At 54.6% G+C, this 551,196-nt stretch overlaps 33 protein-coding genes and 11 non-coding genes across 64 annotated transcripts in view; 13 read left to right on the top strand and 31 right to left on the bottom strand.

Annotated features, from left to right (window-relative positions):
• ATRIP (ATR interacting protein) overlaps positions 1–4,842 on the top strand; it is a 13,180-nt gene extending 8,338 nt beyond the window's left edge. For 3 of the 4 annotated variants that reach the window (XM_075052551.1, XM_075052550.1, XM_075052554.1), the window contains 6 exons: positions 1–267; positions 915–1,057; positions 1,671–1,762; positions 2,674–2,757; positions 3,026–3,275; positions 4,645–4,842. The exon at positions 1–267 is cut by the window's left edge and continues 465 nt beyond it. In XM_075052551.1, coding sequence (XP_074908652.1) covers positions 1–267; positions 915–1,057; positions 1,671–1,762; positions 2,674–2,757; positions 3,026–3,275; positions 4,645–4,712 — 904 coding nt within the window. In that variant the 3' untranslated portion in view covers positions 4,713–4,842. The remainder of the gene's footprint in view (positions 268–914; positions 1,058–1,670; positions 1,763–2,673; positions 2,758–3,025; positions 3,276–4,644) is intronic. The other variant, XM_075052553.1, reaches the window with a different exon arrangement.
• A 6,604-nt stretch (positions 4,843–11,446) lies between these two features.
• Positions 11,447–35,655, bottom strand: SHISA5 (shisa family member 5). The gene is made up of 6 exons (XM_075052586.1): positions 35,509–35,655; positions 32,166–32,334; positions 31,721–31,795; positions 17,907–18,022; positions 16,605–16,823; positions 11,447–14,674 (listed from the first exon to the last, which is right to left on the bottom strand). The coding sequence occupies exons 1-6, from the start codon at positions 35,570–35,572 to the stop codon at positions 14,595–14,597; spliced, it is 723 nt and encodes a 240-aa protein (XP_074908687.1). The 5' UTR covers positions 35,573–35,655; the 3' UTR covers positions 11,447–14,594.
• A 2,006-nt stretch (positions 35,656–37,661) lies between these two features.
• LOC142042992 (small nucleolar RNA SNORD45) lies at positions 37,662–37,746 on the bottom strand. The gene has a single exon (XR_012653909.1). It is a non-coding gene; the product is annotated as a small nucleolar RNA SNORD45 (small nucleolar RNA).
• An 8,239-nt stretch (positions 37,747–45,985) lies between these two features.
• LOC142042983 (small nucleolar RNA SNORD45) lies at positions 45,986–46,070 on the bottom strand. The gene has a single exon (XR_012653900.1). It is a non-coding gene; the product is annotated as a small nucleolar RNA SNORD45 (small nucleolar RNA).
• Positions 46,071–51,673: 5,603 nt separating this feature from the next.
• On the bottom strand, positions 51,674–51,758 carry LOC142042982 (small nucleolar RNA SNORD45). The gene has a single exon (XR_012653899.1). It is a non-coding gene; the product is annotated as a small nucleolar RNA SNORD45 (small nucleolar RNA).
• A 10,745-nt stretch (positions 51,759–62,503) lies between these two features.
• LOC142042981 (small nucleolar RNA SNORD45) lies at positions 62,504–62,588 on the bottom strand. Its single transcript, XR_012653898.1, has one exon. It is a non-coding gene; the product is annotated as a small nucleolar RNA SNORD45 (small nucleolar RNA).
• A 5,603-nt stretch (positions 62,589–68,191) lies between these two features.
• LOC142042980 (small nucleolar RNA SNORD45) lies at positions 68,192–68,276 on the bottom strand. The gene has a single exon (XR_012653897.1). It is a non-coding gene; the product is annotated as a small nucleolar RNA SNORD45 (small nucleolar RNA).
• A 4,169-nt stretch (positions 68,277–72,445) lies between these two features.
• Positions 72,446–76,553, top strand: LOC142042925 (uncharacterized). The gene is given in 7 exon segments (XM_075053501.1): positions 72,446–73,848; positions 74,322–74,446; positions 74,530–74,719; positions 74,722–74,888; positions 75,112–75,225; positions 75,378–75,496; positions 75,680–76,553. Coding segments are annotated over 7 exon segments (1,941 nt in total). The 5' UTR covers positions 72,446–73,380; the 3' UTR covers positions 76,438–76,553.
• A 76-nt stretch (positions 76,554–76,629) lies between these two features.
• On the top strand, positions 76,630–87,217 carry LOC142042924 (uncharacterized). The gene is given in 9 exon segments (XM_075053500.1): positions 76,630–76,711; positions 78,245–78,303; positions 80,084–80,257; positions 84,844–84,968; positions 85,052–85,241; positions 85,244–85,410; positions 85,634–85,747; positions 85,900–86,018; positions 86,202–87,217. Coding segments are annotated over 9 exon segments (2,046 nt in total).
• On the bottom strand, positions 78,714–78,798 carry LOC142042979 (small nucleolar RNA SNORD45). Its single transcript, XR_012653896.1, has one exon. It is a non-coding gene; the product is annotated as a small nucleolar RNA SNORD45 (small nucleolar RNA).
• Positions 87,218–89,493: 2,276 nt separating the features above from the next.
• On the bottom strand, positions 89,494–89,578 carry LOC142043001 (small nucleolar RNA SNORD45). The gene has a single exon (XR_012653918.1). It is a non-coding gene; the product is annotated as a small nucleolar RNA SNORD45 (small nucleolar RNA).
• A 4,635-nt stretch (positions 89,579–94,213) lies between these two features.
• Positions 94,214–98,180, top strand: LOC142042923 (uncharacterized). The gene is given in 9 exon segments (XM_075053498.1): positions 94,214–94,725; positions 95,059–95,150; positions 95,243–95,344; positions 95,624–95,748; positions 95,980–96,219; positions 96,221–96,352; positions 96,578–96,691; positions 96,844–96,962; positions 97,146–98,180. Coding segments are annotated over 9 exon segments (1,983 nt in total). The 5' UTR covers positions 94,214–94,682; the 3' UTR covers positions 98,162–98,180.
• Positions 98,181–103,657: 5,477 nt separating this feature from the next.
• On the bottom strand, positions 103,658–109,956 carry LOC142042745 (uncharacterized). Its single transcript, XM_075052970.1, has 12 exons — positions 109,426–109,956; positions 108,623–108,684; positions 108,016–108,169; positions 107,512–107,768; positions 107,034–107,119; positions 106,531–106,619; positions 106,319–106,445; positions 105,829–105,952; positions 105,254–105,382; positions 104,800–104,945; positions 104,387–104,512; positions 103,658–103,835 (listed from the first exon to the last, which is right to left on the bottom strand). The coding sequence occupies exons 1-12, from the start codon at positions 109,766–109,768 to the stop codon at positions 103,769–103,771; spliced, it is 1,710 nt and encodes a 569-aa protein (XP_074909071.1). The 5' UTR covers positions 109,769–109,956; the 3' UTR covers positions 103,658–103,768.
• Positions 109,957–112,464: 2,508 nt separating this feature from the next.
• LOC142042651 (ciliary microtubule associated protein 1A-like) lies at positions 112,465–116,380 on the bottom strand. 2 transcript variants are annotated; one of them, XM_075052790.1, is made up of 6 exons: positions 116,328–116,380; positions 115,220–115,420; positions 114,898–114,999; positions 114,418–114,539; positions 113,849–113,989; positions 112,465–113,032 (listed from the first exon to the last, which is right to left on the bottom strand). In XM_075052790.1, the coding sequence occupies exons 2-6, from the start codon at positions 115,263–115,265 to the stop codon at positions 112,946–112,948; spliced, it is 498 nt and encodes a 165-aa protein (XP_074908891.1). In that variant the 5' UTR covers positions 115,266–115,420; positions 116,328–116,380; the 3' UTR covers positions 112,465–112,945. The 2 variants fall into 2 exon arrangements, with proteins under 2 accessions (XP_074908891.1, XP_074908890.1); XM_075052789.1 differs by lacking the exon at positions 116,328–116,380 and having other exon boundaries at positions 115,220–115,503.
• Positions 116,381–123,665: 7,285 nt separating this feature from the next.
• Positions 123,666–126,658, top strand: LOC142042921 (E3 ubiquitin-protein ligase PHF7-like). Its single transcript, XM_075053496.1, is given in 9 exon segments — positions 123,666–123,708; positions 124,042–124,133; positions 124,226–124,327; positions 124,607–124,731; positions 124,815–125,007; positions 125,010–125,173; positions 125,396–125,509; positions 125,662–125,780; positions 125,964–126,658. Coding segments are annotated over 9 exon segments (1,647 nt in total).
• Positions 126,659–128,934: 2,276 nt separating this feature from the next.
• LOC142043000 (small nucleolar RNA SNORD45) lies at positions 128,935–129,019 on the bottom strand. Its single transcript, XR_012653917.1, has one exon. It is a non-coding gene; the product is annotated as a small nucleolar RNA SNORD45 (small nucleolar RNA).
• Positions 129,020–133,654: 4,635 nt separating this feature from the next.
• Positions 133,655–137,602, top strand: LOC142042920 (uncharacterized). Its single transcript, XM_075053495.1, is given in 7 exon segments — positions 133,655–134,591; positions 134,684–134,785; positions 135,065–135,189; positions 135,421–135,660; positions 135,662–135,793; positions 136,019–136,132; positions 136,285–137,602. Coding segments are annotated over 7 exon segments (2,499 nt in total). The 5' UTR covers positions 133,655–134,123.
• A 5,496-nt stretch (positions 137,603–143,098) lies between these two features.
• On the bottom strand, positions 143,099–149,397 carry LOC142042746 (uncharacterized). The gene is made up of 12 exons (XM_075052971.1): positions 148,867–149,397; positions 148,064–148,125; positions 147,457–147,610; positions 146,953–147,209; positions 146,475–146,560; positions 145,972–146,060; positions 145,760–145,886; positions 145,270–145,393; positions 144,695–144,823; positions 144,241–144,386; positions 143,828–143,953; positions 143,099–143,276 (listed from the first exon to the last, which is right to left on the bottom strand). Exons 1-12 carry the CDS (start codon positions 149,207–149,209, stop codon positions 143,210–143,212), a joined length of 1,710 nt encoding a protein of 569 aa, XP_074909072.1. The 5' UTR covers positions 149,210–149,397; the 3' UTR covers positions 143,099–143,209.
• A 2,508-nt stretch (positions 149,398–151,905) lies between these two features.
• Positions 151,906–155,821, bottom strand: LOC142042650 (ciliary microtubule associated protein 1A-like). Of its 2 annotated transcripts, XM_075052788.1 has the most exons (6): positions 155,769–155,821; positions 154,661–154,861; positions 154,339–154,440; positions 153,859–153,980; positions 153,290–153,430; positions 151,906–152,473 (listed from the first exon to the last, which is right to left on the bottom strand). In XM_075052788.1, exons 2-6 carry the CDS (start codon positions 154,704–154,706, stop codon positions 152,387–152,389), a joined length of 498 nt encoding a protein of 165 aa, XP_074908889.1. In that variant the 5' UTR covers positions 154,707–154,861; positions 155,769–155,821; the 3' UTR covers positions 151,906–152,386. The 2 variants fall into 2 exon arrangements, with proteins under 2 accessions (XP_074908889.1, XP_074908888.1); XM_075052787.1 differs by lacking the exon at positions 155,769–155,821 and having other exon boundaries at positions 154,661–154,944.
• Positions 155,822–163,160: 7,339 nt separating this feature from the next.
• On the top strand, positions 163,161–166,474 carry LOC142042919 (uncharacterized). The gene is given in 10 exon segments (XM_075053494.1): positions 163,161–163,203; positions 163,537–163,628; positions 163,721–163,822; positions 164,102–164,226; positions 164,310–164,477; positions 164,479–164,533; positions 164,535–164,668; positions 164,891–165,004; positions 165,157–165,275; positions 165,459–166,474. Coding segments are annotated over 10 exon segments (1,968 nt in total).
• Positions 166,475–168,750: 2,276 nt separating this feature from the next.
• Positions 168,751–168,835, bottom strand: LOC142042999 (small nucleolar RNA SNORD45). Its single transcript, XR_012653916.1, has one exon. It is a non-coding gene; the product is annotated as a small nucleolar RNA SNORD45 (small nucleolar RNA).
• A 4,169-nt stretch (positions 168,836–173,004) lies between these two features.
• Positions 173,005–176,932, top strand: LOC142042918 (E3 ubiquitin-protein ligase PHF7-like). The gene is given in 9 exon segments (XM_075053493.1): positions 173,005–173,982; positions 174,316–174,407; positions 174,500–174,601; positions 174,881–175,005; positions 175,089–175,281; positions 175,284–175,447; positions 175,670–175,783; positions 175,936–176,054; positions 176,238–176,932. Coding segments are annotated over 9 exon segments (1,647 nt in total). The 5' UTR covers positions 173,005–173,939.
• A 2,276-nt stretch (positions 176,933–179,208) lies between these two features.
• On the bottom strand, positions 179,209–179,293 carry LOC142042989 (small nucleolar RNA SNORD45). Its single transcript, XR_012653906.1, has one exon. It is a non-coding gene; the product is annotated as a small nucleolar RNA SNORD45 (small nucleolar RNA).
• A 5,603-nt stretch (positions 179,294–184,896) lies between these two features.
• On the bottom strand, positions 184,897–184,981 carry LOC142042978 (small nucleolar RNA SNORD45). Its single transcript, XR_012653895.1, has one exon. It is a non-coding gene; the product is annotated as a small nucleolar RNA SNORD45 (small nucleolar RNA).
• Positions 184,982–200,739: 15,758 nt separating this feature from the next.
• On the bottom strand, positions 200,740–207,570 carry LOC142042917 (uncharacterized). Its single transcript, XM_075053491.1, has 12 exons — positions 207,492–207,570; positions 206,689–206,750; positions 206,082–206,235; positions 205,578–205,834; positions 205,100–205,185; positions 204,597–204,685; positions 204,385–204,511; positions 203,895–204,018; positions 203,320–203,448; positions 202,866–203,011; positions 202,453–202,578; positions 200,740–201,901 (listed from the first exon to the last, which is right to left on the bottom strand). Exons 1-12 carry the CDS (start codon positions 207,568–207,570, stop codon positions 201,835–201,837), a joined length of 1,446 nt encoding a protein of 481 aa, XP_074909592.1. The 3' UTR covers positions 200,740–201,834.
• LOC142042916 (ciliary microtubule associated protein 1A-like) lies at positions 206,165–218,403 on the bottom strand. Its single transcript, XM_075053490.1, has 10 exons — positions 218,388–218,403; positions 217,989–218,105; positions 214,637–214,782; positions 213,286–213,514; positions 212,964–213,065; positions 212,484–212,605; positions 211,915–212,055; positions 210,994–211,098; positions 206,689–206,750; positions 206,165–206,235 (listed from the first exon to the last, which is right to left on the bottom strand). Exons 1-8 carry the CDS (start codon positions 218,401–218,403, stop codon positions 211,012–211,014), a joined length of 960 nt encoding a protein of 319 aa, XP_074909591.1. The 3' UTR covers positions 206,165–206,235; positions 206,689–206,750; positions 210,994–211,011.
• Positions 217,467–221,559, top strand: LOC142042915 (E3 ubiquitin-protein ligase PHF7-like). Its single transcript, XM_075053489.1, is given in 9 exon segments — positions 217,467–218,444; positions 218,778–218,869; positions 218,962–219,063; positions 219,343–219,467; positions 219,699–219,938; positions 219,940–220,071; positions 220,297–220,410; positions 220,563–220,681; positions 220,865–221,559. Coding segments are annotated over 9 exon segments (1,662 nt in total). The 5' UTR covers positions 217,467–218,401.
• A 199-nt stretch (positions 221,560–221,758) lies between these two features.
• Positions 221,759–274,295, top strand: RNF123 (ring finger protein 123). Its single transcript, XM_075052957.1, has 39 exons — positions 221,759–222,047; positions 224,462–224,655; positions 225,715–225,799; positions 228,335–228,414; positions 229,252–229,349; positions 230,552–230,606; positions 230,931–231,016; positions 231,785–231,871; positions 232,401–232,468; positions 233,372–233,497; positions 234,216–234,330; positions 235,159–235,263; positions 235,387–235,512; positions 236,750–236,842; positions 237,037–237,110; positions 237,582–237,699; positions 238,170–238,269; positions 238,738–238,799; positions 238,889–238,960; positions 239,654–239,774; positions 240,616–240,717; positions 241,925–242,031; positions 242,574–242,772; positions 243,393–243,538; positions 243,733–243,816; positions 244,460–244,567; positions 247,351–247,528; positions 248,580–248,654; positions 249,070–249,157; positions 249,416–249,503; positions 249,633–249,717; positions 257,302–257,441; positions 257,640–257,828; positions 259,487–259,562; positions 260,477–260,561; positions 272,851–272,993; positions 273,391–273,485; positions 273,601–273,686; positions 273,766–274,295. The coding sequence occupies exons 2-39, from the start codon at positions 224,574–224,576 to the stop codon at positions 273,863–273,865; spliced, it is 3,927 nt and encodes a 1,308-aa protein (XP_074909058.1). The 5' UTR covers positions 221,759–222,047; positions 224,462–224,573; the 3' UTR covers positions 273,866–274,295.
• On the bottom strand, positions 269,094–272,839 carry AMIGO3 (adhesion molecule with Ig like domain 3). Of its 2 annotated transcripts, XM_075052959.1 has the most exons (2): positions 271,130–272,839; positions 269,094–270,548 (listed from the first exon to the last, which is right to left on the bottom strand). In XM_075052959.1, the coding sequence occupies exons 1-2, from the start codon at positions 271,199–271,201 to the stop codon at positions 269,346–269,348; spliced, it is 1,275 nt and encodes a 424-aa protein (XP_074909060.1). In that variant the 5' UTR covers positions 271,202–272,839; the 3' UTR covers positions 269,094–269,345. The 2 variants fall into 2 exon arrangements, with proteins under 2 accessions (XP_074909060.1, XP_074909059.1); XM_075052958.1 differs by having other exon boundaries at positions 269,094–271,226.
• An 89-nt stretch (positions 274,296–274,384) lies between the features above and the next one.
• On the bottom strand, positions 274,385–276,681 carry GMPPB (GDP-mannose pyrophosphorylase B). The gene is made up of 8 exons (XM_075052967.1): positions 276,508–276,681; positions 276,345–276,425; positions 276,219–276,267; positions 275,480–275,781; positions 275,325–275,403; positions 275,099–275,226; positions 274,731–274,913; positions 274,385–274,578 (listed from the first exon to the last, which is right to left on the bottom strand). The coding sequence occupies exons 1-8, from the start codon at positions 276,634–276,636 to the stop codon at positions 274,447–274,449; spliced, it is 1,083 nt and encodes a 360-aa protein (XP_074909068.1). The 5' UTR covers positions 276,637–276,681; the 3' UTR covers positions 274,385–274,446.
• Positions 276,682–277,084: 403 nt separating this feature from the next.
• Positions 277,085–316,050, bottom strand: IP6K1 (inositol hexakisphosphate kinase 1). Of its 6 annotated transcripts, none has more exons than XM_075052962.1 (9): positions 315,941–316,041; positions 315,309–315,364; positions 311,946–314,686; positions 310,727–310,826; positions 286,470–286,816; positions 283,903–284,113; positions 283,098–283,282; positions 280,629–280,804; positions 277,085–279,757 (listed from the first exon to the last, which is right to left on the bottom strand). In XM_075052962.1, the coding sequence occupies exons 5-9, from the start codon at positions 286,690–286,692 to the stop codon at positions 279,248–279,250; spliced, it is 1,305 nt and encodes a 434-aa protein (XP_074909063.1). In that variant the 5' UTR covers positions 286,693–286,816; positions 310,727–310,826; positions 311,946–314,686; positions 315,309–315,364; positions 315,941–316,041; the 3' UTR covers positions 277,085–279,247. The 6 variants fall into 6 exon arrangements, with proteins under 6 accessions (XP_074909063.1, XP_074909064.1, XP_074909062.1 ...); XM_075052963.1 differs by lacking the exon at positions 311,946–314,686 and adding an exon at positions 308,664–308,701; XM_075052961.1 differs by lacking the exon at positions 311,946–314,686.
• Positions 316,051–317,467: 1,417 nt separating this feature from the next.
• CDHR4 (cadherin related family member 4) lies at positions 317,468–323,730 on the bottom strand. Its single transcript, XM_075052686.1, has 20 exons — positions 323,670–323,730; positions 323,305–323,325; positions 322,953–323,149; positions 322,719–322,881; positions 322,553–322,638; positions 322,323–322,418; positions 321,736–321,839; positions 321,527–321,663; positions 321,281–321,446; positions 321,030–321,180; positions 320,654–320,756; positions 320,205–320,420; positions 319,985–320,124; positions 319,759–319,903; positions 319,482–319,684; positions 319,255–319,394; positions 319,138–319,173; positions 318,002–318,068; positions 317,872–317,902; positions 317,468–317,726 (listed from the first exon to the last, which is right to left on the bottom strand). The coding sequence occupies exons 1-20, from the start codon at positions 323,728–323,730 to the stop codon at positions 317,671–317,673; spliced, it is 2,319 nt and encodes a 772-aa protein (XP_074908787.1). The 3' UTR covers positions 317,468–317,670.
• A 629-nt stretch (positions 323,731–324,359) lies between these two features.
• On the top strand, positions 324,360–326,952 carry INKA1 (inka box actin regulator 1). The gene is made up of 2 exons (XM_075052687.1): positions 324,360–324,664; positions 326,014–326,952. The coding sequence occupies exons 1-2, from the start codon at positions 324,614–324,616 to the stop codon at positions 326,890–326,892; spliced, it is 930 nt and encodes a 309-aa protein (XP_074908788.1). The 5' UTR covers positions 324,360–324,613; the 3' UTR covers positions 326,893–326,952.
• A 30-nt stretch (positions 326,953–326,982) lies between these two features.
• On the bottom strand, positions 326,983–335,393 carry UBA7 (ubiquitin like modifier activating enzyme 7). 2 transcript variants are annotated; one of them, XM_075052685.1, is made up of 24 exons: positions 335,316–335,393; positions 335,040–335,205; positions 334,246–334,380; positions 334,072–334,178; positions 333,806–333,896; positions 333,557–333,698; positions 333,360–333,457; positions 333,095–333,241; positions 332,862–333,020; positions 332,591–332,698; positions 332,429–332,509; positions 332,185–332,340; positions 331,903–332,068; positions 331,627–331,823; positions 331,308–331,372; positions 330,960–331,143; positions 330,745–330,819; positions 330,248–330,434; positions 329,946–330,055; positions 329,746–329,832; positions 329,479–329,670; positions 327,678–327,779; positions 327,498–327,598; positions 326,983–327,207 (listed from the first exon to the last, which is right to left on the bottom strand). In XM_075052685.1, exons 1-24 carry the CDS (start codon positions 335,354–335,356, stop codon positions 327,081–327,083), a joined length of 3,024 nt encoding a protein of 1,007 aa, XP_074908786.1. In that variant the 5' UTR covers positions 335,357–335,393; the 3' UTR covers positions 326,983–327,080. The 2 variants fall into 2 exon arrangements, with proteins under 2 accessions (XP_074908786.1, XP_074908785.1); XM_075052684.1 differs by lacking the exon at positions 331,308–331,372 and having other exon boundaries at positions 330,745–331,143.
• Positions 335,394–335,710: 317 nt separating this feature from the next.
• TCTA (T cell leukemia translocation altered) lies at positions 335,711–336,995 on the top strand. Its single transcript, XM_075052872.1, has 2 exons — positions 335,711–336,096; positions 336,901–336,995. Exons 1-2 carry the CDS (start codon positions 335,735–335,737, stop codon positions 336,941–336,943), a joined length of 405 nt encoding a protein of 134 aa, XP_074908973.1. The 5' UTR covers positions 335,711–335,734; the 3' UTR covers positions 336,944–336,995.
• A 60-nt stretch (positions 336,996–337,055) lies between these two features.
• AMT (aminomethyltransferase) lies at positions 337,056–339,314 on the bottom strand. The gene is given in 9 exon segments (XM_075053141.1): positions 337,056–337,260; positions 337,374–337,529; positions 337,640–337,820; positions 337,912–338,057; positions 338,183–338,261; positions 338,428–338,559; positions 338,680–338,760; positions 338,862–339,143; positions 339,146–339,314. Coding segments are annotated over 9 exon segments (1,275 nt in total). The 5' UTR covers positions 339,185–339,314; the 3' UTR covers positions 337,056–337,081.
• Positions 339,315–339,396: 82 nt separating this feature from the next.
• Positions 339,397–342,965, bottom strand: NICN1 (nicolin 1, tubulin polyglutamylase complex subunit). Its single transcript, XM_075053142.1, has 6 exons — positions 342,750–342,965; positions 341,973–342,146; positions 341,503–341,616; positions 341,341–341,412; positions 339,957–340,061; positions 339,397–339,794 (listed from the first exon to the last, which is right to left on the bottom strand). Exons 1-6 carry the CDS (start codon positions 342,918–342,920, stop codon positions 339,753–339,755), a joined length of 678 nt encoding a protein of 225 aa, XP_074909243.1. The 5' UTR covers positions 342,921–342,965; the 3' UTR covers positions 339,397–339,752.
• Positions 342,966–343,676: 711 nt separating this feature from the next.
• On the bottom strand, positions 343,677–398,636 carry DAG1 (dystroglycan 1). Of its 5 annotated transcripts, none has more exons than XM_075053129.1 (3): positions 398,530–398,636; positions 360,841–361,250; positions 343,677–347,351 (listed from the first exon to the last, which is right to left on the bottom strand). In XM_075053129.1, exons 2-3 carry the CDS (start codon positions 361,120–361,122, stop codon positions 344,943–344,945), a joined length of 2,691 nt encoding a protein of 896 aa, XP_074909230.1. In that variant the 5' UTR covers positions 361,123–361,250; positions 398,530–398,636; the 3' UTR covers positions 343,677–344,942. The 5 variants fall into 5 exon arrangements, with proteins under 5 accessions (XP_074909230.1, XP_074909234.1, XP_074909231.1 ...); XM_075053133.1 differs by lacking the exon at positions 398,530–398,636 and adding an exon at positions 396,326–396,340; XM_075053130.1 differs by lacking the exon at positions 398,530–398,636 and adding an exon at positions 389,744–390,087.
• A 272-nt stretch (positions 398,637–398,908) lies between these two features.
• MST1 (macrophage stimulating 1) lies at positions 398,909–403,440 on the top strand. 2 transcript variants are annotated; one of them, XM_075053138.1, is made up of 18 exons: positions 398,909–399,120; positions 399,408–399,549; positions 399,693–399,805; positions 399,938–400,052; positions 400,300–400,436; positions 400,509–400,629; positions 400,731–400,849; positions 400,942–401,107; positions 401,209–401,339; positions 401,416–401,518; positions 401,600–401,736; positions 401,860–401,895; positions 401,978–402,089; positions 402,166–402,243; positions 402,309–402,455; positions 402,537–402,643; positions 403,057–403,196; positions 403,279–403,440. In XM_075053138.1, exons 1-18 carry the CDS (start codon positions 399,069–399,071, stop codon positions 403,438–403,440), a joined length of 2,118 nt encoding a protein of 705 aa, XP_074909239.1. In that variant the 5' UTR covers positions 398,909–399,068. The 2 variants fall into 2 exon arrangements, with proteins under 2 accessions (XP_074909239.1, XP_074909240.1); XM_075053139.1 differs by having other exon boundaries at positions 398,910–399,120; positions 400,945–401,107.
• A 19-nt stretch (positions 403,441–403,459) lies between these two features.
• LOC142042800 (acylamino-acid-releasing enzyme-like) lies at positions 403,460–408,480 on the bottom strand. Of its 4 annotated transcripts, none has more exons than XM_075053135.1 (22): positions 408,375–408,480; positions 408,150–408,258; positions 407,943–408,069; positions 407,754–407,835; positions 407,567–407,642; positions 407,301–407,443; positions 406,934–407,062; positions 406,768–406,859; positions 406,622–406,662; positions 406,404–406,525; positions 406,171–406,312; positions 405,963–406,057; positions 405,827–405,878; positions 405,667–405,755; positions 405,088–405,229; positions 404,880–404,957; positions 404,727–404,807; positions 404,559–404,647; positions 404,253–404,443; positions 404,074–404,176; positions 403,894–404,000; positions 403,522–403,802 (listed from the first exon to the last, which is right to left on the bottom strand). In XM_075053135.1, exons 1-22 carry the CDS (start codon positions 408,402–408,404, stop codon positions 403,664–403,666), a joined length of 2,259 nt encoding a protein of 752 aa, XP_074909236.1. In that variant the 5' UTR covers positions 408,405–408,480; the 3' UTR covers positions 403,522–403,663. The 4 variants fall into 4 exon arrangements, with proteins under 4 accessions (XP_074909235.1, XP_074909237.1, XP_074909236.1 ...); XM_075053137.1 differs by having other exon boundaries at positions 406,171–406,231; XM_075053134.1 differs by having other exon boundaries at positions 403,460–403,802; positions 403,894–404,176.
• Positions 408,481–408,680: 200 nt separating this feature from the next.
• LOC142042563 (acylamino-acid-releasing enzyme-like) lies at positions 408,681–413,684 on the bottom strand. The gene is given in 24 exon segments (XM_075052626.1): positions 408,681–408,833; positions 408,902–409,008; positions 409,076–409,178; positions 409,248–409,438; positions 409,543–409,631; positions 409,732–409,812; positions 409,890–409,973; positions 410,051–410,189; positions 410,261–410,349; positions 410,436–410,487; positions 410,579–410,676; positions 410,746–410,806; positions 410,951–411,072; positions 411,149–411,189; positions 411,264–411,355; positions 411,445–411,582; positions 411,655–411,818; positions 411,906–411,981; positions 412,055–412,148; positions 412,231–412,357; positions 412,460–412,589; positions 413,355–413,574; positions 413,576–413,630; positions 413,633–413,684. Coding segments are annotated over 24 exon segments (2,496 nt in total). The 5' UTR covers positions 413,670–413,684; the 3' UTR covers positions 408,681–408,727.
• Positions 413,685–415,426: 1,742 nt separating this feature from the next.
• BSN (bassoon presynaptic cytomatrix protein) lies at positions 415,427–510,883 on the bottom strand. Its single transcript, XM_075052625.1, has 12 exons — positions 510,711–510,883; positions 486,942–487,341; positions 460,688–461,470; positions 429,835–430,269; positions 421,685–428,344; positions 418,825–420,943; positions 417,769–418,511; positions 417,323–417,416; positions 417,055–417,198; positions 416,816–416,870; positions 416,633–416,729; positions 415,427–416,145 (listed from the first exon to the last, which is right to left on the bottom strand). The coding sequence occupies exons 1-10, from the start codon at positions 510,881–510,883 to the stop codon at positions 416,830–416,832; spliced, it is 11,592 nt and encodes a 3,863-aa protein (XP_074908726.1). The 3' UTR covers positions 415,427–416,145; positions 416,633–416,729; positions 416,816–416,829.
• Positions 510,884–514,292: 3,409 nt separating this feature from the next.
• TRAIP (TRAF interacting protein) lies at positions 514,293–536,147 on the bottom strand. The gene is made up of 15 exons (XM_075052688.1): positions 536,050–536,147; positions 534,742–534,799; positions 533,386–533,469; positions 529,275–529,314; positions 526,482–526,609; positions 523,626–523,720; positions 522,914–523,027; positions 521,881–521,968; positions 520,247–520,336; positions 519,927–520,015; positions 519,031–519,186; positions 518,782–518,830; positions 518,117–518,242; positions 517,519–517,569; positions 514,293–515,559 (listed from the first exon to the last, which is right to left on the bottom strand). The coding sequence occupies exons 1-15, from the start codon at positions 536,145–536,147 to the stop codon at positions 515,428–515,430; spliced, it is 1,398 nt and encodes a 465-aa protein (XP_074908789.1). The 3' UTR covers positions 514,293–515,427.
• Positions 536,148–537,299: 1,152 nt separating this feature from the next.
• On the bottom strand, positions 537,300–540,929 carry CAMKV (CaM kinase like vesicle associated). The gene is made up of 11 exons (XM_075052701.1): positions 540,831–540,929; positions 540,621–540,729; positions 539,266–539,397; positions 539,106–539,180; positions 538,883–539,021; positions 538,683–538,803; positions 538,316–538,391; positions 538,097–538,233; positions 537,929–538,007; positions 537,765–537,852; positions 537,300–537,572 (listed from the first exon to the last, which is right to left on the bottom strand). Exons 2-11 carry the CDS (start codon positions 540,713–540,715, stop codon positions 537,300–537,302), a joined length of 1,215 nt encoding a protein of 404 aa, XP_074908802.1. The 5' UTR covers positions 540,716–540,729; positions 540,831–540,929.
• Positions 540,930–551,196: the final 10,267 nt, after the last annotated feature.

The following is a 551,196-nucleotide window of genomic DNA, read 5'->3' as shown; positions in this document are numbered from 1 at the left end:
AGATGAACAGGTTTCCAAGATGGACAAAAATGTGCTGTGTGATAATCAGTGTGATAATAAAGAAGATACCAGGACACAAGGAGGGCTGCCTGTAGCTCCACAGGATGCTCCCAATAACGATCGAGCTCAACATTCTTTGTTTAAAAAGCTGCTTCAGGTTTTAGGTTTTTCTGCTGCAAGAGGCTCCCAAACTGATAGTATACTGAACCAAAGCCTAAAAGTTTTGGTGAAATTAGCTGAAAATTCAACAATGGACTTACTAATAAAGTAAGTCAGTAATAGCTTTAAAATTATTTCAGACTGTTGTTTAGCAATTTTCATTCTCCGTTGAAACTAATTTGTGCAGATGACAGTAGAATTTTTGACATGTATGAGGGAATATCACATTTCTCAGATCACCTTTGAGAAGCAGTTGAGGGATCTTTCTACTGCCTCTGCTGCTAATGAATGTGATAATCGCCTCCAATCAGTAACAAGATTTGGTTATGATATTTATATGAAGCAGATGCTGTTGTCTCATTCCATAGCTGTCACTTGAAAGTGAGAAAACTTCTTAAGGCCATATGCAGTTGATCAGAATATCTATACCATTCATTTGGGTTTTTTTTTGTGACTGCTGGGAGATGCATAATGAAAGAAAGCACAAGGTCTCATTCTGGTAGGTAAAATGCCACTCTCACACATTTCATCTGCTAATGGTCTAATATACACAACCGTAGTATGAATTGCAGACTGACTGCCAAATGTAACTGAATATGTCTTTCAGTATACTTTGTGTTTATGACACGTAAGTTGAGATCAGATAGGTTTTGAATGGCTAAAAAGGCACAAATTACAATGCTGTGTACAAGAAAGAGTGTATTTTCAACTTGTCAGTGCATTTCCCATTTCTAACTCTGAGTTTTGTTTTGAAGTTTTCAGCACTTACTGAGTAGCCAGATACTGTTCCATTGTCTGTGTCCAGAGACTCCTTTGCCTGCTGTCCTTTTGACCGTGAGACTGTTGTGTATTCTTGCTCAGCACCACGCGTTAGTTGCTCAACTTTGTTCTCATTCAGGTAAAAGACTGCATAACACAGAGACTGTTATCAGTTGAATGTTGGCATGATGAAAAGTAATGAAACAGGCCTTGCTCCAAGATGTTAAAACCCCAAAAGGCAAAAAGCCTACATTATTACTTGAAAACTTGTTTTTTTTAGTGCAGTGTTTCAGTTATTGTTTGAAGAGTATTTTGTCTTGTGGTATCTGTCTACATACAGTGCTTTTGCTACCCATGTGGATATTTAAAACTACTTGCCAGATTAATATTTATTTTATTAAAGACTGATGAGGAAAAAAAGGCTTTTGAAGAGATTTGAAGTTTAATTTATCTATGCTCATGACACTGTTGAGTTTAGGGATTCCAGTACTCTGCATGACAAATAGCCTTTGTCCAGTTCCTTATGAATGAAGTAGGACAGTATTACCACAAATGCATATATACAGTTTAGGGATGCTAGTTTCTTCAGCACTGCGCAAGATGTCTGAAGTAAAGCAAGAAGTTGAGCCTGTATCATGTGTCCCAGGATAGCTCTCTATGTATTTTCTGAAATGCTTTCTTGTGTGACAAGACTAATTTTTGTCATAAACAATTGACTAGTTGGGAAAAGAACAAAGTCATCTCTGTTTCAGACACCTGCCTTCTTCTTGCACTGTACATGTATATTACATCAAGACCAGATAAATCAGCATCTGAAATGCTTTGGCTTCAGCTGGAACAAGAGGTAACTACAGTTGTTTGTTCATATGCTTTTTCCTGCTATTTCCAGCTGGGGGAGTGGGAGGAGCAGGTCAATGCACAAATTTTCCAAAAGCAAGCTCTTTCTCCAGCTGAAATAGAACACAAAGTATTGGCTTGCAGTAAGGGATTACGCTGATTTTAAGAGTAGCTGCTTGAAACTGAATCAGTAACTATTCTTAAAGAGAACATCAGTCATAATAGTCATAGTTAAGTCACTGAAAAAGCAAGAAAGATCCTAGGATGGCTGTAAATGTTCAACATCAAGCTTTATTTTGCTTTTAAATTGATAGAGGAGTAAAAGGAAGCAAGATCTATGATTCATTTTGATCATATTAATTACTTCTAAACTGTATCACATGAGTTATTACATATAAAAGTCAGTCTGTAGTGACTTAGAATTATATTCATTGTATTCAGTGGAACTGCTAGCTTGCTGTATAATAGTCATGATTATATATAGGAAGAACAGCTTTTGAACTTAATTTGTATTGTTTGTACTGACAGTGGTAACTTGTTTGAGGTTCTATTATTTGCTCCACCTCTGCTCTCATTTGAAAGAATTCTGAACCATTTTCATTATCCCCCCATCTACATTGTTATATTAAGTGTAAACATGTTTGTATGGAAAAAATTAAGGCCCACTGCATCTTGTTAGCCTTTCTTATCAGAAAGTTTGAAAAGGTTTCTGTGCGAGGCAAATTCGAGGTCTGCAAAGTTTTACAGGGAAAAAAACTTTTAACAATTTTTGGGGGTCAAAACCATCAACTGTTAAAGAAACCCAGTGTTTGAAACTAGTAATGAAATATTTCTGCCTCCCTTTATTTGGAGCTTAATTGTTTGATAATTCTGCAGAACCCTAGTACTTATTACGCAATCTGTGTGGTTTTGTAATAGACAGTTAGACTCCTGACAAGGTGTATGCGGTGTTCCAGTCCAGCGGTTTTATTACCTGGTACAGACTGCCAATGTAATCTTGAGGTACGTCACTATAAGAGCTGAATTTAATCTACTGAGAATTTAAAGGTATTCAATGCTGAAATAGCTTTTTGCCCCTTTTTTTAGCTACAATGAAACAGAAGTATACTGTACTTTAAGGGATGCCACCTTCTAGGAAGGTTGCTTTTGCTGTTTAGAAAATATTCTGAAATTTGGAAGTTTGAAGAGATTAATCAGTAAAAGTTCATAATGAAATAAGTCTTCTACTACTGTAACTTTGTTTATTGAGGCACTTTTTCTCCTCTTGCAGGTGGTTAAGGCACTAATTATAATGTTACATAGACAGTGGATGAAGATTAGAAGATCTGAGAACAGTTTGTCTGCATATAAGGAACAAATTATTCAGTTTTTACGGGATGCTGTTTTACTCTTACACAGCCTCTCTCAGAAAGATAAACTGTTTCATGAACACTGTTTGGAAGTTCTCCATCAATATGACCAAGCCATGCCAGGTGTAAGAGCCATTCTCAAAAAGACTCAAAAACTGAGTGCCTGTGAAGGTAAAACAAGTCAAATGATAATGTTGGCTTTTTTTCCACGCTGTAGAAATAGAAATTCCACTTCTGTCCCTTTCCTCATTTAACAAGTACCATGTACCAAACACCATGGATGTTTGTTGCTCAGACCTCTGAAGGCAGTCCATAGTCTAGTGCTTCTCAATCTTCCTTGTACTGAATCACTACTCTACTATTCTTCTTCAATAGTTGTATCTTTTTCTTCTCTCTGTAGAAATATGCCCCTCCTATCTGGTGAAACAAAATCCTATATTCCAGCTCTCTTTAGTAGAACAATCTGCACTACGTTACCTTATTTAAAAAAAAATAAATCATTATTCCATGTCTCCAACTAGCATTACACCTTTGCTCTGCAATTGTTACACACTGACACCCCCCCACCCTGCATCCTTAACATCTCTCTTCCTCTTCCCTCTTCTACCCCCAACCTTCCTCCATTAGCCCAAAAGCTCCTCTAGCCCATGTCCATCAGGACTTGCCCCTTGCTTTGCATAATTCTGGTGTCCCTTTCCTGGAGACTGCTAATCTCATGAAATTGCCTCTCCTCCTCGTACTTTGATGCCATTTCTTCATTTGCTCATGGCATTATTTACATGCATGTTGTAGAGCTGATGTGAAAATTGTGCTCTTATGTCAGTCTGTGGTTTGCTACAAGGTACCAGACAAGGCATCTGGTCTTATTCAGAGCTGGAGTGATAAATCCTTCATTGTTGGTGTACATATTGCATCAGTAGGGCAGGTCATGCAAGCATGGCACTATTAGTTACAGTGAGTTTTCTGGAGATGCTAAACAGCGTGCCATGTATTTGTTCTAGTCTGATTGCTTAGAGTGTCCCAAGGTTTTCTAGAACTTTGCCAACACCTTGCCTAGTTATGCTTGGGAATGGACCAAAACAGTGTAACAGCTTGTGATGGTGGGGATGGTGGTGCACATGTGTCCTTGGAAACCTATAGTTAGCTTTCAGGTTCTTCTTTTAAAACACAAAATACTATGCTTTTGTCCTAGTTACTTTTTAAAAGTAGTTAGCAAAAATGAGGTTTTAAATTTAGTAAGTAGTCAGAACTAGCTGCAAAATAACAAAGTGCCCTTTACTGTTTTTCCACTAATACATAAATTTAATTGACTGCTCAAGATAGTTCTCTCCTTTAATGCCTTTTTAGGCATTAAAAATAAGATGGGGAGAAGTTTGTATGACAAAACACTTATCTAAAGACCTGTTTCCATGGAACCTTGAAAAAGGATATTTGCTGTAGCCTTCTACAGTCACTATGCAAATGGATACCAGCTATAATTGTACTCTGTATCAAGTAGAAAAATAACTTTCTGAAACATGATTTTTTGTTGTTGTTGCAGAGCTGATTTTGGATGAATTGTATCCTCCTGAGCCAGAAGCAGAAGACCAAGGAATGGATTCCAGCTAGCTAACATCTAGAAGAGATCTCTGTCCTTCCTCATCTAAATCATAATAATCATTGCCAGTGTAAATCTGAAATTTAAATTGTCTATTTTAAGTGATTATATAAAGATTGCACTCAAATGCAGCACAACTAAGACACATTTCTTTGTTGTGATTTTATTTAAGTGCCACCTAAACGTAGCTGAAAACCAATTTTGATCTAAGAATTATACTGCATGTACTGTTTTGCTGTGCAAAACCACTCAATGACTTATGACTGGTTCTGTTTATGAATTTAATCCTTTATGAAATTGCTGTGAATGGAATGGAAATTTCACTGTGTTCTCCATTTTACTGTGACTGCAGCTGAATTTATGATGCTGAATGTGCTTAGATGTTTGGGATCACTGTGTTCATATGAAAGTGTTTTGAACACATTTGTTTCTTTTGCAGCTGTAACACTTTCTTGCTTGACTTCCAAAATTTTCATGTTGATATTAGTAAATAGTTTACTGTGATTTAAAAACCTTACTACAAATAACTTATAGTTGGCAGTTCAGTTCTGAGCAAGAAATTCAAAGCTCTGTAATCATCACCCGAGTTCACTCATTTTTCTCAATTTTGTGACTCTGCTGAAAGTTAACTATTGAGATGCCAAAACAAAAAATACTAGAACTTACTTTTTAAAAAAGTTACCTTAGAAGAGTAAGATGGTAATGTTGAGGAGAGGATTCTATCTCACTAGGCGAGAGAAGGATATTTAAATGTGTGCAGAATGACTGGGTCTTTTTGGCTGTAGTATCTGGATAGACACTGCAGTAAAGTTGAATGAGCATCTCATTCCTAGGATACAGCACTGAAGATTGGAGGAAGAACTGTTGCTATACCCTTTCAAGTGTGTATGATTATAAGCTGCCATACTCAGCTGCAGGTATCAGCTGAACCTTAGACCCTAAAAAGGGAAGTGTGAGTGCTACTAAAATGAGCCTCCAGGTTTGTAGTTTTAAATAATTTGGAAAGCTTTTTTCATTTTTTGACAGATACTCGATTCAGAACGAGCCTGGCTCTGGGGACTAGTAGGAGGAGGAGAGACAGTACTACAGTGGGAAAGAAGCCCTTGGAAAATTGGGAAACATCCACTTCTCTGGTCATAACCCAGGGCCTGTGTCCTGCCTTGGTGTGCCTGGGCAAAGAGCCCCACTCCAGTGTGCTGAACAAGCTCTTGACTTGGCTTTCACTTTTGAACTTTCCCAGAAACTGCTACGCAGGAATAACCAGTGTAACAATCCAGCATCTCCCTAGGGCCAAAGCTCTTGGGTACAAAGCTTCACTCCTTCCTCCTACAACACAGCCTAGGGCTAAGCCCCCTGCTCATTGAGCAACAGCTAGCAGAGCTCCACCAGTCATGGCCTGTTCATTTCTATAAAACACAAGTTGCCAACTGCCCCTCTCAGTAACAGGTTTCAAGTCCCTTGTAGCATCTGAAGAACTGCCATTTTCCTGTTTAAATGCAGCAACAAAGGATGCACAGGCACATAACACCAAAGCCTTCTGAGTCCATGTATGCTTGCATGGTAACTACCCAAGAACTGCCACCAGAGCACTGGGCAAGACATGCTACAGAAGTTTCAGCATGACACAAAACCATTTGACTTGTCTGCTTTAGAAAAAAACAAACAACCAAACCCAAAACATAGCACTTCAGGATTAGAGAGAAGGGCTTGAGAGTGTCAGATAAAAGCCCCTTCCTTACTCAAACCCAAAATAATCATTAAGGTAATTCTTTAAAAATAGCCCTATGAGCATAAGCAGTCGTAAAGCAGTATCTGGCAATTAGCCTGCTGTGAGTGGCAAACTTAGAGCTGTCCTAACAAAGATACAATAGTCACAGTATCCCAAAATGCAATGACCTGCCATCACTTTTCAACTGGTCTAAATTTCTCTAAACATAATTTGAGTTTATAGCAATAAGATGCATTTGAACCCCTTCTTTGGGTGAACAGACCAAATAAATTAAGAGGAGTCTGGATGAAAACCAGTTAAGGAATCCCAAATTGTTGAAGCAATCCAGTTTTATAAAAAATTTTTTATAAAATTCATGGCCTCATCTAAAGGATGTGTGTATGGCAACTTGGTAAAAGGGAGAAGTGTATTACTGCTAAACTTTATATAAACAGAAGTTATCTGTGGAAAAAAATGCTAGGAAAATACCCCTAACTGTTCCCTTCTGGCACTGCATCCCCTCCCATCCACCCACTCTAACAAACACCCTAATGTGTACATCAAAACTGATTGTTTTCTTCCCACTTTTGACTTTGAAGTGGCATAGCCCAGGCTATATACAAACAAACCAACCCAAAACCCTACACCTTCACTGGCAGAAATTACAGTAACATCATGGTATTATGAAATTAAACTGCAGCTTTTGAAAATAAAGGCATTTTCTGCAAGTTAAAAGTTCACACTCCTAAGGAAAAATGAGGCTGCATTCCTAAAGAGAAAAGGCAGGCATAGGTATAATTATGGCAGTTCTGCAAGTAAAGTAATTTACAGCGACCAATCTTTTGTCAGGGTTTTTGCAGATTGTACTGACCTTCAGTAATTCTTCCCTTTATACATTCTCTTGGGATTAAAGAGATCCAATCATGTATGCAACAGCTGATCATCCCCTGAAAAAACCTGAAGCATTTTTACAGATTATGGGGCTAGTTACTATCTCCATGACCTAAAAATAACAGAACTCAGACTGTTCTCATCAGACACTCCCTGAAGAATTCATAACATAGCAGCTCTTTTTTTCAAGGCCAGTTTGCATTTTCCCAACATGTTACAGATAAGCTGTGCCTCCATATTAACTGAGAAAAGGAATTTACTCTGGCATCAAGCACAGTCACAGGACTGAATAATGGATGTACTGAGCAACAACAAAAACCACTAGTCATGTTCTATACATGATTACCACATTTCTCAGTCAGCAGCAGCCACCCATCTGTTTTCTTGCCCATGGGGATGGCAGCTAGTTTTCCCTTTGCTGAAAGCTGAGCTAAGTATAGCTGGCTTTTTCCTCCTCAATGAACTGTACTGAGCAGACAGGACTAAAGCAAGGCAGGAGCTGGATGAAGAAAGCAATCGCCTCTACTAGCTTAGCCATTACTCAGGTAACCTGATGCAAAGAGGAGGATGATAGCCTTGCTGACTTGTATTTTAAGATCTACTGATGCTACCCCTTGAACAGTCACAGCACAGGAGGTGGCATCATCACATTGCTAAACATCTTCCTGTGGTGATTCAAGGACCTGAGGTACTGCATAGATTCAAACACACAGCAGTTTATTTCTGCTAAAGCTATGTACAGAGATAAATGATGCTTCATTGACTACAATATTTAGGGAATTTGCACAGGTAACACCTTATTTTCTACAACTTGTAGAATCATTGGCTAGTTGAGGTTGGAAGGGGCCTCTGTAGCTCTAGTCCTGCCTCCGATCAAAGCAAACTTCCACAGACAAGACAAACCACTGTTTTGTGTCATGTCAGGCCTCAAAACACATTTTTATAAACCAAGCTGTAAGAGGTGAAGATGGCAAATACAAAAGTACCTCATCATATAACATGCAACATCTGACCTGAGTTGTTTTTATTCATATTAATCCCACTAGTGTGAACTACTGCTTAAGAAAGGTTAGCCTGTCCTAGACTATTAGAACAGTAAGTTATTTTAACCATTGAATAATATTTTTATGCTACAGTCAGTAATATTAATTATTTATGGTTATATTAATTAAGGTCAAATGCAGTTCTGATCTGCCTGTGTAAAGACTGTGTATTATCTGCTGTGAATGTAATAGCAAATGCAAACTTACATTTACAGTGTAAATCGTTAAAAATAAAACCTATACATCATTGTTTATAATTTAGCAGACTGCTAAGAAAAGGTGGTCTGTGAGCTTTTTAAAGAGCTACAAAGCCACTGTGGCTGAAGTTTGTCAAAACGCTTCCAAGAGTGAGGGCCGACATGTTCAGTACGAAATTTAACTGCAAACAACTAGCAATGTGCTGAGCACCCTGTCCCTGCAGCAGGTACATATAGTTCACTTTGGACTAATCTTAAAAGTTTTAGTCCTACAGCTTGTAAGTGAAATAGTGCTCTGAATAGCTGCTCAAGTGGCGACCTGCTTTTGAAAATATCTAGAGGAAACAGCTAGTGTATTTTCGTATTGGTTATTCTACTCCAACCACATAATTGCAGAGTCTCCTAACAGATGACACAGAACAGTAATTTTTTTGTCTATGCATTAGTCACATTGTAGGTTGGTATTTTGAGAATGTAGCTGTACAATTTGTTTTGCTAAAGGCCTCCTTTGAAGCACAGCTCTGCTGTGACACCTGTCCAACAGTCTGTAAGGCAGATCCTACCTTATTCCAGGGCCACAGTAACATCGGAGAGTGAACCACAAAAACCAACTGCAGGAGCAAGAAATGTTACGAATGAAAAGTCTCCAGGTAACTGATTTAAAAGTTATTTTGGCTGCAGTAAGGGAAAATGGAATATCAGAGGTTAATTTGTACATATCTTGAACTGTTCTTCACTCTAGTGAAACAAAAAGCAAAACAGCCACCCAACTTCTCAGTGCTGTCCCTCCTCTCCTGCAAACTGACATGGAAATGGCATCACTTCCAAACCCGCACAGCACGCTGCAGCCCCAGGGAAGCCAGAGAGGCCCCATGCCTTACAGCACCAGGCAGAGCCTCCTCGCTATCCAGTATGGACAAAAGTAGTTAGTTGTGTCTCAAACCTAAAGAAATCACTTTACAACAGAAGGACATCCTTTATAACATGGCTAACTCGCCCTTAGTGGAGACTGCCATAAAGAGGTGAAGCAGAGGAGACTACTCCATCAATACAGATGCCTGAGCTCTTGAAAGGATAAAATAACTCTTCTTCAGCTTTCTCTCACCTCTAACAGGTCTAACTTGGGTACATTTTTTCCTTCCTATATGGCTTAAAAGCTGTCAATCTGACCAGGTTCCTGTGACACAGGCTATACTAAGAAGTAGATGAGGTCAAATAGTAACCAGCAGGAAAAAAAATAGGCCCCAAACCACTGGCTAAAGCAAACCTGTCAAGTTATTGTACATGCCTAGATATGATACTAAGTTTACATACTTGGGGGGAAAAAAAAAAAAAATAGGAGAGAATTGCTTGTTTGGCAATAATTGCTAAATTTTTTCCCTGCTTTGTGTCCAGCTCCTCCATGCAACCCTGCCATGGGTTTTAAGATGCGTGCCAAGTTTTGTTCTGGAAGTTTTGTTCCAAGTTTTGGAAAAATTCACACTACCATAAACAACTGCTGATTAAACATTACAAAAACATAACCAGCAGCATTCCTCACCTACCCCCAGTCTCTCAACTTTTTAGTTCAGTGGTTTGCTCTCATATACAACACTTTGCTGCAATTTTAGAGGGTGAAGGTACCTTTGAAACCCTATGTGTTCGTTAAAGGAAATCTGAAGGTTTTAAACAAAACACTAGCTTGTGTTCCTCAGACCTGTGCACAGAGACAATGAAAGGCACACAGCTTTTCTCTGAACAGAAGGAGGCTTCTCTGTATGTCACTTCTCAAATTCAGCCATATTGCACAGATGCACCTGCTAAAGAGTCATAGGAAAAGAAAAACAGATGAACTAAAAAGTAGTGGCAACAAAAACGTCAGAAATAACTCTGCAATTTCCTGGTATAATTCCTAGCCCAAACATTAATTACATTTGTTTACTAGATTTACATTTTTAGGAGCATACATTTTGTCTGCTGTCCCCAGTTAAACTAACCGAAATTCTGTTGAGAAAATGTGAAATAAAATTGGAAGTGAAATTATCTACATTTCACCTGCAACACATTATCAGCCTGCAGCTGAAACTCCAACAAATTCAAGAAGTAACATGAAAAACTACCTGATTATTCCATGATAAACAACTCTTTCAGGACAAGCTGGGGGGGCAGTAGATTGTTTGTGGTGTGTTGTACCCCCCTTTACTTTTAAATCCTACATTGGAAACTTAGCTGGCAATTCAAGGTAATAATGATTATATACTGAACACCCTCAAACAATTCAGTACTACTTGTGTCTAATGAAAAGCACTCACCTGTTCAAAGAAAATATTTTCAAGTGAAAGACTAATGAGTCAGGGGCATGAATACAACCTTTCAAGAGCATTTTTTTCACAACTATTGAAAACAGAAAAAAATCAGCAAAAATGTTTTCACACAGAATAGAAAACATCCCTTACCACACATTGAATTGGTCAAGCTGATAAATGAGGCATGATATTTAACACACAAGTCAAAATACATGTTAAGAAGATATTAAACTTTAATCAAATTATAGACTTCTTTGAAGTCTACCATCTTGTCTACACTACACTTTTCAAATGTCTTGGGATTTGTTAGCTAATGCATTCAAACTTCATGCATTTAATTTACTCCTTAGGCTAGACAAGGCCTTAGAAGCAATCCTTTTAGATTAGCTTTGAAGCATACTGTCAGAGTATCATTCAGGAGCTTATGTTGTCCTTGTTTTATGTTGTGACCTGTAATTTTAATTAGACTTCAGTCTCCACTGCCAAAAGGGATATTCATGATAGGAGGTGACTTAAAAGTACACTTGGTAACACTAGCTGTCAAACACAATGAAGTAAAATGTAGCTTTGCAGATACACTCCTAAATAATACTCAAATTGAGGCTAAGAAAACAAAATTGATAGAATATACTTCAAACACTGCATTTATTACAAAGGTGCATAGAGTTTATGCTATTTCTTTTGAATACTTACATTTAAACTAACTTAACAACCAACATACAAAGCTAGGTTACAGTATGTAGTAAAATCAACGATTATCTAGTAAATTCAGTACAACAGAATATTCTACTGTATTTAATTTCACAAAACATTTCTGAAACAAAGGCACTTACAGAATTAAAAAAAAAATTAACATATACTCTTTCAACATTTAAAATTTTAATTCCATTCCCCCTCCCCTACAGCACTGTGGATAACTGGTTTGACATGAAGGCAACAGCTACTTGGACTGACACATCAGCAGTGCTTAAACTAAAAGCTCATGGACCAACTTCTCCATCTTTTCTATAACTATCCCATTCTCTTTAACTATACAAAACCAAGTTTCAATGGGTTGCATGGCAACAAGTAAATAAAATTTGGTCCTACATCTTATTGTTAATGATGATTAATACAGCAACAATAAGAAAAGATCTGATTCAGTGCTCCTATTATGAAGTGGACCATTTTCTCTTCTTTCAATGAGTTTTGTAACTGAAGTAGTAATACTACTACTAAAGTAGTTCCTTGTAGACTAATGATTCATCTCTTCACTTGTATATAGTTATCATGAGCATACATTCACTGAAGGAAGGGTGTAAATTTTCAAGGTCCTTAACCCTATCCCTCATCTCCTTCCACTGCTCCACATACAGTGGTGTTCAGGGCAATTTATTTGGTCTGTACATCATTTACACCAAAACTTCAGATTTGGGGACCTCTGTTATTGATGCCATTTTACTTTCCCATCTTTTCCTTAGGGATGATGCCAGATAACTGAGCCAACTTCTCATGAAATTGCAGATTTTCCTTCCATAACCAAAACATAACCCTACTAACACTGCCACAAACTGTACGCTTTGTCACACCAGATGGAGGAAAGGAAGAGCAGTACAGAGTAACAACCTCATGAAGCCCAACACTAGAACACTGTACCTGTGCTCTGAGAGCCGTGCTCACTGACTGCATCTCCCTGGCCAGACTCCATCCAGGCAGCTGGCTAACAAAGGTGCTGGAATAGTCTCTGCCCTCCTTCTATAAGAACAAACACACAGGATTAGGATCTAGAGCAAAAGAATTATTTCTGCAGTTACTCTGTGCCCTCCCACACGTAAAAATTCTAGATTTCTAGGGAAACATTTAATCCTCTATGCAGGAGGCACTGTCCATTTTTGGACATAACTCCTAAGAGTGTAATGAAGCATTGCCCAATCTCTCAGGTTACAAGGCAGGAAAGAGGAGGAACACACAGATACAGGGCATGCATGCTCTGTAGTGCCTCATGGCACCATTTCATGCCATTAACTTAAACACTTTTAGAGAGGTGTAACAGAGGGGCCTAAGTTGTCATGAATCCCAGTGCTAAAAACTGTCTACAAGTTTCTTCTGAAATGCCCTGAAGACTGTATTGAAAAAAATAGGAATAACCCAGAAATAGACTAAAAAAATCAGGAAGAGAAATAAGGCTGTCTTTGACAGCAGCAGTTTCCATCCATCATATGAGGTAAAACAATGCCACCATCAATGTTTTTTCAAACAGTAATATACCCCAAATTAGAAACACAGGACAAATGGCTTAATGGCCTCTCTAAAAAAGTACAATCAGTGTATGAGATATGTCAAAATTATTTCCCTACTTATGTCACAGTGATACATACAACAGACTAGATAGCTCAGGAATAACAAATTGTATTTCAATGTTAGAAAAGAGAATTGTAGAGGACACTAAAAAAAATCATTATTCCTTTGATCAATACAAGGTGTATAGAGTGAAAAGCCTTGCAAACACGAGTAACAGTCACAAGGATGTCTCAAGACATTTCATGACTGCAAGCACTACCATCTTAAAAATACATTACCTCGCTGTGACCAAATCCTACCACTCTTACTTTCCCTGACTTCTCGTTCTTGGCTCAGCTTTATGGGAATGTTGAAGACAAAAGGGAGGCTGAATCTCTACTGTGTGTTGGGCTGGGATTTCTTAACCCCCCCTGCATATTATTTTCAAGTGTAGACTGAGTTTATAAAGATCTATTATTTCTAGGTTCCTGCCATCTACAGTTTCCACCAGAGACAAGACAGCAACAAACCCTAAGCATTTAAAAACCCCAATCTATTTCTGACATCCCATCTCTCCTGTAAAATAAATTCCTTCCCTACAATGAGGCAGGACTGAACACTGGCAGGTACTTCTGCTTAACATATAATTAAGGTGGTAATTTTTCTTCCAAACTCATCAGCAACATATGACTTAAGTAAGCTTGTCCAATAATACTTGGACAACAAATATTTGTCCAATAATTTTTATGAAGAATTCTCAGGTTTTCAGCTTTTGACCTATTTGTTCTACTAAGTGGCAGAGAATTTGGTTTTGTTGTTAATTTCTAGCTATAAATTAAAATGGCCTGAGAAAACACCCAATGAAGGCACAGTTTTTAAGCCTTAAAATTGGGAAAGAAAACAAGGAAATTATCAACTCATGCTATTTAGCACAGAAAAATGCAACTAGTTCAAAGACAATTAAACGTGGTTTGCTACCCTTACTGAAGGCAAATGTGTTTCAGAAAAGGAAAATTCCCTTTTGAATGGTAAATGAAATGTATCACATTGTAGCTTACCTAACAATAGTAGCTTCAAAACAGGCAGAACATACATAACATATATCAGGTAGTTTCTCAGAGATTAAGTTTTTATGTTTTCACTGTGCAAAAGATTGCTACAGCTTTGGGTGTTTGATAATGCTCATATTAGGCCATTCCTTTCAAAATTATTGCACAGCAAACGTTATTGTGGTTCTTATTTCTGAAGTACTCCTTCATGCTTTTCTCATTGTACATAGAACAAAATCTCAGTTTGTATTTGCTTGAGGTATAAATTAACAACTTCTGCAAGAAAAATACTCCTTCCTCGTACTCTAAGCATTTAAAAAAAAAGATAGTGAATTAACTTTCACTTTACTTAGACAAAAGATTGCTGTCTTCCAGAAAAAATATACTACAGTTATACGGTGTAAACGGCACAAATTATACTTTAAAAAGTTTTGTATGCAGAAGCATAGTAGAAGATCTTTTCAATAGGTGGGCTTCTGAGGATCCACATAAGCAGGGTTGTAAGGGGGCTGGCTGATTGGGTAAGGTGCTCCAGCACCAGCTGCAAAAGCAAAACACAAGAAAAAACAAATTTGTAAAATTTACATTCTGAATTCTGCATCTATAATGGCAACTTCTGTTTTGAGCACACAGTTAGAGGTTCGACTTATCTAGTATCTTAACTGGACTTGAGAACAGTTTGTGCTAAGTCATAAAGCATCCGCATTTCAAAATAAGATCACAAAAACCTTTGTTCTTGTACACTTAAGCATCAAAAAAACCAAACCCACATGTGTATTATGGCAGCCACAAGCACAAGGTTATCCTTCAGGGGAGAACATAGTCTAAAGAAAAGGAACAGATCAGGTCTAAAAAAACAGCCAGTGGAAGTCAGAGATGCACAAACAACAGGATATACCTGATAGCACGCCAAGAAGTGAAAATAAACTACTGGGCAAAAGAAAAAGGACTAGAGAAAGCATCTTAGGATTCCTTCAGGGAAAATGCTTTCCTGGTAAGTGTCACAGAATTAATTAAAATTAAAATAAAAGGGAAAAAAGTATCCCAACACTACCAAGCACACTAAAGATTTTGACTTATATACTAGATGTATATCATTTGGAAGGTATCCTTATTTTCTAGTATTCTGAGACAAGCTGCTCTCAAGTGGCACCTTCATTTTCATGTCTGTCAAATAGCACAAGTTAGTTCAAATAACGCAACACCTGATTAGATCCCTGGAACATATAAGTGTGGTTATCTTTTGCTGATCTTGTAAAGTGAGTGGGTTTGGCTCCTGTATGACAGAGCAGGTATTCTCTCCCTTGCATGTGACCTAATTAAGAGACTGCCCCTTGGTTAATAGACAAGAGAAATAAAGAAAAGAGCTCTCATTTTGAGGCATTCTCAGCTGGCAACATGGAAAGTGCCTTGAGATTTTTCCAGAAAAAAAAATATTTTAAGAACTAACAAACCAGCAGCAGTTTGAGAAACGAGAGAGCAGGAGAAGCAAAACGACTACTTTATTGGCTCCCTCACATGATAAAGATGAAGCCAAAGCACTTTGGGGTAATCCCATAAACCCCACAGCTTCTTCAGAGTTTACAACAGAAAAATAAAGTCAACAGGCCTGCCAAATCAGTGTTTTCTACATGCAGGGCTGGTTTGCATATTGTTATGTGCAACTTCTAACTGGTTTACAAATGCTTCAGACCATGAACAGACATTTTGTATTTGAGTTGTCATGAAAAAGTTACTTTCTGTGGGCATTATCTACTATTCAGGACTATACTTTGCTTGTTATTTAGAAGTATGAACAGTGTGGTTTGTAAGAGGGCTTGAAAATCCTTGGACAGGTAACAGCCTAGTTTTGGCCTCTCTGAACAGCCAGGAGCCAATTGTTCAGAGAACAGCTATTACCAGCAGAAGTGAGAATTAGTAATAGCAACAACAAAGCTGCATGAAAACAATGCTGTGAAAGAAGGAAAGCAGAAGAAAAAACATTCTGGTAATGCTAGTCATCAGCAAACTTGTTTGAAATCTATCAGACACTCGGTATTCTATAAACATAGCGATGAACTACTAGAAAATGCCATCTGTGTACACATTGAAACATCTAGCAAATACTAGATTAGAAAGGGTATGTGGAAACACCCAACTACTATACATATGTTAATTGGACTTTGATTTTAATACAAAATTTCAACTGAATTAGTAAAACATTCTACTGGATCCACTGACAGTCCCACATATCATCAAACTTTGCCAACCGAGCTCCAGCCACATCTCCTCTTGCAATGCAATAGAAATGGTGATAGGGAAATTTCAGCAAGGGTGAATTACAGCATCCACCATAACTTGACTTTTACATAATTTGTTTACATTTACATAGTCATAGAAAATAATAAATGTAAATAATACAAGATCAGCTCCAAAGCAACTGTCTCTTTAGCTATTTAAGAGATGAAAAAAAACACTCAGCGCTGCCTTACCTGCCACCGTTTCATGATAAGCTGGGGGTCCTGACGGCTGCATGGGGTAAGGGGGAGGATACTGTGCAGGGTATGGTGCTACTGGCATTCCTGGTTGTGGCTGGATAGCCACAGGCTGATATCCTTGATATGGGGCTACTGGGTAGTTGGGTGGCACTCCCTGTTGTTGGGGATAGGGAGCGTGAACCACTGTAGTGGAAGTAGTGGTGGCCACAACAGCTACGAGCAAGCAAAAGGAACATGGTTAGTGCTGGGGGCTCTAAAAGATCACCTGGGACAACCAACAACAGTAATGTAAAAAAACATTCTTCAAGATCAATTAATTTCTCACTTCAAAATCTGGGTAATTTCATTTTCAAAGTTCCATGAAAGATTTAGAATGTATGCCTCTAAATATCCTTCCATTGATCTTGGTGGTAATGAGAGCCTTCACATACTGGGATAGCAGCCAACTTATCTCCTTATTTCTCAACCACAAAGAACAAAGAATTTTTCTCCTGGACTCTTCAAAAACCAGGAACTCAACCCTGCAGCCAAGTTATTTATCATTTGGTATGAGACTGGAAAAACTGCTCATTTTTAAATGTTACCTGCTTTTAAGGATTAAGGTGATAAAGATCTCCTTTATTAGGTAAGGAGCTTCCCTACCATGATTGCCCAAATGAGTTTCCTTTTGTATGTCACCTACACACTAATACATCCATGTGTTAGTACGTTTTTCTCTAAGTAACAGTCAGAAAGACACATTAAGTCATCAATTTTTGTAGGAGCTGATGTTGGATCATTGGTTTATATCTCTTACTGGAATAAGGGAGTATTAACTCTTTCTAGTAAATTGCAATAATTTGTTTTTGAGATCTCCTTCCTCTTTATGGTACAATTGCAGACTTTGCTCAAGATTGTACTGTTGCAGTCCTGGGCCTTTGTGTATTTTTCAGGTACATTTTTAAGAGACTGGGAAAATTATTAAATTTCATCCTATCCCCTGCTTACCTAAACAACAAAAAAACCCACAACAAAACACACCCCACACCCCCCCGCCAAAATCCCCACACTGGGGGGGGGGGGGATGAGGGGAGAGAACGTCTACATGCTTAGAAAATATTCCAAAATATCTCTGCAACTTCACATTGTGAAGCAGCTGAAATGTTATTTTTAATGTTTAGGTATTGCAACTTCTGTAGCAGAAAGGTAAGGCAAGATTATTTTCACCTTTTATAGGAACATAATTTTCCGGGGTGGGGGTGGGGGGGGAGTCTTGTTCAAAGACATAAAAAAGAGAATAAATATACAGGTACTTACGCCGTGGTCTTCGACATGCTTTATACAAACAGCAACATGAACAGGTGAGGCACAGAATAATAGTAACTATAATCACCGCACAAACAGTAACTCCAATGGCAATAAGGGTTCCAAAACTGCAAAAAAGGTAGGGCCAGAAGCGGTAAGTGTCTTTCACACAAACTTGTTATACTTTAACCTAACCTTCTAACACATTGCTCTTCCTCCAATTTGTTACTCTTACTACTTCATGCATTCGAATAACAAACAACTGCCAAATGCAGCGCTACATGAGAAGGCGGCTGCTAAACCAGTGGAGGGTGACCAACTGCTATCAAGGAGCGCGGTCCCCTGTACATGGAAAGGGCCCAACATGAGTCTTTGGTCCCTACCATTTCAGTGTGACTGCGATTCTTGTTATTTTAGTGCAACTACGTGTCCCTTTATGTATTCCAAAAGGTTACAGCGCTAAGGTTTCAAAATCACTAGTTTGGTGATTTAATTTTCCAAACATGACATGACTGCTCTGAACACGCAGGGAGGCACGCCTGAAAGGAAGCGCGCCAGACTTTGGGGTGATGGCGAGTTCTTTGTACACTTGTAAGACCTCCCAGGCCCAGTCAGGACAACCTCGGTACTGAGCAGACCCCTCCATGCTGCAGATTCTTGGCAGGTTCCCTGGCATTTGTAAATAGTTGTTTTAGAAGCCACATTTCACATGGGTTGGAAGATTAGAAATTCTGCCACCTTAACTGCAACAGCAAGTATGTTATGCTACATTATGGGAGGCAGAAACACTGCCTAAACCACCAAAACCTAGTGTGGAAAGACCAAAGACTACACCATCTTTAACCTCTGTGATGAGCACCAAATGACAGAAGCAGGCATAAAGCTTCCGGAGATGACTGTTTATAAGTTCTGCTTACCACACAGGGAAGAAAAAGTAACACTGTAAAGCATTAAATGCCCAGTGACAGTTCCCTTTTAAGTGTTAATTCACATGATCTGTTTCCTACTGTCTACTGTAATCAATAAAGCCTTTCTTCCATAGAAGCCAAAGTTTCCATTATTTCTTAAAAAAAATGCACCATGCATCAGTTTTGGGAACAATTGCAGGAAATTAGTTTTCATGAACAAGCTCTAAAATAACGAGCGGAGAGCTGGTTTTACATCCATCCTGTTTTTGCTGCTTTGTAGAGATTTTGGCTACAGAACTCCATTTTTTTTTCCTGCTCAGTTTCCTGTTAAACAGCTTTAAACAAAATGACACATCTCCAGAACCTCCAGCGATTTTTGCTTGGCTATCAAACAGCCATCAAATGTAAAAACTGTTTTTGAGTATCACTGACACCACACGGTTAAATCACTGACACACACACAAAAAAAATAAAATGCAAAGCACTCCATCCCTAGTCCAAATTTGGAAGACCTCACCTTAGTCTTCTAGAGCAACTTAACCCTCAGTAAGCTGGACACTGAACAGAGACACTGACAAATAAAACGGGTTCAATTTAAAATACATTTTTTCCCCGTAAGAGAGGTTCCATCAATTTCACTCTGTTTCTGCAACAGCTAGAAGAAAAAGCTTGGGTCAAATCTCTTTCAGGAATCTGAGCAACGATTTTATCTAACTGTAACTGCATCCAACTTGTGCACTGATTTTGTTAAGTACTAAATATGACACTATGGATTTACTCCTCAAATACTAAACCTAACACTGTGGATTGGCCATGGTCACTGCACCCAAGATTTACATGTAGAACAGGAAGAAGGAACTGCTGCAGCCTCCTGAAGTCACAGAAGCCACGTCAGAAACACTGCCGGGAAAGCAAATAGATGATTGCAACACAGCTGCAAAATGTAAAGATGCATGCATGCTTTGTCACGTTTATTTGCAGCTTTACAGAATGTTTTTCATATGCTGACTTGCACATGCAAATACATTCCTAACCATGCCACTTTTAAGTGCTCTCCCCATCCTCACAAGCATTAGTTTCACTTCAGCACAGTAAGTTCACAGCCAGCTCATCTCCATCCAAAAATCCCATCTTTTTCAAGCCTGGTATAAAAAGGAAGATACAAATGCAATTTCAAAGGAGGCAGGGAGATAATCATGAACAAAGAGACCGCACATTCTGAAACACAGGCTGCCTCCTGTCCAACAGCAAACATACAGCAAGTTAGTTTGAAAACACAAACTGAATACTTGTTTATGAGGAAATTGATTAGATTTAAGAGTGACCTGGGAAATTTAGATTAATTATACAGGGTCCTTACTAGATACTCATTATATAAATTCATATACACAGTGGAGAAGAAAAAGAGGATTGTGCACAATGAATTCATATATTAAACTTAAGCATCTCGATTGCAACGTTCACAAGAAACAGCATGAAAGCCTGTGACAAACTATGGACACCTCTAGAAACTGCATGACAACATATGTTGACAACAACTACAATTACTGCTACTTGTGGAGTGCCAACAGCATTTACCTTGTTCTTGTTCCTACTTCTGTTAACAACCCTGAGAAAGCTCTCTCGCTAGGGAAAATAACATTTCTATTACACACAATTATTACCAAGCAACAATAGCAGAGACAACAAATGAAAAGAGTCTTCTAGGTTCTTCCTTGGGCTTCTTCCCAATACAGAAGTAAAAAACTTTTTGCTAGTGAACTATGCCAGGAAAAGGAATTTTTGTATCAAGGAAAGAGATTAGGCCTGACAAAGACAACTAGAATTCTTTACTTGTACAGACAATGAACCACTTTCAACTTTAGCAAAGGCTGGGCAAAATCAAACAAACCTAAGAAATGGAGAAAACAGACAAAGTGGAGAAATGTCTACTCATAAATAAACTAGCACAGCAGGAAACTGGCAGAGACCCCCTATCTTTCACAACCGTATTCAGTTCTGATATGACAAGAGAGAAAACAGCACAAGCCCATCTGCAGCCACCAAGAGATAAAAACAGTGGTCAGTCTGAAGCATAGGTTCCATTCACTTATTGTAATACAGTTTTCTGCTCACTGAAACACATATCTCATTGCCTATTTACTATCTCTAATAAGGAAAGGGACAAAAGCAAACCTCAGGGGAAAAACCCCACCATATCCTTATTTTCACCAAGTTGTTATAGAGACACCCTGTGCATTTTCATCATTTGTCTGTGTCTTTGCTAAAATTACACGACCGCTGCATGACAACATTTTGCATACATCTTTTAAAGAGCTAAATGGAAACACATATTTGAAGTACAGACATGTCACATGTATACACTTTAGAGTGCGGTTCTGTTTGTGTGTGTAAACACTGTGATTCAGTTCTACCCACTGAAATACTGTGAGATTACTACAGACCAAAATTACAAGCCTTCAGAAACAGCCCAGTGAGTGAAACAACAAACAGGAGTTAGTTCTTCCCATATTTTTCTAAGGAGTGTTCACAACTGGATTACTGTAGGCGTTTTTTTATCACCTACTTTATAGCAGAACCATAATTTTCCTGCCAGTGCTTGGGCTCATGCAGACTTATGTCTTGAAACAGCAGAAAGTAGCGTGACGCAGAAAACAAAACAGTATGTGCTATCACCTTGCAACTTGCTGTATCAACACTCTCAACAGCGGAGCTCTTCAAAAGTTGTTTTTTTTTTTCCTCTAACAATTTCTATTGATAATCAAAACTAGCAATACTCTTTTGGAATGTTTGAATTGTCAGGCACTACCTTACTGTAATAAAGTCTGTCCTTTTACTGCCCAAGGGGTATTACCCTGAGCACTTCTTCCTGAACATTCAGTAATATGCCACTAGTAGAACTACTGAAAAAAGCGCAGGAAGGCTACCAGTAATAGAAGATGTTACTCAAGTGAGGCCAGAATGGTGCTCAGCATACTTAGTGAACTGTCTAAGTTTGAGGAGACAAGATATTCCAGATACTGTGTAAAGACTCTCTTGCAGTATACTAACTTCAGAAAGCCTATACTCCTTTCTTAAACAAAACTATTGCTTCATTTAATTGCCTTTACTTGATGAATCTGCCTAAAAGGACTCTGAAAATATTTGGAAAAAAATATACTCACACCAAATGATAATTTAATTACCAGCATTATACATAAATGAAAAAGAATAGACATAAGGGATTGTAGCTTAAAAAGTTCTTCCACTGAATGGTTAACCAAGAAAAAAAAAAAATCAAACAAAAACCAAACCAAAAAACACACTTTACCCCCTGCATTCTGCAAACAAACATCAGAGTGCAGAAGTCAGGGTGGCCACAGCACCAGAAGAGAACACTCTGCTGGCATCACAGTTTGAACACAGGTTTCCAAACTCCCACATTATATATACCATAGTCTCTAAATAAAGCACACAGTTATAAACAGCTTGAGCTCATTCACTGCCATTTCCTGCTTCTTTCTCTTCACATAAAAGCTAACTTTTGCCAATAATTTAATAGAAAACAAAATTGAGAACAAAACCAAACCTAACAGCAGTTTTACTGCAGCAATGATAAATTGCAACTTCTCATAAAATCCATGGGAAAGTAAATATGAAGAGACAACTCCCTGTCCTTTCCTACCACCACGTCTCTCCTTCCTTGCCCTGCTCCACTTCTACTCCTATTCCCTCACCTTTGAAAAGCCCTAAATTGCATATGTAATGAGCATACCTCACAGACTCACCTTACTTTTAAAGTTTTCTATTTATTCAAAACAGGTACCAGTTCACATAAAGGAAGTTATGTGATTAGTGCCTGTTTTACCCCTTTTGGTACTGAATGAGAGGCAATGGACATATTAAAATGGGAGAATCAAACCCAGGATCTAAACAGTACTACTTGTAGAAGTTAATTCTCAAGACAGTTGTTGTTCATATCAGAGATCTTAATCTTAAACACTGTCAGGTGGAAAAAAATGTAAAACACTTTGAGTGTATTTAAGGCTTTTGAAAGTATCTAAGTTTCAACTCCAGTAACGTATTTGTAAACCCCCTTAATAGTTTGAATCACTTAAGTTGGTGACATTTTGCAAGCCCTGCTGTAAAGAAAGTTTTTGCACATCTATGCATTCATGACAATGGGACATACTGCAACTTTTGTCTTTAAAAAAGAAAAAAATACCCAAATGAACAATGAGACCACCTAGCTCTGAAAAATTAGTTTAAGCAGCCTATTTATTTTGGAAGTCTTAATCTATTGCAAGATTTGTTCCATGCTACAAGAAAGATGTTGGCAGAGTCCTTTTCAAAAGCATGGCTGCTTTTAAAAACAAACATTTACAAATACTGAGTTATGACTGTAACACAGGGTGGTCTGGAAAGACTTCAGAAGATAATTTAGGCCATTCCTAAAAGTCTAAAAAATTGAGTATACCCATATAATTCTTCACTGCTCCAGAAAAGGATACAGTTCCCAGAAATGTGTCAGAATGGTAAACGTCCAGACTTGTCCTGACTCAGGCATAGGGCATGACCAAACAAGTCCCCAGACTGAGATGCTTTCCTAAGTCCAACATTTTAGTCCCAGCCATACAATGCCACCACATACTGCCTCTAAAGCTCAGCAGGAAAATAAAGGATAAACTTTTTTGTTAAGAAAAAGTAGTATGACTTCCCAAGAGTCTTTCAGGGGGATTAAGTTTTTATAACTTTACAAACAACACACTTCCTCAGTTTAGTATTTTAGCATGAAGACTCAAAACGTAAGAACCACTTTGCTAGAGACTCAAAAAACCTATTTACTATTACGCAGAAAGCAAACTCTTGTGAGGTTAATACTTACAGGAAAACATTAGCATGACTTTAACACTTGATAGACCGACCAGCATATTTTAGCACAGATAGGTTTTGGGCCACAGGAGCTTCAGCCCATGTGGATAATCAAATATACACCATAGAGTTAAGCCTCATAGACCAGGTGCATTCACACTAATTGCTAGTGCCAGCCATGGCCTGCTCCAGCCATCTTACCAAGGGGCCACCTGCCCAAAATGAGATCTCTACATGATCAAGAAGTGCCTAAGAAACAAGGGCAACAGTGATTCCTGTGGTGGGCAAAAGGCAGCTTAAGACTCGGACTGAACAGCATGGTTTCAAAATTATGAAATCTTGATAGTTTCATAAGGCTGGCAAGTTTGAGTAACTGCTAAGTCATTTTATAAGCTACGCAATGGGAGTGAAGCGTGGACTGGAACTGTGATGTCTGCGTTGGTCTTTCAAATGTTAACTCAGGTTAACACTTGAGAGTGTCCCTCCTAGGGTCCTGCCCACGCACAGTTCCTTAATGCGAAGAAAAGGGTTTCATCTAATTTTGGCTAGCCCATCAGTGCGGTACCAGCTCAAGTCATCGCTAATTGTAAACTGCTAAACTGCTCTAGCATGCACACAGATTAACTGCCACTGAAACCCCCTAAAACTTACCACAATTTTCCATAGTTCTTTCTGGGTACCCCCAAAAAGAACACAAGTTTGCAGCAGGAGCCCCCCAAAACAGACCCCTGCCTGCTTAACCTGCAGTCTAAATAACTCTGAGCTACACCCCCCATAGTCAGCAGCTGAGCACAGCCCAGCGACTCTTAGCATCAGCCAAGCCAGCTCTGGCACGAGAGCCAATACTAAACCAACAACAATAATGCCATGGTAAGCCAAGAAGCCCCACAACTGCAAAAGCGTTACAGAAAAAGAGAATGCAAGAGTCCTTTGAGAAAAAGTTTGCTAAATAAGTATTGAATGGGTCCTTTTTATATTTGTTCAAATAGGAAGCTGATGTGGGTTAAAGCCCAAAATAATAAACTCTAATTTCATACGCAAAGACCTACTGGAAGTAAAGCTAATTACTGCTTTTTTTAAAGACACTGACCTCTCAATTTTTTCAAGTAACATGTAACAGGTTTAGCACAAGTTCTTAAACAGGCTATATGAGAAAGTGGCAGGGAGGCAACTTCCCGGAGTTTGTGGTTTTACTCAGACATCCGACACCCGGATGCAACAGGTTATTATGGAAAATGTATACAAGCATCTCTTCCTGGTCTGTAAACAGTTCACTTGTACTAAATATGTCTATTTACATAAATCCCTTTGTAATGCATACTAAAAATACCATTTTCCAGAGAAGTTTCCCAGGAAATCTACTATTGTACACTTTGTAGACAGTTTAGAATAATTGCTATAAGTAACTGATATATTGAAAATATGCAATCAGAGGGACTAAAGACTTTCATCAACAGTGCAAGAATTAACACTGCAGCTTCATGCAGGTCACAAGACCATTTCAGACAAGTCCAGTGGAACCTCAGCATAAAAACTGTCCTTAAACACGATATAAAGCATTTGCTTCTACAGATGATAAATAAATTTAAAATGCTCCTTTAGTTGCAAAAAGAGCAGACAGGCACAGATATTTAAGGCAAACAAAGTGAGTCAGTTCCCCTCCTACTGTTGGGATCCCAGTTCAACAATACAGGATGTTACCCCCCACCATAATTAAAATTTGGGACCAATGTGAAGGCAATAGGAGGGATTTTTCTGAAATGGTTAACTGAATAAATAGAACAAGTTTAACTGAAAAAAAATTAAGTACTGCAGAAAGTTTTCCCCATGTAAACAACAACTGCAATAGTATGAATTTGCTACTGCCAATACCATACTAACTCTAGAAAGCAGATTTAAGCAACTAGTTAGAAACTAACTTGGCTAAAGGCCTAAAGTTTTAAATAAAATTAAAAAAAAATAAAATTAAAGTTTTTTTTTTCTGGCAAATTGCAACAGAGTGTATGACTTGCCAAACACACTGAAACTGCAATCAAAGGAAGTTCAGACTAGGTTACACCAACCTGCTTTGCTTTGCCTATAACCCAGCTCTTAGATGAAACACACCTTTTTCTTTACCCACCATTACTCATGTCATCATAAATATAAAAGTTAGAAACACTGTGTTCAGGCAGGAGCAAAACTTAAATTAGGTAAATTAATTATCCTATACTACTATGAACTGACATGCTGCCTCACCCTCTCTTCAGAAGTATTACTCATCCAGCACGATGAGGATCCTCAATGAAAATCTAACACTGCACAAATAAGAACAGACTTCTGCAGCAAAGGTCATATCTGGCCGACCACTGCTTCTCCTTTTAAATTGTATTTATCATTAACAGGACGTTCATAAAAAAAAGTCACAAAAGTGACTTTGATGACTGGTTCCTTCCTCAACCTAAAAAAATAGAGGTTTTTAAGTTTACCTCTCAGTGAAATTGAAAACCAGAAATCATGCTAGTAAACAGCAAGGAATATCACATTAAAAATGAATGATATAAAATGTTTTTAATGAAAATAGACTTTATCAAAAGACCAATCTTTGCACAATTGCTAATTTCCTGAAATTAAACTAATTTGTTCATTTTACAGAAGACCCTACAACTGCAGTTTTAAAAGGCTAGGCAATTTAAGGACATTCTCCTCCTCCCACAACACATCTACAACACAATCTATCACAAATACATCTCGCTATACCTCAGGCCATGGCTATTTTACAAAAGTATATGAAATGGCAGAGTTGGAGCTAGCTTTGGAACCCACATGCTCAAACTTCCACAAATTCTTCTAAATAACAATCATTATCTTTTATTTCAGCCATATTTTCAAGGAAAGATTCTCTATTTCTTGGGCTACAGGACCCTTCTCTGAGGGTTACCCTGCCTGCAGCTGCTTTGACAAGCTCTCTCCAGAGGCAATCTGTATGTTAAAAATTTACAGGTTTCAGAGTTACACTGTGGGGAGCTACAGCAAAGCCCACAGAGTTAGAAGAGGGAACACTCTATCCTAGTAAGTATATACAGTCAATGATGTACACATCCACAGAAAAATTAACTCCTGAACATAATTCAAGTGATTAATCTTACTGTGTCTTTGCATGTTTAGGCCAGGTTGTCTTGGTTTTTGCCACGAAACAGCCTTCTGTAGTTAGAAGAGCACACTAACCCAACCATTCACATCTGCCTCTTGAGCCAGGACATCCTTCCATCTTGGTTTCAGAGTAAATGAACCTGCACGAGCATTAAGCCCACTGCCTCAATCAGGCAGCTGAGAAATCATTAATGGCAACTCACAACTGCTTTGTCAGCTTTAAGTAACTCCTTTACTGAGACTACAGTGAACACAAAACCAAATGCTCTATAATGCAAGTTACAATTACAAATTGTGCAAGCTTGTATTTACTTTTCAGGCTAGTAAAAAGCATAGAACAATTTTTTAAAAAGCTTCAGATCCAAATCTCAGTTGTTTCTAGACAAGAAGCTTACATTCCTTGGTAAGATTAGCAGGTGTCTGAATGCAACCCTCACAGAACAGGCTCTGTATGCAGTTTAACTCATTTATTACAGAAAATGTTAAGGACTGGTATGGAAAAGAAATCCTCTGCTCATTAAATAGAGACTGCTTACATTTCTAGAAGTTCTTTTCCAATTAATAATTTTCATAATTTATTTCCCTATCATTGGCAACCTATTACAGATGATGGAGCATCCAAATACACAGTCAAGTGCAAACTGAAGTCCCTGATAGTGATAGGGGAGGAGGAGGAAAAATGGGGTATAGTTCAATATCACACCATTTTTTACCTTGTCTGTGGAGAAAACATATGCTTTAAAACACTTAAATTGAGAGACAGCAAATTAAGATATTCACATCTTCCACAGCTAGAAATCTACTGGTTTTGCCAACTTATGCACATAGCAGGCTATAGCAGATGCTGCATTTCAAAGGCAGGCAGAATGACAAGGATTTTCTCCATTTCACACAAGGAGAACGAAGTCACAAGACAACACATTGATCAGCCCATGACAAAACCCAAATGAGCGCATCTCCAGTCTAAAAAGGCTGTTGTGTCTCTGGCAGCTGAGGCTTCCCAGAAGACTGCCATTCTGCATCCCTTTTCTCATCACGTAAGGATGAACCTTTTCTCAAGCATTACTGTATCTGTTACACAATCTGCTGTAACTTCAAGGCAAAAATTAATTCAGAAACAGAGTCCAATTAACTGTGTACAATACAATTTGAAGTCTTGTTTCTGTTTAGAAAGACTGGTATCAGCTGCCCCAACTACATTATTTTGTTCTGTAACTCTGATACAGATGTTCTGAACTGCTCCACCTCCTTAAACACTCAAATACTTCACAATTAGTTGAACTGTGGATGTGAGTCATCTAATTTCCTTTTCCAGTAAGGGTCACTATTGGAAAATTGGCATACCGAGGCTAAATAACCATGTTACCAATGCAAATTATGACAACTGCTGTTAAGTGAATCAGTGCTCTGCTTTTTGCAGTTTCTTAGAGCAATACTACTACATACTGCAGAATGAAAGGGGAAGAACAACTAAATTAACCTTACTACTCATAATCCATCTTTGAAACCAGAGCAAAGCAGAGGAAATTTCAGTAATCTGATTAAAAGGGGGGAAAAAAGTGAAACACCTTTCAGTAGTAAATCCTTGTCCACAATGCATTCACTAGCAGCAAAAATTATAGAAATTGCATATGGTCATCTTGCATGCAAGGAAAAATGGTGGCAAATTTAACAAGTTCAGTGGTAAGAAACCTATGCCTACACTCTGACCTAAAAGTTCTGAATGATCTTTAAGTATTGATCAAAAATTGAAAAACCCTTAACCTGAGTTAATGGTGACTTTTATACTTTTCCTAAAATGTTTACATTTGCTTCCAAATGCAGTGTTCTGGGAAGCAAAATGCTGTCAAGTACTTGAAAGTACATTATTAAGACACTCCAAAGGAATGTAATTTATTGTCTTTAAAATGTCCAAAAGAAGATTATAGGATATGAACTGCTTGTACAGTGAACTACACTTAATAGGGTTGGTCAAAGTGCCTTGAACCCCTGCCTCAATAGCACCTGATACTCAGTATTAAATACTGAAAGATATTAACATTAAAGGATACTAATAAAAAGCAGCCTACTAAAAACTGGTGATTTGCTTGCACTTCTGCAGAAGACCTCAAAATAAACACAGCAAAAAAAGCAAAAGCACAAGCAAATTAAAAACTCCTCAGCTAGACAAGACAAGGAGGAACATACATACCACCTGACCGAATCCTTTCCTAATGTCCTACAGAATTTGAGCGTAATTGTGGCAGATTTTACAAGCAGGGAGAAGAGACACCCCAGCTCACTCAGCCTAGTGGCAAGTCCACATGCAGTTTGTGACAAGTCCTCAGAGAGGTGAAATTCTCTTAAAAAAGCCAGGATTTATGAGCAATGTGCCCGAGTGGTAACTTGATCTAGGAATATGCCCAATGCAAGAATGAGGAACTAAATGCTTTCTGACCCTTTCAATGCCAGGAAACCATCACCTCCTCCTTTTGAAAGGCAGTGTTAAAGGCAGTATTTGCAACTCATGAGAAAGAACAGAGCACTAAAGGAAGTTGCCCTTTGTTGCCTTTCCTCACCTTATAGACTGTTCAAAGACTATGCTCATCTTGCTGGGAGATACAAAGAAATATCTCAACTGACATCAGCCCTCCTCTCCACACAGTAAAGTATTAAATAAACATAGTCATCAAGAAACAATGTAAAACTTGTACTTTAAAAGAAATTGGCATGGAGCGAGAGGGTGGAGTGCACCTTGCAGGCAGAAAGTAGGGTCAGCTCTTCCAGAAGAGATACAGCTTACTGCTTGGTTTAAAAAAAAAAAACCAAAACAAACACAAAAACCAAACCACAAAAAAACCCCACACACACCACACAAAAACCTGGGCAAAGTCTGTAATGAAACAGAAGCCTACTTGGTGTCCCACTGACTGCAATCGCAGAAAGTCCTACTCACTTTCATTCCCGATGTTGAAACACCCTAAATCAGACATCCAAAGTCATTAGTCACTTTGGAAAGTTCTGGGATGTGGTTTTCCTCTGGAGTCACATCCGGGCGGCTTTTCAAGGGTGGTATTTCTGTGAATAATTACCATCTTTCTATTAAAATTGCCTAACCAGAAAATAAGTTTGATGTTAAGTCTAGGCCTTTGCACAACACATTAATTTTTCAAAGCTGTAATGTAACTGGAAGGAAAAAGAGCGAAGAAGCTTGACACAGAGTCACTAATGACCCATTTTCACAAGGTGAGACATCAGTGAGTCTCTTTTTAGACATTCCATAGCTAAAACCAAAGATAATTAAAGCCACTTAGCTGCTACTTCCTAAATGTTTTCTGTCGTTTACAAACGCACCTTTGTGGACTGTGGGCCTTGGTTACAATTCCTTTAGCAATTGTGCAGGTTTTTTGGTTTGTTTTGTTTGTTTTTTAAAATACTGCATTCTTTCGTTTTCTGTGCTTTTTAGTAACTGTGCTTGTTGGCATAGAAAACACACATCTATTACATTCTGTAACCTTCATTACTCCAGCAGATTCAACACCTCCGCAGCCCCAAAGACGTGGAAGTTTTTTTTTTCTACCTTTCCCCTAAAAACGCATCAAGAGCGAACACTGATTGCAACCTGAGGCTCACGCCTGCTGTACCTGAACCATTTGCAGGTACGTTAAGACAGGTCCACCAGCCTAGCAGACACGAAGGGGCACCCCTCCTCCAAAACAGCTGTCACATCAGCCCCTTCCTCGGGGAAGACTACCGGGTCCAGGGAGACCAAGGATCCAAGACATCCACCCACCCTCCCCGCCCCGACGCCCTGCCGTATGCCAGGGGCAGCGCTACCACTAGGTGCCTCCAGCGAGGCTTCCTTCCTACAGGATGCGGAAAGGTATCTCCCCCGCCGATACGACGTGGGGTGCTGCACTCGGCTGTGTCAGAGAACCAGCACGGCCCCCGAGCACCCCCCCGCACCACGCCGTTCCCAGGAGGCGGGGGCGATGCCGCTGACGCGGCCCCGCTCGCTAAAGGCTACCGACTCTCCGGCGGGGAAGGCGCCGGCCGGGAGGCACGCTCCTGCCCTGGCTGGCCGGCCTCGCCGCAGCGGCACGGCGAGCCCTCCCCGCAGGCGTCCGACCCCCCCGTCCCGGTCCCGGTCCCGGTCCCGGTCCCGGTCCCGGTCCCTTACCCCATGCTCGCCGCCGCTCGCCCCGCGCCCGCCGCCCGGCTCCGCCGCCCGGCTCCGCCCACCCGCTGGCGTCACGCCGCTCGCCCCGCCCTTAAAGGCCGCCGCAGCCACGGCCGCCGGCTGCCGCGCGCCTTCCGCTGGGCGCCCGCCCCCGCCCAGAGTCCGCGTTCCCCCTTTTCTGTGACACCACCCCCCCCCGGAGGAATTAATTATTCAAACTTCTGCAGGTATATGGAATATTCATAGCTCAGAATTAACCCCTGTCCTCTCTTTGTCGTCTTCCACGCTGTGAAAAACAGAAGCGTTGTACAGCAGGACTCTTGTAATCACCAATTTAATGCATGGCCTTAATTTATTTCCCCTGAGACTGAAATAGTTTTTATCAGTATTTCTTGTTCTGAGCGAAAAAGATGCTAAAAAGCAAGGAAATACCTCAAACAAAAGCAGCTTCTCTTATGGACTTCATCTGCCAGTATCAAAGGGTATAGAGCAAGTGCACTGATGCTTTAGAGGACAACCTCCCTTAGTGAGTTCCTTAGTGAGAACACAGACTATTACGTACAGCGATCGTTACGGTCTAAACAGCACGATCTAACCTCCCCTGCGTGTCTCTGCTTCTTCAGATATTCCAACGTGTACATGGAGTTTGAGTGCTCCGCGTTCTTAACACACAAATAAGTATTTCTATTTTCATATTCTACTGGCATGTATTGATTACACAATGAAGAACTTCTAAATAAATACCATTTTAAAAGCTGAGACTTTGCATGGCTTACCTGGAGCCAGAAGAAATGTAATCATCAGGGTCCGAAAAAACATGCATGTAATTTATGTTGCTTGAGTCAGAGGTCCTGTAGTAAGAGAATTCATCTCAAAAATGGAATTTACGACTTATTCAAGTACCTGGCTAACTTCCAAATGCTTATGAAAGGTACTGTAAGCTACAAAGAGAAAGAGATTAATTTTGTCATCCTCAAAGAACAACTGAATAGGGTAAAAGTATCTGAAAATGCGCAAGAAAACACACACCAGTTCACGCATCAATTTGTCACCTCATCGCTCCCATTTTACAGGTATGTTACATACATTAACATAGATACCCGATAGAGCCAGATACAGAGCTGGAAGGTCCCTTTGTAAGTTTCTAACCATTAAACTGTGTATTTTTGTCATTTGATGATAGAATGATAACCTGCTGTACGCATTCAGTTTGCCTCATACCTTTCATCAAGCAGATTACACTGAAATTGTTGTTCTTCATCAAATTTTAAGAACGTGTTAGAGCAACAGTATCGATGCATGCAATCTCCACAGCAGAAGTTGGGACAGGATTCTGCAGGTTGTGCCTTGCCATGATGATCAATATATGCCTGACAATCCTCACCCAAAACTGAAAAAAGTTAAAATCCAATGGTTAGTAACTAAAGAAATAATCATATAAAGTCTCTTTCTCATACTGACCAGCTCACCTAGGTCAATGTTTAAATATGTTCCAAGCATTTTGGTTAGGTCTTACAAATCAATTATTTCCAAATACTTACTCCTCACACACAAAGTATCCTGTCTTTGTCAGGTAGCTCTTCTCAACTGTTCACACATATGTGAAGGACGAAACTGCATGCAAATATACTTACGAGACACTCTGTCTGGCGATACTCTCTTCACTACATCTGCTAGTAGCTACTAAATTAAAGACTCAAAGAGCAATGTGACTAGCCAGATATGTTAAAAATCCCACACAAGCCCCAAGATCAGCTAGAAGAAAATGTTAAATCTTCCTAGATATTTGACTTGATGCAAAAGATGTAACACTACCACATTCACTGTAGATTTCGATTTCCATGTGACTTGGTTCTTTCTACCTGTTGCTTTGCTTACTTCATGGAAAATCCTAATCCTGCTAATCCCTGGCATAAAACAGAGGTTCCTAGGACTAAAAATCAGTCAAGTGGCATCTTCCCACTGCAAGCATCAACCGGTGTGGCTACAATGGAAAGGAAATGGAGATGTTAATGTACTGGGATGGATCTCTTAGGGGACATCCCATGCTTTTTCAGCATTGCATTGGGCTGATACATTCCTTAACATACCGGCTGTTTTCTCTCTCTTTGCCATCTCAGGCCTGAAAAACTGCAACGTAAGAACGACACATTAAAAGCTTCCAACTGTCACATAAAAATACTTCTCAAAGCTTAAGCAAAAAGCATTTCCATAGAAGAATCTTTAGCAAGAGTATCATTACAGTTTTCAGCGATAAATGCTGCAGTCAGCTGGTTTCTATTCCTCATTTTCCTTCCTATCACATATCCCATGAACAAGACACACCCTGACATGTTGCTCCTAACCACGCTCCATCCGAGAAGCTCAAATTACTTCAGGTGTAGGTGTTCAGAAAAAGCAAACAAAAAGAGGCAAAGACAACAAATCATGGTCCTTCAGAAAAAAAGTAAGGGGTATTTCCCGGACTATTTAAACTGATTTTGCCATTTGAAAAATCAGTCTTGACTCTCTGGCACTAAGACATACCTGAATATTTCAGCTACATTTAAAAAAAAAAAAAAAAAGTTCTAAGGGGTTAAATGTGGAGGTTCATTAAACACAAGCAAAGAGGAACTTCTCCTGTACCAACACCACAGTACTTCTACTAATGTGTTTATGCATGCTTATGCCTGGTTCACCAAATTTTCCCTCTGCAGACATGTAATGTCACCTGACAACCCTCTCCTTCCTGTATCACCAATAAGGAACTGATAGATAGCTAAACCGAATCCAAAATACCTTGTGAAATTACAAACAAAACAAGGCAACCAACAAAATTACTCCATCTCACAATTGTGCTACTGCAGCACAATAAAGTAACAATGGAAACCAAAGGTCTAGGCCAGTTCTCAGGTGGCTGAGCTAAGCCAATAAGCACCAAGCACACCAGAAGAGAAGAATCTGGCTCCTCTACTTTGTTCCTCTCTTCTTCCATCTGCTATGGCACCCACGAGACTCTTCCTCAACTGATTCAATTCCCCAGCTGATCAGCAGATCAACTAGGGGCTTGTGGGACCTTTTCCCCGGTTGGTTTTCTGCTGAGTTAATAATTTGAATCACCTCAGAAGAGGTCCAGTGTACACCCAACCCAGCACAAGACAAGAGCTAAGCCTGAGGGAGGCAGAAATGACCTCCTGGTTCAGTATGCCTGCTGCTGAGGGGTTCACCCTATCCTGCAAAACAGCAGCCTGATGATTTCACACAATCAGTACTGTAAAAACCGTTTTAACAAACTGATCAAGTTCCACCTCAAGAGCAGAGCTGCTAAACTATTCCCACTGAAAGTCCCCAACCATTTCAGTAAGAAAACTTCCAACCCCATACATTCAAGGCCACAGCTTGCATACAGTTACTGCTGTAGCACCATCGTTGTGAGCCAGCTAAAAGAACCCTTTTTCTGGTGCTTGCTCTTCAACGTACTTACAGATAAAACTCTGATCATTTCAGCCATGCTTTAGCTCAGCCCTCAAAGTGTGATCCTTTACTACTCTGACCAAGTTAAATGTCCTCTTGCATATCCACTTAAGATCACGTTCACCTTTCCTGCATATCTGTGCATAATTTGATCCATCAGATGCCACTGATCCATACAATATCAAGAGTGCGTCTCCTTTTCTGAGACTTCACCTGATAAGTCCTATGATCACATCTGCTTTTTCCCATTACCTGACAAAGTTGGGGAAGACCACACGCTCCATCGTTTAACTGCAATAACAGGATAGTTACAGACAGGGCTGATAAAAAAACCCCGTTATCAGCATTAGCATCCGATAGCTGTGTATGAACTCCAGTATCAAATGAGTTTCTATAAGCAGTGCTGTTATGCAGCATCATCACTTAACATCTAAGTATTTATATTATCTTGCCCTAAAAGTCTAAAATTTACTGTGTTAGGGGTGAAAAGGTGAAAGTTTTCAATGGGATGCGTCAAGAGTGACCGGCAGCCACTTCGTGGCACGTCACTTCTCCCCCAATAGTCTTACCTTAGCTTTACCAGTAGACAGTCCACCCAGTCACTACTGGGGCACTAACTGCTGCTGACAACGCACACCAGTATCAACCCCACCCCACCTCACTTTCAGCACCACTTTTCTCTCAGTGAGCCTCCCGCCGGGGCTCGGGCCGACGCTGGGGCCGGGACGCGTCGTTTTGGGGGAGGCCGCGCCGACGCTGGGGCCGGGGCGCGTCTTTTTGGGGGAGGCCGCTGGGGCCCCAGCGGCCTCCCCCAAAACGACGCGTCCCGGCCCCAGCGTCGGCCCGGGCGCGGGATGATCCACCGCCGCTTGGGCAGCCGAGCTGAGGGGGTCTCTGCTCGAAGCCGGGGGCTCCCCCACGCCGGGAGCTTCGGCAGGGCCTCCCCGGGGGGGGAGGCGGCCCCGGCCGCGGAGGAAGCCGGCAAGAGCCCGCGAAGCCGCCTCAGAAAGAGACGAAGGAACCCGCCCGCCGTCCTGGAGGGCCGGGTCTCCCCCGCCCGCAGCGCCCGGCACCCCCCCTACCCCCCCTCAGCCGCCGACCCCGCGCTCACCGGCCGCCGGCAGCAGGCAGAGGAGGCCGAAGCCGAGGCCGAGGGCGCCCCGCCACGTCGCCATGAGCACCGCCGCTTCTCCCCGGGGCGGGCCGGGGCAGGCCGATCCGCCGGGACTCCGGCACCCCCGGGGCGCCGCCACGCGTCCGCGGGAGGAGCGGCCGGAGGGGAGGGTCGGGGCGGCGCCGCCTCAGGCGCGGGCAACGGCTGTGGCGGCCGGTGGCTCTTCCCGGTGAGGCGGCGCTGCTGCGGGGTGTCGCCCTGGGTACAGTGGGGCTGAGCAGTGGGCTGCTGAGTTAGGGCCCACCATGAGGCCCGAGGCCTGGCCTCCCGTGTACCTGTGCCATGTCCTCGCCTGGCTCTCTGTTAGCAGGTTGGCTCCTCGGCTGGAACACCCGCACGCTGTTTAAACATTACCAAAGGCCATTCCCGTTCCCCAGCTCCGGGTCCTGTTCTCCAACGTGATTGCTGCTGCACCAACTGAAGGCTTCCTTCTTGCAGAACAAGCCAAGAAATCCTTTTTAAGAGAGACTGCAAACACCTGGTCAGGAACGCGCTCCTCAGAGCTCAGGAGAGCCAGAGCAGTACCTGTTACTCAGGGCTTGAGTCCCGTCAGACGCCCTTTAGAGCAAAAAACCCACACGTGCTCTACGGCAAGGTAACAGGGGGCCTGGGAAATGTCAGTCATCCAAAAGGACTTCCCTCCCGTTGGAGACCAGCAAGTACCTTTCTAGTGCAGGAAGGAGAAGAGATGTGGTTGCAGAGTGACGGCTGATCAGCTCCGCGGAAGTTGGCGCAGAGCTGGAAGGCTGAATCAAAGAATAACGGTGACCAAAGCGCAAAGAGAATCCCCTGGGCTGGCTGTACAGATGTGAACCACCCTCTGCTCTTCAGGCAAACTAGAGGTGGTCTTACGGTGTGTGCATTGAGCGCCTTCCTGACAGGCCTTGATGCAGCATGCGAGTTGCTTCATTACAGTAGGGAGCAGCTGTCCTCTCTGAGGAAGGCAGGGGAAGCTGGGAGACCCGATGGGCTTTCCTGCCAACAAAGAGGAAGGAAAGGAGGTACAGAGGGTCCAAAAGAGAACTCGGTGGCAGCGCTTTGTCCTTCTGCTCTTGCCTGCTGTGACTGGGAAGACGTGAGCTCCGGTCGCCTGTCGTATGGGCTGTTGCATCATACGGCTGACGGGGAGCTGGGGACGTCCAGCTGGCAGGGCCAGACCTTGACGAGGTCTGCACGGCAGAAACATGCAACGAGGGAAAAACTGATGTGATTCCTGGGTTTAATCTGGCAGCCTTGTGTTCTTATACTGTTGGGCTGACCTAATAATATGAAGGTAGCTTTGAACACCTGGAACTTCTTTTTCGTGTCCTATTTTCCAGGCATCCCTTAATCTACGGTCTTCCTCCTAGGGAGGGTGAGTCGGGCCCGGTGTTAGTCAGCAGAATTTGCTGCTGGGGGCTCGCAGTTAGCGAGGTTTAGGAATACCTCTGTGGTGCCGCTTTGGGGAGTTTCTCCCTGGAAATCGAGGCAAGAGAGCCCTTTCCCAAGGTGCAGAAGAAACCGCGTAGACTTGTGTGTACCTTCTAGATCATGCAAGTAAAGCGAGATGCCAGCCAGAGATCGGGAGTGTGTTCACATTTCTCCCCGATAAGTCAAATGCCCTATTTTTCATGGGTTTCTCACAGGAATAAGAATCGTGAGCGGGCACAGAAGGGTTTCTGTACTGGGCCTGGCTGGGATACAGGTAATTGTTTTGTCATCGCACCCTGCACGGTGCTGTTTTCAACGCTGACAGCACACCGATGTTTAGCTACTGCTGAGCAGTGCTTATGCAGAACCAAGGTCTTCTCTGTTTCTCTGCTGCCCCAGCGAGCTGGCTGGGAGGGGACACAGCAGAGACAGCTGCCCCCAGCTGACCGAAGGGGTACCACGGTCCGTACCACGTAGCGTCATGCTCAGCAAGAAAACCGCGACTGGGGGAGTCTTTCCAAGGCAGCCACTGCACCAAGATGGCTGGGCATCTGCCTGCTGGTGAGAGGTGGTCGGTGGTTGCTGTCACATCAGTTGGTTTCCTTTTTTATTCCCGGCACTTGTTAAACTGTCTTTATCTCGACTCCCTTAGGTCACAGCCTAAGGAAACCGGAGCTTCCTGGGTCTCAGAGTAATTCTAGAGCTAAAGTGGCGACAGACATCAACTCTAGATCACATAGTTCATGCCAAGGCTCATCACTGACCCAAGAAGACATGCTCCTCCTGTCCTACCCAAGGCTTTCAAGTCCAACACACTTTCTTCCTAAAGCAGGCCGCTACCTTATTTACTTGTAACACCATTCCTACGTTCCGTGGGATGGGGCTAGAGGTAGGTTACGCAAGCCATCAAGCCACTGTCTGGAAGCACCAGAGCCTTTTGGGTACTGTTTGTCACCATGGTTTGCGTGAGAAGGAAACTAAAACACAGAATAGACGGCGAGAAATTTAACCTGCCATGGAGATAGCTATGGTGAACAAGTACGATTTTGTGCTTTACAAAGCATCCTTTTTAAAATTCAACCCTGAGTTTTTCAAGTGTAAACCCTTACTTTGGTCATGCAAGCCTCAATGTTAGGGCAAAAAGCATAAATTTAAAAGACCAAAGCCTACCTCTGGGGGTGCAAACAGTCATTTTTAAGGTCCAGACCCACATATATGGAGTACAAAAACTCATTTATTAGTTCCAAGCTCCATGTTTAAGGTTCAGAGACTCATTTTAAGGGCCCAGAGCATCATTTTTAAGCCCCAAAGTCTGATCTGGAAGGACCACAGCCTCATTTGTAGAGTCTAAATCCGAATTTATACACTCCAAAGCCTTATTTTTACTTTCCAAACTCTTAGTTTTGCCTTCCAAAGCCTCATTTTAGTTTCCAACACCTTCACTTTTAGGGTGCAGAGGCTCAGTGTTAGTTTGCATTGTCTCATTTTCAGGGTCCAAAGCCTCTTTTTTAGCATCCAGACAGGGATTTTCAGGGTGCAAGCTGCATCTGGATTGTCCAAACCCTCATTCGGAGGGTCCAAAGCCCACTTTTAGGGCTCAAAGCCTCAGGCTTAGGTCCCAAAGCCTCAGGCTTAGGGTCCAAAGCTTTGATTCGAGGATTGAAAGACTTCAATTGTAGGGTGCCAACCCTCATTTTAAGGTACAAACTCCTCACTTAGGGCTCAAAGCCTCATTTCCTTAATGTCCGAGGCATATAATGAGCATCCAAAGACCCAGCTGTAGGGTCCAAAGCCCCGTTTTAGGGCCAAAATCCTGGGTTTCAGGCTTTAAAAACGGCCCTTTGGAAATGCTGACTCATATGGGCCCTAGCAATATGAAAGAGGGGGTCTCAGCATGCCCGGGCCCCCACTGCCTGCGGCTGTCTGAACCTCTCCCAGCTCTGGCTGGGAGACAGGAATCGCCAGCGGGAAGGGGGTACTGGGAGGAGGTACTGGTCCGGCCAACTTGGGAGGGTCCGTACCAGTCCCTGCGCCCTTGTGCTCTCTCTAGTTAGTGCACGACAAGAAGAGGGTGGAAGAAGACCTCTGGCAGAGCCTGACGTACCTGCGGGACACTCAAGCCATCTTGCCAGAGGTGGCCATCAGGTTCATCGGTGGGCCACAGTCCCCAGGGCCCCTCTTCTGCCAGCCTGGCCCCAGTCCCCACCACCGCATTGGCAGCAAGGTCTTGCCGCATGGCACCCGAGGAACCTGAGCAGGCAGAAGCTGCGGGATATCTGCGACGGCGAGGAGGGGCTGGTGGGGCAGGGGACGGGGCCTGGGCAGGGTGCCATGGTCTGGAGGGGACTCCTGGGGGTCTCTGCAGGCAGTGGGGGGTCATGTCTGCTCTGCTTCCTTCTCTTGCAGCCCTTCTGCCCTTGGCGAAAGACCCTGAACTCTCGGTCAGGACTCTCGCAGCGGAGGCCATCTTCATCCTGAGAAGAGAGATGCCAAGATCAGAATGGAGCCTGCCGTCACTCTGCTGCTGGCCCCTGGTGAGCCCTGAAGAAGTGAAATCCTCCTCTGGGAAACAGCTGTATTTTAATAAATTTTTTTTTTTTAATAAAGCTGGAACAACAAGCCCAGTCCCATGCTGTCCTTCCCGTGGAGAACACCCAGAGTGTGCTGAGCAGACAGTGTCATTCCTGGCTTGCGCTGCTGCCTGCAGGACAGCAGACCAGGACCCAGGGTGTCCTTGCGGCAAAGCCCCAGCTGCTCCGCTAGACCACAGAACCCGGAGAGGAGGAGGAGGAGAGAAGCTTTAGCCCAGCCTGCCTCTCCTGAGACATCTCAGGGCAGCCGTGCTCTGCCAAGTCGGCAAATTGTCGTTTGCCCTGGCATCAAACCCCTCTCTTTTACAGGGGAGGTGTGCTGGTTTGGGCCGGGATAGAGTTAATTTTCTTCACGGTAGCTGGCATGGGGCTATGTTTTGAGTGGGAACAAGGGCTTATACCAGATGTCCCGAGTGGGGACAGCCCAAAACTACATAAGCCAAGTGGGGCAGGAGCAAAACTGCCTCCAGTCACCTCGAGTGGGAATCTGGCAAAGCTGTGGCTGATAGAAAGCTGACAAACCCTGGAGGCAGGAGAAAATGTGGGTCACATGTGGTGTTCCCCAGGGCTCAGTATTGCGGCCGGTTCTGTTTAATAACTTTATCAACCATCTGCATGAGGGGATGGAGCGCACCCTCAGCATGTTTGACGACAACACCAAGTTGGGAGGGAGGGTTGGTCTGCCTGAGGGTAGGAAGGCTCTACAGAGAGATCTGGACAGGCTGGATCGATGGGCCGAGGCCAATTGTATGAGGTTCAACGAGGCCAAGTGCCGGGTCCTGCGCTTCGGTCACAACAACCCCACGCAGCGCTACAGGCTTGGGGAAGAGTGGCTGGAAAGCTGCCCGGCAGAAGAAGACCTGGGGATGCTGGTTGACGGCCGGCTGAATATGAGCCAGCAGTGTGCCCAGGTGGCCAAGAAGGCCAATGGCATCCCGGCCTGTATCAGAAATAGTGTGGCCAGCAGGAGCAGGGAGGTGATCGTTCCCCGGTACTCGGCACTGGTGAGGCCGCACCTCGAGTCCTGTGTTCGGTTTTGGGCCCCTCACTACAGGAAAGACATGGAGATGCTGGAGCGTGTCCAGAGAAGGGCAACCAAGCTGGTGAGGGGCCTGGAGCACAAGTCTTACGAGGAGCGGCTGAGGGAGCTGGGGCTGTTTAGTCTGGAGAAAAGGAGGCTGACGGGAGACCTTGTCGCTCTCTACAGCTACCTGAAAGGAGGTTGTAGTGAGGTGGGTGCTGGTCTCTTCCATCAAGTCACTTGCGATAGGACAAGAGGAAACTTGTCCACCGGACAAGCCCACCAGGACTGGACCCCTCGGCTGACCGGACACCTCGGCTGACTGAACCAATGCTGGACCCAGGACCGGTGAAATCTTTCTCTCTTCCTTTTTCTCTCTCTGTCTTCTTCTCTCTTTCCTTTGCCACAATCCCTACACCTCATCCGTTTCAAAAGAGAAACCGTTGACCAAGTCTGAGACTGAGAGTGGGTCCAGCCGCCCCTGGGCCCTTCTCTGAGGAGGAGTCTGGAAAGCGAGGGGGTCTGCTCTGAACCTCCTGACTCAACGGGAGGGATCTCCTTATTCCCTCAGTTGATGTATATGGTTACACGGTTTACAGAAGTAGTCTTATGCCAGTTCCTGTTGTGAGAAACCCTGCCACCTACTACCACGCCTCCCCAGTTCAGTTGGCTTCTGTCATGAATAAAATCTTCAACCGATCGTTTGGTGTCGTTTCACCTTCATTTAGCCCGAGGGAATTTCGAATTCAACACGACTCCCTGGTCTGTCCAGTCTGGGTCGTTACATTTTTTGGCGTAGTCAGCAGGATTCCCTCGCTGTTGCTAAAGCGATCTTTGGGACCAGGTCCTTACTGTGACCCCTCTCTGAGAGGAGTCATACACAAGGGGAAATAGTCCTCAGAGGACTTAATAATCTGATTTTGTCGTGGTCTCCCTGGGAGATCCCACCATAGAGATAGTCCTCAGAGGACTACTAAAGTATCTGATCCCTGTACTTGTGTGTTCATTATGGCTTCCCTGGGAAGTCAGACTGTAGGCTGTACCCCTCTCCTGAAGGGATTAGAGGGCTACAATGCTCGACCCTCTCCCCTTGGTATGACTTGGGCCCGTAACAATTGGCATGCTCCGCAAGCTGTAGCCGATAGAATTCTCGTTTTGGCTGAAGAATGAAGGTTGAGGCAAGGGAAAGGGAAGGCGTTGGTTTGCGGAGTTTTAGGAGCCGCTTTGGTGGCAGCACAACAGGACAAATGCGTAACCCGACAAGCAGAAGGGAAGATGATTAAATCCCCTCAAGACTTTGTGAAAGCTTTGCAGGAGCAACCAGAAAATGAGATAAGGAGCCTTTCTGACCGACTGACCACTGAGCGAATGACTAACCAGAGACTACATACTGCTTTGACTGAGGCTCTGGAGCGGGAAACAGTATTAAGAGAGCAATTAGATGAAACCCGCTCCCAGATCACTGTAGAAAATGTGGGTGCAGACTCTGATGGGGAATAGGAATCAAAATGATACTGGTGGACCTCCCAACAGTGGGAGAGGTGCCTTTAACCCTTAAAACTCCACTGAACACCTATTCATGGGCAGCTGCTGATACACATGGAAAAGACCACCAAATCCACACGCGATGGATAATACTCTCGTTTTAATCTGTGTATGTTTTATATTTGCATTTTGTAGAACCAAAGAGAAATGGAGAAAGACGGCAAGGGACCTGCTTTGGTCCTAACTATATTAATTGTTATTTGTGTTATCAGTTTATTGTTATTTGTAATTTTTGCCTGTTATTATAGGGAAAGATGCTTTGGGGAGCCTTCTCCCTCATCCTGATCCTTTCTGCTGGAGGACAGGGGAAAGATTCTCCAGATTTAGCTTGGAAGTTGATTCAAGGTTTCCTGCACCTCTGAAATGACACCAGTTGAGGTGTTTGTACAAAAGAATTCAATTCGACCTCATTAATCTAAATATCACCAATCTTGTGAAACCCAAATTGCTCCTGAAACAACGCTTCCAGGGCACCTCTCGTGGCTACTATTCAAAGATTTATCTTCTTCTCTGAGGAGGGAACCTTGAATCTTGTGATGTTGTTAAAAAGAACACGGGGTACATGGGATGTTAAATTTCACCGACGGAGAATGCTGTCTCACCATACACAACGCAACAACCTCCTCAGAAGAAGCATGAACGAAGATGAGAGAAGTTACAAGACAAGACTGGAAAACTTTTCCAAGCAATGCAACCAAGAGACTGGCTTAACAGAGGATCATTGCTGACCTCTCTCCTAACGTCCTTGGGACTCACAGCGTGGGGAAAATAGCTTGTTAGGATTGGACTCATGTTGTTATGTGGATTTTTTTGTTCTTAATGGTTGGCTTTACAGTTGTTACACTGTTCAAAGTTTATACTGTTTTGTACTGTTTGAAGGTTTGTACACGTTCTCTCTCTCTCTCCCTCTCTCTCTCTCATTTTCTTGCCTTCTCCTTTCTTTATATCTAAATCACCAGCATGGGAGAAGACTGTGGAGAATCCATGAAGATAATATAGACAATGTTTGAGCCACGGAGTGGTGCGAGAGACTGAAAGAGTTAATGTCTCAAACATTGTGGTGGGGCAAGTTCTGCTTAAAGACAAACCCTGCACAGCAAGGAACCAAGGTGAAAAGCCCATCAGCTCAGACATCAACAACAGGAGGGGGAGGGCGTGCTGGAGGGTGCGCAGCTCCCTCTTCCGATGAGCTCTTCTGATACAAAGGTCAAACAATGGCCGTGTCTGCAGGGAAAGAGAAGTTACTCCACAAACAACCCCCAAGCCCAAAGGCTCACAGCCTGCTCACTAACCTGACGAGTTCGGGTGACCACCCGAAGGAGGGGCAAGGCTGATAAAAGGACACAAACTGAAGCCCTGGGTGCGCAAGCCCACCGGGACTGGACCCCTCGGCTGACCGGACACCTCGGCTGACTGAACCAACGCTGGACCCAGGACCGGTGAAATCTTTCTCTCTTCCTTTTTCTCTCTCTGTCTTCTTCTCTCTTTCCTTTGCCACAATCCCTACACCTCATCCGTTTCAAAAGAGAAACCGTTGACCAAGTCTGAGACTGAGAGTGGGTCCAGCCGCCCCTGGGCCCTTCTCTGAGGAGGAGTCTGGAAAGCGAGGGGGTCTGCTCTGAACCTCCTGACTCAACGGGAGGGATCTCCTTATTCCCTCAGTTGATGTATATGGTTACACGGTTTACAGAAGTAGTCTTATGCCAGTTCCTGTTGTGAGAAACCCTGCCACCTACTACCACGCCTCCCCAGTTCAGTTGGCTTCTGTCATGAATAAAATCTTCAACCGATCGTTTGGTGTCGTTTCACCTTCATTTAGCCCGAGGGAATTTCGAATTCAACACGACTCCCTGGTCTGTCCAGTCTGGGTCATGACAGGCCCTCACGGCTCACCCCCCAAAATCACGCGCCCCGGCCCCAGCGACTTTTGACACGCTTCAACTCTGCCTCCTTCTCGACAAGCCTATAACCCATTTCCCATCCTCATTGCCCAGGTGAGTGAGAATTGGGGCAAAGTGGCAAAGCTCCTTTCCCTGGAAAGTTGAGGTCGGTGTCACGACTGTCTTTGTGACATGAAGAATTCTGCAGCTTGTGTTTCTACAGTAGCCAAAGGCCATTCCCGTTCCCCAGCTCCGGGTCCTGTTCTCCGACGTGACTGCTGCTGCACCAGCTGAAGGCTTCCTTCTTGCAGAACAAGCCAAGAAATCCTTTTTAAGAGAGACTGCAAACACCTGGTCAGGAACGCGCTCCTCAGAGCTCAGGAGAGCCAGAGCAGTACCTGTTACTCAGGGCTTGAGTCCCGTCAGACGCCCTTTAGAGCAAAAAACCCACACGTGCTCTACGGCAAGGTAACAGGGGGCCTGGGAAATGTCAGTCATCCAAAAGGACTTCCCTCCCGTTGGAGACCAGCAAGTACCTTTCTAGTGCAGGAAGGAGAAGAGATGTGGTTGCAGAGTGACGGCTGATCAGCTCCGCGGAAGTTGGCGCAGAGCTGGAAGGCTGAATCAAAGAATAACGGTGACCAAAGCGCAAAGAGAATCCCCTGGGCTGGCTGTACAGATGTGAACCACCCTCTGCTCTTCAGGCAAACTAGAGGTGGTCTTACGGTGTGTGCATTGAGCGCCTTCCTGACAGGCCTTGATGCAGCATGCGAGTTGCTTCATTACAGTAGGGAGCAGCTGTCCTCTCTGAGGAAGGCAGGGGAAGCTGGGAGACCCGATGGGCTTTCCTGCCAACAAAGAGGAAGGAAAGGAGGTACAGAGGGTCCAAAAGAGAACTCGGTGGCAGCGCTTTGTCCTTCTGCTCTTGCCTGCTGTGACTGGGAAGACGTGAGCTCCGGGCGCCTGTCGTATGGGCTGTTGCATCATACGGCTGACGGGGAGCTGGGGACGTCCAGCTGGCAGGGCCAGACCTTGACGAGGTCTGCACGGCAGAAACATGCAACGAGGGAAAAACTGATGTGATTCCTGGGTTTAATCTGGCAGCCTTGTGTTCTTATACTGTTGGGCTGACCTAATAATATGAAGGTAGCTTTGAACACCTGGAACTTCTTTTTCGTGTCCTATTTTCCAGGCATCCCTTAATCTACGGTCTTCCTCCTAGGGAGGGTGAGTCGGGCCCGGTGTTAGTCAGCAGAATTTGCTGCTGGGGGCTCGCAGTTAGCGAGGTTTAGGAATACCTCTGTGGTGCCGCTTTGGGGAGTTTCTCCCTGGAAATCGAGGCAAGAGAGCCCTTTCCCAAGGTGCAGAAGAAACCGCGTAGACTTGTGTGTACCTTCTAGATCATGCAAGTAAAGCGAGATGCCAGCCAGAGATCGGGAGTGTGTTCACATTTCTCCCCGATAAGTCAAATGCCCTATTTTTCATGGGTTTCTCACAGGAATAAGAATCGTGAGCGGGCACAGAAGGGTTTCTGTACTGGGCCTGGCTGGGATACAGGTAATTGTTTTGTCATCGCACCCTGCACGGTGCTGTTTTCAACGCTGACAGCACACCGATGTTTAGCTACTGCTGAGCAGTGCTTATGCAGAACCAAGGTCTTCTCTGTTTCTCACTCTGCTGCCCCAGCGAGCTGGCTGGGAGGGGACACAGCAGAGACAGCTGCCCCCAGCTGACCGAAGGGGTACCACGGTCCATACCACGTAGCGTCATGCTCGGCAAGAAAACCGCGACTGGGGGAGTCTTTCCAAGGCAGCCACTGCACCAAGATGGCTGGGCATCTGCCTGCTGGTGAGAGGTGGTCGGTGGTTGCTGTCACATCAGTTGGTTTCCTTTTTTATTCCCGGCACTTGTTAAACTGTCTTTATCTCGACTCCCTTAGGTCACAGCCTAAGGAAACCGGAGCTTCCTGGGTCTCAGAGTAATTCTAGAGCTAAAGTGGCGACAGACATCAACTCTAGATCACATAGTACATGCCAAGGCTCATCACTGACCCAAGAAGACATGCTCCTCCTGTCCTACCCAAGGCTTTCAAGTCCAACACACTTTCTTCCTAAAGCAGGCCGCTACCTTATTTACTTGTAACACCATTCCTACGTTCCGTGGGATGGGGCTAGAGGTAGGTTACGCAAGCCATCAAGCCACTGTCTGGAAGCACCAGAGCCTTTTGGGTACTGTTTGTCACCATGGTTTGCGTGAGAAGGAAACTAAAACACAGAATAGACGGCGAGAAATTTAACCTGCCATGGAGATAGCTATGGTGAACAAGTACGATTTTGTGCTTTACAAAGCATCCTTTTTAAAATTCAACCCTGAGTTTTTCAAGTGTAAACCCTTACTTTGGTCATGCAAGCCTCAATGTTAGGGCAAAAAGCATAAATTTAAAAGACCAAAGCCTACCTCTGGGGGTGCAAACAGTCATTTTTAAGGTCCAGACCCACATATATGGAGTACAAAAACTCATTTATTAGTTCCAAGCTCCATGTTTAAGGTTCAGAGACTCATTTTAAGGGCCCAGAGCATCATTTTTAAGCCCCAAAGTCTGATCTGGAAGGACCACAGCCTCATTTGTAGAGTCTAAATCCGAATTTATACACTCCAAAGCCTTATTTTTACTTTCCAAACTCTTAGTTTTGCCTTCCAAAGCCTCATTTTAGTTTCCAACACCTTCACTTTTAGGGTGCAGAGGCTCAGTGTTAGTTTGCATTGTCTCATTTTCAGGGTCCAAAGCCTCTTTTTTAGCATCCAGACAGGGATTTTCAGGGTGCAAGCTGCATCTGGATTGTCCAAACCCTCATTCGGAGGGTCCAAAGCCCACTTTTAGGGCTCAAAGCCTCAGGCTTAGGTCCCAAAGCCTCAGGCTTAGGGTCCAAAGCTTTGATTCGAGGATTGAAAGACTTCAATTGTAGGGTGCCAACCCTCATTTTAAGGTACAAACTCCTCACTTAGGGCTCAAAGCCTCATTTCCTTAATGTCCGAGGCATATAATGAGCATCCAAAGACCCAGCTGTAGGGTCCAAAGCCCCGTTTTAGGGCCAAAATCCTGGGTTTCAGGCTTTAAAAACGGCCCTTTGGAAATGCTGACTCATATGGGCCCTAGCAATATGAAAGAGGGGGTCTCAGCATGCCCGGGCCCCCACTGCCTGCGGCTGTCTGAACCTCTCCCAGCTCTGGCTGGGAGACAGGAATCGCCAGCGGGAAGGGGGTACTGGGAGGAGGTACTGGTCCGGCCAACTTGGGAGGGTCCGTACCAGTCCCTGCGCCCTTGTGCTCTCTCTAGTTAGTGCACGACAAGAAGAGGGTGGAAGAAGACCTCTGGCAGAGCCTGACGTACCTGCGGGACACTCAAGCCATCTTGCCAGAGGTGGCCATCAGGTTCATCGGTGGGCCACAGTCCCCAGGGCCCCTCTGCTGCCAGCCTGGCCCCAGTCCCCACCACCGCATTGGCAGCAAGGTCTTGCCGCATGGCACCCGAGGAACCTGAGCAGGCAGAAGCTGCGGGATATCTGCGACGGCGAGGAGGGGCTGGTGGGGCAGGGGACGGGGCCTGGGCAGGGTGCCATGGTCTGGAGGGGACTCCTGGGGGTCTCTGCAGGCAGTGGGGGGTCATGTCTGCTCTGCTTCCTTCTCTTGCAGCCCTTCTGCCCTTGGCGAAAGACCCTGAACTCTCGGTCAGGACTCTCGCAGCGGAGGCCATCTTCATCCTGAGAAGAGAGATGCCAAGATCAGAATGGAGCCTGCCGTCACTCTGCTGCTGGCCCCTGGTGAGCCCTGAAGAAGTGAAATCCTCCTCTGGGAAACAGCTGTATTTTAATAAATTATTTTTTTTTAATAAAGCTGGAACAACAAGCCCAGTCCCATGCTGTCCTTCCCGTGGAGAACACCCAGAGTGTGCTGAGCAGACAGTGTCATTCCTGGCTTGCGCTGCTGCCTGCAGGACAGCAGACCGGGACCCAGGGTGTCCTTGCGGCAAAGCCCCAGCTGCTCCGCTAGACCACAGAACCCGGAGAGGAGGAGGAGGAGAGAAGCTTTAGCCCAGCCTGCCTCTCCTGAGACATCTCAGGGCAGCCGTGCTCTGCCAAGTCGGCAAATTGTCGTTTGCCCTGGCATCAAACCCCTCTCTTTTACAGGGGAGGTGTGCTGGTTTGGGCCGGGATAGAGTTAATTTTCTTCACGGTAGCTGGCATGGGGCTATGTTTTGAGTGGGAACAAGGGCTTATACCAGATGTCCCGAGTGGGGACAGCCCAAAACTACATAAGCCAAGTGGGGCAGGAGCAAAACTGCCTCCAGTCACCTCGAGTGGGAATCTGGCAAAGCTGTGGCTGATAGAAAGCTGACAAACCCTGGAGGCAGGAGAAAATGTGGGTCACATGTGGTGTTCCCCAGGGCTCAGTATTGCGGCCGGTTCTGTTTAATAACTTTATCAACCATCTGCATGAGGGGATGGAGCGCACCCTCAGCATGTTTGACGACAACACCAAGTTGGGAGGGAGGGTTGGTCTGCCTGAGGGTAGGAAGGCTCTACAGAGAGATCTGGACAGGCTGGATCGATGGGCCGAGGCCAATTGTATGAGGTTCAACGAGGCCAAGTGCCGGGTCCTGCGCTTCGGTCACAACAACCCCACGCAGCGCTACAGGCTTGGGGAAGAGTGGCTGGAAAGCTGCCCGGCAGAAGAAGACCTGGGGATGCTGGTTGACGGCCGGCTGAATATGAGCCAGCAGTGTGCCCAGGTGGCCAAGAAGGCCAATGGCATCCCGGCCTGTATCAGAAATAGTGTGGCCAGCAGGAGCAGGGAGGTGATCGTTCCCCGGTACTCGGCACTGGTGAGGCCGCACCTCGAGTCCTGCGTTCGGTTTTGGGCCCCTCACTACAGGAAAGACATGGAGATGCTGGAGCGTGTCCAGAGAAGGGCAACCAAGCTGGTGAGGGGCCTGGAGCACAAGTCTTACGAGGAGCGGCTGAGGGAGCTGGGGCTGTTTAGTCTGGAGAAAAGGAGGCTGACGGGAGACCTTGTCGCTCTCTACAGCTACCTGAAAGGAGGTTGTAGTGAGGTGGGTGCTGGTCTCTTCCATCAAGTCACTTGCGATAGGACAAGAGGAAACTTGTCCACCGGACAAGCCCACCAGGACTGGACCCCTCGGCTGACCGGACACCTCGGCTGACTGAACCAATGCTGGACCCAGGACCGGTGAAATCTTTCTCTCTTCCTTTTTCTCTCTCTGTCTTCTTCTCTCTTTCCTTTGCCACAATCCCTACACCTCATCCGTTTCAAAAGAGAAACCGTTGACCAAGTCTGAGACTGAGAGTGGGTCCAGCCGCCCCTGGGCCCTTCTCTGAGGAGGAGTCTGGAAAGCGAGGGGGTCTGCTCTGAACCTCCTGACTCAACGGGAGGGATCTCCTTATTCCCTCAGTTGATGTATATGGTTACACGGTTTACAGAAGTAGTCTTATGCCAGTTCCTGTTGTGAGAAACCCTGCCACCTACTACCACGCCTCCCCAGTTCAGTTGGCTTCTGTCATGAATAAAATCTTCAACCGATCGTTTGGTGTCGTTTCACCTTCATTTAGCCCGAGGGAATTTCGAATTCAACATGACTCCCTGGTCTGTCCAGTCTGGGTCATGACAGGCCCTCACGGCTCACCCCCCAAAATCACGCGCCCCGGCCCCAGCGACTTTTGACACGCTTCAACTCTGCCTCCTTCTCGACAAGCCTATAACCCATTTCCCATCCTCATTGCCCAGGTGAGTGAGAATTGGGGCAAAGTGGCAAAGCTCCTTTCCCTGGAAAGTTGAGGTCGGTGTCACGACTGTCTTTGTGACATGAAGAATTCTGCAGCTTGTGTTTCTACAGTAGCCAAAGGCCATTCCCGTTCCCCAGCTCCGGGTCCTGTTCTCCGACGTGACTGCTGCTGCACCAGCTGAAGGCTTCCTTCTTGCAGAACAAGCCAAGAAATCCTTTTTAAGAGAGACTGCAAACACCTGGTCAGGAACGCGCTCCTCAGAGCTCAGGAGAGCCAGGGCAGTACCTGTTACTCAGGGCTTGAGTCCCGTCAGACGCCCTTTAGAGCAAAAAACCCACACGTGCTCTACGGCAAGGTAACAGGGGGCCTGGGAAATGTCAGTCATCCAAAAGGACTTCCCTCCCGTTGGAGACCAGCAAGTACCTTTCTAGTGCAGGAAGGAGAAGAGATGTGGTTGCAGAGTGACGGCTGATCAGCTCCGCGGAAGTTGGCGCAGAGCTGGAAGGCTGAATCAAAGAATAACGGTGACCAAAGCGCAAAGAGAATCCCCTGGGCTGGCTGTACAGATGTGAACCACCCTCTGCTCTTCAGGCAAACTAGAGGTGGTCTTACGGTGTGTGCATTGAGCGCCTTCCTGACAGGCCTTGATGCAGCATGCGAGTTGCTTCATTACAGTAGGGAGCAGCTGTCCTCTCTGAGGAAGGCAGGGGAAGCTGGGAGACCCGATGGGCTTTCCTGCCAACAAAGAGGAAGGAAAGGAGGTACAGAGGGTCCAAAAGAGAACTCGGTGGCAGCGCTTTGTCCTTCTGCTCTTGCCTGCTGTGACTGGGAAGACGTGAGCTCCGGGCGCCTGTCGTATGGGCTGTTGCATCATACGGCTGACGGGGAGCTGGGGACGTCCAGCTGGCAGGGCCAGACCTTGACGAGGTCTGCACGGCAGAAACATGCAACGAGGGAAAAACTGATGTGATTCCTGGGTTTAATCTGGCAGCCTTGTGTTCTTATACTGTTGGGCTGACCTAATAATATGAAGGTAGCTTTGAACACCTGGAACTTCTTTTTCGTGTCCTATTTTCCAGGCATCCCTTAATCTACGGTCTTCCTCCTAGGGAGGGTGAGTCGGGCCCGGTGTTAGTCAGCAGAATTTGCTGCTGGGGGCTCTCAGTTAGCGAGGTTTAGGAATACCTCTGTGGTGCCGCTTTGGGGAGTTTCTCCCTGGAAATCGAGGCAAGAGAGCCCTTTCCCAAGGTGCAGAAGAAACCGCGTAGACTTGTGTGTACCTTCTAGATCATGCAAGTAAAGCGAGATGCCAGCCAGAGATCGGGAGTGTGTTCACATTTCTCCCCGATAAGTCAAATGCCCTATTTTTCATGGGTTTCTCACAGGAATAAGAATCGTGAGCGGGCACAGAAGGGTTTCTGTACTGGGCCTGGCTGGGATACAGGTAATTGTTTTGTCATCGCACCCTGCACGGTGCTGTTTTCAACGCTGACAGCACACCGATGTTTAGCTACTGCTGAGCAGTGCTTATGCAGAACCAAGGTCTTCTCTGTTTCTCACTCTGCTGCCCCAGCGAGCTGGCTGGGAGGGGACACAGCAGAGACAGCTGCCCCCAGCTGACCGAAGGGGTACCACGGTCCATACCACGTAGCGTCATGCTCGGCAAGAAAACCGCGACTGGGGGAGTCTTTCCAAGGCAGCCACTGCACCAAGATGGCTGGGCATCTGCCTGCTGGTGAGAGGTGGTCGGTGGTTGCTGTCACATCAGTTGGTTTCCTTTTTTATTCCCGGCACTTGTTAAACTGTCTTTATCTCGACTCCCTTAGGTCACAGCCTAAGGAAACCGGAGCTTCCTGGGTCTCAGAGTAATTCTAGAGCTAAAGTGGCGACAGACATCAACTCTAGATCACATAGTACATGCCAAGGCTCATCACTGACCCAAGAAGACATGCTCCTCCTGTCCTACCCAAGGCTTTCAAGTCCAACACACTTTCTTCCTAAAGCAGGCCGCTACCTTATTTACTTGTAACACCATTCCTACGTTCCGTGGGATGGGGCTAGAGGTAGGTTACGCAAGCCATCAAGCCACTGTCTGGAAGCACCAGAGCCTTTTGGGCACTGTTTGTCACCATGGTTTGCGTGAGAAGGAAACTAAAACACAGAATAGACGGCGAGAAATTTAACCTGCCATGGAGATAGCTATGGTGAACAAGTACGATTTTGTGCTTTACAAAGCATCCTTTTTAAAATTCAACCCTGAGTTTTTCAAGTGTAAACCCTTACTTTGGTCATGCAAGCCTCAATGTTAGGGCAAAAAGCATAAATTTAAAAGACCAAAGCCTACCTCTGGGGGTGCAAACAGTCATTTTTAAGGTCCAGACCCACATATATGGAGTACAAAAACTCATTTATTAGTTCCAAGCTCCATGTTTAAGGTTCAGAGACTCATTTTAAGGGCCCAGAGCATCATTTTTAAGCCCCAAAGTCTGATCTGGAAGGACCACAGCCTCATTTGTAGAGTCTAAATCCGAATTTATACACTCCAAAGCCTTATTTTTACTTTCCAAACTCTTAGTTTTGCCTTCCAAAGCCTCATTTTAGTTTCCAACACCTTCACTTTTAGGGTGCAGAGGCTCAGTGTTAGTTTGCATTGTCTCATTTTCAGGGTCCAAAGCCTCTTTTTTAGCATCCAGACAGGGATTTTCAGGGTGCAAGCTGCATCTGGATTGTCCAAACCCTCATTCGGAGGGTCCAAAGCCCACTTTTAGGGCTCAAAGCCTCAGGCTTAGGTCCCAAAGCCTCAGGCTTAGGGTCCAAAGCTTTGATTCGAGGATTGAAAGACTTCAATTGTAGGGTGCCAACCCTCATTTTAAGGTACAAACTCCTCACTTAGGGCTCAAAGCCTCATTTCCTTAATGTCCGAGGCATATAATGAGCATCCAAAGACCCAGCTGTAGGGTCCAAAGCCCCGTTTTAGGGCCAAAATCCTGGGTTTCAGGCTTTAAAAACGGCCCTTTGGAAATGCTGACTCATATGGGCCCTAGCAATATGAAAGAGGGGGTCTCAGCATGCCCGGGCCCCCACTGCCTGCGGCTGTCTGAACCTCTCCCAGCTCTGGCTGGGAGACAGGAATCGCCAGCGGGAAGGGGGTACTGGGAGGAGGTACTGGTCCGGCCAACTTGGGAGGGTCCGTACCAGTCCCTGCGCCCTTGTGCTCTCTCTAGTTAGTGCACGACAAGAAGAGGGTGGAAGAAGACCTCTGGCAGAGCCTGACGTACCTGCGGGACACTCAAGCCATCTTGCCAGAGGTGGCCATCAGGTTCATCGGTGGGCCACAGTCCCCAGGGCCCCTCTGCTGCCAGCCTGGCCCCAGTCCCCACCACCGCATTGGCAGCAAGGTCTTGCCGCATGGCACCCGAGGAACCTGAGCAGGCAGAAGCTGCGGGATATCTGCGACGGCGAGGAGGGGCTGGTGGGGCAGGGGACAGGGCCTGGGCAGGGTGCCATGGTCTGGAGGGGACTCCTGGGGGTCTCTGCAGGCAGTGGGGGGTCATGTCTGCTCTGCTTCCTTCTCTTGCAGCCCTTCTGCCCTTGGCGAAAGACCCTGAACTCTCGGTCAGGACTCTCGCAGCGGAGGCCATCTTCATCCTGAGAAGAGAGATGCCAAGATCAGAATGGAGCCTGCCGTCACTCTGCTGCTGGCCCCTGGTGAGCCCTGAAGAAGTGAAATCCTCCTCTGGGAAACAGCTGTATTTTAATAAATTATTTTTTTTTAATAAAGCTGGAACAACAAGCCCAGTCCCATGCTGTCCTTCCCGTGGAGAACACCCAGAGTGTGCTGAGCAGACAGTGTCATTCCTGGCTTGCGCTGCTGCCTGCAGGACAGCAGACCGGGACCCAGGGTGTCCTTGCGGCAAAGCCCCAGCTGCTCCGCTAGACCACAGAACCCGGAGAGGAGGAGGAGGAGAGAAGCTTTAGCCCAGCCTGCCTCTCCTGAGACATCTCAGGGCAGCCGTGCTCTGCCAAGTCGGCAAATTGTCGTTTGCCCTGGCATCAAACCCCTCTCTTTTACAGGGGAGGTGTGCTGGTTTGGGCCGGGATAGAGTTAATTTTCTTCACGGTAGCTGGCATGGGGCTATGTTTTGAGTGGGAACAAGGGCTTATACCAGATGTCCCGAGTGGGGACAGCCCAAAACCACATAAGCCAAGTGGGGCAGGAGCAAAACTGCCTCCAGTCACCTCGAGTGGGAATCTGGCAAAGCTGTGGCTGATAGAAAGCTGACAAACCCTGGAGGCAGGAGAAAATGTGGGTCACATGTGGTGTTCCCCAGGGCTCAGTATTGCGGCCGGTTCTGTTTAATAACTTTATCAACCATCTGCATGAGGGGATGGAGCGCACCCTCAGCATGTTTGACGACAACACCAAGTTGGGAGGGAGGGTTGGTCTGCCTGAGGGTAGGAAGGCTCTACAGAGAGATCTGGACAGGCTGGATCGATGGGCCGAGGCCAATTGTATGAGGTTCAACGAGGCCAAGTGCCGGGTCCTGCGCTTCGGTCACAACAACCCCACGCAGCGCTACAGGCTTGGGGAAGAGTGGCTGGAAAGCTGCCCGGCAGAAGAAGACCTGGGGATGCTGGTTGACGGCCGGCTGAATATGAGCCAGCAGTGTGCCCAGGTGGCCAAGAAGGCCAATGGCATCCCGGCCTGTATCAGAAATAGTGTGGCCAGCAGGAGCAGGGAGGTGATCGTTCCCCGGTACTCGGCACTGGTGAGGCCGCACCTCGAGTCCTGCGTTCGGTTTTGGGCCCCTCACTACAGGAAAGACATGGAGATGCTGGAGCGTGTCCAGAGAAGGGCAACCAAGCTGGTGAGGGGCCTGGAGCACAAGTCTTACGAGGAGCGGCTGAGGGAGCTGGGGCTGTTTAGTCTGGAGAAAAGGAGGCTGACGGGAGACCTTGTCGCTCTCTACAGCTACCTGAAAGGAGGTTGTAGTGAGGTGGGTGCTGGTCTCTTCCATCAAGTCACTTGCGATAGGACAAGAGGAAACTTGTCCACCGGACAAGCCCACCAGGACTGGACCCCTCGGCTGACCGGACACCTCGGCTGACTGAACCAATGCTGGACCCAGGACCGGTGAAATCTTTCTCTCTTCCTTTTTCTCTCTCTGTCTTCTTCTCTCTTTCCTTTGCCACAATCCCTACACCTCATCCGTTTCAAAAGAGAAACCGTTGACCAAGTCTGAGACTGAGAGTGGGTCCAGCCGCCCCTGGGCCCTTCTCTGAGGAGGAGTCTGGAAAGCGAGGGGGTCTGCTCTGAACCTCCTGACTCAACGGGAGGGATCTCCTTATTCCCTCAGTTGATGTATATGGTTACACGGTTTACAGAAGTAGTCTTATGCCAGTTCCTGTTGTGAGAAACCCTGCCACCTACTACCACGCCTCCCCAGTTCAGTTGGCTTCTGTCATGAATAAAATCTTCAACCGATCGTTTGGTGTCGTTTCACCTTCATTTAGCCCGAGGGAATTTCGAATTCAACACGACTCCCTGGTCTGTCCAGTCTGGGTCATGACAGGCCCTCACGGCTCACCCCCCAAAATCACGCGCCCCGGCCCCAGCGACTTTTGACACGCTTCAACTCTGCCTCCTTCTCGACAAGCCTATAACCCATTTCCCATCCTCATTGCCCAGGTGAGTGAGAATTGGGGCAAAGTGGCAAAGCTCCTTTCCCTGGAAAGTTGAGGTCGGTGTCACGACTGTCTTTGTGACATGAAGAATTCTGCAGCTTGTGTTTCTACAGTAGCCAAAGGCCATTCCCGTTCCCCAGCTCCGGGTCCTGTTCTCCGACGTGACTGCTGCTGCACCAGCTGAAGGCTTCCTTCTTGCAGAACAAGCCAAGAAATCCTTTTTAAGAGAGACTGCAAACACCTGGTCAGGAACGCGCTCCTCAGAGCTCAGGAGAGCCAGGGCAGTACCTGTTACTCAGGGCTTGAGTCCCGTCAGACGCCCTTTAGAGCAAAAAACCCACACGTGCTCTACGGCAAGGTAACAGGGGGCCTGGGAAATGTCAGTCATCCAAAAGGACTTCCCTCCCGTTGGAGACCAGCAAGTACCTTTCTAGTGCAGGAAGGAGAAGAGATGTGGTTGCAGAGTGACGGCTGATCAGCTCCGCGGAAGTTGGCGCAGAGCTGGAAGGCTGAATCAAAGAATCATAGAATCCTTTGGGTTGGAAAAGAGCTTCAAGATCCTCAAGTCCAACCATCAACCATGCCCATGAAACCATGTCCTGAAGCACCCCCATCTACTCGCTTTTTGAATACCTCCAGGGATGGTGACTCAACCACTTCCCTGGGCAGCCTGTTCCAATGTCCGACAACCCTCTCAGTAAAGAAATGTTTCCTCACATCTGACCGCAATCTCCCTTGCCGCAACTTGAGGCCATTGCCTCTCGTCCTATCTCCAGCCACCTGACAGAAGAGACCAGCACCCACCTCACCACAACCCCCCTTCAGGTAGTTGTAGAGAGCGACAAGGTCTCCCCTCAGCCTCCTCTTCTCTAGACGAAACAGCCCCAGCTCCCTCAGCCGCCCCGGTGAGGTGGGTGCCGAGGGCTCGGGCCCCCGCCTCGGCACTTCGCAGCCACCCCGGTGAGGCGGTGGCCGCCTCAGAGCGGGCGGCAGGTGGCCGAGGGCGTCCCTGCCCGTCGTCGGGGCGCACGCGGGCCAGCGGTGCTGATGTCACAGTGGCCACTGTGACCCGCGGGGGCAAGCCCACAAAAAGGAGCGCTGGGCACAGGCCGCCCGTCAGTGCGACCTGGTGAGGTGAGGAGAGGGCAGGGGAGGGACGGGGCTGGTGCGGGGCTGCCGAGGGAGGAGGGGGGCCCCAGGCCTCGGGGCGCTGGGCCTGTGCTGCAAGCTCACCCGCCTCTGGCTTCTCCCTCGCCCGCGCCCCGCTTCTCCCTCAGAGTCAGCAGAGGAGCATTTGGAGGAGACGCCCGGCGCTGCTGGGACAGGGACTCTCCGAACGCTCACCGTTGACGTGCGCCATGTCCGCAAGGAAGCAGAAGGCCCCCGACTCGATGGAGCAGGGTGAGAGCAAAGTAGCCCTCCCGCGGCGTAGCAGAGGGCTCGTCGGGGCGGTCGGCGTGGGGCCGAGAGCGGTGGCAGGGGGAGGCAGGAGCTCCCCGACCACCCCGGGGCAGGGCCCCTCCTGTCCTCAGCCAGCGGGGCCCAGGCTGGGCAGTGGGCACCTGCTGGGACCCCCGTGCCTGCAATGCCCCCTTCCTCTCCAAGGCCTCCAGCCCTGCCCATCAGCCAGCTCGGCAGGGGCAGAGCAGGCCCTTGGGGGCAATCCCTCAGGGACGCTTCCCCCGGCCCCGCAGAGGTGCTCATTCCCGGTGGCGTTTGCTCTCTCCCCTCCAGCATGCCTGCTGTGTCGCCGGGCAGAGGCTGACCCGGCTCTCTGCGGGGACAAACTGGAGAAGCGAGGGCTCTGTGCCCACGTGTTTTGCCTGGTGAGTTACGCCGGGGCTCCCTCCAGCTTGCCGACAGGCAGTCCCTGCCACGCTCTCCTCAGCAGCAGCTCCTCCTCTTTTCTCTGCTGCAGTTTTTTGCCAGCGGGCTTTTTCAGCAACGGCGTAGGGATGGGGTTCGCATTGAGGATATTCGACGTACAATCGCGTGGGCAGCGCAGAAGGTGAGCACCTGACAGGACCGGGGAGATCTGTGCCGGGAGAGGTTTGCGGGAGCCTGGCCCGGACCCGAGTAAGAAATCCCAGCCCTTCCGGCCGGCTCTGGGGCAGGAGTCTTGCTCCCAGCAGCTCCACAGAGGCTCCAGCACAGGAGCCTCGTCCGACAGGCGCATCTGCGGGGTGTGACCCAGCAGCGGCCACATCCTGCGCCCTGCCCGGAGGCGTGGGGCTGGCCGTGGCGGCCCTGGGGCTGCCGCTGATGGGGGCTGCTCTGCTCTTTCCAGCACTGCTTCGTCTGTGGCGAGAGCGGGGCCGCCATCCTCTGCCGGGAAACAGGCTGCGACCGCAGCTTCCATCTCCCCTGTGCCGTGGAGGGTGGATGCGTCACCCAATTCTTTGGGCTCTTCAGGTAAGGGCAGCTGGCCCCCACAGGGGAGGCTGCTTGCTTTCAATCCTCTTCCTGCCAGCATCAGCCAAACAGGGAAGGAACCCGCAGTGACATTTCAGAACAGCCAGTCTCAGGCATAGCCACAGCCAGACAAGGTCTGGGGCTCCTTCACACCTCGTCTCCCCTCCTTGCCGCCACTGGGGAAGGAGCCAGCCCTTCTCTCCTCGCCCATCCCTTTCCTCTTGCCCCCAGGGCCTTCTGCTGGGAGCACCGCCCAGAGCAGGCAGTGGAGGCAGCTCCGGAGGAGAACACCACCTGCCTCATCTGCCTGGACCTTGTGGAGGAGAGAAAGTCCTACGGCACCATGGTGTGCCCAGCGTGCAAACACGCCTGGTTCCACAGGGGCTGCATCCAGAATCAGGCTATGCACGCTGGCTTCTCCTGCTTCCAGTGCCCACATTGTCAAAATGAATATCGGTTTCTGATGGAAATGCTCACCATGGGGATCCGAATCCCCAGGAGGTTGGTATTTTTTCTTCACAGCTCAACAGTGAGGAGGATGCAAGCGCTGTGCCCTGCCAGGGGCTGCCCCAGCAGTCCTTCCTGGCCCTCCGCTGTCCCGCAAGTCTGGGCTTCAGCTTCACGGAGGAGCTGGAAATGGGGCAGGGGGAGATGCACAGGGACACCCTGCATCTCCCTTATGCTGGGGCAGCAGGGTCTCATCAATTTTCCCTTCCTTCACCAATAGAGGACCATCATGGGAGGATGATGGTGCCTACGAAGAATTATATGAGAGGCATAGCCGCTGCGATGCCAGGGAGTGCCTTTGTCCCAGAGGCAGGGAGCAGGCAGAGCAAGAGGGGTAAGTTGCCAAAGCTGCACCCCGGGGCTCTGTACGGGAACCCCGTCTCACCAACGGCTCAAGGTGCAAGGACCGAGACCGAGAGCTCGGCCGGACAATCCCGTGCTGCGGTCACTTTGTCCTCCCAGCCATGAACCCCTTTGCTTCCCCAGGCCCTGGCAACTGCTCCTGTGCTGCTCCTGCGCTGCCGAGGGCACCCACAGACGCTGCTCCTTCATTAAGCATAGCAAAACTAGCTGGGAGTGCGACGCGTGTGCTGGCCTGGGCACCGGTAAGAGGCAAAGCGCCCGGCTGCCCCTGGGCTGGGGCCAGGGGCCAGGCAAGGCCTGGCAGCGGGAGCCCAGGGTGGGCCTGGCAGAGCCTCTCTGCTCTAGGAGGGCTGGGGGCACCGCTCTGGCCTATCCTGCCCCGGGCCTGGGGGCCGTGCCCTTGACCTTCCTGCTTCCCCTTACAGCCTCCAGTGCCAGCTCGGAGCTCGCCGGGCCCAGCACTGCCAGCCAGGCAGGATCGGGGCAATCGCTCAGGTCTCCGGCACCGGAGACCAGCAGCCCCAGCACCGCCAGCCAGCTGCCAGCAGGGTCCTCCTGCGGCTCCCCACCGTCGGAGACCAGCAGCCCCAGCACCGCCAGCCAGGCAGCATCGCGGTCCTGCGGCTCCCCGCCACTTCAGGGCAGCAGCCGCTCCAGCCCCCCTGGGCCCGTGCGGATGCGAGACCACTCCCGCTTGCAACGCCGGGCCCAACACCCCTACAGCCGGCCTGGAAGGTGCCATGACAGGAGCCGTGCGCCAGCACCAAGTGCTGAGAGCAGCACCCCCAGCCAGGCGGCGCCGGGGCCGTCCCACAGCTCCCCGGCACCCGAGACCAGCAGCCCCAGCACCGCCAGCCAGCTGCCAGCGGGGTCCTCCTCTGGCTCCCCACCGCTGGAAACCAGCAGCCCCAGCACTGGGAGGCAGGCGGCATTCAGGCCACCCCACGGCTCCCCGGCACCGCGGACCAGCAGCCCCGGCAATGGGGCATCAGGGCCGTCCCAAGGCTCCCCAGCGCTTGAGGGCAGCAGCCGCTCCAGCCCCCCTGGGCCCGACCGCGTGCGAAACAGCTCCCGCTTGCAACGCCGGGCCCAACACCCCTACAGCCGGCCCAGAAGACGCCGTGACAGGAGCCGTGCGCCAGCACCAAGTGCTGAGACCAGCACCCCCAGCCAGGCGGCGCCGGGGCCGTCCCACAGCTCCCCGGCACCCGAGACCAGCAGCACCAGCACTGCCAGCCAGCTGCCAGCGGGGTCCTCCTCTGGCTCCCCAGCGCTCGAGAGCAGCGGAAGCTCCAGCCCCCCTGGGCCCGTGCGGATGCGAGACCGCTCCCGCTTGCAACGCCGGGCCCAACATCCCTACAGCCGGCCCGGACGCCGCCACGGGACCAGCCGTGCGCCATCCCCGAGCGCTGGTCCTGATCCCCCTCCACCCGCACAATAAAGTTGGCCGTTAATCTCTGCGCTGGGACATTGCACGCTCATTCGTCGGCTTCCTCCTCCTCCTCCACCTCTCCCTTTCTTGGGGGGCAGCCGTAGGGGCTAGGCCCAGAGCGTTGTCCTCTCCCTGGCGGTTGGCAGCACCTTCCCCAGACCTCCCTCCTCGCGGGCTGGCCTTGGCCGGCTGCCCCGCGCCATGGCCGTGGGCTTCGGCTCTCTGCCCCCGCCGCCGGGAGGGTGGCCCGGCACGGCCCAGTCGGCACCACCGCCCATCTCCGGCAATGTGGGCTGTGCCCCCCGCAGACGGCACGGCCCTCACGGCTCGCCCCCCAAAATCACGCGCCCCGGCCCCAGCGACTTTTGACACGCTTCAACTCTGTCTCCTTCTCGATAAGGCTATAACCCATTTCCCACCCTTGTTGCCCCGGTTGGTGAGAATTGGGGCAAAGTGGCAAAGCTACTTTTCTTGGAATGTTGAGGTCAGTGTCACGTCTGTCTTTGTGACATGGAGAATTCTGCAGCTTGTGTTTCTACAGTAGCCAAAGGCCATTCCCGTTCCCCAGCTCCGGGTCCTGTTCTCCAACGTGACTGCTGCTGCACCAGCTGAAGGCTTCCTTCTTGCAGAACAAGCCAAGAAATCCTTTTTAAGAGAGACTGCAAACACCTGGTCAGGAACGTGCTCCTCAGAGCTCAGGAGAGCCAGGGCAGTACCTGTTACTCAGGGCTTGAGTCCCGTCAGACGCCCTTTAGAGCAAAAAACCCACACGTGCTCTACGGCAAGGTAACAGGGGGCCTGGGAAATGTCAGTCATCCAAAAGGACTTCCCTCCCGTTGGAGACCAGCAAGTACCTTTCTAGTGCAGGAAGGAGAAGAGATGTGGTTGCAGAGTGACGGCTGATCAGCTCCGCGGAAGTTGGCGCAGAGCTGGAAGGCTGAATCAAAGAATAACGGTGACCAAAGCGCAAAGAGAATCCCCTGGGCTGGCTGTACAGATGTGAACCACCCTCTGCTCTTCAGGCAAACTAGAGGTGGTCTTACGGTGTGTGCATTGAGCGCCTTCCTGACAGGCCTTGATGCAGCATGCGAGTTGCTTCATTACAGTAGGGAGCAGCTGTCCTCTCTGAGGAAGGCAGGGGAAGCTGGGAGACCCGATGGGCTTTCCTGCCAACAAAGAGGAAGGAAAGGAGGTACAGAGGGTCCAAAAGAGAACTCGGTGGCAGCGCTTTGTCCTTCTGCTCTTGCCTGCTGTGACTGGGAAGACGTGAGCTCCGGGCGCCTGTCGTATGGGCTGTTGCATCATACGGCTGACGGGGAGCTGGGGACGTCCAGCTGGCAGGGCCAGACCTTGACGAGGTCTGCACGGCAGAAACATGCAACGAGGGAAAAACTGATGTGATTCCTGGGTTTAATCTGGCAGCCTTGTGTTCTTATACTGTTGGGCTGACCTAATAATATGAAGGTAGCTTTGAACACCTGGAACTTCTTTTTCGTGTCCTATTTTCCAGGCATCCCTTAATCTACGGTCTTCCTCCTAGGGAGGGTGAGTCGGGCCCGGTGTTAGTCAGCAGAATTTGCTGCTGGGGGCTCTCAGTTAGCGAGGTTTAGGAATACCTCTGTGGTGCCGCTTTGGGGAGTTTCTCCCTGGAAATCGAGGCAAGAGAGCCCTTTCCCAAGGTGCAGAAGAAACCGCGTAGACTTGTGTGTACCTTCTAGATCATGCAAGTAAAGCGAGATGCCAGCCAGAGATCGGGAGTGTGTTCACATTTCTCCCCGATAAGTCAAATGCCCTATTTTTCATGGGTTTCTCACAGGAATAAGAATCGTGAGCGGGCACAGAAGGGTTTCTGTACTGGGCCTGGCTGGGATACAGGTAATTGTTTTGTCATCGCACCCTGCACGGTGCTGTTTTCAACGCTGACAGCACACCGATGTTTAGCTACTGCTGAGCAGTGCTTATGCAGAACCAAGGTCTTCTCTGTTTCTCACTCTGCTGCCCCAGCGAGCTGGCTGGGAGGGGACACAGCAGAGACAGCTGCCCCCAGCTGACCGAAGGGGTACCACGGTCCGTACCACGTAGCGTCATGCTCGGCAAGAAAACCGCGACTGGGGGAGTCTTTCCAAGGCAGCCACTGCACCAAGATGGCTGGGCATCTGCCTGCTGGTGAGAGGTGGTCGGTGGTTGCTGTCACATCAGTTGGTTTCCTTTTTTATTCCCGGCACTTGTTAAACTGTCTTTATCTCGACTCCCTTAGGTCACAGCCTAAGGAAACCGGAGCTTCCTGGGTCTCAGAGTAATTCTAGAGCTAAAGTGGCGACAGACATCAACTCTAGATCACATAGTACATGCCAAGGCTCATCACTGACCCAAGAAGACATGCTCCTCCTGTCCTACCCAAGGCTTTCAAGTCCAACACACTTTCTTCCTAAAGCAGGCCGCTACCTTATTTACTTGTAACACCATTCCTACGTTCCGTGGGATGGGGCTAGAGGTAGGTTACGCAAGCCATCAAGCCACTGTCTGGAAGCACCAGAGCCTTTTGGGTACTGTTTGTCACCATGGTTTGCGTGAGAAGGAAACTAAAACACAGAATAGACGGCGAGAAATTTAACCTGCCATGGAGATAGCTACGGTGAACAAGTACGATTTTGTGCTTTACAAAGCATCCTTTTTAAAATTCAACCCTGAGTTTTTCAAGTGTAAACCCTTACTTTGGTCATGCAAGCCTCAATGTTAGGGCAAAAAGCATAAATTTAAAAGACCAAAGCCTACCTCTGGGGGTGCAAACAGTCATTTTTAAGGTCCAGACCCACATATATGGAGTACAAAAACTCATTTATTAGTTCCAAGCTCCATGTTTAAGGTTCAGAGACTCATTTTAAGGGCCCAGAGCATCATTTTTAAGCCCCAAAGTCTGATCTGGAAGGACCACAGCCTCATTTGTAGAGTCTAAATCCGAATTTATACACTCCAAAGCCTTATTTTTACTTTCCAAACTCTTAGTTTTGCCTTCCAAAGCCTCATTTTAGTTTCCAACACCTTCACTTTTAGGGTGCAGAGGCTCAGTGTTAGTTTGCATAGTCTCATTTTCAGGGTCCAAAGCCTCTTTTTTAGCATCCAGACAGGGATTTTCAGGGTGCAAGCTGCATCTGGAGTGTCCAAACCCTCATTCGGAGGGTCCAAAGCCCACTTTTAGGGCTCAAAGCCTCAGGCTTAGGTCCCAAAGCCTCAGGCTTAGGGTCCAAAGCTTTGATTCGAGGATTGAAAGACTTCAATTGTAGGGTGCCAACCCTCATTTTAAGGTACAAACTCCTCACTTAGGGCTCAAAGCCTCATTTCCTTAATGTCCGAGGCATATAATGAGCATCCAAAGACCCAGCTGTAGGGTCCAAAGCCCCGTTTTAGGGCCAAAATCCTGGGTTTCAGGCTTTAAAAACGGCCCTTTGGAAATGCTGACTCATATGGGCCCTAGCAATATGAAAGAGGGGGTCTCAGCATGCCCGGGCCCCCACTGCCTGCGGCTGTCTGAACCTCTCCCAGCTCTGGCTGGGAGACAGGAATCGCCAGCGGGAAGGGGGTACTGGGAGGAGGTACTGGTCCGGCCAACTTGGGAGGGTCCGTACCAGTCCCTGCGCCCTTGTGCTCTCTCTAGTTAGTGCACGACAAGAAGAGGGTGGAAGAAGACCTCTGGCAGAGCCTGACGTACCTGCGGGACACTCAAGCCATCTTGCCAGAGGTGGCCATCAGGTTCATCGGTGGGCCACAGTCCCCAGGGCCCCTCTTCTGCCAGCCTGGCCCCAGTCCCCACCACCGCATTGGCAGCAAGGTCTTGCCGCATGGCACCCGAGGAACCTGAGCAGGCAGAAGCTGCGGGATATCTGCGACGGCGAGGAGGGGCTGGTGGGGCAGGGGACGGGGCCTGGGCAGGGTGCCATGGTCTGGAGGGGACTCCTGGGGGTCTCTGCAGGCAGTGGGGGGTCATGTCTGCTCTGCTTCCTTCTCTTGCAGCCCTTCTGCCCTTGGCGAAAGACCCTGAACTCTCGGTCAGGACTCTCGCAGCGGAGGCCATCTTCATCCTGAGAAGAGAGATGCCAAGATCAGAATGGAGCCTGCCGTCACTCTGCTGCTGGCCCCTGGTGAGCCCTGAAGAAGTGAAATCCTCCTCTGGGAAACAGCTGTATTTTAATAAATTATTTTTTTTTAATAAAGCTGGAACAACAAGCCCAGTCCCATGCTGTCCTTCCCGTGGAGAACACCCAGAGTGTGCTGAGCAGACAGTGTCATTCCTGGCTTGCGCTGCTGCCTGCAGGACAGCAGACCGGGACCCAGGGTGTCCTTGCGGCAAAGCCCCAGCTGCTCCGCTAGACCACAGAACCCGGAGAGGAGGAGGAGGAGAGAAGCTTTAGCCCAGCCTGCCTCTCCTGAGACATCTCAGGGCAGCCGTGCTCTGCCAAGTCAGCAAATTGTCGTTTGCCCTGGCATCAAACCCCTCTCTTTTACAGGGGAGGTGTGCTGGTTTGGGCCGGGATAGAGTTAATTTTCTTCACGGTAGCTGGCATGGGGCTATGTTTTGAGTGGGAACAAGGGCTTATACCAGATGTCCCGAGTGGGGACAGCCCAAAACTACATAAGCCAAGTGGGGCAGGAGCAAAACTGCCTCCAGTCACCTCGAGTGGGAATCTGGCAAAGCTGTGGCTGATAGAAAGCTGACAAACCCTGGAGGCAGGAGAAAATGTGGGTCACATGTGGTGTTCCCCAGGGCTCAGTATTGCGGCCGGTTCTGTTTAATAACTTTATCAACCATCTGCATGAGGGGATGGAGCGCACCCTCAGCATGTTTGACGACAACACCAAGTTGGGAGGGAGGGTTGGTCTGCCTGAGGGTAGGAAGGCTCTACAGAGAGATCTGGACAGGCTGGATCGATGGGCCGAGGCCAATTGTATGAGGTTCAACGAGGCCAAGTGCCGGGTCCTGCGCTTCGGTCACAACAACCCCACGCAGCGCTACAGGCTTGGGGAAGAGTGGCTGGAAAGCTGCCCGGCAGAAGAAGACCTGGGGATGCTGGTTGACGGCCGGCTGAATATGAGCCAGCAGTGTGCCCAGGTGGCCAAGAAGGCCAATGGCATCCCGGCCTGTATCAGAAATAGTGTGGCCAGCAGGAGCAGGGAGGTGATCGTTCCCCGGTACTCGGCACTGGTGAGGCCGCACCTCGAGTCCTGCGTTCGGTTTTGGGCCCCTCACTACAGGAAAGACATGGAGATGCTGGAGCGTGTCCAGAGAAGGGCAACCAAGCTGGTGAGGGGCCTGGAGCACAAGTCTTACGAGGAGCGGCTGAGGGAGCTGGGGCTGTTTAGTCTGGAGAAAAGGAGGCTGACGGGAGACCTTGTCGCTCTCTACAGCTACCTGAAAGGAGGTTGTAGTGAGGTGGGTGCTGGTCTCTTCCATCAAGTCACTTGCGATAGGACAAGAGGAAACTTGTCCACCGGACAAGCCCACCAGGACTGGACCCCTCGGCTGACCGGACACCTCGGCTGACTGAACCAATGCTGGACCCAGGACCGGTGAAATCTTTCTCTCTTCCTTTTTCTCTCTCTGTCTTCTTCTCTCTTTCCTTTGCCACAATCCCTACACCTCATCCGTTTCAAAAGAGAAACCGTTGACCAAGTCTGAGACTGAGAGTGGGTCCAGCCGCCCCTGGGCCCTTCTCTGAGGAGGAGTCTGGAAAGCGAGGGGGTCTGCTCTGAACCTCCTGACTCAACGGGAGGGATCTCCTTATTCCCTCAGTTGATGTATATGGTTACACGGTTTACAGAAGTAGTCTTATGCCAGTTCCTGTTGTGAGAAACCCTGCCACCTACTACCACGCCTCCCCAGTTCAGTTGGCTTCTGTCATGAATAAAATCTTCAACCGATCGTTTGGTGTCGTTTCACCTTCATTTAGCCCGAGGGAATTTCGAATTCAACACGACTCCCTGGTCTGTCCAGTCTGGGTCATGACAGGCCCTCACGGCTCGCCCCCCAAAATCACGCGCCCCGGCCCCAGCGACTTTTGACACGCTTCAACTCTGCCTCCTTCTCGACAAGCCTATAACCCATTTCCCATCCTCATTGCCCAGGTGAGTGAGAATTGGGGCAAAGTGGCAAAGCTCCTTTCCCTGGAAAGTTGAGGTCGGTGTCACGACTGTCTTTGTGACATGAAGAATTCTGCAGCTTGTGTTTCTACAGTAGCCAAAGGCCATTCCCGTTCCCCAGCTCCGGGTCCTGTTCTCCAACGTGACTGCTGCTGCACCAGCTGAAGGCTTCCTTCTTGCAGAACAAGCCAAGAAATCCTTTTTAAGAGAGACTGCAAACACCTGGTCAGGAACGCGCTCCTCAGAGCTCAGGAGAGCCAGGGCAGTACCTGTTACTCAGGGCTTGAGTCCCGTCAGACGCCCTTTAGAGCAAAAAACCCACACGTGCTCTACGGCAAGGTAACAGGGGGCCTGGGAAATGTCAGTCATCCAAAAGGACTTCCCTCCCGTTGGAGACCAGCAAGTACCTTTCTAGTGCAGGAAGGAGAAGAGATGTGGTTGCAGAGTGACGGCTGATCAGCTCCGCGGAAGTTGGCGCAGAGCTGGAAGGCTGAATCAAAGAATAACGGTGACCAAAGCGCAAAGAGAATCCCCTGGGCTGGCTGTACAGATGTGAACCACCCTCTGCTCTTCAGGCAAACTAGAGGTGGTCTTACGGTGTGTGCATTGAGCGCCTTCCTGACAGGCCTTGATGCAGCATGCGAGTTGCTTCATTACAGTAGGGAGCAGCTGTCCTCTCTGAGGAAGGCAGGGGAAGCTGGGAGACCCGATGGGCTTTCCTGCCAACAAAGAGGAAGGAAAGGAGGTACAGAGGGTCCAAAAGAGAACTCGGTGGCAGCGCTTTGTCCTTCTGCTCTTGCCTGCTGTGACTGGGAAGACGTGAGCTCCGGGCGCCTGTCGTATGGGCTGTTGCATCATACGGCTGACGGGGAGCTGGGGACGTCCAGCTGGCAGGGCCAGACCTTGACGAGGTCTGCACGGCAGAAACATGCAACGAGGGAAAAACTGATGTGATTCCTGGGTTTAATCTGGCAGCCTTGTGTTCTTATACTGTTGGGCTGACCTAATAATATGAAGGTAGCTTTGAACACCTGGAACTTCTTTTTCGTGTCCTATTTTCCAGGCATCCCTTAATCTACGGTCTTCCTCCTAGGGAGGGTGAGTCGGGCCCGGTGTTAGTCAGCAGAATTTGCTGCTGGGGGCTCGCAGTTAGCGAGGTTTAGGAATACCTCTGTGGTGCCGCTTTGGGGAGTTTCTCCCTGGAAATCGAGGCAAGAGAGCCCTTTCCCAAGGTGCAGAAGAAACCGCGTAGACTTGTGTGTACCTTCTAGATCATGCAAGTAAAGCGAGATGCCAGCCAGAGATCGGGAGTGTGTTCACATTTCTCCCCGATAAGTCAAATGCCCTATTTTTCATGGGTTTCTCACAGGAATAAGAATCGTGAGCGGGCACAGAAGGGTTTCTGTACTGGGCCTGGCTGGGATACAGGTAATTGTTTTGTCATCGCACCCTGCACGGTGCTGTTTTCAACGCTGACAGCACACCGATGTTTAGCTACTGCTGAGCAGTGCTTATGCAGAACCAAGGTCTTCTCTGTTTCTCACTCTGCTGCCCCAGCGAGCTGGCTGGGAGGGGACACAGCAGAGACAGCTGCCCCCAGCTGACCGAAGGGGTACCACGGTCCGTACCACGTAGCGTCATGCTCAGCAAGAAAACCGCGACTGGGGGAGTCTTTCCAAGGCAGCCACTGCACCAAGATGGCTGGGCATCTGCCTGCTGGTGAGAGGTGGTCGGTGGTTGCTGTCACATCAGTTGGTTTCCTTTTTTATTCCCGGCACTTGTTAAACTGTCTTTATCTCGACTCCCTTAGGTCACAGCCTAAGGAAACCGGAGCTTCCTGGGTCTCAGAGTAATTCTAGAGCTAAAGTGGCGACAGACATCAACTCTAGATCACATAGTACATGCCAAGGCTCATCACTGACCCAAGAAGACATGCTCCTCCTGTCCTACCCAAGGCTTTCAAGTCCAACACACTTTCTTCCTAAAGCAGGCCGCTACCTTATTTACTTGTAACACCATTCCTACGTTCCGTGGGATGGGGCTAGAGGTAGGTTACGCAAGCCATCAAGCCACTGTCTGGAAGCACCAGAGCCTTTTGGGTACTGTTTGTCACCATGGTTTGCGTGAGAAGGAAACTAAAACACAGAATAGACGGCGAGAAATTTAACCTGCCATGGAGATAGCTACAGTGAACAAGTACGATTTTGTGCTTTACAAAGCATCCTTTTTAAAATTCAACCCTGAGTTTTTCAAGTGTAAACCCTTATTTTGGTCATGCAAGCCTCAATGTTAGGGCAAAAAGCATAAATTTAAAAGACCAAAGCCTACCTCTGGGGGTGCAAACAGTCATTTTTAAGGTCCAGACCCACATATATGGAGTACAAAAACTCATTTATTAGTTCCAAGCTCCATGTTTAAGGTTCAGAGACTCATTTTAAGGGCCCAGAGCATCATTTTTAAGCCCCAAAGTCTGATCTGGAAGGACCACAGCCTCATTTGTAGAGTCTAAATCCGAATTTATACACTCCAAAGCCTTATTTTTACTTTCCAAACTCTTAGTTTTGCCTTCCAAAGCCTCATTTTAGTTTCCAACACCTTCACTTTTAGGGTGCAGAGGCTCAGTGTTAGTTTGCATAGTCTCATTTTCAGGGTCCAAAGCCTCTTTTTTAGCATCCAGACAGGGATTTTCAGGGTGCAAGCTGCATCTGGAGTGTCCAAACCCTCATTCGGAGGGTCCAAAGCCCACTTTTAGGGCTCAAAGCCTCAGGCTTAGGTCCCAAAGCCTCAGGCTTAGGGTCCAAAGCTTTGATTCGAGGATTGAAAGACTTCAATTGTAGGGTGCCAACCCTCATTTTAAGGTACAAACTCCTCACTTAGGGCTCAAAGCCTCATTTCCTTAATGTCCGAGGCATATAATGAGCATCCAAAGACCCAGCTGTAGGGTCCAAAGCCCCGTTTTAGGGCCAAAATCCTGGGTTTCAGGCTTTAAAAACGGCCCTTTGGAAATGCTGACTCATATGGGCCCTAGCAATATGAAAGAGGGGGTCTCAGCATGCCCGGGCCCCCACTGCCTGCGGCTGTCTGAACCTCTCCCAGCTCTGGCTGGGAGACAGGAATCGCCAGCGGGAAGGGGGTACTGGGAGGAGGTACTGGTCCGGCCAACTTGGGAGGGTCCGTACCAGTCCCTGCGCCCTTGTGCTCTCTCTAGTTAGTGCACGACAAGAAGAGGGTGGAAGAAGACCTCTGGCAGAGCCTGACGTACCTGCGGGACACTCAAGCCATCTTGCCAGAGGTGGCCATCAGGTTCATCGGTGGGCCACAGTCCCCAGGGCCCCTCTTCTGCCAGCCTGGCCCCAGTCCCCACCACCGCATTGGCAGCAAGGTCTTGCCGCATGGCACCCGAGGAACCTGAGCAGGCAGAAGCTGCGGGATATCTGCGACGGCGAGGAGGGGCTGGTGGGGCAGGGGACGGGGCCTGGGCAGGGTGCCATGGTCTGGAGGGGACTCCTGGGGGTCTCTGCAGGCAGTGGGGGGTCATGTCTGCTCTGCTTCCTTCTCTTGCAGCCCTTCTGCCCTTGGCGAAAGACCCTGAACTCTCGGTCAGGACTCTCGCAGCGGAGGCCATCTTCATCCTGAGAAGAGAGATGCCAAGATCAGAATGGAGCCTGCCGTCACTCTGCTGCTGGCCCCTGGTGAGCCCTGAAGAAGTGAAATCCTCCTCTGGGAAACAGCTGTATTTTAATAAATTATTTTTTTTTAATAAAGCTGGAACAACAAGCCCAGTCCCATGCTGTCCTTCCCGTGGAGAACACCCAGAGTGTGCTGAGCAGACAGTGTCATTCCTGGCTTGCGCTGCTGCCTGCAGGACAGCAGACCGGGACCCAGGGTGTCCTTGCGGCAAAGCCCCAGCTGCTCCGCTAGACCACAGAACCCGGAGAGGAGGAGGAGGAGAGAAGCTTTAGCCCAGCCTGCCTCTCCTGAGACATCTCAGGGCAGCCGTGCTCTGCCAAGTCGGCAAATTGTCGTTTGCCCTGGCATCAAACCCCTCTCTTTTACAGGGGAGGTGTGCTGGTTTGGGCCGGGATAGAGTTAATTTTCTTCACGGTAGCTGGCATGGGGCTATGTTTTGAGTGGGAACAAGGGCTTATACCAGATGTCCCGAGTGGGGACAGCCCAAAACTACATAAGCCAAGTGGGGCAGGAGCAAAACTGCCTCCAGTCACCTCGAGTGGGAATCTGGCAAAGCTGTGGCTGATAGAAAGCTGGCAAACCCTGGAGGCAGGAGAAAATGTGGGTCACATGTGGTGTTCCCCAGGGCTCAGTATTGCGGCCGGTTCTGTTTAATAACTTTATCAACCATCTGCATGAGGGGATGGAGCGCACCCTCAGCATGTTTGACGACAACACCAAGTTGGGAGGGAGGGTTGGTCTGCCTGAGGGTAGGAAGGCTCTACAGAGAGATCTGGACAGGCTGGATCGATGGGCCGAGGCCAATTGTATGAGGTTCAACGAGGCCAAGTGCCGGGTCCTGCGCTTCGGTCACAACAACCCCACGCAGCGCTACAGGCTTGGGGAAGAGTGGCTGGAAAGCTGCCCGGCAGAAGAAGACCTGGGGATGCTGGTTGACGGCCGGCTGAATATGAGCCAGCAGTGTGCCCAGGTGGCCAAGAAGGCCAATGGCATCCCGGCCTGTATCAGAAATAGTGTGGCCAGCAGGAGCAGGGAGGTGATCGTTCCCCTGTACTCGGCACTGGTGAGGCCGCACCTCGAGTCCTGCGTTCGGTTTTGGGCCCCTCACTACAGGAAAGACATGGAGATGCTGGAGCGTGTCCAGAGAAGGGCAACCAAGCTGGTGAGGGGCCTGGAGCACAAGTCTTACGAGGAGCGGCTGAGGGAGCTGGGGCTGTTTAGTCTGGAGAAAAGGAGGCTGACGGGAGACCTTGTCGCTCTCTACAGCTACCTGAAAGGAGGTTGTAGTGAGGTGGGTGCTGGTCTCTTCCATCAAGTCACTTGCGATAGGACAAGAGGAAACTTGTCCACCGGACAAGCCCACCAGGACTGGACCCCTCGGCTGACCGGACACCTCGGCTGACTGAACCAATGCTGGACCCAGGACCGGTGAAATCTTTCTCTCTTCCTTTTTCTCTCTCTGTCTTCTTCTCTCTTTCCTTTGCCACAATCCCTACACCTCATCCGTTTCAAAAGAGAAACCGTTGACCAAGTCTGAGACTGAGAGTGGGTCCAGCCGCCCCTGGGCCCTTCTCTGAGGAGGAGTCTGGAAAGCGAGGGGGTCTGCTCTGAACCTCCTGACTCAACGGGAGGGATCTCCTTATTCCCTCAGTTGATGTATATGGTTACACGGTTTACAGAAGTAGTCTTATGCCAGTTCCTGTTGTGAGAAACCCTGCCACCTACTACCACGCCTCCCCAGTTCAGTTGGCTTCTGTCATGAATAAAATCTTCAACCGATCGTTTGGTGTCGTTTCACCTTCATTTAGCCCGAGGGAATTTCGAATTCAACACGACTCCCTGGTCTGTCCAGTCTGGGTCATGACAGGCCCTCACGGCTCGCCCCCCAAAATCACGCGCCCCGGCCCCAGCGACTTTTGACACGCTTCAACTCTGCCTCCTTCTCGACAAGCCTATAACCCATTTCCCATCCTCATTGCCCAGGTGAGTGAGAATTGGGGCAAAGTGGCAAAGCTCCTTTCCCTGGAAAGTTGAGGTCGGTGTCACGACTGTCTTTGTGACATGAAGAATTCTGCAGCTTGTGTTTCTACAGTAGCCAAAGGCCATTCCCGTTCCCCAGCTCCGGGTCCTGTTCTCCGACGTGACTGCTGCTGCACCAGCTGAAGGCTTCCTTCTTGCAGAACAAGCCAAGAAATCCTTTTTAAGAGAGACTGCAAACACCTGGTCAGGAACGCGCTCCTCAGAGCTCAGGAGAGCCAGGGCAGTACCTGTTACTCAGGGCTTGAGTCCCGTCAGACGCCCTTTAGAGCAAAAAACCCACACGTGCTCTACGGCAAGGTAACAGGGGGCCTGGGAAATGTCAGTCATCCAAAAGGACTTCCCTCCCGTTGGAGACCAGCAAGTACCTTTCTAGTGCAGGAAGGAGAAGAGATGTGGTTGCAGAGTGACGGCTGATCAGCTCCGCGGAAGTTGGCGCAGAGCTGGAAGGCTGAATCAAAGAATCATAGAATCCTTTGGGTTGGAAAAGAGCTTCAAGATCCTCAAGTCCAACCATCAACCATGCCCATGAAACCATGTCCTGAAGCACCCCCATCTACTCGCTTTTTGAATACCTCCAGGGATGGTGACTCAACCACTTCCCTGGGCAGCCTGTTCCAATGTCCGACAACCCTCTCAGTAAAGAAATGTTTCCTCATATCTGACCGCAATCTCCCTTGCCGCAACTTGAGGCCATTGCCTCTCGTCCTATCTCCAGCCACCTGACAGAAGAGACCAGCACCCACCTCACCACAACCCCCCTTCAGGTAGTTGTAGAGAGCGACAAGGTCTCCCCTCAGCCTCCTCTTCTCTAGACGAAACAGCCCCAGCTCCCTCAGCCGCCCCGGTGAGGTGGGTGCCGAGGGCTCGGGCCCCCGCCTCGGCACTTCGCAGCCACCCCGGTGAGGCGGTGGCCGCCTCAGAGCGGGCGGCAGGTGGCCGAGGGCGTCCCTGCCCGTCGTCGGGGCGCACGCGGGCCAGCGGTGCTGATGTCACAGTGGCCACTGTGACCCGCGGGGGCAAGCCCACAAAAAGGAGCGCTGGGCACAGGCCGCCCGTCAGTGCGACCTGGTGAGGTGAGGAGAGGGCAGGGGAGGGACGGGGCTGGTGCGGGGCTGCCGAGGGAGGAGGGGGGCCCCAGGCCTCGGGGCGCTGGGCCTGTGCTGCAAGCTCACCCGCCTCTGGCTTCTCCCTCGCCCGCGCCCCGCTTCTCCCTCAGAGTCAGCAGAGGAGCATTTGGAGGAGACGCCCGGCGCTGCTGGGACAGGGACTCTCCGAACGCTCACCGTTGACGTGCGCCATGTCCGCAAGGAAGCAGAAGGCCCCCGACTCGATGGAGCAGGGTGAGAGCAAAGTAGCCCTCCCGCGGCGTAGCAGAGGGCTCGTCGGGGCGGTCGGCGTGGGGCCGAGAGCGGTGGCAGGGGGAGGCAGGAGCTCCCCGACCACCCCGGGGCAGGGCCCCTCCTGTCCTCAGCCAGCGGGGCCCAGGCTGGGCAGTGGGCACCTGCTGGGACCCCCGTGCCTGCAATGCCCCCTTCCTCTCCAAGGCCTCCAGCCCTGCCCATCAGCCAGCTCGGCAGGGGCAGAGCAGGCCCTTGGGGGCAATCCCTCAGGGACGCTTCCCCCGGCCCCGCAGAGGTGCTCATTCCCGGTGGCGTTTGCTCTCTCCCCTCCAGCATGCCTGCTGTGTCGCCGGGCAGAGGCTGACCCGGCTCTCTGCGGGGACAAACTGGAGAAGCGAGGGCTCTGTGCCCACGTGTTTTGCCTGGTGAGTTACGCCGGGGCTCCCTCCAGCTTGCCGACAGGCAGTCCCTGCCACGCTCTCCTCAGCAGCAGCTCCTCCTCTTTTCTCTGCTGCAGTTTTTTGCCAGCGGGCTTTTTCAGGAAGGGGCCAGGGAAGCAGGACTCATGGGATTTCTCCCCGAGGATATTCAATGTACAATCGCGCGGGCAGCGCAGAAGGTGAGCACCTGACAGGACCGGGGAGATCTGTGCCGGGAGAGGTTTGCGGGAGCCTGGCCCGGACCCGAGAAAGAAATCCCAGCCCTTCCGGCCGGCTCTGGGGCAGGAGTCTTGCTCCCAGCAGCTCCACAGAGGCTCCAGCACAGGAGCCTCGTCCGACAGGCGCATCTGCGGGGTGTGACCCAGCAGCGGCCACATCCTGCGCCCTGCCCGGAGGCGTGGGGCTGGCCGTGGCGGCCCTGGGGCTGCCGCTGATGGGGGCTGCTCTGCTCTTTCCAGCACTGCTTCGTCTGTGGCGAGAGCGGGGCCGCCATCCTCTGCCGGGAAACAGGCTGCGACCGCAGCTTCCATCTCCCCTGTGCCGTGGAGGGTGGATGCGTCACCCAGTTCGCTCTTCAGTACAGGTACCTCCTCTCCCCTCCTCGCTGCCACCCGGGGAAGGAGCCAGCGCTTCTCACCTCGCCCATCCCTTTCCTCTCGCCCCCAGGGCCTTCTGCTGGGAGCACCGCCCAGAGCAGGCAGTGGAGGCAGCTCCGGAGGAGAACACCACCTGCCTCATCTGCCTGGACCTTGTGGAGGAGAGAAAGTCCTACAGCACCATGGTGTGCCCAGCGTGCAAACACGCCTGGTTCCACAGGGGCTGCATCCAGGTAGGAGCCGTTCACTTGTCCCCGGGGCACAGCAGGCGCTCGGCAGCACCAGGGCCTCACTCGTGCCTCTTACGTTTCTCCTCCTGCAGGGACAGGCTCTGTGCGCCGGCATTTCTTGCTTCCAGTGCCCACTCTGTAGAGATAAGGAGCACTTTCTCTCGGACATGCTCACCATGGGGATCCGAATCCCCTTCAGGTTGGTGTCCTTCTGGCCGGCTCACAAGACAGGAGGCTGCAAGCGCTGTGCCGCGCCAGGGGCTGCCCCAGCAGTCCTTCCTGGCCCTCCGCTGTCCCGTGAGTCTGGGCTTCAGCTTCACGGAGGAGCTGGAAACAGGCGGGGGGGGGCGGCGAGCAGGGACGCCCTGCATCTCCCTTATGCCGGGGCAGCAGGGGCTCATCCATTCTCCTTTCTCCATCAGACTGCCGTCATGGGAGAACAGGCATCAATACGCAGAGCTAGGCGAGAGGCACAGCCGCTGCGATGCCAGGGAGTGCCTTTGTCCCAGAGGCAGGGAGCAGGCAGAGCAAGAGGGGTAAGTTGCCAAAGCTGCACCCCGGGGCTCTGTACGGGAACCCTGTCTCGCCAAGGGCTCGAGGCGCAAGGACCGAGACCGAGAGCTCGGCCGGACAATCCCGTGCTGCGGTCACTTTGTCCTCCCAGCCATGAACCCCTTTGCTTCCCCAGGCCCTGGCAACTGCTCCTGTGCTGCTCCTGCGCTGCCGAGGGCACCCACAGACGCTGCTCCGACTTGAGGAGCAGCACGGACAGCTGGGAGTGCGACGCGTGTGCTGGCCTGGGCACCGGTAAGAGGCAAAGCGCCCGGCTGCCCCTGGGCTGGGGCCAGGGGCCAGGCAAGGCCTGGCAGCGGGAGCCCAGGGTGGGCCTGGCAGAGCCTCTCTGCTCTAGGAGGGCTGGGGGCACCGCTCTGGCCTATCCTGCCCCGGGCCTGGGGGCCGTGCCCTTGACCTTCCTGCTTCCCCTTACAGCCTCCAGTGCCAGCTCGGAGCTCGCCGGGCCCAGCACTGCCAGCCAGGCAGGATCGGGGCAATCGCTCAGGTCTCCGGCACCGGAGACCAGCAGCCCCAGCACCGCCAGCCAGCTGCCAGCAGGGTCCTCCTGCGGCTCCCCACCGTCGGAGACCAGCAGCCCCAGCACCGCCAGCCAGGCAGCATCGCGGTCCTGCGGCTCCCCGCCACTTCAGGGCAGCAGCCGCTCCAGCCCCCCTGGGCCCGTGCGGATGCGAGACCACTCCCGCTTGCAACGCCGGGCCCAACACCCCTACAGCCGGCCTGGAAGGTGCCATGACAGGAGCCGTGCGCCAGCACCAAGTGCTGAGAGCAGCACCCCCAGCCAGGCGGCGCCGGGGCCGTCCCACAGCTCCCCGGCACCCGAGACCAGCAGCCCCAGCACCGCCAGCCAGCTGCCAGCGGGGTCCTCCTCTGGCTCCCCACCGCTGGAAACCAGCAGCCCCAGCACTGGGAGGCAGGCGGCATTCAGGCCACCCCACGGCTCCCCGGCACCGCGGACCAGCAGCCCCGGCAATGGGGCATCAGGGCCGTCCCAAGGCTCCCCAGCGCTTGAGGGCAGCAGCCGCTCCAGCCCCCCTGGGCCCGACCGCGTGCGAAACAGCTCCCGCTTGCAACGCCGGGCCCAACATCCCTACAGCCGGCCCGGACGCCGCCACGGGACCAGCCGTGCGCCATCCCCGAGCGCTGGTCCTGATCCCCCTCCACCCGCACAATAAAGTTGGCCGTTAATCTCTGCGCTGGGACATTGCACGCTCATTCGTCGGCTTCCTCCTCCTCCTCCACCTCTCCCTTTCTTGGGGGGCAGCCGTAGGGGCTGGGCCCAGAGCGTTGTCCTCTCCCTGGCGGTTGGCAGCACCTTCCCCAGACCTCCCTCCTCGCGGGCTGGCCTTGGCCGGCTGCCCCGCGCCATGGCCGTGGGCTTCGGCTCTCTGCCCCCGCCGCCGGGAGGGTGGCCCGGCACGGCCCAGTCGGCACCACCGCCCATCTCCGGTAATGTGGGCTGTGCCCCCCGCAGCCGGCACGGCCCTCACGGCTCGCCCCCCAAAATCACGCGCCCCGGCCCCAGCGACTTTTGACACGCTTCAACTCTGTCTCCTTCTCGATAAGGCTATAACCCATTTCCCACCCTTGTTGCCCCGGTTGGTGAGAATTGGGGCAAAGTGGCAAAGCTACTTTTCTTGGAATGTTGAGGTCGGTGTCACGTCTGTCTTTGTGACATGGAGAATTCTGCAGCTTGTGTTTCTACAGTAGCCAAAGGCCATTCCCGTTCCCCAGCTCCGGGTCCTGTTCTCCAACGTGATTGCTGCTGCACCAGCTGAAGGCTTCCTTCTTGCAGAACAAGCCAAGAAATCCTTTTTAAGAGAGACTGCAAACACCTGGTCAGGAACGCGCTCCTCAGAGCTCAGGAGAGCCAGAGCAGTACCTGTTACTCAGGGCTTGAGTCCCGTCAGACGCCCTTTAGAGCAAAAAACCCACACGTGCTCTACGGCAAGGTAACAGGGGGCCTGGGAAATGTCAGTCATCCAAAAGGACTTCCCTCCCGTTGGAGACCAGCAAGTACCTTTCTAGTGCAGGAAGGAGAAGAGATGTGGTTGCAGAGTGACGGCTGATCAGCTCCGCGGAAGTTGGCGCAGAGCTGGAAGGCTGAATCAAAGAATAACGGTGACCAAAGCGCAAAGAGAATCCCCTGGGCTGGCTGTACAGATGTGAACCACCCTCTGCTCTTCAGGCAAACTAGAGGTGGTCTTACGGTGTGTGCATTGAGCGCCTTCCTGACAGGCCTTGATGCAGCATGCGAGTTGCTTCATTACAGTAGGGAGCAGCTGTCCTCTCTGAGGAAGGCAGGGGAAGCTGGGAGACCCGATGGGCTTTCCTGCCAACAAAGAGGAAGGAAAGGAGGTACAGAGGGTCCAAAAGAGAACTCGGTGGCAGCGCTTTGTCCTTCTGCTCTTGCCTGCTGTGACTGGGAAGACGTGAGCTCCGGGCGCCTGTCGTATGGGCTGTTGCATCATACGGCTGACGGGGAGCTGGGGACGTCCAGCTGGCAGGGCCAGACCTTGACGAGGTCTGCACGGCAGAAACATGCAACGAGGGAAAAACTGATGTGATTCCTGGGTTTAATCTGGCAGCCTTGTGTTCTTATACTGTTGGGCTGACCTAATAATATGAAGGTAGCTTTGAACACCTGGAACTTCTTTTTCGTGTCCTATTTTCCAGGCATCCCTTAATCTACGGTCTTCCTCCTAGGGAGGGTGAGTCGGGCCCGGTGTTAGTCAGCAGAATTTGCTGCTGGGGGCTCGCAGTTAGCGAGGTTTAGGAATACCTCTGTGGTGCCGCTTTGGGGAGTTTCTCCCTGGAAATCGAGGCAAGAGAGCCCTTTCCCAAGGTGCAGAAGAAACCGCGTAGACTTGTGTGTACCTTCTAGATCATGCAAGTAAAGCGAGATGCCAGCCAGAGATCGGGAGTGTGTTCACATTTCTCCCCGATAAGTCAAATACCCTATTTTTCATGGGTTTCTCACAGGAATAAGAATCGTGAGCGGGCACAGAAGGGTTTCTGTACTGGGCCTGGCTGGGATACAGGTAATTGTTTTGTCATCGCACCCTGCACGGTGCTGTTTTCAACGCTGACAGCACACCGATGTTTAGCTACTGCTGAGCAGTGCTTATGCAGAACCAAGGTCTTCTCTGTTTCTCACTCTGCTGCCCCAGCGAGCTGGCTGGGAGGGGACACAGCAGAGACAGCTGCCCCCAGCTGACCGAAGGGGTACCACGGTCCATACCACGTAGCGTCATGCTCAGCAAGAAAACCGCGACTGGGGGAGTCTTTCCAAGGCAGCCACTGCACCAAGATGGCTGGGCATCTGCCTGCTGGTGAGAGGTGGTCGGTGGTTGCTGTCACATCAGTTGGTTTCCTTTTTTATTCCCGGCACTTGTTAAACTGTCTTTATCTCGACTCCCTTAGGTCACAGCCTAAGGAAACCGGAGCTTCCTGGGTCTCAGAGTAATTCTAGAGCTAAAGTGGCGACAGACATCAACTCTAGATCACATAGTACATGCCAAGGCTCATCACTGACCCAAGAAGACATGCTCCTCCTGTCCTACCCAAGGCTTTCAAGTCCAACACACTTTCTTCCTAAAGCAGGCCGCTACCTTATTTACTTGTAACACCATTCCTACGTTCCGTGGGATGGGGCTAGAGGTAGGTTACGCAAGCCATCAAGCCACTGTCTGGAAGCACCAGAGCCTTTTGGGTACTGTTTGTCACCATGGTTTGCGTGAGAAGGAAACTAAAACACAGAATAGACGGCGAGAAATTTAACCTGCCATGGAGATAGCTACAGTGAACAAGTACGATTTTGTGCTTTACAAAGCATCCTTTTTAAAATTCAACCCTGAGTTTTTCAAGTGTAAACCCTTATTTTGGTCATGCAAGCCTCAATGTTAGGGCAAAAAGCATAAATTTAAAAGACCAAAGCCTACCTCTGAGGGTGCAAACAGTCATTTTTAAGGTCCAGACCCACATATATGGAGTACAAAAACTCATTTATTAGTTCCAAGCTCCATGTTTAAGGTTCAGAGACTCATTTTAAGGGCCCAGAGCATCATTTTTAAGCCCCAAAGTCTGATCTGGAAGGACCACAGCCTCATTTGTAGAGTCTAAATCCGAATTTATACACTCCAAAGCCTTATTTTTACTTTCCAAACTCTTAGTTTTGCCCTCCAAAGCCTCATTTTAGTTTCCAACACCTTCACTTTTAGGGTGCAGAGGCTCAGTGTTAGTTTGCATAGTCTCATTTTCAGGGTCCAAAGCCTCTTTTTTAGCATCCAGACAGGGATTTTCAGGGTGCAAGCTGCATCTGGAGTGTCCAAACCCTCATTCGGAGGGTCCAAAGCCCACTTTTAGGGCTCAAAGCCTCAGGCTTAGGTCCCAAAGCCTCAGGCTTAGGGTCCAAAGCTTTGATTCGAGGATTGAAAGACTTCAATTGTAGGGTGCCAACCCTCATTTTAAGGTACAAACTCCTCACTTAGGGCTCAAAGCCTCATTTCCTTAATGTCCGAGGCATATAATGAGCATCCAAAGACCCAGCTGTAGGGTCCAAAGCCCCGTTTTAGGGCCAAAATCCTGGGTTTCAGGCTTTAAAAACGGCCCTTTGGAAATGCTGACTCATATGGGCCCTAGCAATATGAAAGAGGGGGTCTCAGCATGCCCGGGCCCCCACTGCCTGCGGCTGTCTGAACCTCTCCCAGCTCTGGCTGGGAGACAGGAATCGCCAGCGGGAAGGGGGTACTGGGAGGAGGTACTGGTCCGGCCAACTTGGGAGGGTCCGTACCAGTCCCTGCGCCCTTGTGCTCTCTCTAGTTAGTGCACGACAAGAAGAGGGTGGAAGAAGACCTCTGGCAGAGCCTGACGTACCTGCGGGACACTCAAGCCATCTTGCCAGAGGTGGCCATCAGGTTCATCGGTGGGCCACAGTCCCCAGGGCCCCTCTTCTGCCAGCCTGGCCCCAGTCCCCACCACCGCATTGGCAGCAAGGTCTTGCCGCATGGCACCCGAGGAACCTGAGCAGGCAGAAGCTGCGGGATATCTGCGACGGCGAGGAGGGGCTGGTGGGGCAGGGGACGGGGCCTGGGCAGGGTGCCATGGTCTGGAGGGGACTCCTGGGGGTCTCTGCAGGCAGTGGGGGGTCATGTCTGCTCTGCTTCCTTCTCTTGCAGCCCTTCTGCCCTTGGCGAAAGACCCCGAACTCTCGGTCAGGACTCTCGCAGCGGAGGCCATCTTCATCCTGAGAAGAGAGATGCCAAGATCAGAATGGAGCCTGCCGTCACTCTGCTGCTGGCCCCTGGTGAGCCCTGAAGAAGTGAAATCCTCCTCTGGGAAACAGCTGTATTTTAATAAATTATTTTTTTTTAATAAAGCTGGAACAACAAGCCCAGTCCCATGCTGTCCTTCCCGTGGAGAACACCCAGAGTGTGCTGAGCAGACAGTGTCATTCCTGGCTTGCGCTGCTGCCTGCAGGACAGCAGACCGGGACCCAGGGTGTCCTTGCGGCAAAGCCCCAGCTGCTCCGCTAGACCACAGAACCCGGAGAGGAGGAGGAGGAGAGAAGCTTTAGCCCAGCCTGCCTCTCCTGAGACATCTCAGGGCAGCCGTGCTCTGCCAAGTCGGCAAATTGTCGTTTGCCCTGGCATCAAACCCCTCTCTTTTACAGGGGAGGTGTGCTGGTTTGGGCCGGGATAGAGTTAATTTTCTTCACGGTAGCTGGCATGGGGCTATGTTTTGAGTGGGAACAAGGGCTTATACCAGATGTCCCGAGTGGGGACAGCCCAAAACTACATAAGCCAAGTGGGGCAGGAGCAAAACTGCCTCCAGTCACCTCGAGTGGGAATCTGGCAAAGCTGTGGCTGATAGAAAGCTGACAAACCCTGGAGGCAGGAGAAAATGTGGGTCACATGTGGTGTTCCCCAGGGCTCAGTATTGCGGCCGGTTCTGTTTAATAACTTTATCAACCATCTGCATGAGGGGATGGAGCGCACCCTCAGCATGTTTGACGACAACACCAAGTTGGGAGGGAGGGTTGGTCTGCCTGAGGGTAGGAAGGCTCTACAGAGAGATCTGGACAGGCTGGATCGATGGGCCGAGGCCAATTGTATGAGGTTCAACGAGGCCAAGTGCCGGGTCCTGCGCTTCGGTCACAACAACCCCACGCAGCGCTACAGGCTTGGGGAAGAGTGGCTGGAAAGCTGCCCGGCAGAAGAAGACCTGGGGATGCTGGTTGACGGCCGGCTGAATATGAGCCAGCAGTGTGCCCAGGTGGCCAAGAAGGCCAATGGCATCCCGGCCTGTATCAGAAATAGTGTGGCCAGCAGGAGCAGGGAGGTGATCGTTCCCCGGTACTCGGCACTGGTGAGGCCGCACCTCGAGTCCTGCGTTCGGTTTTGGGCCCCTCACTACAGGAAAGACATGGAGATGCTGGAGCGTGTCCAGAGAAGGGCAACCAAGCTGGTGAGGGGCCTGGAGCACAAGTCTTACGAGGAGCGGCTGAGGGAGCTGGGGCTGTTTAGTCTGGAGAAAAGGAGGCTGACGGGAGACCTTGTCGCTCTCTACAGCTACCTGAAAGGAGGTTGTAGTGAGGTGGGTGCTGGTCTCTTCCATCAAGTCACTTGCGATAGGACAAGAGGAAACTTGTCCACCGGACAAGCCCACCAGGACTGGACCCCTCGGCTGACCGGACACCTCGGCTGACTGAACCAATGCTGGACCCAGGACCGGTGAAATCTTTCTCTCTTCCTTTTTCTCTCTCTGTCTTCTTCTCTCTTTCCTTTGCCACAATCCCTACACCTCATCCGTTTCAAAAGAGAAACCGTTGACCAAGTCTGAGACTGAGAGTGGGTCCAGCCGCCCCTGGGCCCTTCTCTGAGGAGGAGTCTGGAAAGCGAGGGGGTCTGCTCTGAACCTCCTGACTCAACGGGAGGGATCTCCTTATTCCCTCAGTTGATGTATATGGTTACACGGTTTACAGAAGTAGTCTTATGCCAGTTCCTGTTGTGAGAAACCCTGCCACCTACTACCACGCCTCCCCAGTTCAGTTGGCTTCTGTCATGAATAAAATCTTCAACCGATCGTTTGGTGTCGTTTCACCTTCATTTAGCCCGAGGGAATTTCGAATTCAACACGACTCCCTGGTCTGTCCAGTCTGGGTCATGACAGGCCCTCACGGCTCGCCCCCCAAAATCACGCGCCCCGGCCCCAGCGACTTTTGACACGCTTCAACTCTGCCTCCTTCTCGACAAGCCTATAACCCATTTCCCATCCTCATTGCCCAGGTGAGTGAGAATTGGGGCAAAGTGGCAAAGCTCCTTTCCCTGGAAAGTTGAGGTCGGTGTCACGACTGTCTTTGTGACATGAAGAATTCTGCAGCTTGTGTTTCTACAGTAGCCAAAGGCCATTCCCGTTCCCCAGCTCCGGGTCCTGTTCTCCAACGTGACTGCTGCTGCACCAGCTGAAGGCTTCCTTCTTGCAGAACAAGCCAAGAAATCCTTTTTAAGAGAGACTGCAAACACCTGGTCAGGAACGCGCTCCTCAGAGCTCAGGAGAGCCAGGGCAGTACCTGTTACTCAGGGCTTGAGTCCCGTCAGACGCCCTTTAGAGCAAAAAACCCACACGTGCTCTACGGCAAGGTAACAGGGGGCCTGGGAAATGTCAGTCATCCAAAAGGACTTCCCTCCCGTTGGAGACCAGCAAGTACCTTTCTAGTGCAGGAAGGAGAAGAGATGTGGTTGCAGAGTGACGGCTGATCAGCTCCGCGGAAGTTGGCGCAGAGCTGGAAGGCTGAATCAAAGAATCATAGAATCCTTTGGGTTGGAAAAGAGCTTCAAGATCCTCAAGTCCAACCATCAACCATGCCCATGAAACCATGTCCTGAAGCACCCCCATCTACTCGCTTTTTGAATACCTCCAGGGATGGTGACTCAACCACTTCCCTGGGCAGCCTGTTCCAATGTCCGACAACCCTCTCAGTAAAGAAATGTTTCCTCATATCTGACCGCAATCTCCCTTGCCGCAACTTGAGGCCATTGCCTCTCGTCCTATCTCCAGCCACCTGACAGAAGAGACCAGCACCCACCTCACCACAACCCCCCTTCAGGTAGTTGTAGAGAGCGACAAGGTCTCCCCTCAGCCTCCTCTTCTCTAGACGAAACAGCCCCAGCTCCCTCAGCCGCCCCGGTGAGGTGGGTGCCGAGGGCTCGGGCCCCCGCCTCGGCACTTCGCAGCCACCCCGGTGAGGCGGTGGCCGCCTCAGAGCGGGCGGCAGGTGGCCGAGGGCGTCCCTGCCCGTCGTCGGGGCGCACGCGGGCCAGCGGTGCTGATGTCACAGTGGCCACTGTGACCCGCGGGGGCAAGCCCACAAAAAGGAGCGCTGGGCACAGGCCGCCCGTCAGTGCGACCTGGTGAGGTGAGGAGAGGGCAGGGGAGGGACGGGGCTGGTGCGGGGCTGCCGAGGGAGGAGGGGGGCCCCAGGCCTCGGGGCGCTGGGCCTGTGCTGCAAGCTCACCCGCCTCTGGCTTCTCCCTCGCCCGCGCCCCGCTTCTCCCTCAGAGTCAGCAGAGGAGCATTTGGAGGAGACGCCCGGCGCTGCTGGGACAGGGACTCTCCGAACGCTCACCGTTGACGTGCGCCATGTCCGCAAGGAAGCAGAAGGCCCCCGACTCGATGGAGCAGGGTGAGAGCAAAGTAGCCCTCCCGCGGCGTAGCAGAGGGCTCGTCGGGGCGGTCGGCGTGGGGCCGAGAGCGGTGGCAGGGGGAGGCAGGAGCTCCCCGACCACCCCGGGGCAGGGCCCCTCCTGTCCTCAGCCAGCGGGGCCCAGGCTGGGCAGTGGGCACCTGCTGGGATCCCCGTGCCTGCAATGCCCCCTTCCTCTCCAAGGCCTCCAGCCCTGCCCATCAGCCAGCTCGGCAGGGGCAGAGCAGGCCCTTGGGGGCAATCCCTCAGGGACGCTTCCCCCGGCCCCGCAGAGGTGCTCATTCCCGGTGGCGTTTGCTCTCTCCCCTCCAGCATGCCTGCTGTGTCGCCGGGCAGAGGCTGACCCGGCTCTCTGCGGGGACAAACTGGAGAAGCGAGGGCTCTGTGCCCACGTGTTTTGCCTGGTGAGTTACGCCGGGGCTCCCTCCAGCTTGCCGACAGGCAGTCCCTGCCACGCTCTCCTCAGCAGCAGCTCCTCCTCTTTTCTCTGCTGCAGTTTTTTGCCAGCGGGCTTTTTCAGGAAGGGGCCAGGGAAGCAGGACTCATGGGATTTCTCCCCGAGGATATTCAATGTACAATCGCGCGGGCAGCGCAGAAGGTGAGCACCTGACAGGACCGGGGAGATCTGTGCCGGGAGAGGTTTGCGGGAGCCTGGCCCGGACCCGAGAAAGAAATCCCAGCCCTTCCGGCCGGCTCTGGGGCAGGAGTCTTGCTCCCAGCAGCTCCACAGAGGCTCCAGCACAGGAGCCTCGTCCGACAGGCGCATCTGCGGGGTGTGACCCAGCAGCGGCCACATCCTGCGCCCTGCCCGGAGGCGTGGGGCTGGCCGTGGCGGCCCTGGGGCTGCCGCTGATGGGGGCTGCTCTGCTCTTTCCAGCACTGCTTCGTCTGTGGCGAGAGCGGGGCCGCCATCCTCTGCCGGGAAACAGGCTGCGACCGCAGCTTCCATCTCCCCTGTGCCGTGGAGGGTGGATGCGTCACCCAGTTCGCTCTTCAGTACAGGTACCTCCTCTCCCCTCCTCGCTGCCACCCGGGGAAGGAGCCAGCGCTTCTCACCTCGCCCATCCCTTTCCTCTCGCCCCCAGGGCCTTCTGCTGGGAGCACCGCCCAGAGCAGGCAGTGGAGGCAGCTCCGGAGGAGAACACCACCTGCCTCATCTGCCTGGACCTTGTGGAGGAGAGAAAGTCCTACAGCACCATGGTGTGCCCAGCGTGCAAACACGCCTGGTTCCACAGGGGCTGCATCCAGGTAGGAGCCGTTCACTTGTCCCCGGGGCACAGCAGGCGCTCGGCAGCACCAGGGCCTCACTCGTGCCTCTTACGTTTCTCCTCCTGCAGGGACAGGCTCTGTGCGCCGGCATTTCTTGCTTCCAGTGCCCACTCTGTAGAGATAAGGAGCACTTTCTCTCGGACATGATCACCATGGGGATCCGAATCCCCTTCAGGTTGGTGTCCTTCTGGCCGGCTCACAAGACAGGAGGCTGCAAGCGCTGTGCCGCGCCAGGGGCTGCCCCAGCAGTCCTTCCTGGCCCTCCGCTGTCCCGCGAGTCTGGGCTTCAGCTTCACGGAGGAGCTGGAAACAGGCGGGGGGGGGCGGCGAGCAGGGACGCCCTGCATCTCCCTTATGCCGGGGCAGCAGGGGCTCATCCATTCTCCTTTCTCCATCAGACTGCCGTCATGGGAGAACAGGCATCAATACGCAGAGCTAGGCGAGAGGCACAGCCGCTGCGATGCCAGGGAGTGCCTTTGTCCCAGAGGCAGGGAGCAGGCAGAGCAAGAGGGGTAAGTTGCCAAAGCTGCACCCCGGGGCTCTGTACGGGAACCCTGTCTCGCCAAGGGCTCGAGGCGCAAGGACCGAGACCGAGAGCTCGGCCGGACAATCCCGTGCTGCGGTCACTTTGTCCTCCCAGCCATGAACCCCTTTGCTTCCCCAGGCCCTGGCAACTGCTCCTGTGCTGCTCCTGCGCTGCCGAGGGCACCCACAGACGCTGCTCCGACTTGAGGAGCAGCACGGACAGCTGGGAGTGCGACGCGTGTGCTGGCCTGGGCACCGGTAAGAGGCAAAGCGCCCGGCTGCCCCTGGGCTGGGGCCAGGGGCCAGGCAAGGCCTGGCAGCGGGAGCCCAGGGTGGGCCTGGCAGAGCCTCTCTGCTCTAGGAGGGCTGGGGGCACCGCTCTGGCCTATCCTGCCCCGGGCCTGGGGGCCGTGCCCTTGACCTTCCTGCTTCCCCTTACAGCCTCCAGTGCCAGCTCGGAGCTCGCCGGGCCCAGCACTGCCAGCCAGGCAGGATCGGGGCAATCGCTCAGGTCTCCGGCACCGGAGACCAGCAGCCCCAGCACCGCCAGCCAGCTGCCAGCAGGGTCCTCCTGCGGCTCCCCACCGTCGGAGACCAGCAGCCCCAGCACCGCCAGCCAGGCAGCATCGCGGTCCTGCGGCTCCCCGCCACTTCAGGGCAGCAGCCGCTCCAGCCCCCCTGGGCCCGTGCGGATGCGAGACCACTCCCGCTTGCAACGCCGGGCCCAACACCCCTACAGCCGGCCTGGAAGGTGCCATGACAGGAGCCGTGCGCCAGCACCAAGTGCTGAGAGCAGCACCCCCAGCCAGGCGGCGCCGGGGCCGTCCCACAGCTCCCCGGCACCCGAGACCAGCAGCCCCAGCACCGCCAGCCAGCTGCCAGCGGGGTCCTCCTCTGGCTCCCCACCGCTGGAAACCAGCAGCCCCAGCACTGGGAGGCAGGCGGCATTCAGGCCACCCCACGGCTCCCCGGCACCGCGGACCAGCAGCCCCGGCAATGGGGCATCAGGGCCGTCCCAAGGCTCCCCAGCGCTTGAGGGCAGCAGCCGCTCCAGCCCCCCTGGGCCCGACCGCGTGCGAAACAGCTCCCGCTTGCAACGCCGGGCCCAACACCCCTACAGCCGGCCCAGAAGACGCCGTGACAGGAGCCGTGCGCCAGCACCAAGTGCTGAGACCAGCACCCCCAGCCAGGCGGCGCCGGGGCCGTCCCACAGCTCCCCGGCACCCGAGACCAGCAGCCCCAGCACTGCCAGCCAGCTGCCAGCGGGGTCCTCCTCTGGCTCCCCAGCGCTCGAGAGCAGCGGAAGCTCCAGCCCCCCTGGGCCCGTGCGGATGCGAGACCGCTCCCGCTTGCAATGCCGGGCCCAACATCCCTACAGCCGGCCCGGACGCCGCCACGGGACCAGCCGTGCGCCATCCCCGAGCGCTGGTCCTGATCCCCCTCCACCCGCACAATAAAGTTGGCCGTTAATCTCTGCGCTGGGACATTGCACGCTCATTCGTCGGCTTCCTCCTCCTCCTCCACCTCTCCCTTTCTTGGGGGGCAGCCGTAGGGGCTGGGCCCAGAGCGTTGTCCTCTCCCTGGCGGTTGGCAGCACCTTCCCCAGACCTCCCTCCTCGCGGGCTGGCCTTGGCCGGCTGCCCCGCGCCATGGCCGTGGGCTTCGGCTCTCTGCCCCCGCCGCCGGGAGGGTGGCCCGGCACGGCCCAGTCGGCACCACCGCCCATCTCCGGCAATGTGGGCTGTGCCCCCCGCAGCCGGCACGGCCCTCACGGCTCGCCCCCCAAAATCACGCGCCCCGGCCCCAGCGACTTTTGACACGCTTCAACTCTGTCTCCTTCTCGATAAGGCTATAACCCATTTCCCACCCTTGTTGCCCCGGTTGGTGAGAATTGGGGCAAAGTGGCAAAGCTACTTTTCTTGGAATGTTGAGGTCGGTGTCACGTCTGTCTTTGTGACATGGAGAATTCTGCAGCTTGTGTTTCTACAGTAGCCAAAGGCCATTCCCGTTCCCCAGCTCCGGGTCCTGTTCTCCAACGTGATTGCTGCTGCACCAGCTGAAGGCTTCCTTCTTGCAGAACAAGCCAAGAAATCCTTTTTAAGAGAGACTGCAAACACCTGGTCAGGAACGCGCTCCTCAGAGCTCAGGAGAGCCAGGGCAGTACCTGTTACTCAGGGCTTGAGTCCCGTCAGACACCCTTTAGAGCAAAAAACCCACACGTGCTCTACGGCAAGGTAACAGGGGGCCTGGGAAATGTCAGTCATCCAAAAGGACTTCCCTCCCGTTGGAGACCAGCAAGTACCTTTCTAGTGCAGGAAGGAGAAGAGATGTGGTTGCAGAGTGACGGCTGATCAGCTCCGCGGAAGTTGGCGCAGAGCTGGAAGGCTGAATCAAAGAATAACGGTGACCAAAGCGCAAAGAGAATCCCCTGGGCTGGCTGTACAGATGTGAACCACCCTCTGCTCTTCAGGCAAACTAGAGGTGGTCTTACGGTGTGTGCATTGAGCGCCTTCCTGACAGGCCTTGATGCAGCATGCGAGTTGCTTCATTACAGTAGGGAGCAGCTGTCCTCTCTGAGGAAGGCAGGGGAAGCTGGGAGACCCGATGGGCTTTCCTGCCAACAAAGAGGAAGGAAAGGAGGTACAGAGGGTCCAAAAGAGAACTCGGTGGCAGCGCTTTGTCCTTCTGCTCTTGCCTGCTGTGACTGGGAAGACGTGAGCTCCGGGCGCCTGTCGTATGGGCTGTTGCATCATACGGCTGACGGGGAGCTGGGGACGTCCAGCTGGCAGGGCCAGACCTTGACGAGGTCTGCACGGCAGAAACATGCAACGAGGGAAAAACTGATGTGATTCCTGGGTTTAATCTGGCAGCCTTGTGTTCTTATACTGTTGGGCTGACCTAATAATATGAAGGTAGCTTTGAACACCTGGAACTTCTTTTTCGTGTCCTATTTTCCAGGCATCCCTTAATCTACGGTCTTCCTCCTAGGGAGGGTGAGTCGGGCCCGGTGTTAGTCAGCAGAATTTGCTGCTGGGGGCTCGCAGTTAGCGAGGTTTAGGAATACCTCTGTGGTGCCGCTTTGGGGAGTTTCTCCCTGGAAATCGAGGCAAGAGAGCCCTTTCCCAAGGTGCAGAAGAAACCGCGTAGACTTGTGTGTACCTTCTAGATCATGCAAGTAAAGCGAGATGCCAGCCAGAGATCGGGAGTGTGTTCACATTTCTCCCCGATAAGTCAAATGCCCTATTTTTCATGGGTTTCTCACAGGAATAAGAATCGTGAGCGGGCACAGAAGGGTTTCTGTACTGGGCCTGGCTGGGATACAGGTAATTGTTTTGTCATCGCACCCTGCACGGTGCTGTTTTCAACGCTGACAGCACACCGATGTTTAGCTACTGCTGAGCAGTGCTTATGCAGAACCAAGGTCTTCTCTGTTTCTCACTCTGCTGCCCCAGCGAGCTGGCTGGGAGGGGACACAGCAGAGACAGCTGCCCCCAGCTGACCGAAGGGGTACCACGGTCCATACCACGTAGCGTCATGCTCAGCAAGAAAACCGCGACTGGGGGAGTCTTTCCAAGGCAGCCACTGCACCAAGATGGCTGGGCATCTGCCTGCTGGTGAGAGGTGGTCGGTGGTTGCTGTCACATCAGTTGGTTTCCTTTTTTATTCCCGGCACTTGTTAAACTGTCTTTATCTCGACTCCCTTAGGTCACAGCCTAAGGAAACCGGAGCTTCCTGGGTCTCAGAGTAATTCTAGAGCTAAAGTGGCGACAGACATCAACTCTAGATCACATAGTACATGCCAAGGCTCATCACTGACCCAAGAAGACATGCTCCTCCTGTCCTACCCAAGGCTTTCAAGTCCAACACACTTTCTTCCTAAAGCAGGCCGCTACCTTATTTACTTGTAACACCATTCCTACGTTCCGTGGGATGGGGCTAGAGGTAGGTTACGCAAGCCATCAAGCCACTGTCTGGAAGCACCAGAGCCTTTTGGGTACTGTTTGTCACCATGGTTTGCGTGAGAAGGAAACTAAAACACAGAATAGACGGCGAGAAATTTAACCTGCCATGGAGATAGCTACAGTGAACAAGTACGATTTTGTGCTTTACAAAGCATCCTTTTTAAAATTCAACCCTGAGTTTTTCAAGTGTAAACCCTTATTTTGGTCATGCAAGCCTCAATGTTAGGGCAAAAAGCATAAATTTAAAAGACCAAAGCCTACCTCTGAGGGTGCAAACAGTCATTTTTAAGGTCCAGACCCACATATATGGAGTACAAAAACTCATTTATTAGTTCCAAGCTCCATGTTTAAGGTTCAGAGACTCATTTTAAGGGCCCAGAGCATCATTTTTAAGCCCCAAAGTCTGATCTGGAAGGACCACAGCCTCATTTGTAGAGTCTAAATCCGAATTTATACACTCCAAAGCCTTATTTTTACTTTCCAAACTCTTAGTTTTGCCTTCCAAAGCCTCATTTTAGTTTCCAACACCTTCACTTTTAGGGTGCAGAGGCTCAGTGTTAGTTTGCATAGTCTCATTTTCAGGGTCCAAAGCCTCTTTTTTAGCATCCAGACAGGGATTTTCAGGGTGCAAGCTGCATCTGGAGTGTCCAAACCCTCATTCGGAGGGTCCAAAGCCCACTTTTAGGGCTCAAAGCCTCAGGCTTAGGTCCCAAAGCCTCAGGCTTAGGGTCCAAAGCTTTGATTCGAGGATTGAAAGACTTCAATTGTAGGGTGCCAACCCTCATTTTAAGGTGCAAACTCCTCACTTAGGGCTCAAAGCCTCATTTCCTTAATGTCCGAGGCATATAATGAGCATCCAAAGACCCAGCTGTAGGGTCCAAAGCCCCGTTTTAGGGCCAAAATCCTGGGTTTCAGGCTTTAAAAACGGCCCTTTGGAAATGCTGACTCATATGGGCCCTAGCAATATGAAAGAGGGGGTCTCAGCATGCCCGGGCCCCCACTGCCTGCGGCTGTCTGAACCTCTCCCAGCTCTGGCTGGGAGACAGGAATCGCCAGCGGGAAGGGGGTACTGGGAGGAGGTACTGGTCCGGCCAACTTGGGAGGGTCCGTACCAGTCCCTGCGCCCTTGTGCTCTCTCTAGTTAGTGCACGACAAGAAGAGGGTGGAAGAAGACCTCTGGCAGAGCCTGACGTACCTGCGGGACACTCAAGCCATCTTGCCAGAGGTGGCCATCAGGTTCATCGGTGGGCCACAGTCCCCAGGGCCCCTCTTCTGCCAGCCTGGCCCCAGTCCCCACCACCGCATTGGCAGCAAGGTCTTGCCGCATGGCACCCGAGGAACCTGAGCAGGCAGAAGCTGCGGGATATCTGCGACGGCGAGGAGGGGCTGGTGGGGCAGGGGACGGGGCCTGGGCAGGGTGCCATGGTCTGGAGGGGACTCCTGGGGGTCTCTGCAGGCAGTGGGGGGTCATGTCTGCTCTGCTTCCTTCTCTTGCAGCCCTTCTGCCCTTGGCGAAAGACCCTGAACTCTCGGTCAGGACTCTCGCAGCGGAGGCCATCTTCATCCTGAGAAGAGAGATGCCAAGATCAGAATGGAGCCTGCCGTCACTCTGCTGCTGGCCCCTGGTGAGCCCTGAAGAAGTGAAATCCTCCTCTGGGAAACAGCTGTATTTTAATAAATTTTTTTTTTTTAATAAAGCTGGAACAACAAGCCCAGTCCCATGCTGTCCTTCCCGTGGAGAACACCCAGAGTGTGCTGAGCAGACAGTGTCATTCCTGGCTTGCGCTGCTGCCTGCAGGACAGCAGACCGGGACCCAGGGTGTCCTTGCGGCAAAGCCCCAGCTGCTCCGCTAGACCACAGAACCCGGAGAGGAGGAGGAGGAGAGAAGCTTTAGCCCAGCCTGCCTCTCCTGAGACATCTCAGGGCAGCCGTGCTCTGCCAAGTCGGCAAATTGTCGTTTGCCCTGGCATCAAACCCCTCTCTTTTACAGGGGAGGTGTGCTGGTTTGGGCCGGGATAGAGTTAATTTTCTTCACGGTAGCTGGCATGGGGCTATGTTTTGAGTGGGAACAAGGGCTTATACCAGATGTCCCGAGTGGGGACAGCCCAAAACCACATAAGCCAAGTGGGGCAGGAGCAAAACTGCCTCCAGTCACCTCGAGTGGGAATCTGGCAAAGCTGTGGCTGATAGAAAGCTGACAAACCCTGGAGGCAGGAGAAAATGTGGGTCACATGTGGTGTTCCCCAGGGCTCAGTATTGCGGCCGGTTCTGTTTAATAACTTTATCAACCATCTGCATGAGGGGATGGAGCGCACCCTCAGCATGTTTGACGACAACACCAAGTTGGGAGGGAGGGTTGGTCTGCCTGAGGGTAGGAAGGCTCTACAGAGAGATCTGGACAGGCTGGATCGATGGGCCGAGGCCAATTGTATGAGGTTCAACGAGGCCAAGTGCCGGGTCCTGCGCTTCGGTCACAACAACCCCACGCAGCGCTACAGGCTTGGGGAAGAGTGGCTGGAAAGCTGCCCGGCAGAAGAAGACCTGGGGATGCTGGTTGACGGCCGGCTGAATATGAGCCAGCAGTGTGCCCAGGTGGCCAAGAAGGCCAATGGCATCCCGGCCTGTATCAGAAATAGTGTGGCCAGCAGGAGCAGGGAGGTGATCGTTCCCCGGTACTCGGCACTGGTGAGGCCGCACCTCGAGTCCTGCGTTCGGTTTTGGGCCCCTCACTACAGGAAAGACATGGAGATGCTGGAGCGTGTCCAGAGAAGGGCAACCAAGCTGGTGAGGGGCCTGGAGCACAAGTCTTACGAGGAGCGGCTGAGGGAGCTGGGGCTGTTTAGTCTGGAGAAAAGGAGGCTGACGGGAGACCTTGTCGCTCTCTACAGCTACCTGAAAGGAGGTTGTAGTGAGGTGGGTGCTGGTCTCTTCCATCAAGTCACTTGCGATAGGACAAGAGGAAACTTGTCCACCGGACAAGCCCACCAGGACTGGACCCCTCGGCTGACCGGACACCTCGGCTGACTGAACCAATGCTGGACCCAGGACCGGTGAAATCTTTCTCTCTTCCTTTTTCTCTCTCTGTCTTCTTCTCTCTTTCCTTTGCCACAATCCCTACACCTCATCCGTTTCAAAAGAGAAACCGTTGACCAAGTCTGAGACTGAGAGTGGGTCCAGCCGCCCCTGGGCCCTTCTCTGAGGAGGAGTCTGGAAAGCGAGGGGGTCTGCTCTGAACCTCCTGACTCAACGGGAGGGATCTCCTTATTCCCTCAGTTGATGTATATGGTTACACGGTTTACAGAAGTAGTCTTATGCCAGTTCCTGTTGTGAGAAACCCTGCCACCTACTACCACGCCTCCCCAGTTCAGTTGGCTTCTGTCATGAATAAAATCTTCAACCGATCGTTTGGTGTCGTTTCACCTTCATTTAGCCCGAGGGAATTTCGAATTCAACACGACTCCCTGGTCTGTCCAGTCTGGGTCATGACAGGCCCTCACGGCTCGCCCCCCAAAATCACGCGCCCCGGCCCCAGCGACTTTTGACACGCTTCAACTCTGCCTCCTTCTCGACAAGCCTATAACCCATTTCCCATCCTCATTGCCCAGGTGAGTGAGAATTGGGGCAAAGTGGCAAAGCTCCTTTCCCTGGAAAGTTGAGGTCGGTGTCACGACTGTCTTTGTGACATGAAGAATTCTGCAGCTTGTGTTTCTACAGTAGCCAAAGGCCATTCCCGTTCCCCAGCTCCGGGTCCTGTTCTCCGACGTGACTGCTGCTGCACCAGCTGAAGGCTTCCTTCTTGCAGAACAAGCCAAGAAATCCTTTTTAAGAGAGACTGCAAACACCTGGTCAGGAACGCGCTCCTCAGAGCTCAGGAGAGCCAGGGCAGTACCTGTTACTCAGGGCTTGAGTCCCGTCAGACGCCCTTTAGAGCAAAAAACCCACACGTGCTCTACGGCAAGGTAACAGGGGGCCTGGGAAATGTCAGTCATCCAAAAGGACTTCCCTCCCGTTGGAGACCAGCAAGTACCTTTCTAGTGCAGGAAGGAGAAGAGATGTGGTTGCAGAGTGACGGCTGATCAGCTCCGCGGAAGTTGGCGCAGAGCTGGAAGGCTGAATCAAAGAATCATAGAATCCTTTGGGTTGGAAAAGAGCTTCAAGATCCTCAAGTCCAACCATCAACCATGCCCATGAAACCATGTCCTGAAGCACCCCCATCTACTCGCTTTTTGAATACCTCCAGGGATGGTGACTCAACCACTTCCCTGGGCAGCCTGTTCCAATGTCCGACAACCCTCTCAGTAAAGAAATGTTTCCTCATATCTGACCGCAATCTCCCTTGCCGCAACTTGAGGCCATTGCCTCTCGTCCTATCTCCAGCCACCTGACAGAAGAGACCAGCACCCACCTCACCACAACCCCCCTTCAGGCAGTTGTAGAGAGCGACAAGGTCTCCCCTCAGCCTCCTCTTCTCTAGACGAAACAGCCCCAGCTCCCTCAGCCGCCCCGGTGAGGTGGGTGCCGAGGGCTCGGGCCCCCGCCTCGGCACTTCGCAGCCACCCCGGTGAGGCGGTGGCCGCCTCAGAGCGGGCGGCAGGTGGCCGAGGGCGTCCCTGCCCGTCGTCGGGGCGCACGCGGGCCAGCGGTGCTGATGTCACAGTGGCCACTGTGACCCGCGGGGGCAAGCCCACAAAAAGGAGCGCTGGGCACAGGCCGCCCGTCAGTGCGACCTGGTGAGGTGAGGAGAGGGCAGGGGAGGGACGGGGCTGGTGCGGGGCTGCCGAGGGAGGAGGGGGGCCCCAGGCCTCGGGGCGCTGGGCCTGTGCTGCAAGCTCACCCGCCTCTGGCTTCTCCCTCGCCCGCGCCCCGCTTCTCCCTCAGAGTCAGCAGAGGAGCATTTGGAGGAGACGCCCGGCGCTGCTGGGACAGGGACTCTCCGAACGCTCACCGTTGACGTGCGCCATGTCCGCAAGGAAGCAGAAGGCCCCCGACTCGATGGAGCAGGGTGAGAGCAAAGTAGCCCTCCCGCGGCGTAGCAGAGGGCTCGTCGGGGCGGTCGGCGTGGGGCCGAGAGCGGTGGCAGGGGGAGGCAGGAGCTCCCCGACCACCCCGGGGCAGGGCCCCTCCTGTCCTCAGCCAGCGGGGCCCAGGCTGGGCAGTGGGCACCTGCTGGGACCCCCGTGCCTGCAATGCCCCCTTCCTCTCCAAGGCCTCCAGCCCTGCCCATCAGCCAGCTCGGCAGGGGCAGAGCAGGCCCTTGGGGGCAATCCCTCAGGGACGCTTCCCCCGGCCCCGCAGAGGTGCTCATTCCCGGTGGCGTTTGCTCTCTCCCCTCCAGCATGCCTGCTGTGTCGCCGGGCAGAGGCTGACCCGGCTCTCTGCGGGGACAAACTGGAGAAGCGAGGGCTCTGTGCCCACGTGTTTTGCCTGGTGAGTTACGCCGGGGCTCCCTCCAGCTTGCCGACAGGCAGTCCCTGCCACGCTCTCCTCAGCAGCAGCTCCTCCTCTTTTCTCTGCTGCAGTTTTTTGCCAGCGGGCTTTTTCGGCGAGGGGCCAGGGAAGCAGGACTCATGGGATTTCTCCCCGAGGATATTGAATGTACAATCGCGTGGGCAGCGCAGAAGGTGAGCACCTGACAGGACCGGGGAGATCTGTGCCGGGAGAGGTTTGCGGGAGCCTGGCCCGGACCCGAGAAAGAAATCCCAGCCCTTCCGGCCGGCTCTGGGGCAGGAGTCTTGCTCCCAGCAGCTCCACAGAGGCTCCAGCACAGGAGCCTCGTCCGACAGGCGCATCTGCGGGGTGTGACCCAGCAGCGGCCACATCCTGCGCCCTGCCCGGAGGCGTGGGGCTGGCCGTGGCGGCCCTGGGGCTGCCGCTGATGGGGGCTGCTCTGCTCTTTCCAGCACTGCTTCGTCTGTGGCGAGAGCGGGGCCGCCATCCTCTGCCAGGAAACAGGCTGCGACCGCAGCTTCCATCTCCCCTGTGCCGTGGAGGGTGGATGCGTCACCCAATTCTTTAGGCTCTACAGGTAAGGGCAGCTGGCCCCCACAGGGGAGGCTGCTTGCTTTCAATCCTCTTCCTGCCAGCATCAGCCAAACAGGGAAGGAACCCGCAGTGACATTTCAGAACAGCCAGTCTCAGGCATAGCCACAGCCAGACAAGGTCTGGGGCTCCTTCACACCTCGTCTCCCCTCCTTGCCGCCACTGGGGAAGGAGCCAGCCCTTCTCTCCTCGCCCATCCCTTTCCTCTTGCCCCCAGGGCCTTCTGCTGGGAGCACCGCCCAGAGCAGGCAGTGGAGGCGGCTCCGGAGGAGAACACCACCTGCCTCATCTGCCTGGACCTTGTGGAGGAGAGAAAGTCCTACGGCACCATGGTGTGCCCAGCGTGCAGACACGCCTGGTTCCACAGGGGCTGCATCCAGGTAGGAGCCGTTCCCTCGCCCCCGGGATTTGCTCGCCCCCGGAGCACGGCAGGCGCTCGGCAGCACCAGGGCCTCACTCGTGCCCCTTACGTTTCTCCTCCTGCAGGCACAGGCTCTGTGCGCCGGCATTTTGTTCCAGTGCCCACTTTGTAGAGATACGGAGCACTTTCTCTCAGACATGATCACCATGGGGATCCGAGTCCCCATCAGGTTGGTGTCCTTCTGGCCGGCTCACAAGACAGGAGGCTGCAAGCGCTGTGCCGCGCCAGGGGCTGCCCCAGCAGTCCTTCCTGGCCCTCCGCTGTCCCGCGAGTCTGGGCTTCAGCTTCACGGAGGAGCTGGAAACAGGGCGGGGGGGGAGGGGCGAGCAGGGACGCCCTGCATCTCCCTTATGCCGGGGCAGCAGGGGCTCATCCATTCTCCTTTCTCCATCAGACTGCCGTCATGGGAGAACAGGCATCAATACGCAGAGCTAGGCGAGAGGCACAGCCGCTGCGATGCCAGGGAGTGCCTTTGTCCCGGAGGCAGGGAGCAGGCAGAGCAAGAGGGGTAAGTTGCCAAAGCTGCACCCCGGGGCTCTGTACGGGAACCCTGTCTCGCCAAGGGCTCGAGGCGCAAGGACCGAGACCGAGAGCTCGGCCGGACAATCCCGTGCTGCGGTCACTTTGTCCTCCCAGCCATGAACCCGTTTGCTTCCCCAGGCCCTGGCAACTGCTCCTGTGCTGCTCCTGCGCTGCCGAGGGCACCCACAGACGCTGCTCCGACTTGAGGAGCAGCACGGACAGCTGGGAGTGCGACGCGTGTGCTGGCCTGGGCACCGGTAAGAGGCAAAGCGCCCGGCTGCCCCTGGGCTGGGGCCAGGGGCCAGGCAAGGCCTGGCAGCGGGAGCCCAGGGTGGGCCTGGCAGAGCCTCTCTGCTCTAGGAGGGCTGGGGGCACCGCTCTGGCCTATCCTGCCCCGGGCCTGGGGGCCGTGCCCTTGACCTTCCTGCTTCCCCTTACAGCCTCCAGTGCCAGCTCGGAGCTCGCCGGGCCCAGCACTGCCAGCCAGGCAGGATCGGGGCAATCGCTCAGGTCTCCGGCACCGGAGACCAGCAGCCCCAGCACCGCCAGCCAGCTGCCAGCAGGGTCCTCCTGCGGCTCCCCACCGTCGGAGACCAGCAGCCCCAGCACCGCCAGCCAGGCAGCATCGCGGTCCTGCGGCTCCCCGCCACTTCAGGGCAGCAGCCGCTCCAGCCCCCCTGGGCCCGTGCGGATGCGAGACCACTCCCGCTTGCAACGCCGGGCCCAACACCCCTACAGCCGGCCTGGAAGGTGCCATGACAGGAGCCGTGCGCCAGCACCAAGTGCTGAGAGCAGCACCCCCAGCCAGGCGGCGCCGGGGCCGTCCCACAGCTCCCCGGCACCCGAGACCAGCAGCCCCAGCACCGCCAGCCAGCTGCCAGCGGGGTCCTCCTCTGGCTCCCCACCGCTGGAAACCAGCAGCCCCAGCACTGGGAGGCAGGCGGCATTCAGGCCACCCCACGGCTCCCCGGCACCGCGGACCAGCAGCCCCGGCAATGGGGCATCAGGGCCGTCCCAAGGCTCCCCAGCGCTTGAGGGCAGCAGCCGCTCCAGCCCCCCTGGGCCCGACCGCGTGCGAAACAGCTCCCGCTTGCAACGCCGGGCCCAACACCCCTACAGCCGGCCCAGAAGACGCCGTGACAGGAGCCGTGCGCCAGCACCAAGTGCTGAGACCAGCACCCCCAGCCAGGCGGCGCCGGGGCCGTCCCACAGCTCCCCGGCACCCGAGACCAGCAGCACCAGCACTGCCAGCCAGCTGCCAGCGGGGTCCTCCTCTGGCTCCCCAGCGCTCGAGAGCAGCGGAAGCTCCAGCCCCCCTGGGCCCGTGCGGATGCGAGACCGCTCCCGCTTGCAACGCCGGGCCCAACATCCCTACAGCCGGCCCGGACGCCGCCACGGGACCAGCCGTGCGCCATCCCCGAGCGCTGGTCCTGATCCCCCTCCACCCGCACAATAAAGTTGGCCGTTAATCTCTGCGCTGGGACATTGCACGCTCATTCGTCGGCTTCCTCCTCCTCCTCCACCTCTCCCTTTCTTGGGGGGCAGCCGTAGGGGCTGGGCCCAGAGCGTTGTCCTCTCCCTGGCGGTTGGCAGCACCTTCCCCAGACCTCCCTCCTCGCGGGCTGGCCTTGGCCGGCTGCCCCGCGCCATGGCCGTGGGCTTCGGCTCTCTGCCCCCGCCGCCGGGAGGGTGGCCCGGCACGGCCCAGTCGGCACCACCGCCCATCTCCGGCAATGTGGGCTGTGCCCCCCGCAGACGGCACGGCCCTCACGGCTCGCCCCCCAAAATCACGCGCCCCGGCCCCAGCGACTTTTGACACGCTTCAACTCTGTCTCCTTCTCGATAAGGCTATAACCCATTTCCCACCCTTGTTGCCCCGGTTGGTGAGAATTGGGGCAAAGTGGCAAAGCTACTTTTCTTGGAATGTTGAGGTCGGTGTCACGTCTGTCTTTGTGACATGGAGAATTCTGCAGCTTGTGTTTCTACAGTAGCCAAAGGCCATTCCCGTTCCCCAGCTCCGGGTCCTGTTCTCCAACGTGACTGCTGCTGCACCAGCTGAAGGCTTCCTTCTTGCAGAACAAGCCAAGAAATCCTTTTTAAGAGAGACTGCAAACACCTGGTCAGGAACGTGCTCCTCAGAGCTCAGGAGAGCCAGGGCAGTACCTGTTACTCAGGGCTTGAGTCCCGTCAGACGCCCTTTAGAGCAAAAAACCCACACGTGCTCTACGGCAAGGTAACAGGGGGCCTGGGAAATGTCAGTCATCCAAAAGGACTTCCCTCCCGTTGGAGACCAGCAAGTACCTTTCTAGTGCAGGAAGGAGAAGAGATGTGGTTGCAGAGTGACGGCTGATCAGCTCCGCGGAAGTTGGCGCAGAGCTGGAAGGCTGAATCAAAGAATAACGGTGACCAAAGCGCAAAGAGAATCCCCTGGGCTGGCTGTACAGATGTGAACCACCCTCTGCTCTTCAGGCAAACTAGAGGTGGTCTTACGGTGTGTGCATTGAGCGCCTTCCTGACAGGCCTTGATGCAGCATGCGAGTTGCTTCATTACAGTAGGGAGCAGCTGTCCTCTCTGAGGAAGGCAGGGGAAGCTGGGAGACCCGATGGGCTTTCCTGCCAACAAAGAGGAAGGAAAGGAGGTACAGAGGGTCCAAAAGAGAACTTGGTGGCAGCGCTTTGTCCTTCTGCTCTTGCCTGCTGTGACTGGGAAGACGTGAGCTCCGGGCGCCTGTCGTATGGGCTGTTGCATCATACGGCTGACGGGGAGCTGGGGACGTCCAGCTGGCAGGGCCAGACCTTGACGAGGTCTGCACGGCAGAAACATGCAACGAGGGAAAAACTGATGTGATTCCTGGGTTTAATCTGGCAGCCTTGTGTTCTTATACTGTTGGGCTGACCTAATAATATGAAGGTAGCTTTGAACACCTGGAACTTCTTTTTCGTGTCCTATTTTCCAGGCATCCCTTAATCTACGGTCTTCCTCCTAGGGAGGGTGAGTCGGGCCCGGTGTTAGTCAGCAGAATTTGCTGCTGGGGGCTCGCAGTTAGCGAGGTTTAGGAATACCTCTGTGGTGCCGCTTTGGGGAGTTTCTCCCTGCATCTGTCCTCTCTCCAGCGCTGAGGCAGGCATTGGGAAAGCTCGGTGCTTGCCCCTGCATCAGCACCTTCATCTCACTCAGAGGTGGGGATACAGCACTGACCTTCCGGCACCAGGAACTGTCAGGTAGGCGGAATGATCCTCCCGTCCATCCCGCGCTGCAATAAAGAACGCCTGCTTTCTAACACTCCAAAATTGAGCCTTAGAGAATTTCTGAAGGGCCGACTTAACGGTAACAGTCTCAGTTAATCCCAGGCGCCACAGGCCCTGTACCTGCTGCCATCGCCTCCTCTCCATCAGCTGTTTTCCAGTCTCTTCCACCTCACCCCAGCTCAGGTGCTCAGGGCTGACTGGGGGCTGGCGACCCTCGGGGCAGCCGCAGGAACCGCTCCGACCTTGGTTGTGGGGTTGTCCCTGGGGCTGAGCGCTCGGGCCCAGGGCTGGCGACCACGGAAGGGCCCGTGGGCCGTGAGGAATCCAGGTCCCCCCAGCCCCGTCCACGCTGGGAGATACCTGCCCCTGCCCCTGGTCTTATCCCCATCCCTATCCCCATCCCCATCCCTATCCCCCTCCTCGCCCCGGCTGCCCCCACCCCATCTCTCCTCCATTTCTCCTCAGGCCGCTCAGCCTCCCGCCCCCTCTAGCTGTGACTGACAGCCCGCCTCCGGCTCCGCTGATTGGCTCAGCCGTGGCCAATGGCGCAGCTGTTGCCAGGCCGGCAGGGGCAGCCGAGGCCTCTCCTCACAGAGCTGCCCCCCGCCGCTGGCGAAGGTGGACGGATGGATCCCCGGAGGGATGTCCCTGACTTTTTCTGGGAATGCTGTCCCGGAGCCCAGCCAGAACTAGGGCCGTGCCTTCCCCAGCCCGCTCTTCCCCCGCCTTGTTAGGTCTCCTTGTTGCCACCAGCTGGTTCCCAAGGCTGGGCCCGGTCCGCTCTCCTGGAAGCCAGGGCTGTGGCCTTGGCTTTTCGCCCTGCTCCCTCCCCTCGGCATCCTCAGCTCCACCACCTCAGGGTCACTGCAGCCAAGGCTGCTGCCGACTTTCAAATCCCCAACCAGTTCCTCCTTGTTCACCAGCGCCAGGTCCAGCACAGCACCTCTCCTGGGTTCCTCCATCTCCGATTGGGTTCCTCCCTCTCCTCTGGCTTCTTCCATCTCCGACTGGGTTCCTGCCTCTCCTTCTGGGTTCCTCCCTCTCCTTCTGGGTTCCTCCATCACCAGCACCACGTCCAGCAGAGCACCTTTCCTTCTAGATTCCTGCCTCTCCTTTGGGTTCCTCCATCTCCTATTGGGTTCCTCCCTCTCTTTCTGGGTTCCTCCATCACCAGCACCAGGTTAAACAGAGCACCTCTCCTTCTGGGTTCCTCCATCTCCTCTGGGTTCCTCCCTCTCCTCTGGGTTCCTCCATCAGCAGCACCAGGTCCAGCAGAGCACCTCTCCTTCTGGGTTCCTCCATCTCCTATTGGGTTCCTCCCTCTCTTTCTGGGTTCCTCCATCACCAGCACCAGGTTAAACAGAGCACCTCTCCTTCTGGGTTCCTCCCTCTCCTTCTGGGTTCCTCCATCAGCAGCACCAGGTCCAGCAAAGCACCTCTCCTTCTGGGTTCCTCCATCACCAGCACCACGTCCAGCAGAGCACCTTTCCTTCTAGATTCCTGCCTCTCCTTTGGGTTCCTCCCTCTCCTTCTGGGTTCCTCCCTATCCTTCTGGGTTCCTGCATCACCAGCACCACGTCCAGCAGAGCACCTCTCCTTCTGGGTTCCTCCCTCTCCTCTAGGTTCCTCCCTCTCCTTCTGGGTTCCTCCATCACCAGCACCAGGTCCAGCAGAGCACCTCTCCTTCTGGGTTCCTGCCTCTCCTTCTGGGTTCCTCCATCACCAGCACCAGGTTAAACAGAGCACCTCTCCTTCTGGGTTCCTCCATCACCAGCACCACGTCCAGCAGAGTACCTTTCCTTCTAGATTCCTGCCTGTCCTTTGGGTTCCTCCATCTCCTTCTGGGTTCCTCCATCACCAGCACCAGGTCCAGCAGAGCACCTCTCCTTCTGGGTTCCTCCCTCTCCTCTAGGTTCCTCCATCTCCTTCTGGGTTCCTCCATCACCAGCACCACGTCCAGCAGAGCACCTCTCCTTCTGGATTCCTGCCTCTCCTTCTGGGTTCCTCCCTCTCCTTCTGGGTTCCTCCATCACCAGCACCACGTCCAGCAGAGCACCTCTCCTTCTGGGTTCCTCCATCTCCTATTGGGTTCCTCCCTCTCTTTCTGGGTTCCTCCATCACCAGCACCAGGTTAAACAGAGCACCTCTCCTTCTGGGTTCCTCCCTCTCCTCTGGGTTCCTCCATCAGCAGCACCAGGTCCAGCAAAGCACCTCTCCTTCTGGGTTCCTCCATCTCTTTCTGGGTTCCTCCATCACATGCCAGGAACTGCACTCTAGAAGCCTCTTAGATTGCCTGAGCCCTGCTGGACCATCCTTCCAGCAGGTACCAGGGTGGTTCAGGTTCAGGACCAGGGCCTGTGAACGTGAGGCTTCCTGCTTTACTTGTTTGAAGAAGACCTCGCCTACCTCTTCCTCCTGAACAGGAGGTCTCTAGCAGATCCCTGCTAACACTCCAGCCACCTTGGTCTGTCTGCTGACCTGGACCCACAGGCTGGCTCCTGTCCCACCCCAAGCAGGAGGCAAGTCCACCTCCTTGCCTTCCCGGCCGGTCCTTCCCCATGAGCCCGTGTCCCTCCACCGCAGCCCTCCCACGGTGCCGTTGTTACCGAAATCTCGGAATAAAAACTTATCAACGCCAATTTAGTGTAGATAAGCAGACACTTCTTTATTGACGGCCGGGTGCGCGGGCGAGTCCTCTCACAAACCACGCACACCTGTAACCAAAACAATACACCTTATATTGAACTCACTTATGCATATTCATAAGATTACAAAGACGTCATTTGCATATTCATCAGATTTCCAGGAAATCATTTGCATATGTTAACGTCCATCACGCAGGCGCACTAAAGGTCTCTGGTGGTCTTCTAGAGTCCTCTGGTGGTCTTTCGTAGTCTTCCTCACTCGTCCGCTTCTTGACCTCTCAGGTGTTTCCAAGCAGCAAGCTGGCGTCCATAACGGTTTCCTTAGCCTTTAAAACAAACACTACAAGACTACCAATCTTTGTCAAAACTTCTGTGGTTAAATGATTTGGAACAATACTTAAATTCTTATGGTTACACATTATACAGTTCCTAAGCTCCTAAGTTTCTAAGGCTACACTTCAAACTCAACACTCCCATACTTATGCTTCACAATCTTCTACTTTTTAGTCAAACCAAACTCTTTTATAATCAGATTTTAATTTTCTTTTATCTTGTTATCTAAGTCCTAAATGTTCCTACTAGATGATCTTAGCCAATTTCTCCGGCCTTGGTACAGGGCTATACAGGGGATTTCACAGCAGGTACTGGTTGGGGTTAAATGTATAAAATACAACATACATATGATTTTGCTAAAATATTAAAATTAAATATGATTAATTCTAACTAAGAACAAATCAGTGACCAATTGGTAACACCGTCTACCCACCACACCTCCGTGGTCACAGCGTGGTCACAGCCCTGTAATCCCACGCAGATTCTGGCCCTGCGAGTGGTTCTCCACGCTGCGTGCGGGAGCGTGCGGGCACTTCAGGGAAGCACCAGCTGTACTGGTTTCCCCGGGAAGGGGGCGAGAGCCTCCTCCGTCGTGCTACCTCCGTGTTGGGATGTGCGGCAGAGGGGCTGCACGTGTTTGCGCTGTGGGGTATGCGTGGACTTTACTCCCTCCTGCCCCTACGAGCCGTTCTGGGATCACGCACGGGGGGGGTGTAACCCCTTTAGACCATCACCAGGCACAGACCAGTCAGTCCAGCTGGGAACAGCCCCAGAGCCCTTTATTTTGTATTTTTAGGTGGATCTGAGAAGCTGAGAAGCCTCCCAGCCCCTTTTTGCTAACAGCCACTGCTACAGCTGCCGCCTCCGGCACCTTCTCCTCCGCTGCGGTACCAGCATCGCGTGCTAGGGAGGAAGAAAGAAAGCCTGTGAGCGTATGGACAGGGAGAAGGCAGAGAAATCCTGCAGGCGTCGCTCAGGCCACCGGTGATGGGATCTGCTTGCGACGAAGCCTCCAGTTGCCTATGAAGAGGGGGAGGCCCCTGATGCCCAAGGCCCTGAGAAGGTCCCAGGTGCAGCTGATGAGCCTGGGGCTGAGTCGAGTGGGGCAGAGACCTTGGGGGTCCCGTACAGGCGTCCCCCTCGGGGCAAGGTGTCTTGGGGCAGGACTCTGCGAGGGAAGGACGTGCTCTCTGGTTTGGAACGGGGAGAGGCGGCCATCGGAGGGATCCCTCTGTCTTCAGCCAGGACTTTCACGTCCCACATGGAAAGCCAATTCTAGGTGCCCAGGCAGCCCCCTTGGCTGCCAGGGAGGTCCAGCCCAAAGCCAGCCTCCAGAACCTGCTTCCGTCTCACCAGGGGTGTCAGAGAAATGCCCTCTTTCCCCCAGGGCTGCCCTCGGTGGAGGGACGGGCCTCGCAGCCGGGGAAGCACCATCCCTCTTTGGAGATAGTTACCAGGGGAGCTGCCTCTGCTGCTCCAGCTTCCGCCGCTTGTTCTCAGTGACGTGCCTGAAGATGGTCCTCCGTTCCTGATGCGGCTCCAGCCTCCTGAGGACCTGGGCCGCTCGTGGCGAAAGGTGGCTGCAACAACAGGGGAACGTCATCCCTCAGCCTCTGCCGGAGACCCCGCCTGCCTCTGCCCTCGCACAGCCCCTGCACCCACCCGGTGCCGCGTGTACTCAGCCTTCCACCCTGCGGTGAGCTTTGGGTCTTAGCTGCGGGGGTAACCCAGGTCATCCCCGCGTTAGGAGGCATCGGAAGGTGTCCTACGCAACCCCAGGACGCAGGCACGGGGGACGCGGACATCCCTGCGGGGTCACGGCCGCTCGAGTGCCCCCAGGCTGCGGCCGGAGCCGGCGCACACTTACTCAGGCTGGAGTCTCTGCAGCTGGGCGGCTGCTGCCATCTCCTCTGCTGGGAGAGGGTTTTCAGCCTTCCGCCACCTCCCGCCGACCTCCTTTCTCCTGGGCTGGGCTGGAGGGTGGGGAGCCCGAATGCCTTCAGTGCCGAGCACCTGCCGAGGAGGAGACGCTCTCAGCAAACCAGACGGCAAACAGAGGCGCCGTTTCCCAGAGGACCTCTCGAAAGGAGCCTGCAGCGGGACCTGGGGGCCGGGAGGCTCAGCACCAGCGTGCCCGTCATCACGGCTGACGGCTGCTTTTGCCCCTCGGGTCCTGCTGCCAATCTCTCCCTCACCCAGATGAGCGGGCAAACCCCTGCCCTGCGGCTGGGTGTCAGTCCCGCTCCCACCCCCCTGGAGACCTGCCGCCCCGACGGAGAGGGCCGCTGCTGCTCTCAGCGGTGTCAATCGCTGCCCCGTACCTGGGGCGGTTGTCGCTCCTCCCCTGCAGACCAGGCCTCCCACGCCGCCCATTCTGCCTTTGCTTGCTGTCGCCGCTCTTCCCACCGGGTCTTCACTCGCTCCCACTCTGCAGACAGCTTCCAGACCTCCTGGAGGGGACAGAAGCGCAGCAGCAGGCAGGATTAGTCTCAGCTCCCGGCGGGGCTTCCTTCGGGTCTGACCCGTGTTGGTGCCCCTTGCCTCAGCCGGTCGGTCGGCAGCGCTTTGCCCCTAACAGATCGGGGGCCGTGGAGTCACGCCAGGCTCCTCAACTCACGGCAAACACAGCGGAGTGACCAAAGACCTCCACTGTCAACGACCTAGAAAGGACTTGTACGTTCTCCATAGCCCCTGGCCCGAAGAAAAAGTGTTTCATGACAACGCGGGGGCAACAGCAGGCGGGAAGGGCGTGCAGCACCTCCCTTTTCCTGAAGAAGATCTGAAGGAGGTGACGATGAACGCACGCCAAGGGAGCCTTTCAGGACGGCTCTCTGCCCAAAGAGGCTTTTGCCGAGTCTCGAACAGCACGGTAGTTACAGCAAGGCAGAGCACGTACCTGCAGCGCTCTCCTGCAGCCTTCAGAAGACGGGAGCGCAGCGGTGGGCCTGGCTGGAGGAGCTGGCTCCTGCCTGCTTGCCTCCTTCGTCCTGGGGGAGCTGCCTGGACATGGTGGGAGCAGACTGCAAAGAGACACCAGGAGGAGGCGGCGTGAGCGTGGGGCAGGTGGGTGCCCCATGCTCTCCGTCTGCTATCAAAGCTCCCCAGGCTGGCAGAAGAAGCGGTGGAGGTGGGACCGTTTCCCATCAGATGGATGGGAGAGGACTGCACCTCAGGTCTGCTGTAGGAGCAAGCAAAGTAACGTGGGGTGCGCTCAACCTCCGCTGCCTTCCCCACTAAGGGGCCTGTGATGGGGCAAACAAGCTCGTAAAAACCGTGGGGCACGTGCCAGGGACCTTCCCGAGTCCCTACAGCCGGAGTTTCCAAAGGGGACGTCTCTCCTACGTGGGCGCAAGGGTCCCTTTCATCCCTTCCCACAAGGGTCTCACCTGGCAGAAGGCTTCTTCTTCTCCGTGTCTTGCTGCCTGGTGCCCGGCCCCTGGTTTGGCAGCGCGGGGAGGGAATACTTCACCCGCCTCTGCAGCAGCTTGTCAGGCGCCTGGCTTCCCTCTGTACCTGGGAAAGGAGGAAGCTCTTCAGAGCAGCCCCGTGGGGAGTGCGTTTGAACCGGGCTCTGGACAGCAGGGACCCCTTCCCGTACCTCTTCTGACCCTGTGCTTTTCTGCAACCTTCTTGTGCCAGGCGGAGAAAGCCTCGGACGCCGGTCTGCCGATCACCAGGAACTGAAACCTGGAACGCGAATGATGACACAGGCTTGAAGACCGGTGACCTCCTACCCTCTGCAGCTTGCCGGCACTAATCCTCCCGACTGCCGTGGAGGCGTCGCATCCCTTTTCCTTTGTGGCCCTGCACAGGTTTTAGCGGCAATCTCCCCCAACCCAACGCTGCCTCACCATGTGCAGTTGGTTCTCGCTGATGGCAATGGCAACAGGCTGGGCGTGAGAAACACGATCACGATGCCAGGTCACTCCAGGAGAATACACGCATAGTGCCAGCTCAGCATTAGTTAACCAGAAACCAGTCGCTTCACGATTGATCCGTGACTCGATGCCGAATGTCGAGCCCTGACAACGCGTGCTCCTGAGCAGGAGCTGGGAAGCCGCCCGCTCGGCCGGTCAAGGGCTGCAGAGGAAAAGCACTCACCTCGGGAACGCGTGGGCAGGAGCAGCCTGCACCTCCTGAGCGGCGGTCGCTCCACCGGAGACAGCTGCCCCTGGCATCCACAGCCTCTGCAAAGCGACACAGAGCTGTTAGAAGGTTTCCAAGGCAGTTTCCTCTTGGCTCCCAAAGGAAGCAGACCTGTCTCCCGCTCCAAAAGCAAGCCGCTTCTCCAAACCTCTCTGCCAAATCCTCCTCCATCAGCGTTAGCCCTTGCTCTGCTCTGGAGAAGCTGCACAGCCAACACTGAGACCGCCCGCGCAATAACACCGCTGGGCTTTTTGTAGGGCAAGGACCCAGGAGAAACTTTCTTTGCTAATGGAGAAGTCAGCGGGGGCAAGCACGGGGAAAGGTGTTTGACTGTCCTGCCACGTCCAGGCTGGCCAACGGCGACCGGGTTGCTCACCCTTCCTTAGGCTTCCCAAAGACACGGAAGCAGCCCTCAAAACCTCGAGCGACTTACAGTGTGAAGCAGCGCAATCCGGCTGGCCTTCCTCTCCAGCCCTGTGACGCAGTCAGAATAGAACCGCATGCACAGGAGGTCGTCTTTGCAGGACAGAACACCAATGCCCTTGAAGGCGAAGGAGAGGCGCTGCCCGTTCTTCAGTTGGGAAGAGTACAAGAGGATGGTCTCTTGCACGCAGTCCTTCACCACGTGCTGTGGGAAGGAGGTGGCTCGCGACAGCCGCTTGTAGTTCAGCGGCTCGATCTTGACATTGCCTGCGAGGAGGAGGAACGTGGTCACTGTCACAGCAGGCCAAATTTCCACATAAGATTCATAACAAAATGCCAGAGGGAAGGGCGCTCTTAGAAACAGGGGAGCAGTTAGTTTGCGGGGAGCTCAAGCCACCCCCTGACCTTTAGAGGCAGTTCTCTACTTCTCCCAGCCCTTCCCAAAGAGCCGAGAGCACACGGTCCCCCCCCAGACATGGAGGGGGAAAGCGGAGGGTGGCCGCTGCTTTCTCACCAGGGATAACCACTGTGGGGAACGCGAGCTCCTGCACACACAACACATCAAGCTCCAGTCGGAAGACGGGTCTTCGAACCACGTACACCTCTTCTTTGCCCTGGAATTGCTCTTGGAGCATAGCGAAGGTCCCGAGTCCTGCGACCAGGACACCCTGCCCAGGAAAAAGACAAAAAGGCTGATGAGCGAGTACTTCAGAGATGGGAAAAGTGAAAGCTTAGGAAAAGGCCCGTGTTCTCCATTTGTTTTCTTGCCTGCCTCAAAATATTCGCTGACATCCCTTGGCTAGAGAAGATCCCAGGCAATTCCAGCCCAGGGAGGGAATACCCCTGGGACTGATTCCCAGGGATTATCCTTGGCATGGCACCAGCATAATCGCCTGCCTCTCTGCTCGGCCTCTCCGCTCTGACCACAGCGAAGGGTGAAGCCCTATCGTGTGCTGAATGCTTTCTCAGACTAGATCTGGACTTGGTTTCTCTCCCGGTTGACCAAGAAGCAGCTCTGGGCACACGGGCTTGTCTCGGTGTGCCGCCACGATGCTGAGGGAGGGCTCGCTTCCCGGGGCCCAGGCCCTCCGGGGCAAAGGGGGAGCAAGACGCCAGCCCACCTTGTCCTGCTTCAGCTGTCCCAGGATGTACGCAGACACAGCATCCCAAATAGCCACAACCTCTGGAAAGCAAAGGAAAGAGGTGTTGGGCTCCAGGCCAGCCAGCTCACAGCCTCTCGGCAAGCTCCTCGCCCAGGGGTTGACAGATGCCGGCGTCCGCAAACAGCCCAGACAAACGCGGCCACGGCTGCGGAGCTGGGCTGTGCCCCGATTTCCAACTGCCAGCCTTACTCTGCTCCCGGGGCAGGGCTGGGGTACAAATGGGGATGTGGGAAGGGCTCAGGACCGGGGCTGTGGCCATCTAACCCCCAGAAAGCCTTGGCACCCCAGAGCCCAGGACGTGATCTGCCAGCCTGGTGGCACAAGGGGGTCCCACGGGGAGGACGAGAGGTTCTCCCAAAGGAGACTTTCTTCAAGGGAAAGGGCTGACTTACAGCACAGGCATTTCCAGCCGGCTCGCGAGAGCCTTGTGGGAGGTGTAGCTGTCCCCCCCAGCCCCCGGGACACAGAAGCCCTTTTCATCCCAGAGCCGGAACCCCACGAGGGGCCAGCTTCCAGGGAAAGCTGGCCCTGGATGGCCCCCCTCGCAAGGGGACGGAGCCATTCCCATGGGAGCCTCGGGGCTCCGGGCAGCACCAAGACCTGGTTGCCACATCGTCCCCCGAGTCCAGTGGGACCCCCAGGCAGGGCTCTCGCAGCAGCCCCCAGCCCTGTCCAGTCACCCCCACAGCCCGGCAGCTGCAGCTTTTTCCAGAGGCCAGCCCCGCTGCGACCCCTCGGGAAGGAATTCCCAAACCCCTTACCCTTGGTGGAGAGCTGCAGGAGCGTGGGGAACAAGCTGCTGAGCTCCAAGCTGACGGCCACGGTGCAGCAGCCCTCCATCGCGCCTGCCGCTTGCCCTCCGCTCAGGGAAAGGGATGCTCTTCGCAGCTCCTCGCCCAAAACTCCTCTCCGACGTGCCCCTGCTCCTCTGCGGGTCACAACGGGTGCCCCCAGCGCAGCCCCGCTGCCTCCCGATCCCGCTCCTGGCTGTGGAGCAGCTCCGAAGCGCAGCAGTGGGGAGCCCCTGAGCAGTGCCCAGCAGCGCCCAAGCCTCGCCGGGAAGTGACGGCAGCGCTGGGGAGACCTCCCTGGGATGCGGGGCATCCCCCTGTGACATCAGCCCGCATCGTTTGAAGGTGCATTATGACGCCAGCAGGGAGCCGGCGCAGCTGGGGAGAGAGGAGATGGATTTCCCTTCTCGTCCTGGGAAGCAGTCATCCCCGTTCTCTCCGAGTTGCTCCGGCAGAGCTTGCCGTTACCTGTGCTGGGAATTGTTAGGATGAATAGCCTGGCTTAGCACTAGAAGCTAAAGGAGTTGAAGCCTCAGGCCGCAAGAGCTGAGCCAGAGTCAACTTTTTGATAAAGCTAATGCTGCTAACCCAGAACTAGCTGAAAGTGGCAGATGCGAGCAGAATGAAGACGACCAAGGAAACCATTCCGAGAGAACGAGGTAACTTCAGAAGAATGCCGGCCCAGTGTGGAAGAATTGCTGGAGGTGACTTACTGACATGTCCCCCCGCCTCTCTTACGGGAAGGCGAACCGCCAGGGTGGAATACAGTGGATATGCAAGGAATCTGTTCCATAATAATTCCCTAAGCAACATAATCTGCAACCTTTGACGTCAGCAACACGAGGGGAGCTTGGTGTGCTGACTCTGAGAAACAACACGGAGGGCGGAGCAGAGCGGAGACACCGCGGCCAGGCTCTGCGAAATCACCGCAGGGATGGGGAACTGGAACCACAGGAACAAGAATGGAAGGTTCCTGCATTGAATCCACTAGAGCAAGGAGGTGAAGCAATGGGGTTCTGTCAACGCTGTTGTCTTACTTCTGACTTATAAGTGCCCAGCTCTGGAGCACTGACATGGAACTTTGCTCATTATAATCTCATTATAATAGCAAAACACACCTCTGTCCCAAAAGCTACCTGCCTCTAAGGTGCAACCACCCCTCACTGAGCATGCGCTCTGAATTTTCTCTAGCATAGACCTTTAGAAGTAAAGCGAGGAGATTTTACACCCATCATGATAAAGGTATGTATGACTAGAGTCACTCAAGCTCCACCTAAAAATAAGAAAATAGTATAAAAGGGCTTAAGAGAGGAGGAATGCTGGGGAAGATACCATCATAGACAAGTCGGGAGGACATCGCTGACTTCTGGGATCAGTCGAGGGGTTGAACCTCTCTTCCCCTCCCCGCCCCGCCCCCCCCAATGAGATGCCTACTGGGTGAGATTCGGACCCTCAGTTATACCGAGTGCTTCCCCGGGAAACCCAGAAATCTCTGTAGAGTTTTTCCATAATTTAGTGTGCTTGTAGTCGACTGCATTATTATTTGCACGTGCTTTGCAGACAGTGTACGTATCACCGGCAATCCAAAAGAACCTGTACTCCTCTTGCTTTAATAAACTGTACTATTCATTAAAATCTAGCCGTGATAGCTCGTTGAACGTGACTAAATTGAAAGGACAGTGCACTATTAGTGCATCTGTAATCGTGATAGTTCAATATATCGAACGTGACCGGAGTTAGAGTGCTGAATTGGGCATCACTCAGAATCTAAGCCTGGCCGCCCCCAGCCCCTCTGATATCTGAGGACAAGCTGGAATGCACGGGGGTTTATTTTCTGCCAAACTTTGTTACGCTTTAACGCAGCAGTCCCCTTGTCACCATCACTGTGTCACAGTCACCATGTCTCCGTGTCACCATCACCAGCACTGTGTCACCACCTCTGGCACCATCGCTGTGTCACCGTCACCATGTCACCATCGCAATATCACCGACCCCACCATGTGGTACTGGGCCCTCTGGGAATGGGGACACCATCAGTGTCAGTGTGTCACCATCACCACCTCACAGTACCCATCCTGCTGATGGATGGCGGCACTGTCACCGTGCCACCGTCACCATGTCACTGTCACCATCATCACCCCACGGTACTCGCCCTGCTGCCATATGGTGCCACCCAGTGCCCTCCCAGTGCCCCCAGTGCCCCTCCGGTACTCCCCCAGTGCTCCCAGTGACCCCCATCCCCCCTCAATCTCAACACCCACGACCCCCTGTGACCCCTGTTGACCCCCCCTGTCCACTGCCACGCAGGCGCTGGAGCGGCAGTTTGCAGAGCAGTGGCGGGGGGGTTGCGGCGCTGCCAGTTTGAGTAAGGCTGGGGGCTGGTGCAGAGCTCCTACGGGCAGGACGTGGCCTGGCGGGTGTCCCTGCTGCAAGGTGGGGGGGTGGGGGGGGCATGGGGACAGGGATGGGACGGGGAGACCTGGGGGGGCCCTACGGCAAGGCAGGATTTGACCGTCCTCTCTCCAGCGCTGAGGCAGGCACTGGGAAAGCTCGGTGCTTGCCCCTGCATCAGCACCTTCATCTCACTCAGAGGTGGGGATACAGCACTGACCTTCCGGCACCAGGAATTGTCGTCTTTGTATCAGCCCTTCGGAAGCCCTGCCAAAGCATCTCCCAAATTCCCTGCTGGCAGGAGGCTCTCCTGTAAACCCCTGCAGTCCGAGCCTCCTCCAGACTTCTGCACCCCTGGGATGGATGCTCCTCCTGGCACCGGAGGACCGGGCCACTCTCCTACGCAGAGGCAGAGCTCCCTGGCACACTTCTACACACAACCATCGCCGCCTCGTGCCCTGCCTCTCTCGGCAAAGAAGCACCTCTAAGACGGGGGGACATGCTTCAGGCCCGTTCGTTGCCGTCACTCTCACTCCTCTCGGTATCTACAGACTCCCGAGGGGTGCTTGGGCTCCTCTTTCATTAGGCCATAAGCAGAGGCTTTGCCTATGTCTCAGGACGACGGGTGACGCCATCCAGGCCCCAAAGCCGCCTGCTGCGGGTCCTATACTGCGCGGCGGCGACTGGTGGAACGACCGACTGTCACTCCCTGCTGTACCACTCAGGGCTGGGCTCACACCACCAGATCCCACAGCTCCAGCTTCCCACCTGGCTCCCGCTTCCCAGATTGCCTTCATTGCAAGGCTGCCGTGCAGTCTGATGGAGCGAGCGAGTATTGCGCGTGCTTTTGAACCCCCCCCGGCAGGCAGGATGCCTTGGCATGGGCTGCGTCAAACAGCCGTGCTCCTGGGATGCAGCCGTCGCCTTGGGCTGCAGGTTCCTCTCTTGCTGCTCTCCCTGATGATCCGCACCCCGGCTACGAACCTCTCCGCTCGTGTGCCGGTGGTAGTTGACCAGCACCTTCACCTTCCTCGCCCTCGCGCACCCCCCCTCGCCACAGCTGAAGGTGAACAGACCAGACCTTTGGGGGTATGTTGTTTTACTGCAGAGACAGTAGAGGAGTTGTGTAGAGGGAATGGCGGAGTCCAAAAGTGGGAGCAGGGGCCTGGGGCTTGATCAGCGTCACCTGGAAGGGGAAAAGCGAGAAGAAAAAAAGGTGACCGTGGTGCCTTGTTCGCAAGAAGACTTTTGTCTTCGGCGAAGGCCGTCTGGCATAACAAGTTGATGGCCGTGCATTTGCCGTTTGCCGTGCATTGCTGTGTGCGTGCCCGGGCACTTTCAGCTAACTCCCCCTGTGCCAGTGGCACACTTGCTGGAAACCTCCTGTGTGATCAGGACATCTCTAATGGTCTGCTGCTGTTACTGATTGGCATTTCTCCCTTTTTGGAGAGGCATATAAAGGCAAGAGAAAAAAAAAGGGGCTAGGGGCAGGTAAAATCCATCCCTCGAGTGTTTTCAGAAGGCTGCTCAAAGCAAAGAGCTTCGGTTTGACACAAAATGGAGCGACGTGCCCACTCCGTCTGGCAGGGCAAGCTCATGGCTGGAGCTGAGCTGGCACTGGCACTTGCTCCAAGTCCAGAGCCCTTCTAGCTCCAGCCAGACTTTGCTAGATGCCCCTGCCCTCCCAGGTGATCCCCCCTGCATGAGAAGGGTCTGCCCTTGGCTCTGCTTGTGCCTTCTGCAGCAGTGTGTCCTCCTGAAGAGCTTGTAATGTGCAAGCACGTGTCAGCATTGAGCGCCTGAGCTAGTGCAGAGGCAAAGATGTGTTCTTTGGCCTCACTCTGCTCGGCTTTGGGCCAAGGCAAGGGAGCAGGCCTGCTGTCCTGCGGTTTGTCACTCCAGTAAGGTGGTCTGGAGTTCTGAGAAGCCCCGTTGGAAGGGGGAGATGCTTAAGGGCTGGTTGTTGCAAAGCAGGGGAGGAGATTTGGGCAGGCTGCCTTACCTTTCCCGGGCAGTAGTCTGCCGGTCCTGGCTTCACTGTTTTGTCACCTCCAATTCCACTTTTGCTTCCCATCGTGTACATGGGAGCCCTTTTTTTGTAGGTGTCCACTTCCACCTTGGGGAATGCAGCAGGACCTGGCGTCTGTAAGAGAGGCAGGGAGGTTGTTGGGTACAAAAGGCAGCAAACAAGAACAACAAAAGTTGATTCTTGCCGGGTGCCCACGCGGGCTGCGCTAGTTGAGCTGGCTGGCCAGAGAAGTGGCGTGAGAGGCACGGAGCGATTGGAACAAGGGCCCCTCCTGTTCCCCTGCAGAGAGGCAGATTTCGCAGAGGAGAGGGAGATTCCCATTAGTGCCGATGAGTTTTGCCCCACCAAAACTGTTAGTGTTGGAAAGCGAGGGACTGCGGGTGTCGGCGTTGCTGTTGGCAGCAGGAGAGCCACGGGACCCACGGCTTCTTGGGGTTTGCTGCTGGTGCAGGGAAGTGGGCGTGAAGAGAGGCTGCAGCCGGCGTCGGAGCCCTCCGGCCCTGAGGAGAGCAGCTGCGAGACAGCAGAGAAGCGTAGCTCACCTTGGCGAGGTCTTCAGCAAAGCCGTTGTGCTTCCTCTTCCCTTTCATGGAGTAGCAGGGGCTGGCGTGGGTGTAGGCTGTGTTGGGTCCCACCAGCCTGGGCAGGGTGTAGGTGCCAGGACCTGGAAGGGGAACGGGAAGAGAGCGTGTGTGAGTCCGGCAGGGAGAGGAGCAGCGCCTGGGTGGGAGAGAAGCAGCCTGCCAAGCCTGCTGCGAGGAGCTTGAAGGATGTCTCGCCCCTCTCCCAACGCCTCCGTCTTTTGTCGCACGTGGCGTGTGTCGGCAGCTCTAAGCCCGAGTTGCCGGTTCTTTTGTGGGATGGGAGAAGCTGGTGCTCCGGGACATCAAGCAAGCTCGTCAAGAGACCCTTGCGCCCTGCTGTGTAGGCTTTTTGCTAGGCCTGTCAAAAAAGCTGCCCGGCAGGTTTTCCCTGGAGGACAGGCGGGCTGCAAGCGTGTGTATTTCCCCGAGTTCCCTTACCTGGAGTTTCATCGGTTTTGACGGCCTTGTGCCGGAAGGCCATGGACGGCGCCGGCGCGCATTTGTAGAGGTGTTGGTTGGCCTTGTCGGTGGAGTAGTCACCTAGGGAGAAGCAGAGAAAAGCAGGGAAGCCGGGCTCTCTTCCTCAAGCCAAAGAGGAAAGGTCAGGAGGAGGTGCTCAGCCACGTTTGCCTTCTGCCTGGAAACCTCTGAAGCTCCTTCGGGACGCGAGCTGATGGTTTTGTGCCCCGGTAGCACAGGGCAAAAAGGCAGGCGTGCTGCTTGTGTCGCCTGGAAGAAGTGCTGGCGAAACGGTACTCACTTGGTCCAGGGGTGACCTCGGTCGTTATCTTGGGAAGTCCGCCCATGTGCTGTGCCGGAGCCACGTACTTCCCGTTCCTGGTGATGGAGGGCTGGACGTAGTACCGAGGGCCCGGAGAGCAACTGTCTGCGCCGGGAGGTTTGGCCCTTTGGAAAGTGTACGCTGGGGCTTTGGTTTTGGTGGGATTGTGAACCAGGTAACCTAGGAAGAAAAGCCTGTGAAAGGACGCCTGCCTGCAACTCCATATTTAAAGCTACTTTCTAAGTGGAGTAGCTGGAGTTGCTGGCCACAAGAATTTCCCTTCCTGTGTGGTTTTTGTCCTCCAAGAATGATACCGGCAGGCCAATACAATGGTACAATGACTTCCGGCAAGAACAGTGTAGGCACTGTGCAAGTAATCAGAATACCACCAAAATGCAATTGTTATGAAGTATTAAATCCCCAAACCGTTGCTATGCTAACTAAAAGCAAATGTAAAGATCGCCTCTGTCACGTTTTGCTTTCCCGCAGCCCCAGTGGGAAAGAAATTGAAACCTTACTGTTATTATGGAGGAGGAGAAGAAGAAGGAAGGACCACAGCCTCATTTGTAGAGTCTAAATCCGAATTTATACACTCCAAAGCCTTATTTTTACTTTCCAAACTCTTAGTTTTGCCTTCCAAAGCCTCATTTTAGTTTCCAACACCTTCACTTTTAGGGTGCAGAGGCTCAGTGTTAGTTTGCATAGTCTCATTTTCAGGGTCCAAAGCCTCTTTTTTAGCATCCAGACAGGGATTTTCAGGGTGCAAGCTGCATCTGGAGTGTCCAAACCCTCATTCGGAGGGTCCAAAGCCCACTTTTAGGGCTCAAAGCCTCAGGCTTAGGTCCCAAAGCCTCAGGCTTAGGGTCCAAAGCTTTGATTCGAGGATTGAAAGACTTCAATTGTAGGGTGCCAACCCTCATTTTAAGGTACAAACTCCTCACTTAGGGCTCAAAGCCTCATTTCCTTAATGTCCGAGGCATATAATGAGCATCCAAAGACCCAGCTGTAGGGTCCAAAGCCCCGTTTTGGGGCCCCAAGTCTGGAGAAAAGGAGGCTGACGGGAGACCTTGTCGCTCTCTACAGCTACCTGAAAGGAGGTTGTAGTGAGGTGGGTGCTGGTCTCTTCCATCAAGTCACTTGCGATAGGACAAGAGGAAACTTGTCCACCGGACAAGCCCACCAGGACTGGACCCCTCGGCTGACCGGACACCTCGGCTGACTGAACCAACGCTGGACCCAGGACCGGTGAAATCTTTCTCTCTTCCTTTTTCTCTCTCTGTCTTCTTCTCTCTTTCCTTTGCCACAATCCCTACACCTCATCCGTTTCAAAAGAGAAACCGTTGACCAAGTCTGAGACTGAGAGTGGGTCCAGCCGCCCCTGGGCCCTTCTCTGAGGAGGAGTCTGGAAAGCGAGGGGGTCTGCTCTGAACCTCCTGACTCAACGGGAGGGATCTCCTTATTCCCTCAGTTGATGTATATGGTTACACGGTTTACAGAAGTAGTCTTATGCCAGTTCCTGTTGTGAGAAACCCTGCCACCTACTACCACGCCTCCCCAGTTCAGTTGGCTTCTGTCATGAATAAAATCTTCAACCGATCGTTTGGTGTCGTTTCACCTTCATTTAGCCCGAGGGAATTTCGAATTCAACACGACTCCCTGGTCTGTCCAGTCTGGGTCGTTACATTTTTTGGCGTAGTCAGCAGGATTCCCTCGCTGTTGCTAAAGCGATCTTTGGGACCAGGTCCTTACTGTGACCCCTCTCTGAGAGGAGTCATACACAAGGGGAAATAGTCCTCAGAGGACTTAATAATCTGATTTTGTCGTGGTCTCCCTGGGAGATCCCACCATAGAGATAGTCCTCAGAGGACTGCTAAAGTATCTGATCCCTGTACTTGTGTGTTCATTATGGCTTCCCTGGGAAGTCAGACTGTAGGCTGTACCCCTCTCCTGAAGGGATTAGAGGGCTACAATGCTCGACCCTCTCCCCTTGGTATGACTTGGGCCCGTAACAATTGGCATGCTCCGCAAGCTGTAGCCGATAGAATTCTCGTTTTGGCTGAAGAATGAAGGTTGAGGCAAGGGAAAGGGAAGGCGTTGGTTTGCGGAGTTTTAGGAGCCGCTTTGGTGGCAGCACAACAGGACAAATGCGTAACCCGACAAGCAGAAGGGAAGATGATTAAATCCCCTCAAGACTTTGTGAAAGCTTTGCAGGAGCAACCAGAAAATGAGATAAGGAGCCTTTCTGACCGACTGACCACTGAGCGAATGACTAACCAGAGACTACATACTGCTTTGACTGAGGCTCTGGAGCGGGAAACAGTATTAAGAGAGCAATTAGATGAAACCCGCTCCCAGATCACTGTAGAAAATGTGGGTGCAGACTCTGATGGGGAATAGGAATCAAAATCATACTGGTGGACCTCCCAACAGTGGGAGAGGTGCCTTTAACCCTTAAAACTCCACTGAACACCTATTCATGGGCAGCTGCTGATACACATGGAAAAGACCACCAAATCCACACGCGATGGATAATACTCTCGTTTTAATCTGTGTATGTTTTATATTTGCATTTTGTAGAACCAAAGAGAAATGGAGAAAGACGGCAAGGGACCTGCTTTGGTCCTAACTATATTAATTGTTATTTGTGTTATCAGTTTATTGTTATTTGTAATTTTTGCCTGTTATTATAGGGAAAGATGCTTTGGGGAGCCTTCTCCCTCATCCTGATCCTTTCTGCTGGAGGACAGGGGAAAGATTCTCCAGATTTAGCTTGGAAGTTGATTCAAGGTTTCCTGCACCTCTGAAATGACACCAGTTGAGGTGTTTGTACAAAAGAATTCAATTCGACCTCATTAATCTAAATATCACCAATCTTGTGAAACCCAAATTGCTCCTGAAACAACGCTTCCAGGGCACCTCTCGTGGCTACTATTCAAAGATTTATCTTCTTCTCTGAGGAGGGAACCTTGAATCTTGTGATGTTGTTAAAAAGAACACGGGGTACATGGGATGTTAAATTTCACCGACGGAGAATGCTGTCTCACCATACACAACGCAACAACCTCCTCAGAAGAAGCATGAACGAAGATGAGAGAAGTTACAAGACAAGACTGGAAAACTTTTCCAAGCAATGCAACCAAGAGACTGGCTTAACAGAGGATCATTGCTGACCTCTCTCCTAACGTCCTTGGGACTCACAGCGTGGGGAAAATAGCTTGTTAGGATTGGACTCATGTTGTTATGTGGATTTTTTTGTTCTTAATGGTTGGCTTTACAGTTGTTACACTGTTCAAAGTTTATACTGTTTTGTACTGTTTGAAGGTTTGTACACGTTCTCTCTCTCTCTCCCTCTCTCTCTCTCCTTTTCTTGCCTTCTCCTTTCTTTATATCTAAATCACCAGCATGGGAGAAGACTGTGGAGAATCCAGGAAGATAATATAGACAATGTTTGAGCCACGGAGTGGTGCGAGAGACTGAAAGAGTTAATGTCTCAAACATTGTGGTGGGGCAAGTTCTGCTTAAAGACAAACCCTGCACAGCAAGGAACCAAGGTGAAAAGCCCATCAGCTCAGACATCAGCAACAGGAGGCGGAGGGCGTGCTGGAGGGTGCGCAGCTCCCTCTTCCGATGAGCTCTTCTGATACAAAGGTCAAACAATGGCCGTGTCTGCAGGGAAAGAGAAGTTACTCCACAAACGACCCCCAAGCCCAAAGGCTCACAGCCTGCTCACTAACCTGACGAGTTCGGGTGACCACCCGAAGGAGGGGCAAGGCTGATAAAAGGACACAAACTGAAGCCCCGGGTGCGCAAGCCCACCGGGACTGGACCCCTCGGCTGACTGGACACCTCGGCTGACTGAACCAATGCTGGACCCAGGACCGGTGAAATCTTTCTCTCTTCCTTTTTCTCTCTCTGTCTTCTTCTCTCTTTCCTTTGCCACAATCCCTACACCTCATCCGTTTCAAAAGAGAAACCGTTGACCAAGTCTGAGACTGAGAGTGGGTCCAGCCGCCCCTGGGCCCTTCTCTGAGGAGGAGTCTGGAAAGCGAGGGGGTCTGCTCTGAACCTCCTGACTCAACGGGAGGGATCTCCTTATTCCCTCAGTTGATGTATATGGTTACACGGTTTACAGAAGTAGTCTTATGCCAGTTCCTGTTGTGAGAAACCCTGCCACCTACTACCACGCCTCCCCAGTTCAGTTGGCTTCTGTCATGAATAAAATCTTCAACCGATCGTTTGGTGTCGTTTCACCTTCATTTAGCCCGAGGGAATTTCGAATTCAACACGACTCCCTGGTCTGTCCAGTCTGGGTCGTTACATTTTTTGGCGTAGTCAGCAGGATTCCCTCGCTGTTGCTAAAGCGATCTTTGGGACCAGGTCCTTACTGTGACCCCTCTCTGAGAGGAGTCATACACAAGGGGAAATAGTCCTCAGAGGACTTAATAATCTGATTTTGTCGTGGTCTCCCTGGGAGATCCCACCATAGAGATAGTCCTCAGAGGACTGCTAAAGTATCTGATCCCTGTACTTGTGTGTTCATTATGGCTTCCCTGGGAAGTCAGACTGTAGGCTGTACCCCTCTCCTGAAGGGATTAGAGGGCTACAATGCTCGACCCTCTCCCCTTGGTATGACTTGGGCCCGTAACAATTGGCATGCTCCGCAAGCTGTAGCCGATAGAATTCTCGTTTTGGCTGAAGAATGAAGGTTGAGGCAAGGGAAAGGGAAGGCGTTGGTTTGCGGAGTTTTAGGAGCCGCTTTGGTGGCAGCACAACAGGACAAATGCGTAACCCGACAAGCAGAAGGGAAGATGATTAAATCCCCTCAAGACTTTGTGAAAGCTTTGCAGGAGCAACCAGAAAATGAGATAAGGAGCCTTTCTGACCGACTGACCACTGAGCGAATGACTAACCAGAGACTACATACTGCTTTGACTGAGGCTCTGGAGCGGGAAACAGTATTAAGAGAGCAATTAGATGAAACCCGCTCCCAGATCACTGTAGAAAATGTGGGTGCAGACTCTGATGGGGAATAGGAATCAAAATCATACTGGTGGACCTCCCAACAGTGGGAGAGGTGCCTTTAACCCTTAAAACTCCACTGAACACCTATTCATGGGCAGCTGCTGATACACATGGAAAAGACCACCAAATCCACACGCGATGGATAATACTCTCGTTTTAATCTGTGTATGTTTTATATTTGCATTTTGTAGAACCAAAGAGAAATGGAGAAAGACGGCAAGGGACCTGCTTTGGTCCTAACTATATTAATTGTTATTTGTGTTATCAGTTTATTGTTATTTGTAATTTTTGCCTGTTATTATAGGGAAAGATGCTTTGGGGAGCCTTCTCCCTCATCCTGATCCTTTCTGCTGGAGGACAGGGGAAAGATTCTCCAGATTTAGCTTGGAAGTTGATTCAAGGTTTCCTGCACCTCTGAAATGACACCAGTTGAGGTGTTTGTACAAAAGAATTCAATTCGACCTCATTAATCTAAATATCACCAATCTTGTGAAACCCAAATTGCTCCTGAAACAACGCTTCCAGGGCACCTCTCGTGGCTACTATTCAAAGATTTATCTTCTTCTCTGAGGAGGGAACCTTGAATCTTGTGATGTTGTTAAAAAGAACACGGGGTACATGGGATGTTAAATTTCACCGACGGAGAATGCTGTCTCACCATACACAACGCAACAACCTCCTCAGAAGAAGCATGAACGAAGATGAGAGAAGTTACAAGACAAGACTGGAAAACTTTTCCAAGCAATGCAACCAAGAGACTGGCTTAACAGAGGATCATTGCTGACCTCTCTCCTAACGTCCTTGGGACTCACAGCGTGGGGAAAATAGCTTGTTAGGATTGGACTCATGTTGTTATGTGGATTTTTTTGTTCTTAATGGTTGGCTTTACAGTTGTTACACTGTTCAAAGTTTATACTGTTTTGTACTGTTTGAAGGTTTGTACACGTTCTCTCTCTCTCTCCCTCTCTCTCTCTCCTTTTCTTGCCTTCTCCTTTCTTTATATCTAAATCACCAGCATGGGAGAAGACTGTGGAGAATCCAGGAAGATAATATAGACGATGTTTGAGCCACGGAGTGGTGCGAGAGACTGAAAGAGTTAATGTCTCAAACATTGTGGTGGGGCAAGTTCTGCTTAAAGACAAACCCTGCACAGCAAGGAACCAAGGTGAAAAGCCCATCAGCTCAGACATCAGCAACAGGAGGCGGAGGGCGTGCTGGAGGGTGCGCAGCTCCCTCTTCCGATGAGCTCTTCTGATACAAAGGTCAAACAATGGCCGTGTCTGCAGGGAAAGAGAAGTTACTCCACAAACGACCCCCAAGCCCAAAGGCTCACAGCCTGCTCACTAACCTGACGAGTTCGGGTGACCACCCGAAGGAGGGGCAAGGCTGATAAAAGGACACAAACTGAAGCCCTGGGTGCGCAAGCCCACCGGGACTGGACCCCTCGGCTGACCGGACACCTCGGCTGACTGAACCAATGCTGGACCCAGGACCGGTGAAATCTTTCTCTCTTCCTTTTTCTCTCTCTGTCTTCTTCTCTCTTTCCTTTGCCACAATCCCTACACCTCATCCGTTTCAAAAGAGAAACCGTTGACCAAGTCTGAGACTGAGAGTGGGTCCAGCCGCCCCTGGGCCCTTCTCTGAGGAGGAGTCTGGAAAGCGAGGGGGTCTGCTCTGAACCTCCTGACTCAACGGGAGGGATCTCCTTATTCCCTCAGTTGATGTATATGGTTACACGGTTTACAGAAGTAGTCTTATGCCAGTTCCTGTTGTGAGAAACCCTGCCACCTACTACCACGCCTCCCCAGTTCAGTTGGCTTCTGTCATGAATAAAATCTTCAACCGATCGTTTGGTGTCGTTTCACCTTCATTTAGCCCGAGGGAATTTCGAATTCAACACGACTCCCTGGTCTGTCCAGTCTGGGTCATGACAGGCCCTCACGGCTCGCCCCCCAAAATCACGCGCCCCGGCCCCAGCGACTTTTGACACGCTTCAACTCTGCCTCCTTCTCGACAAGCCTATAACCCATTTCCCATCCTCATTGCCCAGGTGAGTGAGAATTGGGGCAAAGTGGCAAAGCTCCTTTCCCTGGAAAGTTGAGGTCGGTGTCACGACTGTCTTTGTGACATGAAGAATTCTGCAGCTTGTGTTTCTACAGTAGCCAAAGGCCATTCCCGTTCCCCAGCTCCGGGTCCTGTTCTCCAACGTGACTGCTGCTGCACCAGCTGAAGGCTTCCTTCTTGCAGAACAAGCCAAGAAATCCTTTTTAAGAGAGACTGCAAACACCTGGTCAGGAACGCGCTCCTCAGAGCTCAGGAGAGCCAGGGCAGTACCTGTTACTCAGGGCTTGAGTCCCGTCAGACGCCCTTTAGAGCAAAAAACCCACACGTGCTCTACGGCAAGGTAACAGGGGGCTGGGAAATGTCAGTCATCCAAAAGGACTTCCCTCCCGTTGGAGACCAGCAAGTACCTTTCTAGTGCAGGAAGGAGAAGAGATGTGGTTGCAGAGTGACGGCTGATCAGCTCCGCGGAAGTTGGCGCAGAGCTGGAAGGCTGAATCAAAGAATCATAGAATCCTTTGGGTTGGAAAAGAGCTTCAAGATCCTCAAGTCCAACCATCAACCATGCCCATGAAACCATGTCCTGAAGCACCCCCATCTACTCGCTTTTTGAATACCTCCAGGGATGGTGACTCAACCACTTCCCTGGGCAGCCTGTTCCAATGTCCGACAACCCTCTCAGTAAAGAAATGTTTCCTCATATCTGACCGCAATCTCCCTTGCCGCAACTTGAGGCCATTGCCTCTCGTCCTATCTCCAGCCACCTGACAGAAGAGACCAGCACCCACCTCACCACAACCCCCCTTCAGGTAGTTGTAGAGAGCGACAAGGTCTCCCCTCAGCCTCCTCTTCTCTAGACGAAACAGCCCCAGCTCCCTCAGCCGCCCCGGTGAGGTGGGTGCCGAGGGCTCGGGCCCCCGCCTCGGCACTTCGCAGCCACCCCGGTGAGGCGGTGGCCGCCTCAGAGCGGGCGGCAGGTGGCCGAGGGCGTCCCTGCCCGTCGTCGGGGCGCACGCGGGCCAGCGGTGCTGATGTCACAGTGGCCACTGTGACCCGCGGGGGCAAGCCCACAAAAAGGAGCGCTGGGCACAGGCCGCCCGTCAGTGCGACCTGGTGAGGTGAGGAGAGGGCAGGGGAGGGACGGGGCTGGTGCGGGGCTGCCGAGGGAGGAGGGGGGCCCCAGGCCTCGGGGCGCTGGGCCTGTGCTGCAAGCTCACCCGCCTCTGGCTTCTCCCTCGCCCGCGCCCCGCTTCTCCCTCAGAGTCAGCAGAGGAGCATTTGGAGGAGACGCCCGGCGCTGCTGGGACAGGGACTCTCCGAACGCTCACCGTTGACGTGCGCCATGTCCGCAAGGAAGCAGAAGGCCCCCGACTCGATGGAGCAGGGTGAGAGCAAAGTAGCCCTCCCGCGGCGTAGCAGAGGGCTCGTCGGGGCGGTCGGCGTGGGGCCGAGAGCGGTGGCAGGGGGAGGCAGGAGCTCCCCGACCACCCCGGGGCAGGGCCCCTCCTGTCCTCAGCCAGCGGGGCCCAGGCTGGGCAGTGGGCACCTGCTGGGACCCCCGTGCCTGCAATGCCCCCTTCCTCTCCAAGGCCTCCAGCCCTGCCCATCAGCCAGCTCGGCAGGGGCAGAGCAGGCCCTTGGGGGCAATCCCTCAGGGACGCTTCCCCCGGCCCCGCAGAGGTGCTCATTCCCGGTGGCGTTTGCTCTCTCCCCTCCAGCATGCCTGCTGTGTCGCCGGGCAGAGGCTGACCCGGCTCTCTGCGGGGACAAACTGGAGAAGCGAGGGCTCTGTGCCCACGTGTTTTGCCTGGTGAGTTACGCCGGGGCTCCCTCCAGCTTGCCGACAGGCAGTCCCTGCCACGCTCTCCTCAGCAGCAGCTCCTCCTCTTTTCTCTGCTGCAGTTTTTTGCCAGCGGGCTTTTTCAGGAAGGGGCCAGGGAAGCAGGACTCATGGGATTTCTCCCCGAGGATATTCAATGTACAATCGCGCGGGCAGCGCAGAAGGTGAGCACCTGACAGGACCGGGGAGATCTGTGCCGGGAGAGGTTTGCGGGAGCCTGGCCCGGACCCGAGAAAGAAATCCCAGCCCTTCCGGCCGGCTCTGGGGCAGGAGTCTTGCTCCCAGCAGCTCCACAGAGGCTCCAGCACAGGAGCCTCGTCCGACAGGCGCATCTGCGGGGTGTGACCCAGCAGCGGCCACATCCTGCGCCCTGCCCGGAGGCGTGGGGCTGGCCGTGGCGGCCCTGGGGCTGCCGCTGATGGGGGCTGCTCTGCTCTTTCCAGCACTGCTTCGTCTGTGGCGAGAGCGGGGCCGCCATCCTCTGCCAGGAAACAGGCTGCGACCGCAGCTTCCATCTCCCCTGTGCCGTGGAGGGTGGATGCGTCACCCAGTTCGCTCTTCAGTACAGGTACCTCCTCTCCCCTCCTCGCTGCCACCCGGGGAAGGAGCCAGCGCTTCTCTCCTCGCCCATCCCTTTCCTCTCGCCCCCAGGGCCTTCTGCTGGGAGCACCGCCCAGAGCAGGCAGTGGAGGCAGCTCTGGAGGAGAACACCACCTGCCTCATCTGCCTGGACCTTGTGGAGGAGAGAAAGTCCTACAGCACCATGGTGTGCCCAGCGTGCAAACACGCCTGGTTCCACAGGGGCTGCATCCAGGTAGGAGCCGTTCACTTGTCCCCGGGGCACGGCAGGCGCTCGGCAGCACCAGGGCCTCACTCGTGCCTCTTACGTTTCTCCTCCTGCAGGGACAGGCTCTGTGCGCCGGCATTTCTTGCTTCCAGTGCCCACTCTGTAGAGATAAGGAGCACTTTCTCTCGGACATGCTCACCATGGGGATCCGAATCCCCTTCAGGTTGGTGTCCTTCTGGCCGGCTCACAAGACAGGAGGCTGCAAGCGCTGTGCCGCGCCAGGGGCTGCCCCAGCAGTCCTTCCTGGCCCTCCGCTGTCCCGCGAGTCTGGGCTTCAGCTTCACGGAGGAGCTGGAAACAGGCGGGGGGGGCGGCGAGCAGGGACGCCCTGCATCTCCCTTATGCCGGGGCAGCAGGGGCTCATCCATTCTCCTTTCTCCATCAGACTGCCGTCATGGGAGAACAGGCATCAATACGCAGAGCTAGGCGAGAGGCACAGCCGCTGCGATGCCAGGGAGTGCCTTTGTCCCGGAGGCAGGGAGCAGGCAGAGCAAGAGGGGTAAGTTGCCAAAGCTGCACCCCGGGGCTCTGTACGGGAACCCTGTCTCGCCAAGGGCTCGAGGCGCAAGGACCGAGACCGAGAGCTCGGCCGGACAATCCCGTGCTGCGGTCACTTTGTCCTCCCAGCCATGAACCCGTTTGCTTCCCCAGGCCCTGGCAACTGCTCCTGTGCTGCTCCTGCGCTGCCGAGGGCACCCACAGACGCTGCTCCGACTTGAGGAGCAGCACGGACAGCTGGGAGTGCGACGCGTGTGCTGGCCTGGGCACCGGTAAGAGGCAAAGCGCCCGGCTGCCCCTGGGCTGGGGCCAGGGGCCAGGCAAGGCCTGGCAGCGGGAGCCCAGGGTGGGCCTGGCAGAGCCTCTCTGCTCTAGGAGGGCTGGGGGCACCGCTCTGGCCTATCCTGCCCCGGGCCTGGGGGCCGTGCCCTTGACCTTCCTGCTTCCCCTTACAGCCTCCAGTGCCAGCTCGGAGCTCGCCGGGCCCAGCACTGCCAGCCAGGCAGGATCGGGGCAATCGCTCAGGTCTCCGGCACCGGAGACCAGCAGCCCCAGCACCGCCAGCCAGCTGCCAGCAGGGTCCTCCTCTGGCTCCCCACCGCTGGAAACCAGCAGCCCCAGCACTGGGAGGCAGGCGGCATTCAGGCCACCCCACGGCTCCCCGGCACCGCGGACCAGCAGCCCCGGCAATGGGGCATCAGGGCCGTCCCAAGGCTCCCCAGCGCTTGAGGGCAGCAGCCGCTCCAGCCCCCCTGGGCCCGACCGCGTGCGAAACAGCTCCCGCTTGCAACGCCGGGCCCAACACCCCTACAGCCGGCCCAGAAGACGCCGTGACAGGAGCCGTGCGCCAGCACCAAGTGCTGAGACCAGCACCCCCAGCCAGGCGGCGCCGGGGCCGTCCCACAGCTCCCCGGCACCCGAGACCAGCAGCCCCAGCACTGCCAGCCAGCTGCCAGCGGGGTCCTCCTCTGGCTCCCCAGCGCTCGAGAGCAGCGGAAGCTCCAGCCCCCCTGGGCCCGTGCGGATGCGAGACCGCTCCCGCTTGCAACGCCGGGCCCAACATCCCTACAGCCGGCCCGGACGCCGCCACGGGACCAGCCGTGCGCCATCCCCGAGCGCTGGTCCTGATCCCCCTCCACCCGCACAATAAAGTTGGCCGTTAATCTCTGCGCTGGGACATTGCACGCTCATTCGTCGGCTTCCTCCTCCTCCTCCACCTCTCCCTTTCTTGGGGGGCAGCCGTAGGGGCTGGGCCCAGAGCGTTGTCCTCTCCCTGGCGGTTGGCAGCACCTTCCCCAGACCTCCCTCCTCGCGGGCTGGCCTTGGCCGGCTGCCCCGCGCCATGGCCGTGGGCTTCGGCTCTCTGCCCCCGCCGCCGGGAGGGTGGCCCGGCACGGCCCAGTCGGCACCACCGCCCATCTCCGGCAATGTGGGCTGTGCCCCCCGCAGACGGCACGGCCCTCACGGCTCGCCCCCCAAAATCACGCGCCCCGGCCCCAGCGACTTTTGACACGCTTCAACTCTGTCTCCTTCTCGATAAGGCTATAACCCATTTCCCACCCTTGTTGCCCCGGTTGGTGAGAATTGGGGCAAAGTGGCAAAGCTACTTTTCTTGGAATGTTGAGGTCGGTGTCACGTCTGTCTTTGTGACATGGAGAATTCTGCAGCTTGTGTTTCTACAGTAGCCAAAGGCCATTCCCGTTCCCCAGCTCCGGGTCCTGTTCTCCGACGTGACTGCTGCTGCACCAGCTGAAGGCTTCCTTCTTGCAGAACAAGCCAAGAAATCCTTTTTAAGAGAGACTGCAAACACCTGGTCAGGAACGTGCTCCTCAGAGCTCAGGAGAGCCAGGGCAGTACCTGTTACTCAGGGCTTGAGTCCCGTCAGACGCCCTTTAGAGCAAAAAACCCACACGTGCTCTACGGCAAGGTAACAGGGGGCCTGGGAAATGTCAGTCATCCAAAAGGACTTCCCTCCCGTTGGAGACCAGCAAGTACCTTTCTAGTGCAGGAAGGAGAAGAGATGTGGTTGCAGAGTGACGGCTGATCAGCTCCGCGGAAGTTGGCGCAGAGCTGGAAGGCTGAATCAAAGAATAACGGTGACCAAAGCGCAAAGAGAATCCCCTGGGCTGGCTGTACAGATGTGAACCACCCTCTGCTCTTCAGGCAAACTAGAGGTGGTCTTACGGTGTGTGCATTGAGCGCCTTCCTGACAGGCCTTGATGCAGCATGCGAGTTGCTTCATTACAGTAGGGAGCAGCTGTCCTCTCTGAGGAAGGCAGGGGAAGCTGGGAGACCCGATGGGCTTTCCTGCCAACAAAGAGGAAGGAAAGGAGGTACAGAGGGTCCAAAAGAGAACTCGGTGGCAGCGCTTTGTCCTTCTGCTCTTGCCTGCTGTGACTGGGAAGACGTGAGCTCCGGGCGCCTGTCGTATGGGCTGTTGCATCATACGGCTGACGGGGAGCTGGGGACGTCCAGCTGGCAGGGCCAGACCTTGACGAGGTCTGCACGGCAGAAACATGCAACGAGGGAAAAACTGATGTGATTCCTGGGTTTAATCTGGCAGCCTTGTGTTCTTATACTGTTGGGCTGACCTAATAATATGAAGGTAGCTTTGAACACCTGGAACTTCTTTTTCGTGTCCTATTTTCCAGGCATCCCTTAATCTACGGTCTTCCTCCTAGGGAGGGTGAGTCGGGCCCGGTGTTAGTCAGCAGAATTTGCTGCTGGGGGCTCGCAGTTAGCGAGGTTTAGGAATACCTCTGTGGTGCCGCTTTGGGGAGTTTCTCCCTGGAAATCGAGGCAAGAGAGCCCTTTCCCAAGGTGCAGAAGAAACCGCGTAGACTTGTGTGTACCTTCTAGATCATGCAAGTAAAGCGAGATGCCAGCCAGAGATCGGGAGTGTGTTCACATTTCTCCCCGATAAGTCAAATGCCCTATTTTTCATGGGTTTCTCACAGGAATAAGAATCGTGAGCGGGCACAGAAGGGTTTCTGTACTGGGCCTGGCTGGGATACAGGTAATTGTTTTGTCATCGCACCCTGCACGGTGCTGTTTTCAACGCTGACAGCACACCGATGTTTAGCTACTGCTGAGCAGTGCTTATGCAGAACCAAGGTCTTCTCTGTTTCTCACTCTGCTGCCCCAGCGAGCTGGCTGGGAGGGGACACAGCAGAGACAGCTGCCCCCAGCTGACCGAAGGGGTACCACGGTCCATACCACGTAGCGTCATGCTTGGCAAGAAAACCGCGACTGGGGGAGTCTTTCCAAGGCAGCCACTGCACCAAGATGGCTGGGCATCTGCCTGCTGGTGAGAGGTGGTCGGTGGTTGCTGTCACATCAGTTGGTTTCCTTTTTTATTCCCGGCACTTGTTAAACTGTCTTTATCTCGACTCCCTTAGGTCACAGCCTAAGGAAACCGGAGCTTCCTGGGTCTCAGAGTAATTCTAGAGCTAAAGTGGCGACAGACATCAACTCTAGATCACATAGTACATGCCAAGGCTCATCACTGACCCAAGAAGACATGCTCCTCCTGTCCTACCCAAGGCTTTCAAGTCCAACACACTTTCTTCCTAAAGCAGGCCGCTACCTTATTTACTTGTAACACCATTCCTACGTTCCGTGGGATGGGGCTAGAGGTAGGTTACGCAAGCCATCAAGCCACTGTCTGGAAGCACCAGAGCCTTTTGGGTACTGTTTGTCACCATGGTTTGCGTGAGAAGGAAACTAAAACACAGAATAGACGGCGAGAAATTTAACCTGCCATGGAGATAGCTACAGTGAACAAGTACGATTTTGTGCTTTACAAAGCATCCTTTTTAAAATTCAACCCTGAGTTTTTCAAGTGTAAACCCTTATTTTGGTCATGCAAGCCTCAATGTTAGGGCAAAAAGCATAAATTTAAAAGACCAAAGCCTACCTCTGGGGGTGCAAACAGTCATTTTTAAGGTCCAGACCCACATATATGGAGTACAAAAACTCATTTATTAGTTCCAAGCTCCATGTTTAAGGTTCAGAGACTCATTTTAAGGGCCCAGAGCATCATTTTTAAGCCCCAAAGTCTGATCTGGAAGGACCACAGCCTCATTTGTAGAGTCTAAATCCGAATTTATACACTCCAAAGCCTTATTTTTACTTTCCAAACTCTTAGTTTTGCCTTCCAAAGCCTCATTTTAGTTTCCAACACCTTCACTTTTAGGGTGCAGAGGCTCAGTGTTAGTTTGCATAGTCTCATTTTCAGGGTCCAAAGCCTCTTTTTTAGCATCCAGACAGGGATTTTCAGGGTGCAAGCTGCATCTGGAGTGTCCAAACCCTCATTCGGAGGGTCCAAAGCCCACTTTTAGGGCTCAAAGCCTCAGGCTTAGGTCCCAAAGCCTCAGGCTTAGGGTCCAAAGCTTTGATTCGAGGATTGAAAGACTTCAATTGTAGGGTGCCAACCCTCATTTTAAGGTACAAACTCCTCACTTAGGGCTCAAAGCCTCATTTCCTTAATGTCCGAGGCATATAATGAGCATCCAAAGACCCAGCTGTAGGGTCCAAAGCCCCGTTTTAGGGCCAAAATCCTGGGTTTCAGGCTTTAAAAACGGCCCTTTGGAAATGCTGACTCATATGGGCCCTAGCAATATGAAAGAGGGGGTCTCAGCATGCCCGGGCCCCCACTGCCTGCGGCTGTCTGAACCTCTCCCAGCTCTGGCTGGGAGACAGGAATCGCCAGCGGGAAGGGGGTACTGGGAGGAGGTACTGGTCCGGCCAACTTGGGAGGGTCCGTACCAGTCCCTGCGCCCTTGTGCTCTCTCTAGTTAGTGCACGACAAGAAGAGGGTGGAAGAAGACCTCTGGCAGAGCCTGACGTACCTGCGGGACACTCAAGCCATCTTGCCAGAGGTGGCCATCAGGTTCATCGGTGGGCCACAGTCCCCAGGGCCCCTCTGCTGCCAGCCTGGCCCCAGTCCCCACCACCGCATTGGCAGCAAGGTCTTGCCGCATGGCACCCGAGGAACCTGAGCAGGCAGAAGCTGCGGGATATCTGCGACGGCGAGGAGGGGCTGGTGGGGCAGGGGACGGGGCCTGGGCAGGGTGCCATGGTCTGGAGGGGACTCCTGGGGGTCTCTGCAGGCAGTGGGGGGTCATGTCTGCTCTGCTTCCTTCTCTTGCAGCCCTTCTGCCCTTGGCGAAAGACCCTGAACTCTCGGTCAGGACTCTCGCAGCGGAGGCCATCTTCATCCTGAGAAGAGAGATGCCAAGATCAGAATGGAGCCTGCCGTCACTCTGCTGCTGGCCCCTGGTGAGCCCTGAAGAAGTGAAATCCTCCTCTGGGAAACAGCTGTATTTTAATAAATTATTTTTTTTTAATAAAGCTGGAACAACAAGCCCAGTCCCATGCTGTCCTTCCCGTGGAGAACACCCAGAGTGTGCTGAGCAGACAGTGTCATTCCTGGCTTGCGCTGCTGCCTGCAGGACAGCAGACCGGGACCCAGGGTGTCCTTGCGGCAAAGCCCCAGCTGCTCCGCTAGACCACAGAACCCGGAGAGGAGGAGGAGGAGAGAAGCTTTAGCCCAGCCTGCCTCTCCTGAGACATCTCAGGGCAGCCGTGCTCTGCCAAGTCGGCAAATTGTCGTTTGCCCTGGCATCAAACCCCTCTCTTTTACAGGGGAGGTGTGCTGGTTTGGGCCGGGATAGAGTTAATTTTCTTCACGGTAGCTGGCATGGGGCTATGTTTTGAGTGGGAACAAGGGCTTATACCAGATGTCCCGAGTGGGGACAGCCCAAAACCACATAAGCCAAGTGGGGCAGGAGCAAAACTGCCTCCAGTCACCTCGAGTGGGAATCTGGCAAAGCTGTGGCTGATAGAAAGCTGACAAACCCTGGAGGCAGGAGAAAATGTGGGTCACATGTGGTGTTCCCCAGGGCTCAGTATTGCGGCCGGTTCTGTTTAATAACTTTATCAACCATCTGCATGAGGGGATGGAGCGCACCCTCAGCATGTTTGACGACAACACCAAGTTGGGAGGGAGGGTTGGTCTGCCTGAGGGTAGGAAGGCTCTACAGAGAGATCTGGACAGGCTGGATCGATGGGCCGAGGCCAATTGTATGAGGTTCAACGAGGCCAAGTGCCGGGTCCTGCGCTTCGGTCACAACAACCCCACGCAGCGCTACAGGCTTGGGGAAGAGTGGCTGGAAAGCTGCCCGGCAGAAGAAGACCTGGGGATGCTGGTTGACGGCCGGCTGAATATGAGCCAGCAGTGTGCCCAGGTGGCCAAGAAGGCCAATGGCATCCCGGCCTGTATCAGAAATAGTGTGGCCAGCAGGAGCAGGGAGGTGATCGTTCCCCGGTACTCGGCACTGGTGAGGCCGCACCTCGAGTCCTGCGTTCGGTTTTGGGCCCCTCACTACAGGAAAGACATGGAGATGCTGGAGCGTGTCCAGAGAAGGGCAACCAAGCTGGTGAGGGGCCTGGAGCACAAGTCTTACGAGGAGCGGCTGAGGGAGCTGGGGCTGTTTAGTCTGGAGAAAAGGAGGCTGACGGGAGACCTTGTCGCTCTCTACAGCTACCTGAAAGGAGGTTGTAGTGAGGTGGGTGCTGGTCTCTTCCATCAAGTCACTTGCGATAGGACAAGAGGAAACTTGTCCACCGGACAAGCCCACCAGGACTGGACCCCTCGGCTGACCGGACACCTCGGCTGACTGAACCAATGCTGGACCCAGGACCGGTGAAATCTTTCTCTCTTCCTTTTTCTCTCTCTGTCTTCTTCTCTCTTTCCTTTGCCACAATCCCTACACCTCATCCGTTTCAAAAGAGAAACCGTTGACCAAGTCTGAGACTGAGAGTGGGTCCAGCCGCCCCTGGGCCCTTCTCTGAGGAGGAGTCTGGAAAGCGAGGGGGTCTGCTCTGAACCTCCTGACTCAACGGGAGGGATCTCCTTATTCCCTCAGTTGATGTATATGGTTACACGGTTTACAGAAGTAGTCTTATGCCAGTTCCTGTTGTGAGAAACCCTGCCACCTACTACCACGCCTCCCCAGTTCAGTTGGCTTCTGTCATGAATAAAATCTTCAACCGATCGTTTGGTGTCGTTTCACCTTCATTTAGCCCGAGGGAATTTCGAATTCAACACGACTCCCTGGTCTGTCCAGTCTGGGTCATGACAGGCCCTCACGGCTCGCCCCCCAAAATCACGCGCCCCGGCCCCAGCGACTTTTGACACGCTTCAACTCTGCCTCCTTCTCGACAAGCCTATAACCCATTTCCCATCCTCATTGCCCAGGTGAGTGAGAATTGGGGCAAAGTGGCAAAGCTCCTTTCCCTGGAAAGTTGAGGTCGGTGTCACGACTGTCTTTGTGACATGAAGAATTCTGCAGCTTGTGTTTCTACAGTAGCCAAAGGCCATTCCCGTTCCCCAGCTCCGGGTCCTGTTCTCCGACGTGACTGCTGCTGCACCAGCTGAAGGCTTCCTTCTTGCAGAACAAGCCAAGAAATCCTTTTTAAGAGAGACTGCAAACACCTGGTCAGGAACGCGCTCCTCAGAGCTCAGGAGAGCCAGGGCAGTACCTGTTACTCAGGGCTTGAGTCCCGTCAGACGCCCTTTAGAGCAAAAAACCCACACGTGCTCTACGGCAAGGTAACAGGGGGCCTGGGAAATGTCAGTCATCCAAAAGGACTTCCCTCCCGTTGGAGACCAGCAAGTACCTTTCTAGTGCAGGAAGGAGAAGAGATGTGGTTGCAGAGTGACGGCTGATCAGCTCCGCGGAAGTTGGCGCAGAGCTGGAAGGCTGAATCAAAGAATCATAGAATCCTTTGGGTTGGAAAAGAGCTTCAAGATCCTCAAGTCCAACCATCAACCATGCCCATGAAACCATGTCCTGAAGCACCCCCATCTACTCGCTTTTTGAATACCTCCAGGGATGGTGACTCAACCACTTCCCTGGGCAGCCTGTTCCAATGTCCGACAACCCTCTCAGTAAAGAAATGTTTCCTCATATCTGACCGCAATCTCCCTTGCCGCAACTTGAGGCCATTGCCTCTCGTCCTATCTCCAGCCACCTGACAGAAGAGACCAGCACCCACCTCACCACAACCCCCCTTCAGGCAGTTGTAGAGAGCGACAAGGTCTCCCCTCAGCCTCCTCTTCTCTAGACGAAACAGCCCCAGCTCCCTCAGCCGCCCCGGTGAGGTGGGTGCCGAGGGCTCGGGCCCCCGCCTCGGCACTTCGCAGCCACCCCGGTGAGGCGGTGGCCGCCTCAGAGCGGGCGGCAGGTGGCCGAGGGCGTCCCTGCCCGTCGTCGGGGCGCACGCGGGCCAGCGGTGCTGATGTCACAGTGGCCACTGTGACCCGCGGGGGCAAGCCCACAAAAAGGAGCGCTGGGCACAGGCCGCCCGTCAGTGCGACCTGGTGAGGTGAGGAGAGGGCAGGGGAGGGACGGGGCTGGTGCGGGGCTGCCGAGGGAGGAGGGGGGCCCCAGGCCTCGGGGCGCTGGGCCTGTGCTGCAAGCTCACCCGCCTCTGGCTTCTCCCTCGCCCGCGCCCCGCTTCTCCCTCAGAGTCAGCAGAGGAGCATTTGGAGGAGACGCCCGGCGCTGCTGGGACAGGGACTCTCCGAACGCTCACCGTTGACGTGCGCCATGTCCGCAAGGAAGCAGAAGGCCCCCGACTCGATGGAGCAGGGTGAGAGCAAAGTAGCCCTCCCGCGGCGTAGCAGAGGGCTCGTCGGGGCGGTCGGCGTGGGGCCGAGAGCGGTGGCAGGGGGAGGCAGGAGCTCCCCGACCACCCCGGGGCAGGGCCCCTCCTGTCCTCAGCCAGCGGGGCCCAGGCTGGGCAGTGGGCACCTGCTGGGACCCCCGTGCCTGCAATGCCCCCTTCCTCTCCAAGGCCTCCAGCCCTGCCCATCAGCCAGCTCGGCAGGGGCAGAGCAGGCCCTTGGGGGCAATCCCTCAGGGACGCTTCCCCCGGCCCCGCAGAGGTGCTCATTCCCGGTGGCGTTTGCTCTCTCCCCTCCAGCATGCCTGCTGTGTCGCCGGGCAGAGGCTGACCCGGCTCTCTGCGGGGACAAACTGGAGAAGCGAGGGCTCTGTGCCCACGTGTTTTGCCTGGTGAGTTACGCCGGGGCTCCCTCCAGCTTGCCGACAGGCAGTCCCTGCCACGCTCTCCTCAGCAGCAGCTCCTCCTCTTTTCTCTGCTGCAGTTTTTTGCCAGCGGGCTTTTTCGGCGAGGGGCCAGGGAAGCAGGACTCATGGGATTTCTCCCCGAGGATATTGAATGTACAATCGCGTGGGCAGCGCAGAAGGTGAGCACCTGACAGGACCGGGGAGATCTGTGCCGGGAGAGGTTTGCGGGAGCCTGGCCCGGACCCGAGAAAGAAATCCCAGCCCTTCCGGCCGGCTCTGGGGCAGGAGTCTTGCTCCCAGCAGCTCCACAGAGGCTCCAGCACAGGAGCCTCGTCCGACAGGCGCATCTGCGGGGTGTGACCCAGCAGCGGCCACATCCTGCGCCCTGCCCGGAGGCGTGGGGCTGGCCGTGGCGGCCCTGGGGCTGCCGCTGATGGGGGCTGCTCTGCTCTTTCCAGCACTGCTTCGTCTGTGGCGAGAGCGGGGCCGCCATCCTCTGCCAGGAAACAGGCTGCGACCGCAGCTTCCATCTCCCCTGTGCCGTGGAGGGTGGATGCGTCACCCAATTCTTTAGGCTCTACAGGTAAGGGCAGCTGGCCCCCACAGGGGAGGCTGCTTGCTTTCAATCCTCTTCCTGCCAGCATCAGCCAAACAGGGAAGGAACCCGCAGTGACATTTCAGAACAGCCAGTCTCAGGCATAGCCACAGCCAGACAAGGTCTGGGGCTCCTTCACACCTCGTCTCCCCTCCTTGCCGCCACTGGGGAAGGAGCCAGCCCTTCTCTCCTCGCCCATCCCTTTCCTCTTGCCCCCAGGGCCTTCTGCTGGGAGCACCGCCCAGAGCAGGCAGTGGAGGCGGCTCCGGAGGAGAACACCACCTGCCTCATCTGCCTGGACCTTGTGGAGGAGAGAAAGTCCTACGGCACCATGGTGTGCCCAGCGTGCAGACACGCCTGGTTCCACAGGGGCTGCATCCAGGTAGGAGCCGTTCCCTCGCCCCCGGGATTTGCTCGCCCCCGGAGCACGGCAGGCGCTCGGCAGCACCAGGGCCTCACTCGTGCCCCTTACGTTTCTCCTCCTGCAGGCACAGGCTCTGTGCGCCGGCATTTTGTTCCAGTGCCCACTTTGTAGAGATACGGAGCACTTTCTCTCAGACATGATCACCATGGGGATCCGAGTCCCCATCAGGTTGGTGTCCTTCTGGCCGGCTCACAAGACAGGAGGCTGCAAGCGCTGTGCCGCGCCAGGGGCTGCCCCAGCAGTCCTTCCTGGCCCTCCGCTGTCCCGCGAGTCTGGGCTTCAGCTTCACGGAGGAGCTGGAAACAGGGCGGGGGGGGAGGGGCGAGCAGGGACGCCCTGCATCTCCCTTATGCCGGGGCAGCAGGGGCTCATCCATTCTCCTTTCTCCATCAGACTGCCGTCATGGGAGAACAGGCATCAATACGCAGAGCTAGGCGAGAGGCACAGCCGCTGCGATGCCAGGGAGTGCCTTTGTCCCGGAGGCAGGGAGCAGGCAGAGCAAGAGGGGTAAGTTGCCAAAGCTGCACCCCGGGGCTCTGTACGGGAACCCTGTCTCGCCAAGGGCTCGAGGCGCAAGGACCGAGACCGAGAGCTCGGCCGGACAATCCCGTGCTGCGGTCACTTTGTCCTCCCAGCCATGAACCCGTTTGCTTCCCCAGGCCCTGGCAACTGCTCCTGTGCTGCTCCTGCGCTGCCGAGGGCACCCACAGACGCTGCTCCGACTTGAGGAGCAGCACGGACAGCTGGGAGTGCGACGCGTGTGCTGGCCTGGGCACCGGTAAGAGGCAAAGCGCCCGGCTGCCCCTGGGCTGGGGCCAGGGGCCAGGCAAGGCCTGGCAGCGGGAGCCCAGGGTGGGCCTGGCAGAGCCTCTCTGCTCTAGGAGGGCTGGGGGCACCGCTCTGGCCTATCCTGCCCCGGGCCTGGGGGCCGTGCCCTTGACCTTCCTGCTTCCCCTTACAGCCTCCAGTGCCAGCTCGGAGCTCGCCGGGCCCAGCACTGCCAGCCAGGCAGGATCGGGGCAATCGCTCAGGTCTCCGGCACCGGAGACCAGCAGCCCCAGCACCGCCAGCCAGCTGCCAGCAGGGTCCTCCTGCGGCTCCCCACCGTCGGAGACCAGCAGCCCCAGCACCGCCAGCCAGGCAGCATCGCGGTCCTGCGGCTCCCCGCCACTTCAGGGCAGCAGCCGCTCCAGCCCCCCTGGGCCCGTGCGGATGCGAGACCACTCCCGCTTGCAACGCCGGGCCCAACACCCCTACAGCCGGCCTGGAAGGTGCCATGACAGGAGCCGTGCGCCAGCACCAAGTGCTGAGAGCAGCACCCCCAGCCAGGCGGCGCCGGGGCCGTCCCACAGCTCCCCGGCACCCGAGACCAGCAGCCCCAGCACCGCCAGCCAGCTGCCAGCGGGGTCCTCCTCTGGCTCCCCACCGCTGGAAACCAGCAGCCCCAGCACTGGGAGGCAGGCGGCATTCAGGCCACCCCACGGCTCCCCGGCACCGCGGACCAGCAGCCCCGGCAATGGGGCATCAGGGCCGTCCCAAGGCTCCCCAGCGCTTGAGGGCAGCAGCCGCTCCAGCCCCCCTGGGCCCGACCGCGTGCGAAACAGCTCCCGCTTGCAACGCCGGGCCCAACACCCCTACAGCCGGCCCAGAAGACGCCGTGACAGGAGCCGTGCGCCAGCACCAAGTGCTGAGACCAGCACCCCCAGCCAGGCGGCGCCGGGGCCGTCCCACAGCTCCCCGGCACCCGAGACCAGCAGCCCCAGCACTGCCAGCCAGCTGCCAGCGGGGTCCTCCTCTGGCTCCCCAGCGCTCGAGAGCAGCGGAAGCTCCAGCCCCCCTGGGCCCGTGCGGATGCGAGACCGCTCCCGCTTGCAACGCCGGGCCCAACATCCCTACAGCCGGCCCGGACGCCGCCACGGGACCAGCCGTGCGCCATCCCCGAGCGCTGGTCCTGATCCCCCTCCACCCGCACAATAAAGTTGGCCGTTAATCTCTGCGCTGGGACATTGCACGCTCATTCGTCGGCTTCCTCCTCCTCCTCCACCTCTCCCTTTCTTGGGGGGCAGCCGTAGGGGCTGGGCCCAGAGCGTTGTCCTCTCCCTGGCGGTTGGCAGCACCTTCCCCAGACCTCCCTCCTCGCGGGCTGGCCTTGGCCGGCTGCCCCGCGCCATGGCCGTGGGCTTCGGCTCTCTGCCCCCGCCGCCGGGAGGGTGGCCCGGCACGGCCCAGTCGGCACCACCGCCCATCTCCGGCAATGTGGGCTGTGCCCCCCGCAGACGGCACGGCCCTCACGGCTCGCCCCCCAAAATCACGCGCCCCGGCCCCAGCGACTTTTGACACGCTTCAACTCTGTCTCCTTCTCGATAAGGCTATAACCCATTTCCCACCCTTGTTGCCCCGGTTGGTGAGAATTGGGGCAAAGTGGCAAAGCTACTTTTCTTGGAATGTTGAGGTCGGTGTCACGTCTGTCTTTGTGACATGGAGAATTCTGCAGCTTGTGTTTCTACAGTAGCCAAAGGCCATTCCCGTTCCCCAGCTCCGGGTCCTGTTCTCCAACGTGACTGCTGCTGCACCAGCTGAAGGCTTCCTTCTTGCAGAACAAGCCAAGAAATCCTTTTTAAGAGAGACTGCAAACACCTGGTCAGGAACGTGCTCCTCAGAGCTCAGGAGAGCCAGGGCAGTACCTGTTACTCAGGGCTTGAGTCCCGTCAGACGCCCTTTAGAGCAAAAAACCCACACGTGCTCTACGGCAAGGTAACAGGGGGCCTGGGAAATGTCAGTCATCCAAAAGGACTTCCCTCCCGTTGGAGACCAGCAAGTACCTTTCTAGTGCAGGAAGGAGAAGAGATGTGGTTGCAGAGTGACGGCTGATCAGCTCCGCGGAAGTTGGCGCAGAGCTGGAAGGCTGAATCAAAGAATAACGGTGACCAAAGCGCAAAGAGAATCCCCTGGGCTGGCTGTACAGATGTGAACCACCCTCTGCTCTTCAGGCAAACTAGAGGTGGTCTTACGGTGTGTGCATTGAGCGCCTTCCTGACAGGCCTTGATGCAGCATGCGAGTTGCTTCATTACAGTAGGGAGCAGCTGTCCTCTCTGAGGAAGGCAGGGGAAGCTGGGAGACCCGATGGGCTTTCCTGCCAACAAAGAGGAAGGAAAGGAGGTACAGAGGGTCCAAAAGAGAACTTGGTGGCAGCGCTTTGTCCTTCTGCTCTTGCCTGCTGTGACTGGGAAGACGTGAGCTCCGGGCGCCTGTCGTATGGGCTGTTGCATCATACGGCTGACGGGGAGCTGGGGACGTCCAGCTGGCAGGGCCAGACCTTGACGAGGTCTGCACGGCAGAAACATGCAACGAGGGAAAAACTGATGTGATTCCTGGGTTTAATCTGGCAGCCTTGTGTTCTTATACTGTTGGGCTGACCTAATAATATGAAGGTAGCTTTGAACACCTGGAACTTCTTTTTCGTGTCCTATTTTCCAGGCATCCCTTAATCTACGGTCTTCCTCCTAGGGAGGGTGAGTCGGGCCCGGTGTTAGTCAGCAGAATTTGCTGCTGGGGGCTCGCAGTTAGCGAGGTTTAGGAATACCTCTGTGGTGCCGCTTTGGGGAGTTTCTCCCTGCATCTGTCCTCTCTCCAGCGCTGAGGCAGGCATTGGGAAAGCTCGGTGCTTGCCCCTGCATCAGCACCTTCATCTCACTCAGAGGTGGGGATACAGCACTGACCTTCCGGCACCAGGAACTGTCAGGTAGGCGGAATGATCCTCCCGTCCATCCCGCGCTGCAATAAAGAACGCCTGCTTTCTAACACTCCAAAATTGAGCCTTAGAGAATTTCTGAAGGGCCGACTTAACGGTAACAGTCTCAGTTAATCCCAGGCGCCACAGGCCCTGTACCTGCTGCCATCGCCTCCTCTCCATCAGCTGTTTTCCAGTCTCTTCCACCTCACCCCAGCTCAGGTGCTCAGGGCTGACTGGGGGCTGGCGACCCTCGGGGCAGCCGCAGGAACCGCTCCGACCTTGGTTGTGGGGTTGTCCCTGGGGCTGAGCGCTCGGGCCCAGGGCTGGCGACCACGGAAGGGCCCGTGGGCCGTGAGGAATCCAGGTCCCCCCAGCCCCGTCCACGCTGGGAGATACCTGCCCCTGCCCCTGGTCTTATCCCCATCCCTATCCCCATCCCCATCCCTATCCCCCTCCTCGCCCCGGCTGCCCCCACCCCATCTCTCCTCCATTTCTCCTCAGGCCGCTCAGCCTCCCGCCCCCTCTAGCTGTGACTGACAGCCCGCCTCCGGCTCCGCTGATTGGCTCAGCCGTGGCCAATGGCGCAGCTGTTGCCAGGCCGGCAGGGGCAGCCGAGGCCTCTCCTCACAGAGCTGCCCCCCGCCGCTGGCGAAGGTGGACGGATGGATCCCCGGAGGGATGTCCCTGACTTTTTCTGGGAATGCTGTCCCGGAGCCCAGCCAGAACTAGGGCCGTGCCTTCCCCAGCCCGCTCTTCCCCCGCCTTGTTAGGTCTCCTTGTTGCCACCAGCTGGTTCCCAAGGCTGGGCCCGGTCCACTCTCCTGGAAGCCAGGGCTGTGGCCTTGGCTTTTCGCCCTGCTCCCTCCCCTCGGCATCCTCAGCTCCACCACCTCAGGGTCACTGCAGCCAAGGCTGCTGCCGACTTTCAAATCCCCAACCAGTTCCTCCTTGTTCACCAGCGCCAGGTCCAGCACAGCACCTCTCCTGGGTTCCTCCATCTCCGATTGGGTTCCTCCCTCTCCTCTGGCTTCTTCCATCTCCGACTGGGTTCCTGCCTCTCCTTCTGGGTTCCTCCCTCTCCTTCTGGGTTCCTCCATCACCAGCACCACGTCCAGCAGAGCACCTTTCCTTCTAGATTCCTGCCTCTCCTTTGGGTTCCTCCATCTCCTATTGGGTTCCTCCCTCTCTTTCTGGGTTCCTCCATCACCAGCACCAGGTTAAACAGAGCACCTCTCCTTCTGGGTTCCTCCATCTCCTCTGGGTTCCTCCCTCTCCTCTGGGTTCCTCCATCAGCAGCACCAGGTCCAGCAGAGCACCTCTCCTTCTGGGTTCCTCCATCTCCTATTGGGTTCCTCCCTCTCTTTCTGGGTTCCTCCATCACCAGCACCAGGTTAAACAGAGCACCTCTCCTTCTGGGTTCCTCCCTCTCCTTCTGGGTTCCTCCATCAGCAGCACCAGGTCCAGCAAAGCACCTCTCCTTCTGGGTTCCTCCATCACCAGCACCACGTCCAGCAGAGCACCTTTCCTTCTAGATTCCTGCCTCTCCTTTGGGTTCCTCCCTCTCCTTCTGGGTTCCTCCCTATCCTTCTGGGTTCCTGCATCACCAGCACGACGTCCAGCAGAGCACCTCTCCTTCTGGGTTCCTCCCTCTCCTCTAGGTTCCTCCCTCTCCTTCTGGGTTCCTCCATCACCAGCACCAGGTCCAGCAGAGCACCTCTCCTTCTGGGTTCCTGCCTCTCCTTCTGGGTTCCTCCATCACCAGCACCAGGTTAAACAGAGCACCTCTCCTTCTGGGTTCCTCCATCACCAGCACCACGTCCAGCAGAGTACCTTTCCTTCTAGATTCCTGCCTGTCCTTTGGGTTCCTCCATCTCCTTCTGGGTTCCTCCATCACCAGCACCAGGTCCAGCAGAGCACCTCTCCTTCTGGGTTCCTCCCTCTCCTCTAGGTTCCTCCATCTCCTTCTGGGTTCCTCCATCACCAGCACCACGTCCAGCAGAGCACCTCTCCTTCTGGATTCCTGCCTCTCCTTCTGGGTTCCTCCCTCTCCTTCTGGGTTCCTCCATCACCAGCACCACGTCCAGCAGAGCACCTCTCCTTCTGGGTTCCTCCATCTCCTATTGGGTTCCTCCCTCTCTTTCTGGGTTCCTCCATCACCAGCACCAGGTTAAACAGAGCACCTCTCCTTCTGGGTTCCTCCCTCTCCTCTGGGTTCCTCCATCAGCAGCACCAGGTCCAGCAAAGCACCTCTCCTTCTGGGTTCCTCCATCTCTTTCTGGGTTCCTCCATCACATGCCAGGAACTGCACTCTAGAAGCCTCTTAGATTGCCTGAGCCCTGCTGGACCATCCTTCCAGCAGGTACCAGGGTGGTTCAGGTTCAGGACCAGGGCCTGTGAACGTGAGGCGTGCTCTGCTGGACGTGGTGCTGGTGATGGAGGAACCCAGAAGGAGAGGGAGGAACCCAGAAGGAGAGGCAGGAACCCAGTCGGAGATGGAAGAAGCCAGAGGAGAGGGAGGAACCCAATCGGAGATGGAGGAACCCAGGAGAGGTGCTGTGCTGGACCTGGCGCTGGTGAACAAGGAGGAACTGGTTGGGGATTTGAAAGTCGGCAGCAGCCTTGGCTGCAGTGACCCTGAGGTGGTGGAGCTGAGGATGCCGAGGGGAGGGAGCAGGGCGAAAAGCCAAGGCCACAGCCCTGGCTTCCAGGAGAGTGGACCGGGCCCAGCCTTGGGAACCAGCTGGTCACACCTGTAACCAAAACAATACACCTTATATTGAACTCACTTATGCATATTCATAAGATTACAAAGACGTCATTTGCATATTCATCAGATTTCCAGGAAATCATTTGCATATGTTAACGTCCATCACGCAGGCGCACTAAAGGTCTCTGGTGGTCTTCTAGAGTCCTCTGGTGGTCTTTCGTAGTCTTCCTCACTCGTCCGCTTCTTGACCTCTCAGGTGTTTCCAAGCAGCAAGCTGGCGTCCATAACGGTTTCCTTAGCCTTTAAAACAAACACTACAAGACTACCAATCTTTGTCAAAACTTCTGTGGTTAAATGATTTGGAACAATACTTAAATTCTTATGGTTACACATTATACAGTTCCTAAGCTCCTAAGTTTCTAAGGCTACACTTCAAACTCAACACTCCCATACTTATGCTTCACAATCTTCTACTTTTTAGTCAAACCAAACTCTTTTATAATCAGATTTTAATTTTCTTTTATCTTGTTATCTAAGTCCTAAATGTTCCTACTAGATGATCTTAGCCAATTTCTCCGGCCTTGGTACAGGGCTATACAGGGGATTTCACAGCAGGTACTGGTTGGGGTTAAATGTATAAAATACAACATACATATGATTTTGCTAAAATATTAAAATTAAATATGATTAATTCTAACTAAGAACAAATCAGTGACCAATTGGTAACACCGTCTACCCACCACACCTCCGTGGTCACAGCGTGGTCACAGCCCTGTAATCCCACGCAGATTCTGGCCCTGCGAGTGGTTCTCCACGCTGCGTGCGGGAGCGTGCGGGCACTTCAGGGAAGCACCAGCTGTACTGGTTTCCCCGGGAAGGGGGCGAGAGCCTCCTCCGTCGTGCTACCTCCGTGTTGGGATGTGCGGGAGAGGGGCTGCACGTGTTTGCGCTGTGGGGTATGCGTGGACTTTACTCCCTCCTGCCCCTACGAGCCGTTCTGGGATCACGCGCGGGGGGGGTGTAACCCCTTTAGACCATCACCAGGCACAGACCAGTCAGTCCAGCTGGGAACAGCCCCAGAGCCCTTTATTTTGTATTTTTAGGTGGATCTGAGAAGCTGAGAAGCCTCCCAGCCCCTTTTTGCTAACAGCCACTGCTACAGCTGCCGCCTCCGGCACCTTCTCCTCCGCTGCGGTACCAGCATCGCGTGCTAGGGAGGAAGAAAGAAAGCCTGTGAGCGTATGGACAGGGAGAAGGCAGAGAAATCCTGCAGGCGTCGCTCAGGCCACCGGTGATGGGATCTGCTTGCGACGAAGCCTCCAGTTGCCTATGAAGAGGGGGAGGCCCCTGATGCCCAAGGCCCTGAGAAGGTCCCAGGTGCAGCTGATGAGCCTGGGGCTGAGTCGAGTGGGGCAGAGACCTTGGGGGTCCCGTACAGGCGTCCCCCTCGGGGCAAGGTGTCTTGGGGCAGGACTCTGCGAGGGAAGGACGTGCTCTCTGGTTTGGAACGGGGAGAGGCGGCCATCGGAGGGATCCCTCTGTCTTCAGCCAGGACTTTCACGTCCCACATGGAAAGCCAATTCTAGGTGCCCAGGCAGCCCCCTTGGCTGCCAGGGAGGTCCAGCCCAAAGCCAGCCTCCAGAACCTGCTTCCGTCTCACCAGGGGTGTCAGAGAAATGCCCTCTTTCCCCCAGGGCTGCCCTCGGTGGAGGGACGGGCCTCGCAGCCGGGGAAGCACCATCCCTCTTTGGAGATAGTTACCAGGGGAGCTGCCTCTGCTGCTCCAGCTTCCGCCGCTTGTTCTCAGTGACGTGCCTGAAGATGGTCCTCCGTTCCTGATGCGGCTCCAGCCTCCTGAGGACCTGGGCCGCTCGTGGCGAAAGGTGGCTGCAACAACAGGGGAACGTCATCCCTCAGCCTCTGCCGGAGACCCCGCCTGCCTCTGCCCTCGCACAGCCCCTGCACCCACCCGGTGCCGCGTGTACTCAGCCTTCCACCCTGCGGTGAGCTTTGGGTCTTAGCTGCGGGGGTAACCCAGGTCATCCCCGCGTTAGGAGGCATCGGAAGGTGTCCTACGCAACCCCAGGACGCAGGCACGGGGGACGCGGACATCCCTGCGGGGTCACGGCCGCTCGAGTGCCCCCAGGCTGCGGCCGGAGCCGGCGCACACTTACTCAGGCTGGAGTCTCTGCAGCTGGGCGGCTGCTGCCATCTCCTCTGCTGGGAGAGGGTTTTCAGCCTTCCGCCACCTCCCGCCGACCTCCTTTCTCCTGGGCTGGGCTGGAGGGTGGGGAGCCCGAATGCCTTCAGTGCCGAGCACCTGCCGAGGAGGAGACGCTCTCAGCAAACCAGACGGCAAACAGAGGCGCCGTTTCCCAGAGGACCTCTCGAAAGGAGCCTGCAGCGGGACCTGGGGGCCGGGAGGCTCAGCACCAGCGTGCCCGTCATCACGGCTGACGGCTGCTTTTGCCCCTCGGGTCCTGCTGCCAATCTCTCCCTCACCCAGATGAGCGGGCAAACCCCTGCCCTGCGGCTGGGTGTCAGTCCCGCTCCCACCCCCCTGGAGACCTGCCGCCCCGACGGAGAGGGCCGCTGCTGCTCTCAGCGGTGTCAATCGCTGCCCCGTACCTGGGGCGGTTGTCGCTCCTCCCCTGCAGACCAGGCCTCCCACGCCGCCCATTCTGCCTTTGCTTGCTGTCGCCGCTCTTCCCACCGGGTCTTCACTCGCTCCCACTCTGCAGACAGCTTCCAGACCTCCTGGAGGGGACAGAAGCGCAGCAGCAGGCAGGATTAGTCTCAGCTCCCGGCGGGGCTTCCTTCGGGTCTGACCCGTGTTGGTGCCCCTTGCCTCAGCCGGTCGGTCGGCAGCGCTTTGCCCCTAACAGATCGGGGGCCGTGGAGTCACGCCAGGCTCCTCAACTCACGGCAAACACAGCGGAGTGACCAAAGACCTCCACTGTCAACGACCTAGAAAGGACTTGTACGTTCTCCATAGCCCCTGGCCCGAAGAAAAAGTGTTTCATGACAACGCGGGGGCAACAGCAGGCGGGAAGGGCGTGCAGCACCTCCCTTTTCCTGAAGAAGATCTGAAGGAGGTGACGATGAACGCACGCCAAGGGAGCCTTTCAGGACGGCTCTCTGCCCAAAGAGGCTTTTGCCGAGTCTCGAACAGCACGGTAGTTACAGCAAGGCAGAGCACGTACCTGCAGCGCTCTCCTGCAGCCTTCAGAAGACGGGAGCGCAGCGGTGGGCCTGGCTGGAGGAGCTGGCTCCTGCCTGCTTGCCTCCTTCGTCCTGGGGGAGCTGCCTGGACATGGTGGGAGCAGACTGCAAAGAGACACCAGGAGGAGGCGGCGTGAGCGTGGGGCAGGTGGGTGCCCCATGCTCTCCGTCTGCTATCAAAGCTCCCCAGGCTGGCAGAAGAAGCGGTGGAGGTGGGACCGTTTCCCATCAGATGGATGGGAGAGGACTGCACCTCAGGTCTGCTGTAGGAGCAAGCAAAGTAACGTGGGGTGCGCTCAACCTCCGCTGCCTTCCCCACTAAGGGGCCTGTGATGGGGCAAACAAGCTCGTAAAAACCGTGGGGCACGTGCCAGGGACCTTCCCGAGTCCCTACAGCCGGAGTTTCCAAAGGGGACGTCTCTCCTACGTGGGCGCAAGGGTCCCTTTCATCCCTTCCCACAAGGGTCTCACCTGGCAGAAGGCTTCTTCTTCTCCGTGTCTTGCTGCCTGGTGCCCGGCCCCTGGTTTGGCAGCGCGGGGAGGGAATACTTCACCCGCCTCTGCAGCAGCTTGTCAGGCGCCTGGCTTCCCTCTGTACCTGGGAAAGGAGGAAGCTCTTCAGAGCAGCCCCGTGGGGAGTGCGTTTGAACCGGGCTCTGGACAGCAGGGACCCCTTCCCGTACCTCTTCTGACCCTGTGCTTTTCTGCAACCTTCTTGTGCCAGGCGGAGAAAGCCTCGGACGCCGGTCTGCCGATCACCAGGAACTGAAACCTGGAACGCGAATGATGACACAGGCTTGAAGACCGGTGACCTCCTACCCTCTGCAGCTTGCCGGCACTAATCCTCCCGACTGCCGTGGAGGCGTCGCATCCCTTTTCCTTTGTGGCCCTGCACAGGTTTTAGCGGCAATCTCCCCCAACCCAACGCTGCCTCACCATGTGCAGTTGGTTCTCGCTGATGGCAATGGCAACAGGCTGGGCGTGAGAAACACGATCACGATGCCGGGTCACTCCAGGAGAATACACGCATAGTGCCAGCTCAGCATTAGTTAACCAGAAACCAGTCGCTTCACGATTGATCCCTGGCTCGATGCCGAATGTCGAGCCCTGACAACGCGTGCTCCTGAGCAGGAGCTGGGAAGCCGCCCGCTCGGCCGGTCAAGGGCTGCAGAGGAAAAGCACTCACCTCGGGAACGCGTGGGCAGGAGCAGCCTGCACCTCCTGAGCGGCGGTCGCTCCACCGGAGACAGCTGCCCCTGGCATCCACAGCCTCTGCAAAGCGACACAGAGCTGTTAGAAGGTTTCCAAGGCAGTTTCCTCTTGGCTCCCAAAGGAAGCAGACCTGTCTCCCGCTCCAAAAGCAAGCCGCTTCTCCAAACCTCTCTGCCAAATCCTCCTCCATCAGCGTTAGCCCTTGCTCTGCTCTGGAGAAGCTGCACAGCCAACACTGAGACCGCCCGCGCAATAACACCGCTGGGCTTTTTGTAGGGCAAGGACCCAGGAGAAACTTTCTTTGCTAATGGAGAAGTCAGCGGGGGCAAGCACGGGGAAAGGTGTTTGACTGTCCTGCCACGTCCAGGCTGGCCAACGGCGACCGGGTTGCTCACCCTTCCTTAGGCTTCCCAAAGACACGGAAGCAGCCCTCAAAACCTCGAGCGACTTACAGTGTGAAGCAGCGCAATCCGGCTGGCCTTCCTCTCCAGCCCTGTGACGCAGTCAGAATAGAACCGCATGCACAGGAGGTCGTCTTTGCAGGACAGAACACCAATGCCCTTGAAGGCGAAGGAGAGGCGCTGCCCGTTCTTCAGTTGGGAAGAGTACAAGAGGATGGTCTCTTGCACGCAGTCCTTCACCACGTGCTGTGGGAAGGAGGTGGCTCGCGACAGCCGCTTGTAGTTCAGCGGCTCGATCTTGACATTGCCTGCGAGGAGGAGGAACGTGGTCACTGTCACAGCAGGCCAAATTTCCACATAAGATTCATAACAAAATGCCAGAGGGAAGGGCGCTCTTAGAAACAGGGGAGCAGTTAGTTTGCGGGGAGCTCAAGCCACCCCCTGACCTTTAGAGGCAGTTCTCTACTTCTCCCAGCCCTTCCCAAAGAGCCGAGAGCACACGGTCCCCCCCCAGACATGGAGGGGGAAAGCGGAGGGTGGCCGCTGCTTTCTCACCAGGGATAACCACTGTGGGGAACGCGAGCTCCTGCACACACAACACATCAAGCTCCAGTCGGAAGACGGGTCTTCGAACCACGTACACCTCTTCTTTGCCCTGGAATTGCTCTTGGAGCATAGCGAAGGTCCCGAGTCCTGCGACCAGGACACCCTGCCCAGGAAAAAGACAAAAAGGCTGATGAGCGAGTACTTCAGAGATGGGAAAAGTGAAAGCTTAGGAAAAGGCCCGTGTTCTCCATTTGTTTTCTTGCCTGCCTCAAAATATTCGCTGACATCCCTTGGCTAGAGAAGATCCCAGGCAATTCCAGCCCAGGGAGGGAATACCCCTGGGACTGATTCCCAGGGATTATCCTTGGCATGGCACCAGCATAATCGCCTGCCTCTCTGCTCGGCCTCTCCGCTCTGACCACAGCGAAGGGTGAAGCCCTATCGTGTGCTGAATGCTTTCTCAGACTAGATCTGGACTTGGTTTCTCTCCCGGTTGACCAAGAAGCAGCTCTGGGCACACGGGCTTGTCTCGGTGTGCCGCCACGATGCTCAGGGAGGGCTCGCTTCCCGGGGCCCAGGCCCTCCGGGGCAAAGGGGGAGCAAGACGCCAGCCCACCTTGTCCTGCTTCAGCTGTCCCAGGATGTACGCAGACACAGCATCCCAAATAGCCACAACCTCTGGAAAGCAAAGGAAAGAGGTGTTGGGCTCCAGGCCAGCCAGCTCACAGCCTCTCGGCAAGCTCCTCGCCCAGGGGTTGACAGATGCCGGCGTCCGCAAACAGCCCAGACAAACGCGGCCACGGCTGCGGAGCTGGGCTGTGCCCCGATTTCCAACTGCCAGCCTTACTCTGCTCCCGGGGCAGGGCTGGGGTACAAATGGGGATGTGGGAAGGGCTCAGGACCGGGGCTGTGGCCATCTAACCCCCAGAAAGCCTTGGCACCCCAGAGCCCAGGACGTGATCTGCCAGCCTGGTGGCACAAGGGGGTCCCACGGGGAGGACGAGAGGTTCTCCCAAAGGAGACTTTCTTCAAGGGAAAGGGCTGACTTACAGCACAGGCATTTCCAGCCGGCTCGCGAGAGCCTTGTGGGAGGTGTAGCTGTCCCCCCCAGCCCCCGGGACACAGAAGCCCTTTTCATCCCAGAGCCGGAACCCCACGAGGGGCCAGCTTCCAGGGAAAGCTGGCCCTGGATGGCCCCCCTCGCAAGGGGACGGAGCCATTCCCATGGGAGCCTCGGGGCTCCGGGCAGCACCAAGACCTGGTTGCCACATCGTCCCCCGAGTCCAGTGGGACCCCCAGGCAGGGCTCTCGCAGCAGCCCCCAGCCCTGTCCAGTCACCCCCACAGCCCGGCAGCTGCAGCTTTTTCCAGAGGCCAGCCCCGCTGCGACCCCTCGGGAAGGAATTCCCAAACCCCTTACCCTTGGTGGAGAGCTGCAGGAGCGTGGGGAACAAGCTGCTGAGCTCCAAGCTGACGGCCACGGTGCAGCAGCCCTCCATCGCGCCTGCCGCTTGCCCTCCGCTCAGGGAAAGGGATGCTCTTCGCAGCTCCTCGCCCAAAACTCCTCTCCGACGTGCCCCTGCTCCTCTGCGGGTCACAACGGGTGCCCCCAGCGCAGCCCCGCTGCCTCCCGATCCCGCTCCTGGCTGTGGAGCAGCTCCGAAGCGCAGCAGTGGGGAGCCCCTGAGCAGTGCCCAGCAGCGCCCAAGCCTCGCCGGGAAGTGACGGCAGCGCTGGGGAGACCTCCCTGGGATGCGGGGCATCCCCCTGTGACATCAGCCCGCATCGTTTGAAGGTGCATTATGACGCCAGCAGGGAGCCGGCGCAGCTGGGGAGAGAGGAGATGGATTTCCCTTCTCGTCCTGGGAAGCAGTCATCCCCGTTCTCTCCGAGTTGCTCCGGCAGAGCTTGCCGTTACCTGTGCTGGGAATTGTTAGGATGAATAGCCTGGCTTAGCACTAGAAGCTAAAGGAGTTGAAGCCTCAGGCCGCAAGAGCTGAGCCAGAGTCAACTTTTTGATAAAGCTAATGCTGCTAACCCAGAACTAGCTGAAAGTGGCAGATGCGAGCAGAATGAAGACGACCAAGGAAACCATTCCGAGAGAACGAGGTAACTTCAGAAGAATGCCGGCCCAGTGTGGAAGAATTGCTGGAGGTGACTTACTGACATGTCCCCCCGCCTCTCTTACGGGAAGGCGAACCGCCAGGGTGGAATACAGTGGATATGCAAGGAATCTGTTCCATAATAATTCCCTAAGCAACATAATCTGCAACCTTTGACGTCAGCAACACGAGGGGAGCTTGGTGTGCTGACTCTGAGAAACAACACGGAGGGCGGAGCAGAGCGGAGACACCGCGGCCAGGCTCTGCGAAATCACCGCAGGGATGGGGAACTGGAACCACAGGAACAAGAATGGAAGGTTCCTGCATTGAATCCACTAGAGCAAGGAGGTGAAGCAATGGGGTTCTGTCAACGCTGTTGTCTTACTTCTGACTTATAAGTGCCCAGCTCTGGAGCACTGACATGGAACTTTGCTCATTATAATCTCATTATAATAGCAAAACACACCTCTGTCCCAAAAGCTACCTGCCTCTAAGGTGCAACCACCCCTCACTGAGCATGCGCTCTGAATTTTCTCTAGCATAGACCTTTAGAAGTAAAGCGAGGAGATTTTACACCCATCATGATAAAGGTATGTATGACTAGAGTCACTCAAGCTCCACCTAAAAATAAGAAAATAGTATAAAAGGGCTTAAGAGAGGAGGAATGCTGGGGAAGATACCATCATAGACAAGTCGGGAGGACATCGCTGACTTCTGGGATCAGTCGAGGGGTTGAACCTCTCTTCCCCTCCCCGCCCCGCCCCCCCCAATGAGATGCCTACTGGGTGAGATTCGGACCCTCAGTTATACCGAGTGCTTCCCCGGGAAACCCAGAAATCTCTGTAGAGTTTTTCCATAATTTAGTGTGCTTGTAGTCGACTGCATTATTATTTGCACGTGCTTTGCAGACAGTGTACGTATCACCGGCAATCCAAAAGAACCTGTACTCCTCTTGCTTTAATAAACTGTACTATTCATTAAAATCTAGCCGTGATAGCTCGTTGAACGTGACTAAATTGAAAGGACAGTGCACTATTAGTGCATCTGTAATCGTGATAGTTCAATATATCGAACGTGACCGGAGTTAGAGTGCTGAATTGGGCATCACTCAGAATCTAAGCCTGGCCGCCCCCAGCCCCTCTGATATCTGAGGACAAGCTGGAATGCACGGGGGTTTATTTTCTGCCAAACTTTGTTACGCTTTAACGCAGCAGTCCCCTTGTCACCATCACTGTGTCACAGTCACCATGTCTCCGTGTCACCATCACCAGCACTGTGTCACCACCTCTGGCACCATCGCTGTGTCACCGTCACCATGTCACCATCGCAATATCACCGACCCCACCATGTGGTACTGGGCCCTCTGGGAATGGGGACACCATCAGTGTCAGTGTGTCACCATCACCACCTCACAGTACCCATCCTGCTGATGGATGGCGGCACTGTCACCGTGCCACCGTCACCATGTCACTGTCACCATCATCACCCCACGGTACTCGCCCTGCTGCCATATGGTGCCACCCAGTGCCCTCCCAGTGCCCCCAGTGCCCCTCCGGTACTCCCCCAGTGCTCCCAGTGACCCCCATCCCCCCTCAATCTCAACACCCACGACCCCCTGTGACCCCTGTTGACCCCCCCTGTCCACTGCCACGCAGGCGCTGGAGCGGCAGTTTGCAGAGCAGTGGCGGGGGGGTTGCGGCGCTGCCAGTTTGAGTAAGGCTGGGGGCTGGTGCAGAGCTCCTACGGGCAGGACGTGGCCTGGCGGGTGTCCCTGCTGCAAGGTGGGGGGGTGGGGGGGGCATGGGGACAGGGATGGGACGGGGAGACCTGGGGGGGCCCTACGGCAAGGCAGGATTTGACCGTCCTCTCTCCAGCGCTGAGGCAGGCACTGGGAAAGCTCGGTGCTTGCCCCTGCATCAGCACCTTCATCTCACTCAGAGGTGGGGATACAGCACTGACCTTCCGGCACCAGGAATTGTCGTCTTTGTATCAGCCCTTCGGAAGCCCTGCCAAAGCATCTCCCAAATTCCCTGCTGGCAGGAGGCTCTCCTGTAAACCCCTGCAGTCCGAGCCTCCTCCAGACTTCTGCACCCCTGGGATGGATGCTCCTCCTGGCACCGGAGGACCGGGCCACTCTCCTACGCAGAGGCAGAGCTCCCTGGCACACTTCTACACACAACCATCGCCGCCTCGTGCCCTGCCTCTCTCGGCAAAGAAGCACCTCTAAGACGGGGGGACATGCTTCAGGCCCGTTCGTTGCCGTCACTCTCACTCCTCTCGGTATCTACAGACTCCCGAGGGGTGCTTGGGCTCCTCTTTCATTAGGCCATAAGCAGAGGCTTTGCCTATGTCTCAGGACGACGGGTGACGCCATCCAGGCCCCAAAGCCGCCTGCTGCGGGTCCTATACTGCGCGGCGGCGACTGGTGGAACGACCGACTGTCACTCCCTGCTGTACCACTCAGGGCTGGGCTCACACCACCAGATCCCACAGCTCCAGCTTCCCACCTGGCTCCCGCTTCCCAGATTGCCTTCATTGCAAGGCTGCCGTGCAGTCTGATGGAGCGAGCGAGTATTGCGCGTGCTTTTGAACCCCCCCCGGCAGGCAGGATGCCTTGGCATGGGCTGCGTCAAACAGCCGTGCTCCTGGGATGCAGCCGTCGCCTTGGGCTGCAGGTTCCTCTCTTGCTGCTCTCCCTGATGATCCGCACCCCGGCTACGAACCTCTCCGCTCGTGTGCCGGTGGTAGTTGACCAGCACCTTCACCTTCCTCGCCCTCGCGCACCCCCCCTCGCCACAGCTGAAGGTGAACAGACCAGACCTTTGGGGGTATGTTGTTTTACTGCAGAGACAGTAGAGGAGTTGTGTAGAGGGAATGGCGGAGTCCAAAAGTGGGAGCAGGGGCCTGGGGCTTGATCAGCGTCACCTGGAAGGGGAAAAGCGAGAAGAAAAAAAGGTGACCGTGGTGCCTTGTTCGCAAGAAGACTTTTGTCTTCGGCGAAGGCCGTCTGGCATAACAAGTTGATGGCCGTGCATTTGCCGTTTGCCGTGCATTGCTGTGTGCGTGCCCGGGCACTTTCAGCTAACTCCCCCTGTGCCAGTGGCACACTTGCTGGAAACCTCCTGTGTGATCAGGACATCTCTAATGGTCTGCTGCTGTTACTGATTGGCATTTCTCCCTTTTTGGAGAGGCATATAAAGGCAAGAGAAAAAAAAAGGGGCTAGGGGCAGGTAAAATCCATCCCTCGAGTGTTTTCAGAAGGCTGCTCAAAGCAAAGAGCTTCGGTTTGACACAAAATGGAGCGACGTGCCCACTCCGTCTGGCAGGGCAAGCTCATGGCTGGAGCTGAGCTGGCACTGGCACTTGCTCCAAGTCCAGAGCCCTTCTAGCTCCAGCCAGACTTTGCTAGATGCCCCTGCCCTCCCAGGTGATCCCCCCTGCATGAGAAGGGTCTGCCCTTGGCTCTGCTTGTGCCTTCTGCAGCAGTGTGTCCTCCTGAAGAGCTTGTAATGTGTGAGCACGTGTCAGCATTGAGCGCCTGAGCTAGTGCAGAGGCAAAGATGTGTTCTTTGGCCTCACTCTGCTCGGCTTTGGGCCAAGGCAAGGGAGCAGGCCTGCTGTCCTGCGGTTTGTCACTCCAGTAAGGTGGTCTGGAGTTCTGAGAAGCCCCGTTGGAAGGGGGAGATGCTTAAGGGCTGGTTGTTGCAAAGCAGGGGAGGAGATTTGGGCAGGCTGCCTTACCTTTCCCGGGCAGTAGTCTGCCGGTCCTGGCTTCACTGTTTTGTCACCTCCAATTCCACTTTTGCTTCCCATCGTGTACATGGGAGCCCTTTTTTTGTAGGTGTCCACTTCCACCTTGGGGAATGCAGCAGGACCTGGCGTCTGTAAGAGAGGCAGGGAGGTTGTTGGGTACAAAAGGCAGCAAACAAGAACAACAAAAGTTGATTCTTGCCGGGTGCCCACGCGGGCTGCGCTAGTTGAGCTGGCTGGCCAGAGAAGTGGCGTGAGAGGCACGGAGCGATTGGAACAAGGGCCCCTCCTGTTCCCCTGCAGAGAGGCAGATTTCGCAGAGGAGAGGGAGATTCCCATTAGTGCCGATGAGTTTTGCCCCACCAAAACTGTTAGTGTTGGAAAGCGAGGGACTGCGGGTGTCGGCGTTGCTGTTGGCAGCAGGAGAGCCACGGGACCCACGGCTTCTTGGGGTTTGCTGCTGGTGCAGGGAAGTGGGCGTGAAGAGAGGCTGCAGCCGGCGTCGGAGCCCTCCGGCCCTGAGGAGAGCAGCTGCGAGACAGCAGAGAAGCGTAGCTCACCTTGGCGAGGTCTTCAGCAAAGCCGTTGTGCTTCCTCTTCCCTTTCATGGAGTAGCAGGGGCTGGCGTGGGTGTAGGCTGTGTTGGGTCCCACCAGCCTGGGCAGGGTGTAGGTGCCAGGACCTGGAAGGGGAACGGGAAGAGAGCGTGTGTGAGTCCGGCAGGGAGAGGAGCAGCGCCTGGGTGGGAGAGAAGCAGCCTGCCAAGCCTGCTGCGAGGAGCTTGAAGGATGTCTCGCCCCTCTCCCAACGCCTCCGTCTTTTGTCGCACGTGGCGTGTGTCGGCAGCTCCAAGCCCAAGTTGCCGGTTCTTTTGTGGGATGGGAGAAGCTGGTGCTCCGGGACATCAAGCAAGCTCGTCAAGAGACCCTTGCACCCTGCTGTGTAGGCTTTTCGCTAGGCCTGTCAAAAAAGCTGCCCGGCAGGTTTTCCCTGGAGGACAGGCGGGCTGCAAGCGTGTGTATTTCCCCGAGTTCCCTTACCTGGAGTTTCATCGGTTTTGACGGCCTTGTGCCGGAAGGCCATGGACGGCGCCGGCGCGCATTTGTAGAGGTGTTGGTTGGCCTTGTCGGTGGAGTAGTCACCTAGGGAGAAGCAGAGAAAAGCAGGGAAGCCGGGCTCTCTTCCTCAAGCCAAAGAGGAAAGGTCAGGAGGAGGTGCTCAGCCACGTTTGCCTTCTGCCTGGAAACCTCTGAAGCTCCTTCGGGACGCGAGCTGATGGTTTTGTGCCCCGGTAGCACAGGGCAAAAAGGCAGGCGTGCTGCTTGTGTCGCCTGGAAGAAGTGCTGGCGAAACGGTACTCACTTGGTCCAGGGGTGACCTCGGTCGTTATCTTGGGAAGTCCGCCCATGTGCTGTGCCGGAGCCACGTACTTCCCGTTCCTGGTGATGGAGGGCTGGACGTAGTACCGAGGGCCCGGAGAGCAACTGTCTGCGCCGGGAGGTTTGGCCCTTTGGAAAGTGTACGCTGGGGCTTTGGTTTTGGTGGGATTGTGAACCAGGTAACCTAGGAAGAAAAGCCTGTGAAAGGACGCCTGCCTGCAACTCCATATTTAAAGCTACTTTCTAAGTGGAGTAGCTGGAGTTGCTGGCCACAAGAATTTCCCTTCCTGTGTGGTTTTTGTCCTCCAAGAATGATACCGGCAGGCCAATACAATGGTACAATGACTTCCGGCAAGAACAGTGTAGGCACTGTGCAAGTAATCAGAATACCACCAAAATGCAATTGTTATGAAGTATTAAATCCCCAAACCGTTGCTATGCTAACTAAAAGCAAATGTAAAGATCGCCTCTGTCACGTTTTGCTTTCCCGCAGCCCCAGTGGGAAAGAAATTGAAACCTTACTGTTATTATGGAGGAGGAGAAGAAGAAGGAAGGACCACAGCCTCATTTGTAGAGTCTAAATCCGAATTTATACACTCCAAAGCCTTATTTTTACTTTCCAAACTCTTAGTTTTGCCTTCCAAAGCCTCATTTTAGTTTCCAACACCTTCACTTTTAGGGTGCAGAGGCTCAGTGTTAGTTTGCATAGTCTCATTTTCAGGGTCCAAAGCCTCTTTTTTAGCATCCAGACAGGGATTTTCAGGGTGCAAGCTGCATCTGGAGTGTCCAAACCCTCATTCGGAGGGTCCAAAGCCCACTTTTAGGGCTCAAAGCCTCAGGCTTAGGTCCCAAAGCCTCAGGCTTAGGGTCCAAAGCTTTGATTCGAGGATTGAAAGACTTCAATTGTAGGGTGCCAACCCTCATTTTAAGGTACAAACTCCTCACTTAGGGCTCAAAGCCTCATTTCCTTAATGTCCGAGGCATATAATGAGCATCCAAAGACCCAGCTGTAGGGTCCAAAGCCCCGTTTTGGGGCCCCAAGTCTGGAGAAAAGGAGGCTGACGGGAGACCTTGTCGCTCTCTACAGCTACCTGAAAGGAGGTTGTAGTGAGGTGGGTGCTGGTCTCTTCCATCAAGTCACTTGCGATAGGACAAGAGGAAACTTGTCCACCGGACAAGCCCACCAGGACTGGACCCCTCGGCTGACCGGACACCTCGGCTGACTGAACCAACGCTGGACCCAGGACCGGTGAAATCTTTCTCTCTTCCTTTTTCTCTCTCTGTCTTCTTCTCTCTTTCCTTTGCCACAATCCCTACACCTCATCCGTTTCAAAAGAGAAACCGTTGACCAAGTCTGAGACTAAGAGTGGGTCCAGCCGCCCCTGGGCCCTTCTCTGAGGAGGAGTCTGGAAAGCGAGGGGGTCTGCTCTGAACCTCCTGACTCAACGGGAGGGATCTCCTTATTCCCTCAGTTGATGTATATGGTTACACGGTTTACAGAAGTAGTCTTATGCCAGTTCCTGTTGTGAGAAACCCTGCCACCTACTACCACGCCTCCCCAGTTCAGTTGGCTTCTGTCATGAATAAAATCTTCAACCGATCGTTTGGTGTCGTTTCACCTTCATTTAGCCCGAGGGAATTTCGAATTCAACACGACTCCCTGGTCTGTCCAGTCTGGGTCGTTACATTTTTTGGCGTAGTCAGCAGGATTCCCTCGCTGTTGCTAAAGCGATCTTTGGGACCAGGTCCTTACTGTGACCCCTCTCTGAGAGGAGTCATACACAAGGGGAAATAGTCCTCAGAGGACTTAATAATCTGATTTTGTCGTGGTCTCCCTGGGAGATCCCACCATAGAGATAGTCCTCAGAGGACTGCTAAAGTATCTGATCCCTGTACTTGTGTGTTCATTATGGCTTCCCTGGGAAGTCAGACTGTAGGCTGTACCCCTCTCCTGAAGGGATTAGAGGGCTACAATGCTCGACCCTCTCCCCTTGGTATGACTTGGGCCCGTAACAATTGGCATGCTCCGCAAGCTGTAGCCGATAGAATTCTCGTTTTGGCTGAAGAATGAAGGTTGAGGCAAGGGAAAGGGAAGGCGTTGGTTTGCGGAGTTTTAGGAGCCGCTTTGGTGGCAGCACAACAGGACAAATGCGTAACCCGACAAGCAGAAGGGAAGATGATTAAATCCCCTCAAGACTTTGTGAAAGCTTTGCAGGAGCAACCAGAAAATGAGATAAGGAGCCTTTCTGACCGACTGACCACTGAGCGAATGACTAACCAGAGACTACATACTGCTTTGACTGAGGCTCTGGAGCGGGAAACAGTATTAAGAGAGCAATTAGATGAAACCCGCTCCCAGATCACTGTAGAAAATGTGGGTGCAGACTCTGATGGGGAATAGGAATCAAAATCATACTGGTGGACCTCCCAACAGTGGGAGAGGTGCCTTTAACCCTTAAAACTCCACTGAACACCTATTCATGGGCAGCTGCTGATACACATGGAAAAGACCACCAAATCCACACGCGATGGATAATACTCTCGTTTTAATCTGTGTATGTTTTATATTTGCATTTTGTAGAACCAAAGAGAAATGGAGAAAGACGGCAAGGGACCTGCTTTGGTCCTAACTATATTAATTGTTATTTGTGTTATCAGTTTATTGTTATTTGTAATTTTTGCCTGTTATTATAGGGAAAGATGCTTTGGGGAGCCTTCTCCCTCATCCTGATCCTTTCTGCTGGAGGACAGGGGAAAGATTCTCCAGATTTAGCTTGGAAGTTGATTCAAGGTTTCCTGCACCTCTGAAATGACACCAGTTGAGGTGTTTGTACAAAAGAATTCAATTCGACCTCATTAATCTAAATATCACCAATCTTGTGAAACCCAAATTGCTCCTGAAACAACGCTTCCAGGGCACCTCTCGTGGCTACTATTCAAAGATTTATCTTCTTCTCTGAGGAGGGAACCTTGAATCTTGTGATGTTGTTAAAAAGAACACGGGGTACATGGGATGTTAAATTTCACCGACGGAGAATGCTGTCTCACCATACACAACGCAACAACCTCCTCAGAAGAAGCATGAACGAAGATGAGAGAAGTTACAAGACAAGACTGGAAAACTTTTCCAAGCAATGCAACCAAGAGACTGGCTTAACAGAGGATCATTGCTGACCTCTCTCCTAACGTCCTTGGGACTCACAGCGTGGGGAAAATAGCTTGTTAGGATTGGACTCATGTTGTTATGTGGATTTTTTTGTTCTTAATGGTTGGCTTTACAGTTGTTACACTGTTCAAAGTTTATACTGTTTTGTACTGTTTGAAGGTTTGTACACGTTCTCTCTCTCTCTCCCTCTCTCTCTCTCCTTTTCTTGCCTTCTCCTTTCTTTATATCTAAATCACCAGCATGGGAGAAGACTGTGGAGAATCCAGGAAGATAATATAGACAATGTTTGAGCCACGGAGTGGTGCGAGAGACTGAAAGAGTTAATGTCTCAAACATTGTGGTGGGGCAAGTTCTGCTTAAAGACAAACCCTGCACAGCAAGGAACCAAGGTGAAAAGCCCATCAGCTCAGACATCAGCAACAGGAGGCGGAGGGCGTGCTGGAGGGTGCGCAGCTCCCTCTTCCGATGAGCTCTTCTGATACAAAGGTCAAACAATGGCCGTGTCTGCAGGGAAAGAGAAGTTACTCCACAAACGACCCCCAAGCCCAAAGGCTCACAGCCTGCTCACTAACCTGACGAGTTCGGGTGACCACCCGAAGGAGGGGCAAGGCTGATAAAAGGACACAAACTGAAGCCCCGGGTGCGCAAGCCCACCGGGACTGGACCCCTCGGCTGACTGGACACCTCGGCTGACTGAACCAACGCTGGACCCAGGACCGGTGAAATCTTTCTCTCTTCCTTTTTCTCTCTCTGTCTTCTTCTCTCTTTCCTTTGCCACAATCCCTACACCTCATCCGTTTCAAAAGAGAAACCGTTGACCAAGTCTGAGACTGAGAGTGGGTCCAGCCGCCCCTGGGCCCTTCTCTGAGGAGGAGTCTGGAAAGCGAGGGGGTCTGCTCTGAACCTCCTGACTCAACGGGAGGGATCTCCTTATTCCCTCAGTTGATGTATGTAGGGGTCGGCGTTCGGAAGATCTCGCGTTGTCACGGAAAGTTAGAGGGTTAGTCGCAGCCTTGTGATGTACCTGTAACCCCACCTCCCCTTGTTAGTATAAAAGGAATTAACTGCGCAATAAAAGCCGGAAGTTGGCGCTCACACTGTGTGTGTTATCTGTCTCTTTCCCTGGTCCGGGCCGACCAGTGATCTAAGCGTGGCACCTTGATATGTAGCGAATGCTACATAGTGGTGACCCCGACGTGATCGGTTGCCTAGGCGACGATGGAACTTGCGCAAGTGATTAAGGTGTTGAAAGGGTTGGCTAATGAGGTGGGTGCCCGAGGAACGATTAGGAGGGGCCCCACGGGCGAATGCATCCAATGGGTGCTGCGCCGGGGAGGGATGAGTTCTCCCACAGAAGTTTTTAGTCCCCCAAATTGGGGAGTGGTTCGGGAGATGTTGCTTCAGTCGGCGCTCGAGGGTGAGCACGGCGCTGCGGACCGATTACGAGCTTGGGACATGGTGGAGGGGGTAGTTAAGGTGGGACAAAAGGCTAGGGAGTGCAGGTCGGCGGCGCGAGCTATCCTGTTTGCGGATGAAGCGCCGGTTCGAAAACAACGGGGGACAGTGCCCCCAGGGACGGTGGGACAAGATCAGACGGAGTGGGTGGTTGTGGAGCGGGGCTCGCGGAGCGGTTCCTCTCTGACTGATAGCGTGGACTCAGAGGGTGCGGCAGAGATAGGGGTTTTTCCGGTGGAGACGGTACCTCCGAGACTGGATGGGCCCTCTCTGCGGCGGGCATGGGAGGTGTTACGGCAGGATCTTCTGAAGGAGTTGCGGGACTGCCTCCTGGACTGGGTTCCCGGCGGGGATGTTAAGGGGGATTTGTACCGTCAGGTGAAGGAATGGGAGGAAAGAACGCCCCCGGAGGGGGAGCTCAGGAAGCTGAGAGAGTTAAAAACTGTAGTAGCGGGGGAACCACCCCCCGGCGAGGGAAACCAGGCGCCCTTGCCGGGAGAGCAGGCGGAGTTTCTGCCTGCCGAGCCTATGCAGGTTGACTCTGTGCCTGCCGAGCCTCTGCCTGCGCAGGCTGCGCCAGTGCCTGCGGCGGCCGAGCCTTTGCCTGTGCAGGCTGAGTTTTTGCCTGTGGCGGCCGAGCCTCTGCCTGCGCAGGCTGCGCCAGTGCCTGCGGCGGGTGAGCCTTTGCCTGTGGCGGCCGAGCCTCTGCCTGCGCAGGCTGCGCCAGTGCCTGCGGCGGGTGAGCCTTTGCCTGTGGCGGCCGAGCCTCTGCCTGCGCAGGCTGCGCCAGTGCCTGCGGCGGCCGCGCCTTTGCCTGTGGCGGCCGAGCCGCTGCCTGCGCAGGCTGCGCCAGTGCCTGTGCGGGCCGGGCCTTTGCCTGCGGCGGCCGGGCCCGTGCCTGTGGTGGCTGAACCTTTGCCTGCGCGGGCCGGGCCTCTGCCTGTGGTGGCCGAGCCGCTGCCTGCGCGGGCCGGGCCTACTGGGCCTGTGCTGGCTGCGCCTTTGCCTGCGGGGCCTGGCCCCGGTGGGCCTATTCTTGCTGCGCCATCAACTGCGCCATCTGCCGCTCCTGGGCCGGAACGGGTTAATCCTTCGGCTGGGCCCTTCCGAAACTGGCGCTCGGTACCAGCAGCTATAGACTCCGATTATTCCGATGAGGAGAGGATGGATGGCGTGATACGGCAGCCATCGAGAAGTGCGCTACAGAGACAGGCAAGGGAGGGACAGGACACCTTACAGAGGCATTGGAGGGGAGTAAAAAAAAAAAAAAAAAAAAAAAAAAAAAAAAGGAGAGAGGCGTTTCACTGGAAAGTCCTTGAGAACTTAAAGAATGCTGTGAGTCAGTGCGGAATCCACTTACTGATAAAGCCAGTAAGTGTATGTAGAACTTGCTTTAGGTAAAAAGTGTGTTAAGCATACTTTGATTAAACATAGCATGAGCGAGGGTATGCCTGTGTACAAACACGTGAAGGGCTCCTGAAATGGGTTCCTAGTCGTATGATTCGTCCTGCCTTAACCTCGTAGTGTTTGAGTTTTCTTACAGATTGCTGTTATCCTGTCCTGGCTTATGACACCTTGGGTATCCGGATGACATCCCTCTCAGAGTCCATCAATACGTGCCTTTATGGGATCCGACTGTCGGAACTCGCGGCCAGGAATCTAGGTGCCTCGGACATTAAGCCTTAACATCAACACACCAACGATAAGCCTTATAGAGTAATAGAAGTAACTCTTTCCAAGTCTTAACTTTCAATCTACCTCTTGTGTGAATTTCTATAAAGGAGCTTTTTGCTCTGCAGGGTAAATGGGACATTTACGGGTGTTTAAGATAGAGTGTTTTTAAGTAGTTGTAGAGATATGTTTCTACTCATGGCACTTTATATAGTTATTTCTTTGTGTGGAATTGTTCATAACAATAGAAGCCAACTCGTCATGGGGAGGGGAGAGATGTAGGGGTCGGCGTTCGGAAGATCTCGCGTTGTCACGGAAAGTTAGAGGGTTAGTCGCAGCCTTGTGATGTACCTGTAACCCCACCTCCCCTTGTTAGTATAAAAGGAATTAACTGCGCAATAAAAGCCGGAAGTTGGCGCTCACACTGTGTGTGTTATCTGTCTCTTTCCCTGGTCCGGGCCGACCAGTGATCTAAGCGTGGCACCTTGATATGTAGCGAATGCTACAGATGTATATGGTTACACGGTTTACAGAAGTAGTCTTATGCCAGTTCCTGTTGTGAGAAACCCTGCCACCTACTACCACGCCTCCCCAGTTCAGTTGGCTTCTGTCATGAATAAAATCTTCAACCGATCGTTTGGTGTCGTTTCACCTTCATTTAGCCCGAGGGAATTTCGAATTCAACACGACTCCCTGGTCTGTCCAGTCTGGGTCATGACAGGCCCTCACGGCTCGCCCCCCAAAATCACGCGCCCCGGCCCCAGCGACTTTTGACACGCTTCAACTCTGCCTCCTTCTCGACAAGCCTATAACCCATTTCCCATCCTCATTGCCCAGGTGAGTGAGAATTGGGGCAAAGTGGCAAAGCTCCTTTCCCTGGAAAGTTGAGGTCGGTGTCACGACTGTCTTTGTGACATGAAGAATTCTGCAGCTTGTGTTTCTACAGTAGCCAAAGGCCATTCCCGTTCCCCAGCTCCGGGTCCTGTTCTCCGACGTGACTGCTGCTGCACCAGCTGAAGGCTTCCTTCTTGCAGAACAAGCCAAGAAATCCTTTTTAAGAGAGACTGCAAACACCTGGTCAGGAACGCGCTCCTCAGAGCTCAGGAGAGCCAGGGCAGTACCTGTTACTCAGGGCTTGAGTCCCGTCAGACGCCCTTTAGAGCAAAAAACCCACACGTGCTCTACGGCAAGGTAACAGGGGGCCTGGGAAATGTCAGTCATCCAAAAGGACTTCCCTCCCGTTGGAGACCAGCAAGTACCTTTCTAGTGCAGGAAGGAGAAGAGATGTGGTTGCAGAGTGACGGCTGATCAGCTCCGCGGAAGTTGGCGCAGAGCTGGAAGGCTGAATCAAAGAATCATAGAATCCTTTGGGTTGGAAAAGAGCTTCAAGATCCTCAAGTCCAACCATCAACCATGCCCATGAAACCATGTCCTGAAGCACCCCCATCTACTCGCTTTTTGAATACCTCCAGGGATGGTGACTCAACCACTTCCCTGGGCAGCCTGTTCCAATGTCCGACAACCCTCTCAGTAAAGAAATGTTTCCTCACATCTGACCGCAATCTCCCTTGCCGCAACTTGAGGCCATTGCCTCTCGTCCTATCTCCAGCCACCTGACAGAAGAGACCAGCACCCACCTCACCACAACCCCCCTTCAGGCAGTTGTAGAGAGCGACAAGGTCTCCCCTCAGCCTCCTCTTCTCTAGACGAAACAGCCCCAGCTCCCTCAGCCGCCCCGGTGAGGTGGGTGCCGAGGGCTCGGGCCCCCGCCTCGGCACTTCGCAGCCACCCCGGTGAGGCGGTGGCCGCCTCAGAGCGGGCGGCAGGTGGCCGAGGGCGTCCCTGCCCGTCGTCGGGGCGCACGCGGGCCAGCGGTGCTGATGTCACAGTGGCCACTGTGACCCGCGGGGGCAAGCCCACAAAAAGGAGCGCTGGGCACAGGCCGCCCGTCAGTGCGACCTGGTGAGGTGAGGAGAGGGCAGGGGAGGGACGGGGCTGGTGCGGGGCTGCCGAGGGAGGAGGGGGGCCCCAGGCCTCGGGGCGCTGGGCCTGTGCTGCAAGCTCACCCGCCTCTGGCTTCTCCCTCGCCCGCGCCCCGCTTCTCCCTCAGAGTCAGCAGAGGAGCATTTGGAGGAGACGCCCGGCGCTGCTGGGACAGGGACTCTCCGAACGCTCACCGTTGACGTGCGCCATGTCCGCAAGGAAGCAGAAGGCCCCCGACTCGATGGAGCAGGGTGAGAGCAAAGTAGCCCTCCCGCGGCGTAGCAGAGGGCTCGTCGGGGCGGTCGGCGTGGGGCCGAGAGCGGTGGCAGGGGGAGGCAGGAGCTCCCCGACCACCCCGGGGCAGGGCCCCTCCTGTCCTCAGCCAGCGGGGCCCAGGCTGGGCAGTGGGCACCTGCTGGGACCCCCGTGCCTGCAATGCCCCCTTCCTCTCCAAGGCCTCCAGCCCTGCCCATCAGCCAGCTCGGCAGGGGCAGAGCAGGCCCTTGGGGGCAATCCCTCAGGGACGCTTCCCCCGGCCCCGCAGAGGTGCTCATTCCCGGTGGCGTTTGCTCTCTCCCCTCCAGCATGCCTGCTGTGTCGCCGGGCAGAGGCTGACCCGGCTCTCTGCGGGGACAAACTGGAGAAGCGAGGGCTCTGTGCCCACGTGTTTTGCCTGGTGAGTTACGCCGGGGCTCCCTCCAGCTTGCCGACAGGCAGTCCCTGCCACGCTCTCCTCAGCAGCAGCTCCTCCTCTTTTCTCTGCTGCAGTTTTTTGCCAGCGGGCTTTTTCAGGAAGGGGCCAGGGAAGCAGGACTCATGGGATTTCTCCCCGAGGATATTCAATGTACAATCGCGCGGGCAGCGCAGAAGGTGAGCACCTGACAGGACCGGGGAGATCTGTGCCGGGAGAGGTTTGCGGGAGCCTGGCCCGGACCCGAGAAAGAAATCCCAGCCCTTCCGGCCGGCTCTGGGGCAGGAGTCTTGCTCCCAGCAGCTCCACAGAGGCTCCAGCACAGGAGCCTCGTCCGACAGGCGCATCTGCGGGGTGTGACCCAGCAGCGGCCACATCCTGCGCCCTGCCCGGAGGCGTGGGGCTGGCCGTGGCGGCCCTGGGGCTGCCGCTGATGGGGGCTGCTCTGCTCTTTCCAGCACTGCTTCGTCTGTGGCGAGAGCGGGGCCGCCATCCTCTGCCAGGAAACAGGCTGCGACCGCAGCTTCCATCTCCCCTGTGCCGTGGAGGGTGGATGCGTCACCCAGTTCGCTCTTCAGTACAGGTACCTCCTCTCCCCTCCTCGCTGCCACCCGGGGAAGGAGCCAGCGCTTCTCACCTCGCCCATCCCTTTCCTCTCGCCCCCAGGGCCTTCTGCTGGGAGCACCGCCCAGAGCAGGCAGTGGAGGCAGCTCTGGAGGAGAACACCACCTGCCTCATCTGCCTGGACCTTGTGGAGGAGAGAAAGTCCTACAGCACCATGGTGTGCCCAGCGTGCAAACACGCCTGGTTCCACAGGGGCTGCATCCAGGTAGGAGCCGTTCACTTGTCCCCGGGGCACGGCAGGCGCTCGGCAGCACCAGGGCCTCACTCGTGCCTCTTACGTTTCTCCTCCTGCAGGGACAGGCTCTGTGCGCCGGCATTTCTTGCTTCCAGTGCCCACTCTGTAGAGATAAGGAGCACTTTCTCTCGGACATGCTCACCATGGGGATCCGAATCCCCTTCAGGTTGGTGTCCTTCTGGCCGGCTCACAAGACAGGAGGCTGCAAGCGCTGTGCCGCGCCAGGGGCTGCCCCAGCAGTCCTTCCTGGCCCTCCGCTGTCCCGCGAGTCTGGGCTTCAGCTTCACGGAGGAGCTGGAAACAGGCGGGGGGGGCGGCGAGCAGGGACGCCCTGCATCTCCCTTACGCCGGGGCAGCAGGGGCTCATCCATTCTCCTTTCTCCATCAGACTGCCGTCATGGGAGAACAGGCATCAATACGCAGAGCTAGGCGAGAGGCACAGCCGCTGCGATGCCAGGGAGTGCCTTTGTCCCGGAGGCAGGGAGCAGGCAGAGCAAGAGGGGTAAGTTGCCAAAGCTGCACCCCGGGGCTCTGTACGGGAACCCTGTCTCGCCAAGGGCTCGAGGCGCAAGGACCGAGACCGAGAGCTCGGCCGGACAATCCCGTGCTGCGGTCACTTTGTCCTCCCAGCCATGAACCCCTTTGCTTCCCCAGGCCCTGGCAACTGCTCCTGTGCTGCTCCTGCGCTGCCGAGGGCACCCACAGACGCTGCTCCGACTTGAGGAGCAGCACGGACAGCTGGGAGTGCGACGCGTGTGCTGGCCTGGGCACCGGTAAGAGGCAAAGCGCCCGGCTGCCCCTGGGCTGGGGCCAGGGGCCAGGCAAGGCCTGGCAGCGGGAGCCCAGGGTGGGCCTGGCAGAGCCTCTCTGCTCTAGGAGGGCTGGGGGCACCGCTCTGGCCTATCCTGCCCCGGGCCTGGGGGCCGTGCCCTTGACCTTCCTGCTTCCCCTTACAGCCTCCAGTGCCAGCTCGGAGCTCGCCGGGCCCAGCACTGCCAGCCAGGCAGGATCGGGGCAATCGCTCAGGTCTCCGGCACCGGAGACCAGCAGCCCCAGCACCGCCAGCCAGCTGCCAGCAGGGTCCTCCTGCGGCTCCCCACCGTCGGAGACCAGCAGCCCCAGCACCGCCAGCCAGGCAGCATCGCGGTCCTGCGGCTCCCCGCCACTTCAGGGCAGCAGCCGCTCCAGCCCCCCTGGGCCCGTGCGGATGCGAGACCACTCCCGCTTGCAACGCCGGGCCCAACACCCCTACAGCCGGCCTGGAAGGTGCCATGACAGGAGCCGTGCGCCAGCACCAAGTGCTGAGAGCAGCACCCCCAGCCAGGCGGCGCCGGGGCCGTCCCACAGCTCCCCGGCACCCGAGACCAGCAGCCCCAGCACCGCCAGCCAGCTGCCAGCGGGGTCCTCCTCTGGCTCCCCACCGCTGGAAACCAGCAGCCCCAGCACTGGGAGGCAGGCGGCATTCAGGCCACCCCACGGCTCCCCGGCACCGCGGACCAGCAGCCCCGGCAATGGGGCATCAGGGCCGTCCCAAGGCTCCCCAGCGCTTGAGGGCAGCAGCCGCTCCAGCCCCCCTGGGCCCGACCGCGTGCGAAACAGCTCCCGCTTGCAACGCCGGGCCCAACACCCCTACAGCCGGCCCAGAAGACGCCGTGACAGGAGCCGTGCGCCAGCACCAAGTGCTGAGACCAGCACCCCCAGCCAGGCGGCGCCGGGGCCGTCCCACAGCTCCCCGGCACCCGAGACCAGCAGCCCCAGCACTGCCAGCCAGCTGCCAGCGGGGTCCTCCTCTGGCTCCCCAGCGCTCGAGAGCAGCGGAAGCTCCAGCCCCCCTGGGCCCGTGCGGATGCGAGACCGCTCCCGCTTGCAACGCCGGGCCCAACATCCCTACAGCCGGCCCGGACGCCGCCACGGGACCAGCCGTGCGCCATCCCCGAGCGCTGGTCCTGATCCCCCTCCACCCGCACAATAAAGTTGGCCGTTAATCTCTGCGCTGGGACATTGCACGCTCATTCGTCGGCTTCCTCCTCCTCCTCCACCTCTCCCTTTCTTGGGGGGCAGCCGTAGGGGCTGGGCCCAGAGCGTTGTCCTCTCCCTGGCGGTTGGCAGCACCTTCCCCAGACCTCCCTCCTCGCGGGCTGGCCTTGGCCGGCTGCCCCGCGCCATGGCCGTGGGCTTCGGCTCTCTGCCCCCGCTGCCGGGAGGGTGGCCCGGCACGGCCCAGTCGGCACCACCGCCCATCTCCGGCAATGTGGGCTGTGCCCCCCGCAGACGGCACGGCCCTCACGGCTCGCCCCCCAAAATCACGCGCCCCGGCCCCAGCGACTTTTGACACGCTTCAACTCTGTCTCCTTCTCGATAAGGCTATAACCCATTTCCCACCCTTGTTGCCCCGGTTGGTGAGAATTGGGGCAAAGTGGCAAAGCTACTTTTCTTGGAATGTTGAGGTCGGTGTCACGTCTGTCTTTGTGACATGGAGAATTCTGCAGCTTGTGTTTCTACAGTAGCCAAAGGCCATTCCCGTTCCCCAGCTCCGGGTCCTGTTCTCCAACGTGATTGCTGCTGCACCAGCTGAAGGCTTCCTTCTTGCAGAACAAGCCAAGAAATCCTTTTTAAGAGAGACTGCAAACACCTGGTCAGGAACGCGCTCCTCAGAGCTCAGGAGAGCCAGGGCAGTACCTGTTACTCAGGGCTTGAGTCCCGTCAGACGCCCTTTAGAGCAAAAAACCCACACGTGCTCTACGGCAAGGTAACAGGGGGCCTGGGAAATGTCAGTCATCCAAAAGGACTTCCCTCCCGTTGGAGACCAGCAAGTACCTTTCTAGTGCAGGAAGGAGAAGAGATGTGGTTGCAGAGTGACGGCTGATCAGCTCCGCGGAAGTTGGCGCAGAGCTGGAAGGCTGAATCAAAGAATAACGGTGACCAAAGCGCAAAGAGAATCCCCTGGGCTGGCTGTACAGATGTGAACCACCCTCTGCTCTTCAGGCAAACTAGAGGTGGTCTTACGGTGTGTGCATTGAGCGCCTTCCTGACAGGCCTTGATGCAGCATGCGAGTTGCTTCATTACAGTAGGGAGCAGCTGTCCTCTCTGAGGAAGGCAGGGGAAGCTGGGAGACCCGATGGGCTTTCCTGCCAACAAAGAGGAAGGAAAGGAGGTACAGAGGGTCCAAAAGAGAACTCGGTGGCAGCGCTTTGTCCTTCTGCTCTTGCCTGCTGTGACTGGGAAGACGTGAGCTCCGGGCGCCTGTCGTATGGGCTGTTGCATCATACGGCTGACGGGGAGCTGGGGACGTCCAGCTGGCAGGGCCAGACCTTGACGAGGTCTGCACGGCAGAAACATGCAACGAGGGAAAAACTGATGTGATTCCTGGGTTTAATCTGGCAGCCTTGTGTTCTTATACTGTTGGGCTGACCTAATAATATGAAGGTAGCTTTGAACACCTGGAACTTCTTTTTCGTGTCCTATTTTCCAGGCATCCCTTAATCTACGGTCTTCCTCCTAGGGAGGGTGAGTCGGGCCCGGTGTTAGTCAGCAGAATTTGCTGCTGGGGGCTCGCAGTTAGCGAGGTTTAGGAATACCTCTGTGGTGCCGCTTTGGGGAGTTTCTCCCTGGAAATCGAGGCAAGAGAGCCCTTTCCCAAGGTGCAGAAGAAACCGCGTAGACTTGTGTGTACCTTCTAGATCATGCAAGTAAAGCGAGATGCCAGCCAGAGATCGGGAGTGTGTTCACATTTCTCCCCGATAAGTCAAATGCCCTATTTTTCATGGGTTTCTCACAGGAATAAGAATCGTGAGCGGGCACAGAAGGGTTTCTGTACTGGGCCTGGCTGGGATACAGGTAATTGTTTTGTCATCGCACCCTGCACGGTGCTGTTTTCAACGCTGACAGCACACCGATGTTTAGCTACTGCTGAGCAGTGCTTATGCAGAACCAAGGTCTTCTCTGTTTCTCACTCTGCTGCCCCAGCGAGCTGGCTGGGAGGGGACACAGCAGAGACAGCTGCCCCCAGCTGACCGAAGGGGTACCACGGTCCATACCACGTAGCGTCATGCTTGGCAAGAAAACCGCGACTGGGGGAGTCTTTCCAAGGCAGCCACTGCACCAAGATGGCTGGGCATCTGCCTGCTGGTGAGAGGTGGTCGGTGGTTGCTGTCACATCAGTTGGTTTCCTTTTTTATTCCCGGCACTTGTTAAACTGTCTTTATCTCGACTCCCTTAGGTCACAGCCTAAGGAAACCGGAGCTTCCTGGGTCTCAGAGTAATTCTAGAGCTAAAGTGGCGACAGACATCAACTCTAGATCACATAGTACATGCCAAGGCTCATCACTGACCCAAGAAGACATGCTCCTCCTGTCCTACCCAAGGCTTTCAAGTCCAACACACTTTCTTCCTAAAGCAGGCCGCTACCTTATTTACTTGTAACACCATTCCTACGTTCCGTGGGATGGGGCTAGAGGTAGGTTACGCAAGCCATCAAGCCACTGTCTGGAAGCACCAGAGCCTTTTGGGTACTGTTTGTCACCATGGTTTGCGTGAGAAGGAAACTAAAACACAGAATAGACGGCGAGAAATTTAACCTGCCATGGAGATAGCTACAGTGAACAAGTACGATTTTGTGCTTTACAAAGCATCCTTTTTAAAATTCAACCCTGAGTTTTTCAAGTGTAAACCCTTATTTTGGTCATGCAAGCCTCAATGTTAGGGCAAAAAGCATAAATTTAAAAGACCAAAGCCTACCTCTGGGGGTGCAAACAGTCATTTTTAAGGTCCAGACCCACATATATGGAGTACAAAAACTCATTTATTAGTTCCAAGCTCCATGTTTAAGGTTCAGAGACTCATTTTAAGGGCCCAGAGCATCATTTTTAAGCCCCAAAGTCTGATCTGGAAGGACCACAGCCTCATTTGTAGAGTCTAAATCCGAATTTATACACTCCAAAGCCTTATTTTTACTTTCCAAACTCTTAGTTTTGCCTTCCAAAGCCTCATTTTAGTTTCCAACACCTTCACTTTTAGGGTGCAGAGGCTCAGTGTTAGTTTGCATAGTCTCATTTTCAGGGTCCAAAGCCTCTTTTTTAGCATCCAGACAGGGATTTTCAGGGTGCAAGCTGCATCTGGAGTGTCCAAACCCTCATTCGGAGGGTCCAAAGCCCACTTTTAGGGCTCAAAGCCTCAGGCATAGGTCCCAAAGCCTCAGGCTTAGGGTCCAAAGCTTTGATTCGAGGATTGAAAGACTTCAATTGTAGGGTGCCAACCCTCATTTTAAGGTACAAACTCCTCACTTAGGGCTCAAAGCCTCATTTCCTTAATGTCCGAGGCATATAATGAGCATCCAAAGACCCAGCTGTAGGGTCCAAAGCCCCGTTTTAGGGCCAAAATCCTGGGTTTCAGGCTTTAAAAACGGCCCTTTGGAAATGCTGACTCATATGGGCCCTAGCAATATGAAAGAGGGGGTCTCAGCATGCCCGGGCCCCCACTGCCTGCGGCTGTCTGAACCTCTCCCAGCTCTGGCTGGGAGACAGGAATCGCCAGCGGGAAGGGGGTACTGGGAGGAGGTACTGGTCCGGCCAACTTGGGAGGGTCCGTACCAGTCCCTGCGCCCTTGTGCTCTCTCTAGTTAGTGCACGACAAGAAGAGGGTGGAAGAAGACCTCTGGCAGAGCCTGACGTACCTGCGGGACACTCAAGCCATCTTGCCAGAGGTGGCCATCAGGTTCATCGGTGGGCCACAGTCCCCAGGGCCCCTCTTCTGCCAGCCTGGCCCCAGTCCCCACCACCGCATTGGCAGCAAGGTCTTGCCGCATGGCACCCGAGGAACCTGAGCAGGCAGAAGCTGCGGGATATCTGCGACGGCAAGGAGGGGCTGGTGGGGCAGGGGACGGGGCCTGGGCAGGGTGCCATGGTCTGGAGGGGACTCCTGGGGGTCTCTGCAGGCAGTGGGGGGTCATGTCTGCTCTGCTTCCTTCTCTTGCAGCCCTTCTGCCCTTGGCGAAAGACCCTGAACTCTCGGTCAGGACTCTCGCAGCGGAGGCCATCTTCATCCTGAGAAGAGAGATGCCAAGATCAGAATGGAGCCTGCCGTCACTCTGCTGCTGGCCCCTGGTGAGCCCTGAAGAAGTGAAATCCTCCTCTGGGAAACAGCTGTATTTTAATAAATTATTTTTTTTTAATAAAGCTGGAACAACAAGCCCAGTCCCATGCTGTCCTTCCCGTGGAGAACACCCAGAGTGTGCTGAGCAGACAGTGTCATTCCTGGCTTGCGCTGCTGCCTGCAGGACAGCAGACCGGGACCCAGGGTGTCCTTGCGGCAAAGCCCCAGCTGCTCCGCTAGACCACAGAACCCGGAGAGGAGGAGGAGGAGAGAAGCTTTAGCCCAGCCTGCCTCTCCTGAGACATCTCAGGGCAGCCGTGCTCTGCCAAGTCGGCAAATTGTCGTTTGCCCTGGCATCAAACCCCTCTCTTTTACAGGGGAGGTGTGCTGGTTTGGGCCGGGATAGAGTTAATTTTCTTCACGGTAGCTGGCATGGGGCTATGTTTTGAGTGGGAACAAGGGCTTATACCAGATGTCCCGAGTGGGGACAGCCCAAAACCACATAAGCCAAGTGGGGCAGGAGCAAAACTGCCTCCAGTCACCTCGAGTGGGAATCTGGCAAAGCTGTGGCTGATAGAAAGCTGACAAACCCTGGAGGCAGGAGAAAATGTGGGTCACATGTGGTGTTCCCCAGGGCTCAGTATTGCGGCCGGTTCTGTTTAATAACTTTATCAACCATCTGCATGAGGGGATGGAGCGCACCCTCAGCATGTTTGACGACAACACCAAGTTGGGAGGGAGGGTTGGTCTGCCTGAGGGTAGGAAGGCTCTACAGAGAGATCTGGACAGGCTGGATCGATGGGCCGAGGCCAATTGTATGAGGTTCAACGAGGCCAAGTGCCGGGTCCTGCGCTTCGGTCACAACAACCCCACGCAGCGCTACAGGCTTGGGGAAGAGTGGCTGGAAAGCTGCCCGGCAGAAGAAGACCTGGGGATGCTGGTTGACGGCCGGCTGAATATGAGCCAGCAGTGTGCCCAGGTGGCCAAGAAGGCCAATGGCATCCCGGCCTGTATCAGAAATAGTGTGGCCAGCAGGAGCAGGGAGGTGATCGTTCCCCGGTACTCGGCACTGGTGAGGCCGCACCTCGAGTCCTGCGTTCGGTTTTGGGCCCCTCACTACAGGAAAGACATGGAGATGCTGGAGCGTGTCCAGAGAAGGGCAACCAAGCTGGTGAGGGGCCTGGAGCACAAGTCTTACGAGGAGCGGCTGAGGGAGCTGGGGCTGTTTAGTCTGGAGAAAAGGAGGCTGACGGGAGACCTTGTCGCTCTCTACAGCTACCTGAAAGGAGGTTGTAGTGAGGTGGGTGCTGGTCTCTTCCATCAAGTCACTTGCGATAGGACAAGAGGAAACTTGTCCACCGGACAAGCCCACCAGGACTGGACCCCTCGGCTGACCGGACACCTCGGCTGACTGAACCAATGCTGGACCCAGGACCGGTGAAATCTTTCTCTCTTCCTTTTTCTCTCTCTGTCTTCTTCTCTCTTTCCTTTGCCACAATCCCTACACCTCATCCGTTTCAAAAGAGAAACCGTTGACCAAGTCTGAGACTGAGAGTGGGTCCAGCCGCCCCTGGGCCCTTCTCTGAGGAGGAGTCTGGAAAGCGAGGGGGTCTGCTCTGAACCTCCTGACTCAACGGGAGGGATCTCCTTATTCCCTCAGTTGATGTATATGGTTACACGGTTTACAGAAGTAGTCTTATGCCAGTTCCTGTTGTGAGAAACCCTGCCACCTACTACCACGCCTCCCCAGTTCAGTTGGCTTCTGTCATGAATAAAATCTTCAACCGATCGTTTGGTGTCGTTTCACCTTCATTTAGCCCGAGGGAATTTCGAATTCAACACGACTCCCTGGTCTGTCCAGTCTGGGTCATGACAGGCCCTCACGGCTCGCCCCCCAAAATCACGCGCCCCGGCCCCAGCGACTTTTGACACGCTTCAACTCTGCCTCCTTCTCGACAAGCCTATAACCCATTTCCCATCCTCATTGCCCAGGTGAGTGAGAATTGGGGCAAAGTGGCAAAGCTCCTTTCCCTGGAAAGTTGAGGTCGGTGTCACGACTGTCTTTGTGACATGAAGAATTCTGCAGCTTGTGTTTCTACAGTAGCCAAAGGCCATTCCCGTTCCCCAGCTCCGGGTCCTGTTCTCCGACGTGACTGCTGCTGCACCAGCTGAAGGCTTCCTTCTTGCAGAACAAGCCAAGAAATCCTTTTTAAGAGAGACTGCAAACACCTGGTCAGGAACGCGCTCCTCAGAGCTCAGGAGAGCCAGGGCAGTACCTGTTACTCAGGGCTTGAGTCCCGTCAGACGCCCTTTAGAGCAAAAAACCCACACGTGCTCTACGGCAAGGTAACAGGGGGCCTGGGAAATGTCAGTCATCCAAAAGGACTTCCCTCCCGTTGGAGACCAGCAAGTACCTTTCTAGTGCAGGAAGGAGAAGAGATGTGGTTGCAGAGTGACGGCTGATCAGCTCCGCGGAAGTTGGCGCAGAGCTGGAAGGCTGAATCAAAGAATCATAGAATCCTTTGGGTTGGAAAAGAGCTTCAAGATCCTCAAGTCCAACCATCAACCATGCCCATGAAACCATGTCCTGAAGCACCCCCATCTACTCGCTTTTTGAATACCTCCAGGGATGGTGACTCAACCACTTCCCTGGGCAGCCTGTTCCAATGTCCGACAACCCTCTCAGTAAAGAAATGTTTCCTCATATCTGACCGCAATCTCCCTTGCCGCAACTTGAGGCCATTGCCTCTCGTCCTATCTCCAGCCACCTGACAGAAGAGACCAGCACCCACCTCACCACAACCCCCCTTCAGGTAGTTGTAGAGAGCGACAAGGTCTCCCCTCAGCCTCCTCTTCTCTAGACGAAACAGCCCCAGCTCCCTCAGCCGCCCCGGTGAGGTGGGTGCCGAGGGCTCGGGCCCCCGCCTCGGCACTTCGCAGCCACCCCGGTGAGGCGGTGGCCGCCTCAGAGCGGGCGGCAGGTGGCCGAGGGCGTCCCTGCCCGTCGTCGGGGCGCACGCGGGCCAGCGGTGCTGATGTCACAGTGGCCACTGTGACCCGCGGGGGCAAGCCCACAAAAAGGAGCGCTGGGCACAGGCCGCCCGTCAGTGCGACCTGGTGAGGTGAGGAGAGGGCAGGGGAGGGACGGGGCTGGTGCGGGGCTGCCGAGGGAGGAGGGGGGCCCCAGGCCTCGGGGCGCTGGGCCTGTGCTGCAAGCTCACCCGCCTCTGGCTTCTCCCTCGCCCGCGCCCCGCTTCTCCCTCAGAGTCAGCAGAGGAGCATTTGGAGGAGACGCCCGGCGCTGCTGGGACAGGGACTCTCCGAACGCTCACCGTTGACGTGCGCCATGTCCGCAAGGAAGCAGAAGGCCCCCGACTCGATGGAGCAGGGTGAGAGCAAAGTAGCCCTCCCGCGGCGTAGCAGAGGGCTCGTCGGGGCGGTCGGCGTGGGGCCGAGAGCGGTGGCAGGGGGAGGCAGGAGCTCCCCGACCACCCCGGGGCAGGGCCCCTCCTGTCCTCAGCCAGCGGGGCCCAGGCTGGGCAGTGGGCACCTGCTGGGACCCCCGTGCCTGCAATGCCCCCTTCCTCTCCAAGGCCTCCAGCCCTGCCCATCAGCCAGCTCGGCAGGGGCAGAGCAGGCCCTTGGGGGCAATCCCTCAGGGACGCTTCCCCCGGCCCCGCAGAGGTGCTCATTCCCGGTGGCGTTTGCTCTCTCCCCTCCAGCATGCCTGCTGTGTCGCCGGGCAGAGGCTGACCCGGCTCTCTGCGGGGACAAACTGGAGAAGCGAGGGCTCTGTGCCCACGTGTTTTGCCTGGTGAGTTACGCCGGGGCTCCCTCCAGCTTGCCGACAGGCAGTCCCTGCCACGCTCTCCTCAGCAGCAGCTCCTCCTCTTTTCTCTGCTGCAGTTTTTTGCCAGCGGGCTTTTTCGGCGAGGGGCCAGGGAAGCAGGACTCATGGGATTTCTCCCCGAGGATATTGAATGTACAATCGCGTGGGCAGCGCAGAAGGTGAGCACCTGACAGGACCGGGGAGATCTGTGCCGGGAGAGGTTTGCGGGAGCCTGGCCCGGACCCGAGAAAGAAACCCCAGCCCTTCCGGCCGGCTCTGGGGCAGGAGTCTTGCTCCCAGCAGCTCCACAGAGGCTCCAGCACAGGAGCCTCGTCCGACAGGCGCATCTGCGGGGTGTGACCCAGCAGCGGCCACATCCTGCGCCCTGCCCGGAGGCGTGGGGCTGGCCGTGGCGGCCCTGGGGCTGCCGCTGATGGGGGCTGCTCTGCTCTTTCCAGCACTGCTTCGTCTGTGGCGAGAGCGGGGCCGCCATCCTCTGCCAGGAAACAGGCTGCGACCGCAGCTTCCATCTCCCCTGTGCCGTGGAGGGTGGATGCGTCACCCAGTTCGCTCTTCAGTACAGGTACCTCCTCTCCCCTCCTCGCTGCCACCCGGGGAAGGAGCCAGCGCTTCTCTCCTCGCCCATCCCTTTCCTCTCGCCCCCAGGGCCTTCTGCTGGGAGCACCGCCCAGAGCAGGCAGTGGAGGCAGCTCTGGAGGAGAACACCACCTGCCTCATCTGCCTGGACCTTGTGGAGGAGAGAAAGTCCTACAGCACCATGGTGTGCCCAGCGTGCAAACACGCCTGGTTCCACAGGGGCTGCATCCAGGTAGGAGCCGTTCACTTGTCCCCGGGGCACGGCAGGCGCTCGGCAGCACCAGGGCCTCACTCGTGCCTCTTACGTTTCTCCTCCTGCAGGGACAGGCTCTGTGCGCCGGCATTTCTTGCTTCCAGTGCCCACTCTGTAGAGATAAGGAGCACTTTCTCTCGGACATGCTCACCATGGGGATCCGAATCCCCTTCAGGTTGGTGTCCTTCTGGCCGGCTCACAAGACAGGAGGCTGCAAGCGCTGTGCCGCGCCAGGGGCTGCCCCAGCAGTCCTTCCTGGCCCTCCGCTGTCCCGCGAGTCTGGGCTTCAGCTTCACGGAGGAGCTGGAAACAGGCGGGGGGGGCGGCGAGCAGGGACGCCCTGCATCTCCCTTATGCCGGGGCAGCAGGGGCTCATCCATTCTCCTTTCTCCATCAGACTGCCGTCGTGGGAGAACAGGCATCAATACGCAGAGCTAGGCGAGAGGCACAGCCACTGCGATGCCAGGGAGTGCCTTTGTCCCGGAGGCAGGGAGCAGGCAGAGCAAGAGGGGTAAGTTGCCAAAGCTGCACCCCGGGGCTCTGTACGGGAACCCTGTCTCGCCAAGGGCTCGAGGCGCAAGGACCGAGACCGAGAGCTCGGCCGGACAATCCCGTGCTGCGGTCACTTTGTCCTCCCAGCCATGAACCCCTTTGCTTCCCCAGGCCCTGGCAACTGCTCCTGTGCTGCTCCTGCGCTGCCGAGGGCACCCACAGACGCTGCTCCGACTTGAGGAGCAGCACGGACAGCTGGGAGTGCGACGCGTGTGCTGGCCTGGGCACCGGTAAGAGGCAAAGCGCCCGGCTGCCCCTGGGCTGGGGCCAGGGGCCAGGCAAGGCCTGGCAGCGGGAGCCCAGGGTGGGCCTGGCAGAGCCTCTCTGCTCTAGGAGGGCTGGGGGCACCGCTCTGGCCTATCCTGCCCCGGGCCTGGGGGCCGTGCCCTTGACCTTCCTGCTTCCCCTTACAGCCTCCAGTGCCAGCTCGGAGCTCGCCGGGCCCAGCACCCCCAGCCAGGCGGCGCCGGGGCCGTCCCACAGCTCCCCGGCACCCGAGACCAGCAGCCCCAGCACCGCCAGCCAGCTGCCAGCGGGGTCCTCCTCTGGCTCCCCACCGCTGGAAACCAGCAGCCCCAGCACTGGGAGGCAGGCGGCATTCAGGCCACCCCACGGCTCCCCGGCACCGCGGACCAGCAGCCCCGGCAATGGGGCATCAGGGCCGTCCCAAGGCTCCCCAGCGCTTGAGGGCAGCAGCCGCTCCAGCCCCCCTGGGCCCGACCGCGTGCGAAACAGCTCCCGCTTGCAACGCCGGGCCCAACACCCCTACAGCCGGCCCAGAAGACGCCGTGACAGGAGCCGTGCGCCAGCACCAAGTGCTGAGACCAGCACCCCCAGCCAGGCGGCGCCGGGGCCGTCCCACAGCTCCCCGGCACCCGAGACCAGCAGCCCCAGCACTGCCAGCCAGCTGCCAGCGGGGTCCTCCTCTGGCTCCCCAGCGCTCGAGAGCAGCGGAAGCTCCAGCCCCCCTGGGCCCGTGCGGATGCGAGACCGCTCCCGCTTGCAACGCCGGGCCCAACATCCCTACAGCCGGCCCGGACGCCGCCACGGGACCAGCCGTGCGCCATCCCCGAGCGCTGGTCCTGATCCCCCTCCACCCGCACAATAAAGTTGGCCGTTAATCTCTGCGCTGGGACATTGCACGCTCATTCGTCGGCTTCCTCCTCCTCCTCCACCTCTCCCTTTCTTGGGGGGCAGCCGTAGGGGCTGGGCCCAGAGCGTTGTCCTCTCCCTGGCGGTTGGCAGCACCTTCCCCAGACCTCCCTCCTCGCGGGCTGGCCTTGGCCGGCTGCCCCGCGCCATGGCCGTGGGCTTCGGCTCTCTGCCCCCGCCGCCGGGAGGGTGGCCCGGCACGGCCCAGTCGGCACCACCGCCCATCTCCGGCAATGTGGGCTGTGCCCCCCGCAGACGGCACGGCCCTCACGGCTCGCCCCCCAAAATCACGCGCCCCGGCCCCAGCGACTTTTGACACGCTTCAACTCTGTCTCCTTCTCGATAAGGCTATAACCCATTTCCCACCCTTGTTGCCCCGGTTGGTGAGAATTGGGGCAAAGTGGCAAAGCTACTTTTCTTGGAATGTTGAGGTCGGTGTCACGTCTGTCTTTGTGACATGGAGAATTCTGCAGCTTGTGTTTCTACAGTAGCCAAAGGCCATTCCCGTTCCCCAGCTCCGGGTCCTGTTCTCCGACGTGACTGCTGCTGCACCAGCTGAAGGCTTCCTTCTTGCAGAACAAGCCAAGAAATCCTTTTTAAGAGAGACTGCAAACACCTGGTCAGGAACGTGCTCCTCAGAGCTCAGGAGAGCCAGGGCAGTACCTGTTACTCAGGGCTTGAGTCCCGTCAGACGCCCTTTAGAGCAAAAAACCCACACGTGCTCTACGGCAAGGTAACAGGGGGCCTGGGAAATGTCAGTCATCCAAAAGGACTTCCCTCCCGTTGGAGACCAGCAAGTACCTTTCTAGTGCAGGAAGGAGAAGAGATGTGGTTGCAGAGTGACGGCTGATCAGCTCCGCGGAAGTTGGCGCAGAGCTGGAAGGCTGAATCAAAGAATAACGGTGACCAAAGCGCAAAGAGAATCCCCTGGGCTGGCTGTACAGATGTGAACCACCCTCTGCTCTTCAGGCAAACTAGAGGTGGTCTTACGGTGTGTGCATTGAGCGCCTTCCTGACAGGCCTTGATGCAGCATGCGAGTTGCTTCATTACAGTAGGGAGCAGCTGTCCTCTCTGAGGAAGGCAGGGGAAGCTGGGAGACCCGATGGGCTTTCCTGCCAACAAAGAGGAAGGAAAGGAGGTACAGAGGGTCCAAAAGAGAACTCGGTGGCAGCGCTTTGTCCTTCTGCTCTTGCCTGCTGTGACTGGGAAGACGTGAGCTCCGGGCGCCTGTCGTATGGGCTGTTGCATCATACGGCTGACGGGGAGCTGGGGACGTCCAGCTGGCAGGGCCAGACCTTGACGAGGTCTGCACGGCAGAAACATGCAACGAGGGAAAAACTGATGTGATTCCTGGGTTTAATCTGGCAGCCTTGTGTTCTTATACTGTTGGGCTGACCTAATAATATGAAGGTAGCTTTGAACACCTGGAACTTCTTTTTCGTGTCCTATTTTCCAGGCATCCCTTAATCTACGGTCTTCCTCCTAGGGAGGGTGAGTCGGGCCCGGTGTTAGTCAGCAGAATTTGCTGCTGGGGGCTCGCAGTTAGCGAGGTTTAGGAATACCTCTGTGGTGCCGCTTTGGGGAGTTTCTCCCTGGAAATCGAGGCAAGAGAGCCCTTTCCCAAGGTGCAGAAGAAACCGCGTAGACTTGTGTGTACCTTCTAGATCATGCAAGTAAAGCGAGATGCCAGCCAGAGATCGGGAGTGTGTTCACATTTCTCCCCGATAAGTCAAATGCCCTATTTTTCATGGGTTTCTCACAGGAATAAGAATCGTGAGCGGGCACAGAAGGGTTTCTGTACTGGGCCTGGCTGGGATACAGGTAATTGTTTTGTCATCGCACCCTGCACGGTGCTGTTTTCAACGCTGACAGCACACCGATGTTTAGCTACTGCTGAGCAGTGCTTATGCAGAACCAAGGTCTTCTCTGTTTCTCACTCTGCTGCCCCAGCGAGCTGGCTGGGAGGGGACACAGCAGAGACAGCTGCCCCCAGCTGACCGAAGGGGTACCACGGTCCATACCACGTAGCGTCATGCTTGGCAAGAAAACCGCGACTGGGGGAGTCTTTCCAAGGCAGCCACTGCACCAAGATGGCTGGGCATCTGCCTGCTGGTGAGAGGTGGTCGGTGGTTGCTGTCACATCAGTTGGTTTCCTTTTTTATTCCCGGCACTTGTTAAACTGTCTTTATCTCGACTCCCTTAGGTCACAGCCTAAGGAAACCGGAGCTTCCTGGGTCTCAGAGTAATTCTAGAGCTAAAGTGGCGACAGACATCAACTCTAGATCACATAGTACATGCCAAGGCTCATCACTGACCCAAGAAGACATGCTCCTCCTGTCCTACCCAAGGCTTTCAAGTCCAACACACTTTCTTCCTAAAGCAGGCCGCTACCTTATTTACTTGTAACACCATTCCTACGTTCCGTGGGATGGGGCTAGAGGTAGGTTACGCAAGCCATCAAGCCACTGTCTGGAAGCACCAGAGCCTTTTGGGTACTGTTTGTCACCATGGTTTGCGTGAGAAGGAAACTAAAACACAGAATAGACGGCGAGAAATTTAACCTGCCATGGAGATAGCTACAGTGAACAAGTACGATTTTGTGCTTTACAAAGCATCCTTTTTAAAATTCAACCCTGAGTTTTTCAAGTGTAAACCCTTACTTTGGTCATGCAAGCCTCAATGTTAGGGCAAAAAGCATAAATTTAAAAGACCAAAGCCTACCTCTGGGGGTGCAAACAGTCATTTTTAAGGTCCAGACCCACATATATGGAGTACAAAAACTCATTTATTAGTTCCAAGCTCCATGTTTAAGGTTCAGAGACTCATTTTAAGGGCCCAGAGCATCATTTTTAAGCCCCAAAGTCTGATCTGGAAGGACCACAGCCTCATTTGTAGAGTCTAAATCCGAATTTATACACTCCAAAGCCTTATTTTTACTTTCCAAACTCTTAGTTTTGCCTTCCAAAGCCTCATTTTAGTTTCCAACACCTTCACTTTTAGGGTGCAGAGGCTCAGTGTTAGTTTGCATAGTCTCATTTTCAGGGTCCAAAGCCTCTTTTTTAGCATCCAGACAGGGATTCTCAGGGTGCAAGCTGCATCTGGAGTGTCCAAACCCTCATTCGGAGGGTCCAAAGCCCACTTTTAGGGCTCAAAGCCTCAGGCATAGGTCCCAAAGCCTCAGGCTTAGGGTCCAAAGCTTTGATTCGAGGATTGAAAGACTTCAATTGTAGGGTGCCAACCCTCATTTTAAGGTACAAACTCCTCACTTAGGGCTCAAAGCCTCATTTCCTTAATGTCCGAGGCATATAATGAGCATCCAAAGACCCAGCTGTAGGGTCCAAAGCCCCGTTTTAGGGCCAAAATCCTGGGTTTCAGGCTTTAAAAACGGCCCTTTGGAAATGCTGACTCATATGGGCCCTAGCAATATGAAAGAGGGGGTCTCAGCATGCCCGGGCCCCCACTGCCTGCGGCTGTCTGAACCTCTCCCAGCTCTGGCTGGGAGACAGGAATCGCCAGCGGGAAGGGGGTACTGGGAGGAGGTACTGGTCCGGCCAACTTGGGAGGGTCCGTACCAGTCCCTGCGCCCTTGTGCTCTCTCTAGTTAGTGCACGACAAGAAGAGGGTGGAAGAAGACCTCTGGCAGAGCCTGACGTACCTGCGGGACACTCAAGCCATCTTGCCAGAGGTGGCCATCAGGTTCATCGGTGGGCCACAGTCCCCAGGGCCCCTCTTCTGCCAGCCTGGCCCCAGTCCCCACCACCGCATTGGCAGCAAGGTCTTGCCGCATGGCACCCGAGGAACCTGAGCAGGCAGAAGCTGCGGGATATCTGCGACGGCGAGGAGGGGCTGGTGGGGCAGGGGACGGGGCCTGGGCAGGGTGCCATGGTCTGGAGGGGACTCCTGGGGGTCTCTGCAGGCAGTGGGGGGTCATGTCTGCTCTGCTTCCTTCTCTTGCAGCCCTTCTGCCCTTGGCGAAAGACCCTGAACTCTCGGTCAGGACTCTCGCAGCGGAGGCCATCTTCATCCTGAGAAGAGAGATGCCAAGATCAGAATGGAGCCTGCCGTCACTCTGCTGCTGGCCCCTGGTGAGCCCTGAAGAAGTGAAATCCTCCTCTGGGAAACAGCTGTATTTTAATAAATTATTTTTTTTTAATAAAGCTGGAACAACAAGCCCAGTCCCATGCTGTCCTTCCCGTGGAGAACACCCAGAGTGTGCTGAGCAGACAGTGTCATTCCTGGCTTGCGCTGCTGCCTGCAGGACAGCAGACCGGGACCCAGGGTGTCCTTGCGGCAAAGCCCCAGCTGCTCCGCTAGACCACAGAACCCGGAGAGGAGGAGGAGGAGAGAAGCTTTAGCCCAGCCTGCCTCTCCTGAGACATCTCAGGGCAGCCGTGCTCTGCCAAGTCGGCAAATTGTCGTTTGCCCTGGCATCAAACCCCTCTCTTTTACAGGGGAGGTGTGCTGGTTTGGGCCGGGATAGAGTTAATTTTCTTCACGGTAGCTGGCATGGGGCTATGTTTTGAGTGGGAACAAGGGCTTATACCAGATGTCCCGAGTGGGGACAGCCCAAAACCACATAAGCCAAGTGGGGCAGGAGCAAAACTGCCTCCAGTCACCTCGAGTGGGAATCTGGCAAAGCTGTGGCTGATAGAAAGCTGACAAACCCTGGAGGCAGGAGAAAATGTGGGTCACATGTGGTGTTCCCCAGGGCTCAGTATTGCGGCCGGTTCTGTTTAATAACTTTATCAACCATCTGCATGAGGGGATGGAGCGCACCCTCAGCATGTTTGACGACAACACCAAGTTGGGAGGGAGGGTTGGTCTGCCTGAGGGTAGGAAGGCTCTACAGAGAGATCTGGACAGGCTGGATCGATGGGCCGAGGCCAATTGTATGAGGTTCAACGAGGCCAAGTGCCGGGTCCTGCGCTTCGGTCACAACAACCCCACGCAGCGCTACAGGCTTGGGGAAGAGTGGCTGGAAAGCTGCCCGGCAGAAGAAGACCTGGGGATGCTGGTTGACGGCCGGCTGAATATGAGCCAGCAGTGTGCCCAGGTGGCCAAGAAGGCCAATGGCATCCCGGCCTGTATCAGAAATAGTGTGGCCAGCAGGAGCAGGGAGGTGATCGTTCCCCGGTACTCGGCACTGGTGAGGCCGCACCTCGAGTCCTGCGTTCGGTTTTGGGCCCCTCACTACAGGAAAGACATGGAGATGCTGGAGCGTGTCCAGAGAAGGGCAACCAAGCTGGTGAGGGGCCTGGAGCACAAGTCTTACGAGGAGCGGCTGAGGGAGCTGGGGCTGTTTAGTCTGGAGAAAAGGAGGCTGACGGGAGACCTTGTCGCTCTCTACAGCTACCTGAAAGGAGGTTGTAGTGAGGTGGGTGCTGGTCTCTTCCATCAAGTCACTTGCGATAGGACAAGAGGAAACTTGTCCACCGGACAAGCCCACCAGGACTGGACCCCTCGGCTGACCGGACACCTCGGCTGACTGAACCAATGCTGGACCCAGGACCGGTGAAATCTTTCTCTCTTCCTTTTTCTCTCTCTGTCTTCTTCTCTCTTTCCTTTGCCACAATCCCTACACCTCATCCGTTTCAAAAGAGAAACCGTTGACCAAGTCTGAGACTGAGAGTGGGTCCAGCCGCCCCTGGGCCCTTCTCTGAGGAGGAGTCTGGAAAGCGAGGGGGTCTGCTCTGAACCTCCTGACTCAACGGGAGGGATCTCCTTATTCCCTCAGTTGATGTATATGGTTACACGGTTTACAGAAGTAGTCTTATGCCAGTTCCTGTTGTGAGAAACCCTGCCACCTACTACCACGCCTCCCCAGTTCAGTTGGCTTCTGTCATGAATAAAATCTTCAACCGATCGTTTGGTGTCGTTTCACCTTCATTTAGCCCGAGGGAATTTCGAATTCAACACGACTCCCTGGTCTGTCCAGTCTGGGTCATGACAGGCCCTCACGGCTCGCCCCCCAAAATCACGCGCCCCGGCCCCAGCGACTTTTGACACGCTTCAACTCTGCCTCCTTCTCGACAAGCCTATAACCCATTTCCCATCCTCATTGCCCAGGTGAGTGAGAATTGGGGCAAAGTGGCAAAGCTCCTTTCCCTGGAAAGTTGAGGTCGGTGTCACGACTGTCTTTGTGACATGAAGAATTCTGCAGCTTGTGTTTCTACAGTAGCCAAAGGCCATTCCCGTTCCCCAGCTCCGGGTCCTGTTCTCCGACGTGACTGCTGCTGCACCAGCTGAAGGCTTCCTTCTTGCAGAACAAGCCAAGAAATCCTTTTTAAGAGAGACTGCAAACACCTGGTCAGGAACGCGCTCCTCAGAGCTCAGGAGAGCCAGGGCAGTACCTGTTACTCAGGGCTTGAGTCCCGTCAGACGCCCTTTAGAGCAAAAAACCCACACGTGCTCTACGGCAAGGTAACAGGGGGCCTGGGAAATGTCAGTCATCCAAAAGGACTTCCCTCCCGTTGGAGACCAGCAAGTACCTTTCTAGTGCAGGAAGGAGAAGAGATGTGGTTGCAGAGTGACGGCTGATCAGCTCCGCGGAAGTTGGCGCAGAGCTGGAAGGCTGAATCAAAGAATAACGGTGACCAAAGCGCAAAGAGAATCCCCTGGGCTGGCTGTACAGATGTGAACCACCCTCTGCTCTTCAGGCAAACTAGAGGTGGTCTTACGGTGTGTGCATTGAGCGCCTTCCTGACAGGCCTTGATGCAGCATGCGAGTTGCTTCATTACAGTAGGGAGCAGCTGTCCTCTCTGAGGAAGGCAGGGGAAGCTGGGAGACCCGATGGGCTTTCCTGCCAACAAAGAGGAAGGAAAGGAGGTACAGAGGGTCCAAAAGAGAACTCGGTGGCAGCGCTTTGTCCTTCTGCTCTTGCCTGCTGTGACTGGGAAGACGTGAGCTCCGGGCGCCTGTCGTATGGGCTGTTGCATCATACGGCTGACGGGGAGCTGGGGACGTCCAGCTGGCAGGGCCAGACCTTGACGAGGTCTGCACGGCAGAAACATGCAACGAGGGAAAAACTGATGTGATTCCTGGGTTTAATCTGGCAGCCTTGTGTTCTTATACTGTTGGGCTGACCTAATAATATGAAGGTAGCTTTGAACACCTGGAACTTCTTTTTCGTGTCCTATTTTCCAGGCATCCCTTAATCTACGGTCTTCCTCCTAGGGAGGGTGAGTCGGGCCCGGTGTTAGTCAGCAGAATTTGCTGCTGGGGGCTCGCAGTTAGCGAGGTTTAGGAATACCTCTGTGGTGCCGCTTTGGGGAGTTTCTCCCTGGAAATCGAGGCAAGAGAGCCCTTTCCCAAGGTGCAGAAGAAACCGCGTAGACTTGTGTGTACCTTCTAGATCATGCAAGTAAAGCGAGATGCCAGCCAGAGATCGGGAGTGTGTTCACATTTCTCCCCGATAAGTCAAATGCCCTATTTTTCATGGGTTTCTCACAGGAATAAGAATCGTGAGCGGGCACAGAAGGGTTTCTGTACTGGGCCTGGCTGGGATACAGGTAATTGTTTTGTCATCGCACCCTGCACGGTGCTGTTTTCAACGCTGACAGCACACCGATGTTTAGCTACTGCTGAGCAGTGCTTATGCAGAACCAAGGTCTTCTCTGTTTCTCACTCTGCTGCCCCAGCGAGCTGGCTGGGAGGGGACACAGCAGAGACAGCTGCCCCCAGCTGACCGAAGGGGTACCACGGTCCATACCACGTAGCGTCATGCTCGGCAAGAAAACCGCGACTGGGGGAGTCTTTCCAAGGCAGCCACTGCACCAAGATGGCTAGGCATCTGCCTGCTGGTGAGAGGTGGTCGGTGGTTGCTGTCACATCAGTTGGTTTCCTTTTTTATTCCCGGCACTTGTTAAACTGTCTTTATCTCGACTCCCTTAGGTCACAGCCTAAGGAAACCGGAGCTTCCTGGGTCTCAGAGTAATTCTAGAGCTAAAGTGGCGACAGACATCAACTCTAGATCACATAGTACATGCCAAGGCTCATCACTGACCCAAGAAGACATGCTCCTCCTGTCCTACCCAAGGCTTTCAAGTCCAACACACTTTCTTCCTAAAGCAGGCCGCTACCTTATTTACTTGTAACACCATTCCTACGTTCCGTGGGATGGGGCTAGAGGTAGGTTACGCAAGCCATCAAGCCACTGTCTGGAAGCACCAGAGCCTTTTGGGTACTGTTTGTCACCATGGTTTGCGTGAGAAGGAAACTAAAACACAGAATAGACGGCGAGAAATTTAACCTGCCATGGAGATAGCTACAGTGAACAAGTACGATTTTGTGCTTTACAAAGCATCCTTTTTAAAATTCAACCCTGAGTTTTTCAAGTGTAAACCCTTACTTTGGTCATGCAAGCCTCAATGTTAGGGCAAAAAGCATAAATTTAAAAGACCAAAGCCTACCTCTGGGGGTGCAAACAGTCATTTTTAAGGTCCAGACCCACATATATGGAGTACAAAAACTCATTTATTAGTTCCAAGCTCCATGTTTAAGGTTCAGAGACTCATTTTAAGGGCCCAGAGCATCATTTTTAAGCCCCAAAGTCTGATCTGGAAGGACCACAGCCTCATTTGTAGAGTCTAAATCCGAATTTATACACTCCAAAGCCTTATTTTTACTTTCCAAACTCTTAGTTTTGCCTTCCAAAGCCTCATTTTAGTTTCCAACACCTTCACTTTTAGGGTGCAGAGGCTCAGTGTTAGTTTGCATAGTCTCATTTTCAGGGTCCAAAGCCTCTTTTTTAGCATCCAGACAGGGATTCTCAGGGTGCAAGCTGCATCTGGAGTGTCCAAACCCTCATTCGGAGGGTCCAAAGCCCACTTTTAGGGCTCAAAGCCTCAGGCATAGGTCCCAAAGCCTCAGGCTTAGGGTCCAAAGCTTTGATTCGAGGATTGAAAGACTTCAATTGTAGGGTGCCAACCCTCATTTTAAGGTACAAACTCCTCACTTAGGGCTCAAAGCCTCATTTCCTTAATGTCCGAGGCATATAATGAGCATCCAAAGACCCAGCTGTAGGGTCCAAAGCCCCGTTTTAGGGCCAAAATCCTGGGTTTCAGGCTTTAAAAACGGCCCTTTGGAAATGCTGACTCATATGGGCCCTAGCAATATGAAAGAGGGGGTCTCAGCATGCCCGGGCCCCCACTGCCTGCGGCTGTCTGAACCTCTCCCAGCTCTGGCTGGGAGACAGGAATCGCCAGCGGGAAGGGGGTACTGGGAGGAGGTACTGGTCCGGCCAACTTGGGAGGGTCCGTACCAGTCCCTGCGCCCTTGTGCTCTCTCTAGTTAGTGCACGACAAGAAGAGGGTGGAAGAAGACCTCTGGCAGAGCCTGACGTACCTGCGGGACACTCAAGCCATCTTGCCAGAGGTGGCCATCAGGTTCATCGGTGGGCCACAGTCCCCAGGGCCCCTCTTCTGCCAGCCTGGCCCCAGTCCCCACCACCGCATTGGCAGCAAGGTCTTGCCGCATGGCACCCGAGGAACCTGAGCAGGCAGAAGCTGCGGGATATCTGCGACGGCGAGGAGGGGCTGGTGGGGCAGGGGACGGGGCCTGGGCAGGGTGCCATGGTCTGGAGGGGACTCCTGGGGGTCTCTGCAGGCAGTGGGGGGTCATGTCTGCTCTGCTTCCTTCTCTTGCAGCCCTTCTGCCCTTGGCGAAAGACCCTGAACTCTCGGTCAGGACTCTCGCAGCGGAGGCCATCTTCATCCTGAGAAGAGAGATGCCAAGATCAGAATGGAGCCTGCCGTCACTCTGCTGCTGGCCCCTGGTGAGCCCTGAAGAAGTGAAATCCTCCTCTGGGAAACAGCTGTATTTTAATAAATTATTTTTTTTTAATAAAGCTGGAACAACAAGCCCAGTCCCATGCTGTCCTTCCCGTGGAGAACACCCAGAGTGTGCTGAGCAGACAGTGTCATTCCTGGCTTGCGCTGCTGCCTGCAGGACAGCAGACCGGGACCCAGGGTGTCCTTGCGGCAAAGCCCCAGCTGCTCCGCTAGACCACAGAACCCGGAGAGGAGGAGGAGGAGAGAAGCTTTAGCCCAGCCTGCCTCTCCTGAGACATCTCAGGGCAGCCGTGCTCTGCCAAGTCGGCAAATTGTCGTTTGCCCTGGCATCAAACCCCTCTCTTTTACAGGGGAGGTGTGCTGGTTTGGGCCGGGATAGAGTTAATTTTCTTCACGGTAGCTGGCATGGGGCTATGTTTTGAGTGGGAACAAGGGCTTATACCAGATGTCCCGAGTGGGGACAGCCCAAAACCACATAAGCCAAGTGGGGCAGGAGCAAAACTGCCTCCAGTCACCTCGAGTGGGAATCTGGCAAAGCTGTGGCTGATAGAAAGCTGACAAACCCTGGAGGCAGGAGAAAATGTGGGTCACATGTGGTGTTCCCCAGGGCTCAGTATTGCGGCCGGTTCTGTTTAATAACTTTATCAACCATCTGCATGAGGGGATGGAGCGCACCCTCAGCATGTTTGACGACAACACCAAGTTGGGAGGGAGGGTTGGTCTGCCTGAGGGTAGGAAGGCTCTACAGAGAGATCTGGACAGGCTGGATCGATGGGCCGAGGCCAATTGTATGAGGTTCAACGAGGCCAAGTGCCGGGTCCTGCGCTTCGGTCACAACAACCCCACGCAGCGCTACAGGCTTGGGGAAGAGTGGCTGGAAAGCTGCCCGGCAGAAGAAGACCTGGGGATGCTGGTTGACGGCCGGCTGAATATGAGCCAGCAGTGTGCCCAGGTGGCCAAGAAGGCCAATGGCATCCCGGCCTGTATCAGAAATAGTGTGGCCAGCAGGAGCAGGGAGGTGATCGTTCCCCGGTACTCGGCACTGGTGAGGCCGCACCTCGAGTCCTGCGTTCGGTTTTGGGCCCCTCACTACAGGAAAGACATGGAGATGCTGGAGCGTGTCCAGAGAAGGGCAACCAAGCTGGTGAGGGGCCTGGAGCACAAGTCTTACGAGGAGCGGCTGAGGGAGCTGGGGCTGTTTAGTCTGGAGAAAAGGAGGCTGACGGGAGACCTTGTCGCTCTCTACAGCTACCTGAAAGGAGGTTGTAGTGAGGTGGGTGCTGGTCTCTTCCATCAAGTCACTTGCGATAGGACAAGAGGAAACTTGTCCACCGGACAAGCCCACCAGGACTGGACCCCTCGGCTGACCGGACACCTCGGCTGACTGAACCAATGCTGGACCCAGGACCGGTGAAATCTTTCTCTCTTCCTTTTTCTCTCTCTGTCTTCTTCTCTCTTTCCTTTGCCACAATCCCTACACCTCATCCGTTTCAAAAGAGAAACCGTTGACCAAGTCTGAGACTGAGAGTGGGTCCAGCCGCCCCTGGGCCCTTCTCTGAGGAGGAGTCTGGAAAGCGAGGGGGTCTGCTCTGAACCTCCTGACTCAACGGGAGGGATCTCCTTATTCCCTCAGTTGATGTATATGGTTACACGGTTTACAGAAGTAGTCTTATGCCAGTTCCTGTTGTGAGAAACCCTGCCACCTACTACCACGCCTCCCCAGTTCAGTTGGCTTCTGTCATGAATAAAATCTTCAACCGATCGTTTGGTGTCGTTTCACCTTCATTTAGCCCGAGGGAATTTCGAATTCAACACGACTCCCTGGTCTGTCCAGTCTGGGTCATGACAGGCCCTCACGGCTCGCCCCCCAAAATCACGCGCCCCGGCCCCAGCGACTTTTGACACGCTTCAACTCTGCCTCCTTCTCGACAAGCCTATAACCCATTTCCCATCCTCATTGCCCAGGTGAGTGAGAATTGGGGCAAAGTGGCAAAGCTCCTTTCCCTGGAAAGTTGAGGTCGGTGTCACGACTGTCTTTGTGACATGAAGAATTCTGCAGCTTGTGTTTCTACAGTAGCCAAAGGCCATTCCCGTTCCCCAGCTCCGGGTCCTGTTCTCCGACGTGACTGCTGCTGCACCAGCTGAAGGCTTCCTTCTTGCAGAACAAGCCAAGAAATCCTTTTTAAGAGAGACTGCAAACACCTGGTCAGGAACGCGCTCCTCAGAGCTCAGGAGAGCCAGGGCAGTACCTGTTACTCAGGGCTTGAGTCCCGTCAGACGCCCTTTAGAGCAAAAAACCCACACGTGCTCTACGGCAAGGTAACAGGGGGCCTGGGAAATGTCAGTCATCCAAAAGGACTTCCCTCCCGTTGGAGACCAGCAAGTACCTTTCTAGTGCAGGAAGGAGAAGAGATGTGGTTGCAGAGTGACGGCTGATCAGCTCCGCGGAAGTTGGCGCAGAGCTGGAAGGCTGAATCAAAGAATAACGGTGACCAAAGCGCAAAGAGAATCCCCTGGGCTGGCTGTACAGATGTGAACCACCCTCTGCTCTTCAGGCAAACTAGAGGTGGTCTTACGGTGTGTGCATTGAGCGCCTTCCTGACAGGCCTTGATGCAGCATGCGAGTTGCTTCATTACAGTAGGGAGCAGCTGTCCTCTCTGAGGAAGGCAGGGGAAGCTGGGAGACCCGATGGGCTTTCCTGCCAACAAAGAGGAAGGAAAGGAGGTACAGAGGGTCCAAAAGAGAACTCGGTGGCAGCGCTTTGTCCTTCTGCTCTTGCCTGCTGTGACTGGGAAGACGTGAGCTCCGGGCGCCTGTCGTATGGGCTGTTGCATCATACGGCTGACGGGGAGCTGGGGACGTCCAGCTGGCAGGGCCAGACCTTGACGAGGTCTGCACGGCAGAAACATGCAACGAGGGAAAAACTGATGTGATTCCTGGGTTTAATCTGGCAGCCTTGTGTTCTTATACTGTTGGGCTGACCTAATAATATGAAGGTAGCTTTGAACACCTGGAACTTCTTTTTCGTGTCCTATTTTCCAGGCATCCCTTAATCTACGGTCTTCCTCCTAGGGAGGGTGAGTCGGGCCCGGTGTTAGTCAGCAGAATTTGCTGCTGGGGGCTCGCAGTTAGCGAGGTTTAGGAATACCTCTGTGGTGCCGCTTTGGGGAGTTTCTCCCTGCATCCGTCCTCTCTCCAGCACTGAGGCAGGCATTGGGAAAGCTCGGTGCTTGCCCCTGCATCAGCACCTTCATCTCACTCAGAGGTGGGGATACAGCACTGACCTTCCGGCACCAGGAACTGTCAGGTAGGCGGAATGATCCTCCCGTCCATCCAGCGCTGCAATAAAGAACGCCTGCTTTCTAACACTCCAAAATTGAGCCTTAGAGAATTTCTGAAGGGCCGACTTAACGGTAACAGTCTCAGTTAATCCCAGGCGCCACAGGCCCTGTACCTGCTGCCATCGCCTCCTCTCCATCAGCTGTTTTCCAGTCTCTTCCACCTCACCCCAGCTCAGGTGCTCAGGGCTGACTGGGGGCTGGCGACCCTCGGGGCAGCCGCAGGAACCGCTCCGACCTTGGTTGTGGGGTTGTCCCTGGGGCTGAGCGCTCGGGCCCAGGGCTGGCGACCACGGAAGGGCCCGTGGGCCGTGAGGAATCCAGGTCCCCCCAGCCCCGTCCACGCTGGGAGATACCTGCCCCTGCCCCTGGTCTTATCCCCATCCCTATCCCCATCCCCATCCCTATCCCCCTCCTCGCCCCGGCTGCCCCCACCCCATCTCTCCTCCATTTCTCCTCAGGCCGCTCAGCCTCCCGCCCCCTCTAGCTGTGACTGACAGCCCGCCTCCGGCTCCGCTGATTGGCTCAGCCGTGGCCAATGGCGCAGCTGTTGCCAGGCCGGCAGGGGCAGCCGAGGCCTCTCCTCACAGAGCTGCCCCCCGCCGCTGGCGAAGGTGGACGGATGGATCCCCGGAGGGATGTCCCTGACTTTTTCTGGGAATGCTGTCCCGGAGCCCAGCCAGAACTAGGGCCGTGCCTTCCCCAGCCCGCTCTTCCCCCGCCTTGTTAGGTCTCCTTGTTGCCACCAGCTGGTTCCCAAGGCTGGGCCCGGTCCGCTCTCCTGGAAGCCAGGGCTGTGGCCTTGGCTTTTCGCCCTGCTCCCTCCCCTCGGCATCCTCAGCTCCACCACCTCAGGGTCACTGCAGCCAAGGCTGCTGCCGACTTTCAAATCCCCAACCAGTTCCTCCTTGTTCACCAGCGCCAGGTCCAGCACAGCACCTCTCCTGGGTTCCTCCATCTCCGATTGGGTTCCTCCCTCTCCTCTGGCTTCTTCCATCTCCGACTGGGTTCCTGCCTCTCCTTCTGGGTTCCTCCCTCTCCTTCTGGGTTCCTCCCTCTGCTTCTGGGTTCCTCCATCACCAGCACCAGGTTAAACAGAGCACCTCTCCTTCTGGGTTCCTCCATCTCCTTCTGGGTTCCTCCCTCTGCTTCTGGGTTCCTCCATCACCAGCACCAGGTTAAACAGAGCACCTCTCCTTCTGGGTTCCTCCATCACCAGCACCACGTCCAGCAGAGTACCTTTCCTTCTAGATTCCTGCCTCTCCTTTGGGTTCCTCCCTCTCCTTCTGGGTTCCTCCCTGTCCTTCTGGGTTCCTCCATCACCAGCACCAGGTCCAGCAGAGCACCTCTCCTTCTGGGTTCCTCCCTCTCCTCTAGGTTCCTCCATCTCCTTCTGGGTTCCTCCATCACCAGCACCACGTCCAGCAGAGCACCTTTCCTTCTGGATTCCTGCCTCTCCTTCTGGGCTCCTCCATCTCCTTCTGGGTTCCTCCCTCTGCTTCTGGGTTCCTCCATCACCAGCACCACGTCCAGCAGAGCACCTCTCCTTCTGGGTTCCTCCCTCTCCTCTAGGTTCCTCCATCTCCTTCTGGGTTCCTCCCTGTCCTTCTGGGTTCCTCCATCACCAGCACCAGGTCCAGCAGAGCACCTCTCCTTCTGGGTTCCTCCCTCTCCTTCTGGGTTCCTCCATCACCAGCACCAGGTTAAACAGAGCACCTCTCCTTCTGGGTTCCTCCATCACCAGCACCACGTCCAGCAGAGTACCTTTCCTTCTAGATTCCTGCCTCTCCTTTGGGTTCCTCCATCTCCTTCTGGGTTCCTCCCTGTCCTTCTGGGTTCCTGCATCACCAGCACGACGTCCAGCAGAGCACCTCTCCTTCTGGGTTCCTCCCTCTCCTCTAGGTTCCTCCATCTCCTTCTGGGTTCCTCCATCACCAGCACCAGGTCCAGCAGAGCACCTCTCCTTCTGGGCTCCTCCATCTCCTTCTGGGTTCCTCCCTCTCCTTCTGGGTTCCTCCATCACCAGCACCAGGTTAAACAGAGCACCTCTCCTTCTGGGCTCCTCCATCTCCTTCTGGGTTCCTCCCTCTCCTTCTGGGTTCCTCCATCACCAGCACCAGGTTAAACAGAGCACCTCTCCTTCTGGGTTCCTCCATCACCAGCACCACGTCCAGCAGAGTACCTTTCCTTCTAGATTCCTGCCTCTCCTTTGGGTTCCTCCATCTCCTTCTGGGTTCCTCCCTGTCCTTCTGGGTTCCTGCATCACCAGCACGACGTCCAGCAGAGCACCTCTCCTTCTGGGTTCCTCCCTCTCCTCTAGGTTCCTCCATCTCCTTCTGGGTTCCTCCATCACCAGCACCAGGTCCAGCAGAGCACCTCTCCTTCTGGGCTCCTCCATCTCCTTCTGGGTTCCTCCCTCTCCTTCTGGGTTCCTCCATCACCAGCACCAGGTTAAACAGAGCACCTCTCCTTCTGGGCTCCTCCATCTCCTTCTGGGTTCCTCCCTCTCCTTCTGGGTTCCTCCATCACCAGCACCACGTCCAGCAGAGCACCTCTCCTTCTGGATTCCTGCCTCTCCTTCTGGGTTCCTCCCTCTCCTTCTGGGTTCCTCCATCACCAGCACCACGTCCAGCAGAGCACCTCTCCTTCTGGGTTCCTCCATCTCCTATTGGGTTCCTCCCTCTCTTTCTGGGTTCCTCCATCACCAGCACCAGGTTAAACAGAGCACCTCTCCTTCTGGGTTCCTCACTCTCCTCTGGGTTCCTCCATCAGCAGCACCAGGTCCAGCAAAGCACCTCTCCTTCTGGGTTCCTCCATCTCTTTCTGGGTTCCTCCATCACATGCCAGGAACTGCACTCTAGAAGCCTCTTAGATTGCCTGAGCCCTGCTGGACCATCCTTCCAGCAGGTACCAGGGTGGTTCAGGTCCCCCATGAGGACCAGGGCCTGTGAACGTGAGGCTTCCTGCTTTACTTGTTTGAAGAAGACCTCGCCTACCTCTTCCTCCTGAACAGGAGGTCTCTAGCAGATCCCTGCTAACACTCCAGCCACCTTGGTCTGTCTGCTGACCCGGACCCACAGGCTGGCTCCTGTCCCACCCCAAGCAGGAGGCAAGTCCACCTCCTTGCCTTCCCGGCCGGTCCTTCCCCATGAGCCCGTGTCCCTCCACCGCAGCCCTCCCACGGTGCCGTTGTTACCGAAATCTCGGAATAAAAACTTATCAACGCCAATTTAGTGTAGATAAGCAGACACTTCTTTATTGACGGCCGGGTGCGCGGGCGAGTCCTCTCACAAACCACGCACACCTGTAACCAAAACAATACACCTTATATTGAACTCACTTATGCATATTCATAAGATTACAAAGACGTCATTTGCATATTCATCGGATTTCCAGGAAATCATTTGCATATGTTAACGTCCATCACGCAGGCGCACTAAAGGTCTCTGGTGGTCTTCTAGAGTCCTCTGGTGGTCTTTCGTAGTCTTCCTCACTCGTCCGCTTCTTGACCTCTCAGGTGTTTCCAAGCAGCAAGCTGGTGTCCATAACGGTTTCCTTAGCCTTTAAAACAAACACTACAAGACTACCAATCTTTGTCAAAACTTCTGTGGTTAAATGATTTGGAACAATACTTAAATTCTTATGGTTACACATTATACAGTTCCTAAGCTCCTAAGTTTCTAAGGCTACACTTCAAACTCAACACTCCCATACTTATGCTTCACAATCTTCTACTTTTTAGTCAAACCAAACTCTTTTATAATCAGATTTTAATTTTCCTTTATCTTGTTATCTAAGTCCTAAATGTTCCTACTAGATGATCTTAGCCAATTTCTCCGGCCTTGGTACAGGGCTATACAGGGGATTTCACAGCAGGTACTGGTTGGGGTTAAATGTATAAAATACAACATACATATGATTTTGCTAAAATATTAAAATTAAATATGATTAATTCTAACTAAGAACAAATCAGTGACCAATTGGTAACATTTCCCCCCTTTGAAAGTGTTGAAGATTACTTCAATACTTTCACATCATCTTCATGACATTTACCCGCTATTAATTTGAGTAATGTTTTGCAAGCTGGCAAATCCCCCAATCAATCCTAACATCAAGTTTTCTTCAGACATTTTTTCAGGAATGCCAATCAGTTGTTCTGTTTCTATTTGCTTTTTGTTCTTAATCATCAAATCAGTCCGGATTTTCACCATCGTTATCTGCCGACCTAATATAAGGAGAACAATCACAAACACGTATGAAAAATTAGACATGTTTCAGGGTCAGTTTCAAAGTCTTTGGATCACGGTTAATAATCTTCCATGGAGTAGGTGCCTTCTTCACTCGGGTGTAGTGTATCCAAGCATCCGATTCTGCAATTTTAATAGCCGTAAAGGTGGTTGACAGTATCTGGAAGGGTCCTTTCCAACGTTCCTGCAGGGGTTCGAAAGTCCACGTTTTCACATAGACATAGTCTCCTGGTTGAAAGTCATGCACCGGAACTTCCAGGGATAATGGTCTATTCCACACCACTGCTCTTCTAATTGCAGTCAGAGTTTTTCCTAAGGAAAGCAAATAGTTATACACATCTTGTTTTCCTTTTACATGCATGTTCGGATTTGGTTCTGGAGATTCATAAGGTTTCCCATACAATAATTCATAAGGACTGACTGAGGTTCCACTCTTTGGCTGTACTCTGATTCGCAATAATGCCAATGGAAGTGCTTGAGGCCATTTTAAATTAGTCTCTTGACAAATTTTACTTATTTGCCTTTTTAAGGTTTGATTCATTCTTTCTACTTTCCCACTGGATTGCGGCTTCCATGGGGTATGCAAATCCCATGTGATACCCAGAATTTTGCTAACATTTTGGACTACTTCTGCAACAAAGTGTGGACCTCTGTCAGAAGAAATTCCAATAGGAACTCCAAACCTTGGAATAATTTCTCGTAGTAACCACTTTACTACTTCCTTTGCTTGTGTGGAACGACAGGGAAAAGCTTCTGGCCATCCTGAAAAAGTATCAACCCCCACCAGGATGTACCGATACCCATTTTGCCTAGGTAGTTCTGAAAAATCTACTTGCCAAAAATCTCCAGGCTCTATACCAGATTTTATTCAACCCATTTGAACCTTTTTCCTGATCACTGGATTATTTTTCAAACATACTTCACATTTTGCAGTTATGATTTTAGCTATTCCTAACATTCTGAGCGATACCACTTGTTTTTGTAAGGAAGTTACTAAGGCCTCTGCTCCCCAGTGACACTCCTGATGCTTTGTTTGAATTATTTCTCTCATCAGAAAGGCTGGAACTACTACCTGTCCTTTAGGTGTTACCCACCATCCGGCTAGGTTTTTCTTAGCATTTAATACTTGACCTAGCCTATCATCCTCCTCTGAGTATTTTGGTTCTTCCCTAGGGAGAGTTACTGTTGTAGAGGGAATTAGTGCCATTTGCAATGCTCGTCCCTTTGCCACCTTTCTTGCCGTTCGATCGGCTAAATTATTTCCAGCAATTTCTTTTGTGTTTTCAACTTGGTGTGCTTTACAGTGCATGATTGCTACCTGATCTGGTTTCTGAACTGCTTGTAATAATTGTAAAATTTCATCTTGGTGTTTAATATTTGATCCCTGGGAGGACAATAATCCTCTTTCTTTCCACAATGCTGCATGGACATGTACCACTCCAAAAGCATATTTTGAATCTGTCTAGATATTTACTTTCTTCTTCTCGCTTAGTTCTAAAGCTCGAATCAGAGCAATAAGTTCCGCTTTCTGAGCTGAGGTGGTACTTGGCAATGCTTCTGCTTCTATAACTGTGGTGTCTGTTGTTACCGCATATCCAGCGTATCGGACTCCTTGCTCCACAAAGCTGCTGCCATCCGTATACAGTTCCCAATCCGGTCGCTCCAGTGGTACATCCTTCAAATCTTCACGACTGGAGTAAACATACTCAATAGCAGCCAGGCAATCATGTTCCAATTGTCCTTCTTCCTGTACGGAACTTAAAAACACAGCTGGATTTGCCAGGTTAGTTGTTTTTAAAATTACATCATCTTGTTGTGTTAATATTACCTGGTACTTCATCATTCTGCTCGGAGAGAGCCAGTGCCCCCCGTTTTGTTCTAGAACAGTTTTCACCATGTGTGGGACATAGACTGTTACTGTTTTTCCCAAGGTCAATTTCCGAGCTTCTTGTATGATCATTACTGTTGCAGCCACTGCCCTAAGACAATTTGGCCACCCTTTACTCACTGTGTCCAGTTGTTTGGAGAAGTAACCGACTGGTCGTTTCCAGCTTCCCATCTTCTGGGTTAACACACCAAGTGCCAGGCTTTGCCTTTCATGGACGAACAACTGAAAATCTTTAGTTAAATCAGGGAGGCCTAAAGCAGGTGCAGACATTAAAGCGCGTTTTAATTCTGTAAAGGCCCTTTGCTGTTCTGGACCCCACACAAAGGAAGAGTTCTTTTGGGCCTCATAGAACGGTTTAGCTATTAGACCGTAGTTCAAAATCCAAAGGCGACACCACCCCGCCATTCCCAAAAATGCTCTGAGTTCATGGATATTTTTCGGTTCAGGTATACTGCAAATAGTTTCTTTGCGATCCTTTCCCAGTTGTCGCTGTCCTTTTGAACTCTCAAAGCCCAGATATATCACAGTCTGACATGCTATTTGGGCTTTCTTCCTGGATACCTTATACCCAGTTAGTCCTAGAAAGTTCAAAAGGTCAATGGTTACCTGTATGCAGGTGAATCTTTCTTCTGTAGCAATCAATATGTCATCCACATATTGTAGAAGTAAATGTTCAGGCCTTGGTTTTTCCTGTTTCCAGATTTCAAGCTCCTTTGCCAGCTGGTTTCCGAAAATTGTCGGGCTGTTCTTAAATCCTTGGGGTAGTCTTGTCCATGTCAGCTACATTTTTCGTCCAGTTTGTGGATTTTCCCACTCAAAAGCAAACAGCTTTCTGCTTTCCTTTTCCAAGGGTATACAAAAGAAAGCATCTTTCAAATCAAGCACTGTAAACCACTGATGAGTCTCCTTTAATGCTGTTAACAATGTGTAAGGATTTGGAACCACAGGATATATGTTTTTGGTTATTTGATTCACTGTTCTTAAATCTTGCACTAACCTATATTCACCCGAGGGTTTTCTAACTGGTAGAATAGGAGTATTGTATTCAGATTCACATTCTTCTAAAATTTTGTACTCTAAAAATTTATCAATCAATTTTTTCAATTCCTGCCTAACTTCTGGTTTGATTGGATATTGTTTAATTTTTACTGTTCCTGCACCTTCTTTTAAATCTATTTTCACAGGTGCTGCTAATTTTGATTTACCAGGAATATTTGTTTCCCATACTGTAGGGATCACTGCAGCATCCACCTCTGGTGGAATTTCCTGCTCTTCCACCTTTTCTTGTATCATCAGGATTTCTCCTGGTTTTGACTCAGGTATTTTTAAAAAAAATTCCCCATCCTCAAAAACAATTTGTGCATTTAGTTTGGATAACAAATCCCTTCCTAACAAGGGTATCGGGCATTCTGGTACATACAAAAATTCATGTGTAATTATTTTGTTTCCAAATTTCAAATCCAGGGGTTGCAGGAATGGTCTGTTTTCCTCCCTCCCTGTGGCTCCTACTATGTTTGCTGTTTTTGTTCTAATTTTTCCTTTACAGGTATTTAATACCGAGAATGTCGCTCCTGTATCTACTAGAAATTTAACTTCTTTTTCTCCCAGCTTAATTACAACCAGAGGCTCAGCTGGGTTCCCCTCCGGTCCCCTTCATTCATCCAAAACCATCATTCTGGCTACCTCTTTCTGAATGTTTCCTTTTGAACACTGTTCGTTCTTAGGACAATCTCTTTTCCAATGTCCTTCCTCTCTACACAAAGCACACTGATTCACTCCTAAGGGGGTGTTAAAGTTCCGATTGCCAGAGTTCATAAATCCTCCCCGTCCATAAGCACCTCGTCCTCTGCCTCTACCTCGTCCTCTGCCTGCTGTTTCTGTCATCACAGCCAATAATCTATTTTCTCTGTTTCTCCTTTCCTCTTTTTCTCTGTTATTATATACTTTCCAAGCTGCTTCCAACATTTTATTTAGGCTCCTTGAATCCCCTCCTTCCAGCTTCTGAAGTTTCTTTCTAATATCTGGTGCCGACTGCCCCATAAAAATCAAAGCCAGCTGTATCTGAGCCGCCTCTGTTTCTACTCTTAAATCAGTATATTTTCTAGCAGCTTCCTTCAATCTTTCCAGAAACGCTGAGGGAGATTCATTCTTATCTTGTCTCACCTCGTATAATTTAGACCAATTCAAAGATTTAGGCATAGCATGTTTAACTCCATATAAAATCCATTTCTGATATCGACTCAGCCTTTCTCTATGTTCCACGTTATTTGGATCCCACTGCGGATCCCCAGACGGAAAATTCTGCTCTAATGTTCCACCTGTTGTCCCACTCAATACAGCCACTTCTGCCTGTGCTTTGCCGGTCTTTAATACCATCTGCTTCTCTGTGTCATCCAGCAAATTATCCAGAATCACCTGTAAATCACTCCAGTCTGGATTCTGTGTTTTAATTATAGTATCCACCACTCTGCCTACCCTCTCCGGATCTTCTCTATACACTCCAGCTGCCTGTTTCCAAGCCATCAAGTCCGTAACTGAAAAGGGCACTTTGACATACACCGGCCCATCATTACCCACTCCCTGTCGCAGGGGAGCTACCGTTTGTGCTCGCTGCTGCCGCAGGGGAGCTACCATTTGTACTTGCTGTCGGGTCCTTCGCGAAACGGGGGTATGAATTACAACCTCAGACGGCTCTTCCTCCACATCCTCTAGTCCACTGCTATCCGGCTCTTCCATCCGTTCCCCATACCCTGCACCCCAATTCCTTCCTCTCCTAGGAGGAGATATATCCAGTTCTGGCCCCTCATCCTCTTTGGGAGCAGTGGGAACAGTTATTTTCTTTAAACACTCCTTTCCAGTATCACATGCCAGACAGCATTTCTTCCCTTTCTTATTATCAGAAGTCACAGCCATCACCAAATTGTCTCTACTAGTTAGCTTACATTCATCCTGTCAATCCCGTCTCTGTCTTAAGTAAAAGAATAAATCCACATATGGTACTTCACTCCATTTCCCTTCTCTTCTACAAAACAACATTAACTGCAGAATGGTGTTATAATTCAGTGTCCCATTCACGGGCCACCTTTCCTGATCCTCCAATGTATACAGAGGCCACTAATGATTACAGTATTCAATCATTTGATTTTTTACGTAAATCATCATGCAATTCACCCCAATGTGCCAACAAACATCCCAACGGAGATGTTTTCGGTATCTTTCCATCAGTAGACAAATTTCCCATACTCTTACTCTTAAATAATTTGGCAAATGCCATTATGTTTATACCCAATACCAAATATCTATTAAATATATATATATTTCAAATATCAAAAATCAATAATCAGTTATCAAATGTTAAATACCAAACCAAATATCAAATGCCAAGTATCAAATACAAAGTTTCAAATACCAAATGCATGTATCAAACACCGGATATCAAATACCTGATCTTATACAAATAACAATTGTTGCCAGGTAATGGAGTCCACCTACTTGTCTAGGGCACGGACAAAGCCGACTTCCCTAAGCAAGAGTCATAACCAATATCCCCTGGCAAGATTAGTAACCAACTAATATATTCACACTTTATAACTTTCAACCTTAATAAAAGACACTACAATCGTTGTCAAGTCTCGCTTCGTGCTCGATTGCACGTCCCACACTTACAACAGTCACACTCACAATACTTCCAAATACTCAATGTATGTCACCAAAATACACATACACTCTAACCCACTCCAAAATGCTTTTGAAGCTGGGACTCTAACCCAGAATCTTCAAAAGTTGTGGGACTCTAACCCGCTCCAAAATGCTTTTGAAGCTGGGACTCTAACCCAGAATCTTCAAAAGTTGTGGGACTCTAACCCACTCCAAAATGCTTTTGAAGCTGGGACTCTAACCCAGAATCTTCAAAAGTTGTGGGACTCTAACCCACTCCAAATTGTCCAACCCAGCAATAGCTTTCGCTTATGTCTTACGGGCAGACGCCTAGGCTTCCACTTCCTTCAGGATCCTTTAGTGCAACCCTGCGCAGCTTTCGCCGCGTCTGACAGGCAGACGATACCGGTGGGACTCTAACCCACTCGGGGGGACTCTAACCCCAAACGATACCGGTGGGACTCTAAGCCACTCGGGGGGACTCTAACCCCACTTAGTGGGACTCCAACCCACTTACTTAGTGGGACTCTAACCCACTCGGATAGCTATCCTTATTATTTCAAAGAAAGAAGTGTCTTACCAAATCCAGGGGACGTCGCAAAGAGCCTTACGGATCGGGGATCGATGGGTATCCCCGAGAAATCCTCGGTGCCGGCAGGAACCGATCAAGTCCCCGACTCCTCCGGTCTCTCTCAGCGAGGTCCCATCTGGGTCGCCAAAAACTGTTACCGAAATCTCGGAATAAAAACTTATCAACACCAATTTAGTGTAGACAAGCAGACACTTCTTTATTGACGGCCGGGTGCGCGGGCGAGTCCTCTCACAAACCACGCACACCTGTAACCAAAACAATACACCTTATATTGAACTCACTTATGCATATTCATAAGATTACAAAGACGTCATTTGCATATTCATCGGATTTCCAGGAAATCATTTGCATATGTTAACGTCCATCACGCAGGCGCACTAAAGGTCTCTGGTGGTCTTCTAGAGTCCTCTGGTGGTCTTTCGTAGTCTTCCTCACTCGTCCGCTTCTTGACCTCTCAGGTGTTTCCAAGCAGCAAGCTGGTGTCCATAACGGTTTCCTTAGCCTTTAAAACAAACACTACAAGACTACCAATCTTTGTCAAAACTTCTGTGGTTAAATGATTTGGAACAATACTTAAATTCTTATGGTTACACATTATACAGTTCCTAAGCTCCTAAGTTTCTAAGGCTACACTTCAAACTCAACACTCCCATACTTATGCTTCACAATCTTCTACTTTTTAGTCAAACCAAACTCTTTTATAATCAGATTTTAATTTTCTTTTATCTTGTTATCTAAGTCCTAAATGTTCCTACTAGATGATCTTAGCCAATTTCTCCGGCCTTGGTACAGGGCTATACAGGGGATTTCACAGCAGGTACTGGTTGGGGTTAAATGTATAAAATACAACATACATATGATTTTGCTAAAATATTAAAATTAAATATGATTAATTCTAACTAAGAACAAATCAGTGACCAATTGGTAACACCGTCTACCCACCACACCTCCGTGGTCACAGCGTGGTCACAGCCCTGTAATCCCACGCAGATTCTGGCCCTGCGAGTGGTTCTCCACGCTGCGTGCGGGAGCGTGCGGGCACTTCAGGGAAGCACCAGCTGTGCTGGTTTCCCCGGGAAGGGGGCGAGAGCCTCCTCCGTCGTGCTACCTCCGTGTTGGGATGTGCGGCAGAGGGGCTGCACGTGTTTGCGCTGTGGGGTATGCGTGGACTTTACTCCCTCCTGCCCCTACGAGCCGTTCTGGGATCACGCACGGGGGGGGTGTAACCCCTTTAGACCATCACCAGGCACAGACCAGTCAGTCCAGCTGGGAACAGCCCCAGAGCCCTTTATTTTGTATTTTTAGGTGGATCTGAGAAGCTGAGAAGCCTCCCAGCCCCTTTTTGCTAACAGCCACTGCTACAGCTGCCGCCTCCGGCACCTTCTCCTCCGCTGCGGTACCAGCATCGCGTGCTAGGGAGGAAGAAAGAAAGCCTGTGAGCGTATGGACAGGGAGAAGGCAGAGAAATCCTGCAGGCGTCGCTCAGGCCACCGGTGATGGGATCTGCTTGCGACGAAGCCTCCAGTTGCCTATGAAGAGGGGGAGGCCCCTGATGCCCAAGGCCCTGAGAAGGTCCCAGGTGCAGCTGATGAGCCTGGGGCTGAGTCGAGTGGGGCAGAGACCTTGGGGGTCCCGTACAGGCGTCCCCCTCGGGGCAAGGTGTCTTGGGGCAGGACTCTGCGAGGGAAGGACGTGCTCTCTGGTTTGGAACGGGGAGAGGCGGCCATCGGAGGGATCCCTCTGTCTTCAGCCAGGACTTTCACGTCCCACATGGAAAGCCAATTCTAGGTGCCCAGGCAGCCCCCTTGGCTGCCAGGGAGGTCCAGCCCAAAGCCAGCCTCCAGAACCTGCTTCCGTCTCACCAGGGGTGTCAGAGAAATGCCCTCTTTCCCCCAGGGCTGCCCTCGGTGGAGGGACAGGCCTCGCAGCCGGGGAAGCACCATCCCTCTTTGGAGATAGTTACCAGGGGAGCTGCCTCTGCTGCTCCAGCTTCCGCCGCTTGTTCTCAGTGACGTGCCTGAAGATGGTCCTCCGTTCCTGATGCGGCTCCAGCCTCCTGAGGACCTGGGCCGCTCGTGGCGAAAGGTGGCTGCAACAACAGGGGAACGTCATCCCTCAGCCTCTGCCGGAGACCCCGCCTGCCTCTGCCCTCGCACAGCCCCTGCACCCACCCGGTGCCGCGTGTACTCAGCCTTCCACCCTGCGGTGAGCTTTGGGTCTTAGCTGCGGGGGTAACCCAGGTCATCCCCGCGTTAGGAGGCATCGGAAGGTGTCCTACGCAACCCCAGGACGCAGGCACGGGGGACGCGGACATCCCTGCGGGGTCACGGCCGCTCGAGTGCCCCCAGGCTGCGGCCGGAGCCGGCGCACACTTACTCAGGCTGGAGTCTCTGCAGCTGGGCGGCTGCTGCCATCTCCTCTGCTGGGAGAGGGTTTTCAGCCTTCCGCCACCTCCCGCCGACCTCCTTTCTCCTGGGCTGGGCTGGAGGGTGGGGAGCCCGAATGCCTTCAGTGCCGAGCACCTGCCGAGGAGGAGACGCTCTCAGCAAACCAGACGGCAAACAGAGGCGCCGTTTCCCAGAGGACCTCTCGAAAGGAGCCTGCAGCGGGACCTGGGGGCCGGGAGGCTCAGCACCAGCGTGCCCGTCATCACGGCTGACGGCTGCTTTTGCCCCTCGGGTCCTGCTGCCAATCTCTCCCTCACCCAGATGAGCGGGCAAACCCCTGCCCTGCGGCTGGGTGTCAGTCCCGCTCCCACCCCCCTGGAGACCTGCCGCCCCGACGGAGAGGGCCGCTGCTGCTCTCAGCGGTGTCAATCGCTGCCCCGTACCTGGGGCGGTTGTCGCTCCTCCCCTGCAGACCAGGCCTCCCACGCCGCCCATTCTGCCTTTGCTTGCTGTCGCCGCTCTTCCCACCGGGTCTTCACTCGCTCCCACTCTGCAGACAGCTTCCAGACCTCCTGGAGGGGACAGAAGCGCAGCAGCAGGCAGGATTAGTCTCAGCTCCCGGCGGGGCTTCCTTCGGGTCTGACCCGTGTTGGTGCCCCTTGCCTCAGCCGGTCGGTCGGCAGCGCTTTGCCCCTAACAGATCGGGGGCCGTGGAGTCACGCCAGGCTCCTCAACTCACGGCAAACACAGCGGAGTGACCAAAGACCTCCACTGTCAACGACCTAGAAAGGACTTGTACGTTCTCCATAGCCCCTGGCCCGAAGAAAAAGTGTTTCATGACAACGCGGGGGCAACAGCAGGCGGGAAGGGCGTGCAGCACCTCCCTTTTCCTGAAGAAGATCTGAAGGAGGTGACGATGAACGCACGCCAAGGGAGCCTTTCAGGACGGCTCTCTGCCCAAAGAGGCTTTTGCCGAGTCTCGAACAGCACGGTAGTTACAGCAAGGCAGAGCACGTACCTGCAGCGCTCTCCTGCAGCCTTCAGAAGACGGGAGCGCAGCGGTGGGCCTGGCTGGAGGAGCTGGCTCCTGCCTGCTTGCCTCCTTCGTCCTGGGGGAGCTGCCTGGACATGGTGGGAGCAGACTGCAAAGAGACACCAGGAGGAGGCGGCGTGAGCGTGGGGCAGGTGGGTGCCCCATGCTCTCCGTCTGCTATCAAAGCTCCCCAGGCTGGCAGAAGAAGCGGTGGAGGTGGGACCGTTTCCCATCAGATGGATGGGAGAGGACTGCACCTCAGGTCTGCTGTAGGAGCAAGCAAAGTAACGTGGGGTGCGCTCAACCTCCGCTGCCTTCCCCACTAAGGGGCCTGTGATGGGGCAAACAAGCTCGTAAAAACCGTGGGGCACGTGCCAGGGACCTTCCCGAGTCCCTACAGCCGGAGTTTCCAAAGGGGACGTCTCTCCTACGTGGGCGCAAGGGTCCCTTTCATCCCTTCCCACAAGGGTCTCACCTGGCAGAAGGCTTCTTCTTCTCCGTGTCTTGCTGCCTGGTGCCCGGCCCCTGGTTTGGCAGCGCGGGGAGGGAATACTTCACCCGCCTCTGCAGCAGCTTGTCAGGCGCCTGGCTTCCCTCTGTACCTGGGAAAGGAGGAAGCTCTTCAGAGCAGCCCCGTGGGGAGTGCGTTTGAACCGGGCTCTGGACAGCAGGGACCCCTTCCCGTACCTCTTCTGACCCTGTGCTTTTCTGCAACCTTCTTGTGCCAGGCGGAGAAAGCCTCGGACGCCGGTCTGCCGATCACCAGGAACTGAAACCTGGAACGCGAATGATGACACAGGCTTGAAGACCGGTGACCTCCTACCCTCTGCAGCTTGCCGGCACTAATCCTCCCGACTGTCGTGGAGGCGTCGCATCCCTTTTCCTTTGTGGCCCTGCACAGGTTTTAGCGGCAATCTCCCCCAACCCAACGCTGCCTCACCATGTGCAGTTGGTTCTCGCTGATGGCAATGGCAACAGGCTGGGCGTGAGAAACACGATCACGATGCCGGGTCACTCCAGGAGAATACACGCATAGTGCCAGCTCAGCATTAGTTAACCAGAAACCAGTCGCTTCACGATTGATCCCTGGCTCGATGCCGAATGTCGAGCCCTGACAACGCGTGCTCCTGAGCAGGAGCTGGGAAGCCGCCCGCTCGGCCGGTCAAGGGCTGCAGAGGAAAAGCACTCACCTCGGGAACGCGTGGGCAGGAGCAGCCTGCACCTCCTGAGCGGCGGTCGCTCCACCGGAGACAGCTGCCCCTGGCATCCACAGCCTCTGCAAAGCGACACAGAGCTGTTAGAAGGTTTCCAAGGCAGTTTCCTCTTGGCTCCCAAAGGAAGCAGACCTGTCTCCCGCTCCAAAAGCAAGCCGCTTCTCCAAACCTCTCTGCCAAATCCTCCTCCATCAGCGTTAGCCCTTGCTCTGCTCTGGAGAAGCTGCACAGCCAACACTGAGACCGCCCGCGCAATAACACCGCTGGGCTTTTTGTAGGGCAAGGACCCAGGAGAAACTTTCTTTGCTAATGGAGAAGTCAGCGGGGGCAAGCACGGGGAAAGGTGTTTGACTGTCCTGCCACGTCCAGGCTGGCCAACGGCGACCGGGTTGCTCACCCTTCCTTAGGCTTCCCAAAGACACGGAAGCAGCCCTCAAAACCTCGAGCGACTTACAGTGTGAAGCAGCGCAATCCGGCTGGCCTTCCTCTCCAGCCCTGTGACGCAGTCAGAATAGAACCGCATGCACAGGAGGTCGTCTTTGCAGGACAGAACACCAATGCCCTTGAAGGCGAAGGAGAGGCGCTGCCCGTTCTTCAGTTGGGAAGAGTACAAGAGGATGGTCTCTTGCACGCAGTCCTTCACCACGTGCTGTGGGAAGGAGGTGGCTCGCGACAGCCGCTTGTAGTTCAGCGGCTTGATCTTGACATTGCCTGCGAGGAGGAGGAACGTGGTCACTGTCACAGCAGGCCAAATTTCCACATAAGATTCATAACAAAATGCCAGAGGGAAGGGCGCTCATAGAAACAGGGGAGCAGTTAGTTTGGGGGGAGCTCAAGCCACCCCCTGACCTTTAGAGGCAGTTCTCTACTTCTCCCAGCCCTTCCCAAAGAGCCGAGAGCACACGGTCCCCCCCCAGACATGGAGGGGGAAAGCGGAGGGTGGCCGCTGCTTTCTCACCAGGGATAACCACTGTGGGGAACGCGAGCTCCTGCACACACAACACATCAAGCTCCAGTCGGAAGACGGGTCTTCGAACCACGTACACCTCTTCTTTGCCCTGGAATTGCTCTTGGAGCATAGCGAAGGTCCCGAGTCCTGCGACCAGGACACCCTGCCCAGGAAAAAGACAAAAAGGCTGATGAGCGAGTACTTCAGAGATGGGAAAAGTGAAAGCTTAGGAAAAGGCCCGTGTTCTCCATTTGTTTTCTTGCCTGCCTCAAAATATTCGCTGACATCCCTTGGCTAGAGAAGATCCCAGGCAATTCCAGCCCAGGGAGGGAATACCCCTGGGACTGATTCCCAGGGATTATCCTTGGCATGGCACCAGCATAATCGCCTGCCTCTCTGCTCGGCCTCTCCGCTCTGACCACAGCGAAGGGTGAAGCCCTATCGTGTGCTGAATGCTTTCTCAGACTAGATCTGGACTTGGTTTCTCTCCCGGTTGACCAAGAAGCAGCTCTGGGCACACGGGCTTGTCTCGGTGTGCCGCCACGATGCTCAGGGAGGGCTCGCTTCCCGGGGCCCAGGCCCTCCGGGGCAAAGGGGGAGCAAGACGCCAGCCCACCTTGTCCTGCTTCAGCTGTCCCAGGATGTACGCAGACACAGCATCCCAAATAGCCACAACCTCTGGAAAGCAAAGGAAAGAGGTGTTGGGCTCCAGGCCAGCCAGCTCACAGCCTCTCGGCAAGCTCCTCGCCCAGGGGTTGACAGATGCCGGCGTCCGCAAACAGCCCAGACAAACGCGGCCACGGCTGCGGAGCTGGGCTGTGCCCCGATTTCCAACTGCCAGCCTTACTCTGCTCCCGGGGCAGGGCTGGGGTACAAATGGGGATGTGGGAAGGGCTCAGGACCGGGGCTGTGGCCATCTAACCCCCAGAAAGCCTTGGCACCCCAGAGCCCAGGACGTGATCTGCCAGCCTGGTGGCACAAGGGGGTCCCACGGGGAGGATGAGAGGTTCTCCCAAAGGAGACTTTCTTCAAGGGAAAGGGCTGACTTACAGCACAGGCATTTCCAGCCGGCTCGCGAGAGCCTTGTGGGAGGTGTAGCTGTCCCCCCCAGCCCCCGGGACACAGAAGCCCTTTTCATCCCAGAGCCGGAACCCCACGAGGGGCCAGCTTCCAGGGAAAGCTGGCCCTGGATGGCCCCCCTCGCAAGGGGACGGAGCCATTCCCATGGGAGCCTCGGGGCTCCGGGCAGCACCAAGACCTGGTTGCCACATCGTCCCCCGAGTCCAGTGGGACCCCCAGGCAGGGCTCTCGCAGCAGCCCCCAGCCCTGTCCAGTCACCCCCACAGCCCGGCAGCTGCAGCTTTTTCCAGAGGCCAGCCCCGCTGCGACCCCTCGGGAAGGAATTCCCAAACCCCTTACCCTTGGTGGAGAGCTGCAGGAGCGTGGGGAACAAGCTGCTGAGCTCCAAGCTGACGGCCACGGTGCAGCAGCCCTCCATCGCGCCTGCCGCTTGCCCTCCGCTCAGGGAAAGGGATGCTCTTCGCAGCTCCTCGCCCAAAACTCCTCTCCGACGTGCCCCTGCTCCTCTGCGGGTCACAACGGGTGCCCCCAGCGCAGCCCCGCTGCCTCCCGATCCCGCTCCTGGCTGTGGAGCAGCTCCGAAGCGCAGCAGTGGGGAGCCCCTGAGCAGTGCCCAGCAGCGCCCAAGCCTCGCCGGGAAGTGACGGCAGCGCTGGGGAGACCTCCCTGGGATGCGGGGCATCCCCCTGTGACATCAGCCCGCATCGTTTGAAGGTGCATTATGACGCCAGCAGGGAGCCGGCGCAGCTGGGGAGAGAGGAGATGGATTTCCCTTCTCGTCCTGGGAAGCAGTCATCCCCGTTCTCTCCGAGTTGCTCCGGCAGAGCTTGCCGTTACCTGTGCTGGGAATTGTTAGGATGAATAGCCTGGCTTAGCACTAGAAGCTAAAGGAGTTGAAGCCTCAGGCCGCAAGAGCTGAGCCAGAGTCAACTTTTTGATAAAGCTAATGCTGCTAACCCAGAACTAGCTGAAAGTGGCAGATGCGAGCAGAATGAAGACGACCAAGGAAACCATTCCGAGAGAACGAGGTAACTTCAGAAGAATGCCGGCCCAGTGTGGAAGAATTGCTGGAGGTGACTTACTGACATGTCCCCCCGCCTCTCTTACGGGAAGGCGAACCGCCAGGGTGGAATACAGTGGATATGCAAGGAATCTGTTCCATAATAATTCCCTAAGCAACATAATCTGCAACCTTCGACGTCAGCAACACGAGGGGAGCTTGGTGTGCTGACTCTGAGAAACAACACGGAGGGCGGAGCAGAGCGGAGACACCGCGGCCAGGCTCTGCGAAATCACCGCAGGGATGGGGAACTGGAACCACAGGAACAAGAATGGAAGGTTCCTGCATTGAATCCACTAGAGCAAGGAGGTGAAGCAATGGGGTTCTGTCAACGCTGTTGTCTTACTTCTGACTTATAAGTGCCCAGCTCTGGAGCACTGACATGGAACTTTGCTCATTATAATCTCATTATAATAGCAAAACACACCTCTGTCCCAAAAGCTACCTGCCTCTAAGGTGCAACCACCCCTCACTGAGCATGCGCTCTGAATTTTCTCTAGCATAGACCTTTAGAAGTAAAGCGAGGAGATTTTACACCCATCATGATAAAGGTATGTATGACTAGAGTCACTCAAGCTCCACCTAAAAATAAGAAAATAGTATAAAAGGGCTTAAGAGAGGAGGAATGCTGGGGAAGATACCATCATAGACAAGTCGGGAGGACATCGCTGACTTCTGGGATCAGTCGAGGGGTTGAACCTCTCTTCCCCTCCCCGCCCCGCCCCCCCCAATGAGATGCCTACTGGGTGAGATTCGGACCCTCAGTTATACCGAGTGCTTCCCCGGGAAACCCAGAAAACTCTGTAGAGTTTTTCCATAATTTAGTGTGCTTGTAGTCGACTGCATTATTATTTGCACGTGCTTTGCAGACAGTGTACGTATCACCGGCAATCCAAAAGAACCTGTACTCCTCTTGCTTTAATAAACTGTACTATTCATTAAAATCTAGCCATGATAGCTCGTTGAACGTGACTAAATTGAAAGGACAGTGCACTATTAGTGCATCTGTAATCGTGATAGTTCAATATATCGAACGTGACCGGAGTTAGAGTGCTGAATTGGGCATCACTCAGAATCTAAGCCTGGCCGCCCCCAGCCCCTCTGATATCTGAGGACAAGCTGGAATGCACGGGGGTTTATTTTCTGCCAAACTTTGTTACGCTTTAACGCAGCAGTCCCCTTGTCACCATCACTGTGTCACAGTCACCATGTCTCCGTGTCACCATCACCAGCACTGTGTCACCACCTCTGGCACCATCGCTGTGTCACCGTCACCATGTCACCATCGCAATATCACCGACCCCACCATGTGGTACTGGGCCCTCTGGGAATGGGGACACCATCAGTGTCAGTGTGTCACCATCACCACCTCACAGTACCCATCCTGCTGATGGATGGCGGCACTGTCACCGTGCCACCGTCACCATGTCACTGTCACCATCATCACCCCACGGTACTCGCCCTGCTGCCATATGGTGCCACCCAGTGCCCTCCCAGTGCCCCCAGTGCCCCTCCGGTACTCCCCCAGTGCTCCCAGTGACCCCCATCCCCCCTCAATCTCAACACCCACGACCCCCTGTGACCCCTGTTGACCCCCCCTGTCCACTGCCACGCAGGCGCTGGAGCGGCAGTTTGCAGAGCAGTGGCGGGGGGGTTGCGGCGCTGCCAGTTTGAGTAAGGCTGGGGGCTGGTGCAGAGCTCCTACGGGCAGGACGTGGCCTGGCGGGTGTCCCTGCTGCAAGGTGGGGGGGTGGGGGGGGCATGGGGACAGGGATGGGACGGGGAGACCTGGGGGGGCCCTACGGCAAGGCAGGATTTGACCGTCCTCTCTCCAGCGCTGAGGCAGGCACTGGGAAAGCTCGGTGCTTGCCCCTGCATCAGCACCTTCATCTCACTCAGAGGTGGGGATACAGCACTGACCTTCCGGCACCAGGAATTGTCGTCTTTGTATCAGCCCTTCGGAAGCCCTGCCAAAGCATCTCCCAAATTCCCTGCTGGCAGGAGGCTCTCCTGTAAACCCCTGCAGTCCGAGCCTCCTCCAGACTTCTGCACCCCTGGGATGGATGCTCCTCCTGGCACCGGAGGACCGGGCCACTCTCCTACGCAGAGGCAGAGCTCCCTGGCACACTTCTACACACAACCATCGCCGCCTCGTGCCCTGCCTCTCTCGGCAAAGAAGCACCTCTAAGACGGGGGGACATGCTTCAGGCCCGTTCGTTGCCGTCACTCTCACTCCTCTCGGTATCTACAGACTCCCGAGGGGTGCTTGGGCTCCTCTTTCATTAGGCCATAAGCAGAGGCTTTGCCTATGTCTCAGGACGACGGGTGACGCCATCCAGGCCCCAAAGCCGCCTGCTGCGGGTCCTATACTGCGCGGCGGCGACTGGTGGAACGACCGACTGTCACTCCCTGCTGTACCACTCAGGGCTGGGCTCACACCACCAGATCCCACAGCTCCAGCTTCCCACCTGGCTCCCGCTTCCCAGATTGCCTTCATTGCAAGGCTGCCATGCAGTCTGATGGAGCGAGCGAGTATTGCGCGTGCTTTTGAACCCCCCCCGGCAGGCAGGATGCCTTGGCATGGGCTGCGTCAAACAGCCGTGCTCCTGGGATGCAGCCGTCGCCTTGGGCTGCAGGTTCCTCTCTTGCTGCTCTTCCTGATGATCCGCACCCCGGCTACGAACCTCTCCGCTCGTGTGCCGGTGGTAGTTGACCAGCACCTTCACCTTCCTCGCCCTCGCGCACCCCCCCTCGCCACAGCTGAAGGTGAACAGACCAGACCTTTGGGGGTATGTTGTTTTACTGCAGAGACAGTAGAGGAGTTGTGTAGAGGGAATGGCGGAGTCCAAAAGTGGGAGCAGGGGCCTGGGGCTTGATCAGCGTCACCTGGAAGGGGAAAAGCGAGAAGAAAAAAAGGTGACCGTGGTGCCTTGTTCGCAAGAAGACTTTTGTCTTCGGCGAAGGCCGTCTGGCATAACAAGTTGATGGCCGTGCATTTGCCGTTTGCCGTGCATTGCTGTGTGCGTGCCCGGGCACTTTCAGCTAACTCCCCCTGTGCCAGTGGCACACTTGCTGGAAACCTCCTGTGTGATCAGGACATCTCTAATGGTCTGCTGCTGTTACTGATTGGCATTTCTCCCTTTTTGGAGAGGCATATAAAGGCAAGAGAAAAAAAAAGGGGCTAGGGGCAGGTAAAATCCATCCCTCGAGTGTTTTCAGAAGGCTGCTCAAAGCAAAGAGCTTCGGTTTGACACAAAATGGAGCGACGTGCCCACTCCGTCTGGCAGGGCAAGCTCATGGCTGGAGCTGAGCTGGCACTGGCACTTGCTCCAAGTCCAGAGCCCTTCTAGCTCCAGCCAGACTTTGCTAGATGCCCCTGCCCTCCCAGGTGATCCCCCCTGCATGAGAAGGGTCTGCCCTTGGCTCTGCTTGTGCCTTCTGCAGCAGTGTGTCCTCCTGAAGAGCTTGTAATGTGAGAGCACGTGTCAGCATTGAGCGCCTGAGCTAGTGCAGAGGCAAAGATGTGTTCTTTGGCCTCACTCTGCTTGGCTTTGGGCCAAGGCAAGGGAGCAGGCCTGCTGTCCTGCGGTTTGTCACTCCAGTAAGGTGGTCTGGAGTTCTGAGAAGCCCCGTTGGAAGGGGGAGATGCTTAAGGGCTGGTTGTTGCAAAGCAGGGGAGGAGATTTGGGCAGGCTGCCTTACCTTTCCCGGGCAGTAGTCTGCCGGTCCTGGCTTCACTGTTTTGTCACCTCCAATTCCACTTTTGCTTCCCATCGTGTACATGGGAGCCCTTTTTTTGTAGGTGTCCACTTCCACCTTGGGGAATGCAGCAGGACCTGGCGTCTGTAAGAGAGGCAGGGAGGTTGTTGGGTACAAAAGGCAGCAAACAAGAACAACAAAAGTTGATTCTTGCCGGGTGCCCACGCGGGCTGCGCTAGTTGAGCTGGCTGGCCAGAGAAGTGGCGTGAGAGGCACGGAGCGATTGGAACAAGGGCCCCTCCTGTTCCCCTGCAGAGAGGCAGATTTCGCAGAGGAGAGGGAGATTCCCATTAGTGCCGATGAGTTTTGCCCCACCAAAACTGTTAGTGTTGGAAAGCGAGGGACTGCGGGTGTCGGCGTTGCTGTTGGCAGCAGGAGAGCCACGGGACCCACGGCTTCTTGGGGTTTGCTGCTGGTGCAGGGAAGTGGGCGTGAAGAGAGGCTGCAGCCGGCGTCGGAGCCCTCCGGCCCTGAGGAGAGCAGCTGCGAGACAGCAGAGAAGCGTAGCTCACCTTGGCGAGGTCTTCAGCAAAGCCGTTGTGCTTCCTCTTCCCTTTCATGGAGTAGCAGGGGCTGGCGTGGGTGTAGGCTGTGTTGGGTCCCACCAGCCTGGGCAGGGTGTAGGTGCCAGGACCTGGAAGGGGAACGGGAAGAGAGCGTGTGTGAGTCCGGCAGGGAGAGGAGCAGCGCCTGGGTGGGAGAGAAGCAGCCTGCCAAGCCTGCTGCGAGGAGCTTGAAGGATGTCTCGCCCCTCTCCCAACGCCTCCGTCTTTTGTCGCACGTGGCGTGTGTCGGCAGCTCCAAGCCCAAGTTGCCGGTTCTTTTGTGGGATGGGAGAAGCTGGTGCTCCGGGACATCAAGCAAGCTCGTCAAGAGACCCTTGCACCCTGCTGTGTAGGCTTTTCGCTAGGCCTGTCAAAAAAGCTGCCCGGCAGGTTTTCCCTGGAGGACAGGCGGGCTGCAAGCGTGTGTATTTCCCCGAGTTCCCTTACCTGGAGTTTCATCGGTTTTGACGGCCTTGTGCCGGAAGGCCATGGACGGCGCCGGCGCGCATTTGTAGAGGTGTTGGTTGGCCTTGTCGGTGGAGTAGTCACCTAGGGAGAAGCAGAGAAAAGCAGGGAAGCCGGGCTCTCTTCCTCAAGCCAAAGAGGAAAGGTCAGGAGGAGGTGCTCAGCCACGTTTGCCTTCTGCCTGGAAACCTCTGAAGCTCCTTCGGGACGCGAGCTGATGGTTTTGTGCCCCGGTAGCACAGGGCAAAAAGGCAGGCGTGCTGCTTGTGTCGCCTGGAAGAAGTGCTGGCGAAACGGTACTCACTTGGTCCAGGGGTGACCTCGGTCGTTATCTTGGGAAGTCCGCCCATGTGCTGTGCCGGAGCCACGTACTTCCCGTTCCTGGTGATGGAGGGCTGGACGTAGTACCGAGGGCCCGGAGAGCAACTGTCTGCGCCGGGAGGTTTGGCCCTTTGGAAAGTGTACGCTGGGGCTTTGGTTTTGGTGGGATTGTGAACCAGGTAACCTAGGAAGAAAAGCCTGTGAAAGGACGCCTGCCTGCAACTCCATATTTAAAGCTACTTTCTAAGTGGAGTAGCTGGAGTTGCTGGCCACAAGAATTTCCCTTCCTGTGTGGTTTTTGTCCTCCAAGAATGATACCGGCAGGCCAATACAATGGTACAATGACTTCCGGCAAGAACAGTGTAGGCACTGTGCAAGTAATCAGAATACCACCAAAATGCAATTGTTATGAAGTATTAAATCCCCAAACCGTTGCTATGCTAACTAAAAGCAAATGTAAAGATCGCCTCTGTCACGTTTTGCTTTCCCGCAGCCCCAGTGGGAAAGAAATTGAAACCTTACTGTTATTATGGAGGAGGAGAAGAAGAAGGAAGGACCACAGCCTCATTTGTAGAGTCTAAATCCGAATTTATACACTCCAAAGCCTTATTTTTACTTTCCAAACTCTTAGTTTTGCCTTCCAAAGCCTCATTTTAGTTTCCAACACCTTCACTTTTAGGGTGCAGAGGCTCAGTGTTAGTTTGCATAGTCTCATTTTCAGGGTCCAAAGCCTCTTTTTTAGCATCCAGACAGGGATTTTCAGGGTGCAAGCTGCATCTGGAGTGTCCAAACCCTCATTCGGAGGGTCCAAAGCCCACTTTTAGGGCTCAAAGCCTCAGGCATAGGTCCCAAAGCCTCAGGCTTAGGGTCCAAAGCTTTGATTCGAGGATTGAAAGACTTCAATTGTAGGGTGCCAACCCTCATTTTAAGGTACAAACTCCTCACTTAGGGCTCAAAGCCTCATTTCCTTAATGTCCGAGGCATATAATGAGCATCCAAAGACCCAGCTGTAGGGTCCAAAGCCCCGTTTTAGGGCCAAAATCCTGGGTTTCAGGCTTTAAAAACGGCCCTTTGGAAATGCTGACTCATATGGGCCCTAGCAATATGAAAGAGGGGGTCTCAGCATGCCCGGGCCCCCACTGCCTGCGGCTGTCTGAACCTCTCCCAGCTCTGGCTGGGAGACAGGAATCGCCAGCGGGAAGGGGGTACTGGGAGGAGGTACTGGTCCGGCCAACTTGGGAGGGTCCGTACCAGTCCCTGCGCCCTTGTGCTCTCTCTAGTTAGTGCACGACAAGAAGAGGGTGGAAGAAGACCTCTGGCAGAGCCTGACGTACCTGCGGGACACTCAAGCCATCTTGCCAGAGGTGGCCATCAGGTTCATCGGTGGGCCACAGTCCCCAGGGCCCCTCTTCTGCCAGCCTGGCCCCAGTCCCCACCACCGCATTGGCAGCAAGGTCTTGCCGCATGGCACCCGAGGAACCTGAGCAGGCAGAAGCTGCGGGATATCTGCGACGGCGAGGAGGGGCTGGTGGGGCAGGGGACGGGGCCTGGGCAGGGTGCCATGGTCTGGAGGGGACTCCTGGGGGTCTCTGCAGGCAGTGGGGGGTCATGTCTGCTCTGCTTCCTTCTCTTGCAGCCCTTCTGCCCTTGGCGAAAGACCCTGAACTCTCGGTCAGGACTCTCGCAGCGGAGGCCATCTTCATCCTGAGAAGAGAGATGCCAAGATCAGAATGGAGCCTGCCGTCACTCTGCTGCTGGCCCCTGGTGAGCCCTGAAGAAGTGAAATCCTCCTCTGGGAAACAGCTGTATTTTAATAAATTATTTTTTTTTAATAAAGCTGGAACAACAAGCCCAGTCCCATGCTGTCCTTCCCGTGGAGAACACCCAGAGTGTGCTGAGCAGACAGTGTCATTCCTGGCTTGCGCTGCTGCCTGCAGGACAGCAGACCGGGACCCAGGGTGTCCTTGCGGCAAAGCCCCAGCTGCTCCGCTAGACCACAGAACCCGGAGAGGAGGAGGAGGAGAGAAGCTTTAGCCCAGCCTGCCTCTCCTGAGACATCTCAGGGCAGCCGTGCTCTGCCAAGTCGGCAAATTGTCGTTTGCCCTGGCATCAAACCCCTCTCTTTTACAGGGGAGGTGTGCTGGTTTGGGCCGGGATAGAGTTAATTTTCTTCACGGTAGCTGGCATGGGGCTATGTTTTGAGTGGGAACAAGGGCTTATACCAGATGTCCCGAGTGGGGACAGCCCAAAACCACATAAGCCAAGTGGGGCAGGAGCAAAACTGCCTCCAGTCACCTCGAGTGGGAATCTGGCAAAGCTGTGGCTGATAGAAAGCTGACAAACCCTGGAGGCAGGAGAAAATGTGGGTCACATGTGGTGTTCCCCAGGGCTCAGTATTGCGGCCGGTTCTGTTTAATAACTTTATCAACCATCTGCATGAGGGGATGGAGCGCACCCTCAGCATGTTTGACGACAACACCAAGTTGGGAGGGAGGGTTGGTCTGCCTGAGGGTAGGAAGGCTCTACAGAGAGATCTGGACAGGCTGGATCGATGGGCCGAGGCCAATTGTATGAGGTTCAACGAGGCCAAGTGCCGGGTCCTGCGCTTCGGTCACAACAACCCCACGCAGCGCTACAGGCTTGGGGAAGAGTGGCTGGAAAGCTGCCCGGCAGAAGAAGACCTGGGGATGCTGGTTGACGGCCGGCTGAATATGAGCCAGCAGTGTGCCCAGGTGGCCAAGAAGGCCAATGGCATCCCGGCCTGTATCAGAAATAGTGTGGCCAGCAGGAGCAGGGAGGTGATCGTTCCCCGGTACTCGGCACTGGTGAGGCCGCACCTCGAGTCCTGCGTTCGGTTTTGGGCCCCTCACTACAGGAAAGACATGGAGATGCTGGAGCGTGTCCAGAGAAGGGCAACCAAGCTGGTGAGGGGCCTGGAGCACAAGTCTTACGAGGAGCGGCTGAGGGAGCTGGGGCTGTTTAGTCTGGAGAAAAGGAGGCTGACGGGAGACCTTGTCGCTCTCTACAGCTACCTGAAAGGAGGTTGTAGTGAGGTGGGTGCTGGTCTCTTCCATCAAGTCACTTGCGATAGGACAAGAGGAAACTTGTCCACCGGACAAGCCCACCAGGACTGGACCCCTCGGCTGACCGGACACCTCGGCTGACTGAACCAATGCTGGACCCAGGACCGGTGAAATCTTTCTCTCTTCCTTTTTCTCTCTCTGTCTTCTTCTCTCTTTCCTTTGCCACAATCCCTACACCTCATCCGTTTCAAAAGAGAAACCGTTGACCAAGTCTGAGACTGAGAGTGGGTCCAGCCGCCCCTGGGCCCTTCTCTGAGGAGGAGTCTGGAAAGCGAGGGGGTCTGCTCTGAACCTCCTGACTCAACGGGAGGGATCTCCTTATTCCCTCAGTTGATGTATATGGTTACACGGTTTACAGAAGTAGTCTTATGCCAGTTCCTGTTGTGAGAAACCCTGCCACCTACTACCACGCCTCCCCAGTTCAGTTGGCTTCTGTCATGAATAAAATCTTCAACCGATCGTTTGGTGTCGTTTCACCTTCATTTAGCCCGAGGGAATTTCGAATTCAACACGACTCCCTGGTCTGTCCAGTCTGGGTCATGACAGGCCCTCACGGCTCGCCCCCCAAAATCACGCGCCCCGGCCCCAGCGACTTTTGACACGCTTCAACTCTGCCTCCTTCTCGACAAGCCTATAACCCATTTCCCATCCTCATTGCCCAGGTGAGTGAGAATTGGGGCAAAGTGGCAAAGCTCCTTTCCCTGGAAAGTTGAGGTCGGTGTCACGACTGTCTTTGTGACATGAAGAATTCTGCAGCTTGTGTTTCTACAGTAGCCAAAGGCCATTCCCGTTCCCCAGCTCCGGGTCCTGTTCTCCGACGTGACTGCTGCTGCACCAGCTGAAGGCTTCCTTCTTGCAGAACAAGCCAAGAAATCCTTTTTAAGAGAGACTGCAAACACCTGGTCAGGAACGCGCTCCTCAGAGCTCAGGAGAGCCAGGGCAGTACCTGTTACTCAGGGCTTGAGTCCCGTCAGACGCCCTTTAGAGCAAAAAACCCACACGTGCTCTACGGCAAGGTAACAGGGGGCCTGGGAAATGCCAGTCATCCAAAAGGACTTCCCTCCCGTTGGAGACCAGCAAGTACCTTTCTAGTGCAGGAAGGAGAAGAGATGTGGTTGCAGAGTGACGGCTGATCAGCTCCGCGGAAGTTGGCGCAGAGCTGGAAGGCTGAATCAAAGAATCATAGAATCCTTTGGGTTGGAAAAGAGCTTCAAGATCCTCAAGTCCAACCATCAACCATGCCCATGAAACCATGTCCTGAAGCACCCCCATCTACTCGCTTTTTGAATACCTCCAGGGATGGTGACTCAACCACTTCCCTGGGCAGCCTGTTCCAATGTCCGACAACCCTCTCAGTAAAGAAATGTTTCCTCATATCTGACCGCAATCTCCCTTGCCGCAACTTGAGGCCATTGCCTCTCGTCCTATCTCCAGCCACCTGACAGAAGAGACCAGCACCCACCTCACCACAACCCCCCTTCAGGTAGTTGTAGAGAGCGACAAGGTCTCCCCTCAGCCTCCTCTTCTCTAGACGAAACAGCCCCAGCTCCCTCAGCCGCCCCGGTGAGGTGGGTGCCGAGGGCTCGGGCCCCCGCCTCGGCACTTCGCAGCCACCCCGGTGAGGCGGTGGCCGCCTCAGAGCGGGCGGCAGGTGGCCGAGGGCGTCCCTGCCCGTCGTCGGGGCGCACGCGGGCCAGCGGTGCTGATGTCACAGTGGCCACTGTGACCCGCGGGGGCAAGCCCACAAAAAGGAGCGCTGGGCACAGGCCGCCCGTCAGTGCGACCTGGTGAGGTGAGGAGAGGGCAGGGGAGGGACGGGGCTGGTGCGGGGCTGCCGAGGGAGGAGGGGGGCCCCAGGCCTCGGGGCGCTGGGCCTGTGCTGCAAGCTCACCCGCCTCTGGCTTCTCCCTCGCCCGCGCCCCGCTTCTCCCTCAGAGTCAGCAGAGGAGCATTTGGAGGAGACGCCCGGCGCTGCTGGGACAGGGACTCTCCGAACGCTCACCGTTGACGTGCGCCATGTCCGCAAGGAAGCAGAAGGCCCCCGACTCGATGGAGCAGGGTGAGAGCAAAGTAGCCCTCCCGCGGCGTAGCAGAGGGCTCGTCGGGGCGGTCGGCGTGGGGCCGAGAGCGGTGGCAGGGGGAGGCAGGAGCTCCCCGACCACCCCGGGGCAGGGCCCCTCCTGTCCTCAGCCAGCGGGGCCCAGGCTGGGCAGTGGGCACCTGCTGGGACCCCCGTGCCTGCAATGCCCCCTTCCTCTCCAAGGCCTCCAGCCCTGCCCATCAGCCAGCTCGGCAGGGGCAGAGCAGGCCCTTGGGGGCAATCCCTCAGGGACGCTTCCCCCGGCCCCGCAGAGGTGCTCATTCCCGGTGGCGTTTGCTCTCTCCCCTCCAGCATGCCTGCTGTGTCGCCGGGCAGAGGCTGACCCGGCTCTCTGCGGGGACAAACTGGAGAAGCGAGGGCTCTGTGCCCACGTGTTTTGCCTGGTGAGTTACGCCGGGGCTCCCTCCAGCTTGCCGACAGGCAGTCCCTGCCACGCTCTCCTCAGCAGCAGCTCCTCCTCTTTTCTCTGCTGCAGTTTTTTGCCAGCGGGCTTTTTCGGCGAGGGGCCAGGGAAGCAGGACTCATGGGATTTCTCCCCGAGGATATTGAATGTACAATCGCGTGGGCAGCGCAGAAGGTGAGCACCTGACAGGACCGGGGAGATCTGTGCCGGGAGAGGTTTGCGGGAGCCTGGCCCGGACCCGAGAAAGAAACCCCAGCCCTTCCGGCCGGCTCTGGGGCAGGAGTCTTGCTCCCAGCAGCTCCACAGAGGCTCCAGCACAGGAGCCTCGTCCGACAGGCGCATCTGCGGGGTGTGACCCAGCAGCGGCCACATCCTGCGCCCTGCCCGGAGGCGTGGGGCTGGCCGTGGCGGCCCTGGGGCTGCCGCTGATGGGGGCTGCTCTGCTCTTTCCAGCACTGCTTCGTCTGTGGCGAGAGCGGGGCCGCCATCCTCTGCCAGGAAACAGGCTGCGACCGCAGCTTCCATCTCCCCTGTGCCGTGGAGGGTGGATGCGTCACCCAATTCTTTAGGCTCTACAGGTAAGGGCAGCTGGCCCCCACAGGGGAGGCTGCTTGCTTTCAATCCTCTTCCTGCCAGCATCAGCCAAACAGGGAAGGAACCCGCAGTGACATTTCAGAACAGCCAGTCTCAGGCATAGCCACAGCCAGACAAGGTCTGGGGCTCCTTCACACCTCGTCTCCCCTCCTTGCCGCCACTGGGGAAGGAGCCAGCCCTTCTCTCCTCGCCCATCCCTTTCCTCTTGCCCCCAGGGCCTTCTGCTGGGAGCACCGCCCAGAGCAGGCAGTGGAGGCGGCTCCGGAGGAGAACACCACCTGCCTCATCTGCCTGGACCTTGTGGAGGAGAGAAAGTCCTACGGCACCATGGTGTGCCCAGCGTGCAAACACGCCTGGTTCCACAGGGGCTGCATCCAGGTAGGAGCCGTTCCCTCGCCCCCGGGATTTGCTCGCCCCCGGAGCACGGCAGGCGCTCGGCAGCACCAGGGCCTCACTCGTGCCCCTTACGTTTCTCCTCCTGCAGGCACAGGCTCTGTGCGCCGGCATTTTGTTCCAGTGCCCACTTTGTAGAGATACGGAGCACTTTCTCTCAGACATGATCACCATGGGGATCCGAGTCCCCATCAGGTTGGTGTCCTTCTGGCCGGCTCACAAGACAGGAGGCTGCAAGCGCTGTGCCGCGCCAGGGGCTGCCCCAGCAGTCCTTCCTGGCCCTCCGCTGTCCCGCGAGTCTGGGCTTCAGCTTCACGGAGGAGCTGGAAACAGGGCGGGGGGGGAGGGGCGAGCAGGGACGCCCTGCATCTCCCTTATGCCGGGGCAGCAGGGGCTCATCCATTCTCCTTTCTCCATCAGACTGCCGTCATGGGAGAACAGGCATCAATACGCAGAGCTAGGCGAGAGGCACAGCCGCTGCGATGCCAGGGAGTGCCTTTGTCCCGGAGGCAGGGAGCAGGCAGAGCAAGAGGGGTAAGTTGCCAAAGCTGCACCCCGGGGCTCTGTACGGGAACCCTGTCTCGCCAAGGGCTCGAGGCGCAAGGACCGAGACCGAGAGCTCGGCCGGACAATCCCGTGCTGCGGTCACTTTGTCCTCCCAGCCATGAACCCGTTTGCTTCCCCAGGCCCTGGCAACTGCTCCTGTGCTGCTCCTGCGCTGCCGAGGGCACCCACAGACGCTGCTCCGACTTGAGGAGCAGCACGGACAGCTGGGAGTGCGACGCGTGTGCTGGCCTGGGCACCGGTAAGAGGCAAAGCGCCCGGCTGCCCCTGGGCTGGGGCCAGGGGCCAGGCAAGGCCTGGCAGCGGGAGCCCAGGGTGGGCCTGGCAGAGCCTCTCTGCTCTAGGAGGGCTGGGGGCACCGCTCTGGCCTATCCTGCCCCGGGCCTGGGGGCCGTGCCCTTGACCTTCCTGCTTCCCCTTACAGCCTCCAGTGCCAGCTCGGAGCTCGCCGGGCCCAGCACCCCCAGCCAGGCGGCGCCGGGGCCGTCCCACAGCTCCCCGGCACCCGAGACCAGCAGCCCCAGCACCGCCAGCCAGCTGCCAGCGGGGTCCTCCTCTGGCTCCCCACCGCTGGAAACCAGCAGCCCCAGCACTGGGAGGCAGGCGGCATTCAGGCCACCCCACGGCTCCCCGGCACCGCGGACCAGCAGCCCCGGCAATGGGGCATCAGGGCCGTCCCAAGGCTCCCCAGCGCTTGAGGGCAGCAGCCGCTCCAGCCCCCCTGGGCCCGACCGCGTGCGAAACAGCTCCCGCTTGCAACGCCGGGCCCAACACCCCTACAGCCGGCCCAGAAGACGCCGTGACAGGAGCCGTGCGCCAGCACCAAGTGCTGAGACCAGCACCCCCAGCCAGGCGGCGCCGGGGCCGTCCCACAGCTCCCCGGCACCCGAGACCAGCAGCCCCAGCACTGCCAGCCAGCTGCCAGCGGGGTCCTCCTCTGGCTCCCCAGCGCTCGAGAGCAGCGGAAGCTCCAGCCCCCCTGGGCCCGTGCGGATGCGAGACCGCTCCCGCTTGCAACGCCGGGCCCAACATCCCTACAGCCGGCCCGGACGCCGCCACGGGACCAGCCGTGCGCCATCCCCGAGCGCTGGTCCTGATCCCCCTCCACCCGCACAATAAAGTTGGCCGTTAATCTCTGCGCTGGGACATTGCACGCTCATTCGTCGGCTTCCTCCTCCTCCTCCACCTCTCCCTTTCTTGGGGGGCAGCCGTAGGGGCTGGGCCCAGAGCGTTGTCCTCTCCCTGGCGGTTGGCAGCACCTTCCCCAGACCTCCCTCCTCGCGGGCTGGCCTTGGCCGGCTGCCCCGCGCCATGGCCGTGGGCTTCGGCTCTCTGCCCCCGCCGCCTGTTCGGTTGCCCCGGGGGAAGTTCACGCCCACCCCCGGGACCGGGGGTCTCTGCCCCTGACCCCGGGAGGGCGGCCCGGCCCGGGACGGCCCGAGCGCGGAGCGCGTCCCCCGGCGCGGCGCGGCACGGCCCGCCCGGCGCTGCCGCCCGTCTCCCGGCAACGCGGGCCGCGCCCGCCCGCCCGGCATGGCCCTCGCGGCTCGCCGTAGCTCGGCGGCGGTGGCGGCGGCGGTGACGGCGGCGGCGCGGCCGGGCCGGCGGTGAGTGCGGCGGCCGTCGGGCCTGGGCCGCCCCTGGCTCCCCCGTGCCCGGCCCCGGCCCCGGCCCAGGCCCCGGCAGCGCGGGGCCCCCACTGGGCCCGAGCCGGGCGCTGTCCCTTCGTCCGCGGGGCTGGGCGCCGGGCAGGGGGGTCTCGGGGAGTGTCGTCCTGTTTGGGGGGGGGGAGGCGCCTGATTGGGGGTTCTTCCGCGCCGGGCAGGGCTGTCTGGGCTTTGGGGTTTGTGGGCAGGCGTAGGGGCGACCCGGGGTTTGGGGGTGTGTGTGGTGCATGGAGGGAGCCGCCAGGTTGGGGGGGGTGTCAGTGGCTGCAGGGACTGCCGCCCAGTTTTGGGGGTGTTTCTGGGTTTGGGGGTGTCTCTGGGCTTGGGGCACGCCAGCAGCTTAGGGGGTGCTGGCGGCTGTGGGATGTGCCTGGTTTTAGGGTCGGTTCCTAGATTTGGGCTATGCTGCCCAGTATTTCTGGTTTGGGGGTGCTGCCAGGTTGGGGGTGCCACAGAGACCTGCGCTTGTGATCAACGCAGAGGAGTTTCCCGAGCGGCGCGGGGGCCTCTGCCGCCTGGCTGGCTGGGCTGTCTCCCCGCCGGCTTCATCCCCGCTGCCCTGGCGAGAGCGGGAGGGCTCGGTCAGCAGCTGCCGGACGAAGCTGTGTTTGCTGGCCCAGCTCTCGGCCTCCTCGCCTGCCTCCGGTCGGCTCAGTTTAAGATCTGGCTTCGCCCGTGTTGTTTATTCGGCCCTTCTGCTGGAAGCTGCTTATCTATCATTGCCCAGAGACGGGAGTTTAACCCGTGGCCCGGCGCAGAGCTGGGTGTCTTTGCCGGAGCTGCTGGGGCCAGTTTTGTGAATCGCACATGGGAGCAATGAAGGGGCAGATGTGTGTCCCCCTGCTCTGCCCTTTCTCTGACCTGTTGAAAGCAGCATCTGCTCCAAGGGAAAAAAACCCTGGCACTTCAGCAGTGCCAGCAGTGCATCTCGTATAGTGCCCGTGTGGCCGTGCTGCACTCTCTGCCTGGGCATTCAGGCTGTTTCAGCAGTGTGGGTACCAGGCCGGCCACCCTTGGGAAGAGCTAGGGGCACTCCCCGCCATCCTCGGGCGTTTTTAACTTGTGCTGACAGAGGTGAAATCATGTCTCTCATATTTAGAGTACTTTTAGGGTAGTACACGTTGTGCTGTCTGCTCTGCTTTGGTAGTAAATGATGTGTTTCTGTTTATAGTTTAATTGTTTATTCCTTGTTTTGAGTCTCTGATGCAGATCGTTCAGGGCCATTGATCCAGGCTGTTTTTTGTTTTGTTCCTGTGGTTTCACTTGGCAGTGCTGCAGGAGGGACGCCGAGCAGTGCTGCTTCACTGCTGGATGCTGGGGTGGCCCCGAGGAAAGGGGCATTAGGAAATCCTTTCCCGAGTCTAGCTGAAGCTCAAGTGATCTTCTGCCAGTGGAGTTGCCATGGCACTTGTGTCACTTAGCAAGTTCACTAACTTTTCTTGGGTTCACCTTAGTTTCTGCTCTGTATGGGACTGCCAGCAAGCATTTAATTCCTGCAGTCTTTACTCATGTTGCATCTTCCTGTTGCAAAGCAGTTTGTCAGATGGCTGTCTAGTGAATGAGAGAGACTTCCAGTGATGGTCAGCTATTGGGGCAATCAGAAGTAGAAGAGGGCTGTAACCTAACATTCTGAAGCTGGATGGAACTAGCAACTTGAATTTATTCTTTTTGTCCTGGCACATGTCAGATCAGCTCTGATAGCTTTCTTTGCATTCTGGTGATACCAGGAAGGGTCATGAATCTTTAGTCTTATGATAGGTTTTTACCTGTAAACACTTCTGCGTACTTCTACCTGCATCTGCTTTTATCCTTGTAAAACCGACAGCTGGCTCTTTTGCTTTGTAGTCAGTTATATTCTTTTGTAGTCCAGTTCATCTGCATTTGTCTCATTCCTTCTCCCTCTCTCTCTGTTTTGGATAGCGGAATAATCTAATAAACTTGTTAAACCGAAGATTAACCAGGTGCATATTCCTGTCTTAATGAATACAGCGTGGGAGAGAAAGGCAGAAATGTCTCATCAGGACATGAGTAGAAGTGCAGTGTGGTTGCCAGTTTTGGTGGTGTTTGGCAGTGGTGGTAGCCGTGACCTTGTACTGGCTCAGTGTTTCTGGCTCAAACTTGGTGTAAAGGTTGCCTGTGTTTCTGGCTTGGTTCTGCCTGTGCCTTTGGTTGGAGTGGGGTCTATGTGGTTGTCTGGAGCGTGGCTTAATGCCTTGTCTACTTTGGGAAGATTTTGAGCTGTTGGACAGGTGGGACTGAGAGCAGGGTTGGCAGGAAGTTGGCTTTGGGCTCTTGTATGATGTTGCTAACGTGAGGACTCTGGCTATTTTTTGGCTTCTCCTTGTTCAATCCAGGTACATCAACCTCCAAGAAAGGGAGAAGTCTGAAGGCAGCATCCTCCCCAGCAAGTTTTGTTTTAGGCGTTTGTCCATCTTATGTCCGCTCTGGAAGTGGTGCCTGTGAAGAATGACGTCAAGAGGTGCTGGGACTACTTTCTCGAGGAAGAACTACAGGCTGAGCACCGAGCCAGAGAAGTCCAAGGTCACAGGTATGGGCCTGTATGTGCCGTGTAAAAGCAGGACCACTGTGGATCGGGTGAGCGCCCCTTGCCTCACTTGAGATCGGCTGCCTTCCAGTTGCAGTTACCTTGCTGATGGGAGGTGTGGTGGGGCTGAAACTGAGTAAATCCCTGAACTGAGATGAGATTTTGGAAGGGATGTTCCTGTAGTACTAAGGACTCCAGAAGCTCATGTCACAGTGTTCTTTCTTTGGCACACAGCCCTGTCTTGTGAGGCTTGAGAATGTCGTGTTGCCTGCCTTTGTCCCATCTGATTCAGGGAGTTCCCCTTCCAGGATTAACAGTTTGTCAAGTTCTCAGATTAATCCTTTTCTGGGAAGTTTTGGTACCTGCTAGGCAGTCTGTTTCATTTTGGGCTTGCTAATCCAGCAGAAGTGTGCTTATGAGACCATAAATCTGGCATTTGAGGGCACTGTTGCACCCAGAAATAAAGCATGCTGCATCAATGTGACACAGGATTGTTTTGCACGATGAAAGCTAAAGTGAGGCATACATCATTAAAGAGGACTGTGGGTTAGATGACATGAGCTGCATCTGCAAACCTTTCTATTTCAGCATCTTATAGTGCAGTTAAGAGATGGAGGTACTTAAAATGTCCCAGGTATGAATAGGACATCAGGAATTGCAATAGTGATAAGATACTTTTATTTTATTTTATTTTTTTTAATGAAATTGGATTCCCACCTCCGGCTTTTGAAGCTGCTTTATCTGGAATTAGTACAGCAGGATTCCTGAGGATGTAGTTCCACCTGTGGATACCAATTTATAGGCTCCCATTTTCTATTGTAGAGCAGCTCAAATTGAAAGAGCCCTTGTTGCAAAGATGCACCCCATAATGCTGGACTCTCGGGCTGCTAGTGAAGACAGTAAGATGATGAATGACTTCTTGAAGCTGTGTTTTCCACTGTACTGATCTGCAGACTTGAACGTCATCTTCCCATAGTTAACAGTTTCTTGCTGGTACATGAAATTAATGTTTGAGTTTACCTCCTGACTCCCTAAGCTTATTTCCTTTCTGTTTTTCACAAGGGATTGTGAACAGCAGGCTGCTGAATGATTATCTGCATCGCGTCTTTACCAATGCTGATGGGAACCAGCCTGCAGCTGCTTACAGGTATCGGACTTCTCATTCACTAGATGGCAAGCGATGCTGTATCAGTCACCAGATATACAGCACTGCGGTGAAAGGAAAGATCTTTTAGTGCCACACAGTGATCTTTGTTAAAAGCACAGCAGCCCCGTGTTACAGAAATGACTCTTAGGTCTTGTGCTTTAATGGCTTTTCCAAATTGCAGGGCTTGCTAGGAAGGATTCTTCAGAATTTTTTGCATGAAAAACCCCATACACAAAATCACTAGGCAATATTTCTGAAATAAATAGGCAAGCAGGCGTTCACCTTATTATTCCTGTTCCCTCTTTACTTGTAAGGAAGTGCAACATGCACAGGTTTTAGGTACAGGAATGAAAAATAGGTTATCAGTGCCCTGTAAGCTTAAAGCAAGGCTATTACTGATATATGGAATGTCATACATTTCTCAGGCTGTGGAACTGTTAGTACTTTTATTATTACGAGTCACCAAAGGAAAAGAAACAGAAAGTTCCTGGTTAGTGTCTGTTTGCTTCTATTTGTTTTCAGTTCTCCTTCATCTTGTAGCCCAGAAACTTGTAGCTGTGGATGAGAAAACTTTCCCTTGCATTTAGCTCTTTTGCCAGAGGCAAGTCAGACAGGTTCAGGGCAGGTACGAGTGTGGTAGAGCAAAGCAGGCGCGTAGCTCCTGCTGGTTGGAAGTGCTGCAGAGTGGCTGGGGTCACATTCCACGGGCTATACTTAGTACTGCCAGCTCAAATGTGAGCTCAGAGCTGCTAAAAATAGCTCTTGGCCCTCTCTGCTCTTGGTGAGCTAGGGTTATGGCAGGGGAGTGCAAAGTGGGTCGTGTTACTTTGCCACGAGCTCTCCTGCCAGCATGCCTTGGAATATTCCATCTACCTGAGCATTTTGGTTTTCAGTATTTCTAATTTCTTTGCCTGGTGATATTGATAGTTTGTTGGACTGGTCTCTATTTTTTCCCTGCCTTCCACCCTTTTCCCTGGACTTGGCTATTTGGTAGAAAGCCCAGCAGCAGTCAAATAGGTCTTGAAAATAACACTGGCCATATGAGAGCAACTTTTATGGTATGACATCTTGTCTTCGGAGGCCTAAATTCCTCACAGAAGAGCTCGCTGCAGACATCTCTCTGGCTGCCTCATGCTCTTCTAACCTCCTTCTAGAACTCCTCCTCCATGCTAGCTGCTGATTAAGCTGTTTTGCTGAACCCATCCTCTCTCCTGCCAACCAAAACTGATTCTTTGATTCCAATTCTGTGCATCTTCACATCCATCAGGCTTTCAAAAGGTCTTTCACCACAGTCTTGGGGAAAACCCTAGTCCTGGAGAAGTGGGAAGTTGTTCCACAGATGGCTTTGGAAATGGGAAGCAGGGATAGGTACAACTAGCAACTCTCACAGTAAAAGGAGGTCCTGCTGGGGTCCCTCAAAGACCTGCAACACGACCTGTGTTGTTCTGTGTACCCTTGGGAGGCTTGGAAAGGGAGAGAGCATGAGGGGGAAAGTTTGCTGCTGTTACAAAGCTATTTAGAGCAGTGTAAAGGTAAGGTGGCTGTAACAGTGACTGGGTAGTGAAATGGTCTATGAAACTCAGTGTAGGGAAATGCAAAGTAATGTACCGAAAGGGGAACAGCCTCAACATTGTGCATAAAATGATGGGCCCTGGGCTGATTTTTACAGCATAGGAATGAGATTGGGGTGGGAATACTAAGTCAGAAAAAGAAAGTAGGAAGTTAGGAATTGTTGGGAAAGGCATGTACGATAAGGAAAATCATTATGCCACTGAATAAATTTGTACTTTACCTTCGTCTCAAGTATCATGTGGTTCTGGTCTCGCCGACTCCAAAGGGTATTTTAGAGCTGCAGAGGTTTTGAAGAAGAGTAAGAGCAAGTCAGATGTATGGAATGGCTCTTGTACAAGAAACAGCTAAGTAAACTAGCTTTGGAAAGAGAGAACTAGTGGAGGGCAGTATGAAGAAGTTCTCTAAATAGTGGCCCAGAGGGTGTGCATGAGAGACTTCTCAGTGTGAAAACAAAGTGGTTTTGGTTGTTGTCAGAGAGAAGATGCTGGGCTAGCCTGATCTTTGTCTGAACTGCTACAGCTGCTGGTATGGTCTTCTCTCTTCTTTTATATTATGAAATACTTGGGGGAAAAAAAGGATCCTGACTTATGCTGTGTTTGTATGATGCTGACTGCAGCGAAGTTGTGGTCCACAGTTGTTGGTAGTACAGATGGTTTCTTACTGCCACTGTACCTCAGTACAGTTTTCTTACTGCCACAAAATACTCCTGAGCTGACTGAAGACTTTAAGATCCTTTGTTAACTACTTTGCTTATTGACACTATATTGGTCTTTGGTTCATTCATTGCCCCAACATGCTGGGCAGCAAATTCCTCGGGTTCATGACAAGAAACACAGATCGACAGAACTTCACGGTTCATGTCTCACAGCACAGGGCTGTGTGGGCACATATGTCTGGGTTGAAACTCTTTAAAACTTGGATATGGAGTTTTCTGAAGAGTTCCTGTGCATGTTTATTCACTAGAAAGCACCTGACGTTCCAGAACCTGCAGGAGCACCTTGATCGATTGCTAGCAGAGGAGAATGGCTCCGAAGACAGTCGAGGTAGGAGGCACTGAGTGTCTGTCCAATTTTTGCTGCTGCTTTTGCTGCCTAATTGGGAGGACAAGTTGTATCATGAAAGGCAGTTCCCTGAGTGAGCGTTGTTCTGCCCTCCTGTGCTCTAATTTGTCATACCTTTAAACCCTGCCTGTGAGGACCTCATCAGTCAGCCCTGGAGCAGGTCTGCTTGCAGATGGAGGAGGCATATTTCCAGGCAAAAATGCCTGGAAAAGCAGATTTGGGCCAAATGTTGGAGATATTTCACTAATAATGATAGGCAGAGCCATTGCTGTGACCAGCAGTGTGAAGTGCTATCCTCAGTGGGAAATGCAGAGGCTTGTTGTCAATTTTTGCATACTGGTCCCCACTGTAGGTATTCACTTTAGGCCTCAGGCTGTTGCCTGTACTCTTGCTAGCATCTGTTTCCCTGAATGAGTCAGGATGTGGCAGGATACAACCTAGATCCTCTCCTAAAAAGAATAATTTTTCTTGCTGGCTGCAATCAAAGTGTGATATGTCGGCCAAACGTTTGGCTCAGAGTTCGGTCTGGTCTTTGAATTTTGCGAAAGCAAAATTTTTGGGCAATGTGGAAAACTTAACGTGTGACCTGAATGCTGCCTAGCTAAGACCTTGTGTGTTGCTGTGAAAACTTCCTTTTAAATCTTGCTAGTGTCTCCTTTGCTGCGGTTCTTATGGTGTAACACGGGTAACATTATTTTAGTCTTCCTCCACTGTAGCAGAATCCAGGTGCTGTTGTAGTCTAGCTGGAGGCGCTCATCAGGTGTACTGTTAAATCCTGCATAACTTTCCCTAACAGGTTTTCTGCAACTCTTGTTTCAGATCAGGTAGTAGAGGGGCGGCTTGGTCCTGCTACTGTGGTGTTGGACCACACGAGTGGTTTTGAGGGACTCCTGCTGGTCGATGATGACTTACTTGGGGTGAGTGTGATGCTGGGTGCAGCAGAAAGTGGTCTTTTGGGACTAAAAGCACTTTGGGCTTCTTGGTTTGTTCCTCATAACAGATCCCTGTCACTGGCTTTGTAGCATGTTGTAAAGGGAGTCTACCCAGAAAGCTGCAGGATCCTGGAGGAAATGAGCTCTCCTGGGAAAAGGTCTAGCAGTACCCCTCAGTCTCAGCAAGCTCTGAGTGGAGCTGCGACGAAGTGAAAGGATTACCCTGGCCCAGGGGCTCACTGAAGAGCTTCGCTAAGCAGAGGAAAGGCCAGCAGCCAGCTTTCCTGTCCCTCCCTCCAGCAGACTGCCGCTTCCTTCCTTCCTTCTGGTCTTCTCTAATGGTGGCGAGAGACTGAAGCTGAGGCTTTCCTTTCTCCTTTGTTTCCCCTAGCTCCCTGCTTGCTCCTTAGCTGATGTTCCTCATGCAGAAAACCAGCTGAAAGAGTCCACTGGAATTTAATGCTTTCCTACTTCAGTATTTTAATTTCTACACTCCTTTCACCCCTTCACTGAGTGTGCACATCGCGTGCTCCTGTGCTCATTCCCTCCTTAATCTATGTATCCTTTTTTACCTCTACCAGAGGAGGCTGCCCTGGTCTCCCCTTTCCCGTTAACCACCCACTATAGCTTACCTTGGCTGTACCTAGAACTTACCTTCATATCAGATCAGACTGGCTGGCCTGTGAATTCCTTGTTGCTACATTCATCTCTTCATGGTCTGTCCTGAGATTGAGAGAGTCAGGATTTAATAGGGTTCAGTTTCTGGACAGCATGTTACCTGCTAGTCCTGGGCTTTAGTCTGGGCACCCTGAATCTATAGTTTTGTTCTAACTTGTCCAGGATTCAGACGTCTTTCCTATATGATAGTCACTTTTGTATACCTGTTACAATTCACTGGGAACCTGTCTGTCACCACATTGCTTTTGTACTACTGTCGTGCTGCGTGCTTCACTGGGGTTTATCAAGTACAGATGAGCTGTGAGGAGGACCTGGATGGTTCCCCAGGGCCTGCTGGCTCTGAGTAAAGCTGCTGGGATGGGGAAGATGTCCTGTCTCTTCCCTACGCTGTGCTTGTGAATAGCTCTCCATCTCGCTTTGGTTTTGAGGGCTAGGATGGAGGGAATGGGTATGGCTGAGCAAAACTGTCTTTTGTCTGACTTTAAAATATCTTTTGTTTGTTGGTCCAGGTGATTGGCCACAGTAACTTTGGCTCCATCAGGGCCACAACATGTGTGTATAAAGGTAAGGAGAAAAGCAGGCGATGCTTTGAGAAAAGACCCCAGGAAGAGTGTGTGAAGAGTTACACAACTAGAAAGTTCTTGAATGTGCTGTAGTTCCAGACCTTGAGCCCCCTCTTCCCCAGTTCATCCACTGGCTTTTTCAGGAAGTCAGAAGGATGAAGAATTGTGTGATGCCGGAGTGAAGAGGTGGGAGGGGAATGCTGGGCCTGTCCCAGAGCGCCTTTGTGTGCCACATTCTTTTCTGCGGGAGCAGTGTCAGGTTCTGCTTCTCTAACAGTGAGCCAGGTGGCAAGGATTTACTGTGTGGCATCTCTTTTTCTTTCAGGAAAGTGGATTTACGAGGTGCTCATCTCCTCCCAAGGACTCATGCAGATTGGCTGGTGTACTCTCAACTGTAGATTTAATCAGGAGGTAGTGTAACTGCTGCCTGTGGCACAGGGCTGCTCTGTGTTCCTCCACTGCTTTTTAGGTCAGTGTGGAGCATCACACTGGTGCTGTGCTCCTGCCCTGCTGGCGTTTTGTGCCCAGCACACACACTGGAAATACCAGGTCTGCTGTTTTAAAAATCTTTACTAGACTCTCTGGTCTGTGTTCACAGAATGGCGCACAGCGTGAAAGCCTTACACACTGGGTGCGTTGCTGCGCTCTTGCTGCACGTAGCCACTGCTATGTGTTGACTTTCAGCTGGCGTCTTCTCTGAAGAGTGTGTGGGTCTGCAGTGCTGGCAGCCTGTCTCTTGGGATGGCCTTCAGCAGCTGGTGCTACGGGGCTTTTTTGCCCAGGAGAGGCAGACCCAGGCCAGCTCTTCTCAGGCACCGGGTGGGATGTTTGATGCTGGGAAGGGATGTCAGCTGCAGAGTTTCACTAACTTGCCATTCTGCAACCTGTGAGAGGGGAGGTGATGGACATCCTGGGGGGCTGCTTTGACGGAATTTGGAAGTGTAGGATGCCAGTACTCTTCTTCTGACCAAAAATTAGTAGAGAGTGGTGTAATTCTCTGAATCAAAGATCACAGGCCACTAGATTCACTACTAGAGTGAGGGCTTTTCCCAGGCAGAGCATGCATACTGTCAGCTGCTCTCCCTGTCTGCTGGTCTCCCCCTTAAAGCTGCTCTCGCAATGAGAGGGATGCTGTATGGTTGTTCTGGTCTGAGTCACTTCTTTCATACTTCGGTGCAGGAAGGAGTTGGAGATACGCCAGATTCATATGCGTATGATGGAAACAGAGTGCGCAAGTGGAACGTGACTACTACCAACTATGGCAAAGTGAGTAGCTGTCCTCCCAGGAGTGGGATGTAGAGTAAGGAGAAGAAAGCGGGTGGCTCCTTCTGCTCACTGGATTCTGCTGGGCCTTGTGAAATGCCCTCAAGCTGTCCTCCCTGCTTCAGTATGTTCTTGGGGAGGCTGTGTGCCAGCAATTGTTTGTACTTTAGGGGTGCTGGACATGCTATGTGGGTGCTTTGTTTAGCAGCCCCAGCAGACTGATTCCCAGCATAGTGCTGCTGTTGGTCTCTGGAAGGCTCTGGTTCTCTGTAGCATGTCAGAGGATGGTGCAGTGTTGGGACAAATACACGTTTGATCCTGTGCATGTTCCTAGTGCTAGAGGGGAAAAAAAATTTCTATCAGTGGCTTATGTGCAGCTTCCAGAAGTGTCTGAAAATGCTATGTGAGCTGCTGTGAGAATGAACTCTCTTCTTCAACCCTGAATCACAAGGGGTTGTTTGGGTTGCAGTGTTTCTTCTGATGTGGGAACACCCTGGATATATTTTTAACCTTTTCTCTCCCTTTACTGCAGTCTTGGGCAGCAGGAGACATCGTCAGCTGTCTGATAGACCTTGATGAGGGCACCATTGCTTTCTGCTTGTAAGCATCTTTGCCCAGTTCCCTGCTTTGTTGATGTCTGTGTGTAACATAAAGGTTTCCTCGTTGTTCAGCAGGTTGCTGAGCCCTATTTCTGCCCTCTCCCCTTTAAGTTCCTTGGTAGTTCCAGCCTTTGCCTTTCTGCTTTGTGTTCAGAAACCATCTAAATGGGCTGTTGAGTCTCCTAAGTTCAGGTGAGAGCAATTGGCAGAAAGACATTCAAGCTGCAAAGCCTGTGTAAACTTTGCTAGGATTTTGAAGGGGAGGGCATCTCGTGATGCTTAATACTACAGTTGCCTGAGCCACACATTGCTTTTGTGGTCAGTGTAGACCTTGCCTGTCCTAGATTGACAAGGAGCTGTGGAAAGGCCGATAAATCTCCAACCTCCAACTGCTGTGCACAATGAGCAGAGGCCAGCCTGAATAGGAATTGTTCCCTGGCCCTAAACTACAGCCTGTGACAATTCAGCCAGAATGAAAAATTGTTAGATGCTCCATGTCATCTTTTAGAGATGAGTAGATTGAGAGCATTAACCTTCTATTTCCACCAACATCAAGTGGATGAGGCAAAAAATGTCCCCTGCCTTTAAAATGTCCTGCTGATTAGTTACCCCGTAAGGATTTGGGTTGCCCTTGAAGCTGAGTAGGCTCTGCATGTTGTGCAGACTCCAGTGCCTTCCTGTGCTGTCATATGAAAATGGGAGTGCTGCTGTGCTTCCCATGGCTGCTACTCAGCAAAGCTGTGACATTTGCATGTGTGCCAGGTTAAGAGGGACAAAAGGCATGACTGACTGATGTGTCTGTGTTGGCAAGTTGCTGGGAGGGGAACGCAGGTGCCTGGATTGCCCAATTGACCTCAAAACCCTCCTACTGTGACTAAAGTCTTGTGGGTTTTCCTTCTTTCAGGAACGGCATATCTCTGGGAACTGCTTTTGATAACATCACAAGGGGCGCTGGAATGGCTTACTTCCCTGCCATCAGCCTCTCATTCAAGGAGTCTGTTGCTTTTAACTTCGGAAGCCGCCCACTCCGATATCCTTTAGGTGTGAAGGGAGAAGAGCCTGTCCTGAGACCATCTTTGGAGGCTGTAGAATATACATACCTGACTGCAGTTCACTTTCTTCTCTTGGCACTTGTGTGCAGAGCAGGGTCAAGGAGAGAAGAACCAGATACCCTCTCAGCTGGTGTAGAACTGCAAGGCACACAAACATCAGTGCTGGTCCCTGATAGTTTCTGAAATGAAATTTGCTTTCAGCTCTGAATCAGCAGCTATTGCTGCAGCTGGGGGCTTCCTGTTGCCTGGCACTCAGATCCTGCAAAGATCTCACTCTCCAGTTTTGGAAACCCCAATGCTGCCATGTTGCTGAGCCTCTTGGCCACTGGTCTCTTCTACCTCCAGCCGTATGGGACCTCTGACATGGTATTAGCGTTGCCTGCTGCATTCCTGTGCGAATGTGAAACCTGCAGCTCCTTGTCAGAGCAGTGCTGGGTGTGCCTGTTGATAGCTGTAGTGGAAGCTCCTGTCAGTCTTTCTGATGAGAGCAGAAGTATGGTGTGAAATACTTGCTGCTTGCAATATTGAGGAAGTGGAGACAAGAGCTTGTGGCTTATCATCCATTTAGAAGGCACTGTGGCTTGAACTGTGAGGCACGTATGGGTGTAAAGTAAAATAGAGACACAGTCTTTTCCTTGCAGAAACAAAAGAAGTCCTGAAAGGATCAGATTACATTTTACCTTAACACTTGCCTACTTATCCAGTGGAAGGTTACCGCCCCTTGCAAGATCCTCCAGTTGCAGACCTAGTGAAGGCTCGAAAGCTGTTAGGCTACTTGAAGAATGTAATCCATATCGGAATAGATGTGACGGTAGGCTAATGTCACTGGGTGGATCTGTGGGGCACCATGGTGGGAAATGTGGTTCTGCACTTCTCAGCACATGCTGGCAGCTCAGATGTTTCGATACACCCAAGACGCTAAATGCTTGCATGGTTTTGCATGGGGTGTGCATGTCCCTGGAGCTATTCGGCTTGCAAAATGGGATTCCTGATAATTCCAGGACTTAATTTAAGTCATACTGGGATTTGTTGTTCTCAGTGCTATGAAGTTTCATTCCCAGTATGCAAGAGGTGATGTTTGTCAGGGTCAGAACTGCTGGATTTAATTTTCCAGTCTTGAAAAGACCTTGTTCATATCCTAAGCTTTTTACTGATGTCATGATGCAGTGATGTGATGAAATTCTGGCAGGTCTGCCTTGAGAACTGTCTTGGCTGTGGCACTGTTTGCTAGAAACCATTTTTTTCCACTAGGGTAAGGGATAATCTGTTTATGCCCAAAGCATAGGGAACGCCATCTGCTATGGTCTTGACTTGAATGGAGGCCTGCTTTACTAGTTGACGTCCTCTGTAGGGATTCCCATTTACAAATTACTGTGTACACTTGAACCCTTTTGGAAAAACATTGTCAAGGTGCGTGCAGATGGCTGATAGTAACTGACATCTGGACTGCACTACAGCTCTCCAGAGGCGTGGGCCTGGCTGCTTTGCCATCATAAATTCCCATATTCAAGGTTTTTACTGAAATCAGGCATGGGACAGCAAACAGTGGCTGCTCCAGGCCTCTGGTTCATTCAGTCGTTGGTGTATGGCTGGATTGGGCTGGATCCAAGCTGTGTGTTTTCTGGGTTTGTCATTGCAGGAGGGGAAGCTGGTGGAGAAGGACACGTCCATGTGGCAGCTGCAGGGAGAACCCACAGTGTTGATTACATTAGCCCACATTTTCAACTATTTCTCCCCTCTTATGGTGAGTTTTGCCTTTGCAAGCTTCTGTAGGTGCCTGTTATGCTTGCAAAGGGAGGTAAACCTCAGCTTTCACTGGGAATTGAGAGTGTCTTGGAGGACTGTTGATGTGGCTCTCTGTCTGCAGTGCAAGGTGTACCTGGTGGAAGATGTGCTCATGACCTTCCTGTTGAGCATCCTTGAGCGAGGAGGAGCAGTGGAGGCCCATCCCCTTATTCAGCAGCTGCTGGATCTGATGTGGCTTCTTATGGAGGTGAGCTGCTAGGGTGCTGGTTCCTCCCCAGTGATCACAGGGAGACCCTGGGAGGTGCTGAGGACAGGAGCCTTCCCTAGAAAATACAGGTAGTGATCAGCTTCTTTCCCTTTCTGGTGACAAGATCCCTTTTTTTGTGGTAGACTTCCCTCTCACCTAGCTCATCTGGCTGCTGCTTCACAGCTGGGGAATGAGGGTTGAATGCAGAGTAATTGGTAATGGTGACACTGGCAATGAGCTAACAAGGCATTTCTAAGCTTCTCCTACTGCTGAAGGAACTCATGATGTTGAATAACTTCCTGCGTCTGGGAACATCAAATTTATCAATAAGAAATGAGTTGGTATCTGGGATGTTGTTAATACTTATGTGACTGTGGAGGTCTTAAGTGCTGCCATGTGCCCCAAGAGATCGATCAGAGTGTGCAGGACTGGGGTGGAAATGAGCACTGCACTCTCACCACCTCCAGCACTGCTGGGGAAAAACCTCCTCCAACTTCCCATGCCCCTTCCTGTCCAAGCTGGATGAGGTCATTCCTTCCTGGGCCACTTATTTGAGGCAGCTTTTGATAGCCACTGGGAAGCTGCTGCTGCTGGAGTGCTGGGGTGGTTACACAGAGCCAATCACTGCCAGGGATCTGCTTGGAGACAGCATGTCTCTCCTTTGTGGTAACAATTAACAGATATGGGCACTGGCCCAGCCAGCTGTCACAAAAAGTTTAACTGAAAAATGTTGTGACCCCCTCAGGCCCTTCATCTTAGAAGTGAAGCTGAACACCTTGGTAGGACTGCTGTGTTTGTGGAAGAGTTGGCTCTCATCCTGCTGGTTGGCTGTGAGTTGGACTCAAAAAGACAGACAGCTCTTCCATCATCACATTTACACAGGAGTAATTTCTTTCCTTTCTGAGTTGGTTCTGCCAACACCGTGTGTTGCATAGGTTCAGGGGAGGCGAGGATGAGTGACTCAGCCCAACTAAATAGGACCTGGGACTTTGACTTTTTGTAGGTGACTTTTGGCTTGGTTTTACTCATCCAGAGACTTGTTTCCCTGTAGCAAAGTGATGGCACCAAATTCTGCTTGGACTCTTTCCTGTGAAGTCAGATGGACAAACACTGTCGGTTCAGAGCACCTGCTTTTTCAGTTCAGAAGTAAATGCTTCCTTCCAAAGTCACACTCTGGGAACTATAGCTGTTCCTGACTCCATGCTATTCCTGTTCAATGTGTTTCTTATTTTCTCAGGAGTATGAAGTGCATGAGTGCCTCAAGCAGCTATTGATGTCCCTGCTACGGGCTTACAGGTTTTCCCCCATCATCCCAGACCTAGGATTACAAGTAAGTTGCACTTCTGAATCCCCAGGAATCTGTGACTAGCCAGCTTCTGTTATGTCCCCTTGTCCAAAGGTGCACGACGTTTTGGATTTTGCAGTTGCTTGATCCAGAGGTGGCAGTTCTGTCACATTGTACCTATGGGAGAGCCGTATCCTATTCTGTAGATGGAGTCACTTTTACTTCTCCTGTTTCCCTAGATTCACTACCTCCGGCTCACCATTGCAGTCTTGAAGCATGAGAAATCCAGGAAATACTTACTCAGCAATGTTCTGTATCCTTTGTGCCTACTCTAGTCTCAGTTCTCCCTGCCCTCAATAATGCAGCCAAGGAGACTTCAAGGATCTGCAGATCCTGGGAGGCAGAAGCCACCCTATCTTTGAGAGGTCATTTCTAATTTCTCAGGTCTCCTCTGTCTGCCTGACACCATTCTCTATAAAGTCCTGCTTTGAGGAGGGGGAGCAGTGTCGTGTAGTTCACATCCTACTAACACAAAGGACTTCATTTCTACCTGACCTCTCTAATGTCCGTAGACCAAAAACACTTTCAGAGCAGTCTAGCTGCGATGCTAGCATTTAGGCAGCTGCTGTGATAACTGCGTGGGGCTTCTCCCAGGAGAAGGGGGCTCTGGATCTTGCAGAATTTTGAGTGGTTGTTTGGAAAGGGATCTCTCACTACAGCTCTGGAAACGTGCCCTGTCCTTTCTCCTGACATAGCTTCTGTGCTTGCTTTAACTTGGCCGCAGCTTCGATGTGCTCCGTTCGGTTGTGTTCTTCTACATTAAAAGCCCGCTGCGTGTAGAGGAGGCTGGTTTGCAGGAGCTCATTCCCACCACGTGGTGGCCAAACCGCTTCACCAAGGAGGTGAGTAAGGGCACATCCACTAAGAAGACTGAAGACATTTTGTGGCCTGCTGTCCCCATCGTTTTCTGGCTGAGGAAATTGGATGGTCCATGTTTCCAGCTGTGTTAGCACTGGTGGACCCTGCAGAGCTGTGTGAGAGTTGTAGCCTCTCCATTGCCGTGTCATCTTTATTGTCCCCTTAGAGGGGAAGTTTGGGGTGTGTTGTTCAGGACAGGGGAGGGGGACAGTTTTCTATGGCAACAAATTTGAAAGGGAACCTTACAGCATCTAAGGAATTATAGACTGACTTGGGTGTCCTCAGAAGATCTCCTGCCCTTACTCATTACAAGGCCAGGGAAGGCCTGTTCAGGTGTGCTGCAAGCTGTGGTCACACGCTGGTCCATTGTTTCAGGGAGTTTCTGCTCTCCATTTGGCAAGACATTTTCCCTGTGCAGTGATCTCCTACTAATCAGTGTCTGTCCCCCAACCAGGGCAAGGAGAGTAAGGAGGCGAAGGAGGAGAGTGCTGAGGAGAGACTGAGGCGGCGGGCATATGAAAGAGGCTGCCAGCGGCTCAAGAAACGCATTGAAGGTCTGTGAGGAAGGAGGGAAATTGCCAAGATCCCGTACCTTTTTTGCAGCCAGGGGGACCAACCCTTGAGCTGTTCCCAAATCCCCTTTATGACCTGAAGTCCAGCTGTGTTTCTGCCAGGACGCGCTGTGCTGCAGAGGCGGGGGCCACCCATGTCATTATCTGGTGGAGGGTTACAAGTGCTGGGACCCCACTGCACAGACCTGCAGCATCCCACCATGGGACATGAGCAAACCGAAACTCCTGTAGGGGCATTGTTTATTAGCTGTGGATGAATTTATTGCTAGGTGGCAGAGGAGAAAATTCTCAGTGATGGGATTAGCTTTTTACTGGCACCGGTTCTTTCTGGGCCGTCTCTGCTGAGGAGGTAGCTTTTCTCCTGGGGATGGGATACTGCAGTCAGGGTTAATGTGGGTAGTTGCTCTCCAGTGCTTGTTTTCTGATGGCAGATATGTGTCCCCATTTTAGTGGTGGAAGGTCTTCAGGTTCAGATTCTGAAGCTGCTGCTGAACAACAAGGACAGAGGAGGGGTAAGTGCTCTGTGGATCTTTTGGTACAGTATCTCCACGTTACAGGACTTGTAAGGCATATATTTACAACCTGCTTTTCCTCCTGCCAGGGGGAAGCCTCCAGATACATATTCCTAAACAAATTCCGCAAGTTTCTTCAGGAAAATGCTAGCAACAGAGGGGTAAGTCAGAGGGCCAGCCTTCCTGCAAGCCTCACCCTGAGAGCTCTTTGGCACCTTCAGTCTGGGAGCTCTGCCCTTTTGGCTGGGCTGCTTCCAGCAGTTGATCAGTTGAGGTCTAGATATGGCAGGGAGTGGGGAGGAGAGAGAAGATCTGAGGCTAGAAACCAGGCAGCTTATCCAAGTAGTCCTATGCAGTGATTTATAGGAAAGCGGTCCTTGGGAACAGCCTTAGGTGGGAGCTGAATGTCCTCCTAAAACCTCTTGGGGAGCATGGCTGTGGAGTGCTCTGCCACAGCTGGCCTGCTGGCTTTGGCATCCTCTTCACTGCCTGGGTGAGGACTGTTGTTCTGGCCCTGGATCAGGCTGTTGGCCTGCAGCTTTGGCAGACAGGCATCCACGTTGCAGGATACCCTTTCTTCAACTGCATCTCTCTGTTTATGATCAGCCCCGTCTTTTGTGGTAGAGCTCGTGGTATCCATCCACTTCTGTCAGACCAGCTTGTCATTTCAGTGCCCAGGACTTTCTAGAGGTGGAAACTGCTGGCTGCCATCAGGGCTGGGCTCTCTACCAGTGCTGGAAGCTAGAAATGCTGGCAAGGCTAAGAACACAGTTTCTGCCTGCCCCATGTGGCCACTGGGACTAAGATGGACTTTCACACCTGCCGTGGTGACTGAACTCTCATTCTTGCCCTAGAACTTGACTGTGTTGTGCCCGCCAGAGTACATGGTGTGCTTCCTGCACCGGCTTATCGCTGCCCTGCGTTTCTTCTGGGATGGCCACAAGGCAAAGACCCCTGCTGCACTGAGCAGTGAAGGTAAGGTGTGGAGGAAAAGCTTTGAAGGCATTTCTGTGGTTAGGACAAGGTTTGCCTTTTGGCAGTGCTCTCCAGGATGCTCGAAATTTTGTGTTTCTTGTGTTTCTACGGGTGCTTGAGCCTTCTGTCACCCTGTGTCTGTAGTTCCCAGTCACTCTGGGAAATTCCTGTGTGCAGATCTGTTCCAGTTAACACCCAGACCTGAGACTTGCAAATGGGCATCTGTACTGTTTGTTATTTCCCCCATTATGCTCTGGAGCAGAGTCCGGTGTTGATTATGGGTCTGTAGAAGGGCAGCTCAGTGATCCCACAGTCAAAGTTTAAGGGAAGATATTTGTCTGGTTTTGTGGTTCCCAGGCTGGGATTAAGGGGAAACCAAGTCAGTGCCAGTTGCTTTCCAACCCTCAGACCCTGCCTTGCCTGTCCTGCCATGATCTGCTTGGCACTCCCTTTTCTTACTTTAGGCTGACCCTTGCTGTAGACTCAATAAGTGCCTTATGATCCCTGTGGGACTAAGTGATAGAGCTGGAGTAGCCAGGTGGAGAGCTGCTGAGTTTTCTGATGATCCAGTTTCCCCCAGTGACTGCGGCTGGGAGGGAGGAAGTGCTGGGAGGCGTGTTGTCGATGGCCATTGGTTGCTCCTGTTTCTGCATGGATCTAATGCTTGCTTCATTGTGGAAATCACTTCTGCCTTAATGGCTTGTGCTTTTATGACAAGAAAAGTTGTCACTAAATGTTAGTCCAGGCTGGGCCTTGGGGTCTGTCTTAGGAGGGCTTACATGTCTGCGTGGATCCTGTGCATGGGACTTGTGGAAAAAACAAATCTCTTTCTCTGCTTTAGAGGCATATGTCCCTCCTCAACTCTTCTATAATGGGAAGGTGGATTATTTTGACCTTCAGCGACTTGGAGGTCTCCTGTCTCATCTAAAGAAGACTCTGAAAGGCAAGTGCTCTCATTTCCAATACCTGCACCCAGGTCCCGGCTGGAGTTCACCCAAGAGACATCCCAGGGAGGGACCTGTGGGTAATGAACTGTGATTAAATTTAAGGAGAGGAGACTTTAATTTTAATGAGGTGCAAGTTATGTTGAAGAAGAGACCATACCTCTTGAGTGGAGCATCCTTTAAGTTAACAGTTTACTGTTTATATCCCTGAATGGGGCCTGTAGCTGGTGAAGGGAAGGGGGTAGTCTGGAAATACCCTCTGGTGTGGTGCTCTTGCTGCATCACAGCCAAGGGCTGGGGGCTGTCAAAGCGATGACTGTCAGCCTGGCTTTGCTGGGTGAGAAGGATGTCCAGGATTTACTTGCTGTATACCACTTCAGGCAAGCAGTAGCAGCCCTGTGTATGTACTGCAGTTGTGCATTTGTGTGCAGCACGCTACTCTGGCGATAGACTTTCAAAGCCTCTGTTTTGGAAGGGTTAGAAACCCCTTGCTGTTCCATCAGACTTGGTTTGTCTCTCATTTCTGGCTAATGTGGCACTTGCCTTTGGCTCAGATCTCTTCTCCTTCCCCAGTGTGTTTGCAAGATTAGGACCATTTTCCCTGTCTCAAGTTGGTCCCTGGCTGTTCAAAATTAGATTACTTAACTTGAGAACCATGTAATCTCCTCTGGTCTCTTACCAAGGTCTTCCTGCCCAGCTTTAAAGACAGGGCTATGGACTAGAGGACAAGTTCAGGCTTTGTACAGCATAGCCATCAGCGCAGCCTTCCTCTGGGCTGAGAATGGTTTCTGGTCTGAGTCTCAGTCCTAGTGACTTGGGGACATATCACGGGACAGCGTTGAAGAGCTGGATGCTTAAAAAATGGTCTCAGGCCCTGAGTTTCCTTCCCTACGCTAGTCCAGTTTGGCCCTGGTGGTTGTCTTCTGGTTCTTCAGTTATTCTATTTGTTGCTGGTAGGAGCTGGAACAGAAATAGGTCCTGGGTGAGCAGCACCTGTTGCTGCTTGGTCTCTGCTGTGTTAGCAAGGGCAGACCTATTCCACGTAAGGAAGCTGGGGGGAAGGTGAGCTTGTTCTGATGCAGCATTCAACTTCAGTGGCTGCTTCTCTACTGCTGGGAAGCGGTGAAGAGGATGAGCCTAGGGCTGCCTCATGGGAAGCAAAGGGTGAGTCCTGCATTCACAGCTGCTTTGCTGTGCTCTGTGCAGATGACCTGGCTGCAAAAGCCAATGTCCTGATTGACCCTGCGGAGCTGCAGGCAGTGACTATGGATGATCTGGATGAAGATGAGGAATCGGCAACATCGGCAGCACAGGTGAGCCATGTACTGTTATTTGTCTGCAGAGGCCCTGGTGCCAGGGCAGCAAGCTCAGCCTCTGGCTAGAAAAGCTTTGCTTTAGAGGAAGGCAGTGTCAGGGCCAGGACTGTATCCAGTCCATGGGCGACCAGGTGAACAGCTGCACTTGCATGAGGGTTGCTGGAGATCAGCAAGGCCCTGGATACACCAAGTTTGAGCAGCCAAATTTTCTCTGCTCTGCTCTCTCACTATTGCTGCTCTGATTATGCCCTCTCCCCTCCATGGCAGCTCTTGGTGCTTGCATTTGAAAGGGTGCAAGGCAACGGCAGACAGAGCAGCTTCTTGCTGTGCAGATCTGCTGCTTGTACCTGGCATGTGCCCTTAGCAGAAGGAATATCCATTTGCTAACCTGGCACTGCTGGCCCAGCCATGATAGGAAGGGTACCTGCTCACCTTCCAGTGGACACTGTGCATCTATACCAACATCCCTGCAGGTACAAGGGAAGAATAGTAGGCAGCCAAACAGCTAGAACTGTTTCTCCCTTAATTTTTCTTTTCAGTCTCAGCGTCCCTCTGCTGCCCTGGCCATTGGTGGAGCTCTTGCCAGACCTGGCTGGCTCAGCTCCCCCACCCTGGGCCGTGCCAACCGCTTCCTCAGCACGGCGGCTGTCAGCCTGATGAACCCGCGGCGGCCTCTTGGCACCCTGGAGAAGATCAAAGTGCGCACGCTAAGTGTGGAGCAGCGGACAGAGGAGGACAGTGAGTACTTCTGCTGAGTGCTAGCATGGCCCAGGTGGTCCCTGGGAGAATGGCGTCTTCCAGCTCCCAGTAGTCTCAAGAGGAATGCAATCTATTTACTGCCAGCATTGCTCCTTCCCATTCCCAGGGCATGCTGACACCCACAAGTCCACAGTTAACCACTTTGCCATTCTGAACATGACACCAGTGATGCTGTCACTCTCTGCGTTTAAGGAGATGCTGCCTTGATTCCTGCAAGTGCAGTGAGACTTTGCAGGGCGGTAATTCAGAAGCAGCTGTAGCCAGGCTTGCTCTGAACATAGACCAGCCAGAGGATGATGTGTGCAGTAGCAGCACCGTTGCTGTTGGGTTGGGCCAGGCAGGCCTCTGAAGCATGTACAGGGCTTGAGGAGGTGCGACTTGCATGGCCTGGGTCTGTTGGAACAGATCTAGCAGGTCAACCTGATCCAGGCAGTGAGATGGGAACAGTGTGTTAGTGTATCCAGTGAATCACAGGCTGGGAAAGAGCACTGTGTTACAGAGGCACAGCAGGGCTTTGGCTTCAGAGAGGTACAGGCAGAAGCTGAGGTGCCAACATGCCTTGCTGAGAACTTCTCTCCTGTCTTGGGGATGCATTGCAGTTGAAGGCAGCCATGGAAATGAGGGTCTCTTACTGGGCAGACCCCCAGAGGAGCCGGAACAGCCTATCACAGAGAACTCCCTCCTGGAAGTCTTGGATGGGATAGTGATGATGTACAACCTCAGTGTCCACCAGCAGCTTGGGAAGGTAAGTGGCATGTGCTGTGCAGAAATCCATTCCCCCAGCAGCCATGCTTCTACACTGAATCTCTGTTTTCTGCTTATTTAGTGACTGTGTGTGCCCCTTCCTTCTCCCAACCCCTGGGGGGGATCTGATTGCGTGCTTGTATGTCTAGGGAAAAAAAGTATCCTCATTTATTGTTGGAATCTGCTGTTTTTCAGATGGTTGGTGTGTCGGATGATGTGAATGAATATGCCATGGCACTGAAAGACACAGAGGAAAAAATCAGCCGCTGCCCAAAGAGGGTAAGTGTCTCTGGACTCCCAGTGTCCTCCTCTGGTAGAGCCTCAGTATCTGGCAAAAAGGATGAAGCACAGTGGGTGATTTCTAGCCTTGGAGCAGCCAATATCTCAGATGGGGTAGTAACCCATGCCTGGAGCTGGCAGCCACATTTCATACTGTGCCAACCCATTGTACAAGTGCCTCAAGGATCAGAGGTACTGAAGCAACCCCTTCAGCTTCTCCCAGACAAGCTGTGGCAGCTTGCAAACCTCCATGTGCTGCAGACACCTCGGAGCTGGTCTCCTGGGGTGGAGACTCTCCAGTGCTGGACCGGGGACACATCTGTCCTATTGCAGCTGCCGGAGACTGAGTGTATCTGATGATGCATTAAAAAAAAAACCTGACAGTAATTGACCCTAAAGCTGCTGCCCACATTGGACCAGTGTCTGCATCAGGCCTTGTGGGCTGCAGCTGAGACTGATAAGTGCTCTTTATAGCACTGATTCGCACTCCCTCTGCCGAAAGGCTGCTGACCCCTTTCCATCCTGCCAGTACTCCCTAGCTAGCCCCAAGGTGGTATTTGCTTTTGCGTCGTTTGTCCAGCTCTGAAAAAGGATGCTATAAATGCCAGTGACATCTGCCCTCACACCTCTGCACTCTTTTCAGAGGAGAGACATCCACGAGGAACTGCTGAAGAGCCAAAAGGTCTTCTCTGAGAAGCTCAATCACCTAAGCCGACGCCTCGCTTGGATAAACGTCACCATTTATTCAAAGGTGGGCAGGAGCATAATGTAGGCAGCTCAGAGGAGATGGAGCAAGTGTGCTTCTGTATCTGTGCCGCTTGGCTCACATGTCCCAGGTGTCATTTTCCCTGGTGTTGGAGCAATGCCAATGATCTCTGGGACTTGTTTTTCCTTTCTTGTGCATTAGAGACTCCTTCCTAGGCCTGGACCCCTCCTGTCCCAGGCTTGGTCCCATAGCGTTTGTTAGGACACAGCCCAGTCTGTTCTGAGCTGTGCATGGTGCTGTAGGCTTTCCCTTGGGGCATCAGGCCTCTGCGCCGTGGACAGAGGGGTGCAGGTCAAAAGGAGGTTCAGTTCTCAGGGCATGTCTAGAGGATAGAGGCTACTGTGAACCATTTCCCTGTGCTGTGCATCACAGGGGGCTCTCGCTAGTGCTGCTCTTCCTGAAATCTGCAGGATCCAAGCCTAGGGGTTTTTGTTCAGATGTTCCCCCCTTCTTCACTTGGTTCCCACGTAGAGAGAGTGCATTCTGCATTTAGTAACGCAGTGACTGTTTGCACAGGTTGTCCCTTTTTCCCTGCATTCACCGTTTTCCAGGACAAAGTCTCTGGTCTGTTTTCTCATGAGCAGTTTTGCTGTTATGCTCCGCTTATCTCCGCTTCCTGTCTTCCCTTACACATTGCCTTGCCCTATCTCTGCTTGTAGCTTTTTTTGTGCTGGGGAAAAAGACACATTTCCCTGAACATGCAGTGACAGCAGGGTCTCTGCATGTGTCCCAGGATGTAAACAGGAAGGGGAAGAGTGGTAGTTCCTGTGAACACGTCTGGCAGAGCTGCAGTGGCTGATCCTCACTCATGAGCTCTTTGCTCGTCCCCTCCTTCACTCCCAGAGCAGGACTGCAAGGCATAGTCCTGCGCTGCAGAAGCTCTCCAGCTGCTTTAGCATAGCCTGTGCTTGCCAGAAAATAAACCTTTCTTCCTGGACTGCTCTTGAAAGGCTGAGGGGCATTACCAGTGTGGCATTGCAGAAACACTATTCGTGTCTATAGATGATCTATTGTCATATTAAACGCAGGTGCCCGCCTTCCATCAGGAGTGCGGTGTCACCTTTCTGGATGAATCAGCAGCATCTGGGAATGAAGGTTACAGCCTTCCCCGCTTGTGCTCCTTCCTTGGTCTGTTTGGCCGGCAGGGAGAGCAGGTCACTAGCTGGCTCGGGCTGTGAAATGTGTCCCAGGAGCAGAGTGAGCTTGCTCTGGAGAGGAATGTGGCTGCACAGAGGAGCTTGTCCATACTGCCTGTACCTTCAGGGCTCTATCTCACAGCCATCACAGATCGCTGCTGTTTCCCAGTGGAGACATCCAGCCAGGGGACTCCTGCGTCCCTGAGACTTGTGTGCAATGGAGGGACACATCTGTATGAGTTGCAGGCACTGCTGATGCTGATGGAGAGAAAGAGACTGGCCCTGTCTAGAGGTGAAGTCCTGCTCTGTGCTGAGGTGTCAGAGCATGGGAGAGGCTGCTCCTTCCTCGGGGGAATTAGTCACTAGTTTGTTCTGAGCTGAGGGATCCAAGGTTAGACGAAAGGGAGCGCTACAGCTTAAAAACACTCTTAGTTTTAAAGTAGATAATCCTACATTCAAAACATCCCTGTGGGAACACCATTTCAGCTTATTTTATTACGATGCTGTGTTTATCCATCACACTGTGGGTAATCACATCTTTGTATCCTCTTGGTGTAGGCTTTCTTCTAGCTTGGCAATACCTGAAATGACATTTTGAGGTTATCAAGTCTTAATAAAACCAATGCAGCTTTCTTTACCTTAAAGTTGTCTGCACAATTGCTTTTTATCCTGAAAGCAACAGCTGAGCTGAGATGTGTGTCGGTGTTGAGATAAAGATGTCTTTTAGTCAGTTTAGTTGATTTGCACTAGTTCAGTCTAATTCACAGGACAAACCCATGTGAATCTCCCAAAGATGGAAGTGACATACTTTAGAAAAGCCATAAGCAAATGAAATCACTTATCTGCACCTCTGGCTTTAAATTTTTTTTTTATTAGAAGTGTAACTCTCCTCCACTTATTTTTAAGCAAATTGCTATTGCTTATGATATTTCTTGGTATTGCAGGATATGAAATAATATTTTCTCTTTTTATGGCTTTGTTGGTGCTGATTTTTATAGCTTAAAGTTATGTACATGCCCTTAAATTTCCTGGTTTTAATTTAGGACCCCCTGAGTTTTGCTTAGAGAAGCAAGAGGCTGATGTTTCTCAGGACAGTAAATCTGGTTGAATGGCTGGCACAGAGTCCGAAAGGCTGTGGCTGCCTATTGCAAAGATCTGAGCTGGTATCAGCTTTCAGCCTGTTCCCATTTAATCCCTACAAAGGACCAGCTTTCTTTCCAGCAGATTTATGCTGGGTTTGCTAGTACCTGCTTTCCTTCAGCCAGTGTACTTGGAATAAAAACTAGCATGTTAGATTTTGTGATCAGGCCTATGTGGTCAGATATGCCCTACCAAGGAGTAGTTCTTGGAGGGTTTCAAGGCTCAGTGAGACAAAGCCACAGCTGATCTGATGTCATGTTGGTGCTTGAGGGTGGTGTAGAGATCTCTGATTGTTTCTTCCACCTGACACTTCCGTGGCTCTGTGAAAAGACCAAATGGCACAGATCTCATTAATGAACTTAGAGCAGTGGTCTGAGGCACAACTCAGACATGGAGATGTTTCTGAGGTCTAAGACTGGTGCTGATTGTTGTGTTTCTCCAAAGAGAAGCTGGACAAAACTGAATGGGGATTGTTGTGTTCTCTCTGGCCAGGAGAAGATGCAGGATGTGTATTGGCTGTTGCGAGTGTGCATCCGCACCATCGAGCATGGCGACAGGACGGGCTCACTTTTCGCATTCATGCCAGAGTTCTACCTCAGCGTGGCTATGAACAGCTACAGCGCACTCAAGAACTACTTCAGCCCTGTAAACAGCATGGAGGAACTTCCAGGTAACGGGATGGGGATGCCTTGCTAATTCTGGCCTGATAAAGTCTAAAATAAGCCACATCCTTATGGTGGAGTAGTGGTAGTTGGGCGTCATCCCTTCTGTGTCCTTTCCTGGTTGTGATGTGCTGCACTATATTGTCTGTGTGCTGTGGGGCAGGCGCCAAGTGCTGTTCCTTGAGTAGGTACCCACTGGTGAGCTGTAGCCATTGCTGTGCTTGGGCAGGGAGCCCATACCTTGCCCGAAGCTATCACAGTGTTGGCTGTAGTGAAAATCACTGGCAGCTATGGATTTTGTTTCCAAGGAGGTACCAGGAATGGGATGGGATGCTGGAAGATGTGATTGCCCCAGCAGTGTGTGCCACTGCCTGCTGGTTTCTGGGTGGGAGGAGATGTGCCATGAGTGCAGGAGTTGGGACTGCTTTCAAATCCCCCTGGGATTTGGATACATTCCTATGGAGATGACCACCCACTTGATGCCAAGAGTCTGTGTTTAGGTGGATTCCCTCTGAGCATGTTCTGTGCTTTTCCTCGCTAAGTGATCCCACTGAGCTCTTAGCAAATAGTTCTGTGCTTTCCAGAGCCCGTGGGGGTAAGAAGAGCTTCTGTTCCCACCAACAAGACATAGCTAAAGTGTTCACATCCATTAAGTGGGGGCTGTGCCTGCTGTTCTGAGAGCAGCAGAATTGAGCGGTAGCAGATTTCTTCAGGTCCTGCACGCTGGACATGGCTTTTCTGCACAGATCTAGGGTGTTATTTGTGTTGCTTAGCCTCTTCTGCACTAGGCATCTCTCCCTTTCTGTCTGACTCAATTGCATGGTTTTATCTTTCTCTTGAGTAACTGTTTCAGACTCTGCAGGCTGAGGTGGGAGGTTCTGTTGGAGAGGAGTGTGTTTTTCCAGCTGTCTGTTTTGATAACAAGACACAAAACAAAGCTGCAGTTAGGTGTAGCAGGAATGAATTCCATGGCCTGTGCTGTGTCCACAGGAATGCTGGGACCACAGGGCTGCCCATCAGGCCATTGGCATGACCCTTGCTCCCTCCTTCTCTTTGCAGGCTACGAAGAGACCCTGATGCGCCTCGCTGCCATCCTGGCCAAGCATTTTGCTGACTCAAGGATTGTGGGCACGGGTAAAGCTGCACTTCTCTCCTTTGGGGTGATAATGGTGCAGGTCTGGCTGGTCCCACTGCCAGTGGCTCACCAGACTTCTGTTGAGATCGATCTGCTGAATCTGTTGAGTGCTTTACGCCTCCATGTACAAAGAGAGGCTGGACACTGCCCTTGTCCGGTGTGTCCTGCTTATTCCAGGGTTAGATACATGACCTAGGATACACTTTTGAGAGCAGGACTCATGTCCCAGCTACTTGCATGTCCAGGTTGGGGTTACTCCTTAGCTGCCTGAGCATAAGCATGCTTTCCACATCAGCTGAGAGAGTGTGCCTCTCTAAGGGAGGGTCAGTCCCTCCAGCCTCTGCTGTTCAGGTGCTCCCTGGTATACTGCATGTCCTTGGGTGCCTGGCCTAGTCCCTTCTCATTCCTCCTCAGACATCCGTGACTCCCTGATGCAGGCGTTGGCCAGCTACGTCTGCTACCCCCACTCGCTGCGTGCTGTAGAGAGGATCCCAGAAGACCAGTAAGTGCTGCCCTGCCTGTTCCCAGGGAGCTGGGGCAGGGCTGGGGTGGTGGCAAGGCTGGGTGGGGGAGCAGGTGGGCTGCCAAGCACTGCTGAGGGTCCAGAAGCTGCAGCAGGGTGCTGGAGTTGATTTGGGAGCTTTCTGTCACCCTTATACCAGTGGCTTTGCTCTGCCCCAGCTCCGTGGGTCCTACTGTGTGTCCTGTTTAATCCCCTGTCCCCAGATCCTTTGGGCTGACCTATGTTCTTGTCTGGCAGGCGGATCTCCATGATGAAAAACCTCCTGGCTCCCTATGAGCAGCGACCCTGGGCACAGACCAACTGGATCCTTGTCAGGCTGTGGCGGGTGAGCATGCTGCGTCCCTGCCCCTGTCGACGTCTGGGGCTGGTTGGACACTGAGCATTTCACTTTCCAGTAGCAGCAAACCCCAACTGTTTTCCAGCCTCTAAGATCTTTCCTTATCACTTTTACCAGGGCTGTGGCTTTGGGTACAGATACACACGGCTTCCACACCTGCTGAAAACCAAGCCTGAGGATGCCAGCCTCCCCAGCCTGCAGAGTGAGTGGGGCAGGGCATGGGCACTCGGGATTATGATGGGTGGTGCGGGAGGACCAGCTTCTTCCTTAGCAGCTGTCCTTACTTTGGGCCAGGCCAGCTGGTGAAATGGCTGCTGAAGTAGGGGGATCCTGGCCAAATATCCAGGCCTGATCTTTGCAGCCAGAATTTCCTTTCCTGGACATCTGCAGCCTCTCTGCACTGGCTGATGACTCTTTTGTGTGTTGGGTGGTGGGTTAGATCCATCACAAGGAGGGCTTCTGCCCTTCAAAGTAGAACAGAGAGGCCCAGGGCTGCATCCTTACCAGAGCTTTACCCCAAAATATAAGCCTGGGAGGAGGCTCTCTGATGTCCGCAGCGAGCAGGTGCTGTGGGGAAGAGTTGGCGAGTGTGCCAAGCAGTAGGTACCCTGTGAGAGGGAGAGGGTGCCCAAAGAGCAGGGTACTGGACAAATTTGCAAGCAGGGAGTGTTTTAACCAGGCATCTCTGTCAGATCCTGTCAGAGCCTGTCCTGCCTTTGGCACTGCAGTTTGGTTCTCAGCACTGTCACCAAACTGAGGGGTTCCTCAGCTCTATTGTGGCTGAGAAAGACGTGGGGAGGAGAACGTACCTTTCTTGAGCTGAAAAACACATCCCCAGCTTCACCCTTGAACAGTCTGGGCCTGTCCGGATACATTCCTGACCCCCCTCTGCTGTGGAAAGGCTTTGTGCCAGACCTTGCTCCTGGAGAGCTGCACAGGGATGGGGGACAGAAGGTGCTGCAGACTGACGGCAGGCGGCATGTGGAGGTGTGCACTAAGCCCCATCCATTGGGGAGAGCTGCCTGTCTCTGTCTTAACAGCACTCTTGTTCTCTTTCTCTCTCCTGCCTGTGGGTGCCCAGGAGATCTCTCTGTTGCTAGTTTCCAGAGTAAGTTTGTTGTGTGACCTTCTCTTGTCTGGTGAAGTAGCTTTAGAAAGCTCCCTCCTTCCCCTTTTCTGTCTAGAGAGACCCTTCTTTGGGGGCAGAGGGCTTCACACAGTGATAGTTTTTCCCAGTTCCATCCTGGGGAGATGCCAGGCAGGCTGGTGCCCATGGTAGTCTCTGAGGCTGCGTCATGGACCCACTCTTGCACCTGTTTTGTCAGGGTTACCTCTGGGGTCACAGCCCTGCTGCAGGCTGTGCCAGCCTTGGGTTCCTCTCATCCTTGGAGGATGATGGGGAAGCCCTGGTACACATGCAGGAGGGATCTCATGACTGTCCCCTCTCCCTCCTACTGCACAAGCCCCCGAGTGGCTGCCACCAGTCCCATGGGGTGGTGACCGAGCTCCCCCCATCCTGGGGAGCTCTGGGGCAGGAGCAGAGTTCCTCAGCTTTCGAGGCCTCTCTCCATCCTCTCCATCCATATCCAGTGGCTCCACACAGTCTGAGCCCGGAGTGGGCTGGGCTGGCTACTGGGGACTTGCTCCTGGGATTGCTATTTTAAGGTGGAACCGAATCAATAATGAATGCTGATTTAATTGAAGAGGGACAGGGGACTCAGAGGTGTCCTTGAGATGCTGCCCAGGGAAGGAGATGACCCCCCCGTCCATCCCACCCATCAGTCTTCACCTTGTTGCAATTGGCAGGGACAATGGGACAAACTGCTGAGCTGAAGGAAATCCCTGTTTGTCTGGATCTGCTTCTGCAGGCCAGTCTGAAGGGAGCTTGGGCAAATGCCTTTTCTCTGGTGCTCTAGCCTTCTCCTGCTTTGGGGATGCTTCCCTGGAGGACTCTGCACAGGTGGGGAAGGCGTGCTGGCACTGCCTCTCAATATCCGTGAAACACAGAAAGCACAGACCGCCTGGTCTCCTATGCTGCCTTTTGCCTGTGCTCACCGATGGTGAGCAATGAGATGGCTGCCTGGGTTAGCCCAGGGAGGGGAAGAAGCTCAGAAAGGCCACGTGTGTTCTTGCCTGCTCCCCGAGTTGTTCCTTAGCCCCACTGGCACCAAACAGCTCTCGTGCAGGCAGGGCTCTGCCTCCAGTTTGGCTCCTGAGAGCAGGCGGGGGCTCTGTTCAGAGGTGGGGGCAGTTCTGGTTGACGGCTGCTGTAGGAACTTGTTTTGCTTTCGTGGTAGCTTGCAGGCAAGGCCGGGTGCTGTTACGGCACGCACACGGTGAGCAGAAGCGGTGGCCCTGTGCCAGGCCCAGCCTGTCTTGCTTTTACCAAGCTGCAGGGTGGCTTCAGGTTGCGGCACAGGGCTCCTCTGCTCCAGGCCTTCTGCCCACGCATCCATCAAGTGGTGGAGGGTAGGTGGATGGGACCATGAGATCATCTAGCTGAGCTGTTGTGCAACGTGAGCCAGAGAATTCACCCACGTCCCCTTCCTGAGTCCAGCAAATTGCCTGAGCTAAAGATGTCTTTCAGGAAGAAACCCCGTCTTGATCTGACAACACTGAAAGCATTAGCTGGTGGCAGTTGAACTGTCCAAGCCCTTCTGATGGTGGTTCCTCACCCTCAGAAATAAATCCATTGCTCTTTCCTGATGGGAATGTACCTAACCTCATCTTCTGTCTTCCACTGCTGCTGCTCTGCCTTCCTCTGCTGGGTTAAACTCTGTGCGTTAAAACATTTTATTCTTCAAAAGTGCTTGTGTACCAGGGTAAACTCACTTCTTGGTCCTTTTTAATGGCGAAAAGAAACTGCAGCTTCTGTCTCTTATTCAGGAAGAGGTTTTGCTTTTCTGTGAGCCCCGGTGTTCACCCTTCCCATGTTTTTAGCAGCCCCGGAGGTGCCAGTGTCATGCTGCCTGGAACACCTCCCTGATCTGCCAGTCACGGAGCCAAAACTTGCATTAGCCTGTTTGCCAGCACTTTGCTTTGGAGGCATACACGAGTCCCAAGTGCGCACTGGGGCATCCTGATGCCTTGCACTCAGCCTTACTGATATCTCATCCCCTGAATGCTGCTTGCTTTCCTTCTGCCTCACCCTGCAGCGTTCTTTTTAGTCCTCTCTAAATACATCTTTGAACGAGTGCAGTTTACCAGTGATGTGGATTGCTGCATCCCCAGCTTGCCTCTTTCACGCTGCTTCATCAGTCCAACAGCCACAGCTACTGAGCAGCAGTTGTTTCACATCTACATCCGGATCCTTTCAAAAAGTTCAAATTAGTGTTTGGTGGAACTGCTTTACTTCTGAATCTGGTCCATTTGGGGCTTTCTTCCTCTGCGCTCTTAACTCTACTGTAAGTGCTGCACCATTCAGAGCCCGCCTTGGGCTGCTGACCAAGAATTCTCACAAATAGCCCTGTTATAAATCTTCCTGGGTCATTAGCGAACTATAAAGTACATAATTATCTTCCTGTGATGACAGTACATGACCCTGCTTCTTTACAATTATCTAGTAGGAGCAGTTATTGAAGGCTTCCACTTTGTCTGCTTTATTAATTTTTAACTCTGTCTATTAATGGGCCTCTGCTACTGTTGGACTTTCTCCCATTACTACTTTTTTTAATTTGCTAGAATTTTTTCCTATAGTTGAAGAAACTTTGCATGTAGCATGGTTACTCTTGGATGTTTCTTTTATGTCTTCTCCTTCTATTACCCCTTTTCTCCTTGTCTTCATCAACCACTGGCTATGTTTGATGATGTTCACTTTACCTTTTACATTTTAACTTATGTCTTTGCTTCATTCTGGTGTCAGTGAACCTTTTAACCCAAGTGCTTGCTGTAGCACTGGGGCTTTCTGGCTCCCTAATAATATTCTTAAAGAACTCTGTGCTTTTATTCACTATTATTTCCCCCCCACCTAGATTTTTTTTTTTTTCCTCTGACTGTTTTACTTATATTTTTGTGGGGAAGTTTCTGTTGTGGAAACATCGGATATATCTATAACCGCTTGGGGCCATGCTCTGTTGCCCACATTAAATGTATTGAGGTCATAATTTCTGGCCTTGGAAAACCACCAATTTCTGTTCCAGTGACTGATCTTTATCTGTCATAATGAAGGCTAAGCCAAGACTGAGTGGCTTTTGTATTAGGGAGTTACAAGTTTTAGAAACCCTAATGACACGCTATTGCCAGGGTCAAGAAAGTAACCACATCAGTGAGTATCCACAGACTCCCTATGAAATGACGTCCCTGTCTGAAATGGCACACGTAAGGGCTGTGTCATTACCCAGGAGGGCAGTGGTAACTGGGATGTAAAGGAGGTGGGTGGAAATGCCTCAGCAAGGGTGAACATCTTGCAAATGAAGATGAACACAGGACCAGGGCTAGGTTTCTGGATACCACTAATGATTGCCCCATGGAGAACCTCATCTGGGAACTCATGCGAGGGACAAAGCTGCTCTTGCTGCATTCCAGGGCTGGTTCCTTATGTTGCTTTCAAAGAAAGAGTAGCAATGATCTTTAGATTCAGAATCCTCTTGGGAGCAACAAAAGCCAAGGAAGACCACTGTTTCCTGGTATTAGCTTAAAACCTTAAAAAAACCCTACATAACTGTGGAGAAGTTTGACAAGAGGCACCACTTTTTAATGCTTTTATAGACTGGCACAGCCTTTGCCAGTAGCAGGGAAGGCATTTAAGAACCTAGAATTGGAGGTTTGGAGCAAATTCACACCACTTATTGGAAAAAGACCATGAGGAAATAGTCATTGGCTAAAAATCAGGATAAAGCAAGTTATTACAAGCATAAGAGCATCCTTCAGAAAGCCAAAGCTGCCTTCAAATGAGGTGGACTTTGGCTGGGCGATTCATTTTGAGATCTGTCTTGACTTGAAACGTTGGTAAAAGAGGCTTTGGCAACAGACCAAGAGGGCAACCGGCAGAGCTCATCCATGAGGAGTGGTGAGTCTTGCTTAGAGCTGCTTTGGTACTTGAAAGCTGGAAGGAGACTAATATGTCAGCAATTTTAATAGTAAGCACTTTTTACACATTGAGGAGAGGCTGGGGAAAAGAAGACACAAAAAAATTAACCCTACAAAAGGACCTTTCAGTTCTGAATGACTGGAAGAGAAAACGTAGATGGAATTCAGCATCGCCAGGTGTAGAGTGGTGAATGTGAAGTGAAAACGTGATTAAAAATCAGTGGGCTGCAAGCTGAGCATAACCCTTAGAGACAAGATTGCAAGGGTGGGGTTGCTGGGACCTGTCTATGCACCCTTCTGAGAAAAGAGCCACAGTATTTCAGGTGTGACCTCCCCAGGGCCAAGTAGAGGTGTAACACCTCCCCTTGATCTGCTGAGCACATCCTCCTACCATCACCCACCTCGTAGTTGTAGTGAGAGCCCTCACTTGTCCCCTGTTCAAGCTGGTATCCTCCATAACCCCTTTAATGGTGCCCAGACCATTGTTTCCCAGCCAGGACTGACATTTGGAGTCATTCTACCCCAGACGCAGAATTTTCTCCTTGCTGAATATGATCAGGTTTTTTGTCCCAGTCCTCAAGTTTTTCAGGGTGCCTCTAGCACATCAGACAAAGGCCCTCGTTTAGTGTTATCTTCAGATTTGGTAAGGGTACGCTGTGCCCCATCATCCCTCACTGACGGAGAAGACAACAAGGTGGGCTCCGATGTTTTCTCCTGGGCTTCTCCACTTGCGCCTTGCGACCAGCAAGTTCCTGAGGATCTTCAACTGTAATTCTTACAAAAGGGTTATCCTTGAACTGTCATCCTATTGTATTCTTTTGGAAAATACCAGCTTGATGCCTAGTCAAAGGAACAAATTACACAACAGCAATTATGAGGAAAGGAAAACAGAACAAAACCAAAACCACATTATGCCTTTGTGCAAATCTGCCACGTGCTTGTGGTTTGGATGCTGCGTACGCTTCTGATTCCACCTCTCCAAAGAAAATCTGGGAGAACCGGCAAGGCTCAGGGAGGGATGGCAAAGGGGACAAAGATGTGACAGTTCCTGTATGAGAAACTGCATGGGCTGGGGCCATTCCCATTTGAAAGACTATCATAAAGGTCTCAAATCATGGCTAGCTGGAAGAAGTGACTGGAGAGCAGCATCTTGCTGTCTCACCCAGCAGAAAGAGGGGGTTGTAGAGAATAAATATCAAATAAAGCGAGTAGGATCCAAGCTCAAATCCGAATTCCTCCCGCCGCACACAACTGAGCTGTGAAATGTTGCTCCAGTACATGTTCAATGCTAAAGGCTTACACAGTTTCAGGGGACACTGAGCAAGAAATCCACTGAGGACCACTAAATACATAAAAAGGACATCTGGCTTGTGCAGTCCCTGAGCCACGTGTAGCCAAGGGCTGGGAAAGTACTTGCGGGTGGGAGTAGGACATCAGAGACATTTGTTGTGATGAAATCCCTCCCAAAGATGTGCTTTTAGGCAGGATCAAAGCCAGGGCACTGGCCTGCCCAGAGGCATTATGCACTGAGACATCAGCATGTGTCCTCCATAACAACAGAAGCTGATTGCACTTGCTAGTGGGTATTTACAGACTAATTTATCCCGTTCCCGTTTGAGCTGATGGTCTCCTGCCATCCCTCTCTGGCTTTGGTAATCCCAGCTAGCAATCTGCTTGTAGTTGTGCCTTACTTCTCCATCTCTAGGGCTGCGATGGAGGTCACCCTGTGTTTCCTTTGCCCATGGTGGCCTTTTGAGCAGGCTGCCACCCCAAAGACCTGCAGTCACAGCACGGCTTGTTCCTCTGGGCTCTGCAGTGCTGGTGCTGCCAGAGTTTGCATCTGCTTTTACTTACTAATAGCTTCTAGTAGAGGAAAAAGTAGGTAGATTGGGGGTTTTCCCTATATTTGGTAAATCTGCTCAAGTTTCTTTCTCCAAGCACTGAATTTTAGCCTGTGGTTTGAACTCTGATACCCTTCCCTCATAGTGTTGAATGCTTTTGTGAGCCTCTCACTGACAGTGGGTCCTTCTGCTAGTGAGAACCGTCCATCCCGTTTGTGCCCCCTTGCTTTCCCTGCCTGTCCGTGGGGACCAGTGCCCCACACAGCCCTGACTGTGTTTCCTGGCTGCTGCTGGGTTTGCTCCCACCTGGGCTCTTCATAGTGAAAAAGCCCACAGGCAAGATGGCACGTACAGCGAGGACGTGTGTGTGCTTGGGCTGAACCTGGCTGGGGAACACGGGCGGCTCTGCCTGAGCCTGCCGAGGGCAGAGCCAGCCCCAGCTCCATGCAGAAGCCTCTCAGGAGTGGGATTTACTAGGTACCTTGTTCCTCCGGTGCAGGCAGACAGGCACGGCCACGTGAGGCGGGGGATGACCATGCTGGCTCCGGGCAGCTGCTGCCACAGTGGTATCAGGAGCAATTAGTGCTGAGCTGACTGTGGGCCTCTGCAGATCTGAGCGGGAGGGATGCTGAGCTGCAGGGCAGCACTCCTGTGCACATGGACAGCAGCGAGCACGCAGGGCTCTTCCCTGGTTAATTCAGGCTGGCGTTGCAAAAAAGTGCTTGGAGGCCCGACAGGCGAGATCGCTGCTCAGAATAGTCCTTGCACCCTGGCTCCCAGTGCCCTGCCATCTCTGCTTACTGTAAGACTCAAGCCAACACTTACCAAGCCCAGGACCTGTCTCCCAGCCTGCCCTCGCCCCGCACCCACGGCCGCTCCGGGACCAGGCCACTGACGCTGTCGCTGTCTGGTTTCAGAGCCATGTCCCTCCACCTTGCTGCAGCGGCACATGGCAGACCTGCTCCGCAGCGACCGCGACCTGGCCCCCAGCTTCCTCAACAGTGTCCTTAACCAGCTGAACTGGGCTTTCTCCGAGTTCATCGGCATGATTCAGGAGGTGAGTGTGCCACCCGGCGCTGCGGCGTCTGGCACTTGATGAGTGCCCATGTCCTACATGCAGCGAGGTTCAAGACACGACTCTCGGGGCTGGGCGTCTAGTGGTTCCCTGGCATGCATGGGAGCTGAGCTGGGCTGGGGGTCACAGCCCTCCTTTTGGGAAGGGGCACCTTGTTAAGCTGTCTCCATTGCTTGGCAGATCCAACAGGCAGCAGAGCGCTTGGAGAGGAACTTCGTGGACAGCCGCCAGCTGAAAGTGTGCGCGACCTGCTTTGACCTATCAGTAAGCTTGCTCAGGGTGCTGGAAATGACCGTTACGCTGGCGCCGGAGATCTTTCTCGACTGGAATCGCCCGTCATCAGAGCTGCTCCTTCGGAGGCTTGCCCAGGTATCGTCCTTTAGTGGGGTGTGAAGAAGCATCCTCTGAAGGGGCGTGGGGGCCCCTCTGCCCTCTTTCCAGATGTGCTGTGAAGTGGGGGCTCCTGCTGCAAATGCTGTAGTACTTAAAGCTGCTACAGCAAACCCAGCTGCTGCAGAACAAGTGGTGCTCCCTAAAATCTCTACCTGTCAACTGCTCCCCTCCTTTGCAAATAGTCTGGCCACAGCTGCTTTCTACCTCTACTGGGAGGGAGGATGATGGCTACTTAAATCTTCCTTCAGAGGGACTATAGCCAGTTTCTTCCAGTCAGTAAATGCTGAATTCTCCTGTGACAAGCAGTGCCATGAAATCTGGAGAGGAGGTGTAGTACACCTGAGCAAAGAGCTGTGGAGAGTATAACTGGCTTCACAGGGAACATGCCCCAATGTTTGGGCAGGTGTCTTGGTCCTTTATCCCTCAGTCCTAGAATATGGTACCAAATGTCTCCACTTCCCTGATGAGGTGACTGGAACAGCCCTGTTCCAACCCACAACACCCCTTAGGCTCCAGTAAATTAGTTTCTGTTCTAAAACATGAGCAACTCTGGAAAGCCCTGAGGACAGGCTGCTCTTGTACGAGCCAGCCTGGTGGGGAGCAGTCATATATACCTTACCTATACCACAAGGGTTGGGTTGATCCAAGGGTTGAGGCTTGGGGCTATGAGCAGATGAGTCAAAGCAAGACATAGTGGGGTCTAGTACAGCAATCGTGAGGGAAGTTCTCAGCCTGGGATCCTGGCATTTCTGTCAGGATCACTGTGCAAGGAGGAAAGTGAGGGACCCTTAGCAGGTGCTTTAGGCAAGCTGGGGAACAGGCAGCAGAGAGCAGGGTGCTACAGCAATCCCCTCGCATCCTGGTGCTGCTATGAAGCCATGCCCCACTGCTGAACGTGCCCACAGAGGGGTGCAGTGTTCTGCTCTTCACGCATGAGGGTGACGGGAAGAGGAATGCTGCATCTGAGAGACAGTGCTCAGCTTGCAGTGGTTGTGTCAAACCTGCTCATCCCGCTGGGAGTTTGGGTGAGAGCTAAATGCGGCTAATTAAGTGTCTTTACAGTTGATTCCTTTTGTGCTGGTCATAGGCAGAAATCCTTGCCTGTGGTGATGCTCTGTCAAGCAGAGCAGCAGACTGTTCTCTGTGCTCATCCCGTGCTCCAGGGCTGGTAGGTCTGTCCTGCTGCCAGCTCCAGGCAGGGCAGGACCTGGACTGTGCTTCACCCCACTGACACTGCTGTTGCCCACAGCTGCCAGCCTGCTCTTCCTAGGCTGTGGCTGTCCCAGGGACGGTAGCTGCTGCTTGCCAAGAGCTTTTATCCACAGAAGTAGCTTGGCTTCTGTAGGTGGGATTCAGATTTAGGTGGAAGATGCTGAGATTCAGGTGTCTTGGCCTCAGACTGACTCTTCCCTGGGAGGTTTGGGTCTGGTACAACCACTGTGGTGTGGTGCCACCTCTTTCTGTGCCACAGCCAAGCTAGGTCTGTGCTGTGAGCCTCCCTCTGTGCATCCACCAGCTCCCAGGGACCGAGCCCAAACTATAAGGACATGCTGCCCCAAAGTATGCTCTTCGGATGCTGCTCACAGGAAGGCCCATCCAGAAAATACAAACCCACTCTGCTTTTCCCTACACAGCTCTTGAACCAGGTGCTGAACCGTGTGACAGCTGAAAGGAACTTGTTTGACAGAGTGGTCAACCTCCGTCTGCCGGGTGAGTCCATGTATTAATTCTTTGTCCCTCTCCGTTGAAAACATGCTGGAGGCATGCCCTTGGGAAGCGATGGGTGGCTTGTACTGAAGGTTGATGCAGGGGCACATGGGATCAGACTTCTAGCCTGACACATCCCTGGCTGGGAAGCCAGTCTGGTCTCGGAGACTGGCACAGAAATGCTGTCTTCAGAAGACATGTAAATCCTCCAGGTGGATTTGAGCATTGGTGCTCTTCCTAGGCCCTTAGCCTCTGTCTGCCCAACAGCTCTGGTTCCCTCCAGGATCCCTGTCCTCATGAGGCAGCTGATGCATAAGGTCTGGCTGTCTGCTGTGGAAGTGGCAGCCGTGTTGTGCTTGGGTGGGGAGGTGTCTTGCTAGACACTGAGCTGACACAGGTTAGGTGGGAGCTGTTTGAAAGGCTCAAAGCCCTGGACAGATTGCAGTTTAGGTAGCAGGCTTGTTTGCTGTGCTCTGCATCGAGTAAAGTGTGCACTGAATTGCTGGGGGAAGCCGTTCTCAGCAACATCAACTGTCTTCCTTGTGGAGGTGACTGTGGGCAACTGAGTTGGGCCTGTTAGCAGAGACTGGCTCCAGGTGCTGTGTTATGGACATCTGATATTTCCCGTACAGCAGCTGGATTTCCATGCCTGCTTAGGAGGGGACAGACCACCTTCTCCTCTTGAGGTTTGGAAGAGGCAGGGGAGCTCCATCATGAGAGCAGTGCCTAAGTCTGGGGTTTGCATTAGTGGGGAAGACTCCTCTGTCCTTCATGAAACCCATGGCCCCACCGGAGAACCCAAGTCATTGTGCCTACCTTCTGGACTGCTCTGCCACCAAGTCTGGAAGTAGCAGTGCAGCCCTGCTCTGCCCGTCATGAGGTGGCAGTGGCTCTATCTTTCTCTTTTGCTTCCATAGGGCTGGAGAGCGTGGACCATTATCCAATCCTTGTGGCCGTGACGGGGATACTGGTCCGGCTGCTTGTGGACACTGATGTTCAGGGGTGAGTGGCTTTTGACTTCCAAAGCATGGAGTCACTGCATGTGACATTGCTTTGGGTGCTGCAGTAGTCAGTGCCATGGGTGGTGTTGCAGGAGTGATGCGGGTGCGTGGGGACCAAAGCGAAGTGAGGTAGATGTGCATGGAGCAGGCAGAAGCTGAAGAGCCACATGTCCCTGCAGCAGCTGCATCCCAGTGCTACTGCTGGGTGCAAAACTCCTTCCTGTGGTGCTGGAAAGCCCTCGTTAGAGGTGGCTATGAGGTGCTGTACCGACAGCATATGTGCACCTTCCTCCTTGGAATGGGGTCTGGCATTCCAGGACAGCTGCTTTCAGAGGTTGTGAGTGCCACATGTAAAAGAGCTGTGCTGATGTGGTGATGCAGGCGAAGCGCTGCAGCACACAGCGATGGGTGGAAAGGAGTTCATTAAAGCTCCTTCACTCTGAACCCATCTCAGGAAGGCATCAAAATGTGTGCACAGCTCTCTGGCTTCCCAGACATGTGTCACAAGGGTGAGACAAATCCTGTCCAGGCACTTAGGTGATGCTGATTTTCAGAGAAGCAAATCTTGTCTTTATGGTAACCAGAGAGACAGCACTGGTGGTGGCTGAGCAAAGCCACAGCTGACCTGGTCATTTATGTGTGTCTGTGCCTGATTGTACTGAGTCCTGCAAATAGGCTTATTCTGATACCCTCTGCAGCCCTGCCTTTGCTCTCTCCCAGTGTCATTCATGGGTGTCTTGCCTGGCCACTGTACCCTGTAGGGTGCTGTTGGAGATGGGGCTCTTCTGTCCGCACTGCACATCCTGCTTGTTTTCACGTTTGGAGAACATGATAGTCTCTGGCTTTGCAGAGAGCAGAGCCCCATCTGGCCAAGCGGCTCAGCCCTGCAGCCAGTCTTTCAGCTTCTTTTCTCAAGGACTCAAAGATGTACACAAATATATCTAATTATATCCTGCCTCCCATGGCTGTTGCACCAGTCGCACAGCCCCGAGTGTGACAGTGCCAAGAGCTTAGCACAAGGTCATTGATCAGTGGCCTTTTGGGACTGTGAACAGGGGTGGATTTTGCTCACGCCCAGAATCCTGCTCTGTGGAAAGGGCAAACATCATGAATTTGATGCCACAACTAGACATTTCTTCCTGGAGGGAAGCAGGGAGGTGACAAAGCAGTTCCCTGCATGCCAGGCAGGCTGAGAAGTCCTTCCCTGGCTCCCTGTCCCTTGAACATCTGTCTCGGGCCAGGTCACTTGTAGACTCAAAGAGGGGAAGGGATAAAGCTCTTTCTCTGGCCCTCAGTTTAGCAAACGCCAAAGAGCACTGGCAAGATGGTAGTGTGATGACAATCACATCCTTCCTAGCCTGCAGGGAGTCCTGGGGAGTAAAAAAGCTTCCAAACTGTGTCTCCTTTACCTGAAAAGCCAGCTGTGCTTGAGGTTAGTGAAACCCGGGCAGCCAGTGTCAAAGGGGCTGTACATAACCAAGCGGCACTGTCCCCTGATGCCAACAGCATCCTCCATGCCTTGGCCAGCAGCGGGCTGCGCGGTCACAAACCAGAGGTGCCGTACCCTGTGGTGTGTGGTGGGGAAGCTGCCAATCTCTGACTGATCTTCAGGGGCTTTGTAGTCACGTCCTTGGGCACTGGAAAGCAGAAAAAAATGCAAAACGGGGGAATGATGCGAGAAAAGCATCATGTCCTTATGGTGGACCTAGCTGAGCAGGAAAAGCGCAAGGTGGTAACAGGAGGAAGCCCAGGAAAAAATGTCTATAAAACAGAATGCTTCTATGTGACTTTGCAAAACCCTGCACTAAATCTGAGATTTGATACGTCACTGATTTATAAAAGGCAAGCAAACGTTTCAGGGGAGACATTGAGGTCAATCAAGACAAAAGAACCGAGGCTGGTGGCTTGGAGACCTTCTACCACTACCCAAGCAGAGGGGATGGGCAGCCTGATGGTAGAGATCAGCATGGCCGCAGGCAGAGTACCTCACATGGAAGGGAAAACTGAGCCACCCACTCTCTTTGCAGCACTCTGAACTGAGGACAGGGGTGGGAGTGTTGTACCCCACTTACAGAGTGGTTCTGTTCTGTGCAAGCACATTGAAAAACAGCAAGCAGGGACGGGATGGAGAAAAACAGCAGGTATGAGAGGAAATGCAGAGGCTTTTCTTCTGCCTTTGCGTTCCTCGAGGGTTCAGTCCTGGTTTGATCCTGTGTGCAAGTCTCTTGGCACCATCGCTACAGGGTGCTGAAGACTGGGAGGTGCAGCTGGGGTGAGCAGAGCCCCATGAGGGTCTCCTCCCACAGTCACCCAAAAAACAGGGAGGTGGTGCAGGTCAACAACAGCTGGCCTGGAGCAGGGTGATGAGAAGCATCTGTCTCCAGGCACATGAGTAAGAGGATGGTCCGTGGAATGGAAAAGGAGAATTTAAACCTTCTTTGGGTCTGTACACTCCCATGGGAGATGATTGCCATGGGTTGTGTTACTGCAAGGAGTAACTGAAGAGATTTAAAGGATCCCATATGTAACTAGGCTTTCCAGAGCAGACCTGTTTATATGAACTCAAGAGGTGACAGCTTTCCTTTTTCCTTTTTCCCTTCCTCTCAGTGCAGTGAGCAGGACAGCTTTTTTCCTTCCTCGGAAGCACTCTGCTGGAAGCAGGTAGAAATCTCTTCCAGGTGCCATCTGGTAACTCCCAGACTGCCAGAAACCATTAACAGAGAGAGATTATCCAACCCACATTTGCACGTAGGAAGTTCTTTGTGGGAATTACCGGGGACACTAGCTGTTACCCTGACTGGTTCCCTGCAAGGAGGCTCTGTCCCAGAGGATGAGGACAGGGGATAGGACCTCGGGTGACTTCCTTGGCTTTGCTGTGTTTTTCCTGGTTGCCTCTAACCCAGCGAGCCAACGCTGTGCTAGGCACTTGGTTGGAAGGTACTGCAAGCTTTGCCCTGGGACAGAGAGGACAGGTTCATCCGGGAGTGGAGGAGTGAAGTCCTGTTTATGGGGCCAAAACATTCCAGTGGGGAAGGGTGGGAGTAAGGAGAGCCAGGGCCCTGCCGACTCATCCAGCCACGTTATCAGGATGCAGTTGGATGCCTCAGCTGCTCCTCACCCAGCACAGGACGCTCAGCCAGGCATCAAGTCCTCTTGCTACGGACTCCTGGCATCAAACAGAGCCATTAAGCACAAGAAAAGGGAACATTGCCCAGGCTGGGATGTGATGAGACAGTTGATACATCGTACATCTTAGTCCCTGGATGGAGCGGGCTGTGCTTTTGAGAGAGAAGAAATGCATTTCCTTGTCAGGTCTGGCAGGACGGCTGGTGCTGCTCGTGGTGAACCAAAGCTTCGGTGCCCACCTCGTCCGGGCTTACTGATCTTTGTAGCAGGGCCTGGGAATTTCATGGCTTGGCTCCCTCGCTGGATGTAATGAACTTTGCAAACGGGCAGAGGAGAATTAGTGCAGGGCAGAGGTGGGGAGCTGCTAGCTCAAGCTGGGGTCCCTCAGCAGAGGGTCTTTTAGTTCCCAGCAGAGCAGCTGCCTGTCCCTCGAGGGCTTGCCAGGAGGGAGCTAAACCTTGTCCGCAGGTGAGAGCGGGGCAGCCTGGCACTGGAGCAGGCAACAGCTCCTTGGTTTAAAACTATTTTGGCCTCTGCAGTGTTGTTGTGGGACTGCTCGGGCCTCTAGACGTGCTGCCCCTTCCCAGCCGTCGGGTCTGACAGCGGTTGGGCAGCACCTTCATTGCAGGGAGGCTCAGTGCCTGGCAGGGCTGAGGAGACAGGGATGCCCGTGTGCTGCCTGTTTGCCAGGCCCTAATGTCTCAGCCTTGGTTTTGTGGGGAGGAGAGGGAAAGCAGGATCTGGCAGGCTGAGCCAGGAGTTGGGCTGCATCTTTGGGTCCGTGCCAGAGACCCTGGCTGCCTTCAGCTGGTATCATCCCCCCGTCTGTCTGCTAAATAATTGAGCAGATTTTCTATTAAGCCTCCTTTGGAGTGAGCTAATGGAGCAGTGTTGGCCAGAGCTTGTGTAAGGATCCTGGCAAGAGAGGGCGGCAGGGGAAGGGGTGAGGCCCAAAGGTGAGGCTGTTGGTCCCCTGCGTGCGAGGGCATGTTGTAATTAGGACTGGGCAGATAGGTTGGAACAGGCTTTGTGGAAAGTGAGCGGCCATCCCAGAGCAGAGGTGACCTGTGTTGTGCCAGGGTTTGGCCACCAGTCTGCTCCACAGGCTTGCCCCATGCACACCATCCCCTCAGAGGCAGGGGGAGTGAGGCTGGGCAGTGTGTTCCCCAGCCCTGCCCGTGGCTGATGCTCTCAGTGTGAGTCTGGAGGGTTAGGGCACGCGCAAGGAGCCAGCGAACTTGCCTGCAGTGCAACTGTACAAGAAAAGACCTAAGCAGCCTTCAAGGTGCATCTCCCAGGGACTTCTGCCTGAAAGATGGAGAAGACAGAGGGAAGAGCACTGTAGTCACCAGGAACACGGTGGTACCAGCCAGCAGAGCACAGGACGGGGATCCTGGGCCAGAAACAACCATGCTGTGCCAGTGGGATGCTGAGCATGTGCCAGTGGGATGCTGAGCATGAGCCAGTGGGACCTGCCAGGAGGAGCAGCACTGGGCTGACGTGATGCTGGGGTAATTCTGGGGGATCTCCACACTCCTCTCCTTCGCACAGTACAGATGGGTGCAGAGGGACTGACTGGCAGGAGGGAGGAGACGGAGAGATTCCCTGGGCAGAAGTAACATGTTGGTGAGCCGGAAAGTGAGGAGGCACGAGACCAGGTGGGGAAGGCAGACTAAGCAAACTCTGTTCAATTGCTAGATGGTGTTGGGGTCACCTCCACTGGAAAAGTCACAGAAGATCCCAGTCTGCAGCTTCCTAAACTCAGCCTGGCCACCCACCTGCATGCTCGAGCACTGCTGGGACCCTGGGGATTTGGCTGGTCCCCGCTGGACATGGTAGTTCTCTGCAGTCTAATTACTGATCGCTTAAACTCTAATGCTCCTTCAGCACATATTGATGAGAGCGCTGTGGTGGAAGGAGGTGCAGGAATAGACATTTCATGGACCACTTAGTCTAAAGGAGTCCTTGTTACCTTGCTCTAAAAACTCAGAAAATGGGTGGTACTCAAGTCTTGCAGTGCGTAACATATCAGGCTGAGTGTGAGCCAGAGCACAGAGGAGTAACTAGGTCAGACCTAGGTTTCATGGTTTAAAAAGGAGTCTGACCTTACCGATCTTCGAGTTTTTACAAGCTGCTAGCTCCAAACACTGTGTCCTGAGCAGTAGGACTGCCAAGGCTGGATCTCCTGACCCCCTGGGGCTGTTGGGCACTTGCTGGGAGGCAGGAGCAGGTGTTGTGCTGGCCAGCAACCAGGCTTCGCTGCTTCGAGCTCTTTGGAAAACTGTGAGCATCATAAGGAAAGGATCCAGGTCCAACCATGTACATCGTGTGTCCAGCCCCAGCAGCAGAAGGACAGGAAGGGACTGGCATTCAGCGTGCCCACGTTGTCCTGGCCGAGATGTGAAGTGCCAGGGGAGACAGGAGTCAGCGTTGGAGGCTGGTCCCCAAAGCTAGTCCTTATCCCCACGTGCGCAGGCACAGGTCTTTGCGTGCCGGGGACGCTGTGCTTTGTGCTGACCCATTACTTTACCCTGTGGAGTCAAGGAGCAGGAGGCGGGTTTGGCAGCAAGCCGGGGCTGTAATGGTGCAGCGAGGCTGCTGAGTATTCCTCGGGGACCATCCATTATGTTTCCCAACTCCTGGCTGTCAGGGAGGCTGTGCTCCCGGCTATGTTTTTCCTTGCTGAGATGATTTGCCTTTCAGGCTGCTTAATGAACTGCTCCGACAGTTCAAACTGCCTTGCCTTGCTTGTTGGAGCAGCAATGTGGTGTGGGGTCCTTTCGGAGCATCAGAAAGGTGTGAAACGCAGCAGCAGGATTTTCCTGGGTAAAGGCAGCGGGGAGCCCTTGGGGGCAGCATTGATACAAACCTCAGATATGCTGTCCCCGGTGTAGTGGGTCTTAGCCTTTCTGCAGGGATAGGAGAATTGCAGCCAGCCTAGAAGAGCTCTCCTGGGCTTCTCCAGGCTGGTGTGCTCCCAGAGAGGCCCTCAGGAGCTTCTCTTACACTCCAGTTGGCCTGAGCTTTCCCCGAGCTTCAGTCATTAGCCTCTGCTGAGGATGCAGGTTTGCAGGAGCGCTAATGCCTGGGAGGCTGATGTTGGCACCGGACAGAGGGAAGGTTTGCAAGGAGACCTACAAGGATGGCAACAGAAGAGCAGCGGGTGGGTAAACACCCACTCCAAGTGCTGGAGCCCGGAGCAGCACTTCACTTTTCCTTTTGGAGGAAGACGCAACGCTTAGATGCGGCGTGTCCTCCAGCACGGGCTCAGCACCGTCTTGGCAGGCATGGGCCACGCTCGGGGCAGTGCCCTCGTTGGGTTTGGACCTGGGCCCTCTCAGCTGGGTCTCTTCTCTTTCCCAGATGTTCCCAGGGCAAATTCAAACCATCCTTCCCATGGGATCCCTGCCTGGGTGCAAAGCCAGGGGATGGCATCACCTCAGCTCCACCCTCAAGGAGCAGGGTGCCACTCACCTATCCGTCCAACACCGAAGCACCTCATCAGCCCCCTGACAGCACCCCAGCATGACCAGCTCAGCATCCCGGGCTCATCAGGAGCGCTGCACTAACGCGAGGCGACAGGGCCGGCAGCGGCAGGCGCGTGAGGAGCGAGGGCGCAGGCCGGCGGGGCCTGTCGCTCCGCATCCCGTCGCCTTCACCAGCCACCGAGCAGCAGCCGCAGGGTGCGCGGCAGCGGGGCACGTATCGCATGAAGCTGTGCGCAAGGTCGGTGTCAGGAGGGGTGCTGCGAGGCTGTGGTTGTCTCAGGATAGCTGCTCTCCCAAATGCTCTCCCCTCTTTGGATGGGTGGGGGGGTTCTGAAAAGTGCTTTGGGCATGGTTGACTTTTTGCTGGGAAAAAAGCTGCTTGTTTCCCAGCTGAAAAAGTTGAAAGGATGGGTGCTAGTGCTGTCCCAATGCCGCAGGGACCTTCCCCTTCCACCAGTCGCAGGGCTGCCAGCAGCTCTTGGGGCCATGCACGGCCATGGGGGGCTGCGGGTTGGGGGGCAGGTCTGCGAAGGGTCCTGGTCCCCGTTTGTGGTGCCCAGGTCGTGTCTGAGCTGTGCTCCTGCCGGCAGGGTGGCCTCAGCATCCCCTGTACTGCAGGTGACAGCCACGTGCGCCTGCTGCGAGCGGGGTGATGGTGGCTGGCAGGTGAGGGGACACCCTTATCCCTCTGTGGGATCAGGCAGGCGTTATGAGGGGGCAGAGCCCCTCTCTGTGCCGGGGTGATGCAAGGGCTGGGTGCTGGAGAAAGCAGCGCAGCTATCCAGTGAGGTAGGGGCTGTGTCTGCAGAGGGGACCGGGACTCAGCCAAAGACAGGACCAACCCGATCCCAAGGGGGTCTCCCCAACGTGCCTCTACCCTGCATCTAAATCCTGCTCGTCCCTTTTGGGGACTGGATGTGCCCTTGTGTCAGTTGGTGCTGCTCCCTCCCCAGCTCCCAGGCATCACTTTGGAGACCTGCCCTCCCAGGAACAAGCCACTGGATGCTCCTCTCATACAAGCCCCAGGCCACCAGCTCTGTCTCGGCACATTTAAGCCCCTCGCCAAGGCCACCATAACACTGTTTGATGGGAACAGAGGCTGCGAGGCCAGTGCAAATCGCCTGGCTCTGTGTGCCAGGCTAGTGGGAATTTGGGGCTCCCCCAGACTCCCAGTGCTGCACCCATGGGCTGCAGGGTGGTTGCACGTTGCTGCCCTGCAAGGGCAAGAAGACACTCAGCCCAGCATGAGCTTAAAAAAATAGGCATTTTTTTTATTCCAATGTAACTAGAGAATTACGACCCAAGAGAGGAGAGGATTACTCACATTTATCGATAGGCTTATTAGATTACTGCCTACATAGCTGTGCTTTAGCAGCGCATTTGTCCGCCTCAAGGAGAAGCAGCGAAGGAGGGTGGTGCATCTGAGACCTCATCGTCCTTGGTGGCACGGGGAGCTCTGAGCAATGCGGGCCGGGGCGCTGTATCACATCACCTAATCCTGCCTTGACTATTTACAGCTTCTCAGGAAGCAAAAGCTTGTAATGTTTGCTGGGCTGCATGGCTGGTCAGGCACCAAGCTCCATCCCTCCTGCGTAGCCGTGTTTGGGGAGGGAGCACGTACACCCCCCCCCCACCCGCCCTTGCAACAAGATCACACTCTGCCTGCTCCCAACCATGGCATGCTGATGGGGACTGGCATGGACTGGGAGAGGATGGTGGCATCGCCATCCCCGGGGGCCCTGGCAAGAGCGAGGAGAGTGCCCCACTTGGCACGGCTATTCCTTGGCGTGGGGGTCTGCGGCGGTGGTGCTAGATTGGGTCTCGCATGCCCTGGGACATGGCAGATCACCATCCCCAGTGTCACTGTTAGGGAATTTGGCTGCCCAAATGAAGTGGGGGTTTCTCAGGCGTGCCGGGTTCATCAGCGGTACCCTTCTGCTAACGAGGCTGTTGCCAGTGGTTTACGCAAGGACCTCTTGCCAGGCACCAACGTGCCCCAGCCCAACACCCACCAGGAGCTCATGGCTGACGCAGTTGTGGGTGATGCCGATCCCCCTCATGGGTCACGGTCAAGCCGAGAATTCAGGGTGCCCCATAATCCTGCTGCTTCTAGCAGTGATGGAGGAGAACAGCTCTCGGGAGGCCCTGGCTCTGCTCCCAGCTCTGCCTCGCTACGACACAATGGGGGTGTCCGAAAAGACGGAGCTGATGGACTCCGAGTCTGACTTGAGCTGCAGGACCTTGGGATGCTTGGGGTCGGGGAAGTCCTCGCCGAGGGCCAGGCGGATCTTGCCGTTCTGCGTCTCCCTGACGGGCTCGAGGAAGACCACGTGCTTGTTGGCGCTGACCTTGCGATTTGGCCCGTCGGTGGCGGGGGGAGTGGTACTGAGGATGGAGGACTGGGCGCTGCACTCCTGCGGAGGGCTGAGAGGAGCCGGCTTCTTGCAGCAGCTCAGGCAACGGCAGGGCGTGAGGTACAAGTACATGAGCACGAGCAGCAGGCTCACAATGCACCCCAGCAGGGTCGTGAGGCCAGTGCTGAAGGTCTCCCCGTCCGGCTTGGGGTAGTGGACCGTCACGTTGACTTCGCACAGCCTGCTGAAATTGTGGGGGCTGTTGATGGCCAAGCCCACGTAGACCCCTGAGTGCCAGGGCTTGGCGGCCGCGATCTTCAGGCTGCCGTTGCGGTAGACCTCCAAGGAGCGGTTGCTGTTCCCCGGGTGTTTGATGGGCTCGTGGTGAGGGGAGATCCACATGTAGGTGGTGGCCGCGGCTGGCAGGCTGGCGTTGCAGGCGAGCAGGAGGGTCTGGCCCACCATCACGGGGAAGGGCACGGGGTGCGTGTCTTCGGGGCCTGCCGAGCAGTTCTTGAACATGTGGCTGTATTTGAGGAACTTGATCAGGGACCGGGGCACGTTGTCAGACACCTTGCAGGTGTGTTCCTCAAAGAAATCCTTCACGGAGCTGAAACCTCGCTGCTTCCAGCGCTGGAGCATCAGGTAGAGCGGGCAGCTGCACCGGATAGGGTTGTTGTGCAGGTACAAGCCGTTCCTGATGTGTTCGGGCAGAGCTGCCAGCTCTTCCACGGGGATGCTGCTCAGGCTGTTGGAGGAGAGGTCCAGCGTGCGGAGGCTGTAGTTTCCCAGCCCCTGCACCGAGTGGAAGGGGAAGGTGGTCAGGTTGTTCCAGCTCAGGTAGACTTTCCGCAGGCCGCTTAGTTTGGTGAAAGCGTTTTCATCCACTCGCGTGATGCGGTTGTTGTAGAGCAGCAGCTCCTCCAAGCTCACCAGCGCGTCGAAGTAGTGCGTCTCGACAGCGTGCAGGTGGTTGGAGGACATGTCGAGGTGCCGCAGGTAGGAGGCATTGTGGAAAGCCTGCGGAGAAAGGTCCTTAATCTGGTTGTGGCTGATGTGGAGGGCCTCGAGGTGCGGGAGGGCGGCCAGCCAGCGGTCGTGGAGCTGGGTGAGGGCGTTGTGGCTGAGGTCCAGCGTGGTGGCGGTGGGCGGCAGTGCCCGGGGCACGCGCTGCAGCGTCTGCCGGCTGCAGCTTAGCAGGTCGGAGGTGCAGATGCAGGCGGCGGGGCAGCTGCGGGGCAGCGAGGCGGCGTGGGGAGCGCGGCCGTGGGCGCACAGCTGGAGCAGCAGCAGCACCTTCGCCACCCGTGGCCAGAGCGGGTCTGCAGGCACCCGCTGGGACATGGTGCCGGGCAGGAGCCTCGGGGCAGCCCGGCAGCACAGCCGGGCTCGACAAAACACAAGAGAAAAAGTGTCGCGGTCCTCCCCGGTCTCCCCCTGTGCTGTCTTTTGGGGCGGGGGGGGCTCTACAAAGCATCTGCAGACACCCCTTCGCACCCTACAAAGGAGAATCCCGATTCCAGCCGTGGGGCTTGAGGAGAGTTAAAGGACAGCATCACCCTGCCCAGCTCTGCCGCATCTCACGCGAGGCTGCCGCGTACCTGTGCTCTGGCCGGCCGTGGGCTGTCCGGCACCCGGTCGCAGGGAGGCGGATGGGAGCCGGTGTCCGGCATCAGGGGGCTGAGACGCTCCAGCGTTTCGGGGCTGTGTTTCGGGCTCGGCGAACGCCTCGCTGCCTCCCGGAGCCGTGCATTCCTGGAGCGTGAAGTGTCTCACGGCTCGGCGCTGCCGCGACACATCCCCACGCTCCACTCCCTGGTGAGCCCCGTCCGGCGTCCGGCTCCCTCCTGGCGAGCATCTCCTGGAGAGCCGGGCTCGCTGCGGGAATGCGGTCCCACTTCTGCCTCTATTTACGCGCTGGCGGTGTGCGGCGTGTGGGCCGGACGGGATCCCATTGGTCCCGGCGTGGGGAGTGGTGGCCACGGTGGTGGCCGTGGCCGTGGCCCTCCCTAGCCGTCCTGCGAGTGGGCAGGGCGATGCGCGGCTGGCACCGGCCCTGCGTGGTCGTTTGTCCCCAGGGGTGCTCAGGGCCACTTCGCCGACCCTCCGGCCTTACCGGTGCGCAACCGCCATCCCTCCCGCTGGAGAACGGCAACCTTGACCGGCTGTAATCCGTAAGGCAGCCACGCCGGCTGCTCCGCGACTGCCCAGCCGCTGGGAGGATGCTGGAATAAACCCGCCCCGCTGTCACCTCTGCGAGCCCCTCGTGTCCAATCCTGCACCCGGGCTGGGAGCGGGGATGGCGGTCGTCACCCCCCCCCTCGCTGCTTAGCACCCAGACCTAGTCCTTCCTGCTGCGCTCATCCTCACCACCCCCTGCATGAGCTGGCAGGGACCCCCCAGCACCTCCAGCCGTGGGGGGAGCAGGGCTGGCTGAGCCGGCGGGGTCCCCACGGCAGAGGGGGGGTGCTGCCGGCGGGGAGGGGGTGGCCACAGGGTGAAGGACGCGCAGGAATGTCATTACCCAGAGCCCGGGCGCCTTAGTGAGAAGCGGAAAGCTGGGCTGGGGAATTGGTTTCCATTAGGGCAGCAAAAAGCTAATTTGGCGGCTGCGGCTGCTGCCGCGCATCAAGGGCCCGTTAACCCCCTGTGCCCCGGCCCAGGCTCAGCCTGCGCCGCTGGGCTTCTCCTCCCTCGGCCCCGCTTGCCTCCTGCCGCTGGGGTGATGGTGGTTGCCCCAGGGCCGGCCACGGAGCCAGCTCTGCTCCTTGCCAAGGGCCGTGAACAGGCCACAGCCCCGATGCCTGATGGAGATGCTCGCTAAGGTGCCCTTTATCTGTCCTGGCTGTTAGCGCTGATGCTTGAAGCCAAGGAGAGAGTGCTCCCTCCTGCCTTGTGGGTGCACCCGCTTGCCCTGGGGGCACCTTGAACCGTCCCCTTGGTGCAGGGGGGGGGCCGTACCCCTGGGCATGAGGCCGCTGCGTGGTATCTCTCCTTTTACCCTTGCAGAGCTGTGAAATGAGGGTAGCGCTGGCTGCTTCAGCCGCCCTGCAGCTCCCCGGGCTCAGCTGGGCACCGGTGCACGAGGGCTGCAGCCTCAGCAAGTGCTAATGCACCGTATCGATCCCCGGAGCCTCTGAGCGGGGTGGGGGTGGCGGAAGAGGAGGCGGGTTGCTACCCTTTGGCTGCATTTCAGCATGTTTGCCCCCCAGCTCCACGCTGCCAGGAGCGGAGGGACCACCGGCTGGGGACGCAGCCAGGTGGCCCTGTGACCGCGGGGTGGGTTGTACGAGGTCAGAGGCTTGACCGTGTCCCTTTGCAGGGCCGAGCGTGCGACGGCGGTGCTGCTGGCGGACCCCTGCTTCCAGCTGCGCTCCATCCAGTACCTGCTGGGCCACGCCGAGCCCTCAGCCCTGGCAGCTGCCGCCCCGGCCACAGACAAGCGCCATTTCTCTCTGCACACCTGTAAGTGTCGGCACTGCGCTGGGAGCTGGGCTGTGCTCGCCACCTGGCCACGGCTGGGATGGGGGGGGACAGGGCTGCTGGCGTCTGTGTCCCCTGCAACATGTCCCAGCCCCCTTAGCCTTGGGGACAAGGGGCCATGGGTCCCCCCCGCTGTCCCCCAGTGGTGGCACTTGGGATGGAGCTGTGTCCAGTGCCTGCTTTTGGCAGCGGTTTTTTTCCCTTTGCGGTGCCCAACGTCCAGCTCGCTGCCCCCAGCATGGGGATCCCTGTCCCCAGCACCAGGCTCCCTGTCCTAGCTGGTCCCCAAGGGCAGCTGCGGCCCCCAGTGCATTACCCAGCAGCCTCAGGGCAGCCCGAGGGTCATTCATCCCACGCACACCTGGTTTTCCCCCCACAGACACCGAGTACATCAGTGCGGAGGAGCTGGCAAAGGTGGACAAGATGCTGAACCACCTGAGCGAGGAGTCCAAACAGGCAGCTGCCACCACTCTGGTGAGTCCCCCCAGCCCGGTCCCCATGCTCGGCAGCAGCCCCAGCTCCCCGGCACAGCTGTCCTGGGACATGGGGTTTTTGCTGCCACCACTAACGGCCTGGTACCCCCACACAGCCCACCAGCGAGGAAGACCTGTGCCCCATCTGCTACGCACATCCCATCTCGGCCATCTTCAGACCCTGCTCCCACAAATCGTGCAAGTGAGTAGCTCGTATGCATGACCCCCAACAGGGCTACTGGTGCTGGGGGGAGCTCATGCTCTTTCCTCCTCTGTCCCAGAGCCTGCATCAACCAGCACCTGATGAACAACAAGGACTGCTTCTTCTGCAAGGCCACCATCACGGGGGTGGACGACTTCACCAAGCCAGCCAGCTCGTAGCACCCAGCCCCGCACCACGGGCTCCCCCAGCTGAGCAGGATGGGCCCCCCCGCCACACACTGGCTTCTCCCCAGCTGTTTGCCCCGCCCAGGGCTGCGGGACCCTCGCCCATAGAGCCAGGACCCAGCACAGGGCTGCAGCGTGGGGCAGGGGGCTGCAGGGAGGGAGAGGCTGGTGGCGAGGGGGGAGGCCCAATGCCAGGCTCTGGGGCCAGCGTCCCCCTCACCCAGCGCCTGGGCCGCAGCAGCCTCTCTGCCCCACAGGCCATTCTCAGGGAGGGAAGCCCGAGGCCTCAGCTCTGCGGCAGCACTGGGAACATGTGGCAGCACTGGGGCCGCGGCAGGGGGGCCGGGCTGGGCATTCGGGCTGTTAACTTGCCCCTGGCTGGGGGCTGACTTCATGAAATGCAGCATTAAATTATTCTTCCTTATGTGGTGCCATGAGACACGGGGAGGGGAGGCCAGGCCAGCCCTGGCGAGCGACCCAGCACTTGGGCCATGCTCAGATGACGCTCAGCAGTAGATGGAAATATAAATATTTAATCCAAGCAGAGCCAGGAGTGCAGGGCCCACCAGGGGCTGCTACATGATGATGCGCGGCTCTGGCACGGACTCGGCAATGGACTTGTGCGGCAGCACGTTGGCCCCGTTGAGGTAGAGCTCGTCGTTGACGATGACATCCTCGCCCAGCACTGTCACGTTCTCCATGCGCACCTGCCCCAGAGAGGCCCTATCATGCCTGCCCTGGCTCAGGGCTCAGTGCCACGCTCCTGCTCCTATCCCTCCATCCCTTCGGCCGCAGCCTGAGGAGGTGGGAGGGCAAGAGCTGAGCCCCAATTCCCCTGCGAGGGCACCCACGTGCTCACCCACTGCCCCACGGAGCAGCTCCACCCCACGATGCAGGACTCCAGCCAGGAGTGGGAGCGGATGCGGGCCCCCTTCAGCACAGTGCAGCGTTTGATGCGCACCCCGTCCTCCACCACCACGCCGGCCCCGATCGTCACGTTGGGGCCGATGACGCAGTTTGCCCCGATCTTGGCGCTGGGGTCCTGGAAGGAAGAGGGGCTGCGCCGGGGCCGGGAGGGCAGCCAGAGCTCTCGGCACGGCCCGCGCCGCTCGGCCAGCGCGGGGACAAGAGGGCACAGCTTGAGGACGGCAGCGAGGACAGCGCTGGGAGGATGCAGAGAGCCCGTGACGCGTGCCCGGGGCCGGCGTGCTGGGGGCTGGCACTTACCACCAGCACATTCCCCACGACGCCAGGCCCCGAATGCAGCTTCTCGGGGTGCTGAGCCCGCAGCGCCTGCAGGTACATGCACATGCCCGTAAGGAAGTCCTTTGGCTGCCCGATGTCCATCCAGAAGCCTGCAGGGACAGAGCTGCAGTGACAGCCCCCACCGCGGGGGTGGCAGTGCAGGCAAGACCCCCCCCCCATGCTGCCTGCACCGTGTGCGGGGCCTTACCCTGCAACTCCATCGCGTAGAGCTGCCCGTCCTGCGCCATGGCTGGGAAGATCTCCTTCTCGATGGAGGTGGGGCGCAGCTGCGGGGACGGGGCACGGGGCTGAGCCAGGGGCCCGGACCCCCAGCCCGGCCCAGCCCAGCCCCCCGGCCCGTACCTGGATGCGTTGCAGGATGCCGGGGCTGAAGATGTAGAGCCCGGCGTTGATCTTGTTGGACACGAAGACGCGCGGTTTCTCCACGAAGCGGCAGATGCGGCCGGTGTCGGCCTCGCTCACCACCACGCCGTACTTGGCTGGCTCCTCCACGCGGGTCACCACCAGCGAGCCCTCGCCGCCGTGCTGCCGGTGGAAACGGGCCAGCGCCGCGAAGGGGAACTCGCAGATCACGTCGCTGTTGAGGACAAAGAAGGGCTCCCCGCCCTCGGCCAGCAGGTCCCGCGCCAGCGCCAGCGGCCCCGCTGCCCGGCCGTGAGTGACGCCGCAGGGATGGGGTGAGCCCAGGGCACGGGTCCTCCTGGACCCACCCGTGTCCGTCCCAGCGTCCCTGCCCCCCCCAAGCCCCCAGTCTTCCTGGATCCTCACCCGGCCCCACCGTCCCCGGTCCTTCCTTTGCCTGTCCTGATGTCCCCTGTCCCCCTCACCCTGCCCATGCCCATCCTGGCATACCTCTCCTCCCGGTGTCCCTGGTCCCCCCCCCCACTCCTGCCCATCCACACCCACCCACCCTGCTGCCCACGCTGTCCCCCTCCCAGCGTCCCCCAGCCCTACCCATCCCCACCCACCCTCCTACCCACGCTGTCCCCCTCCCAGCGTCCCCATCCCGGTGTGTGACCCCCCCCCGCCGCCATCCCCGGCCCTCCTCCGTGTCCCGCCTGCCCCCCCCCCCGCCCCCTACCTGTGCCCAGCGGCTCCTTCTCGTGGGACAGGGAGATGCGGATGCCGAGCTGCGGGCACAGGGTGAGCGGCAGGCGGGGGGGAAGCGGGGGTGCAGGGGTATGGGGGGGGGGGGGGGGGTCCTTACCCGCTGCTCCTGCTCCCTCATGGCAGCCTCCAGCGCCTCCGACATGTAGCTCACCGCCAGCACCACATGGCTGACCCCCGCCTGCGGGAGCGCGGGTCAGCCGGCGGCGGGGGGCGACACACACCCCCCCCACCCCCCTCCCCGCCCCCCGCTCCCTCCCCACCTGCCGCAGCGCCTCCAGCTGGTGCAGCAGCAGCGCCTTGTTGCAGAACTCCACCAGCGGCTTCGGCCGGCTCAGGGTCAGCGGCCGCAGCCGCGTCCCGAAGCCGCCCACCAGGATCAGCGCCCGCATCCCCCCCCCCGCGCCGCCCCGCGCCCGCACCGACACGTCAGCGCCGCGCGCGCCTTCCGCGTCACCGACGGCCGCCACGCCCCCCCTTCTCCACACCCCGCCCCGGGTCCTAGCGTCCGCCGCCGCGCTGCACCGGGACGCTGGGGAAAAAGCAAAGCGCCGAGCGGGGGCAGCCGCCGCGCTGCGAGGGGGGGGGGGGGGACGGGACACGGGGGGGTCCCCGCTCGCCTCCCGCCCCGCCGCGGGAGCTGCAAGGCGGGGTCGTTGCTGCGGACCACCGCAGCCTGCCCGGGACCCTGCCCCGGGGCCGGCAGGGCTGAACCCCACGGCGGGTAGTGAAGTTCACGCCGCCTCCACGCCGGTCCCCACCCCCCCAGCCCGGTTCTGCCTCCCCCCCGCCCCAGTCCCCGGGCTCGGACGGCGGGGAAGGCAGGCACGGCACACCACGGACAAAAACAGATCCTTTAATGGTTTTTGGTTCTCTGTGAAGCACAAACAGGGCGGTTATTCATGTAAAAACAAACGGGGGGGGGGGGGGGGGGGGCAAGGCTATGTACAAGCTGGGGAGTCCCACCGCGGCGGCTCCCAGGCAGCGCGCCCCGTCCGTCCCCTGCCCGCGCCCGGCCTAGCGAGGAAGAGGAAGGGGGGACACCGAGCCGCTCCCCAGGACGAAGGGCCCCGCTCCCGCCCCAGCGCAGCCCGCCGGGGACTAGGGCAGGGAGGGCAAGGCGGCCGCTCCCGGGACCCGGGGCATCTGCTCCCACGGCTGCTCGGCCAGACCCGCTCCCTCCTGCGACCCTGCGAGCCCTGCCTGGTGGGGCAGCCACCCGCAGAAGCGATGGAGAAGTAACCCAGGGCAGGGTTACTCCTCAGAGGTCCTCGTCCAGAGAGCGGGAGGGTAAGGGCAAGCTTCGGAGTAGCTGGGAGACGGGCAGAGAGGGGCGGTCGAGGACAAAGCTGGCACGACCCCTGCCCCCTTCCGCACCCAGTGCCGCAGACCTGCGCCCACCGTGGGAGCTACGGCTGGCTGCCAGCCGAGCACCGACGCTTTCCAAGCAGACCGTGCACACACAGAGTCGGCACACATGCTACATGCGAGTATTCCCCAAACAAGCTTTCCTGAAGTACAAAAAGAAAAAACAAAACCAAAAAGAAAAATATACCCAACCCTGGCTTTGCAGGTACCCAGGCAGTTTCTCAGGCAGCCAGGGTAATGGTAACGCCATGGAACAAGTCAGTGACACGGGGGAGGGAGCAACCAGGGGGTCCCAGTACAGAAAGGGGGGTGTGGGGGGTGTGATGCAGAGCTGGGTACAGTTCGGTACCACCAGGCCACAGTATCAAACGTTAATGCCCTCATCAATGGAAGCCGTGGGTAAAGCACCGACGCCAGGAGGGAGCCCCAGCAGCAGAGCACAGCCCAGCTGGCTGTTTTATCCACAAACTGGTCATTTATTTTGGGCAACACTGACTCCATGAAGCAAAAGCTAAACAGTCAGGCGATGGCACTCACCGCTCAGCCAGGTCCCCCCTCACCTGCCCCCCTGGAGACCCTCAGAGACAAGAAGGGGGGGGGGGGGGGGGTTGTCACAGCCCTAACCCTTGGCCTCCCCTTCCACCATCCCCGTGCACGGACCTGCCGGAGGAGCAGGGGCTGTGGGGCAGAGGCCCGCCGGGGGAAGAGGGCAGCCTTACGCTGCAGGGACATACTCGCGTGCAACCTGTGGGACCAACATTACACGACAGGAAGGGTTGAAATGGTCCAAAACGCCCCGCTGCACAGCTGGGGTCGCGTTAACTGCTACAGATACTATTGCTAGCCCATGAGCTGAGTTCTTGCTTGGTCAGTGGTCCAGGGCAGTTTCTCTCGCGGAGCCCAGTGCCTGCCCATACGCAGGTCTGCCCACGCCACCCCGTCGGGGAGGGAGCAGGCCCCGGGCTCAAGCACAACTCCAGGCGTGCGGCTTTCCCTCCTGGCCGCAGCTCTGCCAGGGGTTGCATTTGGTCATTTTATTTCCATGTTTGGGTTGGTTATTCACAGTACCCAAACAGCAGAAAAAGGCAGCATCAAAAGCAAAGCCCCATCAGCAAAACCCAGGGCAGAGCTAGCGCCACCAAATACACAGACCAGCACCTGTGCTGCTCACCATCAGCCCCACAGATGCTGCCGACTGTTAGCTGAGCGCCCTTTCCAAATAACTCAGGAGAATTTCAAAGGGAAGGCTCTCCTGGGGGCTCCTGAGGCAGGAGGCTCCTCACGCCACAGCTCCAGCCCCCTAAAGACCCCCAGGCTCTCCTGCTTTCTCTTCCCTACGTCCAGGTCCTCCCTCCAGAACGCACATGTGATGAGCAAAGAACCGCGACACCCAAAACCCAGCAGGCATCTACAGAGCCTCCTCCAGCAGGCAGAGCTAGTGCGGTCAGAACCGTCTGGTTGGCATGAGGAGCTCTTCCATCCTGCCTCCCCTCAGCTCTTCTATCCAAGTACATTTAAAAACAATGGAGCAATACAATTGTTTAAAACCAGAGTTGTCTGCTTTTTTTCCTGTGGTAGTAGGTGGTCGTGTCTGCTCCTGCCACCAGGACAAGAATAAGAGGCCGTAGCCCAGGGCTACTGGTTTTCCTCACGCATCTGTTCCATGATGTTGATGAGGCTTTCCAGCCCAAATACATAACCCATGTCGGGTCCGTCATGCACAGTGGGGTCATCACGAAAGCCTTTGAACGTGCTATGCGCAAAGTCAATCATACGCACGTCCACCTTGGGCTGGGCCGAGGAGCCGGGCTCCGTGCTGCCACCATCCTGAAGGCTCTCCGGGAGAGAGCTGTCCACCCGCTTCAGGCGCGTCTCCGGCCGGCGCTCCACAAACATCCCTGCCCTGCTGTCCTTCCCATCGTAAATGATGAGAAGGGAGCTGGAGTAGAAGCGGTAGGAGGCCTGTCTCTCCAAAACCGCCTTCAGGCTTCGCAGTTTGGCGAGGACAGGCTCAAAGAGGTCCTTGCGCAGCTCAATGCCGTTGTGGAGATACTGGTAAAGGGCATTGCGGAAGCCCTCGATGGAAAGACCGCGTCCATAGTATTTATTCCTGCATAAGTAATGTCCTGTGTCCAGCTGGTAGACCTAGAACACCAAAGGAAACACACATCAAGTGGGAGCACCAGGTTAAGTGCCCTGACCTGTCCTGCACTGACAAGGCAGAGGGGACTTTTTCTGTCCCCACCGTGCCCAAGAGCGAGCAGGAAACAGCTCTGCTTGTTCCCTGAATCCCAAAGTAGCTCATGGGTGCATCCCACAGGCACAGCCAGGGTGCCCAAGCAGTGGTTCTCTCCCAGGACACCCAAAAGGCAGCTCATCAGTCCAAGTGTCCCCAAGAGGCATGGCATAACAGACCGCGAGGCTTAAAAAGCAAAGCTGACAGCAACTGGGACAATCCTCTGGCAGCAGAAGCTGCCAGCATGTATTGCCATTATTATGTGGCATGTGCTAATGAGGGGCCCTCATTTGCTTCAGAGTCTGTGGGCAGAGATCTGGATTACAAGATCCTTCTGTGGGTGGGGAAAGGAGTGACTATTGCACAACAGCACCGGCAGCAAATCCTTGTGTGCAGAGCTGAGCCGCAAGAGGAAAGCAACTTCTTAACTCTCAATACAGTACAGAAGCAAGTGTCAGCTGATGCTGGGATGGAAGGACACCCCCCTCCCCAGGCACCATGATTCTAGCTGAACACTAAGCCACAAAAATCATTTTATCAGAAAATCCCCTAATTGTCTGTGAACAAAAAAGCTTCAGATAAAGCAGGCCGTCTCAGAAGAAGCAGGTTCCTTTGTTCTAGGCTTAGAAATGAAGACAAAAATCATGTAGCATGAACACTGGTGTACCTACCTGAACTGGAAGACACTGTAACTCAGTGCTCAGCAGAAAACACTAACTGGGAGGTCTAATGGGGCTGCAAAAAAGGAATGTGCAGCACCTGCAGCCTTGGGATCCCTACCTGCATCCCACAAACACGCACGCCCAAGGTGGCCGAAGTGCTCTGTTCACACTTCTTCATCTGCCGAGCAGCCTTCTCCTCGGACGCATCGTCTCCGTGCTGTCTGGTCCCCATCTTCAGATCAAGTACGCAGGGAAGCTTGAAGTGATGCACCACATTCTCCAGCAAAAGGAACTCTGGGAGACACGTCAAGGAGAGCTCACCTGTCAGAGACCGCTCCCCCGGGCCACCACAGACAGGGACTTGGGCCAGCGTGAGATAGGGCCAGGCAACAAACAGATAGGAACCAAAGAACAGATGGAATGAACCGTCTGGGGAGGTGAGGAAAAGGACAAAATGCAAACAGCGGTGCCCAGGCTTTGACTGTTGGTAGAAGAAGTGAGCCTGGCAAGCAGAATGGCCAACAGTAACCAAGCAGGTCACACACAGGCATACTGGAAACTCAGCAGGGGGAACCAACAAGCAAAATGCTGGTGTCAGGAAAGACACGGTATGCCAGTAAGAATTGCTGATACGTTAAGGGAGAGCTTAAAGTCTAATCAAATTAGCGATTTAACCATATGGATCAACAATACAATCCCCACGGACCAAAAACTCAAGGCTCAAGCAATAGCACAGTACTGTTGCTATTGGCCTGCCTAGAACAGCAAGACTGTGGGGAAACCGGGGAGGCTACAAAGGCAGGAAACAGAACAGTAATGGGAGCCTTCAATTACCAGCACGCACAATGGGCAAACCCTCCATTAGGGCACAGTGCTGAGAACAAACCCCAGACAATCAGTGCAGCAGCTTGTCCCAAAGGGGAAAAAAACACAACCCTGAAGTTTGCCCTGCAGGGCACAGTTCAACATGTTATACTGAAATGGCAACCAGAGCACAGCTAGGTTAAACCTGCAAGGAAGTTTAACATTTAAAAAAGAAAAAAGAATCTATCAACAATGTTTGATTTTGAAAGAGGAACTTCAAAAAAATTAAGGAAGTGTGATTAAAAAGAACTGGACAGCCAAAGAGAATTACTTCTCTGCAAGTGATACAGACTATTTAAAAATAAAAGCTGGAGGCTCAAAGCACATGTTTGAGAATAGGAAAAGGAAGCCTACACAGTTAAAATGATGAAGAATACAGCTATTAAAAGTAAGTTTGTTTCTATGTGAGGAAAGCAGTATCAAGCTCCAGTATGTGAAACAAAAAAACCCCACAAGCTGGCAAGTTCAGGACAAAAAGCACTAGGAGTCATTTGTGAAGGCACAGAAAATAACAAATCCATCTTCAACCATATGAAGAAGCCAGTCAGACTGCCCAAAGAGTTTAAAGACAAAGTACAAAAGGAGCTACAGAGGAGGGGGTTGGGATGGGGGGGGGGGATGTGAAGAGACCACCCCTAAAAAGAGAAATAAGTTTAATATTTTGCTTCTTTGTTTACCAGGGAATAGCTTACAGATTCCCAAGCAAGAACTCTCTGAGTTCAGAGAATTCTCAAACTGAAATGCCAAGAGAAGAGATCGCACACCAAACAGAAAATAAAGAGGTGTGCAAGTCATTTAACACTGCTTTAATACCAGAAGACTGAACAGTGGCTACCGCAACACTGATTTGCAGAGATCTGGGGAACTACAAACTAGCCTGACTGGTCTTACAGCCAAAGTTGCCAGCAGGGTCTTTCTGTGGAGATCCATGCTGTTCAACAAGTGATCCATAAAAGTGAGTGAACAGTGAGATGACAAATTTGCTCAAAGTACCAAGCTACTCAAGGTTGCAAAAATGAGGAACAGTTGTGAAAAACTCCACAAGGATCTTACAAGACTGACTTGGCCATTAAATGGGCAGGCAAAATTCACTAAAGTTTACAGGCAAGATGATAAACATAAGGAGAAAAAGATTCTTAATGCATAAAGCAATGTAGAGACAACTATTACCAGTCAGGCATGGCATCTTGGGGTAACGAAACAGCATTCAGAACAAGAGAGTTTGTTAGGAATTATGAGGGAGGGGAGAGGCAACAGCATTAAATCTCTGGTTCACCTGCATCTTCCGTATTGTCTGCAGTTCTGGTCAGAGTCTCCAGACGGATACAGCATAACTGGAAGAGACTCAAGAAAGGTGACAAGGACAAACACAGCTCCCTCCCAAGGGATTACCAAACAGGGTAGACTTGCATCAGCTGCCAGGCAAAGCCTGACATGAAGAACTACAGTTCAAAACACAAACCAACAAAGAGAAGGCCCAGACAAGAAAGAAAACATGAGATCTAGTCAGAAACCTGGCTTCTCTGAGCATCAGTGTCAGACATTAGTGTCACTGTATGGGAAGCGGGAAGGAATAGTGAAAAGAAACACATAATACAACTTTGGTTGTGTGAAGGATAGGAAAGCCAAAGGAAACGCAGGCCTAGCTGCCTCAGGCACAAATGTGTAAGGCTGGGGCAGCAGCAGCAACCTGATACACTCAGTTCTGCTTCCCAAAGGATACTGTAGAGTTTTCGGTCCTTGGATTCTGACCGCATGCGGCTCAGCTGCTGCTTATGACAGCGCAGGCTCCAGGGGTTATAGCTGATCTTTTCAGAGCTCAGACCGCTGTTCCCATCCAACATCTGAAATGGAACATCTGAATGGATGTGCAAGTCCACCCGTGGACTCTTCGTTTCCTGGATGCTGCTGGTATAAAGACAGAACAAACTTGCCTGTTAGAATGCATGCATTCTCCAGATACTTATGACTGTCACATCCCCCCCTTGCACACAACTATCTCCTGTTCCTTCTCCTGCTGCACACTTCACACAACACAAACCTTCTTAACAGCAAATCCTCACTAATACCCTGGGCTGTGGACCCATACTCAAGGATGTGGTCTATCTAACATCTCTGCTAGGTTGTACTGTAATTGACAGAGTAAGCAGGAACACTCGTTTCTCAGGGAGCTCTGGCTGCTGTGAGGAGGCAGAGAGCCATATTGAAAGTACCCTTGGAAGAAACCTCTGGATTAATAACCAGGTGGACTGAAGAGTGTTTCAATCTCCTCCACATACTTTGGTTCCACATCCAATAAACTGCCAAGGGTTATCCTGTGTCAGAAGCATTTCGCATGGATGAGTTTTTCCTGAAGCCAGCAAAACGCCTGAGACAGTTTGCAGCGCCATAGTGTGCCAGGCTAGCAAGTAAAAGACAGCCTGGTCACTGTATGGAAGCACAAAATGTCCTCAACAAAAGGAGCACCAGAGCTGAAAGGGGAAGAGACTTCTGCTCATCATATTGTCACTGGGCCCTGAAAGTTTTACCTTTCAGTGCTGTCACTGGCCAGGCCAGGCTTTTCCTCCTTGTGCTCAGTGCCACTGCTTGATCTGTGAAGGCTCCGACGTGAGTGCTTACGCCGTGGCTGGTCCCTCTCTGGCATATCATCTTGCTCCAGGGCCTCGTTCTCCACATAGGGATAGGCCACCAGGTTAATGTAGCCATCGCTGTCTCCCTCAAAACAGACAGATACCACACCTGCCAGAGAGAAGTGACATGTCAGTTCTGTTTTCCAGGGGAGGGAATACACAACCACTAGCACCCAGATGTTCAACAGGAGAGAGGAAAATGTAGCTCACAGAGCAGCAAAGCAAATCCAGAGCAATGAAAGGAGGTTCAAGACTACAAGAACCCAGGTGTTGTTAGCACAGCAGAGAGGAGAAAACCCCAAATAGTGCTCTGTGTCACTACCTGAGTGGACAGGCAGCAGCAGCAGGGTAAGCTCTGCCACCCACAGGAAATTAAGGACAAAAGCGCAGCTGGTAGGCTGAGGGGTGTGATTATTTCCTTCCATTCAGTCTTGCAGCAAATGTCGTCAAACTGGAGAAAGTCAAGCACAGTCAACCAAGATGCTGAGGGGGGCAAAGCATACAAAATATATATCTAGTTAATTTGGATAAGTATCAGTGTCCTGCAGAAGCATTCCTGTTGTTGACAAGGACATTGCTAGCCAAGGAGGAGCGTGCTTTCTCTGCTAATGGAGCTCTCCAGCATCTGAGCTATGATATGCAGAGCTCTGAAGCTGAGGTGACACCTGCCACTCTTCTCACAAGTCAGCCAGTCTTGCAGAAAAGGGATCTGCAAAGGTCCCAGGGCTTCCTAGCAATAAAAACAGGGGGCCCTGGAAGTAAAACTACCTCAGCCAGGTGCAGGCAAAGTAGGACCATTTGTGTCCTGTCCCATTTGACCTTCTGAAGGCTCCTAGAAAGCACCAGAGTCCAAGGGAAGGTATAGATCTTTCACAGCACAGAAGACTAAATGTATCTAGCTGGCCAGCCACAGAGCAGGACGGCTGACACTTCTAGTTAGGGCTGACATCTTCATCTTTGGGACTCCCTCAGCCCTGAAAATGAGGCTATCAGCCCATCTCCTAACTTGCAATGACAAAAATCTTTCATTAGCTTGTCACCAGTATTGAGGAGCTGCCAGGAGTATCAGATGCTAGATGCACCGAATCAAATGATTCACCACAAATGTGAAGAAACCTTGCACTGCTTAGCTGATGCAGGCCATCACATTACTGTCCCTCCTTTTTCCTTATTGCACATGACAATGCTAACAAGGTTCAGGCGGCTTAAGACAACTTCAGAGCAGTTGAGGACTCCAGCACGTCACTACATAAATGCCACTCCAAGTACTTTGGCTGCCTGGACAAGGTCCTCAAGATATCTCTGTGAAAGGCCAATCTTACAGTAACGTCCAAATGCTCATATAGGAAATATCATCCCCAATAGTCCTCTCCCCCAGATCAGTAGGAACAATTTCTGGGACTATCAGGAAACTGCACGGGATTCTCAGACGAAATCCCACGCTGGGGTGGAGGTGCACACCCTACGCCTTTAGGCTACCAGGAAGTATCTGACTTCAAGATGACAAGTCTCCATCTGGACTATCAGTTTCATCACTTTTAAACACATCTCCCGAGGAAAGCCTGACACCATATCAATTCTAGTAACTACAGAGGCTTTAGCTGGGATTTCTGATGGGTCACTAAAGCACCATATGGCCCCAGAGTGGCTCGAGAGTACAAGAGGACCTGTCTGTTGGAGACTGTATCTTTCATTCATGACCTGCATACAGACACAGGTAGGTAAGCTGACACTGCTTTGAGACCTTCAGGCTGCAGCCAGATCAAATGACAAGACCCTGAACAGATGGTGGTCCCAGCTGTCTGTGAAGCACCATCTTGCCAATGCCACACAGTGACAAAGAAGCAGAGGCAATAGGAACACTGAGTCCCCCAGAAGGCTACTCGAATACAAACACAGGGCAAAAAGCATATCAAGCTTCTGAAAGATACAGATGAGCTGCCATCCTCCTACAATGATACAGACACTGGAAAATTCCATTCCTTCAAAGCAGCTGGGGATAAGGCTTCACCTCCGTGCTGGGTAAGAAACACTTCCTGCTTCAGCAGCTTTCTGATACGGGTCCATAAAAGAGATGGGATAAGGAACCAATAAATTACCGGACTGGAATATGCAAATGCTCAGTATACGATCCAACTTCATTTGCTCAAGGTCAAGGCTGTAATTGACAATAACGTGGTAGTAAAATTACTTCAGTTACAGATCCATAACCTTAAGCTTCAGACTATAACTGTCACACTGCATATTCTCTATCTAGAAGGAGAAGCACACCGAACTCTGCATGCGTACAAAAAAAGACTTCCTTCTTTCAAAGTGCTCCTATCAAATTGCTAGCCTGCAAAAGAGAATTGAAAACAACAAATAAAATGACACCAAAAGACAGCAAGGCATCAATAGCTGCAGGAACATGAAAGGTCAGGTTTTTGAAGCACGTAACTGCATTCTGGAATGACAATAGGCCTCACCTTTGTACTCGGGTGTGAATTCCTTCATTTCTGGGGGCAGAGATTCATAGAAGCGCTGTTCTCTGGTAATGAGGGGCTTGCAGACAGTATGGTCATCGTAGCGCATCATGCTGCTGTGGCCACCCACCTGGTGAATGAAAGGCTCCAGCAGGACCCCCCGGTCTCCAGATCGAGTGGCATTCTTGCCATACTTGCCCACTTCCATGGTTTGACAAACACACATTGCGTTGGGCACCAGTTGCACTCTTGGAGCATGGGGAGAGCCACATGGGCTAGAAGGGGTAGCTCAGCAGCAGTCAGGCAGCCACAGGGGGGGAAGTCCTGGCAATCTGCTTCCTTACAATGACCTGAAAAAGCAAAGGAGATTCCTGTGAACAGAGGACCACTTGCATTCACTCCCCGTTGGTTCAGAAAAGTTTTTGGTATTTATTTATATCCATAACCATTCCTCTTCTGTTCTCTGTTTACATCCCCACTTGTTCCAGCATGCTCCTCACCACCTCTTTAATCCTGCAGGTAAACACACACTAATTCAGAGGCAGTCTCATCTAGAGCTTGTCCAATAGGGTTGACAGAGACAGGGAAAGGAGGAGGTATGAGTATTTTGAGCCTCCCATCTTTAGAAAATACTATTTCCTTCCTTTAGTTAATTTTATCAGTAAAGCAACATGATAATGGAGCACCAACCCCAAGTTACAGCAAAATTAAAACCAAGCCCACACCAGCCTAGCAGTAACGGTGACTGACACAGGCAGAACAAACATTTCAAGAATCTGAATTCCACTACCTTGTGCCTCTGCATTTTTAATATCTAAACGACTAAATAATTCCTGCTTACCTCCTACTCTAACATTGTTTCCTCCTTTACTGACTTGCTTCTCTTCAAGCTATGAAAGACCCTCGAAACAAGACAGTCATTCTGTCGCTGTGCATATGCTCTAAATGAATGGATACCACTCAGATTCTCTCCTTTATTACTCTAAGCCCTTCAGGACAACAACTATTTCCTGATGCTTTCACAGCACCTACATGCACAACAGGTCCCTGATTTCTAGAGGTAGGCAAGAGAGATCACCAAATCCAAATGAGATTAAAGTGCTTTGGAGAAGACGGATGCTCTTTTAACATTTGCAGAGTGCCCAGCACAGCCACAGGATGATGGAAAAGTAAAGCCATCCAAATTCTCTCCAGATGATTTGCCCTTTCCAGCTTAGAACATAGCTGCTCCTGAGGCTGCTGGGGAAAACACCACAGGATTTCCTCACAACAATGAGTTATCCAAAGTTTTTGGTTCAAGAACCATATGGTGACTACAGTTTCTGAATTTGTCAAATTTCTAGTTTCTTAGCACTGCCACAGCCAAGGGCAATAATTTAAGAACTGAGGGATCTTGGAGGCCTGAACAAGGGACACAGTTCAGGCTATTCCTCATCTAGCCACTGGATGTCTCCACAGCTACACAACACTGCCAGGCTGGGGGAAGTTCAGGATGAAGATGGGCTCTTCTCCCTCCCCTCCAATTCAATCATGCAAGAGATGCAGCTCAAGAGATTCAAAAGGAGGGGCAATACTTCATAACATGTTTAACCCAACCTTAACCCAAAACCTCCCTGCAACAGGACAACACTTCCTCTCCCTGTGCGCATGTTCCTGCTTGCTCCCTCGCACTGGATTTTGGGATAGTATGAGTGTACGTACATTTGAGTTGAATCATCTCACTGATCCAATGGAAAACATTTCCTTTGTGGTTACATGACCACACAACTACATTCAGTGTCAGGGGAACAATGTGAATATTTAGCTGGCTTTGAAGGGGGGGGGGGGGGGGGGGGGGGGGCAGGGAATAGGAAGGAAAAAAAAGCCCAACAACACAGATGGTTCCTCTCTGTAGCAATTCTATCAAAGTCTCTTCAAAGTATCCTTCAAAGTCTCCGTCTCCTAAACTCACTCAGAGCCTAAGAGGTATCACAAAGACAAAAACATGCTGTGGATTTCTCTCCTCCCTCTTATTTGCTTTATCATCAAGAAGAAATTTCAGCAGCAGAGGCTTGCTTACATCACATATATTTTAGTTTGGTTTAATGATAGTTAATATACGAGAACAAGCAAGGTGCCAGCATCTGCAACAGATCAGCACTTCATAGAATCAGACAAATGCTTTACAAACTTAAATCTCCCCTTACTGACATAGCTTTGTCTTGGATTCAGTTTCTTTTGCTTTGCCAATGCCTAAAGCCGAGTTCTCAGTTATTCCGAACAATATAGGGGACAAGTTTAACTTCACACCTTCCTGCAGTTTAAACTTCACAGGACAAGAGAAATAAGAGATTCATCTGTGCGATAACAGTAGTTGCCATACTCAGGAGACATGCATATGATGCTCAGGTCTGGTACTAGTCCCAGTTTCCACTGAAAGCCAATCACAAAATGTCTCAGGGTCTCAGTTTTGGCAGTGACAGAAGGAAGTACTATTGTCCATACTCTAGAGAAAGGGGATTATCTAAGCTGACTCATTAGCCTCATACACCTTCACTAACTTCAGATGGAGATCACAAACACCCAGGCAGACACACCCCCTGCAAAGCCCACGCAGGCTGTTCTCACCATCAGGAGTGCCTCATCTGGGGGCTACAGGCAGATTTCAGCCATCAGAGCAAGAGATCTGAACCCTTTGCCTACTTTCAGCAGCCTTCTTTCCTAAAGGTGAGCAACAACAAAGCATATGCCACCTGAATTATTCTTAGGACAGCAGCCACCCACTCTGCAGAGTCCCTCAAGCCTTCTCCACTGCATGGCCTAGAGGTATCCATGAGATGACTGCAGTCATCCAAGGGCTCCTGGGAAAGTGGCAATGAAAAACAGGCTGCAGCCACCAAGAAGTACCCCAGGCTCACTGCTAAGTACCCCACCGTCCCCAAGAAAACCCAATATGACAAGTTTCGGATGTGCAGGCACACTGGGAGGGAGTGACAGCCACAAAAAAAAAAAAACCACAAACAAAAAACAAACACATTCTGTGGCTGTGACAGAAGAAGAGCCAGGCACCAGTTGGGGAGAGAGCCCAAACCCAGTTAGAACTGTTCCACATATTCATCCATGTGCTCTAAAGAAAACAGCAATATAGCCAATATATTCCCACGTACAAATGAATGTGAGAAAAAATATTTTGTGGCAATTAGCATTTCAGAGAACATTTTTAAAGATGAAGCTGTCTACAGAGCTTGAAAAACAGACACTTTATAGCTTAGATACAGCTTAGTGTTTTACATCAGACTAAATCAAAGTAAATGGTTATTACTAAACATGCACTCTATTCACAAAAAGACAGAAGAATCCCAGCAGTTTCAAACAAATATAAAGCAGAAAACTATCTGAAGGCCTAAATATTACTTATCCTTCCTCTATTACACAAAGGCACAGGTTCAACTATTTTACCTGGCTTATAAAATTCAGAGTCCTTCCAATTATACTGTAAAATACAGTGCACAATCCACACAACAGCTTGAGGGTTCATCCAGGCAGATCCTTTGGTATCTTCCAATACCACCATTATAGCTCAAACAGCAGTAAAACATTCAGGCTAGTTTAGCATTCCCCCTTCCAACAGACTGAGCTATAGTCAGCAAGACAGATCACCCATCAAGCCAGACTCACAAGTGGGGGGTGAGGTTCAGGAGCAGAGTTATTGGTGACTGCAGAAGGACATACCACATCCTATATTCCATTATCCTCCCCAGTACAAAATTCTTGTACTGGAAGAGAATTTGCTCTGCAATATTTAAGTCTAGATGCCTATTAGTGTATCTGCTCTCAATTTGTACTGCATACCTCACTGTTCAAATGCTTTTTAGCAGGATGGGCATAAAGAAGAGCAATAAGCTGTATTTTCTGGTAGTAACACAAAATATTTCCAAACAAAAGTCAGGAATACACACAAGGTGACTCTGCTCTTCCTAACCATTAAGTGGGGTAAACCCTGCCCTCAATACCAACATTACCCTCCAGCCGGGAATACACACCTCCACAGAAACACTGCTGTGCTCTTGAAGACCCAGCCAGAGTACTCCAAAACGTTACTGAGCCCTGGCTGAAGACTACCGATGTCTTACCAGACCACCACCAGAATCAAGGAGATGCCTGCTCCTGCCAGTTCACAGCGCCAGAGCGCTGCCACCTGAGGATGCCAGCACAGGAACAAGCGAGTGGGAAAAGCAGGGATGTCTTCTTTGATGGTGTAACTTAAGGTGACAGGGAAACTAGCCTCAGAGGTCACTACACACTTGAGAGGTGGGGGCAGAGAGCTGCACTGCAGTGGGTGTGAGAATTACTGCAAACTGCACCCACGATGCTGACATTCCCACTCTTTATAAGCTGTCTTGTATGGGAACACTGGCAATGCTTCATGACTCACTAGTAAAGCTATTTTCCAAAATAAAAAGGAGAACAAACATTTAAAATCGTGATGTATTACATGGCGAGAAAGCTGACTGCATTAAGCCCTGTTGACTCATGCCTTCACTGTAAGCAGGCTGCACGTCTGTCTTTCCAGCATCGCCTTGGTGCGGCTCCTAGGACCGTGGCCAGCCCTCAGGACCTGCGGTGATGAAGACTAAGGCAGATGGCCACTGACGATTCTGGAGCCAGGCCACAGGCAAGGGATAAATACTGACCTCAAGGTCACACTGACAAAAGTTTGACTTTCCCTTAACAACCCCAAAGCAGTCAGGAGCAAAGCACAGGAATACAAAATACCAGTACACCAGGCATCTGCACAATGGGTGCCTGGTGACTACTTCTTGTGAGCTAGTCTTGTCAGCAAAGAGAAGCAGCAGCTAGCACCCATGCTGAAAAGCACAGTGTCTTCTAGTCACTGGATTGGGTGACCCAACTTCTACAGAAGAAAATCCAGTCTAAGAAAAAAAAATCTCCCACTGTGCTATGAGATCAGCTTCCCAGCACAGCAGCTGACCCAGAGGCCTGAGATACGTCTGTCTAGTCAGCAGAAAACGGAGATGACCCCTGGGACCTGGGCAGAAAACACAACTCTGCAAGAACCTGTGGCAACGTTTAGGACAACTAGAAACATTTGGCCAGCCTCGTATCCAGGAAGCTACAAACCCTCCTAGCCTGCTTGAGCACATAGCTTTGAATCCTGAGCCTTCCCCTGCATCTTGTCCAATGCTTGAACTATTACCAAATACAGCCCTTTTTGGACACGCTGCCCTCACCAAGGCAAGTGTAGCTCTTCAGATCGAGGCCAGATAGTAGAATACAATCTGTATGCATGCATCAAAAGCAAAACAGAAGTCTTAGGAAAAGCTGCTGCAGAATGCCAGTTGAAGAAGAGAATGCCAACAGCGAGGCTGCTGGAGGAACTGCAGTAAACAAAGGCCACTGGAGAGGACAATAACCACTAAAAAGGTGTGCTCCACCCTATGCCATGAGCTGAACAAAAGCATGCTTCCTTCACCAATACTTTTCCTGCCCCAACAACAGGTCACAAATGCACCAACTGCCAAGTGTGCACAAGTTAAGAGCCAAGCTCTACTTTAAGATAGAGCTTAACTGAACTTAGAGAAAGGACCACATGGAAAATAAGATCAAGCTTGTATTACAAGTCCTTCAGCACACCCTATGCTTCTGTCTCCTAGAGATCTGAAGGAAGACTATTTGTGCCATACTTGAACACACCAGTCAAAAAGCTTTAGCACCTCTGCCAGTAGCCTGCAAGAATTTTCTCCTCTTCTCTTCCTAAGAAAGGAGCGGAAGCCAAGCCTTTTTAGCTCTTTCTGAAGAGAGAGAGGCTGTGCTGTGCACTTTTAACTATGGCTGGAATGCCTAAACCACTCGTTAAAACCAGTGCCTAGATCCGAGGTTAAAGGCAGCTTTTTTCTTGGAGGCCAGATTAGCAGGAATTGCAAAGGCTCTTCTGCTGTCACCTACACATAAAGCATGGCATGCTTTCAAGGAGGGATGAGGTACTTGAAGTCCCCTAGGCATCTAGACCCAGGGTACAGACAATACCTGTTTTCTCACACTGGCATGCTACAGTGGTAGCTTCCCTTTTTTTTTTTTAAGCCAAGCCTTAGCACACAACAGTGCATAGGGAACGTCTGCCACGTTTATCAACATACAGAGCAGGTGCTCTGCAACGCTTTGTGAACATCTGTCATGCAGCTGTCTGCAAGTGAGGGTAACCAAAGCCGGGGCTCAAACGGCCTCTTCCAGCTTGTATTCTTGTTCGGCCTGACGCTGCAAAACCTGGCACTACTGTGATAACATCAGGCTGGGGAGCAGGAGAGAACTGCACATAACAAGGATGATATAAGCTGATTTAATTCCCTTGCTGCTCTTTTCTCCAGGCTTCCCTTTCTTCACTGGAGAAATGCAGCACATTGGCAGGAGGACACAGGCTGCCTGGGGACCTGCCAGTCCTTGTCACCGCTATCAGTGTCACTGCAAAGGGGAGGCTGGAGGAAGGTCCAGCCCTGGTCTGGTCATCACCACTTTCCTCTCCAGTAGGCAGGGAGGATGAGAGAGAGGGAGCCAAGCTGCTGAATCCTGCTGCACCTCGCCACAAATATACCCTGTCTCAGTAGTAAAGGGCACCTTCCTCCTCTGTTCAAAAGCACTGGCTTCAGTCCAAGCCTGAGTTTCCATAGCAGCAAGACCTGATCGAATACGTACACGCATTAACAAAGGTTGCTTTATCAGTACCAGCCCAGAAGATTTTCTTCCAAGCTTGTGCCTAGGAGAGCAGGGTCATCCAATATCAGCTTTGCATTTTATAGGAGAGATGAGAATGACACATGCTTTCTAGAGAAGAGCTTAGGGAAGATCAATGCTTGTGAGGCCTCATTGCTCAGCTTTCTGTGAGCTAATTTCTGGCTTCTCTTCATCTCATTTACAAAGAGGAAAAAAGTCTCTGCTGGATACAGGTTATTTTTAAACTATTCCAATGCAAATGCTGCTGTTCGGCACAGCTCTCAAATCCAACAGAGACAGTTAGAAAGCAACTTACTTTCAACAGTCACAAACCATAAGGAATCAACCTAACCCACCAAGACATTTCTTGAATTCACACTAGTGAAGGGGCTCAGAAAATGCAACATGCTCGTCAGCAGAAAACTAGTCCTTGCATTCATAGCAGGGAAGGGGGCAAGGAAAAAAAATTAAAAAAAAAATCACATCAATCCCATTGAAGAGGTTTGGCTTAAAAACTAACTTGGAAAGAACTTGTAACTCAACTAACAAACTGAATAAGCAGAGGGAACAACTTCACCTCCCGCCTCATGCTGGTAATAAAGCATACCTGCTCTTCAGTCACAGACCTTCCCTTCTTGCCAACAGTGAGGCTTAAATAAGCCAGCCACATCCCTAAGGAAGTCCTGAAGGACTGCACAATCATCCAGGTAACTCCACCCAAATGCCTCCCCGGTAGGAAGATGATGGAATAACTATGCTGAGTTCAGCACGATGAGCAGTATGTTCAGAAACACTGCACTTTCATGTCAGCTGTGGGTACCAAATTCTACAACCTCAACAGCATCAGAAGGTGGGACAGATGAGCAGGTAAATGCACCACCCTAATCTGCTGACACTAAGAGAATGAGTCAGAGCTGGTGATGCTTATGCTGAACCAGAGGACAAACACACCACACAGCAAGCCACTGGCAGAGAAAAGGAAGGTACAATTTTTGTGGTAATATGCACAGAGCTTAGCCAGATGAATGGCGCTGGGGAAGACTGCTCAGTGGCAGGGGCAGCCCCACCAAACAGATGAAAATCCACTGCAATCAAGTAAGTGGCAGTCTCAGGTTTGTGCCACAACAGGGGTGAAGAGAACAACTGGCACCTCCTAAGTAAGTTCTTATCTCATCTTCTCCTAGTTCAAAATGCCCCAGAAGTCCTCGGTGGTGTCAAGGCCAGAGCCAAGGAAGACAGTTCAGCCTAATCACCTACAGAGTGACTGCTGGCCCCTGAGCCAGAAAGATGCTTTCGTCATACACGTGTGCAAGCACTTCTGGAGCTTGAGCTCCCACTCACAGCTTCACACAGACTCGACAAGTAAAAAAATGGTTGTGCACCTTAAGCTTGTGTCCCTCAGGGCTCCTAGCCAGTACAGACACCTGGAAGGCTGGTGGGAAGATGGGACAAGATCCTCCCAGCTTGTGTTAAGAACAAGAGGAAACCTCCAGCAAAAACACCAAAATCCTAGAAAAGGGAAGTACTTGTGCAGCAATAAAATCAGTTTTCAGGCTTGAGGGGGTGGTTGACAGGAACTGAAAGGAACAGTCAATGTGCTGCATCTTACACCTGCCACACACAGAAAGCAAAGCACAGAGAGGTCAAAGTGAGGGTTCTGCAACAAGAAAAACAGTCAACTCCCCCAACTCAAGAGCAAGGGTACACACATACTCTGCTTTCAGACCATATGTGGGCTGCCAAAGAAGAGAAAGAAGGGGTGTTTTCTGGCTCTTTGCCCTCCACCATTTCATAATGAATCTTCAGAAGATAAGGGAAAAACAAGAGAGAAAAAACAAGACCTAACCAGAAAAACAAAATATATAATCTATTTGAAATTAAAAGTCAAGCAAAAAAGTTTCATCTGCCTACACTTCATAATTTTTTTCTGCTTTCAGAATCTGTAAAAACATTGAATTAAGGAAGAAAACCTAGGTGGACAGCTAGGCCTCCAGTTCTCTCATAGGGGAATGACAGTCAAAAAACACTCATCAAAAGCTTGGTCTGCACAAGGAAAAAGTGCATGTTGATACTTTACTCATCCACCACATTCTCTCTAGTTTGGTAAAACAGGGCAGATTTTAGGGTGGAGACAACTGCTTGTCTTGGTTGCTCTTTAAAGTGACCCTCCACAATGAAGCAAACTCCATCCAAATGCCCGGCTTTAAAAAAAAATCCAATATTATGTTCAGATTTCTTTTGGCACTGATGGAGCCAAATCAGTTTCTAATTCCTTCTTCAGTTATTTCTTCAGACCATGGATACACAAGGCAATCCTTCGATAGCTGCACCAGCATAAGCAGCACCCTCCCACTCAACTCTGCTGTGCTGGTACAACTGTTTGCAGTCTCACCATGAATCAAATTAGGAAACTGATCGCAGTTAAAAATAAACCAGCACTTTGTTTTGTTTTTTCTAAGGATTACTTTTCAACCCAGGTCAGATCCCCAATCTATTGTACAGCTGTACAAACAGTTGTATCAGCACAAGGTGCCTGAATTGCTGATGGTTATCCTTGTGCCTAGAGCCAACGTTTGCATTCCCAGCTCACCTCTTATTTCATGGCTGCTGTAGAACAGGATTACTTACTAAACTGAACACGTAGGGTACTTTATTGCCACAGCTTGCAACCACGTGGAGGGTCTCTTTAATGAGACAAAATGAGGTCACACTGATGCATATCCTACAAGTAAGGCATGGCTACTGAGCTCCCTTGAGCTGTTGCTTGTCCTACATTATATGTCATTTTTGCAGTCTGCATGCTGAAATAAATATAAAAACATGACTAACAAAGTCACTGATGCGAATGAACAGCTTTGGGCCAAGTTCTGAAACAAAACTCTCCTAGAAATTGCATAACCATTAACTATGTTGGTGATCTTCCATTCAAAAAACTCAAGCCTATGTGATGCACAGATTCCCACCGATTTGAAGACTGTGACATTGAAGGAGTGGGGATTCTATCTGGCAACTCTTCAATTGCAGCTGAATTTTGATTTTAACATGGCAATGCAAAAAGTAGAAAATCAAAATAAGCACTGAGCGATGATGACATGCTAGCATGCTTTAGAAATGACCATGACAGAAACAGACTGAAGGTTCTTTTCCCAAGTTACTGGCTCAAATACTGTCTGAAACACAACCAACTGAAAATTCTTCCTATTTGATGGCTGCCTGGCAACCTACTGGAAAGGACTTGGTTCTCAGTTCTTTGCTTTCAGCTGGTGACAGGTACCCACATCAGACACACACCATTATATAAAGCCTTCTCATTGAAAACAAGGCACAAAAGATTGAATAACCATTAAGATTTGACTTCTAGAACAGGGTAGGAGGCATGTTAATGAAACAGGTTCAGGAAAAAAGATTTCTACAGTTTCTGTTGTGTCTGCTCTAGAAGGCAAGAATCACAGTCTCTAAGCTGTTCAGCAGCCTTGTTTTGTAGATGTTGTCAAATCAATCCACGAGGACACACAATATTAACAAAATCGGTATTTGGTAAATGTTACCCTTCTTTCCTTAACAGGCATCTCAGGGTATAGTTCCATGACAGCTTAAATCAATCTAAGTCAGCATTCTTCAAACCCATCCTCTCTCCTGAGTCAGCACTGGCACTCAGCTGACCCTGCTCAGAAACAAGCTTGGCAAAAAAGTTAACCCAGAAAAAAAAAAGTAGTTGTTTTTGCCAATGTGGCTTCCTGAACTGGTTTAGTGCCAGTGCCCAACAAAAGTAAAAGGGAAGAATCATCCAACAGGGCAAGAGCAGGCAGAAAAGTAGCAGGGCCAATTTCATTCAGCTTCAACTCTCCTGCAACCATACACGGAGAGAACAGTCTCACCCTGACTTTAAAGAGACATGAGTTGCTGCTCCCAGCAGAAAGATCATTCAACTTTTTCCCCCTCTCTCCTGATGTCTTCTTTACACCAGCATCAGCACTCTTGCAGACAGCTAGATTAAGCACCCAATCTGGTAGGAAAGTAAAACAGCAATATAAAAAAACCAAAACAAAAAGCCTTTAGTTTTCAGCTGGATCAGGTCCCTAACAGATTGGACCATGAGGTTCAACAATCCCCGTAGCATCAAAAGAAGGAAGACAGTGGGAACCTGTGACTAAAGGCAAAGAAAGAAAAGGCTAAAGTTCAACTTCAAGCAACTGCAAAGCTGCACTCTCACTCAACATAGACAACAATAGGACTATGTCATATTTATAACAAAACCACTTCTGTACAGAAGATTTAAATTGTACATAAAAAAATCAGCAATCTAATTCTTCATGTTTTAATTTTCCACAACACACCATTAATACTTAAAATGCCGTATTTCCTCAAAAATAAATCTTTGTTACCAGCATTATTTTCAGAGCAAAGGAGCTACTAAAAATATATAGGGGAGAGTGAGAAACAGCCTGTTGTGATTAACTAGGGCATGACAAACAGCAGCAGCATGTGCAAGCAGTACCGGGGAGCAAAGCCAGAAGGAACAGTGACAACAACATTATACAAACAACACTGATTCATGAACAACAAAGAATTCTTAGAAACTGCTCCCTGGGTTATGTCCAAGGCTCTCCTTACCTTGGTTAAACTATTAAGAAAGTCACTTCAGAAAGCTGACTACTTCTGCACAACCAAGCTTTTTCGGAAGCAAGAGCTGATCCATCTAAAGGGCTTTATGTAGCAAACCACTGCAACAGTTACTGTGAAGTAATCCATAATCAAACAGGTTTCAGCAATAATGCATGCAACTGAAGTGCAGGTACTAGCCAGGGTAGTTGTCAATCAATATACCAGAGCTCCCTATGTGCTGTCATACTCAGAAAGGTGAAAGCCTCACCAGATGTATTGCAGTGACACTAAAGGTGACATGAAGCTGGAACTAGTAATTTGTCCCCTGCCTCACCATGAAAAGGGTCTTGTGCCATCACAGCTCCGAAAGCTGCATGTATGTACCCCTCATCTGCTGGAGACCGAACACTTCACCATTCACTGTGCACTGTGATACCTTAATGCTAGTGACATTACAGGGTCTTCTCAGGACTTCTTTAGGACTGCAGTCAGACACCTGAATTTCTCACAACTTTCCAATACAAGTAAAATATACATGCAACAAAATAAGGCAAAGGTGAAACTGCGGTGAAGCTGCAGAGTGCTAAGCAGAAGCACGTGGTCCCATTTAGATCAAAGAATGCTCTAAGTGTCTCATGAGTAATAGACTAGTATCTGTATAGAGTAAGACTTCATAACGCTGTCACATAAGATTATTAACCCATATACACACAGCTGTCTTCTGGCAGGTAGTCTCTGCTTGTGCAAACCTGAGGCAGTAGGAGCTTCACAGAGATCAAGACTCTTGCAGGATTCATCTAGATTTATTTTCCGCTACTGTGAAGTGAAATATGAAAAAGGGAAATAAATTGATCAAAGAGGCAGAGCGTCACACAGGGATTGTTTCTCACCCTGCAAAAGGTGACCTCCCAAAGCCTCTTTGGCTCTCCTCTCCTTTAAGAGGATTATGAACCCTACCCTGGGGAGACCTCTGCTCAGCTACTGGCCCACTGATATTACACATTAATACTATGTCTTGTCTCTTTATTCTTATCAGCAGAGAGATATGAGAAGAATTTAAGGTCACTGCTCAAAGATCAGGACTTTAAATGGAACCTCTAATGCAAGCAGGGAAAGCCACAGCCAGTGGCATTCGGTGGGGACTCTGCTTTGTGGCTACCATATGTCCAGCTGCAGGTCTGCTTAGTGCAGACCAATTCAGCTTATTTGCACATGCATGCTACTGACTACCCTTGGAAGCAGACATTTCATCAAGGAACAACTAAGAACCAGAGATCATCATATGCTAAAAAATTAGGGCAAGTCTAGTGAATGCGGTTCACATTCCACAGCTCATGCACGGACTATACCAAACCAAAGAGAAAGTCTCAGAGAGCACTAAGCCCAGGTGTATTTTCAAGAAGCGAGGAGCAGCAATGCACTACAAGTACACATTGGCATTTCAAATGGAAAGCTAAGGAGTAGACTGCAGCAAATTCAGTTATATAAATCTTTTTTTCACAGACACCAGGAACTGAGAATTTGAGGACAATTTTCCCCCCGTTCTTTTGGTTTTTGCACCTTCCAACAAGACACCATTTGGACACTTCTGAATGGAGTCTATGAAGCAAGTCCTGAATGATTGATCCCTAGACAGCAGTAATCAAGAATCATTTCATTTGCCACTTAATAGCGCACAGACGCAAAGCAATCTATACTGCCATGCAGGTGAACATATGCGGTTTTTCCTTCACAAAGTAAATCAAAGTTAAAATGCATTACGAATTCCATAGTTACAAAAACTGTAAAGACTAGACATGGAGAAACCTTAACAGGTAGGAACACATCACCAGCAAAGATGCAGAATCTCTGTGGAAGGAGATTTAGGATGAGATTAGACACATATACAAGCTAATCCCAACAGATACAGTCAGTTTCAATTTGGGACAAATGGTAAAATGTTCAAGAAGCGGAAAAAAAAAGTATGTGGCTAACACAACAGAAGATCTTCTCAGATGCCTCTGTAAGAACACTCCATGTTTTTGGCCGTTTCAGACTACACAGTGCAACAGCTAAGTGAAGCCAAGAGTTCAGAGTTTTAACCAATAACTGTACAGAGAAGCGGCTATAGGGTTAACCACAGAAGCACAAAAGCCACAAGGAGCTAAACCCATGAAGAATTATTACAAAAGCTGTAAATGCAGAGGAGCTCAAATTACATTCCTTAAGTAGTTTTGATAAAATAAGAATGATCTACAGCTTTCCAAGAGACCGCTAACTGAAAGACAAACATAAGCAGCTTGTGGTGAACTTGGATTTTTAGTATCTGTTCTTAACTTTTGAATTATGATGCTTTTAAAAACAGAAAAAAACAGCTTTGATTAAAAAAATGTCAGTTGCTGCAGATAATTGATTTCCACAGAAAAATCCACAACTAGGACAGAACAGAACTTCTAATTGCTATTTTTAATTCTGCAGTGACAAAAAACCTCAAGACAAACGTTATGTAAGACCATTAACCTCTTTGCTCAAAACTGGCACCTTAATTTAGCACGCTACCACACTAGATAGCTTAAACTGAATTCTTAATGCCAAAGTGTACCACTGGCTGCAGCAAGGCAGCAAGTGCAATAATGGAAAGGAAAAAATTCCAAAGCAAGCATCATATACTGAATTTTGCAATTACAGTTCCTTGGGCACAAGTAGATATACCAGAGCCTGCCCAGCTCAAAAGAAACAGTATGCTTTCAAGATTGATATTCCCAAAAGATTATCAGATGCTCCCTAGTATTTTAGGAACACTTAAAAGAAATCAAAGTACACAGTACATCTGGACTGATGGAAAACCTCCAGCTCACCTTCTATACTAGAATGTGGGTCAAACCCAAAGAGGCTGTAACCTGCTGAAAAGGAAATTACATTCTGAGTGACTGTTTTTCTTCTTTACAAACTAACCTCTCACCATTCTACACACATCCTCCAGGGCAGTTTAACTCGGGTATGACTAAAATCTCCAAAATTGCCACGTATTGTACTTAACTGTAGTTCAGTGGCTATCACATATACACATACAACTGAGGGAAAAGCAAAACAAGGTAATCTTCAAGAACATTCATGTCAACCCCCACACCCTTCCCCCAAGACAGATTAATCTTCTGCACTGATAATAAGAAAGACTGATGAATTTCAACCAGACAGCCTCTTAAATACTGTCTTCCATCCACTCTTATCATTGTGGTAAAGAATGACGTTCAGGAGGAAAACTAAGACTGATTAAGAGCCTACTTTCAGAAGCTATCATCCTGCTGTGTAGAAAGAGCTCTCTCTATGAATCACCAGTTCATCCTCCTCTGATTCCATTTACTCTTCAGTATTCCCTGATGTGCTTGAATTCATGCTCTACTCATCCAGACTGTAATGTCCCAACTTGCATGCAAGAATATTGTGGGAGACACCATCAAAAAACTCAGTAAACTTAAGCTAAATGGCCTCTAGTGCTTTTCCTCATCCACAAATCCAATTATTTTATCACAGAAGACAATGAAGTGGATCAGACACAACTTACCTTTGGTAAATCCATGCTGACTGTTCCCAGTCACATTGCTTCACATGCCCAGAAAGGTGTACCAAAAGGACCTGACCCACAACTGTCCCCAGGACTGAAGTGAGGCTGCCCAGCCTGTAGATCCCTGGATTACCCTTTGGGCTTATGTTGAAGACAAGTGCAACATTTGCCTTTGTCAACTTATCAGAGATATCCCAGCATCTCTGTGACTTTTCAAAGATGACCAAGACTGGCATCACTATGACACAGCCAGCTCACCACCTTTGGGTACAGCCCATCAGGTCCCATAGACTCACATGGCTCAAGTTCTCTCAAGTAATCTCTCTCTCTGTTTTCATTTGCTTCTGATTGCTGTTTCCTCTTTGAACCCTGCCTCTAAACACAGGGGCCCAGAAGACCTTACCACTGAAGATTTGGGCATAAAAAGCACTGAATACCTCAAGCGAGTCTGTGCCAACTCATTCAGCCACCTCATTCAGCAGATTCTTTGTTCAGCCTTTTACTGCTGATGTAGAGGTAGAAGCTACATACATCACCATTATCAGGGATGTTGTAATAAGCACTGTCCTGAGAGAAAGTAGCTGTTTCCACAATTCAAAGACAGAAATGCAGACTACCAGAGCTGAGTTTGTTCTGTCTGTATTCCAGGTTGTCAAAGAAACCACAGGTCTCTTTGCAGGATGTAAAAAACAACTTGCTGGAGGGTTGCATGACCCCATTTCTAGAACATTTGGCAAAAAAGCCTCCCTCTCACTGTGAGCCAGGCTGAGTGAATTTAACAAAGGGAAGTCAGGTCTGTAAAGAGCAAACCTAGGCCCTCCTGAAAAGCCCTAAGAAAGTTTCATGGAGAAGCTTCTTTTTGGCTTTAATTAAGAGAAAAATCTAGTCAATGGAATAAGCAACTAAGATTTTTACCCAGTTAGATGCCAACTAGCCAGACTGCTCTAGGTATAGAAAAGGAGATGCTTTATGATGACTCTATATTCTCATGGTTTTTACATGCATAATATCTCAGTGTATCAGACAAGGGGGAACAGCAAGAGAAAACTCAAAGCTGTTCTAATGCTCCCCAAGTGAAAGGAGAACCAAAGGACACAAAATGCTTGCAGTCTAGGTCATTGCTGCAGGCTTCTGGCATTGAGCAGGCATCTCATTGTGCCACGCTCACACTGCCAAAGTGACGGCAGTGCCTGCTGTGTCTGAAAGCTAGCACGGAAGTGTAACACAAGCAAACAAAAGTACGTTTTATGAGACTCCAGAACTCGCAAGTCTCCCCTGCCCCCTTCTGGGAACAAGGTGGATTTGAAAACTTCAATATCCATTTCCAATGATAAAATTGTTTACTTGGGCAAACAACCAAAAGAAAACCAGGAAGAGGCTTTGCCTCAAGCAGGAGTCCCTTCAGCAAATACATGGATATTATTAAGTACTTCTCCTTCAGCAGCAGAGACAGACTCAAACTGGATTTTCTTTACCCGTACACTGAAGCCACTGACAGAAACTCAAGCCTCCCAGAAAATGGCCTGACAATTCACTACAGCTCAACTGTTGTGACTAAGCCGATTCATTTCTCAGGGCACAATGGAAATGTACAATGCAGACTCCCTGTCCTTTACTCCAGTATCTCCACTACTTACTCTCCCCCCTCAAAAAAAGAAAGAAAAAGATAGCAACTACAGCAAAACTTGCATGATATGCATTAACTGCTCATAACCTTCTCCACAAGTTACAGAAACCACATTCTATTAAGCTGCTGACTGAGACCTGACTTAAGCAAAAGTCTCTTTGCAGTGACTTGCCACCCCACATATTTATGTTGAGATCTTAAATGCAAAAGACAAACAGACCTCATTAGGGCCAGGGGAGAAACATTCTCCCACCTGCCTCTTCCTCCCACTGCTAACGAGGAAAACATTGTGCTACTGTTTGTCCATGCATTTTTGCATTTCACAGCAGGGAAAAAAAAGTTGCACTTTCCTGTTCACCTCCAAAGTGCAGTCCTGCAATACTCTGCTACTCAGAAAACTCAAGCAGATAGTCAAACACTTTTCCTTTGTCTCTACTTTGTATGTGGGCTACTAAGGAGGAAAGCTAAGCAAAGAACCCACATCCCACTCCCAGCTGTGACAAGGAGAAGGGAATATCCAAAGGAATGGAGCACAGCTACTGTTAAGCAGCCATTTAGAATCTGCAAAGAGAAGTGGTTCTCATTTTGAAGGGACTGACCCTGCAGTAGAGATCCAGGAACTCTATCCAAAGAGCACATTGTGAGCAACGACACATTCCGTGCTCTCCCCTCCCTTTGCAAAGTCAGCTGGTAAGGAGTAGAAGCTGGCTCCAGTACTCAGGAAGCAGCACAAATGTTTTGTTTCCTAGGAATTAGGACAACATTTAGATTTAAACCTATCAACTCAGAGTTATGCATCAAAGCCAAACACAAACTTGCCACGAAGAACCATCACAAGCAAGCTAATCTCACCCTTAAGGCCTTTCAAAACCAGCATTTAATTTGGTTCGCTTCAAGCTCACTGTAAAGGAGCTTTACAATTCCTGCGATATGCTGTGGGCTGTGACACCACTCTGATCCATCTCCTCCTCAGATCTATACATTGTCCTTTTTCTGAGCTGTCTGAGAATTAATTATATGGAAATGAACAGTGTTAGATAAAGGGATTCCAAGCAATTGGCTCTCAAAGGAACTGAGGACTACAGGATCTCTGCCTTCAAGAAATCTGTACCAATGCCCATTCAGTACAACTCATGCTGTTAGAAAGAGACCGAGCTTAAAATCCAAACAAGCAAACATCAGTACTACACCCATCTTCTCACTTGTGGCCAGAAACAAACATATACTTAGCCACGGCAAAGGTCCTACCTCTGCCTTGTCACCACTAGACCACATCAGAGTAGCATCCTGACCTGAGGAAGTTCTGCCAAATCTGCAGGTTGATATACAAACAGCAGCTTTGAACAAAAAGATTAATACTCTGACTTCAATACATTGTCTGCATAAGTTCCACCTACCCCTCCACGGAAAGAAAGGCAGTAACAGTAAGCTTCACAGCCTTATGCGATCTGGAATTTCACTACCCAAGAGGACTTTATCTCACATATGCAGGCAGAGATATACTGGGGCATTTCAGCAGTCAGAACTGAGTTTGAGAGTGAATGGAGGGGCACACGCATTAGAATTTTCTCTGTCTTACTGTGAAGATAAAGCTGAACAAACATTTTCCTTCAGCTACCCTTTTCTTTTTCTACACAGGGAAGCTGACAACACTTTCACTTGGCAAGGCCCAAATGGCATCATGCGGTTTTACCGGACAGCCCAGCTTTTGTCTGAACACTGTTAAAACATTTGAAGCCAGGCAAAATATAGCAATTCTTACATCTCTCCACTGAAGTTAACAGGTCAAAGTGCTCAGTTGATTTGGTTAAGAGATTATTTAGATAACCATAATCTGAGGTCATCCAAAGAAAGAGAAATCCACGGAAAGAAAAGAACTAGGGATAGGCTACTGGTTTTGGTGCTTCCGCTGAATGCTTCAGTGACCTTGGTCAAACCATTCAGTCCTGGCGTACTTTAGCCATCAGCAAAACAGCATTTCAGAAAGGAACAGCAGGATAGTCAAGTAACTTACCTGTATACTGTTTTGAAAAGACTACAGTTTGGTGATCATTTTATTTTCCATGATCCCCTTGCACTCCATTTCAACTTGGTCTTACCTGATAATTAAATTCTCAAGATTTTAAGAATTTGTGTCCTAGTCCATCAACTGAATTGAGTTTGTTAATACAGACTCAAATTAGGGCACCTCTTAGGTGAATATGGTGCTTGTTTGGCTGAAGAACCAAACCCTTTAGCAACTTTTCTGCTCAAATGGCAGAAACAGAAATGGACAATCAATCTAGGAGCACATCAGTTCCACAGAAAGACTTAAGAGCATAAAAGCAAGATTATCCAAACAAATTCACTTCACTCTAGTAAACAAATACTTGAGCCAAAAGCACAAGGAGCAGCTGTTATCTAATGGTTTCTTCTGCTAACACATTTCCGAGACACTGACATTAAACAAAATTTGGGGCTTTCTTAAGCATCTGAAAAAGGTCAGAGAGGCAGAGAAATCCAAGACAGTCAGATGTACAGTATTCCAATTTATATCAATGCTCAGAACACAGCTTAAGTTATTGTATGAGAAAAGGGAACTGCAGGTTGCCCTGCGATGCCAAATAGACACCCATTCTAGAATAAGTAGAGCAAGGTTTGTAGGGATAGGTAAAATCTTTTATTAGACCAACTGACAGAGGATGCCCTCCTCTCCTGCTGCAACCCCTTCTATTTTTACACTGCTGATGAAAAAATTAATTCAGCTAGAAAAGACATATTTTGGGGCCCTACTTTTCTACCTAATCCTTCTTTCCTTGGAAAAAGCGCTAGTCACAATGACAAAAAAAGCACTCACATCACTGTGTACCTTCTCAATACCCCAGAAAAACAAGCTTTATTTTAAAAGTGCGGTTTTATCACTGTAACTGTATCTACATTAAGGGATTCCACTGGCAGAGCTGCACTAGGCAAGGATGAACATGCTGATTAATGCAGCTGTCCCAACCATTTGTAGCAGAAATGACCTTATAAGCACGTCCACAGGGAGTTAAAGCCACATAATCACGTTGCAAATCCATGCCCTCTACTTGATATCAGTTTAATTTTCCTAAGCAGATGACCCTTAAGGGTCACAGGCAAGAAAACATGAGCTACAACTTCCCAACTTGACACTTCCTTGTGATTTTTTCCATGAGAAAGTACCAAATGAAGGTACATTCTCATCTACTGTACATTCTCTTGTATGGTCCACCCACTAAAAAAAAAAAAAAAAACACACAAAACAAACAAACCCAAACCACAAAAAAACAAACACAGAGGAGAACAAAAGAAAAATCTGAGCTCCATATTAGGAAAAAAAAAAATCTCAAGGTAGGTGCTGCAAGAAAGTAAATAATGTCATGGAAAAAGAGGGATAAAGTGCAACATTTTGGTTTTGAGGTTTTGAATAGGAAATAACAGAGTTTCTGTCATAATAAACATATTTTAGACAAAAACAGCACAGTAAAGCTAGTACTTAATTTAAGTAAAATATATGATATAGTCTCTGACGGCCCTTAAAGCTAAGGTAGCAGACTTCATTTGAAACTAGCTACAACTCTTTCATAAAGAGATTTCATACAAGGATACTCTCACATCCTTTGTGACATTAAAAAAAACAATATGGCAACACATACATGACACACAACTCAGGGTCATGGAAGGGATTTTGATCTGGGCCTTTTGTTATCCTGTTAACTCTTCTGGGGATCAGCATAATCTGCAAGACTCTCAATCACTCATACTGAAAATCTTAAAGCTGTTAAAATACCTTGGGGTTGTTTTGTGGCTTGAAGTATGCTCTGGAAGGTAAAGGGCAAAGAATTAACAGAGATGCCCCCAGCCACTTGAGTGAAAATGAAAGGCAATCTGAACCTGAGGCTATCTTCTCAGAAGATACATGAATTGGACAGCTAGTCACAGCTTCAAGCTTGGCAAGATGCTATGTGTTTTGAAGGGCAAAAACCAAAATTTGGCCTTTAAAAATGTCTGCAAGATCATTTTACCCACCAGGAGCCAGCACTGCCATCCTTTGGTGCCTTCTCCTCTCAAACCTCACACCTCCAAGAGATCCAATGTAACTTTGGCTTTGCAAAAAGAAATATCCAAGCAGAAGGGAGCTCCTAGATGCCAAAGCAGCAGTCCCTGAACACAATTCACCCTACTGTATTTCTTAAGCTCCTTCCAAAGGAAAGGGACCTTTAATACTCAAAATCTTTATTATTACTCTCCTTATATACTGACACTGGGCAGCAGGCCTGTTGGAATACTCTACCACACAAGCCAGTTCTGTTCTGAAGGTCTGAAACAAGAAACTCCTCCTTTTCAAATTAAGTGAAGAATCAGACAAACAAAGCCTATATTTAACTTCCCATTCACTGCAGCTGTTGCAAACAAGTTCTTGTAAACATTCTACAGGCCACAAATTTCCAATATCTTATCTGAATGTTAAGATGCTGAAGTAGAGCTCACAGCTCTTTCCAACAGGCTTTCTAGAGTGTCACTTACTTAGCCAGTGGCCACAGTTGTTGTAACAGAGCTGTAAAGCCAAAGCAAAAAGAAAATAATTTGTTAAACCTGATCTATTGTCAAATTGGCTTTTGTCTAATTATTAAGTGCACCACCTGCATGCATATATATATAAAAATAAATTACTTTTTCCTCATATGCTAAAAAAGCATATCACACAGTCATTTGGAAGACATACAGACTGTGGCAAGTTTGCTTTTAATAGCAGGTCCATCTCAAGTGCATAAAAGCTACCTTGATTTTTCATACCTTCAATTCCTCTAAAGATACTGGAAGACTGTGTTGAAGCTTCTACAAAACATCAGTCTGCTAAATCAGATGTATTCTCACAGACATCTGGATTATAATACATCATGGGCCATACAGAGCTAGGGAAAGCAAATTTCCTGTTCCATTTTCTTCTCCAGTTCAAGACAGTATGATAACAGGTACCAGAAGCATGCCCTCTCAGACTGAAAGACACAAACTAACAAGCATTATGGGTAGAAAATAACATGCAGTTATCTTCTTTGAGGATCGTAAGAAAACTGCAAATGATAGCAAACCTGAAACAATAGAAACTGCTTTGCACTCAAAGAGTCAACCTGCCAAGCTCACTACCGCAAGACACCAACTGACCTTATTGAAATTTTTAAAAGGTTTTGAATTTTCTTCTGGTTGTCATGTCACAATAGGATGAAGTACAAAAACCACAACGTCTGGAAACACTTCACAATCTAACTTGTAACCTTTAATTGCCAGGTTTTAGGAAGCTATATTCACTGCAGTGAATAAAGAGCTTGGTTTACTTTTGGCTGGTGAACGATAAAATACCCTTAACTATTTTAAGTAAGAATATTTGAGTCAAGCTGCATTTACAAAGCAGAATTAATTTTTAAGATGACTGGGTTTTGTTATTAGGTGAACCAGGGTGTCGATAGGTTCACTGTATTCTCAACTGCTGAAATACATATGGAAGTGTCAGTCCTAACAATGCTACGTGACTAATGAACAGACCACAGGAACAGAAATACCTGTGATCTTACTTAACTAAAGCTAAGAATAATTAAGGGGAAAAACAGAAACCCCAAGTGCTGCTATTACAGGGAAAAAAATACCAGCATGCATAGCACTTGAAGAGTGAAAACTATTCAGATTCCACATGGTGCACAACAATGGTACTTACTCAGTCTGACTAATGAAGTTAGAGGTTTTCTCTCAGTTCTGTAAAAAGAAAAGATGCATAAAGCATGCCTGATACTGCTTATTGGTTCAGATTTAGCTTACCTTCAAATTTTAGCAAGTGTATTCAGGTCAACACTTGCGATAAGAACTGCGAAATATTAAGACCTCAATTACATAAAGAAGATTTGTACCGAATCAAAGAAAATGCCACTTGCACAGCATAAGAAAAAACACAATATTTGGTCCAAATGGGAAATAAAGCAAACCATTCTAATATTTGCAAAAGTAAGGGTATCCATAATCATTTTGTACACGGTCACTTTTAATCTAAGCAAAATCCACATATTCCAGATTAACCTGCTGTGGGTTTTATTGTGGGAGGTGTGGGGGTGTTTAAGAAACTATCAAAAAAACCTGCACATACAGTGTTTCAACAAAAACTGAGCTTCAGACTGCTTTAACAATTATTTTGGGACAGACTCAAAAGACTGAAGTTAAAAGGTCTTTCCCCGCTCCCCTACATTTGTGGGATGAGTGAGTCAACCCCCATGTATCTGGCAGACACACTCTCCTCAGACCTGCCATGTAGCTTTACACACAGACCGCAGTTTGGAAAAGTGAAATATACCTTCCACCAGGCAGCAAGTGTTGTGAGGGCCTTCCAAAGCTACAGGACTTTACCAGTTTTACTTACAGTCCACAACAGTACTCAAATCAACACAAGAGCACAGTTATACCTCATCTTCTGCAATAACTCCAACATTTTCATTGAAGTTACTCTTTGGTTCGATTCAGCCACTGACTAAGACACAGGACTATGTAGCCCCCTAGGCTTCTCTCCCAAATCCTTTCTGCTTTAAATAACTCACTGACATCTGCATTCACTGGTGCACTGATTTTGGTGCTCGAAGCTGCTTATCGCCTATAGTTAGCTGTAATGAGATCATGACTGCCTCCCCACACATGCTTAAGCTGCTTAGACAGTACTGTCAAAGGACACAGAACAAACAGCCAGCCCTATCTTCTTGCGCCTTTCTAAGATTTCTAAACTCACTTTTTGAAACGCTTGACAATACTTTGATACCAACAGTGGACAACACAAATCGGAATTAAAGATCACATGATATTTTGCATAAACCCACTCTGGCAGTTTAAAAAAATAGGGAAAATGCAACAACGGGGGGGGCGGGGGGGGAAGAGAAATGTCACAGCAGTATATGAGCTATACAATAGTTCACCTTTAGATTACCACTTAAGTCAGCTGTGACAAAGACATAGGAGCATCCCCTGCCAAGAAGGCACCATATGTCTCCTCTCCCTACCCCAGGAAGGTAGTTGTGGAGCTCTGCATCTTTGGTCATTACCTGTTGCAATTCAAACTAGAAAAGACCATTAGTCACACAGGTCAGGGGCCTCCCCACCAGAAAAGTGTGACACAACCACTGTTTAAACAAGCAGTGTCTCAAGAAAATTAGGTCATTCAAGTCTGCTGGCAAACAAACACTTATACCATAGGTAATACTACTGAGTCATATACTTGTTGATAAAGAACAGGAGGAAAACAGGTATGCTAGAATCTCTTCCAAATTTAGAACAGCACAAAGTAACCCTTTTCAGCGTGGAAGGCTATCAAGCCAGCCTATCATCTTTCAGCAAACTAACCTCATAGTAGAAAGGAAAAAATAAAAACCAGACTATGACAGAGTTCTGAAATCAGCACAAGATAATTCAGCTACCTAAGTGGCCAGAATTGCTAGAGCATAAGAGTTAGCCTCCAAATCTTGGAAGCTTAGTTCTTATTACAAAGAACTGACACCAATTTGACTAAAAGTTAACAAATATAAAACAGGACTGAGCTTTTCACTCTGTTCTAGAGCACTTACCTGGCAGTTCCTGTAGTATCCTCCGAAGATAAAAGCATACCTCCCACAAGCCATATCTACGTATACTTACTTGAAGGGTAAAATTACAAAGTGAGAGGCAAAAAGCAAGCAACTTATTTCCCTTTGCATTATATTTAAGGTGGCTGCATATGTATTCTGGGCAAAACAGAAAAAAAGTTACCTTACAGATGTCACCCAAGCTCTCTCTGTTGAGCAGTCACTGGAATATGGAGCCAACCTCTCACAATCAAGAGGGAGCAGGACGCCAGAAGCAAGTCAGCCTGCAAGATGTTGTATGGATACGAGTTAACAAGTGCTAAATTAGCTTTTGTTTACATCTTTACTTGCTCATCAATTCAGAACTGCTTTCCCTCAAGCCTGGGACCAGAATTCACAGCGAGCTCCTTCCAGGATGCAAATGCTCTCACTCATTCCTCCAGGCTCTGACAGATGCTCTTTACTAAATGTACCACTGGGGCTGAGCGGACCACTGCCCCAACTACCTCCTCCAAACCTCAGCTGAAGATTACCAACCAGCGGGTGGAGCAAAACAGGATGCATGCCTGTTCTTCATCTGGCCTGGTTCACAAAACAATGATGCGTGTTAATGAAGAAAGGTTGAAGCATAGTATATAAAACTGTGGCAGCTGAACAGGCACTGCTGTAGGCCCTAATACAAGGGAGGTAGCGTTTGGCAAAGAAACAGGACAGCTGGTGGAGGAGATAACCTTTCTAACTATAAAAGCTAAATCAGAGACAGCTTATCTATCAGAGCTCTCAACCACGTGTAGTAACATCCTACCAGGACAGGCACATTACATCTCATAACCTTTTTTACTGCTTTTATCAGATTTGGTTGACACAGATCTTCTACTAATATAATTACAGCAGCTACGCCCATGTTATTTTTGAACAGAAACAATTGCACCAGTGTTAACTACCATAGATAGCATTATACAGATAGAGAGGCACCTCAGAGAAGGGGATAAAATCATTTGTTGTGAATGAAACTGACCACATACTGACAGGGGTTATGCAAAATAAAAGAAAGCTTAAAGAAGCTTGTCTTTTATACACAGTTAATGCCACTCAAAATGCATATAGACAAGCCTACAGGAATAAATGAAGGCAAATGACTTGCACCTTTGTACTATTTGCAGAGTAGTTCACACCAATGAGGACTATATAGGAAGCACACGCACACCAATTAAGAGAACCACATCTATTAGAAAGTACATCTACACGAACAGCACACTGGGAAAGCCGAAAATAACAGCTGCTGCCACATCAGAACGGCACAGGCACTGCGTACAGGCAATGCCTGCAAAACAGAAACTAAGCAGCCATGCACAAACGCTTCCTCTTCCTCCCCCACCACCCCTACAACAGTAGCAACAAACCTGAGATTAAACACTCGCCAGCATCCTGCTCTGCATTCCTGTCACATCAGGAATATAAAAGAGGAAGACTGCTAGCTGCTCCTCCGTGTATCTGAAGGGTTCCTTCAGCTTACAGCTTACTTGACATGATTCTTGCAGAGGTTTCTGTCGCATTTTCTTCTTTTCTTTCTCTCCTTTTCTCTAGCTCACCCATTTCAGACCTCACTAGGGACCCCTTGTATTTACTAGGCTTGGTTTTGATACATTCCTTCTCAAAGACTGAGAAGTCAGAAATAAAAGCAGTTGTTCCTAGGCAAGTCACATTATATAAACAAGCAAGCACAGAGCCGCAGCTCTACTGAGCTGCCACACACAAACTCTGCAAGTCAAGTTCAAATCTAAACCCTGCCCAGCACCAAGGCTGACAGTGTGACACTGTCAAATGCAAGAGTAAACAAATCAGGCTGCAGTTTTCTGTCAATACTAACTTCTGAGACTGTAATTCCCAGCATCAATATTCAACTGTGATGCACATCTCAAACAGGTTACAAGCCAATTCCCACCAGGCAGATTGGGCAAATCCGATGGCAGCAAGTGCCTGGATCACAATGCAATGCCCAAGTAATTGCCCAAACAAGGCCTCTGTCAGATTTTCTATGGCTTCAAGATCTGCATTTCAACCACAGATGGAAGAAACATACCTCCTCTAAAGCACAGGCTGTGAATATTGAACTTCGAACTTACCACCTACATTTCTTATTCCAATGGAAACCACAAGACAGTGCCACCCCACACCCCAGTGTGCCAGTCAGAACTCACCATATCCACGACAACCTTCAGACAGAGAAATCAACTAAAAACTGAAATCTAAAAAGACAAGCAATCAAACCTTTTTACAAACATTTGGTGATAAGTTGAACCAAAGAGACTGCGTCCTGTAAGCAGATGCTCAACAAACAGCTCCGAGCTTATACAGGGCTCATCATCTCGCACTAGTCAAGCTCAACAAGGTCACATTTTCAGAGTTCGATAATTTTACCTGAAATGAATAACCTCCATACATAGGGCAGGGAAATAGAACAAACTAGAGAGCTCAGATGGGATGAGAATAGCGTGCAACTGCATGATTAAGAAGAAGCCATAATGCTTGTTCAGAAGGCTAATTAGCTGATTAAGGGTGCAAGTACTACTTCAGCCTGGGCATTTTTCGACCTCTGGCATGCTTGCTATTCTAACTTTGACTTCTCACTATGTGCAATGCAATACAGAATAACTTGCAAGTCAGTTGACTTACACAGTCTGCCATGAGAGGGGATCCCAAAGCACATCTAATTTTGCTTTCTAGAACATTTTTATAAGAAGGACATGCCCCATACTGTCATCCTGATGATGAAGCACTCAAATATACTATTCATAAAAGTAGTGGGAAAGAAGCATGGACACTACTGTTCCATTTAATTTTTAAATATATGTAAATATGTATTTTAAAATTATATTTTTATATAACTAAATATATAAAAACATGTTGTTGCTCTGTTTCACAGTCACAGTGCAGGTGACCCTGAACGAGAATAAGACTCCATTCCACCACCACTCCCATGTTCCCACTATTGCCCCTACACCAGCAAAAACATTTGAGCACCCACAAAGCTGGGGAGAAAAAAAAGTCAGTTTGTCTTCAAGTTTGATCAGTTCATAAGTCAGGGAACTCTGATTCCCACCTGCACAAACACCCCAGCTGGCACCAGTGACAGGGCAAGAACCTCCGGCTGGTTGCGATCTATACTTCCATGAGCTTAAAGCGACTGTGAAGCTACACATGGAAGGTTGCAGAACCAAAACTCCTGGTGACTGGAAGTGCATCCTAGAAACTGTCCCCTTTCTCATCTCAACAGTGAACTGTGCTCACTGGCTCTTTTTCTATGTAAGAAACATGCAAAGCTGCCACAAGGTGCCTACTGGATAACCAAAGTAGAAACTAAGCTAGGAAAGACACACGGACTGTTCAGAAGAGGGTCCTACCAGCACATCCTACTCTTTCTACCCCTGTGGTCATCAGAGATTCCTATGGTAATGACCTCGTATACATCAACTTCCCCCTCAAGGAGCCAAGGATCACTTTCCCTGCTCTCCCAAAAGTCCTTATTAGACAGGAAACAAAGACAATGCCATGAAAAGGACACTTCAGATCCACCTAACAGGCTCTAACCAGGATGGCATAAGGCTGTTCATGCATGCACCTGGAAACAGTTGTGCTGAAAAAGCCAGGGAGGGGATGAAACACTCTCTAATGCTATCAGAAGAAAAATTAGATTAGGACAATTCAAAACATTGACAAAACAAGAATTTTACACAGTTGAAACAGCAACCCAATGTTATCTTGCTATATACAGAGTTCACACTTAATCTTTTCACAACGTACCCCATTCTTTCCAGCTCCAAAACAAAGCACTTACCTTAGGTCAGTGCTAAACTAACCCAGCCACAGAAAAATATTTCTCAATCTCAATAACAAGGAACTCTTACACAGCACAGGATTAGCATGCCCCTAATAGACCTACTTAGAGTTACAGTGACAACACCTAATAACTGATATATCTAATTCTAAAACACTTCCAAGCTCCCGACAGAATCTCTGTAATAAGGAAATCAAAGTCTTAGTTCAGTGATAGGTAACAAGAATACAGTATTTTTCTCCATCAAAAATCTGACCATACGCACAGTCAGTATATCAGCTGCAGATGACAGTTCAATATAGAGACCTGCACAAGACATTATAGCATATTATTTTGTAAGACAAGCTACCAACTAAGTTTACACAAATAGGCCTACGATCTATAGAAATATTACATCAGGAATGAACAGAGACCCAAGCTCGCACTGTTCTGGCACCATACAGTGCTTCATTAGCAGAGGCCAATTTTGGAATTCAGCTTCAGAAGCTCTGAATACCAAGTTAAGCCAGGTGAACCTGAGGGGAGGAAAAGCAGATGGAGCAGAAACACAGCAAGACAGGCTGAAATGAGAAAGGCACCACATACTAAAGCATACTGCTGGCAAGAAAAATGGGGGCCATGCTGATTCAGAGATGCAAGATGGAGGGACATGAAGCCTGGCACCAGTTTAAATTCAGAGTAGCTGAAAACTGAACAGGAGTCAGTACCACCTCTCCTAATCCAAGTACTACTTGGAAACCCCAGGGAAGGTTGGTTACGGTCCAGGTCTGCAGACCCATGAGCACATCTGCCTCCGGGGACTGCCAGGCACCTTCCGGTAACCACTGGGGCTGCCAGCATTACCGGAGCCTGCCCACACCCCCTCCTCTGCAGGGGTGGCAGTACGTCGGGACGCAGGAAGGGCCCCCGACCCCACCAGCTTCCTCACCATGTTGGTTTCATGTTACCACCGCGGTTTGCCGAGTTCCTTCCTGTGCGCAGCTTCTGTAGAAAGGAAGGGCACAAAGGGAAGGGACGCTAGATCTGCTTGCCGGGCAGGGGCAGCACGGCCCTGCCCAGGCACCGTGCTGCCCACGGGGCTGCCCTTGCCGAGCCCAGCTCCCGGAGCTCTCCCCACGCTGGGGTTCGGCCCCCCCCCCCCGCCCCAGCTGTGCCCCATACGAGCCTCGCACAGTGAAGCACCTGGGTCTCACCCCCACACACATCCCGCAAACACCAGGACGCGCCGGGCTCCCCCCTTCCCCTCCTCACAGGACCGCGCCTGGACACCCCCCCTCCCGGCACGGCGCTCGGTCCCTCACCTCACCCCGACTCTTCTCGGGGCCGCGCCTCTGTTCCCCCTCCCCGCGGAGCCGCGCCGGGCTGCCCCCCCTCCTCAATCGGACCGCACCGGGCTCTCCCCTCTCACATCTCCACACACACCCCCCCCTCACAGGGCCGCGCCCGGTTCTCCCCTCACGGCAGCGCGCCCGGTTCTCGCTCCCTCCCCTCACGGCAGCGTGCCCGGCTCAGCCCTCCGCCCCGCAGCCTGCCCCGGGCTCTCGCCCGCTAGTGGCTCACCGGGGCCGGCCCTGCCTGCCCAGCCGGGGGCTGGCGACACCGAGCCCCCAGCGCCGCCGCTCCCTGCCGCCCGCTCCCTGCCGTTCGAATCAACAACAAGATGGCGGCGGCCGGAGGGGCGGAGCCTCGATGCTGGCCGTCATAGCAACCGCGCCGTCCAAAGCCCGCCCCGCCGCCTCTTGCGGCAACCCAAAGCCGAGCCCCGCCCACCGGGCGCGCTCCGGAAACGCTGATAGCTCAAAACCGCCGTCACTCAAGCGCAGAGCCGCTCCTCCCCTTTCCGTGCGCGGACTGCCTCCCGGATGGCCGCGCACGTTAGGCACACGTGACGCCCTCCAGTACCCCGCCTCCCCGCGGGCTGCGCCTCCTCATTGGCTACCCGCGGGGGGGGCGCTCGCCCAATGGGCACGGGCCGCGGGCCCTGCTGGGCTGGGGCGGCCGAGCGAGGCGCGGCCTGGCGGGGATGCGGCTCCGCTCTCCCCGGGCCGGGGACCGGGGCTCGGAGACGGGTCTCACGCCTCGGCCCGGCGTATCCGCCTTCCCCCGGGGCCTTGGGCGAGTGTGGCGGCCCCGGCGGGGCGACACTGCCCGGCACGGCCCGCTTGGTGCGGTGCATCTTGCAGGGTCGGTCAGCCGGGCTAAACCCAGCTTCCCCCCCCCCCGCGCTGCGGCCTGGCCTCAAACAGCTCCTCACGCTGGGCTGGCTCCCCGCAGCTGCGAGCGGAACGTGTTCACGCACCGATCCGGTGCAATACAAGGTTTAAATCCTGAATGGGCACGGTTCCTGTGGGCTCAGGACAAGGGGGCCCCCAGGCAGAGTCACACAGGTGACCCCTCTTCACCGTGAAATTCCATGGCTGGCTCCTGCCACCCTCTTCCTCCTATCCCCCAAATTAGTCTCCTCTTATCCCGCCAGTGTTTCATTTCCTTGGGAGGCATCCAGTGGCGCGCTCCTTTGAAATTCAAATAACCGGTTTCCCACCTCGCTGGGCTGACTGACTCCTTCAAAGCGCTCCCGCCTGTTCGCCAGGCCCTGCTAACTCTTCTGCAGCATGTCACGCTTACCTGCGCGCGCGCTAATTCACTTTTCCACCCAATTAACAAACCCAGCCCCTCCGCCGATCAGCTGCTCGTCCCACCCGCTTGCAGCTGGGAGTGCTCTGGCAAGGGAGAGCTTGAGGCGAACATGGGACGCAGGGCAAAAGTTTCTCAGAATTACCCGCGATTGAATTTTCTTGCCCCAGATCACCTCTCTGCGGAGGACTGCCCCAGCTGGGTTACATCCAGAGGCTACAGAGATGCTGCCGTGACCGGAGCAGACCCCGCCAAAGCCCTCGGCACATTTTTTGCAGTGCCAACCCCAGCCCAGGGCTGGTGCTGCCTTAACTGCCATCCTGGTCCTGCATCGTGCCACCCACATCCCTGACTGAAGACGGCGCTAATGACCGCCACAGCAGGACAGCCACCGGCGAGACTGCTCGGCCATAGCACTCCCTATAGCAATCACGGCAGCGGGTGCAATCTCTGCCACCATTTATTGGGTCTGTGCTGGCTGGGGCAGCTCAGGGGCTGGCTGCACCCCATGGGTGGCGAGTTCAGCCACAGAGGAGGGTTCCCCTCCTCCTCCCAGGTCCGAGGGCTGCACCAGTGCTGCTGGCACCCGGTGCTTTGCCCGACACGGCCCACAGGGAGCTGTGGGTTGCGGGGAGCCCCTCACCGACTCAAACTGCTCAGATCCAGCGCCGTGCCCCAGTCACGCTGTTGAAGAGATAGTCTCTGCCGGTGCCTGAGATGGGAGACAGCGCTCAGCCGTTGCCCTGCGGGTGCTGCCCAGGCATCGCTGCCCAGCGCCTGTCTCTCCCATCCCCCGGACCCCTCTGCCTCGAGGGACGCAGTCCGAGGCTGCCGGGGCTTTGGCACAGGGCACTCACGTGGGTCCTGGGCACGGCCGTCGAACTGCTCCTGTGTGGAGGAGAGATAGGAGAGGGTGCTGAGGGCCCCAGGGCTCCCTCCCACGCCCCCGGTAGAGCACCCACCCTCACCGTCGTGGTACACACTTACCAGGCTGCCAGCGTGGGGGTGGCCCCGCTCCTCCTCACCCCCGCTCTGCTCTGCCATGTCCCAGGAGCTGCAGAGGGAAGAGGGGGCAAAGGGGGGACGCGCTGTTAGTGATGGGCCCCCAGCCTCGACCCTGAGGGATGCTGCCAGGAGCGGGTTGCCAGACAGGCTTTGCGCAGTCAGCTGCGCCCCGTCGAGCCCATCACCCGCCTACCTGATCGTCCCTTGCCCAACCTGTGTGTCCCCTGGGCACTGAAGGGGATTGTGGCAGGGGCCGTGCTCCCCCAAGCACCACCACCTTTCTGTGATGCCCAAAAGCAGCAAGCTGGTCTGCCACCACATCCACTTGTTTCCCCACGTGCCGGCACGTATCATTCTTGTGCTCGGAGGATGCTGCGCTGGGGGAGCTGCAGCCCCGAAGTCCCTCCTGCTGCGAGGGCCACCTGCAGGGGCTGAGCCCGAGTCTCCTCCCTTGCACGGCCACTACAGCCCCAGTGCCACCAAGCACTGTGTCCCCAACCTCACCAATGAACTTGGATCCAGCCGTGCATCACCCCGGGGCAGTTATGCCACTGGAGGTGGCTGTCATCCTGCCTGCAGGCTTGCCTGCCTCCTCCTCCTCGCCGTGCAGACGCCCGGCACAGGCTGGGCCGGCTCCAGTGCCTCCTCAGGCTCTCCTCTCCGCCGCTCATCACCCCTCATTCATCCTCCCAGGGGTGTGCAGCCTGCTCACCTCCTCCCAGGGAGCTTTCCCTGTCAAATCGGGGCTCCCCTGGTGAGGCGCAGCGGCCCCAGCCCCAGTGCCGGGACCCAGCCCTGCGGCGGGCAGCGGCGTCAGCGCTGTGCCATCCCACGCTGCCCGCTGCAGAGTTTGTGCGCCAGCTCGGCCACCGACATGGCTGTCCCCCGGCCAAATCGCCATCTCTGCACCCATGGCTCTCATCAGGGCTGCACCCTTGCCCTGGGGCAGAGTCAGCTCGCCGCCACAGCAACCCACAGACCACAGCCAGACGCGGGGTACATTAAACACCTCCCACATGCTGCGTCTCCCCCGCTGCCTGTGAGGACACTATGGGAGCCTGTGCCAACACGCACGGCTGCCCCTCGCTGCTGATACAACCCAGCCGTGCAGCACCCACCTCTTGCTCAGGAGCAGCTTGCCAGAGTCTCGGTTGCTGTGGGAGGAGAAGGCAGCCGTGAGCCCCTAGTCTTGCTCGCCGTGCCGCGCCGCGCCGTGCCGCGGGGCCAGGGCTCACCTGCACAGCAGGGTCCGGGCCATGCAGCCCAGGGCTGCCAGCAGCAGGGCGCCGGAGACAGTCAGCACGGCCACGAACCAGGCCGGCGGGTGCCACACCGCCTCTGTCCGCACAACGACCAGCGGCTCCTTCCGCAGCGTCTGCGGAGGCGGTGGGGTGAGGGGGCACGCGACAGCCGGGGACCTGATGGACTTGGGAGCCTTATCTGGCCAACAGGCTCTGCTTACCGTGCGCAGGGTGGTGGTGCTGGGTGGCACTGGGGTGCTCCGGGGGGTGACATGCACCACCAGTGCCACCACGGTGCTGCGGCAGGGGGCACCGGGGCCTCCCCGTACCTCCACCAGCAGCACAAAAGTGCGGGGCTCGGCCAGGTCATCGGGGAGGTAGAAGAGGGTGTTTCCCTCCAGCTGAAAGCGCCCATCCTCGTTGCCTGGACAAGAGGGTCTGCTCAGTGCCACGCCGCGGTGAGGGGCTGGGTTGTACTGTGGCTTGGCCGCTCCTCACCTCCAGTGATGGTGTATGACAGCATGGCACCGTCGGGGCTGCTCTGGCACGCCAGGCGGGTGACAGACTGGCGGCCGCCCGACCTGGCCGTGATCCGCAGCTCCTGCACCTCAGGGGTGCACACCGGCGCCTGGTCCGGCACGGCCTGCCGGGAGCGGGGGGAGGAAGTATGGCACCCGCAGTGCTTGCACCCACCACGGCTCACCCGATGGGCTTGCACTCACACCTGCAGGTGCACGGTCACATCGCACAGGCGGCTCCGCCGCTTTGCTGGGTCCAGGTCGTTGTGGATGTCCGTCAGCCGCACGGTCAGCCTGTAGCTCTTGTGCTGCTCAGAGTCGAGGGGTCCTACCACACGGATCTCGCCTGCGGGGCGGTGCGAGCTGCTGGGCACCCGCGGGTGCCACGGGAGGTGGCGGGGGCTGGGGAAGGGGCTTGGCGCTCACCGGTGCGCGTGTCGATGGAGAAAGGCTGCGCGGGGCTGGGGCCCCCCTCCAGGCTGTACTCGAGGCTGTCTGGTGGGTAGTCGCGGTCGGTGCCGGCCACACGCCCCACAGCGCTGCCAAAAGCCGCCGTCTCCGGCACGGTGAAGGTGGCACCGTTGGGGCACACCGGTGTGAATTCATTGACAGGCGTCACCATCACGAGCACGGGCACGCGGGCTGTGGGGCACACAGAGGCTCAGCCACGCTGGCACCAGCCTGCACCGGGCTGGGCATGCTCTCTGCTGGGCAGGCTGGGGGACACGGGGGCGGTGGCACCACGCCTTGGGTGGGCATCTCTGGGACAGCAGGGGAGGAACATTTCCTCTGTGATCTGCTGGTTTTGGGGTCAGGAAGGGGCTTTTCCCACCTGCCCCGTGACCTCTCCCATTGCACCCCCCCCGGGCACTCACTGCTCCGTGGGGGCTCCCCTCCTGCCGTCACAACGATGGTGGCCGTGAACTGGAAGCCCACAGCGGCCACGGCCTCCGAGTCATAGTCCAGGGTGGTATTGACCTGCCGAGCCAGGGCAGGGGGGTCAGGCAGAGCCAAGATGTCCTGCAAAGCTGGGGTATCCCGCAAAGCTGGGGTATCCCGCAAAGCTGGGATGCCAGGGGAGCAGGAAGGAGCAAGGGGGGGCACAGGCAGGCCTTGGGGAGCAGAGGCCCCTGGGGAGCCCTGGCCCAGGACCCAGCATGATGACACATGTCAGAGGGTCCCCACTGTCCCGCTGGCTCCCCCAGGTCCAGGCTTGCCGGTCGCCTGGGCGCTGCCCACAGCCCCACTCACCTGCAGCCGCGGCCCCTCCATGCGGAAGCGGGAGTGGGAGGCGGGGGGCCCCTCAAGGGCATAGTGCAGCCACCCCTCGGTGCTGGCGGAGTCGGTGCACCTCAGTGTCACCAGGGTGCTGCCAGGGGACACCGTCTCAGGCACCTGGGACCTGTGGTGGGGCAGCCAGCAGCTCAGCTCCTGTCCCCCACGTCCTGGGCACGGCAGAGCATCGTCCACACCCCACTCCCCCCCCCCCCCCCAAACCGTACACGGAGATGGCTGGGACGCAGCTCGGTGCCCACCGGTCTGTCCCCTGCACGGTGATGTTGAGTGTGGCGGTGGCGTGGTCGGCGGGGTGCAGCGCATTGTAAGCCCGGACGAGGAGGAGTGCATGGCCCACCTCCAGCCGGCGGGTGCTGCGGATCTCACCCGTCACTGCGGGAGAAGGCACGGCCTCACGCCAGGCACGGGGACGGGGACAGGGTGGCCGTGGGGACCCCCGCCATCCCGCTTACCCTCATCGATGGTGAAGAGTCTGGGTGCCACAGGAGCAAGAATGGCGTAGTGGACGTTGTCACCGCTGGCATGAACCCGCGTGACCACCTCCAAGGGGCCGGTGCCCTCCGGCACCGTCATGGCCCACTGCGGCTCGCTGCAGGCAAGGCAGGCAGCATGGCATGGCCTGCTGCCACCAGCACCCCCTGCCCGGCCCGGCCCCACTCACGGGAAGGTGACACGGGGACGGTGCGATGGCAGCACCTCCACCCTCACGGCCCCGCTGCAGTTGTGCCCGTGGCGGTCCATCACCTCGATCTCCAGCCTGAAAATCTGCAGGGCAGCGCCAGGGTGGCCGTGGGACAGCCCCGAGTGGCACCGGGGACAGGGATGGGGACAGGGGTGGGGACAGAGACAGGGATAGGGATGAGGATAGTAATAGAGACAGGGACAGGAATAGGGACGGGATGGGGACAGGAACAGGGACAGAGACAGGAAAGGGAAGGGGGACAGGGATGAGAATGGGGGTTGGAGCAGGAACAGGGATGGGAAGAGGGGTGGAGATGGAGATGAGGATGAGCTGGAGACCAGAATGGGGACGGGAATAGGGACAGGGATGAGGACTGGGACAGGCCTCAAGGTGCAGAAAGGGATGGAGCTTTGGACAAAGACAGGGCTGGAGCACTCCTGGGGCCGGGGGAGACGGGAGCCCAATGGGAAGAGCAGGACGTGGAGAGCTGCAGGCAGTACCAGTGAGGGGCTAAGCCCAGGCACGCCGAGACGTGGCTGTGACAGCCTGAGGACGCTGGTGCCCACCTGAGTGTCATTGCTGGGGTCGAAGCCACCGGCAGGCGCCAGCACCAGGCCCCGGCGGGTGAGCGTGAGTGGTGTGTCATGGTTTCGGAGCCTGAACTGCAGAGAGATGGGTGGTGGGAGGAGGGTGGGAATCCCTGTCCCCCGGCTCCACGCCCACGCTCCACGTTCCACTGTCCCCAAGGCTGCTCCTGCTTGAGGGGCTGTGGGTCCCCAGGGCAGCCGCCACTCACCGTCAGCCCACCAAGTGGCTGCGGCAGCACCGCATACAGGGGCGTCCGGGGTGCCACGTCCGCCAGCACCTGCACCACGTCTCCACCTGCGGCACAGCACGGCCGTGGGAGCCCGGTGCCGGCTGGCACCCGCAGCCCCCGCCGCCCTGCACCCCCTGGCTCCTACCCGCGGTGGCGAAGGGGGTGTCACAGCGCAGCGCCTGCTCTGCTGTCACTTGGACGAAGAGCCGCTCTTCTACCTCGTCCTCGCCGGGACAAGCGGCCCGCAGGGTCAGGGTGTACTGGTTCACCTGACGGGCATCGAGCTCCGCACCGGCACGCAGCGTCACCTGCCGCAGGGACGCGGCGCTCAGCAGGGCGCCCACGGGCTCCTGCCCTGCTCCCTGTCCCCCAGCCGCACCTCTGCCTGAAACGTGGCCGGGGCCACGGGGTCAGCGCTGATGGCGATGGGGTTGAAGGGGTGGCCGGGCTCGATGCCGTGCAGGGTGACATTGGGGCTGCCGCTCACGTTGCTGCAGGACACGGTCAGCTTGGCCACGCAGGTGCCCGGCACCGCATCCTCGCTCAGGACCACCACGCGTGGCAGGTCAGGCAGAGCTGGCAGGAGACCCCGGGGACCAGCCTCGCACCCAGTCAGTGCCACCGACGCTTGCCCAGCCGTGCTTAGGGAGCTCTGCTCCTGCACCCAGGCACCCACACGGGCACGGTTCTCCCTGCTGGGTGCAGCGGGGCCCAGGGCACCCTGCTCTTACCTGCTGCTCTGACGAAAGTCCCTGCAAAGAAGCGACTGTCACCCCAGCCTGCTGGGTGTGTCCTGCCAATGCCCTGGGGAAGCCCCAGAGATGCCCCCGTGATGCCCCGGTGATGCCTCAGTGGTGCCTGGGTATGCCCCGGCGGTGCCCCGAGGACACCCTGGCAATGCCCTGAGGATGCCCCAGCGATGCCCGCTCCCTGCCCCAACCCAGCCAGGCAGCCGCCGGCCCCTCTGCCCATCCTGGGGTCAGCCCCGGGCACCTGGGGGCAACCGAGGGGACCCTGTCCCCTGTCCCCCTCCTCTCGGTCCCCACCCAGGCTCTGGCAAAGCGTGCCCTCGACGCTGCAAGCCTGAAGTGCCTACCTGGGGCACTGAGGCTGAGGAGGAGGAGGAGGAGGAAGGTGAGGCGTCCGTGCATGCCCATGGCTCCTCGGCTGTTTGGGACAAGCTGGAGCGCGTTGCCAGGGGTGCTGGGCACCACCCCGGCCCAGCGTCACGCCGGCCACCCGCGGCTGCCCGCCCGGCCCCGGGGCAGGGCCGGGGCACGGGCCCGATGCCCCCCCGGTTCCCGCACGTCCCCGCTCCCCGCCGCTCGCCATCCCCCGGCCGGCGCGGGGCGGGCGGGCGGGCAGCGCTGCTCCGTGGGGTTTCGCTGCCGCGGCACGCTCGGGAACGGGGAAAATTAGCTGGGAGGCGATTTTTGGCCGTGTTCTCCTTCATTTGCAAGCCAGAGCCGCTTCTCCCGGAATTCCTATTAAGCGCTATTAGCTCCCAATTAATAGGCGGGGGCGGAGCGCGGCCCCTGCGGCCGGGGTCACCTTTCCCACCTCCGAGACTCCAACCTATTTTGGCAGCCCGGTGGCCGCGGGTGCCCCCCTCTAACGGGGCCGCCCTCCTTCCTGCCGGGGCTTCCCGGCCCCGGGACCCCCTCTTGCCCGCGGGGCCGGGGCGCTGCCGACCGGGGGCGGCGGGTCCTTCTCCTCCCCGCCCGGTGCCTCGGGGGGTCCTGCCTCGCCCGGCGGGCGCCCGGTCCCGCGGTGCCCGGGCTGGTGCCCGGCGCGGGGCCCCGGGGCGGCGGGGCGGAGGCGGGGCGGGGCCCCGGGGCGGCGGCGCCGGTGCCGGTGCGGGCCGGGCTCACGTTACGGCGGCCCCATTGGCTGCGGCGGGGCGGGGCGGTGCCGCCCAGGCAGCGCCGGGAGGCGGCGGGGACGGCCGGGCGCCGCGCCGCGCTCCGCTGCTGCTCCGCCGCCACCGGCACCGGCGGGACCGGGACCGGGACCGGGACCGGGACCGGGGCCGGGCCGGGCATGCACAGCGCCCGCCCGGACGCCTGCCCGGGCCAGCTCGGCGCCGACCGGGTGAGTGTCGCCGCGGGCACCGGGAGGGGACGGGGCCACCCTGCCCGCGCCCCGCCGCCCCGCCCGGGCATTGCCGTGATGTCAGGGTGCTGCCAGTGACATCGGCGCCGTGACATCACGAGCGAGGCCAAGGCGGCGCGGGGGACGGCGGGCGTCCGGTGGGACGCGGGCGGCGGAGGGGGGGGGCGCCGGTGGCCGTGGGACGCGGGTGGCCGGGGACCACGGCGTCCGGCCGTCGGGGTGCCAGCGGCACCGCCACCCCGCAGCTGCCACCCTCCCGCCCACCCGGGCTGCCCCGAGGGGACCGGCGGTGACGGGGTGGCCCAGCCGGCTCCCCCGGGCTTGCCACACGTCCACCCTGCTCCCCGCAACCGGCTGCGCCGGCGTCCCCGGCCAGCACCGGGATGGGCAGCTCGGAGCGGTGGCACGTCGCCAGCAGGGCTGGCTGAGAGGGTCCCAGCCAGCGCGGAGGGGGACGGGGACCGGGACGGGGACCAGAACGGGGACAGGGACGGCTTGGCCAGCAGCTCCGTCGGGGCAGGCCGGAGGGGGCTGGTTTACCAGGATGGGGGAGCGATCCCTCCTGCTCGCTCGGCTTCCCGCGGCTCCGGCGCGGAAAGGAAAGCAGACGTAACACCCTGCTTTTGGGTTCAGACAATAGGAATTCAAGAGCGAGGAGCGGCCCGGCTGCGGGAGCCAGCCGCCCCTTCCAGCGCCCGCCCGGCCATTGCTCCGTTCAGCCCCGGCCGCCCCGGCCCCCCACGCTCCACGGCACTTTGGGGGGGCCCTGGCCCCGGGCACAGGCCTGGCTGCACCCTGACGTCACCCGGGGTGTCCCCGGCTGGAGGGCACGGGGTGGGTGGGGTGGCCCTGCCAACGCACGGGGGGAGCGCCCCACCCTAGCACCCGTGGGGGCCTTGGGGCTCCAGCTGGCCCTGCGCCACCGAGCGGGGTCCTGCCGGTGGGGCGTCCCGGCTGGCCGTCCCGCCGGGGCGGGGGGAATTGACGGGCCGGCGGGGGGACGGCAGGGCGCCCGGCTCCTACGTGCCGTGGCCCTGTGTCATTTCCCGCAGGCACGGCCGGGGCTGGGTGCCTGCTTGCTCACCCGACATGCCGCTGCACGCCGGCCGGCTCCGCGCAGGAGCCGCAGGAAAGCGGGGCCCGGGGCTGCAGGCAAGCCGGGACCTGCGCCCCGCTCCCCGCACCCCGCCGCACGCCCGGCTCTGCGAGCGAACCCCCCCCCGAGCCGGGGCTGGGGGGCACGGGGTGCCAGGGGGGGTGGGACGGGGGTTCGCGGCGCCGGCCGGGGCGAACGGGGACGACCGCGCTGACCTGCCCTTTCCCCCCAGCGGTGCCGGCGGGAGGCAGGGGCGGCGCCGCGGACGCACATGCCCGGCACGCGGCAGGCGCCGCACCACCCCGGAGGGGCGCCGGGGCCGGCCCCCCGCCCCGCGTGCCCCCCGCGCCCCGGCTCGGCAGCGGACTCGGCCTGCAGCCTGGAGCCGGGGGCCGAGGAGGAGGAGGGCGGGGGCCCGGCCGCCCGCTCTCCCCCGGCCAGCGAGCGCAGCCTGGAGTTCGACTCGGGGTACTCGGAGGCGTCGGGGGGCACGTGGCGGGAGGAGGAGGCGCCCGTGCGGCGCCGGCACCCGCCGCCCTGCCAGCGGGCGCACCGGCTCTCCGCCGGCCCCGCCGCCCCGCCGCCCGCCCCCGCCCGCCGCGCCCGCCCCAAATCCACCTCGGACGCCTGCCTGGAGCAGTGGCGGGCGCTGGAGCCGGCCGACACGCGGGACTGGACCGTGGCACTGCTGTCACAGAGCCGGAACCGGCAGCCCCTGGTGCTGGGCGACAACTGCTTCGCCGATCTGGTGGAGAACTGGATGGACCTGCCCGAGGTGGGAGCCGAAGCCCGGCACCGAACCCCTGCCGAGCCCTCCCGCCGGCTGGCCAAGCCCCCCGCCTTCCTGCTCAGCCTTTCGGGCAACGTCCGCCGTAAGCTGGCCAACATGGCCCGGCCCCGGGGGGCTGAGGGTGCCCGGCCGGGGGGCCGTGAAGCCACCAAGCGTTTCTCCTGCCCGCTGGGGCTGGGGGGGCAGCCCAAGGGCGCCTGCTTCCACCAGTCCCACAGCAACATCGCCCAGCTGGCCACGGACTTCCACCGCTTCACCGCCCTCATGAACAGCCGCAGCCGCCAGCCCATCATCTGCAACGACGTTATCGGCTACATTTAGCCCTGCCCGCCGCTGCCCGCACCCTCCTCCGCTGTAAATAAACCCTGGTTTTGTACGGTACGGGTGCAGCAATGTTTATCAAGGGGGGGCTGCCTGCACCCTGACTCCGGGCCGGGAGGTTTTTGCAACAAGGGCCAATGCATTCTGCAGCTTTTATTGCATGGGGTGGGGGGGTGCCAGCCCCTCACTCAGGGTAGGGAGCAGAGAAGAGGGGGACGATTATCTTCGGCCTCAGCATCCTCTCCCTCACACACGTACAGCAGCTCCAGCTCCCGCTGCCGTGGCTCCCCGGCAGCCTCCAGGTTCTCCGATAACCTGTAGCAGGGAAAGGGGGTTGTGGGGAAGCCGGCTTGTCCCCGGAGGCTGGCCGGGTGCCTCGGGGGGAGCCTTAGGCCCCTCTGGGGCACCCGGCCAGGCTGGGGAGACACAGGGGCCGGCAGTGAGGGGCCGGGCAGGGGTCCCGCCACGGGAAGCGCTGCCGGCAGGATGTTTATCCAGCAGCTGGCTGGGAGCTGTGCTGCAGCTGGAGTGGCTCAGGATGGAGGGAGAGGGGTCTGGTAGCCCCCCCCAGGGCAGGATTGGGCCCTGGGGAGCTAGAGACCTACCTCTGTACCCGCTGCCGGGCCCGTGTCTCTTCATCCTCCTCCCTGTCATAAAGCAGAGTGTGGCCACGCAGGAGCATGGTCACGGTCCAGCCGTGCGTCCTCTGCGAGAGTTGAGCGTCAGGATCCAGCCCTGCACCCCCCCAGGGGGACCCGACTGGGCACTGCCCGCGCCGGGCTCACCTGCAGCCAGTCCAGCACATCCTGTACCGTCATCTCCTGCCCGTCTGCGCCGACTGCCCGCATCTCCAGCCGGTCCCAGCAGCTCCATTCCCGCCCACCGTACTGCAAGCGGGAAGCGTGGGGTAGCAACTGGTCCTGGCACCCCAAATCCCGGCTGCCCAGCCCCACGGGGCAGGGACTGGCAGGGCACGAGGGCTGGGGTACAGCAGGGCGGGAAAAGGGACCGGTCTGGGGGCAGGGGGATGAGGGCACCCCGGGGGTCCGGGGCACCGGGGAACACAGCCGTCTCCCCGGCACCGCAGCGGCCAGAGTTGGCGTGGGGCCGGCGCTGCCCCCAGCCCCGGGCCAGGAAGGGCGCACAAAGGGCCATTGAAGGGCTTGTCCGGCCCCGCACAATCGCCTCTTCTCACGCCCGTGGCCCCCCCGACCCCGGCTCTGGCCGGAGAGGGCCAGCGAGACTCCGACCTCGGGGCCGAGCGCCGGATGCGGCCCCTCGCCGTCTGGCACGGCCGGCCTGCCATCTGCCCTCGCCGCAGGCAGTGCCAGCCCCTGCCTCGTGCTGGCCCCGGCCCCGCTCGGGAAGGGGCGTTCGCACCTGGCCGCTCTCCCCTCCTGCCTTCTGCTGCCTTCTCCCCTCCTGCCTTCTGCTGCCTGCACTGATCCCACCGGGGTGGAAAGCGCTTAACCCCATCCTCCCCGGGGCGGTGACCGCCCAGCGCGGAGGGCACGCCGCTGCTCGTCCCACCGCCCCCGAAAGCCCAGCCTCGCCCCCCCCAAGGTGGGCTCCCCGGGCCCCTGTGGGAGCGCAGGTCACGCCAAGCGGGCCTGGGGGGACGCACGGTCCCACCACGGCCAAGCGGCCGGGCGCGAAACGTCGCACCCGGGGCGTCCTCGCCGTGGGACGCCGAGGTGCCGGGAGCCGCTTCGAGGACGTGGCCGGCCCCAGCAGCATCCGCCACCCCGGGGACGGTGCCAACGCGGGGGGCACGGCGGCCGGGACGGCGCAGGGCCGGCCGGCCCGTGGGGCGCGACGGGGGGCCGTGGGGCGGCCGGGGAACCCAAAGCGGTGCCGGAGCCGGTGCGAGGCGGTGGAGCAGCCTCCCTCCCTCTCTTCCTGCCCCCGGCCCTGGGCCCCCCGGGCCAATCTGGTTCCAATCGGCGCTTCCTGCCGCGCCGGAAGGGCTGCCTCGCACGCCATAAACCCCCAGACAAAGGGGCCTCTATCGCCCAGACGGTCCCAATCTGGGCCTGCCCCCCCGCCCCCGCTTCTCCCTCCCCAGCAAAGCGGCTGCGGCCTGGCCCCCCGCTGCCGGGACCCCCAGCCCCGCTCCCCCCCCCGGGCGGCCCTTCCCGGCCCGGTGCCAGCTTCTCTCCGGCTGCTCCAGCTGGTTTCCATAAGCCAGATGTGCGCGGCCGCCACGGCCTCCTGCCCCCCTCCCCAGCCCTGGCCGTGGGGCTCGCCGTGGGGCCCGCTGTGGGGCGGTGGGGCTGCCTCAGCCCCCACGGGCACCCCAGAACATCTCGGTTGGGCCGAGCGGGATGGCGGCGGCGGCCCTGTGCCAGGGGGGCGGCCGCAGGAAGGAGCCGGTTCCTCGCTGCCCGACGACGCGCCTGCTCCGCCGCGGCACCCGGCTCCGTTTCCGGACCCCCACGGCCAGGGCTGCCCCTCCTGCGCGGCCACCTCCTTGCTCGTGGGTCCCCCTGGCATCGCCCCACGGCGGCTGCCGCCGGGAGCTGGGTGGGACACCCTGAGACCCCTGGGGGTCCCCCACCTGCCCTGCCCCAGGGGAGTGGGTCCTACCCGGTAGGTGGGGGGTGGCAGGGGCTGGACGCGGAGCAGCAGGCAGTCGGACAGGCAGAGGTTGCTGTTGCGGTAGCAGCTGAGGTCCTGGCACCCCCACACCAGCTTGTAGACCTCCAGGCACGCCAGCCCGGCCACGGCCGCCGTGGTGGTGATGATGGCAGGCACGATCCGCCCGGCGATCCGCTTGCTCTGAGGACAGGAGGGGTGTCACCAGCTGCCCCGCGCGGGACGGGGACCTGCGACCCCGCGGGCTGCCCCCCTCACCGTCAGCCAGTCGGCGGGGGGGATGCCGTAGTTCTCCGCGCGCAGGTTGGACGCTGCCGTGATGAAGTCCACGTGGATGTTGTTGTCCTGCAGGGAAGAGCGCGGGGACATCAGCCTCTTGTGGGGACATAGACGTCCTGTGGGGACTAGTGGCCACCAACCCCCAGGCTGAGCAGGGCCGCCTGCCCGGCCCCAGGTACCTTCTCGAAGTGGATGGGCTCCATCAGGGGCACTTGCGCCTCCTCACCCCCTACCAGCTCCTCTCTCCGCTGCACCAGGTCCTGGGTGAGCTCTGCCAGCCGCCTGCAGTCTGGGGGCACAGAGACCCCTGGGGTGGGACCCCTGCACCGTGGCACTACGGGGGGGCATGGCACGGTGCCCACCCTCTCCGTCCGGGTCCTCCCGGGTGCTGGGGCAGGGACGAGCAGCGCTGCAGCCCCACCGCCACCAGGCTGGACCTGGGGACATGCCCTGAGGGACCCAGGGGCACAGGGAGCCTCACCCGCAGGCGCCTGTGCCTCCTCCTGCCCCTCCGCGAGGGAGATCTGGAGCCCCTCCTGGGGCACGAAGGGCGGCAGGACCACGCTGCGGAGGATGGTCCGGGCGGCCGCCCGGTCGCTGCACGGCGGCACCTTGTGCGCTTGGGCAAAGAGGTGGGCAGCGGCCAGGATATACTCCAGGTGGGCGTCCTGTGGGAGCAGAGGGTCCGGGCAGCCGGGGTGGTCCACGAGCCCACATGGCCAAAGGCTGCCCACTTTGCCCCGATGTGGAGATGGAGGTGACTCCTGCAGCAGAGCATGCGTGGGCTGTCCCCAGCAGTGCCCCGGCCAACTAGGGGATGGGGACAGACCAAGCCCAAGACCTGGCAGCCCTGGACAGGTGGTAGCAGATGGAGCACGACTACGGTCCGGCATCTACGGTACCCCTGGCACAGACTCGGCTCTCCCCCCACCCACACTGTCCCCGGTGGGGGGCCCTGCAGCTCTCCGCTGCACTCACGTTGTCGGGGTTGAACGTCAGCGGATGGGGACAGCTCCTGTCCCCTGCCCAGAAGGCGACACCCGGGCTGGTTTCCTGGCACAGAGGGAGAGCAGAGTCAGGCCTGGGTGACACCGTCCCCGTGACTGCGGTGGGGCAGCCAGCAGAGGGGAAAGGGGTGGCTGGCAGAGGGGAGAGGGCGCGGGGGGTGCCAGCCCCGTGGGTGCCGGGCTCACGTGCTCCGGGGGGAAGGCGTGCAGCAGCTGGGCGATGGCATCGTGGTAGCGGCTCTGCCAGTGCCGGCGGGCCCAGCGCACGCAGTCCTGCCAGTCCCGGGGCCGCTCCCACAGGCTGCCCCGCACTTGCTCCAGGACCTCCAGGGCCTTCCCCGCTGGTAGCTGCTCCGGGAAAGCCGGGTCTCTGCAAAACCAGTCGCCGCTGCTGCTGGCCCAGGAGCAATCCCGTGGGACACCCTGGGCGGGATGAGCGGTCTGTCCCCCTCTCCCCAACCCCGGCAGCAACAGGCAGTGCCCCGGCAGGGCCAGCAGCCCCTCTCCCAGTGCCACTCCCCTAAGCCCACTCACTCCATGAACCGGTTGACGTGCTCCGCGGGCAGCTGGAAGAGCCCCTCAAACTCATCACGGGCCCACTGTGGAGGGGGAGCAGGGGTTGAGCACTGGGACCCCCACCCTGTGGCCCCCAGGACCCCCAGCCCAAGCCCAGGAGAGGACGAGGCTGTGCTGGAGCTGGCAGCAGAGCTCAGGTTCCCAGCAGGAAGCAGCTGGGGCCGCATCCTGCCCGTGGCCCGCTGCCAGGCCACGGCCGGACGGGGGAAATGGGAAAGGAAGACAAAGGTCCCAGTACCTCCTTGCCGGGTGCTGGGGCTGGCGCGGCACAGCCTACCTGCAGCGTGTGCTGGATGGTGCGGGGGAAGTACCGCAGGGTGCAGAGAGGGAAGGTGCCATCCCCAGGGGCACCGGCCGGCCCCAGCGGCTTGGTCAGGGGGGGCACCATGGCCAGCATGTTCCCCCGCGGCCCCTCCGTGCCCGAGTCCAGCAACGGCGTGAGGCAGCGCCGGCAGCGGCTCTCCAAGTAGGCACCTGTGGTGAGTCAGGGGTGCTGGGGAGCCGGGGGGGGCACGTCCTGGCGCTCAGCCCCTTTCCCCTCCCTGGCACTCACGGGCCTCCAGCGTGTCCAGGGCGCTGACGACACCGTCCAGGTGCTGGAAGAAGTCGTCCCCGTAGAGTGGCTCGGTGGCAGGTCCCACCTGGTTCTGGTGAGCCGTCACCCTGACGCTGGGGTTCATGCGCCGCACGGCCGCCGCGGCCACCACCGACTTCGGCTTCTGCCAGGACAGAGAGGGGTGGGCGGCTCTCCCCCACCCCGCGGCCCCGGGGAGCCCCCCGGGACAGCCAAGGTGCCCTTTAGGGGGAGCTCGGCCCCTGCCTCGCAGCACCTCACCGATATATCCGCCGAGCGGTAGAGGAGCTGCCTGTGGAGGTTGGAGAGGGCGACGGTGTCCATGTCAGTGACGATGAGGTCCCCGCCTGGCCCCGCTGCCAGCCCCATCACGGCAAAGTTTTTCAGCAGCTCGCAGCCGATGGCACCGGCTCCCACCTGCCGGGGCAGAGCCGCTGCAGTTCCCCGCGTGCTGGCCGGCTGCTCCGCAGCCTCTCCTGGCACCGCGGCGCCCGCCCCAGCTCACCACCAAGTACTTCTGGCGGCCCAGCTGCTCCTGGAAGGTGGCCCCGAAGACAGCAATCTGCCCATCGTAGCGAGAGCCCGTCTGCCGGGACGGAGGAGCCGCGTGAGCGCGGGTGGTTGCGGCACCCCCAGCGCCCAGGACGGGCTCGGCGCGTGCTCTCACCGGGGCGCAGTCCTCCTCCGTCAGCCGCGTGGCCCCCTCCAGCGCCAAGCACTCCAGGGCGTCGAAGTACAACCACTGGTCCAGGGGCAGGAACTTCCTGGTGATGGCCTGGGGTGAACGGAGCCCCGTCAGCTCCGTGCCCAGCGAGGTCCCCCCGTATCCCACCCCAGCCCTGCTGCCCGGCCCTGCACCTGGTCGCCAAGTGCTACCGGACAGTCGTGAGGAGCATGACCAGCGGGACCCCAGGGCCCGGGACCCTCGCCCCACTCACCTTCAGCACCTCCTGGGCCGCCAGGGCCCCGACGATGGCGGCCACGGGGCACAGGTCCCCCGCGCTCACGCTGGCGAAGGCTCGCACGATGTCCTCGTCCAGGGGACCCTGCTGTGCCCCCAGGCTCCGCGCCAGCTCCAGCACTCGCTCGGCATCCGCCTGCGAGCAGAGGGGGCGAGGGCAGCCCTGGGCAGGGTGATGGTGGGGCAGGCAGGGGCAGGACGGGGACTCACCAGCGCCCTGGGCCGGGGCAGGCGACCCTGCTCCCCACGGAAAGCGTGCAGGGCCTGGAAGGCGGCGTGCAGGCTGTGGCTTCGCGGCAGCTCCTCGTGACTCGCCACCCGGATCTTGGGCTCTGCCAGCGCTCGGCGCAGGGGCTCCTGCCGGCACAGTGCCAGGGCTCGGGCGAGCATTTCCCCAGGGCCGGGGAACAGCACGGCATGGCACGGCGCTGCCCCAGCCCGGGCGGCAGCACCGCGGGGCCGAGGGCGGACTTACGTAGGAGTGCACCTGGGGCAGCCGCAGCTGCGAAACCAGGCCGCCACGGCGGTAGGGCGAGAAGGAGCTGGTGTCGCCGATCTCCAGCCTGAAAGCATCTGGGGACGAGAGGGGGACAGATGTCACGGTCACCACTAAGGACCCGGTGAGTTCTCCAAACCTGGGTTGGGGCAGCTGGGAACCCCCGGGTGGCTCACCCAATACGCGCACGGGGACAGGCTCCCGGCTGTTCAGCTCGGTCATCCCCTCCACGCCAGAAAATGTCACCAGGTCACCGTCGCAGAAGAGGTGGCCATGGCTGTCCTCTGCCCCCACGCACGTCACCACGCCTGGGTTGCCCTGAGGAGGGGAAGGAACGTGAGCGTGGGAGACCAGAACCGGGTGGCATAAAGCCACTGGAGGAGGCAGCAGTGTTTGGGGGGAGCCGTCTGAGGCTACCCTGCTACCTGGGAGATGTGCTGCACGGCAGCACACACCAGGTCCCCTTCTGCCGGGTCGTCAACGACGAAGCGCTCCCCAAAGTCACAGAACAGCTGCCTGGAGAGAACCGATGGGGTCCGCCTCACCAAGCTGCCCAAGCACCGGCAGGTCCTGCCCGGGCCAAGCGGCCCCACCAGCAGGATGGAGATGCGGCCTGCAGAGCAGGGCTGGGGGCTCTGGGGACAAGGTGACCCAGAGCCAGTGGCAGGACCCTGCGGCAGAGACCCCTTACCCCGCCAGTCCCTTGGCGTCAGCCACGATGAAGCAGATGCCCCGGGCATGGCAGAAGTCCCCGACGCGGAGCTGCTCCTCCAGCGAGGACTCGGTCAGCACCACCACCTGTACCGGGGCTGTCAGCGGGCACTGCCGTCCCGGGTGGGCCCAGGGCACAGGGGCACGGGCTCACCTGGAAGGAGGCAAGGAAGTCCTCCGACAGCTCCCCGATGTGAGCTGCCACCGTCACGCGGGGGTTCAGCTCGGTCAGGGCCCGCTGGGACGCCTCGGCACGGTTCCGGCCTACATCACTTTCCTCCAGGAGGAACTGCAGGGTGGGCACATGGCGGGGCACCCCATGGGTTTGGGGTGCTGCTCGCCACAGCGGGGTGCTCCACGGTGCCCTGTCTACACTGGTGGGGGACCCTCTGCTGAGGACCATACCCGTGACATGGGACACCCCGTGGGCCCTACCTGTGATGATGAAGGGCACCCTGGGCCATACCCATCACAGGAACCTCCCATTCCACACTCCTTAGCAGGACCCCCAACCTGTGCCTGTTACTGGGAGCCCCCCACCCTGCACCCATACCTGCAACAGGGATCTCCCAGCTGCACCCAAACCACTGCTGTGACCTCCACCCACACCCGTACCTGGTACCGGGACCCCCACCTGCACCCGTACCCGTTATCGGGACCCCTGTCTGTACCCATACCTATTACAGGGACCCCCACCCATACCTGTACCCGCTACTGGGAACCCCATCTGTTCCCGTACCCATTCCCGGGACCCCTGCCCATACCTCTGCCCATTACTGGGACACCCACCCACGCCCGTACCCATTACCGGGACCCCTGTCTGTACCTATTACCAGGATCCCCACCCATATCTGCACCCGCTACCGGCATCCCCGCTCGTACCCGTTACCGACACCCTCCCCGGTACCCGTACCCGTTCCGGGGCCCCCCGCCCGGCCCCTCCGGTACCTGGTGGGCGCGGTCGGCGGTGCAGGCGGCGTCTCGGTCGTGCAGGACGACGCGCCCGGTCCCCGCCAGCACCAGCGCCGCCGCCACCTGCGCTCCCGTCCCGCGCAGCCCCGACACCAGCACCGCCGCCCCGGCCAGCCGCCGCGAACCGCCGCCCAGCACGTACCTGCGGGGGCAGGGGCCGTCAGCGGGGCCCGGGGGTCCGCCCCGCCCCGGGTCCCCGGTCCCGGGTCTAGGGTCCCCGGTCCCGGTCCCGGTCCCGGTCCCCGCACGCACAGCTGCCGCGAGTACAGCCCCTCCTCGCCGCTGCCCGCCATGGCGGCCCCGCCCACCGCTCAGACCCCGCCCCCATCCCCGCCTCCGGGAAGGGCCCATCCCCGAAGGCCCCGCCCACCGCGAAGCCCCCGCCCCCCCATCCCCGCCTTCGGGAACGGCCCATCCCCCAAAAGGCCCCGCCCGCCAGGGAGGCCCCGCCCCATCCTCGCCTCCGGGAAGGGCCTATCCCCGAAGCCCCCGCCCCCCCGCGGAGGCCACGCCCCCACCCTCGCCTCCGGGAAGGGCCTATCCCCGAAGCCCCCGCCCCCCCGCGGAGGCCACGCCCCCACCCTCGCCTCCGGGAAGGGCTCATCCCCGAAGCCCCGCCCCCCCGCGGAGGCCCCGCCCACCCGGAAGCCCCCGCCCCGGCCGGCGCAGCCATGGCGGCGGCGGCGGCGGCGGCGGGCTGGCAGGCACCGTGGCGGGCCCTGGGCGCGCTGGGCCGGGAGCTGGCGGCCGAGTGGGCGGCGCAGGACGTGCGGGCCGTGCTGTGCCAGCTGCTGCTGCTCTGGCTGGGCCTCAGCCTGCTGGGCGTCCGCCTGGCCTGGCGCGCCTACGGCGGGGCCGTGGCCGCGCTCTGCTACCGGACGGGGCCCGCCGCCCGCCGGCCCCCCGGCACCGGCACCGGCCTGGGCCCCGGCACCGCCTCCGGCCCCGCGCCCGGCCGGCCCCGCGCACACTCCCTCTCCCCCGCCGGCCCGGCCGGACGCAACGGCGCCGCCGAGCGGCACTGCCCGCCCCGGTGAGTCCCGACCGCCACCGGGCCCGCGACCGCCAACCCCCCCGGCCCGCTCGCCGCGGCCTCCCCGCGGCCCTGCCCGGCCCCGGCCCGCGCCCTCCCGGCTGCACCCCCGGCCCAGGGCACCCCAGCGAGCGCCCCGCCCCGCCCCTCCCCGCCGGCCCGGTACGTCCCAGCGAGCCCCCTCCTGCCTGCACCCCTGGACCAGTACAGCCCAGCGAGTGCCGCCCCCCCCCCAGCCCAGTATGTCCCGGAGAGCGTCCTCCGGGTTGTGCCACCGGTCCAGTGCACCCCTGGGAGCGCCCTCCTGGCCGCACCCCCAGACCAGTGCACCCCAGCAAGTGTCCCCCTGGCCGCATCTCTGGACCAGTGTCCCCCAGCAAACACCCTTCCATCCATGGCCCCAGATCAGTGTACCCCAGTGAGCACCCCCCCAGCTGCACCCCTGGACCAGTGTCCCCCAGCGAACACCCTCCCATCCACACCCTAAACCACTGCACCCCCAAACCAGTGCACCCCAGTGAACACCCTCCCATCCATGCCCCCAAACCAGTGCACCCCAGTGAGTGCCCCCCCCAGCTGCACCCCCAAACCAGTGCACCCCAGTGAGTGCCCCCCCCAGCTGCACCCCCAAACCAGTGCACCCCAGTGAGCGCCCTCCCAGCTCTGCCCTCAGACTAGTACACCCCAATATGTGCCGCCCCAGCCCTGCCTGCCCCGCACAGGTGGGTGGGTGCGCTCGCCCCATGCTGGGGTGCCGTGCCGGGGTGCCACCCCAGCCCTGCTCACGCTGCCCCTCTCTTACAGGGAGGGCCTGGCGGCAGAGCCAGCGAAGACGCACAGGGAGTGAGGAGCGCCACGACCGCCGGGCACTGCCCACACCATTAAAGCACTGTGCCCCACCTGCAGCCCCTTGCTTTGGCACCCACCGCCGTCACCAGAGAGGAGGCCAGGAGAGCGGGGCAGGGGTGTTTATTGGGGGCTGGCCTCACTTGGCCATGTAGTACTGGGTGGGCACGAAGGGCATCTTGGTGACGAGGGCCGGGTGCTGCTTCTTCCGCACTTCGACAGTGAGCGCGGTGCCGGCCCGGCTGTGCGCCGCCTCCACGTAGCCCATGGCGATGTTCTTGCCCAGGGAGGGCGAGGGGCAGCCGCTGGTCACCGTGCCTGGAGACGTGGGGACACAGGGAGGTGAGCGGGGGCTGGCAGCCTCAACACCCTCCCCTGCTATGGGTGCAGCTCGGGGCCGTGCCCGCGCCAGCCCCGCTGCCCCCACCTACCCACGGGCGTGCCCTCGGGGCCCAGGATGGCCGTGTGGGGACGGATGGGGGGTCCCACCGACGTCAGCCCCACGCGCTTGCGCTTCGGCTTCTCTTTCACTTGCGCCATGATGATGGCCGCGCCGGGGAAGTCCATGGCCACGCGCCGGCGCTTCCCTGCGGGGCAGAGATGGGCGAGGGTCAGCGATGCCCACCTGGTCCCCGTGGGGACGTGGGGCTGCCTTGCACCTCCGCCCGTCCCCCGGGCAGACGTGGCCCCGACCCACCCAAGGTCCACAGCAGCCCGGCCTCGACAGGCGTGGTGGTCTCGTCGATGTCGTTGCCGTAAAGGCAGAGCCCGGCCTCCAGGCGCAGGCTGTCCCTGGCCGCCAGCCCCGCCGGCCACACCTCGGGGACACCCAGCAGCCGCTCAGCCAGCTCCACCGCCCGCCCTGCGGGCACCGAGATCTGCGGGGGGACACGGGGAGGGTCAGCGGAGCACGGCCTTTCCCTCCCTCGGTACCGTGGTGGGGAGGTGCTGGCGCAGCTCCCAGGGTACCTCTACGCCATCCTCGCCGGTGTAGCCGCAGCGTGTGACCCGGCAGTCCAGCACGCCGAAGACCGTCGTGGTGATGCTGTTCATGAAGGACAGCTTGGCCAGGTCATCCGACAGCCCCGCCTGCAGCACCCGTGCCATGGAGGGACCTGGGGAGGCAGGTGGCTCTGGGGGATGGCAGTGTCTGGGGAAGGGGGGGGGGACACGGGGACGGCACTGCCATCCATCGGGCAAGGACCCGGAGAAGGACAGGCCCACGTGGGGCTCCCACTACCTTGCAGGGCCAGCAGCGCGTTGTCTGACACCTCCAGGTGGACGTCACCGCCAGCGGCCCGCAGCTCTGCCGCTCTGCCCTGCCGGGGTGACAGCGGGCTGCTAGCGTGGGGGGCCGGGCTGGTGCCGGCCCCGCGTGGGGCCACGGCCACCTCGCCCCGCGCAGCCACGGACGTCACCGAAAGGCGGGAGGACTCGTTCCCACCGCGCGTCCCCACCTCCCGCGGGGCTCGGGCGGCCCCGTACCCTCAAGATGGCCAAGTCCTTGTCGGCGCAGCCGGCGTTGGACACCACGTAGAGGTAATCTTCCAACGCGTTGGTGACGATGAGGTCGTCCACGATGCCGCCCCTCTCGTTGGTGAGCAGCGTCAAGGTGCCCTGCGGGACGCGGCCCTTGGGAGCGTGGGCAGGCTGCCCACCCCCCCGGGGCGTCCCTGGAGACCTTTGACCTGGCTGGATGCCGGGGTTCCCCCCCCCCCCCGCCCCGGTGCCCCGTACCTGTCCCGGCTTCAGCTCGGCGATGTCCCCCACCACCAGGCTCTCCACGAACCTGACGCGATCCCGGCCGTACACCCGGGTCTGGAAGAGGCCGGGGGTGGCGGAGAGGGGTGTGAGGCGGTGCGAATGTGCGTGTGCGCGTCCCCCCCCCCCCCCCCGCCCCCCCATCCCTCCCCGGCTACCTGCGGCATGTGGGAGACGTCGAAGAGGGAGCAGCAGCGGCGGGTGTGCAGGTGGGACTGGAGGTGGCCCTGCCCGTAGTGCAGCGGCAGGCTCCAGCCGGCGAACGGCACCATCCGCCCGCCCCGGGATCGGTGCAGGGCGTCCAGCGGCGTCCGTTTCAACCCCCCCTCCCCGGCCTCGGCTCCCCGCTCCCCCCCGACCCCGCTCAGCGCCGCGGAGCCCGGGGGGCGGCGGGGCAGCGCGGCTCGGCAGCCCGCCCGCAGCATCCTTCCTCCCTCCCTCCCTGGCACGGCCCGGTCCGGCCCCGGGGCGCCTGGGACATGGAGTCCGGCCGGCCCCCGCCCCGCTCCGCCCCCCGGCACCGCCTCCCCCGGGGAAGGGGAGGCGGAGGGGGGGGGAATGCTGGGTGCGGGTCCTGCCCGGGGACGGCTATCCCCCCCTCCCCTTCAAAAGAGGCAGGCGGGCACAGGCGGGACCAACGTAGCAGCTTTTAGTCGTGACCGAGGCTCCCCCCCCCCGCCCCCCCCGGCACCGAGCGCGGTGGGCACCGGCCCCAGCACCCCCCTGTCTCCTTGCAGCGCAGGCAGGGCCGGGGTCCGCTCCCCGGGGCAGAGGTAGGGTGGGGGAACCGGGCTCTGCCAGCAGCAGCGACGTGGGAGCCACGGCGGCTGGGGGGGCACCAGGGTGGGAGAGGCTCACTGGGGGGGGTCCGGGGCAGCGGCGCTGCCCACCGCTGCCAGCGGGTGCAGGAGGATTTGGGAAGGGGCACGGGGAGGGCCTGGAAACCTCCCCGGGGCTGCAGGGACGCAGGCCGATGCGGGAGCGCAGGAGTCCGCTTGGGCCCCGGGAGCGCGGAGGAGCCAGGTCCCTCCGGCCGGCACCGGAGGGGCTCACGTGTAGGAAAGCAGGTTGATATCGTAGCAGCCGTCCACCTGCAAAAGAGCAACCGTCGGTCCCTGCACAGCACCATCGCTCTGCCGGGACAGCCCACCCCAAAGCCCCACCCCATCCCACCGGGAGCAGCCCCCTCCGGGAGGGCTCCTCCAGCAATGGGGCGAGGCCGGAGCACCCACAAGCAGGATGGCGGGACTCACGTCGAAGCGCCCGATGCGGGCAGCTGCCTGGCGAGCCCGGATCACCTCTGTCAGCACCCACATTTGCTGGACCTCCGTCGACACCTTCTCCGGGTCAGGGAGCTCCTGGAAAGAAGCGGGCACAATGCTGCGGAGCGGGGATGGCCCAGATGGGCTGGGACACCCTGGGCTCGGGCAGCAGTGTGGCCAGATGGCTGTGCCCCCCCGGGGAGCCGGGCACTATCGCGAAGGTGCCCACGCTCCCGACCTGCCGGTGGTTTCCCAACATGGGGCGAGCAGGGCCCTGCTCTAGGAAAACAGGCAGCTGGGGAAACGGGTGACCCTGAGGCCTGGGTGCTGTGGTGCCGACACAGCCCGTCTCTGCTGGCAGGCGTCCAGGGCAAGGACAGAAAGCAGATCACTGGCTAATGATTAAAAACCTAATCGCACAGTCCAGAGTTTCCCAACAGCCTCTCTTCACCACGCTCCCTTGGCCAGGCAGCAGAAACCCCACTGCAGGCGCCGGTTCCCCGCAGGGACCTTTAGCCAGGCGGGACTTGCAGGCTCCGCAGCAGCTCTCCAGGCTGGGGCGAAGCTCCGCACCGCTTCTCCTGTGCCCCAGTATCCCCCCGGACCACCCCTTGCCAAGGCCGATGTGATCCAAGTGATCATCAAGGGACGAGGGTGTCCTCCCCAGCCTGCCAGACAGCTGGGCAGGGACCAGAGCTCCCAGGCCTGTCGCGGCTGGCAGAAGCCTTGCCGCCAACACAGCGTAAGCTCCGTAGCACCAAAGTCTGGCGGCAGAACTGCCCCCAAGGTGCTGTGCGGCGTGGCCCCGCTCCTGGCCCGGCGCCCGTGGCTGATTCAGCAGGTTTCCGTGGGTGAGCCAGCTGCCTGCCCCTGCCCTACTCTGCCCGGACTTTGCTCACCAAAGGCTGCCAGAGAGGCAGATGTGGCTCGCAAGTTGTAAACATGTGCCACGGCTGTGACCAACCTCCACCCGCACGCCGCCCCCGCTGGGTGATGCACTCCCTGGGGTGCACCCTCTGCAAAACACCGGGGACCAGCCAAGCCACCCCGTCCCCGCGTGTCCCACCCGCTGGCTGAGCGATGCTGCGCACCCACCGCTCCCATGGGGACATTCCTGTCCCCAGACTAGAGGGCAGGTAGACTTAAGTGTCACCTCAAATCGCACATCCCCATGGAGATATTTTTCTTCTGAACACTGCAAACCACTTCCAGCACAAGGCAGGTTATTCTCGGGCTCCGCAGCTATTCCTGGTGCGGGTGTGGAGCCAACGGGGCAGGGATGGGGCCGGCAGCCTCACAGGGGACGCTTGTGCCTGCGGCCGGCACCCCATGCAGGTCCCTCCTTCCCCCTAATACCTCAGCGAGGATCACTCACCCCATGTAGGCTGGCTGGCTGCTCCGGAGGAGTCAACTGGGAGAGCCAGGAGGGGAAATCCTTCTGGGGGCTCTGAAATAGATCCAGAGGGTCACACAAGGGTGTCCCCAATCCCACCTCTATCCCCGCCTGGCAGGGAAGGCACCACCGGCCCCTGCTCACCTTCTGTCCGGGAGGGAAAATCTGCAGCTCCTCAATGGTGAAGTGGAGCCAGACTGGGGAGGGCTGCCGCAGGATGAACCGCACCGCTGTTACCTGGTCCACATCGCACAGCATCTGCCGGGACGAGGACGAAGGGAGCTGTCACCGCAGGGGCTGGCCAGGCTGGCGCCGCTCCGGGGCAGCTTGTGGGATTTCCTCCAAAAAAGCCCCAACCCACCCCAGATGGAAGGAGCCCAAGGGACGTGTCAGCTCACGGTGGCTGGCTGGGCAGAGCCAGGCACAGGCCGGACCAGCATGGCGACCCTCGCTGCTGAGAAGGGCTGGCAGGACCAGGAGAGCCGCTGCCGTGGGGGCACGGCGGGGCATCGGCACAGGGCCCCAGGGCCCGGGAGCCGTCCCGGGGTGTGGGCAAAGAGGGGCGAGCCCCAGAGGCGCGGGTGACGCCACAGTCACCGTCCGGCCATGCCGACCTGGTGGCGGCGGAGGGAGAAGTAGTCCTGGGAGCCCTCCTCGGTGTGCGGGCAGGGCATCAGGCAGTAGTCCCGCAGGCAGGTCACCCACCGGCGGGAGCCGCTGGGGCCGGGGCGCTGCACCCGCACGCTCAGGAAGGCCGTGTAGAAGTTCCTGAAGACGATCTCCTGCACCTGCGGGACCGGCGGCCTCAGCCCCCGCACCAGCAGCCCCCCTCCCCGTACCGGGACCGCCACCCACACGGGCATCCCCCTCCCGTACTGCTGCTGGCACCGGCATCCCTCCCGTCCCGTCCCGGTACCGGCACTGGCACCCACATCCCTTCCCCCCTTCCCCTACTGGGACCGGCACCGGCATCCCTCCCCCCCCGTACCGGTACTGGCGCTGGATCACCCCCCACGCCGGTACCAGCACCAGCACCCTCCCGCCATACCGGTACCAGCACCAGCATCCTCCCCCCTACTGGGACCGGCACCGGCATCGCTCCCCCCATCCCGGGTCCCGGACCGCCCCCAGCATCCCGCCCAACACCGGTACGGGTGCTGCCCCGGGTAACACCCGGGCACCGGCACCCACCCCGGTACCGGCACCGGCACCCGCCCGGTACCGGCACGGCCCTCGGCATCACCCCCCACCCCGGTACCGCCCCCGGCATCCCCTCCCCATGCTGGGACCGTTGCCGCCCCCGGCGTCCCCCCTCCCGCACCGGGACCTTCCCCGCTATCCCCCCTCTCCACGCCGGTACCGCCCCCGGCCCGGCCCGGGGCCGCACTCACGTCGGCGGCGGCGCCGCGGGGGAAGCGGAGGTCGATGACGGCGACGCCGGGCCTCGCCGGCTCGGCCCCCCCGGCCAGCTGGAGCGCGGCGGCGGGGCGGGGGGCGCAGGGCAGCGGGGAGCGGCCCTGCCCGGCGGGCGGCCCCGGCCCCGGCCCCGCCGCTCCCGACATGGCGGCGCAGCGCGGCCGCCCCTCCTGGGCGGAGCCGGGCCGTGCGCGGTGGCGTCACACGCCGCGGCCCGCCGGAAGCGGGAACACCCACCCCGCCCCGCCCCGCTTCCGCCACCAGGGGGCGCCGCGCTCCCGCCCCGAGCCCGGCCGGTCCCGTCGCCGCGGCGGTGGCAGAGGCAGGGCCGTAGTAAAGCACACGGTTTATTGACTCGGTAACGTTTTCTTTACACAACGCGGAAACCGACCCCGCGACGCCGAAATCGCAGCGCCGGGCCGGGGAGGGGGGGGGGGGAATGGCGAGCGCCTCACCGGCACTCCCCCGGCCTTCCCTCACGGCCGGCACCGGGAGAGCCCCCCCCCCACCCCCACCGCCCCCGGTAAGCAGACGCAGGGCCCCGGCCCACCCAGCCGCTCACCCGGCCGCGACAGCACACCATCCCCCGAGGGAGGGGGTGGGTATGGCTTCGGTGTGCGCTGGGACCCCCCCCCCCGTCCCCCCCGCCGCACGGGGGTTCCTTCTCCTCCCTCCCCAACGCACCCCAAAGCAGGCTGAGGGAAAACACAAAGTCAATCCATGCTGAAAATGATTTAGCGCGAAGGAGAGAAAAATAACAGCTCTAAAGTGACGGAAGAGGCGGCCGAGGGGCAGGAGGCGGCCGGGGGCGGCCCCCGAGAAGCGGGGCCTGAGCTGGGCGGCGGGGCCCAGGGAGCCGGCACTAGGAAGCTAAGCTCGTACAAACTGCTGGCAGCCGTACACCGGTTTTTAAGTCTTTTTTTAATAAAACAATTTGAGGCTGTATCAAAAATTTAGTAAAAAATTAGATTTTGAGTGTTCACTGATTTTTTTTTTGACTATCAACTATTCCTGGCACTTTTTTTTTCTTGTTTTTTTTTCTTTTTCCTTTTTTTTCTTTTTTTTTTTTTTTTTAACTTTTTATCTTTTCCAACAGCATCCGGGCACACCGTGAAGAGGCGTGCGGCCCAGAGCCGGGGGCTGGCCAGGCAATTCCGGCACCACTCTTAAGGAGGATTTGAGGCAAAGAGACAGCACCGCGCTACGGAGAAAACACCCCACCGTCGCCAAAACACCTCATGGGGAGGGGGTTTTGCTTAAAAGAGACCACCCCAACCCCGGCACTCGCTGGGAAGCAGAGAAGCCGTCGCGGCATGGGGCCCGGCTCACCCTCCCACGAGCTCCCCCCCCAGCACAGCGCTGCACCCCGAGGTGCGGGCAGCTGCCCCCACGCTTAGCCATAGGTACCCCAAGCCAGTCTGACTCAACTGATGACTATTTTATGATGTGTGAGAAAAATAGGATTTCTTTGATTAAAAAAAAAGTAATAAAAAAATAAAAGAATCAAACCCCAAACCAAGAAGCCAATCCCCCCAAGGAGGAGGAGGAGGAGGAGGAGGCTGGCTGTCCTTGAGGGCCTCCCCCTAAGCAGCCCCAAATCCCCCCTGGAGCTCACCTGCAGCACAGCACTGTCCTCCCCCTCCCCAAAACTACACATCCCAGTTTAGGTAAACAGCAGATTAAATGTAAAAACTTAAAACATCGACTTCAGAAAGTCCCTTGAATTTAATTATTTTTAGGCTACCTTTCATGTTACGTCCTGTAGCTAGACACACGTGAATAGAAAAAACAGTACAGTTAGTGTTAAAGGCAAACAGCGGAGACCCAGAGTGCTACCCCAGTGCTGCCTGCTCCTCCCGCCCCGTCCCGTCCCGTCCCCCCTCCCTGCCCGCCACCCCGGCCCCGGCCAGAAGCCCAGCCGCCGGGAAGGCGTGTTTGAGCCGAGAATTTTTTCTATGAATAAAATAAAACCAAAGCTTGTTAGGCAAAAATAAAACGAGTGTCCCCCCAAGTCCCACGAGCGCTCCAGTGCGGCGGGCGCAGCCGGGGAGGGCCTGCTGGGGAGCGGGCTGGGGTTTCGGGTTCCCGGCTGGCGAGGGGGCTGCCGGCCCACAGACAGCACTGGCGTGGAGCTGGAGGCCCCTTCTCCCCCGAGAGCCTCCCGTTCGTTAAGGGGGGACGTAGGGCGGCGGGGACCTGTACGGGGTCATGTTCTTCGGGCGGGAGCCCTTCCCCTCCATGGGTGCGGTGAAGGGGGGGGGAGGCTGGTAGGGCGGCGCGTTGGGGTCCTCGTCCCGCAGCGGCGTGTACTCCCCGATGGTGTCCTGGTTGAGCGGCGTGGTCTCCGGCATGCTCTGGTTGGGGTACTCCGGGGGGGGCAGCGGGGCTTTCTCCTCCTGGAGGATGAGGGGCATGCTGGAGGACGGCGGAGGCTTGGAGTCGTCCAGCTCGTCGGCGAAGATGATGGGCACGCCTTTCTTTATGAAGGTGGCCTGGTCTTCGATGGTCAGCTTCCCTTTCCTCTTCTTGCGGTAGCAGATCATAGCGATGATGCCGGCCACAAGGAGGATGGCGGCCACCACCACGGCAGGGATGACGGTGTGCAGGTACACGTCGTCCTCGCTGCTCTTCTCGGGGTCTTTGCCCGCCGCCACCGTCGGCGTCACCTCCGAGATCACCCTTCCGTCCTTTGTCACGGGGATGAACTGGATGTGCCTGCAGCTGCCGGAGCCGACCACCGACACGTTCAGAGGCTTGAACTCAGGCTGCAAGACGTTGGAGAAAGCCAGGCTCGGCCCACCGGAGTCATCCGCAATTTTTTTGCTCAAAGTCCGGATCTGCTCCCGGGGGCAGGGCTCCAGGGGCAGCGTGTTGTTTGTCCACTCCACTACGATGGAGCCTTTGGCGATGTCCTGCACTGTGATGGTGCTGCTGTTCCTGTCGCCGAATGCCAGAGCCAGCTTCTTCACCAGCATGATCTTCTTATTGATGTCGTTCACCACCGCGTTGTGGTCCCCTTCCAGCCTGGCCTTGAACTTCACCGGAGACTTGTCTCCATGTGGGCGTTTGTGGACGTGGATTTCAAAGGCATCCACAGCAAAAAGCCCACCTTTGTCGGTTGCGTACATGAAGTACTCGTGCTTCCCGATGTGGTTGTGGTCCGGCATGCCGTACATGAGCTGGCTAGTGCTGTTGAACTGCACCCACGAGTTCTCCTCTATCATCTGCTGCTCCTTCAGCTTCAAGGTCAGCTGCAGTTTGTCAGTGGTGGTATCTTCCTTGTCGTAGAAAGTATCTGAGGGTATTTTAACCTCGAAGTAAGTGCCCTCCCACGCATCGACCCTGTCGATGTGGTTCGTCAGCTTGGGTGGCTCGTTTGGCTCCCAGGGCCGGGGGATCCCACTAGCTGTGGTGCGTACACGGGTTGGCGGGGAGGCCGTTGTCAGCTTGGAGATGGGGGATCTGGTCGTGCTGGGAGGCTTCGTCGGACGGGGCGTTTTGGGTCTTCGAGTAGGCCTTCGCGTCGTCGCCGTGGAGGAATCCGTTGTGGATGGCGTGGCTGGCTTCAGAGTGGAGACTCTGGGTTTCTTGGTGGTAGTTGTGGGTGGCGTGATCACTGCCGTGGGCTCTACGTACCCAGGCATCGTGGGGCGAATTGGCACGGAGGCCGTGCCGGTGCCTTCTGCTACCCTGGTTGGCTGGATCGGTCCCAGAGTGGGCGTCTGGACGATGGGGCCCCTCGTTCTGATGGTGACCGTAGGCTTCCTTGGCAGCGGTATGGGCTCCCGGACAGGGGGTGCCGTCGTCTCCGTGGGAGGCGCGATGGCGGGCGACGTCGGGGTGGGGACGATCCTGGTTGGCGGTTCTTGCGCGGCAGTGGTGGGCGGCCCGATGGCAGTCAAAGGCGTAGGGGTGGCATTGATCTGCCGCCGCATCCTCTTTGGGAGGTGAGGTTTCTTGTTAGCGATGTGCCAGCCAACAACAGGGTAGCCAAGGCGGGCAGACATGGTTCCTTCCTTAGCTGGAGCCTCGACCTTGCTGATGTTGGGGACACTGTTTTGGCTCAGAGAACATCCCAGTTTCCATGAGAGTAAGGCCCCATTTTCCACCACCTTCTTTGCATTTCCTGGTCCAGCCATGAAGGCTGACATGTCAAAGAGTCTGTTATTTACAACAGGAACCAACTTCATGTTATGAAGTTCCACCTCCGAGAAGCTTCTCATTCTGTTTAAGAGTTCAATCCTCTGCTTTGGTGTCATTTTTGTTAAGTCAGCATCCAAAATGACAGTCAGGATAGTGACCGGCTCTTCCGAGCCGCACACAAATGGTGCTGCATCACCCGTGTCCTGGACGGCTGCTCGCACCGACTGAGGCTCATTGTGGTCTTCTTGGTGGACCTCCACAGAGAAGACATTTGCAGTCTGCGGCACGTAGCTCCCGTTTGGGAAGGGCTGCAGCGTGGTCACCGAGATGTAGTGGACGCCCTTGTCCGTGTCAAGGGGCAGCCCTTCCAGGGAGCTGCTCTCCACGTTCCAGTGTAACCAAGAAGGCAAGGAGTCCTTCCCAGCTTCGGAGATCTACCAAACAAAAAAAAAGAACAAGGTGCTTTTAAAAGTACAGCATTAGGACAGGTTTTAGCAGCAATAACGCTTAACTTAATTAAAGAAAAAAAGTCTGCAGCATAACAACTGGGGAAGGAACATCCTGGCCAGAGAGGGGCAGCCTGTCTCCTCCTCCGCATGGTGGCAAGGACGAGCTCTGCAGGGTGCAATGGTCCCAAAGGGCTTAAGAAGCCATAGGAGGTCATGAAGCCCTGGAAAGGTCCCTCACCTGAAGGCACTGGCTCTCTAGCACTTGCTGTGCAACTACTAAGCACAAGTGGTTCATTTTCTCCAAGGGCAGAAGGGGAGTTTAAGTCATGGGGACGGCTACAAAGCTGAGGTGAAGTTATGCCGTACAGCAGAGACGATCTAACAACTGCCCTCCTCCCACTCCTTCCTCTCCCATCCCTGTTGTCTAACTCCTTTCCTCACCTGATCACACCCTGCAAGCCCTTTGCTCCAGCAGCTCAGCAGAACATACATTTTCTCTCTTAAATTTCAGCTTCGTCCCGCTGCCCGCAGCAGCCAGGCTGAGCCAGCGTGGCCAGAAGCTGGCAAACTACGGCTCGGAATCCCCTGCATGGTTGGAGCACTCCAGCTCTCACCAAGCAGCAGCGAATCCCGAGAGCTATGCAGCCACTTAAAACACGGCGTCCTCCTGCATTGCCAGAGAAACAGCAAGCCAGGGATGAAGGAGGGGAGCAAACCTGACATCTGGTCACCCCAGCATAGCACTGTGATGGCCAGTGCAGGCAGGCAGGGACATGGTGCGTGGGCTGGGGCACTGCTAGACATCACACAAGATGGCACACCAGCCTGGCTTCATATGCAGAGTTAGCTTAAAATGAAGAATTTCACTTACATATAACTACTTGCTTTTGCAGACTAGAAACAATGGGTGGCTTTGGCCCAGACCGCAGTCTCTTCAGAATTCCAACACACTATTTACTACCTCTTTTAGGTCAACAGCAACACTTTTTTTTTTTTTTTAATGTGACTTGTGGTACAGATTAGTGAAGTGCAGTCCAAGAGCACAAGCCTCCCCTTCAAACTGTGTGGCTCAACAGCAGGGGCAGTACACTCCACGGGGATTTCCATATGCTCCAGACGAGAGGCGAGCCTGCAAGTAACCTCACCAGCTGCCTCCTCTTCCCAGTTTATCCATTTGTGCCTTTCCGTGCCCATCTTCCTCTTCCAACTTCACGTCTCCTTCCCAGCCAGCCTAGATCCAGACCCTGTGGGTCTCCTGGCCATTTTGCTCATGCAGAGAAGACTCTGGTTCTCTCCAAAATGTCACCAGCGTGGCTGACACCCCACCAAGGTGCTCCCCACCCCGTGCAGGGGAAAGTCAGACATATCAGAGCCCCGGGGACTCCTGCCTCCTGCCCTGGACTGTAGCCGAGGGTCGATGCAAGCCCCCAAACCCCTCATCCCCAGCAGCTGATGTCTGCCCGTCTGCACTACAGCCGCTTGCTGATAACCAGGCACCGCAGAGCCGCTCAGGCTGCACGGTGGAAGGGGTGACACTGCCAGCTTTGCGGGCTGTGACATTTCCCAGAGCCGTAGGCACTCCAGGACGAGTAACTGGAGCTTTGCCACCTCCCAGACTCGGAGGCATTTGGAAAGTGCCCTGGCTAGGCTTTCCAGAGCTCGCCACAAGGTATCTCCCTCCACCCACTCAGAGGAAACAGGACGTTTTGGGGGCCATGGAGACACATTTAGCAGCCCAGTCGAGGCTTTGGGCTTGCTGCAGTCGGACGCAGAGCCACGCTCCAGCTCTTCTCCTGAAAGGGTGCTTTGGTTACTCTGCAATTCTGTAAATCTCAGACATATTTCATCATTTATCAAACGCAAAGCTGGGCAAGGAGCTTCACAAGGAAACCTGCCTGGCAGGAGTGCCCTCACATCCAGCAGCGGGTGCAGAGACGGGGCTGGACTCACCAGACCTGCCCAACCGCAGGTCCTGCTGGGGAAAGCCCCTGGGCTGGACAGATGAAGAGCAATGCCCAGTGCTGCAGGGCTGGGCAGACCGCGAGTCCTGGGGTACCTCTCCCACCCCCCCGCCAGCTGCAGGCAGGATTCAGGCAGCACACTGAAGGGCAGGGCAGCCAGGCTCACAGACTACCCACCCGCTGTGGGTTTCAGCACACTGAAGGGTCTGGATGCACAGCTCTGCCAGGATAACATATGACCCGAAAGCTTTTGTGCAAGAGCTGCAAAGGGCTTTGGCCGCAACCGTAGGGGCAACACCCTCATTCCTCTCTTCTGCAAAGGATCAGCCCCGCTTGCGGCCAGCCTGGACAAGCTGGAGCGCACATCATGAGACACACGCTGGGTACAGTTTATAGAGCAGAGTTTAAAGCCGTTAGCACAGCTTTTAGTTAACTCCTCAGCAGCAATATCCAAGAGCAGGAAATTAAGATTCCTGCTTACACCAGCTGGAGAAAGCCTTCCCACAGGCCCTACACCCTGATGTATCCCACCTGAACCAAGGCACTGAGACATGAACATCCTTCCACTCGGCCTTGCTGTTTACCCATGCGTCTGGCAGAAAACAGTGGGTTTTGGCAGGGCTGCTGTGTGCACTCGCCCCCCCACCGCAGCAAGAACAGGAGCTGCTTTTACCCCAGCTGGCCTCAAAGAAAAGCAGCCCTTCACCTGAGACAGGCACAGGGAGCAGAGCCTCCCTCCTGTGGGGACAAAGGACCAAATTGTCCTTCCTTGGCATCTCTGCTGCCAAGAGAGAACAAAGGCAGGGTCTGCTCCTGCCCAGCCAGTAGAAGGGCTGACCTGCACTTGTGTTCCTTTAAAAAAAGTGCAATTTCATCACACCCTCTAAAAACTGAGATGCCAATAGAGCGCCCAGTGCAATCCAGCATTTACTTTAGCAGGAGCTGGATGGTGCCACTCTTTATCCCTTTGTGCCAAAATTAGCTGCTAACCTGCCCACTGGAGACGAGGAAGGGCCGGGCTGGGCACACATTAGGAACAGAAACATAAGGAGGCAGGACAAAGCCACAGCGTTATTGAGGCTTACACAATCAAGAAGAATACAAACTTTAATAGTGAGTGGTTAAATGCACGCTGAATGTGTAATTTCAGGCTACATTTGGAACAAATCTTCCCCTTCCATCCACTCTGCGAAAGCCCTTAATTACAGGATCACACACTCCGTACAGAGCTTTCCTGAGCCGGGGTTTGCTGCTGCTCCCTCCTCCCCGGGCACGGCCCATGACTTGAGGAGGAGACATAAAACAAGCGTTGCCTTTAATCTCACGTCACAAGGTAATTTTCTCTTCGATCATGTGTGCTCCTATGTTTGATAGCCAAACTCACTTAGGAAAAGTGGCCAACCCCACATGCAAAAAGGACAGTGAGGGAGGCACAGGCCAGTCTGAGTATTTCTGCTTGGAAAACCATTTTTAACCTACAGTTTACATGGGCCCTTATGAACGTGAGCTTACATGCAAGAAAATAAAACCACAGCTAGGCAGATTCACACCGAAAACTAGGCTCTCCTGAAAAACAAAAACAGGCCAGGCAATCACCTACTGGGACAACTTGTTCTAGCAGGGATGTGACAGCTGCAAAACATTTATAAACCCACTTAAACTTGATTTAAAAAGAGCTGAGCTAGTTCAGCTGTATTCAACCTAGGAGGAGATGTGGACTGTTTCTACAGGTTCTGCAAGAGGTGATTAAGAAAATCAGATTTATGTGTATTACACCTATGAAACCCGTGAAGCTGCCTGTGCCTCCCCTGGGAAATCTTTGGGAAGGCAACAAGTCACAAGCATTCAATACCGCAGCTCTGCTTTAAACACAGCTACTGCCCTGGCCGCAGAATTCATCCATGTTTGCATGACAAAGGAAGAGCCCAGCAAGATTAGAGTAGATAATCAAAGCAGTTATCGGGCTGAATAAAAATACTTGTTCCTAAAAGAACGCTAACCAGCCAAGCCCTCAGCGTGGGTCTGTCCTGCTCACGGCCGTTGCTGTGTTCGTGGTGGCGTGAAGCAATATTTGAAGGAAGCATCGCTAGAACAGAGTTCTAGCGATGCTTCCTTCAAATATTGCTTCAAAGGGTATTTGTTAAAGCTATGCATAGTTAATGATTTGGGATCTCTAGTTTTCATGTTAAAAGTTTCCCAGTTTTCTATGGATGCATTAAATATCAGCCTTAAGCCCTGCCATTTCCCTCCAGGGGTCTGGATTCAAAATAACTCTTCCGTTGCTCAAGAAAAAAAAGGCTGTCTTTGTTTTCCCATTATTTGAGACGATTGTAAATGAATGCTTATCGCCTAAAGATTACACAAGCCTGGCAGTGTATTGAAGACCATTAAAAAATTAGCCATGTTTGCTATTTTAAATACATACAGTGTACATACAGTGGCTGGTTTTGAAGACCTTGTTCACAAAGTCCTTTCAGATATACATGGCCTGTTATTTTTAGGCCAGCCAAGAGCAGTCAACTCATGAAAGAAGATAGCTCGGTTTGATTTGTTTTTTTTAAACTTAGATCTCAAAGCCCTGTAGCCAACAAGACAAAGATAAGCAAAGGAACAGAGAGCAAAACTACTGCCTCTGAGGCAATTCAGGCAAAAAGCACATTCTTGCCTACAAGAGTGCCCTCTAATCCTCCAAGTATTTCATCCTCCTCCTCCTGATGAATCCTCCAAAAAGGAGGCAGCGAGTCCTTCAGCAGGAGACAGGTACCGTAGGATCCCGCCACAGGTCTCCCTTTGGTGCACCACTATGAAATCCTCCCGGCCCTGGAGGTATCCAGTGGGATCTCCCCCGTCTATCCCGCCAGACCTTCCTGTGGGCAGCAGCAGCCACCAAGGACTCAGCTCCTTCCTGCGCCCTTTCAAATAACTCCTAAAAAATCCCTGACTGCTTTTGGGCAGGGGTGAGCATGGAAACTCCTGCAGCTCTGCCAGATTTCCCACCACCCCCTTCTCCTCCCCATGTCCAGCTGTTCCTGAGAGACAGATGCCATGCCAGAGATTTCATCTGGAGTATAATTACTGCTGACAATTTACTGTACTACAGACTCCCCTTCTGGGTTGCTCCTTCAGCATTACCCTAACACACACGGCCAATAACGAAAATACCCTGGCTGAGCCCTCTCTGCATCTGAACAGAAGGCAAGCTGAACTGTGCTCAAGCTGACTGACCTAACCGATGTTAAACCAAGTCTGCAGTGCTCAGGCTTCTGCAAGCAATTAACCAGCGGGCAGGGGAAAGAAAATGGAAATTCAAATGCAATTCAAATGCAAATATAACTGCAGAGAAAGAGTAAAACCTAAGCTGTTTGCCTAAGCCTAAGCTTCATCTTAACCCCCTGCTAATGCAGCAGCACCGGGCAGTTTTGGCAGCAGAAGCAACAGGCAGTCTCAGCCCCAAATCAGATACACGGACAGGCATATTTTGGGCTGCCTTGTCCTGCACAGGCCAGACGAGGCGGTGGTAGAGACATCGGTTTCAGATCCACTGCAGCACTGCTGGAACTGTGGGCACTGCAGTCATTCATGGTGGTGGTACAGCCGACCAGGAGCCAAGAGAAGCAATGAGAACATGGGGCCTGCAGGCTCCGAGTCAGAGGATGGAGTCCTTGTTTTGGGAGGCAGGCTCTGGCCGTGTGTCCATCGGATGCGTTCCTCTTCTTCACTGACACAAAGAGGGAGCCAGCGACTGCAGGTGTGGGGTGTGCGGGCAGCCGAGCTGTCCGGGTACCAGTGCCCAGGGCAGGTCCTGCAGCAGCAGAGGCTGCTGCACTGGGTCAGGGAACACGATGGCTCAAGGCAGGAGCTGGACAATCCTCGGACAACAACGGCCATGAGTCTTTGACCCCAAGGAACAGCCCTGACAGGGAGGCTTGCCTGTAGGCAACTAGATGACGATACAAGATGGAGCCCTCCTTACATCCCCCCTCCTTTCCCCGAATACATCAGAACTGCAAACTAGGACATCAGATGGGTCTTGCCTAGAAACATAAGGCCCAGAAAACAGTGGTGAAAGGAGGATGGGCTCTCAAGAGCCTTCTGTTTGCCGGGCACAGCAACAGTGCCACTGCACAGTGCTGCGCTATGGGAAAGCTCAGTCTGAAGAAAAGGAAAGTTGCATTTACTTGGCACAGCGAGCAGGGAGGAATCACAGCACATGCGTTTCCCTGCCGAGGGGACTGTGATACCTGCCAGAGCCTTTTAGGTATCCTCGGCAGACTGCTCATCTGAGCTGCTGCATGCCTTGGACAAAAGGCACAGGAACTCACAGACAAAACCAAGCTGCTCCAGGACATTTCAAGCAGATGCATCTGCCCCTGAAAGTCTAAAAACAGCCCCGAGACTTCACTGCCTCTCAGAAGTACGTCAGCCTTGGTGACCCGAGTCTTCATCACCAGCAGGAGCTCACCACCTCTGTTCAGAAACCGAAAGCTATATGGGAACAGCCAGTAATTGGTGCTTCCTTTGTGCACAGGGTAGGTCAGGACAGTTAAACTAACTCTGCATTTCAGCTGGTCCCAGCTAAAGCCCTGCAAAGCTCTTCCTGCATGTCTCCATACGCTGAAGCTGTTGCCTTAGAAAAATGAAACTGTTCAGCTCAGAAAGCTGAGCTAAGGGACAGCAAGGCTGCAGAGGCTGTACACAAGTCCTGGCTCTCAATTTCAGACTTCAGTCCCTGAAGGACTAGGCAGCAAAGCTACTTGAAGTAGCAGCTCTACTTTCACATGCTCATGAAAACCCAAATGAGAAGTTTGCATGTCTGCTGCTAATCTGCATTTTCCAGCCATCGAATGGGCAAGCAAAGCCTCATGCACAGCAAACAATCCTCCTCCTTTGCGGATGCAAACGTAGGGCTGTGTTGCATGGACGCAGCCTGCCTGCCCAAAGAGCGGTGCTTTGTCTCACCAATTTCTTTACGATCAGTAGAATGGCTTCACAACGGCGCAGGCTGGGCGGCTACGCCCAGCTCATGCCATCCTCGCATACTCCTACCATGACGGCTTCTTTTCCAGATGCGCCTCTGTGTTTGCTATAAGGGCACTATTCAGCGTCCCACTCGGCCTGGGCAAGGGAACACAACAGCTGTTTCACTGGGAGGTCACTACAAAACATTGAGTGTCCCAAGAAATCCTCCTTTCATCGGTCCATGCAAGCAGCTTGGAAGGATTTGTTTAGCCTTATTGTTGGAGCGGGAAGGCGCAGCCCGCCCGCGCCAGGGCTGGGGTCAGCACGGGCTGCCCACACCCCGCTTTCTCCGTTGTTTGGGGGGTGAGCACGGGGCAGGAAAAGCCTCAAACAGCTTAAAAAAAAAAGTTCAGTCGGGCTCTTCTTTCAGCGCGACTTTTTATAAGTGAAAGGCCAAAGGGAAGCAAAAATACCACACAGCAGGGATGCCAAGTGCTGGGGGTTTAGTGCTGCCGCTGCGCAGCTAACCAGCCCCGGCAATTTATTCCTGCCATCAGCAGATTGCTGGAAAGCTGGCATTCAAGATTGCGGCAAGAAAAGGCGAGCCAGATCCCGCAATCTCAGGTCAGCTCCTTCAGAGGATTCTCCTTACCATCGCACTCCTCAGTCTCCCCGGATGCTCAGAGCAACAATCCATAAGAGCAGGACAAAACAAGGAACTTCCCAGCCTGTCTGAAAAGCTAGTTTATAATTAGATTGAGTCACATTTTCCACTCTTCCAAATTCAGAGCTTGTTACTAAGCACACACTGAAAATGCCAAATTCCCCGACTCGGTCTTGCTGCAGGAAAAAGATAAGCAGCCCCCTTGGCCCCCCAGCAGAAATCTTATCACCCCATCTTATCGCTAAGATTGCAGCATGGCAGCTAAGCAAAGCCTTGCTCAAGTCATCCTTTGCCTGGACCTGTTCCAGGTGCTGCCATTTATCCCTGCACACTCCCCCGTAAATAGCAGCTGTTGCTACACCTTCTGGTTAGTACAAGTCCAAGAAAACTGGGGACCCCAGGGACGAGGTGAAGCTCAAAGCTTCAACACAGAGGGCCTTTTAAGATACCCAACTTAATGACAGAGCCCCTCAGGACCGCTCTTTGCTTGTCTTCCTCCTTTGAGAAATGCCACTTTAATAAAATTCACATTCAGTTAAAACTCTTTGAAAAAAAAAAATCAGTATTTTGTGTTTTTCTTCCCTGAAACTGAAAGCGTCCTGGCACTGCAGGCTGGTTGCCAACATCCAGCCCTTTGCTTCAGGGTCAGAGCAGGGCTGAGGCGTGCAGCACAGCCCGGACAGTAGGTACGCGATGTCACAACTCCTGCAACCCAATCTCTGCAGATCCTGTTTACAGAACAAGGTCCCTGAAGTCTGATGAGAGCCACCAAAAAGTGGCCAATAAAAACCACTTCAGCAGATGGCAAATAGAACAACCATTGGAAAATCGGGCTCCTGCAGGGAAAGAAAGACTCCTTTTTGCCCAGATTAATATCCAACGCTCCGATAACCCCACAAACCTGCTGCATAGCTGCACTGCGTAAATCAGCTATGTGAGTTAATTCAGTTGTTCTAAACACTTTGCCACCAGCTATGTTTGCATAGTGACAGCTTCTTGGGGTCCCCGCTATGTTTTATCTGTCTTCCAAACAAAGCCCTGGTGAGACCGTGCACTTTAAAACCAAAAATAATCAAGAGCCAAGACACAGCCAAGAACGGTAAGAGTTAGCTGTGCTCACTTGAGAACTTTTCCTTAGCATCAGCTAACAAACCTACAGCAGATCTCCTCCGTGGGATCCATCCCATACCTAACACTACCAGGATGAAGGCAGATCAGCAGCTTTACATTATCTTCAAGGAAGACGCAGCAAATCACCTGCTTCTGCAGGGATGTGCCTTGGGAAGCAGCACACAACCAGGAGTTTCTCTCCTTTCAGCATGCTTTATAGACCCACCTTTAAACAAAAGCCATTAAAAAGCATGTCTTTATGTACTGCGGGTATACACATTTAGGATATTGGACTGTGCAAGGGCTCAAATACCTTGTGGGCACACTTGTATTAATTAGAGGAAACTGGATTTATCCCTGCATCCCAAGGGAAAGAAGCAGGTATTGCTTCAGCAATGCCACTTTGTGACTGTTATTTAATACTCAGACCCAAGTGCAGTGCCTGGTGTTTCTGGAGAGGCATTTGCAGCCCAGACGTCTCCTGTTCACTGCACCCAGCCTAGAGAAACACCACTGCAGCCTCCAGCGCCCAGCTCAGGGTCACAAAGGCCTTCTCACAGACTTGGAGATGCTTTCTACTGCAGTTTCTGCGCCAAGTCAGATCAAAGTCCTGCAGACGGGACGGAGGTAGTCACCACATAAATGCCCTCTTTGTGTGGTTTTTCTTTCATGGGCTAAGGCCCATGTCAGCTTTCCCAATTTGAGGCAGGGTATCATCGCTGGTGGGATGAGCTGAGAGCCATACTTACAGCAACAGCCACTGTCCCAAATGCTGACAGAGGTGCTATCGGTGTTAGTGCCACTGTCCTCACCCGATTATTAGCGTCATCACCTGGACAGCGATGGGAGGCTTAGGTTTTTCATACAAGAAAAATGGGACAACCTTAGAGACGGGAGTAGCACACCTCATGGAGACCAAGATCAGCACTGCAAAATCACTGATCGTGCACCTCGGCCTAATGTCCTCTTTTGGGACCTCAACAACTGGAAGCAGAAATAAACTACAGACCTGGGTATTTCAGCTGATGGCAAGACATCTGAGCCAAAGTGAGGCAGACATGAAAAAGCAAACAATTGTAGGATATATCAAACAAGGTTATTTATAGAAGAGAAAAGGAAGTCTTGATGCCTTTATACAAGGCTCTGGTAAAATTTCATCTAGAGTATTTTCTATAGCTGTGGTCATGCAAACATAAGAAAAATAAACTCAAGCTAGAAGAGGTGCAGAAGACAGCTGCAAAGATGAGAAGAGGAAAAGAAAGCTTATTTTATGAAAAAGACTAAAGAGGCTGGCTTACTTAACCTAATAAAATCAAGACAGGGGAATATGCCTGTCACTTATAAATACATAAAGGAAGTAAATATTATGAAGGTAGAACTGATTTAAGCTAAAGGGCAGCACATATAAATATTTCTAGCCATCTCTGAATTTAGGCTAGAAGCTGCATTTTTAATCAGAGCAGCCAAATTCTGAAGCAGCTTCAAATGGAAGTGGCAGGAACAGGAAATCCACCTGGTCTTTGGCCCAGGTATGATCTGTTCAACAACAGGACACAGCTGAGAGGTAATGGGTCAGATTCCACACAGTCTTTGGTGGAAATCAAGGGTAAGGAGATCATCAGGCCAATGGCAACTGATCATGGCGAGGGTACCAGCACCAACACCCACAGTTATCCTGCTCCCAGCCAGTGTCTGCCAGGAGACAGCGGGAACCTGTGCACCCTTGCACTACCTGTCTGCATAGCAAGGGGGATGTATCATATGTGGAGATTGGATGTTTTAACCCAACTCCTGTAAAAATGCCAAGGTTTTGGTGTCAAATGTGGCAGGAAGGGCTGCAAGGTGCCAAGCTGCTCTTAACCCTTTGGGGAAGGCACAGCAAAGAGTTTTCATCTCCAAGACACCTTCAGACACCGGGAGAGCAATCTTGCAGTGAGAAGCCTTGCTGTAGTGAGGAAGCTAGGTGACAGCATCTGGACTGAACTGCCACCAAATTCAACAGCTGAAATACATGCAAGCTGCAGCTGCCCTTCAGAGGACACATTTGTTCCTGACCAAGGCACCTGCTCAGGAAGACAAGGCACAGAGGAAGGGGGTTTTTAATTGCCAGCGGTGAGTTACAATGGCCACAAAGCCCTGCTGGCAGCTGGCTCTGAGCGACATAGAAACAAGGCTCTGAAACTAAGACACAAGGTAGGTTTTTTACTTCTTTTCTATGTGTCCACCTTTGCAGCTTGAGCGCATTAGAATAAACTTGCTTTTGTACTTAACCATAAAATCTCACCTGCTCTTAAGCAGCTTGGGGTTGGCAGGAAAATACTGGCGACTGCTCCCAGGAGCACATACCTGATTACACACAGAGCCCACATATCTGTGCGGGAGTATGTGCCTGCAAGGCACTCCTCCACCACTCTGCAGATGCCTGGCGTTGTTTCCATCCCACAACCGAGTTTGCAGAGAAAAGTATTTTGTCTACAGCCGGCTGGAATCTGCTAACAAGCAGGGAAAGGATCTGAGAAGCAGCTTCAAGGCGATCGCCACCACAATATAAACTGAGCCTAGAAATAATCAGTGGGAATTATCTAGAAATGAAGCAATCACACCTTCTTCAGGCTCCAGATGGGAAGCTTCTGGGAGTTTGGGGACATCAACTGTCAGCTTTTTAAGAAAAAAAAAACAAACCCAAAACAACAAAAAAAAGAAATTATAGCCAATTTCTTTGAAATATAAGGGGACTAAGTATAGGCAACCACATCTCATTGTAAACTCTGACCCACTGTTACATCTCAAAGGGCACAGCCCTTATTCTTTCTTATTAGGGTTTAAGTACACCAGTTAGCAAGATCCAGAAATACTACGTTTTTACTGCTCCAGCTAAGAAATGCGAGGCAGCCTGAGAAAAAGACCAGAGCAACTTGCCCTGAAACTTTCCAGTAAAACAAAAATGCACCCCAGCACCCAAAACTGCCTACGCAGTTCTCACTAGCCAGGAATCAAATCCCCATAGCAAAGGTTGGCTGTGCTCAGCAGCCAACACGCATTCTCTGCAAGGGAGCAGCCTTCCAGATACACTGGCTAAGCAAGGATGCTAACAGTGCCCCAGAGCCTGCTGCACTTTTAAAATCAATTTCAAGGTGAACAGATGCAACGCGCACTTCGGCAAGCCCACGGACAAGCATGAAAATCGCTCCCAGCGTTTGCTGAACTACACATAACCAGCAACTGCGAAGTCCTGCTCCAGCTCAGGCCATTTGAGGCTCTTCAGGCAAGTGGCAGAGGTATTGTTCAAAGCTATCAGGTGGGTGGAAACAATCTATCAGGATTTTCCTGCAGCTACTAGAGCTATCACAGATGACTTTCGCGCCAGGAAAAGAACACATAGGAAGCTGCAGTGTTATACACACACTGAAAATTATTCTTGCCATCAGAGTAGCTATTAGACAACACCAGAGCAAGCCACTCTGATGCAAAGTCCCAAACCAAAGTTATTTCCATAACAGAAGATTCTGGGCTCACCGCACCCGTCTGGACTCTTGCAGCGCAGTGCTATACAGATGCCCCACGCTCAGAAAACAGGCTGTGGTTAAAGCAGGGCAGGCACTACCGCCTCCCATCCGAGCCAGTCTCCTCAGCCGCAGTCAATTAAATGTCACAGCCTTTGCTTTGAAACCAGCCTGTCCCCTTCTTTGACTCCTCTAGCCAGGGGCTCACCCACCACCTTCCTCCTCCCCATCTGACCGTCTGTCAATAACAGATGCATTCTTCAGATTTTCTGCCTACCACTGGCACATCGCGGTCCCAGCACCCTCGCTGAAGCCAGCGAGATCACATATCTGGATTGAGATAATTGTGTGACAGTACGCAGAGCTAAAACAAACCTGCCTTCAAGGAGAAACTAAGATGTCAGACTTTCTCCCAACTTGTTCTCCATCTCCCTCTGATCTTCTGACACACACCAGAAGGTTGTCTTTTTATCATGTTTTCTAAAAATGGATTTTTACAACTATTTTTCAGTCTTACTCTCTGGAAAAAAATCCAAGATTGGAAGGTAACTCTGTTTTCCTTTAAAAACAGAAATTTCTGAACTTTCCATGATCCAAGCAAGCAGATGCTAAGACGACAACTTCTCAGCACCTTCCCAGGAAGGGACTAAAGATAAGCAAGCATGTGCTTGGCAGTGTGCCTACCTCCTCTACTCCTCTAGGCTATTCTGACACTTTCTTGCCCTCAGAACCAATACCACAATGCAGTTTTCAGGTGTCTGCAGTGCCAGTGGCATGAGGGTAAGTCAGATAAAGAGAAAAGCTCCCATCTTTCTCAAGAGGGCTTCAGGACGAGGTCAGGAGAGACTATGTCAAAAGCAGCCCAGAGCCCTGCTGGCAGAACAAGGTCTCTGTCTAGCAATGTTTTGTTATCACAGTGAAGCAAAATCCCTGAGCCTCAGAGCACCAGTCTATGAGAATCTGTGGCTCCCCAGATCCCGAGGCAACGTCTCCTTAGGAATGTGCCCATCATTCCAGGGGCGGAGTATCTCACAGTTTAAATACAACCAACAAATCCAATCAGTCATCCCTGAGGAGAGAAGTCTCTTCTCCATTACAGAAGAAAGGAACTTTGCAATGAGGTGAGGATTTTATTTATTTATTTTTTAAAAAAATTCTTCTCCATAGTCCTACAAAACCTTAAGGCTGCCTCACAGCAACCCTCATGACTCAGCATGTTAGTGGGGTGACTGCAAGAATATAACTGAAAACAACCCTCAGGGAATAGCATTTCTCACCTGGACAATTTCTCCATTGGAAGCAATTAAATCCGTGGGGATGGAGACTCTGAAGAAGCGTCCTACCACCGCAGAGCTGTCGGGTATGCCCACCACAGCCGGCACAGTCTCCCGGAGGTCCGAGAGCACAGAGTGCATGGAGGCCTCCAGCTGGTTTTCCCAGTCCCGAACCACTTCTGCCGGCTCGCTGGGCCAGTGGCAGTGAGCAGAGGCCGCCAGCAGCAGCACGGGGAGCCAAGTCCTCCCCAGGAAGGGGGGCTGCAGTAGGCATCCAACAGTCATTCTTCCCGGCGGCCTCGGCGACGGTGCTCCAGCCAGAAAGAGGACCACAGGGAGTCTGCAGGCACCGCAGCGCAGGCAGGGGATCTGCCAGTCCTTCACAGCAGCCTCATCCTAGGAGTCCTGGGAACCTGGTTAAACATAGGAAACCCAATCAGCACATTAATTACAGTATCTAAGCCAGCCAGCTCACACACACAGACCTCCTTGCAATGGACAGAGGGCTACCTGCCACGCTACCCTCTTTGCTTCAGCTTTTTGATTTAACTGCAAGAGTTACCACTACCATTAAAGAGAGCAAGAGCTTCTCAGGTCCTCTTTTGTTGTACAGCATCTCTGGAGAAACAAGATCCTCCTGCTTTTCCATGCACACAACCATGTTCTGCTGCTCTGGAGCCACAGCATCCTGAGATAGCCACAGGTAGGGAGACAGGGCAGATACAACCAAAGCTGAGACAGAGCACAGTGGTAATAGGTGTCCTTTCAAGGCAAGCTGAAGTCAGGCTGGGGCATCAGTGGATTTAAATGCCAGTTACCCAGTATGAAGGTCCCAAGAAACCTTCAGTACTCCAAAGCTGCCATCTTGACAGCTTGATGTACGACAAATGTTTCTGCTCCTCTGATCCATGAGCCTGGCTTTCAAGCCAGGTCTCCTCTCGGTTCCAGCTTTTGGTATTAGTGTGTTTAGACTTGATTTGGGGGCCAGCAATACGCACCCCAAAAATCAGACTAGAGTAAGCTATGCACACACTGAGTCCCACACTGCTACCCACCATCCAGCCCCCCCACTGCTTACACAGCTCGCCCATCCCCACGCTCTGCCAAGAAGCATCCCCAGCTCTCCCTCACTTTCCCGTTTTCTTCTTTCACTTGCTTCCTCCCCATCCCCACACTCTCTCTGGTCCCCTGCATCACAGCTTTCCTTTCCCTCTCCTGTTCCTTTGGTACATTATTTCCTTTGCTTCCCCAGCTGCTTCTCCCTCCAGACTGCATTCAGCCACGGCACACTGGGGTCACGGATCGGTACACACCCCCACGTTCCTCTTCACAGCCTGTTTGCAGGAGAGCAAGTAGGTTCATGAAAGAGGACAGAGGCACTTGGGACCCCAGGGGAAGCCATACTGCCCACTCTGGCATCTCAGTTTGCAGCTAGGACAGCCCTCTATAACTAATTTGCAATAACAAGCAGGGCAGTGGGTTATGCAGGACTGGAGGACAGACACACAGACCAAGCGGGTGTTGCTCAGCCCCCAGGAGCATATGAGACTGGGGTCCCTCAGGCCAGGCACTCTAATGTCTTGAACCAACTCCTTTTTTCCAGGCTGAGAGAGAAGTGGCTCCAAATTCCCAGAGCAAACCCAGCCCAACTTCTAACCACTGCCTCCCAGTCCTCTGAACACGGCTCTGATTTATTTTAGTCTGTTCCAGCTGTGTCGTGTGATGCACATCAGGCCGTCCCAAGAGACCCTGGAGCCAGACCGGATGGGAAGGGAGATCCCACTGCTTCTTGCCCTTGCAGAGCTCCCAGGACAGCACAACAGCAGGACCAGCCGACCTGCTGTGCTGCGGCCAGGCGGGCACGTGTTGCCCACCACAGGCTTGCAGAAGCAGGCAGAGGGCCTGTGCACGCAGGCAGCCAAGCCCAAGGTTACCACCGCAGGCTCTAGGAATAACAGGAGAGATAAGATTTGGTTGATCACCCTAAGCCCGCACTCTAGAGAAGCTGAGAGGCAACATGCAAGGACTAGCACATCCTCACCCCTTGATAGGCCTTTTCGCAATAAACCACTCATGCAGAGGGGCTGACACCTCCCATCCCAAGGTAACGGGCCCAGCGAGCACAGTCGCAGCTAGCAAAGAGGGCTGTGGGTAGCAGAAATGATGAGCTGATTGCACTAACCTCTGGCTACAGCACCCACGAGGCAGATATCCGATCTGACCGTTGTCAGTTGTGGAAAACCTGTCTCAAGTGAAAGGCAAAAGAGACAGCAGAGGCACAATAACATTGCTGGAAACCACAAGACAGATGGGAGAACGGTTGGTGTGAAGTGCCAGCATCAGAAGAAAGCCCATTCCCCTGCTGCTCTTGTCCTTCCAACTGCCTGAACTGACTAGGACAGGAATACACCAGACGAAATGACAGGGAAGCCAAGGCCAGGCTCTTCTCAAACGCAACTGAGCTCATGGTGGTCTTCACCCGGAGTGAGGTGCCTGAGCTGCTTCTCCAGAGGTTACCATCACGAAAGATGGAGTAGCTGGACAGGTAAGGACAAGTCACACTTCCTACAGGGCACATCTCTTCTACCAGCTCCCTGCATGGTCAGAGGAGGATCTGACACACCAATTGATTTTGGACGAACCTAAAGTCACCTCAGCAAGTAGGCAACTACCACTGTAGATGTCTGGTGGAGAATATCCAACAGGCTGTGTGAATGAGCTACAGAGATGGAGCAGACATCTCCAAGAGGTACCAAGGAGGCTGCTGATCATCACAGCAGGAAATTGGGAGACTCTTATCCCTGCACCGTGCCTTAAAAAAGCAGAAAGAACCACCTTCACCCTCCATGGAGCCTGGGGTATGGACACGGCAGTGATGACGCCTTGTCCGTGAGCTACTTCTCCTGAAGCCTACTCATTGGAAAGTCCTCCTGTGTGACGGACTAGAAAGCAGCCCACACGGCAAGTACAGGCAGGATCAGAGACTTGCAGCCAGGGGAGGAATGCAGCAGCAGAGCCCAGCAGCCCCATGGCTGCTGAGGGGCCGAGATGTTATCAGCATGGAAACATGGCTGCCTCTCACAGCTGCGCTGAGCTCCACACCTGAGCAGAGGAGAAACACCCCAGACAACCAGACAGACACCCAGCGTACAACCGCACAGAGCTATAAAGATGCCTGGAGAGGTTTGGTACCATATCTTCAGGCCAGCCCCTGCCCCTGGCCTGTCATGGCTGCAGGGGAGCTCGTGCACAAGCGTGGTGCAGCTCCGTGTTGCTCAGCCAAATGACGTGATCTGGCCTGGGGCATTTCTGTTGGATGGAGAGGAGTATTTGGGCAGAAAGGAGCTGGTTCTTGATATCTGTGGCAAGCCGGAGAGGAAGATGAAGTCATCACCCATTTCAGAAACAATTATCGGAGCAGGCAACAAACACTGCACGTCTGATATGTGCCCCTCAGCCAAGCAACTTGGGCACTGGCCATTAAGATCTCGTGTGACACTTGCAGGTCACACCAATTCAGAATTTCATTTTAGGGGAACTACAGAAGAACAGTCTCAGTATGTGGAAGCGGAGCACACAGGAGGTATAGAAGGAATTCAGTAGCTGATAACAAAAAAACACCAACAAAACAAACCAGAAGGGCTGAGAACAAACTTGCACCACTGAAAAAAAAAATCTCTTAACACAGCTCCACCTCACCAAACAATTGACAGAAGCTGAAACAGTGCCAGCCTCTCACACTGTGTGCTAAGGAGGAAAGGCAGGGTGGTACAGCTCTACAGATAGCTGGAACAAGGCATTGCCCCACAGTGCTAAGGTTCACGTAGACTTGCTTCAAGGCAGAACACTTTCTGGGATAGGAGGTCCTCTGCCTAAAAGCCAGCAAGCCCCCTGGATACCAGCACTGCAGGTCTCGATGCAGCTGCAGAAGAGAGCAAATGTTACCTGCAGGGAGGCTGTAACAAGCACTGGGGGCCTGTGTGGTGCCTCTGTCAAGTTCAAGAGCCCACACCATTTCACACAGTACTACCATGTGCAAAACCCAGACTCACTTGTTTGAGACATCATCCCAGCTGCATGCAGAAAAAGTCAGTGTTCTGGATCATTGTCTGTGACCAGCACACGGCATGGAGCTGGAGCTCTCTGGGAGCAAAAATCTCAAGTCTCACACAGTTTCCCACAAGCTCAAAAGAGGGCCAAAACCCAAATGCAGATGGCATTCTGCAGGTGGTCTTCTGCTGATCTCTGGGAAGCACTAGGCCGTAGGGCTGACTTAGACAGCACTTTCAAGTTAGGAAGGAAAGCTAGACCACCCCAGCTTCTCTACATGGCACAGTGCTCCTTCCAGCAGGATCTGTACTGCCCAGTTTCAGAGAACAAACACAAAGGTTCAGGTTAGTCCTGAATTTCAGGATGTTTCATTCCATCTGATCTTCTGAAAGAACCGACTTTCTCTTTATCTTCCTGCTTCTGAGAGTGCTCTTTTGGTCTCAACTTTGAGCCTCCAGAGTGTTGGATGAAACATCAAAGTCAGTATCAACATCTGCTTCAGTCCTAGCACTCAGTGCACACGCCAACATTGATGCCTGCTCTCCAGTGCCAAACCCCCCCATCTCAGACACACAGAACTGGGCCTACTTAGTGAAGGTATGTTGATATGATGCTGCACTTGATATGATGCTGACTTGTCAAGACAATGCTGGAGTTTGCTCCTTCTCCATGCAGCTACAAGGCCCACTGACACGTTAAGGATACGCTCTACCTTCATTATTCAGGAATGCAGAACAGTGCAGACAGAAGACAGGACTGAAAGGAAGGACTGAGAGCAGGACAAAGTAGCTACTCCCAGCCATGCATCTTCCCAGAGACCTTTACTTCTGCCTGCTGTAGGAGCATGGGGCCAGAGGAAGCATCCCAGCAGCAGGAACGTGGCTGCCCTAGAAATCACTCTTCCTCTGTGGCCAATTACACCACCACTTCAGCAAGAACCAGCGAAAGTGAAGTCTCCATCCAGCTGTGTCTAATCCAATTGCTCAAGCACACAATCACATCACTGGGCTGCAGTAATTAATCACTACCAGCATATTAATGCCACTGAGCCTAGCGCAAAGAAAGCTCAGGTAACTGCCGTGCAATTCTCTGCTCCAGGTAAGAAGGTATTCAGGAGAGTTAGGAGGAATCCCACTTACCCGATTGCTTATTTACCAATACCCTTATTAAAGGAAGCATTAAACCAGTGGCCTTTCTCTAAGAAAGCAAACTTGGACTCGGCTAAAAAGGGCCAGTGCAACTTTCCAGAACAGAGCTATTGTCTCTGCAAAGATCTCTTGTGCGTGTTTCCACAGGAGGATCTCTGGGCAAGTCCTGTCAGCTACTACACGTCTGCATGTCAAGGCAGCGAGCAGGAGGAATGATGAAATCCAGCGTCACCAGCCAGGCACACAAAGATGGCACTCTGCCGTACATGCTCCCCGATCCAAAACACGACAGCAGGCACCGACAGTGCCAGCCCGACGGCGTGGTCCACACAGAGGCGACTGGTGCTCTGTGCACGTCTGCACTGTGCTAAAGGAGTCTGGGAAGAGGGGCAGGAGGGGGAAACAGCTCAGAGGCAGCGCGTCTGGGCAGAGCAGCCCATCACCAAGTTTATGAACTAACAGATACAGTCTCCTCAAGACTAAGAGCAAGCCAGTCTGCAGGCTTGACACATTATATACACAAAGAACACTCTGGAGCATGAAATTTAAGAAACAGTAAGAGTTTCTGCACTTGCCCAGCTCCGGATGTAGCCTGAAACAAAGGCAGCAGCCCCTCCAACAGCCTATGTTATAAGTTGGGGGAATGTGCTGCAAATGACTCTGAGGGTTATTTCCAACCTCAATGGTTTCAGCCATGTACGTTCACAGAGGATGACCCAGGCTCCAGACAGTGCTGTGCTTGGGATGAGTTATGGAAAGGGATGTACAGAAGGGCAACTGCACTGAGATGCACTCGTCATACACAGACTAAATGGCACACAGCTGCTGCGAGGGAACAGGCAAGGCGGAGGAAGGAACATTCACCACTAGCCATAGCTCCTCGCTCAGCTGTGCTCAGAGCAACAGCATCCCATCCCGCCCAGCGCTAACCAGGCATCTGCAGGGATGGTGGCTTTACACGGAGGCTGGATGTCTCCCTAAAAGAGAAGTCACAAGTTTTTGGCTTAATGCTGCAATCACAGCTGCCTGCTTATAGCCATGCGTACATCAAAACCAAAGTAGCCTGCAGTCCGATCTCTGATGCCAAGCTGCCTGAGAAAGCTGCCTTAGCAGAGAGACCCAGATCAGTGTTCCTGAAGCCCCAGGAGCCCCTTCCATCCTCTGCCCCCTGCAGCCAGTTGATAAGCTTGCCATCATTAGCTGGTCACCCCAGACACCATCAGCCCAGGAGGTACAAACCAAGCTGTTCTTGATTCTTTGCCCTAAAATTGCATTTCAACACGCTCTTTCGCAGCTATGCCCACCTTGTATTGTCACCAAGTTAAACGCCCAACAGAACTGATACCTAGTTCAAAGGACATACACACACACAAAAAAAAGCTTTTTTCAGTCTTGTCCCTTCTTGTATTTCTGCATTGCTTGTCTCCAGCACATCTGGTGTCAGTAACAGGAAACCCTGATGCTGAAAAACAATCTAGGGGAAAAAAACCAAAACCAAACAAACTCAAAACAGCAGTGCTAAAAATGTGTGCTGGGCAGGGAAACAAGCAGCACCCTCCTGCTGATGGGGAACTCAGCAGCGAACTGTCACTGACTCGTTGCTTAAAGCTACACATGCCACAAGCAGCTTCGTGAAGCTTGTACGGGAAGTGGTCACAGCAATCGACACCTTGCAGCGGTTTTTATTCTGCTAGAGTAAGCACCAAGACACTTAACTTTCCTGTAACTAAGAGGAAGCTTTCTACTATCTTTCACTATCTTTTGTTTGAAACCTACAGTTTTGTGCCACCAAGAAGGCATGAAGCCTTCCCACAGCCCTCTCATTTGCATCTCATGTCTCCCCTTGGCCAACAAAACCTGCTTGTGGTTCTGCCCCAGTCTGGGACCAGAGACACCAACTGACGCCTCTGCTCCAAATGACAGACAGCAGAGAGCTGAGAGAGCAGCTAGGGGAAGCTGGACCGCTCAAGACACCGCACAGGTTTTGTGTTCATTAGAATGTGTGATCTCCAGCACTTCTTGCAGAGGGAACGCAGAGGTAGGTCTGAGAGAGAGAGAAAAGACGCAAAAAGCAGAATTTCCCTCTTTTTCCCCTGTATTGCATCTGCCTGCCCAGAAGTTGGGCCACTATACTGCCCTTTCCAACTGGGGACTCTGCTCCTGGGAAGACTTCTTGCCCTGGAAAAGGTAAGGTTGTGCTTCTGGTAGCCCTTCCTCCAGCAAGAGCTATGGAGGGGAGGGGTGGAAGCAGCCCCAGCAGCCCCCCAGAACCCCCAGCCAGGGGCACTCCTGCAGAGGTACGTGCAAGCAGCAGTGCAGAGCAGCAGCAGAAGCACAAAGGACACAAGAGCCCTTCTGCCAGCTGGACATGGAACATGTTTTTCTTTCCCTGCAGAGTACATTTCCCCTGCAAGGTGCAGCAATAAGACTTCTTCTGGAGGCAAGCACCTTCCCCAGCCTCCTGCAGCCCCGGGGATGCAGCGGGGGAAAAGTATGGTACCCACAAGCGCCTCTCAACTATGCACTTGCACACTGACCTGACATTTGCTGGAAGACCATATGGATGCCCCTCTGCTTGTCAATCCTGCTCAAGTGGCCCCTTGCATCCCCCTGTGTGCTACTTGTCCTATGCTTGAGCTATGCCTCAAATGGCCGCTGTGCCTGACCTGCAGCAGTGACCGGCAGCCGCAGATTTTGGCTAGGTAAGGCTTCTGACTCTCTGATGAAAGTTTCAGCAACCACAATCAATTCCTTCCTCCCACTTTGTTATTCCCAGACAGCCAACTCAGATCATATCTTCAAGTGCATTCAGTTGAAAGGAAACTCAGATATTATCTTCCCAACTATTTAGAAGGCCTCAGAGATCATTTTTTCCCTGTAATTACAAACATCGCAGCCAGGTAGAACTGCCATTTTCCTGGCTGCTGGCAGCAAGCAAATTAGAATATAAACACCCACCAACAAGCCAAAGCAGGGGGATGGCTTCACCAGTGCTGCCCCACACTGCCTGCATCCTGCGAGCAAGCCCCATCTCAAGGGAGGGCTGGCGGAGAAACGTGATGAGGATCATCAGAGGTACAAAATGGATCCTTCCTGGAGGAAGCTGGGAGGGAACAAAGTGGGATGCACTGGGACATTGAGGATAATGGGGAACAAGAGCCCACACTCTCCTCTAATAAAAGGAATAGAAGCCAAACTAACTTGAATCAGGCTTAAACCCAAACTAAATGAGAGGACCCAATGGGGTTGTGAACATGAGTGTTAAAACTTCATGTGAGTTAAAAAAAAAACAAGGGAGGGATGGAACAATTTTGTAGAAGGCAGTTACCAAGGCAGCGTTTCTGGCTCAAGCAGCACTTCGTGACAGATAGCAGGATCCCGGGACAGCATTCAGGGAAATGACGACTCGCATTCCTCTCCAGCCATCCTCTCCCAGCTGTTATTGGAAAGGGCATATAGGCTAAATATACAGCCGTAGCAGGGCAGAGCAAGGGTCTGCCTGCCTAAGGGCATGCAGTTTAACGTGGCTTTGGCTTCACTTGGGCTTCCAGTGCATAGCCAGCCAGAGCAAGCCCCTCAAAACTCTACTTGTAACTCCTGGTTTTATCTGGAAACAGGGCAAGAAAGTGTAAAAATCCTAGTATTTAATTCTATGTTTAAGGGAATGTAAGCTAAAGCTAGTACTAAAATCCACAGGAAATTAAACTACAAAACGTTAAAACAACAAAAAAAAGTTGGACTAAGAGCTCCTGCCATACAAATGCATGAAAATGCATATTTTGAAGATAAACACAACAGGCATGTACATATATACATGCACACAAACACTTTATCAGTTTCCAAGATTTAGTAAAAACCAGAACTCAAGGCACCAAGATAAACTAGGTATTTTTGACTCTAAATTTCTCTTTTGTAAGGAAAGCTTTGTAAATTGCTGAATTTGTTTGACATTAATTCTGGAGTGAAGACCACAGCGTTACAGAAAAGCATTTTAGCAGAAGCCATCCTGCGGTAGAGCCCAGGACAGAGGACACGCGGGCTGGCAGAAGTGCCTGGGCAGGCAGCAGAGAGAGGCGGTCAACAGAGATGAGACCAAAGCACCACTCTGAAAAATTAGAGCAATTTTAATTTGGACAATGGAAGAGTTATCCCAGTGATCAGCGTACACAAGGCAGACCAGTCCCCACAACAGTACACTGATTTGAGGGGCACTAATTGCTAGAAACATTGGAAGCAGAAGATGTAGGACTCTCGAGAGAAATTCCCCAGCCCTCCATGGGCTCACTGTGCCATAGCAGCTTGTGTTCACTGAAGTCTGATTCTGAACTCTCTAGAAACAATTTACATGGGGGTCCAACTGGTATACAAGTGAATTTGCAGGAACAAAGCTGAGTTTTATGTAGTTTTAAAACTAAAGTGGATTTTTGTACCAAAATGCAAGCCTTCAAGTATACAAAGATGAGCCCAGACTGCCTCTCAGCCATCCCCATCTGTGAAAGGCACAAATGAAGATTTCTAAAAAAGCAAAATAAGCTTTGTCTAAAAGGCAGTCTAACAAGATATCTAGAGGACCTCTCAGCAGCTCTAGCCAGAAAGTACAGTTGAAGCATCTGACAACAAGACAAGAAAGCACACAAAAACAAGCAGCAAGATACAAGATGTCACTTTTTAAATGTGAGGACTACGAGGCATCAGAGTCCAATCCTGTATTCCTCAGACACAGGTCGTTCCCCCACTAGCGCCGAAGGACATGTGCAAGAGCAGCTGGCATGACAGTCACCACTGTGTTCTGCCCCCTGGTATCACTCACCATCTACCAGCTGTTTCGAGTCTAATTCACACCAGCTAATGACCTTTGATAGAAGTCACCCAGCTAGGAAGCAGGTTTCTATCAAAGGTGCTGCTTCAGAAATGGGTTTAAATCAAGGCACCATCACTGACAGGTGACCACAGTCTTTCCTCCACCCCATGCTCCGAAGGGACAAAATCATCCACAAGCCTCCAGCAGCACCTGAAATCTCAGCTGAAGCCCAGAAAAATACTTCCTCCCTAAGCTGCCCTGCTGCACTACGCAGGAGATGTTCTCTTCAGATGTAGTCATGAGTACTGAAACCAATGAGGCTAAAAAGATTTGCATCTCTTGCTTGATTTCTTAATTGAATTAAAGGCTGAACAGAACTCCTTATGAAGCTTCAGAGAATCCACACAGAAGAGAAATGAAGAATATCCTAATCAGAGAGGAAGCTTCCACTGGACATTTTGTCTTACTAAGTACTAAAGAGTCCACACAAAAAGAGAAAGACCCTGAGGGATAAACTTCCATGTCTAGCAAGGCACGAAATCTCACTGAAGTTTCTGCCATGGTTTGGCTTTCGGAGCACATTACACATTGCACAAGTCACACAGGTGACTGGTGAGCTTTGGTGCGTCCTTTTAGCCAAAACTCTCCCACCTATCTGGCTGCTTACTTTTTTTTTTTTTTTTAATTTAAAAAAAGGTATAAAGCTCTTTCTGCCAAATTAGCAAGCAGAAGCTATTAGAGCAGTGAAGGACAGACTGATGGGCAGGGCAGTCCTGTAAATCCCCTTCTTAGGAAACCTGATCATACTTTCAAATCCTGTTCTGAAGGAAACCCTTCCAAGGCCTGAGCTCTGGCAGTACATCTGAGCCTGGCCAGAGGACTTGCAGCAGGACCCTCGCCCATGTTTTGGCCACGTAGTGGCAGAGTATTTTTTTCATCACCAGCACAGCATTCAGGCTTCCTGAGGACATGCCAGCACTGCAGCCACCAGGTAAGCATTAGCTTTGTTAACGGTACTGAATCAGGCAGCAAAATGCAGGAGCACCCAGGAGCAGGCAGCTTGGGCAGGTGTTCCTCCAGTGAGAGGAGCAAACAGCCCGAGGACTGCGGGCACCAAACCCAAAACTGCAAATAAGAAAACCTTGACAGAAGTTTCATACTCAAGAGCCACCTCAAAATGCTGTTCGGCTGGACTGCTTCATGGAGAGGCAGCCACATTCCAAGGGTTTATAATCACCTTCTGGGTATTCCACAAAATTCCTCAGATAATGAAATATTTTGAGCAGGTCCTTGAACATGTTTAAGCACCATAATTTCCTATACATTGATGTCACAGCATCAGCACTTCAGCACTAAGCACAGGACTGGAAGGCAAGGCTTAGGGTCGCTCTCCTACCTGCCGGGGACCTGACAGCGGGGCACAAGATCTGCTGCTACTACCAAAGGGAAGTAAAGCACAAAGAGCTGACATTAAGCAGACACACAAAACAAGGCAAGCAACACCAACAAAAAGCCATTTTCAGCACTTCAGTTATGTATGCAGCATCATTTATATTCTTTGTGGCAGCGTAACTAAGGGCAGGCACATTCTGTTTAGAAACATCCCGCTGTTCCATCAGCTTTACCACCCCACCCTACAACTCCAAGCCAAGGCATTAAGATTCAGCTTTATGGAGTTGCTCAGCCCTGATTTATTACTCAGCTAGCAAGACTGCCATAGCTCTTCATTTAAATATATTTACCACCCAGTGATTTATGCAGAGCAGCCAGGGCATCAGCCATGGACCTGCAACTTCCGATGTTTCTCAGGAAAACTACTCTAAATGCTTCTTGGCAGAATGAGATATAAATGTTCCAACTTTAACCATCAACCATAAAATGGGAAAGCTGCAAAATGAAGCAGCATTGCTCCCATGCCACAGAGGCAGAGAAAGCTTCTGGAGGAGGAATTAACTCTCTGAAGATCAGTAGCTTCCAGCTGGGCAGCACATTCTCTTAAACCTGCAGAAATTCATGAGTCACCAAAACCCATCAAACTGATAACCTCTTCCTGCAGGTGCACATCTTCATAGGTGCCTTCTCCTCTTGCTAGAGACCAGGGAGCAAGGGGCTGGACTGCTTCAGTGAAACTGTCTGCTCTTCACAACAACTTCTGGCCCGAGTTGGCCAGCCTTTCGTTCACATAGTAAGTCCAAAAGCAACAGATCACTGATGGCACAAGCTTACCGAGGCAGAAGGACAGTGCGTAGCTTCACAGGTCCATCTGCTTCCCAACTGCTCTGGTGCAAGAAGATTGATTTAAATGAAAAAGCAAAGATGAGCACCTTAAAAGACAAGACACCAACAGAATCTGCATCACATTCCTGCAGCATTAATTTCACTGCATTATCTTACAGCTAAATTATCTTGTTTACCTGCACTACATAATTAAAAAATAACCCTCATCTGGTTTTGACCATGGCCTTAATGGCCTCAGCCAGGAGCGGGGAAGGCTGGGGCTGTTCATCACAGGTCCACCAACGCAGAGATAACTCCAGTTTTTCTCCCCACCCTGCTCTGGTATTGAGAAATCAGGAGACAAGTTGAATTATTTCAAGGCAAGACCAGACTACTTCACTGTAAGGAGTATCAGAGGGATTCAGACTTTTTTTAAACACTAACATTCTGCCCCATCTATATGGATACAGGACCCATTCAGTCACAGTGCTCAAGCTCATTCCTTACACCAGGAACCATGCATTCAGGATCTGGCCGAAAAGGGCCAGAGAAAACAACCCTGACATGCATAATGCCAGCATGCTCAACTAAATGTATTGCAGGGTAACATGCCCCTCTCCGCAAGCAGCATAGCACTGCACCTGCAACGTCAAAGAAGTTTCAAGGGTTGCTCCAAGCAATCCCCCTACAGCAATTCCAACACAAACATCCTGCCATTCCCAGTACCCAAATTCCACAAACAAGAAAGTCCAAAGGACTTAAAAATAGGATCAAACTGTCCTGCTCAGTCACCAGACAAGTTATTTAAAACTGGGACCCAAGGACAAACTGGGTAAAGGCAGAGTGCTCACAGGAAAAAGAGGAGGCAGGGAGACAGCAAGGACAAGATAAGGAAAACTGATGTTTTTCTTCCTAGGCAGCCACAAAGCTGGCATAGTGTAACACGCTTGCAACAGTTAACTAGCTGGCATGGCATCTGGTGTCAGTCCTCAAAAAATGGTCCCAAGGTTTTGCCACAGCAGAAAAATCCAGTAATTTCTCCCTTCCTCACAGGAAATCTATCTTGTATGGGTCAGAGAGGTTGGAAACAAGACCTGCATGTTTTTGAGGGGACACCCCCCCCCAAATTACAGTGTATTTCAAATAGGGTGAGCAGAGGCTGCATCCCTCTATTTTGACTTGCCATTGCAGTTTTTACACAGGAGACGAAGGACTGTGCCCTGCCTTCCCAGCACGCAGATACTGCGTCCCACTGCTTCCTAGATGGCTGTGAAGAGACAGCAGCGTGTACTCACAGCTGCACACAGACATGGAAGATGGCAACAGCTGTGTCCTCCTCCTGACTCAAGTGGGCAGATTAAAACATGAATTAAGTTGTAAAGAGAAAAAAAAAAACTGGAATAAGAAGATGGGACAGATCCCGTACCAACTTCCTTCCCAGTGGAAGGCAACACTGTGGAGCATGTGATGACTACCTACTCCCTCTGCAAGAATCCCAGGATTGGGGGCAAAGTCATCACAGCTCCAATGTTCGCCCCAGGAAAACAGAGTCAGATGTCATTCTGAGGCAACAAGGAAAATTAAACTAGCACTCAGCTGGGTTTTGTACCAGTTTGAGCCTCTCTGAGCTAAGCGTCATCTCTTCTTGCTCACCACATGTGCTTTGGACATGCCAAGTTAGGTGTACTCAGACTTTGTAATCCTTTGCAACAGCAGTGCCTCTATGCCCGTATTTTCACTACTTCGAGCTCTACTCCCATACAGCCATCTTCTCTGCCTTGGGGCACCCAGAACAGAGCAGAGCCCAGCCATAGGCAGTCTGTGCTGACCCCATGGGAGAAATGAGGACAACCCTACTTCCCAGCCCAACAACCACCCACACCAGTCCTAAGTGTTCCTGAGAGCATGTAACAGTACACAAATACATTTGTCCTTAATCACTCCAAGCCTTTTTTTCTGAATCCACCCCCCCCAAGTCACTCTTGCTTTGCTTTCCGCTCAGCACTCGCCTGATCTTCATTACTAATGCAACACCCAAATCCCAGCAACTCAGTTTAAGAGGGCATCCCGTTACTAGCACCCACTGGACTCTCATTGCTGCTCACACAGTCACATTCCTATGACTGTTCTTATATTTAGGTAAATCTGAAACACTTCCCAGAAAAACCGGATGGCTCATTGCTATCAAACAGCATCGGAGAACATAAACTATTTAGCGAGAGCATAAGAGCTGTATGAAGAGAGATGCTCAAGCGCCACAAGAAAAATGCAGTCTTGGAGTTGCAGAGAGGCCGTTAAGCTCTGAAGGTGTGTTCAGCTTGCCTTCGCTTTACAGCGCTGCCGCAGATGCAGGGAAACAATTAAACTGCTTATCACAGTATGTCCCATTCAGCCTCCAGAGCGGGAGAGCAATTCCAATCCCCAGGTGGCAAGCGCAGCAATTAGGTACCCAATTACGTGCACCAAAGCTTTGCTTTGCTTATGTTATTTTACTTCAATGGTTATATAGTATTTCCTTGGCTTACTGTCATTAAAAGATTGTAGGTTCAGTGACGACCTGTAGGGTCTCAGCTGAGATCAGGCTGGTCCCGCAGGACTAAGCTGCACATTGTACCACATTTGGAGGATGCAGAATGGTCCAGATGTGGGCAGGTGACTTAAAAGTCATTCAGCAGAGCCAGTCGCAAAGCCTGGCCACATCCGCTGTATCCTCACCTGGAGGGGCTAGGCTTAAAGTTTAAAAATAAAAAAAAAGTTACACTGCAGCCAGGGTTGTTAATCTCCAGCTCCACAACAGGCCCTCTGAAGAGCAACTCTGCATTGGCACTTGATCCTCTTCTGGGCTTAATAACGGGTTGTAGGGGAAAAATGTGGGTTTAGCAGCTCAGTCTATCCCTTATAAAGCAGAGAAGCTATGCCAAAAATAACCTGGCTTACTAGTTACGGTCACCAAGCACTCACTCACCAGGTCTCTGATCAGGGACCACAACACTCTCTGCACCACAGCATCACCACCATCACACCAGCTTTGTGTTGGACAGGAGAAGATGCCCTCCCCACCACCACAAAGGTGTTTCACATAAAGCAGTTTGCGTTTTTTAAAACGGTAGATAGCATAGCCAGGACTCATTCGTCAGCCTCCCCAAAGGAAGCATTTTCTTCCAGCTCAGACAAGGTCTCCAGTGCAGTTTTGCTGAGTCTTCAACGTTTCTGCTGGAGAGGCTGGACTCCTCAGGCAGTTTTGTACCTGCCACTTCTCAGAGCCATCTATGACAACAGCTACAACAGCTGGTCAGCAGCTGTAGCGAGAAGCACACTATAATGATCAAGAATGATGCAGTTTTGGGACTTCTCAAATATAATCATAACCTCAGTGTTGTCCTCCAAAGGCCTTCACTATCCCATTGCAGCAAAGTTCAGAGCAAGCAAAACCAGGTTACAGAATTGAAGCACCTTCCACAAAAAACAGGAAAAAAAAGCTTTTGAATGTAACAGCGGTGCCTCCCACCGCAGGGCAGCAGCAGAAGACAGACTGCCTCTCATTTATTCCTCAAGACCTTATGCCAGCTGGGAACTTTGCTCATCGCTGTAGGCTGAGCCTAACCCACTCCCTGCTCTCCCAACAGCATATGATGCTGCTCTAGGTAACACAGACAATACCTAAAACCTCAAGGTTGCAAATAACGAGTTAAAGTCAGAATACCTGAGAATTAAGGTTGTCCATGAGCTGGTCACAGCAAGCACCAAAATTCACTCCTATTCTCCACCCCTACTCCAGCTTTTTATTCTCCTGCCCTTTGAGACAGGCAAGCCCTGCAGCCATCCACGGCTGTCAGCAACCAGCCCAGGAGAGACAGGGTCCTGCTCCCAGTGCTGGGGACCGCCGGTGGCAGCACCTCCCTCCCAGCCCCAGCACTGATTCAGCCCCCTGGGCCCCGGGCTGGAGGAGGCCCTGTATGGGCAGGATCTTTGAAAACCTTAACTTGGCAGATCAAGTCTACAAAGCACTGGTGAACGGGGAGCCTTTCAGACGCCTGTAACCTGATAAGATACATAAGATACGGGGCATTTTTGCTGGGAAAGGAGATGGCACATCCCTTGCAATGGGGGGGGCGCAGCCTTCCAGCCATTATGCCAGACCAAGTACCCCTCAATGCAAGCAGTTAGGTTCTGTTTGGTTTTTTTAAAAATAGTGACAACCTAAAGCTTTTTTATCCTTTAACTCTTGGAAATGGCTGAACAGCTTTTGCTGAAAACCTGAAACAAAGCCTGAGGCAGGGACACAGCATGGGAAATTCCAAGGTGAGCAATTAAGTTCAAGAGCTAAATGCAACTCCACCATCAGACAGTCTCTGCAGCAGGTGGTGTGACCGGTGTCACTAAGACACTCACTGCTCCTCCACGCAGGCCTGCGGAGGGAAAAACTGCCACAGCAGCTAAAGCAGGCTACCCCACACCCAGAGTTTTAGACTGAATCCACTCCAAACAGGAATGAATTCGGGAAAGTCCTGCAAGAGGGAGCGCTGGCCAAATCACTGCAACTGGGAGGCAACTTCTCGGGAATGTGCTAAGGGGCTTACAGCATCTGGACGTGCGTGCTCCCTGGTTACTGCCGCTACGCCCTGCTCCGTCCCAGCCTCTGCTTGATAATTCCCCTTGAAGGCAGCTCCATGGGAACATTACTCACCGGCTGACCCGCCTGCAGTAGTGAGCCAGGCAGGACTCCAGAGCTGCGCACAGGGCAGCGGGAGCGGAGCAGCAGGGCGCAGTCCGGATGCTGGCCTCCAACCCAGTCCATGGGCGAGGTGCTACGCAGAATGCAGTTAGGTAGCAATGCAAATAGCACTGTGATTAGCATCACTGCTTAAATTGCTGCCTTTGCTCTAGAATCTAAACTACTTTAAAACCTGAAGGAAGCGCCTCCCAAATACAAGCCCTGTTTAGGCAAGGTGGTGCTGTCTGAACAGAGTTTGAAAATACCATTTTGCTGCTGCAAAAAGTTATGTTCCCGAGGTCTTCATTCTGTGCTGTAGCACTGCCTTGCTGCTCCCTTCTTCTCGCTGCTTTTCTTCCTCAGAAAAGCTATTTCTTTCTTACGCTGCTCTTTCACAAAAACAAGAAACAATCTGAAGAAAAACTGATAAAAGGACTTGGGGTAAATGTGCCTTCATTTTTTTTAAAGATATCAACTATCTACATCAGCAGTGTCCCTATAAAGGCAAATCACTGAGACTGGAGATAGGTGCCCTGAAGCACTGCAGGCAACAGCATTATCCAGCCCAGCTGAAGTAGCCCAGCAAAACACCCCACGAGTCATTGAAGGAGAGGTCTAATCACATCACCTACAAGTCCATAGCTTATTCTGGGTTTTGGAAGAACCAGCACACAGAACTGGAGTAGATCCAAAGCACTGAGGCATCACGTATTGTGACACAAGCACATCAACCAGAATGAAAGCTTGAAGGCTGGGAAAAACATCCATAATGTCATTTGTGACAGGAGGTTTGCTCTGCTTGTAACATACACTGCCAACACACCCAGGAAAGCTGTTCAGAGATCAACAGACAAAGGCTTTTCACCATTCAGCCTGTTATTTCATGTAAATTGGGTTGTCCTACCAGAAAAAGGCATCTCCATATGAAGTGCAAGGTGCTCAAAAAACCAGGAGCAGCCACAGCAAAAAACAAGTTCAAGAAGTACTCACACCGAGGCTGGATCCCTTCATCTCCCCCCTGCCCCCCCACCACCGTGACCAGAGGGTCCTGCTCCCCTATCTACAGGTGCAGTTCTGCAATCCAGAGCCACACAGTCTTCCCACTTGTCAATGCAGGTGATCTCCTCAAAGTATCACCACCTTAAAACAGGGTTTTGTCCACTGAAATAACTCCAGACTCCTCTGAGATATGAAGTCATGTTTTGAAAAGCAACAGTGCAGCAAATTCAATTAACTAATCAAGTCTGCCTTCTACTTGGGCAACCTGGAAGCAAGATTTCCCAAAGCCCAGCCCCAAGATGTAGCATGTTATCTGCCAGGTACGCTGCTGTGACCCTTCCAGTGTGATCTAGAGGGTCTGCCTCCACCCCCCCTTCTTCTGGCCTCCTGGAGCAGGGAGTCCTGCACAGAGCATGCCATGCCCCAGAAAAAAACGGGAAAACTACCCCGCTCTTCTCTTGAACCCTGATACAGGCTGGAGGGGGTTGGAGAAGACACGCGCAAATCAAGCCAGAGGCAAACAGTAGCTCTTTAGAGGAATAAACCACTCGTCAGCCTGTCGTGATTGATAAGTACATCTGCCAGTCCCCACCTGCTGTTCACATTCCTGGCATTTTTTTCTGCAGCATTTTCTCCCTGAGAAGGGACCGGCTGCTTATCAACTGCTGCAGAGGAGATTTAAAAGAAGGGAAGCAGGCCCCAGCTTAAACAAAACGAAGGGATTTCAGGCCCCGAGCATGCCAAAGACAGTCTTCTTGCATAAGATCGGGGAACCTACTGAAGGGGTTTATTCCAGGAGCCCTCACAGGTTCAGGAATGGTAATGAGCATTAAGTGCTCCCCTTTGGTCATTCCTGCCATCATACCTCTTTTAAATTCCTGGCAGATAAAGCAGGGGGCTCCAGAAAAGTCTCTGTAGCCTCCAGCCACTCACACCAAAGTAATTTTCTGCACCGGTCAACCACCCCCTAGAAAATAAAGGACATAAGGGTGAAAACACACCAGCCTCTCCAAAAGGGTGAAGGCTTCACTGCCTTCCCCACAGCGGAGGGCTGATGAGCACAGACAGCTGGGAGGCTGGGCAGGACAGCTGTTCGGAGCAGCAACAGATATTTCTGGGAGTGAAGAAGCAGGAGTTTAGTTCTGGTTTTTAGCCCTGGACATGGGCTGGAAGTTCCTCCTTTTCTTCAAGTTAGTTTTAACACAGCAAGAAGGTGAAGGAAAATAAACCAGTACAATTATAGCGGAGCCTCGAAGCAGAGGAGTGGAATATTAGCCTGCCTGTTGTCAGAAGAGGAAAAAGCTCCGAGAGGCTATCGAGCTCACTGTCTTTAAGATCCCAACCTCTCTGTCAAACTAGATCAAAATCAGCTACTAGGATCAAATTTATTAGAGCGCATACCCATACTGAAATCCTATCAGCCTGGCTGCTGCAGGGAGCCAAGGCAAAGCAGGGTTTCTGGAGTTCGGGTGGCCCAGCGCCCATCTAAAAGTGCCACCCTTTCACAGAAAGATGAACACACACAACTGCAAACAAATCTATGAGTTTTTGCTTATTTGCAGTCTTTGGGGAAGGAGGGAGGCAGCAGGAAATAAGCACAGCTTTCCCCACACCTGGAAGAGGAGTAAAATGCAAACCAGGTTTTTATTTCAGACCACAGCGATTATGTCCATCAACAGGCAGCACCGCTCCTTAAGGCGGACAGCATAGCAGTGCCTTTATAAACCAAGGTGGATGCAATACACAATCTGACTTATTCTGGACGGTCCTGGGGAAGAGCCCAGCACGAAGAGCTGTGGCTCAGCAAGCAGGACACCCCAAACACCATGAGCACTGGTCAGCCACCCCTCTTTGCAGAGCAGCTTCCTGACCAGTTTTTGAGGGTATTTCCCAAGGCTGCCACACTCGGTCTTACAAAAGAGCCAAAAGTTAGCAGCAGCAAGGGGAAGGGGAGGGCAAGCCAGGTGTGAGCAGCATTTGATTAGCTGGCTAATGGGTGCAGCTGTCCTCCGGTTTTACGGCTCTTGGAGGAAATTTAAACAGGAACTTTCTATAAATTAACTGCCCATAAAACAAGCATGTTTTCTCAACGCACCAGAAGGTCGGGAGAGGTCTGCTCAGCCCCCCATTCCCAGGACACGGCAAACAGCCTCCGCAGTCACAGTTTCTGCTTCTGAACCATGAGAATGCAGATTTAGCCCGTGTAGTAGTAAGCTGGTGAGAGCACACTCGCAAAGCCATCAAAGTCATTCTCCATTCACAGCAAACGAATAATATATGTTTCCCCTAAAATCCCCAATGCAATCCAGATGTCTAAGTAGTCTTTGTCCCAGAAAGCAAACTATACAACCGCCTCGGAAAGACAGCCACAGCTCCACTTGCCAAAGTCCTCACAAGGCTGTTAATTCTGCAGGAGCAACAAACACATTGATTTCAACTCCTCCCAGGTCTGGAAGCTGCAGGTGATAAGGTGGTTATAGACACTGTCCCCAACCCTTCTGGCTTCCTTGAGAGGATTATTTAAGAGGTAAGAGTTGCCTGTTAGGGATATTCGGCTGCTAAAAACGCACCTGACAGGTCCCCAGTTTTGAGGGAATGAGGAGCATGGGAAAAGTCAGGGTGAAGCCAGTGCAGGCAACACAGGAAATAAAAGAAACAAAACAAATTGCTTAGGATGCATTAGGAGGACCAGAGCGTGTCATGGGGTGCTCATTCCCTGCGGCCACTCTGAGCCGTGGGAGCAAAGCCCCTGGCAGCAAGGACCCCAGGAAGGGCCGTTTCACCAGGGGACAGGCTGGCTGGTCACAGAAAAGGAGGAGCAAGTCATTTGGCCAAAGGGCCAAATTCCTCCAGCAGCACAAGGGGGGCAAGTCTGCAGCTGCACCTGTCCTGGGGTAAGGGACCTTCACCAGCCGGGGAAGGGGCTCGCAGCCCCCCGGGCAGCCTCCCCAGCACCCTGCTGTGGGACCGTCCGGGCAAGAGCAGCGGGTTACCTGTGCTGGGGGGGTTCAGCGCGGAGCCCTCCCGGCACACCAGCTCGCCCAGTCTGCGGGCAGCAGCCTAGGAGCACAGCACACCAGGGAAAAGCTGTCCAAAACACCTATGGAAAGGTTTGGAAGAGTTGAGAATAGAGTTTGGGAAACAAACACTGACCAGCCATACAACTCTTCCAGGGATATTTTAAGCATTAGTATAGTTGCATTCCAGTCCCCAAGTATATTTTCTATAAATATTTTAAGTCACTTTGTTTCAAAACTTACTATATCAGTCAAGTACAGTGCAATGCTTCAAATTTTAGACCTGCAGGTTGCCAGCCAAATTTGCTGCCGATTTTTAAAACTGTGCCGTGTTACCTAGGGTAGAACACCAGATCATCTCTGGGTTTTTTTCAGGTGCTTTTCTACAAAGACATTTATTCTGTGTTATAACATTAGGTCTCTACCGATACATCAAGCCTTGTGGATTAACACATCTTTATTCACAAACCAATAACAGCGGTTTCATTTTCAAATCTACCATTTTTTTTCCTTTTTTACAGGCCAATAAGCAAAAGAAAATACACCAGCAATTCTGCATGCAAAGTAACTCTCTCTAGAACTAGGTATTTTTGTCATTGACAAAGCCACAGTACATACAACTGGCAGCAATTTCTGGGAGCTCCGCTTGAGCAGTGCGCAAGGCTGCCAGGACCGAAGTACTGCACGTAACAAGCCAACTACACCACAGACATGCCAAAGCTCCCCAAAGGCCCTTCTCCTCTAAAGTCATGGCAAAGCAGCGTGCAGGGGGAAAACGGATCATCCTGCATCCTAACCTGGGTACCCTACCTGCATATAGGTCTAGAGCCATACACTTCTTCAACCCAAACACACTGCATTCACAATGATACCTAACCTTCTCACCTGACAGGCAAAAAGGGAAACCCAGACACGGCAGTCATAGTTTTGGAAGGTCCAAAGCACTAGCAAACAGGAGGGTACTGCTAAGGGCAGATCCTGCGACCCAGCTCTGCTGGTCACTCTGCCACTTCAAGCTCCCATCCCATCAGGGATACGGGTTCTTGTGCACCAGAGATACCGACAAAACACAGCTTAACCTTCAGAGCATAGATTTCCACCAGCGCTTTACCGTACACAAATATTAATATTCGCAAATGAATCCAGGCCTGCTTGATCCAAAAAACACACAGCTGTGGCCAAGCATGTGTTTTCTTTGGAGAACAGACCAGACACTCCGAGCCTGGTTGCCTTACCCATTTTTGAAAGACAGATTTAAGTCAACCAAACAGATACCAACCAACCTGAAATACCAACCCTCACCACAAAGCCTCCTGCTCCTCAAGCTCTTGGTTGCTACTGAAAGGGGGGAAAACACTCCCAAGGTACTACAGTCATCTCTACCAGCCCTGCCAGGGAGATGGGGAGAGGGCATGCCTGCTGGGTCAGGTACGTGGGGCAGGTAGCTGCCTGCCAGCGTTCCTCACGAGTTATCAGCTAAATCAGGTTAGAGCTCCGTGACCGTTCGGCAGGAACGGGACTAGATGACCCCTCTATCTCCTTTCCCATCCTTACAGCTTAGGCTGTAAATTCTTCAGGGACAGCTACAAGCAGGAGGTCCTGGCAGAGCACTGCTAGCTACAGCTAGCTGGGACCTCTGCAGGGAGCCACGGCAGCGGTTCCAAAAGCTCCAGGGTAAGGATGCTGGGTAAACCTAGAAACTGTGAAAAATGTTAATGTGTTGTACTGGTATGCAGACTGCACTTAAGAAATTGCTTAATTGGACACAGGTAGAAGAATCAAGGCTAAAGTGGAATGATTTGTCTTAGGGAAATTTGTCTTAGGTGTAGGGTACCCAACATGCACCACATAACTGTAGGGGAGCTTTGGGATGTGGGGACTTGCAAGGCCACCTGTACCAAGATGACCATAGCAGTGACACAGCCATATAAGGTTGAGATTGCCTAAGTAACAGGAATGCCAGATTTGGGTATGGATGTAGCAGGGTTGAAACCGGTCAGCAAAAAGTAGTAGGGGGCTGTTATGTGAGAGTCTGGGCAGAGAAAGGGAGGGACGGGAGCAATGAAGAGATGGGTCCTGAAATAGAGAAAAAAAATTATGGAGAATAACATGTAATATAAAGAACAAAGGAGGGTCAATCTTCCTGTGGTAGGAGCAGGGGCACCTAGGGACAGCCACAACCCCAATGTGCAGACTGAAACACCCTGGGATGCCAAGAAACCCCCCTCCCCCAGACAACCTGCTGGACTCTCCACCCAGTCTGTGTCCAAAAGACTTGCCATAGGAGGGCAAACTGGGACAGACTTGCACCCTTACACAAAGTGGCATGGGAGGGAAGGGCGATGGATTTACAATTTGGTAGTAGTGCAATTTGTCAGATTTAGCAGTAATAATTACCAGCTTTAGAGGTACAAGTGTGTAAAATGCTCTAACTGTAAACTACTATCAGCAGTGTTTACTAGTGAATCAATTAAATAGTCAATAACTTGACTAGTTTCTCAGTAGGGTATTGCTTCATAATAACCATCATAGCCTCTCAGATCAGCTACGCCTCCAGCCTGCACCCCAGAGGGGCTGGGATCAGACCAGGGGCTCAGCTGGGATGTCCCAGCCTGGAGGTCCGGGCTAGCTGCTGTCTAGGTATCTCAGTTAAGCAAAGGAGCTTGGTTAAGCCTGTGTGGGCAGATGCAATCTTGGCTGCTTGTCTTACGTGTTTGTACAATGCCTGATACGAAAAGCCTGTGACCCACCACTGAAAATCGTGCATGCCACCACCACAGTGTGAACGCACCATTGGCCACACTTTTAATAGCTTCTAATAATAAACCAGGATAAAGAGCTTAAAAGTTTGAGGTGCCTGTGTAAAGCACACCTGCAATTAAAAGGACACTCCTCAACCCCACCACGTCAGCAAGACCAAAGGCCAGGCCACGTAGGGCCAGGGATGGGACCCACCTCGGGTCCTCCCACTCTTCGAGAGGGCTGACCTAAATCCTCCCTCTTTCAGACTCCAGTGGCAGGAGGAAAATGAGCTGGTCTCATTAATTTCACCTCCCACTGCCTGGTGAACTTTTCTGCAGGAAAAAAAAAAAAAAAAAATTCAAAGCTATGCTGGCAACCTGAATCTTCTCTGGAGCAGGAGGAGGCAAGCGACCTGCTGCAGCGTCACTCACCTAATGGCCAAGCTCTGCTTCCAGAGCTCCTCAAGTTATTCAGCTGGGGACTTTTTAAAAATCCAGTTAGGACACCCAGCAAGGCAATGGTTTCTCTGCAGGGCCGTTTATGCAATAGAAGGGCAAGTAGTCCATCGTCAGCTGGTGGCTCAGCAAAGTCTCCTCTGATATGCAGGCGAACCCAAGACTGGCACACTGCACGACAGGCGACACCACCAACTCCTCCCTGCAGCTTCCTCAGAGCCTCGCCAGAGCCAAGTACACCGGGACACCCTATTTTCCTGTGATTTCCAGAGTTCAAATTTATTTTTTAATCTGATAGTAACAGTAGAAGACTATAAAAAACCCCACACTGGCCTGAGCGGCTCCAGAGTCTAAAATAAACATGCCAAGCCCTATTTGTGATGGAGTAAAAATAGCTTGTTTCTCATCCCTTCCCAGGACCTCTGCTTCGTATACAAAAGCTTCACAGGTTAACTATAAAAATACCAGGCGTGCAAGGAATGTCTTGATTTGAGCTTTGCACTGTTTGAAGGAGTTCAGAAACCCACCTCGGCCCCGCAGCAAAGGGACACACCCTCAGAGCTCATATCCCACCCAGGGCTAAAGGCCAGGTGCTGTCAATTCCCTTTAATAGAAACTACCATCCTTCAAAAAAAAAAAAAGGAAAAACACTTCACTGGAATTACATCTTGTACTCTTTCTTGGCTGGATATTTTTTAAATGACACTTATTCCAGAGAGCGTTAACTATGAAATCTAGTGCAAAGCTGTGCTGCAGCCAGGACGGGCTCCCCAGGAAGTAGAACGAGCACATTCAGCGTCTGCATCAAAAGGAGAAGAGAGACTGAGACCAGTCTGGCTCACTGTAAGAAACATCACTTCCTTGCAAGTTTTGCTAAATTAACTTTTTTTCCAAGGCTTAAATGTATCACACCTGGCACCTACGATGCTCAGGCGTGAAGAGAACAGAAAAACAAGACCTAGGAGAGCAGCACCACAGGAAAGATGTCACGAAGCAAAGTTTAATCATTACATCATTTCTAAAGACAGATCAGCCGGACCCACAAGCAAGCACCAACCTATCTATGACTTGGGCTTAAAAAAGGACCAGAGGAGAATCCGCAGTGCATCTGAAACCTGCTGGTATTTATATAGGCACTAAAAGACACCCGGGGGAAAACGCCAGGCGTACGCGTCCCCAGCCCCACAGGCAAAGCTCGCAGGAGCCACCGGCCCCAGGAGCCTTCCCAGAAATGGCCGGCGGCCGGCACATCTCCCTACAAGGCAGTCCTGACAGCGGCACATGCAGCCGTCCATCTGCTGCCGCGCTCTCCCACCTCGCCGCAGCCCGAGAGCACGCATCGGGCTTTAACCCGCCCCAGACAACACATGGCAGGCACTGGATTTGTGGCACCCCCAGAGACCACCTTCACCAGCACACCCACCTACAAACACCGCACTCCAGCGCCGGCTCCGCGTTTCGCCATTAAAATTCATCTCCAGAAACCTGGGCTCAAATTGAGGCGGCATAAATTAAGCAGCGATTTGGGGCTTTGGGTGAGAGACAGCGACATCTCAGAAGAGCACTTAGCACAGCCACACTCATTTTAGGTGACAGGGACAAGAAAAACAAATTTGCTTGCTAAATACACATTTAGTTTAGCTGGTCATTTTTAAAAGCTCAACATTTATATTTTAGATTATGTTCTTAAATATGCCCACATCACATTGAAGGCTAGCATCTAGTGAGATCTGTTACACAGGTCACTAAAGTTTCCTCCTCTTGATTAAAGTCGATCTTGTACATTGTCTTGAGTCAAAGGGTTCAAGAGATGGGAAAGCCATAGTCCAGCCCCCAGCTACTTCTTCCCATTATTAAGCATCCTAGTAAATGAGAAAAAAGTGCACCTTTTCCAGCTTTTACTTTGTGTGGCTTCCTCCTTCTCTTGTTATACACAGACTTTCATCATTTATGGTCAAACCATTTCCGAGAACAAGGAGAGTGATCCAGCACTTTCCAGCTCTCTTGTCCCACCTGCCTACACATTATCACTGAAGAATCACCTCACCAGATGCTTCAAGGTAAAAATCACAGCTTGTCTTATTTACATTAATATTTTGTGTTAGCTGTTACATAAATACTGCTGCTCTTAAAGGAGGCTTCTCTCAAGTCCCCTGCTCTCCTCACCTGGCATCGCTTCCCATTCTTTTAGCTTATTCTGAAAGGGCAGGACTCCTGGAAATAACTTTTCTTCTTATCTGGTAGGCACTGGTCTAACAGTCCAGCCACCAAACAAGTACCAAATAACTGTGACCACCAATAATCTCACCCCATATGTGCAACCCAGGATTTCAGCTCATAGTTCCACCCCCCAATGCATGCATTACAGCAATTCTCCCGTCCGTGACACACATTTGCATCATGCTTCCTTCCTACTCCTGTGCACTTTTCCTCCTATTCAATGGCCCACAAAGGTGTCAAGAGATCACGCAACACGTGCCCATGAGCAGCACGCATTCTCCCATGTTGGCAAAGACTTGGAAATTCAGTGTTTTGTAGAGAAAGGAATGGCTGAACCTTCTCCCTGGCTCTTCCTCACAAGGCACACATGCCCTGGCCTGCTTGAAGGCCCACAGCAGCATCATGGCCAGCTTCATAGTCCTTTCAAGCTGGTGTTACTTCCAGAGGAAGCATTTCCACCTCTCCCATCCCACCTCTCTCTCCCCTTTGTGCTGGTACAAGTGTTACAGCCGCACAGAAGTGGATGGGGGAGCTGACACACATTAAAGAAACCCAGCAAGAGACAAACAAGAGGCCAGTTTCCATCTGGCTCAGCTTCCTGGCTGGATGCGGGGTCTGCAAGACCACTTCCCTTTTCCCTTGCACAAGTGAAAGGCAGGACCTCTCCTGCCAGCAGCACCAGCTCAAACAACCAAGAAGCTGAGCACGCCAAGTTTGGACACTGTAAAAAACTGTGCTGTGCAAGAGCACTGAGAAAGTCACCAAGGAAAACCCAAACAATTCCAAAAGATAAAGAGAAAAAGAAATTAAACTGGTTTCAGCTGGACATCTCCCATTCATTTCCCACTATTGTCCTAAGCAGCATCTAAGCAGCACATACTGACAGCAAGGGCCACCTCCCACAGCCAGCTGCATCCTGGTAGCAGGCAGCGTAATTCACTTACAGCAGAAATCTCCGAATGGATCTATTCCACATTAATAGTCCACTCGAGCACTTCTGGGCAAACTGCAGCAAGCAGGCAAGTGACCTGACGCAGGTTCCTTTTCAGCCACTAAGCCACTTTAAAAGACATCTAAAAATACATTAAATGCTTTTCTCATGTGACTTTTCTATGCAAGGGACTGCTCTAAAGCCTGCCAACAGCAAATGGAACAAGACGCTGCTGCAAGACCTCTTTCCTGCACGAACAGCCTGTCTGCATCATCAACTTGTTCGAGTCCAGGAGACCAGCCTAAGATAAAAACCTGGAGCAATAAGCAGTCTGCTCGGCAGCATCAGCTACTGATGTAGCACCATTTTCTCCAAAGAGCTGCACTTCTGTTCAGAATCACCACCCAGATGGGGAGCTGCAATGTTTTACCTTGTCTCTGCTCCAGAAGGATCTTTAACTAGTTACACACAGAAGAGTTCAAATGTATACTCCTCCCAGCCAAGCCTAAAGAAGAAAAATAACTTCCCAGCTCTGCTGACACAGGTAATTCCTCTCCATTGAGGAGAGGGAAGGTAAATAGGACAACTGTTTGCCTTCAAAAGTGCTTTGCAAATCAGCTCAGCTGGCAGCTACCACAAAGCCCAAGCAGGACAACACTGGCCACTTCAATTACTCCAGCTGATCCTCAAGCCCATCTCCTTAGAGTACATTTACATCACCAAGTTTCCCACCAAGACTCTTCCTCCACTCCCAGTGGGGAGCAGACAGCTTTTCTGCCCTTTTGAGATGCGGACCTGTGTATTTACAAGCTTCTGTAGGTGCCTGGGTCTGCCTTGAACCCGAGCAGACACTGACACATAGGAAATGAAAAGTGTCTGCTCCTGGATCAGTTCAGGCTGCAGAGCCAAGCCATCTGCTTCTGCTGATACTGAGGGTGGCTCTTCCTCACTCCAAACCAGACACCCAGCCATGTGCCCAGGCAGCTTCTAGCTTCAGCTGACCTTTTCCAGTTGGCACAGCCTACAACTGCTGGTCCCAAACAGGGCTTAGAGTCAGCTGTGCAGAATTCGCTAAGAATCATCACCTTAAGTCACTGCTTAAAGAAGAATCCCAACCCTAAACACTTGGATAGGGAGTCAGCTTAGCCAGTCTGAATTCCCATATAAGACCAGAAAATAGGACTTCAGCATGTGAAGCACTCTACCCTGGGCTCTCAGCTGGCATGACCAAGCCACATACTACACCAGTCCAAAAGACACTCACAAGGAAGAGCTCTGCACCCAAACTTGCTCTCCATGATCTCCCTCATGCTGGTGAAGGACTGCTTTTCCAGCAGGATCTGAGCTGACCAACTCATCACAAAACGCAGGTATGTGCACCCAAGGCACAACGGGCAGAGGGCAGAACTGCCCCTGTTTGCAGGACTTGAGTTTCATCTTCAGGAAAAATCAAATCCTAGATCTCACTGCCTCCTCTGTTCTCTGCTTTTCTTTATGGAGCAGGGGAGAAGCTGCCTCAAACGATCTCCTGAAGCACCATATCAAGGCAATGGTTTTGAACCAGCATGTGAACAGACTATAAGAAATCCATAAAAGGTGCAAAAAGGCTTACCTGAAGTCAGCAGGATTAAGTTCGCTATACAAAGTTATGCACCTCCAGGGGAAGCTTTAGGAGTCTGCAACTGAGGGAAGAGAAAAAGGCTGGAGGCTGCCGAGCTGGGTCACGCTGGCGCAAAGCGCACAGCACCAGGATGCTGTGCGGAGGTCTGCAGGAAACAGCTTCTTCCTGTGACGGCAGGACAGTACCGCGACCCCTTTCCCCTGGGACGCCCACAGGCCAGGCGCAGTCGACTGCCAGACCGAGCTGAGCACGCAGAGCCACATCCAGCCTGCAGATCAAAAGTCACTGAGGCGCCAGCGAGCGATGCATGGCCCTACCTGTCCCAGCAGGTCCCGGCTCCAACTCACCACAGCCACTGCTGGGGCAGGGCGAAAGCAGGAGGCGGAGGCGAGCAGCAGTTGCACCATTTCCACTTGACCCAACAACTAGGAACTTTCAGGAGCGTGGCAGGCTTTGGCGTAGCAGCACAGGACCAGCATGGAAGGGAGAAGCAAGAGGAGGGTCAGGATTCCAGTTTCCAGGAATAAGGGGCATGCAGTACTATGGTACCAGTGCTGGGATACTGGTTTGAGGGGAGGGTGGTGACTGAACCACATCACAGGTCTGGAGTACTGCTTCTAGACTCCAGGAGCTCATCCACCTCTGATCGAGGCTTTTAAGCAAGCCTTCTCACGCCTAAATTAGCCATGGTAATCACCAAGTACTTCACTCTGCCACGTTCAGCAGACAGAACTGCACGCAACTTTTATCCCGGCTTATCACCATTACCACACAGGGGAACACCGCTGCCTTCTCAATGCTTTAAGCCTGCTATATACAATTGTACATCTTTGCTGGGAGCAAATGAAGCCCTTTTTCACATTCGCTTTGATTACAAAGTTTTCATGAGGCTATAAAGCCCTGTTCTTACACTTTTCTTACAGTTCACTACCAAGGGTTCGTGGGGTTTTGCATGCAGTACCATTACAACATGTTGCTTTAGCTTCCTCTGTACATTTCCGAAGGAGATTTATATTTCTTTTCAGCAATTGTTATTCTCAGAAGATCAAACTTCTTACCTCCCTAAAGGCTGACCCCTGATATTCAAACAAAATTTTATGCTAAGATGTGATAAAGTGTTTCCTGAAATAGCAACCAGCACAAGGCTGCTGGCATATGGATAAACATAAAGCACCAGCTTCACAAACACTACTGGAAGCACAAAATTCCCCACGCAGAGGACACGAAGTTTCACATTTTGGCCAAACAGCTCACTCTGGGGGAACTGAATTCATACTGTTTAAACACATACAGCACCATGGCACAGACCTTTATGTTAGATTACATGAGATCATTAGTCCAAATCACTTCTGTATTACTGCCACCAACAAAAACATTAGTGCCCAGCTGGAAAAAACACCTGATCTGACCTGGACACCAATTACAATAAGGTTTACTGCCCTATTCCTGATGCTTTATTCCACATGGGATGGACAGATCTGCATTGTGACCACACTCCAAAACTTGCAGGACCACTTACACACCCCATACCACAGCTATTCTGTGCACAAACACCACATGGCAGAAGCTTTAAATGAACTCAAAGTGAGAACTAATGAAATCAATGACAGAAGTTGTTCGCGCCTACTAAGTTCAGTTGTTGCCAGTACTACTGAAATTATACTTGCCAACACGTCTTAAAGCATGTGCTACTGTACAGCGTGCAGGAGAAAGGAAAGATGCTGAGGATTTTGGGGAGCAGATAGGCAAGAAGGTTTTGTATTTTAGGAAACGTGCTAGAGGAAGATTTGCCCTTTGAACCGGCGCAGTCTCACCCTCATCTCCAGCCAGTCTTGACCCTGTGTCTGTAGAGGTAGAAGTCTAATTTCTGGAGAAGAAGAGACACAGCTACACTGATTCTATGTATCTTTGTGATAGGATCCTGCAAAGTTTAATTCAGAGAAGGTTTTAGAATAACCACCTTTTATTCTCTAATGCAGGCCCCAGGCGCTATGAGAAAAATTCCACTAGAAATACTTCCTTTGGAGTGGGAAAACACCATGCATGGTCTGTTATGCAGGAATCAGCTCATACAGCATAGAGACCTCACACTCCACGGATGTCAAGACCTTAGACCTTCTAGTTAGTCTAAGGGACACGAACAGGGAAGCATTGCAGCCTCAAATATTCATATCATTGCAATCCCAATATAAAAATCATCATGCCAGATTTTCCACTGGCATCAAACTCTGTATTTGTAGATGACTGCAAGACCATCTTATTAGAAGAACCCCTTACTTTGGGAAAAACAAAGTAGTCACCCTCAGAGAAGGCAGATCTAGAGGGAGGGTCTTTTCCAAAGCATTCAGTATCAGCACACTCATCTTTTTCTGCCTCCTGGCTCAAAATGCCTCTCGCTATCCACCTAGAGGCCCACACCTAAAGCCTTCCTCTAGGAATCCCAAGAGACACAACACAAAGATAATGAAGATCTCACCTTACATTTCTACACATTATTTCAGCAATATTTAGAGAAGGCCTGATGAAACTTTTCCTTGCTGTAGAGGAAACTCTCAGCTAGAGACCAGTACTGAAGGGCTAATTTAGAGAATAAGTTTACAGGAGAGGCACAGGAGCCATACTGGAAAAACTCAGCAACTATTTCCATTCTGATTAAAGCGGTATTTGAATAGCATCCTGGACTGCTGAATAACCACGCACTAGAGACAGGGATCGTTTTTAATCGACTATTCTTCTTTACTCTATCCTGTAATCGAAAAGTCCCAAAGGTGGCAGACACACAAGGAAATCCTTTCGGGGCCTCATGGAAGCTCTGGGAAAAGATGCATTTCCCCAAGAGCCTGGAAGAGTCCATTTAGGGGCTGACCTTGCACAAGAAAGAAGGAAGAAGCCTGTCTGACAAGAAGCAAGCAGTGCCACCCCAGCAAGGGACCAACAGCACAGACAGCCCCCACGTTGTGATCTCAAGTTGTGACAGTGGCACAAGGCTTTCACATCACCTGTCGTAACTCAACACTCAAGTGGAAAACTGCTGGTTCAAACTATCACCCAGCCTTTTCTCACTCAAGCTCATCCAAAATCAATCCCCAGCCCCTGGGACTGATATAAAATGATCAGTATCTGCTACTGGAAACTCTCATCAAAATTACTGAATGCTAATCCCCACCCTTAAGGAACACACTTCACAGAAGATTAAGCTTTCTGAAGTCTAAATGTCCAATCTAGTTCAAAAAAAGAAAAGAGCCAGTGTGAATTCATCGCCTATATGCATTCAGCACTCGCGTGACCTGTAACTATGCTAGAGTAAACTGAAACCTCTCTCCTAATCACTTTTTCAGCCCCTGAGGAGGGAGGGGAGGAATGCCGCTCATCAGGTCCTTACCAAGGAGTATTCGAAACAAAGTATTGCAGGAAGAGGCTTCCGAGCCAATTTGTTGGAAAGCTCTGAGGAGCCAGGATCCAAAATATTTCTGAAGCTGCCCATGTAACCCTCTATGAATTGAGCCCTTCTCAGAAAGCACAGTAGAAAATACACACCATACCCTTATTTGGGGTTGCAATGACAGCAAATGCCATAGCTGAGCACTGTGGTGAGACCACAATACAAGAAAAGGGGAAGAAAGGAGAACGCATCAGCGGAAACCTTCATTCAAATGTATCTTTACAGGTCAGATGAGGCTAGGAGCCTGCTTTTCTAAAGAAAAACCCAAAACAAAGCTGACCACTGTCTGCCTGCGGAGCTGGGACAAGTTCTACTACTGTTTCCAAGCCCCACCCTCTGCATGTGAAGGTCTGCCAGAGACAACACACTTTGAATCCCACCAAGACTTACTCTGCAGGCCTAGAGGACACCTGCAGGACAGTGAAACCAGGGGGGGACAATTCAACCCTGAAGAAGAAAATATCTGTTACGGCTAAGAGCACCATCCCAAGAGAGAGCTCTGCTGATACAAAGGCTCCCTGCCTCTGAGGACGGTCTGACTCTGACTCCCCTGCTAACCACTTTGCTAAGCCAGTGAAGAAAGTGTCTAGCTGAAAAAAAGAACAATTTTATGCCAAGTTAGCACAATCAGTTGATCAATGCATCAGCTCAGCACCACAGCTGGCATGTGGGAGGACCAAGAGGGCACAGCTGAAAGCAGGGAAAGAGAAGGGCCCTTTTAAGAACATAAAACCATGAGGCTGGCCGAGGCAACCACTCATCCTGAGCTAACCCACCACTCTCCAGCACAGGGACCATGCCCACCTCTTCCTCCTCCTCCAGCCTGGGCCTTGCTTCCTCCCCACCTGCACTGCCAGGGTGTTGACCAGCTCCTTCTGGCTGGGGCATTTACAAGCTCCTTCCATGGACAATCCAGGGTACTAAGTTGCAGAAAGTTAACGGAAGGAAAAAAAAAAAAGATCAGCTCAGCAAGACGACTGCAAACACCGTAACTGCATGTCTGGAGGTCGGCCCTCTCCTCCCCGAAAGCAGCGAGCCTTACACCAGCTCAGCCATCCCACACAACTTCACCCTCTGCTGCTCACTGCGCCTCGTCCCGGGACAGCCGCGGTGGCATGGGCATTGGGACTGACATGGCCCAGCAGCAACACAGCTGAGGGGGCCACGTGGCAGAACACCATTTGGGTTAAGGTTTGTTGTGAGCTCTTCGCAGTTAGACACAGGCAAGGGCCACAGTAAGGAGCCGTGGCAGCACACGGTAGCCCAGTGGCCCCCTCTGGCTCTTGGGTCCCAGCACCCTGCCCAGGGATGGGACCCCAGATGTGAACAAGACGTGCAAGCCTGCACTACTGCCACTAGCAGAGATTCCAGGGAATTTTCTACCGTGCATAAAGCCTGGCTCCCAGAAACCAGCAGTACTGGGCTGAGGTGACCTTGAGCAGGACACAGCATTTGGGAAACCACGGTACATTTCTAGGGTGCCTTACATTGCTCGCACCCCAGCTAATAGTTTGGGCAGAAGCTACCATCAGGCAAGAAGCTCCAGCTTTAATTCAGGCCATGGTTTCAAGACATATCTGCCCAACTGAGCAGGTCACCACCAACAGAAGAGGGAGGCCCCCATTTCCTCCCCACATCCCGAACACAGCCATGCCACTCGCCTTGCCCTGTCTCCTCCTCACCAGACACCCAGAACAGCTCACAAACCATGTACGAGAGCCAGGGAGCTTTCTGCTGGTCCCCAGGCGATCAGCTCATGGGCTCAGCAGGCACTCGCAAGAGGAAGGGAGCAGCCCTGCCCGGCCGGGGGACTTGGACCATCTCCTTTGGACAGTGTTGCACCAGCAGATCATCTTGGATGCCCATGAAAAACACAACGCCAAAAAAAGTGGTAACATCAAATACATACAACCATCTTTCCCACCCACTGGCAAGCTAAAATTTTATCCCAGAAAAGCTGAACCAGAGATAGTTTAAACCAACAGATAAGCGCAGGGAGATACGCTGACAGAAAAAGGCACTAGACTAGGAAGTGCACTTACCTAGCATATTCACACAGGTTAATATATTAACTCTCCGTCCAGCAACACCTTAGTAGTTTGCTCAAACTTATTCAGTCTCACAGAACAAGCCCTAAAAGCACAGATTCTTCAGGTTGATCTTTTATTTTCCACAGCTTAAACATGGTCACAGTCCTCTGCGAATGGGGTTTAAGGTACAGAGCTCTCCAGACTGCACAAACATCCTAAGAACAAACATTTTCAGCATACCAAGAGCTCAGATATGCTAGGTCAATCCCACTGTGTTTATTTGTATTTCGCCCAAATCACTGCCGAAGTACTCGGAGCTCAAGGAGCGACAGCCTCCCACTGATTCAGCAAGAGACCAGAAGTAATTGGTAGACAGTCTACAAGCACCACAAAGAATGCTGGAGGCATTTATTTACATGACCCCTGTTTGCCCAAGGAGAATTCAGAGTTTGCAGTTTCCTCATTCAAATTAATCAATACTAGAATTAAATTCTCCATACTGTTCTTCAGCTAACAGGAGCAAAAGCACAAACCATCCAAAATCATCCCCACAACAAAACTTTCCAGATAGCTCTCATTGCTGAAAAGAGACAGAGTGTTTTACTCCCATCAGCTGGAGTTCCTCCCCAGGCTGGCACAGCACCCTGGTATCTCTCCAGGACAGTCTCATCATCTCTCCAAGGGACATGGAAAAGGCAAGGAGACACCATTCCTACTGTTGAGGGACACCAAACCTGCCAGGCTGACAACACACTGCATCTCACACCTGTGCTGTGGACACTGATGCATGAAAATTCCCACAGAACCCGGCTGCTGCGACCACATGGTCCTCTCCTCCATCAGACCCAAGCAGGACCACTGGTCTTTAGTGCAAAGCACCAAACCACCTCTCAGGCTTGTCAGCTGGCGCACTCGCACAAGCCAGGCCGCAGCAGCGCTCCCTCCGTTACCCCCTTGCTGCCGAAGTACAGCTCTGCCGACAAGAGACACGCGAGAATTCCTTCAGACCAGCCGTCCGTGGAAGACAAGTTACGGTCAGAGCTTTGAGCCAATTCCAACCATGCACTTTGCAGTCGAAGCCGGCAAAAGGTCTCACTCTACCTGTCATGCGTCCTCCTTCATTTCTCGTAGCAGCCGAGCCCAGCACACTGGGCAGTGAGAGACGAGAGGAGAAAGTAGTGGATAAGCAGCGCTTGAGCTAGCAATGAGTACCAGCCATTTCTAAAAGCAGAGAAGTGCTCAGGGTTAACAAATCCCATACAAAACCTACTGGTACACAGCGAGGCGCAGAACACCTTTACTGGTATCAGCCCCACAGCTTTTGCCAATTCTCCAGGCCTAGTATCAACAATTAAGCAGAATTTACTACTCAGTTTACACAATACTTAAAGAAATGGGTATTTCTAAGCTAGCATGTGCTGTCAACAACATCTTCTAGTTATTCAAGAATTCGTGCCAGCTCCCAGAGAAGTGAGTGCAAACTCCTGCAGCAAGAAGACGGCACGACCTGGAATCAGCCAGGCTTTGCTGATTACTCCTCTGAGTAAACAGTGGTGTTCCCAGCACTTCAGCTTGCTCTCAAGCTTCTCCCGTTGGCATACTACCCTATATTTAGGATAGAAGAGCGCAATGACAAGCATCGGGAAGAATGAATAAGTGGTTTAGGATGCTCGGTATAGCGGCAGAGACTGTGTGAAGAAACCTATGAATTAGAAACTCTTAAAGCGAGGAAAGGAATCTGTAAAGCTAAAGATGGGAACAGACAGCATTCCATATAGAAAGTTAAATAACAAATTTTGTTAAGAACAGTATTCCCAAGGCAAGAGATACTAGCGGTCCATCCAGTAACAGCAGTGAAAAGAAGCCCCTGCCTGGAGGGGCTGAGAAAAGATAGACAAGTGTTTGGTCTTTTTATACAAAAAGAGGATTTTAATCTCTTTTTGGACAGGTGAACAACATCAGTGCCGTTTTCCCAAGCCTAGGAGCCCAAAGCTCCAGGACTGAGGGAGACACAGCACCTCAGGGACTGACTGCAAACCCTGCCACCCAGCTCCCACGTCCCACTGCCTGCACCTTCCCACCCCGAGCAGCAGAGACCAGGTTAATCTCTAAGAGCGCACACGGGGAGTTTGCGACCTGCAACCCTGCAGCAAAACTTGCTAAATTCATACTTGCTGACTTGTCGGGTGCCGGAGACTCGGGGGAGCCGCTCCACAGCCTGTTGCTTCTGAGGAGCCAGGGAGGCCGCAAGGAATATTCTACATTTATGCCTTTTTTGTGCAGCAGAACTTACTTGCATTTAGCTGCCCGCCCTGCTGACCGAAGTTTGCCTGTGGGTCTGCGACGCCCGGAACAGCCTCTGCTGTTACTCACGCTGGCAGCCCCGAGACCCAAGGTCAGCCCTCGGAGCCGGGGGGGCCCCGCAGAGCCCCCCGCGAGGTCTGCCCGTCCCGCGGCGGGGCCGAGAGCGGAGGGGCTGCCCTGCCACCCCCGCCTGGGGCTGCGGCGGGGGGAGCGCACCCAGAGCGACACCCAACTCCGCCGGGTACCTGGAAACCCACCGGCGCTCCCACGGAGCCAAGCCGGTCCCGGTGAGCGGGGAGAGCCGCCGGGTTCCCGCACACCGGGCTGGGCCGAGCCCCGGGAGCCCACACGGCGCATCCAGGGACCGGCTGCCGCCGCCGCCGCCACCCCCGGCACCTGGGCCGCTCCCACCGCCCCCGCCGGCGGCTGCAGCGAAGCCCCGCGCCTCTCCCGGTACAGCCCAACCCGGCCCAGCCGCTCGGTGCCCCGCGCCGGGCCCGCTCCGCCGCCCGCCCGCCCGCCGACAGGGCCCGGCCCCGCCGGGCATCCCCGGGCGCGGCGCCCGCCCAGGCCCCGGCGGGGGGCCCCGGAGGGTGCCCGAACGGCTGCCCCGGCGGAAGGGGGGGGGGCTGGGCACCGGGCGGCGGGAAAACAACGAGGAGAAGGGAAGCGCGGCGAGCCGGGGGCAGCGGCGCCGGGGCCGGACCCCGCGGTCAGCCCGGGCTGCCGCCCGCGCCCGGCCCCGGCAGGCCGCGGAGGGCGCGCCGGGGCTGAGGCGGCGACGGGCCGCCCCTCTACCCGCGCACCGGGAGGCCCGGGCCCGCCGCGCCGCGCCTCTGCCCAGGCCGCGTCGCCGCTCCCGGCCCCGCTCCCGCTCCCGGCCCCGGCCCGCCCCGGTAGGCCAAGGGCAGGGCGGCCCTGCAGGTGCCGCCGCAGCCCCGCGCCGCCGCCACCGGGCGGAGGCCAGGCGTCCCCCCGTCCCCGTCCCCGCGGCCCCTCACCGTGCGACGGCCGGGCCCGGAGGCCGCTCCCCGCCGGCTCTCGCCGCCAGCGGCCCCGACGCACCGAGCGGGCGGCGCGGCGCGGCGCGAGCGCGACCCCGCGCGGGCACGTACCTGGGGGAGGGGCGCGGGGCGCCTAGCAACCGGCGGCACGAGCGCGCCGCGGCCAATCGGCGCCCGGCGCCCTCGCCCGCCCCGCCCCCTCCGCCCCGCCCCACCTGGCCGCGCGCGGCCCCTCCTCTCTCCCTCTCTCTCCCCCTCCCTCCCGCCCCCGCCCCCGCCCCCGCCCCGCGGCCGTCCCACGCGGCCCCGCCCTCCCCGTCGCCCCGCCCCGCCCCCTCCCTTCTGGCCCCGCTCCAAGCCCCGCCCCACACCTCCCGTCGGCCCCGCCCCCCCGCGCTCTAGGCCCCGCCCCGCCCGCCCCACGCGTGGCCCCGCCGCGGGGTGACCCCGGCCCCGCCTGGCCCCGGGCCCGCGGGCAAATATTTGCCTGGGGCCGGCCCCGCTCTCCAGCAGCCCGGGGACGCGGGGCCGCCGCCATGCTGGCCGTGCTGGGGGTCCTGCTCGCCCTGGCCGCGGCCCTGGGCTCAGGTAGGTCCCCGGGCTGGGCCGCCGTGGGGCAGCGTGGGGTCTAGACAGGCCTAGGGGCCAGGCCAGGAGCCCGCAGGCCACTGCCCTGTCCCGCGGCGCGGGGGGTGGGGGGGGGAGCGGGCATTAGGGGGCTGCAGCGGGGGCTGCGCACCCTGTAGAGCGGGGACCCTCCTGCTCCACGGGCCACGGATCCCGTGGTCCGTGGGGCAGGGATCCCCCGCTGTGCAGGGCCCGGGTGTCCCCGCCGGGCCCCCACGGGCACGCTGAGCTCCTGCCACACTCCCCAGGCCAGCGCTCGCCCCTCAATGACTTCCAGCGCCTGCGAGCCACCGAGCTGCTGGCAGTGCCCGCGGACCCACCGCCGCCGCTGCCGGAGCGGGGCTCTGCCGAGCAGTGTGCCCGGCGCTGTGCCGCCAGCCTGGTTTGCCGGTGAGCGGGACGGGTGGGAGTGCAGGGGGCCACGACACCAGGGTCACTCCGTACACTTGGGTGCCGGGTACCCGTGTCTGCGTGTGCCCCCCGGGTCCTGGCCCCGCCACGGTGCCATGCCAGGCTCCCGCTGTGCCTCCCAGGGCTTTCCACCACGACCGGCAGAGCCAGCTGTGCCAGCTGCTGCCCTGGACCCAGCACTCGCCCCACGTTCAGCTGCAGAAAAACATCCACTATGACCTGTACCAGAAGAAAGGTGGGCTGGTGCCACGGGTGGGCACGGGGACACCACAGGCGGGGCATAGGCCACGCGGCTCAGGGCTCCCCACGGCCCACGTGCCCTGGCTCGGCCCGCCGGGGCTCTGACGTGGTGCCCGGCTCTGCCCAGACTACCTGCGGGACTGCATCGTGGCCAACGGCTCCAGCTACCGCGGCACACGGGCCACCACGGAGAAGGGTCTGCGCTGTCAGCACTGGCAAGCCACAACACCCCATGACCACAGGTGCCCCCGTGTCCCCGGCTGCCCTGCGGCGCCTGCCAGTGGCCCTGGGCAGCACGGGGCAACGAGGAATGGGCTGGGGACAGCTTAGGGGCAACGGGGACAGCTTGGGGGCAATAGGGACAGCATGGGGGCAATAGGGACAGCATGGGGGCAATAGCACCGACCAGGGGTGGCACAGCATTGTGGCTGTGCCCGCCTCGGGGTGAGGGGCTCCTGGCAGCCTTCCTACCCACCCTGCTGCCAGCAGGTTCCTGCCATCCCCCCGCAACGGGCTGGAGGAGAATTACTGCCGAAACCCCGACTGGGACAAGCGGGGCCCGTGGTGTTACACCGTCGACCCCAACGTACGGCACCAGAGCTGCGGCATCAAGAAGTGCGAGGATGGTGAGTGCCGCGGCCCAGGGGCACCCTGTGCCACGTGTCGTCCCCCCACTGAGCCTCCCTGGCTGTCGGCAGCCGTCTGCATGACCTGCAACGGGGAGGAGTACCGCGGCGCCGTGGACCACACCGAGTCGGGGACGGAGTGCCAGCGCTGGGACCTGCAGCACCCACACAAGCACCCCTACCACCCCGACAAGTACCAGCCCGCAGCCCCAGGCAGCACGCAGCCGCCCTGACCGTGCCAGGTGCCGGGGCGGTGGTGCCACCCTCAACCACCGCTCCCCTTCTCTGGCCCAGGTATCCCGACAAGGGGCTGGATGACAACTACTGCCGCAACCCCGACAGCTCCGAGCGGCCCTGGTGCTACACCACCGACCCAGCGCGGGAGCGCGAGTACTGCCGCATCCGCCTCTGCAGTAAGTCCCCGCCGGTGTCACCGCGCAGCTGGGACTGGGGGTCCCGGGTGCCACCCTAACCCTGCCGCTCTGCCCCTCTCCGGCCACGCAAGCAGAGAAACGCCCGCGGCCCCTCAATGTCACCACCGGCTGCTTCAGGGGCAAGGGTGAAGGCTACCGGGGCCGGGTGAACATCACCGTGTCGGGGATCCCCTGCCAGCGCTGGGATGCCCAGACCCCCCACCGACATAACTTTGTGCCCGAGAAGTACCCGTGCAAGTAAGAGCGGGGAGGGGATGTGCCCGGGGAGGGCGGCGGTGGGCAGCACCCATGGACGTGGGCTGGGGGGGCGGGGGGCACCCACACGGCCTCTCCGCCAGGGACCTGCAGGAGAACTACTGCCGCAACCCCGACGGCTCCGAGGCACCGTGGTGCTTCACCGCCCGCCCCACCATCCGCGTCGCCTTCTGCTTCCACATCCGCCGCTGCCCCGACGAGCTGGGTGCCCAAGGTGAGCCCCCCCCCGCCCCAGGCACCTGCCCCCGGGGTGCCTGCCGGGGGTGCCAGCCCTCCCTGCCTGTCCCCAGAGTGCTACCACGGCCACGGCGAGCGCTACCACGGCCACGTCAGCAAGACGCGCAAGGGCATCACCTGCCAACCGTGGGCTGCCCAGGCGCCCCACGTGCCCCAGTGAGTGTGCGAGGGAGCGTGCCGGGCAGCCAGCGTGCGGGGACGGGGATGGGGATGGGGATGGTGACTTCCTCCCGGCAGGATCTCGCCCGTCACCCACCCTGGGGCACACCTGGAGGAGAACTACTGCCGCAACCCCGATAACGACAGCCACGGCCCCTGGTGCTACACCATGGACCCCCGCACCCCCTTCGACTACTGCGCCATCAAGCCCTGCTGTGAGCCCCTACCTGCGCCCCTGCAGAGCTGGGGGGGGTCCCCGGCCACCCCCTGGGGTGGTTTTGGTCCCCCCAGGGTGCCTGGATCCTGCCCCGGTGCCACCCTCTGCTTTCTCTCTGCAGCTGGCAGCACGGTGCCCTCTATCCTGGAGAGCGCAGGTGGGGGTCCATAGGTGCCAGGTGGGTGCCACGGGGTGGGTGCCAGCGGCGTGGCACCGGCTGACGCCTGCCCTGCCCGCAGACGCGGTGGTGTTTGAGCAGTGCGGCCGGCGGGACGAGAGGCTGCACTGGAAAGGGCGCATCGTCGGCGGCCAGCCCGGCAACTCACCCTGGACCGTCAGCATCCGCAACCGGTGAGCGGGGTCCCCGCTGGCACCGCCACGTAGCCAGTGTCCCCCACCCCGGGAGCTCACCCTCCCGTCCCCGCAGGGCCGGCGTGCACTTCTGCGGGGGGGCCCTGGTGAAGGAGCAGTGGGTGATCAGCACACGCCAGTGCTTCTCCTCCTGGTAAGGCCGGGGCCGGGGCGTGGGGTGCCGGGAGCCCCCCGCACCCTCACATCGCCGTCCCGCAGTGACGCTGACCTGACGGGCTACGAGGTGCAGCTGGGGACGCTCTTCAAGGACCCCGGCCCCGGGGACCCCGACCGGCAGACCATCCCCATCGCGCGGATCGTCTGCGGCCCCTCCGAGTCCCAGCTGGTGATGCTGAAGCTGGCGAGGTGAGCGGCCGCGCCCCGGCCCCCGCCGCGCCCCACTGCTGGCTGGGCTGGCACCGCGTCCCGCTGCCCCTCTCGTCGCAGGCCGGCCGCTCTGAACGGGCGCGTGGCCCTGATCTGCCTGCCGCCCGAGCGCTACGTCGTGCCCGCCGGCACCGTCTGTGAGATCGCCGGCTGGGGGGAAACCAGAGGTACCTGCCGCAGGCAGCCCCTGCCAGGGCGTCCCCTTCGGTGGCATCCCCTGCCCGTGGCATCCCCCTGCCCGCAGCATCCCCGTGGCCCTGGCATCCCCCTTCCATGCCGTTTTCCTGCCCACGCCATTCCCCAGCAACAGCATTTCCCTGCCCACGGCACCCTCTGCCCACGATATCCCCCTTCCACAGCATCCCCCTGCCCGTGACATCCCCCGTCCGTGCCAGGCCCCACCGACAGCATTCCCCTGCCTGCGACATCCCCTGCCCATCATATCCCCTGCCCGCAGTACCCCCTGAGAGGGCACTCCTCCTGCAAAGGCATCACCTTGCATGCTGCGTGCCCCCCTGCCACGGCATCCCCCTGCCACGGCATCCCCCTGCCCGCTGCCCCGCGTGCTCGCTGCCCGCAGGCACGGCGGACGGCAGCGTGCTGAACGTGGCGCGGCTGCCCGTGCTGGCCCACGGCGAGTGCAACGCGGCGCTGCGCGGGCGCCTGAAGGAGAGCGAGCTGTGCACCGCCCCGCTGCGTGCCGGCGTGGGGGCCTGCGAGGTGAGCCGGGTCGCGGGACCGCCGCCTCAGAGAGCCCACGGGTGCCAGCACCGGGGGTGACGCCGCTCTCCGGGTGCCGCAGGGAGATTACGGGGGGCCGCTGGCCTGCCTCACCGCCGACTGCTGGGTGCTGGAGGGGGTGATCACCCCCTCCCGCGTCTGCGCCCGCACTGACCAGCCCGCCCTCTTCATCCGCGTCTCCCTCTACGTCGACTGGATCCACAAGGTGATGAAGATGGGCTGAGCCGGCTCAGCCCCAGCCTGGCACAGCCGCCACCGTGCAAATAAAGGCCCGGCCGCGGCCGCGGAGGTTGGCACTGCACGGGGTCTCGCGTGTTTATTTAGAGCCGAACCCCAACTCCTGTCCTGCTCCAGCTACGTCCGCTCCGTCCGCCTCTGCTCCTGGTGTGGTCCCCAGGGCCAGCGCTCACCCCAGGGCCAGCACAGCCGCCGGGCCACCGTGGGCACTAGGGGCTGTGCCGGCCTGTCCCGTCCCTCCGGGGCTGCCCCAGGTGCCGGAGGAGCCAGCGGGCGCAATTCCCGAAGACGTCGGCCTCCGTCTCCACGCCGGCCAGCGCGTGGCCGCCCTCCGGGTACCACAGCAGCCTGCGGGGCGGGACGGGACGGGACGGGATGGGACGTTCGGCCGGCACCCCGGGGTTCCCTCCCTGCTCCCACCCCCCTGCACCCCACTCACCGCACCGGTACCCCCCTGGCCCGCAGCACCCGGTACAGCTCCAGCGCTTGCGTGGGGCTGACGCGCCGGTCCCGGGCACCCACGCACAGCAGCACCGGCGTCCGCACCTGTGGCACAGCCGGCGGTGGGTGCCCGGCACCCTGCGCCCGGCACCCCGCACCCAGTCTGCCCCTGCCTTACCCGGGCTGCCTGGGCGATGGGCGAGCGCAGCAGCATGGCGGCCAGGTCCTCGGCGCGGGGCACCCGCTCAAAGGAGTAGGGCAGCCCCAGGGAGGTGTAGCGCCTGCGGCACGGAGGTGCCGGTGGGCGCTGCGGGGATGTAGCGTGGCGCGGCAGGGGATGGGGGGAACGGCACTCACCAGTCGGGGATATCGGAGGTGCCCAGCAGCGCGGGCAGGTTGGAGACGGGGCTGCGCAGGGCGCAGGCTTGGTAGCGCTCAGGTTCGCGGGAGAGGAGGTGGAGGGCGATGAAGGCTCCGTGGGAGCCGGCCAGCAGCGCCAGGCGGTGCGGGTCCAGAGGCTCGCTGCTCAGTGCCTGCTCCACCGCCAGCTGCACCCGTGGGGCACCCGCCATCAACACCCCACCGACAGCACCCAAACATCAGCACTGCCCCCCCCCCCCCCCAGCAGCACCCCCTGACACCCCCCAGCCCAGCGCCCCTCACCTGGGTGTCCGCCACGTCCTGCTCACCCACGTGGGAGAGCAGGGAGCTGATGCCAGCCTGGCCGAAACCCAGGGATCCGCGGTAGTTCACTGGGGAGATGGGGGCTATGGGTGCCACATCCCCGGCGCCGCGCGGGGGCCACGCGTCCCCGGGCTCCCCGGCACTCACCCAGGAGCACGGCGAAGCCCAGCCGGCACAGCGCGGCCATGCTCGGGCGCCAGCGGGCGTCGAAGACGGCGTGGGGTCCACCTGGGGCCGGTGGGGACGTCACCTGGGGTGCCACCGGTGCTGCCAGGGCGTCCCCGTCATCTCCTCACTCACCGTGGGGGCACACGACGAGGGGATGCGGGGCTGTGCCGTCCGTCGGGCTCAGCAGCAGGGCTTCAAAGGCCTGGGCACCTGCGCCAGGGAAGGGGTCCCACTCAGCACCCACTAACCTAGGCACCCAGCACCCTGCCCACCCCCCGCACCCAAGGGCCCCCAGCACCCAGGCGGCACCCAGGTGCGGCGGGGGCCCCCGGGCGCTCACCGTGTGCGGCAGGGCTCTGCCCGCTGCAGAGTGGATGGACAGTCAGGGTCTTCCAGGTGACACCGGGCACCGTTGGGGCATCCTCCACCGGCACCCAGCGGAGGGGCAGCTCCCGGCCCGCCGGCGGCAGCACCGCCGCCACCTGGGGATGGGCAGCGGGTGGCACCGGGGCACCCCTGCCCCAGGGCAGCCAGCCCCTGCCAGCGTGTAATCAGACACAACGTGCCCGGGGTCCCGGTGCTCTGTGGCGCTGTGCCATCCTGTGCCTTGCATGGATGTGCCCTGCCACGCTGTCCTTGGCCATGCCATGCTGTACCTAGCCCTGGCACGCTGCACTGTGCCTGGCCATGCCAAGCTCTGCGGTGCCTGGCCACGCTGTGCCATGCAATGCCATGCTGGATCTGGCTGTGCCGTGCCACGCTATCCTGAGCTGTGCCTGGCTGTGTCATGCCATACCACGCTGTTGTGCCACACCACAATTCGTCACGCCATGCTGTACCGTGCCATGCTGTGCTATGCCTGCCTGCACATTGCCGTGCCATATCGCACTGTGCCGCGCGGTGCCAGGGCTCTGCTCACCAGGCTTGGGGGGCGGTGGGGGGCCGAGCAGGTGGCCACCAGCAGGTCCCACTGGAGGGTGAGCAGTTCCCAGCACCCTTCTGGTGACCCTGGGGACAGAGAGCACGCTGGCGCTCACGGATGCTCGCCGGGGCACCGCGGGCGGCCCGGTGCCGCATACCTGCCGTCAGGTTGGTGACGGTGGCCGCCTCCGTGTCCACGAGCAGCAGGTCCTGCGAGGGGGCAGAGCACAGGCAGCCGTGTCACCACAGGGTGGGGGGGGGGCCACGTCCCCATCCCCTGTCCCCAGGGCTCACCGTGCGGCTCCGCTGCGGGGTGCCCAGCACGGCTCTCCGGCTGTCAGCTGCCCAGCACCGGGGTGGCAGTGCCTCCCCGTAGAGCCCGGTGAAGGCTGCGAGCAGGACAGAATGCTGGTGAGCAGGGGTCACGGGCACCTGGCATGGGGGGGGGGGTCCCAGCCCCCTGGCAGTGCCCAGGTCTGCCTGCCCGCTATGCCACACTCACCCTCCGTGGGCTCCTGCACCACGTCGAGCACCGTCGCCGTCTGCCTCGTCTGCCAGGTGAGCTGGGGAGAGCCGGCGGTCAGGGACGTGCCCCACCGGGGAAACTGAGGCAGGGGGATAGGGGGCCGAGCCCACTCCCCACCCTGGCCGGGCACTGTGAGAGGCTGCGACATCGTGGACCGGGTCCCACGCCAGCGGCACGGCCGTGCCCGGTGCCCGCGGGGCCCCGCTCACCATGCGCAGGCGCAGGCACTGCCGGTGGGGTCCCCCCAGGCCCCCCTCCAGGTAGAGCAGGCGCCGGCCGTCGGGGCTGAGCCGTGGGGAGCAGGCAGCGCCACGCTCGGCTGACAGCAGCTCTGTGGGCAGCGGGGGGTCAGCGCCCCGGGGGACCCCTGCGACTCAGGGAACCCCCCCCGGGACTCAGGGAACCCTCCTGCCTTCCCGGTGCTCACCGCAGCGCCCACCGGCCAGGTCCAAGTAGAAAACCCCCGACCTGGGGAGGAGGCACGGGTCAGACTTGGAGCCCTGCAACCGTGCGGAGCCACGCTGGCACGGGGCGGGCATCCCGGCACGGCGCTGGGTGCCGGAGGGTACCCACCTCCTGTTGGAGCAGGCGCTTAGCCCCAGGCGGAAGGGCTCGTGCCACCAGCCCACGAACACCACGCCGCGGTCGTCCGGGGACCACAGGGCCTGTGCGACAGCCGGGCTCACCCCGCGGCCCCAGGCTGGCCCCCCGGGCGCTCCCCCCTGCACCCCGTCCTGACCTGGCCGGGAGAGAGGTGCTCCGGGACGCCCTCCAGCACCGAGACGCTGCTGCCCTCCAGGTCCAGGGCGCAGAGGACGGGCACGCTGCGGGTGCTCAGCGCCTCCCCCCAGTCCTCGCGGTACACGAACTGCTCGCCCCGCGGCACGGCCCCGTCAGCCCCGCGGCTGGCGGCGCCAGACACGGGGCTCTGCGCACGGCGTGCTCGTGGGGGCGCGCGGCACGCTTACGGGGCGCGCGGCCCGCTGACGGGGCGCACGGCGCGCCGGCGGGGCACGTGCCACGCTCACGGGGCGCACGGCGCGCTTACGGGGCACGCAACACGCTCGTGGGGCGCACGGCGCGCTCGCGGGGCACATGGCACCCACCTCCTCCTCCTCGTCCTCCTCCGCCGGCCCGGCCGCTCCCGGCACGTCCCAGGGGCAGGGGGGCCGCGGTTTGGGCCGGCACTTCTCGGCCACGTAGAGCAGCCGTGTCTCCGAGCGGGACCAGGCCAGGCAGGCGAAGGGCCCTGGCGCGGTAAGAGGGTGCCGAAGCCCAGCCTGGCACAGGCACAGCCGGGCACTGGGCGGGCACTGGGGCCACCGGCCGTGCCACCCTCGCCTGTGTCACGGGCACGGGGCAGGGGTCCTACCCTCCGTGTAGACCTCCCCGTGCTTCCCCAGCGCCGTGAGGTCCACGCTGTGGCTGCGCCCGCCGCTGCCCCACACCTGGGGGGGACAGGGGTCAGCACCGGCACACCGTGGCCGTGGCGCCCGGCGCTGGCGCTCCAGCCGCCCCGGCGAGCCCCGAGGCTGCCGTGACAGGGCAGCCCGCGTTACCTCCAGCAGCTCGTGGCCCCGCCGCGGGCAGCGGCTGAGCACGGCACGGCGCTGCCCCGTGGGCGAGTCCTGGCTGAGGAGCCTGCGGGCAGGAGGGAGGGAGGCTGCGGCGGCTGGCACGCCGCTGGCACCGGCCACGCCACGGGCACCGGCCACGCTGCCCCACCCCACGGCCCGTCCACGCCGTACTGGTTGTGGATCTCGGCGCTGAGCGCTGCCCGACGGACGGCGAGGTCGCCGCTGCCCGTGCGCCGCAGGCTGTAGTGGCGGCTGAAGCGCAGGAGCCGGCGACGGGGCAGGTCGGGGCGGCTGCACTCTGCGGGAGGGGGCCGTCAGCAACCGCCCGCGCCAGCCCCGTGGGCCGAAAGCGGCGGGGTGGCCGAGCCCGCAGCTCACCAGTGTAGAGCAGGAAGGTCTGTCCCCCCGCGGCGGCCCCGAGGGCGGCACGGGTGATGGCGGCGAACCGGCTCAGCTCCCGGTAGCAGGCGGCGGGGCTGCCGGCCGCCTGGGTGGGGGAAAAGGCACGCTGGCAGGGGGCAAGCTCACCCCTCCGCCCGTGCCCGCTCCCCAAAACGGGGCCGTGCCCACCCACGCGGCCCCCCCCCAGGCCCCCTCGCCCACCTCCGCGCCCCGCTCCGTCCCCGAGGCCATGGGGCCTTGCTCCGCTCTGCCGGGCCGTCGGCGCCTACCGCTCGGCGGCGGGCAGGCTGCCAAGGCATGCGCGAGCTGGCGCCAGCCCTCCAGCTGCCCTGCGCTGCCCGCCGTGCCCGGGGCGGCTGGGCGGCGTTCGCCCTCTGCCGTGGCACGCCGCATCCCCGGTGGCACAAATGCCGAGCTGCGTGGGAGAAGGGTCCAGTGGCCACGAACTCCTGGGGCGCCGGGAGCAGAGGCGACGCTGGTGTTGGCATCGCCGTCAGAGATGCCAAGGGTACTGAACTACATCGTTTATTGGGGGCAGCAGCGGCGGGGGGGCGTTAGCACCGCAGGTGCTTGAGCAGCCACAGCGCCATGTTCATGAAGCCGTCGGCTTCGGCCTCGACGCCAGCCAGCGCGTGGTTGTTCCCCGGGTACCAGAGCAGCCTGGAGGGGAGAGAGGGGTTAGCGCCGTGCCTGCACCCCCTGACCTGGGCACCCAGCACCCCACTCACCGTGTGGGGACCCCCCGGGCCTTGAGGGCACGATAATACTCCAGCCCCTGCTTGGGGGGCACGCGCCGGTCGTCCTCCCCCAGCAGCAGCAGCACGGGCGCACGGACCTGCGGGAACGGCACAGCCTCAGCGCGGGCGCTGCTGGCGGAGACAGGGACGAGGACAGGGACGTACCCGGTCGACGTAGCACATAGGCGACTTGCGCAGCATCTCCGTCCACTGGGCCGGGTCCGGCAGGGCGTCAGGCGTGTAGGGCAGCCCCGTCTCCGTCAGGCACCTGTGGGCGAGAGGGACAGGGGCACGTGCAGGGCCGGTGCGGTGGGGGAACGGGGGCGGCAGTACCTACCAGTCGGGAATGTCGGTGGTGGCCACCATGGAGGCGATGTTCACCACAGGGTTGCGGACCACACAGGCGTGGTAGGTGTCGGGGAACTGGCCGAGAAGGTGGCACGCCAGGAAACCCCCGTGTGAGCCGCCCACCAGTGCCACCCGTCCGGCGTCCAGTGACTCCTCTTGCAACACCCGCTCCACGCAGAGCTGCCGCCACAGGGGACACCCGCTGAGGCAGACAGCCCCGCTTTCCCTCCTCGGGGCAACTGCGGGAGCACGGGGTGCCCCGGGACCGCGTGCCGGGACCATACCTGCACGTCACGCACGTCCTGCGTGCCCACGTTGCCTGGCAGGGAGGCCACGCTATCCTGGCCGAAGCCCAGCGAGCCGCGGTAATTCACTGCGGGGAGAGGCAACGTCAGAGCCCCTCCTCAACCCGCCCCGGCCCACCGTGGGCGCTTTGCCACCCGGCAGTGCCTGGGCTCCCCAGCACCACTCACCCAGCAGCACGGCGAAGCCCATGCGGCAGAGCGCCGCCGGGTACAGCATCCACCCGGCCGTGAAGACAGAGTGGGGACCTCCTGCGAAAGGCAAAGGCAAAAGGGGGGTGACGCTACCCGACCGGGGTGGGGACACGTGGAGGGGGGCGAGCTCTTACCATGGGGCATCACGACCAAGGGGGGCTTCTGGGCGGCGGGGCCCTCGCTTGGGCGCAGGAGGATGGCATCGAAGTCCAGGCCCCCTGTGGAGGTGGGGTGTGGGGGGGGTCAGAGCTCAGCAGAGGTGGCAGAGGCTGGCCCGGCCCCCCCGGGCACTCACCGTACTGAGGGTGCTCCTGTTCTGGTGGGGGCCGCAGGGTGCGGATGCCCCAGCTGATGCCGGGCACGGGGGGGGCATCCTGCAGGCAGACCCACCGCACCTGCGCCTCCCGGCCGGTGTCGGGCAGCATGGCCACTTTCTGAGCGAGGAGAAAGGTCGGTGCCAGCACCGAGGGGCTGGTGGGCGCTGGGGAGGGGGGCGTTACCTTACCAGTGTCGGGGGGCAGCTAGGGGTGGAGAACCTGGCCACCAAGAGGTCCCGGTCGATGGTGAGGACAGACCAGCTTCCCTGGGGGGCGTCTGGGGAGGAGGGGGGGGTCAGACCTGCAGGCGTGACCCTCTCCCCGGTCCTGGCACCGGCATGGCCCCACTGGCCTGGCACTCACCGGCCGTCAGCGAGGTTGTGGTGCCCGTCACCGTGTCCACCACGAACACGTCCTAGGGGCACGAGGGCAGAGTCCAGCGGAGCCTTCACCCGGCCCGGCCCTCCGTGTGCCCCCCGCCGCCATCCCAGCACGGCAGCCCTCACCTGCTGGCTGCGCTGGGCCGTATCCAGCACGAGCCTGCGGCTGTCGGCCGCCCAGCACAGCCCCGGCAGAGCGCCGCAGTAGATGCCCGGGAAGGCGCCTGCAATGAAAGCGACGGTTCTCAGCACCCCCTCCTGCCCCCCGCTGCCGCCCCCAGGGCTGTACTCACCCCATGCCTGCCGTGGCACGGCCTCCAGCACTGTGCTGGTGTGCTTGGTGTACCAGTCGTACTGTGGGAGACATGGCACGGGGTGAGTTTTGCAGGGTCTCAGCCCGCCCGCCCCCGCTGCAGCCCGGGGAGAGGGCACCACTGCCCTCCTGCCCCGACACGGGCACCCCGCCACCTCCCCAGTGTCCCCCCCGATGCCGCTCACCATGCGGAGGCGGCTGCACTGCTGGTGGGGGCCCAGGGCGTCGTTCTCCAGGTAGACGATGCGGCAGCGGTCAGGGCTGAGCCGGGGGGACCACACGGCCCTGGTGTCCTCGGAGAGCAGCTCTGCATGGGCACGAGGGGACGGTGAGGGGCTGCGGGGTGCCAGGGCACCGGCAGGGTTGGGGCACGCGCTGCTCACCGCATCTCCCACCCGTCAGGTCCACGTAGAAGAGTGCTGACCTGCCGGCAGAGAGGGGTGTCACCACGGGGCCGGGGGGGCTGGCTGTGGGGTGGGGTGCCCCACGGGGACTCACCGGCGGTTGGTGCAGTGCCGCAGCCCCAGGCGGAAGGGCTCATGCCACCAGCCCACAAACACCACACCGGTGTCACCGGGGGACCAGAAAGCCTGCGGGGAGAGGGGGGGGCAGGCGGCTCAGCCCACCACTGCCCCCCAAAACCTCTCTTCTCCAGTTCCCTGGAGCTCCCCATCCTGACCTGGCCGGGAGAGAGGTGCTCCGGGACGCCCTCCAGCACCGAGACGCTGCTGCCCTCGATGTCCAGGGCACAGAGGACGGGCACGCTGCGGGTGCTCAGCGCCTCCCCCCAGTCCTCATGGTACACGAACTGCTCGCCCTGTGGCACAGCCCCGTCAGCCCCACGGTCGCCCCGCCGGCCACTGCCAGCCCTGGGACGGGGGGACCCCACCTTAAGGGGTGCATCCTCCTTCTTGGGGTGCCCCGTGTCCTCGTCGGAGGCACCCAGCTCGGGAGCTTTGCTCTGGAAGAACGACTCGGCCTTGGGACGCTTCTTCTCCGCCACGTAGAGCAGGTGGGTCTCCGAGTGTGACCAGGCCAGGCAGCCAAACTGGTCTGCAGGGGTGGGTCAGGCACCTGCCACCCCGTCCCCCCAGGAACCCACTTCCCCCAGCATCCCCCGGCAATCCCCCGGCTCCTCACCATCGTCGTAGACGCTGCCGTGCTTGTCCAGCGCTGTCAGGTCGATGCTCTTCACCTTGCGGTTCTGATCCCAGACCTGGGGGCAGAGATGCCGGGGTGGCCCCGAGCCACAGCGTGGATCCAGCCCCCCGCCCCGGCCCCCTCCTCACCTCCAGGAACTGCTTCTCCTTCTCCTTCTCCTTGCCGGGGACCTTGCGCAGGACAGCCTTCAGCGCCCCGCTGGGGGACTCCCGGCTCAGCAGCCTGCGGGTGGGCGGGCGCCCGTCAGCCCCCCGCCATCGGCACCCCGAGGGGACGCCGGCACGGAGGACGGGATGGGACTCACTCGTCCTTGATCTCGGAGCAGGTGCCGGCAGGTCCGGAGTAGACGACGGAGACCCCATCATGAAAGATCAGGTACTGGCGGCAGAACTTGACGTTCTCGGCCCGCGCCAGGTCCCGCTGCGACCACTCTGCGAGGAGCGGGGTGAGGACAACTCCTGCGTCCCCGCCGGGCAGGCGGAGACCCCCCCAGACCCCCCCGGGCTCCCCAGGGGGCCACCCCGTCCCCGTACCGGTGTAGAGGCTGCAGTACTTGCCCCCATACTGGGTGGTGATGTCGGGGCCGAGGCAGGCGGCGCTGAGCCCCGGGTGCCGGCTCAGCTCCCGGTACAGCTCCACCATCTCCTCCGTGCTCGACAGCACCTGCGGAACACGCCGGGGGGGGCTGGAGGGCATGGGGCCATGCCGGGGTGTGGGGCGGGGGGGGCAAGAACCCGGGAGCGGTGGGGGACAGGGGGCAGTTACTGGTGCACCAGGGTACATGGGCGGGGGGGGTTAGGAGGGTACTGGGGGCATTACTGGGGTGCTGGGGGTGCAGTGCTGGGGCAGTTTTGGGGGTACATGGAGGGATTAGGAGAGTACTGGGGGGCACTTACTGTAGTAAATGGGGGGGGGACAAGGGCAGTTACCGGGGTACCAGTGGGTACGAGGGTACCAGGAAGAGTTACTGGGGTACAGAGGGGAGATGGTGAGTACTGGGGGCACTGCCTGGGGGTGCAGTGCTGGGGCAGTTTTGGGGGTACGGGGCGGGGGGTATGAGGGCAATTACTGGGATACCGGGAGCAGTACCGGGGGGGGCAGAGCCGAGGCAGTTACTGGGGTACCAGTGGGCAGTTACTGGGGTACGTAGGGGAATCAGGAGGGTACCGGGGGCAGTTACCGGGGTACCGGGGGGGGCAGAGCCGGGTAAGTCGCCGCAGCACCGGGGGCTGGCGGGGGCGGGGGTCGCCGGGCGGGGCGGGGGCAGTGCCCGGAACGGGGCTTTCGCGGGTTACGATGACTGGGCGGGGGGGCACCGGGACCGCGCGGGGGCGGGCTCCCGGGGCGGGGCGGGCACCCGGGGCAGTGACGTCACGGCACCCCCCTCCCTCCTCTTCCCCCCCCCCCCCCCCCCCCGCAGCCCCTCACCGGCGGCTCCATGTCGTGGCGGCGGGACGGGGGCGGTGCCAGCGCCGGCACTTCCGGGAAGGAGGGGCGGGGCCGACGGCGTGCCTCACCTCCCATTGGCTGTGGCGCTCGGGCCACCGCCCGCGTTGCGGCGCCCCCTGGTGGCCGCGGGAGGCGCAGCTGCCGGAGGCCTCGAGGGTCGGGTCCGCGCTTCGCCCCGGCCGGGGTCCCCCCCCGCCCCGCTCCCCCGGCGGCCGCTCCGGCCCGGAGACACCGGTTCATCCGCGGGCCCCCTTTGAAGCCGTAGCCAGGGGCCAGGGCCCGGTCCTGCAGCATGTGGGCCGCCCTGGAGTGGTTTCCCCCGGCAGGTGGCTGCAGGACAGGGGCTCCGTGGGCAGGCTGGGGGGGATCGGGCCCTTGGAGCCCGCTGGGACACCCCCCCCAACCGTTCCAGCAGCCCCGGGCGTGGGCCGCAGAGCCCACCGTGCCGACCAGGCCCACGGGGCTCCCACCGTGCCGGGGGTCCAGGCCCCCCCTCCCGCCTCCCCCTCGCCGCAAGCAGGCAGGAATCGGGGCCGGTCTGTGGTTTGTGTCAAGTCCTTTTTTATTCTGTTCCCACAGAAACACCTGGTGAGGGGGCAGCTTCTGGGAGGGAGTCACGACACAGCGGCGGGGGCGGTACGGCACGGTACGGCACGGTACGGCACGGTACGGGGTCACTACGGGTGGCACAGAGCACAGCAGACACGCACACCGTCACAATGTTCAGAGGGAGCGCACCCGGCGTCGCACTTACCGCCGCAAACGGTGCCCGGGGCTCGGCCACCCTCGACGCCTCGTCTTTACAGCCCCCTCCGTCCCCCCAGCCCCGGCCGGCAGACTGCCACGATTTTGGGCTGGAGGCCTGGCCCGGCGGGGTGGGCTACAGGCCTCCGGTCCCGGCGGGCAGAGAGGCGAGGTGGCGGATGCGCTCGGGCGGCGAGACGGGCCCCGGCGGGGGTCTCGGTCCCGCGTGCGATTGACACACTGTACAAGTATTTACAGCGCGAGGAGCGGCGGGGGCCGGGGGCCCGGAGGAGGCACCCTCAGGCTATGCACTTGTCATCGGCGGGGAGAGGCGGCGGGTGTGCGCGGGGCCGGGGGTCTCCTCCGTGGGGCTGCCGCACGGGAACGCCACGCTCCCCCCCCTATCCCCCAGCCGCCGGCCTCTCCCCCAGCCTTGGGCACAGGCAAAGCCCCCTGCGAGGGACTTGCCACGGAGCGCGGGCTTCCCACGGCGACCGGGTCCTCGATAACAAGTGCATAAATCTGCTAAGAGCTTTCAGTACAGTGATGGACTGATGGAAAAGAAAAAAAGAAAAGTCCAGGCAAAGAACAGCAAGCACCGAAAGGCGGGTGGAACCGTGCAGAGAAGTAGCAAGCCATGCTCTACGACGGGACAGACGGTCACGGGCGCTAGGGCTGCCCTTTGGCAAAGTGGCCCTCCGTGGGTCGAACATGCCACGAATTCATACGCACGGGTGGTTGATAAAGAGTAGTTATCGGGTCGCTCGGCGGCACGCTTTGCGATGAAACCCTTAGGCGCGACATTGAACTGATTAGCTATTCACAGGTCTTGTTCTGGAGTCGTGTTATTTCGTTGCATAGAACATCGGGCGGGTGAGCGGGCGGCTGCCACCCGCCGCGGGGGGCACCGGGGGGGGGGGGTGCCACCGGCGCGGGGAGGCGGTGGGGCGCGGGTGGCGCGCGGCTGTACGCTGGCGAGCCCCCTCCTCGGGCTGCCTACCCCCCCTCCCGGGGAACCCCCTCCTGGCGGGGCGAGCGGGCTTTGGCCGCCGGCCGCTGCGCCGGCCGTCCCCGTGTCCCCGCGAAATGGCTTGAGAAGGACTTGGATTGCACAGTAAGAGGAAGGATACTGCCGGAGGCAAAGCTCTCCTGATCTTGTTCCACGGGATTTGTGCTCTTTTGTAGCCTCCTGCACTCTATTGCTTCTACAGACGACAGCCCGTGTGCTAACTCATCGCACAAAGCAAAGAGGGAAGAGGATTTGGTATAAAGTTTAGAAAAAAAACCAAACCCCAAACCAAAATAAAGTGAACCCAAAGAAATCGAGAAAAAAGGACCCCCCCCCGACGACGCCCACTGCCCCCCCCAGTGCGGATGAGGTATACACAGAAATCAAAGTGGGATGATTAAGGCTGTTCTCGAAAGAAAAGGGGTGCCCGGCGGCGGGCGCGCTGGCTGCGTGGCGAGGGCGAGCGCGGCCCTTTCAATGCTTCCAATGGCTTTGGGGCGACGCCGCGCGCCAGGACGCGCGCCCAGCCGGCGGCCACGTCGGCAAAGGCCGGCCGCGCCGCCTGTCAGAGTCCTATGGCCTCGTATTTCGGTAGTGAAACAGTGTTAGGTCCTAGCTGACGCGCTCCGGGGGCTCCCTGGCGGGGCCGGGAGCGGGCTGCAGTGCGGGGGGCGCGGGGACGGCCCCGGCGGGGCGGACGGGGTCGGGAAGGAGGAGCGGCGCCCGCGGCACCCAGCCCTCGGCTCGCGGAGGGGGAAAAACCTATGAAGAGGCCAGAGCTGGGGTTCGGAGGGAGCAACTCTGCGTATAATCTTGAGAAAGGGCCGCGGCCCACCTACGGGGCCTGACCCGACGGTCCGGATCAGGCCCGTCCCCTCGGGGCGGCTGCCAGGGCTCGCCATGTGCCGCGCCGGAGCTGCTCGCCAGGCGTGGGGGGCGTCCGCCCCGGGGTGTCCGCCGGGCCCCCGCTCGGCCGCCGTTTGGTCCAGCATCCAGGGATCGCCCTGCTTTCAAAAGCTTGCGAGAGACAGAGAGAGAGGCGTTAGCCCGAGCGGCCACGTCCCCGCGGAGGGGACCCCGCCGAGCGGCAGTGCCGGCCTGAGCGAACGGGCCGTGGCGAGCCAAGAGGCGCTGCCGGCAGAGCAGCTGCTGCCGCCCCCGCGCTGGACGGACTCCCGGAGCAGAGCTCAGGCGGCCCAAACCTTCCCCGCAAACCCAGGGGCTGCACCAGCATCCGCAGGGCATCGGCCCACGCGGCGCTGCCGAGATCGGGGAACGAGGCCGAGCCCCCACACCTTGGCTTGGGGCCGGCGCTTGGGGATGAAGACGGGGACGAGTGGCCCAGCGGGAAGGGGACGGGAGTGCACCGTGTCCTTCTCACCCTGGGGGAAGGAGCGTGGCAGGGCAGGGCTCAGCGGGTGCCCAGGGGGACAGCGGTGCCACGGGAGCCCCGGGGATGCCATGACGGAGGGGACCGGTATGTGGCTGTGCCCCGGATACTCACCGTTATACTCAGAGTCTGGCGCCGCGTGCTGAATTCACTGGCTTCTTCATAGGTTTTTCCACTGCAACGACTCAATCTCCACTCGTTTCCCAAACTCCTGCGACAGGAGGGAGCGGGAGGGCGTCAGGCACAGCCGGGGCAGGGAGAGCCCGCGGCGCAGCACCCGGAGCCGGCTGCACTCACCTTGTGCCGTTCTCTCACCAGAACGAAGTGAACTTCTTGCCAAAAGCCGACACCGCTGCAGGGAAGCCGGGAGAGGCGTCAGCACGGTGCAGCTGCCCTGGCCCCCCACCTCCCCGGGCCCCAAACGGTGGGATCACCGCATCCCGCCGGCTGCACCTCACCACCCCCATGGCGCCCGACCCCGTCTCAGTGCAGAGGAGCATCACCACCCCGTCCCCCTCCCTGGGAGCAGCCCTCACCTTCAGTCAGTTTGCCAGCTTGTTCCGCTGCCCCCCCCGGCAGGATTTTGGAGAAAACACTCTCTCCTTCCCCCCCAGGCTGCCCCGTGGCCGTGCCGGCGGGACCACGCGGCCCGGCTGCCCTTGGACCGGCCTTGCTGTCTGCTGGGGGACAAATGAAGCCACCGTTAGCAGGGGACGGGCCCGGCCGGGGGAGCTTGGCCGAGCCCCCAGGGTGTCAGGCAGCAGGCGAGGGGTGGGATGGCACCGTGCCGCTGGGCCCACTGACCTGCTGCTCCCAGGGGCTGCGCTGTGGGCACTCTCCCTGGCTGCTGTGGCACTTTCGCTGCAGGTTTGGACGCGTCCGTCTGCTCCGCTTTCGGCTGGAACGGGGAAAACAGCTCTCTCAGGGCTCGCCCTCCTGGCAGAGCATCCTCTGGGGGTGGCCCAGGCCAGGAGGCAACACCGAAATCCCCAAACACTGCTCCACAGCCCCAAAATAGGCAGGAAGGAATCCAGGGCACAGGGATGTCCTCTCCTGGGTCCCCTTGAGGGGATGGCTACTCCCATGGCACCCAACGGCAGCCGTAGTAGGCGCACGGGTGGGATACAGCTTGGCCCGTGGCTCCCATCCCCAACCCTTCCCCTGCCAGCCCCTGGCCGCGGCCAGACAGGCTGGTCCCCGGCAGAGCCGTGGAGTCGGGAGGCAGCCAAGGCAGCTGAGCCCGTACTTACCGCCGGCGCTGGGTGCCCACCCGGCTGCGCGTGGAGCGTGGCTGGCGCCTTCCCCGCCGCCTGGGCTGGCCCCGGCTGCTGCTGCGGTGGCCGGGATGACGGGGGTCCCTGCGTCCTGCCCCTGGCCTCGGGCTGCGCCGAGCCCGCCGGCTGGGCAGCCTGCCGCGCCGCCGGCTGCTGCCGCGCCGCCTGCTGCCCTGCCTGCTGCTGCCTCGCCGCTGGCTGCTGCGGATGCGCAAGGGGCTCTGGCTTCGGTGCTGGGGTGGCCAACCCGTGTGGCTGGGGAGGCTTCTGTGCCTTGGGGGTCTCAGCGCCGTGGTGGTGAGCGGCAGGGCGGGACGGCGGGGCGTACTCGGCGGAGCCGGGGCCGTAGGGCGCAGGCGTGCGGGGCTCAGGCTGCTGCACCTTCTTGGGGGCGGCCGACGGCCCGTGGCCGCGGGGCTCGTGGCGGCTGGGCTCTCGTGGGTGCTGCTTGGCCGAGCGGCGGGGGGGCTCGTCGCTGGTGTGCCGGGAGGTGCCGGTGTGGCGCCCGTACTCCCCGTGGTGCCGGTGCTCGCGGTGCTGGGGGTAGTCATCGTGCTGCCACAGGTCCTCGTCGGGGGGCTCATCGTAGTCGTGGTAGGTGTGCTTAACCGGGGGTCTCTTCTGCGAGGAAGAGTGGCCACCGTAGTGCCTGACCCTCTCCGCCCGTGCCTCCCTGGGCTTATCAAACCAGTCTGTCTCCTCCTGACCCAAATGATAGGCTTCGGAAACCAAAAACAAACCACAGTCAATCTCTCGCTCGAGGCCGCCCGGGTGGAAGCCATGCAATGAGGTGGGAGAGGCAAGCAGCGGGCACGCGCGTGGGGGACAGCCCGTGCCGGCGGGGACGGGACGCGGCGCGGCACGGCGCGGTGGGGCACCGCGTGGGACCGGCTAACACCGAACAACCGGGGCGGGGGGAGGAAGGCACGTGTCAAGCAAACTGAGGCGGTGAGAGTGTCTCTGCGTACGAGCGGACAGGCATGCCCCGGGGAAGCGCCATGCTCTGGGGTGGTCACCACGGGGAGCCGTTACCTTCGCTGTCCGAGACAACGCAATGGGCATCGTCCATGCCGTAGCCCTCCTCGTGCTTGTACGAGTGACTCCTTGGCACGTCTTTGATGTGCTTTTGCACATCAGGCAATGAGTGGCTGGAGCAGAACTGGGAGCAGGGGTCCCCCGCCGACTGGGGGCCGGGCCCCCCCGTGACGCGTGACCCCCCCACTGCCTTCCCCAGGGGGCTGACGGGGCTCTCCTCCTCTGAGGGCTGCGTGCGGATGGGCGCCCGCCCACGGCTCTGGCTCATGCTGAGCGATGACGGCTTGGAGCTGCCTTTCTGGGAGCGCTCCGCACCCTCCCGCTCGTAGGACTTGCTCCGTCCACCCGCCTCCCGGCCGGAGGACTTTTCCACCCCGTAGCCGGAGGAGCGGGTTCTGCTGCCGGCAGAGTAGACCCGCTCCTCTTCGTCCACCAGATCCCGGCTGGAGACGCCGTAGTACTTCTGCTGCTCATAGACGTTCTTCTTCAGGCCGTAGGTGATCTCCTCCTGCAGCTTCTTGGCCCTCGAGGCCACGTTGCCGCTGCCGACCGAGGTCGTCGCTGCGTAGGAGGCCAGGTCCGACTCCACGTCTTTGGCTTCTTCGATGGGGGAGAACTTAGAGATCTTCTGCTCCATGCCCTGCTTCCTGTGCTTGCTGCGCTTCGAGGAGACGACGGCGGGCGCCAGGTTCTTGGACGAATGCTTCGGTAGTGCCGCGCCAGAGCCGTGCTTGTCCACTCGCGAGGAGTGCCGGTACTCACTGTCCCCGTAGTAGTAGGACGAGCTGGTGGAGCTCCCCAACACCCTGTCATTGCTCTCTGCGCCCCGGTGGTAGCTGTTCTTCCCTCGATGGTCAGGGCCATGGTGGTCGTAGATGTCCTCCTCGGACTCCTCCTCAGCTTTGGTGTAGCAGCAGGGCCGGCTGGAGCCCTCGGCGTCCCCCAGCTCGCTCTTCTCTCTGCTGTGGCGGCTGTCGGCGCCCGTGCCCGCCGGCTCTGCTTTCTGCCCCTCCACCGCAGGGCTCTCCTTGGTGAGCTCGCTGATGTCCTCGATCATCACATAGTTACGGGGGATGTTCTGCTCCAGGCTGGTGTAGAGGGACTCGGAAGAGAAGCTGGCCGAGGGGCCCTGCGCCGCGCCGGCTCTCTCGGCTGGCCGGGCCTCGGGTGCCTTGTACTGCTCATAGCTGCCGCTCGCCGGCGCGGTGCTGAAGGCGACGTCGGGAATGGCAGAGGAGCTGGTGGCCGCACCAATGACCTCGTAGTTGGTGGGGATCTTCTGCTCCAGGTCGGCCAGCGAGGTCTGCCGCGGCTTCTGGTGCCCACCGGCTATGTCCGCCGGGCTCTGGAAGAGGGCGGGCTGTGCCACCGGCACAGCGGCCGCCCCAGCAAAGGCGCTCGGAGCTTGGTAGGGGTTTTGGGGCCGGAAGCCCGGCTGGCCTGGGGTGCCCAGCTCCGGGTATGCGGCACCAGGGGCCGGGAAGGCGCCGGGCGAGGCGAAGGCGGGCAGCGGGGCTGCCGGCAAGCCGTCCTGCGAGGTGCTGGCTGCGGGGTACTGGGGGGGCTGCAGGCGCGCTGGCGGGAAGGCGGTGGGGCCCTGCGGGGCGGGGTACGGGTAGGTGCCATAGGAGGCGGCGGTGGCGGCGAAGTCGGGGTACTGCCCCGCGGGCGCAGGGCGCAGGCTGGCACCGTCGTAGGCGGCGAGGTGCAGGCTGTGCAGCTCGCTGTCGGACAGGTAGTCACGGCGGTCCCCGGCACAGCGCAGGTAGGGGTGGTCCCGCCCGCCCCCCCGCTCCTTCAGCAGTGACTCCTTGCGCTGGGTGATGCCCAGCTCCAGGTACTTCAGCTTGGCATCGATCTCCTTCTCCTCCTCGTCCAGCTCCGCTTGCTTCTTCCGCAGCTTGGTGGCCTCGTGCTCCACCAGCCGCAGGTCGCGGTCCAGCTCCTTCAGCAGGCTGGCCTTGGTGACCGGCGCGGTGGCCTTGGGGGCCAGGCTGCTCAGGTAGAGCTGGGGGGTGGCCGGGCTGGCCAGGGGGACGTGGGGCTCCTCGGGCGGCGGGCTGGGCAGCGTCCGCTTCACCTTGCGCGCCAGCGGGCTCGACTGCAGCCCCCCGACCTGCGAAGCCAAGGGACACCTGGTCAGGCGTGCGAGTGGGTGTTCCCCCCCACTTCCCCCCACCCCGAGCACCGCGGAGCTCCTCCCGTGCCCCGGGGTTGCGGCGAGGTGGCCTGCCGTGCACGTGTACCCCCACACACCGAGGAAGCAGCTTTTATGTAAAAGCGCAATAAATAGGATGGAAGTAACAGGCAGGGAGCTTTCCGTGAGTAATTACCGGGGGTGGCAGCCGGCCAAGCGCCGGGCCGGCCGCGTGTGTGCCGCCGCCTGCCGCAAAAACTGCTTTCCGTCCTCGGGCGCTTGGCAGCGGGGCTCGGGGGAGCGGCTGGGGGCTGCTGCCGCCCTGGGAATTGCCCCGAGGCTCTTTGCTGGGCACTTGGCAACCTCGGTCCGTGGGGGCAAAAGCGGGAGCGAGAGCCACCGAAACCCAAAACGGAGCTGCGCATGGTGGCTGTTCCGTGCAGGAGAGGAGGGGGACCCGCCTGGGGCAGGGGACAGGGGACAGCCCTGATCCTGCCACCCAGCAGCAGCTCCTGCCCGCTGACGGGCTCGCGCAGCCGGTGGAGCTCCAGGGCCTCCCTCGGGCTGCCGGCTCCGGCGCACGCGTCCGTGCCCATCAGCTGGCGCAGGAAGCCGGCCTTTTAAAATATTAATTGCCGCAGCGCTAATGAAACCGAAATGTCCCGCCGTGCCTCCCGGAGCTGTTCCCCGAGGAAAAGGTTGTTCCCCGCGCTGACGTACCTGGGTGCCGGGGAGCAGCGGGTGCTGGTAGAGGGAGAACCTGTCCTTGCCGGCCTCCTCGGCGGTGGGGCTGATGGGCTTGGGGTCGGAGAGGGAGCGCTGCATGGTCTTGATGGGCCGCGGCAGCGTCTGCTGGCGCTGGGCCGAGTCGGCGAAGTGCTTCTGTGGGGGGACGTGAGCCTTGTTCAGCCGCTCGCTGGTGGCGAAGGAGGACTCGAGGAGGCGGTGGGGGGACAGGGGCGAGACGGGCGAGTAGAGGACCTGGGGAGAGCGGGGCGGCTGGCGGGTCACCAGCTGGGAGAGGGACTCGGCCGGCAGATGGGACTGGTAGCCGATTTCCAGGGGATCTGGCTTTTTCTTCTCGAACTTGCCCAGGGTCTGCTGCCGGACAGCGTGGGGGTCCAGGGGCCCCGTGCTCACCATCTGGATGTTGGTGGAGTAGGGCGGGACGGTGGTGGGCACTGTCAGCTGGGCGACCACAACGCCGGGCTGCGGGGCTGGCTCCGGCTCTGTCTGGCAGGCCAGGCTCTCGCCCCGCTGCGTCTTCTCCGGGGCCGAGATGTACTTCACGATCTCCACCCGGGGATCGTGGGTGGTGATGTGGATGGAGGGGGAGACGCGGATGAGCTGGTCAGGCTCCGTCTGCACCGAGCAGTCGCTGATGGTCTGGATGCCCACGCTGGCCGTGCCGCGGGCCGTCCCCTCCGGCTTGCCCTCGGCGCCGGCCTCGGCGTGCCGCGAGGGCCGGGAGCGCCGGCGGCGCACGGGCTGCTCCCACTCCCCGCTGTCCTCCTCGTCCGTCTGCACGCTGCAGTCGGCGCTGCGCCGCGCCCGCCGCCGCCGCGAAAGCAGGTACCGCTCCTCGCCGTCCTCCTCGTCCGTCTGCACGCTGCTGTCCGCCGTCTTCCTCGCCGCGAAGGCCTCCCGCGCCGCCTCCTTCTCGTAGGCGTCCCGCAGCCGCGGCATCGAGTTCCTCTTCTTGATGCCCCGGCCGGGCTCCCAGGGCTCCTCGGCTTGCAGCGACATGTCCGAGGCCGAGCTGCTGAGCGGCCGCTGCGGTGCGGGGTAGCGGGGGCCGGCGGGCCCCTCCGGCGGCACCTGGCTCGGCGGGGGCCATGCCTGCCCGTTGTGCGGCAGGCCCCGCGGCGCCTCGGCGGGCCCCTCGGGCGGGCGGGCGGCGGGCTCGGCGGGCGCGGGGAAGGCGGTCTTCTGCCGCTTCTGCTCCTCCAGCTGCTGCTGCAGCTGGTGCTGGAGCTGGTGGATGTGCTCGAGCTGGAGGCGCTGCTGGGCGAGCTGCTCCCGCTGCAGCGCCAGCTGCGCGTGCCGCTCCTCCTGCTGCTGCTGCAGCACCTGCTGCTTGATGCACTGCAGCTCCTGCAGCTCCCGCTGCACCAGCAGCTGCTCCTTCTCCCGGTGCCGCTGCAGCTCCGCGCGCTCCCGCTCCAGCTCCTCCTGCAGCCGCAGCTGCCGCAGCTTCTCCAGCTCCACGCGCTCCCGCTCCAGCTGCAGCACGTGCTCCTGCTGCTTGCGCTGCCGTTCCTCCTCCCGCTCCCGCTCCTCCCGCTGAGCCCCGTCCGGCGGCGGCTTGGCCGCCGCGGCCGCCTGCCCGCTGTCCTTGCCGGCCACCGGGGCCGCCGGCCCCTCGGCACGGGCAGCGGCCCCCGCCGGCTCCGCTCTCTGCAAGCCAGCCGTGGGGGCGGCGGGGGCTTTGGGAGCCGGACCGGCACCTGCCGCCGGCGGTGCCGTGCTGACGGGCTTGCCCAGGTAGACGGGCGTCTCCATCAGCGAGGCGGCCGGCGCCGGCCGGCTGGGGGCCGGGTAGCGGTAGAGGCCCTGCGCCGCCAGCGGGACACGTGGGGTGACGACCGGCAGCCTGGCCAGGCTGGCCAGCGGGACCGCCGCCACGCCGCCCGGGCCGTAGGGTCTGTACAGCCCGCGAAACATGGGCCGCAGCACCGAGGCGGGCTGGGTGGTGATGGGCAGCGTGGAGGCGATGGGCGTGTTGATGGTGGAGTAGATCATGCCGTCGGCGGCCCGCACGGTGGCGGAGGAAGGGAACATCTGCCGGACGGCGCCCAGGCGGACGCCGGGGATGTTGTACTGCGCCAGGCTGCCGAAGCCCTGCCGCCCCTCGGGGAAGGTGGGGTTGTACATCCCGCCGGGTTTGGGGGGCGCGGGACCCTGCTGCTGAGCCGCTAGCCCCCCCGTGCCCCCCGGCCCGGCACCGGGACCGTAGGGCAGCAGGTCGGGGCCGTTGGCGTGCCGGCCCCCGTACTGGTCCATGGAGTTGAGGGCGGCGCACATGCGGCTGATCTCGCGGGCCGTGGTGGCGCTGTAGTGGGCCAGGCTGGACTCCTGGAAGCTGGCCAGGTCCCCCCGGGGCGAGAAGCGGTAGTCGGAGTAGATGTTGGAGGCTGAGCTGTACCTCCGCATGGGGAGCGGGTGGCCCAGCAGCTCTGCCGGCTGGCGGAGGTCGGAGAAGGAGCCGTACTGTAGCCCCTGGCCCAGGTAACCCCCCTCGGCGAAGCCCACGCTGTAGGAGTGCTTCATGGTGCTGAGGTCCACGGCGGCATCGCCCGCCGGGGAGGGGAAGGGCTGATCCCCCTTCGTGGGGTAGTAGTTCATCCCAATTTCAGAGAGGTTTGTGTCCGACATGGAGGAGTACAGGCGGCCGAAGGTGCCGGCGGGGTAAAACTTCTGCTCCTCGTAGAGCACGGGCGCCGGGGCAGGCTGCTCCCGGTAGGGGAAGGTCTCCGGCAGCTCCGGCTCTCTGCTGCCGTAGAGGGGCCCGCTGGCTTTCCGGCTGGGTGCCACTGCCTCCCCGGCTTTCTTCTCCGGCATCTTGGAGGTGGGGTTGAAAGCGCCGGTGCAGCTGCCGCCAAAGGGGAACTTGTAGACCACGTCACAGCAGGCCACCTGGCTCTCTGGCTTCACGCCCGTGAGGTCCAGCACGTTGGCCGCCGGCTCCTCCTTCAGCACTTTGGTCACGGGGCTGGCTGCTGCCTCCTCCACCTGCACCATCATCACCTGGGACTTCTTGCTGCCCAGGGCAAGGAGAGGGCTCTGGCTTTTCAGCTCCACTGGCACTGCCCGGTACAGCTCTGAGCCTGGCTCCGGTGGGAAGGGCTGCGGGAGGCCACCGACGCTCTGCGCCCCGCCGGTCTGCGTGATGAGCACGTCCTTCTTCACCACCTGGCCCGGCACGCCGTACCTTGCAAATTTAGTCTGGGGGGCAGCGGCGGGCTCGGGCTTGCCGCCGGCTGCCCCGCTGGCTCTGACGGCGGCCGTCTGGACGCCCTGCTCCACCTGCTTCACCTGCGCCAAGCACACCGGGCTCCCGGTCCCCTGCCCGAAGTCCACCCTGCTCTGGAAAGGGTCTCCATAGACCACGGGCTGCTTGGGCTGCGAGAGGAGCATGGGGGAGGCGATGGCCAGGCCGGCGGTGCTGGCTGCCGCGATGATGGCATGGGGCTGCTCCTGGGCGTTGAGGTTGATGATCAAGGGCTGGATGGCCGTGGACTGCCGGCTTGGGATGTGGTCCAAGGTCAGGCAGTACTTCCTGGCCTCGGTGGCCAAGGAGGTGAGGTCCATGCCTTGGTCCGTTATGATGATGGGGGCGGACTTCAGCGCAGTCCGTAAGTCCACGGCGTTAGTGCTCGGCGCCTTGGGCCCTGGCTCGACCCGGGACGTGCCAGGGACGGAGGAGATGCGGCAGAGGGATATGTTTTCCGCAGGGAGCGCTCCCCAACTGTACAGCCCCGTGATGCCGTCGGCGGCTGAAGTCACGGCGGGTGCCTTCTGGGCGTGCTCCTTCACCGGCTGTGCCCTGACGTAGGCACCCGGCGGCTGCTCTGGCTCCGGCGCCTGGCTGTAGCCGTGTGCTGGCAGCTGCCGGCTCGGCCTGGTGGGGGACGAGGTGGGGGACGTCAAGGAGCCGGAGCTGGCTGGCTTGGTTTGGCTGGCCGCGTCGGCCGCCAGCGTGATCAGCATAAAGGGGGCATCCTGGGAGGAGGGCTGCCGGGCCAGGCGCGGCGAGCCCGCCCGGTGCGGCGTCTGCGTCCCCTGTGCCACCATGGGGGAAGAGGCGGCAGGGCCGGCAGCGGCGGCAGCGGGACTCTCGTAGGGGAGGAGGGGGCTCTGCGTCTGCGTGGAAAACTCTGCTGTGGCCTTTGCGGTGCGGGTGGGACTCTGCGTGGGGGAGGTGGGCGAGAGCGGAGGGCTGGAGCTCTTGAAGAAGGGGTACGTCTTGGGTGGCGGGGGCTTGCCGTCGCTCGCAGCCGGGAGCTTCTCCCTGGCCGTCTGCACGCTGATCTCCACCGCCGCCTTGCTTCTGCCAGTGTCCTCTGTCTGCGAGCCGTAGCTGACGGTGCTTTTCACCGGACTGTAGCTTCTGCCGGCTACGGATGGGGCCTCCGGAGCCGGGGAGCTGTAGCTCCGCGGCGCGCTCCCGGGGCCGCCCGCAGCCGTGGTCACCGTGCTGGCACTTTTGCTGTAGGCGTAAGGAGTGGTGGCGGCCTTGGACACCGGGCTGGGCGCTGCCGGGGCGCTCTGGAGCTTGACTAGGTCTTGCCCCTCTTTCGCAAAATGCTGGGTGACCCGGACGTCGGGAATGGCCTTGCCCGTGCTGCTGTCAGAGGCAGCAAAGGAGACGGGAGCGGAGAGCTGCGTGGGGCTGGTGCCAGGGGTGAGCGGACCGCCGTTCTGCTTCATCAGGTCGGCGTAGGCGCTCTCAGCATTGAGGAAGCGCTTCTCCTGGTACACCTCCTCCTGCCCCTTCGCCTTCTCTCCCTGCTCGAGGGCCAGGTCGAAGGAGGAGGACTGGTGCATCCTGGAGATGCTCTGTGAGGTCTGCAGTATCTCCTCGTACACTGCTCCTGCCTTCGGAAGGGTGCCTGGGTAGCCGGGCTGGGAGGGGCGCGCAGGGCCGCCGTCATACCGGTACTCCTCAGCATACTGGTACTCGAAGCCGTTCTGACCCTCGGTGCCGCGGTAGCTGACCTGCTGGTAGGTGCCGCTGTAGGAAACGGCCGGCTGGGCCTGCTGGACCTGCTGCTTCTGCATCATCTCCGCCTTCCTCATCATCTCCTCGTAGGCTTCCTCGGCACTCTTGAGGGGCTTGCTGGCGGGCTGGCTGGGGCCACTCTCCCCCTTCTCCGTCGGGGAGTACAGGGACATGAAGGTGGGCAGGTTGTACTCACTGCCTGACTTGTACAGCTTGGAGGTCACGGCGTCAAAGCTCTCAGCCTCCGAGTCGATGGAGGGCGAGTACTCAGAGCAGGAGGAGCGGTGCAGCTCCTCCATCTCCGCCGCCTGCCGCAGCTCCTCCGTGGGGGAGGCGTCCTCGATGGGAGAGAGGTTGCTAGGGGGGGTTTTGGAGCGTTCCCTCCTCCGCTGGGCCCTCAGCTCCTCCTTGTCACGCTTGGTCTTGCGTGCCGTGCTCCGGATGCGCTGCTGCTCCACCTCCCGCATCTTCTCCTGCTCCCGCAGCAGCTCCTCTTCCTCCCGCAGCTCCTCCTCCTCAGATGAGTCCTCGATGGTGGGCAGCAAGGGGCCGTGCGAGCGGTGGCGAGCCTTCCTCTGCTGCTTCACCTCCTCCAGCCGCTGCCGGCGGCTGGGGCTGCTGTCGCTGTCCTCCTCCAGGGAGGAGATGGAGGTGGGCGAGGTGCCTGAGGTGTAGCTGGGCGTTGTGGCCGGCAGGGTGGAGGAGTACTCGCCCCGGGAGCGCTCCTCGGGGGAGCCCGTCAGGCTCTCCATCTCCAGCTCGGGCTCCCGGTCCAGGCTGGTGTCCGCCTCCTGGCCCATCTCCATCTCCCGGCCGTAGCCGGTCGTGCTGTTCAGCTCGATGGTCTTGAAGCGCCGCAGCCCGCCCTGGGCCGTGCTCAAGTCGTCACCCTCCCCAGCCTCCAGGTCCTTCCTCTCCTCCTTGTACAGGCCACCAGGACCGTGCTGCAGGCGCCGCTTGGCTGACGCCGGCTCTTTGCCCTTCTCCACCTCGGCCTTCTGCCCGGCTTTGGGGACGCCGTACTTGGGGCGCCTGTAGCCTTCCTCGTCCTCCTCTTCCTCCTCCTCCAGGTTGTCCTCCTCCGCGCTCATCTCCAGGATCTGCCTCCGCATGAACTCCTCGTCGCTCACCTCCGCCTCTCGGCCCTTGGGCCGGGGGGGCACCGGGGAGAAGCCCCCCTCGCTGCTATCCTCCACGTAGTCGTGCCGCAGCTTGCTGCCAAACTCATCCGAGGACTCCGCGCTCTCCCGCCGCTCCCGCTGGTTCTCCCACTCCAGCGAGTCCTCATCCTCCTCCAGGATGTCCTCCAGCTCCTCGTCCGAGTCGAAGGCTTCGGGGGTGATGGAGAGGTACCGTGGCCGCTGCCGCTGCCGCTGCTCCTCCCGCGGCTCCGGGCAGCCTTTGCCGCGCTCGGCCGGCTCCGGCGGGGCGCCCCGGCCTTCCAGGAGGGGCCGCATGCTGCTCTCCAGCTTGGTGAGCTCTGAGGGGCTGGGGGGGCTCTGCCCGGCCAGCCCAGTGCCGCTCAGCTTCTCCTCCTCCTGCTGCACCAGGCCGGTGATCTCGCTCTGCGAGCTGGAGATGCCGTCGGAGGAGTAGCCGGTGTCGCTCAGGCTCTGGGGGCTGCGGGACAGGTCCGGGGGGTAAGGCTTGCTCCCATCCTGCGGGCGAGCGAGAGCACAGCGTCAGACCTGGGCGGCTCCTCAGCTGCTTCCCCCCAAATCCTCCCCCGGGGAGCACGCAGAAGATTTGGGCAGCGTTGAGAGCCAGCCCAGCAGGACAACTGGGGGCTGCCCTGTGTGTCCCCCCTCAATGGCTCGTCAGCAATTTGTCTGCGCGCTAATGAAAGCAGGCGATGGAGTGTGCTGCAAGCAGGGGATGGCACAGCAAATGTCCCTGGGGGCAAAAGCATCACGGGACTCATAAATATGTTTAAAAAACTGGGCCCCATCAGTGTTATCTCCCCGATAACTAACATGAGAAGGCTGCCTAATGGCAATATCGATTTTTCTACTACCCACCACTTAGAGAGCCAGTGGTGGCTGAGCCCCAGCCATAAGCCTCGGGGTACCAATGGCCACACGCGCGTCCCTGGGGAAGGGATGCAAGGGCAGAGCTGCCTGCCGCTCTCCCCACGCAGGCAGCTGCCTGCACGGGGAGAAGCCCAAGCACTGGTAATGGGGTGTGGGTCTGGGGAGGGGGCAGCCCTAGTGCCCCGGTGCGGTGGCACTGACGGGACAGGAGCTTTGCCGGCGGCAGCCATGGGGGACGGCCGCCTTTTAATGAACTTTAATTTCCCTGACTGACAGTCCTGCAAAGCAGCCTTTAGAAGCAGGGCGGCCCCCAGGATCCTCGTTAGATGCCAGCAGAAATAAACAGGCCTTTTTAACTGACATTACCATTAGGCAGCATGGGGGCAAGCCTCTGAGCCGCAGGGAAAGCGCCGTCACTCCTGGCCCCAGTGCTACCGGCAGGGCCCATCGCTCCCACGGAGGCACCATTGGCCTTACTTGATTTCGGAAGCCAGCAGACTGGGATGCGAGGTGCCTCTTCCCCGGGGCAGCCATCCCCTCCCAGCTGGTGGGGGACCTCCCGCCATGTCCCCTCCCCGTGGGGAGCTGTGCTGGCTGCTGCTGGGATGGTTGCTCACAGGGGAAAACCATCCCAAAGCAGCCAAATGTTTCCCCAGATTGTACTGAATTTTAAAAAAGGTGGGATGAGGAACTTGAAAAATGCCTGCTGCTGCAACATGAAATGTGAAATGAGTTTTCCATTTAACAACAAAGTCAACTGCCCTTATATTGTTTTAAAACAAATCCAAAGGCCAAAGCCAACCTGAACTATTGTGTTATGCCCAAATTGATGTAATCGTAACAAAGAGAAGGCAAATACCAGCATGCTGCTACAGAGCCTGCAAAGTTCCTAAGCGGTTTGAAAGTGCCGAGGCAGCAGTGTTTTGAACTCATGGTTTCCCAAAAGGCCATTTCCCGAGGCAAATGGCCTCGAGGACACTGTTTCTGCTCTGACTTGGAATAAACGCCCCTGTTTCTGAGCACGGCTGCCGGTGAAGGCATGGCTCAGTGCCACGCCAGCCCTGGGCTGGATACGGTCCCCAGGGATGCTCGGAGCTGGACGCACCCTGAGAGCTCACCTCCTGCTCCTTCGCCCGCGGTGCCTCGGAGGGTGCCCGGCTCTCCTTGCTCTCCACCTCTGGTTTGGGGGTCACGCTCTTCCCCTTCGGCGCGGCGCTCTCAGGAGCTCTGGAAGGCTCTGGGGCAGCTTTGGGCAGCGGCTTTTCCTCTGTCGGCACCGGGGGCTTCTTCTCTGCTGGGGCAGGGCTCGGGGTCCTGCTCTGCTCGGCAGCCTGGAGGCTCTTCGCGGGCGAGGGCTGCCGCTCGGGGGGTGCCGCCGGCTCGGCGGGCACTGGTGCAGGCGGTCTCTGCTGCTGGCCAGTGGCTGGCGGCTGGTGCCGTGGGGAGCCGGTGGGCGGTTGCTTTGGGGCAGGCAGCGGCATTGGGGCAGGGTCGCCGAGGCTGCCTTCAAGCAGCCGCTGAGTTTGGCAGTTCAAGCACAGCCATTCGTTCTTCTGCAAAAGAGAGAAAAGTTCTGTTCAAACTCTGGGAGCTTCGTCCCAGCAGGGACATCACCGCGAAGTTCAGCTGATGGGACACATGGCGATGGTGCAAAGGACTCAGCCCACCCAAACCAAATAACCGGCTTCGGAGAGGCCAGGCAGTGAGCAGGCAAGCACTGAAACACCAGCGCAGGCTGCAGAGGGGCTCACGTGGTGTTGAGCCGTACCATACAAACCATCTAGAAGAAGAGACCAACCATCCAGCTTAAACCTACCCCTACCCTTATCCAGACCTTGGGGGTTCAGCCAGAAGGACCATGGCTACAACACAGGATTTCAAACTCTTCCCCACATCTCAGCATCACTGGCTCTTTTAGTCTCCAGTCTTGCTGGTATTTCAGTTTTAAATGAAATTAAACAGTGAAGGCAGATTGCTCTTGTAGCATAACACTTCTCAGGCTCCATACAGTTTCTTTCTCACACTGATTTGTTTTGCTCGATACAATAAAGGTTTAATAGCATAATCATAATACTTAAGGATCTTTTTTTCTAGGTTATCAGAAAATACTGGGTACACAAGTACACAAAAATTTCCCAAAGATATTACCCAAAGTACATGCTGTGCGGGAAAAGAACAAGACAATCTCATCTAGTGAAATTCTCAGCAAGAGCCGTCATTTTATGGCCTGGAAAAAGCAGCTTGCGAACGGGGCTGTGAGTGGCAGAGAGCCCGCGGGGCTACAGCAGGGGCTCTGCATTAAGACACCAGAAGCACTTTCCCCCCCTGGGTCATCCAAGGGCTATTTTTACTCACCCAGGAATGTCCAGGGATAGGGGCCTGACATTTCCTTCCCTTTTGATGTTTCATTATCTTAAATCTTTTTGGTTTTGCTGCTAACAGCCTGATATGCTCCAGGTCCTTTTGCCAGACTCCTCTTTTGCTGATCCATTGCTCCCAAAGCTCGGGGTGGCCAACCTCGGGGGGCGGTTGGCCCCAGAGGACCTGTCACACTGTCAGAGGAGTAGTCTTGGTCTTCAGCGGGACCAGCCTGGGACTGGGGCTGCAGGTCAGCTGCATCTCCTGGGGCCACAGAGGCCATGGTCTCCACATAGAAGATGAGGTTCATCAAAATGGCCTCAAGGAAATGACCTGAGGTTGTGCCAGGGGAGGTTTAGATTGGATATTAAGAAAAAATTCTTCACTGAAGGGTTGTCAAGCATTGAAACAGGCTGCCCAGGGAAGTGGTTGAGTCACCATCCCTGGAGGTATTTAAAAGACATATAGATGGGGTGCTTAGGGACACGGGTTAGCAGTGGACTTGGCAGTGTTAGGTTAACAGTTGGACTCGATGATCTTAAGGGTCTTTTCCAGCCTAAATGATTCTATGATTCTGTTCTACGACTCTGCAAGCCATACCTACGGGACGGCAGCAGCATAATGGGCTTGGCACCTGCAACCCACACCCAGGAGTCCCCCCGTTTTGATGAGATGCTGGAGATGCTTTGCAGCTGGTGGTGGCCGGGAGTAGTGGGCTTGCCCACAGACACTTTGCCCACACAGCAATCTGGACCAGGAGCAGCCACAGCCCACGCTCTGCTCTCCGGGGAGCAGCGGGGCAGGCGGGCAGCTTCTGTGGGGAAAGGGCAGGCGTGCAATGTCCCCCCTCCCATCCCCACCACCCTGCAGCAGGCCCTGCTCTTCACACAAACATCTTAAGAATATATTAGGGCTTTGGAGGGCCATAAAAAAAATCCCTTTCAGCACGGTAATATTTAATTACTGCTTAATCAAAAAGAAAGTCTAATTAAGGGGCAAGTGCAGCCTATTGTATCTTAATGATTGCATTTGTCTTCTTTTATTTCAGAACTCGCTCTTGTCCCTGTGCCTCTGAATCAGATCTCCTCACCCTGCTCCGCTGTGTAATTATTTCAGACTGCAGAAGGAAATGTGATTGCGTGACACAAATTGAATCCCTGCCTCATGGAAATACGCGGCCTTTCATTTTTCTTTCAGGAATCCCATTTTTCTTCACCAAAGCTCCCTCCTTGATGCTGGCAGCAAGGGGGAGGCATGATGCAGAGCTCAGCTCCTGCCTGTCCCTCTCTGCCACACCGTCGTGCCAGTTCCCAGCTTGGTCCTGCAGGAACCAGAGAAGATCAGCCCACCCTGAACTACCCAGCCTGCCCCATCCAGGCCCTTAATACACTCCCTGGATGGGGCATTGCTCATGCTCCTGATGTCCCACCCTGCCAGACCGTGGTGGCTGGGAAGTTCTAGACGAGGAGATGGGCACAGTTGCTTTTGCCCTTCCAGGGCAAAATTCAAGCCAAGGATGACCATGGAAGGCCAACGCTGGCCACCAAGTGCCAACTGCGGACACCGAGTGCCAACCAGGTCCCATCCAAGGAGGTGGCTCTTGTGCCCATGGAGAGGCAGGAGTCACACATGCTCTGGCCAGTGCCCTGCTGGGACAACCACCATGGCAAGACACCCTCCAAAATGTGTAGCCTCCCAGACGGATACACTCCTTTTGTCCAGGTTTGCCTGGGTACAGATGTACGTGCTTCCCAAGAGGAGAGGTTCAGGGTGGACATTAGGAAAAGCCCCTTTGCTGAGGGAATGGTGCAGCCTGGGACAGTCACCGTGGGCTCTCCACCCTTGGAGGGGGTTCAAGACCTTGCTAGACAAAGTCCCTTGTGTTTGCGACTGCTATGCTCTGCATGGGAGGCTGGACTGGAGACCCCACGCTCCCCCACCAGCACCTCCCTGAGTCCATGCAGGTAAGGGACAGCACCACGGTGCACGGCAGGCATCAGCGGAGAGGACCTGCTGGTGTCATCTCATCAGGATGAGGCTTAGGGGTCCTCCAAGACCGGGCGAGCACAGCACTGATCTGTGCCATGGGGATCCGATGGCTCCGCAGATTGTTCTGAGCATCGTCCCTCAGGTTCCTCCCAGCTGTGGCTCCGCAGCCATTCCTCCTGGCAGCTGCCCCAGTTTGAGCAGCTCTCCCCGCCATCCTGCTCTCACAGATGTGACAGCTTGACTCTTCATGGGACCGCACCGGAAAGTGGATAAGGGAACAATCTCTGGTAAAAATAGCCCTGCCGAAAAGATTGTGGAACTCCACTGTGAAATGCCCCTTGCCTTTCACAGCAGGCAGAAAGGTACAGGTACAGAGGGAAGGCAGAAACCAGGGAAGGTCACAGGTGGAGCTGGCCCTTAGCCTTCGCCAGCCGTGAGAGGTGCTGGCCAAGCCCCGGGAGACGCCCAGGATGACAGACTGGCATATGCTGAGTTTGCATTTTCTCTTCCTGGCTTTTCTTTTGGCACCTCTGGGGTCTCCCATGCTGGGGAGACCCTGCCGACAGTCCAGCACCATGTGCTTTAGTCTGAACCCCTGTGGAAAATCACTATGTGGTTATAGCCTCGGATGGCAGAAAACCAGCAAAGGGATAACTGAATTTTCCTGAGCTGTAGGAAAGCCCCCGGAGCCGTCAGCAGCCAGTGCTGCGCAGAGCCGTGTGTACACCGTGCCGCAGCAGCCAGCGCAGCATTTGCCATCACATCCTGGCACTTGCTGCAGTGAATTCCTCCAGCAGCATGAGCTGCAAGCTGCCTGGCTCCTACACGCACGTGTGGGGGGCAAGAAATCCTGCCCAGAGCAGCTGCAGGGAGACAGGAGGCAAGCAAAGCCGCCCGTGCCCAGTGGGAACATCTCTGGCAAACCTCTCCGAGCTCTTGGTCCCCATCTTTAAGAGACCTCTGCAGCCCCACTAACACCCGGCACTGACACCCGTCATGCTGCTGGATGCTAAAAAACCAGGGGCTCAGTGAAGATGCTGCGCCTGAGGCATCTCAGCCCCGTCCCAGTGCCCCGCACTCTGCCAGTGATGAATGACCCGTCCCTCTCCTGCGGTCCTGTGGCCTTGTCAGTTCAGTGTTTGGCTGGTTATCCTGCAGCACCTCTGCTCCCTCTCCGAGGGACTGGGTCTGGAGCAGCTCCCCCGTACGTAGAATTTGGCCACGGGCATTTCCCAGCTAACGCGGCCAACGGGATTAAGCTGCCCCTGGAAAAATGCAAACACTCGATGACCGGCTGATTTGCTAACAGCTTGTAAATCCCCATCGAGATTAACCAGATCCCATGAAGATAATAATAATTAGGCTGTATTTAGTGCTTTACATGTCCAAGCTGTTGGATGCCCAGGAAGTCAGGGTGCCCCTCGCTGGGGCGGTAAGCGGGTAAGGAGCTTACGGCAAAGGCACAGCAGTGCCTGTCTGAGTCTCCATGCTTAAAGATGCTGGAAACCATGGCCCTGATCAGGACAAGGATGGGGGCTTGCTCGACACCGAGGTTTGCTGCCCGAGGGTGCACTGCAGCGATGGGCATGGGGGGGTTTAACCAGGCAGAGCGCAGGCGATGGGGAGCCGGGGCCGGTGAAGACCGCGACGTGCAGGGAAGACCGGCAGCGCACAGGCGATGCCGCCGCGATGCAGAGCAGGCTCCAGGCGGAGAAAAGCATCAATAATTAAAAAGAGGGATGAAACCAAAGCTCGCCTGAGATGCCATCTTAACTGAAGAGGCGCTGGCACGGCAGGGCGCACTGGAAACCGGCCAGCCGGGCAGGCAGGGGGACGAAGGTGCCGGGGGGCTGCCCAGCCCAGCCAGGTTATCAGCTTACACCCCGGGAGGGTCAGCACCCCGACCCCTCGTCCTCCCAGCTTTCATCGCCCCCAAACCACTGGGATTTGCAGAGGAGTTATGGAAAAAGTAGGTTTCTAGAGTGAGAAAGGGAGCTCCTGCGGTCATTAGGGGCAGGACAGAGCCCCGGGTGCAAGGCAGCCCCAGCCAGCGACCGAGAGCGGGTGGCTTCGTTCAAGGCATCGCATCCGAGCGGCGACAACGATCCCGGTTATTATCTGCACACCACGCGAGCAGCGTTGGCAAATGCAGGACGCAGCCGCGATTCCCGCAGGTTCCGCTGAAGGGGCGGCGATTGCCGTGCCGATGGCTGCCCGCGCTCCCTCCCGGGGGGGCGAGGGAGGATTTGCGGCAGCCCTGCTCGCACGGGAGCCCCCCGGGGCTGCTGCTGCAATGCTCCAGGGCGATACGCGGGGAGGGGACGCGGGGCTGGCGTGCATCGGGGGGCTGCGCGCATGGGGGCTGCGCCCGGCTCCCCGCCCCGAGCTCTGGCATCCACTGGCAGGTGGCCACAGCCGCGCTCGCCAACCTCTGCCAGGTTTTACCCTGCAATTGTTTTAATTTACTAATGGGCAACAACAAAACCGTAATTAACTAAAATAGCAGTCTTCCCATGTAATTTTGGTCAACGTTACCGCTTGGCAAGTTAATTAAATGCTGAATCCCCCAGCGCCGCTGGGGTTTTTTTTTAACAATGGAGCCAGCGAGCTTCAGCATCACGGTTGCACACAAATCCCCTGTTCAGCAACTCAGAGGTCTGAGAACCTCAGTGGAAGCTGGCAGTCCCAGAGGCTTCCCAGCTTCCCCAGTTAGCTCCTGGCTGCCAGTCCCACCATCCCCATCACCCCCACGACCCTCGCTGCAACCTCTCTGGCTTCTGGGAGATGCACGGCCGTGGTCTTCATCCCAGCGCAAACCGCTCCCCACAATATCACCCCTAGGACTCTGCCTGGTTATTTATGTTCTAGGGTATTATTTTACACAATCAAAACGATATCTATTAAAATACCAGGACAAAAATCTGTACAAAATAAGATAAGTAGCATGAGCTATAAGTATCTCACAAGCCAGATCTCATCTCCCAGCATTAAATGCGGTGAATCTCACAAGAATATTTCATTTATTTGCTGACAAGTACTGTGCAGGGCTCATCACTGTGACAGATGGGTGCCTGGAAAATATGGAAAACACTTCTGGTATCTGAATCAAGATCCAAATTAACAACAAGAACCTCACAAAATCACTTCTCAAGCACTCCTCTCAGCCCTGCTTGCAGAAAACCTCCCGTTTAGGAGGGCTCCTGACATCCAGACACCTTCTACGCACCGTTCCACAGCAGAAATGGGGGCATCTCACTGTATGATCCCATCTCCCATCCTTCTGCTAAGAACACCACAGCTCTGTCTGTACTGTAGATGGGTTTTAGCAGTTTTAAAGGAAAGGGACTGAGTCATGCTTGATCATTGGATGTTAGGGCTGTTTCAGACCCATCGTGGGCAGTGCCTGGGGTCTGGCTGGCAGGTTTTCCATCCTCTAAGAGCTCCTGCTCCCTTCCCTCCCCTCGGCGAAGATGCTCTCTCTGCCAACAGCCTCCCCGGGTGAACGCCGGTGCTCATTCACTTCACATGCCACTGCCCGAGCACTGGCTAATGCTTGTTCCCCCGTGGTTTCAGCCCATTCTCAGAGCTGAACTCTCCTGAGCCCCTCCAAATCACCTCCCCACGGCACCACACACCTCTGCCAACCCTTTGACCGAGCCGCTGTGGTTTTAGGAGATGAGGGGGAGTGTGCCGACCCGTGCCAACCGACGCTTCTCCAAGATGCTCGCCTATGGAGGGGAGGACGCACATCACGGTCCCGACCACAGCACATTCACAAAGGGTGTTTTTAACTTCGTGTGCCGTCAGCAAATAACCATGGGCCTGGTTTTACCTCCGCCCCAGCCCTTATCTCTCCTAGGAGGCTGAGGCAGCGATGGGATTTGAAACGAGGGCGAGGAAACGCGCAGTGACGGCGGAAGCACCAGAGATCAGGAGGCGAGATGGAGCAAACGCAGGAGACGTGTGTCGGAGCTGCGCCTGCGGTGGGAAGAGGCCAGAGAGGATTCGGGTGGCCCCAGCACCAGGAGGGGACCGAGACCAAGGAGGACCGGAGGCAGCGGGCAGGCAGGGGCAGCCCCGGAGAGCCGGGGGGACAGGCAGGGCTGGCTGTGCACACACACGTGTTCGCACACCGCCGCGGCACAGCTGCCTCCAGGACAGGGCAGAAAGCGCGGGGTGTGCTATTGCCCTGATCATGCCCTTCTCCCCCGTAAAAACACCCTCAAAATCCCATACGAGCTAGATGTGGAGCTGCCTGCACTTGTGCTTGCTAGCTGCATTTATGCCAGCATACGCGCGCTGCTTCTGACGTTTATGCATGCATATATATATATATATAAAAATCTGTAAATAAAAAAGGAGCGCTAAATGCAACTTTCAAATGCCGTTCAGCAGAGCAGGTCGTGTTTCTGGAGCCCAGCTGGCCACACGCTGATGTCTACCCGGCTGGGGGAGCGAGGGGGGCTGGCGGGCTCCCCGGGGAGTTGCTGCGCATCCTTCCCGCTGCCTCGCGGGAGGCTGTTGTAGGCAGAGCAGCAAAGAGCCAGCATTCCCCCAGCGTAAAGTCGAGGGCTCCCGGGACCGTCCGCAGGGAAAGGCAGCGAGGGGACCGCACACATCTCCCACAGCCGAGTTTCCTTGGCCGCCAACTGCTCCGCACTAATTGGCTTCATTACCATTAACTGGGCAAGTATTAGTGCAACCAGGGTTCACAGATTAGCCCAGCTGAAAACCACCACAGTTATTTCAATCCCTTGCTAAATATAGCATTTGACTAAGCAACTCAGTGATGTGTTTTCCAGCATCAGCCTATTCTTATCTGTTCCTGTGGCCTCTCTCAGGCTGATGGAGCCGACAGTCCCTCCCCAGCTCTATTTTAGATAGGTGCGATGTATCAGTGGCCTTCACACTGCAATAATGTGATTAAAAGCAGCGCAGGGTAATGAGCTCACTGCGATGAGCTCTGCATCACAGGGCTCGTTTTCTGCCTCCCATCTGGTCCGCTCCAGCCCTCTTCCTTCTCTGTCTGGGACCTCTCCCAGTTGGAAAAAAGACACAGGAAGAGAAGATGGGAGAAGTTGCACACGACGGCTGAGCACTGGGGCTGCCATCAGCCATGCTGGGAGGGAAGGGAAGGACATGGGCAGAGGCAGATCCCTGCCCCAGCTCCACAGCAGCCGCAGGGGAAATGCCGTGTCTCGCACCAATGCTCCCTCCCTTTGCACCCAGCTGCCAGCCAAAGCTACCTGGAGCAGGAGCAGTGGTGTCTGCCGTAGCACCCATCCCCTTTACCAGTGCCACAGAGACGGGAAGGCAAAGCGGAGACGGGGAGCTGGACAAGAGCCAGGTGCCAAAGTGGCCATCACAGTCTTGTTCCTGCAGCACCCAGGAGCATCCTCCTTCCTTGGCTCTCCCTTCTCCTTCTCCCTGCACATGCCTCGTGCTGGGGATTTTTTTCCTCCCCTGCTCCTGGCCACAATAGGGATGCACCAACCCTCCATGGCAGAGCGTGAGGGTCAGAGAAATAGCCCCCAAGGCATTCACAGCCTCCCACCCTGCGGCTCGATACACTGCATAGCCAGCGGAGGATTATTCCAGCTGAAAGTCTTTGACTGATGAGTAATAGCAACTCTCCCCTCCACTCGCCTTCGAGGAATAGCTGTGCTCTTGCCAAGTCCAGCTTATTCCACTGCAGCAGCCGACGGCCGGGCCAGTGAACGCCGCCACGGAGGGGAGAAAGTGGCGCGAGCCTCTGTGGCTATAGGAGAGCTGCAAATGTGGTTTCCACCAGCATGTCCAGGCTGAACTCACCTGTGGCTTCTTGCCCAGCTGCAAATCCCAGCAGCCGTGCCCCGAGGTCAGGGCATTGCCATCCTGGGCAGCCCCTCCTGCAGAGAAGTAGAGATCTGCAGAAAACTGATGGGCTTTTTGAGGCGCTGACCTGTGGACATATGCATATGCTGCTCTGCTGTCTCCTGAGCTGTCCCAGGGCTCCCAGCAAGGGTCCTTCCCAAATTTGGCTTGAGAGAGGCTAGAGGAAAAGGCCATCAACTCCTCCATGTTATTAGGAATTGCAGTGTTAGAGTCAAGCCTAGACTACTTTTCGATATTGTTATTTCACTGTCCAGCCCCAGTAATTTTATTCCACAGAGCTGGGAAAGAAGCTCACCTTGACTGACTTGAATGCCAAGAGGCCAGTTGGACAACCTGTTTGGATCATCTGGCTAGGACCCCAGAATAAAGCCCCCTGGCTCTGGCATCCAGCCGAAGCACCCAAGGGCAGCAGCTCCCAGCAGAGCCCAGCTTCGGAGCATCTCAGCACCTGCATCCTTGTGCGGCCGTAGCCATGAGCCAGGCTCCTCGGCTAGCCTCTGCCCCCTGCCCACCTTCCACCACCTCCAAAATTAGGGCAGCTGCTGCAGCAGGAAGCACCTTCTGTATTTTCAGAGCTTAAAAAAAATCTTTTCGAATGGCAAGAATGTTTCTAAGTCAGAGGATTGAAACTATTTTGCAATCAAGGAAGCATATTTCCAAACGAGCACGATTGCGAGAGCCTGGGTGCTGTGTGGGCTGTGTGAAGGGGCTGCTAAAAAAGGGTACACAGCTGTCCAAAATTTGGAAACCGGTGCTTTTGCAGAATATATATAGACATCCCTCCCCACTCAACATATTTCCTTCCAGTTCATTAGATAAAAAAAAAAACCCACCATTTTAAAAAATCAGTAGGATATTGAGGAGAGCACTTTGATGCTTTTGGCTTGTCTAAAAGCCATGGGACCAATTCCCAGGGCTGCGGTGAGCATCCATTGCCCTCGGAATGGTCTGTTGAGCATCAGAGCATCAGTGTCACTGCCATGCTTCTGCAATAACATAGACATCCAGCAATAACATAGACATCCAACAATAAACCAGCTGCCATCAGGAACGGGAAGCAGGGATGCCAGCTCCCAGCATGGCAATGGTGGTGGAGATGAACACAAGCAGGTTTGCTTTGAGATGGTGAGGAGGTGAGACACGGAGGCCAACCACCCCTGGCTGGACTTGGGACATCCTCTGCATTACTATTTGAAGAAAAGACTACTTTTGGGGCCAGACATGACCACCAGAAATGCCCATCCTCACTCCGACCCAACAGGTTCACCCACCACCTTCTGCACCAGGTCACCCCTCAGCACGTGTTCAGATAAAATACAGCCTTGATTTCACATCGCTGCCACCACTGGGCAGCAGCTTTGATACTCATTTATCTCTGTTGTTATTTCCAATCTGAATGTGCTTTCTTTTTTTTCCTGGCCATTGGCTACCACTATGCATCTTGTGCTACCTTGACCATGACCTGACGTCCCCAATGGGAGATAAAGCTGCCTCTGGCCTGGGACAGACTCAAGATGGAGTATCTTTTCAAAGAAGTGGGAGAAACAACACGTCCAGGCTGGGCACCTGAAGGTGCCATCGCGGGAGGAAACACATGAGCGCAGCGCTGCATATTTAAGAAAAAGGAAAATCACAGAGAGTAAGAAAAATAGGAGGAACAAGAGAGCAAGTCTTAGACTCTGAAAGGGCTTTTCGTTTTCCTTTTCTCCAAACCTTACTATTTCTCTCTGTTTTATCTCGGCAAAAGAGCTAAATTAACTACCAGCTCAGTTCCAAGAGACTGGATCCAAATGGATGAAGAATTAAGAAGATTTTCTGTTCACAGTAAAATCCAGCCAACAGTATTAAAGCAGCAGAGGGTTTGGTCTGGTTTTCAAAGATTAGCTATGGCTGTCCCAAGGAAGACAAGCTCCAATTTTCCCATTTTGCTCCAACGTGACGTTTATAAAGCTGTCTGGATCATTTACGGTTGTTACAGACCAGACTGTGATGACCATCATTTAATCACACAGAGAGAGGGACGTGGCTCGTGTCCTCCACCGTGTCCCGGCTCCCCAACCCCTCTCACCCACACACAGACCAGTTGCTCCCAGCACCCTCCCTGAGGACCCCGCCAGGTTCCTGCTCCAGCACTGCCAGGGATCCACCCGCTGAGAAACCACATCTTCTCAGCAAGCCCCACCACTAACATCACGACTCAGCTCTGCATCCAGCACTAAAACCCACCAGCACGGAGGCAGGAGTCTATTTTTCCCTTACCGATAAAGAAGTAATATATTGTTCATTTTTGTTTGAATCGATCCGGCCATGCATTGTAATTTACTCTGTGATGTAGTACTGCTTAACAAGATTTATCAGCCTGCCAGCCAGCCTTATCTTTAACAGTCCCCATTATCGGGATGTATTTCTCAGCCAAGGTTAGCAGCAGCAGGAGGATCTCTGAACGCCGGCTGCATGATAATAATCCTGCAATAACGCCCAGCAGACGTACGTCGGGTCCAGCGGAGCCCATACCCTGGTCACCACGGATCCTAATTTCCTTTGGTGCACTGGCATGGTGTAGATGCAAGGTGTTTCTCATGGCCACACTGCTATTTCACACATACGTTTGATGAAATAACCATGTCTCTTCGGGAACCATTTGAATCTCTTTGCGGAAGATTTCAAGTTTGCAGCTTGCAAAGAGAAACCTGGCCAAACTGTGCAGAAAAAAAATACAATATTCTATTCATTTTTCCAACAGAACAGAAAAAATCCAAGAAAAGCTAAGTTTATCAGAGAAGTCTTATTTAATCAAAACCTTGGTTTTTCATAGGCACTAGTGTTGACTAAAATATCCAGCCATCCAACTAGTAATTTTCTGCATCTGATAAAAGCAGATTCAAGCTGTCTGATTGCTCTCTTTTAAATTGCAAAGAGCCCCAAGTGTCTATCAGGCAGCAGCCACTCACTTCCAAACCAGAAGAAAATCTGCCTCTTCAGGAGCTTCAGCTTCCTTCCCATTATCAGCTGATTAGTCCCCAGTCCCTTCACCCCCAAGCCAGTCTAGCAGCAGCAAATGGGGTTTGAACCTATTTCGTGATCACGATGGATCATTTTCAAAGCAAGCTGGGGAGCCATCAGTTGTATGGCTTGGAAGCAGAGGACATCACAAACTGACGTCCTGCAGTACCTGCACAGTCATGTAATGCTTTCAGAACTTTAAATGTAATTATAATATTTTCCCAGGAGGCAACCCTACATCAGCAGAGACCAAAAACCCCACGTGGAGGTGGCTGAGGGTACTCAGGGCTGTACTACTGAGACCTACCAAATCCACCTTCCCATGGTCCTCGCATGTTGGGTAGATGCACCACCAGAGGAGACATCTGCTAACAGTTGTCCTCAGCTCTCCCAGGCCCTGCCAGAGAGCAGAAGGTCACCTCTGGGCTTTCCTGGCTGTTTAGCACTTGGAAAATAGGGCACCAAAGGCCAAGGGCTTCAACTTTGGGTGGAGAGCAGCCAGTGCTGCCCAGACACAGGCAGACATCTCAGGATAACCCATGACCCCCTGATTTCAGCCCTTTGCCTTCCTCTCTTTCTCCATTCTGCTCTGTTTCTATTTCTATGACTCCCTCCAGGATTTTTGCCCTGAAATACATCTATTCTCAGAGAACTGGAAGCTTTGGTTTCTGTGGGCAATGCTGTTTGACCCCATTAAATGACTGCTGCTCCAAAAAAGGCCACAGTTCCAGGCTTCGAGATTGTGAGTCCTGATTTCAGCAGCAGAAATATTTTAATTAAATGAACTACCTTTATGGAATAAATCAAGTGATAAGCTTGAAAAATTAACTCTCATAATCTTTCATGCTTCTGTGCAGGTCAATAAACTATTACAGTAAAAGGCTGAGAAACGTTCTAGAAGCACGGGTTGTTACAACAGAGATGAATGAGCCGTTTTACTCCCCAAATTATACTCATCAGCATCTTTCCACACTCATGCCTTGCACACCCTCTTCCATTACCTTGCACACCCTCTTCCATCCCCTCACCCACTGCCCACAGCAAAGCTGGAGCAGCACGGCCAGCGTCTCCCACCCACTTGGGTGCACCTCCCAGCCCTCCTCATCGGGAGAGCATCTCCCTCCCTTTCCTCACCAGCTGTCCTTTTCCCGTGCAATTCCTGACTCCACCAAAATGCCTAAAACGTGGACTGTAAGGGTACACTTGGTGAACCCACAAGTTGCCTACAGAGGGGGCACATGTCTTGGTAGGTCAAAATAATTTTCATCATCTTCAAGACTTATTTTAAAACTTAAGCTTATTTTCAGATAACCCCTTATTTTAACTTAACTTTAACTTATTTTAAAAATAGCTGATAGCTCCCCAGCTGCCATGTGGTGATTTGATGGTGACCCCAACCTGGATGGATGTTGCCACCAGCACTGCCAGGTCTCTTCGCAGCCAGGAGGTAGGAAGTGGCTACAGGTGCCAGGATGGAAGAGCTGAGATTTTCAATCTCAAGAGTAAATGCAGCAAGAATGAAGCTAAGAAGCCAAAACAAAAGGAAATGGTGAAGTCCACATAAAATGGTTGCTTTTAAAAAAAAATTTAAAATCATGTGAATCTTTGCTCAGTATAAAATGCATCTCTGAAGGCATTTCCTTCCCCAGCTGCTCTTTTTGCAAAGACAGACAGATGCATGTGGGACCTCTTAGCTCCCTGAAACCACAGGAGGAACCTCATATAAACCCTTTAAGTAATTTAAGAAGCTCCACTTCAAGAGTAGTTCAAGGCCACTGTAGAAACCTGCTCCTCCGAAGGCTGGCAACACTCATCTGACTTCCAGCCTGAAGAAAAACCCAGATTTGTTAAAAATATTGCTGCCTGGCTCTAGTTTGCTCTTCTTTTCCTGACATCCGATTTGCTCTTGGCAAACAGATGACTGTTGGTCATACTTAACAGCTCCAAGTAAATCAGGAAATTATGTAAAGTTGGGAATTTCACAGTTCCTTTGCAGACAGCAAGCCCTTTCCATGCAGTGCGGGTGTTCATTCCCGGCAGCTAGCGGAATCTGCCGCCGCAGCCCCCTCGTCCGAGCCTGCAGAAGCTGGGGAGCGCCGGGACGGCACTCGGCCCCACTCAGCCCAGGCAGCCCAGCTCCAGAGCCTGGATGCAGCCTTGGCTAGGACAGAGCCAAAGCCTGCAGAACCACAGGCAAACCCACAGCGCAGGTCCTACCCTTACACCCACATTGACATTTTCAGGGGTTACTCCCAACCTCATTTCTTTGCCAAACTAGGAGGGGGGTTGAGAATATTTGTTCTCTGGGTCAGCCATACCCCACTGAAATCAATGCTTTTCTGCTTCAGCAGGCTTGGGAGCCAGGTGCTTTTTGTGCTCCAAACAAAAATATCCTAACCAAAAAAAAACCCAAACCCAAAAAACTCGTGTCAGAGATCAGAGACTGCCTGCTGGTTATCTCCCAGTCACGGCACAAATAATGGCCAAAAGCTTCTAGGTGTGGCACAGGAAAACGTAAAGCATTCAGAGATACCATCTGAAGATCCCAAAGCACACCTCTAAATTAAAAAAGTCCTCTTATCACTCCCAAAGTCTCCATTTTCCCCAAATCCTCCCTCCAGGTTCCAGTGGTTTGTTGTACTCCTTGCTGCAAGTAACCCAGGGCAATGAGGTCTCTGGGCTAACTGTGCAAAATATCTTCTCCCCACTTCCCAACCTCACCTTTCTTTTTGGTTTTGTGCTGTGAGAAACGTAAAAGCTGATGCAGGACCTCGCTCTGCCGTGCCATTTCTGCTGCAGGGCACCGAGCAACTCCTGTCCCACTCCATCCTAGGCATTTGCTTCGTCAGGTGCAAAGGGGCTCTCAGAAAATCTACCTTCGAGACTTTTCATCATGCCAAAGAAGAGGGTGGTGAAGGTGGTCCTGTGTCCATTCCCCTACGGTGACTCCTCCACAAGGAGAGCATGGGAGGGGGCATCAAGGGACAAGAGAGGCAGGAAGGACTTGGGCCGTTCTCCACAGACTTAAGGTCTCTTAACGTAGGGTTCATTTCACTTAACTGTCTAATATTTGGGCAGCCAGTCTCAGCAAGTCATCATCTGCCCCGGGAGCGAGATGAGCATCTCCAGGATGAGAAGCCAAGACCCTTGCAAGGAGCCACCCTGGGTGGGCACCACTCTCTCCATCAGCGTGGAGAGAGAAACCTGAAAGTGGGGGGGACAAACCCTACCCTCAGCAGCAGCAGCTTCCCCTAGGCCACGGCAGAAGATGCCCAGCGGAGGGTCCCCGAGTGCCAAGCCGTCACGCCGAGCCGGTGGTGGGGCAGCCCGGGCAGGGCGGCGTGGTGCTCCCCGAGCACAGCACACCTCGTCCGCGGCACGCTGCCTTATTTTAGCAGACAGAGCAGATGGCAGTGGGAAGATAAAGAGGCAAAGCAGAAGCGAAGAGAAGGCTTTTGAAATAAAGCCCCGTGCTCTGCCGAGGAGGTTTGGTGCATTTTAACGGTCGTAGCCAGGATGAGCTTTGAGGCAGCTCAGGGGTTCCCTGGCGGGGGACCTACAGCCATGGAGAACAGAGACAGGGAGAAGCCTGCCCTGGTTCCCAAATACCGCTTGGCAGGGACAGCTGGCGTTGGCTCAGCACGGCCTTGGTGAGGCACAAACAGAACTGCAATAATCCTCAGCAAAAGGAGGCAGAGCCCTCACAGAGGCTTTCAGCCCTGGTGAAAAGATGTCTCGGCTCCACCGCCTCCTGCTCATGGGGCTGGGGGGAGCTGGGACCGTTCTCTTCGCTGATGCCACCATGGGTTTCTGCAAGGCTGGGCCTGAACATCTCTCAGGGCTGCCACCCAGGATCTTCCCTGCCTGAAATGCAGGGGATGTTCTGGAGACCACCCTGGGTTTTCCTCCTCTCTGAACCCCTGCAGAGCCGGGACCGTGACAGCAGCCCACGGGGACCAGTCTAGCAGCAGGGACTCCAGGGCACGTTGAGAAGATGGTTTATCTCCCACCTGCCCTGTGCCCAGTGCTGGGCAGCAGCTCAGCCTCCTTGCACCCCAGAGACTGTACCCCACCAGCGCGGCTAGCGGGATGCTCGGGGAGATGGTGCCAAAGGCTTTGCGAGGCAGACGCCATCCACGTGGGACCTGCGAGAGCCGTGAAGCCCAAGCCTCCCTGCTGTCTCCTTTGTCCGGTTTTACATTCACCATGACCGGCAGGATGAAGCACCGCGGGGCAGGGCAGGGAAGCCCACAATAACCACAGCCACGTCCTCCTGGATCTCTGCCTCCGCCTTGCCCACCAGCACAGAAAACAAAACTCCAGCAGCTGCGCCTTTAAAATTGTTTCTCTTCCAAATGCCCCAGAAAGTTGTTTAAGTTGCAAAGTATTACCTGGGGCTTTCGCATCAGGTTCTTAATTAGCTGAAACGATTTGCTTTGTCGGGGAATCATTTCCAGGAGCTCCTAAACAGCTTTTAAAATCAGCTCTAGGAACAGCCTCAGAAGGGAGAAGCGTTTCTTCTGGGCGGCGAGTTGAGCACTGGGCTACACCTCTGCCCACCCCCAGCAAATTTCTTTCCACCACACAAAGATATTAGGCAATCTTTAACAATAAGTTTCATATTCCCTTCCGCCAGTGCAGGAGGCTCCTGAGGCTGAGCTTTGCAAGCTGCTATTTCCCTGGGTACCCCAAGTGCAGGCAGGGGACATACAGCTCTTGGCTCCCCGGCATCACCCTTGCCAGGGATTTCAGCTCCCCGCTGCAGGCAGGCGCTCGCAGGGAAAGAGTGCCCATGTTTGGCTGTGACTGCACCAGAAAGAGCAGGCAACTTCAGATCACATCAGGAATATAAAACAACCACTGCTTAGTTTGGAAACAACCTTTTACCTACCCAAAAGGAAGACTTTTTGGCGCAGAGAGAAGGTAATAGCATTCCCTTTAATGGGCTGCTTACTTATAATTGCTCATTTTGCATACTTTCTAGAAGATCTCACTTCTCTAGGTGCCATTTCAAGCAATATATTTAGAAACTCCTGGCAAAGTACAAAATAATAAATAATTTTGGATGTCCTTTTCTGAGAGCGCAGGCACATCGGCTCCTGCTCACAGGAGCTAAGCAGTCTCCTGAAGGGACGGCAAAGCCGTGGCTATGCTCCCTCTTTAAACTTTCATTTTGCATTCCATTTCTCATCCAGTTTCTTATGCCTGGCCAGGATCGCCTTTAAAATTTGGGGGATTTTCAATTAAAATGAATTGGGTGGCAGAGCAGCCATGCCGATGCCACTTGCAGGCAGCATCCCCAGTCATCACCCCCTGATGCTGGAGGTGATCGGCCCTGAGCAGGCGTGCAGGGGGGCACGGGACAGGGAAAGGTGCTGCCATTCCTCCCCTGCCCCTGCTGGGAGGTGGAGACATTTCCCAGCTACAGCCAGATCTAGCTGAATTTGGGAGAAAAGGATAATGGGTTAAAATCAAGGAACTCCAGAAAAATTATTCTAGCAAATTACCAAATAACTCTACAGATAATTTGGATGTAACAAAACCTTGCATCTGCTGTTTCACCAACAAACAGTCTGTGATGCACCAAACACTAAAGGAGGACATTACCCAAATGTACCTATGCTAGCACATTATATAGCTAGCAAGCCTAAGAGGAGCCAAACAGGATGGCAGAAGCTGTCCCCAGGGTAGTTATTTTCTGCTCTTTGATGCTGGCATTTGCACAACAGGAAAATTTTTTAGAGAGAAATACAGTTTGTATTAGAGCAATCAATAACCTTAGAAAGCAGGTGAGCCTCTGGAGGCACAGGAGCCCTCCCCAGCGCAGCCCCTGGCCCTCTCCTCTGCTTCGTGAGCTTCCTAAGGGACATTTCCTAAAAATTCCCCATTCTCTCAGGGAACGATCACACATTTGATGGAACGATTTATGCCCCGGGGCTTCTAAATATTGCCTACGTGATCAGATCCTTCTCCAACGCACTCTAGGTTAACACGATTTATTTAACGCCAGAGCAGAGGCAGGGCGAGCAGGCGAGAAGGAAAAGCAGCCGCCTGTCCCTGCAGAGCCACATTTTGGCCTGGGGGAGATGGGACGTGTCCCTTGCCCCAGGAGCAGCCGTGCCCACGAGGCCATTGCAGGCGCCGGCGACGCGGCTCGGTACTCAGCCCAGCTCCCGGCAGGGCTCCCCGAGCTCGGGCACGGCCAGGATGGACGGTGGGGCCAGGGAGCACCCGACGTGCCGTGCGTGGAACCCCCTCGCCCGAACACCGCAGCAGAGTTGTCACCAACATTTTGGGGGTCAGACCTCATGGTGCCAGAAATAATGGGTAGAAAAGGCAGAGGGAAGAGGGGAGATGAGGACTCCCCCGGCCCCAAACACGGGCACTGGCTTGCAAGTCACCAAGCATTTCGACAGGCAGCAGCCCAAGTGCTGGACGAGCCTTTCCACCTGCTCACGGCAGCAGAAACACGATAAAAATCAAAGATGGAAAAGAGTGCAATCATTGCAGGATCAGGCATGAGCATCTATGTTAATGCCTCGGCTTATAATTACAATCACTTACGTTAATAACTGCACCTCCCAGCTAATTCCTCCTACACTTCCGATTATTGGAAAGGAGCTGCTTTACAGCCTTATGTGAAAAATGAGACTATGGAAGCATCAGGCTTTATAAGAAATCCTGTATCAGCACCAAGGGAGCTGCAGCGTGGCTTTCAGTCTGCCCAACAGAGCAGCTGCTGCTAGGCACATTTTATAGCAAAAAAAAGAGATATGTAGGAAAACGAAGCTGTTTCAGTTTAAATGGCAGGGGCAGAGATGATGTTCTGCACTGAACAGGTTCACTGAAAGCTGGGAAACAAATGAGTGGAAAATGCAGGGACGTATCTTTCCCTCTTTTGCTCTGTGAATAAAACGCACGCAGAGGAGGCCAGGGTCCACAAGACTGAGGAACCCGGATGCCACGACAGCAGGCGTGCAAAAGCTTTTAAGCAGATGAAGAGGCAGATGAACCCCCTGGGGGGTCAAAGTGCCTGTAGAGGTTTGGTACCCAACTCCTCCGCACACCAGGATGAGGGTCCCCAGGACCCATCCCAAGAATTTCCTTTGGGAGAGCAGAAAATAAGTATAAATAAACAACAAAAACAAAACAGTTTCTAGCACCTGAGGTTTTGCCAGCCAGCACCTGCCCTGGGTTGCCACATGGGCACCCAGCTTCTGCGAGGATCTCAGACCTCCAGAAATCAAACTGCCCCTGTGAAACATTTCCCTCTCAAGTTAAGTGGCAAATGTCAACCAAAAAGGCATCTAATCAAGTGTTTCCAGTCAGTTCCTGACCTCTACATCTGAAAAATCATTCAAAAGGTGGCTGCAAGGTGGCCATGGGCCGTGCTAACAGGTCCACCACCAAGACTAAAAAACAGCCTGGATCATGTAAGAATGAAACGTCGCTCAAAATGTCCAGAGACCTGCATGGACTCAGAGCCTTGGTGTGCTTCAAAGAAAGAGCTTGCTTTCATTTTCTCTTTCACTTTTGCATTTCTTTTTGCTGCAGGCTGGTACCATCCACCTTCCCCAGCTCATCAGCCCAGCAACCCGGCCAGAAGCAGGAGGAAGCAGCCAGCCACTTGGTGCACCCCTTGGTCCATTCAGCTCTTTAGCTTTTAACATGCTGTGAGGTTCTATTTTTTTAAATAAAAGGCTGAAGTGCCCTGGCCCACGCTGCTTGCTCCTTGCTGCTGCCCACATTGCCTGGTAAGAGGATCACTGTGCAGGGCACATTGCACCAGAGCTCTGCTGAGTCTTGGGCACTGTGGCAGTGCAGAACCCCCAAACCCCGACAATATTAATTATACAAGGCTTCCCTTTCAGCCAGGGAGAAGGGTCTCGTTTCAATGGAGACCAGAGTTTACGCTGCGATTCAGGCAGACTCAGGGAGAGGGGATGGTGATGGCCAGGGCTCAGCTCTCCATCCTGCACCTCCTGGGCAGTACCACTGCCCTGACAGGATCAGGCCGCGTCCCTTCAGCAAAGCCCACGGCCATTTAACAGAGAGAGAAAACGGACACCCAGCTGGCTGACTCCCAAGCATTCACTTGTAACCACACTAATAATGCCATTTCTTTGCATAGATTTTCTTCCCTTGCCCAGCAGCGTTTCCTCCAACACTCAATATACTTCTCGGGAGGTGGGATGTTACAGTCCTCACCTCGTGTAGCTCGCCCCAACACACGTGTAGTCAGGAAAAACAGGGCATCCCAGCACACAGCAAAAACTGAATGCTGAAGTACAGGGTATGTGAAACGTTATTAAACCAGGGTGAAACCCTGCAGTGGCTGAGTTGTAGATACCATAAAACTGACTTTCAGGTCCTGTTGGCCCTTGGAGAATGACGCAACCTTTATTAACACACACGTGGCTGATGAAGGTTTGGGCTTGCTTCAGCAGCACGCTATCAACGTGCCTCCAGCACCAGGAGGCTGCGCTGCCCACGCAGGCTCACCCTGCCCTTGGGCTTTACCAGCAACAGTTTTGATGTGGGAAGGAGGGAACTGGCACAACAGCCTGGCTTGAGCTAGCAATGCCCGTCCCCAACACGTGCACATCCAGCTGGTAATCCCATCATCAGCATCACCGTTGGCTTCTTCCCAAGCATGTCCACACACTTCACCATTGGCAGCTCCTCTCCTCACTCCAATTTTGTTCCATGGACCTTTACAGATGCTAAAGACTGTGGGATTCAACTGCAAAATGCCACTGAGTTCACTAGGAGAAACAATGCTGCTTTGGAAGGTGGATCAACACCAGCAAAGTCAGCCTGAGATGCTCCCATCGCAGCTGGAAAACCATCTCCACTGCAGCACGGCCCTAAAGCTGCCTCCCCCTCAACCCACTCAGAAAGTCAGTGTTACAAAGCCAATTAAACGCTCGATTAAATGTCCCAACATGTTCCCAAATAAAGTACTAACATGGCATGTTATAAAAAAAAAAAAAAAAAAAGGGAAGAAGAAAGCTCCAGGTTGTATAACGGCCTGCAAGCATGTCAGGATAATCTGTGCCTGCTCCCAGGGGGTGGAAACAGGAGCTGAACAGCCAAATTCTCTCACCATCTCCAACAAAAAGAGCTATTTCTCTCTCTGCCCACTACATCTTCAGACTGAGACCCTGATTTACGCGGTCCCACCAACCTTGCCATCTGCTGCTGGTACCTGCCCGGGGATTGTGCGCCTCCACCGTTAGTCCCCACAGTGCTGCTCAGAGCCTGCTGCTCCACAGGTCCCCTCCAACCCAACCCCCTCCACAGGCTTCTTGTCTTCCTAAGAGCAATGTCCACCACAGGCAGATGTTCTCCATCTCCACCAGCAGCCCCTGCTGTGGGCAGGGAAGAGGTCTCCTGACACAGCAGCCCATGCACCCCACTGAGCAGCCTGGATTCAAGGGTCAGTGCTACCACATCCTACCACCCCCCAGCAAGTCATCCCACCAAGCTGAGCAACACAGACATGATCCAAGCAACACCACCCCTAAAGCAGTAGTCTGTAATCCTACGTAGGATGTTCGGAAGCCACCGAGCGTCCCCAGCCCAGACCACTCTGATCCCACCACCACCTCTCCCAGGGCAGAGATGGTGATAACCTACTGATGCTGGGTGCTGGTCCCTGTGCTGAGGACTGCTCCTGAGCTTCTTTATCCACTAATCGTTCAATACAAGATACAGCAGGAGTAAGAATGAGGGTCCAGGCTGTCCCCATCCCGCTGAGAGCCCCCATGCCTCCCCTGTAACACCACACTCCTCCTCCCCTGCTTTCCTTCAGCATCTCCCGCTCTTCGTTGCATCTGGCACACCTTTAGGAGGAGGCCACGGGAACCTCTCGCTTTGCCCCTGTGCCAGTTGTGTGCCTGAACAACGTGTCCGCTGAGGTCTGCATCGACTCCCTGCGAGTGGAGCTCATCTGACAAGCTATGAGGACATCTCTTGGGTTGGTCCTGCAGTAGACATCAGTGACACCGCCCAAATCAGCAGAGGCACGGGGCTTCTTGAGGCATGGGGCTCCAGGGCTGCCCCACCAGCACAGCTGCTGGGTCTGACTTGAAGAGCAAAGGCAGAAGATTCTGTGCTAGAACCAGGTACACTTGAATTTTGTGAATGAACTGGGTTTTTTTTGTCTCCAGCACTTATTTATAAAAACCTTTCTGATATCCATAAAACACTATGGCAGCTTTAGCTTGTCCTACTTCCTCTCTGTGCTTCTACTTTGCCTATTTTTGCTGCCTTCAACCTTTCATGTGTACAACAGTAACTCTCTTCAAAGCTTCTCAAGGTCAAGAAAGTCCCTAACAAGGTGCATAGGGCAGTTATTGATCTTCTCTCAGCCTTTCCCAGAGCAGCTCTGAACTGTGAAACCTCATTCAGGAGATGGAAAGTTACTCAGGCCTTTCCCACGTTGGTGAATTTTAATATTCATGGCACCAAACTCGTGTGAATATCAAATCCTCTCCCAGTGATAGCCCCTGTATGTTTGTCTCCACGTCCCTGCTGCAAGGTGACAGTCCCCTCTGTCTACTCGAGGATGGCTTGGGTGGGTTTCTGAAGGATGAGTCTGTGCCACAAAACTTTCATGGACAGAATACCTCTTAGAAGCAGATTCACAACACCTACCAAAATAAGCGTCTGCTGGGAAAAGCAATCAAAGCTTAGCAGGGGACAGGATCTGGCACGAAGACCTATCCATGTTATATGGGCAAAAAGCGTTTCCCTGAACTATTCCTCAGCACTTCCTATGAAACACCATGATCAATGCCACAGAGATGAAGTTTCACCATCCATTAAAGCAGAACTAAATCCACACTGCTGCCTAATAGGCGATACCAGTCGCCCTTGGCATTCCCAGCCTGAACCGCGGCAGGAACCAGCAGAGCCTCCCTTCTGTCGGCTGCAGTCGCTGGCCCCGCTCAGCGGAGCCCGAGCAGCCCCCCCTGCGCCCCCAGGGCTTGCCAGCACCGCCTCGTGCCCACCCACACGCATCGCTACCTTCTGCGGAGCAACGGGGGGTGGTTTGCCACTAACGGCAGCGAGCGATGCTGCTACGACTCACGGCGAGACGTTGAGTCTTGCAGGTTTGCCCGCGGCACCCTCTTGGAGAATATTGTCCCGTGGGTCTTGTTCGCCCTGGAAGCAGGCTGCCGTGCCCGGGCAGCGGCTGGCACGTGGGGGCTGTAGGACCGAGGCAGCGGTGTGGGCAGCCACCCACCCCGCAGCGAGGTGGGCACTCCACCACGGCAGCTGCCTGCACGCTCTCGGGCTGTTGAGAGGGAAATCTACGGTGGAGACTCAGGTATCGTGTCTGCCCTGGTACTCACCTGACCTCCAGCACCACGGGCTGGCCCACAGCAGCAATACTGATGCCCCAAAAGCCAAAGGGCTCCCCGCTTTAAGCCCGTATCTTTGCACTGCCACGGCGAGCACATGGGCTTTGCTCTTGACATACCTGCTTGCCTTCCCGGCAAGACGGCTCAGGAGGATGCCTTGGCACTGCTGGCCCAGGCAGCTTGCTAGCCCAGGAGCACAGCAATACAACAGGCAGCAGCTCCAAGTCCTAGGGCACAGCAAATATGCTCTGGAAAACCAGCCTGGCATTGGGGAAGCATCATTCACTTCAAATACATCTTCATTTAGAAGCGAGGAAGGCAGAGATCCCTTTCCTCGCTCAGCCACAGTCACCCCTCTGAATATATAGTTTGGTTTTATGAACCATTGAAAACAATCTGCAGGTGCGGGCAGCGGCTTCCTCTGAAGCATTAATCAGCAGGGTTCACATACGGCTGACATTTGTCTGTTAATAATATAACTGCATCTAAAGGAGGAAAGGAATCTGGAGCTCTGGGGGGGGTGTTTCTGATTAAAGAAAGGAACAGCAGTTCTTTAGATAATTTTCTGAGTGGCCAGAAGCTGAGAGCAGGCTCTGCAAGGTGAAACCCAGCATTTGGAGTAGTTCTAGAACCTCCAAAGACACGACCAGCAGAAGACAAGAGTCTGCAGCAGACACGGAGGTAACATCTAACAGGATTCTGCAGAAAAACCAGCAGGGGGGTCCAGAGGGGCTGCCAGAGCTACAGAAACATGGATTGCACAGGTGGGACACCCGTGGATGCTGTGCATCACCCATCTCATGGGACTCCACTCTTAACTCAGACTAGACTGCCAGGTTACACATCACCCCGGACCCCCAGCCCCACTTCAGCCCCCCGTGCTTGCAGGAGGACCCAGCGGGGACCCCAGCACTGCCCAGCCCAGCAGCAGGAGCCGTCTTAATTACAGTGGGTTAAGCAGCACAGAAAACTCCTGAGTCACAGCAAGCTGTTAATTACCAATCCGTAAAGGGATTTGAGGGCTCACACCGGCGAAGCCGGCTTCATCTTGCGCTGTCATACGCGGCGCTCTCGGTTTGACTTAAGTTTGTGTGATGGACAGGAATATTTATAGCCCTGGGGCTGGGGTATTTTTTAAAAGTTGTGATTTCTACACAAAAATTCAGGAGAAACCCAGCAACTGCTGCGCTCTATGGCCCGCATCTCTGGCTACTTCTTCCTCCTGCAGGGAACTCTGGGGTCTAACCCCCTGCCCACCCTTCAGCGTGGCACTTACTCCTCCTCCTGTCCCCAGAGAGGGGACCCAGCCGTCTCAGCATCCAGCCAAGCCCCGGGGACCCTGCCAAGCTGTCATCGCAGGACGCCCGATTTCAGGGAAAACGCCCTCAAAGGGGTGACTGACAACAGCTGCTCCCTGCTACATCAGGGGCTGCAGAGCATGTCCCTCGGTACCCTTCGGCCCTCTGAGCCCGGTAGGAATAACAGGACCCGGACTCCTATGGACAAATGATGCCTGCAAACTTTAAGCGCCTGTCCCCGCTCGTCACCCGCCCGCCCCATCACCACGCGCAGGCAGGCAGCTCTTTGGGAAGGGTTTCATACATAGAGCATCACGCGGAGGAAGGACACGGGGCTCTGCAGGGCGGTGAGCTGCCGGATCCCCAACACGGGCACCGCCTGCGTTCCAGAGGGCAGAAGGCAGGTTTTTCTTACGGCACCTCTATCCTGCTTTTCCCCCTGGAAAGAGGCAGCAGGGCTGCCCAGGAGTCGTGCGTGGCCCCAGACGCCAGACTGGGGCTGGGATTTCCACCCGGAGACAGCGCTGAGCTGGAGGCACTCTCTTAACCTGGCTAATCCTCTTTGGCCAGGAGCTACCGGCTAATTACATTCCCAGCGACAGCGCGGACCCTCGGGAAGGGGGCAGGGAAGCATGGCACACCGGGGGTCGAACATGGGCTCGTGGCTGCCAGCTCCCACCTGCAGCGAGGGCAGGCGAGGCAGGAGTCTGACACTTCTCCCCACTCACCTTTTTCCTCTTCTATGAAATCTATGTGCCAACACCAAAATAATTTCAGCACAAAACCTCTCCTCAGCCCCGCTTCTCTAACCCATCCTCCGGCTGCCAGCAGCAACACCCTGTTCTGCACAAAGGCTGATCTCATGGAGTTTTTTTTCCATCTAATTGAACTCCCTTTTTTGCAGGCGTTCCTCCCTGCAGCCAAGCGCAGGAGCTGCCACGGTTGCTTCTGCAAGTAGGGCAGGCTCGGCCCCATCCTCAGCGTCAGCATCCTCAGCGTCAGCATCTCGAACCTGAGCAGTGCAGCATCATGCCCTGGGGAGCTGTTCTGCTCAGGGCCCAATTTTGGCCAGCGGGAGGTCTTGGAGCGTGATGGAAAGAGAGGCCCAGGGCTTTCCGGAAAGTATTTGATACGGTGATTCACAAGCTCTCTGCAAGAAATCCATCTGAACAGGCTTGTTTGTACCTGGCTGCAGGTACAAGGGGAGCAGCAGAAGGGGAAGCTGTCCCACGAAGGACTCAAGCGAATGCTCCTCCTGCATCTTGTTGACTTGTGATATCACATCCAGGATAATGCATGTGATATATGTATATTATACATGCGTATAATGGGGAACCTAACAGCACTGACTGGTGAGACCAGATAGGGAGATACAGTAGCATGCCCATGACAACACAAGTGTTATAAAAAAGGATGCTTTTTATAACGCATGCGGAAAGAAAGAAAACAAATGCAATTTTAGTATCTGGATGTGCTGTGGTGAGTACCACAAATCAGTAAGAGGACCCTCCTGAGGGTAAGGCACCCGTTGGAGGTCACGGGCTGGCACCCAGGGATCAGCAGCGGTCTTCAACGAAACTTGTCACCGCTCCTGTTTCAGGCTGGTTAATTAGGCAAAGGGGCATCCTGCCATGCTTATTTAGTAACACAACATGCATAGTTCATTCAGTCCTTAATACAAAACCCCCTGGAGTCAATTGGGGTCAATCAGGGTTACCAGGAGAGCATTGTGCAAGCGCAGGGCAATCATGCCGCAAGCCAGCTCTTGCCAGATCACTTGCTCCCTTAGCAGACTCTGCCATAAACAGGCGTGATTTTTTAAATCGCCAGTGAAACAGCCCAGCACTTAGTCTTCCTGCAACGGAAAGCTCTTTCCTGCCTGCATGTCACCAGGCTGAGGCTGTAGGGAATTTGGGAGGGCCCCAAAGCACCAGCTCTGACTTGGTGGGGAACAGCTCATGGTGCTGCTCCCAGGAGCCAGGTCCTGGAGGAGGTGTGATGAGGTGGGAGGAAGCTCCAGGCACCTGGACTTCTGGTAATTCACACAAACAACTTATTTAAAGCTGGGTAACATGTACCACGGCGAGCAAGCAAAAGAAGTGGTCAGGCACACTTTCGGGCTTCCTCTCTCTGCTGGTCATCCACAGCCCACACGCTTCTCCTGGGATGCGCTGCCAAAATGCCATGCTTGTACCTGAACTCCTCAAGTGCCCTAGGCTTCCAGTCCTTACCATCATCTTCTGACCATGCCCACCAAGGCCCAGGGCCAAAGGAAAGCCAGCCTTGCTGGTGGATCTTGTGGGAGCTCTTGGTTTGGAGGCACTACCCAGCTGCTCACAGGCGGGATGGTCTTGGAGCAACCTTCACCTGGACCAGACTACAGAAGCCCACCGCAGTGCAAGGATAACGAGGGAAGTACAAGTTATCCTTTTCTTTGGTGGCTCGGCACCTGTGTAACTCAGACGGTGAGTCCACAGAAAAAAAGCACTTTTAGTATTTTCTCCTCTTTTGCTAGGTTTGAGTGCACTCGGCTGAATGAAACGCTGGGGAGGAGGCAGCTCCTTGGATACCTCTCCAGGCGGCTGCAGAGGGTGGGAGGGGACGACAGGCACCCGGAGCCTCCGACTCCATCTTTAGATCAGGAGTGGGATGGGGATGAAAATACCATGGCTAAATAATAACGCATCTTTCCAGGGAAATCAGAAGTTTTAGGGGGCTGCAGATAGGGGCAAAAGCCTTCCCCACTTTCTGCATTTCACTCTCAATTTTCTTCTCCCCATTTCGTAACAGCAATTGTCAGCAACACCTGCCACATCCCCTCGCTGCTGAAAGCAGCCCAGAGGTTTGACCAGTTGCCCCTCCTGATGTTGACTATGTGTCCAGCTAGTTGGGACCTGTCATGTCCCGCTGGTCACCCAGCCACATGGCAGAAACACACACAGACGTGCAGCAGGAGGTGTGCTTCCAGTGGTGTGCAACAGCCTAACACGGTCTCCCCTCCACCAGCAGGCTAGTACATCTCATGGGGTCTCTCTAACCATGCAGCTCCTCCATACCTCTCCATCCCCTTTCCAGAGACCTGCTCTGGCCACATGCTCCTTCCAAGATCCACCTCAGCCACTTGCAGGGACTATTCCTCAACACCCGCGATGAATTCAAAAGTCAGCACGTGCTAAAGCAGGAGGGTTAGTGGGTGTTAGGATGCTCTTCACCCTCAGCACTATGCATGATGCCACCAAGGAGCCAGGGTCCCCAGGGAAGCAGTGCTGCCAGTGTGCCCTCCAGCTCCCGTTGTACTACTGGGGTCACCCAGCCCCCCAACAAGTACCAGTACCAGTTTGAGTGATGCTTCCCACTGAGCTGTGACAGCCCGCACCGATACGGGGAGAGCAGTATCCCTCAGCGCAAGTTCATTAGTGCCTCCCTGGCAGGGAAGATGACCTCATTAGCAAAAATACTTGTCCTGTATGAGGATGCAAACATTATTTAGGGTTTCTTCCCCTGCCAAGTTGGTTACACGGTTTTGCTATGAAACTGTAATCAGGTGCAGCCCACCGACAACACTGTGACAAAGCCTTGACTGCTTGCAGTGATGATACAACTTTATTTGCAGAAAATGCATTCTTTTAGCACTGTTTTGCTGCAAAACTCCATCCTTCCTCCAAAAACCAGGCCACTGTGGCCCATGCCCCCTCCCTCCCTGTGACTCACACCGTTTGAAGCCGGGGGTGAAGACTTTGCCCAGGCTCCAGCGGTACATACAGAGAGTGCTGTCTGTCTCACCCGCAGCTCATGCTCCTCTGCACATACCAGACTTGGGCTTAAATCTCCTCATTAGTTTTCACGCACCTTCCAAGGGCAGCTTACACTCAAGGTCCTAATTCATAAAGCAATTAATGGATCAAGCCTCACTACTTCAAAGAACAAGTTCTGGTATTTGCACAAGTCTTGGGGCTTGGGACAAGCTCATGTGAGCTGCAGGGAAAAAGAGCATCAGACCACAGAGCAATTTTCTCAGAAGATAAAGCACACCTAATGCCCAACTGTGTTAACAGATCTTGAAATGTTTTCCTTTCCTCAGAAAGTTTTTGTTAAGAACATTCACAGCTTAAGTGTTGCATTTCTTCCTCAACTCTTAAAAAAAATAAATCCCATAAACCATCCTATCCATTCTGAGCCAGATAATGATTCTGCGTAAAGGGGAAAAAAAGCCCAAGACACCACAAAGCCCAGGTGGGACCTCACTGTGGGTCTTCACTCTGTGTGAAGGCACACAGATATCGCAGTGATGAGCAGCAGCAAGAAACTCTAAGAGGGACATAAGTGCAAGGGTGAGTTTGCCAAAGGTGTCTGAAGGCATTTACTCAAGAGCTGAGGGAGCCAAGACAGAGTCCAGCCTTCAAAATCTGAAATTTAATCCCAGGTGTCAGCTAGTGACCCTGGAGACAAGCGCTGGGGAGACGTCACCTTTCTGTGGTACCCGCAGAGAGCACGACGTTATCAGGTACAACCCAATCCCAAATTAATTCTCTAATTAATTAATTAACAGGCAGGTGCCAAGGGGAGCATGTTAAAGCCATTTCACCAACCCGTGAGCTTTCTGAAGCCTGGAAACACATCGTTGCCCAAGGGCACACCAAAATGGGGCTTCAGCCCTACCCAAGGGACTAAACACCTGGACATCATCTTTTCTCACCCAAGCCCTCCGGGTAGGAAGGAAACAGTGGTAGGAGCAACAAGCAGAACATTTCCATTGCAAATGACATTATGCACAAGGAGGCGGCCATCTGATGGGTTTACACCTCCACACACATGCTGTGCACAGCGCTGGGAGAGCGGCTCTCCTCCGCTGCGAATGTGATCATGAACAGCAGCAGCTTCAGGAAGAGGAGAAAATTACTGGGTGTAATTGAAACTGCAGGGAGGAGCTAGGGACATAAAATGTAATTATCCACCATGGAACGAAGCCAAGATTAGCAATCCTACTTCTGGTCATTTAAAGTTTCCATTAACTTTTCCATGTGCTAATGATATCGGGTTTGTGTCTTACTGGCTGCGAGATGCAGCACTTCCAGAAGAAAGCCCTGGGCCTCCTCTTGTAAGGGTCTTGAATTACCAGTAGAGGAGGGGGTGAGGGTCTAGACTTTAACAGAGGTCTTCTCCAAGGGTCTGGAAGACCTCTCTCCCAAGGTGGAAGGGGTAGGAGGATGCTCCACCTGAGCCTCAGTTGTGCCACTGTCCTCTGCAGGCATGGGTGGCTAGAGTTGGCTAAGGTGCCTTTTTGGCGCTTGGGATGATGATGTGGGTGGGCATCACAACAATTCAGAGACCTCCTCGACTACAGTTGGTGAGACTGGGTGGACCTTGGACCACCTCAACCTCCCTTTTCCTCTCCTTGCACTCCATCTCAGCAGGCTGCAAGACACCCAGCCAATTCACATCCAAACAGAACTGTGGATGTCTCCACGTCCATCCTGTGCTCAGCCCATTCCCGTGCCCTGCACCCAGACACAACCGAGCAGGGCTCTTGCCATCTGGAGAGGGCAGTAAATTCCAACAGGCCATTGCATGCCCTCAACTGATCTCAAATCCTCCTGCTGAAGTCCTGCCACTTTCCCCCCGTTCCTTGCACCTTCACCGTCTGAGGATGCAGGAGCTGCAGAGTGTCCTTCACCAGCCTCATCCCAAGCCTGGCCAAGGCATCCATCCACAGTAGCAGGAGGAGGTGACTCTGGCACCTGCACCCGCATGACCTGTTTTTATTTCCTCACCCTTGGACACCTCTGGGGAGCAGTGGGCACTGCTGGGGATGCCCTGAACAACAGCCACCCCTTGCTCCGCTCCTTGCACGAAACCAGCATGAAATCAGTGTACACATACAAAATCCATGCCTTTGTCAAGAGGTGGAGGACCATGGCCGCCAGCCCTGGACCTTCCCCCAGGACGGACTTGGCTTCAGCAGCTTCTTAAAGGCTTTTTCAAACCTTTGAAGGAAAACGCACCATCTGTTCTCCATTTTAAGCGAAGAGAGAGCACCGACCCTCGGATTGGAAGGCACCCGCCCCTGCCAGCCCCCTTACCTCCACCAGGTGAGGCGTGGGGTTGAAGCCACACATGTTGCAGACCTGCTGCCGGCAGGTCGTGCAGGTGTTGTAGTTGGGGGGCTCGCCAGAGCCCACGTTGATCTCCGCCTTGCAGAGGGGGCACGAGACCTTTGCTTTCGGCACTTCCTTTGGCTTGACACCCTGCTCTGGCTTGCCCGGCTTCACGGCCGGTGCGGCACCAGCCCGGCCCTGTGCCCCCGGGGCTTTGGGACCAGCTTCTTTGCTGGCATCGCTGAAGACGATTTTTGGAGGCACTTTGCCAGGAGACGGCTGGCTTGGAGGGGGCGCCTCTGGCTGGGCGGACATGAGCGTGCTCGCCTGGGTCAGGAGGGATGCTCCGAAGCCGAAGAGCTTCCCTGTGAGCCCCTCCTGGGGCTGCTCCTGTGGTCCAGCCCCAGGGGCCGGGACAGCAGGCTTCGCCCCCGCGTCTCCCGTCGTCTTTCTCTGCTCAGAGGAGGAAGGCTTGGCTTGCTGATGCTGTGGGGAGGACCTGGCCGCCTCCTGAGGTTTTGGCTGGCCTGGGCCGTGCGGTTCCCTCTGCGGCGTTGTGGGCTGAGGCTTGGGTGGCTCAGGCGGCAGGGCGCGGGTGGCCGGCGGGGACTTATCCACACCTGGGGGCTGCGGGTGCTTGGCCGGGGAGTGGGAGGGGGATGGCGAAGGAGAGTGCAGCTGCTGCTGACTCTTGGAGCGAGGAGCGGTGGTCATGTCCATCCCCAGCGCCCGCTGCATCTGGCAGTTCAAGCACAACCATTCCTTCACCTGCGAGACAAGGAGAGGACACGGGCAGTGAGCGGTGGGCAGGCTAGAGCCACCCACAGGCAGCCCCAGCGCACCCTTAGGTTCCCCTAAACAAACCCTATGGAGCTATAGGAACAAGCCATCAACCCCTGAGAAACATTTCGGTACCACATTCTTCACAAAAAGTATCTCGCAGTCAGGGCGAACAGACCCCATCTGTCACAGGTACCCACGGCACAACACGCTGGTGTGAAAGCAAGCTTTAATTAGCGTTGGTTTCCTTCCAAGGCTTCTGCTGTAAAGCTTCTGCTAGCCACGAGGCTCTGCCTGCAGACAGCACTTTTTGTGCCTCTCTCAGCAAAGAGCGGCCTTTCTGAGGGCTCCCGGCCCCACCACCTCCCTAAAGCCTGGTTTTTTTTCCTCCCATTTGGCAACCAGAGCTAGCACGGAAAACAGCCAGGGCCCCTCAGACAGGAGCAGGAGGTCTGGCGCAGCTCTAGAGGAATGCTGCTATAATGCATGTGCACAACCGCAACGCTCCCCAGTGCCAGCATGCTGCCTGCTGCCACTGGGTACCTCCCGGAGGAAAAGCCGCCGTGACATGCCTGATGCTTCCCCGGGGCCAGCAGAGATGGCTTTTCTGGAATCGGTGTGGTGGTTGTGATATCCCACCTGAAAATTTGGCACTGCAGCCCATAAGGGACCAGCATGGAACGGGTTCTCTTTGCACGATGCATCTGTGCTGCTGGGCCGGCAAGGCGCTGACAGGGGATTAAGCGGTTAACTCGCACTCTCGCCACAATGAACTTTTGGATGCAAATGAAAAATATAAAGCTCCCTGGCTAAGTGGTGATAAATGAAAGACTTCCCCCCTCGAGAGACATTCCCTGTGACACGCTAATGTCTGAATTAAGTTAATTAAAGAGGCTGTATAAAAGCTGTGAGCCTTCCCATATGAGGAATCCCCAGGATGCTCAGCGGCTGTGCAAATTTTAATATATAGCACAGTCAGCAGGACAACTGGGTCTGCCTGCAAAAAGATTTCTCCGAGACAAGCAACTCAGGTGGCAAAAAGGACCAGAGCTTTCCCAAAAACCGGATCAGCATCCAGGCCAAGTGGACCCAGAGCCTGGCACAGGCTGCTGCAGGTGCAGCACCCGACGGGTCCCAGTCCCTGCGCTCCCCTGGGGCTGCCTGTCCCACGGGCCAGCACGAGCCGCATCGCCTCACCCAGCCCCGCGTCTCCAGGTCCGCGTGGCCTTTTGGTCCTCCAGTTGGAGGCGTGGGCGCTGCACAACTGATTCGTAACCTGGCCACAGGGTTTTTCCCCCTCTGCTCCAACCGCAGGCACGTTTTAACCTTTTCCTGCTCACAGGAGCTGCCTGCAGAGATGCAGTCGGGTGTTTTGGCAGGTCCTGGGATGGGACAGGACGGCGAGTCCCTGAGAGGGGAGGCAGATGTGCCCTGAACCCCTCCTTAGAGGTTCCCTCCCCAGGAAGACTCTCATAAAGCCCAGCCTTTAAATAATGACTTTTTAAAATAGAGGAAATTCAGATCAACTAGGAAAGATGGATTAGAGAGGGGTGCACAAACAAACCTCCACCTGCCCACTATGCCCCTTCCACTCTCTGCCCAGCACCTGGCTGGCTCGCTGGGTGGCAGAGAGCTCTGCATTGCCTCTTAGTCTCCAGCAAAGCTCTTCCCATCACCTTACAAGCCTGGTTGAGCATCAGCTCTGTGCTCTTCTCAGCCTTCACTGTGCTTGCTGAGCTCCCACGCCACTATCCCTACCAGCCTCTGCTCGAATATTTCACTCAGAGCTGAGCAAAAAGCAGCTTCAATTTTTCCCTAGCAACTTCGCATTACATCGTTGTTTCTCTAAGCCCTTCCAAATGAGCCACATTATATTTAGTTCCTGAAAATATTGCTGTAGCTTTTATAATTTCTTATGGTCTTGCTGTCTCTCTTCTGACATACAGAATTCCCCATGTTATTTTTGCTTTCACACCCCCTGGAATTTCTTCCCGCTATTCTATTTCAGGAGAGTGTCTCCCAAAATCCTGTCAGCTTTGCCCGCCATCCCCATCAGCTCCAATTAAGGGAGAACCAATCCTTTCTATTCAGGTTCTCTCTCCCCGCAAAGTTCCCAGTATCCAAGAAATGCAAATCTTCCCTCTCTGCATAATCTCCTTACCCACACTTTAAGACCCTCCGGTGAGGTGGAAACTGGGGGAAGAGGATATCTTCCCAAACCCGCCGTCAGGACTGTTTGCATCTAGATTTTAAGGGACTGCGACCGCAAGGTACGCGGCAAAGGACACGCTCCACACTCCTGGTTTTGCATAGTCTGTTTTTATCGTACCCTGGCACAAGATTTAGCTTATTTTCTGGAACAGGAAAAATACTTTGCCACTCTCCTGCATAAACTTCCAAACAATCAAACAAAATATTGAGGGAATTCAATTGATTGCTCTTGACTGTCTGCCAGCTTTAACGAGAAGCAAGCGCTGCTGGTGAATACTGAACAGCTCACAGCTCCGGCTTTGCTGGTTCACCCCCTGCCTGCACCACGCGTGGTGCCCGCTTTGCCCCTGGCCGAGGCTTTTGCAGGAGAACTGCTGCGCGGCACCGGGAGGTACCGTCCCCGGGTCCCGTGGCCATGTGAGCTGCATATGGCTCATGGACAAGTCCACCAGGACCTTCCTGAGCCCAGGGCTGGGGAGCAACATGATCATCGGAGCTTTCTCACTTTCCACAATAAACCTGGCTTATGCGACCGAGACAGAAAAAAGCCAGGGGGCTTTCAGATGGCATAGGAACCATCAAATTGTTCTCGGTGACTTGATGAGCAACTGCTGAGGAACGTCTTGTCCTGAGGATCAGGAGAAAGCTGCAGGGAATACAGCGGGGAGGTGCACTCCCAGAGCAAGCATTTGAAATGTAAATTTAGTTGGGATTATCACAAATTGCCTGACTGGCCTCTACAGATGCAACTGATGACACGTGTGGATTACACAGATCAAAGACAATTTAAAGGATCCTGGAGGGAAGAGAGTAAAGAGGAAGGGCCAAGTTGTCTTGCCAAACATCCTTCCCCCAAGAAAGAGAAAGGAGGATGGAAAAGCCTGGGCACAAATCTTTATTAATCCAACCCCTGAAAGTTTTGATTTGGTGGAAAACTGGACAAATAAGACAGAAATAGATGAAACTGTGAACTATTCGGTTGGCTTGCATTGCCATCCTCTAAAAACTCCTCTTCTTGCCTCAGACTCATCGTGCAGGGGGAAGATGCTCAGAAAACAGTAGAGAAATAGGGGGCAAGAATATGAAAAGAATAATTTATCCTACTACTTCTTGATCACTGCTAACACTGTGGGTAACTAGCAGAATGAAACGCCTATCGGTGAGAAGAGAAAAACCCAACATTATTGAAAACTCTAGGTCCAGCTAACCTTGTGGGAATGCTGAAGTCACCATTATACCCTAAAATAAGGGCAGGCAAAACTGCACTCTCTTGAATAGTCTGAGACTGGCTGCTCAGAGCACGCTAATCTCCTTCACCCCAGGAAATCTGCGTGGGGGAATTACTGAAAAATACAAAGAAAATGGGGATGTAGATGATAGCTCTGAAACCAAACTGATGCCTCAACGAAGAACAAATGGGGCCAGCTAAAAGTGAAGGTGGCTGCTGTGCAAAACAGAGGGCACCATTAGAAATATAAAATCAGCAAATATCACAGCTCAGCACACCAATGTCAACCGAGAAGCTGTGAAGTGCTTAAGCTGTATGAAAACAAAGGAGCTTCGGCAATAAGTCTCTTGGGGAGCAGTAGGAAGGATTGATTGAGGGCATTAGGGACAAAGGCCATCCTAGAAAGGATGGGGTCCATCACTGGGTGGAGATGGTAAAGCTGTTAATGAGACAGATATGGCAGACGTGCTGTAATTACTGTCGTTGAACATTTGGGAAGAAGCAGGATAACACTCATTATGAGGATGAAGTGTTTCCAGCTTATTAGCAATGAAGAAGAACATTCAACAACATCTACCAGCACCAGAAGATATTTAAATTTGGCAGATCTGAATAATTTTGCATCCAAGAGTTCTAAGATTGCTAAGAAAACTGCTGCATGCTGATGTTCATTTTTAAGAGGAAATTTTAGACGACTGGAAGGGTCTTCTGCTTGAATATCCAAGAAGGCAAAGGTATGGCCTGAAGGGGACAGCTAGCCAGACATCTGTCCAAGACAGAAAGTGCTGGATTCACACAGCAGAGACCTGAAGGGCACGCATATATGCCAGTCAACGTGGTTTTAGGAAAAATAGGTCACAGCAAGCAAACCTGATTTTATTCTCTGCACATTTGATATTAGTAATGCACAGAAGCAATATCCCTGATGTCCAAAAGGTGTTTTGACCTAGTAATGCATGACATGCTGACAAAAAAAAGCATTATAAAATATGAATAGTGAATACTCTAAATGGATTTAGGACTAGTTACCTGGCTGATCTGGGAGACAACAAGGATTCACCACTGCTTAGGTATCTCTCTGGTAATGTCTTCATCTCATTATGGCTACCACCATTCACACACAGCAGATTTTGGTGAAATGATAAATATCGGTGAAGACGCATGTCTGCTGCGTGGCAAACCTGTGCTCGCTCCATGAGGGAAGCCCGGAGCTGGAGGTAGGAGTGAGGAGGTGGCTCAGTCTCCTCTTCCAGCACCGAGGGACTCCTTCCAGAGCCCGCAATGGTTCCACACCAACATTTTAAGGAGATTAGTAAAACACTGCGGGAGATATAGACCGGATCTGTAAGAGTGATTCTAGGGATGCAGAAAATGTCTGAAATGAGAGAATTAAAGAGGTTGATCTTTTTCGTTTATCAAAGAGAAGATTAAGAAGTGACTTGATTACGATATAGCAGCACATTCAGGGGAAACAATATCAGGTACTAAAAGGTTCTTAATTAGGCAGAAAAAGGCATAAAAAGAACTAATGACTGGAAATGGAAGCCAAATATATTAAGCATCACTTTTAACAGCAGATGTTTCTAACCATTAAAGCAAATTATACACATGCTGTTGGGCTCAGCAGAAGAATCAGGGAGGTAAAGCTCGCAGGCCTTTCATCCATAGGGTATTTTATACCCATACCGATCTCAAAAGCTTTGAAAGTTTGAACTATCCCATCCTTACTGACATTTGGCATATCTGCATCCAACATCTGACCTGCCCCAGCCCAGCAAGCAGCGAACAATGCACCCATGACCACCAGCCTTACCCTTCCCATCGCAGACCCCCGCAACATCCCAGACTATTCCTCTAACCCCCTTCCCAAATCCTGCTATTCCCTAATGCATGGACGGGTCTGCAACCTGCAGCACTTGTGGGGTCACCGCTGCCAGATGCGCCTCCCCCTCTCAATGCCGTCCTGCAGCTGCGAGCACCAACCATTTGCAAATTCTCTTAGGAATGAAAACTTTCCAATCAGCATTTCCTTAAAAAAATTGTAGCAGGAACATACACAGCACATGCTGGCTGTGCCCAGGGCACATTTAAACACCGATAAGAATTATAGACAGGCATAGGCATGGTGGGCCAGATCCTGACCCTCTGCAGAGGGGTGCAGTACAGGAGAGCAGGGTTTTGCACAGGTATGGGGGACCAAAAAGCATCCCTATGCGCTGCATTTTACCGATCCCTCTAGAAAAACACCAAGAAAAGCACCCAGTTAAAAATTACCTGAAACAATAGAGACAGCTTGAGTTTATAAGGCTTCTAAAGTTATTCTAACACCACCTATTTTAGGAAACTATATGGAAACAGCCTGTCCCCGGGATTTGTTACGAGGAGATGCAAGGGAGCGCTGGTAATGTGCAGGTTGTTTTGTTCTCCTGAGGTAAGACAATACAGCTCTAAAAGGATCTCAACTATAGAGTTCAGCCTTTGCAGTAGGCAGGAGAAGCTTTAAAATGAGCTGTAAGCAGAAAGACTTCTTAACTGAACATCCAAGATCTCTTCAAGCCAAAATTTAGGATTATAATGAAGAATAATTCTGTCTTTGCTGAGGGTTGGTTATTTTGAATCATTTGGAGTTCACCCAGGATGCTATTCTACTACATAAATATAATAAAACCAAAAAAAAATAGCAAAGCATTAGATAACCATGTTTAAGACTTTGCAGACTTGAGACTGAATGGTTCCTCACCAGCTTTACACATTTACAACACATCACTGTAGCCAAAGCCATCTGACCTTGCTAGCTATACGACCTTGTATCAGAGGAGGCCATTGGGCACTGCAGGAGCACAGCCCATCTGACTTGCTTTAAATGATTATTTTAGGCTGGGAAGAACAGCTCCCAAGTCATCTCGAGTCAAGCGTGATAAATCCCATCCAAAGTTGACCACTTTGAACAGGACGGAGCAAAGGAGCTTTGTTCAGCAGAAGATACAACCCATCCTCCTCCCCTGGCATGAGACAACAGGGTGCACAACTAACAAAACCAAGAAGCCAAGTTCATGGGAAATCAGAGGAGAAAAGGAACGTGGGTTTTCTCCAAGTTGCCCAAAACGTGTGTATTTAATATTCTACAAAACTGGAAATCCGGAAAAAAACCCCACATTTTTGGAAAGGGCAAGACAGCAAGCCTTCTCAGGAACTCTTCGACTCTGAGAGCCCCAAGCAGGCTCCTGCCCCAGAGCCACCTCCGACAAAGCCAAGCCCCAGCAGATGCACCCCAAGGCCACCGTTACAGCTCCCTCCTCTGCCTTTCGCAGGCACCAGTACAGCCAGAACTAGAGGAGTATAAAAATAACCAAAGCTGGAATTGGGTAATGAAGGTACTGTGTTAATCAGGCTAATAGGGAGGCTCAACGCCAAGGATTGCTGACTGGATGAAGAAGGGTTTCATTAATGGGTGCTACTGGCTTATCCTGGAGGAATACTGCAACAGCCTGGCCTCTCCTTAGAGCTGCGAGAGCTGCCAGTGACCTGCCTGAGAGTGTCCTTACGTGCCTTCAATTCATCAGCTCTGCCTGCAGATGAACTGTTGTCTCACGAAATCAGCCAGTCAGCGAAACGTCCCTTCCCCTCCATGCCTCCCGGATCCACTCTAGAGGGGCTCTCTGGGGAGTACGTCTTGCATTTTATATTGTCATGCTGAAATCTGCCAAAGCCACGTACCCTGCAATTAAAGCAACATCCTGATCCAAGAGAAGAGGCAGTACTAGAAGGCAGCCCTCGGCTAGAGAACAGAGGGAACAGCAAGCTGCGGTGGGGAGCTGGGGTACTCCTGGGAAGCCAGGAGGTGGGAATGCCTGTAGGAGAGCAGGGAAAGCTCAGCAAATCCTGGAAGAGCTGCTGATGCACAGAAAAAGTTAAAGGCACCGCATGGAGAAGGCTTCCCACACCATCTCAGACTGGCTGGTAGAACATACGACAAATACAAATACTTGTCTTATTCTGAAGTTCTGGGGTTGTTTTTTAAAGCAGAACTATTGCCTATTTCTCCTACAGCAACGCAGGGACAGCTCGCCATGAAGCTTGCACGTTGAGGGTAGGAAAAGCAGCCCCTGTTGTTTGGATCAGTGCACAGCCTGCGTGCAAATGAAATGAGAATCCTGCAAAGCATCCCGTGGGAGGCTGCAATGTGGTGTACCAGCCAGGGTCTGATCTGGGGGGGAACAGATAATGTCAGGAGATGAAGTCTCCTAAGGCACCTCTGGAGGACCACGAGCGGCCCGGGGTGCAGGAGCTGTTGTGGGTCCGTGGCCATGCTGCATGTCAAGACATCACCAAAATTCACGGGTGCATCCAGGCGGAGAGGAGGCGGACGCAAACATGCAGGCAGCGTGGGCTGAAGCTTCCTGGTCCAAAGCTAAAGCACAGTTTGAGGAGAACCCAGGGCTCTAGAGGAACTGTGCAATTAGGACTGTTTCGGCACTTAATTGACAGGGGAATTGGTCACCAAGGCACTTCTGAAAAAGGCCACCTTATGCTCATCTTTATCTTCAAACATCTCCATACAAATAAAATCTAGTCCTTAGCACTCCTGCCCAGAAGGGGAAGCCACCACAGCTGTCAGTAATCACGCTGCTAATGCTTGCCAGAAAATAATCAACTTGCTCGCTTGCTGGCGAGCAAGAGGACCCAACCCCCAAACCCATCTCCCTCACTGCAAATAACAGATGGGAAACTGCGCTTGTCCAGAGAATCGAGCTGCGGAATAAGACAGTGCCATTTCATCCTATTAGTCACTTCTTAACCAGTTTTCTTTTCTCTAGTTAGCACTCCCTGAACTAACTGAAGGCTGCTAGAGCAAGTCTTCTCCTCTTCCCAAAGGGCATGAGGAGGCATTAACCCATATGAGGCTCTGCAGACCCTCTGGGTTTTAAAGGCAACCTCCAGCTCCCGCGTCTCACAGTTTGGACGCTCTTTACCCACACCATGCAGCCACCGATGCAGAGATGAAGCAAATATTCAAAGAAAACAAGTGCACGCTGAACAGCTTCGCAACTAACCTTGGTCTGCCATCGCACGTAGGACGGTGCTCCCCCAGTAGCATCCCCCTTGGCTAAGGCGCCGATCGAGCTGCTAGCTCCTCGGTAAGCGCAAGCATCCCATTCTTCACTACTCGCCCTTGCTGGCAGAGAGAAGCGGATGGGCAGGAGGAAACCTTTCCAGTGCCAGACACAGGCGCTGCTCCTCTGCTCCCCCCGGAGAGTGGGTCCCCCCGCCAAAGCAAGGCACTGCCTAGCTAAGCACGCCGGCAGTGCCACCGCCTGAGGCGAAGGGACAAGTCCTTCCAGTTCATTAGGGAAGGTTTCTTGTGCAATTTGCTGCCTCACTAGCTCCTGTTTAGACAGCCTTTGTTCCCTGTCCGCAGGAGCGCATGAAAGGTTTGGACGTATATGTCTATACGTGCTCAGAGGATGCTGTCCCCTGGGCTCGGCCAGGGAGGATTGCGAAGAGCTCACCCCAGGTTTTAACCTCTCGAGCTTTGCACGTCAATGTGCTCTAAGTGCAGCCCCAGGTCCCTTTCCCGCTCCGTAATGCGGGACTTCCACATGAGCCCTCGCGGTCAAGGAAAGCCTAATGGCTTGCTTTGCCTTTTGCTGCTCCTGCTCCCGTACCCTGCCGCCAGCCAAAGGACGGATGTCCAGAGTAACAGGAGCCTCCGGTCCTGCTCGCTTATTGTCTTCTGCAGAACTAAAATAGCAGCCTGGGAGGGAGCGGAAGAGCTCAAAAAACTTTCCTTTCACCGGTACTCCTGCCCAAAGCAGAGAAATACATGAGGACACGGGGCTTCTCTGGGTGCAGAGTGGCTACCCCATACAGCAGCGATGCAATTCATAGCTATAATGCTATAAAGAGCATAGGCTGCTCTCGATAAATAGACTTATAACAGATTAATTTAGAAGCAGCCCAGTCTCCTATTGGTAACACAAAATAAAATCATCATTCATTTACTGCATGGCTCCACATTTACTCAGTTATGAGTGGTCCCTGCTCCAGCCTCGCCCATGAGTTTCTGGCTCCTTTGGGAATCCTCCTGGATAATTACAGCAATAGGAGATAATGGCTGTAGGTCAGGGACTAAACTAAGCACGCTTGAATATTTGAAGGTCCTTTTACACCCCAAACTTTGCATTACCTTGGCAGCATCAACATCTGAGTACGGTACAGGGCAGAGAGGATCATGATCCTCTGACCCAGTAGCAAGCATCTGGGACAGAAGTTTTAAACAATAAAGACAATCCTGGTGCTAGCATAAATAGCCCAAAGCATTTTCAGAGACAGAGTCACAGACCAGGTGTTATGGCCTCACATTTTCTCCAAACTGAAGGAGCCAAGTTAGGTCTCATTTATCCTGGGCCAATAAGTATTTATGAGTGAAGCGGCTGGAGAGAACAACTTCTGCAAATTAATGTATCGGAGTAGATCAATGCATCAAAGCAAAATGTATTTTCTGCCTTTCTTTTTTATTATTATTCTGGATTAAATATGTAATAAATGCTCTTGCAGAATTTAAGGCCTGAAGATAGACAAGCTATTGCACAATCTTTTTACATACCTAAACAGATTTAATTGCTCAATTATTCCAGATAAACACGATAAGTTCCCTGCCATGAATAATTTATAATCCAGCTAGCCACACAATCTATGAAACACAAATCTATGGCTGCAGCAGAGGAAAAGCAAGCAGATGCCATGATCCCGAGACACGCCGGCTTGTTACCAAATGCTGACCAAAGGAGCAATAGTGTAGGCTGCTCAGGGCAGGTCTGATCTTGCCTGAAATCACTCGGACAGCCTGTACCTTCATTTGGGTTATTGTGTTACTCAGAGGATGCAAATAAATAGGCACAAAGTTTGGATGTGCACCTGGGAGGAGATAGGCACAGCACATACCCCCTTCTGTTCACGGTCCGGACATTGCTGGGTGTCCCGCACAGCCCTCCTCAGGAGCCGGCTGTACTGGTTTCTCCAGGAATTTCATTAGATGATTGTGACGGAGCTTAAGAGCTGCAGTGAAGCACAGCGGGATGCAGCGCGCTGGAGGACGGAGGCCTGACAGGGCTATCACGAGGGACGGCACTCAGGACCTCGCGGAGGAGGCAGGGGAAAGAAAGGTCCCGTCCAGCCAGGACTTACCACGCTCAGACAGGAGAGACCCGAGAGGGGGACCTGGAAGGTGTCCAGAAGGAGGGTTAATCCTAAACCCATGACGAAGCCATCCCAGGCAGCCCCCTTCCCGTGGCAGAGGGGTAACGAACCGCAGCGCTGAGCACTGCCCTGGGAAACCTGTTGTACCAACCGCACATCGACCGGTCAGAGGGGCAGGTACAACCTCCGGGCTCCGGTGACCCCGGACAAACACAGAATGCTTTCCCACGGGGCTCGGGGCCCTACCGTAAACCTTGAGTACCTTTATGACTCTCTGAAAAGCAGATGAGAGGCATTGGGGGGTTTTCTCCAGCCTGGGCACCCAGCACTGCCTTTCCCTGCCCCACTCCCTGCTTTTTCCAATAGATGCTCCCACGCCTGAATTTTATTTACACTGCTGCTTTGTTCCAATAAATCCGCATTAAAGGCTTCGGGATTTCGCCCTGGTGTTCAGAAGCAGCAAGACGAGAGGGCTCTAAGGGCCTCTGAAAGGTTTTGGCTCCATCCTCTGCCCCCAGACAGGATCAAACAAGCCTGCATCGCTGCCGACAGATGTTTGTCTAATTTGGTCTTTAAAACTTCCCATCAGTTGTGGATTTACTGGGTGGGCAGCAAAAGGGAGAATAAAGGGGCTTTGGCTTAACCATCCTCACTGCTAGAAAACATTCCCTAAATACTAACTTAAATCTTCCTTGCAGTCTAAGTCCATTACTTGCCGTCCTACAGACCACAAACACTGAACAGCGGCTATTCTATTCAGTAAAAACAGTCGGCCAACAGCTTCTCTGCTGAAGGCATCCACTGGGGGAAGAACATCCTGGCACCAAGGCCACAACGTGCAAAAAGTCTCCTAGAGGCAACCAGCCACCACCTTCAAGCTGCAGAACTCCTGGTCTTGATCTCCCCTGGGCTCCATGGCACCTCCACGGCCTTCAGACCCAATTAATGTTTTTTTGCGCTTCCAGGTACAGCTTCTGTGCATTTTTAGGAGCTGCTCGGGCAGCTTTGGAGGACTGCATGCTATGAAAGGAGCTCAGCCTTGCATGGTCCCATCAAAGCAGCCTACAGACCACCTGCCCCCAGACCCACCTCCTGTCTTGCCTTCTTCTGGAGAGACCCACTTGTGTGGCCCTGGCACCTGAAACGGGCTTACAAGCACAGCCATAAACACCAGAAACAGCTTGTCCAGTCACCAGCTACCTATTTTAATAAATTAGAATAGGCTTTCTGTGTTGGAATTCCTATCCCCATCCAAATGCACCTGGACCCAGCTCATAAGTCATCATCTACTAAGTAAAAAAACCAACTCTAACACAAAAATCTGCAAACAATCAGAATTTGAACACATACCTGTAAAGCCGCATCACTGTTAATTGAGGTTTTTATAGCCATTATATACCCTCTAAGAAGGGGATACTTAATTGCAAGCCAGTCTACAATAGCAATCACCCTGTCTTCAAAAAAATATGCTAGTTGCAAACCAAGATTAAAATTGGTCATTCAAACCATGATTTTTGCTTGCTGATCTAAAGTCATTATTGCCATGGAGATCTCAACTGATACACCCCAGAAAGGCGAATAAACTCTTAATCAAAAAGAATCCTGCTATTCGAAAGGCTGCCTCTTCTATCATCACCCAAGCCAAAATATGAAGTTACCCAGTCAGAGGAGCTCTCTGCTGCCCTCCTGATGGGGGGCTCAAAGGATCACCATAGAGCAACCTGCCTGGGACCCCTCAAGCCCAGCTTAAAACCCTGGGCAAGCTTACAAGGAAAGCTAGTTTCGTTCTGCTCAAACGAGGGGCCGAGTCCTTGATTACAAAACTAGAAACTGTTAGAGAAGAGAAAAATTTCAAATAGAAATTATTCAGTTTTAAAAAAACCAGCAGCAAATCTTTCTCCAACCTTTCTGGGCTTCTTAGCTTTTTTTTTTTTGTTTTTTTTTTAAAGATCTCCAAACAGCAGCAGCTTTGGGTTGGTACAAAAAACCTCAAACCCACCATGCAAGAATTTTTTCACGAACACCCTTTTTGTTTACACACACCACCACAAACTGCTATTTTAAGGTTGCCATTAGCCCCTTATTGCCTGCACGGCTGCTATTGCACCCCGTGGTGCACAGAGAGCATCCCCTTGCCGAGATAGCGTTCCCACTGCTGAGCTACAGCAGCATTTCTAGCACCGGTGGCTGCAAAGAGAAGATGGAAAGAGAGATGGAGATGTATTGGACACAGTGGTGCATGCAGCCCCAAGCAATAAATACCAGAGAAATAAATCAGGTTGCTCATTTGAACAAAGTATTTAAGAGCTCCTCGATGAGGGCATCCGTCCACACCATCACAGCTGACAACTCTGTCTGCAGGAGCAGGCCAGTGTTTAATGAAATCTCAAATTAACTTGTCAGGCCAAGGGGAAAAAAAAAAAAAGCAAAAAAAAAAGTTTCTCTTACTTGCAAATAGTGTATTTTTCATTAAAGCATCACAGCTGTGACAGACAGCTGTCTCCAGGCAGCCATCCTATGCCTTTGGCAGGACATTTCTGAGAAGGTGCACAGTTTCTATAAGAGCATTCCTTAGTCCAGCCCTATAGCTCAATACATAGTCTATAGGTGCCAAACATGCCCAGCACCTCCATGCCATGTCCCTTCCACCGGTGCTGCCGCCGCAGCCACGGAGCACATTGGACCAGATGATAAGCGATGCAAGCTGCGGTGCTCCGGGAACGGCACTGCTCCATGTCCATGCAGACAGAAAGGAAACTACAGAGGAGCAAACCACACAGTTCAAGCTGATTTCACCCCCTTGATTTGCTCCAATGCCAACTAGAAACCCCTTTCAGGGAGAAACAATAAATCTTGTCACAGTGCCATGGCCTCAAACCCAGATGACTTAAGTGCAATTACCAGTCACGGGACTGACTCTGATCTACAGGGCATTTTTCGCAGGCGGGATAGCAGGAGCAGTCACTGCTCCCTCTATTTTCAGGTGTACAGCTGGATACGTCTCACTGCTGATTTTCAAGTGTTGTGCATCAAGACCTCTAGCTGAACAGCGGGAGCCATGCCAACTGCGAGCAATCAGACCCAAACTGCCTTAAATTGGGCAGATAAGGGATGGATTGGCCAGCAAGAGGGAAGCAGCAAGACCTGTGCACCAGGGCAGGGAAAACATTTTACATTCAAATAAACACCACCTTCCCATAAGCTTTTTATCTGCCCACAGCCTCGTCTGTTGGTGTTAACCCCCTGCCTGGCTGGGCTGGCTCCTGGCACTCTGCAGAGAAGGAAAGGAGAAGCAGGTCTGAACCTCAGCATGCAGCAGGCATTGGGATGCAAAATGGCACACTGGGCATGACCAACATCACCTTGGGGGATGCTGCTTATCGGCACACAGCGACCCACTCGCCCAGGGAGACGGTCTCACCACGCTGAGACCTTTGCTTCCTGGTGGGATGCAGGCTGGGTGGCACGGGGCAACTGCCGGCAGCTGGAAGTCATGGGAAAAGGGGTTGGCTGGAGGAGAAAGGGGACTCGGGGCAACAGCTTGAGCTGGCCAAAACCATCAGGAAGGGCAATGAAGCCTTCACTTTTTACAAAAAGTAATGTAGCACCTAATGTTGGCTCTTGGTTGGGGTGGCATGGGTTTGAGACCACTTAATGCAGTGGTGCTGGAGCTGTTTAGAGCCCTCCAAAAGACATGTCCTTCAAACCTATCAGATCATGGGACTTTCCTGGGCAGACCTGTAAAAACTTTACACCCAGGATCTGCATAAAGCATTATTTCAACATGTCCTCCGGGTCTCAATGAGAATTTAGCACCTGGAATTAGTTATGGAAAACAATATTTCAGAAGCCGCTGGATTTTTTTTCTTCCTAATTCAATAAAGCAATAACGATCGTCTGCTGAGAGCAAGTAATGGGATCCCAGAAGCAGCTCAAAGACAGATGGCAGCAGCAGCATGCCTGTTTGGTAATATTTCTCAAAGCGCTCTCCAATTTGAAAGCCACAATCATATCATCTGGAAAATTAATATGGCAGGTCAGAACATAAGGTAGAGTTTGTAAAAACAGATTTCAGGGTATTAGCTGGCCTGGCCCAGCATCTCAGTACTGACTTGGGACTCCAAAAAAATCAGGATTCATGCCCCAGTCTGCCAAAGGTCCCTTGGGCAGGTTGTTCAGGACTAGATGAAAGCAACACATCTGGGTACGAGGGCTCAGTTTAACTGGGCTTCACCTTTTGGGGGGGTGCCCTCCTCTGCCCCAGCACCGTTGGTCTCACATTGGCATGCTGTGCCCCACCAAACACAAAGGGTATTTGCTTTTCTCAAAGCTTGAAAGGTTTTGCAATACGTAGAGTACGTACTGCCCATTGCAGGCAAAATGGAGGCAGACACGCTCAAGGACAAGCCTCTCCCCACAATAAGTATGCTCATTATTACTGAGGAATCCAGAAATTCAGGTAATTCAACTCTTCCTCAGGTCCCCAGGGTAATTTTAGCACAGACCACTAGTTTTTAGCCAGACCTTTCCAGTAGACCTGGTATTTTATCTACTGGGCATCATACTCTGTTCACAGGCGGAAGGAGCAGCAAACAGTGCCTTCCACGAGATCAGGAGAAATATGGGATATCTCCCAGGGAAGAAAGAAGAGACGGTACATCTGAGAGGACAGGAGGGGCTGAGCAGAACCGATGTGCAGCCCAGAGCCACGATGAAGCTGATTTCAGGGGAACCCCACACCCAAGGAGTTGCAGGGACACAGCCTTTCCAGCTTCCTCCCCTCACCTATGTCTTTATGTATCAGGGTACTCTGCAGTTAAGAGAGAGGGGGGAAAAAACCCCAAAACTATAATGCCAAGGGGAGTTCCCATTCCTAGAGCCAAGCCTAGCAGTGCTCCTACTCCAGCATGCCCAGCTGTTTGCTGCACGATACGTGCACCCCTATACATTTGCATCCTTAGCAGGCTTTTAATAGGGAACGCTTGCTGAGCCCATGTTTCTAGCAAAGCTGAGTTACGTGCAGTGACAAGCTCATTTGCTCTTTGGGGACGGGGCTTCAAATAGCTGCTCGCTTGTGGCAATTAAAACGGGCAGAACGCTGCCACCAACTCTGCTAGCCTGTGCTGTGACTGATGCAAGTGCCGTCTGTAGCGCTCTGATAAGGATATTGGATGATTCAGAATAATCTGGGCTTTGCTGAACATATGAGCCCGAGTGTTTGTGCTTCTGTTTCCATCTAACAGGAATACTGTGTTATGCTCATTAGAAGGGGGAGAGGGTGGCTGGAGGTAGGTGGGCACCAAAACTTTCTCTCCATAAGACTGATGGGCACATCTGTGCTGCCCACCACTCAGGTCTCTTCCATGGAGGTCTTCAACTCAAGGGTCTGGCCAGTCTAACCCCATGGCTTGGACACAGCAAGGGTGACAGAGCAGGCAGGGAGGGAGCAAAAAGTCAGTGCTAAGTCTTCTTCCCATCTTGGGGGATTTTCCTGAGCCACGACCTGGCAGCAGGGCTGCTGCACAAGCAGTCAGAGCTCAGTTAAGATGCAGGAGATGGGCATCAAAGTGGGCATGGCAGGGGGCAAGGGAGGAAGGGGAGGGACACACTGGCCCTTCAGTCTTCAAAACTGACTTCCAGCTGGGTTAGTGCCACATTATGTCTATGCCTTAACTTGTTCTGACAAACCTTTAATCCCACAGACCTGCTGCATAGTCTATTCCCATCCCATTAAGACCACATCTTGCTCTCTGGATTTCCCTTTTGAGCCATTCCAGCAACTTGGCTTTGATTTCATCCGGAGTAGAAAGCCAAGCCAACGGCACAGCCTATTTACAACATGAACCGAATCCAGAACTGAAACATCCCACCCTTCAGCTGTCCTTGATCAAAAGGTTTACAGCCTAGATAAAACGGCCTTTCAATCAGAGTTAAAATAACCAGTTTTCCTAGTTCAATTAGCACCATACCCCCTCAGATAAGGGCTGCCCAGGAGCACGGCTGCATATTCAGTCTCTGAGATGAGGAGCTGGGTACAAGAGAAGGGCGAGGTCTGGGAGCAAGGCTGTACGAGCTTGAATTAAGGTGGTGAGGAACACCTCTGCAGGCACGAACCGCTGTGCCACAAACACCTTTCTGCAGTCACAGGACTGTTTTCAGAAGTCTCTAATACTACTCAGTCTGCCACACTATGTAAATCCCTTTGTAGCACCTAAACGCGGCCACGGCTAAGAAACAGGGTTAGGAAGAAGCAAGCTGGTTTCTGACGATGGGAGCCCATGCAGGTCTATAAATAGCAACGGTGATCAGCTAAAACTCAGGTCAAAAGAGACGCTGCCGAGACGTCACCACCTCTGCCAAGCACCGCTATCTTTAAGGACCAGGCAGACCTCGTATGTCGTTACCAGCCAGGGCGAGAGGAGCCACATCACAGCATCTCCTCCCGCACCGGGGGGGTCTCCCACTGGGCACCCCTCTGCCACGACAGAGACGTGGCCCTGAGACAGCACCACGGGGGGTACGAAGTGGGTGCTAGTGGGGAGGGTCTGACACCCCCCATTATAACCACCCTGCTCTCTGCTGCTTGTAGGAAGATGGTAAATAGGAATGAATTTGCCTGGGATTAACTCAATCCCCGTCGAGGCACTGAAAGCGCTCGAAGTTTCCTCCTAAGCGCTCCCTGAAGGCAGCGCAGCGTTTCACCACTAAGCACACATTGCAAAGACGGCCGTACAAGCGAGGGCTGTAAAGCCTTGTGCAATTGCTGCTCTCCGGGATATTTTGTGTGCGGCGAGCGGGATGCAGAGGGACACTCAACCACGTGTGAGATTTCACATGCTCGACTGGTAGGAAAACCTCGAGCGGCATCCACACGAGCAAAGTAGCTCCATCCACCACCACAGGCTGTAAATGATCTTATTCCTCTACCCGGGGACATCCAGGGGAGGGAACTGAAAGCAAGTAGCAGACACAGCAAAGCTTTCAAAAACACGGGGAGCCTCTGACTTGGTACCCCACTCTGCTTTGAAGAGCTTGACAGCCGCTTCCATTCCTCCGCTTGCTTTTCTTTTTAATGATAAAAGTGATATGCGAGTTGAAAGCCAGAGGAAAACCATGTCTCGTCCAAGCAAACAGCTTGCCGTAACTTAATGTACCGAGGGAAGGACGATGCAGGGCGGTGGTGGCTCAGCGCGTGCAGCTTGCTGGGCTTGGTATTTATCAAGAGACAGAAGATGCCAAGAAGAAAGCAGGCCACTTCCCATCTCTCAGGAGTATTTATATTTACTTGCAGTTGTTTTTATTACCCCTCTCCACCGCAGCGTCGCTCCGGCATGTGGGAAGCCGCGCTCTCCTGTCCCCTCTGAACAATTTAACGTGTCACCGCGGACCTTTCTGTGTCCCTGCAGTCAGGTCCCTGCTGCCGCAGCTCACTGGAGCCAGCCGTCAGCGGAGGGGAGCCTCTGCGAGCAACACCAGCCCCATTAGTCACCGGGAACCATTTAGCCAAGATAGTTTTTGACATTTTCCACAAGTGAATTTTGCATTATTTGAATCATCTACGCAGAGCGCAGCGAAAGGCGGCATACTGGGAGGAACAGCCAGAATTACTCATGAGCTTTTTTTTTTTGTTGTTGGCTCTAACTTAAATTGCGATCTGTTGAACAGACAAGTCGCACGTCGCTGCAGATGGCTGGGAGAAGCCCCTGCTCAGGCTGCAGCAGAGGCCGAAAAGGCAAACAAGTCATTTATATGTAGAAAGCCTCAGCAAGTACAAGTATGCTACGCTCCAGCTTCGTATTAGTTGCTTTATTCAGTGCTAATCATCCCATTAAAAAAAGGTAGAGCAGAAATAAATAAAATAAAAAAGGCCCAACCAAGAGATAACAGAAGCGTTCTTCACTGCAACGCTGCAGCTACAGGATGAAATGAGGGCTGAGATACTTGGCGTAGGGATAAGGGGATTAAGAGGTGAAGGGCAGTGGCGAGGAAGCGCTAAAATGCAGGAAATACACACACACACATGCAACCTGTTGGTCCAGGGCGATAAATTCAAGGTTCCCATCAATATTTTCTCACCATAAAAAATACAGATTATTCACTGCAATCACAAAGGGCCTATTTTTAGTGCCTCGCTCACGAGGTGCTCTTGAAGAGAGCTGTAGGGCGTCTTCAGGTAGGCACATCCCCAGCTGCAGATGCTCACCCCGAGCAGCGGGGACGGGAGCTGCCCCGTGGCAGAGACGGGGCCAAGCATCCCTGCCCAGGCGGGTGCTTCTCAGGGCAGATGCAGCCCGAATCACTGCATCCTTATGAGGAGGCAGCAGCCATGACAAGCCCCGGCTCCTGCAAACAGCATCACATGCTGTGCATACAGGTCACTGCTGGCTGAAGCTCTGCTAAAAACAAACAACAAATTGGAATAAAACTCGCATTTCTCTCCTATTGCGCATCCTGATCGAATGGAAAATTTCTCCTGGATCTGCAACGTAACACGAACGACAGATTTATTTTTACAGCTGTATCATGAAGAAGGATGATCTCAAAAGAGAAATCATTCTGAAATGGGCAACTTGACTCAGCAACTCGGCGGTCTTGATGGATATGGGGTGCAACATTGCCACATACAGACGCAAAGAGCTGTCTAACACCACAGCAGCACACAAATCCTGCCTGCCCAAAGGTTTCCTGGGTTTTGACCTGCTCACAGGAAGAAAAAACACATTCCTGAGCTTGCAGAAAGGTGCACAGAAGGGAGGACCGGTACCTACACAGCCAGCCCTACAGCCTTACCTTCCCATCTACCCACTCCTCCACCACAGCCACCACGAGCGTGACACCTGGGGGTGAAATCCCCCGGGGGATGCCAGACCAGAGAAACACGTATTGTTAAATATTATCCCACTATAGGATCTGCTTTTTGAGATCCAGCATTTTTCAGACCCAACACCCATTCTTTAAGGGGAGGGGGGATTATAATCTCCAAATACAGCCGCACGTTTCTGCACGAGCACAATAATACATCTTCGAGATGCAGTGCTACACGTATGCTAACAGCTGAGGCTGGAGGCTGCTTCACAGCCAAGAAAATGAATAGCCAGCGAGGTCCCAAGGGCAGGAGAAAACCTTGTTGGCTTTGCCGTTCAGTAAGAGAAGAGACCGTGTAAATGTAATCTCACGGCTCCTCCCCTGCTGTCACTCCCATTGCAAAGAGCTATATCAAACACGGAGCTGACGCACCCAGAGAAAAGTTTGAAATTTAGGAGATGCCATGCCAGCATCACCCCACAGCTTCTGAATGAAGAGCCAAGAAGGAGGACCGCTTTTGTTGTTTGAAAAGGCAGAGAGAGACAAGGGAGATTAAGTCTCTCATAAAAATCATGTTTAACTATCTATCAGCAAGTAGATACCCTTTTTCATCCAGTCCTCCAGTACTCAGCCCTTGGTGCTCCCCCGAGCTCGCTGGACACAGCCAGGGTCCCAGAAACAACCACATTAACACCCAGGAACAATGGGGCAGCGTGTCAGAGCACAACATATTGTAAAACATGGCTTCAAGCCACAGAAATTGCAGAAACATAAATTACAGTTGTGCTCCAATGACTTCAGGGCTACCCAGACCACAAGGGACCTGCACCCAGCTACTCCCCACCAAATCATTTTAGTATCTGTTAGACCCCAGGGCGAAACCACCGACGCCAATGGGGATTTTGCCCACACTTACACAGCGGGCATCAGAGACTTGTAAATGTTTGGATGTTCAATGAATGACAGGCACAAGATGAGATGGATGACAGGAAGAGATTGGGGATTTACCGCTATTAATAATGGCCATCGTTTTAACGTAGAACTAATAACCCCCCTGGGATCCCTAAGCACAACCCTTTGCTCGCAGGGCTGCTGAACCAGTGGGCACTAGTCAAGCTAAAGCCTCCTAAAGCATAAATACTTCAGACTGGGCCCTTAATTCACAAAACCAGCAGGTTTTACTAAAAAAATCAGACACTAACACACTGCAAAGTATAAAATTGAGACAATGAACCAAATGAGAAATGGGCTTTTAGGAAAAGCAGCATATGAAAACCTTCACAGTTTCTGTGACATTTGGGGTTTGGGGGGGGGGGTGTTGTTTTTTTTTTAAATCCCCTGGCCCCCCCCTCTTTTTGGAAGTCATTTGCTAGATGAATGAGGTGATACCGTGGGCAGGCACTGCTCCTGCTGGTGGAGCTGGGCTGGAGAAGGCTTTGGACCAAGGCCATCCCTCCAGCATTGACGAGCCCCACTCCTACTGCCAGAGATGCTCTGCTGAGCTCTTTGTCATCCCTCTGCTTCCCCTAACTCCTTCTTCTTTGCTCCGCTTTACCCAAATTTTCTTACACTACTGAGCAGAAAACCATCTACTGTTACATTATGATAGGATAACTACAGCCCTACACTGTACTTTCATACTCACACTATTTCATTCTCATTTCCTCAGCTGATGGTCTATTTTCCATCAATACAATTTAAACATTTATCCACAAAAATAATTTAAAGTTTTTAGGTATCTCCTCCTGCTGCAGATAACTCAAGAGCTGCTGAGAGGGTTTTGCCTCCTGACAAACGACCCCAACCACTGTTGGGAAACCAACCAGCAAGTTTTTAAACCTCCCTGAAATTTTTTACATTTCACTTGCTGAATGTCCGTGATCAAAGGTTGGTGATGATCTTACATGGCAAGGAGCATGTAGGGAACAAATTTATTCTCAGGTATCTTAAATATTTCATATTTTCATATTACATTATATTAATAATGTAAAAAATGCAAAGGATCTCTTCAATCTCCCTAAGCAGAGCTAAAAACATGGGCCAGAACTGAAGTTTAACAAGTATCACCACTTCATACAGTCACAAATACAGCAAATACATTCAAAATGGCTCAGGGACAAAAGCAGGGACTTCAAAAAGAAAGTAATTTGGTGAAGAACACACATGTATAAATATGCTCCTTTTATTCGGGCGGGGGGGGGAATCTATTGCGTGCATCTGAATACTTACAAAACTGCATCTGATGAAGACGACTTCGAATTGAAAGAAGCACGAAAGAAATGTAAGGAAGAGCGCAAAGATTTTCTATAAAACCAAACAGTTCCAAGCAATCCTATTAGGCAGCCAGGCATTTTGGGTTTCATTTCAGCACTAACTAAAGCACATATTTTAGTGCTGTGCCACTGCTCTTGATTAAAATCAAAATCAAGTTCTAAATTTTTTTGGTTTAGCACTTAGGATGGGGAGGAAATGAATTAAAAGAAACTCAACAAATTTTAAAAGAACACTGAAGAAGAAATTAATTTATCAAATTAGCAATGCACAGTGGCACTTCAAACCCCAGAGAAACAGAAAGGATGCCTGCAGGTTACTCCTTATGATACCAAACAGAGCAAATCCAATCAGATGAACATGCTGCAGGATCAGTCAGGCGAAAGCCACAGGAGCAGCATTACAAAGTGAAAGATGTACAAAAAGAGGATTTTCTAAACCTATTGTACTAGCTTGAAACCAAGCTATTCCCCCCTGGAGGAGATGACAGCATTGCTGGTACGGTCCTGCAGAACAAGCTGTCCAAAAAAACCCTCAAAGACAACACAGAGGAAAACTCAAAAAAAGTTTTAATGAGAAATTAAAAATCCTACTAGAATGTTAGGGCTGCAACGTTGCATTTAAAGTAACACATCTCCATTCAAAACCCCATTTCCTACAGGGGAGTGTAAGTAACATTTTACCATGCTATTTCATAACTTCTTGTCTTTAATGGTGCCATCATAGATAGCTCCCTGCTTCACATTTCCCCTTGCTTAAAATAACCACCTATGGCAAAGGCACTGACCTTCAGGAATAAGTGAATGAATGAGAAAACTGGCACGCCAGCACGCGACCAAATTGAAAACGATGGCAGCAGTTATTTTGGAGCACAGAGATGAACAGAGAGAAGAATATGATTATCTACACGTAAAATATTGAGTGACACCGACAGCAGACAGGAACTTCTGTTTGCCCAGTCTTGTGAAACAAGAATGAGCTGGTGCTCAAAGGAATAAAAAGACAGCAAATAAGAAAACCAAAAAAGATTTTTTTTCTTTTTTTTTTTCCTCAGCAAGCGATCAACTCAAGACGGCACAGAGGCCAACCGCTTCATCATGATGGAAATTTATTACCTGCCTTTAAGAGAAAATGACCATCAAGCCACATGAAAAGGAATAAAATAGACAAAGAAAAAGAATATTTCAAAGGAACGTACATGCTTCCGAGCAGAAGGCATCACCTAATCATCGAGTTAAGGTGTTTTGCTATGCAGTACAGTTAACCCTCCTCTGAAAAATCTGCTCATGGTATTTTTAAGTGGCAGGATAGAGCATGATGGACTACAGCTCATACACTAAGTCTGTTGTTATTTTATTTATATATACAAATGCTATTTTATAGCTTTTATATGTAGATAAAAAAGTAAAAGACACATCAAGCTTATATAAACACTGCATTTTCAAAACTGGGCTCTCAAAACAGTTTCAGAAACCATCATGCCAAACAAGTACTAGAGTTCTCACCTCACCACACCTGCAGTTTCTGGCAGTACCACAGATCGTGCAGGAGAGGATGTACCAAGTAAAACACAATTTTGGTTTTCTTGTGTTTGGTTTTCTTAGAAAATGTGATATTTTTGACTATTTAATCCTGCTAGAGAGCCTTGAAAACAGAAAGAGAAGTTGCAAATCCATATCTACTGCAGCTCAAAGTAGAAACATCAACTATTCACACGAAAATATATTCATAAGGAAATGCAAATGGAAAATACAACCCCACAAATCACCTCATTAGCAACACTGTGCAGCCACCCTGCAGCACCTGCTGGGTTCAAGGGACCAGACTGGATGTGTGTTTTTCCCTGCCAGGATGGTCAAGCAGTGGAGCAGGTGGGACCAGCACATCCACCCATGGGAGTTTGCTTTGAGTGGAGGTTGCACTGGGCGATCTCCGAGGTCCTTTCCAACCCAGCTCCTCCCACCAAGAAAGAGAGCAACCTCCAAGCTGCCTCCCATTAACCCGTTTTAACACCACCAGACCGCTTCAGCCACCTTTCTATGTGACCCTGCAATAGCAGCACAAGTAATTACGCTGAGGAAAGCGAGTCACACTTCAACAAGGCAGTAACCACTGCGGCTCCCCCAGCCAGCCCATCATCAGGCTGCCGACACAAGCTGCAAACACTTCTCTTGGACAGCTGTTTTCATCCCCCAGCTCCCTCAACGACCTACTTACAAGTCATAAGGTTGCTTGCTGTTGAAATGCATATTAAACTCAGAACAAACAAACAAAAAACCACATCTTTTTTCATCCCGGGTCCAATTTTTGAGATTTGGTGTTTAAAAATGCTCCACAGTCAACCACACTTCAGAGGGCATAGAGACTTAGAAATGCTAAGAGATGGCCTAGAGATGCTAAGCAGAAACTCCATGCGCACACACGTTTTAATGCGGGTATCTGCAAGACAGACTCGGGGTAGAGCCCACTGCGGGAAAGCTCTTAGGGCAAGGCAGAGGAGACAAGTCCAGGCTGACCAGAAATGGAGCAATTGGTGCACTTTTGCTTATTTGCTGGTTAACTGATACTATTCAGAGTAGTCAGTCACCTTTCAATGCAACGCTTGGACAACAAAATAAATGTTTGGCAAATCTATTTAAAAGTGAAACAGAGAAGTGAACCATGGCATTTCCTTACAGGTGCCTGAATTTCCACCTCAGGGCCCTTAATTAAGATGTGAGACCTTATACTGAGCTTCCCAGGGGTAAACACCTCTTTACAGGGGTACAAAAGCAGTACCCAGCTAATTACATCTTGCTATACCAGGGGTATCTACTCCAACTCTCCTCCCACCGGGAAAAGGGACTGGAAGGCAGGAGTCTCTCTCAAACAACGGTGTTTAGAAACCGCTGTGTCTGGTGTCAGGAGCGAGCATTGCACACTTACCAGAAACCCAGGGGACTTCAGTGCCCGAATCCTGTTTTCTCACACACTGGAGCGGCACAGTGGCTTTCCAAAGCATAGCTTAAACTTTCTGTTACTAAGCCTGAGAGCAGGAATCCCCATGGTTTGGATCTTAACAGCTGCAAAAAAATCTGTGTCGCTTCCCACCCTGCGTGGGGGTCTCTGACCTGACAGATTGGCACGGGGAGCCCCACATCCCAGCCAGCCCCAGCACCCCCTGCTCACCACCACTGCTGGATCCATCCCCAGGAACCCTGCACATCCATTTCACACATCCCACGAAACGCTCCCCCAGCGAGGCATCATCTTGTGCACGACTCTTCACACCTCTCCTGCTGCCGAGCACGATGCTGTCTGAAACTCATCCGCCACCAAAACATCACCACCTGGGATGAGTCAGGGTCTAAGATGCTCAACACCTTGGGGTTGCCAGCAACTCCCCTGCTCCCCTCCCACTGTTGAGTCCTTCAGCTTCAGGACAATTTTGTGTCCACAGACCTCACCTCAGCCAAGCATTCTGAGGTCTCAGCTACAGAGACCAAACCTCTCCAGTGGTCTACCATTTCTCTCTACCTAATTTACCTCCCTTGTCTCATTAAAGCTCACATTGCCACAACTATCCCCCGATTAGCCAGCAAAGCCCTTGCTCTTGGTCAATGCTTTGCAGCCGCCAAAAGTAAAGGTGCAACTTCTGTGCTTGCAGAAAACAAGAACTTCTCCTTGCAAACCTCGGTGGCCGCAGCCGCCCCACCACCCATCCGAACCGGCTGGGAAGGCTGCCTGAGGAAGAGGAGGTGTTACCTGGGTGAGGTGTGGGTTGGGGTTGAAGCCGCACTGGTTGCAGACTTTGCTGTGACACTGGGTGCAGGCATTGAAGTTCGGCTGACCGGGGGAGGAGGTGAGCTCCGTCGTCTTGCATATGGGGCAGAGCGTGCTGCTGGGGAGGGGAGCGATCTGCGGGAGCGAGTAGGGAGAGGTAGGGGTGCTGCCCCGGTCCGGCGATGCTGAGGGAGACTTCCCTGAGCCCTGGCTCCTGGCATCCACCTGCAGCATCCTCCGCGGTCCCTCTGCCGGCGGTCCGGGCTGGCCCCGGCCCCTCATCTCCCGGGGGCTCTGGGAGCTGGGTGCAGTCTGTGCCAGGGAGGGGGATGCCGACCGCTGGCCCGTGGCCTGATCCAGCTGCTCCGGTCTCCTCGGCGTGCTGAAACACCATTAAAAATACACATAATAAGCCCAGGTTTAGTACATTTAATGACGCCAGTCAATGTAGAAAACATCTAAAGCACCCTCTCTACCTCTGAAGGCCCAGCTCAGCCAAGGAGGCACAGCGAAACCGCACTGCAAACCTGGGAAATTGTTCAGATCAGCAGAAGGATACGCTTTACCTTACGAAATGAGGCACGATTTCAGCTTTCTCTTATATAACCCAGCAGCAGAGATGTAATTGAATTATCCGGCGTATTCCGAGTTGAACTTTAGTCAGAAAGTTACACATAAATGAGAAGCGAATGAGAAGTTTGGGGCAGCTCAGCCTCCTGCCAGCCAAGGGCTCCCCGTTAGCACTTCTCCAGCACAAACGCGTGCTCGAAGAGGCGGCAGCAACTCTGGTTTGCAGATTGCGGGGCCCCTTCTGCACGGAGACGGCCAACGCGTGCTAAACCATCTTCTCACAACCTACTTTTATGAGTTGTTGTGAAACAAAAAGACTGCAAAGAGCCCTACTTATTGAAGGAAAACCCCTCCAGAAGCCCAAAGGAGGCAGGAGAACTACTTAGACTTTCTCGACTGTCTAGCTGCCCCCTCCCTATGCAAGTCACAGGTGAAAGCAACTGAGGGCTTGTTTCCCAGGGGCCAGAGCTGTGGGAAATTAAGAGAGAAGGCATCAGCTCTGCTCTAGTAATCATTACTAAAGCGAGATGTGTAGGGAACAGGGGCTTGCATGGGCTGGCTGCCCCCAGCTGAACCCTCTTCTGGGTGACGTGAGTCTTGGCTGGGCAGAAAACCGGCCGGGATGCATCAGGTGGCCAGGACAGAGCTATGAAACCTCCCTGTGAAGCCCCAGCTACCCAGAAGGAGCAACGCTGAAGGTGGCACTGCACTCGCTGCTGGTCAGGCAGCAGTCCCATAGCCTGCACAGAATACTCAGCACCCTGCAGCATGTGCTCCCTGCCACCCCAGAGCTCAGGGAGAGGGTCCGGTGGCCCCAGGGAGCTCTGGAGCAGCTTCAGCTGCAAGAGCTTTGAGTCCTTGTGTTGGAGAGCACAGCGTGAGTGGCCATGCACCCCACCTCCCATGTTATTTCAGCGCAGGTACCCTGCAATGTGCTGCTGATGGATGATGAGGATGAGTGCACAAGAATGAATCTGCAATGGAAGATGTTTCTGTAATTACAGAATAATTTGGTGCACGTGCTTATCAATAATGCCCACAAATATTTCTCAAAAAGGCAGACGCCCTAATGCTCTAGCTACCTGTGATCTATAAGAAAAAATATTACTCAGAAACTCAGATTTAATAAATTGCTGATTTACCCAAGCAGGGTCTGACCTTATAAAGGTTTAAAAAGGGAACTTAAATGCATACAACTAATGAAATTCAAAGTGCATGTTGCCACAGTAATAGGAAGTCAGATGAAAATAAATATTAAAATAGCACTTTGGGAATATTTTTCAGCTGCAGATTGAAACCCACTTCTCAGAAGGAGAAATCGCACAATAATAATAAAGCAAAGCAATAAGGGAGTAACTGATCTGCTCCAGACTGAAGAGCAAACCGCACCTGGCCCTGCAGCAAGACACCTGCAGTAAGCATGGTTTGCACGCCTTGCTCCTCCATCGTGAATACTGACGACCTTGAACTCAGAATTGGGATTTGCTTCCTGATGCTGAGGGCTGCAAAGCTGCTGCCCCATAAAACATGTGGCAGCCGTAGCTGATGGAGATGGGAGAGCTCAGTCCCAGCCACCAGCAGAAAGTACTGTCGGAAAGCAAAATGCATTTTCGTTCCTTAAATTTAATTCTTATAAAACCAGCAACATATATTTGAATACATACTATCCTAATGATGTATTAAACAACACTGAAATAACATTATTTGAAAAGTTTAATCTATATACGGTCAAATAACTGTTGTTTGGAACAAGAAAATGGTTATTCCACCACAAATTTCAAAATTCTTTTTTTTTTTGCCATTTGATATGGAAAAAAATATTTGCCACCAAGTGGGAATTCTGACTCCAAACTGGCTCTGACCACCGAAATACCACTCAAGCACAGTTTCACTTCCCAGCTCAGTGAGAAAAAGAAAAAACTTACAGCAGCCACCCACAGCAGAAGTGTTTAGCAGTATATTAGTAGTTACCATCTATTTTTGCAGCTGGTATTAGTAGTACTAGCAGTCTGGCTTATTTAGTTCAAGCACCTTTCTTTATTTAAAGAGTGATTTTTTTGCAGCAAATCAACGTGAGAAGCACAGTACCCCTGAAGCTGCGCTCCTTCAAGATGAGCTGTCACACAAGGCACAGACAAGTTCACTACGTTTCCTACCCAAAATAGAGTCTGTGGTTCTCTTGAAAGACCAAAACCCATGGGAAAAAATACACCAGGTGCTGTTATTTTGCCTTGAGCATCATTCCTGGCACAGAAGAGGGAGGAGGGCAGTTGGGCACTGGCTGCCCAGTGGGACAGTGCTGCTCTGGAGATGCTCTCCCAGCCTGGGATGAAGCTCCCACCCGGCTCCCTTCACCTTTTCAGGTGCAAAGAAATGCCTTGCACTGTCTCCATCCTGCTCCCAGCAGCGGTTTCACTCTGTGCACTTATATCATCACTGCATTTATTTATTTTATAATTATCCAAGATGCCTCAGCCATTCCATGACATGGGCTGGGCTGTCTCTCACTTGCACCAGTTGAATGAGTCTATGAAATTTTAAGACCAGAAGAAATCATCTGGTCTGTCAAATACAGTAACTAAATAGAGGAGAGATAGCCCAGGAAAGAACATGAGCAGAGTCATATGAAATCAGATGCAGGCCCATGTTTTTTGCATCTTTTGCCAGGATGCTCCAGTGTTTGTATGTCTTGTACCTATCTATGAGCCCTTTTGTTGTTGTTACACAAGTCCCAACTGCAGCTCATGCCCTTTTTTCATTACAGCCTTCTTTACCACTGATAAAAATACTAACTAGCATCGGGCTGCTAACCAGTTCCAAAGGAATTCCCCCCAGTGCCCCTAGATTGCGTGTTAACAATTAGATTGAGATGTCTTGATAAGGCAGGATTTTACTCGTTTGATGGGGGCTGTATTGATTTTGCACCACCCTAACTGTTGAATTAGAAATATTGGGTGATGCTCAGTCAAACACCTCTGCAGGGTCCAAATTCAGCAGCGCTCTCACAATTACCAACAGAGTTATAATTTCATCCAAGTAAGGAATACCAAGTGCGTTTGACTAAGCTTACTAACAATTATACTGTCAAGGTTTCCATTTATTATATCCTGTCTATTAATGCTTTTATCAAGAGAAGGTCAGGCAGGCAGCTCTATTAATCTGCCCGCAATCACCGGCAGGTTGGGCAGCTGGGAAGGTGCCATTTTCTTCCTTTTTTTTTTATTTTTAAATTGAAAAACGATGGCTTTCTTCTTGCTTTCTAAAACACCCTCATTTTCCAGCATAAAGCCGACATAGCGTCAAACCAAGCCACAACCAGCCTGCTGCCCTGGTGCAGCCCAGCCAGCCTCAGCAATGCCCACCATCAGCCCTCTGCCCCTCTGCCTCTTGCCCAACCTTCTCCAAGTTTGTTGGAGCTGAAGTCTGACCATCCTTGGAACACGGGGCATCGAACCAGCCATAGCAGCACACAGCACCAGCCTCTGCTTTCTGCAAAGAATCTAGCATTTCACCGTCCAGAAGTATGCGGGGTAGTCCTGCGTCCGCAGCATCAGAAGCCTGGGTTTCACTCCCAGCTCTGTGGCGTACCCCTGCCTCCTCTCTTACCTTCCCCATACAGTGAAAGAAGCATCTGCCCATCTCTGAACACGAAGCATTGCAGAACACCCACAAAAATTAACCCTCAGCTCCATGCAAGAGAGGAGGCTAAACTGCAGGGTTGCTTGCCATGTAGCCCAGAGCTAAAAACCACCCTGAGAGATTAATCTGTACTCAGGTCTGCTTCTGCGTCAGATACTTCTCCTGATTAAAAAAGGTGCAGAACTTCCCTTGTTCCACTCGGGAACGGGCACAGATATGAAACCAGCCTTTCTATTTAGGGCTGGTGCAAACGTCTTGGCAGGCTGGGAGGAGATGAAGAAGAACTAGGAGGGAAAAGCTGACTGAGATGATCAGAAACGTGAACAGCATAATGAAAACCAAGGGTCAAAGCCATTCTCCACAAAATCGAGCTCAGCGGTGTACGATGTCACAAGCACCTCAGATTTTCTATGCCTGATTTTTTCCCTTCCATAAAAATTGTGGTTTTTCATGGAAATAACAAGAATTGGGAAGGCTTTAAAAACAAAATCCTATTTACAGCCAAAACAAATGTTAGACAGTTTGCTGGTTAATGTTTAATTTCAGGAAAAAATTTTTTTGTCCTAACCCTAACTTTTGATGGCATGGCAGTGCCAGTGAAAATATGTCAGCAGCTTTAGGAAAGATGAAAGCAATACAGTGACATAGTATTGGTTTACAATCCCGTTCCAGTAAATTGATACAGCCTTCTTATTTGGGAATTCCTAGGAAAAGTCAGGGCCTGTAGAAGGGAATGGCTCTGATTTAACTTAAGGATGTTCATTGGTGCCACTAAATTTTACAGACAAGACCCAAGCTTGGAGCCAGCATCCCAAGAGATGTCAACGGGTCCTTTTTCACTCAAGATGCTAACTTGGGAGCAATAACTATCACAAGGTAAATGCCAACACCATTAACATCTTCGCTATAAAATCAAGTAATAATGATATTACACAAAATCTACATGCATGGCTGGTAAATCAAGTCTTGTTCAGGTGTGGTGTGTGGAAAAGTTCAAGAGAGACCATGTGCACTGGTTTTCTCCTAAGTGGTTTTCTCCTAATTTCACGTTTCCCCCTTGAACGCACTGGCCACATCCATCTGCTCAGCTGCCCCCAAACCCCGGCAGTGCTCACATCCACAGGGGCTTGGCATTTTTGGTCCAAGTAAATCTTTCAGGACCTGAAGCCCTTTTATGCAACTGGGAAACATGGATTGCATTGCTTGCTCTGCTTGATGACAGCTGAAATGGGTCCTGGCTCAAGGGGCAACTGATCTAACTACTGCATTATAGTATAAAAAAAGAACGTGAAAACAAATGGCACCATCGCCATCATTTTACAAAGAGCATGCCCTGCTTAGGCTTTCCAAAGAAGAGCTGGGTTTGCCTATGGAAGGGGGGGTCCTAGCTTCACATCCCTATCAGAAATAAGCAAAATGGGGACAAGCAAGTCTTTTCTATTAGCGGAAGAGAGTGAAAACAAATGACTGCTTACCTGCAGTAAAACCAAGGGTATGAGAAGCAAACAAATCAAGGTAAAGCATGAAAAGAGAGAAGCTGTGTAGACGCTCACACCCAAAAGAGGGAGGCTGGGTTAACGAACAAGAATTAGAGCTGCTCAGCTACGAGAAGAGATTTGACCTACTTGGTTTGACTGAAACCTGATGTGAACATCCACATGACTGATTTTAAGAATCACTGAATATAACCTATTTAGAAAAAAGAGGTAGCTAAGCAAAAGGGCAGTTCCACTGTAGGTCAAAATGGCACTGGGTTTGACTCAGAAAAACATAATTCCTAGTTGTTATGGGTCGGCATAGGAACTGCGTGGGACAGTATCAAATATGAGCTGGTATATACTGCCTATCAGCAAGTCAGACTAGAAAATAGGACATGCAACCTTTTAATAAATAAACAGAAAAAGAAGCGTCTGATGTGGAGGGCCTCCAGTTTCAGCTACATGCACTGAAAATCTCACACTAGCAATGCTAAAACGTCCACTAAGCTTGGGAGTTTTACTGGTGGCAGCTTTGTAGCTCTAAGAGTGCTACATCCAACATGGGGAATCCTGTATCAGAGACTGCTTTGACAAAAAAAGAAGCAGTTACAGAATTACCTGCTTAAATCCAAGTGCCCCCAGCTTAATTACATTTATGTCTATGCAGGAAGAAGTTCATGCTGGAAATGTGTGTACCGGGTGGTTTAAAAACAGCAAATGCCACACAGCTGAAAACAAAATAGAAAATATGAAATGGTGACTAGAAACTGTCAGGGAGTATTTTATTAGATGGCAACACAAGCACTCTTCTGAAAGGCCACAGTGTTTAATGACTTGCTTTTGTGAGCAGTGGAAAAACCCTGTTCTCCTGCAGCTTTGTGCTCCAGGGTTGCTTTATCCCCGTCAAATAAGATGCAGCTTCTGTCAGGCATTTTCCCTGTGACCAAGGCATCCCTAATGCACATCTCCTGACGCTGAACTGTATGGCTGAGCTCCTGCTCAAGGCTTTCACCCAATCTGGGCAATCATCCGGGTCCCTAACCTTCACCCCCCTACCTGTTCTCACCAGTATAGAGGAACTTGATATCCTTGAGGCCTCTGCCTCCCTGCTAAACCCCACTGGGGCTGGGGTTCATGGGGGGGCTGCCAGGCAGGCGGTGGCATAAGCCACTTGCACTTAACGCACCAGCCTAACGACCTTCCCCAGAGGAACCACGTCCCAGCACGATGCTGCCATGCGGCCAACAGCACTGCGATGCACAGCGTGCCACCTTCCTCCTCTGGCCCCCAGCTTTGCAGAAGGTAACACACTTGGCACTGTCGACAATTTTTCCCTTAGTGTAAAATGCAGAGGTCCACACAATCCATGGAAAGGTAACAAGAACCAGAAGTTTTCCGGTTTATATCCACCTTACAGGTGCATGACTCGGTATACTGCAAAGTCAAGGTTAGGAAAAGCCTCAGTCCACCACAATCCAGCTATTCTCCATCTTATTAGCATCATGTCTAGTTCAACCGAGAATCAGCAACAGGCTAACACATCAATGTCACTCACGCTGCTGTATGAAGCACGGCTGTTGAGAAGCACCAGCCATCTTATTAGCTGAATCCTACGTACCAAAAGAGGGTTTTATGACTGATTTAAGCTCTAAATAAACATTTCCTTGCTAATTTTCATTCCCATGCACTGCCTTTTTGTAAGTGTTTGTGAATCATTATCAGTTCCAGTTGGACTAGATGATCATTGCAGGTCCCTTCCAACTGAACGATTCTATTCTGTTCTGTTCTGTTCTAATTTTGCTACGTGGCAAATAATAAATACTTAATTTGCACCTAACTTGGCCCTGGTTGAGCTAAGAGCAATTTCCCCTAGGGCGCTTTGCAACATAAAACCAGAGCAAGGGCTGCTCACACCCACCAGCCCCGCATCCCCGAACTTCTCTCCAGAGAATCCCAAAGTCTGAGGTCTACTAGTCACCCTATGTAGACCACGAGGAACATCTGCAACTGAACACAAGGCAACTGATCCCCGTAGAGTCGCGAGCAGCCTCTATGAACCCCAAGACCTGAACTGGAGTCAGGGGAGACTTTTGCAAATCTCCCACGAGCCCTTGCAAGCCAGAAGTCGCCGAGTGACCTGCAGACCACATCATGCTGCTCTGGGGAGCTGCTCTTTCAGCTGCTGATGCCTGAAAAGTGCAGCCACCGCTGTCAGGATCTTGGCCAAACCCCTCAGAGCCACCGGCAACTGGCATGACAGAAGAGTCTGCAGGTAATGATCCTGTCCGATACATATCAAAGAGATTTCTTCTGAGATAGCTTTACAGGAGCAGGCACACTGAAGGTTGGAAGATTGCAACGGGTCTCCTTTTCAAGTGATATAACTGTTGCTGAGAACATTTACGATCTTGAACTTCAAAGCATTAAAATCTCTCGGGGATAAGTGGGGTGTCCGATATCCATTCTGCCTTGGTGTCAGGAAAAATCTGTTTCCTCTGTGATAGCAGAAAACTACATGTAAATCTTCCAGAGAGAGAGTAGAAGCCACTTCTTGATCATGCTGCAATTAGCTGCACAGCGTAAGAGGAGCGGTACAGCTAGCTGCTGAAAGCCAGGAGGGCGCAGATGCAAAGCAGGAGCCCCGGCTCCGCTGTGCCTGCAGAAATGCCGTCCCTGGGGTGAACATGGAGCTATCAGAAAGGTCCACAGGATTTCTGATCCAGCACCTGCATCTCTCTGAGCACTTAGGAAGGACCTGGAAGATATAAAGCAAGGAGAAGCAGTGGCTTTTCCAGTGAATGGGTGCAGTCCGTAGGTCAGCTTTGGACCATCGGTGCAGGTGAAGACCAGCCTTGGAGCCCTTGAGGAGAGCTGGAGGGAGAGGAGGCAGCGGGCATCCCAGCCGCTGGCCCCAAGGATACTGCTGAAGGGGAGGATGCTCAGCATGTCTGCCTGACTGCAGGACTCATTAAATGCCAAATTCCACATTAATTCAGGTGGAGCACTAGGGCCATGCTCGGGGGATGCTGCAGGCTGGGTGGTAAAGTGGGCTGCTGCCTGCAGAGCTCCTTCCCTCTTTATTGCGGGACTTGGAAGGTCTGCAAGAAATGATGAAGAAGAGCCCTGCCACAGAGATACGGCCCTGCAACCAACACCAGGGAGCACATAGAGAAAGGGTGGCTGAAATGGGGATAAATGTCCCCAGAAGTCACCATGAAGTGTGGGCTGGAGCCGTCTTCTCAATCCGGTTTCCACCTAGCTATTCAATGTCTGGCTTCTGTATCCTTCCCCAGTCCAACTGATTGCTGTGAGCAAGTCATGTATGCATGTTAAAAATTATATAATTTATAAAGGGTCATGACAACCTCGAAAATACTGTGGGCGTCAGAAAGGACAAGTATGATGGGTAGAGTACCCCAGCCAAGGAGCAACCGGTCCCTTCCGCCTCCATCCACTTACATCTTATAAGCAAGCTCTAGCAATTAAACGGTAAGAGAGCTGATTGCCACAGTCACATTTAACTAAAGACCTTTGTCCTAGTAAATTTAACAGCATGAATTACTGTGCTGTATTTATGAAATGCCAGCAAAGCCAAGAGATAAACCACAGCATGAAGCTAAGGAATTTTTATGGCACATGGTTCATGAAAGCTTGTCTTGTAAATCTATGATTATAACCCACCTCCCCCGAGAGCCTCTCTGATTTTAATTGGCAGCAACACAATTTTTTGTTTAGGTTGTTAACTATTCCCTAAAGCAATGCAGAGTACAGCTCCCTGCTCTTGACTTAGTCCTGTGACATGCACAGCGCCTGCTTTGAGATGCCAAAACTGACGACAGAAACTTTCAGTAATGGTGACCATAATAGACTCAGCTTCAATCTATTGCAGGACTGGAAAAAACACACAAATACACAACTACTATATTTAGATTTAAGGGGGGGGGGGGCGATTAGAAAAAGTGAGAAAGTTTGTTAAAAAGGAATTAAAAGCAGCAGGTGGAAGGGTAAGAAAGGGAAGTTTCCATGGCACCTGTTAGCATATTAGAGCCTCACACAAAACATAACACAATCAAGAAAGGGTTTAAGACATGGCCATCACAAGGCAACATAATTAAGGGTGCAGCAAATAACGCTGCAGGAGTAAAAGGAAATCCTTCAAAAAGTAAAAATTGTATCTAGATGAGAGAAAAACAAAACAAAACAGAATCTTGGCAAATTAAATTTAAAGCCCTAATAAAGCATACAAAAAAAAAAAAAATCTTTGGAGGAACAACTCATAAATTGGGCCAAAAAAAAATATTCTAAAACTTTAGAAATAGGTAATCTGCCAAAGAATCTGGAAAACTGAAAGAAGATTGAAACACAACAGAAATATTTAAGGAATGCAAGACTGTAAAAGAAAAGATAAATCCAGCTTTTGCCATGTTGTTTGCTAAGGAGAGATTTATGAAGGTTCCCGCACCAGAACTGTTTCGTATACAGAATTAGTCTGAAAAATCATGTCAGTAGGAGAAATGTTAGGACAAAAATCTAGAAAGAAAAAAAGAAATAAAAAATGGTGAAATAAGGGGAAGCCTTCTTGTGGGTTAATAACTGACCACGATTTAGGGTGCCAAAGATAGCAGTAGATGGTCAGGTTTTCACAAACAGAGTTGCAGGAACTTGCCATGCGATAAATGGGATATATTCATAAATGGCCTGAGAAGGAGGGGAATAATGAAGGGACAAGTTTGCTGAGCCATACAAATTTATTCAGAGTATTCAAAGTAATGCAAAGAGCTTTGGAAGGCTCTCTTGAAACTGGTGTCTTGAAACACCGTGGCAGTTGAAATCCAAGGTCAAGAAATGCAGAGTAATGCACAGAAGATAAGACAACCATAGCCACGCGTAGTGATGGGCTCTAAATGAGATATTGCCACTCTGCAAAGAGTTCTTCAAGCCATTTTGGACAGTTCTCAGAAAATGTCAATGTAATGCTCATCAACAAATATAGAACGATCTACAAAAAAATAGACAATTAAGTTATTTTGGGAAAAATGCATTCAGGAAAGCAATTCAAAGAGAAGAGCAGAGGCAGCCCATTCCCTTGACTTGCTTCTGGCTTTTTTTCCCCTCCGGAGAGTGGCATGAAGGTCTGGTTTTGCAAGGCTCCCTTTTGAGTTTCAGGCTCGATTCAGTTGCAGAGCTGGAGGGATTTCTGCAGCTCTTGGCCCGCTGTGGGTAAGTGCTCCGATGCCGAGAGCAGTCTGCTGCTGGCAGGTAAAAAGGGGTCAATCCCAGGGGTCTGGCTCTACCAGGACAGCGTTCACGGTCCTGTCCCCACCACCCACAGGTCCCCATGCTTCTATGAAACCTCCAGCGGCAAGAAGTTGGTATTCAACCATTAAGAAGCTGGGAAGACTGCAAGGCCCTTTTTTTGGATGAGTTCCACCCATGCTCCAAAATTAAAAGCTGATGCAAAAAAAATGTATCATTATCCATCTCCGTGACAGCTTGAGTGAACCGAACTCAGCCCGGAACGAGGAATAACACTCATTCCAGGCATAAAAAATAGGAAGATCCATCAGAAAGAGAAGTGCTGTTAAAAAAGAGGTGGTAATGACATACCAGAAAGAAACCAGCTTATATTTTTAGAAAAAGGAAAGAAAAACCCAGTTAAAACAGCAATTTCCAGGAGAGGAAATCAGACTACCGTACTGTGGAGAGACAAACAGCTCCTGATGACTGCAGCGAACGGCAACAGAAAAATCCTGACTTTGCACCCCTATTTGTTTGAGCATGGGCAAATGAAGCTCGAGACCTAATTTTTTTTTTTTTTTTTTGCATTTCTGAAAAATTGTAGCATTTTTATCCATCCTGCAATTGTGTCTTTACCCCTCACAGCATTTCGGCCATCTCATAATTGTCCCTCTAACTCCTCCCCAGGCCATTTAGGTCCTTAATTTTTTGTTGTTGTTGCCTCAGGTTACCAGGAGAGCTGACATCTAAGATGTGTAAGAGCAATCAAGAGAAGATCATTTGGGCAGGGATCGAGGAAACAGGATTCAACTCATGTCCTCCCCAAAGAGCTCCAAGTACTGCACACATAGAGGGGTACATGGTAAAACTGATGAGCCCTCACTTTCCTGCAAGGAGGAGAGCTTTGTGTCCAACACGGGCAGATACCATTTAACAAAAACTTCACATCAGGTTGGGTTTGTCAGAAATACTTCTCAAGCTGTAGAAGTTTCTCCATCCCTGACGTTCTCCACACCAGCACACGTGGTCCAATAATGTTTGTCATTGGAGACAAGACTGTGGTTGCAAGTGCCTGCTGGGGACACTGCCCTGGGGCTGCCAGCCTACTGCCTTGTGCAGGACAGGGTCAATATAGTTGGTTGTGTGTCTTAGATTTGCACTTTCTGGAAGCTCAAATGTGAATGGCAAACTAAACTCAGAATTAATTACAGTTTTGTGTGTAGAACTTGTTATTCACAACAGGAAAGATAAAGCAAACCCAAAGAATAATACATTACCAATACTGTCAGAGACACCATCAACTTCCAATATTTCAAGCTATTCAGTTTAAATGTACTTTTGAAATAGGAGAGTCTGAAATTCCCCTGCCAAATTCTTTATAGGATCAAAGAAAAACACTTCGCCAGCGTCTGCAATTCTTTGAGGCGCCTTGTCCCTGCATGCATTTCCCTGCCACACATACCTCAGACCAGAACACTTGTCCCCAAAGAGACTGACGCATCTGCATCTGTGATGTATCTGTCTTCATGGTCCCACTGAAAGGCTTAACTTGGCAGAAATTGAAACAGGTAAAATTTAAGGCTGAGAAGTTTACTTGGTAAGTGAACCAGATTTTAGATACGTTGATAAGTAGAAGGCATTTTATTACTAGCCAAAGCAGCTAGTTGATTTTGTTTGCATATTTCAAAGAAAAAGAAAAGCATGACAATTTGTTAATTCAGAGTGTTTGGGACTGTATTTTTAGTTAATAATAAATCAAAATTAAGTTGGCAATTACCAACATGGGTTGGATGAAAGCGAGTTGTATAGCTAACAGGAATCATATCCTAATCCATTAACCAGCGCAGCTGGGAGATACTTCAAGGTGAGAAAGGCAGATAAAATAAAGTACAAAAGGGACGCCTGAGGAGATACTTCTTTAGAGTTTTCTCCCAGGGTGATGTTTCTGGATGCCTTATTTCTGCCAGGCTAAGGTAATCAATGGTATATAACGTAGTAATACGGACCATCTTTTCCATTCAAACAAGAACTGATGTTCTGTCATAATTGTAGTGTAACCAGTCAAACCCTCGTCTAATAGAGTGGTAAACAGGCTTTACCTGCTCTGAAAATCACCACCACCACGAAACATTCAAAGGACAGCAAAGGACCCTTTGCTGCTCTTCCGCTGCTGAGACCCGGGTGGCAGGATCTCACCCAGAGGGAGGAGGGCAGGCTGCGGGTGCGCGTGCAGGACCAGCAGACACAAAGGTCTCCACTCCATAGGAATGGAAACAACCTCTTTTCTATGTGTGCGCCCCAGCTACAGGATTCCCAGGCAGAACATCCACAACAACTTGCAGACAGGGGGGAAAAGGAGAAGGCTTGGAAATTTTCACTTCTTGGGACTACAGAGCTGCCCTAAACACAAAGGGGCGGTCAGGGCAGATGCTGAGCAGCACGGACCAATTTACAGCGATGTAAGCAGAACCCAGCATCACCTCCTCACGTACACCAGCGTCGGGAGTATTTACGGAAAGCTACCGATGCTGCCTGGCCCCGACACAATGTGCTCCAGCACTATCTGCTGCAGACATCTCTCAAGAGCGTATCGGAGCAGACGCAGCCCACGGATCTGTTTTGGGAGCAGCCTGACAGCGGTTTCCCCACCCTCCTAAGAGCCATTCCTGGCAGAAGAATAGAGGAGAGTGGAGAAGGTCCGCAAGGGCAGCGGTCCAAAGTATCGCTACCAAAACCTGCCCACTCCTTGCCCAGATGACCATGCGGTTTTCGTATCGATAGCACTCCTGCTCAGTCCATCAAGAAATCTTGCTGTGAACGGGTAAAAATAAACCCAAAATATGGTGGCTTACCATCAGTGGGCAGAAGATGCAATTCAGAGAGATGTGGGAAAGATCTACGCACTTCAAGGACACCACGTGGTTCACCGCATCCTATTGCTGGTCCTACAAGGACTACATTGATGGGTCGCAAACTCTGAGCCCCACAATGAGGCCCCAAACTTGGAGTCAATAACACAACAGAAGTTACCGTAGACAAAGTACTGAAAATGCATACTGCAAAATTACGATGGAAAAAAATTTTATTATTCCGTCCTGTAGACTTGGAGGTTATTGCCAAGTTGCCAAGCACAACGAGAACGGTTTAGGCTGTGACCACCTCAGGTGCTTAAACTAACGAGATCAAACCCAGCCTGGCCAGGGCAACACGTGCTAGGATCGCGCTGCCCAACTGCCGTGCAGACGTACCTGGAAAGGCTTCAAACCATCAGCGTTTACTCTGGCAGTTAACTGGGAGTTTAGTCTTTAAAAAAAAAAAAAGAAAGAAAAGACCCAAGCAAACAACAATTTGTCTCCCTAAGAAGATTAATAGGTGCATTTAAAGAAATCAGTCTGTAGGCTTAATGAGAAAGAGGCAGCAAAATCCTAAATGTGAGACCTCCTACAGTTTTCAGTCCAGCTGTACAATCAAATAATAGTTTATGTAACTAGGATTGGAACAAAATAAATTAAAAGTAATTTCATGTTTCATCACAGGAAAAAGTACAGTTCAGAGTCAACGTGGAAAAAGATCTAGTTCAGCACTGCATTTTCCCCAAGCCTTTCATAAGCTTTGTATTATCAGCTGATTTGGGTTTTTTTTCACAAGAGGAAGGCAAATTACCAAGTCCCTTAAGATCTTATTATATATTTCCAAATTTCAACTATTCCTATTTTATAACTCATAACTTCACATATCTGTAACTGAAATGTTTTCTTTAGGAGATGAAAGAAAAAAAAACCACACTGTTTTTCCCAGGCTGCAATCTGTTTTTTCTGGTTAAAAAAAAAGAAAAAAAAGTGGTTAACAGCTACAACATGTCAATCTTTGAAAGTAATTCCCACACACAATTTCATCCTTTCACAGACATTAAATATGGCAAAATCTCTTCATACTCCTCATGTCTAGACTGATGAAGGAAGGACTCAAACCACAGACAGACTCTTCCTCATACTGGGGAGCTCATGGCGTATCCAGCTTGGTCTCACATGGGCTGGTGAGAGGGGCAGGACCCCTCTGAATCCATTTAATAACAGAAAAAGTCACGTCTAACATTCACTTCATGCTCATGTACAACTTCCAAGGAAGGAGCAGCCTGAGACCATGTCAGGAGAGGTCACATACTCCAAGCGTCTCCTAGCAGAGCTCAAAATCCACAAATAAAGCCAAATTCCAAAACAAATCCCCACATTCACCATGCTACAATCCTCAGGAGAGCACCGGTCCTGCAAAGGGACGTCCACTGGAGCCAGACTCTGAGCTCGGCATCAGCCTCATGTCCCGCTCAGCAACTGGAGAAGCCTGTGAGATCCCACTGCCAGGAAAGACTCAAAATAGTCTAAAAGGTATTATTCTACTGGCAGGGAAAAAAAAAAAAAAGGAAAAACGGTTCAAAGGTTGCTCTCAGTTATTGACATCTGGCCTCCAAAAGTCTCCCTACCCCATAATACCCTACACAGACGTCTGTGCCTCCGGCACCTGGGGTGGGATGGAGGAGGCTGTGCCAACCTCAAACAGACCGGCTGAAACGTGGAATTTTGTCACATCTGCACCAGGCAACATTTTGGTCCAAGGTGATTTTTTTTCTCTGCGACCTTCAGAGGAGCTGTCAAATCCTCATCCGAAAGCTATTCAGCATGGGAAACTGCTTTGTCACATCTGAGAAACCGTGGTCCCTGGCAGGTCCTGGAGCCAACTGAAGAACAGTTAGTCATATCTGCTCAAAGAAACTCAAAATTCAGCAACATTTCAAGCAGCATGGATGCACTTTCCCTTTGAGCCATACAGTATCTGCTTGCTCTAGGTTGCATTATAACTGTCGAAAAAGGGGGAAACCCTCTGAGAAGAGGGCAGGAGATGCTCTTGTTGTGGAGGGCAGCTAAGCACGCTCAAGCAGATGACTGCGGGTGGGACAGGCAGCAAGTCACAGGCAGGAGATGGCAGCCTGCACCTCCCATGGGGGTGCAGAAGCTGCAGGACATCCCGGGCTGAAGTCACAGCACAGCACTGAAGCCTGCTCACGGAGAATGAGAAAACGCCGAGAAACACAGGGACGGCCTCGACAGTCTTCAGGGAGGAGGGAAAGAGCTTCTCATGGGTCAGAGAAGCCTGCGCAGCGCTTGCTGCAACTCGGGAAGTCACGGCGTAACTGTGATGCAGTGAGAAGACTTGGTGTCCATAAGATGTCCCTTCCTTACCTCCTGTACCACCTGCTGCCTCGCTGGCAACATGGAGGAGAGGGGCATGGTGGACAAGGGTAGGACCGTCACATCATCTCCAAAGGCTCAGCTTCGAGTCCTGACCCACGTGCCCCCGCTGCGTCCCAGCCATGCAACATGCCCCATCATCTGGCTGCAGAACCAGAAATGGGTGAACATCCCAGTCACCATCGCTCCCTGCTGCAAAACTGGCTGGCCAGGATGGCCCAAGTCCAAGTCTTTGAACACAAGCCTAGGCTTGAAGGTGTGGTTATCCCTCAGGAAAGCATATGGAAGTTAAGCCACAGCTCCGTGTCAGGAACACATGGGCTACGCAGGCAAATCAAAGCTGCATTTTGGCTTTGCAAAGTAGAGTATCTCATTTAAGATCTCGGTGGTTACCTTGTTAGTGGGACTATACGACGGGGTGTCTAATGGTGTCTACCAGTAGGTAATGGCCCAGAGGTCTCCTCCGGTCCTGTGCTCCTGCCTTTGCCCACCAGTACCTTACACACCCCGTTACAGTCACTTGGCTCTTGGACAACTGAGCCCACCGTCAGCAAGCACTAACGGTCTCCAAGTGGAGACGTTCATCTTGGTTGCTCTGGGGTAAAGGCTCTTCCTATGTCAGGAAGCAAGAGGAGGACAAGGGCAGGCTGCTGAGGCAACCTGTAAGCAATGGGTTTTCAAGAAGGACCGCTGCCACAGGAGACACTAAGGACAGGGACAGGAGAAAGGTCTGGGGACTCTGATATTCAAGAAACAGACTGGGCAGGAGAGGGTTTTTTTTGTTGTAGCTCTTCTTAGAAGATGCCTAATACACTTTACCACATTAAATATATACGCATTTTTCCTCTATAGACAATGACCTAGAAACACAACTAAATCATTTTTGACAAAAGAGAATGCACCAAACTATTTAATCACCTCTTCAGGGGGAATAAAGCCAGTGTGAACAGCTAATCTGCTGTACATAGCAGAAACTCTGTTTGGGGCTGAGGAAGACTATATTTTAGGAGGTGAAGCTTTTATTTAAGCTTTGTGTGATCATATATCCCATCACACCCTCTGGTAAACTGCTGCTACACTTATTTATGCTCACTGTTTACATACATTTCACTGCCATTGGGCTAGCTTGGACCTTTAAACTCCAGATTTTGTTTTACCTTTGTTAGCCATCGTGACCGAATTTACCACCCAGTGCCAGAAGTCAGGTTGGATGGCATACCATCGCTTTTGTCTCAAGCCAAACTATGTCACTTTAAAAGAGAGAGAGAGAGAGAGAGAGAGAGAAATTGCATTCTGAAGCAGCTTTTCTCGACTTGGTGGATGATGTTCCTATGCCTCTGAGGAGCTCAGCATGGGCAGGGAGCTGCTGTCTCCTGCCCCATGAACCCACTGCCCCCAGTCTGTCAATGGGGCCAGGGTCTATCTTTGATATCAAATGCATGCTAGTCAGCTACAAAGAGGCCAAAAGTCAGTGAGATACCATCATCAGCATAGCTAAGTCATCTTTGACATTAAATATGAGCAAAGTACGGGTGAGGAGCCCCCCAGCCTTGCTGTAAAGCACAGGCCAGCATTAATAGACTGCAACGATACTGCTCTCTCTTGTTGGAGTTGCTGGGTGTTCTCAGCAAGGAGCCAGCTCACTGTATTTATAAAAACTTTTCAGCATCAGTGACATGAAAAGCAGTACAGCATGCCCAGCAATGACTGACAGGCTGCGCAGCAGCGCTTTGGGGTCACGCCGAAGCTCAGCACCTCCAGGCACTAAAAAAGACAAAAAAACCCTGTTCATAAGAAGAGTCGTGCCCATAGATTGATGCAAAAATAACAAATCTGTCATTCAAACAGACATTTGAAAACACAGTGATGGCTCAACAGCGACAATTTCAATCTGAAGAAAATACGTGCAACACCCATAACAGTTTACAATGTGTGGGACCGGGATGACCATCAGCACTTGCTGCCACTCACCAGCCGAAAAAAAACCCAAGCAGCATCCAGGAGCAGAGGCGCTCATCAGCAAAGACGACGTGATAGTCTTATTTCTGCATTTAGTGAAAAAACAGAACGCCTTTGCCGTGGAGCCCATTTCACCCTACCAAGCTACCTGCTTTTAGGAAATGCTGTTTGCAGCCTGACTGCCTGTCACATCCTTCCAAAGGTGCATCTCATACGCTAGGAAATGAGTCTGATATTGCAAGAGGATTACCAGAAAAACACCCTCAGCCGACGGTGAGCCATAGTGCCAGCCCCAGCCGGGGAATCGTTGAAGAAGGCTGCACAGAGAGGCAGGGTTTGCGGCAGGCAGGCTGTATTTTTCTGTCAGGTAGGTGTCCAGATGCACATCGAGTATTCCCCAAACCAGTATAAACTGCAGGAATATGCCACAGCACTGAATACATGTTTGCAGTGAATTGGAAACATAATGGGAAGCATTAAATATGTGCTCAATTCACACAGCAGAGAAAAGAAATGGTTTTATTCAGGCACGTTGGAGAAGCAGAAGCCAGCCCATCGCACCGCTCGGCACGACCCACGGTGTGGAGGGACGCACAATACTGGGGATTTCAGCGCAAAAAAAGTGGCCCTGCCGTAGCTGCAAATTGTGCAAGAAGGAGCTGAAGGGTCCTCCAACTTTTCAACCAGCATGAGCCAACAGAGCGAAGGAAACCAACCCTTCCAAATCCTTCCACATCTATCTTTCTGAGCAGAAGCGGACACCGTAGGTACCTCCCGGAGCCCCTCGCGCAGCAAAAGCAAAGGGTAAAGAGGCATGTCTTCAGCATAGCATCCAGGCTGGTTTCAGCAGTGAGAAACCCTAACCTGTGAAGTGGATTGCAAATCTGTGTATTTGTTTTGGAAATAAAGGCATTAATATTTGATGACAAACATTTTGAATATTGATGAGCACATTCACGGAAGAGGTTTTGGAGTTACTTAAGCACCCAGAATTGTGCCATCTAAATTCAGTGGCCTAATGGCTGCTGTCAGAGTTATCAAAAGTATGTAAAACACCGCTTACTGAAGGGAAGATGCGTTGCAGCTGACACTGCCTGCCCATCATGGGAGAGGAAGACAAATTGAAGCCCAGTGGGATATTTAGCACCGCAAATATTTTGACTTGATCCGTCAAGTAAGCCATTTTGTACTCCTCCTTTTACCTTTTATTTTGCTCACACAAGATCTATGAGCTTGAAACGTTGCATATCTGTTCTTCCCCTCCTCACTTACACCCAGCCTCAGCTCCCTCCTCACTCTCTTATAGCAAATAAACTAATACTTACTAAGCGTGGGTGCGTGGCAGGCTTTTCCAGAGTGCCAGACCACAGTTCAGCAAAAGGCCAGGAAAAATCTGTTTCAATATTTGAGGAAAAGGTTTTCCAGCAATGCCTCTGACAGTAACATCTCTGCACTGTCCCGCTCAGGGCTCAGTCTCTTTGGAGACAGCAGCATATGGAAACAAATATGGAGCTGGCTCTCCAGACAAGTGCAAGCCCTGTCCATAGCCTGGTTTTCTATCACACAGTCTTGTTTTATTTCTAGCACGGTCATATGAAAATGGACATTGACTGCTCGTTTCTGCAAGCTTGTGAAAAGTGCCCATTTAAAAAGAAATGGGCAAACTTGGTGTTTTGGTTTTTTAAATTACTTTTATGTATATACTTATTACCTATTATTGCTATGGTACTTATGGCAAGAAAACAAGCCAATACCCAGCAAATGCAAGCAAGCTACCAAAAGGGCAGAACAGAGCATCTGAACTGCACTAATGTTTTTTCCAAAGTTACGTTATTTTCTCTAATTTGGAGGGCTGCTTCTTTCAGTCCTGTTTCTACTATACTCTTTCCTATCACCTGATTTTTTACTTCAAGCTCCACCACCCGCCAAACAGACTGATGCTAAATGTATAGCAGGGTAAACAGGATCAACACTTGACTTGCTGTTCCAAGCCAAGCAAAGGCTTCAGGGGAGTGCTCGCAGCACACGCAGAAGGTGCTACCACTCAGTACTGGAAACTTCCCTTCTTGGTCACTTCAAGACCTTCAAATCGCAGCAAGCCTACCTTGAAGCTTGAGAAGTTCTGGCATATTCAGTAAAGCGGCTTCTTTCTCACGGAAAACAAAGGCCCCAGCGGTCTCTGCCGGCGTGCCATGGGAGAAGGCTTCCTCCCGACCTTGAAGCCCAGCAGCCAGCTCGGCTGTTTGCAACATGCATCTCCCAGCTCGGGAGAAATGGTGATGCTAAAAGCACCGCTGCTCCCACTGACAGCCCGTTTATTTGTGGCCGGTCCTCAACGCTTCCCAGGAGACCGACCCTCTTCCTCACCCTCCCATCCTTCAGCCTCAGCTCATGCATCCAGGCATCAAAAAAAGTCTGTTATGAGCTCCGCAGCTGAGCAGCAGACAGACCGAAAACCTGAATGAATCGGACATAAATCAGGCACAGACAAATATGATCAGAAACAGCAATAAAGTCTCTCTTCAGGATACCAGGAAAACCGTCCACCTAAAGCACCATGCTCCAAGCTACGTTTCTAAACTTGGGATCGTCCCTGCTCTGCCATCCAACCCCTTTTCATCAATCCACCAACTGCACCGTAAAATGAGCTTGTCCCTTTTTCTTAGGGGGTCTCTTTGGAGGAGCAGACCAGGACTCCACTGCCAGGCAGCTGGAAAGTTTCCAGTTCGAATGCGTCTGCAACCAATTTGTGTTCCTTTGGTCCTATGGGTTAATAACGCTCCATCTTTTCATCTCCTTTCAGGAAACAGAGGCTCCGTTTGTCGGGGCAGACTAGCAGCAACCCTTCCCTCCCTCCTCTGATTCAGCAGCACCTTGCTCGAGCACCAGAGCTGGGCACAACCCCCCTAGGTGAGATTCTAGCAGTGCCTTGCGCAGGGGTAAAGTCTTCTCATCTGCGCTGAAAATGCCTCGCCTGATGCAATCCTGCACCACGTTTGCCTTTGTCAGAGCTGCACCCCTCTGGCAGAGCCCAACCGTCTCACAGCCGAGCACTGCACCCACCTTCCCTTCATCCTCCAGCACCGCCGCTCCCTGGCTCTGCCGCGCCTCACCCAAAGCACGCAAGCAGAAAATCAAGGTTTATAAACGGTGGTAAATGTTGCAACCCGGTGAGAAGACATTACTTCTGTAGGACATTTTCTACTCTCTGAAGCCTCTCCGTGGTGTACGCAGTTTCTTGAAAACAATTATTACAAATTTAAACACTAGACCCCAAAATCCAATGTACCACATATATATAAGGTATTCAGACTATTTCCCTGTATAACACAAAGCAAGCTGTGATAAACTACACAGAAAAGTAACGTTACTACGATTTACATTGACTTGCGTACAGACTTAAGTTACTTAATTCAGAAAAAAAAAATATTACTGCCCAAGTATTGAGAGAAATTCACTTTCCCTTGTCACTTGGGATTTCTGGAGCAGCACTTTTTGCACCGCGCACTTGCTGCTCGGTCAGCACGAACCATGCTTTGCTAAACCTTTTACAACATCTGGTCTATCTTACATGCCCACTCCTGCATCTCATGAAGACGACTTTCTTCTCGAGGCCTGTGTTTTGCCTTCACTTCCACTTTGTTACCTTGAATTAAAATCCCTCAGCGTTATCTCAGCTCCCCACACCCCTCCCACACTCAGTTTTTAAACACTGGTACAGATCAGCATCTTCCCCATCCCACCACCGCTCCGCAGCAGCCTTCGCTGCCAGCCCGCAGAGCCTCACGCGGCCCACCTCTTTAATTACGTTAATTAATTGCAAAGGAGGGCAGCTCCCTGGCAGCAGCTCCCCAGGAGGGGCAGGAGCATCAGCTCAGCATGCAAGGGCTCGAGCATGGCCAGCAAAACCAACCCAGTGTTTCTGGCAGGAGAGGAGCGAGAACGGTCAGCGCTGCAGGACTGTGCTCCTTCACCCCACCAGCCCCGTGTGCTCCAAGACCCCCAAAGCCGCCGGGACCCCCAGCCCTGGTACAACAGCAAACGCAGACCCCGGGCAGTAATGGGGGAGCCTCGCGGCAGTGCCAAAAACAGACAGAAACGGCAGATCTGCACGGCTCCCTCGGCTGATCTTGTTACGCCGGCCTAAATAGCCCTGCAGGTATTTCATTTTAAATTGTTACGAGCAGACTAGGAACAACTTCTCGCTGGCAGAGTCCGAAGCAGAGGGGTTGGTGAATCTTTAGTAAGGGGAACTGGAAAAAAGGTAAAGGAAAACAGGCACGATTTCACTCAAGGGTATTTTTCCATGCTCCTTGTGTAAAAGCTAACAGAGATTTTACAAAGAGAAGCCTGCCCACAGCTTGGCCGCCTTCTAGGATCTCTGAATCCCGCCTGGATGCTAAGGTGCAGCCTGCAAGCAGCGATTGCAGCCCGCCGGCTGGGAGCGAGAGGAAAGCAGTGCCAGGCGAGACCACAGACTCCCGTTCGGGCTCCCGCTTGCATTTTCCTCATTTGAAGTAACGCGACGGGCAACACGAGCAGAGCTCATCGCTGCACGGGCGAGGCGGAGAGCCCGAAACACCGCCGCCTCGGCCACGCACCGTAGGCAAACTGCCCGCCGAGTCCCCCGCATCCCTCCGTGCAACTTTCTGCCCCTCGCATTCATTTTTCCAGATAGGATGATATTTTAAGATCAGCTGTTTGTTTTTTTTTTAAAAGGAATATCTCTAATCCCACGCTCTCTTCCGAAGCATCTCCCTCCCGGCTGGCGCTGCCTGGCAGAGGGAGAGCGGTTCGGCGTGGTTCCCCGCGAGCTTTTGCACCGATGACTCCTGGCAGGGCTGCACGTCCCTCCTGTTATGTAACGGCCTTCCCCGTTTGGTGCCGGCTCCGGTTGGGGTGGCCACGTTTGGGGTGGCCGTGTTCGGGGTGCTCGCTCGCACGCCCCGCTGCTGTCAGCCGCGTGCAGCCAGGCACCGTCCCCCTACCCTAACCGGGGCCCCCACGCCAGGCTCCCCAACCCCAAACCACATCCCTCCCTCCTCCTAACCCCGCTCCCCCTGCGGCCGCCGCGGCCCTCGCTGCTGCGCCTCTGCCCACCGGGCAGCACCCACCTTTCTCCTGCCCCCCAAAACACCGCACTCCTCGCCGAGGGCAAGCCGTCCCTCTCCCACCCCCAGCCCCAAACCACACCCTTGCCCTCCCCCCAGCACCCACGGGGGTCCCCGAGCTGCCGGCTCCCCTGGGGTGCCCCCTCCAGCCGTGACCTGCCCCGGGCACCTCGCTCTTCTCCCCAAGCCCCACTCCGCCTCCCTTCCCCGCCCGCACCCCCTGCCTTCTCCCCGCCTGCCTGCCTACACCCCCCACGGCTGCGCCCCGCTCTCCCGTGGGTCCTCGCCCTTTGCACGCCCCTCTCTCACGCCGCCTGCCCGCCTTCACCCGCCCCCCGAGCGGCAGCTCCCCCCTGCCTGCCCCCCAGCCGCCCCCTGCGCCCCGCCACCGGCGCTCCCGCCGCCCCCCCCACCGACCCCGCACCGGCACCCACGCACCCGCCCCCTGCCAGCACCCCCAGCCCGCGGCCCCTCCGCTCCCGCCCGCCCCGCTGCCCCCCGCGCTCTGACCTGGGCCCGGGCGCGGGCGCGCTGCCCGGGAGCTGTCCGCCGCCGCCCGGTGCTGAAGACGGCTTGGCGGCGGCGGCGGCGGCGGGCGGCGGCGGCGGGGCCCCGGCGGCGGCGGCGGCGGGCGGTAGCTGCCCGTCGTCGCCGCCGCCCTCCAGGCTGGCCTCGTTGCCCATGGCGGGCCGGGCGGGACCGCTCCCTCAGCGCAGCGCCGCCTCCGCCGCCATCAGCCCCGCGCCGCCATCGCCGCCTGCCCCCGCCGCCCCGCGCATGCGCCGCCCGGCCCGCCCGGCCCGCCCGCCTCGCTCGCAGCCGCCGGGCACGCGCGCCGCCCGGCCAATCGCCGCCCGCCGCCCCGCCCTCCGCGTTGCCTCCCCCCCGCCCCCCACCCCGGCGCCCGCCGGCACGTGCCCCCCGCCCCGCGGGCGTCCGCCGGGGCGGCCAATGGCGGCGCGAGGCGGCGGCGGGCGCGCGGGGGCGCCCCGCCCCCGTCAAGCCCGCCGGCCAATCGGCGCTCCGCAGCCCCCGCGCCCGCCAGGCGGCGCCCCGCGGGGCTCCCGGCCCGACGGCCCCCGAGCGGCCCCGGCTCCCGTGAGGTCACGGCCCCGCCGGCCAATGAGCGCTCGCTCCCGCATGAGGTTACACCCTGACAGCCAATGAGCGCCCGCTCGCCCGTGAGGTCACGGGCCGGTGCGGGATGTCACACGCCAGCGAGCGGTGAGGCTCCCCCCTCCCCTGTGAAGCCAGGCGCTGCCCCAGGACGTCACACCCTGCCAGCCAATGAGCGCCCCGTGCCCTTGTGAAGTCATGGACCGCCTTGGGATGTCACACCCTGCCAGCCAATGAGCGTCCCGCTCCCTGTAAGGTCACAGGCAGCCCCGGGATGTCACACACCACCGGCCAATGAGCACCCTGCTACCTCATGAGGTCGCTCACTGCCAGGCGACGAGCATGCGGCTCCCTGTGAGGTCACAGGCTCCCCACTGAGGTCACACGGCGCCCAGCGGGTAAGCACACAGGCTCTGGTGTGAGGTCACGGGCTCTCTGACGAGGTGACGGAGCCCTCAGCCAACCACCACCCAGTGTGTCCCCCAGGGTCACCCAGTTGCTCATCGTTGCTCTTCCATGACGTCACAGGGCCCAACCAACGGGCTCACAGGCTCTCCCTAAGGCCCGGGCTCAGCCAGTGAGCACACAGCTTCCCCAGGGAGGTCACGGGGCGCTCAGCCAACCAGCGTCCCCATTCCCCATTAGGTCACACGGCGCTCAGCCAACAGGCCCGCCCTCTCTGCGTGAGGTCACAGGCTGCCCGATGAGGTCACAGAGCACACGTGCCTTTGGGAGCGCACCCGGCCCAGCGCGGCACGGCGCGATTACACCTCACCCAGATCTCTCTCGCCCGTAATTAATGAGAAGCAGTGATAATTAAAGCAGCCGGCACTAGCGCAGCCCGGCTCCCCGGGGGGCCGCCCGCCTCCTCCCGCCACCCCGGGCCGTGGAGGGATCGTGCTGCCGCCCAGAGCCCACCCCGAGGGGCTCAGCACCCCCCGCCCGCCTGTCCCCTGCGGCCTACCTGCTCCTGTGCCAGGATCGGGCCCGGCAAGGGCAGCGGGAGAAGGACCCCGACCCCACAGACCCCCCCGGGGACAGAGAGCTGCCTCCCCCCGGAGCTGCGGCCGTGGCCGTCAGCCCCGCAGGGGACGAGACGCCGCTCCCACCATCTGACCCCGACACCAGCCCTGCGAGCCAGCACGCCCCGCTAAATCCTAAAAGAAACGTGGACCCGGGTCCGGTCTCCGCTGCCCATTCCACAGAAATAGAAACTGGCTCCAGCGGGGCCCTGGGAGACGGAGCCTCTGCCCCTTCTCCACCGGCTTTTGTGCCCCCCCCGCAGCGTCCCGCCGACCCGGGGAGCCGTCGTGCCTGCGGCTGAGGCTCGCTGCCGTCCTGCTCGGGGCCAGGCGCAGGGTGTAAAGTGTGTAATATAGGGAGCAAGGCAGCTTTTGAGGAGCCGAAGTCATCGCTGAGCAAGAGTAAAAAGGCTCCAGTTCTGGCAGGGGCGATGCGTAAGAGCAATAAAACAGAACAAAACCACAGCAGAAGCAACTTCCAAGAGCGGCGAGTACAGAGGAAGCTGGAGAGTCAGGAATGGGCAAAAGGGGATCAGGATTGACAAGACAGCTAGAACAGGAAAAAAAAAAAAAATAAAACCAACTGTTTTGTTTGGGGTTTTTGTTCTGGTTTTGTTTGTTTGGGTTTTTTTCCTGGTGGCAGGTAGGGGGGTGTCCCAAACACAGGAGACTCAAAACATCCACCTTCCACTCGGCCAAGGTTTGAGCAGCCGCCAGCAGCAGCCCCAGTTCAGGCGGTGCCCAGCAGCTGACTGCCCAGCCGAGGCACTCAAGCCCTGGCTTAAACTCGCCTTGATGCTAAAACCCAGGCGATGCCAGCTGAGAAGATCTTGGGAGATGGAGGAAAACGCTGCCCGAGCACACAGCAGGCAGAGCCGACGCCAAACACCACCAAAACTCAGGTCCTTTGCTCACCGCAGTCTGAGCAAGAGAATTTTTTGGCCCAGGATCAGTTTATTTTCAAATTGAAATCAGATCAAAGTAACAGGGGACAACAGACCCAACAAAGTCGGACACAAAGATGCCAGCTCACGCAGGCACTGCTGTCCCTGCTGGAGGGGACACTGGGCTACACAGCCTGTGGGGCTGAGCTTTGCAGACAGGTTGGACCCCCAGACCTGCCTGCAGGGTGGCCCTGGGGCCATAGCTGAGCAGGGGGCTTGATCAGGTGCCTATACTTTCCCCCTGGCTCTGACACATCCCAAACCCAGGGCAAGCCCCAAAGCCCTTCTCAATCCCTCCACTGCAGGCTGGGACTGGCTCTACCTTCGTGTGTACTGACACATCACCAGCTCTCCAGCACCCCACCATGGAAGCCCATGTCCCTCACCAGCCACGCACCCAAACCTTCACTGCTGCCATCTTAGAAGGGTCTGCCTAAATGTGCTTCAGGCCAGAGAGACCTAGAGCAAGTCAGTCACCTTTTGACACACACAGGTACCTACCTTGAAGAGACGAGCGCACCATGCAAGAGGGATAGTAAAAGGCTCCTTGCAGAGCCTCTCCCAGGCTTCTCTTTTCCAGAATTAACTCTGCTTAAGACTGTCCTCCGTCCGCCCAAGCTTGTTTTCCAGCTCTCTGAACCCTCTTCTCATTCTCCTCCAGACTCTCCACCCATTCCATGTCGTTCAGCAGTCAGCCTGAAGTGATGCAGGCAAGACACAGCTCATGTTCTGCAGGCATTTGCCTTGCTCGCTGCCCTGGGGATCGGCACCGCTTTCATCCCACCACCGCCTCACCCCACCGCAGCCCTCCCCTGCAGCAGCAGCCCATCTCCTGAGAGCTGGCCCCAAACACTTCAGAGGGGTCAGGCACATCCATCACCCCAGGCTCAGCACCTGAGCTCAGCCCTCCACCCTGAGCTGCAATAGGGAGGAAAATGCTCAGAAGCCAGGTGTGTTAACAAGTGTGCACAGCAGTATACTTTATTCCCTAAAGACATGTTTTTGGCCAGGCCAGGTACTGAGGCTTCTCAGCCTGAAGCAACTGGAAGTTGGAAACACCGCAGATTTGTACAGTACAGAGTGCTGTAGCAAGGTACCTCACCAAGTCTGTTCCCAGCAGCTTGAATAGCCCTGCTACAGCCGTGGGGCAAGAGGGGATCTCCTGTCCTGTGTCTCCAAGCTGAAGAACCCCAGACAGGTTCTGCCCCATCAGTCGCCCCCTCTCCTGAAGGGGAGCAGTTCTCCAGCACTTCTTCAGGCCATTCCAAACCCTCAAATCACTAGGCAAACCAGCTACAAGAGAACAAAAAAACCCTACAAGCTCATTAAAAAAATAGAAATTCATAAACGAGTTTCACACCAACACATGCCAAGAAGACAGTTCACATCAGCACACCAATGTCCCCATTTGCAAGCAGGGCAGGGGGTCAGCCCCAACACCCTCCTCCCCAGGTCAGCAATTTCAGTGCCAAGTCTGCAAAAATGCAGTGGACTTCATTGGCCCAAGCCAGGGCAAGGCAGAACATCCCCCAGGCTTGTCTGTGTGTCTCCCCAACCCACACAGGCCTGCAGCAGAGAGAAGGTATTTAATTTGATGATGAACATACAGCCACCCTACAGCAACACAGGCCAGGGCTGCCCTGCCCTGTGCACACTTCTTTCTCCATGAAACCTTCTTGGAACTATTTACACCAGACACAGACCTGGTCCAGGTCGCTTCTCCCTGCTCTTGCTCCAGACTGACATCCCAGATATCCTTCCTGCACCCCTAGCTTGCAGCTGCATCCACGAAGTGCAGTTCCACCTGATGTCAGAGCAGTCAACAGCAGCAGCAAGTGTAGAGCGCTGAGCAGGCCAGAAGATGAAAAAACCTTGTTTATTCTTCATGAAAACAGGAGGAAGGAGGGGTAAAACAACAGGGGGGTAAATCAGTCCAAGCATTAGCCAGAGGCTTGGTCTCCTGTCAGCTTGCTGCAAGGCTGGCATTATCCCCAGGGCAGCTCATCTCACCCACAACACAGTGCCCGTGCTTTGCAAATAGCCCTCCGCACAGCAGTGGTTGCGCATTGCTTCGTGCCAGGCTCTAGGTGAGTGCTCTGCCCTGCAGCCGCCCTGCCCAGCTGCTCCCCGGGAAGGCAGGGGCTCTCACTGCAGGAAACTGTCCAGTCTGGCTTGGCTGCTGCTGGAGGAAGATGCCAAGGATGCTGCAGATGCTGGCCTGGAGACATTCTTCTTCTTGCTCCTCACTGCTAATGGGCGGATTTCTGCCAGGTTTGTCTGAAGGTAAAACTGTCAAGGAAAGTACAGACCAAGGCCCTGGGGACAGAAGTGATCTCACACCTGCTGCAGACTAGCCTGAACCACAGACCTGCGACCTAGCCATACATTTGCACCCAAAGAAAAACTCCCTGCAGGATGGGCTGGGCTTTGCCCCCTACTCACAGCAGCAGAGCTCAGGCACGCTCCTGTCCCACAAGTCAAGGAATGCTTCCCACTTCTATGCTACCCCCTTGCACACAAAACAGTGTTTAAGCATATCCACCAGAGCTTTGGGATCTACCCTGCACGTCAGAGCCACACCATGCAGGGAAAGGCACAGCAGCCAGAGCCTGCAGCCTCCCAAGGCAGAGTGACCCCAAGAGAAGAGCCCTTAGAGCAGCAAGTCCCTTTTAACTCCCACACCATTCACAGACACAGAACTGGCAAAAACTAAACCTGCAGCACTGAAAGGCAGGCACAGGCCATGCTAGCAGAACTGCTGTTACACAAATTGGCACACCTGCAGCACTCAGGCTTAGAGAAGTGAGCTGCTCCTCCATCAGCCATGTGTGAGGGGCAGCACTGGGATGGCTGCCCACCTTCTTGTATTGGATCTGGCTGAGATGGAGTTAATTTTCCCCACAGTGGCCCTCATAGTGCTGTGCTCTGTATTGGTAGTTAGAAAAGTGTTGATAACACACCAGTTTTGGCTACTGCTGAGCAGCACTGGTGCAGCATCAAGGCTGTCTCTCCAACATTCCCCCCACCTCACTCAGTAGGCTGGGGGGTGGGCAAGATCTTGGGAGGGGACATAGCCAGGACAGCTGACCCAAACTGACCAAAGGGGCTTTCCATACCAGGTGGTGTCTGCTCAGCAATAAAAGCTAAGAGAAAGGAGGAGGAGAGGGGGCATTTGTTATTATAACACTTGTCTTCCAGAGCAACCGCTACGGATACTGAAGCCCTACTTCCCGGGAAGTGGACAGACATTGCCTGCTGATGGGAAGTGGAGAAAAAAATCTTTTGTTTTCCTTTGCTTTCATGCACAACCTTTGCTTTTGCTTTATTAAACTGTCCTTATCTCAGCCCACAAGCCTTTTGTTATATGTTCTCTCCCTGTCCAGTTGAGGAGGGGAAGTGATCAAGTGGCTTTGGTAGACACCTGGTGTCTAGCCAGCAGCAACTTGCCACCCTTCTCCACCTCAGGCTGGCAGCATGGGCACACCTGGCCCCAGAGATCTGGCTCAAGCATCTCCCTGCCATTGGGTACCCTCCACACCACCACAAGAGCAGCCACCTGAGGCTTCCCAGCAGGTCACACCTTCCAGCTAATCACTTCTCTGCTTCAGCCTCCTGGTTTTCTACAAAGAGCAAAAACCCCTCAAAACCAGCACCAGGAGCTAGAGCGGTGTTGGAGCCATAGCTGTACCACATACTGCCTGGGGAAGGCAGGTGAGGGGCAGCCTCCGCAGGGGACAGCACACTGCTCCTGCATGAGGAGTGGGAGTCAGAGCAGCTCCCCACCTGCTGGGTGAGCTCAGCCCAGCCACTCCTCACCTGCTGCGGGGCTGCCCACCAGGACAGGCACAGCAGGGCAGCAGTGTCCCACAGGAACGAAGGCTTCAGCTGCATGGGCTGGCAGGCACACAGCCAGCAAGAGGCCATGCTACGCTGCTGCTCAGAGATCCCAAGGGCATAGGCAGTCCCTGCAAACTGTACTGATTTCTAGTTGATATGCTTCTCTGAATGAGCCACCTCTGATAATGCTCTCGGCAAGTTCAGTTCCTTGATGCCTTTGCTGAGCTCAGCCTTGCTTAGAGTCAGATAGAGAGAAATATGATTGTTCCTTGAGGATCCCAGCTCATTTTTGGATGACGGGGGGGCAGGACTCCCCAGGATGGCTGAGAACAAAAAGGAGGAACAGAGATGAGGTCCCCACAGCATCACTACTGCCATGTGAGCTGCAGGAAAGGATACAGGCTGTATGAACTTTGTTCTGCCTCCCAAGCCATCGTATCCCATTCTCACCTAGGAGAGAGAAAGAAAAGAGTATGGAGAAGCAGCACAGAGCCTTGGCTACCTCTCTTTGTGCTGGTTATGGGGAAGGGGGGAGCCTTGCAGGCCACAGCTTCTGGGGCAGGGTTACAAGCACCTGGAAACACTCGATACTTGTGCTAAGCCCTCACCTTTGGAAAAAGACAGACCCAAGGGTATTAGTAAAGTTTGAGTATCTTGGGCACTTTCTGAAGGAAGTCAAGCCTTCCAAGCAACAGCAAGGCTTTGGATTTTGTCAGTGGGACTGAGGAATACAAGGAAAACACCCAAAGCTCCAAGGAGGTGGAGGAATGGGACATGGAGGGCCGTTTAGTCTGTTGCCAGGAAGGGAATGAGCATCTGTCATCCCTGGAGCTCTGCAGGACTGGGAAGTAGCCAGGTCGTGCTCCAAGATTTGTTTTCCACACACTGTACATGGCAAGGTAAAAGCCTCATTTGCTTCTTCCTGCAGGGTCACTTCAGGACAGAGGTGTGCAGTGCCAGCCCTCGACAAGCTCACCAACTGGACAGTCATACTTACAGTGCCCGTGTTCTTGTGGGGACCCAGCAAGCTACCCGAAGCTGGCTTCTTGGAGAGAACAGAGTTCCTGATGAATGCTGGCAAGAGTCCTTTAAGAGCATCATCCTCCAGATCATCTGCCCAGTTCTGTCCCACAAAATAATGAGAAAAGCTCTTTAACCAGCATGATCTACTGAATTTGGTCCACATACAGGGAGCACTAACAACACAGACAGCTATTTAGGGTAATGGTTACTGCTGTACCACATGTCAGGCCAAAGAACAGCAGCTTCCAGCCTCCCACCGGGGCTCATGTGGAACAGCGCCTGGAAGGCAGGACATTCCACCTAGCAAGGCTGGGAGAATGGCCCCCTTAGGTGACCTCACAGCCCTTATGGTCAGCCCCACATTGAGTTTGCCAAGCACATCTGAGGCAGGATAATCAGCAAGAAGCACATGGATCCCTACCCTCCCTCTCCCGCCCAATTCCAGGAGGCCTGAGGCAGCAATACAGTGTTTCTAGGAGACTGTCAAGCAAAGCACTTTGAAGCATGTACTGTGGTTCTATAGATTGGACGGTTTACGGTCATACCATCTCCAACGTGGAGAAAATGGGTCCTTTATCCCAAGCTTATTAACAGCAGAATCAAAGAGGTCATAGAGAAAATCAAGATTAGTCCTTTTACCTCCACTGTTTCCTTCAGAACTTTCTTTGCCAGATTTACCACGGGAAGTCTGTAAGAAGCCCAAGGAGCAAATCAGCAGAGATTTATTGTTCAAGTGGAGCTGGCAAGGACAGACAAGGCCAAGCAAATGACGACAAAACTTGCAGCACGACATCAGGCAGCTGGAGAGCTATCTGATCTCACACAGCAACTTCCAAAGAAGTGAGACTTTGATCTCCTTTAGAAGCAGAAAGAGGAGGGGAAACTCACGGCTTTTTATCCAGCTTCTGCCTTTTTGCAGGGTTGAAGAGAGATCTGCAGGGCTCGTGTTCAGGGGTGTCCACATCAAAAGTAGCATCCAGATTGATCTCATCACTGTGGGCTGGACGGTGGAGCTTTGGGTGCCGCAGTTCTACAGGAGCGGGGCTGCAAGGCCATGCAAAGTGTCAGCCATCAGGAGGCCACCGCCTGCCACCCAGCAGATGAGAGGAAGACAGAGCGGCACACTACGCGACTCAGTTGCAAGACAGCAGTGGGACCAGGATCAGAGACCCATTCTGCTTACAAGTCTAAGAAAGGACAATCTGAATCCCAGAGTTTATAGTCAATGTCCCAAACTACTGTTCACCCTCAAATGGCGTGTGCTATAACAGCAGCACCCAGAGCACAGGCAAACATGCTGGCACACTGCTGCTCTGTGTACACAACCCAGCTTGCTGTACTGGGGTAATAGCACAGCCTCCTCACAAGAAAGGGCTTGATAAAAATGTAAAAGATGCCATTTTTCAGGCTAGGTTCCTCTGCCTGGCTAAGATCTCCGGGCACACTCACTGGAAGGCCAACTCCAAGGCACATAGAAGAGCAGCTTTAGGGATACTTCCCTGGCAGGACATAGTGACAAAGAGTTTGTCAAAACCTAGCCCATTCTTCCATCCCATCCCGACCCAAACCCCCCAAAATACACACTTTTTCCAGGTAAACCAAACAGCACCTTGTCAGCAACAAAAAAAAAAAAACTAAGTAGGATACAAGGAGCAAAAAGACCATGCTACTGCAATGCCTGCCAGACTAGCATGTCTGTTTCCCCAGCTAGTTAAACTGTCAACTCTTACTTTTGATCTGCCATCTCCATCCTTGGCCTGTACCTGAGGATGCACTTCACTAACCTTTCAAAGACTAGTCGACTGAGTGTCTCTCTGGTTACAGATGGGACCTTCAGAGTATCCTGCAGGATGTCTATCTTTTTCTTCAAACTCTGGAGGGAAAAAGGAAAGCAGACAGCAAGACAAGGAGAGATTTAGTAGCAGATACCTTGCCCCTTTTCCATAAATCAGCATCAGGTGGAGCTCAGAGGGAGGGCAAATAAGAGAGGTAAGGTGGGCTGGGTAACCTGGTCACTGAGCAAAAGCCAGCATAACTCCTGGCTTTGCAGCTGCAGGCCATGGCCAGCTGCCAGTTACTGCAGACTGGGGAATGATATTCTCACCAAGATCTCCTTGTCTGCATTCTTCAGATCCTTCTGGGTGCTTTTTAACTCCTCCTTTGTCTTCTCCAACTCTGAAACAGTTTTATGCAGCTGCAGAATAAACCCCCCCCCAAACAGCAGAGTGCTGGTTACAACACATAGATAAGGGAGACTGCAGATCCCCTGTGAGAACAGTATGCTCTGCAGCACATGCTACTTTCCGCTGTTTAAGGGCTAAATTTTCCTGTGGCAGTCTGACCAATCTCTCCTGTATCAGAGCAACCGAACGCCTGCCCATTTCCTCGAGCTGCCTGCAGAGGGATCTCCAGGGCTGCTTGCCCAACACAAACCTTCCTATAGCATTTCCCAAGCATTTATGCCTGATGGTGACAGCTTTTCCCCGCTCTAACACTTGGTGGCTGCATTCTGAATTCCTGCAGGACTTTGGACACACCAGAGCACAGGAATTACAAACCACAGGCTGGAGGATGGTTATGCATCAGCAGTACTGGCACATGGACAAGCCTGATTCAACAGGGAAGCATGCCAGAACCGGGGGTCGAGAAGTGGACTGATGCCACATCAGAGACTTGCGGGTTCAGGAGTCTGGGCCAGCCCACAAAGTGTCGGTACAGTCACCTCTCCGTCAGCCAAGCCTGGAGCCCTGAGTGCACTGACTCGTATCCTCCTGACCCAAGCTGGTGTGGTGATTGCAGCTTGGCACTGACTCAGCCAGAAGCAGCCAGATTCCAGCAGCAGCACCTCATGTAAGGGGTTAAACTCACTTGGGGAGTAGCACAGCAATCTGAGAACCTCCTTCTCCATTTGAGGGGACAACAGCAGCTATGGCTGAGTAAGAAAAATAGGCCAAAGCCACCCACAGTCTCTCACTTTGTGAGCTTGGACTTGGGGATGCTCCAGGGAACACCTGCATCTTGGAGAACAAGGCTACACACACACACTTTTCATGGGTACTTGCTACCAGACATGACAGAAAGTGACTCCTGACCTAAGAGAGCCCAGCCAGGCCAAGCTCCGCACCAGGTCAGGACCAGCCCAGGCAGGCTCTGTGCAGAGCCACCTGCATATCCTCACCGCACTTTGGGAACCTCTCCTGCCTCGGCATAGCATCATGTGGAAGCCTGGGCCCAGTTCAGTCAGCTGAAGGCACGAGGCTGGATGTGACTGTGGTTGTGCCAAGCCAGGGCTAAGCCCTGCTCAACTGGTGCTGGCTCCAGACCCCTTCCCACCTTTCCCAGGGGCCTGATTCTGCAGCAGGAGGGGCTGGCAGCTGAGCTAGCTCATGCTTGGCAGTGGCAGGATGAAGGCAATGCTGCTTCCAGAACCCAGTGGAAGCAGCAGAGCACCTGCGTGCTGCTGCCTTCCAGTCCAGGCTCCCTGCCAGACTCTGGCTGGCTCTGCACATGCTGCCCCACCACTGTCCCCAGAGGCTGCACTCCTGGCAACAGCCCATGAGCCACTCGCTGCAGCATCACACCCTGACCCAGAAACCCCAGCCTGACACTTCCACACCACCTGTACCACTCAAGTAGTGCTCAGTGTGTGAGAGGGTCACTGCAGAGGGACTGGGCCACAGTTATTGACACGTATCTACAGACCAGATATCAACCTGGCAACTCACACTCTCCCTTTACCTTACTATTGACAGAAAACAGGTCCTTCTTCAGCTTCTCTGTCATCTCACCAGAGATCTTTCGAGCCTCCTTCAAATTTTCATATTCCCTGCAAAGAGACCAGAAGAGGCATGCTGTTTGTGAGAGGATTGAGCTAGAACTTCTCAGAGACAAGCCAAGGCCCTTAATTTGAAGCTCTGCAACTGCAGAGCCACCAGAGAAAACCCAGGAGACACAAAGCCCTTTAGGGAACAGAGCCGAGTGTACTGACACTGACCAACAGTGTCTCAAACATACCGCTACACCACAGGGCAGAAAAAAGCTGCATGGGATACCATGCCTGAGAACAGGGCCTGAACAGATTTCACCAGCAAAATGGAAACTGGATCCAGAGACATTTCAGTTGCCGGTGGAAAAGACAGACAGACAACAGAGCAGCCTCCATGCTGGCAGCAAATAGGGGACTTCGCTTTAAGTGACTTTTCAAAGACTTCACAATATTGGCCGTGCACATTCATTCCCAATTACACCACAGGGACACTTGCCTCATTTCAGCTGTGTATCAAAGCTGCAATTATTCAACTGCCATCAGAATGGACCCAAAAAAGCTGTGGTTTTGCCCAGCAGGACCAGATGGATTTCCAGGTAGGGGAGGGCAACACTGCAGATCCGCCTTGCCAGAGTGCACTTGAGGCCACAGCTGCACAGTGCAATGCAGCAGAGGGTACAACCCGGAGCCCCTCATCCACTCATTTCCCCCCAGGCATGAGAGGGGAACAGAGGGAATTAAATAATCATCACCTCATAGGTGCACTGACAACTCTGGAGACAGTTCCCATGGTGACACGCATGTCAATACAGTGACAACAGGAACAGTTCAATGTGACAGGCTCCAATCTAGGTCCCCAGGATCTGTCAGTCAAAACCCAGTGGAGGCCCAAACAGGCAGCAAGAGCCCCGCAGAGCCTGTGTGCCTGCTGATACTCAGCCAAGGGTTCTCCCTGGGCACACCCAGGACAGCACGAGCCAGCTGTGCCAAGACCGCAGCACCTACTTTTTCAGCGAGACACAGTAGATCGCAAGCTGTTCCACTGCTGCCTGCCCAACTCCCGTCTCTCTGATCATCTCCTCCACTTCGGGGCGCTGGCTCTGAAGCAACAGCTCAATCCTGCACGTAAAGAAAGTACCATCAAACAGAGCTGGGAAAGAGACTGGAGCCCTGCTTCCCCCCAAGGAGCTGGTGCAGCCTAAGCTCCTGCTGCAGGCACTCTGGATGTCATGGGGGAAGAGACAACTGCCCCACCACAAGCAGGGCTTTTTCCTAGGGAAGAGTAGCACTGCATGGACAGACTAGAGAAGGGGCAGCTGTACACACATACTGCACATGGGGCCAACATCCCAGCTCTCGGGCCCTATAGCCCCATGGCTGACTCTGTTCCTGGGCTGGGATTCTGCCCCAGTGTCCTCTGATAACACAAACTGCACATAGCCACGCTCAGGGCGCTGGAGATGAGGCCGGTCTGCACACAGTACCATGCCTTGCTGCTGTTTAGGGAGAGCAGCTGTCTAGAAACATAGCAGGGGCAAGAGCACGGACAGTCAAGGGCAGGCCTCCTAATGCAGCCATTTCCAACCGTATGGGGTAAGATGACCCAGCGTGTGGTGGTGGATGCTGCAGCAGGCACAGCAGGACCCCTCCCTCCCTCTCAGAGGGGGAGAGGCACGCAGCCCAGCCTGCAAGGCCCAGGGAGAGCCCGGGATCTCACCGCTCCATGGTTCTCAGCTTGTTTCGCAGACGGCGGGCCTCCTCCTTTGAACTTCTGTTATCCTCCTGCTGCTGCTCCAGGAATTTCATCTGCTTCTGCAGAGAAGCAAGCACACACAGACCGTTAGGAAGGCTCCAGGGATTGTTAGAGAAACATCCTGGCTTATGCGCACTGCGGGCAGCTGGGAGCATACATTGGCTCTTAATGCTATCACCACCTCAGCAGCCCAGGATTAAGGAGAGTTTAGCTCCCTCCCCGCTGCACCCCTAGCTCTGCTCCTTGCAAACGCAGCAGGGTCTCAGTGCTAATCGCAAGATGAGTCTGGCGCTGAAACTGCATTGTAGCTTCCTTTCTGCTGGGAGCATTTGTGGAGCTGCGCAGTACCCTGTACACAGCGACAATTTGTTTTTCAAAAGCAAAGGAGTCCACAGCAAGCAAACCTTGCTATTGCTTTCTCCTCCATGCACAGCTGATCCCTTTACTTTAGCCTCCCAATTCACCTTGCCATTAGCTGCCTAGAGCATAAATAGGAATGCTGAGTGGGTCTCTTCTGGGAGACTTCAGCCAAACCAGACACCCACCCAGGCACTTCTCTCACCTGCCTGGAGAGGCTGCAAGGCTACTGCAGCCAGCACCTTTCCAGGCTCTCCAGCAGCAGGCAGCAGTATCGGAGAACCTCAGCTGAGCTGAAAAAGCACAGATCTGCAGTGTGGCAGAGGACAGAGGAAAGCTGGCCTGAATTAGCACCGTTCCAACACATCTATGTTGTCTAGGTTTGTGCATGCCTGGGCACCTCACACAGCACCTTCAAAAGGCTCTGGGTCTGGTTTCAGCACAGTGCTGACTCCAGGGAGAGTCATGGCCAGAGACTATCACCTCATAAAGCTCCTTCCACACAGAAGTGAAAGGATTTTAGCTGCTTCCTGCCACAGAGACCAAACAGCTGTGAAACTGCTGGGACTTTGCCGACAGGATAGTGTTGCAGGCTCACGTGTTGCTCTTGCTTAAGCAGAGCCCATCTTGGGGTCTTCCTAAGCAGAACTCTCTATACTTTAGATCCCCAAAGCAGTCTTTTGTGCCAGGTTGGAGCAGAGTCCCTAGCCTCAGACAGTCTGAAATGGCAGCAAACACTCACACAGAGGTTCAGTAGCAGCTGACAGTGCTAGCAGGACAGGAACGGCTTGCAGTCTGTGGGCTTGACCTGCGTCACAGCTAGTTAAGCCTGTATTTTCACTGCAGAAGTTTAGCGCTTTAATCTTTAATGATGCAGTATAAGACAGTGCTTGGCATTCAGCTGGGAAACCCCGTACACCACAGAAAAGATACCTCCAGGTTCCTAATCCTGCTGCCCTGCCCAGTTTTCATTAAAAGGAATTAAGCATACACTGAGGGTTTTGCAACTGGCAAGATAACCACAGAGCCTCCTCCTGAGGTGCCAAGGGGGGAAAGCCAAGAACAGAGATGTTGAGCTGAGGAGCAAGCACTAGCTTCCACTATCACAATTGTTTCTGCAGAAGCAAGGAGCATCAGAAGTATCCTGCCGCTGGTACACCTGGGATCCCAGAAGCATCTCTGGCATGACAAAGGCCCAAGCTGCCTTTACACCCAAGCAGATTGGGTATAAACCCCATGGTCAGGCAAAAAAAGTTGTGCTGGCTCACAGCAAGGCCTGTCTGGCATTAATTCCTTACTATATCTCTCCTTCTGCCCTGTGACAGCACCACATTGCTAGCACCAGGCAGACCCCCTGGACTGGTTCCTCTCAGGAAGAGCCCAGCTGCAGGTGACATACAGCAAGACGACCCACAACCCATCTACAAGCTCTCCCTGGGCCACTTGGCCTTGCAGGAACACGATGCAGTTTAGGCTATTTGGTCAGACCCGTACTCCGGTGGGCAGAGATCTTGGAGAAGTGCAGTTGTCCCCTACCCTGCCTTTCAGCCTGCAGCTCAGAACCCCACCTGCCTGAACCTCATCTTCTTGGGACAGGCACATCATCTTCACACAGTAGAGACTGCCCATCCCATCCCACCGCCAAGGCAAAGTCGCTCTGCTCACTACCAGACATCCCAACAAAGTAGCTCCTGCTCTTACCCTCTTCCACTTGCTGTTTATGCACAGTACATGATCACACCCTGAGTCACTGCACGCTGAAACACAACAGGAATATTTGATCCCTGGACTTCACATATTACTAACCTAACCAAAGGAAAGCCCTGGCAACAGAACAGAGACAGGAGAGTTAGCTGGATCAAATCCCACTCGGCTGAAGCTTGCAACTCCCCCTCCATATATTTCAGTTTGATTTCTCCTCCATCAAACCAAGAAACTAATTTTCCTTGAATCCCGCCTGGCCTAAACCCATTTCAGAAGAACATTCTGCCACAGGGAGCCAATGTTTCGGCAATAGGGCGCTGGGGCCAGCTCCCGCTCTCGGTTCATGCTGCTACCTTTATGATCAGCGCTGCCACTTCATTAGCAAGGCTCAGTCAGCATCCCCCAGGCTGGGCTGGCGTCCCTCCCCCACTCCAGCCACCGCTGCCTTGAGCATGCAGCCACTTGTATGCAAGCCACAGGCCTGGCTTTTACACCTCTGAGTCACCCCCAGGAGGAGCGCACTCAGGACCTCAAGACCAGCGACACCATTTGCTTCAGATTAATAAAACCAAAATGAAAACCCAGCTACATCACCCTTCTGTCATTCAGAGATCAAGCAGACAGGAGTCTCGAGGCACCAGATCCAAAATCCCACCAGCACAATCTCTTTATTAGCAGGGCCTGCAGAGATCTTCAACAAAACTAACACCGACTGTGCAATGGTTAGTGTTAAAGTCCTGTCGGGGACAGGAAAGGTACCTTGAGAGAGGAGCACAGCATCTCTGTCTCTCCCAGCACCTTCTGGAGCGACTCTATTGTGGCATTGCGCACATCCAGAGTGTCCCTCAGCCCATCCACAAGAGCCTGGCATTCCCGCTTTTCTTTCTCTGGAAAAGGAAAAAAAAGAAAAAGGTCATGGCCCGGTAACCCAGACTTCAGCTGCCCCACAGCAGCAGGAGCACAACAGACACTGCTTGCAGCCTCAGGCTGCAGGCTGCTAGGAGTTGGCTGTTCCTGCAGAGAGCCATTTCCGTAAGTGCTGTCTGCACCAGGGACTGTACTGAGCAATTGCTTCTCCCAGTGCCAGCAGGCTTCAAGATTTTCTTTACTAAAGATAACAAGTTCCCTTTAATAGCTTTCCAGTGCCAGCCCTGCATTAAGCTGATGCATCTTAACTCTTGCATGCTCTCACAGCCAGGCTTGCACGGGGAAAACTGTTCTCAAGTTACACCAAGCTGTCACAGGGCTGGAGAGCTGACCCCTGAGCCCATCCACATGGAGCGTTAGGTGCAGGGAAGCCCTTCAGGGGCCATCAGGCGGCTGTGTACAGTGATCCACCACGCTGCTGCGTCACCACGCTGCTGCAAGTACCCTCACCACGGCACCTATGTCTGAGGGCAAGAGGCAGTAAAGCAGAGCTCTGCTTGGCACTGGGGACTTCGCAGGACATGCGACAGCTTAAGTAGATTCCCCAGAGCGCCCGCTTTTTGTGGATCACAAAACCCGAGTCCTGCAGTCCCTCCCCACACAGGCAATCCAGGAACAAAGCACATGCCTCTGACCACCAGAGAGAAGGTGGTGGAAAACAACACCAGATTTGAATTTGTTTTGTGGAGACGAGGCAAGAACAGCTCACAAAGCAACAACCACCATGGGGAGCTGACAGACCTAAGCCGGGAACAGCCAGCATCACTGGAAAGCTCAAAGCAGTTGGGCAGTGAGGGAAAGCAGCAACCTCTCCATCTAACCCTGCCGAAGGCAGGGTAAAGTCTTCAGCTCAGCATCTCCTGTCTTTGCTAAAATGGTCCGTGTCTCCAGCCTGACAATAGTGGAGAGTCAATCAGTGCCTTTCCAAAAAGCTTTTTCTCCTTGCGAACGATCCAGTTTCAAATTGTGCCACCACATCCCATGGAAGCATGACCTGCAGTGCACTTTCACTGCTCGATCAGACAGTAAAAAGCCACGTGGGACTGGGGAAGAAGAGAGCAACATATCCCAGCAGAAGCATGCAGGTGGCTAGGGAAACGCATTTCTTAGCAAAGCATTTTTTCTCTATTGATCTGAATAACCCTTCCTCACCAGAGGCAGCACAGCCTGGAGACACTCCCTTGCATTTGCAGGTACCCCACATCTAGTAAAAGAGTTAGGGCTTCCCCCTCCCTCATTCCCAGCTGCCCAGAGGCAGATGGCAGGAGTCAAACCTCCCCATGCTGCAGGAGTGAGTTTTCAGCTCTTGCAGAGTGCCTCCCACAGCACCTGCTGGGTCTGCTCAGAGCTCAGCACCTCTAGAGCCATTTGCAAGCTGATCAGAGACTGGCAATTACACAGCTCCTCTACAGCGCACAGCACACAGCACATCTTTAAGTGAAGAATTTATACACAAGAACCACCAGAGAGCAGAGTGCCCACAGCAAAAAGAGGCAGGAGGTGGAAAGGAGCCTCTCATTTCCAATATGAAAAGAGAATGGGATAAGGGAATGTCAAATCCAACCTCTACTCACCAGAAGCCGAGAAGATGAGCAGGCCTTCGAGCAGTTTTTCTTGGATAACATCCTAGCAAGAATCCCAGCCACCTTCCCCAGAAGATCTGGCTCTCTACCAAGTCACTAAACTCAACCAAGCTGGCAAGAAGATGGGCCTCAGAATAGAGATGTGCAGACCATCCAATTCTGCTCTCAGGCTAAGGACTGAATCCTCAATCTACTGGCTATTCATGTCTGTCTCGTGCATGTAGGGAAGGCAGAGGAAAGACAACTCTCGGGGCGTGGGTGAGCCCCCAGCATTCTTTAAAGATTTTTTTTTTTTTTTCCCTTCTGCTAGTGTGTCTTTGGATTTCTGTCACTCAGACTGACATTTTCCTTTCGCTGCTCATGACTCATGTTCTGATGACAGGCTGCCTACAGACGATGCTTAAAACCCATCGACAAGTCTCCAGGGCTTTTGCTTTTCCTGCCTCCCTCAAACATCCTCTAAAATTAAAGATGGGAAAATGGAAGTGCGCACACAAACTGAACTCCGTCTGCTCTTCGCGCGACACATGTGGCACTGCAACAGCCAAACAAATCCAAAACCTTCCCACTGCTGCTTTTGGGCACTACTTTTACCCCTTCATCTGTTAGGGGGAATGAGCCTTTGCCATACGCAGCTGTGAATTTCCCAGTGAGCAAACCAAGGGTTTTGCTTTCAGCAAGCCTGCTCGAGATATAGCTGTTCTGCAATTCTGTAGCTTGTGATTAGGAAGAGGGGCAAAAAAATTGCATATATATCTCTAAACTTGCACAGAACACCCCAGTTACAGCAGAGCTGGGCCAGACTGCAGACTCTGGCTCTGTCATACAAGCTTTGTACAGCTTTGGGTGGTCTTGCTTCAGAAAAAGCTCTGAAAAAACTGCTCCAGCAAAAAAGTTTACAGCCTGCTCCATGCCCTCAGCTTCAGAGGGGGGTGGGCTCTGCATAGGGTTTCCTCAGGCCTGGGCATGCCACCTAGCATAGACAGAGCCCAGGACCCACAGACCATGGGCGGCTGATCCCCAGCAGGCAGCTGGCACTCACCTTTCACGGAGAGCTGAGCCTTCACCTTGTCCAGTTCATTCTGAAACACAACACAGAAAACCCAATTAGGAAACGCACTGCAGAGGAGCTTTCGCCAGATCTTAAAAGGAACCAAGAGGTTTCTCGGCAGGACGTTTGCACCAGCTAGGTGCTAAGAACGGAATACAGTAACAGCAAGCACCGAGTTACAAGCAAGTACTATCGCAGGGAATGCAAAGAGCACCTCCAACTGGCACTCTTCAGGGGGAGAAGAGAAGAACCCAGTTTCATCTTAGCCTTGTCAACCTTGTGTTTCTCACACTGTCAGTCATCTTGTTTTAGCTGAATAATTTTGGAAGGCTCTCAGGGAAACACAGGAAATCAGACAGGAACAATTTTTATAATGTTTTACCTAAACAAGGCAATAAGGCAGGGATGTTGCCAGACTAACTGGATTGAGAGTTGCTTTGAACTGAAGTGAACTTTAATCAGGTGCAGGTGGGAGACAGGAGAGCATGTCCAAACATCTGAAAAGGTAACCAAGCATACAATCAAAAGGTACCAGCTAGCATTCTGTCTGACACTGAAGTCACTGCAGTTCAGGCTGCTGGTATGAGCTAACAGCTCAGTCAAATGGCCATAAGCAGATCACCGATAAACCAATCCATACCACACCAAACTGAGGATGCATAACGCCTCCTGGGTGCCACAAGGGTCTGAGGAACATCAAATGTTTCCAACGCCTTCATTAAGGATCAGAAAGAGGCAGCAAATGCCCCACAATTTAAATTATACATAACAAAGTGATATGACTTATGAACACTGGCAAATAGCCAAAGGAAATGTAGAGAGGTTACAAAGAGAGGCTATCTATATATAATATATATTTTTTTAAAAAAAAAAACCAGAGCAAGAGAGAAATATATACAGGAAAGAGTCAACAGAAGATGACTTAAAAAGCTGTGTTAGAGAACTGCAGAGGAAAGCACATAACAAGTCAGGCAGGAACTGCAGTGGAATAAAACCACAATAAAATGCCAACACAGTACTGAAGCAGAGCACACAAATCTGTGCAACCCGGAACGCTACATGCAAATCTGAGCTGAGAATAGCACTACCAGTGACCATGGATCTGACTGGAGCAGAGCAAAGCTCTGCTAGTGACAATAAAGGCAGGAAAGAGAATACGGGATGTAAAGCTCGATAAGCAAAAGGGACTAAACACAAAGCCTAGCAGAGCTGACTTGGATTTGCCCCCGGGGGTACAACAGCTGGAGGGCTGACATGGAATTAACTCTGCTGCAGGAACTATTCTGGAGTAGCTTCCTCAGAGTCCTATTCAGGAACGATTAGTGAGCTCACAAGATGTGCTAATTAGCATGATAGCAAAGAAATCCTGGGCTACTTTGGGCAGCTATGTAACATTACCTCATTCATCAACTTAATCTGAAATCCCTCATCCTCCACCACAGCTCCTAAAGACTGCTCCCAATCTTCACTCCTCTGATAGAAGCTCTCTTCTCTCTGCCAGCCTAAGTTACAAGACCACATTTTCCCAAGATCAAATGAGTATATCCTGACACAAAGAGACAGCTGTCCTCCCAGGTTTCTACCCTCCCCAGCAGGTTTACAGGCAGGAATCCTCCACCTCCTGCCTCCTTTTCAGCAAGCTGAACAAACCAAAGTCTCCTAGTCTCCTTTGGAAGGACTCTCAGCTCCCCAAATCACAAGCGACTGGAAGTGGCAGGTTCCAGATGGCCTCACTGAGGTGTTACGCCCCAAAACTCACACCTTTCTTGCTCTGAGCACAGCCACACAGAGACTGTTCTGACCACTGAGGACCATCTTTAAGAGCAATACAGGATAAACCCAGGCTCAGCACCCAGAAACACTTGGACGTGTCAGTGTTCAGCCTGTGGTCTGCAGCTACTCCAAGGAACCAAGTTGCCTCCAGTGTTTCAGTTGAAACCGATACCTGGTGGTAGGAAGCAAAGCAGCCCCAGAACTCCTTTGACTGTAAACATTTCAAAGCAGGAGCAAGAGTGAGGAATAGTACCAAGACAATCATTATGCAAAAGATAATTTGGATAATTCCGCAACAACAGGAAAGTTTCAGATTATGAGGGAGCTCTTCCAACCCCTTATAACTGGGTACAGAACACTGGTTCTCAGAAGAGCATCCCAAGCTTGTCTCTACAAGATGACAAGCAGACCACAGCTATGCATTTGGCTTTCTAGCACACTGAAGCACACTCCCTCACCCCAGTCCAACCTTTTCATGGCAGCAGGCCAAATGCTCATTTCAGGACATCTGCAGGCTGCACTGATACAGCTCTAGTTGATTACGGAGCCAAGTATCACTCTACAGCCAGGCTTTTGGAGGGACAGGCAGTGGATGGGAACAAACCCTGGATTTGGGGGCTTTTTCAGGTGAAATCACTTCCGGCTGAGGAAGTCACCAATTCGTTTTGCTGACACAACTCCAGTGTAAATGGACATTAAATCCCACCCATGATGGTCACCCGTGTTCTTAAGGTGCTCCATATCCTCCGGAAAAAAGGCAGCGCTCAACATGGAACTGGTGACAAACCAGCATCAGCCCAGCAGCAACCCAAATCAGTGCACAGGGCAGTAAATACCCATGCAAACTAAGCTAATCTACGCAGAAAATATTTGGTTCTTTCCCATTAGACAGTGACCTTGGCTCTCATTAGGAAAGCTGCACACTCAGGGCTAGACGTTGCTCTGACAGCCACGCAACAAACTTTGCAGGAGCATGAGGAGTTACCATCAAGCTTGTTGTGCAGGAGCAGCTCCACAGTCCGGCCCCTGAGCAAGGCAGCAGTTCTTCAGCACAGCCTGCCTGAAGGGGAAAGCTGGGGGAACCCATCTTAGATCCTGGGGTGGGGGTGAGAGGGAACAGGAAGCTTTTCTAGGGCAATTTTCTCCAGTCAACCCATTTCTGAGTCACCCATCTATTTACACTTGTGAAAACAGATCTGAATAGGTACTAAAGGCAATGTTTATCCGCTCCGAGGCATTGCTTTGCTTCTAGGGCACACAGCTTCAAGTGCCCAGAGATGCTTTTTCATTTCCTCAGCACACATACTTTGGCCTTCAGTTTCTTTATTAGCGGTCTTTGAGAATGACAGTGCTACTGACATTACAGTCTGGCTGGCTTTATTTTAAAAACATATGATATACATATAGCATTGTCATGGCAACTGCTAATTATGGTAATTGCTGCACATGCTGATTCTAAACACAAGAGGGTACAAGCATCCCATTACACCAAGGTCAACCAATTACTTTTTCTTTTTGGAACAGATAACTCCAAGACAGGAGGAGCCATGCTTCATCCACACTAAACAAAAGAGAAGAACACGGAACAGCCACTCTGCATTCACCCCTTCTCACCCACAGCTCTCCACACCTAAGGGTGGTACTTGGAGAACATCACCCAGCACCCCAGCTCCAGCCAGCGTCCCTGCCTCAGCACTGCTGGTGCAGCTTCAGGCAGTCCCTTTCCTAATTTCTCTTGGGGAACCATGACTTTAACACCACCCTGCCCCACTTCCTTACAGTCTGTGCAAACCAACCTACCTGCACAGAGGTGGCACTTCTAACAGCCCCTTCTTTCCAGAGGGGTTAGCAGGGCTCGCACCCAACCAAGCCACAGACACTGGTACCTGTTCATTGCATTTGGGACTTTCCTTCTCCTGCCTTTTGGAAAAGCTGTGTAGCCTCATCCCTAAGGCTTTGAGGCCAAAGGGAGAAGCAGCAATTGGATGTTTATTTGATGCTCCTTCAGGAGGTTTCCGGGTAAGGTGAGAACCAGAAGGAAGAGCAGTGAAGTAGAGGAGGCTTCTTGAATCACGACATGGGATTTGGTCAGGGGAACTCTTAACCCACCACATGGAGACCTCCTTACAACAGAGCTGAGATGGGGTGAGGACCAAGAGGAAGAACAAAGACAGGCAGGAGACACTGGTGTGCTTCAGGTCTGAAACATGAGCACAGCACAGAGCGCACCAGCTCAGGAAGCAGCTGTTAGCAGAGGACTGGCAGCCCAGGCCACGCTTCCAAGATGCTGAAGCATCACACAATGGAAGAACCCCCCCAGTCAAATTACCTGCAAGGTCTCTGCATCCGGTGCTGCCTGCTCCTCCAGGGCAACATCAAAAAACAGCTTACTGATGATGTGTCTTTTGCTGACCTAAACATAGGAGACAGAAGAGGTTGATGGGCACAGATATGGAAACACAACGCATATGGAAGACAGATGGAGGGGAGAAGGTACCATCTTGTCACAAGGCCATGAAAGGCAATTCAGATCACATGCTCGACGCCATTAGTGACAATGCTCTGCTTTGGCTCATCAGCACAGCAGCAGACCCCCCCACTCAGTTTTGGGAGTGCGACTCCAGCCAAGCTCCCGAGCCACAGCAGAAAGATTCAGGCATTTCTGAATCAAGCGCAGTCTGTTCTCTGGCAGCTAAGGCCCAAGCAGCTGACGCTGAGCTAACATGATGCCAAATCCTAAGACAGAAGTACGTGCTGCTTTCTGCAGGCAGAAGGTGCTGTAATTGAATTTGATAGCTCTCCACACCTCCCCCATGCAGTTACAGCTTTGTGTTTTAAGTATTATATACAGTCATGACACCAGCTAATTGCATAGTTACTGCTACATAAGATGTTATTTCGCGATAACTCCATGGTAACCCAGAGATGTAAGAGGCAGTGAAGAACAGAGGGAATCAACAAGTCAGGGAAGGAACAAGGGCCAAGACCTTGAGAGGAAGAAAGAAGCACGAACACGGAACAAGCCTAAGCTGCAGATGTAGGCTAAAAACCTACATCTGAGTGCGAGGCAACATCTCCTGCAGTCACTACATGCCAAGACCTACTGGCGACATCAAGGCTGGTGACACAAGGGACTTCCAAGAAGTTCAGGTCCCAGTTAAGCCACTAGATCCCCAAGCCTTGGCTTCCCATCTCAGAAGCAGAGCACACCCTTCCTTCCCTCTCCAGCCTTTGCTTTTCTCAACGCAGGGCCGAATGCTGCAAAGCAAGGACTCATAAGGACCATACGCAGCAGACTGGGCTGCTTACCTGACAGTGAGCAGCAGGGTACTCTAGAAACACAAGTCAGATATCCTAATTAACCCCTTCCAGCCCTTGCTATCATTATGCCAATACTTACTCAGCCTAAATAAAAGCCGTGAAAACCCAGAGACCCTTTCTAGAGAAGCTACAATACGGACAGCAGCAAGGCACGCTCGGGACCACCCCTCTGATCAGAAGGGTTGTTGAGGGGACTTCACCCCCTAAGCCTTTGGGGAGAGCCGCAAGTGACAAAAAACTCTCTCTGCTTCATACTGTGAGCCTTTTCCTCGTATCACCAGAGGCCTAGGCCACAGCTCCTCGGTGCTGTTTGCAGAGCATCATGCCATAGAAGTAGAGAGGGGTATGTAGGCGATGGTTTTACCTGAATTCTGCACTGCGGGCAAGTCCGGCTTGGTGCTGTGTCAAACCACTGGATGAGACTGAGAAAGGAAAAGAAAACACACGGTAAATCCTTAAAATCCGGGAGCGCTGCTCCCAGGGGCTACCCTCCAACTCACCAGGAGACAGCAGGTCACGACTCCTTTTTACAAACTAAAAACAGGAATGCAAACATTTAGTCCAGAGGTGCAGCTAACAGGAGCGCCATGTTCCAGCACGCGCACTCTACCTTTGCCTCTGAGACAATTCCCAGCTGAATTTAGCGTGCGAGCTTATCTTTGCCAGGGCAGAGTCTTTACAGAGCTCAGATCTCCCTAGGAGAGAGCCTTTGAACAACTGTAGCTTCGCAGGAGCGAACGGATCCACACACAGAGCGGCACAAGAGCTGCTATATCAGGATATGACAGCTGAGAGACCCCCAGTTTGGTCAGCTCCAAAGGGTGCCGCTGACACCGAACACGCATCTGCAGAGGGAGGCGGACCGAGCCGGTCTCTGCTCCGAGATGATGAATGCAAACCTGTCGGGCTCCCCAGGAGAGCTACTAATGCGTTTTGCAACCAAGCCATCACGTCACACTCAGAACAGTTTATTTTTGGAGCAGGGTAACAATCTGGAGCTGGCAGGTTACCTTTGGAAGCTCTCCCTCCTCTGTCTGTTGTTAGAGGAAAGCGAGCCCGAGCCGCACCATTGGTGAAGAGGTGACCATCGCACCTGCGAGCGGTGGTCCCTCTCCAAGTTAGCCAGCCAGAAAAGCAAACGCCCGCTCCCTCCCCACACAAAGAATTTATTTCCTCAGAAGAACCGTTTCCTTCCAACACAAATGCTCGCAAAACAGTTCCAGCAAAAGCATGAAATCGCCTGGGAGGCTTCGCTCGTCATCTAACACCGCTCCTTCCAGATAAACACCCTGTGTAGGAGCGATCTGCTGGCACCGGCCCTCCCGGAGAAGGGCGACCGCAGGCAGAGGAGTGACAACGCAGCCGAGGCTCCCGCGGCAGCTCCGTGAGCCCCCCTAAATCCTCGCCGCTGCGGCTGCCAAAGCGGCCAGGGCCTCCGCCGAGGCAGAGCCCTCGGCAACCGGGCCCCAGCGGGGAGGGGGAGAAGGGGGGCACGGCAGGTACCGGCAGCCCAGCGAACAGCCAAAACCCCTCGGAGTTGGGGGGGGGGGGGGGGGGAGCAGCCCGGGACGAGGGGGGGATATCTCCGGGGAAAGGGGCTGCCGGGCCCGGCCAGGGCACCCCCCTCCCGTCCCCCCTCAACCCCGGGCCCCGCCGGCGGCGGGGCGCTCACCAGGCGCGGTGGAAGGTGTGCCCGCAGGGCACGGCCGCCACGTCCCGCTCGTTGTCGAAGAAGTCGGAGCAGATGGTGCAGTGGGCCCGGATGGGCATGGCGGGGCCTCGGCCGGCGCCGGGACCGGGGCCGGGACCGGAGCAGCCGCGCGGCGCTGGGCGATTCAAATCCGGCCGCGCGCCCGCCGCTTCCCGCCCGGCCCGGAAGTGACCTCACGGGGCCAGCGCGGGCCCCGCGCCCCCGCCAAGGCCGGGGGCGGAGCCTGAAGGGGGGCGGGGCCGCGCCCCCGGGTCTCCCCGCCCGCCGCGCCCGTGTACCCTGAAGCCTAACGACGGCGGCCGGGCCGCGGAGCCGCCTCCCGGGCGGTGGCCGGGACGAGCTGCCGCAGGGCCCCCCCGCCGCCCTTACCGCCTGGACAGCGACGTCCCTTCCAGCCTGCCCGGGCCGCCCCGCCTCGCCCGGCCCTGGCAGGAGCCGCACCACGTGCCGCCGGCACGCGAGGCAGGCCGCCGGCACCCCGGGCCCCACAGAGAGACAGGGCAGGCGGCACTGGTGCTGTCTCAGTTTGTCCTCAGCGGGGTCTTTATTTGCCAGAGATACAGCGTGGGGGGCACGGGGGGTGGGGGGGCACGGGCACGCGGGGCGCTGGCGGCAGCCGCAGGCAGAGCCGGCCCTGCAGGCATGCAGCTGCGAGGGAGCGAAGCGGGGACCGGGGAGGGGGGGGAAGGCACGAGGGGGGGCCATTTGGGATCCTCCAGACACGATGTGTGGGGGGGCCCCATGCTCCCTCGCCCCCCCTGCAACGCGCCCCCTCCGGGGCCCTGGGATGGAGAGGGGGTGCCAGGTGCTCTGCCCACTGGGGACCCCCCTCCGTCCCACGCGGCCCCACCTGTGGTCCCGCACATGCACGCGTGTCCCGGGGGGCCCCGTGCGACATCCCCCCGGCCCCGCGGGGCGTGCGGCCGGGGTGGGCTGCCCCGTATCTCTGGGCATCCCCGGGGGGGCGAGGGGGGGACGGCGGCGGGGGACAGACTGAGAGAGCGAGGGGGGGACAGACCGACCGGCAAAGCCACCGAGGGGGGCCAGGAGGGGCCGGGGGGGGGGACCGGGGAGGACGGGCTCCATGCAGGGCTCTGCCCCGCGGCCGGCTCTCCGTCGGGGCACGTAGAAAACGGGGCGCAGGCAGGGGCGCAGGGGGGACCATGCCGGGGGCTATGTACAGAAGGGGGGGGCACGGGGGCCACCGCCGCTCAGCCGGTCTGCTCGCCGGGGGCCTCGGTGGTGGTGGCGGCGGCGGCGGTGGCAGCCCCGTCCCCGTTACACGTGGCGGCGGGCGGCGTGCCGGGGGTCGCGGGGGCCGCAGTGTCCGTGGCGGCGGTGGCAGTGGTGGCGGTGGCGGCAGTGGTAGCGGTGGCGGTGGTGGCCGTGGTGGCAGCGGTGGCCGCGGTGGCCGGTGCTGGGGCCGTCTCCGTCTGCTCGGGTGCTCGCAGGCGTTTCATGAGCGTGGTCACTCGCACGGCTTTCTGCGGGGGGAGAGGCGGGGGGCCGTGGGGCACGGGTGCTCCCCGGGCCCCTCACCGGGGCGTCGGGTCCCCCACCGGGGATGCCTGCTGGGGGCTGGTGGGGTCGCCCCCAGAGGCTGACAGCCCTGTGGTGGGGGAATGGGCTCGGCTGAGAGGGGAAACTGAGGCACGGGGTGCCCCCCCCCCCCCCACCTTCCACTTGGCCCGGGCAAAGTTCTTCTCGATCTGGGCGCAGACACCGTCCTTGATGTTCTTGTCAGAGGCGGCGTTGCCGGAGATCCTGGGGAGGCGGGGAGGGGTGAGCGGCCCCCGCCAGCCCCCCCCGGCCCCCCCCGTCCGCCCCCACCGCCCCTCACCACTCGTGGGAGATGGCTTCCTCCGCCGTGATCCGCTGGTCCTGCTCCACCTCCATCAGGCGCGTCACCAGCTCCTTGGCTGGGGGCACCGGGGGGGAAAGTCAGCGCTGGAGGGGGGACAATGTGGGACGCCGTGTCCCCCCCCCACCCCGCCAGCGTGGGGCTCACCCGCCTGCGAGATGTCGTCCCAGTACGGCGGGTCGAACTCGTAGTCCCCGGCCAGGATTTTGCGGAAGAGGTTCTTGTCGTGGTTCTCGTAATCATCCTCGTCCGCCTCCTCGTAGAAAGGGGGGTTCCCCGAGAGGCTGGGGGACGGGGCGGGGGGCTCAGCCTGGCCCCCCGTCCCCCAGCCCCCCGCGGCCGCCCCGTCCCTCGCCCCGCACTCACAGGATGTACATGATGACGCCGATGGCCCAGCAGTCCACCGGCCGCCCGTACCGCTGCCGCCCCACCACCTCCGGAGCTGCGGGGGACAGGAGAGCGGCCCTGCCCCGGGGGTCCCTAAACCCCCCGGCCCCTCACCCTCGGGGTGGTGGGGAGCGAGAGGGACCCACCGGCAGCCCCCAGGATCAGCCCTCTGGGGTGACGGGGAGCGGGAGGGACCCACCGGGAGCCCCCAGGGTCAGCAGCAGGGACCCGATGAGAGCTCCTGGGACCGGTCCCCGGGGTGGCAAGGAGCATCGGGGACCCCGCCGGGACCCCGGCAGCGCTGCCCGCCCCTGCGCGCCCGCCCGGCTGGCTCTCGCCCACCCACCCAGGTACTCGGGGGTGCCGCAGGGCTCCTTGATGAGCCCGTTCTCCAGCTTGGCCAGGTGGAAGTCACTGATGACGATCTTGGAGTTCTTCAGGCGGTTATAGTACACCAGGTTCTCCAGCTGCCGGCGCAGGGGTCGTGAGCATCGGGGCGGGGGGCACGCCGGCGCCGGCGGGTGCTCCCACCTCCCCACCACCCACCTTGAGGTTCCTGTGGACGATCTTGAGCGAGTGCAGGTAGGCGACGGCCTCCAGCACCTGCCGGATGACGTTGCTGGTGTCCCTCTCGGAGTAGTAGCCCTGGTCCAGGATCCAGTCGAAGACCTCCCGGCCGGTGGCCCTGCCAACGGCAGCTCTGCCGAGACCCCCCCGCCCCCGGCGGGGGCACCCCCAGCCAGCCACCCCTGCGCCCCCCTAAACTTACAGCTCCAGGAAGATGAAATACTCCTTGCGGGTGATGTAGACGTCCACCAGCTGCAGGATGTTGGGGTGCTTCACCCTATGGAGAGACAGGGGCGTGGGTGGGGGTCCCCAATTTGCCCAGCAGCACAGGAGCACACCCCCTGCCCAGCCCCAGCACCCACATTTTGAGGATGATGATCTCGTTTTTGGCCGCCTTCCGTACTTTCCGCCCGTCCCGCTTCAAAAACTTCTTGCAGGTGTACAGCTTCCCCGTCGTCTTCTCCTTGGCCCGGAAGATTTCACAGAACTCCTCCCTGCAAGGGCACCCGCAGCCATCACCCCCCCCTCCCAGGACCACCGAGCTCGGGGTGCTCGGGTGGTCCCCAGGCCCGTCAGCATCCCCCCCCCCATCCCAGCGGCAAGGGGAGATGCCACGGGGGTGGAAGGAAGCTGCGGCTAAAATCCGCTCTGGAGCAGAGCGGGGGAAAAATAACAGGCAGTGAGAAGGAACTGATATGGAATAAACAAATTGATAGGGAAGGGGGAAAATCTGCTGATTAAAAAGCCCCCTCCCTGCAGCAGCCGGGGTAGGACCCGCTGCGAAGCCGCCCATGCCGAGGCAGAACAGCAGCACGCCCCGACATTAATGTCAGCGCCACGGTCGGGAAGAAAGAAGGGAAGACGCGCCGGTTGCCTGGGAATGCTGCAATATTTCTGTTCTATTATAGATGATGCTCGAGCCCATCGGCCGGGCCAGAGCCGCAGAGGAGCCCCCGGGGGGCAGCCGGCACCAGTCCGGCAAAGCGTTTGGCTTTCCAGCCCCCCTGGCTGCCCCAAAATCCTCATGGCTGCTGCCCTGGGTGCAGGGGAACTGGGAGCCATGGGCTTTGGGACAGGCTGCTGGGAGGATGGAGCAAAGCTTTGAGAGCACCCAAAAAGGTCCCCGCTGCCACCCAGCATCACCCCGCCAGGCGTGACCCACGGCCAAGCGGTCCCGGTGTTTTGGAGGCCGACGGAAAAATTTGTGGGACATATTTTGGGGTCAAACCACTCTCAATAGGTCTGAGGGCTTCACTTGTGGAGCGCTTCCTAACGGGTGCTCCAGCACGGCAATAAATTTTGGGGCGAAGCAGCAGCGCTCCGCTCCCCCCCAAGTGACATCTGCCCATTCCTTTGCGGGAGCAGAGCCCTCCCGCTTCCCGGAGCGCTCAGGGAAGCCGGGATCGCGTGGAATTGCTGCAAGCCCTGCAGATCTTGGGGGGAGGAGGGAGGGATACGGGGAGCCGCCCGGCTGCAGCCGGCAGCAGCGGGTAGATCCTCGCTGCCCTCTCGGCACCGGCGGTAAATACCCCACACGCCTGTCAGCGAGAGGGATGAATTAGGGGACAGCCACCCCGAAATGCGCCCTGCCCGTCCCCGCCGGGGACCGGCACCCCGAAAGCCCCCGCGGGCAGCGTCGTGCCGTTCCTCAGCCCGGGGGCACGCAAGCGCTTGGGGTCCCCGGGGCTCCCGCGGGGCCGGGGAGGGACCAACTCACGTTTTGATGACCTGGCCCAGGTCATATCTGTCGGTCACCTCGGACGGCTGGTTATAATCTTTCTTGTCTCCCAGCGTCACGCAGCCAAACGGCATCGCAGGGCCCGGTGCTGGCAGGGCAGGGAGAGGCGGTGAGCGCCCCGGCACCGCCGGCCCCCCTGGAGCCGTACCAGCCCCCCTCCCGCCCGAGCCGTCCTAATTAACGTAAAACCTGACGAAGCACAGCGGTCGCTCGTGCTTCCCGGCCGCCGCAAGCCACCACGTGCCCAGCCCCACTGATGCGCGTCCACCCCCGTGGCGTCCGGCCGCTCTGCCTGGGCTCGGGCTGCAGGCACGGCCGCAAGCCGGCCCGTCCGGCCCTCCTTTGCGGTTCGTTAATGATTTATTAAGTAGCCAGAGCTAGCGCAGAGCCTGGAGCACCCGCTGGGGAGGGAAGTGGAGGCAAATGGACCCCTTCCCGTTTCGCAGCCCGGTTATGCCTGGTGGTGACATTTCTGTAGCCAGGGCTTCCCCAGGCAGAGCACTGTCACACACCATCACACGTGCACTGAGTTACACCAGCCTCAGCTCCCTGTCCCCTACCAGCCCTGACAGCCCCACCGCAGCACTGGGCAGGCGGGCACTGTGGTTCGGCAGTGCCGGCCCTCCTGCCGCCGGCAGCTGGCAGGACACCGGCCCCGGCATGCACCAGCTCCTCCGGCCCTTTAGGAAAGATGTTTTGCCCCTTGCTTTCCTGCCGGGAACCCTTTGAATCCAGACCCTGCTTGGAAGCTTCCCAGCAAAAAATTGGTCCCATAAAGTGTTTTTTTTTCCCCTTTCCCACCCCGTTACCGGGAGGAACTTTCAATTGGCGTTATTTTCTCATGGCTTAGAAGGAGACAGGGCTCCCCGGGCCCCCCCGGCCCTCTTGGACAGGCCTGAACCGGACCCCACAATGGGATGCTGGCGTGATGCTGGAGGCACCCATCGCCCACTGCTAAAGCTCCTGAAACACCACACTGCAACGTGCCGGCCTCACCGTGCCGTGCCGGCAGCGCCCGCGGCCCGGCAGCGAGGGCCGCGGGCAGGATGGCAGTGCGGGATGCGGGAGCCGGCATCGCGGGTACCCAAGCTCTGAGCCTGTTGCTATGGCAATGGGAGCTGGAGATGCAGAAAGCGGCACATCCTTCGGAGGGGGCAGGGACGGGCAGCACCCGGCAGCACCCGACCCACCCTCAGGTGCACAGCCCCGTCCCCGCCGCACGGGCCCCAGGAGGACGGTGGTCTTGCCCACAGCACCCAGGGCACGCACCTAAGCACTCTCGGGGGTGATCGACCCCAAACCTGGGTGGGACGTGGGTGCGGCGAGCCAGGGAATTGGGGGATGCTCCTTCCTGCCTCCATCCCTCGGGGCTGCCCTGCCTCCGTGCCTGCCCAAGCGATGCCCGCAGGATGGGTGCTCCCAGCTCACCCGACACCCAGGCACCCTCCTGCCAGGAAAGACCGCGCCAGGCAAGAGCACCCGTCCCTGTCCCGCTCAGGCTGCACCCGCTCCCAAAAGAGAAGCAGAGCACCCATGGGACACCTCTCTCCAGGCTGCAGACCGAGTGAGACTTTCCAGCCCACGCTCAGCTCATCCCAACAGCCTCCTGGGCAAACATGACCTGCCCGGCACCTCTGTGTCCCCATGCCACACGACGCCGGCTCTGCCGTGCCACCGTGCCCGGCCAAGGGGACGAGGGCCGTCCTGGCAGCTGCTGGCTGGCGTGGCAGCGGGCTCGGTGCCGCGGGCCGGCAGGGGCAGGGCTGGCCTGCGGGTGGGCGGGAAGGCTGCCAGCACCGGCAGCGTGATGCCAGGATTAGCTGGGAAGGGGACCCGGGTGGGATGATGTATCGGGATTTTATTGCTGTCTCTGCGAGCGCTCAGCTAATCTGCGCTCATAAAATTAGTTCCCGTTGGTTTAGCGGGGACCCATCGTGCCAGGGCTGAGCACCGGCACTCTCCCCTGCCCCGGGCTGATTCGGGGGGGTGGGGGGGCTCAGCGTACCTGGGGTGCCCTGCAAGGGAGGCTGGCACCCAGCCCCACAGTGGGGACAGCACCCGCGCCCCACAGGTGAGAGCACCCTGGCCATGGCAGGGGCACCCAGGCAAGGGGTGGGCAAAGGGGTGACTGTTTCCTCCCCGGGGTGCTGGGGGGGGGGGGGGGGAGGCTGGGTGCTGTGCTGGCACCCGCACAGAGCCAGCCCCCCCCAGCATCTAATTTGGGAGCAGAAGCAACAGCGGGTGTAAGACAATAGCGGGGAAGTGGGTGGCCGGGTGCGGACGGCACGGAGGGGATGACGCAGCCGTACAGCCCTCGCCAGCGGGCCCCCCCCAGCCCCCCGCACCCCAGCTCTGCCCCACGGCATGGGGTGCTACCGGCCGGTGCTCTGTGTCCGGCCCTGCTTCCACCTGCAGCCGCCCTGGACGTGTCCGTGGCGGGGAGGGGAGAAAGGGGGGGGGGGGGTCCCCGCTGCCATCCCGCTCCCCCACATCCCAGGGGGGAAGGATGTACCGGCGAGAGGCACAAACGCAGCCGGGCCGAGATGGCCCGAAATATTGCTAGTGCAGGCAGCAGGCAAGCAGCGGGGAGGCGGAGGGGCTGCGCCAGCCTTGTGCTGCCCACAGCAGCACCCGGGCTGGGGCAGAGGCAGGGCTGGGGGAGTCCCACCGCCCCCCCCCCGGGGCCGGACCGGAGCCCGCCGCCCCCCCCGCCCCGTGGCCGGGGATTTGGGGAGCGGTGCGGAGGTGCAGCCCGGGCCGTGCACCGCAGGGGAGCTCTCGGTCGTGGCCGGCTCGGAGCGATGCGGCAGCGGGGCTGCGGGAGAGAGGGGCAGGGGGCCCGGGAGGGGATGGATGCTCGGCGGCGGGGGTGCGGGTCCCCGGCAGCAAACCCCCGCCCCGCCACGGGGCCGGCCCGGCTTCTCCGGGCTCCGCGCTGGCCGCGGGGGCGGGAGCGGGCCCGGGGGAGGTTGGCGGGCAGGGAGGGGAGCCGGGCTCCGGCGTCCGGCCGTGCCCGCGGCGCCCGTCGGGGCTCGGGCTCTGCGGGACGCGGGGAGCCGTCGGGGCGCGCCCGCAGCCCGGCACGGACCGCCGGGGTGTCCCGGGCCACCGGGGGGCTGAGGAGGGCGGCGGGGCGGGGGCGGGTGGGCTGGGGGAGTGCGGGGGCGGCCCCGGGCCAACAAGTGCCAAATCCCAGCAACGCCCCCACCCCGGGCGGGCCCGGCCCCCCTCGCCCACGGGCACGGACCGGCACGCCTGGGCTCGGTTCGGCTCGGCTCGGCTCGGCTGGGCTCGGGGCTGTCCCGGCGCGGCGCCGCGCTCACCTGCACGCCTCTCCGACCGCAACGGGGGGCCGCGGCCCGGGGCCGCCGCTCGGGGCGGGGGGCTGCGCGCCCCTCCCTCCCTCCCTTCCTTCCTTCCAGCCGAGCCGAGCCGAGCCGAGCCGAGCCGAGCCGAGCCGAGCCGAGCCGAGCCGAGCCGAGCCGTCGGTCCGTCGCGGCGCGGCCCCGCGCGCCCGGCGCGGCAAGTTGGGGGGGGGGGGGGGGGGCGGGATAGAGAGGCCCCGCCCCGCCCCCGGGGCGCCCCGCCCCGCCCCGCCCCTGACGTCACCGCCAAACTTCGCGCCCCGCCCGTCGGGCGCGGGAGAGACACCCGCGGGGACGCGTCACGCGTGGCGCTGGGACGCGAGTCCCCGGCAGCGCGACGGGACCGGGGGGGGCCGCGTCCCCTCGGGGCGGCCCCGGCGAAGTCACCCGAAGCGGGCTGGGGCGCTGCCACGCCTCGGGGACCGGGGGACCCTACGGGACCCCGCGTCGCGGCCCACGCGGCGGGGAGCGGGGAGCGTGTAAATAGCCGTGAGCCCCCGCGGCTTGCTCCGCTCCGGCTGCTGCCTGCCGATGTCCCTTGAGCCCGTCCCCGCTGTCCCCGTCCGAGCTCCTCGCCCCACGGGGTGGCTGCCCAAAGGGAGGCTGCGCCCCACGGGCCGCATCCTGCCAAGGCCCAAGAGCCGGGGCAGCCCTGGTGTCACTGTGGGCTTTGCTGAGATCATAGAATCATAGAATCATTTAGGTTGGAAAAGATCATCGAGTCCATCATCCGTGCCCACTGAACCATGATAGCGGGGACTGATGCGAGATACAGAGCACCGGGGTGAGCCGGGGTCCCCTGGGCTGTGCCATGGCCGCTGGCCCTGGGTGGGATGGGACAGGATAGGATGGGATGGGTGGGATGGGACAGGGTGGATGGGATGGGACAGGGTGGGATGGGATGGGATGGGACAGCAGCAGATTATTAGCAGTGCTGAGCGTGGGCCCAGCATCACAGGTGTCGGTCCCCTGAGGGCGCTAAAAGGCACCATGGAGACGCATGCAGGCACACGGTCCTGCCTCTGTGCCACGATCCTGTGGGAGCCAGGCAACTTCCCCCGTCCTCTTTCCCCAGCTGTGGGGCCAAAGGCCCTGCTCGCTCCCCCATGGACAGCGATTGTCTGTGTCCCACGGCCCAGGGGCAAGAAAGGGGTAAGAAATCAGCCACCCCGATACCCTTAACTCTGCCCACAGCCTGGGCATGGCGCCCAGCCCGGGGCGGGCAGCACGGCCCTGGGGGCGCAGCAGGGCCCCCAGCCCCCGGAGCACCTCACTCCTCACGAAACGTAGCCGCGTGTGCAGAGCCTCCCAAATGGCTGCGTGCTGCGTGCTGGCATTTGCGGTCCATATGGTGCCGCTTCCGAGCTGCACCCCCTCTCGCCTCCCCTCCCACCTCCCCTCCCACCCCTGCACCCGCCAAACCCAATTTCCCCCAAACCACCCAGCCCACGCCGTCCTGAGCTGCCGTGGGGATATGGCCAACCTCTCCTGTGATCCACAGCCCCCCGAGCCCGGGTCGGGCAGGCCCGTGGACAGGGGACACCGGGGTCCCGTCCCCAAAGCCAGCATCTCCCCTCTGCGCACAGGGAGACCGGCCAGCACCCCAAGGCGGAGACAGCCCAGGGCACCCCATGCGCCCGTCCCCTGCAGGGCACCGAGCCGTGTGAGCCCTTGGCCCACCGCCACCCGTGCCGGGTAATTAACGGCGCGTGAGAGCAGGGGAATTAGCAGGGCACTGTAGTTTGAGCTTCTAATCAAGAGTTTAATCATACCGGCTGGCAGCAGCGCGGCACCATTATTAATCTTTGCACCTCGCGGGAACCTGGAGCGTAACTCACAATTACCCGGCAGGTGCCTGGCGCGGCTCGGGGCTGCCCGGTGGTGGCTCGTGGCACAGGGGACGGGCCGGCGTTCCTCCAGCACCCCTCGGCCCCGCTCGCACCCATCACCTCCTGGCACCAGCCTCCTGCCTGTGGCAGAACCGCCCCGGGGTCCCATCGCTGCCCCCTGCTCCCCTCCTGGCCCCGGCTGTTGTTCAGATCTTGGGCCACCCCGTGCCCCATTTTGGGGTGATGGGCTCTGCTGAACCCAACAGCGTTCACCCCCGCTGTACCCTGCCCCGCTGCCCTGCTCACCACTGCCCCGTGCACCCACCGCCCCGTGCACCCGTGGCCCCATGCGCCCAGTGCCCTGTGCCCCCCCCACCCCACGCACCCGCTGCCCCGTGCACCCACCGCCCTTCCCACTGTCCCGCAGTGAGCCCAGAACCGGGTGCAGGGGGACGTGGCCGGTCTGGGGTGACACTTCCCGCAGGACCCCTGCAGTGAGTAAGCCCCGGCTGCCCGAGGAGGGGGTGCCAGGGCTGGGGGCACCCGGCCGTACCCCTCTGCTTCCCGTGGGGGGACACGGGATGGGGGACACCCGGCCGTACCCCTCTACCCCAGGCGGGGTGGAGGGGGTGCAGGGCCAGCCCAGCCTGGCAGGCCGGCACCGGGGGGGTTTCGCGGTGGGGTGCGGTGGGGTGCGGCAGGGAGAAGGGGGGTGCAGCGTGTCCGTGACTCAAGCGCCACGCGGCACCGCATCCCTGCGTGCTCGCCATCGCCATGGCAACCGCCAGGCAATCAGCGATAATTGCGTGCGTCGGCCTGGCAACGGGGCCAAATAAACCCCAGCCCTCCTTTCGGGGGGCTGGCGGGGGGGGGGGGCGGGGAGCGAAGAAAAAAAGGGGTCGCAGCCACCCGGCGCCTCTCCTGGCCTTTTATTTGGGGTCAGCAGCAGCGGGGGTGCACGGCGGCGGGGCCGCCCTCCCCGTAGGCGTCCCGCGGCACCCACGCGCCCTGGAAGGCGTCGAGGGAGGCGGCCGGCGAGCCGCCCAGCCAGGCGGCCACGCGGCGGCGGGGGGCGGCTTCGGGGGGCACCCCCAGCTCGGCGGCCAGGCGCTCGGCGAAGCCGCGCGGCAGCGTGGTCCCCCCCGCCAGCAGCGGGCCGGGCGGGGGGTGCCCGGGGGGGGCCCCCGCGCCGGCGCAGGCCGAGGGCCGCCCGCTCCGGCAGCCCCAGGGCGGCGGGAGCCAGCAGCGCCTCGGGGCAGCGGAACCGCTCGTCCCCCGGGAGCGGCCCCGAGGTGCCGGGGGGGGGGGTGAGGGGCTGGGCCCCCCCGGGCCCCGGCAGGACGCAGCGGCAGGTCTCCTTCAAGCGGCGCAGGGGGTCGGCGTCGAGGCGGACGCCGCGGGACCCCAGCAGCCGGCCCAGGTAGAGGGTGAGGGCGTCCCCGGCCACGTCGAGGCGGAAGGTGGCGTGGGGCAGCGCGTAGCCCTCCCGCGCCCCCGCCGCGTAGGAGGTGCCGGCACCGGAGCCCACCGCCACGCCGGCGGTGCGGCCGTAGGAGTAGGCGGCGAGCAGGGAGCGGGGCGGCACCAGCATGGCCGGCACCCCGAAGCCCTCGAAGAGCAGCTCGGCCACCTTCTCCCGGTTGGCGATGGGAGAGAGCGGGGCGTCCGTGGCCAGCACCGCCACCTCCTCGGGGCAGACGCCCAGCTCCTGGTAGAAGATTCGGTGCCACAGCTCCTCCAGCCCGTCCCAGTCGGTGACCACGCCGTGGGTGAGGACGGGGCTGCCCCCCGCCCGGCTGGGCACCACCGACCACGGCCGCTCGTCCCCGGCCAGCCCGCTCCTGGTGTGGCCCGTCCCCGTGTCGATGACGACGGCAGACGAAGCCTTGTACTTCTCCACCGGCTTGGTGCCCATCGCATCAAGGACTGGCTCTGGTCCCTGGAGCCCTGCCTGGGGGGGGGGGGGGGTCAATCACGATAGCAACTGCCCGTATCACAGTGGCGACATCATCCATTGCGTGGGGGTTTGGTTCCCCTTCCCACTGGAAGACCTTTGGGGGTCCCCTGCGTCTCCCTGGGGCAGTACCTGCGGCCACAGGGATGAGGGCATGGGGAGGCTGCGCAGGGCGAGGAGTTTCATGTGCAAATCGCGTGGGGCTCCTCACTAGGAGAGAACTGGTCCCCAGCGAGAGGACTGGGGCCAGGACCAGGACCAGGACCAGGACGTGGCTGGCACAGGTCCTGACTGGGCGCCGAGATGGGGCGAGCCTCCCCAGCCGAGGGCGGATGCTGTCTCGGGGGCAGAAAAAGGAGAAAAAGATGTGCCTTATAGGCTGGAAGGCTTCAGGGTAAAGAAAAGCTCCTTGGGGGCCAGCAGAGCTCCCTGGAGGCCACCAAAGCTCCCCAGGGGCCAGCAGAGCTCCCCACGGACCACTGAAGCTCCTCAGAGACCAGCAGAGATCCCCAGGGTCCACCAAAGCTCCCCGGGGGCCAGCAGAGCCCCAGAGGGGTGCAGGGGTGCGGCGGGCAGTGCGGGTGCCCCCCAGATACGGGTGCCAGAACCAGGTGGGGAGGACAGAGGGGCAGGGCTGGCCGCCGGGGTCGGACACGCAGCCTGCCCGGGGTGCGGGCAGCGGGGGCCGGGGTACGGGCAGCCTCCCCCCGCCGCTCGCAGGCATCATTAGCAAAACTTGCCGGTTTCTAAAAATGGCGCCGCGGTGCCGCGGCAGCCGCTCTTCACGCCCGCTCCCCAGCACGCCGGCAGCCGCTAAAAACAGCTCGGCGCTGCCTGCTGCCTCCTGCCACCTCTTGCCGGGCCGGCTGACGCCGGAGACCACTGCTTCGCTCAAACGCTGATTTGGCACAATTTTGCCCGTCTCCAATCCAGCCCCCACCCCGGGCTGCCCGGTGGGCCGCGGCGGAGGTAAAAGCGGGGCAGGCTGCCCACCTGGGTGGCACCCGCTGCCGGCACCCGGCCTTTGCACCCGCTTCGCCGTGAGGAGCCCAAAACCGCCACCGGCGCGAGGTGCCATTGCGGCAGCACCGGCAAACGCCGTCGCAGCACGTCCCCGGGCGCTGCCGGCAGCGGGACAGTGCCTGGCTCTGCCTGTGCGCCCGCAGCCCTGCGCGCGGCCACTCATGTTTTATAGATGGCTCTGATTTTAATAATTAATCCCTGCTAACGACAGCACTTTCCCCAAATAAAACATTTAAAGTGCTGTGTGTGCAGGGCGCGCTGCCGAGGCGGGACGCCGGCTGCTCTGCCGCAGCCGTGGCGGGTGGGCACGGCACGACGTGGCACGGCACGGCATGGCACAGCGCGGCGCGGCGGGGCCGCGCGTGCCCACGGCTCAACCAGGTGCTCCACCAACCATGCCCAGCCATGCAGCACCTTAGGGTGTCACCTACCCATTGCCCACCCTTGGGTGCCCACCCGTGCCCAGGCAGCACCTCTGAGACCCCCCCCCCAGCTGGGGCAGGGGTGCCAGGTGCCAGGCGAGATGCCACCCTGCGAGGTCCCCCTGCCCGTCCCCTGTGCCGTGGCGGTGTGCGCCGCACCAACGCCGATCCTGGCTGGCAGCAGCAGGCAGGGGCAGGCAGGGGTGGGCACTTGCCAGCTCGTGGTGTTAAAGGCCAGGCGCTCGCTCCTCACCTCCCACAGCGTAATTAGGGCAGGATAAATGCGTATTAGCATGAAATCTGTCATCTCTGCAAGCACATTTGGGGGGGGGGGTGTGCAGCCTAAGGCAGGGGCCCTCCTCAGGCACGTCACCGTAACCACGCGAGCCTCGTCAGCTAATGAGCAGTTCGCTGCGCCGCCCCACCGCGGGGCACTGACAGCCCTGCTCGTGCGGGGTGCCCCCAGGGCTGCCCCCCATGTCACAGGACAGCGGGCCTGGCACCCATCCATCACCCAACCACAGCCCTGGGCACCCACCCTGCCCTGTGCTGAGGAGGGCAACGCCCAGGGTGCCTGTCCAACTGTCCCTCCGTCCATCCATCCATCCATCCATCCGTCCATCCCTCCCTGCCTCCCTCCCTGCATCCCAGCTGCTGGTAGTGCCCAGCCGGCCACCCCAGCCGCACCCCTGGCACCCAGCATCCCCCAGCACTGGTGCCCAGCAACCCCCAGCACCTCCCGTTTCTGATCCAGCCCTAATAACCGCATGGTGCTGGGCCCTTCCCGTTGCCACAGCAACTTGGCAGCGTAGCCGAAATGGTGTTGCTTGGCCTCACGTGGGCAGGGCCAGCACCCGTGCCAGGGGGCACGGCCACCCCAAAACCTAGGCCAGGGGAGCAGCTCGGCCCCACCGTGGGGAAACTGAGGCACCGTTCCGGCAGAACCCCTGACTGCAGGATGCTGGAACCCAGCTGCGCTAAAAATATCCTCCTGCAAGTAGCAGCAGAGCCATGCAGGTGCGAGGTGCCGGCGGAGACAGACAGCTTGGCTGATGGGAGCTGACGCGGCCCCGGGCTCCGGCGCCGCTTAATGAGCAGCCCGGGAGGTTTTATTTAAAGCTGGTGCTGGCTACAGGACCTGCGTGGCTGGCCACGGACCGGGGAGCGGAGCTGCCCGCGGCTGCGGGGCTGGGGCATGTTTCAGCATCCCCTGCCCACCCCCAAACCCTGCCCTTGCCCCCACCCCAAGCTCTGGACGTGCACCCAGGGGGTGATGCCCATCACCAGCCCCCTCCTCTTTTCCAGTTTCTTCTTCTAGGGGATTTTTGCCCCAGAATTGGAGTGGAGGAGACATCCTCATCGGGAAGAGCTCCTTACAGATGTGACATCTGCCACCACTGCCAGCGGAGAAAGCTGGCTCATCTGGCAGCGGGCATTGGTGGGGGGCTCAGCCGCTCTCCCCTGCTCCTGGGGAGTCCCAATTCCAGCCGCTGGGCATGCCCTGGGGCACAAGATGCACCGTCCTCTGCACAGGCAGTGGCTAAAGCAATTAGGGTGCAATTAAGTGAGGCTGGTAATGATGCTTGGTCACCATGCAGCAGCCCCAAAGCCGGTTCAGCGTGCCGCGCCAGGACCCTGTGCAGGCAGGCAGGGTGGGTAGCGGTGCCCAAAAGCGGGCAGCACTGGGCTGTACTGTGGGCTGGATGCCACCTTGTCCGCCACTGTGTCCACTGCTGTGATTGCGTGTCCTGGGCACCGTGGTCCCATGGGCACCTCAGTGCCAGGGACACTGTAATCCCATGGCCAGGCACCCGTGAACCCAAGGGCACCCTGATCCCATGCCCAGGCACCCATCATCCCGGGAGCATCATGATCCCATGGGCACCGTGATCCCAGGCACTCATCATGCCGTGATCCCGGGGCACCGTGACCCACACCCTAGGCAGCGGGATCCCAGGGGCA

This window comes from Buteo buteo, chromosome 21, assembly GCF_964188355.1.
Source record: "Buteo buteo chromosome 21, bButBut1.hap1.1, whole genome shotgun sequence".
Lineage (NCBI taxonomy): Eukaryota > Metazoa > Chordata > Aves > Accipitriformes > Accipitridae > Buteo > Buteo buteo.
The sequence above is the reverse complement of the archived record's forward strand: the minus strand, read 5'-3'. Positions and strand labels throughout refer to the sequence as shown.

Bases quoted from the DNA above. Each gene is read 5' to 3' on its own strand.
- SHISA5 (XM_075052586.1), bottom strand. From the start codon at position 35,572: ATGGCGACGTGGCGGGGCGCCCTCGGCCTCGGCTTCGGCCTCCTCTGC. The intron at 31,796-32,165 runs GTATGAGGCAAA...CTCTTACTACAG, and splicing joins TGTAATCTGCTTGATGAAAG to GACCTCTGACTCAAGCAACA. The intron at 18,023-31,720 runs GTAAGCCATGCA...CCTTTTTTGCAG, and splicing joins TACATTTCTTCTGGCTCCAG to TTTTGGAACCCTTATTGCCA.
- LOC142042745 (XM_075052970.1), bottom strand. From the start codon at position 109,768: ATGCCCCGCATCCCAGGGAGGTCTCCCCAGCGCTGCCGTCACTTCCCG. The intron at 108,685-109,425 runs GTAAGGGGTTTG...TTTGCTTTCCAG, and splicing joins CCTGCAGCTCTCCACCAAGG to AGGTTGTGGCTATTTGGGAT. The intron at 106,446-106,530 runs GTACGGGAAGGG...CTCCTTTCCCAG, and splicing joins AAAGCACAGGGTCAGAAGAG to GTACAGAGGGAAGCCAGGCG.
- LOC142042651 (XM_075052790.1), bottom strand. From the start codon at position 115,265: ATGGGCGGACTTCCCAAGATAACGACCGAGGTCACCCCTGGACCAA. The intron at 113,990-114,417 runs GTGAGCTACGCT...CCTCTCTTACAG, and splicing joins TTGCTGAAGACCTCGCCAAG to ACGCCAGGTCCTGCTGCATT. The intron at 113,033-113,848 runs GTAAGGCAGCCT...TTCCCCTTCCAG, and splicing joins CAGACTACTGCCCGGGAAAG to GTGACGCTGATCAAGCCCCA.
- LOC142042746 (XM_075052971.1), bottom strand. From the start codon at position 149,209: ATGCCCCGCATCCCAGGGAGGTCTCCCCAGCGCTGCCGTCACTTCCCG. The intron at 147,210-147,456 runs GTGAGAAAGCAG...TCCTCCTCGCAG, and splicing joins CCCCACAGTGGTTATCCCTG to GCAATGTCAAGATCGAGCCG. The intron at 146,061-146,474 runs GTGAGTGCTTTT...TTCGCGTTCCAG, and splicing joins CCTGCCCACGCGTTCCCGAG to GTTTCAGTTCCTGGTGATCG.
- LOC142042650 (XM_075052788.1), bottom strand. From the start codon at position 154,706: ATGGGCGGACTTCCCAAGATAACGACCGAGGTCACCCCTGGACCAA. The intron at 153,981-154,338 runs GTAAGGGAACTC...TTCCCCTTCCAG, and splicing joins CAAAACCGATGAAACTCCAG to GTCCTGGCACCTACACCCTG. The intron at 152,474-153,289 runs GTAAGGCAGCCT...TTCCCCTTCCAG, and splicing joins CAGACTACTGCCCGGGAAAG to GTGACGCTGATCAAGCCCCA.
- LOC142042917 (XM_075053491.1), bottom strand. From the start codon at position 207,570: ATGGAGGGCTGCTGCACCGTGGCCGTCAGCTTGGAGCTCAGCAGCTTG. The intron at 206,236-206,688 runs GTGGGCTGGCGT...TTTCCTGGGCAG, and splicing joins GACAGCTGAAGCAGGACAAG to GGTGTCCTGGTCGCAGGACT. The intron at 202,579-202,865 runs GTAAGTGTGCGC...CTGTTGTTGCAG, and splicing joins CTGCAGAGACTCCAGCCTGA to CCACCTTTCGCCACGAGCGG.
- LOC142042916 (XM_075053490.1), bottom strand. The intron at 214,783-217,988 runs GTGCCGAGGCGG...CTGCCTGCTCAG, and splicing joins CTCACCGGGGTGGCTGCGAA to GTTCCTCGGGTGCCATGCGG. The intron at 212,056-212,483 runs GTGAGCTACGCT...CCTCTCTTACAG, and splicing joins TTGCTGAAGACCTCGCCAAG to ACGCCAGGTCCTGCTGCATT.
- RNF123 (XM_075052957.1), top strand. From the start codon at position 224,574: ATGACGTCAAGAGGTGCTGGGACTACTTTCTCGAGGAAGAACTACAGG. The intron at 233,498-234,215 runs ATATCCTTTAGG...ACACTTGCCTAC, and splicing joins TTCGGAAGCCGCCCACTCCG to TTATCCAGTGGAAGGTTACC. The intron at 249,718-257,301 runs GTGAGTGGGGCA...GTCTGGTTTCAG, and splicing joins CAGCCTCCCCAGCCTGCAGA to AGCCATGTCCCTCCACCTTG.
- AMIGO3 (XM_075052958.1), bottom strand. From the start codon at position 270,872: ATGTCCCAGCGGGTGCCTGCAGACCCGCTCTGGCCACGGGTGGCGAAG.
- GMPPB (XM_075052967.1), bottom strand. From the start codon at position 276,636: ATGCGGGCGCTGATCCTGGTGGGCGGCTTCGGGACGCGGCTGCGGCCG. The intron at 275,782-276,218 runs GTAGGGGGCGGG...ACGGCCGGGCAG, and splicing joins GAAGGAGCCGCTGGGCACAG to CGGGGCCGCTGGCGCTGGCG. The intron at 274,579-274,730 runs GTGAGCACGTGG...TCTCTGGGGCAG, and splicing joins GCTGCTCCGTGGGGCAGTGG to GTGCGCATGGAGAACGTGAC.
- IP6K1 (XM_075052964.1), bottom strand. From the start codon at position 286,692: ATGTGTGTTTGTCAAACCATGGAAGTGGGCAAGTATGGCAAGAATGCC. The intron at 284,114-286,469 runs GTGAGGCCTATT...TCTCTCTGGCAG, and splicing joins ATTCACACCCGAGTACAAAG to GTGTGGTATCTGTCTGTTTT. The intron at 279,758-280,628 runs GTAGGGATCCCA...TTGGTGTTCTAG, and splicing joins TGCGTGTTTGTGGGATGCAG to GTCTACCAGCTGGACACAGG.
- CDHR4 (XM_075052686.1), bottom strand. From the start codon at position 323,730: ATGGGCATGCACGGACGCCTCACCTTCCTCCTCCTCCTCCTCCTCAGC. The intron at 321,664-321,735 runs GTGAGTGGGGCC...CCTTGCCTGCAG, and splicing joins CGTCCCCGTGTCACCTTCCC to CGAGCCGCAGTGGGCCATGA. The intron at 319,904-319,984 runs GTGTGAGTGCAA...CGCTCCCGGCAG, and splicing joins ATGTGACCGTGCACCTGCAG to GCCGTGCCGGACCAGGCGCC.
- INKA1 (XM_075052687.1), top strand. From the start codon at position 324,614: ATGCACAGCGCCCGCCCGGACGCCTGCCCGGGCCAGCTCGGCGCCGAC. The intron at 324,665-326,013 runs GTGAGTGTCGCC...CTTTCCCCCCAG, and splicing joins GCCAGCTCGGCGCCGACCGG to CGGTGCCGGCGGGAGGCAGG.
- UBA7 (XM_075052684.1), bottom strand. From the start codon at position 335,356: ATGGCGGGCAGCGGCGAGGAGGGGCTGTACTCGCGGCAGCT. The intron at 333,699-333,805 runs GTAGCAGGGTAG...TCCCCTCCTCAG, and splicing joins CCGTGCAGCACATCTCCCAG to GGCAACCCAGGCGTGGTGAC. The intron at 330,056-330,247 runs GTGAGGCTCCCT...CTGTGCCCCCAG, and splicing joins GGAGGCACAGGCGCCTGCGG to ACTGCAGGCGGCTGGCAGAG.
- TCTA (XM_075052872.1), top strand. From the start codon at position 335,735: ATGGCGGCGGCGGCGGCGGCGGCGGGCTGGCAGGCACCGTGGCGGGCC. The intron at 336,097-336,900 runs GTGAGTCCCGAC...CCTCTCTTACAG, and splicing joins GAGCGGCACTGCCCGCCCCG to GGAGGGCCTGGCGGCAGAGC.
- NICN1 (XM_075053142.1), bottom strand. From the start codon at position 342,920: ATGTCGGGAGCGGCGGGGCCGGGGCCGGGGCCGCCCGCCGGGCAGGGC. The intron at 342,147-342,749 runs GTGAGTGCGGCC...CCGGTCCCGCAG, and splicing joins CCCGCGGCGCCGCCGCCGAC to GTGCAGGAGATCGTCTTCAG. The intron at 341,413-341,502 runs GTGAGCAGGGGC...GATCTATTTCAG, and splicing joins TTTTCCCTCCCGGACAGAAG to AGCCCCCAGAAGGATTTCCC.
- DAG1 (XM_075053129.1), bottom strand. From the start codon at position 361,122: ATGACTGTTGGATGCCTACTGCAGCCCCCCTTCCTGGGGAGGACTTGG. The intron at 347,352-360,840 runs GTGAGAAATGCT...TTTGTTTGGTAG, and splicing joins CCAATGGAGAAATTGTCCAG to ATCTCCGAAGCTGGGAAGGA.
- MST1 (XM_075053138.1), top strand. From the start codon at position 399,069: ATGCTGGCCGTGCTGGGGGTCCTGCTCGCCCTGGCCGCGGCCCTGGGC. The intron at 401,340-401,415 runs GTGAGCCCCCCC...GCCTGTCCCCAG, and splicing joins CGACGAGCTGGGTGCCCAAG to AGTGCTACCACGGCCACGGC. The intron at 401,896-401,977 runs GTGGGGGTCCAT...CCCTGCCCGCAG, and splicing joins CTCTATCCTGGAGAGCGCAG to ACGCGGTGGTGTTTGAGCAG.
- LOC142042800 (XM_075053134.1), bottom strand. From the start codon at position 408,404: ATGGCCTCGGGGACGGAGCGGGGCGCGGAG. The intron at 404,958-405,087 runs GTGAGCGCCCGG...TCCCTGGCGCAG, and splicing joins GCAGAGCCCTGCCGCACACG to GTGCCCAGGCCTTTGAAGCC. The intron at 404,177-404,252 runs GTGAGTGCCGTT...TCCGTGCCGCAG, and splicing joins ACCTCCGATATCCCCGACTG to GCGCTACACCTCCCTGGGGC.
- BSN (XM_075052625.1), bottom strand. From the start codon at position 510,883: ATGGGCAACGAGGCCAGCCTGGAGGGCGGCGGCGACGACGGGCAGCTA. The intron at 417,417-417,768 runs GTAAGTACGGGC...TCCCCGTTCCAG, and splicing joins GTGGGCACCCAGCGCCGGCG to CCGAAAGCGGAGCAGACGGA. The intron at 416,871-417,054 runs GTGAGGGCTGCT...GCTTCCCTGCAG, and splicing joins AGCTGGCAAACTGACTGAAG to CGGTGTCGGCTTTTGGCAAG.
- TRAIP (XM_075052688.1), bottom strand. From the start codon at position 536,147: ATGCCCATCCGGGCCCACTGCACCATCTGCTCCGACTTCTTCGACAAC. The intron at 529,315-533,385 runs GTAATTTGACTG...GTTGTGTTTCAG, and splicing joins CGGATGCAGAGACCTTGCAG to AATGAACTGGACAAGGTGAA. The intron at 518,243-518,781 runs GTAAAAGGACTA...TTTGTGGGACAG, and splicing joins TTCTGAAGGAAACAGTGGAG to AACTGGGCAGATGATCTGGA.
- CAMKV (XM_075052701.1), bottom strand. From the start codon at position 540,715: ATGCCGTTTGGCTGCGTGACGCTGGGAGACAAGAAAGATTATAACCAG. The intron at 539,398-540,620 runs GTGAGTTGGTCC...GTGCCCTTGCAG, and splicing joins CTGGGCCAGGTCATCAAAAC to GGAGGAGTTCTGTGAAATCT. The intron at 537,573-537,764 runs GTGGGGGGGGGG...CTCCCCCCGCAG, and splicing joins TTGCCCGGGCCAAGTGGAAG to AAAGCCGTGCGAGTGACCAC.